This window comes from Podarcis cretensis (genome assembly GCF_951804945.1).
Source record: "Podarcis cretensis genome assembly, chromosome: 2".
NCBI classification, from domain to species: Eukaryota; Metazoa; Chordata; class Lepidosauria; order Squamata; family Lacertidae; genus Podarcis; species Podarcis cretensis.
This window is the reverse complement of record NC_137171.1, coordinates 111664223-112111706: the sequence shown is the minus strand read 5'-3', so window position 1 is coordinate 112111706 and position 447484 is coordinate 111664223. Positions and strand designations below refer to the sequence as shown.

Here is a 447484-nt window from a genome sequence, read left to right as displayed (position 1 = left end):
CTGTTGGAGCGCCTCAGGCTGTTCTGCTACGGGATGCTCTGCTCAAGTTCAGGGTGAGAGCGAGCGAGGTGCCGAGGTGGCCAGCCGGCTCTGTCCTGCATGCCTGGGAGGGGGAGGCAGGGAGGGAGGGAGGGAGGGAGAGAGGCGGTGGTAGGACTCTAGCCCTTTAAGTATGTAAAGCAGCGAAGGGAGGGACTTAGCCTGTCACTGATTTAACAGGAAGGGGGAGGAGCTGCCCAGTGGAGCATCCTATTGGTTAGGGCAAGGGAAGTACTGGGAGAATCCCGCTCTGATCTGAGGTGGAGGGGTGTGTAAGTGATTCAACCAGCAAAAACATGCAACCAATACGTCAAGTGAGCTGATCCAATAATAAAACAACGCAAAGGCAAGATTGGTTGGTGGTGCTGATTTGCTTCTTCCCACACCTACCCAAATCCATTTTCCTGCTCTGCCTCATGATCAGGCTGTCCCCAAGGAACCAACATGATAGGAAACACAGACTAAAGTCCCATCTCAGGGAATTGTGGAATCAAGGCCAAACTCATATTTTTTCTTTTTTTTTTTAATAAATGTTTATTAGCATTTCAATAATACACATAGACACACACAAACAAAAGAAAAAATAACAGAAAATACAAAAATTTAGAAAAAGAAAACAATTACAAACAAATGAAATTTCAATTGCTTATTTTCATATAACTTCTTTCTTAGACCTCCTCTCCCCTCCCCTTCTTGTATTCCAGTTCAAGTTATTAGTCCTGCAAATCCTTATTACTTAATTCTCAACCTTAAACTTAATAATTTTAACATACTGTAATTTTACTTTTCCTCATTCTTCCATAAAATTATTATTACATTCCTCATTTTCATTTCCTTTTAACCATTTTAGACACCAATTTTAGCTTATCTAATCTTAAACATCTTATACATCATTTCTTATTCTTTAACATATTTCTTAAAGTCAATATTTCCCTTCCATAGCTTTCCCAACTTCCATACAAATATCAAAACAAATTAAAAGTAAGTAATTAAAAATTCTGTACCCTTTGGATTACCAAACTCCAACCCCCCTTTCCCGGTTTAGTCCCCAATAAATGTTCATCAATCAATACTGTTTAACCTGGAGATCTCACGTCCGAGGCTCTCAAGTCACCCTCAGTTTCTCTCTGCCGGCCTCTTGGATAGTCCTTTAGGTTAAGCCCCAAGGCTCGAAGGGGCTCTGACCCAACAAGATCCATGATTTTTCCAGTTGGCCCTCCATATTTAAGATTAATACTAATGAGGTGTTCCACTCTCAAATTTGCAATTTCCAACTCAGTCCAAACTTTCCACCTCAAGTTTTTATTCTCCTTTGTTGTCTGCATGCCAGGCCCCAAGCTGTAATTCTCCCTTGACATCTGCAAAATTACCAGTCCACCTTCCTTTTCCTCACAATCCACAGTCTCGTGACTCTCAAATTCCTCTTGTTGTTGATGTGTATAAACTTCCTGCCTCCACTCCCTGTCAGCTTCAGCAATGTTGTTTACTGCCAGGGCCAGGGTGTTCGCATTTGTAGTCAAAACATCTGTCTGATCTTGTAACTTTCCCAGGAGAGCCAGTATTTTGTTGAGTTTAGTCTGATTATTGCTTCTTTCAGCCATTTTTACAGTGTCTCTCAGTTTAAAAACCAGTCAGTAAGTTAATTTGTAGCTGCTCTCCCTTATTTTCTAGAAGTTGCAACAAATATAGCCAGCAGATGCAACAAAGACAAAGTTCCCTTTATCCTTTCCTTTTGACAGCTATTTTGACAGCTGTCAAAATCTTCAATAGTTCCTCAACAGGTTCTCTCACGGGGCGTCCCCGGGTTCTGGGGGGGGTGAAACTTTAGCTCCAAACGTCAAGTTTATCCTCCGGTAAAGTTTATAGCGTCAAGCCGTGAAGTTTTTTTTTTGTTTTTTTTTTTAAAAAAAGTTCTCTCGACCTTAAGTTGCAAGCTCTTTGCGTTAGAATATCTACTCAAAGGGGGGGGCAACTTCCTTTTTGACCCTTCCCCGCTCGTTCCCAATTCAGGAAAAATTTGTTTAAGATCCAAATTCCATGTTTACTCACGGGTTCTTGTTTTTGAGTCCGAATGTTTCAAGGAAAAAGACAGCGCTTCTCCGGCAATGGCATGCGGCTTCGCTCCGCAGAAGGAGCAATCGACTCACAGCACCGCGCCGTCCCCCGTCCCCGTTCCTGAGCCTTTAAAAAGGCTCCTTCGCGGTTTGGGGGGGCGCAAATGGTGCCCGCCGAGTCACCACGTTCACAGGCATCCGCGCCTGTGATTTTTAAGGGTCCCCGCGTCGCCGGCGCGGACAAGACCCGATCCTGCGGAGCCGATTCCCTCCGGAGCTCGGAGGGAATCCGCCATTAATCGGCAGCGCTAACCCGGAAGTCTCCACTTTCATGCAAGTTCTTATGAAAGGGGAGAGGGAGTCAGACTGAACCCCGACCAAAGGCCTGGTGGAACAGCTCCGTCTTGCAGGCCCTGCGGAAAGATGTCAAGTCCCGCAGGGCCCTAGTCTCTTGTGACAGAGCGTTCCACCAGATCGGAGCCACAGCCGAAAAAGCCCTGGCTCTAGTTGAGGCCAGCCTAACCTCTCCGTGGCCTGGGACCTGCAGGATGTTTTTATTTGAAGACCGTAAGCTCCTCTGTGGGACATACCAGGAGAGGCGGTCCCGTAGGTATGAGGGGCCTAGGCCGTATAGGGCTTTAAAGGTAAAAACCTTTAACGCCCTATAAACTATAAGTCATCTATATTGCAAATTTACAGTCAAATCCAGGTTTGGATAACTTATGAGGGCACTTATTATAACGAAAGAGAGATAGGTGATGTTATCTAATTTACAAGGCCCAAACCACACCTATGCTAAGGGATCTGGCTGCCTATTAGCCACTGAGACAGACATTTATGGTTACTTTCATATAAAGCTCCAAAGAGTTACCAAGTTACCTAAAAGAATGACTTTCCCTCCACTGCCTGGTCTGAACAATAAATCAACAAGTGAAACCTGATTAGTTTTGACATGGCCTACCGCTTTTGCAAAATTCGGAGCAGTACAAAATTTGAAGGATAGCTGTGTTTTGGTTCTCCTGCTATGCAAATTTGACAGGTTCACTTTTCAGTGTGAACTGAATCACATTTCTCCTCCATCCCTAACTCATGCCATTCAAGTTCACAAATTACCGTACTGGCCTGAATATAAGCCTCACTACCCCCCTCCCCCAACTCTGACTGTGAAAAGTTAAAGCGTGGCTTAAATTCGCGACCTTACAAAAATTGACTTTTACGATATCGCGGCTGAAACAGACATATGGTAAAACGGAATGGGTGTGAGTGCCTGCAGAATTTTAAGGGAGCGGCTTATATTTGGGTATTGTTTTTCTCCCTCCCCCTCCCAATTTTAAAGCTGTGGCTTATATTTGGGTGCGGCTTATATTCAGGCCAATACAGTATCTTTCACTCTTTCACATATACTTCCTAGGTTCCCTGATGACATGAGAGTACCCCCTGAGTAGCAGACTTTGTGACTGTCATTCTGGTGGTAGTCTTGGGTGAGCTTTATTATTTTATTTTATTTTATTATTTTATTTATGAAATAAAGAGTGCTTGCTCTATCTGTCTGTCTGCCTTGGCCAGCTGCCTACTATTCTGTTGCTATGCTGCCATTTGCATGGCCACCTGCTGGTGGACAAACGAATTGCAGCATGAAATTATTCTTACTACTACTCCAAATACTGCTGCACACATCTCTCTTCCTATATACATAAAAATGTAAGGCCGTCATCATGCATTGCAGGGTTTGTAAAGCTTTGCCATGATCCTGGATTTGCATGAAGTCAGGGTGGGGGAGGAGAGCAAAAGAGAAGATGGGTTGCACAACACCAGCAGTTTTAAACAAGAGGTTCAAGTACTGCTGGGATGTGGGGAAACTGAGTGGGGAAAGTGGCAGTTTTAAACAACGGCAGAGGTTTGAGCAGAATGAGCAGGGGGGTGACACTTGGAGGGGGTTTAAAACAATGTATGAGCATTTAGAAAAGAACATAGGAAAGTGCCTGTCAGTTTCCTACCTGAAACAAAACAATCATTTTCAGTGATTTTTTAAAATGGGGTACTCAAGGGCACACAGTACTGGCACCTCTTTTTATTTTGGTTTAAAAGTGAAAAAAAAGCACTGGCCTTTTCAACCGGGATGGCATAGCAGCATAGCCTAATTTAGGTATCAGTGTTTTGGGTGGTTATCTTATTCCTCAGTGTGCAAAAAGTCACTAACTCTGTTCCAAAAGACACAGTACTCCTAGCTAAGAACTCTTGATGAATATCCACCAAGCCCAGTTTTTCTCATCATTTTGCCACTGTAATGGGGATTCACATCCATAAGATCCTGAGCCCACAAAGAGAGATGAACAAGAAGAGGAAACATTGCTCGTCTCCTGTACGGTGGTGCTGTCATTGCCATGTGAATCTCATTTGTTCTGGCAGTCCTTTCACAACCCAAAAAGTCCGTAGGCAGAGGCGCTGCTTCTGCGCATGTTCGTGTCGCGATAGAGCACTCCTGCGCATGTGCACGTGGCGAAACCTGGAAGTATACACTTCCAGGTATGCCACGTTCACAAACCAAAGTTTACATATCCAGAGGGATATGTAAGCAGAGGAAGAAGAAGAAGAAGAAGAGAAGTTTGGATTTGATATCCTGCTTTATCACTACCCGAAGGAGTCTCAAAGTGGCTAACATTCTCCTTTCCCTTCCTCCCCCACAACAAACACCCTGTGAGGTGAGTGGGGCTGAGAGACTTCAGAGAAGTGTGACCACCCAGCAGCTGCATGTGGAGGAGCGGAGACGCGAACCCGGTTCACCAGATTACGAGTCCACTGCTCTTAACCACTACAACACACTGGTACAACTGTATTGTTATCTATTGTTATTTATTTATTTATACATACATACATTCATACATACATACCCTGCCTTTCCCCCTGACAGGGACTCGAGACGGCTTACAGAGAAAAAGAACAGCTAAAAACAAATAAGAAAAACAACAATTAAAAATAAACAAACACACACTGGTAGAATTAAAATTACATATATACATATATTTAATCTATTAAAACCATAAAAATGATCGCAATAAAAACAGCAACGGGAACGCATTACGGCCGCCATTTTGATTGCCCACGTGGCCATGCGGCGGCAGCCATTTTAGGAGAGGCAAAACCACGTGGGAGCTATCTCCTTTTCGAGTGCCCCTCACTTTCTCGTTGGTTTTAAATTCAAAAGCAATATAAACAATATAAACAAAGGAAATAAACATAAGCAATATAAACAAAGGATGAAAGCGCAATTATTAAAAGAGCCTAGCTTAAATAAGAGCGCGCAAGGGGCTGCAGGGAGCCCCTCCTCTTGGTGCATAAGCTTGTATAGAGCTGGCTACAGAGTCTCTGGCTAGGCTGATCTTAGAATTAATATCCTCTAATTAATTTGACTGCTTTTGTTTATACTTACACTCTTAAGAATTTCATTCTGGGAATTTACGAAACGCATTTAAATTAAATTGAAGCATTAGTGCACAGTATATTGGAATTCAAATTATTTCATTCAGCTTGCGGTGCTCTGTGGAGCTGTGTCATTTACTCTCTGCCTAGGCATTAAGTTTTATGATTTGGTACAGTCAATTCATAGTTATAAGGAAAAAGAGATCCGGGTTTTATATCATTTAATTTATTAAAGGGCTTCTTTGCCTGCAATCTCTTGCGAGCTTTGCATACAGGTTTATAGGGAATCTAAAGTAAATAGCTCATGCCTCTTCTACGTTCATCTCTTTCTGGTATTTCATCTGTTACTTTATAAGTATATATTTAATCTGGCAATTTAATTCATTTGGTTGATTTTGATAATAGTGCTTAAGGGCTCTTGGGAGCTCTGCTTTGCTTATAGGTTTGTTGCATAAGTCAGTTTATCATTTTTCACTGCTGTATTGCTGGATTGCAGTTTATAATCTCTCTTCCTATATACATAAAAATGTAAGGCCATCATCATGCATTGCAGGATTTGTAAAGCTTTGCCGTGATCCTGGATTTGCATGAAGTCAGGGTGGGGGAGGAGAGCAAAAGAGAAGATGGGTTGCACAACACCAGCAGTTTTAAACAAGAGGTTCAAGTACTGCTGGGATGTGGGGAAACTGAGTGGGGAAAGTTGCAATTTTAAACAATGGCAGAGGTTTGAGCAGAATGAGCAGGGGGGTGACACTTGGAGGGGGTTTAAAACAATGTATGAGCATTTAGAAAAGAACGTAGGAAAGTGCATGTCAGTATTGCTGGGTTACAGTTTATAATTCTACCTCTAGCTTGCTGCATAGCTGCTTACATTATCTGCTAAAGGCAAGGAATGCTGCTTTTCACTCTGGCGATGCGCAACAGTATAGAGAAGCTAGAGCCAAACTGAAAAAGGGCATTAGGGATGCCAAAGCCATGTACTGCCGGAGGATCGAAAAGCATTTTGAGAGCTCCGACCCTCGTCGTGTATGGCAAGGCCTGCGACAAATTACAGGGCAAAATATTAAAAACGAACTGGCTAACAGCAGTGCGCACCTGGCTGATCAGCTGAATCAATTCTTCAGTCGTTTTGAGGTGGGAACTGGAACCACCGTCACTACAGCATTGGCTACCAGCACACCATCAGGAACTATTACTGATAAACAACCACTTTTATTACAGACCTCCGACGTACAACGTGCTTTTCGGAGCATTAATATTAGGAAGGCAGCTGGACCGGATGGAATTATGGGACGAGTTATTAGGGACTGTGCTGCAGAATTAGCTGGTGTATTTACGGACATTTTTAATCTATCCCTGTTGCAGGGTTCTGTCCCTACCTGCCTGAAGACATCGATTATAGTGCCAGTCCCTAAACAGTCAGTGGTGGTATCTCTCAATGACTACAGACCAATAGCCCTAACATCTGTCGTTATGAAATGCTTTGAGAGATTGGTGCTAGATTATATTAAGGCTGGTCTTCCATCCACTCTAGACCCGTTCCAGTTTGCATACAGAAGGAATAGATCTACTGATGATGCTATTTCCATCGCTGTCCATACTGTACTGAGTCATCTAGAATGACAGGGAACCTACGCAAGGCTGTTGTTTGTGGACTACAGTTCTGCCTTTAATACAATTCTACCAGACAGGTTATTCCTTAAAATGACCAATTTGGGTATACATCAGAAGATCTGCTTGTGGGTAAGGAATTTCCTGACCGATAGGCCGCAGACAGTGAGAATTGGACCTTACCATTCTTCTACTCTAGTATTAAGCACAGGAGCCCCTCAGGGGTGTGTGTTAAGCCCCTTCCTCTATTCCCTGTACACATTTGACTGCACCCCACTGTATAAGTCCAACACAATCATCAAATTTGCGGATGATACAACAGTGGTGGGGCTCATTAGTGAGAATGATGAGGCTGCTTATAGGAAAGAAGTACAGGGGTTAATTCAATGGTGTAAAGAAAATAATCTTATGCTTAACACCAACAAAACCAAAGAACTCATAATTGATTTTAGGCGAAAGAAAAGTGTATTTTTACCATTGCACATAAATGGCGAGGAGGTGGAGAGGGTTGGTAGTTTTAAATACCTGGGCACTTACATCTCTGAGGACCTCTCATGGACTGCAAATATTAATATGGTTGTGAGGAAGGTGCAGGGGAGGTTGTATTTCCTGAGAATGCTCAGAGGATTGAATCTATCTCAGCACCTACTTCTGTCCTATTATCATAGTACCATTGAGAGTGTCTTAACCTATAGTATATTATCGTGGTATGGGAGCAGCTCTGGAATGGATAAAAAAGCCTTACAGAGAATAATTAAAATTGCCCAGAATGTTATTGGGCTCCAACTACCAACCCTGGATGAGATCTTCACGTCTCGCAGCTTGAAGAAGTCACACAATATCCTGAGAGATCCCACCCATCCTGCTCACAACCTCTTTGAACTGTTGCCTTCGGGCAGAAGATATAGGACAATGAAAACACGAACCACACGCCTTCTGAATAGTTTCTATCCAAGAGCTCTGATTGCACTAAACAATGATCTCAGGGCCAGTTGTAAGAAATAGCAAGCAGTGAGTAGTAAGGAATGAGATAGGTTTTAGGTTATGCTATGCTTCTAATAGGTTGTGTTATATTCTGGATTATGTATGTTTTAATAGATTATGTCTGAATAGGATGAGAGTGTTGGAGATACGTGCAAATGTGTATGTGAATCCGGTCTTGGGTGTTTGATTTTCGTTGTTGTGTATACTGTGTATATACGGACAATGACAATAAATTTATCTAATCTAATCTAATCTAATCTAATCTAAAAGTTCTCTTCTGTTTATTATAGACTCAGTATTCCTCTAAATACATTGCTTTGAGGTGTGGCCTGGTATTTTGGACTGCTATCCAGTGCAGATAATACGGAGCTACGGTGATATTGTTTGCAGCTAAATACAATTTGTTGGAGATTAGTTAGGCATCTTTGGGTCCTTTAAACTTACCAGTGCAGACAATACTGAACTACCGTGATATTGCTCGCAGCTCACGCATATAATTCAAGTTAGTTAGCGTTGATTTTACTGAACCAGGCTAATTAAGGGTGTCAAACTATGTCTGCTCAAGAGAACCAGCAAAATGCCGCTATATCTGGGGTGGCACAAGGGAACCAGGAGGGGTCCCAGGCCTTTGTAGACTTTGGCACAGTTTTTCAATGCTTTTTAGACATTTTATAGGCAATATAGGCCCACAGACCAGGTGGCAGTGGCACCTCTTGCGCTCACCCAAGATTGCATCCCGGATACGCCACCTAACGTTGTGGACCGCCCCGGCACCTCCGCGGCCACCGCGGCAGTGCTGAGAGCAGCCAATGATTCAACAGTGAGTCCTGTGTCCAAGATAGGTCAGGGTAGCCTCCTGTGCCCTGCAACCCACAGGCCTAGTCAGTGTTTCCTCTGCTTTTGAAACCTTTTACCAACAATTCAGGCCCATGGTCACTGCGGCCTCTTCCAAAACAGTGAGGAGCTCCCTTGCACTTTGGCCTCCTTATTTAGGGTTCCACATTTGGGTAGCAATCCATTTATGCATCCTCACACATAATTACAGTCTACGTGTCCCTGGGTTTCCAATGACAGATCCTCGGGAGGTAGGGCTCATGCTTACAATTATAACCTTTCTGCCTCTCAGTATACCCCAGACTTTCCCAGTATTCTACAGGATTCACAACCTCAGCCTTTACCATGGAAGGGGGCTCCGAAACATCATCGGGTCTTTAGTATTGTGACAGCTCCCTTTTTGGAACCCCTTCCCTCTCTGAATATTTGACAGGTGCTTCCTCTGTTGTCTTTTTGGCTCTTGCTGAAGACCTGCCTCTTTCAACAAGTTTGTAAAGCTAGAACTTTCCCAGTCCGCACTGGAATTACTTTTAACATGCTTTTAAAGAGGGCTTTAAATATGTGTGTGTGTGTGTGTGTGTGTGTGTGTGTGTGTGTGTGTGTCCCCGTTTAATTGCTTTTTGGGAGGAAGGGAGGATATCATAGAATCATACAACTGTAGCGTTGGAAGGGACCTCGAGGGTCATCTAGTCCAACCCCCTGCAATGCCGGAATCTCAACTAAAGCATCCATGGCAGATGGCCATCCAAGCTCTGCTTGAAAACCTCCAAGGTAGGAGAGGCCACAACCTCCCAAGGGAGTCCGTTCCACTTTTGAACAGCTCTTACTGTCCCCCCTGCATTCGCTCCATACGACTCACACACATTTCCCCTTACTTTTTAGGAGGGGGAAAGTGCGTCTTATGGAGCGAAAAATACGGTAAGCATGCATACATTCTGGGGTACATAAAACAGAACTACAAAGCAGTGCATTTGGCAACCCCTGAGGTCATAAACAAGCAATGCACATGATAAGAAGGATGGCCAGGAGGACAGCGATCATTATCACCTTCATGTGAGATCTGTTTCCTGGCCCTAAGATTAACAACCTAAGATTAACATATCAGAAAAGCTACATCAAAGAAACTGCCCACTATCTTTCACAGCCCAGGATGCATGCCTGGTGAAGCAGTTGGCAGCTGGGCTGTGTATGTGACTTAGAATCATAGAATCATAGAGTTGGAATAGACCACAAGGGCCATCGAGTCCTTGTGGTTGAGACTTGTCAAGCAGAGAGAAATGGACAGTAGAGGAAATGGCCAGAGATGCAGAAATTATTGTCAGTGAATTAAACCCAGTCCACGCCATGCTTTCACAGTGGACACAATGGCTTGATGCATAGAATCATAGAATCATAGAGTTGGAAGAGACCACAAGGGCCATTGAGTCCAACCCCCTGCCAAGCAGGAAACACCATCAGAGCACTCCTGATGCATATTTTATAATTCCTCATAGTAATCCCACCTGACCCCACACTTGTTCCTCCCTCTCCCTCTTATTTCAATGGAGTAAGCGCTATTGGGGGACGCGGGTGGCACTGTGGGTTATACCACAGAGCCTAGGGCTTGCTGATCAGAAGGTCAGTGGTTCGAATCCCCGCGACGGACCTAGCAGTTCAAAAGCACATCAAAGTGCAAGTAGATAAATAGGTACCGCTCCAGCGGGAAGGTAAACGGCGTTTCCATGTGCTGCTCTGGTTCGCCAGAAGCAGCTTAGTCATGCTGGCCACATGACCTGGAAGCTGTATGCCGGCTCCCTCGGCCAATAAAGCAAGATGAGCGCCACAACCCCAGAGTCGGTCACGACTGGACCTAATGGTCAGGGGTCCCTTTACCCTTTACCTAAGCGCTATTTATACTACCTTTGGACTGAGCCAAACTGACTCCAGTTCAGCAAGCCCAATTAACACACTCATTGAACTCAGAAGTGAAGAACTACGTTAAATGTCAAGAGTCTCTATGAGGAAACCTATTGGCATAATCATCATCTTGCAAAATGTTCATTTCTCAAGTTGCATTGCCTAATCTTCTCCAGACTTTGTTTTGCAAAGCCCAAACCCTCAGAAGGCACGAAAAGGTGAAAGGTGATGGCTGGAACTTGACCTAAGGAGGAGCAAAGAAAAACCTAGCTCATCACTTTCTGCAGGGAGCCCCAGCATTCGTCGCCAACTCCTTGCAATGCTAACAGAGAAATGCATCAGTCCTCCCATGCTGGTAGGTCTGCTGACGTTGGCATGATGTGACAGTGAAGCTTAGCTAGGCTCTTAGGTACTCTCAGGCTCATGGCCGTCTTAACCATATGTGTTACTGGTGCGGGGAGCCAGGGCGCCAGGCTCTCAGGGGCACCTGGCTGAGAGTCGGGTGCTGAAATTAGGAATCTGGGGAAGAGCCTGTTGGAGCACCGCAGGCTGTTCCGCTACAGCCGGCTCCTCAAGTTCAGGGCGGGGGCGAGCGAGGCACCGAGGTGGCCAGCCGGCTCTGTCCTGGGAGGGCCGGAGGAAGAGAGATGGGCGGTATTAGGACTCTAGCCCTTTAAGTATGTAAAGCGGCGAAGGGAGGGACTTAGCCTGTCGCCGATTTAACAGGAAGGGGGCGGAGCTGCCCAGTGGAGCATCCAATTGGTTAGGGCGAGGGAAGTACTGGGAGAATCCCGCTCTGATCTGAGGTGGAGGGGTTTGCGTATTGACTTGCCTCACAGAGTAAGTGATTCAACCAGCAAAAACATGCAACCAATACGTCAATAAGTGAGCTGATCCAATAATAAAACAATGCAAAGGCAAGATTGGTTGGTGGTGCTGATTTGCTTCTTCCCACACCTACCCGAATCCATTTTCCTGCTCTGCCTCATGATCAGGCTGTCCCCAAGGAACCAACAGGATGGGAAACACAGACTAAAGTCTCATCTCAGGGAATTGTGGAATCAAGCCCAAACGCATATTTTTCACCATACGAAGCACTTGATCACAGACATGGGAAACAACGTACTTCCTGCGTTAAAATAATTTGCACTGAGGACTAAATGGAAACTTTTTTTTTTTTGCAAGAGCTTGAAGACTTCGTGAAATACACTTACTTCATGAAGGGACCAGTGAGACCAGAGTTCAAATCCAGTGACCTTGAGCCAATCGTTCCCTCTCAGCCTAACTTACCTCACATTGTTGTTGTAAGGGTTAAAACAGAGAGGGAAAGCCTGTGCTCCTCGAGGAAAGGCAAACTATAAATGCAGGAGATAAATAAATAAATCTGCAGTATCTACAGGTAGGGCAAGGAAAAACCTCTGTCTACATTTTGGAAGCTGCAGACAATATTGAGCTAGCTGGAGCAATAGTCTGGGTTGAGATAAGGCAGCTGCCTATCAGATAGTTGCTTCCATTTACTTCTCCTTTGGATGTTTACTCAGATGTAAGCACTACTTTGTTCAGTGGTGTTTACTCCCACTTAGGCATACAATTGCAGCCCAAATTTATTTAACCAGTCCACTAGTTTTCAACATCCTCTTTCCAGTATTTAATGGTTTAGTGGGTGCCCTTTGTGCCACTATATCCATTTATTTGTCATCTATATTGCAAATTTACAGTCAAATCCAGGTTTGGATAACTTATGAGGGAACTTACTATAACAAAAGAGAGATAGGTGATGTTCTCTAATTTACGAGGCCCTATCCGCACCTATGCTAAGGGACCTGGCTGCCTATTAGCCACCACGATAGACATTTAAGGTTACAGTGGTACCTCGGGTTACATACGCTTCAGGTTACTGGCGCTTCAGGTTACAGACTCCTCTAACCCAGAAATATTACCTCGGGTTAAGAACTTTGCTTCAGGATGAGAACAGAAATTGTGCTCTGGTGGTGTGGTGGCAGCAGGAGGCCTCATTAGCTAAAGTGGTACCTCAGGTTAAGAACAGTTTCAGGTTATGAACGGACCTCCGGAACGAATTAAGTACGTAACCATAGGTACCACTGTACTTTCATATAACCCTCCATAGAGTTACCAAGTTACCTAAAAGAATGTCTTTCCCTCCATTGCCTGGTCTGAACAATAAATCAACAAGTGAAACCCGATTAGTTTTGACATGGCCTACCGCTTACACAAAATTCAGAGCAGTACAAAATTTGAAGGATAGCCATGTTTTGGTTCTCCTGTTGTGCAAATTTGACAGGTTCACTTTTCAGTGTGAATGGAATCACATTTCTCCTCCATCCCTAACTCATGCCATTCAAGTTCACAAATTACCGTACTGGCCTGAATATAACCCTCACTACCCCCCTCCCCCAACTCTGACTGTGAAAAGTTAAAGCGTGGCTTAAATTCGCGACCTTACAAAAATTGACTTTTACGATATCGCGGCTGAAACAGACATACGGTAAAACGGAATGGGTGTGAGTGCCTGCAGAATTTTAAGGGAGCTTATATTTGGGTATTGTTTTTCTTTTCTCCCCCCCCCCCTTGAATTTTAAAGGTGCAACTTATATTTGGGTGTGGCTTATATTCAGGCCAATACAGTATCTTTCACTCTTTCACATATACTTCCTAGGTTCCCTGATGACATGAGAGTACCCCCTGAGTAGCAGACTTTGTGACTGTCATTCTGGTGGTAGTCTTGGGTGAGCACTTTTTTATTTTATTTTATTTTATTTTATTTTATTTTATTTTATTTTATTTTATTTTATTTTATTTTAGTGCTTGCTCTATCTGTCTGTCTGCCTCATCCATCTGTCTACTGTTCTGTTGCGATGCTGCAATTTGCATGGCCACCTACTGGTGGCCATACGAATTGCAGCATGACAACATTCTTATAACTCCTACTCCTATGGCTGCTACACACATCTATCTTCCTATATACATAAAAATGTAAGGCCATCACCATGCATTGCAGGATTTGTAAAGCTTTGCCGTGATCCTGGATTTGCATGAAGTCAGGGTGGGGGAGGGGAGCGAAAGAGAAGATGGGTTGCACAACACCAGCAGTTTTAAACAAGAGGTTCAAGTACTGCTGGGATGTGGGGAAACTGAGTGGGGAAAGTGGCAATTTTAAACAATGGCAGAGGTTTGAGCAGAATGAGCAGGGGGGGGGTGACACTTGGAGGGGGTTTAAAACAATGTATGAGCATTTAGAAAAGAACGTAGGAAAGTGCCTGTCAGTTTCCTACCTGAAACATTTTCAGTGTTTTTTTTAATCATTTTCAGTGTTTTTTTAATGGGTTACTCAAGGGCACACAGTACCAGCACCTCTTTTTATTGTGGTTTAAAAGTGTGACACTTACTGTAACAACTTCATGGTGACAACCAGCACCTATTTTTCTAGGAAAAAAAGCATTGGTCCTTTTCAACCAGGATGTCATAGCAGCATAGCCTAATTTAGGTATCAGTGTTTAGGGTGGTTATCTTATTCCTCAGTGTTCAAAAAGTCACTAACTCTGTTCCAAAAGAAACAGTACTCCTATCTAATAACTCTTGATGAATATCCACCAAGCCCAGTTTTTCTCATCATTTTGCCACTGTAATGGGGATTCACATTCATAAGATACTGAGCCCACAAAGAGAGATGAACAAGAAGAGGAAACATTGCTCGTCTCCTGTACGGTGGTGCTGTGATTGCCATGTGAAGGCTATTTTATGTTGTTATAATACAGTGGACCCACCGGTTATGAATCTCATTTGTTCTGGCGGTCCTTTCACAACCCAAAAAGTCCGTAGGCAGAGGCACTGCTTTTGCACATGTGCACGTGGCGAAACCCAGAAGTATGCACTTCCAGGAATGCCACGTTCACAAACCGAAGTTTACATATCCAGAGGGAGAAGAAGAAGAAGAAGAGTTTGGATTTTATATCCCGCTTTATCAGTACCCTAAGGAATCTCAAAGCAGCTAACAATCTCCTTTCCCTTCCTCCCCCACAACAAACACTCTGTGAGGTGAGTGAGGCTGAGAGACTTCAGAGAGAAGTGTGACTAGGCCAAGGTTACCCAGCAGCTGCATGTGGAGGAGCAGAGACGCGAACCCGGTTCACCAGATTACGAGTCCACTGCTCTTAACGACTACACCACACTGGTACAACTGTATTGTTATCTATTGCTATTTATTTATTTATTTATTTATACATACATACATACATACATACATACCCTGCCTTTTCCCCTGACAGGGACTCGAGACGGCTTACAGAGAAAAAGAAGAACAGCTAAAAACAAATAAGAAAAACATCAATTTAAAATAAACAAACACACACTGATAGAATTAAAATTACATATATACATATATTTAATCTATTAAAACCATACAAATGATCGCAATAAAAACAGCATGGCACCAGCCCTTTCGTTAGAAGCAGTCAGTTCTCCAGAGCCTGTTGGAAGAAGAAAGTCTTCACCTGCCACCGGGAGGACAACACGGCGGGAGCCACTCTGGCTTCTCTAGGGAGGGAGTTCCAAAGTCTGGCAGCAGCCGCCAAGAAGGTCCTTGAGGGTTTTTTTTAGTACGGAGAACAAGATGTCTAAAAGAGAGTGTGTAGCTAATTACGAATGGGGACACATGAAGATACTCAAAGGAGTACAGATTCCTTCTGACAAATCCATTCAAGCTCTGCGCTGCACATCTCGGCATAGATTTTATTGTCTTCAAAGGCACCGCAGCTGCCTTCCTCAGGTTGTATTGCTGGAAATCTGTGGCGAGAAGGGATGAAACAGCAGTCAGTGTATCAGTGCATCAGCAGTATTCCTCAGTATGCCCTGAAGGTCTTGCTGAAGCTAAGAAGGTCTAGGTCTGGCCAATACCAGGACGATTGACTCCCTGGGAACCCCATGTACGCCACCCTCTGTGAGGGAGGTATGGCATCTTCCATGATGGAAGAAAGATGGAGCAGAAATATAAGGAAATGAAAGTGTTGAACATGGGTAGGCAAACTAAGGCCCGGGGCCGGATCTGGCCCAATCGCCTGCAGATGGTCCAGGAATCAGCATGTTTTTACGTGAGTAGAATGTGTCCTTTTATTTAAAATGCATCTCTGGGTTATTTGTGGGGCATAGGAATTCATTCATTCATTTTTTTTCAGAATATACTCCGACCGCCCACAAGGTCTGTGGAACAGTGGACCGGCCCCCTGCTGAAAATGTTTGCTGACCCCTGGTGGTGAAAGTTTGCTGACCCACTGAATTCAACACGGCTGATGTATCAGCAGGCAATTTGGCATATGCCTTGTGTAGAAAAGATGAGCAGAGCTGCAATACCTTTAAGAAGTGCATAGACATGGTAACCTCTTGTCAGGCTTTAGGGAATCCAGTCCCCCTCCCTCATGACAGGTGGCCAGTAATGGAAAAACAAGAAGCTCTTACCAAGGTATTGGTATAATGGCATTGCTCTGAGTAAAGTCCCACCTCCTCCATCTCTCCTATTATATGTCATCCCTGCGTCATCTGATCTGGGCTTTCTGCCTCTGAGCTTTCTGTTATTCTACTCTTAATGCCCACCGGGTCCTGGGATATGTGTGTGTGTGTGTGTGTGTGTGTGTGTGTCTTGGAATGATTTCTAAAGACACTGAGACTGTCAGCTGTCTCTCCCCTGGTGCTTCTTCTTCCTCCTGCCCCTCTCCCAATATTTCCCAGCTTCTCCCTTCTGCAGCCTCTGAACTATGACCTTCTGCAAACCACTGTTCTAAATATATACTGTCCTCCTCTTCTTGGGAAGTCCGGGGGGGGCGGGGGGCGGGGGAAGCAGTCTCCACCATTCCTCCTCAGTCCAGTCCCTGACACCTCTACACCATTCCTTATTGTAGCTCTTCTTGCAAGTTCATCATGCAAAACTGAGGAAACTCAGCCAGATGGGCGGGGTATAAATAATAAATTGTTGTTGTTGTTGTTGTTGTTGTTGTTGTTGTTATTCCTACACGGGTGTTTCAGTACTCACAATTTCTCGTTTAACAAAGAGCCATTGGTCCAGATCCATTTCTTCTTTGGCAATGACATGCTAAGTCCAGTCCATACTACCTTCACATTTTTCTGGATGAATTCCTATAAAATATGATTTAATCAAACAGGAGCTGGGGAATAGGTCTTAGCACCTACACCTGCCCTCACAAATCCCGATAGCCTTCACATGCCCATATTTTTTGTTTTTATTTTGTTTTTTTGCAGTGAGGATTATTGCTTGGGAGAGAAGCATTTAAAATCTTTTGCAGCTATGGGAAATCCTAGGTAACGGCGCCAGAAATTGCTGGCTACCTCAGTGCAGCAGTCTGCCACCTACAAATTGGTGCTGAGGAGGCAGTCCTGAAGAAGAAACATGAGAGGCAACTTCTCTTTGGGAGTTCCCCTTTCAGGTTGATATGAGGACAAGGATGTTGCCTCCTTGATATTTTTTCCCAACACCCTCCCTGCAGTCTGTACCCTGGGAATATAGAGGCTTTGTGGGTGAGTACATCCCAACTAGGGAAGCTGGTGGCGCTGTCAGTTAAACCACAGAGCCTAGGGCTTGCCGATCAGAAGCTCAGCAGTTCGAATCCCTGCGACGGGGTGAGCTCCCGTTGCTCAGTCCCTGCTCCTGCCAACCTAGCAGTTCGAAAGCATGTCAAACTGCAAGTAGAGAAATAGGTACCACTCCGGTGGGAAGGTAAACAGCATTTCCATGCGCTGCTCTGGTTAACCAGAAGCAGCTTAGTCATGCTGGCCACATGACCCGGAAGCTGTAAGCCGGCTCCCTCGGCCAATAAAGCGAGATGAGCGCTGCAACCCCAGAGTCGTCCATGACTGGACCTAACAGTCAGGGGTCCCTTTACCTTTTATGTAGCTTGGAGGAATGTTTTGAACCACTGTTGTCACTTGAGGTGCAGGTGGCCTTTGTGGCAAGGAGTGCCTTTTAATCAGCTTTGGTTGGTAAGTCAGCTGTGGCTAATGGGTCAGATTCAACCAAATAGTTGTGGGATGTATCCTCACTGAAGCAGTCAAATGCAACGTTTCCGGTTGCCTAGAGTGGATCTCCTTAGTGATCCCCTGCAGTTCATGCGCTGATAACCTCCTGACTAGATTACTGCAACATGCTTCCTTGCAAGGTTCTGGTTGGCCACTGTGGGAACGGACTGCTAGACTTAGATGAGCCTTTGGCCTGATCACCTGGGTTCCTCTTATGACGTGTAGTCACATGAACAGATGGATCTCAAAGCATGAACGTTCCCCATACGTACTTCAGTGCCCCTTCGAAACTACAGTGTAGTGTATACATCCCATTGTGATCACATTGCTGGCTTACGCATTAATAAGGGCAAAAGAGTAAACATTCTGTAACAGAGATAAAAGTGTGAAAGAGTAAGAATTCCTTGTCTGGATTGAATATTTTGTACCTTTTCTTCCTGATCATCAATTATTAGTAGGTGAGACTTCTTGGCTATACAGTCTTCCTTGCTCTTTTCCCAGGACTGAATTGTTTTAGAAAACCAGTAGCATTTATTCTTGTGCAGACGCCACTGCATGGGGCACAGGTGGCAGCTTCCATCCCCTAAGAAGAAAAATTCCCATTGTTTTTAATGCGGATTTATACCTCACACAATCTGTACTTTTCAGGCAAGTCTTTCGTCATTCAGCTTCACAAGCACTCTTGCAGCAGATCTCTCACAGCAGTTTGCAGAACAATGTTGTGGTTCGAGGACCTGACCCCGCAATGTGAAATGAATACACAGGACACGTGATATAGGGTTAATGGGCATGAATAAGGCCACAACTTTATTGATTACAGCAGTGAAAAGGTATTGGCTTAGGCATTGGATGACTAAAACAAGGGGGTTTATTCACCAGTAGGTGGAGCCTGTTGATGCTAATCCAACTATAGGCTCTCCCCTGATGTCACCGAGGGTCGTGCCATGGCCTCCTGCCAAGCAGGCATCGGACAGAATACACAACCGCCAGATTCCTTTAACGGAATACCCCAAAATTGAAGGCATAGGCGATGGCCACACCCAGCACTTCGACACACCACAACACATTATTCCAATGCCTAACCTACCCACCAATACCAGAAAAGTTATGACGATTGCTACGAGGTAGGCGAAAAAACCAAAAAGCCTAATGCCAAATGGAAAAATTCCTACCAGGCCCCCTAGACAACCAGGGTGACCAACCTAAGGTCCATAGCAAGGCCAAAAACAAACAAACAAACAAAAACTAAGACCCTGAACCTGAAGGGAGTGGAGGGTGGGTGACTCGCGACGGGACGACGGAGCAGAGAATGAGACTGAGGAGGGGCCGGCGCCGCAGCACATAGGCTGCTGAACACGCCCCCTCGGCAGCACCGGTGAGCGGGGGAAAGGCTACCGCCCCCTGCTAGGGACAGCACTCGGGTTCCCGCCCACAACCACTCCCCTCTCTTCGAGGGAGGAGAGTCTTTATTTGCATATTATTGATTATTAGCTGGAGAATAACAGAAGTCTTGGTGGTTTTAGTTGTAAATGTATGGTATTCTGTATGTTTCAGAGAATTGAAGCTCAGCAAACAGAATGCACAGGGCAAGCCAAACCTCAGGCTGGGAGTAGGGCTACATATAAGCAGTTGTTCCATTATCCCTCCCCTCAGTTACTCATTTTCCCCATGTTAAGTTCAATTCTCTATGTTTTCAAATCAATTTGTGATTTGCTGCACTATCAGCAGGGGACAGATGGGTGGAGAAGGCCTTATACACCAGTCTAGTGACCTCTCCTTCCCATTATAAACACTAGGGGGTTAGGATTGCCCCCATAGTGCCTGTGACTCTAGAACAGCAGTTCTCAACCTATGGGTCCCAAGATGTTGTTGGACTACAACTCCCATCATCCCTGAGCTCTGGCCTTGCTAGCTAGGGGTGATGGGAGCTGTAGTCCAACAACATCTGGGGACCCACAGGTTGAGAAAGGCTGTTCTAGAACAAATGCAGAGAAACTGAAAACTCATCAAATGAGATTGCGCGAAGTTTATTCCTAGTACAAATGCCAGGTTCCCCCCTTTCCCTCAGTCTAACGCAGAATATAAATCCTCTGGGAAGGAAAAGGTGTTAATCTTACATTGTGTACCACGTGTGTTTCAGGGCTGGCCCACCCATGGGGCAAGGTGAGGCAACTGCCTCAGGCGGTCGGATCCATAGGTGCAGCAGATCCAGCATCCAAGGATACATCGCCCACTACTGTTGCCACCATGGTGGCAACAATGACTGTGATGCGATCATTGGAGGCTGGATTTCACGGCTCCTCAGCATCACCTCAATGCCCCCTCTACAGCTGCCTCTTGGCAAATAGAACGCAATACTAGTCTTCCCCACTGGAAGGAAATGGCAGGGGCTGCCCTCTGGGGTCTTCTAATCTGTTACCTGCACCCATTGTGATTCAGAGGGTTTCCCTCCCCCTCCCCATGATAGCCTTTGATTCCCACTTCACCTCTCAGGTAAGCTTGATCTGATTCTTTCCCTTGTTCCCAAAGTAGATCATTAAACACCCCTTCTTCCCTGGTGGGGGAGGCGCCATTTTGTGGTTTGCCTCAGGATGGTAAAATGTCTTGGGCCGGCCCTACCAAATGTTAAAATAATAGAAACAATCTCCAGCGCAGTAAGCCCATAACTTACTCGTATTTAACATGTTCAGCTTTCCATGTGTGGCAAAAAAATAAAATACGGGGGACAGGAGTTCTGAGAAAAGTGACTTTAGCAATCCTAACCACTGTGGAAATCAATGTGCTTTGACTATATGCGATTCTGGCTTTAGGCGCGATCCCCACAACGTAACCCCTGTATCAGTTGTGGGATTATTGTACTTCAGCTGAAAATTTCTTTCAGTGCTGCATTTTCCAGAGGTGAGCACTAGGTGTCGCTATACATTTAGAATTTTTATTTATTTATTTATTTTAGTAACAGCAGTTTACTTGGAAAGCGCAGCAGAGGCAGATCAAAGGCACAAGCATGTCGCAGTAACTTATGAAATGAATTTACCCGTCTCACACAATTTTTGTTTCAGAGTAGACCTGAAATCTTCTGACGCTTTGTTTCCTTCACATCCTGCAGGGCAGTACTGAGTTGTGTTTGGAGACCATTCAGATGCTTTGACCTGTTTTTCAGGATCCTGTGGAGTTTTATTTATAACTGGGGAGGAGAAAGATTTAGGCAGATTTTTTTTACTATGTTGCAAGTTTAAAGCTTGATAGTACTGCTAGCTGATGGACAACCTCCACAGCGCCCTCCACTTTGGGGTCCTTTAGGTGTCTTGAACTACAGCTCCCAGGAGCCTCAGCCAGCATGGTCATGATGGGAGTTTTAGTCCAAAAGATAGAGGGCACCAGCTTGGGTGAAACTGCTCTGTTGACTTCACAGGGATTCGTAAAAATGCTTTGCAAATACCAAGCTGTCCTTCCAAAGTCAGCAAGGGGCCGATATATTTTATATTTTTATTTATTTTAGAATCATTATGGATAATCCTTTCAAAGCAGCTCTGTAAAATGAGCAAATCACCAATGTAAAATAACAATAATTTATTTTTAAAAATCACAATAAAGCAAAACAGCATAAAATAAAATTCAAAACTTAAAAGCCATTTTTTTGCCTGTTGTAGCTAGACCCAAAAAAATATGAAGCACTTTCTGATTTGGTTGTCTGCACCTCCACCATATCTAAACTGTGCTGTTGTATATATGATTAAGTCATACAGGTCTCAGATACCACTGGAATACTATTCTGCATATCTTTATTTTAAATTTGTGCACAGAGTCTGCTGTAGGAAATGTGGTTGCATCCATGTCTACTTCTTCTGAGACATTTCCCCCCTCAGTTCTTTGTCACAATTACATGGTTATGAATTCTTAGATATGTCCATGCTCATAATTCTGCTATATATCTTACTAAGAAGTTGTTGCTTCTGTTTGTTTATCATGAGGTTTTCAAATTGGTTTATCTCTCTTAAATGGCCATGTTTCCTTAGCAGACCATAGTCAACATCATGGGTAGGCAAACTAAGGCCCGGGGGCCACATTCAACCCAATCTCCTTCTCAATCCGGCCTGTAGATGGTCCTGGAATCAGCGTGTTTTTACATGAGTAGAATGTGTCCTTTTATTTAATATGCATCTCTGGGTTATTGGGTTATTTGTGGGGCCTGCCTGGTGTTTTTACGTGAGCAAAATGTGTGCTTTTATTTAAAATGCATCTCTGGGTTATCTGTGGGGCATAGGAATTTGTTCATTTCCCCCTCCCCCAAAAAATATAGTCCGGCCCCCCACAAGGTCTGGGGGACAGTGGACCGGCCCCCTGCTGAAAAAGTTTGCTGACCCCTGGTCAACATGGCTAGCTTGAAAATACTGAAGGAAGAAGGATGCTTTTGCCTCAGTTAGAATCATAGAATTTTAGAGTCTGAATAGGCCACAAGGGTTATGTAGTCCAACTGTCATTGTTTATTGCATCATGCATTATATACAAGCATGTTTATAATTTAAACACAAGGCAGTGTTAATTTCCAAAACCAATCATTTATCGGCTGAACCCATAAATGCAACAGCTCTACTTCACGCAGTGAAAATTCCCAGTGTGTTCTAATATTTCATGCCAGTCTCTTATAGATCATAGCAAAAATATTTCCTGTTTAAGTTTGAAGGATGGACTATGCTGCACTGTTGAAGATCATGGTGACTCTACAGCCAGCTATTCAACACCAGGCTATTCTGTGCTCACCCATTTAGCTTATGTTAACATAAAAATATGCTTGTAGGTTTCAGGCAGGTGACATTTGCAGGCCTTCTACCTGGAATGCTAGGAACTGAAAACCTGGATCTTCTGCATGCAAAACCAATGCTATGGCCATTCTCTGCAAAGCAAGTGCTGCCAGTTCTGAAATTACTCGTTTGCAGAAACATTCTTGGTCATATTTTTACTCCTTTCTTTTTTAAAAAATACTGAAAATTCAAATAAGAACATTATCCGTTGCTCTATAAAGCATATCTCCAGGGCAGTAGGGGTAGCGGGAAAACAACCTCTTAAGCTTCAAGATACAGAAAGTGATGGGGAGGGGGGAGGCGTTAGAAGCAGAAATGGTTGCCTACCATATCTAACTGGCCACTTTTATCTGTTCTGTGTGGCTTTCTTCCATCCTCCACCTTTCTTTTTTTTTTAAACCCACAAATAAATAAAGATCAGCTGCAGGTGGTGCAATCTTCTGCAGAGGGGCAGTGAGTGAACTGAGTGACGGTTTTCCCCTCTGACTGTTTCCCCACTCAAAAGTGCCTTCACTGGCTGCTTTCCCCTTATATGGGAAGAGACTAAAAAGGGGAAGCAGCTGGAGGGAGGGTAAAAAGAACTTTGGGACAGATTATCTATCTATCATCTATCTATATCATCTATCTATCTATCTATCTATCTATCTACCTACCTACCTACCTACCTACAGTGGTACCTCGGGTTAAGTACTTAATTCGTTCCGGAGGTCCGTACTTAACCTGAATCTGTTCTTAACCTGAAGCACCACTTTAGCTAATGGGGCCTCCTGCTGCTGCCACGCCACCGGAGCACATTTTTTGTTCTCATCCTGAAGCAAAGTTCTTAACCTGAAGCACTATTTCTGGGTTAGCAGAGTCTGTAACCTGAAGCGTATGTAACCTGAAGCGTATGTAACCTGAGGTACAACTTTCTGTCTGTCTGTCTGTCTGTCTGTCTGTCTGTCTGTCTGTCTGTCTATCTGTCTGTCATCTATCTATCTATCTATCTATCTATCATCTATCTATCTAGGTGCAATGTGTAGGTTCTTTGTGGACCTCCCTATAACACTGCTGTAATCTATAATCCTATCATTTTAAAGATCAGGCAGATTAGTATGGGTGATTGTGCTCTTTGTTGTTTGATTCTCCCTCTTTCCTCTGCTAAACAAAATGCCCAGCTTAATCAGGAGTGCCAGCTGGGCCCTGAGACCGTGGGGGGCCACGCAGCATGCACGGCCCTGGCACCGAAATTTGTGGGTACCTGGCACCTTCATGGGAAATTTTGTGGGTGCCCGGGCACCCAGGGCCCCAGGGAAGTTCATTATTAAGTCTTGCGCAAATCTCACGTTATGATACTTACCCCAAACTCCCATCACTATCACTGCCACCGCCAGGACGATGTTTCCAGCCCATCCAACCTGCAGCATAATTCCATGCCAGCGTGGGCACAGTTGGTGTTCTGCAAAAACGCAGGTGAAAAGATTGGGGATAATGTTCCAAGGCAGCCCTGTGTTCAGCTGTGTTTAACTCTGCATTGCAGGGCCTTGATGGAGAATTCTGCTATGAAATAGGGACATAAGGAAGTGCTTGCATCAGCTCAGACTGTTACTCCATCTAGCTCAGTATTGTCTGTCTAGTTATGACTCTCCAGGGCTTCAGTTAGGGGTCTTATCTGGCCAGAGAATGAACCAGGGGCTCTTTGCCTGCAAGGCATCTCTGCCTCCAATAGCGAACTTAACTGGTGAGAAGGAATGGAGCCAAAATGAGACCACTAAGAACTGGGTGTGCACCTGTGATAATTTATTGAATTGTAGAGGATCAAATGGCTGCTTAGCCCAGCCTCCAACAGTTACCAGTGGATTGAACTGAGCCCAGAATCCTTTAGCTGAATGCTAAAATGTACTGTACTCTCTACTGCCTAAACTAGGGCTAGCCCAAGACATTTTGGCACCTGAGGCAAACCAATTTTTCTCACTTTGCCTGATGGTAGGGCCGGCTCTACTTTGCCTCTTCTTTTCCTTCTTTTGCTCATTTAGTGCTGCCCTCACATTTTCACCCTTCTCCTTTATTAAGCCTGGTGCCATTTTTTAATATATTTTTTTCTTAATTTTGTTCTCTGATTAGTGCAGTTTGGGTTTTATTGTAATTATTTTCTGGTTATTTTGTGAGCCATTTTAGATATCCCTTGGTCAGAATCACAGGATTCTAGAGCTGGAAGGGACCACAAAGACCACCCAGTACAACCCCCTGCAATGTAGGAATCTTTCACCCCATGTGGGGCTCAAACCCACATCCTTGAGATTAAGAGTCCCATGCTCCTACCAACTGACCTATGTGGCATAGAAATACATAACAAAACCAACGAGCGAGTAAGTAAGTAAGTAAGTAAGTAAGTAAATAGCTAGCTAGCAACAAGGCATTTGTTTCTCAGCTGCTTTTCCTCAGAAACTCCAGAGCCAACGTACAATGAAACACATAAAGCCAAATTCGGCAAAACCACAGCAGCGTCAGCCACAAAAATAAATCTTTAAAGCAACAGAGCACAAACCAGTTCACCACACACATGCAAATCTGAATGAAAATGTTTCCACATGCCTTCTAAAGGCAGGTAGAGATTTGCTCAGAGGGGCAGTATCTGGAAGAGAAGTCCAAAAAGTAGATACAGGTGTGTGTGTGTGTGTGTGTGTGTGTGTGAGAGAGAGAGAGAGAGAGAGAGAGAGAGAGATTATTCTGCTTCCATCACCATCAATTTAACATCCCCAATAGATGTCACCTTTTGCCAAGTCTTCCTGGAGATTCTAACAAATTTAGATGAATTCACAAGAGTGAAAATACTCCCATGCAAATATGTTCGGGTCCCAGTTTGTAGATAATAACAAGTATCTTGAATTGCACGTGAAAAAACCACAGGAAGACAAAAAATTGTGTTATGCTCATGCTGATCTGTTCTTGGCAGTGTGTGTTTGTGTGTGTCTCATATGAACTTGTATGGTATCAGACCATCTGTTGAAGAGGTGCAAGTTTCCAAAGTTCCTGTTCACCAGTCCTTTACATTTAAAGAAAATGCATAAGGTAGCATAATGAAGCATTGCTTCATTTCTTTACATGTGAGGCTGTGAACAAAAATTCACTACTTCACCTCAGTTTAAATGTGCTGGCCCACCACAAAGGGATTATCCAAAGATTATCCCAATTCTCTTTGGAATTAGCAGGAAATGATGCAGCAAGTCTTTGTCCCATACTTCAGATGCAGAAACACCTCCCTCATTCCCTCCTCCCTTTAGTGGGTACCACTTCAGAAACATGGTGAGAAAGTGTTACATTCTCTCCCATTTCTTCCTTCAGCTTGTGTAAAGCTGCTCTAAGCGAGGCTGAAAAGGGTAGCATGTTTCCGTAAATTGAGCTCCCTGACAGATCCGGTGAGGCCTGGCCCACTTCAAGCTTTTTGAGTTATGATAAAAGCGTAAGAAACGATGAACACAAGAAAACAAAACAAAGCACTGAACAAAAATATTCGCTGAACAGAGGACATTTTCCTCATGGTTTTTCTCTTGTGCCGTCAGAATGGATGTATTTTATAATTAATATTTAGGAGCTTTAAAAACTTTTCAACATGGCAAAATCCGTATCAGCTAACAAAAAGAAAGAAAGAAAGAAAGAAAGAAAGAAAGAAAGAAAGAAAGAAAGGTGTTTTACTAAATCACACCACAAATTCACTTAATTGTACAGCTGTAAGCTGAGACAGTGCCACATTTTGGTTTGCCGTGCAATAAAAACAAATGGCAAAACTTTGCAATTGCCAAAACATGAATGTGTGCCTGCATTTGAGGCCTGGGCCACATGACCCTCCTGCATCAGCTTTAAATAGTCCTACCCTCAACCCCTACGTCTTGCGCAAGCAGTTCAAGATAATTCGCTGATAACAGCTCAACATACCTGGCTTCTGAACTGAATCTAAGTTTCTTCCGGGTGGGGAAACTTCAGGTAATTTTATGTCTGCATAGACAACTGTTCCATCCATGCTGAACTGTCCCTCTGGAGAGTGGAACTATCTGTGAGTGAGAAACTTTCTTCACACCCACGTAAAACTCACGGAAACTGAGCTGCTCGTGTTATCTTGCTTACATATCAGCTCCCTTCTGTGTGACTGCAGCTAAATGACATCCCTCCTTCCCCAAGTACAGTTGCGGTTATATTCATCTGTGCTTGCGGGAGGAGGAGAAACATTAAAGAAAGTAGCTGCAGTCGAGAAAGACCCGTGGGTGTCTATGGCTTCTGCTGTTGAGTCAAGAAGGACACTGAAGTTAAAAGCCCACTTTGTTGTTGTTGTTTAGTCGTTTAGTCGTGTCCGACTCTTTGTGACCCCATGGACCAGAGCACGCCAGGCACTCCTGTCTTCCACTGCCTCTCACAGTTTGGTCAAACTCATAAAAGCCCACTACCTTCTTTTAAAACCTTTTGTGTGCTTTCATTTCATTAAAGCCAGTTGCTTAAATGCCGGGAGATGGACCTGTGACCCTCCAGACCAGGGGTCAGCAAACTTTTCCAGCAGGAGGCAGTCCACTGTCCATCAGACCTTGTGGGGGGCCGGACTATATATTTTTTTTTTGGGGGGGGGAATGAACGAATTCCTATGCCCCACAAAAACCCAGAGATGCATTTTAAATAAAAGGACACATTCTACTCATGTAAAAACACCAGGCAGGACCCACAAATAACCCAGAGAAGCATTTTAAATAAAAGGACACATTCTACTCATGTAAAAACATGCTGATTCCTGGACTGTCCGTGGGCCAGATTTAGAAGGTGATTGGGCCTGATCTGGCCCCCGGGCCTTAGTTTGCCTACCCATGCTCCAGACGTTGCAGGGATGCAACTTCAACAATATCTGATTACTGTATTTTTCGCTTTATAAGACGCACCCACCATAAGACGCACCTAGTTTTAGAGGAGGAGAACAAGAAAAAAAATATTCTCTCCCTCTCTGCTCAGCACCTCTCCAGCAAAGCGGGAGGAGAAATGGAAGGGGCTCTGTTTCTCCTGCCGCTTCACTGAAGGGGCGCTGCGCAGAGAGGGAGAGAATATTTTTTTCAGGGATAGCCGCCCGAAGCCTCCCGAGCGCAGTGGAAGCACTCCCGCTGCGCTCAGGAGGCTTTGCGTTGCTTGCTTCAGCGAAACCTGCGCAGCCTACATTCACTCCATAGGACGCACACACATTTCCCCTTACTTTTTAGGAGGGGAAAGGTGCGTCTTATAGAGCGAAAAATACGGTATGTGCCATGTAAGCTGGGGGCAGCTGGTTTGAGTTGGATTCCAACAGCTTGGGAGGGACACAAGTTCCCTACTTTGAAACCCGTATATTTGTTTTAATGGCAAAACATGAACGACAAGTTCTTAAACAGCACCTCATTCTTGGTCAGGCTTTGTCCAGGTCATTTTGCTGCCTGAGGTGAAGCAGCAAATGGTACACACACACACACACACACACACACACACACCCTGAGGCCACCACTGTGGCAAGGTGCATCGTTCTGAAAGCCAGCCAAGTTATAGTGGCACCTGAGGCAGAAAATCCCACAAGTACCTCTCCCTGGAAGAAGAAAATAAAATGACGGCAAATTAAATAACTAGCAATTTGCTACCCTTTCTTTCCAGGCAAAAATCAACTACTTGAGGTGCCTAAGGGTAGGACTAGCCCTTGAGTACTATAATTCAGAACAAAAATGAGATACATTTTCTTGATTAGGGTCACAACTGGAGGCCCACACTTCGGGGGTGTTGCTGTTCCTTTTTATAACAGTTATTTACCGCATTAGAGGCAAATGAGCTGAAGTCCTGCTGCGAAAGTTGACAAGTCGCTTCAGAAGCTATGCAAAGTGTTAAAAAAAAAAAAGGTTTTGCGGTGCAGTGCAGCACAAATAACTGGTAACTGGTGGGAGCGGATGCGGGGGGGGGGATGGAAAAAGCAGAATTCTATGTGCCAAAATCTGCATTTTATTCTATTCTTAAGAATAGTAATGAATTGCTACTTGTATGGTGCAGCGTGCAGTGAAATTATCAAAGTGCGCTTCCGGGTTAGCGCGATCGGTTAATGGCGGATTCCCTCCGAGCTCCGGAGGGAATTGGCTCTGCTGAAGACGGGTCTTACCGCGCCGGCGACGCGGGGACCCTTAGAAACCGCAGGCGTGGAAGCCTGCGGACTTGGTGACTCGGTGGGCACCTTTAAGCGCCCTCCCCGACCCATGAAGAGCCTTTTTAAAGGCTACGGAGAGGGTACGGAGAGTGGCGTGGTGCTGGGAGTAGACCGCTACTTCAGTGGAGCGAAGCCGCAAGCCATGGCCAGAGAGCGCTGACTTTTTTCCCAAAATTTGGACTGGAAAACAAACAGCCCGTGAGTAAAATGGAATTTGGACTTTAAATTTTTTTTTTACCTTGGAATTTGGCACGACCGGGGGATGCGCTAAAGGGAAGTCCGCACCCCCCCTACCTACAAATGATTTAAAGCAAGAACCGGAGAACTAAGGTGGAAAGATTATTGTTTTTGTGGTGTTAGACAAAGATATTTCCATGAATTTGACAGAAGAAGTTTTTGTGCTGGAGAGAAAGGGAGGACTCTTGGAAGTGTTTGGGTAACCCCCCCCCCCGAACCCGGGAGCGTCCTGTGTGGGTGCTGGAGGAAAAGAATAAGGAGTTTGACAGCTGTCAAAGGAGCTGTCAAACGGGCGGTTAAAGTTAAGAACTTTGCTACTTAATAACTCTCTGAACTAAAGGTGTTACATTTGAATAGAGGTGGTTGGAAACAAAGTAGTAATAAACAACAAAGTGAGGGATTGTTGGAAAAGGACTATTAAGCAATTGGAACCCCCCTAGGGGGAACTAGAGACATTACAATGGCTGCAGAGGGAAAATTACTGGCAGAGATAGAAAAAATGTTTTTTCTCGTGGGAATTTTGCAAGAGCAGAGTACGGCTATGAACAAAGAACTTTTGACCTTGAATTCTAAAACAAACAACTCTGCTGAATGCATAAAGGATTCAACTGATAAAGAATCTGTGGCTGAACCAGAAATGACATCTTTGGAACCGATGGAGAGGAAAGAAGGAGTGGAGAAAGTACAGGCGGAAAATACCAACCAGAAATTTATATTGTCAGAAAAGAAAGAAGAAGATCTTCGGATTATAAATCTGCGAAAGATGAGAAAGATGAAGAAGGAAGTCCCTGGAGTACTTGGAACACTGGAATTTAAAAGAATAAAGAAACATGATTGGGACTTCCTTTTTGAGTATGGGAGAGCAGCTGACCTTTTGCAGCAACTGCTTCTAAATATTTCGGATGGAAGAAAATTTGTTGTGACTGTGACAGAACTCCTTCGAGACCTGAGGACCAACAAAAAGGATTACCAACAAAATCGGCAGAGAGAGACTAACAGAGAGTTGAGGGCCTCGGATGTGAGGAGTCCGGGCTAGGAACTGTTTTTGTGGACATTTGCTTGGGAAGGGACGGAGACCGGGGTAGGGAGGGAGGGGAGAATTGAATTTCAAAATTTTATGATTTTTGTATTTGGCTATTGTGATCTATAATTAGTATAAGAATGGGAGAATTTCATGGAAAGGAAGTTAGGTCGACCTTAGAAAAAGGATTTAATGTTTATAAGAGAATTGGATAAGTTAAATGTGGACAATTAAAAAGAGCTAAGTTTTAAAAATAATAACAATATGTTTAAGATGATAGACAAGAACTTGCTGAACTAATTATTGGAATTGGGATGTATGAAGAGGGGGTGGGGGGAAGTCCGGGAAAGAGGGTAAAGAAAGTAAGGGTATGAAAATGTATATGTGTTGTCTTTGTCTTTTTATGTGTGTGCGTCTTTATAAAATGTAAAAACCCAATAAATTTTTTTATAAAAAAAAAGAAATTATCAAAGTGCCATGAAATTGTGAAATCATAAAATACAGAACAAATGACCAATGTTAAAAAAAATTCAAATCTCTAAAAAAGCTTGCTGAAACAGAAAGGTTTTCAGAAGGTGATGAAATACTGCAATTGTAAGTGGCCAATTGTAGCAGTGTTCCAAAAGACTGGTGCCGCAACACTAAAAGCCTTTAGTAGTTCATGTAGACACTAAATGAATAAGATACAGTATATCTGTGGGGAAAATCAAGAGGGCTATTCTAGGAGTATCACAGTGATCTAGCCAGTGAATAAAGTACAAGGCAGCCCTCCAGCTAACCTTGTCCTGGCCTTTTAGTTCTTTATACACTAACACGTGGATTCTCAAACGTACTGCTCCCAGGCCCTTGAAATGACTGAAAGTGACTGAGACTCAGCAATCACAAAATGGTGTTACAGGGACAGAGCTGGTCACAAAATGGCAGCGAATGTAGGCCGAGTTTCACATAACCAGATGAAAATTACAGACACCACTCCATTGTTGGAAATTGTTAAATTCTTCCTTGTGATAAGGAGTTCTATGCATAGCTCAGCTTTCCTCAGGTTAAATAGAGGCATTTGCTCTGGAGGGAATGTGATTCAGCTTGCCTATTTTAGGCAGAACTTGCTGATTTAGAAGGATCTGAAATGGAAAAAGGATTTTTATTTTCTATTTCTCGCTTCCTACACCCACATGTCTATCAAAGTATTTTCACTTGTCTCCTGAAATTTCTCTCCCCCTTCTATTTTCACACTTAACTTGTATCTTATTCCCCCACCACACCCAAATTTCTAGTTTCTTCCATCCATCCTCCCTTGTCCTTTTATCTTTATTTCTTCCTCCTGTAACAACTTTCCTCACTTCTCTTCTTTTTCCAGCTGATTTATTGATGATGATTGTTATGTATTGAAGTTCTCACCCTGGCCACCAGGGGTATTGTGTATATAGTTTTCACTCAGGTCCACTTCAGTTAGTTTAGACAGGAAACCCTGGGTTGTTGTTGTTACAATGTTGACAGCCGGCTGCTTATAAAAGCAGGCCGGCTGAGCTGTTCAGTTCAGTTCAGTTCAGTTCAGTTCAGTTCCAGCTTACTATAAAGAACCACTTGGAGAAATCTCTGTGTCGACTGCTATGTTCACCCACAACTTAATAATGATGATATCAAATATTAACATTTCCCCCTAGTTTTATTCAACATCTCTTCTGGACATTTTTCTTCAGAGGAAGGAGACCTTTTCCCCCATCCCTGACCCTCCACCAACTTCTCTGGCTCCCACCCTCCTTTCCTCAGCATCCAAGGAGTTGCTGGTGCTGGTATTGCTCCAACAAAAAGGCTGTGGGATGGCTAGGAAGTGGAACAGGTTGAGGAGGCACTGAAGGGTAGGCCATGGCATTGTGACACACCTGAAAATGGCCCAAGGCCCACGTGTAGCTTCCAACCCACCAGAAATGCTGTAATATCTTGAATGAAGTCCTTTAAAGTTACTTCGTGCCTGACATGAATTAGGAACTTGTTCTTTCTTCACTTGAGGCTGCCCTAGATTACTCTCTAGGCCTCAATTTCCTGCGGGTATATGTAGCGTCCATCCTGCACTTTGAGAAACAGCTCTTTCTTTCCAGCACATGGGTTTGTTTGGTGTGCGTGCTTCAGGAAAAGGGAAGCTGGGGGAAGTGAAGTGAAACATCCTTTCGTTGTTATGATGAGGACAGAGGCGTAGAAAAGTAGAAGTGGAGATAAGTGATGCCAAAATGAGCGGGCTGTCTCCGCTGTGGCAAGTCTCAGGCTGTGGTCTGAAGGACACTTGACAGAGCAGCCATGCTAAGGAGGACTGGGTCTGAAAGGAGAACACTTGGGATGTCTGCACACACCACCTTGAGTTGCACAAGAAATACAAAAATGAAACAAATATGTAGGCCATAAACTAACGACCAGTGCCGCAGCACTACTAGGGACACATGAGGCGCTGTGGTCTAAACCACCCAGCCTCTTGGGCTTGCAGATCGTAAGGTCAGCGGTTTGAATTCACATGTTGGGGTTGTTGCAGGTCTAAAACCTGTTCTTCCTGGATTTTGCCAATGAGACACAGGAGACGGAAAGGAGAGAGAATCCAGCGTTTATTAGTTTGTGCAAGCTAACTGATTCAGCAGGATATTTCCCAAAGTCTGATCCCCCGGTGTTGTCCGCTGAGACTTTTTATATGGTTTACACACAATGAATACACACAGAGTCCAATTAAAAGCCCCCCAAACATCTGCAGAGGATAGCTGGCAAAAACTCACTGGATACTTTTTGCCACAATGCTCTAGCATACTAGAAAGACTGGACCTGTAATCTTGCTTATACAGCCCTATCTGCTAACTATTATTGTGTCTTCATGGCCTTCGCCTGCATACATTTTGTTGTAATGCTGTTATCAGCAGAGCTGCTTGTTCTTTAAGCTTATGTGATCAGGGGGGTAATTGACTTCCACTACCTCAGAGTGAGCTCCTGTTGTTCTGTCCCAGCTCCTGCCAACCTAGCAGTTCGAAAGCATACCAGTGCAAGTAGATAAATAGGTACTGCTGTGGCGGGAAGGCAAACAGCGTTTCTGTGCGATCTGGCACTCGTCATTGTCCTCCATGCACCAGTAGCAGTTTAGTCATGCTGGCCACATGACCCAGAAAAGCTGTCTGTGGACAAACGCAGGCTCCCATAGTCATATCCCATAGTCAAATTCGACTTGACTTAACAGTCCAGGGGATCTTTAATCTTTACCTTTGCCTACTGGTGCAGCATCAGTAAGGAGAAACACCCCCCCCCCTCTCTGCTGTTACTGTTGAAAACGAGGTGGCAAGGTTTTGCTTTCCATCTTACATATGAGTGCTTGTGCGCAATGATTTGTGACACTTGGGGTGAAAGACTGGGTGGGTTGGGGAGTGAGGATCAAAAGTGTAAAGTCGCTCATATGCCGCAGAGTGATGTGAGAGGAAAAGAGGCAGTGAGTGTGCTGACCCAGGTGAGAGATGGGGGTGACTGAGGAGGTTTGGTTAAGTTGGAGATTATCACTGTTGTTCTCACCACAGGTTAGTAATGCTGGTTTGATGACAGAGTTCTCGGTTTGTTTAAAGCAGGCATAGGCAATCTTCGGGCCTCCAGATGTTTTGGACTACAATTCCCATCATCCCTGACCACTGGTCCTGTTAGCTAGGGATCATGGGAGTTGTAGGCCAAAACATCTGGAGGGCCGAAGGTTGCCTATGCCTGGTTTAAAACATCTATCTGATTTGTTTTTTTCTGGATTCTGTAATTATTGTCTGTTATTATTATTCTCTGTACATTTTTTTTGTATTTAACCTTGGGAGGTTGCAGACTCTTCTTTGGAGGTTTTCAAGCAGAGGCTGGCTGGTCATCTGCCATGGATGCTTTAGCTGAAATCCCTACATTGCAGGTGATTGGACTAGATGACCCTTAGGGTCCCTTCCAACTGCAATTCTAGGATTCAAAGATCATTACTCTAGGATTGAAATCATGGCTGGTGCCAGCAAGGGACAGGGTCAAGTGCTTCCCCAAACATTATTTTTCTTTCAGGGATCTTGACATGTGAGACACAACTTGCCTATGTAGAAATATACTTTTGCCCTGCTGCACCCTGCCCAAATTTATTTTCTTTTGCCATCACTGACTGAAATATTCAGTGAAGAAGGGTTGTGAATATACACATAAATAACAGGTTCCTGAGAATCCTGAATAGCTGTCTGGGAGGTTGCCAGCTGTACCTCATAATTTACTGCTTTGTGTATATCTCTTTCCAGTCAGAAGAGGAGGTTAAGGGGTGATATGATAGCCATGTTCAAATATATAAAAGGATGCCACATAGAGGAGGGAGAAAGGTTGTTTTCTGCTTCTCCAGAGAAGCGGACACGGAGCAATGGATCCAAACTACAAGAAAGAAGATTCCACCTAAACATTAGGAAGAACTTCCTGACAGTAAGAGCTGTTCGACAGTGGAATTTGCTGCCAAGGAGTGTGGTGGAGTCTCCTTCTTTGGAGGTCTTTAAGCAGAGGCTTGACAACCATATGTCAGGAGTGCTCTGATGGTGTTTCCTGCTTGGCAGGGGGTTGGACTCGATGGCCCTTGTGGTCTCTTCCAACTCTATGATTCTATGATTCTATTCTATGATTCCTCTGGGAGCTGGCAGCGTTGCCTGTGTTCCTAACTGGGGCCATTAGTTCACTCCCCAGAGAGGCAGTAGAATTTCCTCTGGGGAAGCTTCCTGTTGCTTTCCTGAATGTTGCTGTCTGGGGCTTAACAGGGCCAGCCCTCCCATTAGGTAGCGAGGCAGCTGCCTCAGGCTACTGATTTTGGGCAGGGCTTTTTTCAGATGGAACTTGCCGGAACTCAGTTCCGGCACCTCTCAGGTGGGCACCGTTGCTGTTCAAGAAAACAAGGGAAGTGTTCATGGTGAGTTCCGGCATCTCTTTTTCTGGAAAAATAGCACTGATTTGGAGCATCATGAAAGAGCAGCAAATCAGCAGTCGTTTAATTTATTAATGTTGCATTTTTAATAACAAGAAAGAGAGAGAGGGGGATGTGCTTATTGAGGTTTCTGCTAAATATCTTGACTGGCCTTCAGTGTTATTCACCTTGTCTTGAGGGGGCAGTGGCTGGGGGGTTCAGGTGAGATGCTCCCTGCTCTTCCCAAATTTGCGAGGCTTATTTGACTTTTGCTCTGTGCCACGGAAGGCTCATGTTTGGAAAGAAAAATTTATTTGTTTTTAAAAGGCCGCACTGAGAGCTTGGAGCCAGAAAAGTAAAGAAAAAGGTCTGGGCTGCTCCTGAGACTTGGTATGCAAAAAATCAGCAGGAGCAGTTTTTCAGGGCACGAAGTGCAAACTCTTGCTGATGTCTGCGCACTGAACTTCAGTAGTTGGTTTTTTCTTTTTTCAAAGGCACAGGGCAGAAACTTAGTTTAGCAGAATTTTAGTGCTTTAAAAAAGTTAATCTGGTCGCTGTTCATCTGACATGCAGCATCACTACACACACTTTTTCCTGCAGTTTTTTCAACAACTGCCAATTTAACTTTCTAGGTTTTTAAAGCGCAAGCAAACTTGATAAAAAGCATCAGATGCAAACTCAGTAACTTCCCCAGAGAGAGAGAGAGAGAGAGAGAGAGAGAGAGAGAGCGCCAACGGAAAACAATGTAGGTGTTGCTATGGGGTTGTGTATAACCCCTGCCAGCCTTATTCGCTACCAGCAAAGTCAGCATCAAAGGAGGTAGAAGTTTTTTTTTGCTTTATAACAGCTGAGACCCCTTACTTGAGTAGGAAAGAGATTGATGATGACAGCAATTAGGGAGAAATTAGTGCCTGCAAAAGAAAGAAATTTAATGTGCAACTACATGAGTGCTTTAAGGCAGAATGGTTTCTTGGGGATTTAGATAGAATGAGGGAGAGGAAAACAACACGCACTGTATATGGTAGCCAACCTGACACTCTGTTGGAGAGGCTTATCTTGAGACTGTGGGCGGTGCGTTAAACTAATTCCTCAGAGTAAAAGACAATTAAATGTGTTTTCTTCCACACTGACTTCTTTATTTCACAAGAGTTAGAAGACTGGAGATTGATTCTGGGCTGAATCCAACAGAGCTAGAAGTGCTTAATAATATTTAACTCTATGCATGCCTACTCAAGCGCAAGTCTCTTTGAGTCCAGCGGTACTTACTCCCAGACCATGTAGTACAGGGGTAGGCAACCTAAGGCCCGTGGGCCGGATGTGGCCCAAGCGCCTTCTCAATCCGGCCCATGGACAGTCCGGGAATAAGCGTGTTTTTACATGAGTAGAATGTGTCCTTTTATTTAAAATGCATCTCTGGGTTATTTGCGGTGCATAGGAATCGTTCAATTTTCCTCCCAAAATATAATCCAGCCCACCATATGGTCAGAGGGACGGTGGACCGGCCCACGGCTGAGAAAGGTTGCTGACCCCTGATGTAGTATCCTAGTTGTAAGGAGCCTCTGGACAAAGGGGCTGAATCCCAGCAGAGGCTAAGAAGTGTGCAGAGGCTAAAAAGTGGGATGCGGGTGGCGCTGTGGGTTAAACCACAGAGCCTAGGACTTGCCGATCAGAAGGTTGGCGGTTTGAATCCCTGCAATGGGGTGAGCTCCCATTGCTCGGTCCCTGCTCTTGCCAACCTAGCAGTTCGAAAGCATGTCAAAGTGCAAGTAGACAAATAGGTACTGCTCCAGAGGGAAGGTAAATGGAGTTTCCGTGTACTGCTCTGGTTCGCCAGAAGCGCTTAGTCATGCTGGCCACATGACCTAGAAGCTGTACGCTGGCTCCCTCGGCCAATAAAGCGAGATGAGCGCTGCAACCCCAGAGTCGGTCATGACTGGACCTATTGGTCAGGGGTCCCTTTACCTTTTTACTTCTGCTTAGACACCTATAGGATTGGCCTGACCCTCCCTGTCAGATGAAGAAATTGAACTTCCAACTCCAGTTCTGCCTTAGGCTTTAATTTTTAGCTCAGACAGGTACATAAGGCAAGGAACAGAGTGTAGAAATTAACAGGTACATGAGAGTTTAAATGCATGGCTGTGTGCGAACTAAAACACTTATCCAACGAGTGAAACTCCTCAAACCTTCCTTTTGAAGAGTGGGGCAGACAAAGCTATTTGCATGACATGCAGATGGTGTTCCAGGACTGGGCAAGCAAATGGGCATCCTTCCTTCTGCATCGTATAAAAGATAGCCAGCACTGGAGTCTCCCTGTCCATGGTGATGGAGGTGGAATTGAGGCTGGCTCCATTTTATGGTCAGCTGCTTCCCCTAAAGGTGAAGGATTTGGGGTGACAGGAGGAGGTAGACTAGGCATATCTGTTATCCCACTGTTATCCAGATGTCCTAAACTGTTACGCCCCTCCCTGGAATATGAGATCTCTTGTCTGCAATTTGCCACCTCCACCCTGCAGCCCACTCTGGGATACTCTGGCTCCCTGAGCTCCTCCCACTCTTTTCCAGATCTCACTATCTGCTTCAAGACACCGCCACCATTTATTTATTTATACCCCACCCCTCTGGTTGGGTTTCCCCAGCCACTCCGGGCAGCTCCCAACAGAATATTAAAAACACGATAAAACATCAAGCATTAAAAACGTCCCTAAACAGGGCTGCCTTCAGATGTCTTCTAAAAGTCCTTGACATCTGATGGAAGGGCGTTCCACAGGGCAGGTGCCACTACTGAGAAGGTCCTCTGCCTGGTTCCCTGTAACCTTACTTCGCGCGGTGAGGGAAACGCCAGAAGGCCATCGGTGGACCTCACTGTCCAGGCTGAACGATGGGGGTGGAGACGCTCCTTCATGTAAACTGGGCTGAGGCCATTTAGGGCTTTCAAGGCCTGCACCAACACTTTGAATTGTGCTTGGAAACATACTGGGAGCCAATGTAGGTCTTTCAGGACTGGTGTTATATGGCCTCAGTGGCCACACCCTGCCATCAGTCTAGCAGCTGCATTCTGGATTAGTTGTTTCTAGGTCACCTTCAAAGGTAGCCCCACGTAGAGGGCATTCATAAGGCTTATGCCCAGGGCTTTTTTCCCCAGCTGGAACTTGCTGGAACTTGGTTCTGGCACCTCTCAGGTGGGCAACATTGCTATTCTAAGAGAACAAGCGTTCATGGTGAGTTCCGGCACCCCTTTTCCTATAAAAATAGCACTGCTTATGCTAAGGACTGTGGCGCAACTCTCTTTAATTTCAACAGGACAGTTAAGCACATGCAGCTGAAGATTTAAATTTGTCTCATGGCCTGTGCATATTATATAAACGGAACCAGCGTAGAATAATTTTTCTCTTTCATTTCATACAGGAACATGTAAATAAAAACCAAGGCAGGGCATGCTTACAAAGAAGAAATGCTGCACATATAAAAATGTAAGGATAAATTCATAAAGCATTACAGTGGCGGTGGCTTTGGTGGCGGCAGAGAGAGGCTAGCAAGAGCGTTGCACATGTCTGCTGTGGCGGCAATGGAAGGGGGAAAACAAAACATTCAGGGGTCAAATCAGAAGCCAGGATGGCTTCTGTAATTCCCTGAATATCCTGGGAAAATAGGGACACTTGAAAGGTATGCCATTACCCTTCTAAATCCCCTGTAATCAGCAGCTAGCAAAGAACAGGGAGGGCAGGAAAATGCTGAGCACCATGACCTTATGTTTTAAATTATAAAAGCAAAAAGTTATGTGGGGAGGAAATGTTGCATTTAAGGAAATGTAGTTTGGGCCTTCGATCAATCTGGGCCTTAGGTGCAATTTGAACAATAAAAAACAGAACTCATTTTTTTTTCCTGGTCTAGCAAAACGTGATCAGTAAGTATGTAGCAATAGGCTTCTGTACATAGATCTGAATCAGGTGATATATATAATCACTGACAAGAGCTCCTCATGGCAAAAGCCCTGCTTTTAGTGCCCGGTACCTTGTACTGATCTGAAGATCCATAAGAGCAGATGGCAATATACCAGGATTCCTCAAACTCGGCCCTCCGGATGTTTTTGGCCTACAACTCCCATGATCCCTAGCTAGCAGGACCCGTGATCAGGGATGATGGGATTGTAGTCTCAAAAACATCTGGAGGACCAACTTTGAGGAAGCCTGCAATAGACTAACTGCACATGGCAAGGAGCTAAGGGCACTTGACCACCTTCTTGGAGGCAAGACCGGCCTGGTTCATACTTAATGCCAAACCATGGTTTGTAATCTGAACCTGGCCAAGAAAAATGAATTATTAACCATGAACATGGTGTATTTGTAAGCCATGGTTTGTTGTTGGTTTATAAACCTTGGTTGATGGTAGCCATTCCTTAGTGTTATGTGAAGTGTTTTAAAAAATCAAAAAGTTAAATTTCAGAAAACAACCATGCTGTTGACGAAAACCCCTCAGCATTTAGAGTGATCTCAGCAATCCTTATAACAGCCACATATGATAGGCTAGCAGTATCTTCTTACATGTGCAAGGCTGAGGCTGACAGAGGCCCACCTAAGGATATCTAGTAAGTAATGGATGAGGCGAAAATTTCACTTGGGCCTTCCTGACAGCTTGTACAATTACAGCCCCATCCTATACATGTCTGCTCAGGAAAAAAATTCCCAATTAGTTGAATGGGATTTAATTCCAGATAGGTGGGTGTAGAATTGCAGCCTTAGTTACTATGCTGAGGCAACTGATTTATGAGCAACACAAATGAAACATTTCCAAATAACTACACTTTTTGCAGAAGGTACACAAGCAATGGTTTGGGACAGGGACCTTTGTATAATAGTGTGACTGCAATTTGGAAATGGCTACCAGTGTGCAAAGTTATGCATTCAATTTATTTTAAATGCAATTATTCCATTTATGCCCCACCTTGTTTCTGTCCTCAAACACAAGGCAGCATACATGTGGTTGCCAGGTGTCCAACATTCAGCCACTAGCCAGTCCCAGATTTAAGTGTTTTTGTTGTGCGTTGCTCTCACAAACTCATAACTTATGATGGGGATAATTTACTGTTACTCCTGTTTTACAGTTGAGGCTGAGAGGTAGGGACTTAGGCACTCAAGGCTGACGGTGCTTGAATTCCACTCTACATGAACAAAGGCCAATTCAGTTACTAGTACACATTGGCTCCAATCTCTCCCACCTATGACTTGCAAAAATGGTCATTTATGGCAAATTCTGAGAACGACTGCTGGAGAAAAGGAATTCATGCGTTGTTGTCATCGTCATTTTACTGTGTCTAGTTTGGCTTGATATAAAGTTCCATCTAGTTCTGTAGATCCATCTGCTACCTCTTTTGCTATGGAAGAGAACAAAGAACAGAACTATTGCACAAGAACAAAATCTATCTTAACTATCAGACAAGTGTAGTTATCAAAGGGGATGAAAGATGAGTTGCCTCCTTATGATGACCACCTGAATCATACGGTTATGAGGGTTGGGGGGGCTGAATGGTGCAAATTTTTACCATCCAATGTCCTCCCCCTAATTTGCTCTTTGAATGGAGTGATAAACTGAAAGAAAGTCTTTCTGCAACAGTCCTATGTATTAATTACAGTGATAGATTTCTAAATACCCTACATTTAGGGCTACATCAAACAAGCAGATTCGCTTCGCCATACAAAAACAAACACATTGATGTTTGAGTTCAGTCCTGAGAAACTGGGTCATCAGAAAGGGTCTAACACAATGGATTCCAGGGCTGTGGTTTTTTTGGTGCACAAGCTGGATTGTAAAGGTTGCCTGATGTGAAGATTGGGTAATGTGAAGTCTGGCGTGGCATTAGTGAATTTATCCCAGTGAATTCAAGAGAACTTAAATCACTTATTCTTCAGTTTATATGGTGTTGTGGACTGGACTGCTTGAGCTTCTAGCTGTATTTTTTGTTTGTTTTTAGTTTCAGGTTTGAAATATAATAAATGCACTAGAGGATCTGGAATTTAAAAGGTGAAAAAACAGACAAGTAAACAAACATAAAACTCCAGAAGTATAGTCACTTACCTCTCCCAACAACAGCTGGGGAAATTCTCCTGACATTCTTCAATTAGTGTGATGGATGCCTGCTTCCTTCACCATCTCCTAACATATTTGAAAGGGAAAAAGAAAAACATGGACAGCATCACTCAGAGGTTGGAGCCAAAGGGGCATAGCAGAGGAGGATAAGAGTCAGGCCACTGATCCATCTAGCTCAGTATTATCTCCAGGATTTCAGACAGATGTTATCTAGCCAGTGTAGACAAAGCTGAGCTAAATGGATCAATGATCTGACTCAACATAAAGTTGCTCCAGATGTTTCAGACAGATGTGCAAGTACCCTTTCCCATTCCAGCTCAGAGTCATTCTTCCTCCCTCCCGTATGGTGCTGGAATGATTGTCCTCACTCTGATTTGGCTTCAAATTTCATCACACTGCCCAATCTCACACGTTACATGGCACTGTCATGAAGTCCATTTAGAGTGAGGGCAATGCTGGTTGGGAAGTAAAGCTTGCAAGGTCTCCCTGAAAACATCACGAGAAAGGAGAGAGCCCCGTTTGCAGTCTATGAACATGGTGCATTTTCAGCCGAACCCTAATTTCAACATGCAAGAGCAAGAGATCAGTCTTCAGATTCGTATTTCTCCGATTGAACCTGGAAGAACTGGCAGTGGATATGTTCAGTGCCTTCTATATATTTACTTTTCTAGAGGAAAAGAAATGCAAAATGACTTCCTCAAAGCTCCCCAAAGACCAATTCCATTCCAGATGGCACTCAAGTACTGCATTTTATACTTTGTTAAATCTGCCAGATCTTATTCAAGGCTACATGCCCTCAGTTCATGAGATCTGTGCTTGTACTCTATGTAGGCTACAACGGGGGAAAAGCCTTATTTATAGGGTTTACAAATACCAAACATGGTACATTTGATCACATCAACTGTAGGCCAGAACCATCACATTTTACAGATTTGTTCTGAAAGTGCACAGAAAGCAATATGTTATGAACATTTAATTAGATTATACCCCGTAAGATGCGAAACAGATTTCACATTGCACCATAGACCACTAGGACAAAAAGTCTGTCCCCTGCCTAGCTGTTACTCAGATGTGTAAACCTGTTATGCTTGTGCACCTTGAGAGTGCTAGTGTGGTGTAGTGGTTAAGAGCGGTAGACTCGTAATCTGGTGAACCGGGTTCGCTTCCCCGCTCTTCCACATGCAGCTGCTGGGTGACCTTGGGCTAGTCACACTTCTCTGAAGTCTCTCAGCCCCACTCACCTCACAGAGTGTTTGTTGTGGGGGAGGAAGGGAAAGGAGAATGTTAGCCGCTTTGAGACTCCTTAGGGGAAATGATAAAGCGGGATATCAAATCCAAACTCTTCTTCTTGATTGTTTTCTGGTACTGAGGTTTCCTGCTCCCTGCCTCCAAGAACCAGTTTATGCATTTCAGATTCTGTTATGCCAAGCTGGAGATGGGGTTTGGCACAGTCAAATGCTTCCTCATCTAAACACATAGAAAACTAGCACAATTTCAATCTCTTGGTAATGCTCAATTTCTGTGCTCAGGGTTCTCTCCCTTCCACCTCCACGTGGTAAAGAATTCAAAGGCCCATACTCCACCCTGGAGACTGAAAAGGTGCAAACCAGAAAAAAGTTTTGCCACTTAATTCTGGGCTCACCCAGGATGGTTTTGTGCTGTGTTTTGCAGGCCCAGGTCTGTGCTGAAGTGTACCGAACCTCCATACACCTCTCTGCCTCCTCTTACCTCCAGCCACTGAAAGATTCACAAAACTACATGCATCTTTCATGTTGTTGGATATTACTGTGATTTGGTATCTCCCAGAATCTTCCGGTTGCACATTGCAGATGACCAGCCAAGCGTTCGTCATGACTGACACTCTCCTCCGATGTTTCGGCAACACCTCATAAAAGAGGTGGCAATAACGCTGCCACCACTTCTGCGGGTTGCTGGTTAGGCTGCATGACCTCATGTTAAGTTTCAGAATGAAGTCTTCCTCCGCTCCTTTGATGTGGTGCCACTGGATTTCAACGAAATCCCAGTCAGTCTTTGGGACTTGGACATCAACAGGGATGAATGCCGTTTCATTGACTGCTGCAGTGATGGGGGTCTTTGGCACTTGTATGCAGATGTCAGAAGGTTCACCTGTGTGTAAAAGAAGGAAAACCAGCAAGGTTGAAAGTGAACTTTCATAGAATAATTAAGTTGCAAGGGGCCACAATGGTCATCGAGTCCAATCCCCTGCAATACAGGGTTCCTTTGCCCAACATGGGGTTCAAACCCACAACCCTCAGATTAAGAGTCTCATGATCTATGGACTGAGCTGTCCCTTTCTAGGAATGTCAAATATGGAAGATTTTCAACATGTTAATCTGAATTTTCAAAGTTTGATATTAAAAGTTTAGTGGGTTTGTTTGTTTATTTTTAAAACAGCATTTTGCCTTATTATGATTAAGGGGAGATTCAGGAAGCTGCCATCATATGCTAGTGACGACAGTAGAATTTTCAGAATAAGTCGGTGACAAATTCAGCTCTTGCTGCAACTTCCATCTTGCTTAACCCCCAGTTGTCCTATGAGTCATTAGTTCCTTGAAGATGTGAAAAGGTTAAGAAGATCATGAGGTTTTGGATCAAACTGAGCTCACTGAAGAACATAAAATTATAAACAAACATTCATGTGACCTTGGGCTAACATTTTTACAGGCCGAGGTTGGCTGGATCTAGACACATTAAAAAAAAAAACATTTCAGGAAAACGCATTGTAAAGCTCATAATGCAAAATCACATTGCTGAAGGATCGAACTGTACATCTGGTGTCAGTGTTATAACACATTTATAACCCCCCCCCCCCCCGTTTTAACTAATGTAGCTGAGTCCCTTGTTCTCTCTGGAGAGACATTCTGCTCATTTAAGTATGTTGTTGCAGCAATAGAAACCCAATGAACAATGCCAGAGACCCGCAATCTTCCAGGCAGACTATATAGCATTTTTAACATGTTCACCTTCTACAAGGTGCTGCACATGGAGCTGCTGTCTTTGAAGAATCTGCGGAAGCTGCCGTTGGTCCAAAATACAGCTGTTAGACTATTGAGTGGGATCAACTGAGTGAAACATTTTGCCAACTCTTAAACATTTTTTTACTGGCTGCTGGTCACAATTCAAAACGTATGTTGAAATTCTTAATGCTTGATGTTAACGTTGAGTGGCTTCCGGGTCTGGGAGTTGGGAAGTTTCACCTTTTCTGAATGGGGTTGCATTACCTCTGAAGCAACAGGTGTATTATTAAATTAAATATACTTTCTTGAAGAAACCAGAGGCCTTTCTCCTGGGCATGGTCGGCCAATTGGTGTCAAAGAAGGATAGAACTTTCTTTATGTACGCTACAGCAGCAGCAAGAATACTCATCGCAAAGTATTGGAAGACACAAGAATTACCCACCCGAGAAGAATGGCAGATGAAAGTGATGGACTATATGGAATTGGCTGAGATGACTGGCAGAATCCGGGACCAGGGAGAAGAGTCAGTGGAAGAAGATTGGAAAAAATTTAAAGTATATCTTCAAAAATATTGTAAAATTAAGGACTGTTAGAAAGATGTTGGAAAAAGAAAACTAGATGGTTTTGGTTGAAATGACATAAAGGACTAAGTAAAGATGAGTTGATGAAATTGACGAAAAGAGAGGATGTTAAATTGTAATATATTATGTTAAATTACTTAAATGAAAATAAGGTTGGAAGGATTTGCTGAAATAACGGTCTGAATTAGAATACAAAATTGGGAGGTGAGAGGAGGTCAAGGAAATAAGTAAGGGAAGAAAGTTATGCAAAGGATTAATTAGTTCGATTGTGCGGCATATCGACTACAACTGTGTTGTTAAAGAAGAAGTTGGTGCCGCTTTCCTCTTCATCACACTAAGCAGGAAGTTAGCTGTCATCTCGGTAATCCAACAGTCAGAGTCCTGCAGAAGAAGGGACACATTCTCTGCCACTCGATGTTTTAAATCCCCTGTCACTTTTGTTATCCTCGTATTCGCCTTGGACGATATCTACCTTTACCTCCCCCCCCTATTTTATGTAGTTACTTCTATGTATATTATGCTATGGCCACACGGCTAATGCAATAATAAAGTTGTTGATTAATTAGTTTTTTCTATTTTTATTTTTCTCTTTTGGTGTTGTTATGTCTTTTTGTATTTTGTATTTTGTATTTTGTAATCCTCTTATCTTCTTTTTGTTATTCTTAAATTTTGAATAAATATTATTTAAAAAAAGAAGAAGAAGCAACAGGTGTATTGTTTGGAGGAGCTCCTAGCTTCAGCTTGTCACTGGAGGCTCAGGTGATCTCTATGATGATCAGTACCTATTATCAGTTTAGGCTGGCACTATCCCTTTCCTGGACAACAAGATATTCATATCCATCCATCTAGCTTCAAAGTCCGGGCAAGCACTGTCCCTTCTCTTGAGAAGTGTCCATCTCGGTGTGAGTTGCTGGTTTGCAAGCAGGCACCGGGTCGTGGGTGGATGCAGCTCCTGAGGTGTCATCTGGTCCAGGGAGAGAGCATGGGACCTGCCTCCTCACCCTGATTAGCCACCCTAAGCCACTGCTCAGAGCCTTCCCTAAATTCTGGCAACTCTCCTCATCAGGAAGGGAAGGATCTGGAAGTTGTGTCTTCACACCAGAACCAAATGGAGACAGGGGTTCCATCTGTTCTTGCCTCATCTTCCTCCTCTTTCTCCAGAGTCTACTATTCCGGGATTGAACCCAAAGGCACTGTCACGACAGCGAGGCAGGTGCCAAACAGGCTAAGAACCTCTTTGGTGGTGGCGGGCGGCTCCACATCTGTGGAACTATCTTCACAGGGATGCACACTTGGCGCCACATCCAGTTTCAGCAAAATAGCCAGTCATCTTAACCTACTTGTGTGGGATGTAATCCACTGAGAGCAGTCCAGCACGACATTTCTTCTTTTGCTAGAGTGGACATGCAAGGGAATGTTTGGTCCAGCCGGTTCCTCCTGGCCTGGAGCACCCTTCCTTGCATGTGACTAACAGGTGGGCGTGACCTTTCCAGACCTGGTAAAAGGGCAAGGCATGCTGCCACTCTCTCTCTTCTCCATCTTCCTTTCATCCTGCAAGCTTCCAAGATTGCCAACTGCAGTCACTAGGTCAACCCACAAATGGGGTAAACCTGTTTGAATATTCTTGTAACTTTAAGCCTTAGCCCTGCCTTCAGGGATCACACTGTGCTCTGCCTGAGTAAACTTTCTTTTTATTGCTTATGAATAAGACTGTGGTGTCTTTATTCCTTTAGCATGGATTCAAGGGGTCTTTCCAGGAAAATATTAGAACACATTTCAATCTGGACAAGCCAGATTGAATTCTGTGTTGTCTTAAACTCATAAAAGTTTGCATCTAGTTTTCTGCTATGTAAAGGAGAATGCACTCTGCTAAGTAAAGAAACTTGGTAACACAAGTTAGGAAGGATATTAATAAACAATATATCCTCTCCTGCCACCCTGAACATTCCCACAACATACCCAGTTTTTCGCTTTATTCAACACTGCTGTTTTAACAACTTGCCTATATGGAGGGCACAAAGATAGGGAAAGCTGCTCTAAGATTTTGCACATCTGAGCTAGTGGCCGATATTGCCGCATCTCAGGGCAATGAATTTCACAGCGTGAAGAAGAAGTGTGATTCATGTTTGTGTTTTTGAATCAAAGGACTCCTGCATCTGATTCGCACCCACCCACCACAGAACTACCGTACTTACGCATACATGAGGCAAAAGCGTCTTTGCATGAATCGTATCTTGGGAGTTTGGAGAGACGTTCCAGCGCACTGCTGTTTGGGTAGTCACATTGTTGTGCTGAGTAGATCACTGGATGTGGCAAGGTCACCTGGCTTCTTTGAGCAGAGCCTTGGGAAGCTTGGAAGACACGGAAGACATTAGAGAACTAATAGCAATTAAGGACAACAGGACAAAAAAACCAATCAACCAACCACAAGAAATAGGCATGCTGTCTTTGTGCAAAGTACAGTCCCAATCTTGCTCTACTTAGCTTTTTTTATTTTATTTTTTGCTTCCTACTTCCTGTTAGACTTTCAGTTCAGCAAAATGAAGTTTACCAATAGCTCTTGTGAGTTGCTTATATCTCTATACAGATCACATCTGGACAAATGGAAAGTGCCTCATTTCCTTAGCAACAAAATATTGCTGTTTTAGAGGTCTGCTCACTTTCTGCGGTGGGCGCTGTTGCAGCCCCACATCCAGGACCTTTAGTGACCCTGCTGGGGGGCGGAGGGATGCCGCCCACGTCATTCTGACTCACCCCACTGCCACGCTCCCGGCTGTCTAAATGGCATTAGCCATTTGGTTTTCGCCTACCTTGTAGCAATCGTCACAACTTTTTAAGGTTAGGCATTGGGTAAGCCTTTGTTTCAGGGAGGGGAGGTTGTAGCCTCTGCATGCCCCTCTTCAATAAGAATCATAGAATCATAGAATCATAGAGTTGGAAGAGACCACAAGGGCCATCGAGTCCAACCCCCTGCCAAGCAGGAAACACCATCAGAGCACTCCTGACATATGGTTGTCAAGCCTCTGCTTAAAGACCTCCAAAGAAGGAGACTCCACCACACTCCTTGGCAGCAAATTCCACTGTCGAACAGCTCTTACTGCCAGGAAGTTCTTCCTAATGTTTAGGTGGAAACTTCTTTCTTGTAGTTTGGATCCATTGCTCTGTGTCCGCTTCTCTGGAGCAGCAGAAAACAACCTTTCTCCCTCTTCTATGTGACATCCTTTTATATATTTGAACATGGCTATCATATCTCCCCTTAACCTCCTCTTCTCCAGGCTAAACATGCCCAGCTCCCTTAGCCGTTCCTCATAAGGCATAGTTTCCAGGCCTTTGACCATTTTGGTTCCCCTCCTCTGGACACGTTCCAGTTTGTCAGTGTCCTTCTTGAACTGTGGTGCCCAGAACTGGACACAGTACTCCAGGTGAGGTCTGACCAGAGCAGAATACAATGGCACTATTATTTCCCTTGATCTAGATGCTATACTCTTATTGATGCAGCCCAGAATTGCATTGGCTTTTTTAGCTGTTTTTTCACACTGTTGGCTCATGTCAAGTTTGTGGTCAACCAAGACTCCTAGATCCTTTTCACATGTACTGCTCTCAAGCCAGGTGTCACCCATCTTGTATTTGTGCCTCTCATTTTTTTTGCCCAAGTGCAATACTTTACAGTTCTCCCTGTTAAAATTCATCTTGTTTGTTTTGGCCCAGTTCTCTAATCTGTCAAGGTCGTTTTGATGTGTGATCCTGTCCTCTGGGGTGTTAGCCACCCCTCCCAGTTTGGTGTCATCTGCAAATTTGATCAGGATGCCCTTGAGTCCATCATCCAAGTCGTTGATAAAGATGTTGAATAAGAACCCTGTGGCACCCCACTAGTCACTCTTCTCCAGGATGAAGAGGAACCATTGATGAGTACCCTTTGGGTTCGGTCAGTCAGCCAGTTATAAATCCACTGAGTGGTAGCATAGTCAAGTCTGCATTTTACCAGCTTCTTTACAAGAATATCATGGGGCACCTTGTCAAATGCCTTGCTGAAATCAAGGTAGGCTACATCCACTGCGTTCCCTTCATCTACCAGGCTTGTAATTCTGTCAAAAAATGAGATCAGGTTAGTCTGACATGACTTATTTTTCAGAAATCCATGCTGACTATTGGTGATCACAGCATTCCTTTCTAGGTGCTCACAGACTGTTTGCTTAATGATCTGCTCCAGAATCTTCCCTGGTATTGATGTCAGACTGACTGGGCGGTAATTATTTGGGTCCTCTCTTTTCCCCTTTTTGAAAATAGGGACAACATTTGCCCTCCTCCAGTCTGCTGGGAATTCGCCTGTTCTCCAGGAATTCTCAAAGATGACTGCCAGTGGTTCTGAGATCACATCTGCCAGTTCTTTTAATACTCTTGGATGCAGTTCATCTGGCCCTGGAGACTTGAATACATCTAAACTAGCCAAGTATTCTTGTACTATCTCCTTAGTTATTCTGGGCTGTGTTTCCTCTGCTGAATCATTTGCTCCAAATTCTTCAGGTCGGGCATTGTTTTCTTTATCGGAGAAGACTGAGACAAAGAAGGCATTGAGGAGTTCAGCCCTTTCTGTGTCCCCTGTTTGCATTTCACCATCTTCTCCTCTGAGTGACCCCACTGTTTCTTTGTTCTTCCTTTTGCTACGGACATACCCATAAAAGCCTTTTTTGTTGCTTTTAACCTCTCTAGCAAGCCTGAGTTCATTCTGTGCTTTAGCTTTTCTGACTTTGTGTCTACACGTGCTGGCTATTTGTTTGAATTCCTCTTTGGTGGTTTCCCCCCTTTTCCATTTTTTGTACACATCCTTTTTTAATCTTAACTCAGTTAAAAGTTCTTTAGATAGCCACCCTGGCTTCTTTAGGCACCTTCCATGTTTCCGTCTCATTGGTATTGCCTGAAGTTGTGCTTTTACTATCTCCCTCTTAACAAACTCCCAGCCATCATGAACTCCCTTTCCTTTTAGTATTACTGTCCATGGGATCTCACCCAGCACTTCCCTAAGTTTTATGAAGTCTGCTTTCTTAAAGTCAAGAAATTGAGTCCTAGTATGCTTGGCTGCTCCTTTCCGCTGTATAGTAAACTTCAGAAGAGCATGATCACTCGCGCCTAATGATCCTTCCACTTCTACCCCACTAACCAGGTCATCAACATTGGTTAGGACCAGATCTAAAATGGCTGTTCCTCTTGTTGCTTCTCCCACTTTCTGGACAATGAAGTTGTCTGCAAGGCCAGTGAGGAATCTGTTTGACCTTATGCTCTTGGCTGAGTTTGACATTCAACAAATATCCGGGTAATTGAAGTCCCCCATTACTACTATCTCCCTTCCTTTTGCATGCTTGGCCATCTGTTCCAGGAAGGCATCATCTATGTCCTCCGTTTGGCTTGGGGATCTATAGTAAACTCCCACAATGAGGTCACTGTTACAGATAGGTAGCCGTGTTGGTCTGCCATAGTCAAAACAAAATAAAAAAATTTCGTGCATGCACACGAAAGCTCATACCAAGAACTAACTTAGTTGGTCTTTAAGGTGCTACTGGAAGGAATTTTTTTATTTTGTTTTGAATGAGGTCAGTTATTCTTCTCTCCCTTAATTTTGACCCAAATGCTCTCACTTTGGCTTTGAGGTTCTAAATCTTGGATCTCTTCACAGGTATACACATCCCTGACATATAACGCCACTCCTCCTCCTTTCTTGTCTGGTCTGTTTCTCTGAAATAGATTGTATCCCTCCATAATTACATTCCAATCGTGGGACTTATCCCACCAGGTTTCAGTGATGCCTATTATGTCATATTTAGTTTGCTGTACCAAGAGCTCAAGCTCATCTTGTTTATTTCCCATGCTTTCCGCGTTAGTGTACAGACATTGAAGTCCATTAATCATTCCCCCGTGTCTCTTATTTAAGGATTTTTTCCTCCCATCACTAGGTCTGTGTGCTGTTTGCTCCATTTGGTCTATGACATTTGGACTCCTACCTTCAGGAGCACTGTCTCCCTCCCCCACATTAGTCAGTTTAAAGCCCTCCTGATGAGGTTTCTGAGATTTTTGGCAAAAACATTCTTCCCAACCGTTGTGAGGTGCAGCCCATCGCTTGCCAGAAGTCCATCTTCAAGAAACTGCAGTCCGTGATCTAAGAATCCAAATCGTTCCTGTTTACACCATTTGCGAACCCAGCTGTTCACCTCCACTATTTTTCCCTCTCTCCCTGGGCCACGTCGTTCAACTGGGAGGACAGATGAGATGACAATTTGTGCATTTAATTGCTTCAATTTCCTGCCCAGAGCCTCGTAGTCTCTTTTGATCTTCTGGAGGCTATTGCTTGCAGTGTCATCGGTTCCCACATGAACCAAGAGGAAGGGGTATTTATCAGTGGGTTTTGATTCCTTGCAGTCGTTCAGTTACATCTTGGATCTTAGCCCCGGGGAGACAGCACATTTCCCGAGACATCTTGTCAGGCCCACAGATCACTGCTTCTGTTCCCCTCAGTAGGGAATCCCCTATCACCACTACACACCTCCTCTTAGGTCTGGTCGGGGTTCTTCCGTGAGCTGTCCATTCTAAGGTCGCCTGCACATTCCCTGAGGACTGACTTTGCTGCTCGTCTTCATATACCTGATCGACTGTAATGAGGGAGAGATCCTCAAATGGAGTCTGCTCTTCGTCTTCCATGCTAGGGGAGAGGACCTCAAAGCGATTGTGTATTTCTAAACAATCAGAGCGAACCCTGGGCCTCCTACTTCTTTGAGTCACGTTTCTCCATATATCTGGCTCCTGTGTTGGTGAACTAGCCTCTTTCTCAGGGGAGTCACCTGTCTCCTCCTTGGTGGAGACGGTGTGCTCTGTTGCTTCCAAGAAGAGCTCCAGCTCTCTAATTCTTTGGAGCGTAGCTACACGTCCCTCCAGTTGCTGGACTTTATCTTCTAAGAGGGCAATCAACATGCAATTGCTGCAAGTAAAGCTGCCTGCAACCTTTGGCAAGATGGCAAACATTGCTCAGGAACCGCAGGCGACTGCAGCTTTTCCCTCACCCTCCATCTTGAGAACGTGATGTTGGGGGTGACTACAGCGGTCCTCCATCATAAAAAGTGTGAAGACAGGGCAAATAACTCCCCCCCCAAAAAACCTAGGTCTCCCCCAACAAACGTTTGAGACTAGTTCCCCTAAATCTAAAAGATGGATCAAACTGTGCGTGCCGCTGCCCTGCAAGCTCTGATAAGCTCCTCCCACAGCTAATCACCTGCCTCAACAGAAACCCTGCCCCCTCTGACCTTTGCACAGGGAGAGCAGCTAATCAGCCACAAGAAACACACACACCCTTTTTGCTCCTTCTTCAGCTGCTGCCCAGAGTATCCTGTTAAAGGGATCCGGGGGGCGTGGTTCCTGTCCAAAGCCTGGGCATGGGCTAGGGCCATGGCACGACTCCAACGGGGACCCCATGGGGTGCCCAATTTGATGTATGTCATAGGGCTCCCACTACTGGTGGTTCACCCTTAGTGTGACTCCCTGCAGACGGGCAAGAGTCAATATATAGCCAGGGGTCACCCAAGCCTAAGCCAAACCGCTCACATCTGTAACCAATAAAGTTGTGGCCTAATTTATCCCATTAACCTAAAATAATTGTGTTCGTGTGTTTGTTATCTAAGGGAACTATGGGCCCGGGGCCTTGGCTCGCAATTATTTCTTTATTAAGGATATTAATCTGTCTTGCTTTCCAGTCAATATTGGCTACCAAAGCGGCCTACACTAAAACATCTACATTATAACAAAAAACCAACAACGAAACATTGTATAAGGAGTAAGTGGAAAGTTTATGACATCCTATCTGGTCGCAGGCAGCTGATAACATTGGCCAGGTTCTTTCATCCAGAGCATCCTTCCCCAATCTGTTGCTTTCCATATGCTTCTGGACCACAACTCCCAACATTTCAGATTTTTGGCCATACCGGAATTTGGGCTGGTGAAATTTGGAAATCAACAGCACCAGGATGCAGAAGCCTGCTCCAAAGGGAGGGGACAAAAGGAACAGCAGGTGGACTGCAGGGTTGGCAGATGGAATAGAAGCACCCACACACCCACCCCAATATGAATAATACTCTGCTTCCTGGCATCTGAAACCATCTAGGCTTTTCCCTACAGAAAGAAAGGGCAGAAAGCACTGCAAACGGAAACTGCTCTGCAAGGGAGACTGGACAAATGCAATATGCCTGCAAGAGGACCAAGGGAGCAAATGCTTGATTCCTGTCCAGCAAATGAATAGGAACTCTGCCTTATTTATTGCATGAAAGCAACAGTATCAGTGGCATGAGGAAGTCATGATCAGAACAGGGACTACTTACCTGGAAGAGTGAGAATGATCAAAGCCAGTGTCAAAGCAACAATTCCTGCCAGTGAAATGCCAAGACCAATTTTCCACCAGAGAAGATTGGAGGATGGATCTGTGGAATTAAAAGTTCGTGGTGAAGACCATTGGCCACTCCCGCCCACACACACATACACCGTTGAGTGCACTGTAGCTGTTACTGAGTCTGGTACTAAGCAGCAACCAAGACCACAGAGGGATCCAATGACTTCATCGCTCTGTGGAAGACCACATACAGCTAAACCAGCAATGGAGATCCACACATGGAAGCAGAATTCCATGTGTTCAGCTGACATCAATGAGGATTTTTAAAATTTTAATGTAGGGATATGTATCTAAGTGTATCTCGAGCAGCTGCAGGTGTGCAAGTATTTGCTCTTGAGCAACAGTTGAAACTGGACTGGCTTCCTTTTTGTGTCTCAGAGGCTCAAATGTTATTGAACTTTCTAAAAACAAAAGTACCGGAGATGGTAAACTTTGAGCCTTTCAACCCCAGGATGCTATTGGGTCTCATACTATGGCTTTCTGACCTCTCCAGTCCTATTGTGAGTGGTTCCCTAGACCAGATGGCTGGAAGGTCACCTGCTTTTGATGGTTACACTTCTTCTGAAGGAGTATGGTTCATAGCCTGGGGGTATTCCTGGATCCTCTGCTGTTGCTCGAGGCTCAGGTGTCCTCAGTGGCCTAGAGTGTCTTCCTTCAGCTTTGGATGGTGGCCCAGCTACGCTCCTATCTGGACAGGGATAGCCTAACTACTGTTGTCTATGCTCTGGTAACCTCAAGGTTAGATTACTGCAATGCGTTATACGTAGGGCTGCCTCTGAAGATGGTTCAGAAAACAATGCAGAATTCAGCAGCCAGGTTGCTGAAGCAAGACAGTTCAAGCATATTACACTGATCTTGGTCCAACTGCACTGGCTACCAATTAGTTTCCAGGCTCAATTCAAAGCACTGGTTTTGACATATAAAGCCTTAAATGGCTCAGGACCGCAATACCTCAAGGACCGCCTCTTTCCATATGAACCTACCCAGACCCTGAGATCATCTTCTGAGGCCCTCCTTCTTGAAAGGTCCAGAGGGTGGCAACATGAGAATGGGGCCTTCTCTGCAGTGGCTCCCCATCTGTGGAATGCCCTCCCCAGGGAAGTTCGCCTGGCGCCTTCATTACACACCCTTAGGCACCAGGCAAAAACATTCCTTTTTAACCAGTCCTTTGGTTGATCTTATTGACATCCAACACCCTTTTAGAATGTGGCTTTTTTGGGGGGGGGATTATTGGGTTATTGCTTTCGGTTTGATTTTATAAGTTGTGGTCTTGTTGTAAACTGTCTTGAGACCTCTGGGTATAGGGCGGTGTCTAAGTTGAATGAATAAATAAAACAAATAAATATATTGAACCCAGATTCTTAAAAATGCATATCACAAATTATCAAGACCCAGATCTATCCCATCAACAATTTAAAAGAACCCTCCAGTACCATCAGATTTTCAATATCATAACCGAAAAATCTTTTATTTTTTTAAAAAAGTGAACTGAATCCTGAAATCTTGTAAAGTCTTGAAATTTCCTCAGCTTTTCATTTCAGCTCTGTTGCTTATGCTCATGAAATCAAGGTTATATTAACAGAGTCTTTTGTGTTTTGAATTAGGTCTGGTTTCCTGTGTGCCTGTTAATTAGTATTTGCTTCCTGAGCTAAAGTATAGTAATATACTTTCATGTGGTAATAATCACTGTGGTAATCCAGGTGATCAGGCACGATTCAGTAAGAACATCATCTGGAAATTCTACATGCTTCAGGCAGTTAGTATCCAAAACGTTTACTCAGGTTAATTAACGGTGGTTTGGAGTGAAAGGGGAAATTCCCGTCTGTGTAAGGCATGGAACAAGCAGAAGTGTGGGCAAGCTGGTTTGTTCCATACCATGGAACCTAGCCATGAATCGTTTCAGCCAGGTTGGGGTTGCAATTTTCAAGTAGAGGAAAGGAAGCTGTCCTCAGAAAATGTCACAAGCACATCTGGTGCAAAGAGGTCTATTATTTAAATTGCTTACATTCCCCATCATGCACCACACACTAAAAAGGAAGGAAGGAAGGAAGGAAGGAAGGAAGGAAGGAAGGAAGGAGTTCAAATCATGCTTTAATGTGTTATTTTTATTGTTCTTAGCCGCTCTGAGCCCAGCTTTGGCTGGGGAGGGCGGGATATAAATAAAATTTATTATTATTATTATTATTATTATTATTATTATTATTATTTGCTCCTTGCTCACGCCCTGTATCAATAGGGCCAGAGGAGCCAGTTGTTCATATCTATCACAGCAATGATTCATTTATGTATTTGCCTTAGTGCAGTAACTTGCTGGAACAAAAAAAGGTGGTACTTTAAGGATATTTGGTGTTTAAGGATGCAATGAAACATGACCTGCCCAGAAATGAAGGTGAGGTAGAGGAGGTTCTGGCAAAAAAAAAAAAAAAGTTTTTAATATGGTTTGGACAGTTTAAATACAGAAACTGAGCACATTCTATCATTATAAAATCTGTGTACATGCTCTCCCTGACATTGCCTGTCTCTTAAGTGCTTAATAGACACATACCGTATTTTTCTCTCTATTGGACGCACCGGACCACAGGACGCACCTAGTTTTTAGAGGGGGAAATCAAGGGAAAAAATATTATCCCCCCCCCAGCCCCAAAGAGCAATGGACAGGCTGCGCGCTTCCTCCTTAGCCTTGAGCAGCATCTTTAGCCTTGCACAACGGGATGGATCGTGCCCGCTGTCCACCGGGGCTGGACTAGATGACTCCCTGGGGTTCCCTTCCAACCCTGCAATTCTGTGACCTCGGAAGTTGTTGGGGGTCTCCACCACTGGAGGCTTTTAAACAGCGGTTGGGGGACCATCTGCCTGGCATTTTTTAGCTGTGATTCCTACATTATGAGGGGGCTGGGCTAGATGACCTTCAGGTGGCCCTCCCAACTCTATACAGTCCTACACTTCTGCGGCAGGAGATCCACAGCCACTTCACACAATGCCCACTCCCAATTTTCATTGGAGAGACATGTGGCTTCACTGTCTAGGTAGGTACCCCCCTACCTGCCACTCTTCCCTCACCCCACCTAAGCCGAGGGAATTCCTGCCCAGAGAAGCTCCCAGGTGAGGCAAGGGTTAAGATCTATGTCTGGTAAATGGCTTTGTATCCTCCCTCTTTCCCTTTTCTCATCTTCTTCTGTGCTAGTTCCTTCTCTTGTGTTTTGTTTAATCTGTTTTTATTGTATACTAAAATAAAAGCTGCAAAGTTTCCTTTTTTATAATATTCCCCCCCTCCAAACTAAAACGTTAATCTAGATAAAAACACTGATCCAGAGGAAAATAAGGGGGTGGAGAAAGGACAAAAAAAGAAAAAGAGGTAGAGATAGAGATAGAGATAGAGAGATTTTTTAAAAGTTGGCTTCTTTAGCCTTGCGCAGCCTCCCACGACTGGAGAGATTGCGCAAGGCTTTTCTAGAGGAGGGAGAAGGGACTGACTGGCCGTGTCAGTCCCTTCTCCCTCCAGGGGAAAAGCCCGCAAGAGCCACGCGAAGCTTGTGTGTGGCTCTTGGGGGCTTTTCCTGCTTGCCTCCCCCCCCCTGCATTTGCTCCATAGGACGCACAGACTTTCCCCCTTAGTTTTTAAGATGGAAAAACTGCGTCCTAAGGTGCGAAAAATACGGTATATCTAATGTGTCTAATCCCCTGCTCACATTTTCAAATTGCACGTTATCAGATTTCCGGCTGCATAACTTTTGTCTGCAGCTCCACATTCTGTGGACAATTGCACACTAAAACACACCTGATTTTAATGATTTCGTTGAAGAAGAAGAAGAAAGAGCCACACGTACAACGTTCACTACAAACTCCTTCCAAATCAAACCTACAGGCTTCCTCTTAAGAAACTTCCTTTTTAGTCACAACCAGCTGCTCTCCTTAAAGAAAAAGGGTGGACATTTCAAAGTCAAGTACCTTTGGTTTTCTTGAGAGGTGGTCTTGGGTACGCGTCCCGGGTGGCTGGGTCTATAGCCATGTACCCATCTTCATCCTCCATCTTCAATGTTAGTCGCCAGACGGACAAGACTTCAGAAAAAGGGGCTTGCAGGTCCTTGAAATTCTTCTTGACAGCCTGATGCAATTGTATGTAAATGGGTTTATAAAACCAACTTCCCAGCTGGTGAAAGTCAGTTTCATTTAGCTGGAATCCATTAGTTAAAACTGGTCTTGGGCAATGCCTGCAGCTGGCCACCAACTGCTAGTTAGCGGATAGAAGGTGTCCTTTGTGACAGGTTTATGGCAGCTGTGTTCCTTTCATCCTCGTCACCTTCCTGCCTGCTGTAGTGAGCCAAACTCCAGGTGCGCAGCACAGCAGCTGGAAGAGAGATCAGACAACTGGGCTGGAAAGGAAAAGAGAAGAAGAAGCTGTGTGCTGCAGCTCTTGCATAATCAGTAGTTTTAAAGTCACAGAACAAATTTCCAGGCACTGCTTGAATGGGTCTCTCTGTGTGTGCACGCACACACACACACTGTTGTTGTTTAGTTGTTTAGTTGTGTCCGCCTCTTCGTAATCCCATGGACCAGAGCACGCCAGGCACTCCTGTCTTCCACTGCCTCCCGCAGTTTGGTCAGACTCATGTTTGTAGCTTCAAGAACACTGTCCAATCATCTCGTCCTCTGTCATCCCCTTCTCCTTGTGCCCTCCATCTTTCCTAGCATCAGGGTCTTTTCCAGGGAGTCTTCTCTTCACATGAGGTGGCCAAAGTACTGGAGCCTCAGCTTCAGGATCTGTCCTTCCAGTGAGCACTCAGGGCTGATTTCCTTCAGAATGGATAGATTTGATCTTCTTGCAGTCCATGGGACTCTCAAGAGTCTCCTCCAGCACCATAATTCAAAAGCATCAATTCTTTAGCGATCAGCCTTCTTTATGGTCCAGCTCTCACTTCCATACATCCCCTTCGTGGATCATTGCCTTGCCGTGGCGAAGGGGCTTGAATAACTCAGAGAAGCTATGAACTATGCTGAGCAGGGCATGCACACACACACACACACACACACACACACACACACACACAAATGGACCCCGATTCCTTGCCTTTTGTGATGCCCCCAAGCATTTGGCATTCAGAGCTGCACCCCCTCAAGTGTTGGGAATTCCATTGCTCCCATGCTGCAGATGTGTGGCATTGTTACATTTCACATGTCTGTTTACATTCCAGCCCTGATTATTGGAGTCTTGTGAGCGGAAAGGGAGATACGCTGTTTCCGCTCTGTATAGCTATTGCTTTTGCAGTTCTCTCTCTGAGGATGAAAGACAGAGAGAGAAGCCATGATTTCTTTCTTCTGTTACGTTTCATTTAATTTGCAATAAATTGGGACGTGGGTGGCACTGTGGTCTAAACCACTGAGCTTCTTGGGCTTGCCGATCAGAAGGTCGGCGGTTCGAATCCCCGCGACAGGGTGAGCTCCCGTTGCTCGGTCCTGCTCCTGCCAACCTAGCAGTTTGAAAGCATGCCAAAAAAGTGCAAGTAGATAAATAGGTACCACACAGGTGGGAAGGTAAATAGCATTTCCATGCGCTGCTCTGGTTTGTCAGAAGCGGCTTAGTCATGCTGGCCACATGACCTGGGAAAACTGGCTGCGGATAAACGCCGGGTCCCTCAGCCCGTAAAGCAAGATGAGCGCCACAACCCCAGAGTCGTCTGCGACTGGACTTAACTGTCAGGGGTCCTTTACCTTTTTTTTAGTTACTACTCAAGGCTGAGCTTCTGTTTGGACTCTGCTAGTTGTGTGCTCATGTCCTGGGATATGGGTCACATCAGCGTGACGGGAGACCGGAGTGATGAATCCCGGGTGACGCTGCGTTTGGGGGGCACTGGCCTCAGCGTTATCACCCAACATCAAGCACAGCTAATCAATGCTGATATACCATCCCTGCATAATTTTGTCTAAGCCCCTTTTGAAGCCACCCAAACCGATGGCCGACCTCTACACCTTGCGGGAGTCGATTCCATATACAGTGGTACCTCGGGTTAAGTACTTAATTCGTTCCGGAGGTCCGTTCTTAACCTGAAACTGTTCTTATCCTGAAGCACCACTTTAGCTAATGGGGCTTCCCGCTGCTGCCGTGCCGCTGGAGCACAATTTCTGTTCTCAACCTGAAGCAAAGTTCGTAAGCCTAGGACCCTCGTACCTACGGGACCGCCTCTCCCAGTGTGCCCCATGGAGGACCTTAAGATCCATAAATAGTAACACCCTAGTGATCCCGGGCCCTAAGGAAGTTAGATTAGCTTCAACCAGAGCCAGGGCCTGTCTCATGAGACCAGGGCCCTGCAGGATCTGATTTCTTTCCGCAGGGCCTGTAAGACAGAGCTGTTCCACCTGACCTTTGGCTTGGAGCCAATTTGATTCCCTCCCGGACTTCCGGGTCGGCGCCATCGCCGAATGGCGGACTCCCTCCGAGCTCCAGAGGGAGTCTACTGGGTAGGGGTTGGGTCCTGCCGCGCCGGCGACACGGGGACCCTCAAAAACCATGGGCGGAGATGCCCATGGACTTGGTGACTCGGCGGGCACCGTTTGTGCCCCCCCGACCCGCGAATGAGCCTTTTTAAAGGCTGCGGAGTGGGTGACAGGGGGGTGTGGTGCTATGAGTCCACTGCTTCCCCTGCCTAGCGAAGCCGCATGCCATTCGGCGGAGAGCAACGACTTCTTCTTTGGAAATTTCGGATTTGGACTAAAAAGAACAACCTGTGAGTAAATTTATTGGACCTAAAAGGGAAATTTGATCTACGAATTTGGAGCGAGCGGGGGGTGTGTGTGTGCAAAAAGGAAGTCCGCCCCCCCCCGTTGTAGATGGCTTAACGCAAGGATTTGACAACTAAGATCGAGAGATGAACTTGCTTATTTGAAAAAAAACTTTAACTTCACGAAGGGAAATTACAATAATTGTGCTGGAGGAGAAGATTGGTTTGCGGGAACTAAAGTGTAACCCCCCCGGGAACCGGGAACGATCCGCTATGAGAGACTGGCAAAGAGACACAGAAACTTTGACAGCTGTCAAAATAGCTGTCAAAGCAGGAAAATAAAAGAGAACTTTGTTACGATGACTTTGCTGGTTAGATTTGTTATAATTTGGACATAAATTACTGGAAATAAAGGTAACAAGTTATTTGACTTTTGGGTCTGATCTGGAAAGAAATTAAGTTACCATATTCCCTCTAGAGGGAGACCGGGACACTGCAACAGTAACAGCAAGTGGAAAAATACTATGGATTTGAGCAGGACTTGTTATCTCTTGGGAAAGCTGCAAAAACGAAGCATTATTTTGTCTACAGAGGTTTCTATACTAAAGGAGACAATGGATTTATCTATTGAAGAAAGGAAGGGACTGGACGCAAGTTTATGTTCCTGAATAACAAAAGCCTCTGTGGAGAACAAGAAGTTTCTGAATTAGAAGGTTTCTGCGGCAGAACAGGAAAAAGCAAAGAGCTGGACTAAATTTGAAGCTGAGATATAGACGTGGATGCACCAGGCTGGCAGTAGACAATGGATGAATTTTGGGGATCGGAACCGGGGAATGGGGGGGGGGGGGAGATTTGGAACCCAAAGGCTGTAAAATTACATATTTTTTCTTTTCTTTCTTTTCTTTTTTTTTCTTGTCTGTTGTTTGAAAATAGGGGAATTCGTGGAAGGGAAATGGGGTTGATCTTAGGGAATTATATAAAATATAAGGAGAAATGGTTAATTAAGATTAATAAGATAAATTAATTTGGAATAAATGGGTTAGTTAAAATTATAATAAGGTTTTAAAATTTGGGGTAAGAATTTGTGGAATCAATTTAAGGGAATGGAATACAAGAGGGGGAGGGGAGGGGGAAGTCCGGGAAAGATGTTATTGAAATTAAGTGTAAACTATATTTGTCCTTTCTTTCTATCTTTCCTTTTTATTCTGGAAAATGTTAATAATTTTTTTAAAAAATAAAATAAAAACAACAACAATTTGATTCCCTCCCCCTCTTTCTTTTTCCTTTCTTCTCCTGTGATGAGGCTGCACTTTAATATTTTAATGTTTCAATATTTTAATTGTTGTACTTTAATCTTGTTTTTAAGTTGTATTCATTCAACTTGTTTTTATTATTGCTTGTTAGCCGCCCTGAGCCCGGCCTTGGCTGGGGAGGGCGGGGTATAAATAAATTTATTATTATTATTATTATTATTATTATTATTATTAACCTGAGGTAATATTTCTGGGTTAGAGGAATCTGTAACCTGAAGCGTATGTAACCTGAAGCGTATGTGTCAGGGACTCAGCGGGAGCGCAGGGAGGGGAGGAGATGGAGAGCGAGGGGGAGCAATCCGAGGGCAGCGTAGGAGAAGATGACAGCAGCCCGAGAGATTCCATGAGCCTCTCCAGCGAATCGGAAGATTCTCAGAAGGGGGCGCCTATGGCCAGGGCAAGGGGGGACCCAAGGGGGACACCCCAGAAGCAAGGGGCCAGCGGGGACTCCCAGAGCAGCAGTTGGAAATCAGGACCAGCTTCCCCACCAGAGCGTAGTGGGGGGGAGGAGTCCCAGGTATCAGAGCCAACATATTCACCACCAGCGAGAGAAGATGAGGCAGGGTTGGCCACGCCTCCATCGGAGAGCGAGGGAATGGTCAAGAGGAAAGTTGCCGGCTGGGCGCGCGCGCCAAGTTCAAATGTACAGGCGAGCGGCACAGAAGGTAGCCCGGATAGGGAACCAGGTCCTAAAGCCTGCCGGAAGGAGGGGGAAGAATCAGGGGGGTCAGCGTCAGAGGAGTCCAGAAAGGATGAAACCCTAGCGGGCAGGAGGGCCCAGAGGAGAAAGGAACTTAGGAAGAGGTGGAGCAAAGCGAGGGTCTTAAACTGGTGTGGAAGGGGCTGAGACTCAGACGGGACTTCGCCGGTCTAGGCTTTAAGACGTAGAGCTGCGCGCTGCGGCTTTGAAATGGAAACTAAACCTCAATAAAGACTTTTGTACATAACGACAGCCTGGCATTGGTCCTCTGTGAGCTGGGACCTAGAGGCAGCTCTGACAGTATGTAACCCGAGGTACCACTGTACAATACATGAACAGCATTTTCTTTTGGGGAATCCGGCCTTTAAGAACCTGAACGAGCAGCGAACGCTCAGTGCGCTTCTGTATATCTCAGCTGGCCTCTTCTGAACCAGCCCAGCAGGTAACAAGGGTGGGGCTTTCCTGGCAGCAGGCACTGAGCAAGTGCCAAGAGGTAAGTGCCCCAGATGCCTTGGGGAAGGGCTGTGGCTCACTGGTAGGGCACCTGCTTTGCATGCAGAAGGTCCCAGGTTTCATTCGTAGCATCTCTAGGTCGGGTTGGAGAGTCAGCACTGAGCTAAATGAGCCAATGGTCTGGCTCTGTGTTAATCGACTTACTATGTCCCTATATGATTCGTGGAAAATCAAGGTTGAGAATTCGGTCCTGGCAATTATCTCACAGGCTGCTTGTTTGGTTTCGCCTTTTTATTCAAATGACGGGAGAAGCCTTTAGGTTGCTTCAGTGTGTGGGTGCACTCCAGGTATCTATTAAAGATGCAGGCCACAAAGAGAAATGGAAAACCTAACAACAACAACAACAACAATTTATTACTTATACCCCGCCCATCTGGCTGGGTTTCCCCAGCCACTCTGGGCGGCTTCCAACAAAACACTAAATTACAATAACCTATTAAACATTAAAAGCTTCCCTAAACAGGGCTGCCTGCAGATGTCTTCTAAAAGTCTGGTAGTTGTTTTTCTCTTTGACATCTGGTGGGAGGGCATTCCACAGGGCGGGTGCCACTACCGAGAAGGCCCTCTGCCTGGTTCCCTGTAACTTGGCTTCTCACAGTGAGGGAACCGCCAGAAGGCCCTCGGCGCTGGACCTCAGTGTCCGGGCAGAACGATGGGGGTGGAGACGCTCTTATTGGCTCCCTGCTCCAACCTGTTATGTTGGCATACTTTAAAACTGACCTTTTTGCCTTTTTGTGGAAGCTCTCCAGCTCTGGTAGCTTGCAGGGGTGCCAACTTGCCCTCAGGACTGTGGGTGCCTGGACCCCCAACATGCAGGCATGGGTGTGTGACATTGCATGTTTGTGTTATAGTGGCTGCTGCCAGCTCCTCTTCCTCCTCCTCACTGCAGCCAGCAAGGCACCCTTTTCCATGGGGAGATGCTCAGACTTGAGCCCCCCCCCCACCCGAAAAGGGTGCCTTGCTCGGTGGTTGTGGAGGGCGAAGCTGAACTGCTACTCTCTCAGAGGCAACGCTGCTGCTGCTTGCTGGCTTTTCTCATTGACTTTGTAGGTGCCCAGTCTTCACAATTATATTATTTTGGGTGCCCAAGCACTCACAGCCCCCTGGAATTGGCTTCTATGGTAGCTTGCAGTGGTGAAGATTACACAATTCACGTGGCAGGTGCATAAGTCTGCACACACACACACAAAGGCCAAGGTGAAGGTACAAAACAGACCAAACAGAAGTGTGGGGTGAAAAAGGCCGCACCTTTATTGTCTAGAATGATGTAAGTGGGGTTGGCATTGCAATGGAGTTTTAATAATAATAATAATAATAATAATAATAATAATTTGTATTCTGCAAAATACTCGCAGATCTCAGGGTGGCTGACAACATAAAATCACAGTAAAAATGCATAATAAAAACTTCAAAAGAGCAACCCAAGAGTGGTTATTATTATTATTATAAATTCTAAATTATTATTATTAATTAAATTTGTATACCGACCTTCATTCATAGATTTCAGGGCTGTTCATGCTGCCTGAGTTGTTGTTGCCATGGATATTTGCTTACATATGATAGCAATCACTGTTGTTATCCAAGTGATCCTGTATGATTCATCCATTCAGAAATCCCTATCTGGAAATTCTACCTGCTTCAGTCAGTTAGTGTCCAAAATATTTACTCAGGATAATTAACAACAGGGTGGAGAGTAAAGGAAAATCCCATTTGTGCAACTCCACAAGATTTCCTGAATTAAATGAAATTGGATTTTTCTAGCAGGGTGTAGACAGAGAAGAGAAATCAGTGACTTCTTATTTAGGTCATTGAAGTATTGTAAGATAAATGAACTCAGTGTGGATGCATGGTCACCTGCAATAGTCACACATAGGATTCCATTCCATTTGAACACTGTTGCTATTATGTGGAAGCAGGGCTTTTTGTTCAGGGGGAACTCACAGGAACTCAGTTCCGACACCTCTCATGTGGGCACCATTGCCATTCTAAGAGAATGAGGGAGATGTTCATGGTGAGATCTGGTGCCTCTTAACTGTGGAAGCCTACAGGGAAGCAACTAATGAGCATCTAAAGGTGGAGCCAACTTTATATATATATATTTCAAATTTACATTTTGGAATATTTGTTTAAACAACCTTAAACCAATGACTTCCCTTCTTCTCTTTCTGTGGTTCAGTTTGCATACCATACACCCCTGCATATTCTGCGTAAGCTAAACCATTCAGTATTCCATTGTTACATCCATCAAAACTTATTGACGCTGTTGAATTTATTTTAATGCTGCCAGCATTTTTAAGCATACACAATTTTCACCCATATATTCCATAGGCATATGTACTTCTCATTCTCTTCCATAGCTGTCAACTTTTCCCTTTTCTTGCAAGGAATCCTATTCGGAATAAGGGAATTTCCCTTTAAAAAAAGGAAACATTGACAGCTATGTTCTCTTCTTCTATATGTTAAATCTGATAGCTGCACATATTCCACCAGTTTAAGTTGCCATTCTTCTTTGGTTGGAACCTCGCTCATTTTCCATTTTGGGACTAACGAAACACGGGCCACAGTGGTGGCATACATAAATAAACTTTTTTTGACACCTGGGAATTGGGAATTTCTGCCTGAATTATCCCCAACAGAAAGGACTCTGGTGTTTTGTTTTGTTTTTTGGGGGGGAGCAGGCCAGGAGCACAGTCCCACCTCCCAGTAATTTCATGCACCATTTGGGCAGATGAGATTTATGTTTATTTATGTTGCCACATTTACCACCCACCTCTTTGCCCGACAACAGCCCCAAGATGGTCATTATTAAATGAAAACTTATACACACTAATAAGATACTTTTCGAAGATGATTTATGAAGGCTGTTGGGGTGAAGGGATGCACCAGTGTTGGGAAAATGTCCTTTTCCTAGGATCTCAGAGCAGACCCAGGAAGTAGGCAATGCCACACTGAAGAACAGATTCCTTTACAAGGGCAGAGGAAACACTGTGTGGCACTTAGAGGCTTGCACACATAGCAGGAGCATCACCCTGGTTATTCATCACACAGAGAAGAAGAAAAATGGTGTTGCAACTTGTTTATTTATTTCATAAAATGTATACACCGCTTGACTGTAAGGAGAAACTTCAGTGCAGTTTACAAAGAGTTGTTCAGAGGTGCTTCTGGGGCTCAGATTTTTCTGAACAGATTGTTTCTGAATATAAGGAACTTGCAAGTTTTCCAAGCTCCTGGAAAAGGAAGATTGTAGTCGGAAACATATGCAGAGTCTATGTAACAGCCTTGTCTCAGTAGGTGCTGGAACCTGCCCTCCTAATTCTTTATGTTCTCCATGGCACTTTCCCCTCTGACTGCACAGTGCTTGCAAAGCTGCGGGGTCCACAGAGTGACCATTCGTGGACGGAAGTTTGTGCTTTCTAGATTCTCTCTGCTATTTTTTAAAAAACTATTTTCTTTTTTTCTTTTTAAAGTCCTTTCTCTCACTTTCAGCAATTTCGCTTTGGGATTCAAGGCTGTTTCTTTCCTCATAACGGGGACCTTGGGACGTGTTTGTGGTTTGCAAAGAGATCTTATGACAGCGCTGGGGATTCTAGGAACCTCTGGCTTCTATTTTTTTCCTTGGAAGTCAACCCAGTTGGAGGTTTTCAAGTCACCGTTGAGAGCAGACATGGCTAGGAGGAACTGGCTTTTCATCGAGTCATTCTCCATTTCGTCAAGCGGCTATGGGGAATTCCCCATCTTCTGACCTCATCCCATCCCCCAGGAAATGATAACAAGTCAACTGCCTTACTGGGTTATTAGAAATCTAAATTAGATGAGGATTACAAGGAATTTTGCGTACTACAACGTATAAACAACAAAGGTGGAGTCCAGTTTGTACTCTTGTGCAGAAATAGGGAGCCCATACCCCTCAGCTGTAGTTGAACATATAATAAGAATAATAATACAGGCAGCTCTGTATCAGGAGGATTAAACGCTTGATGTTTTTATTATGTTTTTAGATATGCCGTAAACCGCCCAGAATGGCTGGAGAAACCCAGCCAAATGGGTGAGGTATAAATACAACAACAACTATTATTTTTACCCCACCCATCTGACTGGGTTGCCCCAGCCACTCTGGGCAGCTTCAACTCCCTGACCACTGGCCAAGTGCCACCTCAGGGCTGCTAAAGGGGGCCTGCTTATGCCTTATCAAAAATGAAGAAATGTGTCACCAGACAAAGAGGATACTGATTTGCATAAAATTGCATATAGGTGCAAGTTTAGAAATTTAAATTGAGAAAGGTAGGTAAAAAGGTAAAGGACTCCTGGACTAAGGTTAACAGATTTTTTTCAATGAATCTGGGGCCACTTTTCAACTTCAGTGGATTTTCTATGGGGACTGAATTGTAAATCTGGGGACTGTCCCCAGCAAATGGAGATGTCTGGTAACCTTACCCTGGATGGCTAAGTCCAGTCAAAGACGACTATGGGGTTGTGGCACTCATCTCGCTTTCAGACCAAGGGAGCCGGCGTTTGTCCACAGACAGCTTTCCGGGTCATGTGGCCAGCAGGACTAAATCACTTCTGGTGCAACAGAACACCGTGACGGAAGCCAGAGTGCATGGAAACGCCGTTTACCTTCCCGCCACATTGGTACCTATTTATTTACTTGCACTGGTGTGCTTTTGAACTGCTAGGTTGGCAGAAACTGGGACAGAGCAACGGGAGCTCACTCCGTTGTGAGGATTTGAACTGCCAGCCTTCTGATCAGGAAGCCTAAGAGGCTCAGTGGTTTAGACCACAGTGCTACCTGCTCCCCTATTAAATTGAGAAGCATTACACCTTGCCCTAGTGGGGAAGACTGGGAGCAGGTGATCCATCTCCCTGCTCAATCTGTTGTGCAGGTGAGGACTCTGTTGATAGGCTACTTCATGGCCCCTGCTCCTCTTCCTTCTTAGGGCTCTTTCTCCTTGGAACAAATAGCCCTTCAAACAGAAGATGTCTTCAAATAGAAGCCTGTCCTCCATAGGCTGATAGGACTTGGAGCCCAACACCTTATGAGGGGCTGCAGGCACACCGCCCCTGATCTAGATGGAGCATCATTTGTTAGTCATGTATGGATGCCCACTAGAGCCTTCATACACTTCCTGCTCCCTGTTTGGAACAAGCACTTAGCAGGTCACTAAGTATACCTGGCAGGTTGCAAACACTGTGGAGGCCTGGTGTTGGCACTGGACATGAGTAAGCCTAGCATCTGGGTCCTAGATGGCTTTCAAAGTCATCAAGGAGCTCTAACATTTTGCAGCTTGGCCAGTATTCCTATGCAACTGTATGCTGGGATAAAAACCACGCATTTATTCAGAATGTCAAATAGAACTTCAAATAGTACATTCTCTGTGTGGGTCTAGTAGACAAGATATGTTAAGTAGCCGTGCCATGAGTGATACTTCCTTAGTATTTATGAGTCTGTGGTTGAGTGGCTGGGCTATAAAGTATATTCTTGTATGAGAGCCTTCCAGAGCTATAGAGACTGGTTTCAGGCCCTAGAAGAGCAACACTGGGCTTCTCCTTTCTCTCATGGATGAACTGTGAGCTCCCCATTCCACCCATAAATCAAGAACCAGGCATGGACCTTATCCCCAGAGAATTTTGCTTTCGGAAAGGTAAAGAGATGGGCATCAGTATCACCGTCAAAAAATGCTACCAGGCCCTCCGAGTAATCCAGGGCAACCCGGATCCTACTTGGGTGATGGCATAAGGACAAATTTGTCCTAGGATTATCAGTAATTGACTGGTACTGCCCATCAATACGCTGTACCCCCCAGTACCCCCCCTCTGGTGCAAGGAAAATTGCCCCATTTCTGTTCGCATCCTGCCTCACGATTCCCACCCCCCACCAACTGCCCCCTTCCACCACTTCTACTTCCCAGCAAAATTTCCCCGAGTTGATGCCCTGGTGGCTTAGGACGCTGGCCATGACGTCATATCTCAAGGGACCAGCAGACACATTTTGCTTCATGCCTCTCCATTTCACAGTCTTCAGATCTTCTGATACGTAGAGCTGGGGGTGAGCTGTGCTTGGATCCAGAGTCAGATTTGCTGTAAAGAAAAGAGCAGAGAGAGGGAAAAGAGTCATAACCCATTGAACATTGGCTTGCTTTTATCAGCCATTTAAGAAATAACAAATATTATTAGCAGCCCTCCAGTTAGAGGTCAACATGAATTTACGTTTATCACTCCTAAGCTGGTGGTGGTGGGTGGGGGAGGGAACCCACTTTATTTACAGTCCTGGAAGCAGGTAATAATCAGGTCATAATTAATTCAGATTTTTATGAAAGTGATACTAGGTTCTCTAATATAAAATAAAAGTGGGACATGCAGCCATCTGTTTCAGTGTGCAGTTGTCCTGCTCTGGGTTGCAATCAGCCAATCAGTATTCTGTGTCCACTGAACAAGCAGTGCCAGATTTACGTATAAACTAAACAAGCTATAGCTTAGGGCCCCACTCTCTTGGGGGCCCCAAAGAAATTTAAAGGAAGAAACAACTGGATGTATATTTCCAAAATATAAGATAAAAAAATAAAACCTACATACAGCAACTGTGTTTTGTGTTGTGTAGGCCCCCTATTGGGTCCATAAATTACCATATAGCATATATTCAACACAAAAAACAGCGACAAATTGTTGTTGACAAAGGACAGCTAGACATATAAAGGGCCCCATCACCTTCAGTAGCTTAGAGCCTCATCAAACCTAAATCCGGCCCTGCTCAGGTCTCATTATTTTATTTTTTGTTCCCCTACTTGGAGTTCCCCCAAGCCCTCTTGTGCATGGATGGGTTTGTGACATTATGGTGTACATTTGGAGTATATTATTGGCCTAAAGGATGGTTAAAGGCTATAGTTTATAATGTAAGACAACAGTCATACAGAGAACATATAGTGTGGCAGGGTGGGTGGGGCTTCAATAGTAAAACATTAGGCTTCAAATAACTTGATTTGTTCTCTTCCCACCCCCTAAGCTTTGAACTCCAGGAGATCTGACCACTACTACCAATGTTAAGACTAGGGTCTTGTCCACACTGGAATGCTCCTGAATGAAGGAGGGTAGCCTTTTCAGGAAGTCTATTTCAGGTTCACTTTGTTTCTCATTTTCCTAATCATGTTCTGCAAAATCAGTCTGCAAAATTTCTTAAAAACGAAACAAGACAAGTCATTGTGAAAATTCAAAAGTGAATTTCTCCTAATATACATATAGTTTTGTGTGCAATTTTGCCTATTCAACACAACTTTGCAAAGCAATTCTCCCTAATATCACACATTTTTCTGTTTGTTTGTTTGTTTGTTTGCTAATGTATGCATTTTTATACACATAACTTTGCAGGAAAACTGCATTGCAAACTTCAGAGAAATGTCAATTTTGAAGGACGGCTGTATTTTGGTTTGCATATTGCTTTGGAAAGTTTGCCTTTGAATCCTAACAGAATTCAATTTCTCCTTTATCTCCGAGTGGTGACCAAAACTTTGAACCTGCTTCTTAAAATAAATTTTATCCTGTCATCATGGGCAGCTGCCTCCTCTGCCCTAAATGATATGAATCTCTTCATGCCTTCCCCACTTCATCCCATTTTGAATTTTGCCCAGAATGCTCTCTCCAACCCAGGGGAATCCAAAACAGGTAAAAAGAAGAAAACTCCTACCTTACATATCTAGGGGATACTAGCCTAATTTCTAATGTTAAGTGGCAATTCGGGGCTGATTCACATTGCCATTTGCCCTGCTGCTTTCTCCCAGGAAAACCTGTGGTGTAGCACAAAATCAGAACTAATGGCAACTGGGTTTTCTTCAGGTTGCTGTTTGTTCTGATTTAGCACTAAAGAGTGGGGGGAGGCAGCAGGGCAGAAGCAGAACTGCTTGGACCCATGGGAAACCCACTTGTTTTCTAGGCAAAGGGCAAGTTGAAGTGTGAGTGAGCCCTCAGTCACTGGAGGAAAACGCCTGTAAGAAAAAGCAGAGGGACAAGCCTTGCTTGACTATCAACTTTCAGACTCAGGTTTCCATTCTCTGCAGACTTATCTGGTAAGCCATGCTGAACATGGTGGGACTTTTTGAGTAACTATGCATGAAGTTGCACTGTCAGTGACTTTCAGTAAGTCATGAGGCTACTTTGGGTTCAGTTTAACTTCCACATTTTGTAGAGCTTTTAAACCAACAACAAAGAGAAGCAAATATGTACTTCAGGGCTGGGGGGTTACCTGTTGTGCGCGTCTTATCCGAGCTGCAAGGGACACATCTTTTCAGGCAACTCCGGATCTGGTTGTGTGGAGGTTTGTTGGCAAACACGTCCTGGGAAACTTAGAAAACAGTTCAACTTTAGAGAATTCCCATCTGTTTACAATGTTCGTAATTTGCTGTCATTGAGAGAGCTTTGTAGAAAACTCATTATTGGCGGAATCTGTATTTATTGTTGCTGCTTTGGGTTGCTGGGTAGAAGAAACAATTCCCCAATGTATAACAGTAACAATTCAACACTAAGGGCTGTACCCAATGCTAGTCAAACTCAGAGTAGATTTTTGAAATTAATGCACATGATTAGCTAAGTTCCATTAATTTCAATGGCTCTCCTCTGATTAGAAATCAGTTAGAGACAACCCTAAATTTGATCGGCTTTCCTGTCTATGTGGGGATTAGGGATAAGTATACTCCATTTCAGCTTCACTGGCATTCACTCATACTGTTGTATGTGGATGATAACAAAGGAATGAAGAAAGAAAAATCTGAATTTCTATTTAGTATACATTTCCCCTGAAACAGACAATTGCTTTTTAAGCATTCCTCTATAAAATGTGCACTCTACGTGGGGCTGCCCTTGAGACTGACCCAGAAACTCCAGCGGGTGCAGAATGCTGTGGCAAGACTCCTTACGGGGACCTCGCTGCGGGATCACATTCACCCGGTGCTATACCAGCTGCACTGGCTCCCGGTGGAGTACAGGATCAGGTTTAAGATGCTGGTTTTAACCTTTAAAGCCCTATATGGCCTAGGACCCTCATACCTACGGGACTGCCTCTCCTGGTATGTCCCACGGAGGACCTTACGGTCTTCAAATAAAAACATCTTGGAATTCCTGGGCCACAGGGCCCAGAGCCAGGGCTTTTTCGGCTGTGGCCCCGATCTGGTGGAACTCTCTGTCACAAGAGACTAGGGCTCTGCAGGACTTGACATCTTTCCACAGGGCCTGCAAGACGGAGCTGTTCCACCAGGCCTTTGGCCAAGGCACATTCTGACCCCCTCCTTTGGTAATCCTCATAGAACTCTAGCCCAATGGTTGCCATTAATTTGATTCTGAATTGATTTTAGAACGCTGTGTTATTTTTATTGTTGTTAGCCGCTCTGAGCCCAGCTTTGGCTGGGGAGGGCGGGATATAAATAAAATTTTATTTATTATTTATTATTATAATAGTAAGGTAAAAGGTAAAGGACCCCTGGACGGTTAAGTCCAGTCAAAGGTGATGATGGGGTTGTGGCGCTCATCTCACTTTCAGGCTGACGGAGCCGGCGTTTGTCCACAGACAGCTTTCCAGGTCATGTGGCCAGCAGAACTAAACCGCTTCTGGTGCAACGGGACACCATGACAGAAACCAGAGTGCATGGAAGTGCAGTTTACCTTCCTGCCACAGCGGTACCTATTTATCTACTTGGACTGGTGTGCTTTCGAACTGCTAGGTTGGCAGGAGCTGGGACAGAGCAACAGGAGCTCACCCCGTCACGGGGATTTGAACCTCTGACCTGACCGGCAAGCCCAAGAGGTTCAGTGGTTTAGACCACAGCACCACCCACGTCGTATATAACACAGAGATGAACTGCATAATCCAATTTGAGCCACATAATTGCACCGGGGGAAAATGGATGTGGAACCTTCTGCATTGCTTCAGAAGTTGATGGGTTAGGAAACTGGCAGCACCATGGGTGGTGGTGAGGAAACTGACAACCCCAGAACACTTTAGGAATCTGGGGAATGGGAAGAATATTATTTTTGCTCCAAAACAAAACTTCATTTTATTAATATTTAAGAAAAGCAAGGGAGAAGTGCTTGGTTCCATTTCACATATATATCACAATTGTGTATTCATTGCATGACCCCCCCCCAAAAAAAAATCCCATCCCACACATAAACCTGAAAGCCTTACCTGGAATCTTCTTACCTGGAAGACTAAGGAAAATAAGAACAAGGACCAGAGCAACATTCCCTGCCAGAGCAATGCTGAAAGCGACTTTCCACCAGACATTCGAGGAAGAACCTGTAACATTGAAGTTAGAAACGAAGCCCAGCGTTAGTTTCCCTCTGCCTTGCATTAAAAGTGAGCTGAAAGTGGGGTAAAGGTAAAGGTAAAGGGACCCCTGACCATTAGGTCCAGTCGTGGCCGACTCTGGGGTTGTGGCGCTCATCTTGCTTTACTGGCCGAGAGAGCCGGCGTACAGCTTCTGGGTCATGTGGCCAGCATTACTAAGCCACTTCTGATGAACCAGAGCAGTGCATGGAAACGCCGTTTACCTTCCCACCGGAGCGGTACCTATTGATCTATTTTCTCCTGCTTTTGGAGGGTAGGAATATAACATCTCCCCCTTGCATTTCAAACATTTTTTTAAAAAAATGAGATTCCGACGAAACATCAGGAACAACTTTCTGGCAGTAAGAGCTGTTCAACGGTGGAACGGACTCCCTCTGGAGGTTGTGGAATCTCCTTCAATGGAGGCTTTTAAGCAGAGGTTGGATGGCCATCTGTCATGGATGCTTCAGCTGAGATTCCTGCATTGCAGAGAGGAAATCTAGAGGACCCTTGGGGTCCCTTTCAGCTCCACAATTCTACAAAATGTTTAAATTTTGGTTTCGCAAAGCACCCAGATCGCTACGCTGCTGGATGGGCTATTTATACGTTTAACAAACAAGCGTATCAAGCAAGCACATGTTGACCCTGACATGCTCTTTGTCACCCATGTGGTCTGATGGGAGGAAGTGCTCCATAATCAGGAAGAAGAAAAAGATGGAAAGCAGTAGTTTTGACACCCACCTGCAACTTCCCCCAACAAGGGTATTTGCCTGAAGACATCAGGAAATTAAGCTGTGTGCTATTACCGTATTTTTTGCTCTATAAGACTCACTTCTTCCCTCCTAAAAAGTAAGGGGAAATGTGTGTGCGTCTTATGGAGCGAATGCAGGTGGCGCAGCTATCCCAGAAGCCAGAACAGCAAGAGGGATCGCTGCTTTCGCTGCGCAATGATCCCTCTTGCTGTTCTAGCTTCTGGGATTCAGAATATTTTTTTTCTTGTTTTCCTCCTCCAAAAACTGGTGCATCTTATAGAGTGAAAAATACGCGATATATTTTAAAAGCATATGAGGTGTAAACTAGACATTTCCACCACTCTTCAGTTGCTACACTATTAGGAACCAACTACTCAAGAACTCCTACTTTGAACAGTTGTGCAAGCTGGCACAGGTTACTTGGGGGATAAGCCCCATTGATTTGAGACCCTTGTTGGAAACAATGAAATAATCATGTCATTCGGTGGCACTGAGCCATGAATCATTTGAGGTGGAAAAGGAAATTTCCAAATGAGCAGGAGGCAAGTATATCTCAGAAAGACATCTCTCACACACGTGGCAGCAAAGGTTGATCTACTTCAGGGATAGCCAATGAGATGCCACCCAGATGTTGTTGGACTACAATGCCCATCATCCCTGACTACTGATGATGCTGGCTGGGGCTCATGGGAATTGTAGTCTGGCAACAACTGATGGACAGCTCCAATTTGTTATTAAATTGCCCCCAAAGGCGCAGAAACCTGACCAAAGACAACATTCTATTCTCCACAGAAACCTTATTTGCATGCAGACTGGTTGCCCTTTTTTAAAAAACAAAAATAAAGGAGGAAGAAGTTAAAGAAGCAATGACTAAATGGTCAAAGGACTTTTGTTATACCATTCAGATGAACGTGTGGGAAAATTATGGACTAAAGACCTCAAGTTTAAAGGAGGGGGACTGGATGTACATTTCCAAAATATAAGATAAAAAAAAAACAAATAAAATAAAACCTACACACAGCAACAGTGTTTTGTGTTGTCTAAAAAGTAAAGGTAAAGGACCCCTGACAGTTAAGTCCAGTTGCAGACGACTCTGGGGTTGCAGCGTATAGCATATATTCAACACAACAAACAGCGACAGTTTGTTGTTGACAAAGGACAGCTGGACATATAAAGGGCCCCATTACCTACAGTAGCTTAGGACCTCATCAAACCTAAATCTGGCCCTGCGACACCACCTCATTGGAAGAACGGTGTGCTCTAAATGCAACAAACCAACAAATAAATCCCATTACAACCAAGTGAACTAGTCACAATTAAAGCCCTGTTGTAAATACCATTTTTTGCTAGATGAGATGAAGGCACACTCAAAACGTTGCCACACACACATATCAAATGCAAAGCACATTCCACATTTTAACATTTAAGAGGTGTGTGTGAATCCAATGGAAGAAGTTCATAACAACACTTCCTAAATCTTGTTTACAGGTGATGGTTAAGTTACTGCAACCACTGCCCTGCTTTTTGCTTTATTTGTAAAGGTAAACTGAGAGATTTCCCCCCAAACAATACCTTTAGTGCACTTGGGAAGTGGTGTGGTGCGCTGTTGCTGGCTTTTCGGATCTATTTGCATATATCCATCTTCATCTTCCATCTTTCCGAGCCCTTGTTAGCTGCCGGCGCAACACTCTTTAAATAAGGAATTGGCAGTTCCTCAAGGTTCAGAAAACAGCTGGCCTGTGCAATTATGGAAAGTTACACAACCAGGCTTCTGGTTTGCCAGTTTCATTCAGCTGGAGTCTGACAAGTTTATTTCTTAGTTAAAACTTCCTGTGGGCATCGGACGTCTCTGGGCCCAAATCTGGCCTGCAGCTTCCATTTGCTTCTCCTTCCTGATCTGCTCTGGCGGAGCAGGAATTGAAGTGTGCATCACAGCAGTTGGGGAAGAAGTCAGATGACTGGATTGGGAAAGGGACTGGAGGGAGGGAGAAGCTGCGGCACCTGTACTTCCTGCTACTGATACATAACACATGTCCAAGTTGTGAACATGCAACACGGCACTGTTGGTGACGGAACGGTCCTTGATCATGCCAGCTGCTGTACTTCCCTTTGAATATCCCTCTTTTGCAGTGACTCAAGCAGCTGCAGCTACAGACTTTACCCATACTCCAGATCCTTTACCCATACAGATTATGGGCTTATCCACACTTACCTTGCCTCCAGTTTTTCCAGGCATGGTCCATGCTTCAAAGGTCTATGTCCAAGCACCTTTCCTGCCCCCCACCTGCCCACCAGAGCTTTCCTCATAAAAACCTGCTCTCTAAAACTCAATTGGAATAAATGTCAATTTATACAGAAAGAAGAGACAGTGGAAGAAGACTGGAATTTAGATGCTATTACTATCCTAGCTGATGTGATGTATGGAAGTGAGAGCTGGACCATAAAGAAGGCTGATCACTGAAGAATTGATGCTTTTGAATTATGGTGTTGGAGGAGACTCTTGAGAGTCCCATGGACTGCAAGAAGATCAAACCTCTCCATTCTGAAGGAAATCAGTCCTGAGTGCTCACTGGAAGGACAGATCGTGAAGCTGAGGCTCCAATACTTTGGCCACCTCATGAGAAGAGAAGACTACCTGGAAAAGACCCTGGTGCTGCGAAAGATTGAGGGCACAAGGAGAACGGGACGACAGAGGATGAGTTGGACAGTGTTCTTGAAGCTACCAACATGAGTTTGACCAAACTGCGGGAGGCAGTGGAAGACAGGAATGCCTGGTCCATGGGTCACGAAGAGTTGGACACGACTAAACGACTAAACAACAACAACAGAGTTGGAAGGGATCCCGAGGGTCATCTAGTCCAACCTCCTGCAATGCAGGATTGTCAGCTAAAGCATCCATGACAGATGGCCATCCAACCTCTGTTCATAAACCTCCAAGGAGGTTTGCACCCTCCTACACTGTTTTTGCCTGGCTCAAATGTATCCTTGAAATAATATTTCTTGCTTGCCTGAATAGAGAGAGATGTGTGAGTCAATTTCTTGCTCCACCCACTTTTACCCCTAGCCCCACCCACCTGTCAGGAACAAGCCAGCTCCAAGTGGAACTTTACAGCCAGCTGCAGAATACGGGAAGGAACAGAGAGGTTTAGATTTGACGCAGGCTGAGCAGAGGCCAGAGCTGCCAGCGTCGACTCCCTCTGACCTTGGATGCCGGTTTCCAAGGGAACAGCTGAGAGCAGACTGAAAGACAGGATCATGGCAATGAAAGTAATAAATAGAGTTGGGGCAATAACACAACCCTGTTTAGCACCTGATCCCACTGTGAATGGTTCACTTTGCGAGCCATTGTTATCTGCGATTGTTGCTGTCATATTATCATGGAGGAGCTGAAGGATATTCAGAAATTTATCTGGGCAGCCAATTTTCAGAAGGTTGGATGGGGCAAATTTTGTGGCATGGAATTCCATTGTGCATTCTAGGCATTGTGGAGGAATCCAGCACTGGGAAACTTAGCTGTATAGTGAATGCTCAGAATGCTTCTGCATGAGTGAGCAGGCCCCTTCTGAACCAGCCAAGCAGGTAACAAGGGTGTGGTTGAATTGGGTGGCTGCCTGCCTAACTGTGATTTCCTGGCAGTGCAAATGGAGGTGTGACTAGCTTAATACCAGGATCGCAAATTTTCACGGTCTGGTTGGTCGATTCATCCTTTAAACATTGCAAGATTGTAGCAGCCAACACCAAGACTTCCTTCCTCCACTCCCCCTTTATTTGGATACAATAAATACATAGACTGCAAACACCCTCCCATCAGATATCAAGGAGATAAACAACTACTTGACATTCAGAAGGCAGCCCTGTTCAGGGAAGTTTTTAATGTGTGACATTCTAATGTATTTTTAATCTTTGTTGGAAGCCGCCCAGAGTGGCTGGGGAAACCCATCCAGATGGGCGGGGTACAAATAGTAAATTATTATTATTATTATTATTATTATTATTATTATTATTATTAGTATTAGTATTATTATCTTATTCTAGGCTGCATCCACAGAAGTATAGTGTCCCAATCAAGGGAAGTAATAGTACCACTCTATTCTGCCTTGGTCAGGCCACACCTGGAATGCTGTGTCCAATTCTGGGCACCACAGTTCAAGAAGGATGTTGACAAGCAGGAACGTGTGCAGAGGAGGGCAACCAAGATGATCAAGGGTCTGGAAACTACGTAAGCCTTACGGGGAACGCTTGAAGGAGCTGGGTATGTTTAGCCTGGAAAAGAGGAGACTGAGAGAAGATAGGATAGCCGTCTTCAAGTATCTTAAGGGCTGTCACATGGAAGATGGAGCAATATTGTTTTCTCCTGCTTTGGAGGGTAGGACCTGAAGCAATGGCTTCAAGGTACAAGAAAGGAGATTCCGATTAAACATGCTTTCTGACAGGAAAAGCTGTTTGACAGCGGAACGGTCTCCCTTAGGAGGTGGTGGCCTCTCCTTCCTCAGAGGTTTTTTAAGCAGAGGTTCGATGGCCACCTGTCATGGATGCTTTAACTGAGATTTCTGCAATGCAGGGAGTTGGATTTGATGACCCCTGGGGTCCCTTCCAACTCTAAACGATGCTATCTCCCCATTCGCTTGCCAGAGCAAGAACATAAGAAGAGCCTGGTTGGATCAGCCCCAAAATCCATCTATTTCAGCATCCTGTTCTCACAGTGGCCGACCAAATGCTGATGGGCAAGCCCCAAGCAGGACCCGAGAGCAACCCCACTCGCCCTGGTGATCCCCAGACATTCATGTCTCTGACCATGGAGAGAACATAGCTATGGCTATCCATGAATTTGTCCAATCTCCTTCCCCCTGTCTCACCAGAGTGATGCATGCTCTGGTTATCTCCTGCTTGGACTACTGCAATGTGCTCTGTGTGGGGCTACCTTTGAAGGTGACCCAGAAACTACAACTAATCCAGAATGCGGCAGCTAGACTGGTGACTGGGAGCGGCCGCCGAGACCACATAACACTGGTCCTGAAAGACCTATATTGGCACCCAGTATCTTTTCAAGCACAATTAAAAATGTTGGTGCTGACCTTTAAAGCCTTAAACGTCTCCACCTCCATCATTCTGCCCGGACACATGAGTTCCAGTGCCGAGGGCCTTCTGGCAGTTCCCTCGCTGAGAGAAGCCAAGTTACAGGGAACCAGGCAGAGGGCCTTCTCAGTAGTGGCACCCGCCCTGTGGAATGCCCTCCCACCAGATGTCAAAGAGAACAACTACCAGACTTTCAGAAGACACCTGAAGGCAGACCTGTTTAGAGAAGCTTTTAATGTTTGATGCATTATGGTATTTTAATATTTTGTTGGAAGCCACCCAGTGTGGCTGGGGAAGCCCAGCCAGATGGGTGGGGTATAAATAATAAATTATTATTATTATTATTATTATTATTATTATTATTATTATTATTACCATTCTTTATTTCTGTAATCCACCCACCAAGAAACCTATGTGTTTTTCCTAAAGAAGTAGGCAGGTGTGGATAATAGCTGGATTTTATATTTTGGAAAACTGGAGCCTGGCCATTGTGTGTTTCATCTTACCAACAGTCCATGGTGCAACAGGAAAACCCCACAGAATCTCATTTGAATGTCTGCCTCAACTCCCACACCAGACTCCATAACATCAGCCAACACCGAGGCTTCCTTCCTCCCCCCCCCCTTTATTTGGATACAATAAATTCATAGACTGCAAACACAAATTGTTTCAGAGAGGCGTGCCTATTAAAAACAAGATGGTGTTGCAAACAACAGAGATGAAAATCACAAATCTTATGAAGAGTTCTTGGGGAAATTGAAAACTTGCATGCTGTTTTGTGTCATTTGGGCTTGCCTGGTAAAGGAATTACCGTCATGGCAGTTTAGGGATATGATGGGCGTTCCTGTATGAGAGCCCTGCAGGCCATATACTCCAGGCTCTGTACACACTAAACCATGGGTAGGCAAATTAAGGCCCGGGGGCCGGATCTGGCCCAATCGCCTTCTAAATCTGGCCCATGAATGGTCCAGGAATCAGCGTGTTTCTACATGAGTAGAATGTGTGTTTTTATTTAAAATGCATCTCTGGGTTCTTTGTGGGGCATAGGAATTCATTCATTTTTTTTTCTTTTCCAAATATGCTGAAAAAGTTTGCTGACCCCTGTAACAACCTTTAAAGCACATTTGAAGCACATCAGAGAATTCCAGGCACAGTAGGTCACCCCTCACAGATACAATTCCTTGCATGACGTTAAGAGATGAGAGTACCCATAATTCTTTGAAGGCAATGCGTTCTGATGTGATTTAAAGGTACAGTGGTACCTCAGGTTACATACGCTTCAGGTTACATACACTTCAGGTTACAGACTCTGCTAATCCAGAAATATTGCTTCAGGTTAAGAACTTTGCTTCAGGATGAGAACAGAAATCATGCTCCGGCGGTGCAGCGGCAGTGGGAGGCCCCATTAGCTAAAGTGGTGCTTCAGGTTAAGAACAGTTTCAGGTTAAGTACGGACCTCCGGAACGAATTAAGTACTTAACCTGAGGTACCACTGTATAGTGTCCACAAAGCCAGAGAGCGATTTGAGGCCCTTGAACAGCAGGGTCGAGAGACTCTGATAGCGTAAAGTCAGTGGTTCATAAACTCCGCCCCCCACTGACAGTAAGAGCAGTTCGACAGTGGGACAAACGTCCTTGAAAAGTGGTGGACTCTCCTTCATTGGAGGTTTGTAAACCTCCATCTGTCGTGGGTGTTTTAGTTGCAATTTCTGCATTGCAGGGAGTTGGACTAAATGACCTTTCGGGTCATTTCCAACTCTACAGTTCTATCAATTTAGGACACCTTGAAAAGTGCTGAGGGGTCTTGACCGGCCACTTTTTCTTCCCGTTGTGGCAATTGCAAGTCTATACAATTCATATCGCAATACAACACAACATAAACAGCAACCATTTTGCTTGGGGGTTCTGTTCCTGGCCTGCCCCCCCAAAAGTGCGTCCCATCCCATGACTCCCCACACCCCTGTTCTGCCCCACCCTGCCCCCATTACACCCCCGTTCTGCCCTCTTCTGGGTCCAAAAGGACTCACACGTTGGCAACCATGCATCAGTTGGACACACCCAAAATAGTCACCGCCTGTACAGTATAAGAAGTAAAAGAAGCTATAATCAACAGGACTATTTGATGTGGTGGATGTTCCGCCAGCCGACTTCAACTGCAAATCCAGATAAATGCTATGGACCACCTGAATGAAGATCATGGACCACAGCTTGGTAACTCTTGATTAAGATGCTCCTTTCTCTCATGGATGGACTGTGAGCTCCCCATTCCATCCCTCAATCAAGAACCAGGCATGGACCTTTTCCCCAGAGAATTTCGCTTTCGGAAAGGTAAAGAGATGGGCATCAGTATCACCGTCAAAAAATGCTACCAGGCCCTCCGAGTAATCCAGGGAAATACGGATCCTACTTGGGTGATGGCATAAGGACAAATTTGTCCTAGGGTTGGCAGTAATTGACTGGTACTGCCCATCAATACGCTGTACCCCCCAGTACCCTCCCTCTGGTGCAAGGAAAATTGCCCCATTTCTGTTTGCAGACTCCCTCACGATTCCCACACCCCACCAATTGCCCCCTTCCACCACTTCCACTTCCCAGCAAAATTTCCCCGAGTCGATGCCCTGGTGGCTTAGGACGCTTCTCAACAAGTCATATCTCAGAGAACTACTGTTCACACTTTGTTTCATGTATCTCCATTTCACACTCTTCAGATCTTCTGATACGTAGAGCTGGGGATGAGCTGTGCTTGGATCCAGAGTCAGATTGGCTGTGAAGAGGAAAAAGAGATCTCAGCATTTGGGGAAGGTTCTCAGGCAGGGTGGAAGGCCCATGTGAAGACCACCTGGTGGAAACCCTTACACATATGGTTCTTAATTTAAACTATATGCTGATCTCCGTCAGCAGTTTCTACATCAACTCTACATCCCCAAATGGAAAGCAGAGTTCGAGGTCATACATTTTCTATTACTGGGGAATGATCAGGAGCTCACCAGGTTAGTGGCTAAATATCTCTATAGTGGTACCTCGGGTTACATACGCTTCAGGTTACATACGCTTCAGGTTACAGACTCCGCTAACCCAGAAATAGTACCTCGGGTTAAGAACTTTGCTTCAGGATGAGGACAGAAGTCGCATGGCAGCGGTGTGGCAGCAGCAGCAGGCCCCATTAGCTAAAGTGGTGCTTCATGTTGAGAACAGTTTCAGGTTAAGAAGGGACCTCTGGAACGAATTAAGTACGTAACCAGAGGTACCACTGTATTTGGTTTTTTGTTGTCGAAATACACTGCAGGCGTCTGATTTCCCTGGAGACCCAGAGGTGTGACAATAGACTGCTCTGCCTCCTTTCTTTTAGCAAATGTTTTGTGCCACTGGGGAAGTGGTAATTCTGTATTGATTTGTTTTGGATGTTTGGATGTGATGCCAATAAAGGTTTGATGACGATGATGTTATTCAGTCCCTAGAACCAAAGATCAAAAAGGAGGTTCTTTAATTTGCCCCAGTGGGTAAAAAGATGGCAACCAGGCAAGAGAAAATATGTTTGGAAAGACTATTTTTAATAAGCAGAGGATCAACTAATGCATATCAGAACTCCTCCAGACCTCCTTTTTTATTGCATGTTCATGATTAATTGTTCTCATGGTAGTACTGGCTATGCAATTTTGCTTTCAATGTTTGACTTACAAAAGTTTTGTTGCTGAATACCCCTGGAAAAACAAACAAAGCTACCAATCTCAGAGGGGTCCTCAGTTTATAGAAGATATAAGCACAGTAGTGTCAAAAAATAAAAATCAACGGCACCTGATACATAAGTGAATCTTGGGGATGGGAGACATAAAGAACAGCATTATATTCAAATGATGATTACCTGCAAAAACAACATAGAATATGAATATGCAGCTTAACTATCACACTAGTCGCTTAGAGTAGCTGGGGCAACCCAGGGTGGGATATAAGTGAAGAAGAAGAAGAAGAGGAATACTCAGAGGAACAGAATGCAGATTAACTTTTACAAGCAATTATTATGGCATGCAAATTCCCTCTGCCCCCAAACTGAGCTGAGTAAAAGTGGGTGGATAAGTAAAACACCATAATGACTTTTACATCAATTTAAATTCATTGCCCCCATCTACGTTAACTAATGGGGCCTCCTGTTGCCACTGCGCCGCCGCTGCACGATTTCTGTTCTCATCCTGAAGCAAAGTTCTTAACCTGAAGCACTATTTCTGGGTTAGTGGAGTCTGTAAACTGAAGCGTATGTAACCTGAAGCGTATGTAATACATGTACCACTGTATTTTTAACCACTCTTGCAAGCCTGAGTTCATTCTGAGCTTTAGCCAGCCTGACTTTCCCTCTGCAACTGTTGGCTACTTGTGTGGTTTCCCCTTTTTTCATTTCTTATACATGTCCTTCTTAACTCTCAACTCATCTGTAAGCTCCTTATGCAGCCACACCGGTTTGTGTGGATGCCTCCCACATTTCTTTCTTGTTGGTATTGTCTGCATTTGGGCCTTCAATATTTCTCCTTTTAGAAACTCCCATCTTTCTTGGGCTCCCTTCTCATTGAGTATTTCTGACCACGGGATCACACCCAGTAGCTCCTTCAACTTTTAGAAATTGGCCTTCTTAAAGTCCAGAGTGTGAGTCTGACTACACTCAATTTCCCCTTGCCTCAGTATCCTGAAACCCAGGAGAACATCATCACTTCCTCCCAAGTTTCCAAGCACTTCCACTTCATCTATCAGTTCCTCCCTATTGGTGAGGACCAGGTCCAAAATAGATGATCCCCTTGTTGGTCCTTTTGGGAAATGAAATTGTCAATGATGCACTGGGGGAATTCATCAGACCTTACACTTTGAGTCCCAACAGATATTGGGGAAGCTGAAGTCCCTCATGACTACTATTCCTCTCCTTTTTGAATGTTTGGTAATCTTCAGTCTGGCTTAGCAGTCTATAGCAGACACCCGCAGTAAGATCACTGTCGTTTCTCTCTCCTACAATTTTACCCATATACTCTCAATCTGCTTTTCATGCTCCAGTTCATAGATTTCATCACAAGTGTACACATCCTTTATGTACAATGCTACTCCTCCTCCCTTCCTGTTTGGTCTATTCCTTTTGAACAGGCTGAGGTTCCAAGAAGAACCAGAGAACTAAAAAACACCTGGTGGTTAAAAAAAGCTCAAGAGATCCAGCACTTAGCCGACACGCATGATGCACAGAGTTTCTTTAAAGCCACAAAGACCATCTATGGGCCAATAAATCATGGCATATGCCCTCTACGCTCAGCAGACAGTATCACACTTCTGAAAGATAAAGAAGCTATTGCACTGTGCTGGAAAGAACATTACCAACATCTCCTTAACCACAACTTCCCCGTAGCTGCTAAGGGCCTCTCACAAATTCCGCAAAAACAAATTAGAGATGAGCTTGCTGTATCTCCAAATCTGGGAGAGTTGCGTACAGCTATTAACCAAGTGAAAAACAACAAAGCCAGTGGACCTGATGGGATACCTGCTGAAATCTTCAAAGTGGGCAGATTTGAACTTACAGAACAACTCCACAAGCTCATTGAAAAAATATGGGAAAGAGAAGAAATTCCAGCAGACTTTAGAGATGCCAAAATTATCAATATCTTTTAAAAAGGTGACAGAACTAATTGTGGAAACTACTAAGGCATCTCTCTATTAGCTGCAGCTGGCAAAATTCTTGCAAGGATCTTAGCAAACCGTCTCGTAACAATATCCAAGGTGACCCTTCCTAAATCCCAAAATGGTTTTTGGCCTTCTAGGGGGACAGTGGACATGATTTTCACCACTCAACAGCTTCAAGAAAAATGCAGAGAGCAAAACCAACCCCTGTATATGGAGTTTATTGACCTGACTAAGGCTTTCAACACTGTAAATAGTAATGCCCCGTGGACTGTCCTTCTGAAAATTGGCTGCCCAGATAAATTTGTAAACATGATTCGGCTCCTCCATGATAATATGAAAGCAACAATCGCAGACAACAATGGCCTTTTTTTTTTTTTTATAAAGGGCTCTTTAATCCATACAGTTATAGGAGCATCAACTGCAGCTACTGAGGCATCTAATCATAGCCTGCATTTTTATTAAGGCTTGACCAGGGCCTGTATTTTAAAATGAGCTTAAAGATTTTCAAATGTTCATGCCAGGCAGAAGACCAGCTGCCTAAGAACCTTGGCAAGATGTTTATTCTACTGGACAAGGGGGCCCCCTGATTTATAGCAGAAAACAATTCTCAAAGTCAAAGGGAATTACAGGCTGACAGCCAAGGTTACACTGACCCTACATATTACAGAAGATAAAAAAAAGAGATAAACATAATTAAGAGTGGGTAAATAGTAAAATAAAACCATGTGCCTCCCATTAAACTTGAGCCATATTTTCCTAAGGTTGAAAGGTCAAGAGCAGTGAAAAAGGCAACTGGCTTGGCTGGAGAAGAGGTTTTCTTTCTATCTTATTTTGAGGCTGGAAACTGTTCCTTCCTTTTTTACTTTGAAAAGGTTTATTCTTCTAAAAAGCTATCTATGTTATGTATTAAATATATTGGCTTAAATGTAATTATGCAAAGGAATTAGAAGCTAAGAAATGTTAAATCCTTATGCTAGATTCTTATTTCATATAGTTGGAAGAGATCACAGGGGCCATCAGCCACCAGCCCAGCCCCCCCTGCCAAGCAGGAAACATCATTAGAGCACACATATGGTTATTTGTTTAAAGACCTTCAAGAGAAGGAGATCTTTCAATGATGATGTGAATTCAAGATCCTTGACATCTGTTTAAGATAAAAATTTAAGATTAAACCATTTGTTTTGGAGGGCAATAGGGCGAGGTGAGCTGGTAATTAAGGTTCCTTGTTGAGACACATGTAAGATATATTACTACTTATTTGTCATTTATAGATAGAAGAATATATATCTTTTTGTTTCCCATAAAAGGACAAGAGGAAATGGGTGTTTCTTTTGTGATTGGTTCTAGCAAACAGCCAATAGGAATTTCAACCAGGCTGATTGGACAGAGGCAGCCACAGGAGGAGCAAGGGGGCTGGATTAAGGAAATATAAGTGCTGGCCAGAATGGCAGGAGGCCAGGCCAGAGCTTGGTAACCATATACCACTGTGCCTCATATTTATTTGCCTGACAAATAAATTATTATTTTAATTTCTCTATTGCTGCGTTGAATATTTCATTCCAGCTAAGCGTTAACCACAAGCAGGGTGCTACACTACAGTAAGCCTGCCTGTCATATTGCATGACACGGTCTGAGCCACAAAAGCCAAATTATGCTATCAGACCAGACTGACACTCAAACACATCCTCCTATGTCTGCAGAAGAATGGGACCATAGTGGCTTGGGGTGTGCGCAGGTATTGTCCACAGAGCTAAACTGGCACGGAACTGATACCTTCCTATATCTGCATTTGATAAGTGGGAGAGAACTGAGAGTAAGGCACTACACTCAGAAGCTGGTTACCATCGCAGTGAACAGTGCCATCAAATATTGCATTGAAAGCTGACTGTCAACAGAAAGGGACAAAAGATTTCCTGGCATTGCGCTTGCTGTGGGTGGAGGGAGTTTCTAAGACACTACCAATTCAAATGAACATTTTATCCACTCCCAAATGTGGAGGGGTCCTTAGCTGGCTCACTTCTGCACCTGGAGTTGAGTTCTGTATCTGGTGCCAAAGTAGTTAGATATAATGGATGCATCTGAAGTACCAAAAGGTCAGGGGGTTACCTGTCAGGTGGCTGTTAGGTGATCTGCAAGGGATGCATTTTCGCCGGCAACTCTGGATCTCATGTGGATTTGTTTTCTCAGCAGGAACCTTGGAAGCTTAAAAAAAAGAAAAAAAAAAGAAAAGCTTGGCGTCAGAGCAAGGCTTTTGTCCATTTTGCCATCATGCAGAGAGCTCTTCTTATGCATAGAATGTCAGTCTGTCTATCATCCAAAATACATCTTCTTATTTAAGGTGGTGCCCACAACAGAACTCTGAAGCACATTCAAAGCATGCACACCAAAAAGGGAACCCTGGGAGTTGTATAGTTTACCACCCACAAAGATACAATTCCCAAGCACCCTCAACAGACTACAATTCCCAAGATTCTTTGTGGTGGACGGCTGTGCTTTGAATGTATGGTGCTGTGAGTGCAGTGCTATTTTTCTAGAAAAAGAGGTGCTGGAACTCACCATGAACACCTCCCTTTGTTCTCTTATAAGGGCGATGGAGCCCACCTGAGAGGTGCCAGAACTGAGTTCCAGCGAGTTCTAGCTGGAAAAAAAAGCCCTGTGTAAATGTATGGTGTGTATGGAACCCCGGTCATAGACCTACAGAGGAACATAGAGAGGATCGACTAGGAAAATAATAATAATAATAATAATAATAATAATAATAATAATAATAATAATAATTTATTACTTATACCCCTCTCATCTGGTTGGGCCTCCCCAGCCACTCTGGGTGGCTTCCAATATTAAAAACACAATAAAACATCAAACACCCCCTTTTGTTTTCCCTTATACAATGGTACCTCGGTTTACGAACAGTCCTGTTTACGAACTATTCGGTTTATGAACTCTGCAAAACCGGAAGCAGTGTTTCGGTTTGCGAACTTTACCTTGGTCTACGAATGGAAGCCGAATGGTGGAAGGGCACCGGCAGCAGGAGGCCTCATTAGGGAAAGTTCGCCTCAGTTAAAGAATGGATTTGGTTTAAGAACGGACTTCAGGAATGGATTAAGTTCATGAACCGAGGTTCCACTGTACACGGGTTCTGTTTCTCTTTTTTCTTTGTGACTCACCATGTTTGATGCACATATAGTTATGCTCTTTTCGAACTTCCAATTTTTTTAAAAAGAAAAGAACAGCCATGCCAAAGCAAAACAAAAACCTTAAAAACCTTAAAAACTTCCCTAAACAGGGCTGCCTTCAGTCTTCTTGTACATAGTAGGCTGGCGTTTGGGTTTTAGCCCTGGCTCCTATTTTTAGACTACATGTTGAAACTGTACAATTACCAGACAAAATCATGAAGATCAAAATGCACTTCAGAGCGACGCTCACTGCCAGCAAAACCCCAAAAACCATTCCAGGCCAGAAGAACATGGAAGAAGAAGGATCTGTGGAGAACCAAATGGTGTGAAACTCAACAATACAGAAAGTGTACGTGAAACCTTTAGCAGCCAATTGAGAGCTTTCATGATCTAAGGGCACATGGTGGTGTAACTTGATCTGAAGTTGAAGTCGGTCCACATCTGGTTCGTGACTGAGCGGAAATAAGCCGCCTACATAGTACATGGCGCCACTACAGACAGTGGCGCAGCTGCATGCTCCGCTACCGGGGGCGGAGAGCAGGCGGGGGCGTGGCTGGCCACCTGCGAGGGCGTGGCATGTGTTTTGGGGGTGTGGCGTGCTGCCTGTGGGGGCATGCCACCCGCTGCCTGGCGTGTGTCCAGGTGGGCCGCCGCGATGGCTCCCTACTGGAATAGTGGTGCCGGGGGCGGTCCGCTCCCTCCGCACCCCTGTTCCTCCATCAGTGACCACAGACCCCACAGCCATCAGGATCCCCGGATGGTGAGCTTTCGTTTCTTAAAAAAAAAAGCACCTGAACCTCCTAAAAAGAACGTTACGAAAGCATGTATGAAGGTCGCCTTCCAAGAAATTTCTGTGAAATGAAACAGTTGCTCCCTTTTAGTGTTTTTAGTCAATGAGTCAGAGCTGTGACTAACAAGTGTGCGCTTTGTACATCAGGCAACAGAAGTCCTAAAGAGGGTCCCTTAAGAGCTGCTGTCCCGACCCACCAGCTGCGACCCTTTTGTGCAATTCTTCTGTGTTTGTTTCCTTTTCTAGTTCTTGGAATCTCAGTAATTTGCCTTCCTCCCCCCCCCCCAGCAACCAGGATGCATCTTTCCTCTGGTGGCCCAGGGGCCAGATCCAGCCCAATCACCTTCTAAATCTGGCCCACGGACGGTCCGGGAATCAGCATGCTTTTACATGAGTAGAATGTGTGCTTTTATTTAAAATGCATCTCTGGGTTATTTGTGGGGCATAGGAATTCATTTTTCTTCTTTTCTCTTCCAAAATATAGTCCGGCCGCCCCCCACAAGGTCTGAGGGACAATGGACTGGCCCCCTGCTGAAAAACTTTGCTGACCCCTGCTATAGCTAGCTGGGAGAAGTAACTTGCTCTATGCTCACCTCAGCTGAAAATAAACAACAGCCATGGCCCTTCTCCTCCTCATTTGTCCTTCAACTTCTCACTTGTCTGTCAAGTACTTGCCCTGTGCCTTATGTTTGTTTTTCTGTTAATGTATTTACAAAATATTTTTTTCTGAAACTTAAAAGAAAGGGCTAGCTAGCTACATCGGTTGAAAACCAAAAGCAATATTTAGAATATTTTGATCCGTACCTTTAGCCTGAGCACGAGGCGATATTGCGGGTAACTCTCCTCTCTCTGGTCCAGTTGTCCTTTGCTTTTCATTCGCCATGTTCATCAACTATTTGATCTGACTTATTCGCTTAAAGAGCACCACCCTCCAGAAAAGGAACTAATGATTCCTCAAAGCTCTGAAAATCTGATAAACGTCAGGAAAGAACGCACACAGGAAGTGGTAATGCAACTCTTAAATTCAACTCTTTTCAGGACGAGCCAACCTCTGACATTTCTCACCGAATTTGCTCAGTTATACAAAATTTAAAGGGATATCATATTACTTTAAACCAGGGTTTCCCAAACAGAGGTCTCCAGCTGTTTTTGCACTACAACTCCCATCGCCCCTAGCTAGCAGGACCAGTGGTCAGGGAGGTGGGAACTGCAATCCAAAAACAGCTGGAGACCCACATTTGGGAAACCCTGCTTTAAACAGTCATGGTTTCCTCCAAAGAATTCTGGAATGTGTAGTTTGTTAAGGTTGCTGAGAGTTGTTAGGAGACCCCTATACCCTGCACAAAGCTACTATTCCCAGAATGATTTAACAGTCAATCCCTCTTCCCAGAGAACAGGGCTGGCCCTACCATTAGATGGAGTGAGGCAGCTGCCTTAGGCAAGAGACTTGAGTATCATAAAACTCTATCAACTTTCAAATTTAATTTAATTGTGTTTAATTTTTCACTCCCAGAAAGACACGCTTGTGGGATTTTCTGCCTTATGTGCCAAAATAACTTGCTATTTTGCACTTTGACTTTAAGAGCAGAGTGGGAGGGGTGACATTTTTGTTCTTCCTCAGGTGGCAAAAGGGCTTGGGCAGCCATGTCACCAGAGGTCCTTTTCTGGATGTTTCCTTCCTTGGAAGTCAACTGATTGGCTACAGTGAGAAAGTGGCACTTTCTCTCCATTCAGTAGGTACCTGCTATTTTGGCAGTTTAAATGGAATTTTTTCCCATTGACCCAGGTTTTTCCTTTTTGGTACGTAGAGAGGCTGAGTTATTTTCACATGCTATTTTTATCTAGCTATTTCTGGTTTCCAGTTCTGCTGTTCATTTAATCATTTCTTTGGTGTTATTTATCTATTCACAGCAGGTGGCACTGTGGTCTAAACCACTGAGCCTCTTGGGCTTGCTGATTGGAAGGTTGGTGGTTCAAATACGCACAACAGGTTGAGCTCCTATTGCTCTGTCCCTGCTCCTGCCAACCTAGCAGTTTGAAAGCACAGCAGTGCAAGTAGATAAATAGGTACCACTGTGGCAGGAAGGTAAACGGTGTTTCCTTGCTCTCTGGCTTCTGTCATGGTGTTCCCTTGTGACAGAAGTGGTTTAGTCATGCTGGCCACATGGCCCGGAAAGATGTCTGTGGGCTCCCTCAGCCGGAAAGCAAGATGAGCACTGCAGCCCCATAGTCGCTTTGTGACTGGACTTAACCATCCAGGTGTCCTTTACATTTACCTCATTTAATTAATTGTTGTTTGTTTCTTATTAAGATGATTTAAAGCAAAACATAACAAAACCACAAAAACAAGTCATGGGATGCCTTGAGACCTGTGTCTAAAAATAAATAAATAAAATGATGGCCATAAACTTATTTCAACAACTGTGAATGTGATCTATAATAAGCAGATTTAAAATTCTGATTTATTTATTTTTTAAAGTGGCATTCATCCTAGGGTGATGCTTTATTCTTAATCCACTTCGGGAATACTTATTTATTCAAGAAGATAGTCATAAGATGAATATGGCAGGGAGGCAGGAGCAATCTGCTAGTAAAAGTAAAGATAAAGGACGCCTGGACAGTTAAGTCCAGTCAAAGGCGACTATGGGGTTGCTGTGCTCATCTCCACTTTGAGGCCAAGGGAGCCAGCATTTGTCCACAGACAGCTTTCCAGGTCATGTGGCCAGCATGACTGAACCACTTATTGGCACAACGGAACACCATGATGGAAGCCAGAGTGCACGGAAATGTATAGCATACTGGCAGTTGTGGGACTGGAACCAAAAGTGGGTGGAACGAGAGGTGGGGGGGACCATGTCAGAGCAAGCTTGTCTGCAGGCACCATCAACAGATCTTCATCCAAAAATCTAAATGATGAGGGTGGGATGTAAAGGAAGAGCAGCTTCTCAGATACTCTGGTTCAAAGTGGTTTAGGGCCTTATATACCAACAGTAAAACCTTGAGTTAAATTTGGTAGCAAATTGGTAGTCACAGCACACTTGGTAGCTCAGCTGGTAGAGCATGAAACACTTAATATCAGGGTTGTGGGGTCGAGCCCCATGGTGGGCAAAATATTTCTGAATTCTTCAAACAGACACATTGCCTTTTTATCAATGTGCAGCACAGTTTGGCACTAGCTGCAAGAAGGGCAATCCATTGTTTGGTCTGAGCAGCGGAAGTTTCAAGCCAGCATTGAAGGTCCTAACAGCCAGTGCTTGAAGATCCCACTTCTTTTAAATGGACATAGTTAAGTGTATCCCATTTCTTCCCCCCACTTACTCTTTGAAATCACCCCACTTCCTTTTATGTCATACTTTAGGCACTGCTTGAGAGCATTGTGTGTCTCTTTTGCAGTTGCATTCCGAATACAGTGGACGCTCGGGTTGCGAACATGATCCATGCGGGATGCATGTTCACAACCCGCAGCATCCACAACCCGCAGCGGTGTGTCTGCGCACGCGTGGGTTGCGAATCGGCGCTTCTGCGCATGCGCGACCGCCGAAACACGGAAGTAACCCGTTCTGGTACTTCCGAGTTTTGGCAGTCCGCAACCAGAAAAAACACAACCTGAAGCGTCTGTAACCCATGGTATGACTGTATTTTATTGATGAAAAAGCAGACAGTTTAATGTATTTCCTGCAGGTGGCGCTGTGGATCTTAACACTGATGGACCCTTCACTGCATTGCAGAATTGTCTGTGTGACTTGGGAATCCATGTCCAGTTCTGGGAAGGGGGGATACATTCCGATCCAGGCAATGCAGATGCCAAACTGAAAGGCAGAACCAAAAAGGACAATACCATTTGCCAAACTCTTTCCCACCCACTTGCTAATGCTGTTCCCTGGTTTTGTGGCCATGAATGCCAACAACACGGTAGTTGTTTTTGCCAGCACAGAAGAGACAGAGATCGAGAAGATGATGCTGAAGATGGTTTGGCGGAGAAGGAAGGTGACTTCTTGAGGCTGGCCAATGAACAGAAGGCAAGAAAGAAAGGAAAGCAGGAGAGAAGCAAGGAGGATGTAAGTGAGGTTTCGGTTATTGGCTTTAACAAGCGGAGTGTCTTGGTATTTAATGAAGATTCCCAAAATAGTACTTGTGATTACGCACAAGAGTAGAGCAAAGAAAACCAAGGTAACCCCCAGGAGTTCCTCATAGGAGAGGAAGACTATAGTCTTGGGGAAGCACTGATCCCTCTCATTGTTTGAGTACTGATCTTCTAGACACGCATGACAGTGATCTGCATCTGAAAGAAAGGAAAAATATTTCAATACCCAAACATCAAATATTTTCCTTGTTAAAACATTCCCTTGCAAAAATGTAGCATTTTCTTTTTGTAATAGTTTTATTCAACATTCTCTCTCTCTAAGTTCCTAATGAACCTTTCTCATGGATACAGATCTAGGGAATCAGGAATCATAGGATCATAGCTGAAGTGCAGGGAAAATAGTTACTTATCAGATAATGGACTGGTGTTGAGCTGGATACGGTCAAGACATATGCTTCAGAGTGGCTGGGAAAACCCAGCTAGATGGGTGGGGTATAAATAGTAAATGATGATGATGATGATGGTGATGATGGTGATGATGGTGATGATGATGATGATGATGTCAGAGCTGAAACAAGGACTACTTGAACCATATGTTTTGACAGCCTGGTCCTGTGATGCACTTTGTTGTGGAAGTCAAAGTTAAATAGTACTAGAAGCCAGGCCCTTATACCATTGCAATATTGTGGGTAGCAGTGCTGTACCACAACTCATGAGAAAAGCATGCTGGGGTTGGGACAAGAGATTTGGTTATGAGAAATGACTGAGGCATCTTTCCAAACTGATGGAAAACTGTGAGCGTAAAACACGAGTACCATGCATCATGGTCAATTCATACATACACACATCATTTTATGTGTATGCTGCCTTTCCACAGTTAAAACCATGATCAAGGCAACATGTAGCGCATTACATAATTTCAAACGGTAAGAAAGAGAGTCGTTAACAATAAAGAAAACGCATCAAAATGTACCCAAGGAATCTGAACAATTTCCACATTAAATCATAGTAGGATCTAAAAAGAAAGACACAAGAAATTGATATCAATGATGGCAACAAGCGATACCTCAACCCTAGAGCCTGTTCAGCAGCCTCAGCTTTTATAGCTGGAGTCAGTCCAAGCCCAGCCAGGCCAGGTGGGAAAAGGCCTGCAAGGCAGGGAGAAGGTCATCCAGGCCTCACAGCCAAGATGGTCTCAGGAAGTCGGATGACTAAAAGTGGTGGTTTAGCAGAGGTTCCCTGCAAGCACCTACAGTAGTAGAGGAATAAGGTTGAACTTGAGCCCATTTGGGAAGCAGTGCATCCGACAGATGATTGCCCTGAAACTGTTTCACCAGAACTGAAATTTTAAAGGTAACTGTTCTGTGGAAATCTGCATCTTGAACTTCTGGATCTGGATTTTGCAAAGACGACTGCTGTACAATTCTATGATTCTCCCTGGCAAACATTTCTTTTCAGGCCTAGCATTACTACGTTCACACTGAAGCTGCTGCTCCCTCAAAGCCGTTTACCTGTGTGAGTAGAAATGGTTCCTTCCATGCATGGGACACATTTATAGCAGCAAACGGGCTTTGTTTCTGGCATCACCTTGTGGGACCCAGGATGGCAACTTTCTGTACAAGTAGAACAAGGCTTGGTCTGAAGGGAATCAAGAAAACAAAGAGTGTTTGAGGAAGTTCTGCTTTGTCTGTAGAGAATAAATCATCCTATTCTGATGGGCCTGTGTCTTGTGTGAGTTGAATCTTACTCTCTCCTGTGATCGAAGGACAAGGCCTGCCCAAGCCACTTTGATGTCATGAAGAACTGGACATAAGAATACAAGAACAGCATGCAGGATCAGGTCAATGGCCCATCTGGTGCAGCATCCTTCTGTTGGGATTTTGCCTATGTGCAGCTTCCCACAGAGGCAATTAAGAGTTGGTCAAAGGCCAAGGAGACTGAGCAGAGGGAGTTATTCTGCCTAGAGATATGGGACCTTGGATACAACTCTGCTATTGGTTGAGGTCACCACTTAGGCATGATGACTCATGACCTTCCTTGGTGGATAGTTGGTTGGTCAGTGTGGTGTTCTGAGAGTCATTTGGAGTTTGTTAAGAGAGTTTACGATCCGTATCTGTATCTTGTATATAGTAACTTGTAAAGTCTGCTGTGGGACGCGGGTGGCGCTGTGGGTTAAACCACAGAGCCTAGGACTTGCTGATCAGAAGGTCGGCGGTTCAAATCCCCGCAATGGTGTGAGCTCCAGTTGCTCGGTCCCAGTTCCTGCCAACCTAGCAGTTCGAAAGCATATTAAAGTGCAAGTAGATAAATAGGTACCGCTTTGGCGAGAAGGCACAACTTCATTATCATGGCCAGCATCCATTGATGGAACAAACTTGCTCCACTCCATTACACATGCTGGACTGGCAGCTGAATTTTGCTTCATTGTTTGTTGTGGGACAGCATCTTCCCCCACACCTGAGGGCAGAAGAGTAGCCTAGAGCACTGTAGAACACATAGCTCTTTCCTCCATCGCCTCGACACCACCCTGTACATGTTAGCACCCAGTGAATGGGGCGACTGTCTCTCTCTCTTTTTTTATTAATTTTTTATTAAATTTTGACATAAATATATTTCACAAACATACAAAAGACAAAATGAAAAAGAAAAAAGAGAAAAAGAGAAAAAAACAAACAAACAAAACATGAAATACATACAACTTTGATGACATTGATCGACTTCCCTTTATCTCGATTTCGGAAATTATTATCTTGTTTATCTATCTGCTGTGTCTATTCCTTAATAAAACTTTTTACGTAGTAAGCGTTATCTCATGCCTACTGTGATTTCTATAAGTACATATGTGTTTCTGATCAACATTTTAATTTCCCCCTTGTCTCTATTTCCATATATATCCTAAATTTATCCCATTCATTGTTAAATTTTGCACTTCTTTGATTTCTTATTTTCTGTGTCAATTTAGCCAGCTCCAAATAATCGGATAATTTAAGTTGCCACTCCTTTAGTGTTGGGATTTTTGGTGTTTTCCAGTACTGTGCTATGAGGGTTCTGGCGGCCACCGTTGCATATTGAAAAAAGGTTCTATCTTCTTCTTTGATATCCTTACCAATTATCCCCAGCAGGAAGGCTTCGGGTTTTTTTAACAAACGTGTATTTAAGAATTTTTTTTAATTCATTATAGATGGATTCCCAAAATTTTTTGAGAATGGGGCGACTGTCTCAATTTGCCCAATAGTAGAGCTGGCACTGTCAGAGCACTTCCCCCAAAGTGTTTAGGTGGACTCTAGTCTACAAAATCTTAGCTGGCAATTTATTTGCTAATGTTCAAGATGCTGTAAAGTGGTTCTTCTAATCTTATATGCAGAACTTACGACACAGTATTTTCACCCCTATATTGCAAATGAGAGGCTGAGAGATAGTGATTTGAATGAGACCACTGACAGAGTTCGTTGTTAACTTTCTTATTATTGTTAATTTTTCTGATTAATTTATGAATCACTTTCTAGAGCCATGTTTCCCAACCTTGGGTCTCCAGCTGCTTTTGGATTACAACTCCCATTATCCCTGACCGCTGGTCCTGCTAGCTAGGGATGATGGGAGTTGTAGTCCAAAAACAGCTGGAGCCCCAAGGTTGGGAAACACTGTTCTAGAGAATCATCTCATGGCGATGTGCAATTAAAGCAGCCAATGCATTTAAAACAAAGCTAAAACAATACAGACTCATGGCAAAGACCAATTTGTCATCTGGGAAAACCTGTCGGAACCAAAATGTCTTCAGTTGCTTCCAGAAAATGCAGAGCTTGACAGGAACGCCATTCCACAAGGACAGCCACATTCAATGTCCTGCTCCAGAGCAGGTTTCTGACATCTTTGGAACTCACAGGAGAAACTTTCTCACAGATTGCAAGGATCTCATGGATCAATAAGGGATAAAGGGATAATTGTTATCTGGAGAGGCTTCGGTTCACAGGGTCCACACTTAGCTACTACGTTACACCAGCTTGTGAAATGCGAATACATTCCCCACCTTATTAAACCAGATGGGCCACACGATGGTCTCCTCATGAATAGTCAGCTTTGGGCCTGAGGAGGCTTGGGTCTCCAGCTTCCCCACTTTCATTCTTATGGCGGTTTCGTTAGGAAATGTGACCAAATTCACAATACCATAGTCAGCTACCAGCTCCCTATCTTCATCAAAATACACTTCGCCCATGGTCATACTGTTGAAGTGGGTGCTTCTCAGAAAAGGGTGAAGCTAGAGGAGCAGTAATTTCAAGATGGGTAATTAAACTGTTTTATTTATTTCTTTTCATTTATGAATCACTTGCCATGAAGCATCCCAGTGCAATTAACTATTTGGAAGTCCAAACTCTGTAGGAAACTGTAATGGTTGTAAGGGGGTTACTTGTGCATAAATTGCCTTCGGTTTAGTTAGATTGCTATCCCAACCATGCTTAGGCTCAGAGCTCGCCCTCCGTGACCTGTTAGTCACTTGCAGAATCCGTCAGTGGGTGTTTCTTGAACCTCTTCCAGCATAAAAGCTGTTTGACGCCAAGTCTCCTCCTATGTTCCCTGCGCGGAACTCGTCTGCGCAAGTAAGGGGAAGGCAGGGCGTGCCAGCGCTCTCTCCACTAGTTTCTGTTGAAGGGTCTTGGAGCCCTGTCCCCAATTCCTCCATCTCCCTCTCTCCTCTACTGGTGCTACGCTGAATTCCTTCCCCCCTGCTGGTCCCCTCTCCGGCATCGCTCTGGAGCCCTGCCTCCGCCTCTCGCTCTGATGTCAGTTCCCTGACAGAAACATTGGATGAGGGGATTTTCTGAGGCATGTGTAATTCAAAACATGGGTCTTGTTCTTTCATGTGGTAGTTCATGTCCAACTACCATGACTATCTGCCTCAATGCACAGTTAGTGTGCCAAGATAAACAAAACAAATACATAGCTCTGACCCAAACTACTAATCTACAAAGGTAGTTTCCTACTGTCTCTTTCCCTGTTTTGTCCTTGCCTCTTTCCTGCCAGCCTCCACTGGGAGCAGGTCATTTGGCCAAATTTCCCTTAGGTAGGGTTGCCATATTCCCAAAACTGAAAATCTGGATAAAGTTGTTGAGCGTTTTTTGAGAGCATCTCCACCCAAAATTAAAAATTATTGGGAAATGATTTATAATGAATTGAAAAAGATGTTCAAGATAACTTTTGTTAAAAAGCCAGATGAATTTTTGTTACGTATTATAGGACAGGAACTGCCAAAATAACGAAAGAAGTTATTTAGGCATACTACAATGGTGGCTAGGATTCTACTAGCCCCAAAATGGAAAGATGACAAGATACCAATAAAAGAATTGCAAGTTAAAGTTATGGAATATGCAGAAATGGCAAAACTTACGGGAAGACTTAGAGACAGTGACAATAGAGACTTTTTTAAAAAATGGGAACCATTCATGCTGTATTTACAGAGATATTTTAAAGAAATGGACTCACTAGCAGGGTTTGAGTAAACATTTACAGTTTAGAAAACAAATGTAAAGGTTAAAAAACAATAATCTGTAAATTAATTAAATGGAGGTTCTAACTTGAAAGAAGGTATGGTATAAAAATGATAAGAATATAAGAGCATTTAGTTAAAAGATTACAAAAATAAGGAAAAATAAATTAAGCAGAAGCAGCAAATATTTAAAAAACCAGAAGGGGAAGTCATGGGGGGATTTTGATTCTTTTATTATTTTTCTTTTATATGATGAATGTGTAGAATATTAATGTGTAAAATTAATAAAATCTGTTTAAAATAACAAGAAGATGCAGTAGTGATGTGCGTGACTAGGGAGGAAGTGGGTGGAACCCTTAATTGGGAGCACCGTCATTCCTAGGAAATGGATTGTTTGTTCTCTCGCTGTGATCATTAAAGTTTCGAACTGGTAAGAAGACTCCTTTCCCTTTGTTCTTCTCATCTACTGCCAAAGGGGGGAGGAAGCTGATTCCCTGAAGCCTGACACCTGCCTATTGGGTTACAACCTAATAGATCAAAGAGTCTTGTGCCATAGATCAGAGTGTTTGCTCAGGTAGCTCAAGAGTGGGCAGGATGTGACCGACTTCCCGGGAGCTACATGCCAATGGTAGGCAGGTCCATAATAAAAGTGAGTGAGTGGGAAGGTAGAGTCCCGCCACACACTCTCGCACCACTCACAGTCAGATACTCAACATGCACATTCACACATATGGATGTATATACACAACACACATACTGAACACACCTACAATTTCTAGTCCAATATTGCTGGATCTAAGTGTCAGTGGGTCGTCAAACTCTCTTTCCCATCACATCCTTGTCTGATGCATTATCAATATGGATTACACTGGGCAACAATTTTTTACTTTTTGAATGTTGTCTAGATTTCTACAACTGATTTAGGGTATTTTTGCACTGCTGAATCAGGAAATGGCATCTGTTTCTCTCCATCAGGTCAGGTTTTTGTGCCATGTTGATTTGAAAAAAATCAGATCTTGTGACAAAATCAATTACATTTTTGTGGCATTATCAGCTGATTTTTGTCAACACATATCATCCTAAATATGTTTTTAAGAGAAAAAAATGTTTTTCCAACAACATATATTGATTACCTGATAGAAACATCGATTACTGTAAACTGAATGGTGGGCATTGATAAAGGTAAGTACACGTAAATTGCATGTTGCTTCACTATTTTTCAAACTTCAGGGCTTGAACTTCCATTTCTTGGAACTCCTGGGATGCTCAGCGGCAGGGAGGTCTATCTTCAGAGTCCTACAGTAGTCAGCCATCATAACTGCATCCCAGCTACCCTGTCTCCATCTCTTTCATGTCCTGATGGAATCTCTCCCCCTGCTCATCACTCATTGAACCCAGGTTCTCAGGAAACCGGTCCGTATGTGAAAATAGGTAGTGCATCTTGACGCTCATGTTGCAGCCCAGGTTTCTGAAAGCAGTCAGCATGTTGTTGACAAGTTCTGCGTAGTTTCTGGCCTTATTATTGCCAAAAAAGTTCTTCACTACCAGAACAAATGCCTTCCACGCTTCCAGTTCCACTTCGTTCAATGAGTTTCCGAACTCTGGATCTCTGATGAGCTGACGGATCTGAGGACCGTCAAAGATGCCAGCTTTCAACTTCTCCATGGTCAATCCTGGAAAAGCCTGGCACAAGTAAGTGAAGCAGTCACCATCCTTGTCCAGAGCCTTGATGAATTGCTTGATTAAGCCGAGCTTGATGTGCAGCGGTGGGAAGAGTATTCTGTCTCTGTCCACCAGAGGGTCGTTGATGACGTTCCTTTTTTTTGCAAGGCACCAATTCCTCCCGCACAGGCCAGTCCTTCGTGTAATGCTGAGCACGGTCCCTACTATCCCACATGCACAGAAAACATGGGTACTTGGTGAAGCCAGACTGTTGTCCCAACAAAAAGTTCACCATCTTCAGGTCAACACAAATAAACCACTTATGCTGATCATAACCAATTTTCTCCAGCACATATTTCACCCCTTCATAGTTCTCCTTCAGTGTACTCTAGTGAGCCAGGGGTTTTGATCCCCCAACTTTATGCTTTGCCGCACCAATTTATGGAAGATTTTGAGGTTTTATAGCTTCAAACTGATCACTTTTCAACATAATCACCCAGAACTATCGAACCTGAATACTTCTTGTCATTAAAATAATCATTTCCAATCAAAACAATTATTCGACATGGCATTTTACCCCCACCAACTTCTTCTAAAATGCTCCACACAAGCGTACATGTGAATAAAAATGTAAAAAAAAACATGTGGCCATAACTCAAAAACTTGATCTGACTGAGCAAAACCAATGTGATTTTTGGATTCAGCGCATCAGATTCGTCCTAAATCAGCTGAAAAAACACAGACAACAAATTTGTTGTTGACCAGTCTTATCGTAGGAAATTCCAACAGCAGTCTCCACATAAATTTCCCCAAATACCCAAGGCACAATGCAGTGTGCTGCTGAATTAGGGGATTGCAGGAAATCTAAATGCTGGCTCCAACCAACCCATTCTGGTGTTCTCAGTAGCACCACCATTGCTGCTCACCACCAGCTAAACCCATCAGTACCACAGCTTATTGTGGAGGGGGATACTATACCAATGAATTTCTCAACCAAGGAGTTGACCCTGAGAAAAAGACTCCCTTTGTATCTCTATACATAGAATCATAGAATCATAGAATCATAGAGTTGGAAGAGACCACAAGGGCCATCGAGTCCAACCCCCTGCCAAGCAGGAAACATGTGTGGCCTGTCTCCATACCTGAGGGACCTTGTAAACATCTAGCATGGTTGCCATCTGGAAAAAGGTTTCGAAGTCCCCTCCTTGAATAACAGCCAGGAGTTTTCTTTGCCTCCCACACTTGAAATTAGGGGCCATCCAATGTGTGGTAGAGAACAGGTCTATGGTAGCTTCATAGGCTCTCCTGACGCTGAAGCAGTTTTCATAGATGCTGTAGCCAAGGGTGATATTGAGTAAGAGCTCAGGATTTTCATTGATCTCTTTAATAGCGAACAGGATGGCCAGGACATGCTGATAGTTTGTCTCCACTGTCCTGGAATGAAAAGCAAATGGCATATCAACTGGTAAAATGGTATGTTCCAGTCCTGCTCTCCCCCCAGCCCCCCCAAATGCCAGTGACTATGAGTGACGTACTTGGAAGGAAGACCTGCAAACTTTTCTATTCCACTAGTTTAAAAATGTACGAAGCAGACCTGAGCTTTGTCTTGTAGATGTCTCATAGCAAGAAAGAGAAAAAACCTGCCCTGGCTACAATAGGGTGTCTTTCTCCCCCACCCCCATTCAATCTTTATTATTTTTTAAAAATATACATTTATACAACATTTATACAACACTCTCTGTTTTTGTTTGTAACAAAAAAAGAAAATGGTGGCAACTGAAGCAAAGATATTTTGTATACCTCACAATACACATGACACTACAATTTATGAAAAAATAAATGAATGAATAAATAAAATAAAATAAAATAAAGAAGAAAAAGTAGTTGGTGTTCTAAAAAAGACTTCCAAACATTCTCATTGTACATTATCTGTTAAGTACACTTTTACCTCACATTTACTTATTTCTTCTGTTTTTTCACTATATACCTTTAGGTGCCAGGCAAAAATGTTCATTTTCAACCAGGCCAGCCTGACTTGATCTACATCCTATACCCTTTTGACAAATGCTGGCTCTTTTTTTGGGGGGGGTGTTATTGGGTTGTTGGTTTTGTTTTGATTTTATGTATTTGATATTTTATATTGGGTTTGAATTATTTTTATTTATTGATAATGCTCATAAGTGACCTCTGGAAAAATGCTGTGGAATTCTGGTCACAGGGACACAAATCAATCACAATGATTTTGATAATTGCAGGGGATGTATAATCACCTCTTTGCATGCTCTCTCTGAGGCAAATGCACAGGTGCGCGGCAGGAGAAAACATGTTTGCAAAAGTTCACCCAAGTCATGCCATGCTTTCCTATGGGACAATTGGAAGGGCACTGAACTTGAATTTTTATTATTATGGTCACGGACCAGTTCTGGCTAACAATATCAGGAAAATCATAAAACACAACAGGAATACATTGAATTGCAATTGGGTATAACAGAGACAATACAGATATAGCAGTTTATATATATATATATATATATATATATATATATATATATATATATATATATATATATAAAATCTTGATCACTAAAATATAACCAAAAACTGTCATTTAAAACCTTAATCATTTTGGTAGTACGGCTTGTTCCCTATGTTTTATGGCAGTCACACAGAATTTTGCCACCCTTATCATGATCTCTGGATCCTTGTACTCTACCAGGAGTTTTAGACATTGAAGTTCGGAACCAGGCACTGAACTTGGACCATGTTTAGCGGAGCTGTGGGCGACTATCAGCTGACCATAAGTATCATCTTGTATTTTGCCTAAGACGGAAAAATGCCTTTGGATAACCCTGGGAAGCAGTTTCCTTTGCCACCACTGGCTCCTGAAAAAGAAGCTTGTCAGTGTGCACCAAGGTGTCCCATGCCTCCACAATGTAATCAGTTATTGTCCTTAGAGAAAGAGGAGCTGAAAAACCAAGAGAAAATATAACTACAGAGTCTAAATTGTGAGAACAACGTGTGAGACTGCGTTGCATCTTTACTGATTCCATTGTGCAGATGTTATGGGAGAATTCTTAACATACAATTTAGATTTTGGGGTGGAGGATAAATAAATGTGAAGAACTTCACCCCTTTTCTTTTAAACTGAAGGTTGTCAAATCGTTACTATATTTATAAAGCACCAGTGCTATAGATGAGAGTTTATAGCGTAGTATCACTGCCACAAAAATACAGGTCCCTGTAGGCAGAGATCAGCAGCCTGGCTGCTCTTGAATCTAAACCTCTTTTTTGAATGCCCCCAAAACCAGCAGTTCTAGAGAGCCAGTGTGGTGTAGTGGTAAAGAGTGGTGGACTTGTAATCTGGTGAACCGGGTTCGATTCCCCGCTCCTCCACATGCAGCTGCTGGGTGACTTTGGGCTAGTCACACTTCTCTGAAGTCTCTCAACCTCCCTCACGGCACAGGGCGTTTGTTGTGGGGGAGGAAGGGTCTTCTTCTGCTGCTTCATGGTGACATGGCATGTACTCGGAGACATTCCTTGGAAGGAAGATGGCTACTCCATGATAATAATAATAAAAGTTTTGAAAAAATCTGAAAGTCCACATACACACATACATAGTTATGAAATTTAGTTGAGTAATACATTTGATGCAACAATCTTTCAGAATGTATTGGAAAAATAATATAGAAAGGTTTATTGTTTTGTGTACATTCGATTGTAAGATAAGACATGTGAAGGGACTTGACATGAAGTCAAAATTGAAGAAAAGATTTCGTAAGATAAAAGGGGGAAATATTTACTTTATTATCATTTTTTTGGGGGGGGGTGTCTGTACATATGTGTGTTTGGAAGGAAATAAGACGGTAAATAACAAATAACAAACTAAATATTGATGTATGTAATTTTTATTTCTAAAATATATTTAGTGGTTGTATGGTTGTAATTTTTTTGTAACATAAAATCATTCAATAAAATTATTTTTTTTAAAAAGACACAACATTAATCTTTCCTTCTCATCATTAAGTGTGACTTTGTATTCAAATCAGGCCTGAGGACAATGATGTAGCATTTGGGAAGGAAGATGCAGCCCAGGAGCCCAGCACTGGAAGCCAAGATGGAGAAGATCTGCACAGCCACCACGTATTTCCCCTTGGTGCTCAAGTAAGTTGGCACAAAGGAGACCCAAACGCTGCAAAACACCAACATGCTGAAGGTGATAAACTTGGCTTCGTTGAAACCCCCAGGGAGCTTCCTGGCGAGGAAAGCCACAGTAAAAGAGATGGCAGCCAGAAGGCCCATGTAGCCAAGGGCAGAATAAAACATAGTGATTGACCCTTCATTGCACTGCAGAATTGTCTGTCTGACCTGGGAATCCATGTCCAGTTCTGGGAAGGGGGGATACATTCCGATCCAGGCAACGCAGATTCCAAACTGAAAGGCAGAACCAAAGAGGACAATACCATTTGCCAAACTCTTTCCCACCCACTTGCTAATGCTGTTTCCTGGTTTTGTGGCCATGAATGCCAACAACACGGTAGTTGTTTTTGCCAGCACAGAAGAGACGGAGACCGAGAAGATGATGCTGAAGATGGTTTGGCGGAGAAGGCAGGTGACCTTTTGAGGCTGGCCGATGAAAAGAAAGGAGGACAAAAAGGAAAGCAGGAGAGAAACGAGGAGGATGTATGTAAGGTTTCGATTGTTGGCTTTAACAAGTGGAGTGTCTTGGTATTTAATGAAGATTCCCAAAACAGAACCTGTGATTAGGCACAAGAGTAGGGCAAAGAAAACCAAGGTAATCCCCAGGGGTTCTTCATAGGAGAGGAAGACTATAGTCTTGGGGATACATTGATCCCTCTCATTGTTTGAGTATTGATCTTCTGGACACTGATGACATTGATCTGCATCTGAAAGAAAACATTATTTTTGTACATCAAACCCCATAAATTTCTGTATCATCAATATATTCCCTACCTAAATGGAGCATCTTTTTTTCTTTTTAGTAATTTTATTCAATATTCTGAATTGTACTGCAGTTCATAAGCACAGTGAGTTTATGAGGTTTAAGGTTTCTTTACAGCTGGGTTCGGTTTTCTGTGTCTGTCTCATCATTTAATCTTGTGTCTGTGTGTGGGTATGTCTGCATTGTGAGTATATTCTGCACCGTCCAGCAGATACCAAATTTAGCAAACTAATCCCCTCTGCAGGGGCTGCTGTGGATCAAAATTTCATGTCTCTGTTTTTTTTAAAAGAAGAAATTGATGGCCATTTTGGTTTTGCAGTGCAGTCAATTGGCTTTTCAGGAGATTTGTATTTACTGGATCACAATCTGGATTTGAATTCAGTGCAGGTCAGATCAGGTCTGGAATGACTGCAAGTCATTGACTGCAAATCAAAGTGGGGTGAAGTCTATGCACAGCTTTTCTGCCATTGCAATTTTGTGATTAGCAGTGTAGCACCACTGAAACAACTCATGACAAGTCTTGAGATTTCTTTCCAAATGTCTCTTTTTAGATCTAGCATGATTACCGGTACATTCACAGTGAACTTGCTCTTCATCCCTCAGAGCCTGCTGTTCCTTCAAAGCTGTTTTACCTGTGTGACTAGAAATGGCTCCTTCTAGGCATGGGGCGCATTTATAGCAGCAAATTTGCTGTCCTTCTGGCACCACTTTGCTGGATCCAGGCTGGCAGCTTTCTGAACATGTGGAATGGGGCCTTGTCTAAAGGGCATCAAGAAAACAAACAGCATTTTAGGAGCTCTTGCATTCTCTGTAGGTACTATACCATTCTGCTCTGATGGGTTTGTGTCTTAGAAAACTGAATAATAATAATAATAATAATAATAATAATAATAATAATAATAAATTTATTTATACCCCGCCCTCCCCAGCCAGAGCCAGGCTCAGGGTGGCTAACACCAGTAAAATTACAGTAAAATCATAATAGGAAAAAAACCCCAATTTAAAATACAGGTTAAAATGCAATTTAAAATGCAGCCTCATTTTAAAAGTAACCCATAGATCAAAACCATAAGGGGAGGGAAAACATAAGGGTCAGACTGAGTCCAAACTACTGGATCAGGTTCCTCATTCTTGCCTTAAAAAATGATCTATATGATCCAGTGTTTTCTTTCTTTAAAAAAAAAGTTTAGGGGTACCCTCATTTTCCTACTCACATTGAAATACTGCTTCTCAATGAGACCAAACTTAGATTCACAAAATGTTTAGGGGTATGTGTACGCCTAGGTACCACCAGTAATCATACAGCATTATTATATTTAAATAACAAATGTGAGGTTGCAGCTGAGACCAGCTTTTACATTTACTTTTACTGTATTTTTCGCTGTATAAGACACACCAGACCACAAGACACACCTAGTTTTTGGAGGAGGAAAACAAGAAAAAAATAATTCTGAATCTCAGATGTCAGAACAACAAGAGGGATCGCTGCGCAGTGAAAGCAGCGATCCCTCTTGCTGTTCTGGCTTCTGGGATGGCTGCGCAGCCTGCATTTGCTCGATAAGATGCACACACATTTCCCCTTACTTTTTAGGAGGGAAGAAGTGAGTCTTATAGAGCAAAAAATATGGTAATTTGAAATGTACATCTTCCAGCTCTCAGCTTGTGCTCCCAGCTACTACAGGACAGCATAAAACACGAATACACTCCCCACCTGGTTGAACCATTTGGGCCACACAGTGGCCTCTTCGTCGATGGTCATCTCTACACCTGAGGACTCCTGGGTCTCCAACTTCCCCACTTTCACTCTTACGGCAGTTTGGTTAGGAAATGTGACCAAATTCACAATATCGTAGTCAGCCACCAGCTCTCTATCCTCATCAAAATGCACCTCGTCTTCCGTAGTACTGTTGAAACGGACGCTTCTCAGAAAAGGGGGGAGCTAGTGAGAAAGAGAAAGAGTGTCAACATCTGTAAATGAATTAGATTCATCTCTTCTTTTTGAAGGAGTGATGTATAAATATGGCTTAAACTTTGAAATTTTACTGTTTTTAAGGTAAGATAAGGTTAAAGAAATTAACGGTAAATTGAATAACAGAATATAGTAAAAGCTGGAAAGGATATGCTGAGTTAACAACAACAACAAAAGGACAGATTCTTAAGATAAATTATTTAAATAAAAATTGAGAAACATGGGAAGAATTTGCTGAAATAATGAATTAAGTTAGAATACAAAAAGGGAGGTGTGAGGAGGTCCAAGAAACAAGTAAACGAAAGGATGTAATTTGGATTTGTATTTTTCTTTTGTATTTTTCTTTTTTTATTCTTTTTTCTCTTTTGTTGTTGTATTTGCCTGTTTTTTTCTTTTTTCTTGTTTCATCCTTTTTTATATACCTATGTATTTTTGAAATTTTGAATAAATATCATTTTAAAAAAATAAATAGATTCATCTCTTCTTCCATCCCAATCTTCATTTTAAAAAAATTATTTGAAAGAAACAGAGGTAGTCCTTGAATGTGGCAACAAGTGTGGAAACAAGTGAAAACAAGTTTGGATCTATGATTTTTTTTGGGGGGGGGATTCATGAAAACAATTGTTTTGCTCAGTTCCACAGCTACACACACTTCACTAGAAAAGTGATTTGTAGAAGAAAATTTTTAATTAAACATTAAATAGAACAATGTTCTTATGCTATGAACACCTTTTCGGTGTGAAAATGGTGGAGAACCTGTTATTTTTCTCCTGACTGTTCTCAGAAAAGTTATAATGTAACTGTGGGTTCAGTGGGTTCAGTCTTCCAAGAGGGATTAGATTTACAGTTTCTTTTTTAAAAAAACCTATAAAGATTTCAGTTATGGCAGTTAACAGTAGACTCTTGCTTTTATATGGGACAAGAGAATTGAAATGGGTCAAATCGTGATAGGTCCTTTAGTGGTCATTCAAAATCATTAGTCCTTTGCTACAGTCCAATGAGAATACAGATTTGTGGTTCGAGGACCCGACCACCGCGACGTGAAAAGAAGACACAGGGACACGTGATATAAGGTTAATGGGCTAGAAAAGGCCACAACTTTATTGATTACAGCAATGAAAAGGTATTGGCTTAGGCATTGGATCGTGAAACAAGTGGGTTTATTCACCAGGGGTTCATCACCTGTTGATGCTAATCCAACTATAGGCTCACCCCTGCTGTCACCGAGGGTCGTGCCATGGCCTCCCGCCAAGCAGGCATCGGACAGAATACACGACCGCCAGATTCCTTTAACGGAAAGCCTAATGCCAAATGGAAAAACTCCTACCAGGCCCCCCGTGCAACCGGGGCGACCAACCTAAGGTCCATAGCAAGGCCAATGACCTAAGCCCTAACTCAATGGGAGTGGAGGGTGGGTGACTCGCACAGGACGACGAAGAGAAATGAGGCCGGGGAGAGGCTGACGCAGCAGCATCAAGGCTGCTGGACACGCCCCCCCACGGCACCTGGTTGGATGGCCACCGGGGGGGCGTGAGCGCCTGCCAGGTGAGCTGGAGGCAGGGGGCTATGCCCCCTGCTAGGGGCGGTGTTCAGGCTCCCGCCCACAACCACTCCCCTCTCTTTCAGGGAGGAGAGTCTTTCCAGGCAGAACCTGAAGACTGGTCAGAGAGGGCTTTAGTAAATAGATTAGCAATTTAGTTGAATCTAGCCTAAATGGTTAGCAATGGGAGGCACACTTTATTTAAGCTGTGTAATTATAAATAATTGGTGGGGTTTGTAACCCCAAGTTTACACAGGGCGGGTTCTTGACAAGGGGTGACTCTGTTGAATTAGCAGGAGTGAGCAGATGAATCAATCAATCAATCAGTCAATCAATCAATCACAACCAATGAAGAATTGCGACAGAATGACACATGGAGGGGCAGAGGCCAAAAGCAGAACAGAAAACAGGAAGGGACACAGTGAGGAATCACTTCTATGGGTTGCATTATTCAACTGCCCTTTTTCATCTGGCATACCAACAGCCATTTTATGCCCCAGATCACCAGCTCAGAATTATCGACTTAGGCAGATACTATCATAAATTGGAGCTGGCTTAGAAACACGGGAAACAGCTTTATACTAAGCCTGGCTACTTCTCTATCTAGACACATTTTTAAAAAGCTCTGATTAGCGTTGCCTCTTTAGGAACTCGGGCAGAGGCACTTCTTCACCTGCTTATTTGAATCCTTTGAACTGGGAAGGCTAGGAATTAACCTCAGAAGTCCTGCATGCAGAGCAGACATTCTACTGCTGTGCTACAGACCCTCACTACTGGTATAGGGAAAAATGCAAGTGGCCAGAGTTTAACGGGTCATCCAGACTTGCACTTGTCCTGATTGTCCCACATTTTCTAGGTACAGGTCCAAGCAGTTTTGCACTTGTCCCACTGCTTTCCTCTGGAAAATCCACTCTTTAGTGATGAATTGGAGCAAACAATCCAGAGAAAACCCAGTTGGTGTTTTTTCTGGGGAAAGCAGTGGGGCAAGGGAAAGTCTGAATGAATGTTATGGCTTGGTCTCTCCCACAAACGCGAGACGACTCTGGCTGTTAATTTATTGCTTTATTTATTGCTAAAACAACAAACTAGGACTGAGCTCCTCTACTCATCGTCCTCCCCAGAAGATGGAGTTGCCCGGACTGAGCTCCTCCCCCTCCCCCAGCACGGAAGCCCCCACTTTCTCTTCCAGTATCTTTCACATCTCAGCCACTTTTGAGATCCTACGAGATTTGGGAGAGAATGTTTCCTGCATTCCAACGTCAGCCTTCCACTGCTAACTGTTCTCTCCCTATACCTGCTTCTTCTCCTCCTGTCAGCATCTGAGCTTCGCTGACAATGAGCCCTAAGTGAAAGAAAACACTACATGAACACAGTACCTTACAGTCAACCCCTAATATTGATATATAAAATTTGATTTAAAAATTCACCTACAATGGCTCTCTTTCCCTCTCCCTCTTACCTGCCATGGGCTTATGCTCAGAAAATCCACTCTTCTGTCTTCTGCAGGCATCACGTGGCTAGATACAGATGTGACGAGCGCATGGAAGGCATGTGCCACAACATAGACTGCGTTATAAACATTGTAGCTCTCAGCAGACATTCTTTTCTCAAGCCAATGTATGGGGAAATCGTCAAGCTTTCTCTTCCCCACACATCTTTTCCAGGTTTTTCTTGACCATCTGTGGTTGGAATCAGAGCAATCAAATGCTTCTGACCAAAATTGATCGAGGAAATATTCATCTTGAATCAATAGGTGGTCTTGGAATTTTGACCTCTTGTTTGTTTGGATGGTAAAGGACAATGCACCGTGGAAGGATTTGACATCCCAGAATGCAAAAGACGTGCTTAAGGTGAAACCCCACAGAGCTGTGGAGACCCAAACTTTCCCTACAGAGGTCTGTTTTCCTTCTTCAATCCTGTTCAGTATGACAGGCAACAGACACATGGAGTCAGGATCCCCAAAGTAAATGATCACGTTAGCTTTTCTCTGTGTAAGGTGTGCTTCCAAATAGGAAAGTTTTCTGCGTAAAACATGAACTCCAGCAGCAATTAGTTGTTGAATCCTATCTGTGAAGGCTACACAAATGCCGTTTGCAAAGAATATTGTCTTCATGGTTCTCAAAAACCAATCTCCACCATCATGCTTCGGAGCAATGAGACCGACCCACATCCACCTGAAATGGAGGAGCATTTTCACTATTCCCATGTACTGTTGAGTTTCCTTTGGGCTCATCCAGTAGGAAGAGGGAAACTGGGATTTATCATTCAGAATATTGTTGACAAAGCCATAAGTGAGCTAGTAAGAAAAGGAATCAATGTTTAGTGTGGGAAATAATGCTCAGACATTGCCAGCCTAAAACAGCTTCTGCTTAGCTGTACAGCCTTATACATGTCACACTGAGTTCTCCCAGCTAGGTGGATACCAAATTATTGACATTTCTTTCCAATCATCCTATGCTTGACTACTTTTGCAGAGCTGTTTCTGGAGTACAGCCTTGCACCTGTGCTCTGGACAAACTTTCCCAAACCAAACTTGTTTGGCTCCATTTTTCTTGCTGACACACCGAACAATCAAGTTCTTAAAGATGCAGTGCCAGGTATTATGTGGCACCTGTACAAATAAAGTTCAGTTCTGCCAATCAAAGGGGTCCAGTGGGGATGCATGGGGTGCGGCAATCTTGTAGGAAAACTGGTCCCAGGTTTTTGAGGAAATAAAGTGGAGAAGCAAATAACAATAAGAATTCTCCCATTTCACTTTGTTAGATGCTACTTGGGGAGGGCATGTTGATGTGTCACTTGCAATGCAGCCTGTTTCTGCGTTCAGGGTTCCAGCCAGTCAGACACAATCTTTTCCATGGATGCTAACACACACACACACACACACACACACACACCCCCCACAGGTTTTCTAACCCCACACCCACTCTTGAACAATCAGCTGGCATTCCAAAGCCCCATAGCAGGTTCAGACCTCCTTTAGCAATTTCTGTATTTGTGTGGCCAGGCATCCCCCACCCCCCACCCCCCAAAAATATATCATCTAGCACCATGAAAAAATGAGACATGACCACTTGCATTTGGGTCAAATCAGACCAAAACTTTATTGATTACAGGTGGAAGAGGCATTGTAGACATTGCTGGAAACTAAAATGGCAGCTTCTACTTAAATGCCCTGGAACATTACAAGCTTAGGGGCATTTTAGAGTATAGCAAGAAATGTAAATGGCAGCTCCAATCTACCCTGGGGCTCACAGCAATGCTGCTGCTGCCATCCACTGCTGCCCAGTGCCAGAACTCATGTGGTTCTGCTATAATGAGACATCTCTCTCATGCTGACCCTGAGGAGAAAACCATCCTTCAATATCTGTGCATGCCTGTTATGTCCATACCTGAAGGACCTTGTAAACATCTAGCATGGTTGCCATCTGGAAAAAGGTTTCAAAGCCCCCTCCTTGAATAACAGCCAGGAGCTTTCCTTGCCTCCCACACTTGAAATTAGGGACCATCCAATGTCCGGTAGAGAACAGGTCTATGGTTGCTTCATAAGTATTCCTGACATTGAAGCAGTTTTCATAGATGCTGTAGCCAAGGGTGATATTGGGTAAGAGCTCGGGGTTTTCATTGATCTCATTAATGGCAAAAAGGATAGCCAGGGCATGCTGGTAGTTCCTTTCCAACAGTCTGGAATGAAAAACAATTGGAATGTTTCATATAATCATAACTGTCAGCTCCTGTGGTGTTTCATAATACCAGGAGAGGAAGGAGAAATATTGTTCTATAATTCTCCATGACTTAGTTATATCTCTGATTAAAGTTTCAACCAACAGGCAAGTAATATGCAACCATCTATATATACAAGAAAAAGACAGATCTCTTTATATATATATATTGGTAGTGTGGCTAATTGGAGCTATATCAGTTTCCCCGAAACTTTAAGATACTTCTCCACTTCTTCAAATACTAAAGAAATGCTGTATTTGGAACATTTATAAAAAGAACAGTCCTTTAGAGAGTGCTTCCCTCTGCCTTCCCCGCAAAACATGGCAAGCCAGGAAAGAGTTAATTAACTATTAATAAACTGTTAATAAATTGATACCTACAAGCATCTATCAAGTTCAATCTATATATGATTTCACACTAAGGTGTTTAAAGGGATTTGTAGATAAGATGGAAAATATGGTAATTTCTGCATTGTATGATTAATATCTAGCAATTTATGGGTTGTTTGTGCTCATTTTATACCTGGATTTTTCTCCCAATATTTATCTCTATAAATCAGTAAAGGTAAAGGTAAAGGTAAAGGTACCCCTGCCCGTACGGGCCAGTCTTGACAGACTCTGGGGTTGTGCGCCCATCTCACTTAAGAGGCCAGGGGCCAGCGCTGTCCGCAGACACTTCCGGGTCACGTGGCCAGCGTGACATCGCTGCTCTGGCGAGCCAGAGCCGCACACGGAAACGCCGTTTACCTTCCCGCTGGTAAGCGGTCCCTATTTATCTACTTGCACCCAGAGGTGCTTTCAAACTGCTAGGTTGGCAGGCGCTGGGACCGAGCAGCGGGAGCGCACCCCGCCGCAGGGATTCGAACCGCCGACCTTTCGATCGGCAAGCCCTAGGCGCTGAGGCTTTAACCCACAGCGCCACCTGCGTCTAAATCAGTACAACTGATTAAATCCTACTGAACACAAAGGAACTTACTTCCAAGTAAACAGTCACAGTGAGGTTTACTTCCAAGTGCAGATGGGAGAGAAATTGTATTAAACAGAGGGGGAAATGTGGAGAACCAAATTTATAAATGGGAAAAGGAGAAACCGAAATTGTCAGGTTCACTCAACCCTATTTCCAAGAACACTGTAATCAAGTAACTCTCTGTGACTTCTTTTCAAATGTGTTGCCGTGTAGAGTCCTTCTGATCAGGACTGTAGCCAGCCAGTCATGCCCCTTTCCTAGATATGCCAGTCAATCCCTCCAACAGTTTTACCAACAGCACTCTGCCTGCATTCTGTGTCCACTAAGCTTTCCTTTTTAAAAAAATAAAATAAAATGTGTTTTCCCAAATGTCAGGATTCACCCAAGCCAAATGAAACCTTCCATTATGTCTAAATGGTGTTGTTTTCTCTATATAAGAATCTAAACTCAGAGAATGAGTTCCCTATTAGCACAGACCTCAAAGCAGTTTACAGGGACGGGCAGTTGCATGGAAGATCAGAATTGGCTGAGGACAATTAAAAGCTTAAGAGCAAACAACACTTACGGGAGGAAGTCATAGACAGGGTTAGACCTGAAAGCATGTGTCGGGTACACAGCTGTCCTCACAGGTATAACTCCACTAATAAAGTAGTCTCCTGGTCTGTAATAATTATTTGGAGACATTCGTAGGCTCGAGAGATCTCTGGGTCTGTTCATTGCTAGCCCCAAGTGCAAATGAAGCAATAGCAGTAGCAGCAGAGTCATTTTCGGCAGAAACAAGCAAGCTAGAGGCACCCTCCAATCTGCAAAGAGAAACAGAATCGCCTTGCAAGCCTCATCCTATGCTTGACTTTGGATAGGAAGATGCCAAGTCTGTGTTAAAGGAGTTGTAATGTAATGAAACATCAGACGGTCAGACCATGTCTGTTGGTCTAAATCCCAGCCCTCATCCTTACTAGCCCACTAAATATATTCATGTTGCTCTCTTTCCAATTTTGGAGCAAGAAGTTATCAGTGATTCTTGGTTCCTTGGTGGTGGTGGTGGGTAGTAGTAGTATTGACCTCCAAAGTCACCTATGGAAAAACCCTGTTGAATTTTGATCACAGGAACACAAAATCAATCACAATGATTTTGATTTTGATAATTGCAGGGGACATATAATCACCTTCTCTGAGGGTACACTTTCTCTGAGGGTACTTGCGCAGGTGCACAGCAGAAGAAAACATCTGCAAAAGTTCAGCCTGAGCTATGTCATGCTTTCTAACTAAACAATTGACAGGACAGAAAACTTGGGCTAATGTTTATTGGAGGTGTTAGTAACTTTGACCCTCCAGACTTCTTTCATAAATATGTGAATTCCCTTTTTGATACAATATATGTAGGTCCTCTTTATTTTTCTATGTGGTCCTTCTTCACCCTTGATGTGCCAGATTCTGGAAGGTGCTCAGCTCTCGAGGTCAAAGGAGCCTTTAAAAGAGGGTGTCTGGTTTGCATGAGAATTGAATGCTGTTTGTTTTCTTGATGCCCTTTAGACAAGGCCCCATTCCACAGGTTCAGAAAGCTGCCAGCCTGGATCCAGCAAAGTGGTGCTAGAAGGACAGCAAATTTGCTGCTATAAATGCGTCCCATACCTAGAAGGAGCCATATCTAGTCACACAGGTAAAACAGCTTTGGTTTATTTAAAATATTTTTTATTTGCCGACCAATCAAATCAAATCACATCACATATATTCCGAATTACAAAGCTGAATTTTAAATTTTTGTTGAGGGGACCCATATTTCAAGTTCCGAAGGGGGATTCCGATCATCTTCTTGCTACTGCGTTAATATCCAAATCAGTCCAAATAATGTTCATAATTCTATCCAGTCTTATCTTGCTGTTTCCACATCTCATCTTATTCGTATATATTTTTTATTTTTTTCTTTATGATCTCTTCTGATAATTTCCTTAAGCAGATAAACACCAATTATAATCCTGTGTGAATTTTTACGTTCGTCCAATCCTCATATCAAGATGGTTTCCATATATCATCACTTTCATAAATAACATCGCTCTTTCCATCATTCTCTCAAATCTGTCGCTCTTAAGTCCCTCTGAGGAGTCTCACCCACAATATAAAAACAGCTCTGTTCCTCCTCCCAGACTTAAGTCCTCCGACAGAACTTGCCAACATGGCGACGGTATTTTTAACTGCACCATTTCAAAGCTCTTATATTTTCCACGATCTTCTTGAAACATGCTTTGGTTAGAAAATAATCTCCACACAGCCATAAATCCACAGCTTAAGTCATTAAAACGGCATTTCTGACTTGTCGGGGGGGGGGGGGAATTCTTGGTTAATCACATAGAGGAAAGAAAGGAAAGTTTTTTTCCCCTCCCCCATCCAGTCCCTTTGCCATACCGAGCCTTGGTGATCTTCTCATGATTTATTCTTATTCCCCCAACCCGTCTTGTTTATCAGAGATCTCTTCCGTTAGCAGTCTTTACTCCCCCTCCTTCCTTGAAATATGTGCAATTCGCTTCCTCCTAATTGTTTCTTTTGAAGTTATTGCAGCTAGAGGCACAGATCAGAGACAGCGTCCAGGAGCGCCAAGATCCACAGGAGGGCTTTCTGCCTAGTGCCCCCATCCCCACAAATTCGGGGGGTGGTGTAGGGCACAGCAGGCAAGGGCAGCCCCCCCACAACCTTGGGGGGGTAGGGAGGCTATTTACTCCCATCACAGCTTCCTAATTAACTCGTGTGGGTCGGAGAGATGTTATTGTCAGCCATCTTCCGATGCGCCCCTAGTGGCCCCTCAGGTAAAACAGCTTTGAAGGAACAGCAGGCACTGAGGGATGAAGAGCAGATTCACTGTGAATGTACCAGTAATCATGCTAGGTCTAAAAAGAGACATTTGGAAAGAAATCTCAAGACTTGTCATGAGTTGTTTCAGTGGTGCTACACTGCTAATCACAAAATTGCAATGGCAGAAAAGCTGTGCATAGACTTAACCCCACTTTGATTTGCAGTCATGACTTGTAAATCTGGATCAGACCTGATTCATTCCAGACCTGATCTGACCTGCACTGGATTCAAATCCAGATTGTGATTCAGTAAATACAAATCTCCAGAAAAGCCAATTGACTTGCACTGCAAAACCAAAATGGCCATCAATTTCTTCTTTTTTAAAAATAGAGACATAAAATTTTGAGCCACAGCAGCCCCTGCAGAGGGGATTAGCCAACAATTGAAACCTCACCTATACCCTCCTTCTTTCTCTCCTGCTTTCCTTTTTGTCCTCCTTTCTTTTCATCGGCCAGCCTCAAAAGGTCACCTGCCTTCTACGTCAAACAATCTTCAGCATCATCTTCTCGGTCGCCGTCTCTTCTGTGCTGGCAAAGACTGTGGTTTTGGCATTCATGGCCACAAAACCAGGGAACAGAATTAGCAAGTGCGTGGGAAAGAGTTTAGCAAATGGTATTGTCCTCTTTGGTTCTGTCTTTCAGTTTGGAATCTGCATTGCCTGGATCGGAATCTCTCCCCCCTTCCTAGAACTGGACATGGATTCCCAAGTCACATAGACAATTCTGCAGTGCAATGAAGGGTCTGTCACCATGTTTTACTCTGCCCTTGGCTACATGGGCCTTCTGGCTGCCATCTCTTTTACGGTTGCTTTCCTCGCCAGGAAGCTCCCTGGGGGGTTCAATGAAGCCAAGTTTATCACCTTCAGCATGCTGGTGTTTTGCAGTGTTTGGGTCTCCTTTGTGCCAGCTTACTTGAGCACCAAGGGGAAATACATGGTGGCTGTGCAAATCTTCTCCATCTTGGCTTCCAGTGGTGGGGTCCTGGGCTGCATCTTCCTTCCCAAATGCTACATCATTGTTCTCAGGCCTGATTTGAATACAAAGTCACACTTAATGATGAGAAGGAAAGATTAATGTTGTCTTTTTAAAAAAAATAATTGTTATTTGTTATTTACCATCTTATTTCCTTCCAAACACACATATGTACAGACACCCCCCCCAAAAAATGATAATAAGGAAAGTAAATATTTTCCCCCTTTTATCTTACAAAATCTTTTCTTCAATTTTGACTTCATGTCAAGTCCCTTCACATATGTTTTATCTCACAATTGAATGTTCACAAAACAATAAACCTTTCTGTATAAATTTTCCAATACATTCTGAAAGATTGTTGTGTCAAATGTATTACTCAGCTAAATTTCAGAACTATGTTTGTGTACGTAGACTTTCAGACTTTTTCAAAACTTATTCTTATTATCATGGAATAGCCATCTTCCTTCGAAGGAATGTCTCTGAGTACATGCCATGTCATGATGATGATGCTGTCCTTCTAGCACCACTTTGCTCAATCCAGGCTGGCAGCTTTCTGAACATGTGGAATGGGGCCTTGTCTAAAGGGCATCAAGAAAACAAACAGGTTCCTCATTCTTGCCTTAAAAGAAGAAGAGGAGTTTGGATTTGATATCCTGCTTTATCACTACCCGAAGGAGTCTCAAAGTGACTAACATTCTCCTTTCCCTTCTTCCCCCACAACAAACACTCTGTGAGGTGAGTGGGGCTGAGAGACTTCAGAGAAGTGTGACTGGCCCAAGGTCACCCAGCAGCTGCATGTGGAGGAGCGGGGAAGCAAATCCGGTTCACCAGATTACGAGTCCACCACTCTTAACCACTATACAACACAGAAGAGGAGTTTGGATTTGATATCCTGCTTTATCACTACCCTAAGGAGTCTCAAAGCGGCTCACAATCTCCTTTCCCTTCCTCCCCACAACAAACACCCTGTGAAGTGCGTGAGGCTGAGAGACTTCAGAGAAGTGTGACTGGCCCAAGGTCACCCAGCAGCTGCATGTGAAGGAGCAGGGAAGCGAACCCAGTTCACCAGATTACAAGTCCACCGCTCTTAACCACTACACCACACTGGCTTTCTGGAACTGCTGGTTTTGGGGCCATTCAAAAAAGAGGTTTAGATTCAACAGCAGCCAGGCTGCTGATCTCTGCCTACCAGCTCTGTTCTATAAGTGATGGGGGTGGGGTGGGGTCTTCATCACCTTGTAAGTACTCCACATTAAGTGTTGTAGTTTTTGCACTTCCTAAAAATTACAGAAATTCTCTATTCCTCCTACAAGGAATATAGACAAATAGAGATTTTCAGTCCATTCAAATTAGACTGGAAGGTCCTGAAAGGAGGGACTTGTTTTTTGTGTGGCAGTGATACTACGCTGTAAACTCTAATAATAATAATAATAATAATAATAATAATAATAATAATAATAATTTATTATTTGTACCCCGCCCATCTGGCTGGGTTTCCCCAGCCACTCTGGGCGGCTTCCAACAGAGATGAAAAATACACTAAAATGTCACATATTAAAAACCTCCCTGAACAGGGCTGCCTTCAGATGTTTTCTGAATGTCAGGTAGTTGTCCATCGCCTTGACATCCGATGGGAGGGCATTCCACAGGGCGGGCGCCACCACCGAGAAGGCCCTCTGCCTGGTTCCCTGCAGCTTGGCCTCTCGCAGTGAGGGAACCGCCAGAAGGCCCTCGGAGCTGGACCTCAGTGTCCGGGCAGACCGATGGGGGAGGAGACGCTCCTTCAGATATACTGGACCGAGGCCATTTAGGGCTTTAAAGGTCAGCACCAACACTTTGAATTGTGCTCGGAAACACACTGGTGCTTTATAAATATAGTAACAATTTTGACAGATAAAAGCCTTCAATTTAAAAGAAAAGGGGCGAAGTTCTTCACATTTATTTATCCTCCACCCTCAAATGTAAATTCTATGTTCAGAATTGTCTCTTAACTTCTGCACAATGGAAGCAGTAAAGATTCAACACAGTCTCACACGTCGTTCTCACAATTTAGAGTCTGTAGTTATATTTTTTCTTGGTTTTTCAGCTCCTCTTTCTCTAAGGACAATAACTGATTATATTGTGGAGGCATGGGACACCTTGGTGCACACTGACAACCTTCTTTTTCAGGAGCCAGTGGTGACGAAGGAAACTGCTTCCCAGGGTTATCCAAAGGCATTTTTCTGCCTTAGGCAAAATACAAGATGACACTTATGGTCAACTGATAGTCGCCCACAGCTCCACTAAACATGGTTCAAGTTCAGTGCCCTTCCAATTGTCCCAAAGGAAAGCATGACATGACTTGGGTGAACTTTTGCAAACATGTTTTCTCCTGCCGCGCACCTGTGCATTTGCCTCAGAGAGAGCATGCAAAGAGGTGATTACACATCCCCTGCAATTATCAAAATCATTGTGATTGATTTGTGTCCCTGTGACCAGAATTCCACAGCATTTTTCCAGAGGTCACTTTTGAGCATTATCAGTAAATAAAAATATTTCAAACCCAAAATTATCAATCATTTCTTCCACCAAATCTGGATAGATATATATATATGGCTAATAAGGATGAGGACTTGGATAATCAGAGGTGGTCTGTGGGTCTGATGTTTGACTGCGTCCACATTAGCCTAGATAACAGACTTTGAAAGTCAATTGAAGGGGGGTGTCTACTGTATGCTTGGGCCTAAAATGCTGCTGCCGCTGTTGTTGTTTCATTTGCACTTTGGGTTAGTGATGAGTGTAGATGCAGATATCTCAAGCCTACGAATGTCTCCAAATAATTATTACAGACCAGGCGATTACTTCATTACTGGAGTTATACCGTTGAGGACAGCTATCTATCCAACACATGCTTTCACATCTGACCCTGTCTATGACTTCCTCCCGTAAGTGTTGCGAGCTTTTGCTTTTTCTCAGCTAGTTCTGGTCTCCCCTGCAGACTCCCAGGTCCTCAATTTCAGAATATTTTTTGCAAGGTGCCTTGGGTAGCAACCAACTCACTCATAGCTATGAATGGCAGCTGCCCCAATGGTCCCAGTTTTCTGGGCACAGATGCAGTTTTCCAACGCCCACTCTTCTGAAATCGCTTTCCCTTCTTTGCTGTTTGCTGAGATTTAGAAGAAGCTGCTTCAAAGTACTAGTCCATGTTTCTTGAGGTGCCCTTTTCCTTCAGGAACTCTTGAACAGGGATATGCTCAGTAGAACAGTGTCTGCCTTGCATGCAGAATGCCCCAGCTTCAGTCCCCAGCATCTCCAGGAGCTAGCCCTCTTGAAATCTAGGAGAGCAACTACGTCAGTGTTGATTACACTGAACTGGATGGAGTAATGCTCTGATTCAGTATATATCAGCTTCCTAACATCTGACGCTTTGTGAAGTCTACATTGGTGAACCCTAAATTTAGCTGGCACTCTAAATCAGTTTATGCTGCAACCCATTGTCCCACTGTTGTGGTATATAATGACTGAGAAAAAAGTGACTTTTTAAAAAGTCACTTTTCTGAGTATTATTATTATTATTATTTCTATACCACCCTATACCCAAAGGTCTCAGGGCGGTTCACATAAAATATCAAATACATAAAATCAAAACAAAACCAACAACCCAATAACACCCCCCCCCCAAAAAAAAGAGCCAACATTTGTCAAAAGGGTATAGGATGAAGATCAAGTCAGGCAGGCCTGGTTGAAAATGAACATTTTTGCCTGGCACCTAAAGGTATATAGTGAAAAAACAGAAGAAATAAGTAAATGTGAGGTAAAGTGTACTTAACAGATAATGTACAATGAGAATGTTTGCAAGTCTTTTTTAGAACCTCAACTACTTTTTCTTCTTCTTTACTTTATTTTATTCTTTCTTCTTTTTCTTTTTTCATAAATTGTAGTGTCATGTGTATTGTGAGGTATACAAAGTATCTTTGCTTCAGTTGGCACCATTTTCTCTTTTTGTTACAAACAAAAACAGAGTGTTGTATAAATGTTGTATAAATGTATATTTTTTAAAAAAATAAAGATTCAATTGGGGGAAGAGAAATAAATAAATAAACCCTAACCTAGCCAGGGCAGGTTTTTTCTCTTTCTTGCTATGAGACATCTACAAGACAAAGCTCAGGTCTGCTTCGTACATTTTTAAACTAGTGGGATAGACTTGTTTACAGGTCTTCCTTCCAAGTAGGTCACTCATAGTCACTGGCATTTTGGGGGGCTGGGGGGAGAGCAGGACTGGAACATACCATTTTACCAGTTGATATGACATTTGCTTTTCATTCCAGGATAGTGGAGATAAACTATCAGCAAGTCCTGGCCATCCTGTTCGCCATTAAAGAGATCAATGAAGATCCTGAGCTCTTATCCAATATCACCCTTGGCTACAGCATCTATGAAAACTGCTTCAGCGTCAGGAGAGCCTATGAAGCCACCATAGACCTGTTCTCTACCAGACATTGGATGGTCCCTAATTTCAAGTGTGGGAGGCAAGGAAAACTCCTGGCTGTTATTCAAGGAGGGGACTTTGAAACCTTTTTCCAGATGGCAACCATGCTAGGTGTTTACAAGGTCCCTCAGGTATGGAGACAGGTTGCCAACCATGCCACACATGTATAGAGATACAAAGGGAGTCTTTTTCTCAGGGCCAGCTCCTTGGTTGAGAAATTCATTGGTATAGTATCCCCCTCCACAATAAGCTGTGGTACTGATGGGTTTAGCTGGTGGTGAGCAGCAATGGTGGTGCTACTGAGAACACCAGAATGGGTTGGTTGGAGCCAGCATTTAGATTTCCTGCAATCCCCTAGTTCAGTAGCACACTGCATTGTGTCTTGGGTATTTGGGGAAATTTAGGTGGAGACTGCTACTGGAATTTCCTACGATAATCCATATTGATGATGCATCAGGCCACTTCAGAGCACTATAGGAAATGTGAATAGTGTGAGGTTGAGAAAAGATGGGACAGGATGCAATGCTACTCAAAATTCCTCCATCCTTGGCTGCTAATGGAAATAGGAAGCAAGTTATGTTGTGCATGGGGCCTGCAAAACAATGTTGCCATAGTGCTGGTTTGTGCAAACCACACATAAGATTGTGGAAGTCAAATGTACAATGATTCAAAAGCAGATCAATCAGGTTGCCGCCACCCCAGGCTCACTTACCTGGGAGTAAGTCCAATCAAAGTCCACAGAACTTAGAGTGAGTAGATGTTTGGAACATTGCATTCTTCAGTGGAAACCATTTTTCGGCTAACAAATGTCCACATTATATTGAATGTTAAGCATTTATTGCTTTCCTTCTAGCTCACTTACGGTTTTGTCAACCATATTCTGAGTGATAACACCCAGTTCTCCTCTTCCTACTGGATGAGCCCCAAGGAAACTTCACAATACATGGGGATAGTTCAGTTGCTCCTGCGTTTCAGGTGGATATGGGTTGGTCTATTTGCTCCAGATAATGATGGTGGAGATCACTTTGTGAGAACCATGAAGGTAGCATTCATTGAGAATGGCATCTGTGTAGCCTTCACATACAAGATTCCAATAGTATATTCTATTAACATTCGTATTCCAAGAAGAGCGTTCAACGATTTCCGAGCAGACATTATGCAGAGGAAAGCCAATGTGATCATTTATTATGGTGATTCTGACTCAATGTTTCTGTTGCCTCATGTCCTAAGCAGAACTGAAAGAAAATTCAGTGCTCCTATAGGGAAAGTTTGGATCTCCACCGCTCTGTGGGGCTTCACCTTAAGCACAACTTTTCAATACTGGGATGTCAAATTCTTCCATGGAGCTTTGTCTTTTGTCATCCAAACAAACCAGTGGACAAAATCCCAGGGCCTTTTCTTGACTCAAGATGGCCATTTCCTGGATCGTATTTGGTCCGAGACGTTTGACTGCTCTGATTCCAACCAGAGATGGTCACGGAAAACCTGGAAAAGATGCCTGGGGAGAGGAAAGCTGGAAAGCATTCCAACATCTTGGCTTGGGAATGGTATGTCTGCTGAGAGCTACAATGTGTACAATGCTGTGTACACTGTGGCACATGCTTTCCATGCTCTGATCACATCTGTGTCTAGCCGCATGATCACCACAGAAGAAGACAGACTGGATCTTCTGAACATAGAGGCATGGCAGGTGAGAAAGAGTGAGAGCCATTGAAAAGTCAGCTGAAATGGATAGCCCGTGTTTGTTGTTGTCATGCACCATTTTCTTCTGCTTGGGTTCTGGGAACCCTTTAAGCAGCGTGATGTTGCTCGCTGTCCCACTAATGAGGGGCTGCATTGGACTGGAAGGGCACATGTTTTGCATGCAGAAGGCGACAAGCTGAAGCTTTGGCATCACCTCTTAAAAAGGATCCAGACAAGGATGTGATGGGAAAGAGAGTTTGACGACCCACTGACACTTAGATCCAGCAATATTGGACTAGAGATTGTAGGTGTGTTCAGTATGTGTGTTGTATATATACATCCATATGTGTGAATGTGCATGTTGAGTATCTGACTGTGTGTGGTGAGAGAATGTGTGGCGGGACTCTACCTTCCCACTCACTCACTTCTATTATGGACCTGCCTACCATTGGCATGTAGCTCCCGGGAAGTCGGTCACATCCTGCCCACTCTTGAGCTACCTGAGCAAACACTCTGATCTATGGCACAAGACTCTTTGATCTATTAGGTTGTAACCCAATAGGCAGGTGTCAGGCTTCAGGGAATCAGCTTCCTCCCCCCTTTGGCAGTAGATAAGAACAAAGGGAAAGGAGTCTTCTTACCAGTTCAAAACTTTAATGATCACAGCGAGAGAACAAACAATCCATTTCCTAGGAATGACGGTCTCCCAATTAAGGGTTCCACCCACTTCCTCCCTAGTCACGCACATCACTACTGCATCTTCTTGTTATTTTAAACAGATTTTATTAATTTTATACATTAATAGAGTTTTGAATTACACATGCCTCAGAAAATCCCCTCATCCAATGTTTCCTACATAGAATGGACTTCCAAATAGTTAATTGCACTGGGATGCTTCATGGCAAGTGATTCATAAATGAAAAGAAAGAAATAAAACAGTTTAATTACCCATCTTGAAATTATTGCTCCTCTAGCTTCACCCTTTTCTGAGAAGCATCCGCTTCAACAGTACGACCATGGACGAAGTATATTTTGATGAAGATAGGGAGCTGGTAGCTGACTATGGTATTGTGAATTTGGTCACGTTTCCTAACGAAACCGCCATAAGAGTGAAAGTGGGGAAGCTGGAGACCCAAGCCTCCTCAGGCCCAAAGCTGACTATTCATGAGGAGACCATCGTGTGGCCCATCTGGTTTAATAAGGTGGGGAATGTATTCGCATTTCGCAAGCTGGTGTAACATAGTAGCTAAGTGTGGACCCTGTGAACCGAAGCCTCTCCAGATAACAATTATCCCTTTCTCCCTTATTGATCCATGAGATCCTTGCAATCTGTGAGAAAGATTCTCCTGTGAGTTCCAAAGATGTCAGAAACCTGCTCTGGAGCAGGACTTTGAATGTGGCTGTCCTTGTTGGATGGCGTTCCTGTCAAGCTCTGCGTTTTCTGGAAGCAACTGAAGACATTTTGGTTCTGACAGGCTTTCCCAGATGACAAATTGGTCTTTGCCATGAGTCTGTATTGTTTTAGCTTTGTTTTAACTGCACATCGCCTTGAGATGATTCTCTAGAGTCTAGAAGGTGATTAATAAATTAATCAGAAAAATTAACAATAATAAGAAAGTTAACAACGAACTCTGTCAGTGGTCTCATTCAAATCACTGTCTCTCAGCCTCTCATTTTGCAATATAGGGGTGAAAATACTGTGCCATAAGTTCTGCATATAAGATTAGAAGAACCACTTTACAGCATCTTGAACATTAGCAAATAAATTGCCAGCTAAGATTTTGTAGACTAGAGTCCACCTAAACTTGTAACACTCTGGGGGAAGTGCTCTGACAGTGCCAGCTCTACTATTGGGCAAAATCAGACAGTCGCCCCATTCACTGGGTGCTAACATGTACAGGGTGGTGTCGAGGCAATGGAGGAAAGAGCTATGTGTTCTACAGTGCTCTAGGCTACTCTTCTGCCCTCAGGTGTGGGGGAAGATGCTGTCCCACAACAAACAATGAAGCAAAATTCAGCTGCCAGTCCAGCATGTGTCATGGAGTGGAGCAAGTTTGTTCCATTAATGGATGCTGGCCATGATAATGAAGTTGTGCCTTCTCGCCAGAGCAGTACCTATTTATCTACTTGCACTTTAATATGCTTTCGAACTGCTAGGTTGGCAGGAGCTGGGACCAAGCAACAGGAGCTCACACCATCACGGGGATTTGAACTGCCAACCTTCTGATCAGCAAGTCCTAGGCTCTGTGGTTTAACCCACAGTGCCACCCGCGTCCCACAGCAGACTTTACTATATACAAAATACAGACACGGATCGTAAACTCTCTTAACAAACTCCAAATGACTCTCAGAACACCATACTGACCAACCAACTATCCACCAAGGAAGGTCATGAGTCATCATGCCTAAGTGGTGACCTCAACCAATAGCAGAGTTGTATCCAAGGTCCCATATCTCTAGGCAGAATAACTCCCTCTGCTCAGTCTCCTTGGCCTTTGACCAACTCTTAATTGCCTCTGTGGGAAGCTGCACATAGGCAAAATCCCAACAGAAGGATGCTGCACCAGATGGGCCATTGACCTGATCCTGCATGCTGTTCTTGTATTCTTATGTCCAGTTCTTCATGACATCAAAATGGCTTGGGCAGGCCTTGTTCTTCGATCACAGGAGAGAGTAAGATTCAACTCACACAAGACACAGGCCCACCAGAATAGGACGATTTATTCTCTACAGACAAAGCAGAACCTCCTCAAACACTCTTTGTTTTCTTGATTCCCTTCAGACCAAGCCTTGTTCTACTTGTACAGAAAGTTGCCAGCCTGGGTCCCACAAGGTGGTGCCAGAAACAAAGCCCATTTGCTGCTATAAATGTGTCCCATGCATGGAAGGAGCCATTTCTACTCACACAGGTAAACGGCTTTGAGGGAGCAGCAGCTTCATTGTGAACGTAGTAATGCTAGGCCTGAAAAGAAATGTTTGCCAAGGAGAAAGTACAGCAGTCATCTTTGCAAAATCCAGATCCAGAATTTCAAAATGCAGATTTCCACAGAACAGTTACCTTGTAAGTTTCATTTCTGGTGAAACAGTTTCAGGGCAATCATCTGTCGGATGCACTGCTTAGGAGTAGAGACCCAAATGGGCTCAAGTTCAACCTTACTCCTCTACTACTGTAGGTGCTTGCAGGGAACCTAGCTAAACCACCACTTTTAGTCATCCGACTTCCCGAGACCATCTTGGCTGTGAGGCCTGGATGACCTTCTCCCTGCCTTGCAGGCCTTTTCCCACCTGGCCTGGCCGGGCTTGGACTGACTCCAGCTACAAAAGCTGAGGCTGCTGAACAGGCTCTAGGGTTGAGGTATCGCTTGTTGCCATCATTGATATCAATTTCTTGTGTCTTTCTTTTTAGATCCTACTATGATTTAATGTGGAAATTGTTCAGATTGCTTGGGTACATTTTGATGCATTTTCTTTATTGTTAACGACTATCTTTCTTACTGTTTGAAATTATGTAATGTGCTACATGTTGCCTTGATCACGGATTTAACTGTGGAAAGGCAGCATACACATAAAATGATGTGTGTATGTATGAATTGACCATGATGCATGGTACTCGTGTTTTACGCTCACAGTTTTCCATCAGTTTGGAAAGATGCCTCAGTCATTTCTCATAACCGCATCTCTTGCCCCAACCCCAGCATGCTTTTCTCATGAGTTGTGGTGCAGCACTGCTACCCACAATATTGCAATGGTATAAGGGCCTGGCTTCTAGTACTATTTAACTTTGACTTCCACAACAAAGTGCATCACAGGCCCGGGCTGTCAAAACATATGGTTCAAGTAGTCCTTATTTCAGCTCTGACATCATCATCATCATCATCATCATCATCATTTACTATTTATACCCCATCCATCTAGCTGGGTTTTCCCAGCCACTCTGAAGCATAAGTCTTGACCGTATCCAGCTCAACACCAGTCCATTATCTGATAAGTAACTATTTTCCCTGCACTTCAACTATGATCCTATGATTCCTGATTCCCTAGATATGTATCCATGAGAAAGGTTCATTAGGAACTTAGAGAGAGAGAATGTTGAATAAAACTATTACAAAAAGAAAATGCTACATTTTTGCAAGGGAATGTTTTAACAAGGAAAATATTTGATGTTTGTGGTATTGAAAAATGTTTTCTTTCTTTCAGATGCAGATCACTGCCTTGCGTGTCTAGAAGATCAGTACTCAAACAATGAGAGGGAAGAGTGCTTCCCTAAGACTATAGTCTTCCTCTCTTATGAAGAACCTCTGGGGATTACCTTGGCTTTCTTTGCCCTACTCATGTGTTTAGCCACAGGTTTCATTTTGGGCATCTTCATTAAGTACCAAAGCACTGCACTAGTTAAAGCCAACAACCGAAACCTCACTTACATCCTCCTTGCTTCTCTCCTGCTTTCCTTTCTTTCTTGCGTTCTGTTCATCGGCCAGCCTCAAAAGGTCACCTGCCTTCTCCGCCAAACCATCTTCAGCATCATCTTCTCGGTCGCCGTCTCTTCTGTGCTGGCAAAAACTATAACTGTGGTTTTGGCATTCATGGCCACAAAACCAGGGAACAGCATCAGGAAGTGGGTGGGAAAGAGTTTGGCAAATGGTATTGTCCTTTTGGGTACTTCCATTCAGTTGGGCATCTGCATTGCCTGGATCGGAATGTATCCCCCCTTCCCAGAACTGGACATGGATTCCCAAGTCACACAGACAATTCTGCAGTGCAATGAAGGGTCCGTCACTATGTTTTATTCTGCCCTTGGCTACATGGGCCTTCTGGCTGCCATCTCTTTTACTGTGGCTTTTCTCGCCAGGAAGCTCCCTGGGGGGTTCAATGAAGCCAAGTTTATCACCTTCAGCATGCTGGTGTTTTGCAGCGTTTGGGTCTCCTTTGTGCCAACTTACCTTAGCACCAAGGGGAAGTACATGGTGGCTGTGCAGATCTTCTCCATCTTGGCTTCCAGTGGTGGTTTACTGGGCTGCATCTTCCTTCCCAAATGCTACATCCTTGTACTGAGGCCTGATCTGAATACAAAAGAGCACCTGATGTTGAAAAGCAAAGATTAAGGTTGAGGTAAACAAGGAGGGGGGAGCGAAACCCTCTCACATGGGAAGCCAACCCCCACCCAACCCAGCATACGAAATGCTACATTACCAAAGCAGACAGCAGATGGCTTGCTGATTTCTGCTAAGCTGATTTATTATTTTAGTGAGGTATAGGTGGGTGGTTGGGATCCTAACCACCTTATATAAACTGAAGTAGATAAGGAACAATCTTACCTGAAAGCGCTACAATTTATAGTTCAAATACTTTTCTTCTTCCACATCATATTGAATTACAGATTTCAGGTTTACAGGCACCGACTGAGGTAAATTAGTTAAATTTATTTTACTTAAAGATGCACACTGTGTTAAGATCCACAGTGCCATCTGCAGGAAATACATTAAACTGCTTTTTCATCAATAAAATACAGTCATACCTCAGGTTACAGATGCTTCAGGTTGTGTTTTTTTCTGGTTGCGGACTGCTGAAACCCGGAAGTACCAGAACGGGTTACTTCCGGTTTTCGGTGGTCGTGCATGCGCAGAAGTGCTAAATCGCAACCCACGTTTGCAGAGACACGCCGGTGCGGGTTGCAGATGCTTCGTGTTGCAAATGTGCATCTCGCATGGATCATGTTCGCAACCCGAGCATCCACTGTATTCAGAATCCAACTGCAAAAAAGACACACAATGCTCTCAAGCAGTGCCTAAAGTATAACATAAAAGGAAGTGGGGTGATTTCAAAGAGTAAGTGGGGGGAAGAAATGCGATACACTTTGTTGTTTAGTCGTTTAGTCGTGCCCGACTCTTCGTGACCCCATGGACCAGAGCACGCCAGGCACTCCTGTCTTCCACTGCCTCCCACAGTTTTATCAAACTCATGCTGGTAGCTTCGAGAACACTGTCCAACCATCTCATCCTCTGTCATCCGCTTCTCCTTGTGCCCTCCATCTTTCCCAACATCAGTATCTTTTCAAGGGAGTCTTCTCTTCTCATGAGGTGGCCAAAGTATTGGAGCCTCAGCTTCACGATCTGTCCTTCCAGTGAGCACTCAGATCTGATTTCCTTAAGAATGGATAGGTTTGATCTTCTTGCAGTCCATGGGACTCTCAAGAGTCTCCTCCAGCACCATAATTCAAAAGCATCAATTCTTCGGTGATCAGCCTTCTTTATGGTCCAGCTCTCACTTCCATACATCAGTACTGCAATTTGCTATATGTGAGGCTGCCTTTGAAGATGTTTCAGAAATGGATGCTGGTGCAAAATTCAATTGCCAGATGTCAGGAGTCCAGGTCCCGGCTTGATAACAAAGTAAGCGTAGGTAATTAAAAAGGAGGATTTATTGCAAAAACAAACAGATAGCTCTGGACGGCTCTAACAAAGCTGCCGACATTATCACTCAACATGACCCTTCTGAAGACTCCTTCCAGTTCCTACAGAAGATATTGAACCTTCACCCCTTATGTCTCTTGTTTTGCTTCCTGTCCAACAGCCCTCCCATTCACCAACTCTTCGGACTTATTGGATCAGCTCCAATCTCTTCCTGTTCTGCAAGACTGTCTCTGTGTCTGTATGTACCTGTTTGAGCTTCCTGAAAGCTTTGGCTGTGTTACAGCCCACTCTCAGTTGTTCCCTTGGCAACCAGCCATCCAAAGTCAGAGGGAGTCGATGCTGGCAGCTCTGGCCTATGCTCAGCTTGTGTCAAATCTAAACCTCTCTGTTCTTGCCCATATTCTGCAGCTGGCTGTAAAGTTCCACTTGGAGCTGGCTCATTCCTGACACCAAGTTGTTGACTTGGGTAGGGCAGTCTGAACACTGCACTAGCTATCAATTAGTTTCCAGGTTCAATTCAAATGCCAGTTTTGACCTATTAAAGCCTTATGTAGCTCAGGACCCCACTACCTCAAGTACCACCTTTGCTTGCATGAACCAATCCAGACCCTGCAAACACAATCAGGGCCCAGCATGTGCCCCTCCATAGGATGTTTGGAGGGTGGCAACCCCAAAACCAGTGGTGGCCCCCTGCTTGTGAAATGCTCTCCTTGTGGATGGTCTGGCACTGTCCTAGACATCATACAGTGACGTTTCTCTTTACTCAGATTTTTGGCCCTTAATTTGAAGGGTTGCATTGTGGCCTCTTTGAGTAAGGCAAGCTCTGTAAGTCCTGCCATTGTCTCTACAGTTGTGTTTTTAGCTTTTTATTTTGCTTTTGATGGGTCACTCTGTGAGAAAAGCTACTAACAACAACAACAACAACAATTTATTAAATTTATTGGTCACCTTTTTGCCACAGGAACTCGAAGCAACATACAATATTGTGAGCAAAAATAAAATACAATCTCCCTTGATTTCAAATGGGCTCACAGTCCCTTAAGAGGCTCTCTAGTCAGAGAAGAAGGAAAAGAAAACCGGAGTTTTGCAACCAAGCATATATGAAAGCCTTGATCATTTGTTGATCTGCTGCAAAAGAGATTTCTCACCTCAAAACAAAAGAACCCCAATCACATGTGTGTCAAAGATTTTGAACGCTTGGTCGGTGTCCAAAGGGCCACCCATATAATTGTCACAGAAATGTCACTGAAATGGGTTGTACAGGTAAATCATGACATGCACAGAAAAATATGATTCAGGAATATTTACAAGGCTGTCGGTTGCAAAGGTTGGCAATGTAAGCTGAATTGTCTTTTCTGAGTCGCCCAAACACTCTTTTGACATGTTGGGCAATCCCAGTACCCAAATCTATCTACCAAGACTCAAGTCATTCATACAAATATACCGTATTTTTTGCTCTATAAGACTCACTTTTTCCCTCCTAAAAAGTAAGGGGAAATGTGTGTGCATCTTATGGAGCGAATGCAGGCTGCGCAGCTATCCCAGAAGCCAGAACAGCAAGAGGGATTGCTGCTTTCACTGCGCAGCGATCCCTCTTGCTGTTCTGGCTTCTGAGATTCAGAATATTTTTTTTCTTGTTTTCCTCCTTCAAAAACTAAGTGCGTCTTGTGGTCTGGTGCGTCTTATAGAGCGAAAAATATGGTATGTTCCTTTTGACAAATCTATTTGGGTAGTTATTGGTGCTTAACAGCTAAGCCACAGCCTTCAGTCTTCAGGAGATGTTTCCCACGATATGCCTGGAAAAGGTTTCAGAGGTCAACTAGAGACTAATATGGCCTTGGTCTTGCTCAGTGTTTCTGTTTTATTAACATTGTATTGTAATAAAGTCACATTTTAATGAGAAACATACGTTTTCCATTGAAATAATGAAAGTAAATGAAAGTATCCCTGCTGCATGTTTGACATTATACACAGAATACCCCTAGAAAGAACAGTAGACCATTCTCAGGGGAAATTGCTCTCAGGAAAAATGGCTGTGTCATACTAAGGTTTTTTATGTGTTTAAAACACCCCCACACCCCAAATATCTGAATTCATTGGCTCCTCATGTGCACCTCTGAAATGGGACTGGGGCCTACATTTTAGACAACCCTAATTTTTCCTTTTCATCATTAGGTGATCCTTTGTATTCAGATTAGGCCGAAGAACAATGATGTGGCATTTGGGAAGGAAGATACAAACCAGTAACCCAGCACTGGAAGCCAAGATGGAGAAGATCTGCACAGCTACCATGGATTTCCCCTTGGTGCTCAAGTAGGTTGGCACAAAGGAGACCCAAACACTGCAAAATACTAGCATACTGAAAGTGATAAACTTGGCTTCGTTGAAACCCCCAGGAAGCTTCCTGGCTAAGAACGCTAAAGTAAAAGAGATTGCAGCCAGAAGGCCCATGTAGCCAAGGGCACAATAAAACATAGCGATGGACCCTTCATTGCATTGCAGTATTATCTGTCTGACCTGCGAATCCATGTCCAGTTCTGGGAATGGAGGAGAGATTCCGATCCAAGCAATGCAGATGCCAAACTGAATGCTGCAACAGAAGAGGACAATGGAGTTTGCCAATTTTTTTCCCACCCACTTCAGGATGCTGTTCCCTGGCTTCGTGGCCATGAATGCCAAAACCACAGTTATAGTTTTTGCCAGAACAGACGAGACGGCAACTGAGAAGATGATGCTGAAGGCAGTTTGACGGAGAAGGCAGGTGACCTTTTGAGGCTGGCCGATGAATAGAAAGGAGGACAAAAAGGAAAGCAAGAGAGAAACAAGGAGGATGTAAGTGAGAGTTTGGTTGTTGGCTTTAACGAGTGGAGTGTCTTGGTTTTTAATGAAGATTCCCAAAACAGAACCTGTGGTTAGGCACAAAATTAGGGCAAAGAAAACCAAGGTAAACCCCAGAGGTTCTTCATAGGAGAGGAAGACTGTAGTCTTGAGGATACATTGATGTTTGTCATCGTTTGAGTATTGATCTTCTGGACACTGATGACAATGGTCTTCATCTGAAAGGAATTAATAATTTAAGTACATCGAATGTCAATAATTTTCCTTATTAACAAGAATCTCCCTACATAAATGATAATAATAATAATAATAATAATAATAATAATAATAATAATAATTTATTATTTGTACCCCGCCCATCTGGCTGGGTTTCCCCAGCCACTCTGGGCGGCTTCCATAAAAACCAGAAATACACTAAAATATCACAGATTAAAAACTTCCCTGAACAGGGCTGCCTTAAGATGTCTTCTGAATGTAAGGTAGTTATTTATCGCTTTGACATCTGATGGGAGGGCGTTCCACAGGGCGGGTGCCACTACCGAGAAGGCTCTCTGCCTGGTTCCCTGTAGCTTTGCTTCTCGTAATGAGGGAACCGCAAGAAGGCCCTCGGCACTGGACCTCAGCGTCTGGGCAGAACGATGGGGGTGGAGACACTCCTTCATGTAGCCAAGGGCAGAGTAAAACATAGTGACAGACCCTTCATTGCACTGCAGAATTGTCTGTGTGACCTGGGAATCCATGTCCAGTTCTGGGAAGGGGGGAAATATTCCAATCCAGGCAATGCAGGTGCCAAACTGAAAGGCAGAACCATTTGCCAAACTCTTTCCCACCCACTTGCTAATGCTGTTCCCTGGTTTTGTGGCCATGAATGCCAAAACCACAGTGATAGTTTTTGCCAGCACAGAAGAGACGGCGACCGAGAAGATGATGCTGAAGGCAGTTTGACAGAGGCAGGTAGGGTCTCAGCCTGCGTACCAGGTGGAGTTGGTAGACAGCTGCCCTGGATACAGAATTGACCTGCGCCTCCATGGACAGCTGTGAGTCCAAAATGACTCCCAGGCTGCGCACCTGGTCCTTCAGGGGCACAGTTACCCTATTCAGGACCAGGGAGTCCTCCACACCAGCCCGCCCCCTGTCCCCCAAAAACAGTACTTCTGTCTTGTCAGGATTCAACCTCAATCCGTTAGCCGCCATCCATCCTCCAACCGCCTCCAGGCACTCACACAGGACCTTCACCGCCTTCACTGGTTCTGATTTGAAAGAGAGGTAGAGCTGGGTATCATCTGCATATTGATGGACACCCAGTCCAAACCCCCTGATGATCTCTCCCAGCGGCTTCATATAGATGTTAAAAAGCATGGGGGAGAGGACGGAACCCTGAGGCACCCCACAAGTGAGGGCCCAGGGGTCTGAAAACTCATCCCCCACCACCACTTTCTGAACACGGCCCAGGAGGAAGGAGCGAAACCACTGTATAACAGTGCCCCCAGCTCCCAGCCCCTCTAGACAGTCCAAAAGGATGTTATGGTCGATTGTATCAAAGGCCGCTGAGAGATCCAGCAGAACTAGGAAACAACTCTCACCTTTGTCCCTAGCTCGCCGGAGATCATCAACCAGCGCGACCAAGGCAGTTTCAGTCCCATGATGAGGCCTGAATCCCGATTGGAAGGGATCCAAGTGGTCCGCATCCTCCAGGCGTGCCTGGAGTTGTTCAGCAACCACGCGCTCAATCACCTTGCCCAAGAATGGAAGATTTGAGACTGGGCGATAGTTGGCCATACTGGCCGGGTCTAAAGATGGTTTTTTAAGAAGCGGTTTAATGACCGCCTCTTTCAGCGGATCTGAGAATGTTCCCTCACAGAGGGAAGCATTCACCATCCCGCAGAGCCCATCGCCCAGCCCTTCCCGGCTTGCTTTTATTAGCCAGGATGGGCAAGGATCCAGGAGACAGGTGGTTGGTTTCACGCGTCCAAGCAGCCTGTCCACATCCTCGGGGGTAATGAGGCCGCTTGATTTGCTTTTGTGTAGTTTTACTCAACATTCTGCCTTTTACTTCACATCCTGAATGAGGAGCATAGCTGAACACCAGGAGAAATAGTTATTCATCAGGTAATGAGTTGATGTTGAGCTACATAAGGCCACAATTAGTGCTTTGAATGAATTGGTTCAGCTGAACTAGTTCAAAAATATCTGAATAATACAGTTGCCATAGTTGTGGGTGAATTAATGACACATTAAATTCATTCCAGGCTAGAACTTTGAACAATTTATAGTTCATCCTTGTGTTCAACCCCCCGCTGCCCGCATACTCTTAGCTTTCATTACACTTAAAGGTAAAGGTAAAGGTACCCCTGCCCGTACGGGCCAGTCTTGACAGACTCTGGGGTTGGTGCGCCCATCTCACTCAAGAGGCCGGGGGCCAGCGCTGTCTGGAGACACTTCCAGGTCATGTGGCCAGCGTGACATCGCTGCTCTGGCGAGCCAGAGCCGCACACGGAAACGCCGTTTACCTTCCCACTAGTAAGTGGTCCCTATTTATCTACTTGCACCCGGAGGTGCTTTCGAACTGCTAGGTTGGCAGGCGCTGGGACCGAGCAGCGGGAGCGCACCCCGCCGCAGGGATTCGAACCGCCGACCTTTCGACCGGCAAGCCCTAGGCGCTGAGGCTTTAACCCATAGCGCCACCTGCATCCCTTCATTACACTTAGCTTTCATTAAAAAAAAGAAGTGAAATGGAAATCTGTTTAACAGTTTCCTGGCTGGTGCAAATTAAACACGGTAAGCCATCTTGGTTGTAAGTCCTGGAGGACCTGCTCCCCACCTTGCAGTCCTTTTCCCTGACAGGTCTGAGAGGATAGGGCCCTAACTGACTCCAGCTACAAAAGTTGAGGCTGCTGAAGAGGCCAGAGGCAATCTTAGCTGTGAGTCATGGAAGACCTGCTTTTTGTGAGCTAAACAAGTTCTCTTGACTGAACGTGAAGTGAACCAGCTCGGATTTTTTTTTTTTTTTTGGGGGGGGGGGATTAACTTGAACTGAAACCAGTTCCTTTTTAAAATGAACTTCCAAAGCACTGATCAAGAAATGTGGTGCAGCGATGTCTAAATCGGAGCAGGAACAACTAGGGGGACTAAAAAGAATTCTTCAGACAATGGTCTGGAACGCCCAGTGCACTGATGTGTTTTACTGAAATAATGAAAAATGGAAGTCAGCATTTTAATACCATTGTAACAACTCGGAACGAAGCATGATTGGACAGAAAAAGAACTGTGGCTGTGGCAAAATGGCCAGGATGTATTTTTGTGCCATTGAAAGACTGCAGCCATAAAATCTGAAAACTGTTCTAAAACTATGCACTGGATTCAACTGAAGTCCTGATTCAGGACATGGCAATGGGGGGCTTGAGATAAATTGGGTTGAGACAGCCACTGATATGGCCCATCCAGAGCAACCCAGGGCCTGAGTGTTAAAGGAGTTGCAGGGATGGACAACCCTGTTATGGTCAATAGCCTTCACAGACCACATGCTGTTTAGTGGCTTGAATGGGTGAATGTGGTGCAGCAGAGGCTTTCTGAGAGTACCTAGCAGGGGAACAAGCTATAACTTCAGTCTCTTTGGGGCTACATTGCATTAGGCAAATTATTGCCCTGGAACTGATTCTCAAGAACTGAAGATTAAAAATGTAAAGGTGTTGTGAAAAATCAGCACCTTGGTGTTCTGGATCTCCGTTTTGCAAATCGTCCTGATTGTGCCAGAATTTTTTTCTGGCCTAGCTTGACTACTTTCATTTTGAACCTCCTCCTCAGTCTCCCAGAGTCTGCTGTTCCTACAAAATCATTTACCTGCCTTGGTAGAAATGGATCCTTCCACGCAAGGGTCACAATTATAGCAGCAAATTGGTTGTCCTTCGGGCACCACCTTGCTGGATCCGGGTTGGCAGCTTTCTGTACAGGCAGAACGAGGCCTTGTCTGAAGGGCACCAAGAAAACAAATAGGGTTTGAGGAGTTTCTGCTTTATCTGTGGCTACTAAACCCTTCTATCGTGATGGAAACCCAAACAAAATATATTATAAAATAAGAGCATGTGACACAATTCATTCTGAGTTTTTAAGGTGCTGCAAAGTACTTGTTAAAAATGATCAGCATAGCATCTTATTCCAAGATTATTATGTCCAAATAACAAATGAGAGGTTAAGGCTGATGTCAGGAGTCCAGGTTCCGGGCTTGATAACACAGTAAGCGTAGGTAATTAAAAAGGAGGATTTATTGCAAAAGCAAACAGATAGCTCCAGATGGTTCTAACAAAGCTGCCAACATTATCACTCAAGATGACCCTTGTGAAGACTCCTTCCAGTTCCTACAGAAGATATTGAACTTTTGCACCTTACTTGTTTTGCTTCCTGTCTAGCAGCCCTCCCATTCACCGACTCTTCAGACATTGGATCAGCTCCAACTGCTTCCGATTCCTCAATACTGTCTCTGTGTCTGTTCACGCCTGTTTGAGTTTCCTGAGAGCTTTGGCTGTGTCCCAGCCCACTCTCAGTTGTTCCCTTGGCAACCGGCATTCCAATCTCCAGGGGATTTGGCACAGGCCACTGTTCCTCCTGGGTCAAATCTAAACCTCTCTGTTCTGCACCCAGCTGTAAAGTTCCACTAGGAACTGGCTCATTCCTGACAGCTGAGATGAGCTAATTTGTTCATTGTTCATTTGAAATGGAGATCTCCAGGATCACTGCTCACTTCCTTAACTACAATTATATCAGTTTGGGGTGCTTTTTGTTTTGGTTTGGTTTACAAAGGATATATTCCCCACCTGATTAAACCAGTTGGGCCACACTATGGCCTCCTCGTGAATAATCAACTGTACACCTGAGGAAGCTTGGGTCTCCAGCTTGCCAACTTTCACCCGTGAAACAGTATTGTTAGGAAACACAACCACATTTACAATATCATAGCTGGCTACCAGCTCATCTTCATCAAAATATATTTCATCCATGGTAGTGCTGTTAAAGCAGACAGTTCTTAGGAAACGGTGAAGCTGAAATGAGAGGCAGGGAGAGAAGGCCAACATTTGCGAAATGGGTAAAACAATTAAGATCCCATTCCTCTTTTCATTTCCAGTCTCCAACTGTTCTATTCCCCCATCCCCTGCCCTAGAATTGATGTGATATGGCTGTAGGCTCCACTTGAATGTTGAAGTCAACCAGGATTATCAGCCAGGATTCCTTCAGAACCATGCTGAAAACCGTGTCAGAGATCAAATATCGCAACTGGAGAGAGACCGGTTGGAATATAATGTAAAAGTGCTGTCTAAAATGTATAAAATATTATTGGAATGGGAGACAAAGGATGAGCAACCAAAATCCTCAATGATGCACTGGGCAATAGATATTGGTCATAATATAGATATGGAAGCATGGGAATGATTGTGGAATATGGATATAAAATTTACAGCATGTTATGGTTGAAGAGAAAATTATATGAAAATGATATGTCATTGGTATCTAACACCGAGTAAACTGGTAAAAATGTATAAATCTAAATCAAACAAGTGTTGGAAATGTAGAGAGAAAGAAGGTTCTTTTTATCATATGTGGTGGTCTTGTAGTAAGGTTAAAGCTTACTGGGAAATGATAGACAATGAATTGAAAAGGATGTTCAAAATAACTTTGGTAAAAAAAACCCCAGAAGCTTTTCTTTTGGGAATTATAGGGACAGTGCTACCTAAATTGTATAGAAATTTATTCATGTATGCTACTACAGCAGCGAGAATGTTACTTGCCCCAGACTGGAAAGAAGCAGAAGTCCCAGAAAAGGAAGAATGGATACAAAAACTTACGGAATATGCAGAAATAGTGAAACTTACTGGAAGAATAAGAAATTAAGATAACTTTTTATAAAAGAATGGAAATGGTTTATTGAATATTTACAGATAAATTGCAAACAGATAAAAACATTAGCAGGATTATGGTAATAACCTGCAGTTTCTTAAGTGTATATATTTAAAGTAGATAATTAAATGAGCAAATTAAATGAATTTGAATATGCAGAAGATGTTAAAAAAATAACAATACAGGAAGAGGGCGAAGGAAGTCAAACTTTGAAATGTTAAAGTGATTGTAAAACTAATGAAATGCATAAACTTGAAGAGTATAAATAAAAACTTGGAGGGAAAAGGAAAAGCAAAGAAAAAGAAAACCGTGTCAGAGAAGCTTTTGGGCAGATGAGTGGGTGGCACACCAACAGCGGCCCTGACCTGTCTCTCAGAGGCAGCAGTAGATGTAGGCCCTCTACTTCCGCTCCAAGGCAAAGAGAGGTTTCCTGGTGAGGGAGAACAAACTCCCGTGAACCATGACAAGCTTTCTTCCCCACCCAGGTAGTCATGTAGTTGCACCAACCAAAGTCTCAGTAATGCACCCCAGCTTGGTGCCCACACCCATAACTGAATAATGAATGGGTACTATAATGGGAATTGGGGTTGCTTGTGCGTAAATTCCAAACTGCTCCGAGCTGGCTACGTAGCTGGACCTTTTTCCCGGTTTGACAGCCCTAAAACGCGACTGTCTCAATCACTGGCAGAATCCGTCAGTGGGCGTTTCCTAAACTTCCTCCAACATAAGAATTCCTTAACAGCCAATCTCCTCCTCCCTTCCCTGCGCGGAAGCCTTCTGCGCAGAGTGGGTGTGCCAAGGGGTGGTCCTGCACTCTCCTCACTGACCTCACTGGAAGAGTCTCGGAGCCTCCCCTCCGACGTACTCTCAGTCTCTCCTTTCTTCCTGGTGTCACCTCGGTTTCCTTCCCCAGCGGAAGCTCTCCCTCTCTCCTTGCTGGTTCCCTCTCCGGCATCATTAGGGAGCCTTACCACTCCACTCGGCTCCGATGTCAGTTCCCTGACAGGTACGTTTCTGAGCACAATTCAAAGTGTTGGTGCTGACCTTAAAAGCCCTAAATGGCCTCTGTCCAGTATACCTGAAGGAATGTCTCCACCTGCATCGTTCAGCCCAGACACTGAGGTCCAGCTCCAAGGGCCTTCTGGCGGTTCCCTCGCTGCAAGAATCCAAGTTACAGGGAACCAGGCAGAGGGCCTTCTTGGTAGGGGCACCCGCCCTGTGGAACACCCTCCCAAAGAAATAACCATCTACCAAACTTTTAGGAGACATCTGAAGGCAGCCCTGTTTAGGGAAGTTTTTAATCTTTAATAGACCATTGTATTTCAATATTTTGTTGGTAGCTGCCCAGAGTGGCTGGGGAAACCCAGTCAGATGGGTGGGGTATAAATATATTATTATTATTATTATTGGCAACTTGGCGTTTAGCCACAACAACACTGTGCTATTGGACACAGGCGATGAGCGCACAACAGCACCATGGGGTCGCAGGGAGTCAGATTTGGCACACTGTGTTCCCCTCCCTGCTTTTACCTTCACAGCAGCCCTATGGAGGTAGGTTAGGCTGAGCATTGGTGGTTCAGTGACTAAAGTTGTGAAACTGCACGCAGTGCTTTTCTTCTAGCCAAAAAGGTGCCGGTACTGCATACCCTTGAGTACCCCCAAAGGGGAAAAGCACTGAATTAGGGTATTTTCAGCTTGTTTTTTTTATATATCTATATATATATATATATATATGCATGCTATAAAATGTATATGTGTGTGTGTGTATATATATATATATATATATATATATATATATATATATATGCTATAAAATGTTTGTTTTTCATTATTTTACTGTAAAATATGAGGAGACGATGGGCTGGGATGCTTAAAGCAAGGGTGAAGCTGCTTTCATGGGTTTGTACATGTTTATTTAGCTCTACACAATAATAATAATAATAATAATAATAATAATAATAATAATAATACCTTTATTGTCATTGTACAACCTGTGTACAATGAAATTAAACTAGCCTCCCCCCCAAAAAAACACTCATGTTTATTTTTCTCTACACAACCTGTGAATGCTACATTCTAGAGATGTATATTACTTTTCTGTCCAGGAGCTCAGGGATGTGCCCATTGCCTTCCCTGCTTTTTCTTTCTTTCTCCACAACAACCTTGTGAGGTAGATGGAAATAAGTTATTATATGTACATAAGCAGGAGTTTTTCCCTGCCTTTCAACACTTTAAACAGCTGTGTCTTCTCCCAAATACATCATGGTTTGTGAAGGAGAGTTGTTAGGATACCTCTATTTCTCTCACAGAGCTACAATTCCCAGACTGTTTTAACAATCTATCCCTCTGCCGAGGGAATTCTGCAAATTGTAGCCTTGTGAGGCAAATAGGGGTCTTCTAACAAACCTCAGCACCCCATGATTCATTGAGGGAAGCCATGACTGTTAAAGTGGTATGGGAGTGTGTACCACACACACAAATGGCCCAAGTGAAAGAAAATGGTGTGTGACAACAACAGACATGTTCTTCCTATTTCAGTTGTGATTTCAATGAATCTCTCCCACTCTTACCTGCCATGGCTCTACACTCAGAAGGCCCGGTATACCTTCTTCTGCAGTCATCTTGTGGTGAGATACAGGTGTGATCAGAGCATGTAAGGCATGTGCCACGACATAGACAGCATTATAAATATTGTAGCTTTCAGCAGACATCACCATCCCATCCTTGGGGAGGTTTCCCCTCCGCATGCACCTTTCCCAAGTTTTCCTTGACCATCTGTGGTGGGTATGAGAGCACTCAAATATGCCTGGCCAAACACTATCAAGGAAAACCCAGTCTTCAGTCAAGAAAAGTTTCTGGGATTTTATCCTCTTGTCCGTTTGAAAGACAAATGACAAAGCGCCATGGAAGAAAGTCATGTCCCAGTATGAGAAAGATGTGGTTAAGGTGAAGCCCCACAGTGCTGTGGAAATCCAGACTTTCCCTACAGTGGCATTGCTTTGTCTTTCAACTTCCTTCAGCCCGTGTGGCATCAGAAACATTGATTCGGAATCGCCGTAATAAATGATCACGTTGGCTTTCCTCTGAGTCAGATGTGCTACACAACTTAAAAGCATGTCTTTTGGAACATTCATTTCAACCGAAAATATCCGTGGGATTGCGTATGTGAAGGCTACACAAATAGCACTCCCAGAAACCTCAGCCTTCATGGTTTTCACAAACTGATGTCCACCATCATTGTCTGGAGCAATGAGACCAATCCACGTCCACCTGAAATGCAACAGCAATTTCACTATCCCCTTGAACTGTGGAGCTTCCTTGGGGTTCATCCAGTAGGAAGAGGGAAAATGAATTTCATCACTCAGAATATTATTGACAAAACCGTAAATCAGCTAGTAAGGAAAGGAAAGAATGTTTCGTGTTGGAAATAACATTGCTAGTCAACAATGCCTTCTACTTAACAGCACAACCTCACATATGTCTGTCTACTCAGATGTAAAGTCCCACTGATTTCAATCGGACTGATTCCCAGGAAAGTGGGTATAGGATTGTTGATATTTCTTTCCCATCAATATACATTTGGTTCCCCCTTACAGAACTGCCTCTAGAGACAGTTTAGAGTACAACTGTATGAACTTTTCCAAACCAACCAAGGTTTGCTGCATTTTCCACTTGAATATTGTTTTCATTTTCCACACTTGGCCTTCATTTTACAATGGTGATAGAAATCACCAATTTTCTAAACGTTTATCGGATTTGGACATTTTATCATCCCTACACAATTTTTCTGCACATATGTCCCAAACCAAGAACTCAATGGTGCTTGCTTACTTCTGACTGGCTATATTGATGTTCTTATTTTATTTATTTCTTGTTTTTCAAGATAATATTCCAGGGAATGTTTAAATGATTTAAAATTCAAGATTAAAAATGGTTCAAAACAAGTCCAAAACATTGTAGGTTAACACAATATCTTTGCAGCCATCTGAAATACAAGCGTCAGATATTAGTTAGAAATGCAACCCATTTTGCAAAAAAATAAACCACAGAGCCTTGGGTTTGCCGATCAGAAGGTTGGCGGTTTGAATCCCCGTGATGGGGTGAGCTCCTGTTGCTCGGTCCCTGCTCCTGCCAACCTAGCAGTTCGAAAGTGCACAGTGCAAGTAGATAAATAAACCCCACTTTCAATCACAAGAGTTAAGGCATTTGGTCTGGGATTTCTTCTGCCCAGCCTATATTGTTCTCCCTACCTGAGGGACCTCATAAATGTTTAGCATGGTTGCCATCTGGAAAAAGGTTTCAAACTCCCCTCCTTGAATAACAGCCAGGAGCTTCCCTTGCCTTCCGCACCTGAAATTAGGGACCATCCAATGTCTAGTAGACAACAGGTCTATGGTGGCTTCAGAGGCTGTCCTGGCACTGAAACAATTTTCATAGATCCTGTAGCCAAGGGTGATGTTAGGTAAGAGCTTGGGATTCTCATTAATCTCATTAATGGCAAACAAGATGGCCAGGATGTGTTCATAATTCCTTTCCAGTATCCTGGAATGAAAAGGAAATTGAGCATCGAGCATCTACCATCTACCTGTTGCATCTGGCTGACGTTTTGTTTCCTAAATTTTATTTTTTGCAAACTTTGGAGTTCCCCCAAGTCTGATGCTACCTCGCTTTTTGTGGGAATGGTGACATTTCAACTACAGAAGAATTAACACTCAGAGAATGAGTTCCTTATGATGTAAAATTGCATATTACAGTACAAATAAGGTGGATCTGCTCCCAACTCAGAATTGGAACTTTTATATAACTTATGGAAAAGAACATATTGAGTTACTCACACCAACAATTGTGTGAAACAGCATCTCTCATATCTCACCAAAGCGGGGACAGTATTTTGCCAAGAATAAGTTTGGAAAACCCAGGTTTGTGTCCGGATATTGTGAGGAGACTCTTGAGAGTCCCATGGACTGCAAGAAGATCAAACCTCTCCATTCTGAAGGAAATCAGCCCTGAGTGCTCACTGGAAGGACAGATTGTGAAGCTGAGGCTCCAGTACTTTGGCCACCTCATGAGAAGAGAAGACTCCCTGGAGAAGACCCTGATGTTGGGAAAGATGGAGGGCACAAGGAGAAGGGGACGACAGAGGACGAGATGGTTGGACAGTGTTCTCGAAGCTACCAGCATGAGTTTGACCCAACTGCGGAAGGCAGTGGAAGACAGAAGTGCCTTGCGTGCTCTGGTCCATGGGGTCACGAAGAGTCGGACACGACTAAACGACTAAACAACAACAACATTGTGAGCACTGGAGCGTATTTCCTTCATCTCTCCATATGAATCCTCCACTTCTCCATTCACCTTTCACATCACTTTTCAAAACCAAATTGCTTAAGGATCTGCTGCTGATTCTGAATACAAACTGTAGCAGGGGAGATTGGAATTGACTGGAAATAATTTAAAGCTAACAGCAAGTAAGACTTACGGGATGAAGTCATGGACAGGGTCAGACTTGAAGTCATGGGTTGGATACAGAGCTGTCCTCACAGGTATAACTCCAGCAATGAAGTAATCTCCTGGACTCTGATAATTATTTGGAGGTGTTCGTAGGAATGAGAGGTCTACATATTCAGACTTTACTACCCCAAAAAACCAGTGAAGCGATATTAGCAGCAGGATCATTTTAGGCACAAACAAACAAGGGGCACCTTCCTTCACTTGGCTTTATTGTATATCCAGAAAGTGCACTGTCAGAGAGATCTGCTGGGGGGAAATACAACAGCCTTGCAAGCCCCATTCTGTGTCTGACTTCATAGAGGAGGAGCTTGGCCTCAGTGCTAAAGAAGAGGCAATCAAACATCCAGCTTATTAGCTCAGTATATTTGTATTGATGTTCCTCTCTTTCCATGTTTGGTGCAAAAAGTGATCAGTGATTTTGAGTTCCAATATTATTATTACTGTTATTACTGATTTCAAAAGGGACCTCTAAAAAATAAAACCCTATGGGACATTGGTCCCAGGAACGCAAATCGATCACCATGATATTAATAATTGCAGGGGACATAAGAACACCTCTTTGTTGCATATGCACAGGAGAATACATGTTTGAAACGTTTATGCCACACTTACCCCTGGGACAACTGAAAGGACAGTGAACTTGGATTAAAGTTTAGCGAAAGTGTAGGAAATTTGTGACCCTACAGATGTTGCTGGACTGCAACTCCCATCTTCCGTGACTGTTGGGGGCTGATGGCCATTGGGAGTATAACAATATTTGGAAGGCCAGTTTTGCCACCAATAGCTTAGTGGGGGAGACTTCTCAGAGAGTCGGGAACATTATTTTTATGTATGTTTCTGCATTGCCTGGAGAGACCAAAAGAAACTTGGCTGGAGAGTTAGCTCATCTACTCTTCTGCTCCTGCCACACTAGGTAATCCCCTCCTTTCTACAACCTTCTCCAGCACTTCACACAACTGTTGCTATTTGCCCTGCATTTGGTTATGATTGCAGAGCAATGCTTAATTGTCCTCAAGATGTTTCCAAGGGAGAGGGATTGGAAGGAAATGTGAGCAACTTGCTCCTGCCATCTTGGCTATCAAACTGAAGGAGCATCTCCACCCCCATTATTCATACCGGACACTGAGGTCCAGCTCCGAGGGACTTCTGGAGGTTCCCTCACTGTGGGAAGTGAGGTTACAGGGAACCAGGCAGAGGGCCTTTTCAGTAGTCGCACCCACCTTGTGGAATACCCTCCTATCCGATGTCAAGGAAAAAAACTGACTTTTAGAAGACATCTGAAAACCACCCTGTTTAGGGAAGTTTTTAATGTTTGATTTTTTATCATGTTTCTAATATTCTGTTGAGAGTCGCCTAGAGTGGCAGGGGAAACCCAGCCAAATGGGTGGGGTATAAATAATAATAATAATATGATGATGATGATGATGATATAATAATAATAATAATAATAATAATAATAATAATAATAATACTGCTCCACCGTGTCCAGGGCTCACACTAGAACCTTCTGTGTAAAATCTAATCTGACCATAACTGTAAGCCTCATTTGCAGCCCCACTAATGTTAATATGTCTGCCCTAAGCTCTTGTATCCCTGCCAACCTAGCAGTTCGAAAGCACGTCAAAGTGCAAGTAGATAAACAGGTACCGCTCCCGCGGAAAGGTAAACGGCGTTTCCGTGTGCTGTTCTGGTTCGCCAGAAGCGGCTTAGTCATGCTGGTCACATGACCCGGAAGCTGTATGCCGCCTCCCTCGGCGAATAAAGCGAGATGAGCGCCGCAACCCCAGAGTCGGTCACGACTGGACCTAATGGTCAGGGGTCCCTTTACCTTTACCTTTAAGCTCTTGTAAGCAGGTTAGCCCCATCAGGCCAAGGTAAGGTTGCCTATTCAATCCACTCACAAATACTAATATTAATCACAGTTCGCATGGTGTGGGCTCTCACTGTTCCTTCTTTCTGTCATTCAATAAAATGTTTAAATAGTCTGGGAGTCGCCTTTTTTGGAACTGCTTGGCCCATATTTCTCAATTTTCAATCCTGCTTTGAGCTTTGTCAACTCACAAATTTAAAAGAAATGCTACTGTTTGGTAAGGAGCCAGCAATATATGCTGGCAATTCTGGAGTTGATACAATTTCCTAACAGCTCTGCAGAACAAAGACCCTGACCTGGATGTATTACTGGCCTAGCCACATAATTTAGAAAAGCATCAATTGTCCCAGAAAGCAGCTTCTTAAAGGTGTTTGCCTTCCATTCTATTATTTATTTGAGATCCAGAATCGATTTAAACAGATTTGAATTCACTTAAGCTGCATAGCTTTCATCTAAACCCCTGAGGAATTGATCAATCACAGGAGGTGTGCCTTCGTCTATCATTTCTGATTAACCAGCCACTAAGGTTGGTAATGCGGGTGGCGCTGTGGTCTAAACCACTAAGCCTAGGGATTGCCGATCGGAAGGTCTGCAGTTCGAATCCCCAAGACAGGGTGAGCTCCCATTGCTCAGGACCAGCTCCTGCCAACCTAGCATTTCAAAAGCAGGTCAAAGTGCAAGTAGATAAATAGGTACCGTTCCGGCAGGAAGGTAAACGGCGTTTCAGTGCACTACTATGGTTTCACTAGAAGTGGCTTAGTCATGTTGGCCACATGACCTGGAAAAACTGTTTGTGGACAAACGTCGGCTCCCTCGGCCAGTAAAGCGAGTTGAGTGCAGCAACCCCAGAGTCGTTCATGACTGGACTTAAGTGTCAGGGGTCCTTTTCTTTCTTTAAGGTTGGTAACAGGAAAAGTCTGTACTTTCTGGCTAAATGTAACACCTTGAAGTGTTACAAATCAGAGGTTCTTTTGATCTGTTTGTAGCTGGTTCTTTAGGAGAAAGAAACACAAATAGACCCAGAGAGTTGCAACTCAGCAAAACATTTTTATTGTATACATTAAAATGGCAGTCCTTAACACACACACACATATTCTCAATCATACTCACCAACACCGCTTCACCAAGGAGCGGATGGTGCTGTGGTCTAACCCATGGAGCCTCTTGGGCTTGCTGATTGGAAGGTCGGCGGTTCAAATCCCCACAACGGGGTGAGCTCCCGTTGCTCTATCCCAGCTCCTGCCAATGTAGCAGTCCTAAAGCATGCCAGCGCAAGTAGATAAATAGGTACCGCTGTGACGGGAAGGTAAACGGCGTTTCCATGTGCTCGGGTTTCCGTCACAGTGTCCTGTTGCACCAGAAGCAGTTTAGTCATGCTGGCTACATGACCTGGAAAGCTGTCTATGGACTAACACTGGCTCCCTCGGCCTGAAAGCGAGATAAGCGTCACACCCCACAGTTGCCTTAGTCTGGACTTAACCATCAAAATGATGATGGTTCTCTCCCCTTACACTTATAAAACCAAATAAGTGTGCAGAGATCAAAAGCCTGGTTGCTGTGCACTTTGAAAATATAACCAGAATTCTCCTGGGAATGGTGGTATATATTGAAAGGGCACTCCTGGGGGGGGGAGATGGTCATCCCATGGTAACATGTTGAGTAAAATTTGAATTCATTTCTGAAATTTGGCTGAGCTATACATTTGACCAAACTCTAATCTTTTCTTTTCATCATTAGGTGCACCTTAGAATTCAAATCAGGCCTCAAGACAATGATGTAGCATTTGGGAAGGAAGATGCAGCCCAATAACCCAGCACTGGAAGCCAAGATGGAGAAGATCTGCACAGCCACCATGCATTTCCCCTTGGTGCTCAAGTAGGTTGGCACGAAGGAGACCCAAACACTGCAAAATACTAGCATACTGAAAGTGATAAACTTGGCTTCGTTGAAACCCCCAGGAAGCTTCCTGGAGAGGAAAGCAACCATAAAAGAGATGGCAGCCAGAAGGCCCATGTAGCCAAGGGCACAATAAAACATAGCGATGGACCCTTCATTGCACTTTAGAATTATCTGTCTGACCTGGGAATCCATGTCCAGTTCTGGGAAGGGGGGATACATTCCGATCCAGGCAATGCAGATGCCAAACTGAATGCTGCAACAGAAGAGGACGATGGAGTTTGCCAAACTTTTCCCCACCCATTTCCTGATGCTGTTCCCAGGTTTTGTGGCCAAGAATGCAAGCACCACAGTAGTCGTTTTTGCCAGCACAGAAGAGACGCCAATTGAGAAGATGATGCTGAAGGCAGTTTGACGGAGAAGGCAGGTGACCTTTTGAGGCTGGCCGATGAATAGAAAGGAGGACAAAAAGGAAAGCAGGAGGGAAACGAGGAGGATGTAAGTCAGGTTTTGGTTGTTGGCTTTAACTAGTGGAGTGCTCTGGTGCTTAATGAAGATTCCCAAAATAGTACTGGTGATTAGGCACAAAAATAGGGCAAAGAAAGCCAAGGTGACCCCCAGGGGTTCTTCATAGGAGAGGAAGACTATGGTCTTGGGGATACATTGATGCCTCCCATTGTTTGAGTACTGATCTTCTGGACACTGATGACAATGATCTGCATCTGATAGAAAAAATTATTTAAGTACATCATATTCCAAGGTGTTCCAGAAATTTCATACCACAATGTGATTTTCTTTTCTCCCCTTTATTATATTTTTACTCAGCATTCTCCCTTTTAATGCAGTTCTTAGGCAACATCTCAAACAAGCATGCAATAAGCCTGTTGCAGTCTGCCAAATCTTGGGAATCAGATGGAAAGCTGAAGTCCTGGAGAAATAGTTACTCATTAGATAATGGATTGATTCTGAGCTTCATGTGGCCATGATTAGTGCTTGGAATTAACTAGTTCAGGTGAACAAAGCTCAAAAATCTCTGGATGACACCTGAAAGTAGTTCAAATAATTGCCATGGACAAAGGTGAATAAAGTCCATTTGAAGGTAAAACTTTGAATGCTTTCTAGTTCATACTCTGATTCATCCCTCCATTCCACCCAAAGCCTCAAAGTATTAAGCCTTTGTTTTTTAAAAAAGCAAGTCATGTCATGTAAAAAAAAAAAGTTGGAAAGCAAAAATTGGAGGCAATGTTCTATGGCTTATTAGGCAGATAAGGAGGTGTGCTGCATACAGTATTAGTCATTTAATCACTGCAGTGGAAGAGGTTATAGTTTGAGCCTGCTTGGAGCTGTGCACTCAAACAGTGTGTTGGCCTAATTGTTTCACTGAAATAGATTCACAAGAACCAAATAATAATAATTTTGAAATGTGAAAAATCTGCATCTTAATTTTGGAAAGTGCCACACACTTCCTTTGCAAAAATTCATTTCAAACCTAGCATGCCTACTTTCATCCTGACCCTCTTTCTCAGTCTCCTAGGGCCTGTTGTTTCTTCAATACCATTTACCTGTGTTAGTGGAAATGGTTCCTTCTACGCAAGGGTCACAACTATAGCAGCAAATTGGCTGTCCTTCTGGCACCACCTTCCTGTATCCAGGTTGGCAACTTTCTGTACAGCTAGAGTGAGGTCTTGTCTAAAAAGGCATCAAGAAAACAAACACTCTTTGGTGAGTTTCTGTTTTGTCTGTAGGTACCAAACCATTCTATGGTGATGTGTCCATGCTTTGCAGAATGGTATATATGACTATGGGATGCGGGTGGCGCTGTGGGTTAAACCACAGAGCCTAGGACTTCCCGGTCAGACGGTTGGCGGTTCAAATCCCCGCGACGGGGTGAGCTCCTGTTGCTCGGTCCCAGCTCCTGCCAACCTAGCAGTTCAAAAGCACGTCAAAGTGCAAGTAGATAAATAGGTACCGCTCCAGTAGGAAGGTAAACGGCGTTTCTGTGCTGTTCTGGTTCGCCAGAAGCGGCTTAGTCATGCTGGCCACATGACCCGGAAGCTGTACGCCAGCTCCCTTGGCCAATAAAGCGAGATGAGCGCTGCAACCCCAGAATCAGTCACAACTGGACCTATTGGTCAGGGGTCCCTTTACTTTTACCTTTATATATGGCTATACTAAGTATTTCAGCCTTGTTATCTCCAAATGAGAGGTTCAGGCTAAGGCCAACTTTTTATTCATCATTTATACATTATCTAAACAGGATCTTGCAGGGATCCAGCGTTATAATCTCCAAATGACCAAGGAGAGGTTAAGTTTGAGGCAAATATTAGCTATTTTGAATTTATTTGAACTGGAGACCTCCAGACTCACAGTTCACATTCCTAGCTACTGCTGCATTGATATGAATACATCCTCCACCTGATTAAACCAACTGGGCCACACGGTGGATTCCTCATGAATGGTAAGTTTTAGACCAAATGATGCTTGGGTTTCCAGTTTACCAACTTTCACTCTTGCAGCTGATTCGTTAGGAAATGTGACCAAATTCACAACATCATAGTCAGCCACTAATTCCCCGTCCTCATCAAAATGCACCTCATCCATGGTAGTACTGTTGAAGTGGAGACTTCTCAGAAAAGGGTGGAGCTGGATGTGGGAGAGAGAGAATGTCAACATTTGCAAGATGGGCCAATTAGATTCATCCTTTCTTCCATCTGAGTCTTCATCCCCCAACCCTCTTTTCTTTGGCGGAAACTGATGTAGTGTTGAATAAATTTAAAAGTGGGTTCCTAGATTGGAGGTATCTCTCCCAGAAACCCAAAAGAAAAGGATGTAAGCTCCAAGTAGAAAAAAATAGGCCTTTATTTATATGCTTATTTTCACTACATGATCTGTGCATGATTATCGTCTTCCAAAGCAGCTACTCTATTCCGAACATAAAAATGGAAAGCTTAAAGCTGGTGGTCAACAAAAGAGGTTTAAAGACTCTCTCAAGGCAAATCTAAAAAAATGTAGTATAAACACTGACAACTGGGAAACAATGGCCTGCAAGAGCTCCAATTGGAGAACAGCCTTTACCAAATTTGTCATGAGCTTTGAAGATACTCAAACTCAGGACGAAAGAGAGAAACATGCTAAAAGGAAGGCATGTTTGGCAAACCCTCACCATGATCAAGTCCCTTCTGGAAATCTATGTCCCCACTGTGGAAGGACGTGTGGATCCAGAATTGTCCTCTATAGTCACTTACGGACTCACTGTTAAAACGGAGTTTATTGAAGACATAACTCAGCTGTGAGTGATCACCAAAGAAGAAAGAAGAAGACATTCTATACATTCTATATTTTGCTTTTCTACCCAGGAGCCCAGGGCTGTATACATTCCTCTATCCACCCTTTTAAATCTTTGCCGCAACCCCATGATATAGATTAAACTGAGATAATATATGTGCATAAGCAGAATTTCTGGCCGAAAGACTGCGCAGGAGTGTGGGAAAGGCAGGCAGAATGTTCACCCATTGCAATTGTAGTAAAGGGATTTCACTCTCCCTCACCTGCCATGCTTCTATGTTCAGAAAGTCCAGCCTGCCCTTTTCTGTAGCTCTCATGCGGCTGGACACAGATGTGATCAGAGCATGGAAGGCATGTGCTACAACATAGACAGCACTATAAACATTGCAACTCCCTGCAGACATGTCTTTCCCAAGCCAATCTGCAAAGAGGCCTTCCAATTTCTCCCTCCCCATGCATCTTCTCCAGGTTTTCCTTGACCATCTGTGGTTGGGATGAGGGCAATCAAAGGGTTTTGACCAAATCTGATTGAATGAATCTTCATCTTGAGTCAAAAAAAGGTCCTGTGATTTAGACCTTCTGTTTGTTTGGGTGCTGAAGAACAATGCCCCATGAAAGAATACGATGTCCCAGTACTCAAAATATGAACTTAAGGTGAAGCCCCACAGAGCTGTAGAGATCCAAACTTTCCCCACTGGGGCATTGGTTTTTAGTTCAATTCTGTACAGTGCATGTGGCAACAGAAGCATTGAATCAGGATCCCCATAATACAGAATCACGTTGGCTCTCCTCTGAATAAGATGTCCTAAAAACCTTAAAAGTATTTGTTTGGAAACATAGATGCCAATAGAAAAATGTGGGATTGCATATGTGAAGGCTAAACAAATGCCACTCCCAAAGACCATCGCCTTCATGGTTCTCATGAAAAGATCTCCACCATCATTGTCTGGAGCAATGAGACCGACCCATGTCCACCTGAAATGCAGCAGCAACTGAACGATGCCCATGTACTGTGGAGCTGCCTTGGGACTCATCCAGTAGGAAGAGGGGAACTGAGTTTTTTCACTCATAGTATGGATTACAAAGCCGTAAGTGAGCTGGTATGGAGGAAAGGAATCAATGCTTAGTTTGGAAATAATGCTCAGGCCTTGCTTGTCTGAAATGTTTTCCACTTAACAGAATAGTCTCACACATGTCTATTCAGAGGCAAGTCCCACTGAGTTAGATTGGAATTATACCCAGGCTATAGATCTGTTGACAGGTGGATGGAGGAAAGGTTGCAGAATTGGGGACTTTTCACTTTAGAGAAAAGGTGAACAAGAGATAGCATGGTTCTATCTAGACACATCAAAGAAGCGTTTCAGTTAAACGTGTTGCAAACTTTGTTGTAAGAAATCACATTGGGGGAAACAGAACTCCACAGTGAAAATGGTGTCACAGCGTTATAATGCATATACAATGCATATGAAACGCTTTTTCTTCCCCAGTCTAGCTGAGTCCCACAACTCCTGCTCTGAAAAAGACAGTGCTGCATTTCGGAAGGTTCACCCTCCAGTACATCCCTGTTCCTTACTCTTCTCCTCCAAACCTTAGTGGGGCTCAGAAAACAGCAACAACAATGAGAAGCTTTTTCTGATGGGATTTTAAAAATTTCTTCAGTACAGGTTTCATCTTCCTGCTTGTGGTGCAGAGTTGCAGAAGGCAAGCAGTGTGAGGTCACAAATTTATCCCAACTTTCCTGAGGCAGACATCAGCCCCAAACTCCTGAGAAAAGGGTTCCACATTCTTCAATCCCCTTTACCCCACTTTCAATCACAAGAGCTAATGATCTCCCTACCTGAGGGACCTCATAAACGTTTAGCATGGTTGCCATCTGAAAAAAGGTTTCAAAGTCCCCTCCTTGAATAACAGCCAGGAGCTTCCCTTGCCTTTCACACCTGAAATTAGGAACCACCCAATCTCTCATCGACAACAGGTCTATGGTGGCTTCAGAGGCTGTCCTGGCACTGAAACAATTTTCATAGATCCTGTAGCCAAGGGTGATGTTAGGTAAGAGCTTGGGATTCTCATTAATCTCATTAATGGCAAACAAGATGGCCAGGATGTGTTGATAATTCCTTTCCAGTATCCTGGAATGAAAAGGAAATTGAACATCTACCACCTGAATACTATGTTCAAATCCTGCTTTTTCCACTCAAGGTGCCAGTGACATTTAGATCTGAGTGGTTTGTCTACTTGGGAGGGGGGTGAGATCTCCACCTCCATCATTCTGCCCAAACACTGAGGTCCAGCTCCGAGGGCCTTCTGGCAGTTCCTTCACTGTGAGAAGTGAGGTTACAGGGAACCAGGCAGAGGGACTGCTCAGTAGTGGTGCCTGTCTTTTAAGAACATAAGAAGGGTCGTGCTGAATAAGAGCAAAGGTCCGTCATGTTGATGTCTAATAGGAAGAAGGCATAAAAGCCCTGGCTTGGCTAGGACTCAGTGCCCTTTGGCTCATCCCAGCATAGAACAGTCGCCTTCAGTGACTATAGAACCATAATTTACTTATTTTCCCCTTTTCCACCCTGTCCCCCTTTTCCTTTGATAATGTGTTATTTTAAATACAGTAAGTGCAAACAACCTGGGATGTGTTGGGAAGAAAAGTGGCCTGTAACGGTAGCAATCAAAAACAGAATTATATACTATAGAGAATGAATTTGCATTTTCTGCAAGATTGCTGTGAAATCTACTCATATTGCATTCAAAACAACACAACGGTTTGCTTACGTATCAATAGTTTGTTTCAGTAATTCATTTACAGTATCAATTCAGTTAAAAGACCGGCAACAATTCATATACCTACATTTAATTTAAATATTTCAGAACTTTGCATATTTCTTCTCCCTTCCCCTGATGGTACTACAACAAAAGTTGTAAGAAGTTTAAAAAAATATATATTCTAGGAGTCGATATTCATTTTAATTTATCCAAATTTTTTCAGGTTTCAAATATTTAAAATGTCAGTGGATTTGCTACTTTTGGGGAGAGAGCAGAGACCCACAGACATGCACATTCCACTCTTTGAAGAGCGAAAGAATTGTTCTGCTGAAGCAGACCAAAGATCCTTTTCTTTCAAGCAAAAGTCAAGTTAATGAATATTATGGTAGTCAAAGTGCATTTGAATTTTTCCTGGTGATTCAGGTTGCTATTAGTAAAACCTTTCACATGAAATTCTAGGAACTGGATCCTGCTACCTTTTATAACACCATGTAAAATGATCCTGGAGTTTAAGAGTAATCTTATTCTATAATTTAATGGGTAGTCCCACTTCTCACTTTTTTCCAGGGATGACGAGGAACCATTAAGGAGTACTCTTTGGGTTTCGCTCAGTCAACCAGCTTCAAATCTACCTAACAGTTACCTCCTTCAACCCACATTTTACCAGCTTCCTTGCAAGAGTATCATAACTTGAGGGACTTTGTCCCAAGCCTTACTGGAATCAAATAGGGAGCTGAAGATTCTGCTGCTCATTCAGAGCACAGGCAGCAGCAGGGAAGATCAGAATTGTCTGAGGACAACCAATACTTAACAGCAAATAGCACTTACGGTTGGAAGTCATGGGCAGGGTCAGACTTGAAAGTGTGTGTTGGATACACTGCCGTTCTCACAGGTATAACTCCAGCGATAAGGTAATCTCCTGGACTGTAATAATTATTTAGAGGTGTCTGTAGGTCTGAGAGATCTATCTCTATATTCATCACTACCCCAAAGAGCAAATGAAGCAATATGAGCAGTAGGGTCATTTTAGGCACAATGAAGCAAGTGGCGCCTTTATTCAATTGGCTTTAGAATATACCCAGTCAGTGGACGGACAGAGATATGTGACAAGAAAGAAATACAACCACCTTGACTGAGTTCACAGATTAAGAGCTTGGCTTCAGCACTAATGGAGATACATTAAAGCATTTAACTGACAGACCAGCTCTGATTGTCTAACTCTCAACTCTCATTCTTATTAGCTTTCTTCAAATTTGGTGCAAGGAACTGCTGGGTTCTGATTATTATTACTATTATTATTACTGGTCTCAAAAGTGACACCCAGGGGTGGCGGGGAGTCTTATGGGACTTTGGCCACAGGAATACTTATCAATCACATTGATTTTGATAATTGCAGGGGACATAAAACCATCTCTTCGTTCATCCTCTTTGCAGCTCATGCACAGATGGAGAGCAGGAGAAAACATGTTCGCAGCTGAGGGATGACATATCTCTGTGTTGAATCAGGGTCACTTCTATTAATGTAAAACCCAAATTTATAGGTGTGGCTCTCCATTTTTGCAAGAAGACCAGGATGGTGAGAGGAGAAGGGGAGGAGTGGAGCTGGAGGAAAGTTAGAATGGTCTCACTCCACCCAACACTTGCCTGGTGTTGTAATCTAAAACTGCAGCATTCCACAGACACTGGCTTTCTGGGGGACTATTCTGTGATACAGATCTGCAGAAACACCTGCAAATCAATTCAGGACAACCTGATCAATCCTGTAGTGATTTGTAGCTGCTTCAGTCTGATATGGGCAGAACAGAAATTGGCTCAAAACAGCCTAGTTTGGTTTGGCCTTTGTCCAAATCCAGTTCACAGCCCAGGTACACACAACCTACATTGTGAGAACAATATAGACCTTTCTGTTTTGTTTCAGTTGTTTAATTGGGCCAGTTTTCCATACTGTTTTACAATATATGTCATCTAGCACAACCTCCTGCTATGCTGGGATGTTCTTTAGTTTATGCTGTTATGTCAGTTTGATCATTTTGTATGGTTTTACACAATGTTGCCAGGGTGTGTGTGACACAGGGAGGCGTTGGCCCTGAATCCCTCTTGTCAGCTGCATTCCCTATGAAGATAGAATAGAGAAACTCTGTAAAATCCAGGGTGTATTAAAATTGCAGCACTTTTCAGGTGGGGGCAGTTTATTTTTGGCTGACATTTACATAGGGTTGCCATATTTCAAAAAGTGAAAATCTGGAGAGAAAAGTTGTTGACATCTCCCACCCCCCAAAAAAACCCCTCAAACAAAGTTTAAGTTTTTGAGATGTTTTTAAAGGAAAACACCAAAACAACGAACTTGAATTCAATTTGAACTTGAACTTATCTTATGGCGGTAATGAACTTGACTGAAAATGGAGGTTAAGTCTGAGAATGATTACAATGTTATTTAATGGAATATAATTTTCTTCTCTGACTCTCTGAATAATCTCTATACTTTTGGGGAAAGAGTTTTTGGACTTTTCAGAGTGTTGAAGATACCAAACCTAATGGAGTTACAACTGCGGACTTATTTTATTAAAAAAGGCATCAGCTGGTTAAAAATCAAGATTGAAAGAAAAGGACTATAATATCCATAGCTAAAATTGGACTAAATCGGATTTAAAATAAAAATCAATATTATAGTTTTATTTATATTGGATACTAAAATTTTTGGTGTGAATGGATGTTAAGAATTGAATATATAACGGTTAAAATTTGTGAGCAATATGGGAGGAGGGGAGGGAAGAAATTGGAAGTACTGGTGCTCTCTACTGAGTCTACCGAAATGACCTTGACAATGTACTGATAAAGTTAAAAATAACACTTTCCTTGGTGGGAAAGGACTCTTTGTTTTGAAATTTAACTTTGTATTGAGAGACTATAAGTAGATTAGTATAATTTAAAGAATAATCCCTTCTCTGCTGGTTCTTCTTTTTTTGCCTTGTGCACTTCCTTTGTTCCAAGAAAATACGGGAAATTGGAAATTGGACTGACCTAATATTCTTATTCTTATTCTTATTCTTATTTTTAAGTTTACCTCCCTTGTTTTTGGAATATTAACTAATTGGCTCCCCCTTATTGTTAAATATTGTATTGTATATCTATATATTTTATGTTATAGGTTTTTGAATGTGAAAGGGTGACAGGGAAAGAAATAGTTGGCAAAAGGGAAAGCAAAACTGGAAGAAAGGCGGGAGGGGGGGATAGCTGTAAGGCTGAACAGACTTAGAGCTGGTAGTTGTGACCTTGAACAACTCATATAACACTGGGAACCAACAGATAAGAAATGCCGGGGCCAGAAAGAATAACAACACGGAAAACAGCAGCTTCGGTTGCTGCTGCAGCTACAAGACGGGCTAGTGTACAGGGCGATAATGGGGGAAAAGGCGATAAAGAACAGGCAGACCCTTTTGCACTGCAGCTTTTAGAATTCAGGAAAGAGATGATGAAATCAATGCAAGAATTTACACAACAGGTCCGTAGTGACATGGAAAAATCTAATTTATCATTGAAGGAACAAGTACACAGAGATATTGAGAACTCAAACAAGGTTCTAAAGGAACAATTTGAAATATTGGGAGACAAGGTTAGCAACTTGGAGTCAAAAGTAGATAAATTAGAAAAATTAAGAGAGGAGGTCACAGAAGTAAGGGAAGAACAAAATGGGATGCTAGGATTGGTACAAGGGGTCCAAGGGAAACAGAGTGATTTGGAGGATCAGTTTTTACTTTTGCAGCTACGATAATGGGATAGGACAATCAGAATCAGAGGCTTACCAGACTCTGACTCTGAACCAGTACTAGAGACATATGTGACACAGTTAATTTCAGAGTGGATGGGGGAAAGCACAGATTGGCTGGATGGTTCAGTTGAAAGTTGTTTCAGAATTAAATCGTTTCAGAGCAGAGAACGGAACCATCCAGGAGACATTTTGTTAACATTAGTGACAAAAAAGTGAAGGATGCAATCCTTCAGAATAGCTTTGAAAATGATCTTGTGGTTGCTGGACAGAAAGTAGACATCTTCAAAGAAATTCCTCTGAAATTGAGATTAAGAAGAACAAAATACCAGTTTTTGACAACAGCTCTTAGGAAAGCCAACATCAGATACAAATGGGAATTTCCTGAGGGTATCTCCTTTACATACATGAAGAGGAGATATAAGCTGACATCAGAATTTCAGGCGAGAGAATTTCTGGATAAAAATAGGAGAGACTTAGACCCCAAACAAGACAGGGGAGACCCCCGATCTGAGCAAAAGAAAGCCTTAGAACAACTTGCACTGGAAGAGGTGGCTTCAGGGAAAACAGATATTGTAACTGACTCTGGAAATGGCCAATCTTAAATTACTGAGCTGGAATGTTAACTGTTTGAACTCTGGAGCCAGACGACATCAGATTGAACATGTAATAGCAAAACAGAAATTGGATATAATCTGTCTCCAAGAGACACATATTGCAAAAAAGCATAAAAGGGTCTTAATTAACAAAAAATTAGGTATGGACTTCATCTCATCAGATAAAACAAAAAAGAGAGGAGTTGTTTTTTATATTAATCCTGCACTTGAACCCAAATTGATTCAGAAGGACGAAAAAGGCAGAATTTTAATAATACAAATTAAAATCCAGGGAGAGAAAGTGATATTGGTTGGTATTTACACCCCTAATGATAAAAAAGCAACTTTTTTCAGGAAACTAGAAACAGAACTACTTGAATTTGCAGATCAAAATATTATTTTAATGGGAGACTTAAATGGAGTTCCAACTTTAGACAAAGATAGATCAGCCAGGAAAAAAGAGACCAAAGAAGGTAAACTGCCAAAAACTTTTTTTGACATGACTCAAAATCTAAAGCTGATAGATATCTGGCGAGTGAGACACATGTTTGATAGAGAGTATACTTTTTACAGCCATGTACATGACAGCAGTTCGAGAATAGACTCTATATGGATCTCCAAAGAATTAGAAACAAGAGTCAAAAGAATTGAAATCAATCCCAGAAACTTTTCAGACCATAATTCCCTGACTATGGAATTACAAAAAGAAAGCCAAATCTCTTTTAGATGGAGATTAAATGATAAATTATTAGATGATCACAAATTTGTTGAAAAAGCAAAAAAGACCTTGATGGATTATTTTGAAATAAATAGTCAAGGGCTAATAAAGTTACAGATGGTCTGGGATGCAAGCAAGGCTGTAATGAGAGGACTCTTTATACAACAAAATTCATTTAAAAGGAAATTGAGAGAGAAAAAGAAAAAAGAAATATTAGAGGAAATTATGAAAAAGGAGAAACAGCTGCCAAACAAAGCAAACAAAGAGGCAGTAAAACAGGCAATCAAAACATTACAAACCCAGTACTCAATGATTATAAACGAGGAAATCAGCTGGAAAATAAAAAGAGTAAAACAAAAATATTTTGAGCATGCAAATAAACCAGGGAAGTTGTTAGCCTGGTAGTTGAATAAAACTGAACAAAGGAACTCCATAAATAAAATTAACATAAATGGCAGAATTACAAACAAGCTGAAGGAAATAGGAGAAGGGTTTGTTAAATATTTTTCTGAGTTGTATAGACAAGGGAAAAAAAAAACATTTAAGATAGAAGAGTACATCAGAAATAGCAATATGCCATATTTAAAAGAAGAACAAAGGAACATCCTTAACTCCCAGATAACAATGCAAGAAATACTTGATGCAATAAAAAGCTCTAAAAATGGCAAGTCCCCAGGCCCGGATGGTTTTACGGCAAAATATTATAAGATATTAAATGAACAATTAGCGAACCCATTGAAAGATGTCATGAATGAAATACTGAACACAGGCGAAATCCCAGAAACATGGAAACAGGCCTATATAACAGTAATTCCAAAACAAGACGCAGATTTGCTGCAAATTAAAAACTATAGGCCTATTTCCTTGTTAAATAATGATTACAAATTGTTTGCAAATATCCTAGCTAACAGATTAAAAAAAAAATTAAATGAATATATACATCAAGATCAAGCCGGGTTCCTACCAGGAAGACAAATGAAGGAGAATATAAGGAATACTTTGAATATAATAGAATATTTGGAGGCTAAAAATGAAAAGAAAGTGGCAATGATGTTTATAGACGCTGAAAAAGCCTTTGATAATGTTTCTTGGAAGTTCATGATAAAGCTGTTAGAACAAATCAGAAGTAGTCCCAAGTTTTTAAAAGCAACAGCAGCAATCTATTCAGAACAAAAAGCCAAACTAATTATAAATCAGGTGATAACAGATGACTGTAAGATCCAAAAAGGAACAAGACAAGGATGCCCATTATCACCATTATTGTTTATTCTGGTCTTGGAAGTACTTGCCAGAAACATAAGAGCAAATAAAGAGATTACAGGTGTAAAAGCTGGGAAAAATGAACTCAAGTTAAAAGCGTATGCAGATGACCTAGTGATAGCAGTGGAAGAACCTAAAACTTCACTCCCTAAAGTAATAGAAAAAATTCAGAATTTTGGGGAAGTGACAGGATTTAAGCTAAATAGGAATAAAACTAAATTATTAGTTAAAAACATGAAGGAAGAAGAAAGAACCGAATTAGAACAAAATATTGAGATTGAAGTCCATTAAAAGGTTAAATATTTAGGGATTTGGTTAACATCAAGAAATATAAACCTATTTAAAAATAACTATGAAAAAAATTGGCTTCAGGTAAAAAGAAATTTAGAAATATGGAGCAGAATGAATCTCTCAATGTTAGGAAAAATATCAGTGATTAAAATGAATGTGTTGCCAAAAATGCTATTTCTTTTTCAATCAATACCAGTCATCCTGAAAGATGAATGCTTTAAAAAATGGCAGAAAGAGATTTTAAGATTTATCGGGGGGGGGGGGAGAGCAAAAGGCGAAGGATAAAACATAAAATACTTACAGATGTAAAAGATAGAGGCGGGTTTGCCCTCCCAGACCTTAAATTGTATTACGAATCTACTTGTTTGGTATGGATCAGGGACTGGATGAGATTGGACAAGCAAGAGGCACTAGAACTAGAAGGTCATGACAACAGATTTGGTTGGCATGCATATTTATGGTACGGGAAAGGGAAGATTCATAGAAGCTTTTACAACCATATAATCAGGAAATCATTAATGAGTGTATGGGAGAGATATAAAGTCTTATTGGAACAAAAGACTCCGTGGTGGCTTTCACCACATGAAGCATTACTGCTCAGACCACTTGGAAAGAAAGGGAAATGGCTCACATATGCTGATTTATTAAAGGAACATGATGGAAAATGGAAATTAAGAGATTATGATGAGATCAAAGACCACTTTCAGAGTTGGTTGCATTATCGACAACTACATGAAACATATAAAGAAGACTGTAAGAAAGGATTTAGTTATACTAGATCTAGGTTTCAAACGGAAGTGATTGAAGGGAAAGTGAAACTACTGAAGGCCGCATATAGCATACTATTAGAATGGGAGATGAAAGATGAAGAGGTAAAATCAATTATGATTAAATGGGCACAAGATGTAGGTCACAACATCATGATGGAGGATTGGGTTAAATTATGGAAAACTGAGTTAAAATTTACAGATTGTTCCCTATTGAAGGAGAATTACATGAAGATGATGTACAGATGGTACACAACACCAGTGCAGTTAGGGAAAATGTACAAAACTAGTTCAAACATATGTTGGAAGTTTAAGGAAAAGGAGGGAACATTTTATCATATGTGGTGGGATTGTAAAGTAATTAAAAAATTTTGGGAAATGATATACAATGAACTGAAGAAAATGTTCCATTTAACATTTGCTAAAAAACCCGAGGCATTTTTGTTGGGGATCGTAGGGAAAGACCTGCCCAAAAAGTTGAAAAACATCTTCATGTATGCGACAACGGCCGCGAGAGTTCTGATAGCACAAGGATGGAAGACTGAAGAAATCCCAACTAAAGAATTATGGCAAGAAAAATTGATGGATTATGCGGAACTGGCAAAAATGACTCATAAGCTACGGGACAAGGATAACTGTGACTTTAAGGATGAATGGGAACCTTTCACAAAGTATTTGAAGACGCAACAAAGCGAACTGGACTCCTTGGCAGGTTTTGAATAAACATCCACATTCTTTTTTCATTTTTTTTTTTACTGATAATAATTAGCTAAACAGATGGAGGATCTATACAACTCTGTAACATGCAGAAAATAGCATTATTGGAGAAACCAAAGACTGGAACTGAGGGAAGTCGGGGGGTGGGGTGGGGGGATGGGTTTTGTGGGGGGAGGGGGGAGGAAAATTGGGGAGGGAATAAGGATATGTTTTTGGAAAATATGTTTTGTTATAACTTTGAATAAAAAAAATTAAAAAAAGAAATTTAACTTTGTAGAGGAAGCTGGGAAACAGGGAGAGAACTGGGCCCCCTCATACCAGATTAGAAATGGCAGAAGGAAAAATGTCAATGTTAGAATAAACCAGCAAGGCAGTAACACAAGACATCATAAGATCTGGACTACAGTGGTACCTCGGGTTAAGTACTTAATTTGTTCTGGAGGTCCGTTCTTAACCTGAAACTGTTCTTAACCTGAAGCACCACTTTAGCTAATGGGGCCTCCTGCTGCTGCCGCACCGCCAGAGCACAATTTCTGTTCTCATCCTGAAGCAAACTTCTTACGCTGAAGCACTATTTCTGGAAGTGTATGTAACCTGAAGCATATGTAACCCGAGGTACCACTGTATATGATTTGTTTTTAGAATTTAAAAGAGAACTTTTTCGGGTAAAGGAAAATGTTGTTAACACAGTTTCTCAAATTTGGAAAAACACCAATTTACGTTCAGAGGCTGTGGGACGATTTAAAGAGGGGAACGTACAAACCACTAAGGTGAGAATAGTAGAGGAGTGAGGTTTGAGGAAAATGCAAGGGAAAGTAAGGGTGGTCCCAGATAAAAATGGCACCCTGTGTGAATTAATTTGGGAGGCTTTGACTGTGATGAAGATGAAACAGGAAAGGAGGGCAAATTGTATAAAGGCTACTATGTGGTGGCAATGTAAAGTTATCAAAAAGGCGTGGGAAATGACATACAAAGACTTGAAGACAAGGTTGAAAGTGATTTTTGTTTCTTAAAAAAACAAAAACGGAAGCTATAATAATGGTAGGAACAGGACCTAATGGACTTATGGAGCGAAAGACTTTGTCCCTGTACCTGAGTCTGGATGCCAGGCCAAAATCAGCCCATCCCTACAGAAGGAAGAAGCCACTGCCAAAGAAGATAAAGAAGATTGGCGAAACAAACTAGTGAACATATTAGATAATCTGAAACCCAAGAAAGAAAATGCAGTGTTGTTTTTTCTTAAAAAAGGTAAATTTTTAATGCATAATTTCTGAGGGTTGTGTATAGATTTTTACCTTAGTAGAACTTTTAAAAGTCACTCGTATTAAGATGAATAAGGTTTTAAAATTGGATTGTTAAGATTATAAGACTTTATAGACATTAGCATGCTCAAAGCATAAAACAATGGAACCAAGAAAGGGTGGGAAGTTAAGATTTATGATTTTATGATTTGATTTTTTGTTTGTGATGTTTTTGTTTGTTTGTTTTTTCTTGTTATTATAAAATACAGTGGTACCTCAGGTTAAGTACTTAATTCATTCCGGAGGTCCGTTCTTAACCTGAAACTGTTCTTAACCTGAAGCACCACTTTAGCTAATGGGGCCTCCTGCTGCTGCCGGGTCGCCAGAGCACAATTTCTGTTCTCATCCTGAAGCAAAGTTCTTAACCTGAAGCACTATTTCTGGGTTAGCGGAGTCTGTAACCTGAAGCATATGTAACCTGAAGCATATGTAACCTGAAGCGTATGTAACCCGAAGTACTGCTGTAAATTGTATTTTAAAAAATGAGATGTGGCTGAACTATACATCCTACACAAGCCTCCTTTTTTCCTTCCTTTTCATCATTAGGTGCTCCTTTGTATTCAGATCAGGCCTCAGTACAATGATGTAGCATTTGGGAAGGAACATGAAACCCAGTAACCCACCACAGGAAGTCAAGATGGAAAGGACCTGTAAAAATGTCATGTTGTTTCCTTTGCTGCCTACATACACTAGAAAAGTACAGACCCAAATGCTGCCAAACGCTAGCGTGCCCAAAGTGATAAACTTGGTTTCTTGGAAACCCCAAGGTAGTTTCATGGTTAAGAAAGCAACACCAAAAGAAGCAGTAGCCAGAAGGCCTACGTAGGTAAAGGTATAATGAAATACAGCGGCAGAACCTTCATTGCATTGCAATACTAACTGACCAGCTGCGGATCCCTTGCCAAATTCTGGGAAGGGGGGAGATATTCCAGTGAAGACCAGGAGGATGACAAACGGAACGGCGGAACAGAAAAGGAAGATCGCATTTGGCAAATTCTTTTCCACCCATTTGCTGACGGTGTTCCCTGGCTTTGTGGCCATGAATGCCAACAGCACAGTGGTCATTTTTGCCAGAACAGAAGAGAGGGTAACTGAGATGCATGTGCCGAAAGTTATTTGACGGAGAATGCAGTTGAGCTTTTTAGGCTGGCCAAGGTATACAAAGGAGGACAAAAAGGAAAGCAGGAGAGAAACAAGGAGGGTGTAAGTGAGGTTTCGATTGTTGGCTTTAACAAATGGAGTGTCCCTGTATTTAATGAAGATTTTCAGAACACAACCTGTGGCGAAGCACAAGAACAGGGCAAAGAAAACCAAAGCAATCCCTAGGGGTTCTTCATAGGAGAGGAAGACTATGGTCTTGGGAAAACATTGATCCCTCTCATTGTTTGAGTATTTATCTTCCGGGCAGTGGTGGCAATGATCTGCATCTGAAAGAAATAAACCCAAATGATTTCAATCAATCAATCAAATTTATTATTTATACCCCGCCCATCTGGTTGGGGCAACAGAATTAAAATTTTAAAAATTATAAAACTTCAAACATTAAAAACTTCCCTAAACAGGACTGCCTTCAGATGTCTTCTAAAAGTCAGATAGCTGTCTATTTTCTTGACATTTGACGAGAGGGCGTTCCACAGGGCGTGCACCACTACCGAGAAGGCCCTCTGCCTGCTTTCCTGTAATCTCACTTATCACAGTGAAGGAACTGCCAGAAGGCCCTCGGAGCCGGACCTCAGTGTCCGCACTGAGCGATGGGGGTGGAGCCACCATGTATTTCCCCTTGGTGCTCAAGTAAGTTGGCACAAAGGAGACCCAAACACTGCAAAACACCAGCATGCTGAAGGTGATAAACTTGGCTTCGTTGAAACCGCCAGGGAGCTTCTTGCTGAGGAAAGCCACAGTAAAAGAGATGGCAGCCAGAAGGCCCATGTATAATAATAATAATAATAATAATAATAATAATAATAATAATAATAATTTATTATTTGTACCCTGCCCATCTGGCTGGGTTTCCCCAGCCACTCTGGGCGGCTTCCATAAAAACCAAAAATACACTAAAATATCACAGATTAAAAACTTCCCTGAACAGGGCTGCCTTAAGATGTCTTCTGAATGTCAAGTAGTTATTTATCGCTTTGACATCTGATGGGAGGGCGTTGCACAGGGCAGGCGCCACTACCGAGAAGGCCCTCTGCCTGGTTCCCTGTAGCTTTGCTTCTCGCAATGAGGGAACCGCCAGAAGGCCCTCGGTGCTGGACCTCAGCGTCCAGGCAGAACGATGGGGGTGGAGACACTCCTTCATGTAGCCAAGGGCAGAATAAAACATAGTGACAGACCCTTCATTACACTGCAGAATTGTCTGTGTGACCTGGGAATCCATGTCCAGTTCTGGGAAGGGGGGAAATATTCCGATCCAGGCAATGCAGGTGCCAAACCGAAAGGCAGAACCATTTGCCAAACTCTTTCCCACCCACTTGCTAATGCTGTTCCCTGGTTTTGTGGCCATGAATGCCAAAACCACAGTGATAGTTTTTGCCAGCACAGAAGAGACGGCGACCGAGAAGATGATGCTGAAGGCAGTTTGACGGAGAAGGCAGGTGACCTTTTGAGGCTGGTCGATGGAAAGAAGGGAGGACAAAAAGAAAAGCAGGGGAGAATGGAGCCTTGTAATTATTTACATATGACTGTTGTAAACCGCTCTGATACTTTTTAAGAATATGTATATATAAAATGACTGCTGAAATGTGGCTGAACTATACATCCGACACAACCCCCTTTTTTTCCTTCCTTTTCATCATTAGGTGCTCCTTTGTATTCAGATCAGGCCTCAGTACAATGATGTAGCATTTGGGAAGGAAGATGTAACCCAATAACCCACCACTGGAAGCCAAGATGGAATAGACTTGCAAAACTGCCATGTTTTTTCCATCGGTGCCTGCAAAGGCTGGCAAAGTGAAGACCCAAACCCAGCCAAGCATTAGCATGATCAAAGTGATATACTTGGTTTCTTGGAAACCCCATGGTAGTTTCATGGTTAAGAAAGCAACACCAAAAGAGGCAGTACCCAGAAGGGCTATGTAGAGAAAGATAGAATAAACTATAGTGGCAGAACCTTCATTGCATTGCAATACTATCTGTCCAGCTGTGGGATCCATGCCAAATTCTGGGGAGGGGGGAGAAATTCCAATCAAGACCAGGCAGATGACCAACTGAATGACGGAACAGAAAAGGACAATCGCATTTGGCAAACTCCTTCCCACCCATTTGCTGACGCTGTTCCCTGGCTTTGTGGCCATGAATGCCAACAGCACAGTGGTCATTTTTGCCAGAACAGAAGAGAGGGTGACTGAGATGCTTATGCTGAAAGCTATTACACGGAGAATGCAGTTGAGCTTTTGAGGCTGGCCAAGAAATAGTAAGGAAGATAATAAACTAAGCAGAAGAGAAACAAGGAGGATGTAAGTGAGGTTTTGATGGTTTGCTTTAACTATTGGAGTTCCTTTGTATTTAATAAAGATTCCAAGAACAGAAGCTGTGATGAAACACAAGAACAGGGCAAAGAAAGCCAGGATAATGCCCAGAGGTTCTTCATAGGAGAGGAAGACTATAGTTTTGGGAAAACATTGATCCCTCTCATTGTTTGGGTATTTATCTTCTGGGCACTGGTGGCAATGATCTGCATCTGAAAGAAATAAACCCTACGATTTCAGAATAATAATAATAATAATAATAATAATAATAATAATAATAATAATGCATTTCTGGGTTATTTGTGGGGCCTGCCTAGTGTTTTTTTCATGAGTAGAATGTTTGCTTTTATTTAAAATGCATCACTGGATTATTTGTGGGGCATAAGAATTTGTTCATTTCCCCCCCCAAAAAAAAAATCTGGCCCCCAACAAGGTCTGAGGGACAGTGGAGTGGCCCCCTGCTGAAAAAGTTTGCTGACCCCTGGTCCAGATGAAGGGAAGTAATAGTACTACTCCATTCTGCCTTGGTCAGACCAAACCTGGAATACTGTGTCCAGTTCTGGGGTCACAATTTAAGAAGGATATTGACAAGCTGGAATGTGTGCAGAGGAGGGTGCACAATATGATCAGGGTCTGGAAACCAAGCCTTGTGGGGAATGGTTGAGGAAGGTGTGTGTGTTTAGATTATGACTTTTGAGATCTTTGAGATCTAGGGAATCACTAGCATAGTTAAAGTCCTGGAGAAATAGTTACTCATTAGATAATGGTGTTAATGTTGAGGTGCCTAGCACCATGAACTTGACTGAAATAATTAAAAAATGTTTAGGAAACAGTAGAAGGTTGCTCCCATAATTGCTGGCGAATAAAGGTAAATTAAATACATTTCAGGTAGAATTTTGAGTGATTTTTAGTTCATACTCATGTACACTCCCGCATCCCACAGAAGGCTCAAAGTCTTAGCTTTCAATTTTAGAAAAGTAAATTGTACATCTATAAAGTTGGTAAGCAAAATATGGAGGCAGCGTTCTGTGGCTTATTAGGCAGATATTGAGGTACTGCTGTTGCATGCTATATTTAATGGTTTGATAATTTTCTTTGTTTCTGCGTTCCTGTTGCTAAGGATTTTTAGTCATTTTAGATGAACAAGCTGTAATCTGAGCCCGCTTAGAGCAACACTCTCAAGCAATGCACTTGGAAGATTGCTTGCCTAGAATTGATTCACCAGAACTCCAAATTAATATTGAAATGTGCCTCTTGAAATTCTGGATCAGAATTTAGCAAAGATGAACTTACTTTATTAACAAAATTTTAGTTCAGACCAAACATGACAATTTTCATACTGAACCTGCTCCTTAACACACCACCCTCCAGGGTCTTCTGTTCCTTCAAACCCATTTACCAGTATGAGTAGAAATGGTTCCTTGTCTGCATGGGGCACAATCATAGCAGCAAATTGGTTGTCCCTCTGGCACGATCTTGCTGTATCCAGATTGGCAGCTTTCTGTACAAGTAGAATGGGGCCGTGTCTGAAGGGAATCAAGAAAGGAAAAACCTGTCTGAGGGATTTCCATAGGTACTATACCATTCTGTTTTCATGTGTCCATTCCTTGCAGAACAACTGGATCATGTTCCCATCCCTGATCTCTAAACAACCAATATATATACATATATAAATAAAAAATAATTGTCCAGTAGCACCTTAGAGACCAACTAAGTTTGTTCTGGGTATAACCTTTCGTGTGCATACCCAAAACAAACATAGCTGGTCTCTTTTTTATATACCGTATTTTTCCCTCTATAACACGCAGATTTTTTCTCCTAAAAAGTAAGGGGAAATGTCTGTGCGTGTTATAGAGCGAATGTGTGGTCCCTGGAGCCGTTTGTCCCAAGTGCATGGCAAAAATCATATTGCGCCTTCACGGAGGAGAGGAGGCTGCTGCTTTCCTGCATTCTGCCTCAGGGTCTTACTGCCCACCCTGTTCTGTTTCAGTTACTGTTTGCTCAGACGGAACAAAGAGCAGTGAAATCCCCTCCCCTCCAGGCAACCCCTCCCCTCCAGGCAAGTAGAGAGGAAAGCAGAGCGTCCCTGCTCCGGTGCTGCTGCTGCTGCGTCTGGGGACTCGGCAGGCAGCGGAAAACATGCAGATGAGAGAGAGAGAGAGGGCTGGCTTGAGTGGGTGGGTGGACTTTTGCCTTCCTCCCCCCCCCCTTTAAACCCCTCTCCTGCATTCTTAGCCAGCTGCTTCTCCGCACACCCCTCTCGTGCTCCTTGTCCCTTCTATATTTTTCCTTCCCTCCCCACTTAAAACGTGGTTACAAAGCACAGATCCACATGGATCCTCAGGATCTTTGCATTGGGTCACCCCAAATTCACAATCAGATCACATAGCAATGATCTGATGCAAAAACAGGGCTGCAATGGTGCAAAAACATGGTTACAAAGCATGGATCCACATGGATCCTCAGGATCTTTGCATTAAAGGTAAAGGTAAAGGTACCCCTGCCCGTACGGGCCAGTCTTGACAGACTCTGGGGTTGTGCGCCCATCTCACTTAAGAGGCCAGGGGCCAGCGCTGTCCGGAGACACTTCCGGGTCACGTGGCCAGCGTGACATCGCTGCTCTGGCGAGCCAGAGCTGCACACGGAAACGCCGTTTACCTTCCCGCTGGTAAGCGGTCCCTATTTATCTACTTGCACCCGGAGGTGCTTTCGAACTGCTAGGTTGGCAGGCGCTGGGACCGAGCAGCGGGAGCTCACCCCGCCGCAGGGATTCGAACCGCCGACCTTTCGATCGGCAAGTCCTAGGCGCTGAGGCTTTAACCCACAGCGCCACCTGCGTCCCATCTTTGCATTGGGTCACCTCAAATTCACCATCAGATCACATAGCATGTCCATGGCTACAGCCTGCCCCCCAAAAATCACGTACCCACTGTTGCCTGGGGCTGCAATGGTGCAAAAACGTGGTTACAAAGCATGGATCCACATGGATCCTCAGGATCTTTGCATTGGGTCAGCCCAAATTCACCATTAGAGCACGTAGCATGTCCATGGCTACAGCCTGCCCCCCCCCCCAAATCACGCACCCACTGTTGCCTGGGGCTGCAATGGTACAAAAATGTGGTTACAAAGCATGGATCCACATGGATCCTCAGGATCTTTGCATTGGGTCATCCCAAATTCACCATCAGAACACATAGCATGTCCATGGCTACAGCCTGCCCCCCAAAAATCACGCACCCACTGTTGCCTGGGGCTGCAATGGTGCAAAAACGTGGTTACAAAGCATGGATCCACATGGATCCTCAGGATCTTTGCATTGGGTCAGCCCAAATTCACCATTAGAGCACATAGCATGTCCATGGCTACAGCCTGCCCCCCAAAAATCACACACCCACTGTTGCCTGGGGCTGCAATGGTGCAAAAACGTGGTTACAAAGCATGGATCCACAGGGATTCTCAGGATTTTTGCATTGGGTCACCCCAAATTCACCATCAGATCACATGTCTGTGGCCACAGCATGAAGCACAAAAATGATACATCCACTGTTTCATTCAGAATGCTTTTTCCCTTGTTTTCCTCCTCTAAAAACGATGTGCGTGTTATGGTCAGGTGCGTGTTATAGAGCGAAAAATACAGTATATTTCGACTGCGTCAGACCAACACAGCTACCAACCTGACTCTGAACAACCAAGGAGAGATTGAGGCTGAGACCAGCTGTATTGTTATTTGCTAATTTGAACAGGAGTCTTCCAGGCTCAAAGCTCACTACTACATTACGCCAGCTTGTAAATTATGAATAGGTTGGATGGCCATCTGTCATGGATGCTTTAGCTGAGATTCCTGCATTGCAAGGGGTTGGACAAGACAACCCTCAGGTATCTTCCAACTCTAGGTTTCTATGATTCCATGAATAGATTCCTCACCTGATTGAACCAGTTGGGCCACACAATGACTTCCTCATGTATAGTTAGCTCTAGACCGGAAGATGCTTGCCTCTCCAGCTTCCCAACTTTCACTCTTATGGCAGATTGGTTAGGAAATGCAACCAAATTCGCAATATCATAGTCAGCCACCAGCTCCCTGTCCTCATCAAAATACCTCTCATCTATGGTAGCACTGTTGAAGTGGAGCCTTCTCAGAAAAGGGTGAAGCTAGAAAGAGAGAGATAAAATGTCAACATGTGCACTATGGGTCAATGAATCACAATCCTTCCTTCTTCCATCCTACTCTTAATTCCCCACCCCACCTCCATTCCTTTAATGGAAACTGATGCACCACTTGATTGCCTGAATATATTTAACTGGAAATTCCAGGATTTCGAAGTTACTGAGCTACAGTCTCTCCTTATTGGGACAGTTTGCTGCGGCAAGCGGCTTCAGGTGGTCCTGGAGGCCAAAGGGTCATTCTGTGTCGCATTTCTAGGCACAGGTCTGAGCATTCCCCTTGCCCTCCAGTGCTTTCCTTGCAACCTCCTGCCTTTTACTACTGAACCGGAGCAAATGGCAGAAAACCCAAGTTGCCACTTGTTCCAATTCAGGGCAAAAAAGGGACTTTGACCTCTGCAAAGAAAGCTCAGGGTGAAAAGGTAAATGGGGATGAGCCCTAAGTGAACAAAAGCAGTATGTGACAACAAGAAACCCTCCTCTCCCAGACTTCCGGGTTGGCGCCTCTGGTAATGGCAGAATTCCTCTGATCGGGAGGAATTTGCTTCGTGGAAATCCGGGTCTGGCCGCCACGGTGAAGGCAGAGACCCACTAAAAATCACAGGCAGGTGAAGCCTGTGAACGTGGGATTCGGCTGGCACCTTTTGCACCTCCCCTACTCGTGGGGAAACCTGGTTTTGGGGATCCGGAGCGACGTGGAGTGAGTGGCGCAGTGCTTCGAATTGACTGCTTTTTCCACGGAGCAAAGCCGCACAGCTGTTGCCGGAGAGCGCTGACTTTTTCCTGTGGACAATTTGATCTTAAAGCAACTACCCGTGAGTAGAGTGAAGAATTGGATTTTTAAACGTCTTAATTTGGCACCGAAACGGGGAGGTTCAAAACAGGAAGTCCGCCTTCCCCTTTTGTAAATAAACTGAAGCAAAGAGGCTGCAAGCTAAAGTCTTGGAAAGCCTACTGTAAAGGATTAAATTTCCATCAGTAAAAAATATTAAATCCCCCTTGGAAGCAGGAGAAGAGGGGGGGGGAGTTTTGGATTGTATATGGCTGCAGGAGAGAGTGAAGGAAGTTAAAATACCACCGCTCCGAACCTGGAAACGGGCTGCTAGTAAGACTGACGTCTTTTGGAATGCTCATTGACCGTGATTACGTTCACTGACAGTTAGTTAAATAAGAGAAATACATTGTTTCCACTGTCTCCGTCTGTGTTTAAAAAGGAGTAAAAGTAACTGAAAATTGTAACTAACTTTATTGTTTGAACTGTGTTTAAAAGGACTAATACAAATAGAAACTGTTTCCCTCTAAAGGAAGCCTTTGAAACTGTTACAAGAGCTGAGCTGGGGGAATTTCCAGCTGCAAGATAAAAAGCTGTGAGATTCTGGGACTGACCTTGAATTGGTTAAGAATGTTGACAGAAGAGGCCTTAGTGGTCGCATTAAGTAAGATAAATAACTCGCTGGAACAGCTTAACAAGAAGGTGGATGTGGTAACTACCAAAATTGATAATTTGGGACAAAAAGTGAACACCAATACAGAAACTATCCAGAAATTGATACAGGAATCTACTTTGACATGGCAAACTGCGGAGAAGGCTAGGGAGAAAGTTGTTGCCGTTGAACCTAAAGTAACACAATTGGAGAGAGAGAGAGTCCCAGCCTTACAGATGCAATTTGAGGACCATAAGTTGATGCCTTCTACGACTGAATTTAAAGAAAATCAGATTTTGAGGATTAGAGCCCTACCTGAACAGGAGAAGGAGAGTTTGATGGATTTCATCATGCAGGAATTTGCTGATTTTTGAGACCTGGACTTGGGTCAAGAAGAGATTAAAATTGTGAGGGCCTTCAGACTTGGAAGAGGAGGGAAAAAAGAGAAAAACAAAATAAGAGACTGTTGGAACTACCAGAAGAACCTAGAAGAACAACAGTCAATAGTGGAAATTTTGAAAAATCATCTCTAGGTGGGAGTTTCCCCGAGATCTACTCTTCAGCCTCAAAGGAAGGAAAATAAAAATAAGATCAGTAGAAGACAAAGTAAAGTGCATGTATAAATACGAAGAAGACTTGCAGAAGGGACTTGGAAAAGAGTTAAGAGCATCGGACAGAAGATTACCAGGTTGATGGACTATATGGAATTGGCGGAAATGACTGGCAGAATCCGAGACCAGGGAGAAGAGACAGTGGAAGAGGATTGGAAAAAATTTAAAGACTATTTATAGAAATATTGTAAAATTAATGAGTGTTAGAAAAATGTTGGAATGAAGTTATATGGCTTTAGCAGAAATGTTATAAGGAATTAAGTATAAATAGATTATTATATTAGAGTATTAAAGGGAAAATAAGGTTAAAATATGTTAAGACAACTTTATGACAGAAAATAGAGGAAGATGGAAAGGAATTGCTGAAACAATTAATAGAAGTGGAATACAAAAAGGGAGGTGTGAGGAGGTCGTTGAAACAAGTGAATGAAAGATAAGATATTGAAATGGTATGATGTGTGTTTTAAATTGTTTTTGTTTTGTTTTGTTTGGTTTGTTGTGTTAATGTTGTGTTGTGTAATGTTTATATATTGTACTGTATTGTTTTCTTTTCTCTTCTTTTTTTTCTTTCCTTTTTTGTAATGTTTAAATGTAATATTTTTTTTATTTTTTTTAAAAAAAGAAACCCTCCTCTCCTTCTCTCCCTCTCTCCCTCTACCTGCCCCGTGTCTCTCTCTCACCTGCCATGGCTCTACATTCAGAACTTCCTGTCTGCCTTTTTTGGTACTCAACATGTGGCTTGATGCAGAAGTCATTAGAGCATGAAAGGCGTGCGCTGTGACATAGACAGCGCTGTAAACATTGTAGCTCTCAGCAGACATGCCTTTCCTATGCCAATCTGAGGGAAGACCTTCCAGTTTTCCCCTCCTCGTGCATCTTTTCCAGGTTTTCCTCGACCATTTGTGGTTGGGATGAGAGCAGTCCAATGTTTCTGACCAAGCATGATCCAATGTATCTTCATTGTGAGTCAAGAAAAGGTTCTGAGATTCAGACCTCTTATTTGCTTGGATGATGAAGGAGAGTGCACCGTGGAATAATTTGATATTCTCATATGCAAAAGATGAACTTAAGGTGAAGCCCCACAGAGCTGTGGAGATCCAAACTTTTCCTACAGAAGCATTGCTTTTTCTTTCAATTTCATTTAGTGTGTGTGCCAACAGAAACATTGAGTTGGAGTCCCCATAATAAATAATCACATTGGCTTTCTTCTGTGTGAGGTTGGCTTGAAAATGTATGAAGTGTTGTTTTGCACCATAAATTTCATCAGAAGACAATTGTGGGATTCCATTTGTGAAGGCAACACAAATATCACTCTCAACAAATGTTGCCATCATGGTTTGCAGGAAGTGATCCCCATCACTATTTTTTGGAGCAAGGAGTCCAACCCACGTCCACCTGAAATGCAGAAGCAACTTCACTATCCCCATGTATTGCAGAGTTTCCTTCGGACTCATCCAGTAGGAAGAGGGGAACAGAGTTTTAGCATTCAGAATATGGTTAGCAAAACCGTAAGTGAGCTAGAAGGAGAAGAATCAATGCTTAGTGTTGCAAATAATCTGCAGACATTGCGAAATGCAAATATAGAATGTCACTTTCTCAGATCTCATGAAGAAAATAAGGATACACAAAACTATAAAAGCTCCCTATCCACTTTAACTACAACATTCCAAAGTCCTGATATTATTACTTCTGATAATCACAACAACAACAACAAGGTGTGCTAACCCCGATAAATAAAACAGTTTTTGTGCAGTTTTGCAACTCTCAGCTTGGATTTTTTTGTCTTGACAGCTTAACAACAGTGACTAAATGACAAGGAATCCTTTAGCAACATGGTTCCTGTTTAAGGCTTTACAATGTTGCCCTCACATTTTGCTTTGTAACTTTCTTAATAAATTTCTGAGTCACTGACCTCTTATTTAAATTCCCTGAGAATTTAAAGTTTCTTTTATATAGGTGTCATCTTCCCAAGTGTACTACAGAGCTGCAAAAGGCAAACAGTGTGAGTTCACATGTTTGTCTCAACTTCCTTGAGGCAGACATCAATGGAAAACTCCCAAACCGAGAAAAAGGTTATATACCCTTCAACCCCCAAGACCCCTGTTTCAGTTACAAGAGTTAAGCAGTTAGATCTGAGATTTGCTCAGGCAGGCCTCCCCTTGTTCTCCATACCTGCGAGACCTTGTAAGCATTTAGCATGGCTGCCATTTGAAAAACGGTTTCAAAGTCCCCTCCTTGAATAACAGCCAGGAGCTTGCCTTGCCTTCCACACCTGAAATTAGGGACCATCCAATGCCTGCTAGAGAGCAGGTCTACCGTAGCTTCGGAGGCTGTCCTGGCACTGAAACTATTTTCATAGATGCTGTAGCCAAGGGTGATGTTAGGTAAGAGCTTGGGATTTTCATTGATCTCATGAATGGCAAACAAGATGGTCAGAATGTATTGGTGGTTCCTCTCCTGTATCCTGAAATGAAAAGCAAATGTCATATCTATTGGTGCAATGAAAAAATAGGTATCAAAGAGGAATTCCTGGATGCCAAGATCTAAGTTTGGGGCAAGTTCTCTTTGAGAGAATCCCAGCAGAGATTTAGAATCACAAAACATGCAGGAAAGCATGGAAATATAGTTTGTTAGTCCTACAATATATGCCCTTCTAAGATCCTTCCAAAGTTTCCCACATCCCCTAGCATTGAAAAAGATCACATGTTTGGTAAGTTAAAAATGGTTTACTTACAGAGTCTTCAAATGTCAGGTTTATGTTATTTTCTTTATATATATAATTTTTTATATTAAATTTTCTGTTTTACAATTTAGAGTATTCATTTAAACAGCCTTAAAATATCAACAACTTCCCTTCGTCTCTTTCCATGGTTCATTTTGCATAGCATAAATCCCTGCATATTTTACAAAAACTAAACCATTCAGTATTCCATTATTACTTCCATCAAAACCTATTTACACTGTTGAATTTATCTTAATGCTGCCAACATTTTCAAGTGTACACATTTTCCCACCCCATATAGTCAATAAACAGTTTTCCAATCGTCTTTAAACGTATGTTCTTCTTGTTCTCTTATTCTATATGTTAGGTTCGCAAGCTGTGCATATTCCATCAGTTTAAGTTGCCATTCTTCTTTGGTTGGGACTTAGCTCATTTTCCAGTTTTGGGCTAACAAAATATCGGCTGCCATAATGGAATACATAAATAACTTTTTTTGACATCTTGGAATTTCCATCTGAATTATCCCTAACAAAAAGGACTCTGTGTTTTGCTTTTTTTTTTTTTTTTGGAAATGTGCTTTTAAACATTTTTTCCCCAATTCATTATACATTATTTCCCAATACTCTTTTACCCTTTTTCAGGTCCACCACATATAATAGATGTAAAGATATAAAAACTTGGCTTCATTACAAAGTGGTGAAAATTCCTTAATTATTGGTAGAGGAGTTGCTAAGCTGGAGCAAAGCAGCTTAGCCTCTTCACACATTAAGATAATCAGGGAGGCTAGAGGGTAACAAAGGTGAGCTAACATAGCAAGAGAGTCTTCCCTATGGTCTTAACCTCATCGTGCATTAATTAGACTTGAGCATATAAGTTATATGAGGCTGCTTATCACACAATATTTGTCAAGTATATTATTATTATTAGTAGTAGTAGTAGTATATTTGTATACCCTATTCCAGTTGGTGTCAAGGCAGTTCACAACACAAAATTACAATATACACAGCACAAAATACATAACCAAATACAGAATAATCAAAGCAATAAACAATAGTAATGTATACACACTTATAAGAAATACAAAAGTCCCTGAACTATACTCCAAACTACAAATATAACCATCCAAATTAACATACAAATAACATTTAAAAATGATTCAACACAACCCCACCCTCCAAATAAAACAGCACCCAGCCAAGTTAAGCCCCCACCCTCGTTAGACACAAATTTTAACACAAGGAGGGGTGAAGGCGCATGTCAATGTTCTACCACCTGCTAAAGAGCATGTTTTCCAGGCGAAAGCAGTGGGACAAAGGCAAGACTGTTCAACCCCATGCTTTTTAGGCACAGGACAAGTGTGGACAAGCCCCATGTTCATCTGCCATGCCCCTTAATTGGCAACTCCATTCCATTCCACACACACACACACACACACCCCTTTCCTCCTCCCCAGCAGCCAGCCAGCATTCTTTACCCACTGAGCATATTTAGTCCTTGTTGGGCTGTTTTCGAATCACTGTCCCCTTTCCGAGTTCTCCGCCATTTTTTTGTACTGCTGCAAACTTTTGGTGTTCCCCCAAGTCACCTAATGCCTCCTTCTTGCATGGGGATGAAGTCATTTCGCCTTCAAAGGGACTGGCACTCAGAGAACGAGTTCCCCATTAACACAGATATTTACATATTACACTAGAGCTGAGGTAGATTTACTCCCCTCTCACAAATGACACTTTTAAATGCCTGAAAGAAAAGAGCATATCAAGCAACTCACAGAAACCATGGTGTGAAACAGCATCTCCCGTTTTGTAACCCAAGCAGGGACAGTGTTTGACCAAGTACAGATGTTTGTTCCTTGGGAAATGGAGACTTTGGTGAGCAGCTTCCATTAATACAGCCAAACGAATCTTCCATTTTCATAGTCACCTTTCAAGTCGTATTTCAAAACTAAGGAGCTTAAGAAACTGATGCTCACCCCACATATAAACTGCTACAGAGAATAACAGAATTGTCTGCGGACAGTTAAAGGCTAACATGAAGGGACACTTACGGCTGGAAGTCGTGGGTGGGGTCAGACATGAAAGCATATGATGGATAGACAGCTGTTCCCACTGGTATAACCCCAGTTATCAGGTAATCTCCAGGACTGTAATAATTATTTGAGAGGTTTGCATTTTCGTTCATCACTACCCCAAAGGGCAAATGGAGCAATATTAGCAGCAGGATCATTTTAGACACAAGGAAGAGACACCTCCCTTCAATTAACTCCGCAATATACCCAGTCCATGCACTGGCAGAGAAATTTGCCAGGAAAAAGCCACGACAGTCTTGCAAGCCTCATCCTGTGTCTAGTTTCTCAGAGGAAGAGCCCAAGCCTGGCTTCCGTGGAAAAGAAGATACAAACATCAGACCGACAGGCTAAATCTCAGCCCTCATCCTCATTACTTGAGTGTATTTATATATTTATGTTGCTCTCTTTCCAGATTTGGGGAATAAATGATCAATGATTCAGGGTTATTATTATTATTCATCCCAAAGTGACCTCTGGGTAAAAATAACTTATGGGACCTTGGTCACAGGAACACACATCAATGACAGTGATTTCGATAATTGCAGGGGACATATGGCCTTCTCTTTGCATACTCTCTGCGGCACATTCACAGGCGCTGGGAAGGAGAAAACCTGTTTGCGCAACTTTATGCCATGCTTTCCCTTGGGACAATTGAAGGGATGATGAAATTGAACTAAAGTTAAGTGGAGATGTGGGCAGCTCATTATTCTCCAGTTCTTGCTGAACTACATCTCTGACTATTGGCCAGGCTGTCTTGGCTGGTGGGCATTGTAGTCTAAAGTCAAGGGCACTCCCTAGCCATGTGGCAGATAGTTAACCCTTTATAGTCCAGGCTGACACTTAACAGTAGTTTCCATGGCTCTGAATACCCATGCACACTAGCCTTGCATCTAAGCAGTAATTCTCAGGTCTGTCCTCTTTGCAGAGGTTGCAGCAACATGGGGGGGGGGGGGGTTGGCAGATGTCCACATCAAGTATTGACAATACACTATGTATTTGTTGGGATGCAGCCCAGGGAATCGGGGGCAATTGGCAGGCCCCCAACTGGCCCAGCCCACCAGCCACTGTGCCAGACGTTCTCCAGTTCTTGGATCAGCATAAATGTGACCCTAGCTTCAGAAGCTGAGCACGCACACTCAGCAGAGTAAGTAACACTGTGCAACAGAAGTGGCAGGGGCGGCTGTGTTGAGGATATTTACAAGCAGTTTATTCAGCATACATCAGGACAAAAGGAAAACATGTCTTCTCTCCTTCTTGTCCAAAACAAGCAGGAAGCAAAAGCTATACACAAACGGAAGTTCCCAGCAAGCTGTGCTGGAGTGTAATAATAATAATAATAATAATAATAATAATTTATTATTTATATCCCGCCCATCTGGCTGGGCCTTCCCAGCCACTCTGGGCGGCTTCCATAAAAACCAAAAATACAGTAAAACATACAACAGTCATTCCTGTTCTTAAGGTGGAACGGAATATCCCAACAGTATTGTCTCCCGATGGGCTGCCCGCACACAGCCGGGGGTTGTGCCTACATGGAAGCTGCCTCTGCTCTTCTTGTTTCAATTCTCCTGAACATTTCTGTACAGTCCCATAGCAGCCGTCCTGTACATCTGCAACATACATCCAATGGAGCTTTATGCACATGTTAGCAGAGTTCAGCAGAAAGCCAGACTGTTTAGGAATGTAGAATCGCGAAGTTCTTTATTCATTACAGCAACTTAAAACAAAATAACATGGCTAGTGTGAACCGCATCTCTCACACACATCCTCTCTTCGGAGAGAAGAAGAAAAAGGAGCGGAAGTATATTAGACAGACTTCCGTTCCCACACATACAACAGTAAGGAATGTAAACAGAGGATCACATGATCCAGCAATGGGTGAATGAAATACTAACATCCTCCTCCTTTTCATGGCATCCTTGCTGCAGACTTAGCACATTTCCAGCTTATTTACAAACACATTCAGTTGTTCTTTTTTTTTTTTTTTATAAATATTTATTAAGATTTTTTTTAAAATACAAAATGCAAAAATAATAAACAATATAACATGAATCATAACACATTTTCCAGAACTTCTTTGGACTCCCTCACGTCTCCCACTCCCACTTACATCGTTATATATTTTTCCCAGCAATTTATCATCTTGTTTATATTCTTAGATTTTGTTCAATTAGTTTGATCTATTCTCCACAAATTTTATATTTCCCTCAATCTCACTTATCGTCAATTTCAAATCTAATTCAATGGTAGGCAATTATTTATGATCTAGCATCCTTCTTAGCCTTCAACCAAATTACAATACTTTTGTAGATAAATCTTGAATTTCTTCCAGTCTTCTTCAACCCTCTCTTCTCCCAGGTCTCGGATTCTGCCAGTCATCTCGGCCAGTTGCATATAGTCCATCAGTTGCATCTGCCAGTCTTCCAGTGTGGGTAGATCTTGAGTTTTCCAGCTCTTGGCGATGAGTATCCTTGCTGCCGTTGTTGCATACATAAAAAATGTTCGGTCCTTCTTTAACACCTTCTGGCCGACAATGCCCAGAAGAAAGGCCTCTGGTTTCTTAGTGAAGGTATACTTAAATACCTTTTTCAGCTCATTATATATCATTTCCCAAAAGGCCTTCACTCTAGGGCAAGTCCACCAGAGGTGAAAGAATGTTCCTTCATGTTCTTTACATTTCCAACATTTATTATCAGACAAATGGTATATTTTGGCAAGTTTAACTGGGGTCATGTACCATCTATATATCATTTTCATTACATTTTCCTTCAGAGCATTACATGCAGTGAAGTTCAGCCCAGTGGTCCACAACCTTTCCCAGTCCTCAAACATGATATTATGCCCAATATCCTGAGCCCACTTTATCATAACCGATTTAACCATTTTGTCTTGTGTATTCCATTTCAGCAGCAAGTTATACATTCTTGATAATACCTTAGTCTTAGGCTCTATCAGTTCTGTTTCCAACTTCGATTTCTCCACCTGGAACCCTAGCTTTTTGTCATTTTTAAAAACTTCTTTAATCTGAGCGTAGTGTAACCAGTCTCGCACTTTATCCTTCATTTTCTCCAAACTCTGCAATTTCCAATTGTCTCCATCTTTTTCTAATATTTCCCAATATTTTGGCCATTTGGCCTCCATATTGGGTCTTTTTCGGGCCTTAGCTTCCAGAGGTGAAAGCCACCTCGGAGTTTTGTTTTCCAGTAAGTCTTTGTATTTTGTCCAGACATTAAAAACTGCTTTCCTGACAATATGGTTCTTAAAGACCTTATTGATCTTAACCTTATCGTACCATAGATATGCATGCCAACCAAAAGCATTATTAAACCCTTCCAAATCCAATACGTCAGTGTCTTCGAGAAGTAGCCAGTCTTTTAGCCAGCAAAAGGCTGCGGCTTCATAATACAACTTTAAGTCCGGCAGGGCAAAGCCCCCTCTTTCTTTCGCATCAGTTAGTATCTTAAACTTAATTCTGGGCTTTTTGCCCTGCCAGACAAATCTAGATATATCTCTCTGCCACTTCCGGAAACACTCTGTCTTGTCCACAATCTGCAATGTTTGAAACAAAAACAACATCTTTGGCAATACATTCATCTTAACAGCAGCAATTCGGCCTAACAGAGAAAGCTTCAATTTTGTCCAACTATCCAAATCTCTCTTAATTTCAGACCAACATTTTTCGTAATTATCCTTAAATAGACTCAGATTTTTTGCTGTTATGTTTACCCCTAGGTACTTTACTTTTTTAACCACAATTAGTTCCGTTTCTCTCTGAAACTGTTCCGACTCTACATCTGTCAGATTTTTCCCCAACACCTTAGTTTTCTGTTTATTTAGTTTAAATCCTGCCACCCGACCAAAATCTTGGATCAGTTGTAATACTCTTTTTGTACTAGATTCTGGCTCCTGCAGGGTCAAAACTAGGTCATCTGCAAAAGCTTTAAGTTTATATTGTTTCGCTCCGACCCACATTCAGTTGTTCTTTATTAACAACTTTTGACAACAAATCAGCAGGAATTTCTTTTCCTGGCATATAGGACACATTTATGAGTCCTCTCAGGATACAATCCCTTGCATAACATAACTTGATCTTCAATTATTTGGTTCTATGCTTACACCCTTCAGAATTAAGCAAAGCCAAGCATGATTTGCTGTCCTGATAAACCTGTATAGGACACAACACAATCGCTCTCATGTCCTTACACAATTGCAATAACCATTCAACATCCTTGAGTGAATATGTCACAGGATTAAGTTCAGCTACACAGGAACTTAAGCTCACAGTAGTTTGCTTCTTGCATGACCAGTCAAACAAACAGTTGTTATACATATAACATACACCAGAAGTGCTTTTACCATCTCTGGGGTCACTTCCAAAACTTGGACGGGGTATAAATAATAAATTATTATTATTATAAATTATTATTATGAGCATATATTTCAAGCTCTCCAGACTTCTGATTAGTAAATTGCATTAGTTATGCAGTGTACCTTTCAGGTAGTGAGCAATGCAATTTAGCGCTTTCCATTCCTTAACAGTGGGCTTGGTAACATGTCTGCTTAACAGGTTCAAGCTAACTGCAATGTCTGGTCTTGTGCATTTAGCAATTAAACTGAGTTTGCCTAAAACACTGTGGAATAAACTAGCATCAGTTAAGCCCCTTGCTATTAAGACCAAAAAATTGATCTCATACTTTTTAAGAATAGCAGCATGCTATATATATATATATGAATGACTGAGCCATGATTATGTAGTAAGTGACCTATACATTTGACACAACCTTATTATTTTCTTTTCACCATTAGGTGCTCCTTTGTATTCAGATCAGGCCTCAGTACAAGGATGTAGCATTTGGGAAGGAAGATGCAACCCAGGACCCCACCACTGGAAGCCAAGATGGAGAAGATTTGCACAGCCACCATGTATTTCCCCTTGGTGCTCAAGTAAGTTGGCACAAAGGAGACCCAAACACTGCAAAACACCAACATGCTGAAGGTGATAAACTTGGCTTCGTTGAAACCCCCAGGGAGCTTCCTGGCGAGGAAAGCAACCATAAAAGAGATGGCAGCCAGAAGGCCCATGTAGCCAAGGGCAGAATAAAACATGGTGACAGACCCTTCATTGCACTGCAGAATTGTCTGTGTGACTTGGGAATCCATGTCCAGTTCTAGGAAGGGGGGAGAGATTCCGATCCAGGCAATACAGATGCCAAACTGAAAGACAGAACCAAAAAGGACAATACCATTTGCCAGACTCTTTCCCACCCACCTGTTAATGCTGTTCCCTGGTTTTGTGGCCATGAATGCCAAAACCACAGTTATAGTTTTTGCCAGCACAGAAGAGACGGCGACTGAGAAGATGATGCTGGAGATGGTTTGGCGGAGCAGGCAGGTGACCTTTTGAGGCTGGCCAATGAAAAGAAAGGAGGACAAAAAGGAAAGCAGGAGAGAAACAAGGAGGGTATAGGTGAGGTTTCGATTGTTGGCTTTAACAAGTGGAGTGCTCTGGTACTTAATGAAGATTCCCAAAATAGTGCTTGTGATTAGGCACAAGAATAGGGCAAAGAAAACCAAGGTGACCCCCAGTGGTTCTTCATAGGAGAGAAAGACTATAGTCTTGGGGATACATTGATCCCTGTCATTGTTCGCGTATTGAAATTTTGGACACTCAAGGCAATAACCTGCATCTGAAAGAAAGAAAAACTTATTTCAGTACATCGAATCTCAATGTTTTTCCTTTTTATAAATGGAGAATCCAAAAACACATCAATCTCACGTTTTCTGGATTGTATCGATTTTGGCGGAATCTCTGGAATTCCGTTGTGTTGGAGGACCATGCAAAATCAGCATCTTGAAATGTGTTTCAATTTTGCAAAGATCACTGTATTCCTTTGCTAAAATGTCTTTTCAGGATGAACATGGATGCTTTCATCCTCAAGCTGCTTTTAAGAGCCCCCGTCCCCCGGGACTTGCTGTTCCTTCAAAACCATTTACCTGTCTGAGTAGAAATGGTCCCTTCGAGGCACAGGGCACAATAATAGCAGCATATCTTCTTTCCTTCTGGCACCACCTTGCGAGCTCCAGGTTGGCAGCTTTCTGTGCAGGTAGAACGGGGCATTGTCTGGACATCAAGGAATGAAAGAGTGTTTGATGAATTACTGCTTTGTATATAGAAACAGAGAATGAAATTATGGCTCAGGACTGCAATACCTCAAGGACTTCCTCTTTCCATATGAACCTGCCCGGATCCTGAGATCATCTTCTGAGGCCCTTCTTTGAGCACCTCTTCCCCGAGAGGTCCAGAGGGTGGCAACACAAGAACGGGGCCTTCTCTGCAGTGGCTCCCCATCTGTGGAGTGCTCTCCCCAGGGATGTCCACCTGGCGCCTTCTTTATACACCTTTAGGCACCAGGCAAAAACATTCCTTTTTAACCAGGCTTTTGATTGACATCCTATGCCCTTTTAAAATGTGGCTCTTTGTGTGTGGGAGGGTATTATTGGGTTATTGCTTTTATTTATATTTTATATACTGTGATCCTTTTATGTTAACCACCCTGGGACCTCTGGGTATAGGGCTGTAAATAAATTCAATAAAGAATCAAATAATAAAAAATAATTACTAAACCGTTCTGTTCTGTTGGGTCTATGCCTTGCAGAAGAAATGATATCTCTCCTTGTCTCATGTTCAAAGCACTTCTCCTAGAAAATAATAATAATAATAATAATAATAATAATAATAATAATAATAATAATAATTTATTATTTGTACCCCGCAAGCCCATCTGGCTGGGTAGTTTTTTATCGCTTTGACATCTGATGGGAGGGCAGGCACCACTACCGAGAAGGCCCTCTGCCTGGTTCCCTGTAGCTTTGCTTCTCGCAATGAGGGAACCGCCAGAAGGCCCTCGGCGCTGGACCTCAGCGTCCGGGCAGAACGATGGGGGTGGAGACACTCCTTCAGGTATACTGGGCCGAGGCCGTTTAGGGCTTTAAGGGTCAACACCAGCACTTTGAATTGTGCTCGGAAACGTACTGGGAGCCAATGTAGGTGTTATGTGGTCTCGGCGGCCGCCCCCAGTCACCAGTCTGGCTGCCGCAATATTAACTGTGTTAATAGTTTTTCTTTTTCTTTTTTTTTTTTGGTTTTTATTTTTATTAATTTATCTGGATTTGTATACTGCTTAATCATCAAAACCTCCAATCAATTTACATAAAGTCTAAAAGCTGTTAACAAATACCGGTGAAGCCAGAAGTTAAAAAGAAGCTGACCTAAACGTTTTCAAAATATTCATATACATAATTGGATGCAGTTACATACAGTGGACCCTTGAGTTACGTACCGTTCTGGATACATAACTTTCTTTCTTTTTTTTATAATGATTTTTAATAGTTTTCCAACACAAATAAAAACAAACAACACACTCACATGCACAAACAAAAACATATAAACATGTATAATTTCATAATCCTGTTTTCATACCCCTTGTTTCTCCGACTTCCCCATACCTCCCTTTTGCTGCATCCTTATTTTTAACATTTTTTTTAGCAATTCTCCAATAATTAATTATTTAATTCACTTTCATTACTTTCCTTTTTCTTTGACTTATTAGTTACAGCTGCAATTCTCTATTTCTTATTCCCTGACATCTAATACTCCTCAATTTTACAATAATTTTTAAGATATATCTTGAATTTCTTCCAATCTTCTTCCACTGTCTCTTTCCCTTGGTCACGAATTCTGCCGGTCATCTCTGCCAGTCCCATATATTCAATCACCTTCGTCTGCCATTCTTCCAGAGTAGGTAGTTCTTGTGTCTTCCAATACTTTGCGAGGCGAATTCTTGCTGCTGTAGTAGCGTACATAAAAAACGTCCTATCCTTCCTTGACACCAATTGGCCGACCATGCCCAGAAGAAAAGTCTCAGGTTTCTTAGGAAAAGTCCGCTTTAGGACTTTCTTAATTTCATTATAGATCATTTCCCAAAAGGCCTTAATCCTCGGGCAGGTCCACCAAAGGTGATAGAAAGTACCTTCAGTCTCATTACACTTCCAGCAATTATTATTGGGCAAATGATAAATTTTTTGCAAGCTTGACTGGGGTCATATAAATCATTTTCATTAAATTTTCTTTTAAGGCATTACATGCCGTAAATTTAACACCGGTGGTCCATAACTGCTCCCAGTCTGCAAACATAATGTCATGACCAATGTCTTGTGCCCATTTAATCATTTAATCCTGTGTATTCCATTTTAGCAGCAAATTATACATTCTTGACAAATTCTTAGTATTGGGTTCTAACAATTCTCTTTCTAGTTTAGACCTCTCCTTCTGGAAGCCTATTTTCCTGTCCTGTTTAAATGCTTCATTTATCTGATGATAATGTAACCAATCTCGTACTTTAGGCTTTAGTTTCTCATAACTCTGTAATTTAACTTTTTCACCGTCTTGTTCTAGAATTTCACAGTATTTTGGCCAATTAGACTCCATATTAAGTTTTTTCACCTCTTTGGCTTCCATTGGTGACAACCACCTGGGAGTTTTACTTTCTAACAAATCTTTATACCGCATCCAAGCATTATATAATGCTTTTCTAACAATATGGTTTTTAAAACCCTTATGTACTTTTACCTTGTCATACCATATATATGCATGCCAACCAAATCTATTATCGAACCCTTCCAGATCCAAAATGTCTGTGTTCTCAAGAAGCAGCCATTGTTTCAACCAGCAAAAAGCTGCCGATTCATAATAAAGTCTTAAGTCCGGCAGGGCAAACCCCCCTCTTTCTTTTACATCAGTTAAAATCTTAAATTTTATTCTGGGCTTTTTGCCCTGCCAGACAAATTTAGATATATCTTTCTGCCACTTCTTGAAACAGTCCATCTTGTCCAATATCTGCAATGTTTGAAATAAAAACAACATTCTGTGTTAATAGTTTTTCTATTACACTCAAACAAGGAATCCTTTATCACCTTGAAGTGGGGGTGGGAAACCTCTGGCCCTCCAGAAATTCATGGAAACTTAGCTCTTGGCCATGTTCACAGCGGTTGATGGGAGCTGGACTCCAGCAACATCTGGAGGCCACATCTTCCCCACCCCTCCCTCCTTGGAAGACTAAATAAAATAGGATGGCATAAGATTGCTTTGTTTTCTCTTATACATCAGGCATGGCCAAACTTGGCCCTCCAGCTGTTTTGGAACTACAACTCCCATCATCCCTAGCTAACAGGTTCCAGTGGTCAGGGATGATGGGAACTGTAGTCCCAAAACATCTGGAGGGCCAAGTTTGGCCATGCCTGTTATACATGATCATTGTGATATATATCCCAGTGACCTTGTAGCTATTTTTGACGGAGACCAGCTTCTGTAGTTTGTTCATTGATAGATCTTCAGGCTCACAGTTAGCATTGCTGTGTTACTTTTATTGTTGTTAGCCACCCTGAGCCTGAAATCTGCACTTCTCCAAAATCTGCAATGCAGTTCTCCAGCCAAGGAATGTGGTTGGGTGGGTGGGTGTACGGACATGCATACACACACATACATATATGAAAATATTAAGAATGTATGACAATGAATATGTTAGTAGCAAGAGTGGCTGGGGAAACTCAGCCAGATGGGCAGGGTATAATAATAAAATTATTATTCTTATTCTATGTTAGTGAGATATACTGTGGGTGGTTAAACCACAGAGCCTAGTACTTGTCGATAAGAAGGTCGGTGGTTCGAATCCCCACAATGGGGTGAGCTCCCGTTGCTTGGTCCCTGCTCCTGCCAACCTAGCAGTTTGAAAGCACATCAAAGTGTAAGTAGATAAATAGGTACCGCTCCGGCGGGAAGGTAAATGGTGTTTCCGTGCACTGCTCTGGTTTGCCAGAAGCGGCTTAGTCATGCTGGCCATATGACCCGGAAGCTGTACGCCAGCTCCCTTGGCCAATAAAGCGAGATGAGTGCCCCAACCCCAGTGTTGGTCACGACTGGACCTAATGGTCAGGGGTCCCTTTACCTTAATACGCCATCAAATCTAATGCACACCTCCATTTTCAAAACCTTGAAACCAAAAAAGGTAATTTGCTGGCGCATATAAATGCACCATCAAATCTAATGTGCAACCCAATTTTCACAATGTAATTTGTCCAAAAAAGGTGTGCATTACATTCAAGTAAATATGGTATTTAGAGGAAATTGCATTGCAAAAAAAATGTGAACATTTGGCAAAATTGCATGAAGACATGTGTATATTGGGATAAATTTGGACCAAAATGCTGATAGATTTTCATGAGGATTAAAAAAATAATAATATTGTAATTATGCCAGAATGTGGAGAACTGAATTTAAGATTCGAATAATCTTGGAGAACCAAAACTGACAGGTTCACCAATTGCTAGCTACACTTCCCCAACTTGTAAGATAAGAATCCACTCCCTACCTGGTTAAACCAGCTTGGCCATACGGTGTCCTTCTCATGAATAGTCAGTTCGACACCCGAGGAGGTTTGAGTCTGCAGCTTTCCAACCTTCACTCGTGCGGCAGTTTGGTTAGGAAATGTGACAAAATTCACAACATCATAGTCAGCCGCTAGCTCCCTATCTCCATCAAAATACACCTCGCCCATGGCAGTACTATTGAAGCGGATGCTTCTCACAAAGGGGTGAAGCTAAAAAGACAATATTTGCAACATGGACAAACAATTACGCATTTCACGTCTTCCTCCAAAACCTTCAGTATTTCTAGTCCTTTGGCAGCAACCAATGCAATTCTTGAACGTGGGAACAGGTTTCTAATCTCTGACAGAGGTCTGGGCAGCTACATAATGAAATCCTGGGGCAGTGATTCATGTATATGGTGGGTTCAGCTGGAAGTCTGCTATGAAGCAGCAAGACTGTGAAAGATTTGCCATATGTGTCTTGATGAACCACAGAATCTAGCTTTTATATAGGTTAGGATAATTGAAAAGGGTTAAATTGTGATAGATCCTTGAGTGGGCATTATATTCAAAGTTGGTAAAGGGACCCCTGGCCATTAGGTCCAGTCATGACCAACTCTGGGGTTGCGGCGCTCATCTCGCTTTATTGGCCGAGGGAGCCGGCGTACAGCTTCCGGGTCATGTGGCCAGCATGGCTAAGCCGCTTCTGGCGAACCAGAGCAGCGCACGGAAACACCATTTACCTTCCCGCCGGAGCGGTACCTATTTATCTACTTGCACCTTGACGTGCTTTTGAACTGCTAGGTTGGCAGGAGCAGGAACTGAGCAACGCGAGCCCACCCCGTCACGGGGATTTGAGCCGCCAACCTTCTAATCAGCAAGTCCTAGGCTCTGTGGTTTAACCCACAGCGCCACCCGCGTCCCGTATATTCAAAGTAATGGGCCCTTAGTTATATTCCAATGAGAATACAAATTATAGGCACAGTGCTATTTAGGGGGCAGTCAGGCAGTATGTTGGTTGAGTTGTCATTGCATCAGTGAAGTGTCTGAAGATAAAGCTAAAAATCAATGAAGGCAGAAGCTGAGAGGAGCCAGCCGGGGTAGGGAACCTCCACTAGAGGGGGGAAATCGGTCAAACCTATAGCCATTTCTCTTGAAGTAATATTAGTTTAAAAACAACATGTTCCACCATAGCAGTAGAATGTTTAAAGTGACTGTAAACTATTTAATAGAACTGGGCACACCAGCACCTTCCCCTCCCAATCCAAGATGGCGCCCAATCTGGTACTTCAGATCAGCCCCTATCCAACCCTGAGCCAGTCTCCAAACTTATTTGAAAGCCAGCCTCAAGTGTTTTAAACTCTAATTGAACATATGCTGGGGAGGGAAGAAAGGGAAGCAGGAGGTCCTTTGCCTCCTCCCCCACCGCACATGCACAACAGGGTTGCAAAAACTAATCCAGTGGTTCTCAATTTTATTTTATTTTTTGTGGTAGTAAGAACCTTCACTTTAAACCAGTGGTGGTTGTTCCGGGACACAAAGCAGCAAGCTCGTCCAAATCTCTTTTTATGTTCCATAACAAGTCCACACTCCTTCTGCTGATGAGGTCATTCTCCCCCAGTTGAAGGATAAGGATGTCAGGGGGGCCAAACGCGGCAACTTTTCCTCTCAGCAATGGCATGAGTTCCTCCCAACACATGCCTCGCCTTGAAAACCAGGAAACTCACACCCTAGATGGCAACCCCTACAACTCCCAGCACCCCTAGCTAACAGGACCAGTGGTCAGGGATGATGGGAACTGTAGTCCCAAAACAGCTGGAGGGCCAGCTTTGGCCACCACTGCTTTAAACAAAACTTGCATGGAGTCCTCCATGGAAGGACATGGAGCTGTAATCTCTCTCTCTCTCTCTCTCTCTCTCTCTCTCTCTCTCTCTCTCTCTCTCTCCTGAAATGGAAATTATAAATAACTGGTGGAACACTAAACCCTGGTTATAAGTCCTGCTCAGCTAACCCTCCTGTATATTCACAAGGGATAAGGTAAAGGGACTCCTGACCATTAGGTCCAGTCGTGACCGACTCAGGTTGCGGCGCTCATCTTGCTTTATTGGCCGAGGGAGCCGGCGTTTGTCCGCAGACAGCTTCCGGGTCATGTGGCCAGCATGACTAAGCCGCTTCTGGTGAACCAGAGCAGCACACGGAAACGCCGTTTACCTTCCCGCTGGAGCAGTACCTATTTATCTACTTGCACTTTGACATGCGTTCAAACTGCTAGGTTGGCAGGAGCAGAGACCGAGCAACGGGAGCTCACCCTGTCACGGGGATTCGAACTGCCTAGCAGGAGTGAACCAAAGGATCACATCCAATGACAAGATGTAGCAGAGTGACATTCCCCACCCTACCAAGCAGTGACTGATTTGGAAATAATAAGCGAGGATACAACAGATAATATACACAGGCACAGTGAGGAACCACCTCTATAGGTGGCTAGTTTTCTTTGCCTCCCTCCCTCTCTCACCCGCCATGGCTCCATGTTCAGAAGGTCCAATCTGCCTTGTTCTGTAGTCATCACACGGCTAGATGCAGATGTCATCAGAGCATGGAAGGCATGTGCCATGACATAGACAGCACTATAAACAACATAGATCTCCGCAGACATGCCTTTCCCAAGCCAAACTGCTTCCATTTTCCCCTTCCCCATGCACCTTTTCCAGGTTTCTCTTGACCATCTGTGTTTGGAATGAGAGCAATCAAATATTTCTGACCAAATCCGATCGAAGGAATCTTCATCTTGAGTCAGGAAAATGCCCTGGGATTTTGAACCCTTCTTTGTTTGGATGCTGAAGAACAATGCACCATGGAAGAATATGACGTCCCAGTACTCAAAAGATGTGCTTAAGGTGAAGCCCCACAGAGCTGTGGAGATCCAAACTTTCCCTACTGGGGCATTGATTTCTAGTTCAACTCTGTACAGCGCATGTGGCAACAGAAACATTGTGTCAGAATCTCCATAATAAATAATCACGTTGGCCTTTCTCTGTGAAAGAAGTGCTAGGCTTCTTAAAAGTGTCTTCTTTGAAACACGAAGGTCAGAAAATATTCGTGGGATCCCAAAGGTGAAGGCTACGCATATGCCATCCCTAAAGAGCATCGCCTTCATCGTTCTCACAAATAGATTTCCACCTTCATTGTCTGGAGCAAGCAGACCAACCCACGTCCACCTAAAATGCAGCAGCAGCATAGCTATCCCCCTGTACTGTGGAGCTTCCTTTGGGCTCATCCAGTAGGAAGAGGGGAAGTGAGCTTTGTCACTCAGAATATGGTTGACAAAACCATAAGTGATCTGGAAAGGAAAGGAAACAATGTTTAGCGTTGGAAAGAATGTCCAGAGATTGTGGGAGATTTGCAGCCCAAAATCTAAGAATGTATATTCTTGTTAATTAGTAAGCCTAGGGGCTAACAAGAGCTGTAAATTTCTAGGTAGGCTGACTCAGACCATAGGAATGCAACTGGTAGAGAGAGAGCTCTGTGTGGTTTCAAGGTGAAAGAAAAGAAAGATTGAAGCCCTTCTCCTTCCTGTTGCTCACTTGCTCTTTTTCCTTTTATACCATGTCTTCAATGGAGATGGATGGATGTTTATGCTTTTCCTCAGCTTAGACTCCATTTTAGAATTCAACTATGTACAGTGGGACCTCAGGTTACAGACGCTTCAGGTTACAGACTCCGCTAACCCAGAAATAGTACCTCAGGTTAAGAACTTTGCTTCAGGATGAGAACAGAAATTGTGCGGCGGCAGCGGGAGGCCCCATTAGCTAAAGTGGTGCTTCAGTTTAAGAACAGTTTCAGGTTAAGAACGGACCTCCAGAACGAATTAAGTTCTTAACCCGAGGTACCACTGTATTTTGTAACCAGGAAGTATTTTTACTGGCATTATTTTTGCTCCTGCTGTTTGTTGAAAATGAGTGCAAGAAATTAAATAAGTAAACACTATCTTTCATTTACTTTACAGTCTGTGTTGTGGTTCTGTGTTGTGGTTAATCAGGGAGAGAAGGGGGGAACCAATACATAGTTGGTTAGCTGGACTTGCTCAAAACAAGGTTGTATAGCCTAGTTCTCATGCTTTTAATTTTGCTGCCAAGGATGGAATTTCAAAACTCTCTTCAACCCCACTGCTGCCAGGAGAGATAACTTGTAATTAATATATCCTCTACCTACTCAATCCATCCCACAAGAGAGATTGCCATCCTAAAATAGCTTCCACTCAAACTCAGATCTAAGTCCCACTGAATTTTTTTGGACTTACTGCCAGGTAAGTGGGTTTAGGATCATCGGCATTTATTTTCATTCACTGTATGTTTGGCTCCATTGGCAATTTTGTGTGTGTGTGTGTGTGTGTGTGTGTGTGCGTGCAAAAAACCATCCATCTGTGTGGTGCAACAAGTTGGCATCAGCTGCACTGTGTATAAACGTTTTCAAACTTATCTACTTTTACTCTATTTTTAACAATTTATATTCTTTTTCTGTATCACACAGAATGTGAAGTGTGAGAGTACATGTGCTTATCACAACTTTTTTAAAATTGAGTAGTGATTTGCATTATTGTTTTGTTCTGCTTTTTAATATTATATTGCTTTTATACCACCCTCACATTTTATGAGAAAGCTTTCAAGTTTAAAAAGTTGCATCTGAGATTTGCTCTGACAGGTCCCCCCATTCTCCATACCTGGGGGATCTTGAAGAGGTCTAGCATGGTTGACATCTGAAGAAAAGTTTCGAAGTCCCCTCCTTGAATAACAGCCAGGTTCTTTCCATGTTGTCCACACCTGAAATTAGGGACCATCCAATGTCCAGTTGAGAGGAGGTCCATTGTGGCTTCATAGGTTATCCTGACACTGAAACAGTTCTCAAAGACATTGTAGCCTAATGTGATATTAAGTAGGAGCTTGGGATTTTCATTGATCTCATTAATGGCAAGCAAAATGGCCAAAACATGCTGGTAGTTCATCTGCAATACTCTGGATGGAAAACAAATGGGATGTTGACCAGTTTAAACAGTGTATTAAAATGGATATATGCAGAAGATGTGATAAGAGACCACTCAGGTTGATGGAGTAAAGCAGTGCTAGGGTAGAGACCCTACAACTTTGGGGCAAATTTCCTTCATATCTGCAGGTGAGCCTCCTACTGTCCCGGTCACATTTCAAACCATTCTGCTAAACTATGGAGCTTAAAAATCTGCTGCTCACTCTGTATATAGACAGTATACAGGAAAGTTAAGAATTGGCTGAGAAAAATCAAAAGCTATGAGCAAATAGCACTTACGGGAGGAAGTCACCGACAGGGTCAGACCTGAAAGCGTGTTTTGGATACAGAGCGGTCCTCACAGGTATAACTCCAGCGATGATGTAATCCCCTGGACTGTAATAATTATTTGAAGATGTCCGTAGATCTGACAGATCTAGATCTTCCATCATTGCTACCTCAACTGGCAAATGAAGCAAGACTAACAGAAGGATCATTTTAGGCACAAACAAGTGAGAACTTCCTTCAACTGATTTTATTATATTCAGAGCAAGGACAGAAGCATTTGCTAGGAAGGATACACAAAATCTTCATCCTGTAACTGACTTCTCAGAGGAGGAGCTCGGGGCTGGCTTCAGTGCTAACAGAGAAACAAATTTCAGACTAGCCTACCACCTCTGATGGTCTAAATCCCAGCCCTCATTCTTAATAGCTCAGTATATATATTTATGTTGCTTTGTTTCCGTATTTGGCAAAAAGAATGATCAATGATTCTGGATTCTGATTATTATTATTATTACTGATCTCAAAAGTGACCTCTGGAAAACCCTATGAGAACACAAATCAATCACAATGTTTTTGATGATTGCAGGGGAGATATAATCACCTCCTCAAAGTTTCACGCTCTCTTTGCGGCTGCTTGCGCAGGTGTATGGCAGGAAAAAACATGTTTGCAAAAGTTTGCATCATGCTTTCCTATGGGGCAACTGAGAGGACAATGAACTTGGAGGGCGACGTGTGATTCTCTAGACCCTTTGTTGGTGACCCTTGACTTTAAACCAATGAGAGGCTAGGACTGGGCTGTAGCGCAGACTTTCAACCCAGCTGCCTGAGCATTCAAATCCCTTGTTTCAGTTTCCTTCCAAGACTTCAAAGGAGGGCAAGTCACTTCTCGCCCTCTCTCTAGCTTTCTTTCTCTCTTTCTCCCCCTGCTACTTTTTGACAGCCAATAGTGAGGCCCGGAAACAGATGGAGAAACAGCACACAAGCACTCTGCTGGCTACCCCCTGATCACTTTCCGCATGCTTGGTCTCCCTAGGCCAGCGGTTCTCAACCTGTGGGTCCCCAGATGTGGTTGGACTACAACTCCCATCATCCCTGAGCTCTGGCCTTGCTAGCTAGGGGTGATGGGAGTTGTAGTTCAGCAACATCTGGGGACCCACAGGAGGTTATGGGCTCTCCTTCCTTGGAGGTTTTTAAGCAGAGGTTGGGTGGCCATCTGTCATGGATGCTTTAGTTGAGATTCCCGCATTGCAGGGAATTGGCCTAGATGACCCTCAGGGACCCTTCAAACTCTGCAATTCTATGAGAAAACTGTCCATTTAATCCTACCCTCTGTTTCTTGTTATTTAACTAGTTACTGATCCACAAGAGGACCTTGCCTCTTGCTCCATGACTGCTAAGTTTATTCAATAATCTTGGGTGAGTTACTTTGTCAAAAGCTTTTTAAAAGTCCAAGAACACAATATGAACCTCTGTCTATATGCTTGTTGACACTCTCAAAGAACCACCTCACTAGGCAGTCATCTGATACTAATGTATTTAAATCTTTCGTTGTTGTTAGTCTTCAGGTTTTTAGCAATGTGCTCCACAAATTATTTCTTTGCATCTCTTATTGTCCTCTTGCATATTTTAGGCAAAATTTGTGTTCCTTTTTGTTCTCCTCATTTGGACAAGACTTTCATTTTCTGAAGTAAGCCTTTGTGTCTCTAATACTCCCCCCCCCCACTTTGCTTATCAACCACATAAGGCTAACTCCTGGCCCTACAGTATACATTATAGCTGAACTTTTATACAGCTCCCAAACATTTTGGAAAGATTTGACCCTAACTACATACCTGTTAGGCAGTGTACATCTTATTCCAGATACAGTATGTGTTCGCCACAGGCATGAACTCAATGCACAGCTCTGGGAGGGTGGAAACTTTTATGTGGAGTCAGGCTGTGCATCCGCTAAAAATGTATGTATACCTTTAGCTCTTATACCCAATAAAGAACTTGTCACACCAGGTAAAAGAAAAAGATTGATTTATTAAACATACATGAAGAAAGACAGCATATATAGGTGCTGCTTCAGACAGCAAGGTTAAAAATATGCAGGCGGCAAATCATTAAGCATTTACAGGCACACCTTAATTCTAAAGAATCCCTGACTACCAAAAAGCCTAGAAAATAAGCAATGCAATTTCTCATAGCCTTATACTGAAAAGAAAGAAGGGAAGGGAAGGGAAGAGAAGAGAAGGGAAGGGAAGGGTATACCTGATCTTGGAGCAAGCAGGATTTGAGAACTATGCCTCTGGTGAGAATTAAGCTCTCTCCTTCAGAATTCTATGCAGGCAAGGCAACAAAGTCTCTCGCCCATTATTTGGTCTAGAAAATTGTAGAGTTGAACTTTGGTTTCACCAAGAAGCAAAGGTGGGGTCACATGGAAGCTGGTGTTGGGATATGAATACAACGCAGCTGCAAACTGGCAGCTCGGTGTTGACATCACATGATGTGGCTAGCTGTGGGAAAGAATGTTCCCGGAAGTTCACAGAATTCACAAAGCTTTGTTCTGTGTGTAATAGGAGACCTTCCTGTTGCGTATGTAAAGGAAGTTTGAGTTACTTGCTAGGAGGAGACTGAACTGATCGGACATGTTTTTTTGTAGAGTTGTGTAGTCAGAAATAAACAAAATGTAAATAGACGTTCTGACTATCTCCTTTCTCTTGCTGGTATGCAAGGAGGGAGGGGGTGTGCATCTTCCACGCCGGGAGATATCGCCTATCAAGATCTACCCTGGACTTGTGGGGATGCCAGCCAGGGAGATCACCGGTAAACAAGCCCCGGGAGCCTGGGGAGAGCTGCCAACCTCTCCCGAGGGGGCTAGTTTTCCAACAGCTGGAACTGACAAGCCATTGAAAATTCCTTGCCTAACTATACTTTGAATCAAAATAACCCCTATGGAGAGGTCAGAGGGCTTCCTTAGTGAGTGAATAACATTACACCTCTTTTGAAGTCTAAAGTGGCTGTGTTGGGATTTCTCGGCAATTGTCTATTTACATATATATATTGAATTTGAAAGCCCTGAGACCACTAGTCCTAACTGGTTCGACAACACTTACATCTCACACCAGGCCTTGGGTACCACTTAAGATTAAGTCCATGGTTACCACCCCTCTGGCTGTTCTATGGCCAATTCTTCCTGGGCACAGTCTGACCTTTAGAGTGCCTAGAAGTTGCACTTCTTCGTTGTGACTTGAGCATACATGAATATTGCCTATCGTGCTGTAATACAACTCCCTTCATACCTGACCATTGGCCATGCTGACTGGGGCAGCTAGGAGTTGGAGTCTAAGAACTGAAGTCCAGACACTGGTTCTCTCTCTGCTGCCTGAACTTAAGGGCTTCACGGTGCCGGGTGAAATTATATTCGTATGCCTGTTTCAATTCAAAATATTTGGTTACTTCCAGATCATGATACTTGAGTGGCTGAGAACTGCAGCCCTGCAATGGGGGTAGACAACAGTTCCCAGTTTTTATAGGTGTCCTGTTGCTCTCCTTGATTCATGAAATGAGCAGATGGATCATTCATGACGTATCAGCTCCAGTCAATAGTGGATTTCCCAGGATGGCCCACAGTCTTCCTTCCCTGAGTGATGCTTTCATCCACTGTGCAAAAATGTTAGGAAAAAAAGAGTGGAGTTTGGCCCTCAAGCTGTGGAGGCTTCAGTAAAGATCCCTGTTCCCATAATGATTATTTTGCAGCAACAGTTTGCTAGCACAACATAGAAATCAGGTTCCCCCTTGCCACTTGGCTTGGAACAGGTGAGGAACCTCTGGTGTATGGGCAGAACATGGCACTCCAGAATTCTCTTTCTTGACCTCTAGAACTTCCACAGGCCACGTCTCTCTCTGGCTCTTGCCCTGTGCCCTCCTTGGGTGCTTTAGCTTGGCTGGAATGTGACACCAACCAGCTTTTGTTTTGGGGTTTTCTTTTATAAAAAAAATATGGGTGTAATTCATTTAAGCCTTTTTCTATTCTGAGGAGAGGGACACGGGTGGCGCTTTGGGTTAAACCACAGAGCCTAGGACTTGCCAACCAGAAGGTCAGCGGTTCGAATCCCCGCAACAGGGTGAGTTCCCGTTGCTCGGTCCCAGCTCCTGCCAACCTAGCAGTTCGAAAGCACATCAAAGTGCAAGTAGATAAATAGGTACGGCTCTGGCGGGAAGGTAAACAACATTTCCGTGCGCTGCCCTGGTTCGCCAGAAGTGGCTTAGTCATGCTGGCCACATGACCCGGAAGCTGTATGCTGGTTCCCTTGGCCAATAAAGTGAGATGAGCACCACAACCCCAGAGTCGGCCACGACTGGACCTAATGGTCAGGGGTCCCTTTACTTTTCCTATTCTGAGGAAGACACCCAACATTTCCCTTTGCTCTTTTTTCCAAGCATTTTTTTTTAAAGAAATGCAGCACTTACATCTACTACCAAGAGCCCAAGGAAGCACAGGAGGAGGCCACCCCAAATCATCCGAACCATATTCTCAGTGCTGAGTTTTTTCTGGGTTAATGATCCTGCTCCTACAGAAAATTTGGAGGTGGGGGGAAAAAGGGATATTGAATCAGAAAAGGTGAAAAACAAGAAACATATCATGTCTTCCTTAAGATACCTTGGGTGCTTTAGCTTGGCTGGAATGTGACTCCAACCAGCTTTTGTTTTTGTTTTGTTTTTTTAAAAAAATATGGGTGTTATTCAGTTAAGCCTTCTTCAGGGGGCCTATTCTGAGTAAGACTGAGCTGAATGCCATCCTTTAATTTTTATCTAATTACATAAAGAAGATAAAGCAGAATAAAAGAAAGAAAAATACTGTTAATGTGATTTGTTTAAAACAAATATCCCAAAGTTAGAGCAAGCTGGGGTAGCAGGCTTGTTGGTTTTTGAATATCTGATGTAGATTTTTTTTTTTTTCAATTTCGTTGTTCTGTATGGGACAATGACAATAAAGATTATCGTATCATTATAGGTGAGTCAGAAGGATTATACAGTGGAACCTCGGTTTTCGAACGTATTCCTTTCCGGAAGACCATTCGACTTCCAAAATGTTCGGAAACCGAGGATCAATAGGCGGCCAGCAAAATCCATTGAAAAAATTGAGAAACGCCCCTTGGAAGCTGTTTGACTTCTGAGGTGAGTTTAAAAATGGAAGCAATTACTTTGGGGTTTTCAGCATTCAGGTTCCAAATTGTTCATCAATGGAGACAATCGAGAACCAAGGTTTCACTGTACAGTGTCAGGATATCAATGAGGATTCACAAGTATACCTTTACGTTTGCATCTGAGTTTTTCCTGGGTTAATGACTCTGCTCCTACGGCAGATGTGGAGGTGAAAGAAAAGAGATATTGAATCAGAAAAGGTGAAAAACAAGAAACATATCACGTCTTCCTTAAAAACAAGCCAACATCAAGACATGGTGTATGAAGTTGGCTTGTTTTACTCAGCTGTAGTTGGGATGATCTGCCATTTTTCTGGCTTTGGACCAGAGGTACTGCTAAATATTTACAGGGTTCAGGGCAGAAGCCCATGTCAGGAACTGGGCAGAGGAGGAATAGTGGAGACCACCTCCCCAGCCTGACCCATCCAGAGAAGAAGAAGACAGTTCAGAATTACAACAGGGGTTTGAGGGAGGTCACATCTCAGAGAAGATGAGGGGGAAAGCTGGGGAATAATGGGAGAGGAGGAGGAGGCAGAGCTGGAGCAACTGGCTGACACGTTATCACTAAAAAGCATTCCAGACCCACCATCTCCCAGAACCCAGTGGGCCTTAAAAGTGGGAGAGCAAAGGGCTCAGAAGCAAAGGGCGCTCAGCGCCACCCATAGAAGAGATGACGAATGAAAAGGGGAGGGGAGATTTACTTGGGGCAACACCATTATTCCAAGAGGCTGTGTTCCCAACCCTCTCTCTGTATATATTGAATAAATAGCAGGTGGTTAGGACTTTTCCATTCCTGGCAACCTGCCATGGGGGTTGGTTCCTCTCCTGCCTGATGGCCTGTGATGACACCCCCCTTGGGGTCCCTTGTGACTCTACAGTTCTACGACTTGACGAATAACATTTCCTATATGTTAAGTTTCATATGAATATAAGATTCTGGGAAATTAAGGTGGTGGTTGAATGAGGTCTTGCCAGCCCTGTGTTTTACAGTGCAGCCAGCTGCCCTATGTTTTGTTTTTAAGGAGAAAGTGATATGGTGACCAGTACAGTGGTACCTCGGGTTACATATGCTTCAGGTTACAGACTCCGCTAACCCAGAAATAGTGCTTCAGGTTAAGAACTTTGCTTCAGGATGAGACCAGAAATCGTGCTCCGGCGGTGTGTCGGCAGCGGGAGGCCCCGTTAGCTAAAGTGGTGTTTCAGATTAATAACAGTTTCAGGTTAAGAACGGACCTCCAGAATGAATTAAATACTTAACCCAAGGTACCACTGTACAAACTCAGAGATGAAAAGAAGACAGAGTCCCTACCAGAGAAGAATGGCAGATTAAGTTGATGGACTATGCCGAATTGGCAAAAATGACCGGAAGAATAAGAAATCAGGAAGATGAAATTTTTAACAAAGAATGGGGGAAATATATAATTTGCCTTAGAAACCATTGTAAACAATAAAAATTATTAGTAGGATTGGAATAACAACTGTAGTTTAATGTTGAATTTGGGGTATAATGGAGATTTAAAAGATTTGGATTAATACATAAGATGCAGGAGGAAAAAGTTAATATAAGGACCCACAAAGGGGAGGAGGAAAGTTCAGGCAATTCTTTGGGATTCTTTTTCTATGCTGGTTGTTTGAGAATTGCTTGTAAATTTTTAAAATCTGAAAAACTAAATAAAAAGGAGAAAGGAAAAGAAAATGTGTGGCGAGGGTGTTGTGGGGTTTGTAGCTTTCTTGCAAAGAGAATGACATAAGAACAATAAGTGGGGGCTAGTGGGTTGTTGTTTTATTTTTATTAGGTATTTTGTGGTTTTCTATCCCGATTTTATTCTGTGAACCGCCCTTAGGACCCCCCCCCCGGTATAAGGCAGTATATAAATTCAATAAAGGAGGAGGAGGAGGAGGAGGAGGAGGAGGAGGAGGAGGAGGAAGAGGAAGAGGAAGAGGAAGAGGAAGAGGAAGAGGAAGAAGAAGAAGAAGAAGAAGAAGAAGAAGAAGAAGAAGAAGAAGAAGAAGAAGAAAACTGTTAGATTACTCCCCCACGCCCTAGATCAGGGTGTCTCAGCATCTAGGAACTGGCCGTGCCAGATGCTGGACCTCACGTTATAATTGCTGGACAACTACCAAAATAGATTTTGTGAAGGGAGACTTGTTTCAGTTCTTTGCAAATAGAACTGAAAATGGCATTCTCAGTCATACCTTATGCCTCACTAAATTTACTAGAGTTAAAATGCATAGGATTGAAGCCCTGGAGATTACACCAGGACAGCAGGCAATCATTCCAAGCATGAAGCAACCTAAATATTTATTTATGCTCATTGCTGTCCATTACCTTCAGTCACGGTGAGATTCACTGTCGCATGCAGTATTAAATCCATGGATCTAATTGTCGCGCGGTACATTCCTGCATCGTGAAGCCCCACGCGATGAAGCACTAGCGTGCCATTCTTGAGAACGTCTGCCCGCTGCTGATACATCTCATCCACCAGTTTGTTAGTATTACATTCTTTCCCCCACCATTTGAGGGCTGTTCCACTGCAATTGTCTACAATGTATGCAAGGATAAGGACATTTCTGTTGCCAGCAATAAAAGTCCATGTGATGTGGAGGAATTCCCAGGAAGGACTGGAGGGCTGAAGGGAGAAGGGTAACTGAACAGTCTGGTTGATGGTAGCGTTGATCCAACTGTGAGCTGAGGAGATGGGCACTGCTGATGCCATGCCTGGAAGAAACAGAGAAGGAAAATGCATGTGCTGTCTGCTATACATAAATGGTAAGGTAAAGGTAAAGGGACCCCTGACCATTAGGTCCAGTTGTAGCCGACTCTGGGGTTGCGGTGCTCATCTCGCTTTACTGGCCGAGGGAGCCGGCGTACAGCTTCCGGGTCATGTGGCCAGCATGGCTAAGCCGCTTCTGGCGAACCAGAGCAGCACACAGAAACGCCATTTACCTTCCCGCCAGAGCGGTACCTATTTATCTACTTGCACTTTTACGTGCTTTCGAACTGCTAAGTTGGCAGGAGCTGGGACTGAGCAACGGGAGCCCACCCTGTCGCGGGGATTCGAACCGCTGCAAGTCGAACTGATCGGCAAGTCCTAGGCTCTGTGGTTTAACCCACAGTGCCACCCGTGTCCCATACAGTGTTGGTGCTGACCTTTAAAGCCCTAAACGGCCTCGGTCCAGTATACCTGAAGGAGCGTCTCCACCCCCATCATTCTGCCCGGACGCTGAGGTCCAGCGCCGAGGGCCTTCTGGCGGTTCCCTCATTGCGAGAAGCAAAGCGACAGGGAACCAGGCAGAGGGCCTTCTCGGTAGTGGCGCCCGCCCTGTGGAACGCCCTTCCAGCAGATGTCAAAGCGATAAACAACTACCTGACATTCAGAAGACATCTTAAGGCAGCCCTGCTCAGGGAAGTTTTTAACGTGTGATATTTTACTGTATTTTTGCTTTCTATGGAAGCCGCCCAGAGTGGCTGGGGAGGCCCAGCCAGATGGGTGGGGTATAAATAATAAATTCTTATTATACATAAATGGTATGTGTGGCTAATACCCATTGAAAACCTTATCCTCGACATATTTATCTAATCCCTTTCAAAAGTCACCCATGTTGGTGGCCATCATCATGTTTTTCTTAGAACATCTGTACAGAAAAAGCCTATCAGAGAAGGGGGCCCTGCCAAGTAGCTGATAAGATAATCTAGTGCTTTTCGATCAGTACCAGTCATCCTGAAAGATGAATGCTTTAAAAAATGGCAGAAAGAGATTTCAAGATTTATTGGGGGGGGGCAAAAGTCCAAGGATAAAACATAAAATACTTACAGATGTAAAAGATAGAGGCAGGTTTGCCCTCCCAGACCTTAAATTGTATTATGAATCTGCTTGTTTGGTATGGATCAGGGACTGGACTGCAAGAAGATCAAGGGACTGCAAGAAGATCAAACCTCTCCATTCTGAAGGAAATCAGCCCTGAGTGCTCACTGGAAGGGCAGATCGTGAAGCTGAGGCTCCAATACTTTGGCCACCTCATGAGAAGAAAAGACTCCCTGGAAAAAACCCTGATGTTGGGAAAGATGGAGGGCACAGGGAGAAGGGGATGACAGAGGACGAGATGGTTGGACAGTGTTCTTGAAGCTACAAACATGAGTCTGACCAAACTGTGGGAGGCAGTGGAAGACAGGAGTGCCTAGCATGCTCTGGTCCATGGGGTCACAAAGAGTCGGACACGACTAAACGACTAAACAACAACAGCCCAATATAAACATTTTTGCACACTAATATATGCATTTTGCAATCTTTTTTTGGGTGGCACGCCAACTCAAAATTGAGAAAAGTATAAAACTTCAAGAGTAGGTGTATTTTGGTCCTTGTGTCAATTCAGCGGGAGGGGTTTATCTAATGAAACTTGTCATCAGAAGCCCTGCAAAAGGGCTTCAACCCATGCAAGAGAGATTTCTCCCTTCCTCCCCTTGTGCATCCCACAAATTTGGCCTAGGATGGGTCAAGAGAACTCCCAGAACCAGAAACATAACTGGGCCCCCTTGCTTCTTTGGCATGGAGATATATAGGTGCCTCCAAAGCAGAGAGAGACCATGGACCAGAAACTCAAAGAGTTTCCTTTTCGTTGCCTTCCGCGCTCCGCGGAACTAAGGGCAACTAAGGGCAATTTTTGCGCCCTTGGCAGCCACCAACCTATCTAACTCCTAGGTGCGCCCCTGCTCAGAACAGCACACAGGGGGAAAGGGATTGTTTTGTTTGGCAAGCTGAATTGCTTGTGCAGATGGAAGATTCGACATAACACGATGTTGATTTCCACCCAGGGTGTGGGGTGATCTGCTTTGGGTTTTCTAAAGGAGAACAAAATGTCTAAGCTCACTGCCATTCATTTGGTTCTCCTGCCCTTCAGAAACTCACCCCAGCAGCCTCACTATCCCATTTGTTGTTACAGATAGGTAGCCGTGTTGGTCTGCCATAGTCAAAACAAAATAAAAAAAATTCCTTCCAGTAGCACCTTAAAGACCAACTAAGTTAGTTCTTGGTATGAGCTTTCGTGTGCATGCACACTTCTTCAGATACCATTTGTAGAATGCTTATAGCAATAACCGCCCATCTTGCAGGCTCTTCTGCCCAACATTGTCCCCAAAGAACCAACTTCCAAAACACAATCTGCTTTTGCTTTTACTCACCTGAGAATGCCCAGAAAAATGCCACGCCAATCAACATCCTGGAGGGTCGTACAATTAGATACCGCACCAATTCTGAAATCATACCCGTCTCAAACCTCCAGCAACTGAACGGGTTCCTTAATTGAATGTTTCAAAATTGTGTCTCTCATTTTTCTTCTATGTGGTAAGTGAAAGATCTGGTCTCTGGAAAATGAGAGAAGAAGCAGCTCTGGTGTGATGAGACCACTCGAGATAACACGATCAGCAAAGGATGTGGTCTAGCAGGGTCAGGTACCTGCTGCACAATACATTTAGGCTGGGCAGCTAGGAAGAGAATAGAAACTTAACTTGCACCATTTCAGAGAATTATGGCCTTGAAGCATAAACCGAGGGGGAGGGCGACAGCTCGGAAAAGCGGTAAGCAGAAGGCAGATGAGGAATAGAAACGTCACACAGAAACCGCAGTCTTTATAGTGTATTAAATTAGGGTTGGTTGCTTGGTGAATGGGACGTATACAGCTGTGTGGTGCAAGAAGGGGACTGCCCAGAGGACACTCAGCGTTCTACTTGCCTGCTTCTTCAAATGGCAAGATGTTCTAGGGGTGCAGCCTTTAACCAGGGTTGTTTTCCTCTCCAAAAAGGTCACCGGAGGCTTGTGACAAGACTCCCTTTGACACTGGACAAGGACCTTTGACTACTGGCTTCCAGGTCCTGAGGAATATTGCAGGTGGAGGATGGATAGGGATGGGAAATCACATGGGGACAGGAGATTTAGCAGTTTGAGTCCACAATCATTCATAGCATCCCAGAGGGAATGGGGGTTAAGACTGGGAGATGCACACCATGACTTTAAAGCAAAAAAATAAAATAAAAACGATCCCTATCCTCTCTGCACTATATGGGAAGGTTTCAGGAGGGAGAGCAGTGAGAGGGAATTATACATTTTGTCTTCCCTGCTTTCCAGAAAGCTGCCCGTCCTAGCTATACAGAAATACCTCTGGTTACAGATGCTTCAGGTTGCATGTTTTTGGGTTACGAACGCGCCAAAACCCGGAAGTACCAGAATGTGTTACCTCTGGGTTTCACCGCTCGCACATGCACAGAAGCGCTAAATCATGCTTTGCGCATGCGCAGAAGTGCCAAATCAGGACCTGCGTGTGCGCAGACGCGGCGCTGCAGGTTGTGAATGCTGCGGGTTGTGAACGTGCCTCCCGCACAGATCACATTCGCAACCCGAGCGTCCACTGTATAGCAATTAGTCAGGTATGTTTAGAGTTGATAGACAGCCAGTGGGGAAATGTTCCTACATCATCATCATCATCATTTTTTATTTGTATGCCGCCTTTCCACAGTTAAAAAACAATGCTCATAGCATAACAAGATTTACATAATTACAAAAGTCATAAACAATCAATAAACCACATGAAAAAAAATACACAACCAAATGGGAAACAATTTCCACATACAGTGGTACCTCTGGTTACGTACTTAATTCGTTCCGGAGGTCTGTTCTTAACCTGAAACTGTTCTTAACCTGAAGCACCACTTTAGCTAATGGGGCCTCCTCCTGCCGCTGCGCCACTACTGCACGGTTTCTGTTCTCACCCTGAAGCAAAGTTCTTAACCCGAGGTACTATTTCTGGGTTAGCGGAGTCTGTAACCTGAAGCGTATGTAACCTGAAGCGTATGTAACTGTACATACTGTATGTATGTACAGTATGTAACTGTAAATCAAAATCTAAAACTAAGAATACAGCATTAATGTCACAGTTTAAAATGACATAGGTAAAAAATAACAGCAATTTAAACAAGCAAAAACAAAACAAAATGAAGCCCTCTCTGCCCAGCAGCGGCAGCAGCAGCAGCAGTCCTTTATAGAGCCCATCAGGCCCCACCCTGGGCCAGGTGTTGAGTGGCAGGACTTTCTAATATATAGACACCCAGTTTTAACCCCAGTCTTCCACAAGGCACCTTGGAGGCCTGAGCTTATTTCTAACTGTTTATCTATACATGATCATGTATAGTGATCGTGTATCTCACAGCCTGCAAGACAAGGTGGCAGGGTAGGGTAGCACAGTTGTCACAACACCAGGGTGGCAAGATAGCTCTGGGCAAGCACATTGCTCCAACAAGCTAGGAAGTCAATGATGGCTTTCCAGCCTCTGCCTCTCTGATGTTCCAACTGGCCCCTAGGTGAACTAGTCTCTTAAAGGCTCAACCCACCAGGCTGAAGACAGATACATCTCGTCTCCTATCTGGTGTGTTCCCTCCACCATTGGGCTGGTGAGCTAGTGTGGAAAGCCTTCAGTTTCCCTGTGATGGATCTGGGTCTGGTTCTATAGGCCCTGGTACTCTGGGAACTGGTTCAGTGGATTCTTGCCTACCAGGCTGAGATTCAGGGCTCCCTTTATTACCAGCATCAGAGTCAGGATCAAGAATCTAATCTGCCTCCCCAGCTGTGGCCTCTGACTTCAGCTATCCTGGCTGCTGCTGGACTTCAGGTTTGTGATATCATGCTAACTCCATTCCTAATGTAGATCTTCGCTCACCCTTTTCCCCCTAGCAGGAAGGGCACCACTTTGTGGTTCAGCTCAGGTGTCAAAATGACTTGGGCTGGACCTGCTCTCAGCTCATTTTGTGGAGACATATGGGAGTGACCATAGTATCTTGAGGTCACAACTAATCACAAGTTTGTTTCTTTTTGCAACAGAAGTAAGCCTTTTGTTATTACTTGAAACAGAAGAAGCTTTTAGTTTTGTTTCCCCCAGTTCCTCAATTTGTTTCTGGTCTTAAATTTAGTTTTCACCATTTCTGCATCAGTTTGCAATTTTGTATATATGTATATATAAATCTACACGAGGAAGTCATACATGTGTCTGCACATTTTCACTAACATATGCATCTTCATATATAGTTTTGACACTTTCCCTAACAGAATGCATTTTCTCCATGCTTCTTTCCCTGGTATACTCTCTGCATGCATTGCTGTTGCTGTTTTAGAAAACAAGAGTTGCAAAGTGCAAATTTCTGGATGTATTGATAAAATGATTATTGTCATTTGCTGGATTGAGCAAGACAACAAAAATATCAAAACATTGGCTGCGCTGGAGGCATCTAATGGGAGTTGGAGCCCAGCAACATCTGACGGATACCACATTGACTACTTACCCATGACCTGTGAACCATGTACCGTGGTACCTCAGGTTAAGTACTTAATTCATTCCGGAGGTCTGTTCTTAACCTGAAACTGTTCTTAACCTGAAGCACCACTTTAGCTAATGGGGCCTCCTGCTGCCGCTGCGCTGCCACCGCTGCGCGATTTCTGTTCTCCTCCTGAAGCAAAGTTCTTAACCCGAGTTACTATTTCTGGGTTTGCGGAGTCTGTAACCTGAAGTGTATGTAACCTGAAGCGTATGTAACCTGAAGCATATGTAACCTGAAGCGTATGTAACCCGAGGTACCACTGTACTGTTTCCATTTATCTGAATAACATGCATCTCAGCCATTGTCTGTATCTGGTGCTGCAGTCAGTACCTTGGCAGCCACAGTTGGGTTAACACATCCCTCTGGGTCTCAATAAGCAGTAAGAAGACTATAAAAATGACCCACTTCTGGGAGGCTATTTTAAGAAACCTTGCTGAAATGGAAACTTGTTTTTATTAATAACACACACAAAAACTTCACCTAGACAAAATCCTGCCATGACAACATTGTATCTCCTGTGCAATCAACAAAATATCACAAATGTTCAAGCCACAATAAAAATGGAGGAAATCACATAGGTCGTTTGATGAGAGGCGCAATTATTCACAGGCTTTTCTGCACCAGCAAAGACACCTAAATTCTTGCGGGCATAAGCACAACTTGCACTGAATGTTTTCTTCTGCAGACACACAGTGAAGTTTATTAATAGCCACATACCAACATCCTGTTTCTTTGTCATGCCCAGAGAGGAACCAAGAGAAAGACAAGAAAGACTTGGCTTTTGCTCTTTGGTAGCCTAAGAGCAGATGTAGGGGACATTTTCCAGCCCTAGGACCACATCCGCTCATGGGCAAGTTTTGAGGGCCACATTCCAGTGGTGGGTCTGGCAAAGGTGGGTTTGGCCACCCACCCCACCCCATAACCCAGGCATAGGCAAACTCGGCCCTCCAGATGTTTTGGGACTACAATTCCCATCATCCCTGACCACTGGTCCTGTTAGCTAGGGATGATGGGAGGTGTAGTCCCAAAGCATTGGGGGGGGGAGTTTGCCTATGCCTGCCATAACCCACCCTCTGTCCAGGCCAGCAAGAAGTACTCTGATAGTTCAAGGACACATCCCAGCAAGGTAAAGCCACCAGAGGAGAGTGAAGAGCAGGACCCTTGAGAGTTGTGCCCCGGGAAAGGTGCATGAGCTGAGCCCTTTGAAGATCCAGATAGAGGTTCCCCATCCCTTGTATTAGAGATACATGGCCCTATTTGTACCCAAGAATATCCTTGCTTGGGGAAGAAGCACATGCTTGTGTCAAATGCAGAAAGTCTCAGGATCAACCTCCAGTTTCAAAAATGGCAAACACCACCCAGGGTGTCATGCATCAGAGGATCCAACCCCCCACGGTAGGTTGCCAGGAACGGATAAGACAAGGAAAGTTCTTACCAATGCTATTTATTCAATATTCACTCAGAGAGGCTTAAAAATGCAACCTCCTGATGGTGTTGCTCCGAGTGAAACTCCACTCCCTCCGTTCCTCCCACTTTCTCATGAGTCATTGCTACATGTGCTGGAAAGGGCCTTTTGCCTTTGAGATCTTTGCTCTCCTACTTGCAAGGCCCACTGTGTTCTGGGAGAGGGAGGGTCTGGAATGCTTTCTAAAGACACTGTGTCTGTCAGCTCTCCCCGCTCTGGTGCTTCTTCTTCCTCCTCCTCTCCCATTATTTCCCAGCTTTCCCCCTCATCTGCCTCTGAGCTGTGACCTCACTCAAACCCCTGTTGTAATTCTGAAATGTCTTCTTCTTCTCTGGAAGGGTCAGGCTGGAGAGGATGGTTGTGGCAATCACACAGGGTCCCCGGACACTTCACCGTCTATTGATCCCTGTGCCACCATTTTATTTCTCGCTGCCACCACCCAGGCCCTACCTGGTACAATGCTCCTCAGCATGGTCCCTGACAGGAGCCAACTCCTAGGGGCCGAGGGGGTCTCTGGCCCCCCAATCAAATATTTGAGGGGGCTGGGGCCTCCCAATGTTGAAGGGCATTGCCATTCAAATGGTCTGTGTGTGCCGTGTCATTGATTATGTGGGACGTGGCTTACCTGCCCCCCCCCCCGATATTCTATTCAAGTTGGCACCTCTGCCTCTCACACTAGCAGCTGACTCACATAGCACCCATCTTTTGGTGCCTCACTCTGTTGCTGTTTAGTCATTTAGTCGTGTCCGACTCTTCGTGGCCCCATGGACCAGAGCACGCCAGGCACTCCTGTCTTCCACTGCCTCCCGCAGTTTGGTCAAACTCATGTTGGTAGCTTTGAGAACACTGTCCAACCATCTCGTCCTCTGTCGTCCCCTTCTCCTTGTGCCCTCCATCTTTCCCAACATCAGGGTCTTTTCCAGGGAGTCTTCTCTTCTCATGAGGTGACCAAAGTACTGGAGCCTCAGCTTCACAATCTGTCCTTCCAGTGAGCACTCAGGGCTGATTTCCTTCAGAATGGAGAGGTTTGATCTTCTTGCAGTCCATGGGACTCTCAAGAGTCTCCTCCAGCACCAGAATTCAAAAGCATCAATTCTTCAGTGATCGACCTTCTTTATGGTCCAGCTCTCACTTCCATACATCACTACTGGGAAAACCATGGCTTTTACTATACAGACCTTTGTTGGCAAGGTGATGTCTCTGCTTTTTAAGATGCTGTCTAGGTTTGTCATCGCCTTTCTCCCAAGGAGCAGGCGTCTTTTAATTTCGTGGCTGCTGTCACCATCTGCAGTGATCATGGAGCCCAAGAAGGTAAAATCTCTCACTGCCTCCATGTCTTCCCCTTCTATTTGCCAGGAGGTGATGGGCCCAGTGGCCATGATCTTTGTTTTTTTGATGTTGAGCTTCAGACCAAAGTTGTGCTCTCTTTCTTTTCCCTATTTTCATCAGCGGAATGTTGGAGGATATGCTTCTGCAAAAAAAAAAAAAAGGTGTTGAATGTAGCTTTGGCTCTTAGATCCTGGCAAGGATCCAATCATTGTCTCAATGGCTATGGTGTCGCTGAAATATTTACAAACTTTCAAACTGTTCAGCAATTAAACAAACAGCTTCAGATGAAAGCTGATAGTGAGCACTGAGGACAGAAAAGTTTCACAGAGGGAAGGACAGGGGTCAGAGATAGTAAACAGTGGGACAGATAATTATCATCAGGAAAAGGAAAAAGTAAACTGTTTTCTAAGTAGTAGTGTTGTGAGAGAATGGCGAGTCTAGTAGGAATAAAGGAAATGGCTCTGCTCCAGTCTGAAAAGTTCTCCCTCCCTCCCCATGACTCTTCTTTTGGCCCATGTGCTCATCCCTAGATGTCAACTGTGTTTCCACCTTATCTCCACGTTTCTAGTAGGAAGGAAGGAAACAAAAACCAAGTCAAGTTATGGACTTGAAGAGCTGTTTGAAATTCAGCAGGGATGATCATGAGGCGCCCTCTACTGGCTCTCTTAGGTACATTCACTGCAAGAGGAGTAACACCAGTGCTGTCCATCAGATCTCAGGCTTATGTACACTATCTCAAAAATTGCCTTGCGGGCTGCCTGTTCCTGCATTTTGAGGGGAATGAACCACATGACTTTTCAACTGTCAGTTTTCCTGGAACAAAAACCTACTTTTTTTTCCAAATGGGCAGTAATGTGAAAAGGTTTGCTAAAATTATTACATGCCACTGTGCGATGTAACGTGTGTTTGCCATATTGCCGTTTTGGGGTTATCCCATTTCCCCCTGTCTCTTCCACATGATGGAAGAGTATTCAAGCAATACGCACTTTGAACCAATTTTTTATTTGGCAAATGACAGGAGGGTGCTAAATACAGTGGTACCTCGGGTTACATATGCTTCAGGTTACATACGCTTCAGTTTACAGACTCCGCTAACCCAGAAATAGTGCTTCAGGTTAAGAACTGTGCTTCAGGATAAGAACAGAAATCAGGCTCCGGCAGCACGGCAGCAGCTGGAGGCCCCATTAGCTAAAGTGGTGCTTCAGGATAAGAATAGTTTCAGGTTAAGTACGGACCTCCAGAACGAATTAAGTACTTAACCTGAGGTACCACTGTACTGCAAAGAAATTGTTGAGGTATCACAAATGGGTCATTGACAACAGGTTGTGGGATTTTAAAACTTATTGGATTTTGTCTTGAAATAGTAAATCCAGTATAAGTGGGGAGATACCAGCGGACCAGCCATCTTTCAGTCTTAGCTTTAACTTGTTCACTGCAACACTACCTGGGAACCTGTGGCCTTCTGGATAATGTTGGACTACAACTCCCATCATCCCTTTTCAATAGCAATGATGGGTGGAATTGAAGTGGAGGGCCAGAGGTTTGGCTTTTGCTTGGATTTCATTTATGTAAGAACAGTGTGTCCTTCCTGCCTGCAGTGCTAATTAGAACACAATTACCTCTTCATAGAGCTTTCGTCCCAATTTGTTTGTGAGGAGATACATTACATCACTTCAAGCAATTGCATTCCCATCACTTTCCTTACAGTGAATAGTCAGATTTTCTGAAAGTGGGTTTCTTGTGCAAGAGAGCAAAATCCACTTTGATTGTGCAACCTGAGTTTGCTAGTCTAAATCCTATCTGCAAAATAGTGATAGACTGGCTCTCAGAGTAGATTTTAGCCCTTCCTGGACCCAGGACACCAGGAGTTACAAGGGACTCAGGCATCATGCAAAGTAACTCCCCAAATTCACAATAGTATTATAGGAATTGTAGTTTAGTGGGACCTCAATAATTCTGTTGGTCACTAGCCTCACCCCCACCCTGAAGAACTACAGTTCCTAGAGTTCCCTGGGAAGAATGAATGCCTGTTGTGGTTGAAATATCAGGGAGAATTCAAGACAATGCAAATTCTCCCCAGGTCTGAAAGACCCACATAAATTTTCAAGAGTCCTCCATCGGTCAGGGAATTAAAGAGAGCCTGAGACTAAGTCAGGTGGATCAGTAAGCCTGATCTTTATTGTGATACTGTTGCAACAGGGTCTCCCTTCTAAATAGCCAGAGAGCCAGAGAATCCCAAGCAATGGCAGGTTACATTTTTTATACATTTGGTTACAGTGTCATCTTTGTGATACCCACCTTCCCTTAGTGTCAGAACTACATCATGTACACATCAGAAGAGGTTGGATTGGGGTTGGACTAGATGACCCTTGGTGTCCCTTCCAAGGCCACAATTTTATGATTCTATGACAACAGAAGACTGGTTACTTATCGGAATGTGTGTTATAATGGGTGGGAGAGATTGGGAATAGCTTTACATTGACATATTTAGAGAGATTAGGTTTCCATTATAACCTGTGTTTGTACTGGGCCTTGGCCCAGTATACCTGAAGGAGCATCTCCACCTCCATCACTCAGCCTGGACACTGAAGTCCTCCTCCAAGGGCCTTCTGCTGGTTCCCTCACTGCAAGAAGCGAAGTTACAGGGAACCAGGCAGAGGGCAAGGAAATAAAGAACTATACAACTTTTAGAAGACATCTGAAGGAAGCCCTGTATTGGGAAGTTTTTAATGTTTGGTGCTTTGTTATGTTTTATATATTCTGTAAGCCCTCCAGTGTGGCTGGGGAAACCCAGCCAGATGGGTAGGGTATAAATAATAATAATAATAATAATAATAATAATAATAATAATAATAATACAGTGGTACCTCAGGTTACATACCCTTCAGGTTACATACGCTTCAGGTTACAGACTCCGCTAACCCAGAAATAGTGCTTCAGGTTAAGAACTTTGCTTCAGGATGAGAACAGAAATCGTGCTCCGGCAGCGCGTCGGCAGCAGGAGGCCCCATTAGCTAAAGTGGTACCTCAGGTTAAGAACAATTTCAGGTTGAGAACAGACCTCCGGAACGAATTAAGTACTTAACCCGAGGTACCACTGTAATAATAATAATAACTACTATTATTTCCTCCAGGTGCTGGGAAAGGAAGATACAGTAACAACGACGTTATCGGTGAAACAATATGTTGATTTCAAGATACAGATAGGATACATTCAAGCGCACTGATACATCCAAATCTATCGATACATTGATAGAGTGTTATTCGTCTTCCTTGGGGACATTTGTGCAGAGAGGTGGAAATAAAACTTTTATTTTGATGAAAGCAGAAGCTGGAGTGCTGTTTTCCTTTATTTGAGAACTTTAACAAGAGGCTTGCGCTGGTAATTGGAGTCCCGTTGTTTTACGGGGCCCCCTGCTGCTTGATTGACAGAGCTCTCTGTCTCCTCGTTTCAACGTTCCCTTGCCAGCACCCAGCGGGCTCCGTGTGTGCAAATAGGCGTGTTTTGCAGACTCAGCTTCTCCGACCTTTATCCTAAAGAATATCGTTTACTCTTTCGTGGGGTGTTGCGCACGTGTTGGGGCCGGGCTGCTCTATTTAAGTGAAACCCTAGTGTGAGGCAGAGGTGTGGTTTGTAATTTCTTATGACATGGCGATATACCTTTAAGAGATTCGCTACATTTTGAAGGAAAATCCTCTGGGAGGTTTATAGAGGCGGACGGAGAAGAAGACTGCTGGTGGGGAGTTGCGTTTGAAGCAAGGAACATCTACCGCGCCTTTCAGAATAAATGCTCCCTTATTTTCGTTGAACTGATACGTTCTTTGGGTAATGAACCACGCCGCTGAAGTGTGCCCATCCAGTCAAAGAGCGCCAAGGAGAGTTGCATTTGAGAAATGAGCATAGCTGTCAACTTTTCTTGCGAGGAATCCTATTCGGAATAAGGGAATTTCCCTTTAGAAAAGGGAAACGTTGACAGCTATGGAAATGAACCAGTCTCTGTGTTGCGATTTGCTCACTGCCTGTCAGCAGGAAAATAGTTCCTTCCCCAACCGCTGGCAAACCCTTCCTAGCCCCTCCTGTAAAGGGGTGGACAAAAGCAGGAAATGTATCAGAGAAAGGAAAGTAAAACTGGAGTCCTTGAACGATCGCAGTCAGATATCTGCTAGCAGAAATGGCTCGGGATTTCAGCAAGTATCTCCCTTGGTCTACCTGCCAGCTTGACCTGTTTGTGGTGCTGTTAAGCTGTGGGTGGGAAGACTGCCTCCTGGGGGGACCGCATCACACCTTTCTGGGACAGCAGCGGTCAAGAAAGAGCTTGATCGCTGGGGCCTCTTGTCCTGACAGCCAATCCAGGCCAGCTTGGCGAATGAGGAACTTGTCCAACAAAACTGGAGAGGCTCCAAAGAAGAGAGAAAGCCCAGAGTGATCCAGAAGAGGCAGCCAGAGGGAGAAAGTGAAGATGGGCACCAGACGCCACGCTGTGAAGTTCATGGGGATGATTCTGAGCAATGCTGTGCCACCAGGAAGACAAGCACACCCCTACCATTTGCTATCGCTGCATCCACTTGTCTGTCCAGGCTGGACCCAGCTTCAGCTCCTTGGTGGACAGGACTTGAGAGCTGCAAGGTGAGCAGGCATCAAAGACTTTCTGGAAAAGGATAAACAAGGCAGGCTCCCTGACCTTCCCCATCTTGCAGATTCTCCTCCTTTCTCTAGGAGAAACTGGACAATACGCTGAGGCAACCAGAACAGCACAAGGGATGCCAAGAAGGAGGACTTTGCTTTTTGGAGGTAAGAGGGAGTTTATTGTGGGTTTGGTTCTTGAGCATTTTGGGTCCGTCGTCATTCTCAAAATGCCAGCCTGTACCTTTTCTTTCTCTCATCTGCATTTCCGACAACTGCAGACATAAGGGACAGTTGTGCATTGTACACCTGCAGCCACCGTGGAAGCCCTTTTAGGAAGATAAGGCTATGCCAGACAGTTGGTTCCTCCAGCTCAGGACTATGTACAGTGGTACCTCAGGTTAAGAACTTAATTCGTTCTGGAGGTCCGTTCTTAAACCGAAACTGTTCTTAACCTGAAGCACCACTTTAGCTAATGGGGCCTCCTGTTGCCGCTGTGCCTCCATGACACAATTTCTGTTCTCATCCTGGAGCAAAGTTCTTAACCTGAAGTACTATTTCTGGGTTCGTGGAGTAACCTGAAGTGTCTGTAACCTGAAGCGTCTGTAACCCGAGGTACCACTGTACTGACAGGTAGTGACTCTTCAGGAATTCAAGTAGGGTCTGCATCCAGCCCTCGCTAGAGATGACATGTCGATGGGCGGCCTCTGTTGCCACATATTCTGCTGCTGCGCGCTCCTCATCAGGAGCAGATTTGTGCAAAGACCTGTAATTAAGCAAATAAACGTTTGGGGCGCTTAATGCTCTGAGCGGAGGAAGGGAGAGTGTATGTGTATGAATAATCTTCCCATAAATTAATTCCTCTCTCTTCTAGCCTTCTCCAACTGATGTTCATCTTCAGCTTGCAGCACCCAGGACTCGTGTTGCTGAGAGAGGGAGGGGGGAACCAAATCAGTGCTGAGATTATTGTTGCTGTTCTTTCAAACTTCTCTAAGAGCTTCCTGCAGCAGGAAGTAGCCCTGCTTCCTGGAGTTATCTGAGAGATTTTTTGGTTGTTGTTTTCTGTGGGTGGGGAAGAACAGCAGCAGGAGGAGGGACTTTTCCCTTGCTGCAGGGCCACATGCAGTATCAGAGTTCGTTGCAGAACAGGAACTGTAGAAAATAAACCAGTGAAGTTGGGTTGGTTGGTTTTTACTTGAACAAACATACAACCTTTATACTACGTTCTTTATATTGAAAAAGAAAACCATTATTAATTATATGTTATTAATATTATTATTAGCCACCCTCAGGGCTGGATTTAGGTTTGATGAGGCCCTAAGCTCCTGAAGGTAATGGGGCCCTTTATATGTCCAGCTGTCCTTTGTCAACAACAAATTGTCGCTGTTTTTTGTGTTGAATATATGCTGTATGGTAATTTATGGAGCCAATAGGTATCTAAAGCCACTTGGGCATAACAAAATATGGACATCATAGGAGCCGACGCAACACAAAACACTGTTGCTGTATGTAGGTTTTATTTTATTTGTTTTTTATCTTATATTTTGGAAATGTACACCCAGGGTTTTTTTCCCCCTAACCTATAGCTTGTTTTGCTTATACAGTGGTACCTTGGGTTAAGAACTTAATTCATTCTGGAGGTCTGTTCTTAACCTGAAACTGTTCTTAGCCTGAAGCACCACTTTAGCTAACGGGGGCTCCCGCTGCCGCCGCACCGCTGCTGCGCGATTTCTGTTCTCATCCTTAGCAAAGTTCTTAACGCAAGGTAATATTTCTGGGTTAGTGGAGTCTGTAACCTGAAGCGTCTGTAACCTGAAGCTTATGTAACCCGGGGTACCACTGTACATAAATCTGGCACTGGTCACCCTTCACCAATAGATCCCAGGGCAGCTTACCACAAGTTAAAATTCCGTATTAAAAACAATTGAAACTAATTATGCTAACAAATGTTATTGGTCACTTTGGCTACAGCCAAAAAGCAGAAAATGGAAGAGGTGAACAAACAATCTTAGAAGCATGTTAAAATAGATGTGATAAAATCCTCATAATACATAGAGCTTGTATTGAGCGGTTTGACTGAGCAAGACAGAAGATACTTGAGGGTGACAGATGAGCAAATGGATTTCTTTGAGTATTTAGCCCTTGGGTTTTCATACAGCTTACATATAGTGTTATCCCCAACTGAGTCACATCAGCAGATGCCAAATCACTGTTCTCTAGGAATATTTTTGTATCCAACATCCAGAATTTTAGTTTTCATTGTCTGGAACCTTAGAAATGCAAACGTCAGAAATGATTTTGAAGAGATACGGAGGGTGTTCGTAGAACTTATATTGTTAAAACGGAAAGCGGTTAAACTAACACAAGAGCTGTCAAAATTCTGGGAGGCTGGAGAGTTATAATGGAATGGTCTCAGTGGTGGGGTGCACATTTTTATGATTATTTATGTATGGTTACTTATTGATTTAATAATAATAATAATAATAATAATAATAATAAAATTTTATTTATACCCCGCCCTTCCCGGTTCAAAAACTGGGCTCAGGGTGGCTAACAACAAATTTAAAACACTTTAAAACAATTATAAAAGCAGCATAAAATACAGTATAAAAACATGAACAACAATGAAATTCAAAAATCAAAAATCAATCAGATAATCCCCAGGGCTAGCTGGCTGAATTGGTCCTACTTGGGCCAGCGAGGAGGCCAGGGGAGAATTAGCTGTGGGGTCTCAGAGCGTGTGATCTTCATGAAAGGGGAGGGGGAGGGAAGAGAAGGGAAATGAAAGATCAGGCTGAATTCAATTAAAGGCCAGGTGGAATAGCTCTGTCTTACAGGCTCGATGGAAGAAGGTTAAATCCTGCAGGGCCCTAGTCTCATGGGACAGAGCATTCCACCAGGTCGGAGCCATCACTGAGAAGGCCCTGGCCCGGGCGGAGGATAGTCTGACTTCCTTAGGGCCCGGGACCTCTAAACTATGGTTATTCATGGACCTTAAGGTCCTCTGCAGGGCATACCAGGAGAGGCAGACCCCGTAGATACGAGGGCAATAATAATAATAATAATAATAATAATAATAATAATAATAATAATAATAAAAAAACTCAAAAAAGGAGGGGAGGGAAGTCGAGGGGGAAGTACAGTAGATTTGTAAAGACCTTGTTTTTCTGGCTAAAATGTTTGTAAAAGTTAGGGGGAAGAGACATTTTGGTGCATGTCCAGCCTCTGTTACAGGAATTTGCTCACTTGGAGCTTCCTATATTGCTGACCTCCTTCACTGGCTCTTGCTGGATTAAAACATGACTGAGAGGTGAGGAACCATGCAGTTGTTTGGACACAAGAGCCACCTTGAACTCTAAAAATCCTCTGTTTAGAAGCCTGCTGGACCATCTCAAAACATCTATTGCAAAGGAAACTTCTGTCATCTTATTAATATTAAATGCATTACTATTTCTTGTCAGCTTTTCCAATCCAAATAAAAATTCCAGGTCTCAACCTGGAGATAAAAAAGAGCGTTGCAAACATTGTGCAAAGCGAAGGGAATGTTATTTTCAGACTAATAATAATAATAATTTTATTATTTATACCCTGCCCATCTGGCTGGGTTTCCCTAGCCACTCTGAGTGGCTTACAACATATCTAAAAATGTAATAAAAACATCAATTCTTAAAAACTTCCCTAAACAGGGCTGCCTTAAAATGTCTTCTGAATGTCATGTAGTTGTTTATCGCTTTGACATCTGATGGGAGGGCATTCCACAGGCGGGTGCCACTACTGAGAAGGCCCTCTGTCTGGTTCCCTGTAACCTCACTTCTTGCAGTGAGGGAACCGCCAGAAGGCCCTCGGAGCTGGACCTCAGTGTCCGGGCAGAATGCTGGGGGTGGAGATGCACTTTGGGTATACTGGGCAGAGGCCATTTAGGGCTTTAAAAGTCAGAGCCAACACTTTGATTTGCGCTCGGAAATGTATGGGGAGCCAGTGAAGATAATAATAATAATAATAATAATAATAATAATAATAATAATAATAATAAATTTTATTTATATCCCGCCCTCCTCAGCCAAAGTCGGGCTCAGGGCGGCTAACAACAATAAAAACAGTACAACAGTACAACACAACACTCTAAAATCATTCATTATAAAATTAATTCAAAACAAACCACTGGCAACCATTGGGCCAGAGCTCCGCGAAGATTGCCGAAGGAGGGAGTCTGGCTGTGCCCTGGCCAAAGGCCTGGTGGAACAGCTCTGTCTTGCAGGCCCTGCGGAAAGATGTCAAGTCCCGCAGGGCCCTAGTCTCTTGTGACAGAGTGTTCTACCAGATCGGAGCCACAGCCGAAAAAGCCCTGGCTCTAGTTGAGGCCAGCCTAACCTCTCTGTGGCCTGGGACCTTAAAGATGTTTTTATTTGAAGACCGTAAGTTTCTCTGTGGGACATACCAGGAGAGGCGGTCCCGTAGGTACGAGGGTCCTAGGCCGTATAGGGCTTTAAAGGTTAAAACCAGCACCTTAAACCTGATCCTGTACTCCACCGGGAGCCAGTGCAGCTGGTATAGCACAGGGTGAATGTGATCTCGCAGCGAGGACCCCGTAAGGAGTCTTGCCACGGCATTCTGCACCCGCTGGAGCTTCTGGGTCAGTCTCAAGGGCAGCCCCACGTAGAGCGAGTTACAATAATCCAGTCTGGAGGTGACCGTCGCATGGATCACAGTGGCTAGGTCAGGGCGAGAGATCCTTTAAGACCGGTGCTATATGGTCCCAGAGGCCACTCCCAGACACTAGTCTAGCTGCTGCATTCTGGATTAGTTGTAGTTTCCGGGTCACCTTCAAAGGTAGCCCCATGTAGAGCACATTGCAGTAGTCCAAGCAGGAGATAACCAGAGCATGCACCACTCTGGTGAGACAGTCTGTGGGCAGGTAGGGTCTCAGCCTGCATACCAGATGGAGCTGGTAGACAGCTGCCCTGGACACAGAATCGACCTGTGCCTCCACGGAAAGCTGTGAGTTCAGAATGACTCCCAGGCTGCGCACCTGGTCCTTCAGGTCCTTTCTGTTGGGATGCATCCGGGGAAACGGGGGCAATTGGCAGGACCCCAGCTGGCTCCAGCAGCTGGGTGAACTCTGGTTCTTGGAACAGCATCAAAACTGCGACTCAAGCCTCAGAAACCTTTAGAGACTGAGCACACATGCCAGCAGAGATAAGAACTGTTTGCAACGGAAGGGCAGACAGAGGCATATGTAAGCATATTTACAAGCATTTAATTCAGCATTAGGACAAAGGAAAAACATGTCCGCTTCCCTTCGTGTCCAAGCAAAAGATATATACAACAGAAGTTCCCAGCAGGCTGTGCTGGAAGTCAACAGACATGTGACATACAACAACTCCACATGCCTGTTCTAAAGGTGGAACGGAACAATATCCTAACACTTTCTGTTTGAGTCAGTTTCTCATAGGAGCAGGCTCTGCCAGAGTTGGCACCAGGGTCTCCTCCAACGGGAGAGAGTGAGGTTTCCTTGCTTGGGGGAACTGAACTCAAATGCTGGTCTTTCAACAGAGCTGATGCCCTCGAACTGCTTCCCATCATTTTGTGCAATTCACAAGAAAATAGACTTCAAGGCCACTTGGTTTTTTAAAAATGGTACAGGCAAGAGGGCGTGTGAAGGTTTCCTTTGGGGGGGGGGTGATATCAGAGGATGTGCATTGCACATGGCCATCATCTTAAAAAGCATATGGCTAGAAAAATGAAAGGAGCAGTCCTTCAAGGCAGAAAGGCATTTGTTTCAGGGTTGCATTCATGAGGAAAAGAGTTCCCATTTTCTCTCCTGGGTGGGTCTACGCTGCTTTCTTGCACCTCTGGTGACCCAGGAGGCAGAAATCCATTTGCCAAGCCACCTGCAAGGTGAGCAATGTCGTTGTCTCTCCTTTTCCGTTTCCAACATATATACACTATGAAACAGAGCACCAAAAAGATGACAAGCCCTACTGCGGCGTAAAGGCCATAATGTCTGCGTCCTGAAACTGAAAAATAGAAAAAGTCAGCGGTCATGCTTCTGACACCCTTTAAGTGCAGCTGTACCGTGGAAAGAGCTATGTGCAGCATTATTCCACCCCACCAAGAAGGCTAGATAGAACCAGACCTATGTGCCTTAAAATCATAGAACTGCAGAGTTGGAAGGGACCACGGGGGTCATCTAGGCCAAACTCGTGCAATGTAGGAGTCTTTGGCCCAACTTTAACCCATGACCCTGAGATCAAGAGTCTCATACTCTACCAGCTGAGCTTTCAGCCATTATGGCAGGAGGCACAACAAATCTGTTTTAATGTCTACTGGTATGAGTCTATTATTTATTTTGTGTTGCTTTTATAGCATGCCTCTCCTTCAAAGGTTAGGTTTAGGTTTATATATCGCTTCCCATGACAACAAGCCCCCAAAGGATTTACAGCTAAAGCAAAAATACAATAAAAATACACAAACATATTACAAATAATAATAATAATAATAATAATAATAATAATAATAATGTTTAATTTATACCCCACCCTCCCCAGCCAAGGCCGGGCTCAGAGCGGCTTACAAGCAATAATAAAAACAAGATGAATGATTACAACTTAAAAACAAAAATAAAATACAACATTAAAATAATGGAACATTAAAATATTAAAATGTAGCCTCATCGCAGGAGGAGAAGGAAAAGAAAAAAGAAAGAGAGGGAGGGAGGGAATCAAATTGGCTCCAAGCCAAAGGCCAGGCGGAACAACTCTGTCTTACAGGCCCTGCGGAAATAGGGCTGACTTCCAGGTTAGATGAGGCCCTAAGCTCCTGAAGGCAATGGGGCCCTTTATGTCTCCAGCTGTCCTTTGTTAACAACAAATTGTTGCTGTTTTTTTGTGTTGAATATATGCTATATGGTAATTTATGGACCTAAAAGGTCCACACAACAACAACAAAAACACTGTTGCTGTATGTAGGTTTTATTTTATTGGTTTTTTTATCTTATATGTTGGAAATGTACAGCCAGGTTCTTTTTCCTTTAAGTTTTTTGGGAGGCCCCCAAGTGAGTGGGGCATAAATCCGGCACTGGCCAGGAGGCCCAGTGGAATGCTAAGCTCCTTCCCACCAGTGTCTCCTGCATACAGGGCGACCAAGGCCATCTCAGGGCCAGAAATGGGCCTGAGTACAACATTAATCTCATCCAAGTAATCTGGAGTTCAGGAACCGCCTGCTCAAAAACCTTGCCTAGGAAGAGACATTTGCAAGCAGGCTACAATGATTCAGATCTTCTGGGCTCAGGGAGGGTTTCTTAAGGAGTGGTCTCTCCTCTCAGAGAGGCATTTGTTTACTTCCTTGGCATCACTAGTGTCCCATCCCTGTCAGATATGATGAGCCATGAAGTGTTGTAGCCACCTTGTGACCATCCAAGCACCTTGTCCACATCCTTGAGCCTTATCAATGGGGAATCGCCCATTAACACCTGGCCAGAATACTGCCTGGACACCTCAAAGCGACTTGCTACAATAGCAGAATCTGGGTCCCTGCAAGTGATTGTATCCTCAGTATTACTGAGAGAACTACTGGGGGATCCACCTTTGGGCCAGTATATAAAAAGGTCTCACACTGCCTGTAAGGTGTGCTAGACATCAAGGACACAACTGAAGAAGAGAAGGAAGTCTTTTTCATTGCCTTTACCACCACAAAATAGGCTTGACAGTGAGCACACAATTGGGTTTGATTGTATTTACTGGGAGTCTTCGCCCACTTGCATTATTGCCATCTTCCTGCTTGCTCCATTGCCCTTGGCTATTGGGTTCAGCAAACTGGAAGCCTTGAGAGGAAGACTGGATTTCTATGGACTACAGCAACTCCCCCAGCCTGATCCTCCAGGTCTGCTCTAATGCTGCACTGAATACTCAGAAGGAATTAAGTGTGAGAGGCAACCTCTCCTTGTTGCCCCACTCAGGTCTCAGTTATAGATGGAGCATAAGGCAGCAAGCATTCCTCCCTCCACGATCCATTTTATTATTCCTACAACAATGTGAGGTGGGCTGAAGAGTTAGTGACTAGCTAAGGATCACACAATGATCTTCATGTCTGAGCAGGGATTTGAACCTTGATTTTCTCAGTTCTAGTGTGACATTCTGATCGCTTATCCACCCTGGCTTTTAAAAGTAAAGGTAAAGGGACCCCTGACCATTAGGTCCAGTCATGGACGACTCTGGGGTTGCGGCGCTCATCTCGCTTTACTGACCGAGGGAGCCAGCATACAGCTTCCGGGTCATGTGGCCAGCATCTTGCAAACCAGAGCAGCGCACGGAAATGCCATTTACCTTCCCACCGGAGTGGTACCTATTTATCTGCTTGCACTTCATGCTTTCAAACTGCTAGGTGGGCAGGAGCTTGGAGCAAACAACAAGAACTCACCCCGTCGTGGGGATTCGAACTGCCAACCTTCCGATCGGCAACACCCAGGCTCTGCGGTTTAGACCACAGCGCCACCCGCGTCCCCTACAAAAACTGACAACCACCCCAAATGCCTGCCAGACCATAGAGTTCCTTCCAATGCTAGTCATAGCAGACCCATTCAAATTAACAGAGGTGATTAACATAGGTCCATTCATTTCAGTGTGTCTATCTGAGTAAAAAGTATTTTGATACAGTGCATAATACATCGCTAGTGATCTGTGGTTCATCTTGGTGGGTCACAAGTTATTTTCAAGCCTATGGATTCAACTGCTGACCTTTATAGCAGGTTTTAGTTTTGTATTTGCTTTTAAGAAAAATATCTGTACCATGAATTAGGGGCTGAATTATAGCAGATATGGGGAGCTTGTAGCAGGGAATGGATTGATATATTAGAAATGATCATCCTGGAGGAACCTTCTAGTATGGAGAAGTTCATATGAAACTATGAATAGGATAAAGTGGATCACATCTTAAGTGAGACATGATTTTATTGCACAATGAAGGGCACCTTTGCCCAGAAACAAAAACTCTAGGAGCATCCTTCCTTGAATCTAGGAAACCTCTAAAGCTCCTTGAACAGAACAAATATATAACAAACAGAAATGAATAAAAGGAACCAGTGTCTTCTCCCCTAGTGGCTGTGAATCTAGATGTCAATCAAATCAGAAACTTACCAGGTATATTAAGGAAGAACTGAAGCACACAGGATCCATTTTGCTGATGAACAAGCTTGTATTCTCCAGTGAGTCCTTCATAAGCATTTTTGATAGAAAGGCCGCTGTCAGATATATAGAAGTGATTCAGGTGCCCCTTGTCTGTGCTCAAGATGCATTGCCAAGAAGAGGAGGAGTGGTTCTTTTTGTATAAAGCAAGACTATTGGAATGGTTCAATATATTATTAGGAATGATCGTCCCAGAGGCACCTTCTGGTATGGAAAGATTAGCTGAAGGGCAGTGCCAAGGGTCTAGAAACAAAAAAAAAATCCATTTATTTAAAATAGGGCAAGAGTAGCTATCAAAATAGTAGGGAAGCATGATATAAAAATACAATGCCAGAAATGTTTTATTGCAAACTACCCTGAGATCTGTACTCTTACCTTACCATACATCAGTATACAGGTGTGTATATTCCTACTACCTTGTTACTTTTTTTGTTTTTCTTTTCAACTCTCTTTCTTTCTTTCTCACTCTGTCTTTTAGTAAATGAAATTCTTATAATAGAATATTGTTATTTTTTTAAAAAAAAACTGCCCTGAGATTTTATGGAGGAGTGTGGGTAGTAAATTCTGTTATTAATAATAATGACTGATAGGAACAAATGCAAACCAAAAATAAATTCATGCAAGCAGCTGTCCTCACCCCGACCTCTTCCCCCACCCCCAGTGGTGAATCCATTTGACAGTAACTTCAGAACCTCACCAGGTACACTAATGAAGACTCGATGGAAACAATTTTTTCTCAAAAAATCTTCAACTTGGTATTCTCCAGCAAGTTGTTTGTTGGTGTTATTGATAAAGAGCTCATTTCCCCATAGATAGAAGTATATATTGTTTTTGCTGTCGTAGATTCTCAGTTTTCCTCCAGTTATGGCTAATATGGCATCATCAGGATCAGATGAACTGCTCTTATGAAATAAACGAATGTCGGGGTAGCTGGAAACATTAGCAAAGATCATCCCCGATGAACCTTCTGCTATGGAGAGGTTAGCACAAGGGCAGTGTGTGAAACCTGGAAGAAAATGACGGCAACTTATTAATAGAATTCTACCACCAGCCAGACAGATTAGATCTCACATCTTAAGAGAGGCAGGATATCATTACACCTTTGCAATTCCACATTTGGTAAAGGTCATATCACACTTGTTGAAGGCAGTTTGGAAGCTTACAGGATCCCGCCATCTTTGGGGGGCAGACTATGCTCATTGGCATGGCAGGTTTGGTTCACGCTCTGTGCCCCAGGTGCCGGCAAATCCCACATCGCTCCTGCTACTGGGTTGAATACAACATTTTACAAACTTGTCTTAAGAGTCCTTACACTTTGAGGCATATACTTGCAACACTGAAATAGCAAATCTAGTTCCACACTTTTCCTGGTTTCTTTACTTTTCTACTGAATCGCGTATTCCAAAATTTGTAATCTTCAAATTTCTTCCTCTGTTAATTTCTATTAGCTGCTATTCTGCAGGATTTACTCAAGACCTGCTAGGTTATTTACTTGTTTATAAAAGTAAAGGTACCCCTGACCATTAGGTCCAGTTGTAGCTGACTCTGGGGTTGCGGCGCTCATCTCCCTTTATTGGCCGAGGGAGCCGGCGTACAGCTTCCGGGTCATGTGGCCAGCATGACTAAGCAGCATCTTGCGAACCAGAGCAGCACACAGAAACGCCGTTTACCTTCCCGCTGGAGCGGTACCTATTTATCTACTTGCACTTGATCTGCTTTTGAACTGCTAGGTTGGCAGGAGCAGGGACCGAGCAATGGGAGCTCACCCTGCTGCAGGGATTCGAACCGCCGACCTTCTGATCGGCAAGGCCTAGACTCTGTGGTTTAACCCACAGCACCACCCACGTCCCTTACTTGTTTCTACTGGGTCTTAAAATCTTCAATAAACACTTTGCAGTGCTCCTTATTTTCTTTATCATCCTTTTCTCTTACCCTGTTTGTTATGCCTGCCAATTCAGACTATTCAAGCATTTTAAACAGCCACTTTTCCTTAGTGGGCTCCATACTTGCAGCGGCAGAGGAAGCTGATCGGTCACCTGGGGCTGCACACATGCCCTGCGCCCAGGGGCTGGGCAAGCAACCCATGTGGGCAGGGCCAGACCCCCACGGGGTGGGGTGAGCCGGGGCAGGAGGCTCCGTGGGACCTCCAAGGAGTCTGCCTGCCTCCTCACATTCAGCCACCCTACAGCTGAGGGCAAGGCAGCAGGCGGACCATTTGGGGCAGCGTGGAGCCTGCGGGCGCCCAAGCCAGCGCATCTCTCCTGGACGCACTGGAGGTCCCGCCGTGAGTGCCGCCAGGCATTTTGTCACCCCCCTTAGTGGTGACACCCAGGGCAGCCCACCCCCACTGCACCCCCCCTCCCTCCGCCCCTTCATACTCATTCTCCACCTTGTGTCAATAAGACTCTAGCCACAGTGGTGACATATAATAATAAATTATTTTGCTTTTTAGGGACTACTGTTGTTACCATTCCCAAGAAGAATGCCTCAGCCTTTTTTGAGGAAGGTTTTCTTTTTTAATATCTTTTTAAATATAGCGTGGCAACATCAACACATTGGAAGTTCCTGCCTATACACACACACACACACACACACACACACACACAACTTGATTGTTAAAAACAAACAGTCCCGCAAAGCGGTTTACAAAAGATTAAACCGGTAAAAGCAAGCAATACTTGAAAACATACAAAAGTCAAAGTACTCAAGCAGATCAAAATTACCTCAGCTTTCTAAGCATTTGGGTAGGCTTGTCTAATCAAGAATGTTTTTAGCTGGCGCTGAAAAGTGTACAGTGAAGGCATCTGCTTCATCTCAAAAGGCAGGGAGTTCCAAAGTCTAAATAAGTCCTGCCACACTAAATGATTGAGTTATTACAGATGCAGAATGGATATTATGTAACACTAGTGCAGGGGTCGTTTAACTGGCCCACGAGCCGTTCCCAAACTGGGCCGACCACTCGGCGAGTTCCCGTGCGCTGTGCTAAACCAGTGCAGCATGGCACGGGGACTCACTTCCATGGCACAGAAAATTGCATCTGTGCATGTGCATATGCCAGAAATTGCATCGGCACAAACATAGATGCCAAAAATTATGGACATGCGCACTTATGTGTGCGCACAATCTGGCCCACAGAGGGATCTCCACTGGAGTGAACCTGCCCACCCCCGCACTAGTGATATCAGGCAGGCAGCTTCCCTGTATTCTTTTCAGCACCTTCTGAAGATATTCATACTTACACATATTTAGGCAAATGTACTTGGTTGTTTGAGGGACGCAGGTGGCGCTGTGAGTTAAACCACAGAGCCTAGGACTTGCCGATCAGAAGGACAAGGTTCGAATCCCTGAGACGGGGTGAGCTCCTGTTGCTCGGTCCCTGCTCCTGCCAACCTAGCAGTTCGAAAGCATGTCAAAGTGCAAGTAGATCAATAGGTACCGCTCAGGCGGGAAGGTAAACGGCGTTTCCGTGTGCTGCTCTGGTTCGCCAGAAGCAGCTTAGTCATGCTGGCCACATGACCCGGAAGCTGCACGCCGGATCCCTCGGCCATTAAAGTGAGATGAGCGCCGCAACCCCAGAGTTGGTCACGACTGGACCTAATGGTCAGGCGTCCTTTTACATTTACCTTTACTTGGTTGTTTAGGATGTTTTATGAATTTTAATTTGCTCCAGTTCATTTTATAGCACTTTTAAATGGTTGTAACTTTTTAGTGATAATGTTATTGTTCTATCTTTTTTATAAGGTTTCAGGAAGCTTTTTTCTACAATCCAGTGGTATATTTGTGACCCAAGTTTTGGGTACTTTTTAGGTTCAGGGTGTCACTGCTTTACACACACACCCCAATATTTGAAAATGTCAGCTTCGTACTTAAACACAAATTGGCCGACAACTTCATTGTCTGTGACTTTATTAATTTATTTAAAGAACAACAAACTGGTGATTGCTTTAATTTTTTTATATGTAGTGACTTGAATCATGAGGATGAATTGGAAGAACTGCTCAGTCTTGAATGTGTCTAGCACTGGAATTGAGGGCTAGGCTGTACCCCCTCCCCCCCAATCTATTCATATTCCATCCTTTCTCCCTAATCTCCAATTTTGCATTTTCCTCTAGTTGAGACGTTAAAACAGAAAACCCTAATTCCCAACTGTGTTTCTTGCTGCAGTCCTACTGTCTACTCAGAAGTAAGGTCCTTTTTGATTCAGCAGGGCTTACTCTCAGATAAGTGCAGTTAGGGCCCCTTCTCGCACCAGCACCGCCGCCATCGCCTTCTCCTTCCTTCGCACACTCCGACACACTCCGCCACACTCACCACTGACTAACTACCGTAACTTCTGACGAGGCCCGAGGAAAGGAAAAGGGAGGGCAGAAGTTGCCGGGGCGGGAGCGGGAGACCGTCAAGCTCGCTGGGCTATGCATATGTGCCAACTCCCGGTCCCCAAGCACCCGCAAAACTCCCCATGAAGGAGCTGGGCACCCACAAATTTCGGGGCACGCTCAATGGCATCCACAACCCCCGGAGAGTTTTTTGCGCGGCGGGAGAGGCATCCTCGCCCTCTAACGCCCACAGGAGGGAAGCTTCAGATTAAGGACTGCCCCCCCGAAGGGGGCAGGGTTTTTAAGAGCCTCTCCCCCTCTGCCTACGCCACAGTCCCAACCGGTCAGTTCCTATCCTGGGACCACCACCACCACCCCCATCTCACTCGGCCTCAGGCAATCGGCTACGAACCCGAAACGTCCGCCAGCCTGGACGAGCAGGATGGCAGCAGCCGCAGCAGCATCAGGGCTCGGATGAAGCCACCACCTAGCCGTGCGCCCCCGGCTCCCTCTCTGACCAGCACTGCTGCCATCTCCTCGCCTTCCGACACGCTCTTCACCAATGAAGCCACGACAAAAGGAAGGAACAGTTTGAGGTTAAGTACAGACCTCCGGAGAGGGACGCAGGTGGCGCTGTGGGTTAAAGCCTCAGCGCCTAGGACTTGCCGATCGAAAGGTTCGAATCCCTGCGGCGGGGTGCGCTCCCGCTGCTCGGTCCCAGCGCCTGCCAACCTAGCAGTTCGAAAGCACCTCCGGGTGCAAGTAGATAAATAGGGACCGCTTACCAGCGGGAAGGTAAACGGCGTTTCCGTGTGCGGCTCTGGCTTGCCAGAGCAGCGATGCCACGCTGGAAGTGTCTCCGGACAGCGCTGGCCCCTGGCCTCTTAAGTGAGATGGGCGCACAACCCCAGAGTCTGTCAAGACTGGCCCGTACGGGCAGGGGTACCTTTACCTTTACCTTTACAGACCTCCGGAACGAATTAAGTACTTAGCCTGAGGTACCACTGTACGTAAATCTGGCACTGCATTCAATGCATGTTTAAAGCATATTCTTGGGAACTGTAGTTTCACTCTTACAGAGCTGTAATTCCCAGCAACCTTAACAAACCACAGCTCTCAAGATTCCGGGAGAGGTGGAACCATGTTCCTTAAATATGCATTGAATGCGCTTTAGAAGTATGGCTTGGATCTACCCTCAGTCCAGTCCCTCACCTCAGTGGTTTTCCAACCTTTTCGAGTCCCTGGTTCCCTTGACCAGCCACATTCTTTCTGCAGCTCCCCTGTGGGATACAGGGGGACTCCCACATAAGTGGGAAGGGGTTGTTCCCATTCCAACCACACATTACTTGGGGGTTCCTGTGTTCTGCCACTGTTTGGCAATATGATATTCTATACTGATGTAACATAATAAATAAATAAAATACCAATACAAAAACAAAAACAAACCAACTGTCCCATGTTCTCTTATAATGGCACCAACCTGAGAGGTGTGGGAACTCAGTTCTGGCTGAAAAAAAGCCTTGCCATCAGTGTTGACACCTGCCTTGATTTTACAGTCCCTTATACCAGTTTACCTCACATGGCAATTTCAGTTAAGTGAATCAAAGAAAGCAGAGGAGGGGGTGAAGGCCTCCTAGCAGTGGAACAGCAATAAAACCATGTGTTGAGATTTCTGCATTGCAGGAGGTTGATGTCCTGCGGGGTCCCTTCCAACTCTACAATTCCATGATTGACAGTGAGGAAAACAGTATGGGTTAAGGGTTAGCCGCCACCTTGGCACACATCCAGCTTCTTTAAAGAAACAGCTCTCCATGCTCTACAGACTGAGGATCTCTGGAACAACCCCTGGTGTCTCCAGGGTAATGAATAACAGAGGACCATCCAGCCCAGCCGCCTGCAATACAAGAATTTGCAGCAATCCCACCCGGGGATCAAACCTGCAACCTTGACATTATCAGCACCATGCTCTAACCAAGTGAGCCATCCAGGGATATTCATACTGGTCATGGACGACTCTGGGGTTGCGGCGCTCATCTCGCTTTACTGACCGAGGGAGCCAGCGTACAGATTCCGGGGCCAGCATCTGGCGAACCAGAGCAGCGCACGGAAATGCCATTTACCTTCCCACCAGAGTGGCACCTATTTATCTACCTGCACTTCATGCTTTCAAACGGCTAGGTGGGAAGGAGCTTGGACCAAACAACAAGAACTCACCCCGTCGTGGGGATTCGAACTGCCAACCTTCCGATCGGCAAGACCCGGCTCTGCGGTTTAGACCACAGCGCCACCCGCGTTCCCTACAAAAAATGAAAACCACCCCAAATGCCTGCCAAACCATAGAGTTCCTTCCAATGCTAGTCATAGCAGACCCATTCAAATTAACAGAGGTGATTAACATAGGTCCATTCATTTCAGTGTGTCTATCTGAGTAAAAAGTATTTTGATACAGTGCATAATACATTGCGAGTGATCTGTGGTTCATCTTGGTGGGTCACAAGATATTTTCAAGCCTATGGATTCAACTGCTGACCTTTATAGCAGGTCTAAAGCTCATTGGACAGAAGAAATATGTAACAAACAGAAATGAATAAAAGGAACCAGTGTCTCCTCCCCCAGTGGCTGTGAATCTAGATGTCAATCAAATCAGAAACTTACCAGGTATATTAAGGAAGAACTGAAGCACACAGGATCCATTTTGCTGATGAACAAGCTTGTATTCTCCAGTGAGTCCTTCATAAGCATTTTTGATAGAAAGGCCGCTGTCAGATATAAAGAAGTGATTCAGGTGCCCCTTGTCTGTGCTCAAGATGCATTGCCAAGAAGAGGAGGAGTGGTTCTTTTTGTATAAAGCAAGACTATTGGAATGGTTCAATATATTATTAGGAATGATCGTCCCGGAGAAACCTTCTGGTATGGAAAGATTAGCTGAAGGGCAGTGCCAAGGGTCTAGAAACAAAAAAAAATGCATTTATTTAAAATAGGCCAAGAGTAGCTTTCAAAATAGTAGGGAAGCATGATATAAAAATACGATGCAATAAATGTATTTTTGTTTTATTTCAAACTACCCTGAGATCTGTACTCTTACCTTACCATACATCAGTATACAGGTGTGTATATTTCTACTATCTTGTTACTTTTTTGGTTTTGTTTTCAACTCTTTTTCTTTCTTTCTCACTCTGTCTTTTAATAAATGAAATTCTTATAATAGAATATTGTTATTTTTTTAAAAAAAAAACCTGCCCTGAGATTTTATGGAGAAGTGTGGGTAGTAAATTCTATTATTAATAATAATAACTGATAGCAACAAAAGCAAACCAAAAATAAATTCATGCAAGCAGCCGTCCTCACCCCGACCTCTTCCCCCACCCCCACCCCCACTGGTGAATCCATTTGACAGTAACTTCAGAACCTCACCAGGTACGCTAAGGAAGACTCGATGGAAACAAATCTTTCCCAAGAAATCTTCAAGTTGGTATTCTCCAGCAAGCTGTTTGTTGGTGTTATTGATAAAGAGGTCATTTCCCCGTAGATAGAAGTGTTCCTTGAATGAGCTCTTGTAGTAATTCGGTTTTCCTCCAGTTATGGCTAAAATGTCATCATCAGGATCAGATGAACTGCTCTTATGAATTAAAAGTATGTCGGGATAACTGGAAACATTAGCAAAGATCATCCCAGATGAACCTTCTGCTATGGAGACGTTAGCACAAGGGCAGTGTGTGGAACCTGGAAGAAAATGAGGGCAACTCATTAATAGAATTCTACCACTAACCAGACAGATTAGATCTCACGTCTTAAGAGAGGCAGGATATCATTACACCATACAAAAAATGGCACCTTTGCAATTGCACATTTGGTAAAGGTCATATTACACTTGTTGAAGGCAGTTTGGAAGCTTACAGGATCCCCTCATCTTTGGGGGGCAGACTCTCCTCATTGGCATGGCAGGTTTGGTTCACCCTCTGTGCCCCAGGTGCCGGCAAATGCCACATCACTCCTGCTACTGGGTTGAATACAACATTTTACAAACTTGTCTTAAGAGTCCTTACACTTTGAGGCATATACTTGCAACACTGAACTAGCAAATCTAGTTCCACACTTTTCCTGGTTTCTTTACATTTCTACTAAATCGCGTATTCCAAAAGTTGTAATCATCAAATTTCTTCCTCTGTTAATTTCTATAAACTGCTAATCTGCAGGATTTACTCAAGATCTGCTAGGTTATTTACTTGTTTATAAAAGTAAAGGTAAAGGGACCCCTGACCATTAGGTCCAGTCGTGACCGACTCTGGGCTTGCGGCGCTCATCTCCCTTTATTGGCCGAGGGAGCCGGCGTACAGCTTCGGGGTCATGTGGCCAGCATGACTAAGCAGCATCTTGCGAACCAGAGCAGCACACAGAAACGCTGTTTACCTTCCCGTTGGAGCGGTACCTATTTATCTACTTGCACTTGATGTGCTTTCGAACTGCTAGGTTGGCAGGAGCAGGGACCGAGCAATGGGAGCTCACCCCGTCGCAGGGATGTCAACCGCCAACCTTCTGATCAGCAAGGCCTAGACTCTGTGGTTTCACCCACAGCGCCACCCACGTCCCTTACTTGTTTATACTGGTTCTTAAAATCTTCAATAAACATTTTCCAGTGCTCCTTATTTTCGTTGTCATCCTTTTCTCTTACCCTGTTTGTTATGCATGCCAATTCAGAATATTCAAGCATTTTAAACAGCCACTTTTCCTTAGTGGGCTCCATACTCGCAGCGGCAGAGCAAGCCGATCAGGCACCTGGGGCTGCACACATGCCCTGCGCCCAGGGGCTGGGCGAGCAACCCATGTGGCCAGGGCCAGACCCCCACGGGGTGGGGTGAGCCGGGGCAGGAGGCTCCGTGGGACCTCCAAGGAGTCTGCATGCCTCCTCACATTCAGCCACCCTGCAGCTGAGGGCGAAGCAGCAGGCGGACCATTTGGGGCAGCGTGGAGCCTGCGGGCACCCAAGCCACCGCATCTCTCCTGGACGCACTGGAGGTCCCGCCGTGAGTGCCGCCAGGCATTTTGTCACCCCCCTTAGTGGTGACACCCAGGGCAGCCCACCCCCACTGCACCCCCCCTCCCTCCGCCCCTTCATACTCATTCTCCACCTTTGTGTCAATAAGACTCTAGCCGCAGTGGTGGCATATAATAATAAATTATTTTGCTTTTTAGGGACTTCTGTTGTTACCATTCCCAAGAAGAATGCCTCAGCCTTTTTTGAGGAAGGTTTTCTTTTTTAATATCTTTTTTAATTTAGCGTGGCAACATCAACACGTTGGAAGTTCCTGCCTATACACACACACACACACACACAACTTGATTGTTAAAAACAAACAATCCCGCAAAGCGGTTTACAAAAGATTAAACCGGTAAAAGCAAGCAATACTTGAAAACATACAAAAGTCAAAGTACTCAAGCAGATCAAAATTACCTCAGCTTTCTAAGCATTTGGGTAGGCTTGTCTAATCAAGAATGTTTTTAGCTGGCACTGAAAAGTGTACAGTGAAGGCATCTGCTTCATCTCAAAAGGCAGGGAGTTCCAAAGTCTAAGGAAGTGCTGCCACACCAAATGGTTGAGTTATTACAGATGCAGAATGGATATTATGTAGTACTAGTGCAGTGGTCGTTTAACCAGCCCACGAGGTGCCCCCAAACTGAGCCGCCCACTCGGCAAGTTCCTGCGCGCTGTGCTAAACCAGTGCAGCACGGCATGGGGACTCACTTCCATGGCACAGAAAATTGAGTCTGTGCATGTGCATATGCTGGAAATCGCATCTGCACAGACACAAATGCCAAAAATTGTGGGCATCCGCACTTATGTGCACGCACAATCCGGCCCACAAAGGGATCTCCACTGGAGTGAACCGGCCCAGGCAAGGTAAACCTTGTCGACCCCTGCACTAGTGATATCAGGCAGGCAGCTTCCCTGTATTCTTTTCAGCACCTTCTGAAGATATTCATACTTAGACATATTTAGGCAAGCGTACTTAGTTATTTGAGGGACGCGGGTGGCGCTGTGGGTTAAACCACAGGGCCTAGGGCTTGCCGATCAGAAGGTCAGTGGTTTGAATCCCCGCAATGGGGTGAGCTCCCGTTGCTCAGTCCCTGCTCCTGCCAACCTAGCAGTTCTAAAGCACGTCAAAGTGCAAGTAGATAAATAGGTACCGCTCCGGCAGGAAGGTAAACAGCGTTTCCGTGTGCTGCTCTGGTTTGCTACCCCAGAGTTGGTCACGACTGGACCTAATGGTCAGGGGTCCTTTTACCTTTACCTTTCCTTGGTTATTTAGGATGTTTTATGAGTTTTAATTTGCTCCAGTCCATTTTATTGCACTTTTAAATGGTTGTAACTTTTTAGTGATAATGTTATTGTTCTATCTTTTTTATAAGGTTTCTACAATCCAGTGGTATATGAATTTTACGAAGTAAATAAATAAATTCAGCGCAACACACCCGCGAATAAACTGCAACTGTTTTTCTTACTCCTGCTATTTCTTAATCCCTAAAAACCTTCCACCTGAAAGCGTATTTTGCCCGGGGCAGCCACACAACTGAGTTAGCTGGGGTGTGACTCAGCTTTTTCTGGGCTGCATGCCATGCTCAGCTGTGGAAGAGGAAAAGTATTTAGGAGAACTGTCGTGTACTGTAATGTGATCTCAAAAAAAATTCCTTCCAGTAGCACCTTAAAGACCAACTAAGTTAGTTCTTGGTATGAGCTTTCGTGTGCATGCACACTTCTTCAGATACACTGAAACAGAAGTTTCCAGACCCTTCTATATAGTGAGAAGGTGGGGAGGGGTATTACTCAGAAGGGTGGTGGGAATGGGTGATTGGCAGATAGCTGTGATGAGCCTGTTGACGACTCTTAACGACTGCAATAGGTCTTACAGGAAAAAGCAAGGGGTGAGAAGGTGAAAAATGGCTTTGTCATGTATAATGAGATAAGAATCCAAGGTCTTTGTTCAGACCAGGACTCTCCATGGTTTTAAGTTTGGTGATAAGTTGCAATTCAGCAGCTTCTCTTTCCAGTCTATTTCTGAAATTCCTTTGTAGTAAAACAGCTACTTTGAGATCTTGTATAGAATGTCCTGGGAGATTGAAGTGTTCTCCTACTGGTTTCTCTGTCTTGTGATTCCTGATGTCTGATTTATGTCCGTTTATTCTTTGGCGTAAGGTCTGGCCTGTTTGTCCAATATAGAGAGCTGAAGGACACTGTTGGCATTTGATTGCATACACAATGTTAGACGATGAGCAATTAAATAGTCCCGAGATGGTATGTGTGATGTTGTTGGGGCCAGTAATGGTGTTGTCCGGGTGTATGTGGTAGCAAAGTTGGCATCTGGGTTTATTGCAGGCTCTGGTGCCAGTGTCCGTGTTAGGTCTGGTTGTAGTATTATTGTGGGTTAGGAGTTGTTTAAGATTGGGTGGCTGTCTGTAGGCAATGAAAGGTCTTCCTCCCAGAGCTTGAGAAAGAGAACTGTCATCGTCCAGGAGAGGTTGTAGATCTCTGATGATGCGTTGTACTGTTTTAACTTGGGAGCTGTATGTGATGACTAGAGGTGTTCTGTTATTTTCTTTTTTGGGTCTGTCTTGCAGCAAGTTCTCTCTGGGTATCAGTCTGGCTCTGTTGATCTGTTGTCTAACTTCATCTGCTGGGTATTTTAGTTCTAAAAAGGTTTGCTGTAGATCTCTTAGGTGAGAGTCTCTGTCTGTAGAATTGGAACAGATGCGGCTGTAACGTAGTGCCTGGCTATATACAATGGACTGTTTGGTATGTTTGGGATGGTAGCTAGAGGCATGTAGATATGTTTGTCGGTCAGTTGGTTTACGGTATAAGGTGGTGTCTATGCGCCCATCCTGTATTTTTATAGTAGTGTCCAAAAAATGTATTTCTTGCATAGATTGATTCATTGTTAGGTTGATTGTGGGGTGAAAATCATTGAATTTCTGGTGGAAGGTGTCCAGGGTCTGTTGACCATGTGTCCAGATGATAAAAATATCGTCAATGTATCGCAGGTACAAGAGAGGTTTGAGTGGGTAGGAGTTTAGGAAACGTTGTTCTAAATCTGCCATGAAGATGTTGGCATACTGTGGGGCCATGCGGGTGCCCATAGCTGTGCCGCTGATCTGAAGGAACAGGTCATCACCGAATTTGAAGTTGTTGTGGGTAAGAACAAATTGGCAGAGTTTGGTGGCAAAGTCCGCTGTGGTTTTATCTGAAATGGTGTTCTTTATAGCTTGTAAACCATCGTTGTGTGGGATGTTGGTATACAGAGATTCCACATCCATAGTAGCTAGTATAGTATTGTTGGGAAGATTATTTAAAGATTGTATTTTCCTCAGAAAATCTGTGGTGTCACGTACATAGCTGGGAGCACTGATGGCATATGGTTTCAGAACAGAGTCCATATAACCGGAGACACCCACTGTAATAGTGCCAATACCTGAAATGATGGGGCGTCCTGGATTTCCTGGTTTGTGTATTTTAGGTAGAAGATAGAAAGTTCCTGGTCGAGGTTCTGTTGGTGTGTTAGTGAGGATCTGTTCTTGGATGTGTGGGGGTAGCTCCTTAACAATCTTGTTCAGTTCTTTTTTGTATTCTTGTGTGGGGTCTGAGTCCAATTTTATGTAAAAGGCAGTATTGGAAAGTTGTCTGTGAGCCTCCTGATTGTAGTCAGTTTTGTTCATGATGACGACAGCTCCACCTTTGTCAGCTTCTTTAATTATAATGTCTGGGTTGTTTCTGAGATTATCTATGGCTCTCCTTTCAGCATGGTTTAGATTTTGTTGTAAGCGATGGTGTTTTCTGGTCACATCTGTTTGGATTCTGTGGCGGAAGCAGTCAATGTACAAGTCCAGTGTGGTATTGCGTCCATCAGGAGGGGTCCATGTGGAGTCCCTTTTTGTGTAACACTTTTTCGGTGGTAGTTGGTGGTCAGTGTTCTGTTGGGAGGGTGGTTGTTGTTCTCCAGTGGGTTGAGAGGTGTTGTGTTGTGAAGTTTTTGCTTGTTCTGCTTTGTCTTGTTGTTGTGTGTGTTGAAAATACTCCTTCAGGCGTAAACGGCGGAAAAATGCTTCCAAGTCCCCGCAGAACTGGATCATGTGTGGGGATTTGGCAGGGCAGAATGACAGTCCACGTGAAAGGACAGTAGGAGATCTCTGAAAGCAGGGGTGGCAACTTGAATAAAATTGGGGGGGGGGAGAGTCGATCGCATGATCAGGTGCACAGACACCATTTGAATGGCAATGCCGATCAACTTTGGGAGTGCCGGCCCCTCAAATATTTTATTGGGGGAGGGGGCAAAGGAACCTCGGCTCCTAGGAGTTTGTTCTATGGCTTAAAGTAACCGCGTATCTTGATGACAGGAGTTCAGCAGTGGAGGGGTGAGGGAGGGAGTGTTTTGCAGCGCGGGTGAGTCATCCTCGCCCTCTAAATGCCACAGGAGGGACGCATCCGATCAGGAGTACGCAGGGAGCTTTAAAGAGTCCCCCCCCCCCATGCTCACGCCACCGTCCCAACCGGACACTTCCCAACCTGACCCTGGGGCCCCTCACATCTCACTCGGCCGCCGGCAATTGCCTACAAACCCGAAACGTCCGCCAGCCTCGACGGGCAGGATAGCAGCAGCAGCAGCAGCAGCAGGGCTCGGGAGAAGGCTCCTCCTCGCCGTGCGCCCCCGTTGCCTTCGCCCCCGGCTCCTTCTGGCAGCAGCACTGCCGCCATCGCCCGCTCCTTCCGACACACTCTTCACCACTGATACCACGAACTACTGTAACTCCGACGAGGCCCGAGGAAAGGAAAAGGGAGGGCAGAAGTTGCCGGAAAAGAGGCGGGAGCGGGAGCCGGGGAAGCCGGGGCAGCCCGCTGGGCTATGCGCAGAAGCGGTGCCTGCTCTGTTGGCGGCATATGTGCCAACTCCCTGGGGGACATAAGTCCGTCCCCAAGCACCCGCAAAACTCCCCATGAAGGAGCTGGGCACCCACAAATTTCGGGGCACGCTCCATGGCACCCACAACCCCCGGCACCTACGGTAGCCTAGGGAACAGCATCCCAAGTTGCGCCTAAAGAAGTTGCGCCCAATCGAAAACAGCAACTGATCTTAAATACAATAAACGAATTGTTCGAGCTCTTAGGAGTTTGTTCTATGACTTAAAGAAACAGCATATCTTCACTGACAGCAGTCCAGCAGTGGAGGGGGAGGGGCAAGCGGGGGAGAGTTTTTTGCGCGGCGGGGGAGGCATCCTCGCCCTCTAACGACCACAGGAGGGAAGCTTCCGATCAGGACTGCCCCCCCCCCCGAAGGCGGGGCAGGGTTTTTAAGAGCCCCCCCCCCCTCTGCCCACGCCACAGTCCCAACCGGCCAGTTCCTATCCTGGGACACACACCCCCCCCCCCCACATCTCACTCGGCCGTCGGCAATCGGCTACGAACCCGAAATGTCCGCCAGCCTCGACGGGCAGGATAGCAGCAGCAGCAGCAGGGCTTCGGCCCCGGCTCCTTCTCGGACCAGCACTGCCGCCATCTCCTCGCCTTCCGACACGCTCTTCACCAATGAAGCCGCGACAAAGGGAAGGAGGAAGTGGCGGGAGCCGGTGAAGCCCGCTGGGCTCTGCCAAGAGAGGCGGTGCCTACTCTGTTGCAACTTAGACATTCTGCCCGGACGCTGAGGTCCAGCGCCGAGGGCCTTCTGGCGGTTCCCTCATTGCGAGAAGTAAAGCTACAGGGAACCAGGCAGAGGGCCTTCTTGGTAGTGGTGCCTGCCCTGTGGAACGCCCTCCCACCAGATGCCAAAGCGATTAACAACTACCTGACATTCAGAAGACATCTTAAGGCAGCCCTGTTCAGGGAAGTTTTTAACGTGTGATATTTTATTGTATTTTTGGTTTCTATGGAAGCCGCCCAGAGTGGCTGGGGATGCCCAGCCAGATGGGCGGGGTATAAATAATAAATTATTATTATTATTATTATTATTATTATTATTATTATTATTATTATTATTATTAGAAAGCGGCGTGGGTCCCGGTGGGACAACAAATTTCGGTGCCAGGGCCATGGATGCCCGGGCACCTACGGCCAGGCTGCCGCACCTGGACATCGGAATACAGTGCAGGTGCGTTTTGGAGAATGGAAACTCGCCGGGAAGGACGGCACCGCCGCGCGCCTCTGTGCCTAACCTTAGTCATAGCCCAGGGAACAGAATCCCAAGTTGCGCTTAAAGAAGTCCATCTACCCAAACGAAAACAGCCATTGATCTTCTTTCGTTTGTGAATTGTTCGTTTATTGTATTAAATAACAGAATAGAAAAGAGAGACAATGCATGTACAGTGGTGCCTCAGGTTACAGACTCCGCTAACCCAGAAATAGTACCTCGGGTTAAGAACTTTGCTTCAGGATGAGAACAGAAATCGCGCGGCGGCAGCGGGAGGCCCCATTAGCTAAAGTGGTACCTGAGGTTAAGAACAGTTTCAGGTAAAAACGGACCTCTGTACTTTCTTAAACTAAGAAAATATTTAATAAAATTACTTTATAAAGGAGCCCCTGGCCTGGGAACGGATCATCGATTGCTTTGAAGAGGACGCACACACTTGTTTGGAACTTTCCAAGGGAGGTATCCTGAGGGAGCTATTTTCTTTTGATAGGGTTTCCCAACCCCTTCACGTTTAGTGTACAATTTCTTTTAAGCTAGCCATTCTGCGTGTCTGCTTTATAGGATGATTCGCTGCCAACGCGTCTGGGTTGCCCTGTGTCTCTCCCCTTAGATTGTCTATCAAACCTATTTTGTTGCACTGGAATAAAGTGTGATGGGTGGGGAAAGAGAGGGGTTAGAATTAGATTTGGGATAAAGAGTAGGGGTAGATTATGGAAAGTAGCCTATATAGGTGTTTGTCTGGGGTAATTTGGAGCATCTAATTTGGCCAGTTAGTCCTGGGTCTCAGCTGGCATGGGAGACCTTGTTTAAGAACAGGCCATTCGCTCTGTGGTTTGTGAAAGGGAATGGTCAGTGAGACGTGTTAAGCACCTTTGTGATGCTAGTATTGGGCATAAGATTTGTAAGCAATGTTGTCAATGTTGTTAACAACGTTATTGGTTTGTTGGGGTAGGGATATGGGTGTTGGCACACTCTGGACTCTGGTTGTGTGTCAAATTCTAGCCTGTTTGTGAATTGTTTTATTGAGATCGGGATTATTGTTTTAGTTGGTATGGGTCCCCCCCCCCTTTGTTTTCCTTTTCTTTTACCCACTGATTTTATTTGTTGCTTTTGTGTGGTGAAGAAAGAGACGGTGAGGTTGGCGGGGGTGTTTGTCTATTTTTGTTTGTGTGGTGGTTCTTTTTGAAATACTTTATTGTCACTTGTGCAACTTGTATACAGTGAGATCACACGAGCACCCCCCACTCTTAGTTTTAATTCCCCTCGTTTACTGACGCGCACCCACCAAACCCGAAAGTCCGTTGCCCTGTTGTGATCTTTTCATTCAGCAGCCTAACAGCCCATAGATAGAAGCTGTTCTTTACCCTGTTGGTGCGACTAATCCTGCTTCTGTATCATCTGCCTGAGGGCAGGAGATCAAGAAAGTGCCGGCCAGGGTGCGAATCATCCCTGAGAATTTTCCTCACTCTCCTGAGGCAACGTGCTATGGGTAGAGTCCTTGGGAGGGGGGCTGAGAGGGGGGTTGTTGGGGTGATTGGGGAGTGGAGAGGGTGAATTGTTGTCATCTGGGCTGGGATTGGAGTGGGATTGGGGGGGTCTCTATGGAGGGGCAGAGTAGGGGGGATAGTGGCGATGCTGGCGATATTAATGTCAAGGGGGAACAGGTGAAAGGGAAGGGGGTCACCAGTCCATCCATTCGAGGTGATTTCCGGATACTTCATTCAGCTGATCACATGCCAGTTGTGTTGTTTTCCATACCGTATTAGAAAAGCGTCAGTGTGGCTTGGAAACAAAGAAAGTTTCAACTGTAACATTTTAAACAGTTCTTAGCTTTCCCTTCGCAAACGTGATCTCAAACGGCAGATACAACGGCAGAGTGAACCTCCTCTCTCTCCCCCCCCCAATAAAAAGTATCTGAAGGCAGAATGGCTCCCCCCCCTTATTGAACCTTCAAAAAATACATAATTATATGTGCACTAAACATGACCAAACGTAAATAAAAGAGAGAGAAGCAGAACCCGTGTAGAAGGGAAAATAAAATAAATATAAACTGTATATTTTGCAAGGTTGTTATTGTACTTCACCAGATCATAACCTTTTGCAATATTTGTAAGAATGGCTTTATGACTAACCACAATGGGAAGTGAAGTGTGGCGAGGTGACTAATCCTGAAAGCTTTGCTGATCCATCTCTTTTAAGAAAAGGTTGGTTTGGGGTGTAATTTCTTTGGATTTGTTGGAAGCAGCTCAGAGAGGATAAGGGTCCCTGATGTTGCATGCTCAACCCCTGCTCTGACTGTTGCCGGTCGTAATTCTAGGACTGAGCTGGGACGTGAACCCAGATTTCCAGACTAACATAGACTCTCACATGCGGATCTGTTATTTTTGGATAACAGATTGGCAAATTAAATTACAGGAATTTGTGGAGATGGCTCAATTGACTAGCAAACTCAGAGGAAACTCAAAGCAAAAATTTGCGGGGAAATGGGATGGTTATAGAAGATATGTTCAAAAATACAATAATAGTTTTGACTCAGTGCTAGCGTTTGAATGACAAAGGAAGTAAAAGCAGATGGATAACAATTAAGGATTTATTATGTTTTCTGAATGTATTGGGAAATTTATATAGAAAGGTTTATTGTTTTGTGTACGTTCAGTTGTAAGATAAAACATATGCGAAGGGACTTGACAGGAAGTCAAAATTGAAGAAAAGATTTTGTAAGATATAAGGGGGAAAATATTTATTTTCGTTATTATCATTATTAGTATTATTATTTTCTGTGTGTGTGCGGAGGTGTGTTTCGTATGGAATGTTTGGGAGGAAATAAGACGGCAAATAACAAATAACAAACAAAATATTGATGCGTGTAATTTTTATTTCTCAATTATATTTTGTGGTAGTGTGGTTGTAATGCTTTTTGTGGCATAAAATCACTCAATAAAAATTATTTTAAAAAGACTCTCACATGCGGAAGTGGTTTTTTCCTGTACGATATATACTCTTAGATAAACTGCCACCACTCTTTATTGGGGTGATAGCTGCTGCCGATGGTAATGCGGTTTCCTCCTTCCTTTCCTTGTTCTCCTGCTGTCGTAAATTGTGTAAACCCGCAGCGCACAGCTCGCAGCAACCTCTTTATCCGCTCAGCAGTCATTTAAAACACTCCCCCTGTAGAAATCTTACAAAAAAAAAAGCCGCCGCCCAGATCCTTGAAAACTCATTGGCTTTCCAGGTTAGTTACCTTCTGCAGGAAGAATAAGTGAGAGCGATCATTCATCCGGAACCATTCCTGAGATTTTGAGTCCCTACGAATTTGTACTGGGTTGTATTAATGGTTTGATGAGTTTGCTTATTTGGCCTGATTATTCTGCTGTTGTGCTTTTAACCTGATTCCAGGTATTGCAACGTTTGTTACTTTTTTAAATGCACTTGTTATTATGAGCCACTTTGAGCTCAAATTTGGGGTTGGAAAAAGGAAATGCAAATATTGAATCAAATCAGTAGTTTATGCGTTGGTAGTTCGTGTAAGACTGGATTTGACGCCTGAGAGAGGCGTTTTTAGGACCCGCCCTATTCCGTGATAGTAATTTGTTTTCAGTATTGAATTTTAAATTGTTGTAACGCTTCCTAGGATCTTAGGGTATGGGTGGAGTGAATAAGAACAGTCTCAGGTTTGCAAAATAGATGGAGCATTAACAAAAGATCTTCAGTCTGGCGAAATGTAACCTGGACCTTTTTGTTAAAAAAAAAATCAGACAATCTTGCAATACAGTGGTACCTCGGGTTACATACGCCTCAGGTTACAGACTCCACTAACCCAGAAATAATGCTTCAGGTTAAGAACTTTGCTTCAGGATGAGAACAGAAATCGTGCTCCGGCGGCCCGGCAGCAGCGGGAGGCCCCATTAGCTAAAGTGGTGCTTCAGGTTAAGAACAGTTTCAGGTTAAGTACGGACCTCCGGAACGAATTAAGTACTTAACCCAAGGTAGCACTGTTCTCCAGAAAAGAGAGGGATCCTGTAAGTTTTTTTTATTTGCTTTTAAACGATGAAACTATACAGTCAGACGTAAGCACCATCGCAGAATTCGTTGGGTCCAGTGGGCAGGATTGCAAACACGGCATTCCCAATTAGCTCAATATTGTCGTTTGTGCTGTGAAGTGCTGCTCTTTGGAGTCTGAAAGTGTGTTAGTCAATCAACCAACAGCTGCCTGCATTTTGGGACTCGTTTTCCAGTGTCACAAACTCTTGCAGCGGGCGGGGAGGCGGCTATGGAAGCTTTCGCGATGAGCTGGCGCACTTCAGATTTCACGACACCACTCCGCCACTTAGCGGGACTTAACAACAGAGACAAGAGAATATTAACCCAGTAAATTTAGGGGAAGAGTAGGCACAGAGAACTACAGACCTTTTCAACTTCACATCCATTGATCCCTTTTTGCACATTGGCAGAGCTTCATTGACATGTGACTCCAAAATTTTGGATCCCCTCCAAACCAAAGTTTGGTGCTATTTTTATTCCTCACCAGAGTTTCAGACCAGAGGCTTTCTCTGGGATTGGAACTGCGATTTACTGCATGTAAACCGTGTTATCCGCCACTGCAATATGGGTCTCAGACCTCATGCGATTCTTCCGTTTCCACCACCTCCGAATATTATGAAAAAGAAAAGCAGTGGTCGTTTCTTGGTTTCAAGTTCCCGGCCCCTGAGTCTGAGTGCCTTTGAGAACATGCAAAAATGCCCTTTCTCTAGGGGAGCAAAGTTTTTCTTTATTCTTAAATGGTTCTAGGGGGAAAATGCCACTGAACAGGCGCGGTGAGTCTTTGTAAAGTACCGTAAATGCTTCCTTCTCCGGTGAGAGATTGGCTCAGTGCTGGTACCCTAGAAGCCTGATTCTCCTTGGCAGAAACACCAACCACCCCATGGGAAATGAATTTACATATGCATGCACTCTCCCCAAATGCAAATAACTTCCATAGCCTTCTAGTTATGACGCATTTCCCCCACGCGATACAAATACAGCAGCTAACCTTCATTTAAAGTGTAGCCCCGAGATTTTGGATCCCCTCCAAACCGATGCCAAAGTTTTGTGCTCATTTTTGCGCTGTGTTGTGTCAGTTACTCCGCTGGGGAGCAGCACAAAAACACGGGGTCTTTCCCCCCCCCCCCCTCTTCCCGTTTTGCAAACTAATTGCAAAATTGTTTAAGCATCTTGTAAACGGTATGGCTGTGCTATAAGTCATCTGCTACATATGTCATTTTACTTGCTCTTCAGACTTGCTTTGAACAGTTTAACACAGACTGTAGGACAAATAATATAATTTATTTCACACACACACACTTCCCATTAAATATATTTAAGTGTTTTGACAATAAAAACACCAGCAACGAACACAACTAAATATACAAAAAAAAGCAATTTGTCATACTAAAAAAAAAAAATCAGGTCCAATACAGATGTACCTCCAGATGACGGAAATGTTACAAAGGTTTAGGAAAAAACAGACTGTTAATTGGTGAAAGGAGGGAAAGTAAAGCTATATTAATATTAAGATAAATTACAGGACAAAAATTTGAAAAGAGGGAAAGGATTTGCTGAAATGGATAATCGATCTAGAATACAAAAAAGGGAGGTGTGAGGAGGTAAAGGAAACAAGTAAATGAAAGATAAGTTATGGGAAGATTTGCTGTGTTTTTTAATTGTTTGTATTTTTCTGTTTTGTTTTTTTTTTCCTTTCTTTTTTACTTATCGTGATGTGTTGTTTTGCTTATGTTTAATATGGTGTCTTTATTTTTGCTTTTTGTAACCCTTAAAACTTTAATAAATATTACTTTTTTAAAAAAAACAGATGTACCTCCAGATGACACGGGGTCTGTGGTGTGTCCCTCCTCGCCGCGAAAAACGCAATGCATGATTGAGTATATAAGGAGTGCTACTAACATGAGTCTGACCAAACTGCGGGAGGCAGCGGAAGACAGGAGTGCCTGGCGTGCTCTGGTCCAGGGGGACACAAAGAGTCGGACACGACTAAACAACAACAACAAGAGTTTTCAGCAGCTTTGAGCACAGGTGACCCCACTCGACGAACTAGACTAGGTTGGGGATTTCCGTTCCGAGCACGGACCACGAAGAGAACTGCACCACCTACTCCCTCAAATTGGATGGACTGTGACCTTCCACCCTCTTCTCTTTTCTTTCTTTCTTTCTTTCTTTCTTTCTTTCTTTCTTTCTTTCTTTCTTTCTTTACTGCCCCTCCTTCCCACCCCTCTAAAATAGCTGCCCCCATGCTGGTCTTGCCAGCCAGTCACCCTTCAATCCCGGAATCAGAAGAGGCTGCCTGTCGAGGCACCTGAACCAGCTCTTTTCAGACGTGACCCTCGGGGTGCGCTACGTCTCCAGCTCTGGGTTGGAGAGAAGCCTCCGGTCCCCGCTCGAGGGACTCGAGGGATGCTGGTTGGTTTTGCCTAACTCTGCTAAGGACGCGCTCGGCTCGGTGGAGGAAGACGAGGGATCTCAGAGCGAAGACTCCTCTTGCAGAAAGAACCGACCCGCTTCAGTTGCACAGAGCGAGCGAAAGTTCAGGTATGCGGTGGAATCCTTCGCGCAAAATCCCGGAGGCGGGCGACCCCGGGGTGTCAAGCGCACCTTCAGGCTCGGAAGCGGGGGCTGAAGGAAAGAGGGTTTCCTTCTGATCTTTTTTCCTGCTTTCTCTGGTCGCTGTTGCATTTTAGGTGCTGGTTCTTGCACGCGCGTTCATGTCTCCTGACTGCTGTTTCCTAACTAGTTTTCATTTTATTGCTTTGCATTTTATAATCGCGTTTTGAGATGTTGGGAGCCGCCTTGAATCCCAACTTGGGAGAAAGGCGGGATAGAAATACACTGACCAGTAAGAATATCCCAGGATGGCTCAGTTGGTTAGAGTGTGGTGCTGATAATGTCGAGGTTGCAGGTTTGATCCCCGGGTGGGATCGCTGCAAATTCTTGTATTGCAGGCGTTGGGCTGGATGGTCCTCTGTTATTCATTACCCTGGAGACACCAGGGGTTGTTCCAGAGATCTTCAGTCTGTAGAGCATGGAGAGCTGTTTCTTTAAAGAAGCTGGATGTGTGCCAAGGTGGCGGCTAACCCTTAACCCATACTGTTTTCCTCACTGGGTTAACAGTTCTGTTCCTTGGGTTAAGTTTTTGCCAGCTGAGTTTTTAAAAGTCTTTGTCTCTGCGCACTATTTTTTTCCCCAGAGCTTTTGCGGCCTGTAAACCATATTGCAAATTTCAGTTTTCATCTGCCAAGTTTGCTAGTGTCCAATGTGTTCCCTTGCTTCTGGCAAAGTTTCAAAATTCCTATGTTATGCTGCGGCTCCTTTTTCAGAGTAAAATTGCACCTTAAAAAGAAAAATACTTTTGACAAAGTTCACAGAAAGCATTCACTTGCTTTTTTTAAGAAAGTCACTTTTCCAGGTTAGTACTTTGGGGCAAGGGGGTGGGTAACCCTTGGCCTTCTGGGTTTATGTCACTTGACTGTAAATCCTAATTGGCTCCAGGCAGTAGCAGCTCAGAGTAGCTGGCTGAAAGCAGCAGTGTCCTTCTGAGATAGCTGCCAAGAGATAAACTACTCCAAGCGCCTGGCACAAGGGGGGGGGGGGAGCTGATGTCCTGTTACTTGCATGAATGAATGTTAGAAACAGTTAGTTCACTTGCTTTGCTGCAACAGTCTTTGAGCAAGAACAGAGATGAGAAGAAATCATATTTGAGAAATCTTATTGTTCCCAGCCTGTGGGGAGTGGGGCCTGTGGGCATTCCATTTCCCAATGACTCTCTTGCCTGCAGATGGTGCACTGGTTTCTTCCCTAGGCGTCTTCTGCCCCTCCCGTGGACACCCTCCGGGATTGCGTTTTTATCTCTAGCCTTCTGGCTGCTTGAAGACAAACCCCTAATCATTTTGGCCGGGTCCTCTTTGAAAGAAGGATTCTGATTTAAGGTGCTTGGAGGTCCGTGGTCCTGGGCGTCGGATGACTCCAGGGGGTCGTACACTCAGTGGGGTGGGGCCAGCAAAGTGGAGTTTTAGCTGCCTCAATTGCAACTTCAGTATTGTCCGCTGCCCTGAGGGCATGTATCTTGCAGATTTTCTCAATGGTCAATATTGTAATCCTAGGGCTCTTTGATCTCTTGGGTTTTAATAGTCTCTCTCTTTTTTTAACAGTTCTGTCCCATGCGGCTCTCAAAGCCTTCTGCTCTGTTTCTTTCTGTCAGTGCTCATCCTTGCATTGTGCTGCTTCTAGAACCAAGAAGCCACATCCAGCTCACTCTTTTGGATTGCTTACTGGCTCTATCTCACGCGGCTCTTTAAAATCTTCTGCTCTTTTATTTCTGCCAATTCACATCCTGGCACTGGGCTGCTTCCAGAACCCAGGAAGCCACATCCAGTTCCATTTTAAACGGTTCTACATACTGGAACACTCTTTCAGACTGTCTGCTTGTCCACTTCACCTGATTCTTCATTCTTCATTCTCCATACCACCTTCCTCTTCTCTTTTCTCCTGTCTTTTCTTCCTCAGTCTCTTTGCTTGGGGGTTGGGGAGGGGGAACCTCATTTAGCCCTGGTGCAGTTGCTGCATAGCGTGGAGGGGGCTAATTATTCCTCCCTCCTTTTCTGGGTCTGGCAAGACTGCTGTTTTTTCTAACTTGTACTTGCTGCCATACTGGGCATGTATTTTTTTCACTCAGTCACAGGCCAGACATTGCTTTCAACGTCTCACACACTCAAAACATTCACTGGAGTGTCCCCCCCCACACATTCAGAAAAACCCATGCACCTCCCTCCAATCCCCTTTTTTTACCAACACCAAAACCACAACCGGCAGCGCTTAGACTTCGACCGGGGCCCAAGAGCACCCTTTTTGCTGCTTTTCTGGGCAAAACCAACAACCAACCAGAACCGGCAGTGCTTAGACTTCAACCGGGGCCCAGCAGACACTTTTTGCTGCTTTTTCTGGGTGACACCAAAACCAGTGGCACTTCTACCTTGCTGGCAGAGCTGATCAAACTCTCTTTGCTCCCGCCTATACCTTGTGGAGTGTTACGGCAAAATCTGGGTGTGAGGCTGCCCTGCCACCCAGCTCATCGGACTAAGTCCGTGGGTCCCTGCGGAGGAAAATGAGCTCAGCCGGGCAGGAGCAAGGTGCAGAAGATCCAAGTTTATTGCGCAACAGGTTCAAGACAAGATTGAACAGCGAGAAAGGGGTGACATGAACTTTTGAAACTCCCTCCATGTCCCAGAATACAGTGCAAAATACATCCCAGTTACATCATGAATACATTAAAGAGAGGTTGGGTTACACAGATGACATCATGAATACATTAAGAAGAGGTTGGGTTATACAGGATTAACATATGGAGGAGGGAGGGGGAATATGCAGAGCTGGAGATATGCGCAGATAAGCACATCCTGATGAGCAGACAATGGTCCATGTACTGAGAAGACAATGGTCCATGTACTGGCATTTCCTGGAGGAAAGGCTTGGCAGAGTGATTTGACAGGATTAGGGTCTTGACACCTTGCTTGAGGGATTATGGAGGACAGGGGAGGTGTGAGGGAGTTCTAGAGAAATTGAGCAAATTGGCACATTGATTTTCTATGGATTTTATAGATTTTTGTCCCTTTTGACATTGACAATTGGGAATAAATGGATATATTGTAGCGAAGAAGAAGGTGAAGAAGACATGCCCCCCCCTTCCGTATCAGGAGCCTACCTTGTTCCTCGAGGTACCTTCCTTCGGCACGGCCGTTGCTTTTTCTCCGGCCCTTGCAGTGTGTTCACTCAGGAACGGGTGGCAATTCCTCCCACAAACTTGGCAGGATGTGCACTGGAACTGCTGACACGAACTGAGCTGATCACTTCTGGGACGCCTTGGACCCACATCCCTTATCCTCAGGGAATCTGTTTTTCCCAGCCAAACACACCAAGAAATGTAGCCTTATGAGGCTTTGCCCACGGGTGGGAAAAATATTGCACCCGGGAAAGGGAAGTGGGAGTCAACAGACACTCAAGGAATAGTTTCGGAGAAAAAGGTTTTATTTCTACCATCCATGAACTGGTAGAAGGAGCAAGTGTGATAAGTCACAAAAAGCATGCACGAAGTTCACAATCATGTGCACAAGCATATATACCCATTCCAGATCCCTCCTCCTTTCTCCTCCCTCAGGAGTCCTCTAAGCATGAACAGAAAGCTGTCTTGCAACTATTGGACTCTTCGCACCCTTCCCAGGAAAGGGGTTTCAGGTGTTCAGATACCGGTATGTTTCAATCTCTTGTTCTGACATGGTTCCCGGACAGAAAGTAAGTTGCAATGTGGTTCTTTAGCAAGGCCAGAAGGCATGAGAAAGGCCTGAGAAACAATGGACTGTGTTCCCTACCTTTGTTGCAATCTTTTTAGTTACAGCAAGCGGAATGTTTCTGATGCTTAGCTAATGCCTTTTAGCTGCTGAGAAAAATGATTTTGAAAAGCTCTGAGAAGATTTGAGCCTGCTTTGGTGGGGGTGACTTTGGGCCTAGGTGAGGTCACCTGTCCTCATCTTCCTTCAAAGGGAACCAGGGACTCGAAAAGGTTGGAAAACCACTGAGGTGAGGGACTGGACTGAGGGTAGATCCAAGCCATACTTCTAAAGCGCATTCAATGCATACTTAAGGAACATGGTTCCACCTCTCCCGGAATCTTGAGAGCTGTGGTTTGTTAAGGTTGATGGGAATTACAGCTCTGTAAGAGTGAAACTACAGTTCCCAAGAATATGCTTTAAACATGCATTGAATGCAGTGCCAGATTTACGTACAGTGGTACCTCAGGTTAAGTACTTAATTCATTCCAGAGGTCTGTACTTAACCTGAAACTGTTCTGTTACGGAAATTACCGGGGGGGGGGCACATCTTTAAAGTTAAATATTACAAATATTATACCTGAATGTATCATTTCAACTTGACAGCTCAGGGAAGTTACCTAGCTTTAAAAATAATATAAAATCATCTCCTTTCCCAGTTTCCTCCATTCCAAAGCTATTTTCCCCTTGAAAAAGGACTCCAGCAAGTTCCCAGAGGTGACAATTGCTGGGCTCATTGTTAGCCAAAGGAAGCCAAATCTCATCACCTGATTCGCCTCAGGTTCCAGACATGCAAAGGAACTTCTATTGTACTTTTGGGTGGTGGGTACTTAAGACATATTTGTCTATGTTAATCTTATACCCGAGTCTTGCCCTGCCATGTCTGCTTATGCTAATCTTGTACCAAGGACTTGTCTGGGCATGTTTGCCAAGGTTAACCCCTCCCCTTTTGTGACATGTCAGTGATGTAGCAATGATGCTGTACAAACTGTATTCTGGGATATGGTGGGAAAGTTTTAAAAGTCTTTGTCACCCCCATCCTCAGGGTTCAGATTTGCTCTTTGAACCTATTGCGCAATAAACTTTGGTCTACAGTTATTTGCTCCGGTTGGCTGGACTCCTTCCTTTATTCCGCAGGGTCCCGCGGGCTCTGCCCGATGAGCTCTGTGACTGAGCAGCCTCACACCGAGATTTTTCCGTAACAGTTCTTAACCAGAAGCACCACTTTAGCTAATGGGGCCTCCAGCTGCTGCTGTGCTGCCGGAGCACGATTTTTGTTCTCATCCTGAAGCAAAGTTCTTAACCTGAAGCACTATTTCTGGGTTAGCAGAGTCTGTAACCTGAAGCATCTGTAACCTGAAGCGTATGTAACCCGAGGTACCACTGTATATGCTAAACTAACTATATCTTAGGGCCCCACTCTCTTGGAGGGGGGCAAAAATGTAAAGGGAGGAAATTACAACTACTTTGATAAAATACCTATTTGTTATGTGCAAATTGCTTTAGATACCTATTAGTTCCATAAATTACCATATAGCATATATTCAACACAAAAAGCAGCGACAATTTGTTGTTGATGAAGGACAGCTGGACATATAAAGGGCCCCATTACCTTCAGGAGCTTAGGGTCTCATCAAACCTAAATCTGCCCCTGATTGAATGTGTTTTGAGCACAGTTCTGGCACCTCTCAGGTGGGTGCCATTGCCAGTTCCAAAAGAACGAGGGAGGTGTTCATGGTGAGCTCTGGCACTTGTTTTTCTAGAAAAATAGCGCTGGTTTTATGGTGTGAATTTGCCCACAGGGCTAAAATTGGAAAGTCCCTAGTAGTTCATGTTGAGGCATGCCCTTGCCACGGTGTAGCTGCTACCTCAAGCACCTTCCTATCCCATGCCACCTTCTGCCTCACCTGCAATAAAGACTTTAAACAAGCCTTCGGGGGGGATTTTTTAAAAAATCTTGTTCAGAATCTGGGTTTGGGTTTTAAATTGTGTTAATGTATGCTTGTGCAGAGGCACAAGCATACATTAACTCCACCCACAGATACGACAACTCCAAGCCGCTTCCTTCTTTGCTCCAGACTTCTCCAACTCCTTTACTTAATATTTCTTGCTGTTTGTTTCCTTGTTTTAATTCCTTATTTTGAATCTCTTAAATCCTTAAATCTTTAAAGAACCCTGAAAAGTTTGTTGCAATTGTTGACATGTTTCAGAAAAAGGTACCTTATAAGAGCACCTGAAGCACTTACCAACCCCCCCCCCCCCCGTAATATAAGGGATGGGTAACCTCTGGTCCATGTGCCAGATTTCATCTGCCAGGGGTCCCAATTTGGTCTGTGAGGCTGTTTTCCCCCGACCACACCGGCCTGTGCCGTCATACCTGAATGGGACAGGAACAAATGTGGCTTCAAATGAATGATGGTGAGCTCATAAAGTATGCTTCCGCTTGGAGCAAGTTCTGCTCCCACTGACTATCTGCTGGTGGGTGGTGGTGGGGTGCTTGGTCAAGTGTTATTTAGACAGTCTGAGATGGTTGTCTCAGGTGGCAGAATCCTGGGGGGATCCAGGAACAGCAGATCCTGCTGCTGCGCCCGCTGCTTCTGAGGTGCCAGCTTTGGAGGCAGCTGAGATCTGCACCTGCTTCTCTTCTCTGCCCTTGGTGGCAGGACTAAGGACAGAGAACGGCAGCAGCTGGAGAAGCAGCCCAAAGACCAAACCACAGTTTCATCAATAGTCTTCTGGCTTCTGACTCACCTGATTGGTTTGCCTCCTCTTTCTGGCTCCTCTGATTGGTTCTTTTTTTTCTGGGCTTCCATTCATTTTGTGTTCGCTGCTGCCAGGAGCAACAAGGAGTTACCTACTTTTTCCTGCTGCGCTGAGAGGTGCAGGTATATTGATGTTTTTAAGAAAACTGCATTTACTCAGAAGTAAGCCCAGCTGATTGCACTGAAATTTGTTTTCCACTCCCAGTAAAAGTGCATGATCATCATCATTTTATTACCTCACCCCTCTGAGTGGGTTGCCCCAGCCACTCTGGGTGGCTTCCAGCAGAAGGTTAAAGCTTGACTTGGGGGCATGTATAGACATGTATAGGACTGGGATGGTGCAAGGCTCCACTCTGGTCCCAGTACAATACAAATACACTTCTTCTTCTGGTTCTGACTGTAGCGGGTGTGTGTTCCCTTGGGTTGTGTGGGTGTGTGTGCTCAGTATTTTAGAAATAATGAAAAATATGTCCGTCCGTTCCCCCCCCCCGACTTAATGTATTCCACGGCAGAGCTGGTGAGTAACTATGTGCTATGGACAAATTTGGGGGGAGGGAATTTAGTGCCCATTAATTGTTCAATGTCCTTCTCAGGTCAGGTTATATTATTTTTGTGAGCTTTATTGGAGGGGGGGGCACTAGAGAGTGGTGTGTTTTGGAGGGTTGTTGTTCTTGTTTTAGAAGCCTTGCACTTTTTCCAGATAAGCAAAACAACAAGCCTATGGTTACGTGAAACATACTCAATAAACACACAAGACGTAACTGGCTGTACTTTTGAATAAATAAGGTATACTATTCATTGTATCAAATTGTAGGTTACAACGGAAGTCTCATAAAATTCAACGAAAAAAGCAGAAAGACCCAGTGGATTGGTTCATTCTCTAGTCAGTTCATGAATAAGGTCCATACATGTATAAGTGTCTATTCCACCTGTCTGTTCATAGAGTCCAATAATTCACATGAAGGGTTGTTACAGTTCCACAAAATCCTTTCACAGAGTCTAAGACAAGGATTTCCGGAATATTAGCCTTGTTTTGCCATCCTAGGCTTCATCAGTAGTACAGGCTCATGTGTAATATTACAGGATAGTGGATAGTGGATCTTATAGCATAGTAAGGTAAAGGTAAAGGTACCCCTGCCCGTAAGGGCCAGTCTTGACAGACTCTGGGGTTGTGCGCCCATCTCACTTAAGAGGCCAGGGGCCAGCGCTGTCCGGAGACACTTCCGGGTCACGTGGCCAGCGTGACATCGCTGCTCTGGCCAGAGCCAGAGCCAGAGCCAGAGCTGCACACGGAAACGCCGTTTACCTTCCCGCTGGTAAGCGGTCCCTATTTATCTACTTGCACCCGGAGGTGCTTTCGAACTGCTAGGTTGGCAGGCGCTTGGACCGAGCAGCGGGAGCGCACCCCGCCGCAGGGATTCGAACCGCCGACCTTTCGATCGGCAAGTCCTAGGCGCTGAGGCTTTAACCCACAGCGCCACCTGCGTCCCTTTTTTATAGCATAGTAGTGGCTATAAATTTTCAATTTTACCTTTGCACATATCAAAGAAAATGTGGGTTTAACATCAACTTCCCTTCACCCTCCCTTCCATATTCCTGCTGCTATGCTTTGCTTTAGCAAATAGATCCTTGGAAGAAAATACTAAACCACATTGTTTGCTCTCTGGAATGCATCGGAGCTCATTCAGATAGCCCTTACAGCAACAGCTAATCTGATCCCCTCTGTTTTTCATCAGAGAGGTCCAGCGAGAGGAATGCAAGGAGACAGGTTCTGAACTAAAATCTGCTCTGCCTGCACACAGCATCCCACCATGTCCACCTCTGTGGTTTTGGTATGAGGGAATATGCTATTTCTTCTCCGATAAAGAAAAGAGCTGGATGTCTAGCCAGGAATTCTGCTTGTCATTTAATGCTTCCTTGGCTGTTATTCCAAACAACGAAAAGGTGAGAGGTGTAACGGATGATATTTTCTGGGGTGGCATGCAAAGCAAGGCATGGGCGGATCATGTTGAGTTTAGGACATTTGCCATACTATAAAATTGTTGGCTAATTCTCAACGCCTGTGAGTGAGTTACAGTTAACTAGCATAAAGGTTAGGTATGTATGTATGTATGTATGTATGTATGTATGTATGTATGTATTTAAATGACATTTATTTATTCAATTAAATGATGTATATGCTGTGTGACTGCAATAGTCTCTAAGCAGTTTACAAGGATACAATACGAAAAATGAAGATCAGGTCAAACTATAAATTCTTACATCAATTAAAATGCCTACTGGAAAAAGAAAAAAAAAGTCTTCAGCAGGCACCAGAAATATAGATAGATATAACTGGGTGAGAAATATTGCAAGTCAGGGCTCTAACATCTATCTCTTCTGGTATTTGAAGGACATTGTCAAGAGTTGGAAAGGCACAAATTCCTACTGGATTGGCCTGAGAAGAGACCCTGGTCAGCCCTGGAAATGGACTAATGGAGAAAATTCCACGTGTGTCCTTCTCCTCTTCCTCTTCCTCCTCCTCTTCCTCCTCCTCCCTCCCCCTCCTCTGGCCTGGTTGTCTGTTAGGAGTTTTCAACAGAGGCGCCACTTCACATCTTGCCACTTGAGGTAGAATAGAAAGTGCCACCCTGCACTGCTACTGCTGCCTGCCACCTCTGCCACTGGCAGAGAAGCATCATCATCACCCCAAACTACCAATAGTGTTCACCAAATTCTAACCTGGGCCACACCTGGAACCTCACCCGTTTCAGCTGGCCCTTGCCTTTCTTAAGTTCTGTTGCACTCCTTCATTTCTTTTTCCATGTGGAATCAAGCATATCCATACATGTTAATCCTTTTATGTTCCAGTTAAGATCAGTGCCAATAGGACTAATGCTCTTTCTGAAGGGTGAAGGGTGCTGAGAACTATAGCTCTCTGTGGGGTAAACGACACTTCCCAAAATGCTTTGGGGGAAGCCATGGGGTTTAAATGTTGTTGTTGTCATCTGACAGGGTCGACCCAGACACTCTGGGCAGCTTCTAACATATATAAAAGCATAAGAAAACATTAAATATTTTTTTAAAAAAACTTCCCTATACTGGGCTGCCTTCAGATGTCTTCTAAAGGTTGAATAGTTACTTATCTCCTTGGCTTAGGGGTCGCATAACTCCATACCCTCCAACATTTCTTTTTTTTATATATAAAATTTTTTATTAGTTTTCCAATTTTAAAAAACACAACAGAAACAACATACAAACAAACACATAAATTCATAATTTCATAACCTTATTTTCATAAGCCTCTTTTCTCGGACTTCCCCATACCTTCCCTTTTTTGCATCCTTTTTTATTTTTAACAATTATTCAACAACCCTTTTAACCTATTAAATTTAAATTCATTCTCCTTTTCAATTTCACCCTAAATCAAGCAAAATTTACCGCTGTAATTCTACGTCTTCCTCTCCCTTAGCATTTTAGCACTCCTCAATTTTATAATAGCTCTTAAGATATATTTTAAACTTCTTCCAATCTTCTTCCACAGTCTCTTTCTCTTAGTCACGGATTCTGCCGGTCATTTCTGCCAATCCCATAAAGTCAATCACTTTCGCCTGCCATTCCTCCAGCATGGGTAGCTCTTGTGTCTTCCAATATTTTGCTAGAAGAATCCTTGCTGCCGTAGTAGCGTACAGAAAAAAGTTTTTATCCTTCCTCAGCACCAATTGGCCGACCATACCCAAGAGAAATGCCTCTGGTTTTTTATGAAAGGTGCATTTAAGTACTTTCTTAATCTCATTATAAATCATTTCCCAGAAGGCCTTAATCTTTGGGCAGGTCCACCAAAGGTGGAAGAAGGTACCTTCAGTCTCTTTACATTTCCAACATTTATTATTGGGCAGATGATAAATCTTCGCAAGCTTGACTGGAGTCATGTACCACCTGTAAATCATTTTCATAATGTTTTCTCTTAAGGCATTGCATGCCGTAAATTTAATACCTGTGGTCCATAACTGCTCCCAGTCAGCAAACATAATGTCATGACCTATGTCTTGTGCCCATCTAATCATGGCTGGCTTCACTGTCTCATCTATTGTATTCCACTTCAGCAGCAAGTTATACATTCTTGATACATTCTTAGTATTGGGTTCTAACAATTCTGTTTCTAATTTCGATTTCTCCACCTGGAAACCAATTTTCCTGTCTTGTTTATAGGCCTCCATTATTTGAAAATAATGGAGCCAATCTCGTACCTTGGACTTTATTTTCTCAAAACTTTGTAGTTTAAATTCACCACCTTCTTGTTCCAAAATTTCAGAATATTTTGGCCAATTAGTTCTCATATTAAGTTTCTTTACCTCCTTAGCCTCCATCGGTGAAAGCCACCTGGGAGTTTTATTTTCCAATAAATCCTTATACCGAATCCAAACATTATACAGTGCTTTCCTAACGATATGATTTTTAAAACCCTTATACACTTTAACCTTGTCGTACCAAATATATGCATGCCAACTGAAACTATTATCAAATCCTTCCAAATCTAGAATGTCTGCATTTTCAAGAAGTAGCCAGTCTTTTAGCCAGCAGAAAGCTGCCGATTCATAATACAGTCTTAAGTCCGGCAGGGCAAACCCCCCTCTTTCTTTGGAATCAGTAAGTATCTTAAACTTTATTCTGGGCTTTTTGCCCTGCCAGACAAATTTAGATATATCTTTCTGCCACTTCTTGAAACAATCCAGTTTATCAACGATTTGTAGTGTCTGAAACAAAAATAACATTCTAGGCAATACATTCATTTTAATTACTGCGATTCGACCTAACAAGGAAAGCTTCAGGTTCGACCATATTTCTAAATCTTTCTTTATCTCTGTCCAGCACTTATCGTAATTATCCTTAAATAAATTTACGTTCTTAGATGTCATATTAATCCCCAGGTATTTTACTCTTTTTGCCACCATTAACCCAGTTTCCTCTTGGAATCTCTCTCTTTCAACATTTGTTAATTTTTTTCCCAGTACCTTAGTTTTTTGTTTGTTCAACTTAAATCCTGCGACCTGACCAAATACTTGAATTAATTCTAGGACTCTTTTGGTACTAGTGTCTGGCTCTTGCAAAGTCAATACTAAATCATCTGCAAAGGCCTTCAATTTGTAATGTCTGGCTCCGACCTGGATCCCTTTCACCAGCTGGTCCCCCCTAATCATATTTAACAAAACCTCCAGGACCGATATAAAAAGTAATGGGGATATTGGGCACCCCTGCCGTGTCCCTTTTTCAATAAGTAGTTCGTCAGTGACCACATTATTTACAATTAACTTTGCCTTTTGTTCCGAATAAATTGCACTTATACCATTTTCAAACTTTTGGCCTACCCCCATCCCATGAAGGTTCTTCTTCATAAATTTCCAAGATATATTGTCAAAGGCTTTCTCCGCATCCACGAAAATTAAAACTGCCTTTGTATTAATATTCACTGTCAACATTTCTATAATGTCAATTATATTCCTTACGTTGGTAGATATATGCCTACCAAGGAGAAAGCCTGCCTGGTCTTTATGAATCTCCTCCACTAACACCTTTTTCAATCTTTTTGCCAAAATGTCTGCAATGTCCGTTCTTAACCTTCAAGAATGAATTAAATTCTTAACCCGAGGTACCACTGTACATGGAGTTGGAAGGAACCATGAAAGTCATCTAGTCCAACCCCTTGCAAAGCAAGAATCTTTCGCCCAAAGTGGGACTCACATCTACGGCCATGAGGTTAAGAGTCTGAAGCTCTACCCACTGAGAAAGATAGCTGTGTCTTCACCTGGAGGACCACAGGTTGCCCACTTCTGTCCTAAAACAATGTCCATTCATCTTAGCCTGCACTGCCTCTTTGCAGAAAGATATGGGGCAGAGACTACATCAGGTATAAGTCAAGACTAGGGATGCAAGGATCTGTCAGTTTCAATTCTCTTAATTTCCAATTTTCCCAATCTTAACTTCATTCTCCACATTTCTGCAGCAATTCACCATTTAGAAAAAGAAAACCTCATGAGAATTCTTCAGCATTTTGATACAAATTTATCCTACTATACACATCTTTGTATGCAGTTTTAACGAATGGGCACATTTTCAAAAGAAATTTCTCTTAATGTGAATAATTCTTGCATGTTACTTTCTCTAGTACAGTGGTACCTTGGTTCTCAAACTTAATCTGTTCCAGAAGTCCGTTCCAAAACCAAAGCGTTCCAAACCAAGGTATGTTTTCTCATAGAAAGTAATGCAAAATGGATTAATCCGTTCCAGACTTTTAAAAGCAACCCCTAAAACAGCAATTTAACATGAATTTTACTAACTAACAAGACCATTGATCCATAAAATGAAAGCAATGTACTGTACTATAAAATAAATAAGACAGTATTGTAGATGATAAAAATTAATTTATTTATTTTTTCTTACCTGCACTGATGATAGTCATGGTTTGGACGGGGGGCTTTTATCCATTTCTCCAGTCACACAATCAATCAACCAGTAGCTGAACTGGGTTCCACACAGTCACAAAAACAAATTAACCAAAAAAACCTCAAAAAGAAAAACGCAAAATAGCAAAAACAAGAGTGCCAAACTTAATCCATTCTGGAAGTCTGTTTGACTTCTGAAATGTTTGAAAACCAAGGTGCAGCTTCTGATTGGTGCAGTAAACAATATCTGACAGTCACATCAGACGTTCAGCTTCTGAAAAATGTTTGAAAACTGGAACACTTACTTCCGGGTTTTCAGCATTTGGGAACCAAGGCATTTAAGAACCAAGGTACCACTGTATATTATTTTCTATGCACATTTACCCCTAATAAGTGCATTTTTGTAAACACTGCTTGGCTGAATAATGGCATCACAAAATTTGGTTAAGGGTGAATTTTGAAGGCATCATGTTTTGGTTCTCATATTGATTCAGAAAGTACAATTTATCCCGCCCCTCCAACTCTTTCCCCCTTTTCTTCCTAATAAACACTAATGTCTCACAAGAAATGAAAATGATCTGTAGAAAATGCATCTGGGAAAAGCGACGTTGCACATACTTTTGTAAACTAAGAAATCTTTAATAACCTGCCAAGGAAAATAAAGAATTTATTTATGTATGCTACAACGGCGGCAAGAGTCTTATTAGCCCAAGGATGGAAGAATGAGGAAACCCGAACAAAAGAACAGTGGCAAGAGAAATTGATGAACTATGCAGAACTGGCGAAACCCACATACAAATTGTGAGATAAGGACAACTGTGACTTTAAAGAAGAATGGGAACTTTTTACAAATTATCTAAAAAGACAACAAAATGAACTGGACTCTTTGGCAGGTTTTGAATAAACATACACAGATTTATTGAGGGTTAATATAATAGATAATAAAAGGATATGTACAATTTTACAATATGCAGAAAATAACATGAGTTGAGAAATCAGAGAGAGGAGCTGAGGGAAGACTTGGGGGGAGGGTTCTTTGGGAAGAGGGGAGGAAAAAAGGGGGGAAATAATTAAGATTATTTGTTTTGATGATTTGTTATGTTGAAATTGTTAATATTTTTTTTAAAAAAGAAATCTTTAATAAAAATAAATTTTAAAAAAGAGAAAAAGGAAGTGCAACTTATACAGTGGTACCTCAGGTTACATACGCTTCAGGTTACATACACTTCAGGTTACAGACTCCGCTAACCCAGAAATAGTACCTTGGGTTAAGAACTTTGCTTCAGGATGAGAACAGAAATCGTGCTCCAGCGGCGCAGCAGCAGCAGGAGGCCCCATTAGCTAAAGTGGTGCTTCAGGTTAAGAACAGTTTCAGGTTAAGAACGGACCTCCAGAACGAATTAAGTACTTAACCTGAGGTACCACTGTATTAATTTGGTTGTAAATGAGAATTTAATTGGATTACTCCCTCATGACATGAGCTACACCTGTCAGAAAAGGGGTAGGGTGAAGTTAAAGGGGGACTGTGTCTTTTACGTGATCCATTAATTTGTCTGTCCAGCTCCAGAAGCTGGGCAGGTTTGGGCATTTTCTAAGAACCCCCCCAGACCAGCAAGAAACCACTGCACTAACATTACTATTTCCACTTTGCAAAGGGTATCCAAGGATGTCAGATGTAACTTAGGGTATGGAAATTCTCACTTTCCATGTTCCACCTCTTCCAAGCTAAGTGGGTGAGTCACTGTGGCCAGTCCTGGACTTCAACACTGTCTCCAGCATTTCTGGGAAAGAATCACACCCAACAGGGACACTTCTGCAAAGTATTAAGAGGCCCGCTGATTTTGACATAGAAGCGCTTTTCACAAAGAACAAGCATTGTCTCAAAAGCAATCTTTCCCCCCTTTGATTCGGCTGCACGTGTCAGGACAATCGTAGCAGGATCTTGCCATCGTTCTTGCACGGGCCCACGTCTTCTCTTTCCCTCCTTTGTTATTATTTACACCAGACGAACTTCCGTCTCACAGATCCACTTGGCTATGGCACTGCAGGCTTCTGAATTAACTCTCTTCCCCTTCAGCATCCCGCAGCTGTTCGCTTCAGCAAGACCTGTGACTTGCAATCTGCAGAATAGAGGAGAAAGTCAAGCAGGAAGGCCAGAGTTGGTTTTTCACCTTGACAGTGATGGCATCTCTCCCTGCCCCCTTTATATTCCTAAACTGAGTTTCCAAATGTGCACTGTCCATTTTTAGCTATCATGAACAATGCTTCTGGAATTGAGCATCAGTTCCATTCTCTTTAATTATTATTATTTTTACTTATTGCCTTTCCTTCAAGGAGCTCAAGGTGGTGTATATTAGGGAGGTTCATAAATTTATTTATTTTTTAAAATGCCTGCTCCAAAGGTCTTATCTTACTACACTAGGGATTATATAAGCTATATCTGAAGTTTCATGCATATCAGTTAATATCTTGATCCTGCTCCACTGAATTGAAATTTCAACCTTCACGACATAGGAAAACGGCCAAGTAAACAGCTATTTTCGTGGAGGAGGGTCAAGATATTAACCGATATGCATGAAATTTCAGATATAGCTATATAATCCTTAGTGTAGTAAGATAAGACCTTTTTTAAAAAAAGTTTTTTATGAACCGCCCTAGTGTGCATGGTTCTTTCCTTCACAATAACCCTGTGAGGCAGACAGAGATTGGCCCAAATTCACCCAGGGAACTTCATGGCCAAGAGGGGATTGAACTCTGGTCTCCCAGGTCCCAGTCCAACATTCTAACCACTACACTACAATGGCTCTCTCAATGCTGATGTGCAGGTGTGCTGCAGATATGAATGGCTTACTCTGATGCTTGGAGTTTTTTCTGTGCCTGTTTCTTGCTGTTGAAGTGGGGAGGGGGTTTCCCCTGTTGGAGTTTCCTTGTTTGCTTTATGTATGGTTTATGTGTCGCTTACTGTGTAGTGTGTGTTTTCTTGCATCTGTTTCTCGCTCTTGATGTGGCATTTTTTTGATGTTGCTCTACTCTTCTTTATTGGTCTTTTGTATGGAAGACATCGCAATTTGACTGGAGAGTGTAATGTATGGAATGTATGGAAGACTGGAGAGTGTAATTGACCAATTGGCTCCCCACACAGTGAAATCATTACATGTATTGTGAATTCATGTACTGTGAATTCCACAGATGAGCAAGCCAGGATATTAACAATATAAGAAGAACAAGAACATCTCATTTCCATGGCAAGAAGGAAGGAAGGAAAAGAAAAAGGAGAAAATGAAAGAGAGAAAGAGAGAAAGAGTGTGTGAATTATCTGCTCTCATGTGGTTTGAGCCTTTGATGTCTGCATATTTAAAGATAAGTCAGCACAACCAAGTGTCATGAAGCAGATAATGATCTGAAAGTGTAGATAACTGTACAGTAAAATGGAATAAAACTGTAGAGGAGGTGCAGAATAACACTGCGAGTAGAAGAACTAACACACATTTCCAGCCAAAACCGGTATGAAACTGTAGGATGTAAATACTCACAGTGTGTCATTTAGTGGGGAGCCATCGACCCAAGACCATTCATGAGAAGGAGGTATGGTGGTCACTCCAATCCACAGAAGTTGCCCTCCATCAGTTTTATGACGTATGAAATCCTGTCAAGGATGCGAGAAGGACGTTGTAGGGTTGAAACATGTCCTCTTTCTCCCAGACACACTCTATTTTTCAGGATTAAAATTTCTGCCTGGGCAAATTTTTAAAATTTGCCCAAATGTCCAGGTGTTTTGTTTGTTTGTTTACAGTAACCCAAGTTTGTTTTTAAAAAAAAAAACAATTTTAAAAGCCCCAAGTGTCGCACTCCCATCCCTCGCCATTTTTCATGAATGGAACAGGAGCATTCCACAGCATGCACACTCCCTCTTCTCCAGGGCCAATGAGGATCAGCGGCCTTGTGGTCACATGGGTGTTTGTAGTTACAGTCAGTGGCGGAGCTTCATGTTCTGGTGCCGGGGGGCGGGGGAGAGAAGAGCAGGCGGGGGCAGGGCTGGCACGCGTCTCAGAAGTGGGGCACACATCCTGGGGTCATGGCGAACTGCCCACAGGGGCATGGCATGTGTCCTGGGGGCATGGCTCCCAGTGCAGGCGGGGGGCAGCCGCGATGGCACCCCACCGGGATCGTACTGCCGGGGGCAGTGCGCTCCCCCCGCACTCCTCTTCCTCTGCCAGTGGTTACAGTGCCCGTGGCTCTACTCTGGCAGGCCCTTTAAAGTTAAGAACATTACTACCAGCACTATAGGGACGTGGGTGGCGCTGTGGTCTAAACCACAGAGCCTAGAGCTTGCCGATCAGAAGGTCGGCAGTTCAAATTCCATTACTCGGTCCCTGCTCCTGCCAACCTAGCAGTTCAAAAGCACGTCAAAGTGCAAGTAGATAAATAAGTACCACCCCGGCAGAAAGGTAAATGGTGTTTCCATACGCTGGTTCACCAGAAGCGGCTTAGTCATGCTGGCCACATGACCCGGAAGCTGTACGCCGGCTCCCTCAGCCAATAAAGCGAGATGAGCACCGCAACCCCAGAGTCGGTCACGACTGGACCTAATGGTCAGGGGTCCCTTTACCTTTACATTTACCAGCAATATATCACAACTTCTAGAGCCTACATATACTAGGGGTGTTCAAAATGAGAGTCATCACAGCGATCCGTATTTAGGCAAAGGTGTCCTCCTTTTTTGCTCTTCTGAATATAGCAACCCTAGAAATATGCATTCATAGATTGACCTTTAAGGCTGCTGTTTCTGAGATTAGATAGACCTCACATTTAAGCTCTGCTTCTGAATGAATGGCAGATTTCACAACATGCACCCCCAACTCTGTCCGGCTGTTTGGAATGACCTCTCGTAGGAAGATAGGGCCACCATTGTGACTCTGTGAACCACATGCTGCATTACCCCTTACCAGCTACGACCATCATTCCAAAATTACCCCTCCCCAGGTGCAATTAGGCTTGGGAGGAAAAAGCCTCTTTGCAGCAACAACTGAAGGCTTTTTAAAAGCCTGGTTGCTTGTGTGAACTTCTTGGAGATTGTACCTTGGAAGGGGGAAAGCTCTCGCCTCTGCAATATTCTTGGAAAAGCAGAGCAGAGCAGTCATGTGTCTTCTTGATAAGAACAGGAAACTTTCTGGAAATGATGCAATAATCACTGAAGTGGCATCATGCTTTAATCAGACTTTATTTTTGAGCACAGGAACCAACTTCTCTCCCTATGAATAACCCTCTGACAAAAGAAGAATTCTCCGCAGCCAAGATTCTCTTAAAATGAAGCAACACAAATATCTTTCAAAGGAGTTTCCCAGCTGTGACTTTTGCCAACTTCCTGACACTGCAGGTTTTTATGTCAACATTTTCCATTCTAACTCAGTTGCAGAGACTCTTAATAATCCACAAGAGTTTGGCAAATTTGGGGGGGGGGTGCATTTGAAAAAGGAAGGAGAGATAACCACTTTTTAATTTTTTTACATTACTCTAATTCTAGGAAAACCTGAAAACCTTGGGAAAGGGGCCTATTTCTCTCTCAGAAAAGATGTATTGTGAGCCTACCAGTCAGAAAGCGTTCGAGCATTTTTGTAAGCGTGTAAGTCTATTATGCAGTAAACATTTTACAAAGCTGTGGACTGGATCCCATTGACTTCAACAAGAAAGTTGTACATATTATTCTCAGCACCACTCCGAAAGGCTTGACTGTGGCTGTCTTGCAATGTGCACTTACTCTTTCTCAAACTTTTTTTTTTTTTTTTTTTTTTGTATTGGTATGGTGATACTAGATTAAAAGATGATTATTTTGGGGAAACAAAAGCTCCACACTAGTTTTCAAATTCTTAGTTATAGCGTAAGCTATTTTGCTTGTTTTAGACCTTTCAGCATTCCCTTGTTCGCTGTATCCTTATCATCATTTTTTCCTCATGCAGCATAAAAATATCCAGTCGTTTAATTCCTGGTGTTCATACTAAATTGTCTCATAGCTTGACCTTTTCATAACCCAAAATATAAGGTAACACATGCTCTGAAGAAAAGGTCACTGCCTTTCCATTTCCCTGGCCTGGCCTTCACATCCTCTCAACCAGTAAGTATAGTCCAGGGACTGGCTGGCCCTATGTGTCTCCCCCACCCCACCCCAGCCAAAAAATGTCCCACTAGAAATGCAGCTGGCTACAGGGCCAACACATTCCATTCTATATGACGTCAGGGACTAAAATTACCTCAGTTTACAGAGTCTTGAAATGACCCTTTGGAAATCCCTCCTATTATACCTTAGAGCAGGCTTCCTCAACCTCGGCTCTCCAGATGTTTTGAGACTACAATTCCCATCATCCCTGACCACTGGTCCTGCTAGCTAGGGATCATGGGAGTTGTAGGCCAAAAACATCTGGAGGGCCGAGTTTGAGGACGCCTGCCTTAGAGAGGCGTCATCTCTACGTTCTTCAGGGCATCTGAGGGATACTTTCTACCTTCAACAAATCTTCTAAGTGGAGATATTTTTCTCACTCGGCATCTATATTGAGTTTAAAACTCTTTTTATACATGTAATTGGTCTTTTATAAGTTTTAATTGTGTGGCGAAATCATGTTGAAGCGCTTCACAGGAAGCGACTGAAATCAAATAAATAAAAGAGCAGAAAACCCAGCTTGACTGTGATAAAAAGAAAAATAAAGAGGTGTCAGTACTTGTATGATGATGACTGGGCTGTGGACGGTAGTAGCACAAAATGGCTGCCATCCAAGCCACAGCAAAAAAATGAGGCGAGTGTATGCCATATCAGTAACTACGGCCACAACAAACAAAGCACTGACTACACACACCAACAAAAGAAAGTTACTAGTCAGGACTTACCAATTCCACCTGTTTTTGTATCACAGCAAGTTGAGAGTCTTTTGCTGCACAGTCATTCTGGCTCTTGTTCCAGGTTCCCTTCTCTCTGGAAATCCAGTAGCACTTGTCTCCATGGCGCTGCCAGTTTTCCGGGCAGAGCTTGCAATCTAAATTCTCTGGAAGAAGAAGAAAACCATGAAGCCAGGTGTGCTGTTAGAGGGCATCCCAGTGAGCCCAAGTTCAGAGTCTTTTGCACCGGGCTCCGAACCTCCACCCCCTCTTTCAAAAGCAGTTTTCTATGACTTAATCATGGATGGAGGACTTGACCTGGCACGTGTAACAGAGACTTGGTTGGATGAAGCGGATGGGCCTGTCCTTGCCGCTGCTTGTCCACCAGGTTTCTCTTACGCACAGCAACCCAGGTCATGTGGGCGGGGAGGGGGGGTTGCAGTGATTTTTAGAAAGTCATTAGTTTGCACCAGGCGTCCTATTAGGAAGACCCAGTTTTCTGAGTGCATGTTCTGGAAGTTGGGCAATAGGGGCAGTACAGGATTCCTTTTGGTGTACCGACCTCCCCGCTGCACCAAGGATTCCCTGCCCGAGCTGCTTCAGGTCGTGGCGGATGTTCTCCTGGAGACACCCAGCTTGATTGTCCTAGGGGATTTTAACATCCATGCCGACACGACCTTACAAGGGGCCGCTCGGGACTTCGTGGAAAGCATGGCCTCCATGGGGCTGTCCCTGAATAAGTCTGGCTCAACCCATAGCCGCAGACATGCCTTGGACCTGGTGTTTACCTCTATGGATGTTGGTGATCTGACACGAAGTAAAAGCGAAACGAAAGAAGTGCCATGGTCAGATCACTTCCTGGTGCAACTGGACTTCTCTGCGACCCATCCCCTCTGCAGGGAGGTGGGACCAATTTGGATGGTCCGCCCCCGCCACTTAATGGATCCAAATGGTTTCCAGAGAGTGGTAGGGGATGCTTTATCCCATGTTGATGGCCTTTCAGCCGATTCTCTGGTGGCCCGCTGGAATGCGGAGTTAACCAGGGCTATTGACTGTTTGGCTCCGAAGCGCCCTCTCCGATTGCATGGAGCCCGGACAGCCCCGTGGTTTTCCATGGATCTGAGGGCAATGAAACAATCGTTGAGACGGCTAGAGCGCCGGTGGCGGATAACTCATTCCGAATCTGACCGGACACAGGTTAGAGCTCAACGTCGAGCCTACCAAGTGGCGATAGCGACGGCGAAGAATTTCTTCACCGCCTCTATTGCATCTGCAGAAAACAGCAGCAGGAGACTTTTTCAGGTGGTTCACAATTTAGCGGAACCACCTGCAACATCGGGGCCCAGTACGGGCCACATGTTCTCCTGCAATGATTTTGCAAAGTTTTTTGCAGATAAAATCGCTCAGATTCGGGAAGAAGTAGACTCCACCGTGGGAGCAGGACTGGGGCGGGAGAGTGCTAGAGTTCTGTCTGGTCAAGTTGAGTGGGATCAATTCCAATCTGTTACCTCCGAGGATGTGGACAGGCTGCTTGGACGAGTGAAACCAACCACCTGTCTCCTGGATCCTTGCCCATCCTGGCTTATAAAAGCTAGCCGGGAAGGACTGGGCGATGGGCTTCGTGGGGTGGTGAATGCTTCCCTCCGTGAGGGAGCCTTCCCAGACCCGCTGAAAGAGGCGGTTATTAAACCGCTTCTTAAAAAACCATCTTTAGATGCGGCCACGATGGCCAACTATCGTCCAGTCTCAAATCTTCCATTCTTGGGCAAGGTGATTGAGCGAGCGGTTGCTGAACAACTCCAGGCACGCCTGGAAGAAGCGGACCATTTGGATCCCTTCCAGTCGGGATTCAGGCCTCATCATGGGACTGAAACTGCCTTGGTCGCACTGGTTGATGATCTCCGGCGGGCTAGGGACAAAGGTGAGAGCTGTTTCCTAGTTCTGCTGGATCTCTCAGCGGCGTTTGATACCATCGACCATAACATCCTTCTGGACTGTCTTGAGGGGCTGGGAGCTGGGGGCACTGTCATACAGTGGTTCCGCTCATTCCTCCTGGGCCGTGTTCAGAAAGTGGTGGTGGGGGATGAGTGTTCAGACCCCTGGGCTCTCACTTGTGGGGTGCCTCAGGGTTCTGTCCTCTCCCCCATGCTTTTCAACATTTACATGCAGCCGCTGGGAGAGATCATCAGGAGGTTTGGGCTGGGTGTTCATCAGTATGCGGATGATACCCAGCTCTACCTCTCCTTTAAATCAGAACCAGTGAGGGTGGTGAAGGTCCTGTGTGAGTGTCTGGAGGCGGTTGGAGGATGGATGGTGGCTAACAGATTGAGGTTGAATCCTGACAAGACAGAAGTACTGTTTTTGGGGGACAGGAGGCGGGCAGGTGTGGAGGATTCCCTGGTCCTGAATGGGGTAACTGTGCCCCTGAAGGACCAGGTGCGCAGCCTGGGAGTCATTTTGGACTCACAGCTGTCCATGGAAGCACAGGTCAAATCTGTGTCCAGGGCAGCTGTTTACCAGCTCCATCTGGTACGTAGGCTGAGACCCTATCTGCCTGCGGACTGTCTCGCCAGAGTGGTGCATGCTCTGGTTATCTCCCGCTTGGATTACTGCAATGCACTCTATGTGGGGCTACCTTTGAAGGTGACTCGGAAACTACAACTGATCCAGAATGCGGCGGCTAGACTGGTGACTGGGAGCGGCTGCCGAGACCATATAACACCGGTCTTGAAAGACCTACATTGGCTCCCAGTATGTTTCCGAGCACAATTCAAAGTGTTGGTGCTGACCTTTAAAGCCCTAAATGGCCTCGGTCCAGTATACCTGAAGGAGCGTCTCCACCTTCATCATTCTGCCCGGACGCTGAGGTCCAGCGCCCAGGGCCTTCTGGCAGTTCCCTCATTACGAGAAGCAAAGCTACAGGAAACCAGGCAGAGGGCCTTCTCGGTAGTGGCCCCCGCACTGTGGAACGCCCTTCCAGCAGATGTCAAAGCGATAAACAACTACCTGACATTCAGAAGACATCTTAAGGCAGCCCTGTTCAGGGAAGTTTTTAACGTGTGATATTTTACTGTATTTTTGGTTTTTATGGAAGCCGCCCAGAGTGGCTGGGGAGGCCCAGCCAGATGGGCGGGGTATAAATAATAAATTATTATTATTATTATTATTATTATTATTATTATTATTATTATTATATTGCTATTTACTGTGCTTACAAGATGGCTGTCTCTCTGAAAGCATACCTAAAATCTGCATCTTTACATATGTTAGCACCTGCAGATTTTATGCAAAATTGTACAATGGGCTTGTGTCCTGAGGGTTTTTTTTACACAGCTAGCATAGCCAACCCGATGCCCGCCAGATGTTGAAAACTACAACTTCCATTATCCATGACCATTGGTCATGCAAGCTGATGGGTGCTGTGCTCCAAAACATCTGGAGGGCACCATGTTGGCGACCCCTGATTTAGCACCACCTGCCCCCAGGCAGAAGCTCATATTGGTTTACTTGAACCAGTTCTTGCAACAACAGCAGCAAGGATACTTATCGCTAAGCACTGGAAAACCCAAGATCTACCCACACTGGAAGAGTGGCAGATGCAGCTGATAGACTATATGGAACTAGCCGAGATGACTGGCAGAATCCGAGACCTGGGAGAAGAGAAGGTTGAAGAAGACTGGAAGAAATTTAAGGTTTACTTTAAAAAGTATTGTAATTTGGTTGAATGTTAAGAAGGATGCTAGATCACAAATAATTGACCACCACTAAATTAGATGGAATTAGGATGATAGGTAGATTGAGGAAAATATAAACCATTGGGAGAACGATTAGATTATGTTTAAAAGAATGGGATTTAAGAATTTAAATAAGACGATAATTTGCTGGTTAAAACTTAAGATGATGTAAGTGGGAGCGGGAGATGTGAGGGAGTCCAAAGAGGTTTTGAAAATATGCTATGATATATGTTATATTGGTGATTATTTTTGAATTTGTATTTAAAAAATCTTAATAAACATTTATTAAAAAAAAAAATACTTGAACCAGTTCTTTTGTTATACACGTTTTGCAACCTTTTCATTGGAATCAATGGGATCTGCAAGCATTTGACTTTAGCTGGATCATCATTGTGTCGGCATTCCTGTTTATCAACCAAAGGCTATTGAAAGCTCAGGTGTTACCTGCTATGTGATTGCTGTGTGGCTTGCACAGAAACTGCCGCAAAGTCTGACACTGCTCTGGGGTGGTCCTGATCTGCTGTGTTCCATTGCTGGGTCCTGGGCAGGTTTGTGCCTTCGCCAGAGCTTGTTTCATCTGAAAAACTTTAAAAGGCATGACTATTTAGGCGATCAGCAAGATGAGGGTAATGGTATGCTTAAGATTTATTTGAAAAGAAAATGTATTGTTGGAAATACAGAAAAGTTGCTGCCACACTAGTCCTTTTCTCTGGAATTACGATGGGTTGAAGAAGAGTTTGGATTTGATATCCCGCCTTTCACTCCCTTTAAGGAGTCTCAAAGTGGCTAACATTCTCCTTTCCCTTCCTCCCCCACACCAAACACTCTGTGAGGTGAGTGGGGCTGAGAGACTTCAAAGAAGTGTGGCTGGCCCAAGGTCACCCAGCAGCTGCATGTGGAGGAGTGTGGGTTGCTCTCTTTTATGCAAAAATATGGGCTGGCTTGTTCCATTTGAGTGTTTTCTCTTTTGTCCTCCAATGTTTCCTAGACCAGATTTCTGGCGTCGTGCGTGTTGCAGTTTCAGTCTCTCCAGTATGGACAGGCAGACCCAGTATCAGCAGCTGCAATGGGCTTGATACTGACACTGTTGCCCTGGGATCCCTTTTTGGGTGCTCCTTCAATGAGCACTGTGGGGAGGGTGGCTGCCATTGTAATTGCCCATCGTTCCTGTGGGATGTAATCCACTGGGAGCAGTCAAGTATAACATTCCTTGTTTTGCTAGACTGGACATGTAAGGGAATGTTTGGTCCAGTCAGTTGAAACTTTCTGTTCCTCCTGGCCTTCCTTCCTTGCATGTGACTACTAGGTGGGTGTGACCTTTCCAGACCTGGTAAAAGGACAAGTCACACTGCTACCTTCCTCTTTTTGACCTTCCTGTTTGTCCTGCCTGCTTCCTGCATCACCTGGACTGTACTGCTGGCTGCCTCAGCTGTTCCCCAGGTTATCTCTGTCGGAATTCAAGCCTATATCAGGAGTTACTGGCAACACTCCCAGGCACCCGGCTTGATCTCCTGTTGACCTCCCTGTCTGCATTCCCCAGCAAGATCCAGGCAGAGGTCGCAATAGGCAATCCTTCTCAGCGTGAGAAGAACACACCCCTTCTTTCTTGCCCCCCGGCAGGGGAAAGAGATAGACAGAAACGTATTTACATGCCTTTATTTCTGTCTTTGCAGCATTACAAAAAACATGACTGCTCTCTTCAAGCTCTAGCAGTCGAGTGACAAACACTTCCTGTACAGTGGTGCCTCGCAAGACGAAATTAATCTGTTCCGCGAGTGTCTTCGTCTTGCGGTTTTTTCGTCTTGCGAAGCACGGCTATTAGCGGCTTAGCGGCTTAGTGGCTTTAAGAAAAAGGAAACAAACTCGCAAGAACTCGCAAGACGTTTCGTCTTGCGAAGCAAGCCCATAGGGAAATTCGTCTTGCGAAGCACCTCAAAAAACGGAAAACTCTTTCGTCTAGCGAGTTTTTCGTCTTGCGAGGCATTTGTCTTGCGGGGCACCACTGTACTTCCTGGACAGGAACAAAAGGAAGAGCTCATATTACATTCTGAGCTAATTCCGGTGCTTCGCACTGTGAATTGACTGTCCCTCTGTTTCCCACGGAAAGTCCCAACATCACGTGATGTTTTCAAGCTAGCAGCTCGCAGCGGCATTGCTTCTATATCGTAACAATCTCCCATATGGGGGTAAACTTGTTTGTACATGTTTGTAACTTTAAGCCTTAAGCCTGCCTTCAGGGATCACACTGTGCTCTGCCTGATCATAAGTAAAACAATTTTTTGTTACTTATGAATAACACTGTGGCGTCTTTATTCTTTTAGGAGGGATTTAAAAGGGGCCTTACCAGGAATATTAGAACATATCTCAGTCTGGACAAGCCAGATGAATTGCTTATTGTCTTAAGAAATTCAGACAAGTTTGCAACCAGCTTTCTATTGTGTAAGAAGGGGAATGCACTCTGCTAAGTGAATGGGAGAAAAGCAATGACGAACCTAGACAGCATCCTAAAAAACAGAGACATCACCTTGCCAACAAAGGTTCATATAGTTAGAGCTATGGTTTTCTCCGTAGTGATGTATGGAAGTGAGAGCTGGACCATAAAGAAGGCTGATCGCCGAAGAATTGATGCTTTTGAATTATGGTGCTGGAGGAGACTCCAGCTTCTGACACCTCCTCTTCCTAGTCTCCTCCCTCTTCTCCCTCCAACCACTCATCATCATTGTCCCACTACCAATCCCTGGGCTCTGAGCCTTTTCCTCTTGCTGCTTACCCAGCTGGCTCCTCCCACCATTCCTCTGCGTCCAACCAGTCTATGCCATCCCATCCATGCTTTCTGGGCACAAGCCTGAGAGGTTTTCCTTTGGCACCACCACTTTCCCCGGGAAAACCCACTGTGTGCCACTGAATCATAACGAACGTCAATAGCAATTTTCTGCGCTAAGTAGCGTGTTTTCCGTGGAAAGCAAGGGGCAAAAGAAAAACCTCTTGAACCCGTGCCTAGAATGTTGGCAGCACTCCAGGGCTTGTAGTATCAAAGCAACCCGTCACTAAGAACTGCAGCCGTTACTCACTGATGGTGTGACTTGCTGCACATTACCAATCACATTCACTCACACACAGAGGTACTTCCCCGCCTTTTCAATTGTGAAAAACCAAATCCTCTAGTGTCAAGAGAAAAATACCACAAAATATCTGCAAAGGCATTGCATCTGCAAGGCGAGCTTGGCTCAGGACTCCCCACTGAGCCCCAGGTCTCCAACAAAGGAAAACAGGGAAAGTGTCAATACCAAACGTAGCAATTCACTGATAAATGTATCTGTGTATTGGCTCAATGGGAAAACTTTAGAAATTCATAAGAAATCACTTGTATCCATCTTCTCAGTTCAAATGGCATTTAGGACCCAGGGAGAGGTTAGTGAGCCCACCATCATCCCCAAGATGTACAGGTCGTAGTTCTGACCGGTGATATCCTGCCCCAAGAGTGTCAGACAAATAACCAACTCAATCACAATGCCTACCCACCCCATAGTGCGACGAAGCCCAGAGAAGACAAAGGGGTGTATTTGACTTGACTCAGGGACCAGGGAACTGTAAATGCTTTCCTTTGCACTGTAACGGAGTAAGTGTGAAAGACTATATTTGAGTGACAGGGGCATGTCTGGACCTCAGGTTCTACCTGAGACCACACCTTTTTCTGTGACGTATCTATGATGTCTTGATGATGCATCCTAAGACGTATTATAGGAAACTTTAAGAAGATCAAACCTCTCCATTCTGAAGGAAATCAGCCCTGAGTGCTCACTGGAAGGACAGATCCTGAAGCTGAGGCTTGAATACTTTGGCCACCTCATGAGAAGAGAAGACTCCCTGGAAAAGACCCTGATGCTGGGAAAGATGGAGGGCACAAGGAGAAGGGGACGACAGAGGGTGAGATGGGATGACTAAACAACAAAACAAATCCTTGTTTGGGGCCTCTGGCCACTTCGTCTTTGTGGTAGTGGGATGTCTTGTTGCAACAATAAAGATCAGGCCTACAGGCCACTGTTTTGCTTCTATCTCCTGGCTGAAGTCTCTTGCTTGTGGCCCCGACCTGAACCTATGAGAGTCAAGGTTAAGTGATTGTGGGGTGCTCCAAGGACTCCCTGCTACAATATGTTTTCCATTTTTTAAAAAAAAAAATGCAATAAATTTAAGCTTTTATGCATGAAGACTTAGTTACTGGTTGCCTGGTAGTTCCATAGCTTGCAGAACAGAAGATTCATAAGAGGACAGAGACGAAACCAGTTGAAGTATCATATCTGAACAAATGTGAAAAGATAGTGAAGGTTTGCTTTGAGAGGCTGAGCTATTTTGCTTAAGAACAAGAGGCTATTTCCCATAATTTATATTTCGGTGCCTAATTGAAACCTCTTTGACTGTGTTTTGCACTGCGCTTTGGTTTCATAACCAAACACACCCGGCACTTCTACAAGAGATATTTCCCTATGCATTCTTGTGGTTTGACTATTTTAGGACCTATGAGCTCACAATGATGGTGATGATCGTGCTATCTAACATTATCTTTCCCTTTCCTGCTCAGATTAGTTTTGACTCTTAAAAAAACAAACCAAGGGGCATGTTTATCATAGAAAAAGAAATGCAAGGCTTTCTTTCTGAGGTCCTTAAGAACAATTTCCCCAACACAACCACCAGTTTTCCTCATGAGTGAAATTTGCTGCTTGCTTTCTGAACCAGTCGTTTCCACAACTACATATGTTGCAGACGCCACAACAGAATGTCCAGTTGCAATTTGGGGGGGCATTTTAAAAAAAGCAATTTTACTCGTAAGTCGCACAGGGCACTATTTTCACTCTAGCGCCACCCGCAGTGCCAGCCAGGTAACTCATGCTGTGGCGCACAGGGCAGCAGTTTTATTCTCAAGTCCCATTCACTACACATCTCAAACTGGTCACAATTAGACCAGGCCAAGCTGCAAAATTTCTGTGCAGTGAGAGAAATATGGGTGGGGTGGGGTGGGAGAGAACGCCTAGGAAAACAACCCCCTTTATTCAAATTGGTAAGGTTACAGTTCAGTCCTATATATGTCTACTCAGAAGCGTGTCCCATGGAGTTTAATGGGGGCTTACTTCGAGGTAAGAAGATAACTCCACTTACCTTGGAGTAAGCCTCAATGAATTTAATAGGACTCCTGAGTAGACATGATTAGTCCTGCACTGTTTGTTCTCAAATCTCCTGATGCTGGATCAGGAAGCTATGTCCAGATGGAGGCATTGTCTTGCAAACAGAGTCATGTGCAGAATTGACACATGAAGGGTCCTCTCTCTCTCTCCCCCTCTCCCTCCCTCCCTCCCTCCCTCCCATGTGGCCAGCATGACTAAACCGCTTCTGGCATAACAGAACACCGTGATGGAAACCAGAGCACATGGAAATCCCATTTGACTTCCCATCTCAACGGTACCTATTTATCTACTTGCACCGGTATGTTTTCGAACTGCTAGGTTAGCAGGAGCTGGGACAGAGCAACAGGAGCTCACCCCATCGAGGGGATTCAAACTGCCGACCTTCCATTCAGAGGTGTTTGAAAAGAGTACAGTTGGCACTTTTTGACTCTTGCCGTTCTCTGTTGCCAAAAAGTGGTATGTTCAAAGTGCTGGCTTTTTGATACAAATGACAAATAGGGAGCAGACACTTTTCTTTTTAGCCACAGCTTTAGAAATTAAAGTTGCAACTTGAACTTTTCTCTCCCTGGCATAGTATATGATGTCAAGTCCGAGAAAGATGTGTGTGGTTTGACCAGAGTGGCCCTGGTGCTTCCCTAACCCCTGCTCTGAGTACACTGGTACTTCGGGTTACAGACACTTCAGGTTACAGATGCTTCAGGTTACAGACTCTGCTAGCCCAGAAATAGTACCTCAGGTTAAGAACTTTGCTTCAGGATGAGAACAGAAATCGCGCAGCTAAAGTGGTACCTCAGGTTAAGAACAGTTTCAGCTTAAGAACGGACCTCCAGAACGAATTACCGTATTTTTTGCACCATAACACTCACTTTTTTCCTCCTAAAAAGTAAGGGGAAATGTCTGTGCGTGTTATGGAGGGAATGCCTACGGATGGCATGCCTACGGATTTTCCTCCTCTAAAAACTACGTGCGTGTTATGGTCGGGTGCGTGTTATAGAGCGAAAAATACGGTAAGTTCTTAACCCAAGGTACCACTGTAGAGCCTCACTGTGGCAGTAAAGGACAATTTGTGGTGCTCCATTAAGTACAGTTTGTGGGCACGTGGGTAATTTTAGGCCTTAAGGTACTTACCCCAAAAGCCGAGCCCTATCACAGCTCCCACTAAAATGAGGATTGCAACACATCCAGACCCAATGATGAAGCGATGCCATCGAGCTTGTCTGAGCAGGTCATCTACAAGAGCCAGCGATAGGAGAACGAGCTTAGTATGAGGGCATCTGAACAAAGGCCTATCCATCCTGCTTCCCACAGTGCCCGATACCAGCTGTATTGTGTCCTTCACTGGTGCCTAGGGTGTGAGTGCACATGCAATATGTAGAACCAGGGGCTGGGCATTGAGGGTAAACAAAACCTGCTGCACAAGGCCAACCCTCGCTGACATGTGGGCACAGAGGGTTCATGGGGCTGCACTGTACCACCTACCATATTTTTCGCTCTATAGGACGCAAGAGACCACAAAACGCACCTAGTTTTTGGAGGAGGAAAACAAGAAAAAAAATATCCTGAATCTCAGAAGCCAGAACAGCAAGAGGGATCTCTGCGCAGTGAAAGCAGCAATCCCTCTTGCTGTTCTGGCTTCTGGGATAGCTGCGCAGCTTGCATTCACTCCATAACACACGCACACATTTCCCCTTACTTTTTAGGAGGGAAAAAGTGAGCCTTATAGAGCAAAAAATACGGTACCTGCCTGCCCACACACAAACACAGGGGGAAGTCTGACTGGCTGATCTGGCTCTTAGTAGGTGCATCGCTCCAACTCTGGCCAGGCAGCTATTCAACGAGGGGGACAAGCGCATGGGGGCAAGGTGAGGCTAGGCTCTGGGGCCCAGAGACCCCAAGGAACAGAAAGGGGGGATCCCTGTGTGGGAGTGCCTCGCTTGTGCTCCCTCAAAATTATGAAGAAGAGGAGGAGGAGGAGGAGGAGGAGGAGGAGTTTGGATTTGATATCCCGCTTTATCACTACCCTAAGGAGTCTCAAAGCGGCTAACATTCTCCTTTCCCTTCTTCCCCCACAACACTCTGTGAGGTGAGTGGGGCTGAGAGACTTCAAAGAAGTGTGACTGGCCCAAGGTCACCCAGCAGCTGCATGTGGAGGAGTGGAGACGCGAACCCAGTTCCCAAGATTACGAGTCCACCGCTCTTAACCACTACACCACGCTGGCTCATGAACCCTTTCTAACTAAAAAAACTGAAAATGTGTAATCTTTCTGCACTGAGGAATTGCTCCGGCCCCACGCCATGATCATTTCAGTTTCCCCTTTCTAGATCTACATTATCGTATTTGAGGTTTTTAGGTAGAGGTTGGATGGCCATCTGCTATGGATAGTTTAGTTGAGATTTCACATTGCAGGGGGTTGGGCTAGATGACCCTCGGGGTCCCTCCCAACTCTACAATTCTATGATTCTAACCAGGGCTTGGGCCCTCTGAGCTGCCCCCTAACAATGCCCTGAATGAATGATAGTCCCACGTTCTGATCCATTTCTAAACCTACATCAGAAACTGCCAAAAATGAGCTCTAGATAGGGCTCCAGATATCCTGGAATGGCATCGACAATAAAGGTCAACAACTTTGCCCACATTTTCACTTTTGGAAAAGCCCTAGTGCCCTGTGGAATGCCCTCCCATCAGATGTCAAGGAAATAAGCAGCTATCCCATTTTAAAAAGACATCTGACGGCAGCCCTGTTTAGGGAAGTTTTTAATATTTAATGCTGTATTGTTTTTAACACTCGATTGGGAGCCACCCAGAGTGGCTGGGGAAACTCAGCCAGATGGGTGGGGTATAAATAATAAATAATAAATTGTTGTTGTTGTTGTTAATCTAGTCACACCATAGATTTATGTAAGACAGGGATGTGGAATTCATGTCACTCCAAGTTGTCATTTTACTCCTGCTCACATCATCCCCAGCCAGAGTGGCTGAAGGTCATTACTGCCCCCTGGAATCATGGTTCAGTGGCAGTGCTGCCAAGAAGGAACCACATAGTCTTAAAGTATGGCTTTCATGGCAGAATACATCTGAAAGAAAACTAGGGTTGTGAATCCTGGGAACTGTGTTTTGTCAAGGAGGTAAACTAAAGTGCCCATGATTCTTTGGGGGAAGTAATATGCTATCACATGGAACAGACCCCCGGCTCCCAGAAACATTATTGCCCTGGTTATAAGGTGCTGAAACTACTGATCGAGAGACAGAGATATTTCCTGGGGAATCAGTGGATACAGGAATTGTTGCTGGTGTGATTAAATGGGATTGTAAGCAAAGATGAGTTGAAAGATGACTTGGCCAACACAGGACTGATCTTAACCACTTCCTGTGAACTTACATAGGAACAGGCAATTAAAAACAGCAATATCTTATCACCCCAGACAGATTTATTGTCAGATAAGCTTCCTGCAAATGGCCAGCCAGCCCAATTCATTTTCTTGAGTAAACAAGCCAAACCCTGTGTTGCAAAATATAAGTCAGCAACATCAAAAGCAACACTGTGCTTTTGAGATTGCTGACCCAAAACATTTTCTTGCCTGAACAAGATGACTCTGCTCTAATATTCCACATACTGGTCAAAATGGCAGTTGACTCTCACTTCAACCCGGGCATTAGGGAAATCTCCTCCACACATGGAGATAGCAGGCAGCAAAAAAGTAGAAATAATTTTTAAAAACAGTGAAGCTATCAAAAAACAGAGAGCTTCTTTTTATACAGTGACTCATAAGGAGATCAAAACACAGACTGAAAGGTGAGAGTACAGAGTGACTCAGATGTTTTTGTGTGCATGAATCTTAGAGGCTGTAGACAATCCTAGCACATTCAAATGTCATAATAATAAAAAAAGATAAATGTGTGGTAAAAATAGGGTTGTGGGAGAATGCATCTCTTGAGAAAAGATGGTTCCCAAATTAGACAGATACAGGAAAAAAATTCCTCTTTCATGCTTCAACCAGCCATGCTTTGATCACAGAGGAGACACAGAAAAGACACTCCTTAGCAGATCTCAGGGAACAGGCAGTCTGGCAGGGCAAGAGACTGGGGGTGAAAGGAGGCAACAGTTTCCATTCTATCCTGCATTGTTGCAATCAGCGTTGTGCAATCATTTTGCTACTGTTCAGATTCCACTAAAACCTACATCATTCATCTCACTATTAGCTGTGGCTAAAACTAAAACACGATTAATTGCACGCCCGGAAAAAAGAAAGGACTGTAAGAAACTTTTCCTTGTCTTTATATTTTCCTGGGCAACCGGCCGGAAGCCACTGACAGCACCCTGACACCTTATTATTGTTTTTTGAACATACAGAAAATAATACATCCATAATTGCTAGCCTACTCATGTGGACATGCACCTACACCTGTTAAAACAGATAACTGAAATGACAGAACTGATGCGGGTTCCACAGGAAATAGCAAAACCCTCACAGTCTAGTCAGTTTCGTCAGGGGGCAAATTATTTTCCAATTCTCATATGTGTCAATCCGTCATGTCGCATGCATGTATCACAACTCAACCACAGAGTCTTCTAAAAGGAAATAGAGAGCTGTTGGCAATTAAGTATTGTTAATACAATGGTATCTTGGGTTAAGTGCTTAATTCGTTCCGGAGGTCTGTTCTTATCCTGAAACTGTTCTTAACCTGAAGCACCACTTTAGCTAATGGGGCCTCCTGTTGCCACCACGCCGGCGGAGCACGATTTCTGTTCTTATCCTGAAGCAAAGTTCTTAACCCGAGGTACTATTTCTGGTTTAGCGGAGTCTGTAACCTGAAGCGTATGTAACCTGAAGCGTACGTAACCCAAGGTATCACTGTATATATGTCAAATAAATAAATAAATAAATAAATAATAAAACATATATTTTTTTCTATCTAAATTTGTATTCCATCTTCACTCCAAGAAGCTCAAGTTGACAAACATACTGTAAAAAGTTAGAGGTTGAACTAAACAGGGTTTTTTGTGTATATTTTTTTTCCAGTTTCCTTCAAGCCTGTGATTTTATAGCTGTAAAATGAGATTACTGCAGAGGCAGGAACTGCCAAACTCAACTTTATGGCAGATTGAGGGTCTCTCCTGACTAAAACTGCATCTCCCCATGCCGCAGTGGACTTTGGGGTCTCCAATTTTAGCGGTGCCCTGTGAGGCGCCAAAATTCAGCGCGCCCCTACCTCACCTTCCATTCTACATAATAGTTGCTGAGCCCCCTGTGGGTCCCCCCTGAAGCTCCCCACCTAATGTGGCCAAACTGATCACGTTCCCCTAAATCTGCCTCTGCGCCATGTATTTCTACCCAAAATACATTGGTCCTATCCACACCACATTCCTTTACCACTTTAGCAGTCATGGAGAATTCTGGGAATGGTTGTTTGTTAAGAGTGCAGAAGTTTGTAACTCTGTAGGGTCAGCACTCTTACCAAACTACCTTTCCCAAGGTTCTTCATGACGGTCAAGGGGTGTAAGAGTGCTTTAAATGTATGGTGTGACCATTGTTTAACTTAGCCGAGAGGTATGAATGCTGCCGTAGTGCGTCTTTCTCTTCCTCTCCCTCAGTCCTTGGTGGCTGATGGTGATAGCTCACCATCTGTGAAATGCAAGGAGCGATAAGGCCACATCACAGATATGTGAAGCTGCACATTATGCACCAAGAGACCAAAAAAAGGGCAAATCTTTTGTAACACGTACAGTGGTACCTCGGGTTACATATGCTTCAGGTTACATACGCTTCAGGTTACAGACTCCGCTAACCCAGATATAGTGCTTCAGATTAAGAACTTTGCTTCAGGATGAGAACAGAAATCGTGCTCCAGCGGCACAGCAGCAGCAGGAGGCCCCATTAGCTAAAGTGGTGCTTCAGGTTAAGAACAGTTTCAGGTTAAGTACGGACCTCCAGAATGAATTAAGTACTTAACCCAAGGTACCACTGTATTCTCATCTTACCATCTTTCCAGTGCCAGGTAAAAATTCACTTCTCCCAGAGGTTTGATTGATTACGGCTGCGTGCCCACCATGTAGTTAAAGCACATTTCCAGCACATGCCTTCCCCCAAGGAATCCTGCAAACTGTAGTTTGTTAAAGGCGCTGGGAATTTTAGCTCTGTGGGGTATAGACTACAGTCCCCAGTATTCTTTGGGGGTAAGTCATGTGCTTCCATCTCTAGAAGAAGACTTGCTACTTGGAAGAAGGATGTCAAAAACAGAAGGCACTCAATATTTAACACACATTTGAACACATGGCAGAAAAGTGGGGAAGCCCATACCTTAGTCACATTAATGCAGAAACCAAGTAGTGAAGACTGGTCACTTGAACACTCCCTACAATGTCTGTGACATGCGAGATCCCCACAGTTGCTTTCCTTAACAACTTAGAAAACTCCAAATTTGTACAGGTAAGCCGTTATTTACCTTGCATCGGGAATTTGGGCCTGTGTCTTCCTTGATTCTCCCTCGGTCGAAAGTTAAAGTAGCAGGGCGCATTATCCACCTGGCAATGTACCCGAGTTGGATGTGATCCCTTGTTCATGATCGCATGAGGCAGATCAGCCCTCTGATCGTCAGGCTCAACTCTGAGGGGGAAGCAGCTCTTGACAGCTTGTCAGAGGCAGCAGAGAGAAGCTTGCACAGGAAATGGCACCTCATCAAACTTGACCAACCTTCAACACCTCTGCTAATATGTCTTTTGATTACTCAATGCTGCCTATAGTCTTTAATAACGACAACAAAAAGACAGAAAAGGGAAAGAAACCAGTTTCCGTTGCAAAGTTAGGGGGCCCAGTTTCAGAAGAAGAAAAATCTTGCTCATCCTTTGCACCACCCATCCATTGGTTGTCTCTCTCCCTATTGTATTGCCTCTGGAGCAGGGACCTTGGGCAGTGCTGTGTACATCAAGGGCGGTGGACCGGTTGCCCTCTCCATGTTGTTGTGCTCCTAATTATCATCAGCCCTATCCAGAGTGAGCAATGGTCAGGGAAGATGGGAGTTGTAGTTCAGCAATGTCTGGAGGATGTTGTGCCTGGTGGTACATGAATAATTAGTCAAGGCTCCTAGGCTGCAGTCCTAATCTCATATAGGTAAAGGTAAAGGTACCCCTGCCCGTACGGGCCAGTCTTGACAGACTCTGGGGTTGTGCGCCCATCTCACTTAAGAGGCCAGGGGCCAGCGCTGTCCGGAGACACTTCCGGGTCACGTGGCCAGCGTGACATCGCTGCTCTGGCCAGAGCCAGAGCCAGAGCCAGAGCCGCACACAGAAACGCCGTTTACCTTCCCGCTGGTAAGCGGTCCCTATTTATCTACTTGCACCCGGAGGTGCTTTCGAACTGCTAGGTTGGCAGGCGCTGGGACCGAGCAGCGGGAGCGCACCCCGCCGCAGGGATTCGAACCGCCGACCTTTCGATCGGCAAGCCCTAGGCGCTGAGGCTTTAACCCACAGCGCCACCTGCGTCCCAGGTAATCTCATATACCTGGAAGTAATTATCTTTAGGATTTGCACCGCAAGTCTCTACTCTGTCAACGTACTTGAGTTGGATGCGATCCCCTAATCATGATCAAAACTGGTGAGGTGGAGCAGATCTCCAATTGTGGTTCGAGGACCCGACCCCCGCAATGTGAAATGAATACGCAAGGACACATGATATAAGGTTAATGGGCAAGAAAAGGCCACAACTTTATTGATTACAGCAGTGAAAAGGTATTGGCTTAGGCATTGGATGTCTAAACTAGGTAGGTTTATTCACCAGTAGGTGGAGCCTGTTGATGCTAATCCAACTATAGGCTCTCCCCTGATGTCACCGAGGGTCGTGCCATGGCCTCCCGCCAAGCAGGCATCGGACAGAATACACGACCGCCAGATTCCTTTAACGGAATACCCAAAAATTGAAGGCATAGGCAATAGCCACACCTAGCCCTTCGACACACCACAACACATTATTCCAATGCCTAACCTACCCACCAATACCACGAAAGTTGTGACGATTCCTACGAGGTAGGCGAAAAAACCAAAAAGCCTAATGCCAAATGGAAAAATTCCTACCAGGCCGCCTGGACAACCAGGGCGACCAACCTAAGATCCATAGCAAGGCCAATGAACTAAGACCCTGAGCTCAAAGGGAGTGGAGGGTGGGTGACTCGCGACGAGACGACGGTGTAGAATGAGGCCGAGGAGAGGCTGGCGCTGCAGCAAAAGGCTGCTGAAACTGCCCCCTCGGAGGCACCTGGTTGGGTGCCTGCCGAGGGGCGTGGGCGCCAGCCAGGTGAGAAGAGGAGGCAGGGGGCTAACGCCCCCTGCTAGGGGTGGAGCGCGGGCTCCCGCCCACAACCACTCCCCTCTCTTCCAGGGAGGAGAGTCTTTGTCAGGCTCAGCTCTGGAGGAGGAGCTCTTCATAGCTTCTCAGAGGCAGGCAAGACGCCTCAGAAAATCTCTGACAAACTAGGCCCTGAGAGACCTAATCAGCCATGAAACTCAGTGGGTGACCTTGGAACAGGCATAATAATAATAATAATAATAATAATAATAATAATATTTATTTATACCCCGCCCTCCCCAGCCAAGGCCGGGCTCAAGGCGGCTAATAAGCAATAATAAAAACATGTTGAATGATTACAACTTAAAAACAAAATTAAAATACAACATTAAAATATTGAAACATTCAAATACTAAAATGTAGCCTCATCATAGGAGGAGAAAGGAAAAGAAAAAAGAAAGAGAGGGAGGGAGGGAATCAAACTGGCTCCAAGCCAAAAGCCAGGCGCAACAGCTCTGTCTTACAGGCCCTGCGGAAAGAAATCAGATCCTGCAGGGCCCTGGTCTCATGGGGCAGAGCATTCCACCAGGCCGGAGCCAGTGTTGAAAAGGCCCTGGCTCTGGTTGAAGTCAATCTAACTTCCTTAGGGCCCGGGGCCACTAGGGTGTTGCTGTTTATGGACCTTGAGGCTCTCCGTGGGGCATACCAGGAGAGACAGTCCCATAGGCACGAGGGTCCTAGGCCGTGAAGGGCTTTAAATGTCAAAGCCAGCACCTTAAATCTGACCCTGTACTCCACCGGGAGCCAGTGCAGCTGGAAAAGCACTGGGTGAATATGCTCCCATGGCAGAGACCCCGTGAGGAGCCTCGCTGCAGCATTCTGCACCCGCTGGAGTTTCTGGGACAGCTTCAAGGGCAGCCCCACATAGAGCGAATTACAGTAGTCAAGCCTGGAGGTGACCGTTGCATGGATCACTGTGGCATAGGCAAATTCGGCCCTCCATATGTTTTGGGACTACAATTCCCATCATCCCTGACCACTGGTCCTGTTAGCTGGGGCTCATGGGAGTTATAGTCCCAAAACATCTGGAGGGCCGAGTTTGCCTATGCCTGCCTTGGAGTCAGTCACAGGTTCTCACTTACCTCACATGCTTGTTGCGAGGATGAAATCTCTTCTTCTTCATTGGTGATCACTCATAGCTGAGTAAAATTGTCTTCCATAAACACAGTTTTAGCAGTGAGTCCGTAAGTGACCATGGAGGCCAAATCTGGATGCACACGTCCTTCCACAGTGGGGACATTGGTGGGAGTTGATCACTGTGAGGGTTTGCCAAGCATGCCTTCCTCATAGCATGCTCCTCCTTTTCGTCCTGGAGGAATGGTGGGATATAAATGTCATAACAAATAAAATAATAATCCTGAGGTGGGGCATCTCAAGCCCAGGGGACAAAAAACATTAAGGAGATGAGGCAACCACCAATAAAAACTGCCATTGTTTGGAACTGTAATCTGACTCTCACCCAAGTTCCTATATCCTTCCAGAGATGACTCAGCCAAGGATGAGTGGAATAGCAAACACTCCTCCCTGGGACTGTGTCCTCAGGCAATGATAAAAGATCAAAGGGTAAGAGATTAAACACCCCACCCTCTCCTCATCCTGAACTAGACCTTCACTTGCCTGCTATACAGTGGTACCTCTGGTTACAAACCCTTCTGGTTAGTAAAGCTTCAGGTTACGAACTCCACTAACCCGGAAGTAGCTGCTCCTGGTTGTGATCTTTGCCCCAGGATGTGAACGGAAATCGTGCACCAGAGGCGCGCACACAGCGGGGAAACCCCATTAGCGAAAGAGCGCTTCAGGATAAGAACGGTTTCAGCTTAAGAATGGACCTCCAGAACAAATTACAGTGGTACCTCTGGTTGCGAACGGGATCCGTTCTGGAGGCCCATTCGCAACATGAAAAGAATGCAACCCGCGTCTGCACGTCTGTGCACGCACAGGTTGCAATTCGCCATTTCTGCACATGCGCGTGACATCATTTTGCGCTTCTGCACACGCGCAAGCGACGAAACCCAGAAGTAACCCTTTCCAGTACTTCCAGGTTGCCACAGGATGTAACCTGAAAGAACGTAACATGAAGCAAACATAACATGAGGTATGACTGTAAGTTCGTAACCAGAGGTACCACTGTATACTCTTTTTAAAACATACACACATTTGCACAATTGATAATGTTATGGTGCCACTGTACATCTAACCTCTATGTGCAAGGAGTGATAGTAGCCCAAGCTTTATTATGAATGATTTTTTCACATTTTAATAGAAACATAAAATTGTAGAGTTGGAAGGAACCCAGTCATCCAGTTCAACCCCTTGCAATGCAGGAATCTTGACTAAAACATCCATGACCAGGGGTGCCAACTTGAATATTATAGGGGGGCAGGTAAGCCCCCCCCCATAATTGATCACATGATACGGCATATACACACCATTTGAATGGCAATGCCCATTAACATGGGGGGCAGCCGCCTCAAATATTTTATTGGGGGGGTGAAGGGACCTCAGCCCCTAGAAGTTGGCTCATATTTCCATGACAGATGGCAATCACCCTTTGTTTAAAAACCTCCAATGAAAGCAGTGCTGGATTTACTTTTAAGCTAAACAAGCTATAGCTCTGGGCCCCACTCTCTCCCCAAAAAATTTAAAGAAAAAAACTGGATGTACATTTCCAAAATATAAGATAAAAAAGAATTAAAATAAAACCTACATACAGCAACAGTGTGTTGTGTTGTGTAGGGACCTATTAGGTCCATAAATTACCATATAACATATATGCAACACAAAAAAGTGACAATTTGTTGTTGACAAATGACAGCTGGACATATAAAAGACCCCATTACCTTCAGGAGCTTAGGGCCTCATCAAACCTGATCCGGCCCTGCTTATGGCATATATGCCTTATGCCTGGGTTTATGGCATATATGCTTAATCTCTTATGCTTTATGGCATATATGCCTTATATCTATTAGCCTTATGCCTTAAACACATCGTCATTGTGTTTTGCTTTGTATCTGGTGATCAGTACCCATTGTTTGTGTTGTTTCATGTTATCCTTAATGAAAACGATACTGTTTTTAGAATGGCATAATATTATTTAAGAGATTTGCACTTTCTACAGAAACATGCAATTTCTCACAATACAGTAATGAGCAGCCTTTCGTGTAATGAAACTTAGCGGTGGTTACTTCAAGGATGTGGTTAAAATGTGGTGAATTCCAAACTCCACTTACCTGCTCAAGTGGATCAAGTCATCTCGTACCAGTCACTGTCTCTCAGTTTCAGCCCCGCCAACCTCACAGGGTTGGTTCCAAGAGTTCAGTAGGTAGGGAAGTTGCACTGAACTCCTTGGAATAACTTAGGGTGGGAAAGCAATATATGAACATCTGGACAATTTGTGAGGTTCTGTTGCTGTGAAGGTTTTATTATTGGTTTTTTATTGTTCATTGCAGTTTTGAAAGGGGGAAAAAAAGCTACCCTTAACCAAGACTTAGGAGCAACAGGGGCTCCTAAGTGATGGCCATCTGTCATGGAAGCTTTTTAGCCGCGATTCCTGCACTGCAGGGGGTTGGACTAGATGACCCTTGGGTCCCTTCCAACTAAGATTCTTCGATTCTGCTCTTGGTTAACTGAGGAGGCCAGATAACCATGTGGGCTTCTGTGCCTCAGCTGTTTGTGACAAGCAGATCTTCAACAGGTTCAGCTTCCTCACCTGTTGATTGGCTGTCTTCCTAACCCAAGGAAATGATGGACCAGTCGTAAAAAGGAAGACAAGCCTATTATTCTGCCTGCCTTAAATATGCTGCTAGGTGCACCATCGCCAAAAGGAGCTGCTGCCCATTTCTTCTTGCAAATAGGAGGCCTAATTCCTTATACTTTGTGTCATGTATGCCTAATCCCTTATGCTTTACGGTTTATATACCTTATCCCTTATGGCATATACTGTATGCCAAATCCCTTATGCCTTATTGCATATATACCTCATTCCTTATACTTTATGTGATATATGGCTAATCCATTATCCCTTACTGCATATCTACCTAATCCCTTCTGCTTTATGGTATATGTGCCTTATGCCTCACGTCTTATATGCCTTATGCTTTATGGCATATAAAGGTAAAGGTAAAGGGACCCCTGACCATTAGGTCCAATCGTGGCCGACTCTGGGGTTGTGGCACTCATCTCGCTTTATTGGCCGAAGAAACCGGCGTACAGGTTCTGGGTCATGTGACCAGCATGCCTAAACCGCTTCTGGCGAACCAGAGCAGCACATGGAAACACCGTTTACCCTCCCGCCGGACCGGTACCAATTTATCTACTTGCACTTTGATGTGCTTTCGAACTGCTAGGTTGACAGGAGCAGGGACCAAGCAATGGTTTATGGCATATACTGTATGCCTAATCCCTTATCCCTTACTGCATATTTACCTAATCCCTTCTGCTTTATGGTATATGTGCCTAATCCCTTATGCCTTACGGTTTATATGCCTTATGCCTTATGGCATGTATGCCTAATGCCTCATCAATATATGCCTAATACCTTATACCTTATTGCATATGTGCCTAATTCCTTATACTTTATGTCATATATGCCTAATCCCTTATCCCTTACTGCATATCTACCTAATCCCTTCTGCTTTATGGTATATATGCCTTATGCCTTATGGCATATACTGTATGCCTAATGCCTTATGCCTTACGGTTTATATGCCTTATGCCTTATGGCATATACTGTATGCCTAATTCCTTATGCCTTGCAGTTTATGTGCCTTATGCCTTATGGCATATACTGTATGCCTAATTCCGTATGCCTTGTGGCATATATGCCTAATACCTTATTGCATATATGCCTAATCCCTTATTCCATATGGCATATATGCCTATTGCCTTATGGCATATATGCTTTATGCCTTATGGCCAGTGCCGTATTTATGTATAAGCTAAACAGGCTATAGCTTAGGGCCCCACTCTTTTGGGGGCCCCAAAAATTCAAAGGGGAAAAAACCCTGAATGTACATTTCCACAATATAAGATAGAAACAAGTAAAATAAAACCTACAAACAGCAACAGTGTTTTGTGCTGTGTTGGACCTATTAGCTCCATAAATTACCATATAGCATATATTCAACACAAAAAACAGTGGCAATTTGTTGTTGACAAAGGACAGCAGGACATATAAAGGGCCCCATTACCTTCAGTAGCTTAGGGCCTCATCAAACCTAAATCCGGCCCTGAATGAGGGAGAGTCTACCACCTTTTCGAGGGAGTCCCTCCCACTGTCAAATAGTTCTAACTTTCAGAAAGTTCTTCCTAATGTTTCATCAGAATCTACCACTCCAAAGCAGGAGAAAGCAAGTTTGCTCCCTTTTCCATGCGACAGCCCTTAAAACATTTGAAGATGGCTATCCTATCTCCTCTCGCTCTCCTCTTTTCCAGGCTAAACATGCCCTGCTCCTTCAACCGTTCCTCACAAGGCTTGGTTTCCAGACTCTTGACCATCTTGGTCGCCCTCCTCTGCACGTGTTCCAGCTTGCAAACACCCTTCTTAAATTGTGGCACCCAGAACTGGACACAATACTCCAGGTGTGGTCTGCCCAAGGCATAATAGAGCAATACTATTTGGGGGCTATCAGAGTGTCGCCCGATAGGAAGGGAGAGTGCTCTTCTGCTTGGACTCTGCTTGCAAGTTTCCCACAGGGGTCTGGTTGGCCCCTTTGAGAACAGGAAGCTGGACTAGATGGGCCATTGGCTTGGCCTGGCAGGCTGTTCTTACATGAATAGTCATCACCACCATAATTTCACTTCTCCTTTATACAGCTGCCAGCATTCTTTGAGTCAATTGGGGAGTGTGTGTGGTTTGTGGGGGTTGTTATGTGGCTGCCCTGACAAGCCCCTGCATGTCGATGTATCACCACATCACTGCACACCAGGTGGAAACTCTCACCAAAATCCCCAGAGACAAGTGGAAAGGACCCAGCAGATTGATTTTGTGTAATACGTGGTAAAAGCAGTTTTCTATAAATAATACCCATGTGGTGTTTAGTTTAAACAAGTACAGTAGTTTGTTCTAGGGCAGGAATGTCTAAATTCTAGCCTGGATTTGGCTGAGAGAAGGCCAATTGTTAAAAGTAAATAAATGGTGATAACAACGAAATAATGTTTTTTTATGATGTTATTTTAATGATGTGTTTGCTGCCCGCGGCTCCCTTGGGAGGAAGGGCACAATGTCAATTGAATGAATAAGAAACGGGAGGATATTAAAGGGGCTAATTTAACAGCACTGTGCAGTTAGCCCTGATACAGAAACCTTACATTGTAGCACCCTGCTTGTGGTTAACGCTTAGCTGGAATGAAATATTCAATGCAGCAATAGAGAAATTAAAATAATAATTTATTTGTCAGACAAATAAATATGAGGCACAGTGGTATATGGTTACCAAGCTCTGGCCTGGCCTCCTGCCATTCTGGCCAGCACTTATATTTCCTTAATCCAGCCCCCTTGCTCCTCCTGTGGCTGCCTCTGTCCAATCAGCCTGGTTGAAATTCCTATTGGCTGTTTGCTAGAACCAATCACAAAAGATACACCCATTTCCTTCTGCCCTTTTATGGGAAACAAAAAGATATATATTCTTCTATCTATAAATGACAAATAAGTAGTAATATATCTTACATGTGTCTCAACAAGGAACCTTAATTACCAGCTCACCTCGCCCTATTGCCCTCCAAAACAGATGGTTAATCTTAAATTTTTATCTTAAACAGATGTCAAGGATCATCATTGAAAGATCTCCTTCCTTTGGAGGTCTCTAAACAAAAGCTTGACAAATGCTCTAATGATGTTTCCTGCTTGGCAAGGGGGGCTGGGCTGGTGGCTGATGGCCCCTGTGATCTCTTCCAACTATATGAAATAAGAATCTAGCATAAGGATTTAACATTTCTTAGCTTCTAATTCCTTTGCATAATTACATTTAAGCCAATATATTTAATACATAACATAAATAACCTTTTAAAAGGAAAAGAAATCTTAAAAGGATCTCAGTTTAAGAAAGAAACAACTTTAGAAAAAGACTTCCCAAAATACTCTCTTCCTTTCTGCCAGCTAGATGCTTTTCCATTGCTCTTGACCTTTGAACCTTAGGAAAATATGGCTCAAGTTGAATGGGAGGCACATGGTTTTATTTTACTATTTACCCACTCTTAATTATGTTTATCTCTGCTTTTTTTATCTTCTGTAATATGTAGGGTCAGTGTAACCTTGGCTGTCAGCCTGTAATTCCCTTTGACTTTGAGAATTGTTTTCTGCTATAAATCAGGGGGCCCCCTTGTCTAGGAGGAAAAACATTGCCAAGGTTCTTAGGCAGCTGCTCTTCTGCCTGGCATGAAACATTTGAAAATCTTTAAGCTCATTTTAAAATACAGGCCCTGATCAAGCCTCAATAAAAATGCAGGCTTATGATTAGATGCCTCAACATGAAAGCCAAGATTATTGGGAGGAAATAAACATGTAGAGAGATATGACTGCAAAAAACCAGATAAGAGCTGAATTGCCTCTATACATTCTTCAGACAACAAAAGCAAAGTCCCTAGGACAGCGGTTCTCAAAGGGCATGCCATGCCATGGGAAGTGTTGCAGGAAGAATCAAGGACAATCAAAGAAACATTTAAACATTTCAGTGTAGTATAGTATAGTATAGCATAGCTCTCGTACTTAGTACAGTGGTACCTCGTGTTAAGTACGTAATTCATTCCGGAGGTCCGTTCTTAACCTGAAACTGTTGTTAACCTGAAGCACCGCCTTAGCAAATGGGGCCTCCTGCTGCCGCCGTGCCGCCGGAGCACTATTTCTGTTCTCATCCTGAAGCAAAGTTCTTAACCCGAGGTACTATTTCTGGGTTAGAAGAGTCTGTAACCTGAAGCGTATGTAACCTGAAGCGTATGTAACCCGAGGTACCACTGTATAGAATAAATCTCATGCTTATACATACTTAGGGTATATTTTGGGGATTATTCCTGTTCTTATGAACGTATACTTTCTGGATGTCCCACCATCATATTATAAAGTAGTTGTGTTGTATGTTATAAATCAAGAGGAAGGTGCTCCAGAAGGTCATAACCACAGCCCAAAGGATTATTGGTCATCCTCTCCCATCTTTGGAAGAACTGTACGGTTCCCGTTGTCTTAGGAAAGCAAACAACATCCTGCAGGATGCATCTCACCCGGGATACAGTCTGTTTGCACTACTGCCTTCTGGCAGGAGATATAGAAACATCAAGTCAAGGACAAATAGACTGAAAAATAGTTTCTATCCAAGAGCTGTGGCCTTTTTAAATGCTGTAACTCGATAGTGTGACCTGGGAGTTTGATGGGTGTGGGTGTGGGTGTGGCTGGAATGTGGTTTGTTTGGTTGTTGTTGTTGTTTTGCTTTTGTTGTTTTTAAGGGATGGCATCCAATTTCGTTGCACTTGTGCAATGTTGCACTTGTGTAATGACAATAAAGAATCTATCTATCTATCTAAGCACTGCTAATTGTTGTCCCCCATCCCTGGCCATGTTGTTGTTGTTGTTTAGTCGTGTCCGACTCTTCGTGACCCCATGGACTAGAGCACGCCAGGCACTCCTGTCTTCCACTGCCTCCCGCAGTTTGGTCAAACTCATGTTGGTAGCTTCGAGAACACTGTCCAACCATCTCGTCCTCCATCGTCCCCTTCTCCTTGTGCCCTCCATCTTTCCCAACATCAGGGTCTTTTCCAGGGAGTCTTCTCTTCTCATGAGGTGGCCAAAGTATTGGAGCCTTAGTATTGGAGGCCATGTATTTCTTATCAATAAAAAATTCAGTATGGCCCATGCAAGTTTTTATTATTAGCGTGTGACCCAGAGAAAAAGAAAGAGAGCCACTGCTCTAGGGTATATTCCAATGTATGGATATGTTAAAAGTTAAATATTGGTTTCTCTTCAAATGCTGTATCTCTGCTTATTAGAAAACTTTCTGCAGTGGTGTTTGCACACAGAAGCCCCTCAGTATTTTCGTTTCTCATTCTGCTTAGCCGGTTATAGTTTAGATTTTGTTAACATTTCTTTTCTCTTTTGTTACATTTTTGACTGGCTGTGTTTGTTACGCAACTTTAAAAAAAATTAGAAAGTAAATAAATTAATAAAAAGATTCCAAAACCCAGTTGGGAAGGTCCTTAACTCAGTAGTATAACATATACTCAACCTGCAAAAAAAAGAAGTCCAATTTTCAATCCTAGGACAAGGGAGGACAACAAGGACAAATTTTTGCTGGGCATCCAGCCCAGTGAACTATTATGGTGGAGTTAAAAGGTTGCTTGTTATTTTGTGACATTTTGGGATCCACACACACCCCCAGCTGAAAATGGATTCCTACTCCCTGTTTAATGACACCTAGGGGTGGCGCTGTGGGTTAAACCACAGAGCCTAGGACTTGCCGATCAGAAGGTCGGCAGTTCGAATCCCAGTGACGGGGTGAGCTCCCATTGCTCGTTCCCTGCTCCTGCCAACCTAGCAGTTTGAAAGCACATCAAAGTGCAAGTAGATAAATAGGTACCACTCCGGCAGGAAGGTAAACGCGTTTCCGTGCGCTGCTCTGGTTCGCCAGAAGCAGCTTAGTCATGCTGGCCACACGACCCGGAAGCTGTACGCCGGCTCCCTCGGCCAGTAAAGCGAGATGAGCGCCGCAACCCCAGAGTCAGCCACGACCGGACCTAACGGTCAGGGGTCCCTTTACTTTTACCTTTAGGGGTGCCTCCAGGCTCTCAGTATTTTGCATGCCTGGAAATTTAGGTTTGCACAATCAACGGATTAAAGGGGTTAAATTAGGAAGACAAGTCTACTTTTAAAAAGAAACAATAGCTTTTTTTTATGACATGAGGGAAATGAGCAAAGGAAGATTTTTTATGCCCTCCAAGCAAACCGGGGATGAATGAAGGATGAATCCTCATTGATGTTTAACCTCCTCACAAACAAATTGGAACAAATGCACAATAAAGACAGGATATGATCTAACCTCCACTTAAGTTTTGTGCAAGCAAATCAGGATGAATCTTCATCATCATCATCATAATTTATTATTTATACCCCGCCATCTGGCTGGGTTTCCCCAGCCACTCTGGGCATTTTCCAACAGTATATTAAAATACAGTAACCTATTAAACATTAAAAGCTTCCCTAAACAGGGCTGCCTTCTGTCCATTAAACTTTGATTAGTAAATGTCCAGTGCGCTTCCAATGCCATAAGTCTTATCTCAGCAGAGAATTTCGTGCAGTGGCTGAAGGAGGCAGGAGAGTCAGTACCTTTTATAAATGAAGAATCCTGGAGCAAGCACTTTGGAACTCAGGGAAAAACTTTATTCACAAAAGCAAAAAAACCCTGGCGATAAAGCACACATGCTTTTATCTCCGGCATAAAGAAAAGTTGACTCTAAACTTAAGTCATTTTAGCAAACACGCCCATGGCCACAAACTGAGTCTGCGAGTCAGGTCAAGGTGGGGAGAGAGAGAAACACGGTGAACTGACTATTTATACAAACCAACTCACATTCCTGGATTTTTAAAAAATGCACCCATGAAAGTTCCTTTTCTCTGTCTGCCTCCCATCTTCCAGACTCTTCTTGAAGAGCAAATCAGCATGTGATCTTGGCCACAGAGGATGGCCACAGAGAAGAGAGAATTATGTATGTTTATTTAATGCAGAGGGAGCCAGAGGGATTTTCCTCTCTTTTTCCTAGTGACTGAGGAATGTTGTGCAATATTTTGGAACAGGACAAGGGGTTGTTTATAGATTTGGGGAAGGGAATTTGCAAAAGCTTTGCTGTTCACTCCTTGTTTCAATGTGCGGCTTTAGTCACTCTGTTCCAGGGCACCTCCAAGAAAGTGTGTGAGCGAAGTTCCCTCACAGCCACATCAATCATCGCCCCACAACTGACTGCACAGAAGTGGTTTTACCATCACCAAGCGTGGTTTGAACACAGCAAAGAAGGCATGGGGAGGGCTGAATAGGAGCACTTTTTCTGTATGTGCGACTACTGCAAACTTTAATGAGAGAGAGCTGAACCAGGGGTAGGCAACCCAAGGCCCATGGGCCACAAGCAGCCCACGGAGGTCATTTAACCGAGCCGCCCCCAAACCAAGCTGCCTGCTTGGCGAGTTCCCACACGCTGCACTAAACAGGTGCAACGCGGTGCAGGGACTCACTTCTGTGTCACCAAAAATCTCATCTGCGCAGAAACCGAAAATCTTGCGCATGCACACTCATGCACACAAGCGATCCAGCCCATGGAGGGATCTCCGTTGGAGTGAACCAGCCCAGGCGAGGTAAACCTTGCTGACCCCTGGCTGAAACAAACACCACCGTTGGATAAGTCCTAACCATATCTACTCATAAGTAAGTCCAACGGGACTTACCTCCAGGTAAATGAGGCTAGGCCCATGGACTGCAAGAAGATCAAACCTATCCATTCTGAAGGAAATCAGCCCTGAGTGCTCACTGGAAGGACAGATCCTGAAGCTGAGGCTCGAATACTTTGGCCACCTCATGAGAAGAGAAGACTCCCTGGAAAAGACCCTGATGTTGGGAAAGATGGAGGGCACAAGGAGAAGGAGACGACAGAGGAGGAGATGGTTGGACAGTTTCCTCGAAGTTACTAATATGAGTTTGACCAAACTGCGGGAGGCAGTGGAAGACAGGAGTGCCTGGCGTGCTCTGGTCCATGGGGTCTGGTCCAAGAGTCAGACACGACTAAACGACTAAACAACAACAACAACAAATGAGGCTAGGATGCCAGTCAAAGGAAGCGGAGTAAAAGCTGGACTGCCTCCTCCCAATTTTCCAATGGGTCTCTGCTGCAAACAGACTTAAGAAAGAGCAGGGCAGCCACCCACAGCCCCCACCACTTACCCAAATACATTGGGGGCAAAAATATGTCCACTTAGAATTAAGTCCTATTGAATTCAGTGGCACTTACTTCCATGCAACTGGGGTTCCTTCTTCAATGGAATTTCTTTCCCAGAGGCCCATCTCCTTCTCTTCCTGCTGCCACTCGTTTCCCCTCCGGATTTGCTCTTTCCTTTCTATGCCTTTTCAGCTGGCAGAAAACCGAGAGGTGCAGCTTCCCCCCCACCACCACCACCACCACTTGGGAGAAGGCAGCAGCAGTTTGATTTCTGCTTGGGGAGAGATCTGATGGCTGGGTGAGCCCCTTCTCCATAGGAGAGAAAGCAGCAAAGAGGAGCAACGTCCGGCAAGAGGCCTGGGGTTTCTAGCAGGGTCCAGAGTCCACCCAAAGGGAACTCGGCTCCTAGGCTAGGAGTTGGCTCCTATGCTCCTTAAAGGTAAAGGGACCCCTGACCATTAGGTCCAGTTGTGGCCGATTCTGGGGTTGCGGTGAGAGCCAGTGTGGTGTAGTGGTTAAGAGCGGTAGTCTCGTAATCTGGGGAACCGGGTTCGTGTCTCCGCTCCTCCACATGCAGCTGCTGGGTGACCTTGGGCCAGTCACACTTCTCTGAAGTCTCTCAGCCCCACTCACCTCACAGAGTGTTGTGGGGGAAGAAGGGAAAGGAGAATGTTAGCCGCTTTGAGACTCCTGAAGGGGAGTGAAAGGCGGGATATCAAATCCAAACTCTTCTTTTTCCTCCTCCTCCTCCTCTTCTTCTTCTCCTTCTCCTTCTCCTTCTCCTTCCTTCTCCTTCTCCTTCTTACTTTATTGGCCGAGGGAGCCGGCGTACAGCTTCCGGGTCATGTGGCCAGCATGACTAAGCCGCTTCTGGCGAACCAGAGCAGCACACGGAAACGCCGTTTACCTTCCCGCTGGAGCAGTACCTATTTATCTACTTGCACTTTGACGTGCTTTCGAACTGCTAGGTTGGCAGGAGCAGGAACCGAGCAACTGGAGCTCACCCCGTCGCGGGGATTCAAACTGCCGACCTTCTGATCGGCAAGTCCTAGGCTCTGTGGTTTAACCTACAGCACCACCCGCCTCCCCCTAAAGCATTAACTAGGCTTTTGGAAGGAGCAATGCCACAACCGCGGGTGAAAATGGGGGCAATCAAGGCAGAACCCCAGGAGCCTTTACAGAAATAGAATTGTAGAATTGGAAAGGGCCCTAGGGTCATTTAGTCCAATCCCCTACAATGCAGGAATCTCAGCTAAAGCATCCATGGCAGGTGGCCATCCAAGCTTTGCCTAAAAACCTCCCAAAGAAGGAGAGTCCACCGCCTCTACTGTCTTCCACTTTCTCCTACTGTCAGAAAGTTCTTTCTGATATTTCATCACAGGAGCGCAAAAGCCCAAGTAACATTTTCAGCAAGGACTTCAGGCTGTTTTGTTTGGGCGACTGCCAAGTCCAGAAAAACCACAGAAAGGAAAAATGCGTGGGCCTGGGTTTCCCCGATCACATCAGTCCACCTGGTTACGCTAACTCGTCTCCGTATGGGATGAGTTGAAGGCGGGGACAGGACGGGGGGGGTTGCTACCCCCACCCCTGGTCACGTCTCTTTCCTCGCTGCAAAGCGGCTGTTGGGTGGGGAACAGAAGGAAGGCTGCGATCCAACCAAGTAAGTCAGGGTCTTTTCCCATAACCGAACGTAGTGACGGGACAGGCGAGTCTGAATCTCCACGTGCTTTCGCGGTCTGGAGTGGGGGCCGGGGAAAAGCAAAAAGCCCGTGGCTGTTTGCGACGAGGCTTGTCCCAGAGGAAAGCCCGGCTGCAGCAGCTCTGCGCGCGCCGTTGCTGGGATAACGAGAAGCCCCATGCTGCCGAGGCGATGGGACTTCTGAGTAGCCCTGCGGAACGCTAGTCCACTGGGTCTACTCTGGAGTAGGACTGGCATAGCAGCCAACTGCTGGGGGGGCAGCTGACCCCCAAAGCAAGTAAATAAATAAAAATACTTAAGTAACTGGCCAATTGCACTGCGGATAACTCGGTTCTTCCTCCTCCCCCAGCATAAAGCCTGCCCTCTCCATGGGTCGAGGCCCCTTGCTCCCCCCATAAAATATTTGAGGGGGCTGGGTTCCCCCCAAAATGGATGAGCATTGCCATTCAAATGGTGTGTGTGTGTGTTGTGATCATTTTTGTGCCCCCCCCCTCCATATTTTATTCAAGTCAGCATCCTTACCTAGGACTCTGCCTTACACCGAGTGCATCAAACTCAGTCTTGTCTACACGGGCTGGCAGCAGTTCTTCAGCGTTTCAGAGGTGTGTGGGAGGGTATTCCCAGCCCTACTTTTGTTACTGGGGGTCGCATCTGGGCCCTTGTGCGTGCAAAGCAGGTGCTCCGCTGCTGAGCGAAGGCTCTGCCCAGTTCAGATGTTCCAGGAAGGTCTCCATTTCCAAATTCAGGAAGAGCGGTTGATTCAAATGTTAAGGGCAATTGTCAGCGGATTTTGGGCAAAGAGAACCGAGGATCCCCGCGTCCGTTTCGCCTCCTCTTTGATAGGAAGTTTAGCGTAGACTCTGCGGGTTCTGGGCTCCCCAACTCCTTTCCACGACTTTCTTTCTCTCTTGATTTGTGTGTGCACGGGTGCAAACCTGAATAAAACATGGGGGGAGGGAGGTAAGCCCCGCTCTACATAATCAATCACATGATTGGGTACATCCACACTATTTGAATGGCAATGCCCATCAAATTGGGGGGTGCAGCCCTCTAAAATATTCCATGGTGGTGGGGGACGAAGACCCCTCTGCCCCTAGGAGTTTGCTCCTGTGTGTGCGTGTAGATTCCAGATTAGCTGTTCTTACACCTGTCATTCATTCATTCATTCATTCATTCATTCATTTCCCCCCTGTGAACTAAAGGCGGAGTGGAAATAGCGCTTCCCGCGACATTATGCTCCTTAAGGATAAGATGTCCCTTCCATGTGACACCTAACGCCATCCACTCACTCGCGGTCGTTTCTTCTGTCTAAAGAAAAAAAGAGTTTTGAAGTTTCCGGTTTTTTGCACACACGCGCGCTTGCGCCCAGGCGTACACTCCGCGACGCCTCCCTCCCTCTCTCCCTTTCCTACCCGAGGCAGAGCGCCATCGAGCCGAGTAGCGGCAAAGACAGCCCTCTTCTAACAGGTCGGTAGGTGATGGGCCTGTGCGCGGGACCGGGGCGAGTCTCTTTTCTCTTTTCTCTTAACTTGCAAATCTCCTCCAGCTGCCACTTGCTTCAACTACTTTCTTCCTTTCTGAACTTTTATCCGGGATGGGAGGTGGGGAGAAGTCTTGTTCAAAACGATGGGGATTTCCGAGCAAACATTCGAGCAGGGTGTCCTTTAAGAGGAATGCCATTTAAGAAGAGAAGTTTTTTTAAAAAAAGTTTCATGCATTTGATGCCAATTGGTTTATGTTTTTTTTTTTATTAGCTGTCATCCAGAGGAACCTACACCCTCTGTAACGCATACATATTTGGGGCTTAACTGAACATGCTGCTATAATCTTCTGCCTTAAACACATCGTCACTGTATTTTGCTTTGTATCTGGTGATCAGTACCCATTGTTTGTGTTGTTTCGTGTTATTCTGAATGAAAACGATTTTTAGAATTGCATAATATTATTTCAGAGATTTGCACTTTCTGCTGAAACTTGCAATTTCTCACAATACAGTAATGAGCAGCCTTTCGTGTAATGAAACTTAGCGGTGGTTACTTCAAAGATGTGGTTAAAAGGTGGGGAATTCCAAACTCCACTTACCTGCTCAATTCCTTGAGTGACCTTGGGCCAGTCCCGTCTCTCACTTTCAGCCCTGCCAACCTCAGAGTCGGTTGCCAAAGTTCAGTAGGTAAGGGAAGTTGCGCTGAACTCCATGGAATAACTTAGAGTGGGAAAGCAATAGATGAACATCTGGACAATTTGTGAGGTTCTGTTGCTGTGAAGGTTTTATTATTGGTTTTTTATTGTTCATTGCAGTTTTGAAAGGGGGAAAAAGCTACCCTTAACCAAGACTTAGGAGCAACAGGGGCAACCTCACAAGTGATGGCCATCTGTCATGGAAGCATTTTAGCCGTGATTCCTGCACTGCAGGGGGTTGGACTAGATGACCCTTGGGTCCCTTCCAACTAAGATTCTTTGATTCTGCTCTTGGTTAACTGAGGAGGCCAGTTAACCATGCAGGCTTTCTGTGCCTCAGCTGTTTGTGACAAGCAGATCTTCAACAGGTTCAGCTTCCTCACCTGTTGATTGGCTGTCTTCCTAACCCAAGGAAATGATGGACCAGTTGTAACAAAGAAGACAAGCCTATTATTCTGCCTGCTTTAAATATGCTGCTAGGTGCACCATCACCAAAAGGAGCTGCTGCCCATTCCTTCTTGCAAATGGTTAATCATGATGTCTCTGTGTTATTTGAAAGTACAGTGGTACCTCGGGTTACAGACGCTTCGGGTTACAAACTCTGCTAACCCAGAAATAGTACCTTGGGTTAAGAACTTTGCTTCAGGATGAGAACAGAAATCGCTCGGCAGTGGCGCAGTGGCAGCGGGAGGCCCCATTAGCTAAAGTGGTGCTTCAGGTTAAGAACAGTTTCAGGTTAAGAACAGACGTCCGGAACGAATGAAGTTCTTAACCTGGGGTACCACTTTACTTGTCCCTGAGGTAGCTTGAAGGATCACAGCACAGCAAGATGTCTTATTCTGAGACAGACCGTTGGCCCAATTAGCTTTGTATCATCTACACTGGCTCTCAGATTTGTCATTGCACAACCCCTGTGAGAGTGTTTGGCTGAGAATGAGTGACTGGTCAGATTTACATTGTGGGTTCGTTGCTGAGTGGGGATTTGAGGCTGACACTCTCAACACACCAGTATCTGATGGGCTCTGCTGGCTTGTCCCCCCAGCCCTGGCCTCACCATTTCTCTGCTTTTCCCCAACACCACACGGGTAGGCTGGGTCATAGGCCAACACTCTGACCACTATGCAACAATCCGGTTTTACAAAGTATACCAGGAAGATCTGGAGCGTTTTGTATTGACTATCTTTTGGCTGACCAATTTCCTGAGATTACTGCAAAGGTAGCTTGTTTTTGTGCTGCAGCAGTTGCTTGTCGGCATAGGATCCTGTCTTAGTTTTAAAATTACCGTACTTTTTTTACCATTTAAATATAATTATTCTATATTTCTCATTTTAAAAAGAAAATATTTTACATTGTTTTTAACTCTACATTTAATAGCATGCTTAAGATATTATATTGTGTTTTATGTGCTCTGGTTTTTTTCCTGTCTTCTCTACTGGTTATTGACTGAAATAGATAGATGATAGATAGATAGATAGATAGATAGATAGATAGATAGATAGATAGATAGATAGATGATAGATATACATTTATAAAGAAACATTTTTTCAATTCTTTAATTTTGCAAGATTAAAACAGTTAACCAACTCCCCACTGGTGCTCCCCAGCAACTCATCTTCCTCAGCAATGAGCTACCAGTTGGCCATCAATGAGGTTAAGGTGAAATCAGAATCGTGGGATACCTGATATTGGATCCAATATCTGGAAAGTGTTTGTGTGTGTGTGTGTGTTGGTAGCCTCAGTTCACAAGCCAGTTCCTTTCGCTGGCTTCATTTTGTTTCTATTTCAGGTGACCTAAGACCAGAAGCTTTGTGCGCAACCAGAATTGCCCCTGGAGTGCAATTTTTCTCAGAAATGTCTGTGTGTGAAAGAGCTCGCATGACAGTCCAAGATGATCATGACCAGGTGGAGTCTTCCTTTGTCTCCAATGGACCCATGGCAGAAGGGCAAAGAGCAGGTAACTGTGGCCTCCCTATTTGGCAGTAAGGCATTTGGAGTGAAGATGAGGAACTGGTGGCCTTCCAGATGTTGTCCTTCCAGCCCATTGGCCATGCTGGCTGGGGATGCTGGCAGTCTAGCAACATCTAAAGGGGCACAGATTCTCCATCCCTGATTTGGAGCAACCAGCAGCTGCCTGTGCGAAAAGATTCTGCTCTAGGAAATAACAGCTGGATAAGTGGTACTTATTTTTCTAATATCAGTCCTAACCCTGGAGAGCTGCAGCCAGTAGACCATTCTCAGCTGGGTGGGCCAAGGGTTTGACTCGGTATAAGGCAGATTCCCAAGTTCTGCTGCCATTGGAGGCAGCTGCAAACTTGGGAGTGTAGAAATCTGCCTTCTACAAGCATTGGTCCATTACAGTGGTACCTCAGATTACATACACTTCAGGTTACAGACACTTCAGGTTACAGACTCTGCTAACCCAGAAATAGTACCTCGGGTTAAGAACTTTGCTTCAGGATGCACAGCAGCAGCAGGAGGCCCCATTAGCTAAAGTGGTGCTTCAGATTAAGAACAGTTTCAGGTTAAGAACGGACCTCTGGAACGAATTAAGTACTTAACCCAAGGTACCACTGTAGTTCAGTGTTGCTATACCTCAGATGCAAAGAAAGCCATTATAGCAGAAATTCTGGTCATACTCTTGCATGTAAGCATTGGGCCAATTAGGCTCAAATTACACTTAGCTACAGTATTTGGGCTTGTAACAGAAACCATCAAAATGCAACACAATAATAAACCACACAATATTCATTGGATTAAGGTGGTGAGAGAGCGGATTGAGTTGCCATCTGATCCCTCAATGGCAAAAAATAACTGGCATCTTACGGTGAGCAAATTGCAAACTTTCCAACGAGTATAAACCTCCATGCTCCAGCTAATCACTAAACTTTTCCAGGTCAAGGAACAGGGGTATCTTAAGCATATGCGGCACTGGGGTGCAAGGATCCGCCTGGCACCCCTAGGTTGCCCACAGTTGACAACCTTGGGAGAGAACCCCCAAAGTTGTTCACCTTTTTTAAAGGAAATGGTTGTTTACCTTTAGAACGATTGTGGGACACAGGGACTCACAGCGCCAACCAATGGGGGTGCCAGCACCCCACACACACATGGGCATACGAAGGTGGGTGCAGGTTCCACGCTGGAGGGGGACAAAATGTTGGGCGGCACAGTTGCCTCACTGTCCACCTGCTGCCTCCCCCCCCCCCCCCCCCGGCTGCATGGTGGCTAACTGTTGATTTTCTGAACTTTGAATTTTATTGTTATTCATGTTTTTATACTGTATTTTACGCTGCTTTTAACATTAAGTGTTTTAAATTTGTTGTTAGCTGCCCTGAGCGCAGTTTTTGAACCGGGAAGGGCAGGGTATAAATAAAATATTATTATTATTATTATTATTATTATTATTATTATTATTATTATTGAGATGGATTAGATGATTTAGTGAGTAGCTGGAGCATGGAGGTGAATGTCTCTACAGTAAAAATGTGTTAATACTTGTGGGAAAGCTTGCATTTTGCTCACCATAAGATGCCAACTATTGCTCCTGGTAAGTTTCCCCTTACGTTTCCGTCTTAAAATAATAATACAACACTCTTCATTAAAAGTAACAGGAAATGTTGTATTTGACTGCTTCTGTGATGTTACATTCCACCATCAGCAGCCTCTGCACTCTGCCGCCCCCCCCCCGCCCCCGGGCATGTGACCACCTGTCTGTCAGCGTCAGAGACTGGGTGAGCATGGAGGGCTCCCTCAGTGTGCTCACGCACTGCCTGTGTAGAACATGAAGCAAAAATTATTCCCCCCCCCTTGTAAATGCACTTGATTTTTTTTTAAAGGGGCCAGCCCTAGCAATTGGGCTATGCCTTAAGCAGCAAAATGTCTTGGGCTGACACAGTGAGCCTGACTCTAGTGGCTGTGTGTCCTACTTGGCAGAGTACAGTCCTCTACTTCGTAATGGCTGCTGTTCATTTGGGAGGGTTGGGTTAAAGACAAGAGTGAAGGCTAGAAAAGTTTGAAACTCTTGCCATTTCCCCACCCTTTGGGTATAAGCTAATGCAACATATCCCCCAACTCACCCACCCAATCCCTTTCACTGGAGCAGGCAAGGAGTGCTGATGTGTCTTCTTCTCCCCCACGCGTTTTGTGGTTAGGACACAATGGGTATGCAGCTGTTTTATGCCGGCACAGCGGCGTAGCTAGCCGCTCAGGTGCCTGGCATGGGGGCATGTCCTGCGGCCAGGGGTGAAGCGAGCCAGCCGTGGGGGCAGGGTGAGCCTCTCCGATGCTTGGAGCCCCTCCGCCGCCTCCCCCTCAGCTGTTAGGTGGCTGAGGGAGAGGCAGTAGGCAGACGCAAGTCCCACGCTGCCATTTTAGGCAGTGCGGAACCTGCAGGCGCCTAAGCCACCACATCACTCCTAAAAAGTTCCCTGAGCCCAATTTTTAAAAAATACTCATTTTGTCACACACCCTCCCAGTGACGACACCTGGAGTGGACTGCACCCCCTGCACTCTTCTGCCACCGCGCCGGCAGACCATCTGCATCATCATCCTTCTTGTCATTATGGTCATCCTCATCATTGTCATTGTCATCCTCATCATTCCCCTTGGCGCTGGAGCTGGTAAGTAGTCCAACTGTCCATGCTGCTGCCTTGATACATTTTTCCTTTGACCTCCCCCCCCCCCATTCCCTTAGCCATGTATCTTCTGCTACTAGGTCTGCATTACAGATTTGGCCCTTCCCTGGATTTCAGCCATTGCCACAGCCTTGCTGCCTGCCAGTCTCTGTGCTACAGCCAGCCTGCCACCAGCTTTCCATAGTGCAGCTATGAGATGGCACCCAGAATCAATGCATGACTGAAAATTCCTATTGTTACAGGTTTTGGGTGGGTGGGTGGGTGGGTGGGTGGGAAGCAAGACCTCCCCAAACGCTTAGACTTGGTAATAGTTAGAAAATCAAATTTAGTTGAAAACTGAACCTCGTGGACTCTGCTTATGCTGATGAACTGGGCCAGCTTGGCAGGGATAGTGGAGATCAGCCATTACAGAACAAAAATGAGTCACTGAGACAAAGGGAGTGGCTCTGACCACAGAGCACAGAGGAGAAGGTTGCCGGGGCAACCAGGCATGATGTGAGAGAAGAACTGTAAGAAAGACGGAGCAAGCAGACACAAAGGGGGAAGTCCTCTGCAAGGGCTGCTGGGAAGGAGGAGGAGGAGGAGGAAGAAGAAGAGTTTGGACTTGATATTCTGCCTTTCACTCCCCTTAAGGAGTCTCAAAGTGGCTAATAATCTCCTTTCACAGAATGCCGCTGCGAGGCTCCTTACGGGGTCCTTGCCATGGGATCACATTCATCCAGGGCTTTACCAACTGCACTGGCTCCCAGTGGAGTACAGGGTCAGGTTTAAGTTGCTTGTTTTGACCTTTAAAGCCCTATGCAGCCTAGGACTCACGTACCTACGGGACCCCTCTCCTGGTATGCCCCGCGGAGGACCTTAAGGCCCACAAATGACAACATTTTGGAGGTCCCAGGTCGCAAGGTGGTTAGATTGGTCTCAACTAGGGCCAGGGCCTTTTCATTACTGGCTCTGACTTGGTAGAAGGCTCTTGTCACAAAAAACTAGGGCCCTGCAGGACTTAACATCTTTCCGCAGGGCCTGCAAGACAGAGCTGTTCCGCCTGGCCTTTGGTTTGGACTCAGTCTGACCCTTCTGTTTCCCTCCCCTTGTGGTCTTGATTTATCAGCTACTTTTAAAATGAGGCTGCATTTTAAATTGCATTTTAACCTGTATTTTAAATTGTTGTTTTTGTTTGTTTGTTTGTTTGTTTTGTTTTTTCCCTATTATGTTTTTACTTGGTTTTTTTACTTGGTGATTTTATTGGTGTTAGCCGCCCTGAGCCCTGCTCTGGCCGGGGAGGGCGGGGTATAAATAAAATTTTTTATTATTATTACTTTCCCTTCCTCCCCCACAACAAACACTCTTGTGAGGTGAGGGGGGCTGAGAGACTTCAGAGAAGGGTGACTAGCCCAGGGTCACCCAGCAGCTGCATGTGGAGGAGCAGGGAAGCAAACCCGGTTCACCAGATTACGAGTCCACTGCTCTTAACCACTACACCACAGTGGCTCTCACACTGGAGGAGAAGAAAGGCAGAATTTTCTGGGCTGGTGGGCTGGCCAGTTGAAGGCAGTTTGGGAGAGATGCCTTGGCCTCCAGAGCGGCCCTGCTGTGGGGGACAAGCCTCTCTTGAGATAGCCATGCTGTAAGATCTGGACTCCCTCCATCCAAACTCAGCTGTAAAGATGTGAATAAAACATACTTCTTAAAGCCACTATTGCCTCTGCTGCACCTTCATTTCCCCAGACCCTGGAAGAAGGCCAAGACCCTTGGAATCTAGTGCACTACTGGGCAGAGATTTGGGTGGCCTCTAACAATATTCCACAAAAGGCAGGAAATGGCTAAGGTCAGCACTGGGTGACTTTCCTTGTGGTAAGTGTTGCTTTGATAGACATGGCAGAAAAACGAATTATAACTTTGGGCCCATGTAGACCACTGTTTTATTGAAGGTGGATTATGCAGCATGTTCTCGACACAATAATAGTGCATCAGTAGTGGGCTTATTCTGCTTCATTCATTCATTTATTCGGCCATGCTTCCCCAATGCTCCCACATTGCCGCAGCAGAAGGAGGTGAGTGGGAGGCAGATTCATCGGGGCAGTAGAGACAGAGAATCTATCCTCAGCCCCCCTGCCAACCACAAGCTGAGCTTTTGACTAGGAGCTCCTCACCTCCCACACCTGGTGGCCCCAGAGCATCATCTCCCCTACACAACAAAACCCCCTAAACAAATAATGGAAACCTCTGAATAGCATGCAAAATTGTGGTTGGGGAAAAAACACCTAAAGCAGTGGTTAGAAAAAAAACAAAGCAGTGGTTGGGAGAGGGGGGAGGAAATCCCCTAAAATACAGTTTGTAATGTGTCAAGGATTACAGATCTGCTCCAGGCAATCCTTTGTATTGTTACAAAAGTTGGGTGCCAACCCCAACTCCCCTCTCTACTGAGCAGTAGCAAGATCCAAGGGGGTTCCAGGCACTCAACCAGGGTCTCTGTTCTTTTGGAGAATTGAGACATGGCAGAGACTGTTGCAGCTTTAAGAAATATGGTTCATTCACCTACAGTATTTACACCTTCAGTCTGCATCTAGGGAGTCCAGATCTTACAGCATGGTCATTTCAAGAGGGGTTTGTCCCCCACAGCAGGGCAGCTCTGGAGTCTAAGGCATCTCTCTCATCTCTTCAACCACTCTTCCCAAGATTAATAATAATAATAATAATAATAATAATAATAATAATAATTTATTTATTTATATATAACCCGCTCATCTGGCTGAGTTTCCCCAGCCACTCTGGGCAGCTCCCAATCGAGTGTTAAAAACAATACAGCATTAAATATTAAAAACTTCCCTAAACAGGGCTGCCTTCAGATGTCTTTTAAAGATAAGATAGCTGCTTATTTCCTTCACATCTGAGGGGAGGGTGTTCCACAGGACAGGCGCCACTACCAAGAAGGCCCACTGCATGATTCCCTGTAACCTCACAGCTCACAATGAGTGAACCGCCAGAAGGCCCTCGGCGCTGGATCTCAGTGTCCGGGCTGAACAATGGGGGTCTTTCTTTCTCCTCCTCCTCCTTCCCAGAACACCTTACTAAAAGACTCCCTTTTCCCATCATCTCACACCCAGCTACCCTGACACCATCTGCCTCCCCAGGCCAAAGGACCCCTTTTGTCGTGTTAACGGATTTGCTCTTTGCTAGGCCAGCCAGGCTGCTTTGCAAAAGCCAGCCCAGGGATTCCTTGTCTGGGCACAATTCTGCAGCATGTACTTTCACCCATATCCCAATTAATCAATTGATTAATCACAATCTAGGTTTTAGGTGGGTCCCCCCCCAAAAAAGTACTATAACGCCATGTTTACTCAGGAATAAGTCCCACCATGTTCAATACAGTTGTACCTCAGGTTACGTACGCTTCAGGTTACATACGCTTCAGGTTACATATGCTTCAGGTTACAGACTCTGCTAACCCAGAAATAGTACCTCAGGTTAAGAACTTTACCTCAGGATGAGAACAGAAATTGCACGGTGGTGGCGGCAGCTGGAGGCCCCATTAGCTAAAGTGGTGCTTCAGGTTAAGAACAGTTTCAGGTTAAGAACGGACCTCCGGAACGAATTAAGTACGTAACCAGGTGTGCCAGCTGTCTTGAATGGTGTGGCCACTCCTCAAAAAACTCACCCTGGATCACCCTGGTGGCATTTAGCAAACACTGTCCTATTGTAAATGCCTCCCGCCCTCCCCCCCCCCCCCGGGCAAGGTGCCTGAGAGGGTTGGGTGACACAGCTGCAGGCATTCCTGGAGGAAGCTAACTGGGCGAGGCTGGGACATGAAGAGCACCCTCCACAACCCCCCCGCTGGCCCCCCTCAATGTGTTGGGGGGAATCAGCCCCCTGATCCTCAGGATCCCTTTCAACTCTGTGATTCTAAGACTCTCTGATTCTGTCCATGGTACTCAAAAAGAGGAGGTTGGATAAGACAGCATCTAACTCTCTGTTTGTTTTTCTCCACCTAGGAAAAGCACCTGAGCAGCCAGTCTGTTCTTGTAAGGGGCATGAATGTCCATCTGGTTGGAAAGCATACCAGCAGAAATGCTACTACTTTTCAGATGTGGAAAAGAACTGGACCCTCAGCCAGAGCTTCTGCGCTTCACAGAATGCCTCCTTGGCTGTGTTGGAAAGCGAGGACGAAATGGTGAGAAATGCCAGTATTTTGGCTGCTGAACATGAATGTCCTTTGCGATAGTGATAAAGCTGCTCAGCCATTAGGGGCTTTGATGGACTTTATAATAAAGTCTTTATCGGGCATAGGCAAACTCGGCCCTCCAGATATTTTGGGACTACAACTCCCATGATCCCTAGCTAACAGGACCAGCGGTCAGGGATGATGGGAATTGTAGTCCCCAAAACGTCTAGAGGGCCAAGTTTGCCTATGCCTGGTCTTTATAATAATATAAAGCCTCTTAGAATTTTACCCGCAAAACACGAATACATCATATAGATATTGGCAAAAGAGGTTTGCAATGCAATCCTAGCCATGCCTATGTATAAGTAAGTCCTATTGGATTAAATGGGACTTTCTGCCAGGTAATAAAACTGCTACTATGTTTGAAAAGCTAATCAGTGTCCGCTTTGGTTTCAAACGGGAACCATGTGTTGAGGTTTCTGCATTTCAGACTAGATGGCCCTTGGGCTCCCTTCTAGCTTTGAAATACTGTTACAAGGTAAGTAAGGTTAGGATTGCACCCTAAGTTTTATTAGTCCTAGCCCAAAGTAGGCTGCAATAGATGGCAGGACACAGCTGGTAACATATCTAAGAAGGTAGGGGTTCACTCATTTATTTGAATGCTTAATAATAATAATAATAATAATAATAATAATTTATTATTTATACCCCGCCCATCTGGCTGGGCTTCCCCAGCCACTCTGGGTGGCCTCCAACAAAATATTAAAATACAGTAATGCACCAAACATTAAAAGCTTCCCTAATTTGTTCACCTGGCACCTTCATTATACACCTTTAGCCACCAGGCAAAAACATTCCTTTTTAACCAGGCCTTTGGTTGATCTGATTGACATCCTATGCCCTTTTTAAAATGTGGTTTTTTTTTGTGGGAGAGAGCTATTGGGTTGTTGTTTATATGTTTATTATGTATTTTGTAGTTTTTCATCTTGATACCTGAGACCCCTGGGTATAGGGCAGTGTAGAAAATCAACAAACAAAGGGTGGTATATAAGTGTATTTTAATCCACATTTCAGGCAACAACAATGAAATAACCATGTGCAATATAAAAACAGAAAATTTGTATAGAGTCCAAGATATAAATCTCATCGAAGTACTTGCATATGTTCAGCTGCTGCACAATTTGCCTGTGATTCTAGCAACTCACATCCCTTAACATTCATTTATTCTGATCATTAAAGCACTTTGTGATGGGTCTAAAAGGCAAGAACTCCTTTTGGATCGGTGTCAGCAGAGAGCCAGGACAGCCCTGGAAATGGCTCCATGGAAACAGCTCGGCGTAAGTCCTCTCTTTTCTCTTCTGTCCTTCAGTGGTGAGACCACAAAACCAGATGCATCCCCCTTGGGTAGTTGCACGGTTTGTGACTGATGCCAGAAGAAGACTGATAGCCTTAGTTCCCCCAGCGGTTTTTAAAAACAAAACAAAAAAACCACAACCCAATAATAATATTCAAGGGTATGATGCAAACTTTCGCTCAGATTTGCACCTGTAGCTGTGTCCTGTAGGCGCTCACAAAAAACAGGCGCTCACAAAAAAAGGTATCTGAAGAAGTGTGCATGCACACGAAAGCTCATACCTAGAACTAACTTAGTTGGTCTTTAAGGTGCTACTGGAAGGAATTTTTTTTTTCTTTTATTTTGTTTTGACTATGGCAGACCAACACGGCTACCTACCTGTAACAAAAAACAAGGTGGGGTTAAGTATGTTTCCGAGCACAATTCAAAGTGTTGGTGCTGACTTTTAAAGCCCTAAACGGCCTCGGTCCTGTATACCTGAAGGAGCGTCTCCACCCCCATCGTTCTACCCGGACACTGAGATCCAGCGCCCAGGGCCTTCTGGCGGTTCCCTCATTGCGAGAAGTAAGGTTACAGGGAACCAGACAGAGGGGCTTCTCGGTAGTGGCGCCCACCCTGTGGAACACCCTCCCTTCAGATGTGAAGGAAATAAGTAGCTATCCTATCTTTAAAAGACATCTGAAGGCAGCCCTGTTCAGGGAAGTTTTTAATATTTAACGCTGTATTGTTTTTAATACTTGATTGGGAGCCGCCCAGAGTGGCTGGGGAAACTCAGCCAGATGGGTGGGGTATAAATAATAAATTATTATTATATTATAAGTCAGCACCCATAAGCAGATCAGCTGAGCAATAATCAGTAGGCTAGGCAGAATCCATTCTGTTATCCACCAGGCACTAATGTCTCTGTGCTATCTATGTTCTTTGTGGGAACTTGGTCTATAAATAAGGGGGCTTTCAGCACCCTGGACAGGTCACTGGGAGCTGATTCTACATCCCAACTGGACTACCCTTCCTAGGCTCCCTTCAGCTAAATGCAAAGGCTTAAAGCAGCAACCCTCTGGCCATGGCCTCTCCATCTAATCTTGCTTATGCTGTAGAGAAGGAGCTGAGAACATCAAACACCTGACTATAGTTCTTTTGGGGAAATGCTATAGTTCCTTTGGGGAATCCAGCTAAGGGGCTGCTGTTTCTGGTGGGACAAGTTTGCATTGTTTTGGACTCCAGTACTACCAATGTACATAACTGTTATGTGCAAGTGATGGTAAGCCAACTTAGCAGATCAGTGTGTTGGCCAGGATTAGTTCCAGCATAACATTTTGCTTTGGTGTAATTACTTTCTGATGTAAAGCTATGAGAGTGTGACGGGCTGAGCTCCTGTTGCTCAGTCCCTGCTCCTGCCAACCTGGCAGTTCGAAAGCACGTCAAAGGGCAAGTAGATCAATAGGTACCGCTCTGGTGGGAAGGTAAATGGCATTTCCGTGCACTGCTCTGGTTCGCCAGAAGCAGCTTAGTCATGCTGATCACATGACCCAGAAGCTGTACGCTGGCTCCCTCGGCCTATAGAGTGAGATGAGCATCGCAACCCCAGAGTTGTCCGCGACTGGACCTAACAGTCAGGGGTCCCTTTACCTTTACCGTACATTTCTAGGAAAAATCAGTGGGCAATCTAGATGCTCAAGGATTCTCCCTGCCCATTTCTCTCCTCCCTGAAGGTTCACGGCTTACCAATCTAGATGAAATCTCCCTGTTAGTAACTGTGTTCTCAGAAGTTTTCTATTTACTGCTGTCAGGGAAATACCAACTCTTGCATAACTCTTGCTTCTGTTGAAGGTTGGATGTCAGTGGAAATGGAGGAAACTGCGCCTGTCTGCATGACGAACCCAAACCCAACTTCTTAAGATGCAGCAATGAACACCACTTCATCTGCGCCAAAACTATGTAAGAGGCTGGAGCAGTGCCTGGTGTGAACCACACAGAGTGATATTTATATAAACTATTTTCTGATTCATATTCTATAGCCTTTTAAATGTGTTTTCGTTTTTACATTCAGCCCTGTTCTTAAGGGTTCGGGGCCTTACGGAAAGAAAACAGCAGGCATATCTCAAGCCCTTCTGAGGTAATGTGAGGTAGCACAACTGAGGTAGTGCCTGTAGTTGCAGCTGCTTCCTGACTCAACTTGCCCATTGAGCAAGTTCTGACATTTCAACAGCCATATGCAGCAGGGGGTGAAACCTGCAGTTCCCAGAATTGCTATTCTGCACTTGCTAGTTCAACTTGCATCTGAGCCAGTGGCATGCCTTCCATGGACCAGAGGGACTAGCTTAGTCCCCCATGTTTCTGGTGAAATTAGACACACAAACATCTGTGCTTCATTTCCAGAAGAAACCTTTCCTCCTCCCTTCACCTTCTTCCTTCTCCTCTCCTCCCTCCTTCGACCTTACTTTCCTGAGCCTCTTCTTTAGCCTGCTCTAGCCAAGTCGGAGGGGCTGCGCTCCTTGCACTGCAGATCCGAGGGCGCGTCCTCCTGGTGGCGCAGAGTAGCGAGCGCATACTCAGACGCAGAGGGAAACAGCTCCTTCAACTGAGTTCCTCTACCACCGGTGCTATTATTCTGCCCTCTGCGTACTTTACAAGGCACAGAGGCGAGGCATGCTCTGTAGCAGGCTTCCTCAAACTCGAACCTCCAGGTGGTTTGAGACTACAATTCCCACATCCCTGACCACTGGTCCTGCTAGCTAGGGATCATGGGAGTTGTAGGCCAAAAAAAACACCTGGAGGGCTGAGTTTGAGGAAGCCTGCTCTTTAGCATGGAAAGGGACTTGGTTGAAGGAGCCGCTTCCCTCCACGTCTAACCACGCGCAGCCAGAACTGTTGCTTGCTGCAGTGTGTGTTGATTTATCTTTTTTTCCTTTTTCCTTTTTTTTAACAAGGGAAACGAATCAGGTGAGCACCCCTGAGATCTCCCCTGCCTTCTAGGCATTGCTTCCCCCCCTCGTCTCTCCCCCCCCCCCAATGCTTTTGCCTCCGCCTCTATTAGTGCCTGCCGGAGGGTGCTGTGTGTGTCTCTGTGTGTACTGGTGCCAGCGCCTTCTCTGGCCCCAGGCGCAGATTTTTGAGGTGGCGCGCGAAGCAGGCGTCTGCATGCGGGCGCCCCGGAAGCCGGATGCAAGAGACTCGGAGAAAAAGAAAGAGAGCAGAGGAGTGTCAGAGAGAAAGGACTCTGCGCAGCTGCCGGGCGGGGGGAGGGAGGGACGGAGGGTGGTGCCAAGGGGAAATCAGCACGGTCAAGCCTGCACGCCTCTTTCCTTTTTGTTTTTAAATCATTTTTATTGATTTTCCAATAAAGACAGCCAATCAACATGCCCACGTCATAATCTAATTGAAAACAAAAAACTAAAATAAAAAAGACCAAATTGTAATCCAATTTTTAATTATTAATTTTTCTGGGCTCCCCATAGTCTGGACCTCTGAAGCATATCTCCAAATTTCATTTTTTTAAAAAAATAATTTTTATTAACTGTCCAATCACATCAAATTAAATCACATCATATAAATTCCGAATTACAAAGCCAAATTTTTAAATTTTGTTGGGGGAACCCATACTTCAACATCCAAAGGGGAATTCAGATCATCTTCTTATTACTGCGTTAATGTCCAAATCAGTCCCAATCAGTCCAAACAAAGTTCATAATTCTATCCAGTCTTATCTTGGTGTTGCCACATCATATCTTGTTCGTATAATTTCTCTTTTTCCTTTACGATCTCTTCTGTTAGTCTCCTTAAGCCGATAGCAAGTGTAATAATCCTGTGTGGATTTCCCGTTCCTCCACTAAGTCCAGATGGTTTCCATATATCTCCTTCGTAGATAACATCACTTTATCCATCGTAAATTTTGGCATTTGTCGCTCTTAAGTCCCACCGAGGAGTTGATTCACGATATGTAAACAACTCTATTTCTCTCTTTCTCCTCCCAGACCCAAGAGCTCCCACAATGCCTCACAAAATGGCGAACGGCATTTTTTCCTGACTGCGTCACTCCAAAACTCTTAGCTTTCCAGCTTCATCTTGAAACATTGCTTTGGATCGAAAGTTTATCTCCACACAGCCTTAAATCCACAGCTTAAGTCCTTGATTTCTGACTCATTAGGGGAGGGGGATTCTTGTTAAATCACATAAAAAGGTAGAGGCAGGTTTTTCCCCCCCTCCCCCCTCAGTCATTACCGTATCTTGACGTTCTTCTCGTATTTTATTGTTGTCTTGTTATCAGAGATCTCTTCTGTCAGCAGTATTCACTCCCCTTTTTCCTTGATGTATGTGCAATTAATCATGTCCAAATTATTTCTTTTAAAGATCATTGCAACCAGCGGCATGAATCGGGGACGGCGTCAAGGAGTGCCGAAAATCCCACAGGAGGGCTTTGTGCCTAGTGCCCCCACCCCCACAAATTCGGGGGTGGTATAGGGCACAGCAGGCAAGGGCCGTCCCCCCCATAATCCTGGGGGGGTTAAGGAGGCTAATTACCCCCATCATAGCCTCCAAATTACCTCGTGTGGGTCGGAGAGATGTTATTGTCAGCCATCTTCCGATGCGCCACCTAGTGGCCCCCCCCCATATCTCCAAATTTCAGTCCTGGCTCCTCTCATTGTTTTCATATTTTCCACATCCCGATCTTAACGCTTTAAAGTTCTCCGTCCCTGGCTCTACGATTCTCAGTCATGTCAAAAATCATATATCCTTTCGTCTGTCGAATACAGCTTTATTTGTGTATATATATTTTTTCAGCTGTCTATTTGCCAGCGCAGCTTCCACTGACTCCATTCCAATCTTCCAATCCAGGCTGTTGTCCAAGTCTGTCATCTGAAGTTTAATGACGCAGTGACTCCAAAGTTGTTGTTAGATCATTCCAATCCAGGCTGTTGTCCAAGCTTTTTGTTTGAGATCTAATAACATAGTAGCTTCCACATTGTTAGGTTCTTACTGTAAATTGTTGAGCATACTGTTTGCAATACAGTGGTATCTCAGGTTACATACGCTTCAGGTTACAGACTCCGCTAACCCAGAAATATTACCGGTACCTTGGGTTAAGAACTTTGCTTCAGGATGAGAACGGAAATCGTGCTCCAGTAGCAAGGCAGCAGTGGGAGGCCCCATTAGCTAAAGTGGTGCTTCAGGTTAAGAACAGTTTCAGGTTAAGAGCGGACATCCAGAACGAATTAAGTTCTTAACCCGAGGTACCACTGTATTGTAATGTAAATGAACCGTATTCCACACATGACCCGGAAGCTGTACACCAGCTCCCTCGGCCAGTAAAGCGAGATGAGTGCCGCAACCCCAGAGTCGTCTGCGACTGGACCTAATGGTCAAGGGTTCCTTTACCTTTACTGTTGTCCATAGAAGAGGATGGTGAAAGTTGATGCCTCTGAACATGTGCAGAGTGTGGCACCCTCCCAAGTACACTAGTGGCCAAAATTGTGGAAACCTTTTGGGGAAAGTGTATTTCCATGTTTTTTGTAGTAATACCATAAATTACATATCAATGGAAAGATAACTTAATGAAGAATGTAATGCAACAAAATTGGTTCAATTATCTGTATTCTATCAAAAGTTATAGCCAAATAACCAGAAAAAGGAGTGTTTATAGAGAGGCAATCAAGTGTTATCTTGTTTTGACAATGATGGCTCATAACATCACTTTTTCTTTTTCTTTTTAGTAATACCATAAAATTATACATCAATGGAAAGATAACTGAACCATCAAACCTCGGAAATACACTTTTTCCAAAAGGTTTCCACAATTTTGGCCACTAGTGTAACTGCTGCCTGCTCAAGGCCATTCTAGAGTTAGGGGATAGGAGGGTGGGGAATTCCCATATGTAGGATATCCGTGTGTGTGTGTTTTAAACAAATCAAGTGATTAAGTGCTGGGAAGGTGTGATCGCTCTGTTCTAATACTTTCCCTTGCCAAATATTGGACGCATTGGATAGTGTAAAAGCAGCTCCACTGAATGCCGATCATTGGGCAGAGCCTGCAACTATTCTAAAAAAAATGCTGGCTACTGGCTACAGTGTAGTTTGCCAAGGCAACTGTTCCCCTACCAAAAAAAAAAAAAAAATGTCACCGCACGTCACTGGTCTAAACAAAATAAAGATGACTGGGTGTTTCACACACAACCTTGCTGTTATTTTTTGTTGTTACCCCACACTTCCCATCTCAAAAGAGACACTCAAGGCAGCCACTGTAGTGGGACATTTACAGGCCTTTGGTTCTCAGGAGAACTATAGCTTGTTCTCATTAGGACAACAACTCAGACATTGTATATACTGGGGTAGCCAACACGGTGCCCTTAAAACGACATGGACTACAACACCCCATTGGCAGGGGTGACTGGAGTTGTCGTGTTGGCTACCCTGTGTTGGCATGCACATCAATTATCCCACTATCTTCCCTAGAACACTGATGTTCCAGGCTCTTGTATGTTTCTTATTTCTCAGGTAATTTATTAAACTGGTTTTTTTTAAAAAATTAAAAAGTATTTCAACTGGCTTCCTCAAAACATCACATGAGTCACAACATTCAGCCACCAAAAGTATCCCTGGACTCTTCAGTTCTAAAAAACAGCAGGATATTGCTTCTCACCTGGTCTAAATGATGAGGTACCTTAATCCAGTTTCCTCAGATCTGATGGGGAGGCCTTTCTCTATCTCCCACCTTGGAATGGGTGAATCAGTCAATGTATGTTTCTCTTACTTTCCCATTTTGTCCAGTTTAGTTCTCCACATTTCCGTCTCAATTTGTGATATTACAGTGGTATCTCAGGTTAAGTACCTAATTCGTCCTGGAGGTCCGTACTTAACCTGAAACTGTTCTTAACCTGAAGCACCACTTTAGCTAATGGGGCCTCCTGCTGCTGCCGCACCGCCGGAGCATGATTTCTGTTCTCATCCTGAAGCAAAGTTCTTAGCCCAACGTACTATTTCTGGGTTAGCGGAGTCTGTAAGCGTATGTAACCTGAAGTGTATATAACCTGAGGTACCACTGTAGTATTATTATTATTATTATTATTATTATTATTATTATTATTATTATTTTATAAACTCATCATGGAAATGCATCAGCATTGTAGTGGGAATATATGCATTTGAATGCAAATTTCCCCTAATGTATACATTTTTGTAAGGCAAATGTAGCAGACAGAATGAGTGGGATGCGAATGAGCAGAATCCACTCCTGGTCCCTGTTCAATGTGGGCTGGCTTGCCTGCTTTCTTGCAGACCGCAGGAAACTGAGCATAATATATGCATTTGAATGCAAATTTCCCCTAATGTATACATTTTTGTAAGGCAAATGTAGCAGACAGAATGAGTGGGATGCGAATGAGCAGAATCCACTCCTGGTCCCTGTTCAATGTGGGCTGGCTTGCCTGCTTTCTTGCAGACCGCAGGAAACTGAGCAGACTCACCTACGTAAATGCTCAGCTATACTAAAGGCATCCACACTTCTCCTTTTTACTTTCATGACATCATGTATGGCCCTCATATTCAGCAGCAAGGATTTTGTAATGTCATTGCAAAATGGCTGTGTGCTTTTGAAAGAGGGGTGGGAAGCTGAACACTTGTGAGGGAAGGAACTGATGTGTGGGAAACAAAGGCTGGTGCTGTACACACACACACACAAACACACACAAACACACACACACACACTGTCATGTAATTCTACTCAATATTGATCCAGAGCAGAACTCTGACATATTGTTAGTAGAGTAAAAACTTAAACGCGTTGCAGAATTCCCAAAAAGTAGACCAGAGGCAATTAATATTTCATCCAGCAGAGCTTTACTGAAGGCAAATGAGCATAATGGTCACATTCAGGATTGGCACAGTTCATAAGTCTAGTTGCAACAGACTTAACTTAAACTTACAATAACTTATAATAAGTCTAAACCTTAACACTATAGCATGCTATGTACAGAACACCACACCAGAAGGAAGAGAGATGGAAAGAGGAAATAAAACCCAGGCCTCCTTCTGGCCTGACTTTGATAGCATGACCTTGACAGAAGAGATAACAAAACCAGTTTAAGCCAGTTGTAGTTAGCTTCTCTGAAGGAATATCCCAAACATCATGAGCCAGTGTGGTGTAGTGGTTAAGAGCGGTAGACTCGTAATCTGGTGAACCAGGTTCACGTCTCTGCTCCTCCACATGCAGCTGCTGGGTGACCTTGGGCCAGTCACACTTCTCTGAAGTCTCTCAGCCTCACTCACCTCACAGAGTGTACGTTGTGGGGGAGGAAGGGAAAGGAGATTGTTAGCCACTTTGAGACACCTTAAGGGAGTGATAAAGTGGGATGTCAAATCCAAACTCTTCTTCTGCTGCTTGTTTCTTTCACACAGAGAAGCTTCCAGAACCCTCTTGAATCAATTAGAATAGGAAAGATCTCTACGTATCAGATCAATACTTTCTGTACTAAGAAATGCAAACTGACACAAACACACAAACTTCATCATCTGTGGATTTACAGTGGTGCCTTGCAAGACGAAATTAATCCGTTCCGCGAGTCTCTTCGTCTAGCAGTTTTTTTGTCTTGCGAAGCAAGCCCATTGACGGCTTAGTGGATTAGCGTTATTAGCGTTATTAGCGCTATTAGTGGTTTTTAGTGGCTTTTAGCGGCTTAGCGGAAAAGCAGATAAGCGGCTTAGCGGCTTAGAAAAAGGGGGGAGGGGAAAAAACCCGCAGGAACTCGCAAGACATTTTCGTCTTGCGAAGCAAGCCCATAGGAAATTCGTTTTGCGAAGCACCTCCAAAACGGAAAACCCTTTCGTCTAGCGGGTTTTCCGTCTTGCGAGGCATTCGTCTTGCGGGGCACCACTGTATTTATTTTTTTACAGCAAATACTGCATGGAACTAGATGTTTCATCAGATGAGAGGCTGCCACAGAAACTATCTGCACTGGCTCTGGTTCCCGGCTCTTTTCTGTAGCACGCATCTTTCTGTTTTTGGAGGAAGCCATGTAACAGCCATTAAGTGGCAAGGTGGGAGGCACAGAAGGAGGGACTTTGTCTTGCAGCAGGATCCACAGGGGCAGCAGATTCTGACGTAGATCTTTATTCCCTCTCTTGCTCCTGATCAGATGCACCAACTTGGAAAAGAGATTGGGGGAAGGGGGCTGACGTGACTTGACAACATCACACCCAGGTGCCATGCGCAATGTTGCGATGTTGTGCATGACACCCGGATGTCATACATGTGGGAATGTTCAGGGAGGCAGGAGAGGATATATTGTTTAATTATATCCTTCCCAACTTGTGTTAACAAGTTCTATGATTTAGCAGAGTAACATTCCCCTTTTAAACTTACACATCAGATAACGTCTTTGCCAAGCTTGCATAAGCCTCTAAAATACGGTAAGTTTCCTGGTAATTCCCCTTTATTCCCTCTTAAAAGAATAGACATGACACAGTCTTGTATAAAAGTATATGTTATGTACTGGGTTGAATAGGATCCAAAAGGCAGCAGTCTGCTTGGTCCTAGAACAATAGGATCCAAAATGCAGCAGTCTGATTGGTCCTAGAACAATAGGATTCAGAATGCAGCAGTCTGATTGGTCCTAGAACAATGCAGCAGTATGACTGGTCTGCAGGAGCCACCCAATCCAGCTCCAGATGGAAGTGAATGCACAACCTGATTGGCCTACAGGAGAATTCCGGAATTAGCCAATCACGTGCAGCCCATTGTGTAAATAATGTATATAAAGCAGATACTTTGAGGGGACTTTCATTCCCTCCTCACCACTATGCACTGAATAAAGAGCATGAAATCCACTCTTGACTCTGAGTATATTTCAGTATATAAAGTAGTTTACTCACATTCTGTTCACAGAAGGATCCCAGAAGGCAGAGTTAGGTTACAAAATCTATACACGTGGAATCTATCCCATAAGGAGATAGTTCCTTTGTCCTCTCTTGGCTGGAAGAGAGCATCTCAGGCCAAGGAAATGTTGCTACTTCGAGGAATGGAGTCAGAGAGAGAGATGGCTGCCTCCCCTGTGCTATTTTGTTACCTGCACAGGTGAGGTCACACCCACCTCTGGTCACATGTAGAGGAAGTTTGTGCCAGCCCAGGAGGAAACAGGAAGTTCCGACTGGCTGCTCCAGACACCCCCTTTTTATGTCCGCTCTAGGAATGTTGTATTTGACTGCTCCATGTTTCACACCCTACAATACTCAGGGCCTGGACATAACACCATCAGGCGTGATGTCTGAGTGTCACAAGGCAGCTCAACTTCCATGGCCAGCAGTTTCTCTGTCTCCTTTTCCTCCTCCTTCTGCCGCCACCATGGACCGGGGGCTGCTTCCCCACAAGAGGAGGAGGTGCCACTGCGTTCCTAGTTCATGCAACCCCCAGACATCACATATGACAGTGTTGCATCTGGCTGTTGTGCACGACAGTGTCACATCCAGGCATCATGGACAATGTCATGACATCATGTGTGATGCCTGGGCAAACATTGAGGGGGCCCAGTCTCCCACTAACAAATATTGCGGAGATGCCACACGAGCGAGATGAATAAACACCCAGCAATAAAAGATAATGGGAGAGGATTTACCCCAGCAAATTATTTGTCAAAATTACAAATACCCAAATCTTGTTGTTTAGTTGTTTAGTCATGTCCGACTCTTCATGACCCCATGGACCAGAGCACGCCAGGCACCCCGTCTTCCACTGCCTCCCGCAGTTTGGTCAAACTCATGCTGGTAGCTTCGAGAACACTGTCCCACCATCTCATCCCTTCTCCTTGTGCCCTCCATCTTTCCCAACATCAGGGTCTTTTCCAGGGAGTCTTCTCTTCTCATGAGGTGGCCAAAGTCTTGGAGCCTCAGCTTCACAATCTGTCCTTCCAGTGAGCACTCAGTGCTGATTTCCTTCAGAATGGATTGGTTTGATCTTCTTGAAGTCCATGGGACTCTCAAGAGTCTCCTCCAGCACCATAATTCAAAAGCATCAATTCTTCGGCGATCAGCCTTCTTTATGGTCCATCTCTCACTTCCAAATACCCAAATACAGACGGTCATTTACCCTTGCTAGATTGAACGTGTTGCCATCTGCCTTATTGCAGGGCAGATTCAAGGGTAAACCATATGTGGAACAAGTCTGCCCCTGCGGCTCGATGGAGGTAGACACTGTCTCTCATGTCTTGTTACGCTGCCATTTCTACGGGGATATACACTCAGTATTTATTACTCCTGTTATACAAAAATCTCCAAATGGGTCTGAACTTCAGTGTCTAAAACTCCTGGTAGAGGACAAGGATCTAGAGATCACGCTAAGGGTGGCCAAATTCTGTGCGACTGCCGTAAAACTTAGGGAACAAGCTGTACTACCAAAATGATTAAGGTTTTAAATGACAATTTTAGTTTATATTTTAGTGATCAAGATTTAATACATATTTTTAACTGCCGCTGTATCTGAATTGTCTCTATACCCAATTGCAATTCAATGTATTCCTATTGTGTTTTATGATTTTCCTGATATTGTAAGTGAGCCAGAACTGGTCTGTGACCGCAATAATAAAATTCAATTCAATATTGTGGAGGGGTTCAGTCCCTGGGAGTCAGCACCCCTGTTCCTGAAGTAGTTACTCCCTGGTGACGAGGGGTGCACCAGTTTCTAGCTCACCACAGGTGCCAAAATGTCTTGGGCCTGCCCTGCAACAAACTATCAATTCTTATTTTTTCCTCCTTTTTTTTCTTTTCTTAAAGTGGATGGGATAATTACTTTTTCCGGAGGGTGTCTAATGCAACATATTTTTGTTTTGGTTATAGCAGGCAGGAAATACATCTCTAGATTGCATATGCTTGACAATGCATGGCAGCAGAACAGTGTTGGAGGAAACAGGCACAACAAGGGCGTTTTCACAGTATACACTTCCTTCCCCTCTGTCTGAGAATGCAAAGAGCATGCTGCAGCTACTGCTGCCACTGTAGCAGAGGCAGAGGCCAAGGCATTCATTGGAGGCTGAATCTGCTGCATCCTTAGTAGTCCCCTCCCTGCCCCCCCCCCAACCTGTGGATCCTTCCACCTGAAGCCTCATGCTCCCATCAGTCCCAGCCAGCACCATGGTCAGCAATGAGGGGAGTTGGAGTCTTGCAGCATCTGCATCATAGAATCATAGAAGCATTGGATTGTAGAGTTGGAAGGGACCCCAAGGGTCATCTAGTCCAACCCCGGCAAGGAAGAAATATTTTGCCCAAAGTGGGGCGCAAACCCATGACTCCGGGATTAAGTGTCTCATGCTCTACTGGGTGTGCTATCCCAGGACCACTGGTTCCCCACCTCCCTCTGTAAAGGGCAGTGTACACTCATGCAAACAGAACAGACAGACAAACAAGTCCTGCAATCCCACACCCATTAAAGCCTTGTCTGTCGCTTTTACATAATAATAATAATCAAAGAATCGTAGAATTGGAAGGGACCCTGAGGATCATCTAGTCCAACTCCCTACAATGCAAGACTAAGCAGCTGCCCCATACGGGAATCCAGCCTGGAGCCTCGGCGGTATCAGCACCAGGCTCTAACCAAATGAGTAACAACAACAACAACAACAACAACAACAACCCATCTGACTGGCTTGCCCCAACCAGTCTTCCAACAAATTTAAACGCAGGAAAACATCACACATTTTAAACATCCCTCTACAGGGCTGCCTTCAGATACCTTCTAAAAGTATATTTCCTTGGCATCTAATGGAAGGGCCTTGCACTTCTACCGAGAAGGTGTGCGTGGTGTTTGAAGGGCACACAAAAGAAGATGCAAAGGAGAGGGACGCCTTGTCTTGCATGACGGCTGAAGCAGAGTTGCGGCTGGGGCACTTCTGAGAACTTGCCTGAAAGGGGGGGGGCGGGGAGAGGGAGGGAGAGGGGGAGGGGAGTGTCTATTGAGTTTCCTCTCCGAGGGGAGAAGAGAAGCCGAGGCTTGACTTCCCGAGCGACTGCTTCTCTTTCGCGTTGAGGCTGAGAACTTGGCAGCGCCTCGCAGGACAGGATAGCGCAGGACGGGAACAGCGGGAAAGGCCAAGTTCTTGCCGGAGCCTTGCAGCTGGCAAAGATCCCGAAAAAAGCTGGTCAGGATGGAAGGGGGGGAAATCGAAGAGTCAATCTTCGCCCCCTCCCCACCCCCCAGCTCCAGAGAAGAGAGAAGTGAGGGGGATGAAGCCAGTCCTCTTCGCAAATCCTCTTTGGAACAGCCCACAGGCAGCGAGACTGGAACGAACGGATGGAGGTAGGTCGTGGGAAGCCTTTTTGGATTCACAGGGGTTAACATAAAGAGCAGGTGTCTAGGTGTGGTTCATGGGCATTGCAAAGTGGGGAAGCTGGGAGGGACAGCTGTCCCCGCAATCAATAAAAATATATAAAAACACATAGCTAACAGAGGTTCTTCCCCCCGCCCCCAAAGTAAAGATCTAACCCGCTCCAACAAAAATCTTGGCTACGCCCAAGGTGTGGTTGGAATTGACTCCGATTGTGGGTTTAGGAACGAGAAGACCACAGAAGAAAGGATGCTAAGGGATTGATTGGGGAAAGGGAAGCTGGAAGAAGCGAGAAGGAGAAGGAGACAGAGGCAAGGCTAGGGAGAGAAGCAAAAAGGACAGGAGACAAATGTAGGAGGAGATATAAATAAGGAAGGGAGGTTCTCTTGTGGAGCACTGGGGCTAGATCTCCCGGCACATGTGAATTGCACTGTGGGTTCAACCACAGAGCCTAGGGCTTGCCGATCAGAAGGTCGACGGTTCAAATCCCCACGACGGGGTGAGCTCCTGTTGCTCGGTCCCTGCTCCTGCCAACCTAGCAGTTCGAAAGCACCCTTAGGTGCAAGTAGATAAATAGGTACCGCTTTATAGTGGGAAGGTAAATGGCGTTTCCGTGTGCTGCGCTAGTGCTGGCTCACCAGAGCAGCTTCGTCACGCTGGCCACATGACCCGGAAGTGTCTGCGGACAGCGCTGGCCCTCAGCCTCTTAAGTGAGATGGCCGCACAACCCTAGAGTCGGGCACGACTGGCCCGTATGGGCAGGGGTACCTTTACCTTTACCTTTATGTCTTCACTATAACCCTCGCTGCAGCAGGCACCATTTTACAATCTCATTTATTTGTAAAATAGGCCTTATGGGCAGGACCTGAGAAGAAGGAAGTGGAGAAGGTTAGGGTAGAGAAAGCTGGTGGAGAGTTTTAAAGGTAGGGGTGAAAAGTTTGCTATGGGTGCTGAAAGATGCGAAACGACAGCACAAAGATATGAGGAGAGTTTGGCTTGGCAACGGGGTGGCAAAAATTATTTGGATTATACAGTGGTACCTCGGGTTACAGATGCTTCAGGTTACAGACTGCGCTAACCCAGAAATAGTACCTCGGGTTAAGAACTTTGCTTCAGGATGAGAACAGAAATCGTGCTTTGGCAGCATGGCGGCAGCAGGAGGCCCCATTAGCTAAAGTGTCCAGTTCTGGGCACCACAGTTCAAGAAGGACACTGACAAACTGGAACGTGTCCAGAGGAGGGCAACCAAAATGGTCAAAGGCCTGGAAACGATGCCTTATGAGGAACGGCTAAGGGAGCTGGGCATGTTTAGCCTGGAGAAGAGGAGGTTAAGGGGTGATATGATAGCCATGTTCAAATATATAAAAGGATGTCACATAGAGGAGGGAGAAAGGTTGTTTTCTGCTGCTCCAGAGAAGCGGACATGGAGCAATGGATCCAAACTACAAGAAAGAAGATTCCACCTAAAGATTAGGAAGAACTTCCTGACAGTAAGAGCTGTTCGACAGTGGAATTTGCTGCCAAGGAGTGTGGTGGAGTCTCCTTCTTTGGAGGTCTTTAAGCAGAGGCTTGACAACCATATGTCATGAGTGCTCTGATGGTGTTTCCTGCTTGGCAGGGGGTTGGACTCGATGGCCTTTGTGGTCTCTTCCAATTCTATGATTCTATGATTCTATGATTCTATGATTCTAAAGTGGTGCCTCAGGTTAAGAACAGTTTCAGGTTAAGAATGTACCTCCAGAACAAATTAAGTTCTTAACCTGAGGTACCACTGTATTCAGGTAGGTGGCCATGTTGGTCTGATGCAGTAGAAATAATAATAAAAAAATGTCCAGTAGCGCCTTAGAGACCAACTAAGTTTGTTCTTGGTATGAGCTGAAGAAGTGTGCATGCACACAAAAGCGGGTGGCGGGTGGTCTAAACCACAGAGCCTAGGGCTTGCCAGTTCGAATCCCCACAACGGGGTGAGCTCCCGTTGCTCGGTCCCTGCTCCTGCCAACCTAGCAGTTTGAAAGCACGTCAAAGTGCAAGTAGATAAATAGGTACCACTCCGGTGGGAAGGTAAACGGCGTTTCCATGCACTGCTCTGGTTCGCTAGAAGCAGCTTAGGCATGCTGGCCACATGACCTGGAAGCTGTACGCTGGCTCCCTTGGCCTATAAAGCAAGATGAGCACTGCAAACCCAGAGTCATCCGCAACTGGACCTAATGGTCAGAGGTCCCTTTACCTTTAAGGTGCTACTGGACAGTTTTTTTATTTTATTTTTATTTCTAGTGGATTATATTGGCATTGCTGAATTGCTGCTTACATCACTGAGGGCAAAGATAGAGGTGTGGCATCAAAGCAAGAGACCCCCATGGTTGCTTTGGTGCTCCCCAAATCTGTGCTCTGCTGAAGATGAGTTGACTCTAGGCTCTCATTTAAGGGGAAATCCTTTCAGAAAGCCCAGTAAGCACCGAGCGATTGGTCCTGCCTGAGCTGCTTACTGCTTAGAGCAGAGTTTTCCAAACTGTGTGTTTTATGGGATCTCACAGAGTCACGCCCATCTACCTGGTCACATGCAGGGGGAGGATGCTCCAGACCAGGTGTGACAGGAAGTCCTCCTGGCTGGAGTAACATCTTCCTGTGTGTCCACTCTGGGCAAATAGGAATACTTGACTGCTTATGTTACATCCCACATCCAGTTTCTAGTAAAACTGTGTTGCGAAATGATGCATTTCTAAAAAGTGTGTCACCAGCACGAAAAGTTTGGAAAACTCTGGCTTAGACTATTCTGCAGGAGGGCATGGAGGCCGCAACCTTGAGGAGAGTCCTCCTGCTTTGTGGTGAGGATATTATACTGCAACATTTTGTTGCTGGTCCCACCAGTTCAATATTTGACTATTTTAAGCTGTCATACAGAACTGCTTTTGAGTTGTAGCATCCCACAAAGGTGTTAAACATAGAGTTCTCCAAAGCTCTGTTGGATCAGTCTCATGAGCGCTTATGGATATATGTTTTATTTGTTCCCTACCATACAGGCAATGTTCACGGCTAAAGTCTTCCATTGTTCTCAATGTTGTCTTCTTTATCATCAGCATCATTCTCCTTGGAGTAGGTAAGTTGCAGAAACTTGGATGCTACTTTCCTTGTAGTTTCTCTTCAGCCACCTGCAATAGCTCAGTCAGTAGAACATGAAGCTCTTAATCTCAGGGTTGTGAGTTCAAGACCTGTGTTGGGCAAAAGTTTTCATCTTCAGCACTAAAGGGATTACAGAGGTACCTCAAGCTAAGTACTCAATTGGTTCCGGAAGTCCGTTCTTAACCTGAAGCGTTCTTAACCTGAAGTAGACTTTCCCATTGAAAGTAATGGAAAGTGGATTGATCCATTCCAGATGATGAAAAACACCCCCTAAAACAGCAATTTAACACAAATTTTACTGTTTCATGAGACCATTGATCCATAAAATGAAGGCAATAATCAATGTACTGTACTATAAAATAAATAAGACAGTATTTTAGATTTTAAAAAATAATATTTATTTCTTTTATTACGTGCACTCATTCTTTGGATGGGGGCTCAGGGTCCTCTTCCACAATCACAATCGGCTTGGCTCCTGACATTCGCGGAGGCCTCAGAGAACTCCCGTGGCTGGAGCCCAGTCGCAGAGCCTCTGCAGGCCCTGCAGGCACCACGGATGTCGGGGCTTGGCTCCTGGCATTCATGGAGGCCTCAGAGAGCTCCATAGTCCCCGTGGACGTCTGGGTTTGCCTCCAGGCAGCAGGAAGGCCTTCAAGAGCTCGGACAACTTACTTCCGGGTTACAATCGTTCATAACCCGAAAAAACGTAAGTTGATGCGTTTGTAACCCGAGGTACCACTGTATAAGAGTTCCAGCAGAATTTGCTTTAGATTGGCAAATACTATGGGACAGGAGAACATCATATGTACAGCACCCCAAAAAGGCACCTGCATCCAGCACTGAATGCCTGTTATCACAGTGTGTACACAAAGGGAACTTTTCCATAATTCCCAATTTTTCTTCCCTTCGTCTTGGAAATTGAGAATACCAAGCTCTCAGTTCTCCTGCTCCCCTGTCTCCCAGCAAAGGGGCAAATTCCTGAGCTGTATCTTCCTCAGCCTGCATAAGTGTTCCCTGAAGGGCCAGCCCTATCATGAGGCAGAGTAAAGCAGCTGCCTTGGGTAGCAGACGGGAGATGGGTGGGAGAAAGTAATGGTGAGCTGTTGGAGAAGAGAGCTCTCTGTGCTGCTATTGTCTGCCCTGTGGCCCCACAGCTCTTGCCCTCAGATTTGGTGGAGGACACTGTCTGGTTACAAGTGTAAGATTCAAGTGCCTATCTGTGCATGGAATTGAGAGTGAATGCTTTCTTGTCTTTCACTTTAAACAGCAAGATATTTGGGCCAACTCCTGGCTTCCGGAAAGGCTTCCTGTAGGTGGAGTTGTCATCCTGCCCTTGGCAACAGAACGTTGTTTGTCTTTAGAGACTGTGTGCCTCACTTTTGTTACTTTCAGCTAATCTTCCAAGATGGCTGGTGGATGGAGTGTATTGTAGATGTATTGTAAAAAGGGATACAGTGGTACCTCGGGTTAATTACTTAATTCGTTCTGGAGGTCTGTTCTTAACCTGAAACTGTTCTTAACCTGAAGCACCACTTTAGCTAATGGGGCCTCCTGCTGCTGCCCGATTTCTGTTCTTATCCTGAAGCAAAGCTCTTAACCTGAAGCACTATTTCTGGGTTAGCGGAGTCTGTAACCTGAAGCGTATGTAACCCGAGGTACCACTGTACATATGTGCTTAAGATATACAGGTATGTGACTTGTGTTTTGCACTTGGGAATTGCAAAAGAATACAAAAAAGTTATGTTTCTAAGGAGTTGTGGGGTAGATAGCTAGGCCCTACTCTGTTTCAGCCGAACGATCCCAATTTCTGTCTGTGCTTCTCGGCGACAGCTGAATCTGGTATCACTGAATTCTCTGTACCTATTTTAGTTATTTCTAACAGAAAAGAGCAACCAAGTTACAACCCTGTTTTTCCTGAATGTTGCCCATATAACTGGACTGGCTTTAGAAACAAATGCTACTACTTTTCGGAAGAAGAAGGGGATTGGAACTCCAGCTACATGTTTTGCTTCTCAAACAATGCGTCTCTTGCTAGGATTGAAGAGGATGAAAAGGTGAGGTGTGGAAACATTGTCTGTCTGTCCCAGTATGTTTCTGAGCACAATTCAAAGTGTTGGTGTTGACCTTTAAAGCCCTAAACGGCCTCGGTCCAGTATACCTGAAGGAGCGTCTCCACCTCCATCGTTCTACCGGACACTGAGGTCCAGCACCGAGGGCCTTCTGGCGGTTCCCTCGCTGTGAGAAGCCAAGTTACAGGGAAGCAGGCAGAGGGCCTTCTCGGTAGTGGCGCCCTCCCTCTGGAACGCCCTCCCACCAGATGTCAAAGAGAACAACAACTACCGGACTTTTAGAAGACATCTGAAGGCAGCCCTGTTTAGGGAAGCTTTTAATGTTTAATAGGTTATTGTATTTTCAAAGCCATGGTTTTTCGAGAAACCACAAGTTAACCATGAGTTGTCCTATGGGTGGTCAAAGAAACCATGGCTTTGGCTCATTTTCCAACTGCTTTTGCCTCATGCTTTTGTAGCTTGGTTAGTGGTCAGACAAACCATGGTTAAAGAAGGGCGCTGGGTTAGCACATAACACTAAGTGATTGTTAAAACAAACAAGCATTTGTAATTATTATTATTGTTATTATTTATACCCCGTCCATCCGGTCAGGTCTCCCCAGCCACTCCAAGCAGCTCCCAACAGAATATTAATAATAATAAGAAGTGCTTTTTTTCTTTAAAAAATGTTTAGGGGTATTCTCGTTTTCCTACTCATATTGAAATACTGCCCCTCAATGAGGTCAAACTTAGATTCACAAAATGTTTAGAGGTATGCGTACCCCTGCCTTCCCCCAGAAAAAAAGGATTGATAAGAATAATAAATCGATAGAACATCAAACATTAAACACGACCCTAAACAGGGCTGCCTTCAGATGTCTTCTAAAAGTCAGATAGTTGTTTATTTCCTTGACATCTGACGGGAGGACGTTCCAGAGGGCGGGTGCCACTACTGAAAAGGCCCTCTGCCTGGTTCCCTGTAACCTCACAGTAGGCAGTGAGGAAACCGCCAGAAGACCCTCGGAGCTGGACCTCATTGTCTGGGCTGAACGATGGGGGTGGAGACACTCCTTCAGGTATTCTGGGCCGAGGCCATTTGGGGCTTTAAAGGTCAGCACCAATACTTTGAAGTGTGCTCAGAAACATACTGGGAGCCAATGTAAGTCTTTCAAGACCGGTGTTATATGGTCTCAGCGGCCACTCCCAGTCACCAGTCTAGCTGCCACATTCTGGATTAGTTGTAGCCTGCAACAAACCATAGCTTCAGATCAGTAAGTAAACCACATAATTCTAACCCATAGTTTAATAAACAATAGTTTAATAAACCACGGCTTATGTGAACCAGGCTATATTGTACTATAATCATTAAGTTCAACCATTATGTAATACAAAGGAGCTGATTTAAATACAGAAATTATTGTAGGGTCATAGCAGTAAACATTGAGCACATAAAATATTTTTTGTTAAAAAGTATTTATTTAAACAAACACCCCACCCCACATTTGTATCCTGTGCTGGTAGCAGAACTGAGTTAAGAACTCCATCCAGCATTCGCTATTAATGAAACAAATGCAGGAAATAGAATGAGGATGTTAAAATGATGAGAGAATAATAATTATGTTAAAAAATGTTGGAGAATAGTTCTTTTTAATATGTTTTTTTTTATTTTGTGTGTGTTATATTTGTTATAAACTTGGAAATTTGGGGGGGGGATGTTAGAGAATAAGAATAACTAATAAGCAGATAAGATATATGTGTCAAATAAGATAATGTGTCAAAAAACCAGAATGGGAAACTGAGGGAAGTCGTGGGGGAGGGGGAAATTGGGGAACAATATTTTTGTTAGAGAGCCAGTGTGGTGTAGTGGTTAAGAGCGGTAGACTCATAATCTGGGAACTGGGTTCGTGTCTCCGCTCCTCCACATGCAGCTGCTGGGTGACCTTGGGCCAGTCACACTTCTCTGAAGTCTCTCAGCCCCACTCACCTCACAGAGTGTTTGTTGCGGGGGAGGAAGGGAAAGGAGAAGGTTAGCTGCTTTGAGACTCCTTCAGGTAGTGATAAAGCGGGATATCAAATCCAAACTCTTCTTCTTCTTCTTCTTCTTCTTGTTATATATTATATGATATTCGGATGTCAAAAAATGGTAAAATGTTAATAAAAATTATTTATGTAAAAAAAGAACTCCATCCAACAAGTTGCTCTTTCTTTTTTAAAAAAAGAAACTGGTAAACATTTTAGATTTGTGTAATGTTTTCAGTTGCACTGTGAACATGGCGGTTCAAGGCTCTAATACCTTCTGGTCTTTTAAAGGCTTATTGTAAACTTCATGACATGAAGAGGAGCTACTGGATTGGCATCCAACCTGGGATGGGAAAGACCCGGAAATGGCTAAATGGAGACACTGCGACGTGAGTCCTTCCCATAAATACTGATAATCAAAAATGAAATGTTTCCCAAGACAGCTCGGTATATAATTGTTTATCAAAGAGCTTCTTCCCTAAGCAACATAATTTTGAACAAAATCACAATTCCCCTGAAATGGGAGTTCAGAATGCAATTTATTTGAAATCCTGCAGGTGACATGCTTCAGATCACAGCAGGTGCTACAATAACTATGTTCTACTTTCAGTGTCAGGGACCAGGTGGCGCTGTGGGTTAAAGCCTCAGCGCCTAGGACTTGCCGATCGAAAGGTCGGCGGTTCGAATCCCTGCGGCGGGGTGCGCTCCCGCTGCTCGGTCCCAGCGCCTGCCAACCTAGCAGTTCAAAAGCACCTCCGGGTGCAAGTAGATAAATAGGGACCGCTTACCAGCGGGAAGGTAAACGGCGTTTCCGTGTGCGGCTCTGGCTCGCCAGAGCAGCGATGTCACGCTGGCCACGTGACCCGGAAGTGTCTCCGGACAGCGCTGGCCCCTGGCCTCTTAAGTGAGATGGGCGCACAACCCCAGAGTCTGTCAAGACTGGCCCGTACGGGCAGGGGTACCTTTACTTTACCTTTACTTTCAGTGTCAGAGGCAACTGAAAGATTTGAGGAGTGAGGTTATCACGCCTCTATTATTGTCTATGCCGGGTCGCTGAGCTATTGCTACTGTGTCCTTTCTTTTAGCAGATCGAGATGATCAGGTGACAGCAAAAACTGCAAGGTTTTTTAGTGGGGACCAATTAGAATAAGATAAACTAGGGCCCAGGGCCTTTTCAGTACTGGCCCCAACTTGGTGGAACACTCTCTCACAAGAGACTAGGGCCCTGCGGGACTTGACATCTTTCCGCAGGGCCTGCAAGACAGAGCTGTTCCGCCTGGCCTTTGGTTTGGACTCAGTCTGAATCTTATGTTTTCCTCCCCTCGTGGTTTTGATCTATGGGCTACTTTTAAAATGAGGCTGCTTTTTAAATTGCATTTAAACCTGTATTTTAAATTGCCCCCCCCCCATTATGTTCCTATTGTAATTTTACTGGTGTTAGCAGCCCTGAGCCCGGCTTTGGCCGGGGAGGGCAGGGTATAAATAAATTGTTGTTGTTGTTGTTGTTGTTCATTATTATTGTTATTATTGTTATTGTTGTTGTTGTTGTGTTGTTGTTGTTGATGATGATGATGATGTAATCCCCCAAAATGTATTTTATATAGTTAAGTTTTTACCTCTATCTTCAGTACATTTTATTTTGTGGCTGTGGCTGATGCAAATAAAGATTCTTCTTATTCCGATTCTTTTTGCAAGTCTTGCAGAGCAGTGCTGGGCTTGCGGGGTGCTGCAAGTACACCCCTCAAAGCAGGGCAGGATCAGCCGGCCAAGCTCCTCACTTTGCGGCCAGGCAGGAGACACAACACAGCTCCACTTTGCTCCAGTGGGCAGGGGTTGCGCCCTGCCCCACAGCACGCTACGTGCCCTCTGGCTTGCGCACGCCCACCGCAGGTGCCAACAGGGAACACTCTGCCACTGTCCTATTCACATGTGTTCCAGGTGCCAAGTGAATTGAGCTGCATTATCCTAACGTGTCAATACCAATTTATTGTTGTAGGGGAGACATTTGACCCTTGCCTGACTCTATATTTTGTGTTGCAGGATGAAAGTGATTGGAACAGGAAAATGTGCCTATTGGAAAGCGCAAGATGACAATGCCACAGCCTCAAGGTGCACCTCAGCACATCAGTGGATTTGCAGCATATCTGTCAAATCTAAAAATCACGATGAAATATGAATGAAAAATGTGTTAAAGATAGTAAACGTAGTTTCCTCCAAATGTGTTGCACTATGGCTACCATCATCCCTGCCCATGCTGGCAGTGGTTAATGGGTGCTTGCATCTTGTTCACCACCCACCCCTGTGTTATACAGTGGTACCTTGGGTTACGAACTTAATTCGTTCTGGAGGTCCATTCTTAACCTGAGATACCACTTTAGCTAATGGGGCCTCCTGCTGCAGCCACTGGTGAGCGATTTCTGTTCTCATCCTGGGGCAAAGTTCTTAATGCAAGGTACTACTTCCAGGTTAGCAGAGTCTGTAACCCAAAGTGCTTGTAACCCAAGGTGTTTTTAACCCGAGGTACCACTGTATAGGGATGCCATACGACCCAATTTCCTCCTAAAATGGCGTCCTGGATAATTTTTCGAAAATTGGGCAAATGTCTTGGGAAACTGGCAGTGGGGTTTAAATTGTGCCAGAAATGCTTTAGAAAGCTCCAAAGGTGAAAAATTCCTGTGGCTTTTACTTTAAAAAAGCTCAACTTTGGGATCTTCCTAAAAAAAGCTGAACTTATGTGGGATGTAATATAAGCAGTCAAGTACAACACTTCCTGTTTCCCCAGAGTGGACACACAGCGGAATGTTACTTCAGTTGCAGCAGGACTTCCTGTCACACCTGGTCTGGAACACCCTCCCCCTGCGTGTGACCAGGTAGATGGGCATGACCCTGGGAGACCCCATAAAAGAAGAAGAGTTTGGATTTGATATCCCGCTTTATCACTATCCAAAGGAGTCTCAAAGCAGCTAACATTCTCCTTTCCCTTCCTCCCCCACAACAAACACTCTGTGAGGTGAGTGGGGCTGAGAGACTTCAGAGAAGTGTGACTGGCCCAAGGTCACCCAGCAGCTGCATGTGGAGGAGCGGGGAAGAGAACCCAGTTCACCAGATTACGAGTCTATCACTCTTAACCACTACACCACACTGGCTGGTCACACAGCCATCCTTCACTTGAAGCCGTGCTGCTCTCTTGATGCCATCCCTCCTTGTTTTTGTTGTTCTTTCGATGCTGATACTGTTGTATCAGCATATGGGACGAGCCCACATTCTCTTCTGTAACTCTAAGCCAGGGGTCAGCAAGGCTTCACTCCTGCAGAGATCGTCCGTGGGACAGACGGGCGCAGCACGACACCGGAAATCGTGTCTGTGCATGTCTGTGGTGCCAGAAATTGCTTCTGCACATGCCCAGATGCCCAAAATTGTGCCTGCGCAGAAGTGGGAGTGACTGTCCGCAGGCCCAATCCAGAACCCATTCGGGCCGGAATTGGCCCCCAGGCCTTAGGTTGCCGACCTCTGCTCTAAGCTAAAGCCTGCCTTCAGGGATCCAACTGTGAACTGAATGTGAACTGAATGTGAGTAAACTTCTTGTTACATATAAAGAAGATCTTCATGTATTTATTCTTTTTAGGAGGTATAAAAGGGGACTTACCAGGAGCAAAACCCAATCTGGACAAATCCACCAACTAGCTTCCTGCTATACACTGGGGAATGTATTCCGCTGCTGACTCACAAGCATGAGTGAGGAAGGATACTATTAAATAAATATATCCTCTCCTGGTACATTCCCACAACTTTCAGGGTGTCCTGGTTTTTACTTCAAAGCTGCAGACTAAAAGCAGAGGGAGCTGGAATCAAATCTCTTTACTTAACTCTGGGTAACTCTGGGCTTGCAACTTTCAATGTTTTCACATATGTGACATAAATAATAAGAGTCCCCTCCACTCCTGCCTTTTTCTTTCCCTTCCCTTGTGGAATGGTTTTGCCGAAAATGTACTTTCATTTATCATCTCTCATACAGCCTCTCTTACAAGATTTAGCACTATAGAGGTGAGAGCTTGCTGTGTATTGGGGTAGGAAGGCGAGACAAAATTGCCTGCATTGCAATGATACGTTTACATTACCCGAGCTCTTGTAGGAGCTGAAACGGATGAGAGTGGATGCCTCTCATCATGTGAGGTTTTGAGCCAGGGACAGGAACCAGGGCTATAAAAGGCTTTCTCCTGACCTAAAGCAGCATCAGTTGTCAGGAAGCAGGCAGTGCGGCCCACTAACCTTCATTACTCTTCAATATGAGGTTCTATGTGATGAATTTGTACCTGGGTCTCACTGCATATGTTTGTTACATGATGGAAGTTGATGACTTCTTCCAGTACTTACACAAATGTCCAGGAACCAGGAGGCTACTGTTTGTGGCAATGAAGTGAACAGGACAGAGGGAGAGGGCAATAAGAGAAGCTGCAGTCCTCTCGCCACCGGCAGCTACCCCTTCCCTCCTGCCAGCTGACAGCAGCAGTAGTCTTGCAACCTCTGCACCTGAGCCAATCTATGTCTCCAGCTACAAAGCATAGATGGGGCCAATACAGTGGTACCTAGGTTCTCAAACGTCTTGGTTTCCAAATGACGAAAACCCAGAAGTAAGTGTTCTGGTTTTCGAATGTTTTTTGGAAGCTGAACATCCGATGCGGTTGTTGGCTATTGTTTCCGGGGCGCCTGCACCAATCAGAAGCTGCGCCTTGGTTTTTGAACATTTCAGAAGTCAAACGGACTTCAGGAATAGATTAAGTCTGGCACTTTTGTTTTTGCTACTTATTTTGTATTTTTGTTTTTGAGGCTTTTTGGGTTAATTTATTTTGTGACTGTGTGGATGATAATTTTTATCATCTACACTACTGTCTTGTTTATTTTATAGTACAGTACATTGATTATTGCTTTCATTTTATGGATCAATGGTTTCGTTAGATAGTAAAATTCATCTTAAATTGCTGTTTTAGGGGGGGTTGTTTTAAAAAGTCTGGAACGGATTAATCCATTTTGCATTACTTTCTATGGGAAAGTGCGCCTTGGTTTTGGAACACTTTGGTTTTGGAACGGACTTCTGGAACGGATTAAGTTTGAGAACCAAGGTACCACTGTACTGCTATACTGGTTTTCATTGCAGTAACTCCCCATCCTTGACTCATCCAAGGAAATAGTCCAGCATTCTAACCCTCACACCACACTGGTTCCCATAGCTGGAGTCTGCAAAAGCAGGGGAGCACATGACACTGAATAAAGGACCAAGCTCACTACTAACACATACACACATACACATACACACGCAGAACCCCATACAGTATTTCCCCACACAAAGAGACAAGTCTGTCGTTAGACGGGGGGGGGGGGGCGGGGGATGGACCTCTGCGACCTTCCAGATGCGGTTCGGCTCCAACTTCCAGCAGCCGTTTCCCTTTTTTTAAGGGAAATTCAGTGGCGTAGCGTGGGTTGTCAGCACCCGGGGCAAGGCAAGTAATTTGCGCCCCCTAACCCGTGGATTTGCGCCCCCTAACCCTAACCCCCAGATGTTGCGCCCGGTGCGGCCGGCCCCCCCTGCACCCCCCACGCTACGCCACTGGGGAAATTCCCTTATTCCGAATAGAATTCGATTCTCTCTCCCGGCCGAAATGGAAGGCGCTCGGAGGCAGCCCGCACTTCGCTCGCTCGGTGCCCTGCCCGCCCTGCGCGCCCTGGAGCTGCCGAGCAGCCGGCAAAGAGGAGGCGGAGGCGACCCCGCTTGGCTACAAACGGCGCAGACTTCTCCTCCTCCTCCTCCTCCTTCCTGGAGCTCCTCCTATCAAAGGATGACGAAATGCAATTGGAAACCCCGCAGCGAATCCGGAGCGCCACTTTCCTTTGCGCGCAAATTCAAATTGCCAAGCTCATCCGGACATCTCGCGTCGGTTTTGCTCTTGGAGAAAGCGTGTGCAAAGCACGGGCCAACCTGTGCAGGTACGGCGATTAAAAGCCAGGGAATCGGGAGCGCGGGGGTCTCGGCGTGGGGGCGACAGCCGCGATTGGGGGTGGGGTGGGGAATGTCATTGCATTGCAGTGCAGTTATCTCAGCTAAAGCATCCAGGACCGATGGCCTTCCAAGCTCTGCTTAAGAACCTTGCGAAGATCCACTTGCGAAACTAAGCAGGGTCCGGTATGGTTTCAAACGGGTTGGGGGAACAAGTGGTGACATCCCTGCATCGCACGGGGTTGGACTAGATGACCCTCGCGGTACCTTCCAACGCCACGCAGTTTTTCTTGAGAGGAGCGAGAGCACAGTCTTTTTATCTTGTATGGCTACAGGAAAGATGGAAGCCGGATCAAAATCCGAGGAAGAGCATTTGGACTCTCCCCACCCGCATGTTGACCTTGAGCAAAGGGAGGCATCTGGTAAGCGCATCTCCTTTGCTCCAAGTCTTTGTTCCTGCAGGTGCCGCCTAAACACTTTGCTTCTTTATGGCAGCCCTTTGGCTTCAAGACCTGCTTATAGCTCTGCATTGCACTGGACTCTCTGCCTGTGAGGCCATTGTTTCTGCTCTTCCCAATACTGCCTAACTATACAATCCAGGCCATGTCTGCTCAGATGCATGCCTCGCTTTGTATAGTAGAGATTCTTCTCTTGCAAGCGTGGTTTCCCATTCGCTATAATGGGAAACTTAAAAGCAGCTACAGCTTTCTCTCCTTTTGGCCAGATCAGGTGACAGCAAAAACTGCAAGGTTTTTAGTGGTGGCAATTAGAATAAGATGTCTTATTTGAGTATTGGTGTAAACCCCCAAAATGTATTTTCTATAGTTAAGTTTTTACCTCTATTTTCAGTAATAATAATATTATAATAATATTATGATTTATTATTTATACCCCGCCCATCTGGTTGAGTTTCCCCAGCCACTCTGAGTGGCTTCCAATATTTTATTTTATTTTATTTTATTTTATTTTATTTTATTTTATTTTATTTTATTTTATTTTATTTTATTTTATTTTATTTTATTTTATTTTATTTTATTTTATTTTATTTTATTGCTATGGCTAGTGGCTAATGCAAGTAAAGATTCTTCGGCTCTGCTCTGCCTTTCGACCAGAATGAACGAGCTGAGTAGATTAAGCAGATCCAGTGTTTGGTTTTTGCTGGGGAAGTAAAAGGGATTCACTTTCCCCCATGATCCCTTATAAGGAGGGATCCTTATCCAGTCTGCCCTTCTTAAGTTCTTACAAATGCTCATGCGTTTAGCTGTTCTTTTCCCTCTTTGTAGCATCTCCCAAGATCTGGAAATACCTATCAATTAAAGATATTCTCATAGGCGTCCTCGTTTTCCTGGTCATTGCGCTTACCATTACCGTTATAGCAGGTAAGTTTTCTGAACCTCAGTGTTACTCCCTTAAGATTTTTATCTTCCCTCTTGGGTCTGAGGTAGCTGCATGCCTTCAGCCAGCTTCTCAAAATCAGAACTTAGGCTATTGCCTGGCTTTCAGCCACTGCCATGTCTGACAGCCTTGCCCCAAAGCAGTTGTTCAATGATCCATATTCCTACAAGGACACACTGAGACCATGTGCTTTGGCCACAGGTGGGAACATCTGGCATTGGAGGGAAAGAGATGCTTAGCCAGAGGGTTAGAGCAGGGGTTGGCAACCTAAGGCCCCAGGGGCCGGATACAGCCCAATCGCCTTCTCAATCCGGCCCGCGGACGGTCCAGGAATTAGCATGTTTTTACATGAGTAGAATGTGCCCTTTTATTTAAGATGCACCTCTGGGTTATTTGTAGGGCCTGCCTGGTGTTTTTACACGGGTAGAATGTGTGCTTTTATTTAAAATGCATCTCTGGGTTATTTGTGGGGCATAGGAATTCGTTCATTCCCCCCCCCCCCAAAAAAATACAGTGGTACCTCGGGTTAAGAACTTAATTTGTTCTGGAGGTCTGTTCTTAACCTGAAGCTGTTCTTAACCGGAAGCACCACTTTAGCTAATGGGGCCTCCCGCTGCCGCCACACCGCCGGAGCACGATTTCTGTTCTCAACGTGAAGCAAAGTTTTTAACCCGAGGTAATATTTCTGGGTTAGCGGAGTCTGTAACCTGAAGCGTATGTAACCCGAGTTACCACTGTATAATCCAGCCCCCCACAAGGTCTGGCTGAAAAAGTCCCTGACCCCTGGGTTAGAGGGTGGTATGGTGGTGAGGTCAGAGCAGTGCGGATGCACCAGCAGAGCCTATCTGACACTCCTGCACAGCCCTGACCTCACCACCTTCTCAGCACCCAGATAACACTGGTCAACAACAAATTTGTTGTCTGCGTTTTTTCAGTTGATTTAGGACAAATCTGATGTGCTGAGTCCAAAAATCACATTGGTTTTGCACAATCAGGTCAAGTTTTTCAGCTATGGCCACATGTCGTTTTTTTACGTTTTTGTTCACATGTACGCTTGTGTGGAGCATTTTAGAAGAAATTGGTGGGGGTAAAATGCCATGTTGATCTGGGCGCTGAGAAGGTGGCGAGGTCAGGGCTGTGCAGGAGTGTACTATTTCTGGGTTAGCGGAGTCTATAACCTGAAGCGTCTGTAACCTGAGGTACCACTGTATGCCTCTCCAAATGGGTGGTTTGGGCAGGTTACCCCAGTTTTCTATTCCTTCCACAGTGACAGCCCCCAGAGAAGCCAAGCAACTGGGTCATCAGCTGGTTCCCTCCACGCTCTGCGGTCTACCATGTCCACATCACTGGATTGGCTATGCGGGAAAGTGCTATCACTTTTCGAAGAAGAAAAGGAATTGGAACTCCAGCAGAAGCTACTGCGAGTCCCACAATGCCTCCTTGGCTAGGATTGAAAGTGAAGAGCAGGTAAGAGAGGGGTCCTTTGTCCCCTCTTTGGCAGCATGATGAAACGAGTCGCCTTATCTATGAAGTTAACTACGCATCGTAACCCTGAATATCTTGCAGAATTTCAGTGGCTGCTTTTAAGGGCAAAGTGACTTTGGTGTTGGAGACAATCTGGAGAAATGATGGAAGGAAGGAAGGAAGGAAGGAAGAATATATATATGTGTGTGTGTGTATTTGTGTGTGTGTGTGTGTGTGTGTGTGTGTGTGTGTGTGTATGTTGTTGTTGTTGTTTAGTCGTTTAGTCGTGTCCGACTCTTCGTGACCCCATGGACCAGAGAACGCCAGGCACTCCTGTCCTCCACTGCCCCCCGCAGCTTGGTCAGACTCATGCTGGTAACCTCGAAAACACTATCCAACCATCTCGTCCTCTGTCGCCCCCTTCTCCTTGTGCCCTCCATCTTTCCCAACATCAGGGTCTTCTCCAGGGAGTCTTCTCTTCTCATGAGGTGGCCAAAGTACTGGAGCCTCAGCTTCACAATCTGTCCTTCCAGTGAGCGTGTGTGTATATATGTGTGTGTGTGTGTGTGTGTGTGTGTGTGTGTGTGTGTGTGTATATATATATATACACATATCCGTTTCCCCCTAACAGCTGTTTTCCCACTCAGCATCATTTCCCCCCAAATCCTTGCTTACCAGGCGAAAAAGCACATGGGGCACGGAAAATAATAATAATAATAATAATAATTAAAAAAAAAATTATTTACAGCTCACCCATCTGACTGGGTTGCCCCAGCCAATCAGGGCGGCTTCTAACATAACATAAAAATACAACTATGCATCACACATTTTTTTTTAAAAAAAACCCACTCCTGTCATTTCTCTGCTCTAAATTTCCTACTCCTGGTGCTGCTTCACTTAAAAAAAAAGAAGGTGGGTCACTAAACTCCTGGTTTATATGATGTATCATGCAAAGCCCACGAACAATAAGAATATTATTCTGCAGAAAAAGAAGTAAATCCCATTGAGTTCAACAAGGCATAATAATAATAATAATATTTATTATTTATGCCCCGCCCATCTGGCTGGGCTTCCCCAGCCACTCTGGGCAGCTTCCAACAAAATATTAAAATACAGTAGTCCATCAAACATTAAAAGCTTCCCTAAACAGGGCTGCCTTCAAATGTCTTCTAAAAGTCTGGGAGTTGTTGTTCTCTTTGACATCTGGTGGGAGGGCGTTCCACAGGGCGGCTACCACTACCGAGAAGGCCCCCTGCCTGGTTCCATGTTACTTGGCTTCTCACAGTGAGGGAACTGCCAGAAGGCCCTCGGAGCTGAACCTCAGCGTCCTGGCAGAAGGATGGGGGTGGAGACGCTCCTTCAGGTATACTGGACCGAGTGGATCTGGCCAAGAGTTCAAATCCTGCCTGTGGGCAACTTTGACAGCTGGGGAGCAAAAGCACAGGGCTCTGCAGGTGCCAACAGTCATACAGCCAAGGACAGAACAGGTGGATGTGGTTGGGCCAAACAGAGTCACAGGGAAATTAGGACCCGGCCCAGGCCTAGTTGGGTCCATGAGCTGGAGGTTTATAGGATTAGCTACCATTGTATATACACCATGGCAGCTGCTGGGAAGTGAAGAAAAGGAAGGCAAAAGAGAAAGGGAGTGGCACTGGTGAAGTTGTAGACTCTCCTTCCAGGGAGGTTATTAAGCAGAGGTTGGGTGGCCATCTGTCATGGATGCTTGAGTTGAGATTCCTGCTTTTCAGGGGGTTGGACTAGATGACCCTTGGGGGTCTCTTCCAACTCTACGATTCTGTGACCATTGGCTTTCTCTCCACCCACAACAAACATGTGGCTTCAAGACATTACCCCAAAGGGAATGCAGCCCTTGAAAGAAAAATAGGTTGCCTACTCTTGCGTTACACATGCTAGGGAGTAAGCCCCACTGAACGCATTGAAATGAATGCATATATTATTATTATTGTATATAATAATAATTATAATAATATTTTATTTATATCCCGCCCTCCCCAGCCGAAGGCGGGCTCAGAGCAGCTAACAACAATAAAAGTAACACAGTTTACATAAAATCACAATCAATTAATTGAAATGCATTCTAAAATCAATTCATTCTAAAATCAATTCAAAATCAAATTAATGGCAACCATGACTGTTATCATCAACTAGGTGTACTTGCTGACGTTTTCATCTAACATGTTGACGTGTGCTGCGTGTTTACTGGCCGAAGTGCTTATCTGTGAATAGCGCAGGGCAGAATTCTAACATCCATTTTCTCTGGTCTTCAAAGGAATATGTGAAGCATCTCGCTGGCAACCATGACTTCTGGATCGGTCTCAGAAGAGACCCAGGTCAACCCTGGAGATGGCTAAATGGAGAAAATTCAACGTGAGTCCCTTTCAGTTTTCGGTGCTGAGGCATCAGCAACCAAAGCGTCTCCAATTCACTGTTAACAGGATGGATTCTGTGACTATTATTCTTCCCAGTATAATTCTGAATCAGATGTCAACATTTATGCGCAGCTGAAAGCCAGGCGCATCACATCTGAAAATACAAAATCAGAAACTCAGTTTCGCTGGATCTCTGTAGGTAAACAGTTCCCTTTATCTTTCATAGTTTGCTTTCTTTCATAGATCGCTTTCCCCTACAATAAGTCCAAGCAACGGATGGATTTATAAACAATATTTAAAATAAGAAAGCAATGGCAGACTTTATAGGGATTTGTTTATTATTTTTGGTGTGCTCTCTATAATCTTAACACATTTATGATATGCTGACGGCCGCAACCTTAGATAGAGGAAAAACCTGAAAACTTGTATGAGCCACAAGTATGACAAATGATTGAGGCCTGTTGAAGCAGTCACATCTTTGGTCATCAGTTTCATGAAAATCAGCTTGTAGAGGCTCCGAGGGCCTTCTGGCAGTTCCCTCACTGTGAGAAGAGAGATTACAGGGAACCAGGCAGAGGCCCTTCTTGGTAGTGGCCCCCGCCCTGTGGAACGCCCTCCCATCAGATGCCAAGGAAATAAACAACTATCTGACTTTTAGAAGACATCTGAAGGCAGCCCTGTTTAGGGAAGTTTTTAATGTTTAATGTTTTATCGCTTTTTGATTTTATTGTTAATATTCTGTTGGGAGGCACCCAGAGCGGCTGGGGAAACCCAGCGAGATGGGCGGGGTATAAATAATATTTTTTTATTATTATTATACAGTGGAACCTCGGGTTACAGACGCTTCAGGTTACAGACTCTGCTAACCCAGAAATAGTACCTCGGGTTAAGAATTTTGCTTCAGGATGAGAACAGAAATCGTGTGGTGACGGCGCAGCGGGAAGCCCCATTAGCTAAAGTGGTACCTCAGGTTAAGAATAGTTTCAGGTTAAGAACGGACCTCCAGAACAAATTAAGTTCTTAACCCGAGGTACCACTCTATTATAGTAGAGATGTTTCAACAATGAGCTTGTTTCCTTTTATTAAACTCTGCTTACATCTCCATCCTTTTCTGGGCCATTTTATTTTAGTCCACCAGGTTTTTCTCCCACGCACCACCTTTGTGCTAGACTTTAGAAAAAGCCTGAAGAAAGATCATCTTGAGACATGTGTCTGCCGCTTTGATACAGGTTTGTGATGCTTTGTGTTGCAGACTCAGAATCACAGGAAAAGGTGGGGAATGTGTCCATCTCGACAGTGAAGCCATAGCTGCCGCCTCGGGCTGCCACACAGAACTTCCTTGCATCTGCAGCAAACCTTCTGCATGTACAAGTTCTAACTGTTTATCATCCTCATAGCCCAAACACTGGAGAAGAGCTGGAGTGAGTAAAGTCAAGAAAATAAGGAACCAAGATGACAAATGGATGAACTGGGTAGGATACCACCCTAAGTATGGCTAGGAATTTGTTCTTAAATGCAAATACACTCAGAATTAGTACTACAGTGGTGCCCCGCAAGACGAATGCCTCGCAAGACGGAAAACTCACTAGACGGAAGAGTTTTCCGTTTTGGAGGTGCTTCGCAAAACAAATTTCCTATGGGCTTGCTTCGCAAGACGAGAATGTCTTGCGAGTTCCTGCGGGTTCCCCCCCCTTTTTCTAAGCCAATAAGCCGCTTATCTGCTTATCCGCTAAGCCGATAAGCTGCTAAAAGCCGCTAATAGCGCTAAGCCGCTAAGCCGTCAATGGGCTTGCTTCGCAAGTCGAAAAAACCGCTAGATGAAGAGACTCGCGGAACGGATTCTTTTCGTCTTGCGATGCACCACTTTATTTGGGCAGCCTTGGAGGCTGCTATTAGATACTCCCCAGCAACTGCTTTGTGGAGCATCTAGTAGGATGGGGTACAATTTAAACTAATTATCTCGTATTTGAAAAATACTCAGCCATGCAGTTAGAATACTTAGAAGGAGTGATACTAAAATGAAATGGAAATGGAGTTCATCGTAAGGGAAAGGACAACGTGCACTTAGATTTTTACCATGTAATATAGAATTTATATATATATAAGTTTTTTTAACATTATTTTCAACAGTAATTAAAAATACTTTTACATCTTATTCAAATTTTTGACTTCCATCAATCCTCTCTGAAAATTTTCCAATCTGATCTCTCATTATGCATTTCTTATCTTCCCTATTACATTTCAAACGCATAACAAATATCTCTATCTTTTTCTACTTACAAAGCTTCTTGTAGTCCTATTAGCGTAATTTGTTGATTACAGTTGCTCTTCAAATAATTCATATACTTCTTCCAATCTTCTGTGAAACTCTGGTCCCGCAGGTTTTGAATCCTTCCTGTCGTTTTGTCCAATTCTGCATAGTCCATTATTTTCCCCTGCCATTCTTCTTTCGTTGGAATTTCTTCTTGTTTCCATTTCTGGGCTAACAAATGTAATATTGAAGTTTTAGGCTGAATTTTGAAGGTTTGTAATAAGTGACAGCACTGAGACAGTTTGGTGTAATGGTTAGAGCGTTGGACTAGGACCTGCGAGACCAGGGTTCAAATCCCTGCTCAGCGACAAAATTCGCCACAAGACCTTGGACCAGACACTGTCTCTCAGACTAACCTACCTCCCAGGGTTCTAGTGAGGATGAAATGGAGTGGGGAAGAATCCAGTATGCTGCCTTGTGGACACTGACACATTGATCTACCCTCACCAAATAGTAATTATTGTTTTGCAAACTTAATAACTTAATTTTTCTTTATTTTTATAGTTTTGCAACCTAAATAATTGTATTTTTCAAATCAGACCATGGCTTCTTCAAGTAGACAAAAATGTGTAAACAAACCTGAGGCCTTTTGTTATGTATGTGGCTGCTGCGCACTTCCTCGTCAAAGATGCAATATAACAGCGTTTGTGAGGCGTGCCTATAACAGCTATTTTGAAATCCCCCTGGGCCACCAAGGCAAGAAATGGGCTCCGCATATCGTTTGTCACAATTGTGAGGAAATACTTAGAGACTGGACAAAAGGAAAACGGAAGAGTATGCCTTTTGGAGGTCCCATGGTTTGGCGAGAACCCAAGGATCACACAAGGGACTGCTATTTTGGTTTCCCAGTGGTATCTACAAGCCGTTGTTATTCAGGTACAGTGGTACCTTGGGTTACATACGCTTCAGGTTACATACGCTTCAGGTTACAGACTCCGCTAACCCAGAAATAGTACCTCAGGTTAAGAACTTTGCTTCAGGATGAGAACAGAAATCGTGCTCCAGTGGTGCGGCGGCAGTGGCAGGCCCTGTTAGCTAAAGTGGTGCTTCAGGTTAAGAACAGTTTCAGGTTAAGAACGGACCTCCGGAACATATTAAGTACTTAACCCGAGGTACCACTGTACTTGGTAAAGCCTTTCTGTTGTCCAAGCAAGAAGTTGACCATTTTGAGATCAACACAGATGGTCCAGTTGTGCTCCTCACCATGTTCACTTCCTTCATCTTCAGAAGAGACAAACCCCTTATAAACTGGAGTAGGGAGTTCCTCAGGGTGCAGGATAGGTCTAATTGCTGAAGGAATACTGGGATAGGCATCAGAATGTCAGTTGTTCTTGCCGATAGCCTTCTTATTAACCAGACAAAAATAGCATAACAAAAGGCATCAGGCTTGTTTACACATTTTTGTCTACTTGAAGAAGCCATGGTCCGATCAGAAAAATACAGTGGTGCCTCGCAAGACGAAATTAATCCGTTCCACGAGTCTCTTCGTCTAGCGGTTTTTTCATCTTGCGAAGCAAGCCCCTTGACGGATTAGCGCTATTAGCGGATAAGCAGATAAGCGGCTTAGCGGCTTAGAAAAAGGGGGGAGGGGAAAAAACTGCAGGAACTCGCAAGACACTTTCGTCTTGCGAAGCAAGCCCATAGGAAATCCGTTTTGCGAAGCACCTCCAAAACGGAAAACCCTTTTGTCTAGCGGGTTTTCCGTCTTGCGGGGCACCACTGTAGAAATATTTAGGTTACAAATCTATAAAAATAAAGAAAAATTGAGTTTGCAAAACAATAATTACCATGTGGTTAGGGTAGATCAACGTGCCAGTGTCCACTTATCCCCAGTGTAAATATGACATATCAGCAAAAGTCAGAAATTGAAGGGTAACTATAGCATGTAGATGGAAATCGATTTCAGATTTGAAATCAGCATTGAAAGAACATATAAGAACACTTGAAAAATCTCATGCAAAAGAAAAAATTTCCCCAGTATAATAATAATAATAATAATAATAATAATAATAATAATAATAATAATAATATCTTTATTGTCATACTGTGTATCCCAAGGGAATACATTTTTTTGCATACCTCCAACTGTACATAGATGTCATTTTCAATGCTATACATGTCATGTTCAATGCTATATAAGTCACTTACATTTATACTCATATTGTACTACTTTGGCTATGTGTTTAATAAAATATTGAATTCTTGCATTGTGAAAAGCAGATTATGGTGAAAAGTGAAAAACATGAATTGCAAAAAAAAAAAAACCACTAGAGCTTACAGAACAAAACTTCAGATATGAAAGCAGCATGTCGAAATTAGGTTAGAACAACTGCAGGTGTCAATGCAACAAAAAATTTCTTTCTCAATGTTGTAAATGTAACACTAAAGAGAGAAAATTCGTATTTCTATATTTTTTAAATCAGCCCCTTTGTAACAAAACTTTATAATAAATATTGCTTCACAGCATTTTGGCTCTTAATCCTACTTTGATGCGTGCTTCAGCCACTTGTATTATATTGTCTATAAACCTAGAAATCCAGAACAGCGAGTAGACAATAATAAAACATGCTTGTGGGTCATAGAATTTCAGTTCTTTTATTATCAACAATACTTTAAGAATTCAACTTCTGAAGGCCCCCAAATCCCCCAAAGGCCAAGGCTGTCCAACCTCCCCAAACCACCCCTGTCATCAGAGGAGCTCATCGTATTTTGGCCAGGTGACATCAATACCACTCAGCCGATTGGATCAAGGGAAGTTGGTGAGGCAGAGAGGGCGAGAAGCAGGGGTACTCAATGGCCTCTGGTCCTTGTAGTTATTTGAAGAGCTTTCTTTTCGCAGACCCATCTGGCTACAGTAGTACATGTGTCAGAAATAGTTTTGTTCCCATTAAGTCTCCCGCAGCAGTTTTCTTGAGCCGGAGCTAGGTCTTTCAACCTGCAAAAGGAAGGAGAAAGCCAACAGCATTTGTCAAAGGCGGAACATATCCACCTGCTTGGCTATTCTTTGCGAGAGAGGGGCAGGACTCACTCTGAGGGCCTTCTGGCATTCCCTCACTGCGAAAAGAGAGGTTACAGGGAACCAGGCAGAGGGCCTTCTCGGTAGTGGCACCCGCCCTGTGGAAGGCCCTCCCACCAGATGTCAAGGAAATAAACAACAAAATGACTTTTAGAAGACATCTGAAGGCAGCTCTGTTTAGGGAAGTTTTTAATGTTTGATGTTTTATTGTATTTTTAATATTCTGCTGAGAGCCACCCAGAATGGCTGGGGAAACCCAGCCAGATGGGCAAGGTTTAAATAATAATAATAATAATAATTGTTGTTGTATGTTGTTATTACTCACTGCACAATTACGTTGCCTAGGCTTGCTATTAGGTGCGATCCTATCATGTGGAATCAAGACTTGTGGTTCTCAAATGTTTTGCCAATGGGTTTCCCTGGGCTGCAAGAACTTCCCGTGGTTTAACTAAGGTTTCCCCTCATGCTCCCAGTGAACCACAGGAGGAGAACTTGCACGCATTTCTCTTTGAACGGTGTGGATGTATGCCCCCTTCTTTCTGCCCTTTTGCAAAGGAATTCAAGGCAGTGCAAATTTGTTTCATTTACTGTATAGGTAAAGGGACCACTGACCATTAGGTCCACTCGTGACCGACTCTGGGGTTGCAGCGCTCATCTTGCTCTATAGGCCGAGGGAGCCGGCGTACAGCTTCCGGGTCATGTGACCAGCATGACTAAGCCACTTCTGGCGAACAAGAGCAGCACACGGAAACGCCATTTACCTTCCCGCCGGAGCGGTACCTATTTATCTACTTGCACTTTGATGTGCTTTCAAACTACTAGGTTGGCAGGAGCAGGGACCGAGCAACGGGAGCTCACCCCGTCGCAGGGATTCGAAACGCCGACCTTCTGATTGGCAAGTCCTAGGCTCTGTGGTTTAACCCACAGCGCCACCCGTGTCCCCTGAGGCATTTACTTACTATACAGTATATTAAAGTTGGTTTATTTTGCCCAGGGTAACTCAAAGCAATGTACAGACAAACAAACAAAACCCCTCACCAGGATACATTAAAAGCAAGAGGAAAAAAGAAATACATTTTTTAAAACCCATCCTGCCCACTTCTAAAAGGCCACAGACCAAACATAGATTTTGGTGAGAGAGACTGGTGCAAGATTATCTAGTGAGCACCAGGTAGTTCAGAGGTGCATTTGGCATCTTTCATTACATATACAGCTTCTGGTGGATGCGGAAGAGTCACCTCTACCTTGGCTTCTGACATTTGAAGGGTATGTTTTTAGGACCCACCTTACTTCTGTGGTCATAAGTTGTTTTCAACTGTGTTTTAATGTAACCCACCTTGGGATTTTAAGGTACACTAAAGGTGTATTTTGACAGGTGTCAGTGACCTGATGTGATTAGTATGGCATATGACTGAGTAGAGGGTTTGGGGAGAAGAAGATCTGGTCCTCCTCACCCCTGCTCTGCAGAGTAAGATGAGATACTCACAGTTTGTCATCTAATGGGGAGCCGTCCACCCAGGTCCATTTCCAGTCAGGAGGTGTGGCTTGTAATCCAATCCAAAGCAGTGGATATTGGCTATTACTCAGTATAAAGTCCTGTAAACAATGCAATTAGTCTCTACTATAATATCTAGTAAAAGGTAAAGGTAAAGGTACCCCTGCCCGTACAGGCCAGTCGTGTCCGACTCTAGGGTTGCGTGCTCATCTCGCTCAAGAGGCCGTGAGCCGGCGCCGTCCGAAGACACTTCCGGGTCACGTGGCCAGCGTGACAAAGCTGCTCTGGCGAGCCAGCACCAGCGCAGCACACGGAAACGCCGTTTACCTTCCCGCTATAAGGCGGTACCTATTTATCTACTTGCACTTAAGGGTGCTTTCGAACTGCTAGGTGGGCAGGAGCTGGGACCGAATGACAGGAGCTCACCCCACCGCAGGGATTCGAACCGCCGACCATGCGTTCAGCAAGTCCTAGGCACTGAGGTTTTACCCACAGCGCCACCCGCGTCCCATGACAGCATCTTAAAAACCTAGACAGCATTTTAAAAAGCAAAGACATCACCTTGCCAACAAAGGTCCGTATCGTTAAAGCTATGGTTTTCCCAGTAGTGATGTGTGGAAGTGAGAGCTGGACCATAAAGAAGGCTGATTGCCGAAGAATGGATGCTTTTGAATTATGGTGCTGGAGGAAACAAGTATGCACAAGTATGCTGTAGAATTTTCATGGGAACTACAGTGGTACCTTGGGATGCGAACGGGATCCGTTCCGGAGCCCCGTTCGCATTCTGAAGCAAACGCAACCTGCATCTGTGTGGGTCGTGTTTCACCGCTTCTGCACATGCGTGTGGCGTCATTTTGATCGTATGTGCATGCGCGCACGGCGAAACCCAGAAGTAACGCGCTCCGTTATTTCCGGGTCGCCACAGAGCACAACCCAAGAATACTTAACTTGAAGCACATTTATCCCGAGGTATGACTATGTTTTTTTAATCAGAAAGAAAGAAAGAGAGAGAGAGAGAGAGAGAGGGAGAGAGAAAGAAAGAAAGAAAGAAAGAAAGAAAGAAAGAAAGAAAGAAAGAAAGAAAGAAAGAAAGAAAGAAACCAATATGGAAAACTGAAAGGAGGAATTGCACTTCAAAATTCATAGAACTGTGAATTTTAAAGGATATTTACTCCTCAAATGCGTAATGCAGATTTCCTGGCACTCTGCAATGGGAGCTGAGGAACCAACAAAAAGGTTAAATAAGCTATTTCAATGGCCCCCTAATCTTTCCCAAGACTCCCTATTGTATTTTGAAAAAGAAACTGCATGTGACTGAACATAATTTTTAGTTTGGCTGTAAATAAAATCAAACAGAGTCCCAGTATAAGGGAATGAAAAGTTCCCTTGTGGTAGATTCCTAGCATATCCTAAAATTATTTGGCCAACCCACTACACTACAGAGTCACATATTAGATGCATTATGTACATTGTGTTAGATAAACGATGCAATTGAAACACAGTGGAATACATTTACCCCCTTTTATTTATCTTTGGATTTCGAAAGTGTGGGCTATAAATGCCACAATAAATATATGCAAGATGGAATGGTCCTCATCTTGGCAGTGGCTCCCCTCCACCCCATCAATAAGGAACGTGGATCTAACTCTTATTTACTTACCACTTCTTCTTGATTTTGTATCACCAACAATTGAGAGTCTTTTGTTCTGCAGTCGTCTTTGCTCTCGGCCCAGTCTCCTTTTTCACTGGAGAACCAGTAGCACTTGCTGTTGAGACGGAACCAATTCTCAGGGCAGACTGCGCAGTCAGAACTCTCTGGGAGTAGGGCAGGGTGGGCGGGCGGAAGCATAAAAAATTGCAAGTTTACACCAGATAAAATGACAAACCATGGTTTGTAACTGACAGGAGCAAGCCTACACAACCCTTTGTTTGCATCCTCACTAATCCACTTTTCGCCTTTACACACAATAAGGTATTAAATCATGTTTTTAATATTTTGATATTCTGTTGGGAGCCGCCGAGGTACCACTGTACAAAGAAAATTCATCTTTTGCAAGTACTGCTCCTTAAAGTTGTTACGTTTGACACTTGTATTCGCTAAGACATACATAGAGCACAAGAGCTTCTATTTGGTCATTACATATATAAGAACTGATCTATTTGTATTTCCTGTTCTAAATGTTGCTCTGTAATTGCTTCTACTCAATTAGATAATGTGAAAAGAGTTATGTTTATATGATGTATAAAGAATTTATATATTTAAACACAGCCAGTTACGTTGTGGGTATACAATGGTACCTCGGTTTAAGTACTTAATTCGTTCTGGAGGTCCATTCTTAACCTGAAACTGTTCTCAACCTGAAGCACCACTTTAGCTAATGGGGCCTCCCGCTGTCGCGATTTCTGTTCTCATCCTGAGGCAAAGTTCTTAACCCGAGGTACTATTTCTGGGTTAGCTGAGTCTGTAACCTGAAGCGTCTGTAACCTAGAGCGTATGTAACCCGAGGTACCACTGTATTTCTTTGGGAAGAGGATAGGGACAAAATTACAATTAGTTGGCTCAGCCTCTCTATGACTGTGGCTCCCTCTCTCTGTGGTCTTCCCACCTTCTACGCTGCCGCCAGTCCCAAAAGGCAGCAGCCCTCATTTTTTTGATATGTGTTCTTGAGCCTCATTGAGAAACAACACTCCAGTTACCTGCTGAGCTGTTTTCAAGCGGCTTACAGAAAAATTGCTGCAGCGAAGTCACATTCTCTAGGCATAGCTTATTTTCCATTTCACCCTGGGGTCCCTGAGGGACACAGGATTTCTCCAGTTCACCCATGAGGTTCCATGTCTGAAAACCTTCATATAAGGAGGTTAATTTTAAGTGATCAACAAACTGCAAAGAAATTCAAAGACTGTTTAATGTTTTTTGTTATGGTACCTAATTGTATTTCTTTTCCTTTCTTGAATCCAGTGTTCCACATGGATTTTCCCTTCATCATTGAAAGAAAACGTGTTTGTTGTTTTTTAATTAAAGGAGAATATCGCAGTATGTCCTTTAAGATAACAGCTCAGGTTTGGAAAGATTGCCTGTAACTTTCCAATATTTAGAACTCGTGTATGATCAATTGTTCAAGACAAATCTTTAGGCTGTGAAAACCAGACAACCCAATTTTTGACAATAACTTAAATGGCCAGATACTGAGCCACTGAAGAACAACTGCAGTCATACTTTCTGTCAACTCACTACACTGCATAGGTGCCAACTCCCTAAGGTTCTGGGTACCCAAGCACCTATAAAATTACCCATGAAGGGGCCAGGCACCCACAAATTTTGGTGCACGCTGCATGGCACCCACGGCCCCAGACACCCACAGTCATGGGGCCAAGCTGGTACAGCTACTACACTGTGACACCTTTATTTGTTCACAAGCAAAAAAACAGGAAACAAAGCAAAAAAAGATGATGATGATGATGATGATGATGATGATGATTATTTTCCCTTGTTAGTTTATTGCAATGTGAACCAGTTACAGCTACCTCGGTTTTCAAACACAATGCATTCCGGAAGTCCGTTCAAGTTCCAAAATGTTTGAAAACCGAACACTGAAAGCAGAAGCCTCAATACAGAAAACTCAAAACAGAAGCTACATTTCCTGTTCAACTTCTGAGGCGCGTTCGAAAACCGAGGCATTTTCTTCCGGGTTTTCAGCGTTCGAGTTCCGAAACGTTCAACTACGGAGGTGTTCGAAAACCAAGGTACCACTGCATTATGAATTCTTGACACATGGAACTTCTGAACATATAACCTGTTTTTATGTCACTGCTCAATACAGTACGATAAAATCTGTTTATGCGAAATACTCTATTTGCTTTATTAAAAAAACATATTCTAAAGTATGAAAATACCCTGACCTGTTCCTTTTTGTACAATTTTTCAGCAGAATGCAATGGTTTTGGCAGAGGGTGGCACATTCCCTGTTTCACCTCTGAGGCAAAATGGAACAGGCCACCTTTGCTCCCAGGGATTGCTGCCAAATTATGTTTTGACTATTAATGAAGACCTTCCTACTTCAACAACCCCTCTGAGCATAGATTTTCATTGGAGCCCGTATCTGTGTTGGATTTGAAATGGGTTTTATATTTGTCTTTAATTGTTTCATATTTGAAATCTCTGCCATTGTTGTTGCTGTTTTAAATGGTTGGTGGTTCTATTGTTAAGTCACTTCACCAGAAACAACCTATAAATGGAAATAACAAAATAAATAAATAAAAGTGCTCTGTACTTACACAGGACTATCACGGTGACCCCTAAGATGACATTTCCAGCCGCCCATCCAATCCAGAGAGCAGTCCGTCGCCCCTGGGAATGTGGTGAGGCGCCTGTAAATTTGACTTTATTAATACTAGGTTCCCCAACACAAGGGTAAAGAACCTCAGACCTGAAGCCCAAATCTGGCCCTCAAGGCTTCTCTGTGTGCCCTCCCCGTGTGACCTTCCCCCTCTTCCCAAGCTCAAACCCCTCCAGCCCTGCTCAACGCTCCTAGAGTGCTTTTGCTCGGCTGAAATGTGTCCCTGGGGCTTTCCGCAATTTGCAAGATGAGAAAACACTCCTGAAATTCATACAGTGGTACCTTGGGTTACAGACGCTTCAGATTACAGACGCTTCAGGTTATAGACTCCGCTAACCCAGAAATAGTACCTCGGGTTAAGAACTTTGCTTCAGGATGAGAACAGAAATCATGCTCCGGCAGAGCGGCAGCAGCAGGAGACCCCATTAGCTAAAGTGGTGCTTCAGGTTAAGAACAGTTTCAGGTTAAGAACAGACCTCCAGAACGAATTAAGTTCTTAACCCGAGGTACCACTGTAGTTATTTAACACCATATCCATATCAGAGCAATACCTTTATTTGGCAAAGCAAAATGCTACAAAATAGTGTGAAAGCCTTCGAGTTCTCCAGAATTCTTCATCAGTCTGGATTTGAAAAAGGCAAGATGCGGGGAGGGAGGAGGGAGACAGCTAGAGTTTATTTCAAGCCATCTATGCTTGAATAATTGTATTCAGAAGCAGAAATACAGCTATTTTTTGTTCTTTACAAAGTTTTGGACAGGTCCTTGGAGCTTTTACTAACCAATTAAAATGTGTTAACAAGGGTCAGGGTTGGAGCCAGGGTTAGGGTTAAATGTAGTGTTAGGGTTCAGTTTATGGTTAGGGTTACAGGTAGGGTTAGAGTTAAGGTATGAGGTAGGGTTGGGGTTAGTATTAGTGTTGGTTCTAGGGTTAGGGGTAGGGGGTAGGAATAGGGGTTGGGTTGGAGTTAGGGTTAGGGTTGGAGGTAAGGTGAGGGTTCGGTTTAGGGTCAGTGTTAGTTTTAGGGTTAGGGTTGGAAGTAGGGTTAGGGTTGCATTAAGGGTTAGGAGTAGGGTTGGGGTTAGGGTTAGCATTGGTGTTAGGTGCTTTTTTTTCATGGGGTACTCAAGGGTAGCAGTTCAAAAGCACGTCAAAGTGCAAGTAGATAAATAGGTACCGCTCTGGGGGGAAGGTGAACGGCGTTTCCATGCGCTGCTCTGGTTCGCCAGAAGCGGCTTAGTCATGCTGGCCACATGACCTGGAAGCTGGACACCGGCTCCCTTGGCCAATAAAGTGAGATGAGTGCCGCAACCCCAGCGTTGGTCACGACTGGACCTAATGGTCAGGGGTCTCTTTACCTGTACCTTTACTCAAGGGTACACAGTACCAGAACCTCCTTTTGTTATTGTTGTTGTTGTTGTTGTTGTTGTTTAAAAAAGTGTAACAACTTCATGGTTAAAAAAACTGCAACAACTTCATGGTGAGTACGGCACCTCTCTTATTATGGTTATAGAAAATGTGACATTTACTGGAACAAGTTCATCGTAAGTACCAGCACCTATTTTTCTAGGGGGGGGGGGAGCACTGAATATGCTCAAAGAACAAGCAGTTCTGCTGCGCCAGAGATATAGAAACAAGGTTTAATTTAGCAAGGTCTGACCATGGCCTTCCTTTCACACGCTTATCTCCGGAACTGTAGGTTACAGAGGTTACATGTGATTCTTTATTTAGTGGGTTTGCATTTATACAATGCAACCACAATGCCTGCAAATGGGAGCTTATCATCCGGGGAAGGGCATGGGCTTTTAACCCTTTCCCCCCTGCATATAACTAGGGATGGGCAAATTTGTCCATTTCAATTTCTTAGTTTTCCATTTTTCCAGTCCACAGTTCACATTTCCATATCTGTTTGCTTGTGAAAAAATAACCAGCCTTTCAATGTGACTTTCTCCTAAGATACATGCTTTTGCAAAATATACACATATTTGCAAAATAATTTCACCTAATATAATGCCTTGTTATTATCACAAATATGTGCATTTTAATGCACACTTTTACCCCAGTACATACATTTTTATACATGTTACCTGTGTACAAAAAATGTATGGTGCTTTCTTTATTGTTTATGACAAATGAATTATAGTTGTGCAATTAAGCAAACTGAGAATTCGTCAGCATCTTAGTCTGATTTCCCCCCCTAATAGGCACATTTCTGTATTCCATTTCAAAAAATGTACATTTTGGGTAGCATTTTTTCTCATGCAATGCATGTTATGCCATTTATATGAACTCTTCACCCTAACATTACTACACATTCCTCAGGACTGCAGGACTGAATTGCAAAATTCAGAAAAGGACACATTTTGAAGGGTGGTTTTGTTCCCCATCACTTACAGTTTCTGAAAGTGTAGATCAGGTAAGCTTGCCTCCAAATGCAAACTGAACTGAATTTCTCCCCATCCCTAGTTCTGATGTTCTTATGCCCACCAACTAGATAGCTTGCATTTCTTTACATCCCTCAAGGAGGCTTGTCATTCTCCCCTGCTCTTTTATTTTCATATATTTGCTTAGTAAACTTGTATGTGTTTTGAGAGTCTTCTGTTGGGCAGATAAGCAGGATATAACTTTTTGAATAAATAAAATACCAACGGTTCAGGACCTGCTTTCAGACAGGAACGATCAAATTACTTTAATAGTGGCTGAATTTTCGAGTGCTGTCCATGTAGAAAGACTGGATCATTATAAAGAGAATTAGTGGTTCTTAATTGATTGGGGATTAGATAGTGCTGTATTGTATTATTTATGCAAATTGATTTTCTCTGGATTTAAAGATCTGACAGGGACAAACCTTGTTATGTTGAGCTCGTGTTTTGCACAATTTGTATATGGTGTCTGTTTGATAATGTGTGATTTGCTATGCCTAATAAAGGATAACTAAATAAAATATAGGAACTGGGCAGTCTAGCATTAGGGAACTTGAAGCCTTTCGCATGTTTCTAGATTACCATTTTCTTCATTCCTGCTTATTGACCATTCTGACTAGGGCTGATGGGAACTGTAGTCCAACAATATTTAAGGAGGATATTGAGAAGCTAGAACGTGTGGAGAGGAGGGCAACCAAGATGGTCAAGGGTCTGGAAACAAAGGCTTAGGAGGAAGGGTTGAAGGAGCTGGGTATGTGGGAAAGAGGAGACTGGGAGGAGATAGGATAGACATCTTCAAATATCTAAAGTCCTATCCCGTGGAAGATGGAGCAAGTTTGTTTTAACCCAGGGGTCAGCAACCTTTTTCAGCAGGGGGCCAGTCCACTGTCCCTCAGACCTTGCGGGGGGCCAGAGTATATTTTTTTTGGGGGGGATGAACAAATTCTTATGCCCCACAAATAACCCAGAGATGCATTTTAAATAAAAGGGCAATTTTTCTACTCATGTAAAAACATGCTCATTCCCAGATTTTCTACGGGCCGTATTTAGAAGGCGATTGGGCTGGATCCGGCCCCCGGGCCTTACTTTGCCTACCCATGTTTTAACCTGTTCCAGAGGGTAGGGCTTGAACCAGTGGCTTCAAGTTACAAGAAAGGAGATTCCAACTAAATTTCACAAAGAACTTTCCGACAGTAAGAGCTGTTTGACAGTGGAATGGACTCCCTAGGAAGATGGCGGACTCTCTTTCCTGGAAGGATTTTAAGCAGAGGTTGGATGGCCACTTGTCATGGATGTTTTAGTAGAGATTCCTGCATTGCAGGGGGCTGGACAGACAAAGTACAGTGAGATTAATCGGAAGTCAGTTTTAAATTTCTTTTCTATAAATTTTATAATTGTGTTCAATACCAGGAGTATATATGATGATATATTAATCTTCTTATAGCTTATAGTGTGGTGGTTTGTTTGATTTTTCTGTTATTTGTTTGTTTGTTTGATTGTATGTTTGCTTACTTGTATGCACGTCTGTTTTTCATAAATGTATTTATCTTAGATTAATAAAGATATGAAAATGAAATATTGCTGAAGTGCCCATCTTTATAGGAACCCTCTACAGTTAGTTATTTTGACTAACTACATGCTCACACAAAAGGCATCACAGCCTCCTTCTGTGGCTACATTTGCTCTAAAAATATTTCAGCCCCTGCAGACCTGCTGTTTTTTCCGTGCTGTAAGTAACAGCTTGGAGCCTTGCGAAAAAACATCCGCTCCCCGCTCCCCAACATTAAAACTTACCTGATCCTTGCGAGGGGTGAAGCAGCCTGGCAGAGGTTGGAGCTGAAGGGAGAGCAAGGTCAACATAGATAGAGCCATCTGTCATTCCGCTGGAAGCAAAGAAGGTCAAGAGATTGTGTGTGATATGGGACAACTTAGCTGCTGCAAGGGAAGTGTATATATTAGTCAAGCCGGCCAACCAATGTAATTCGTTGAAGGAAGCGCTGCTGCTAACCAATGTAGTTGAAGTCAGGTTAAGTTTTCTGGTCTTTGAAAAACTGAAGCAGAGCTTCCTGGTGCAGAAAGGTGAGGGTAACAAGAATCCAGATGGTTCCTTTTTCTTCCTCATCAAAATAGATGTCTGCCTTTTATTTTATTTATTTAGCAAGATTCACACACCGCTTATTTAAAAAACATCTTTAAGTGGCTCATTAAAAAGAGCAATAAGAAAAAAGAAGCAATAAGAAAAGAAACTGAAATCAGCAGAGATAAATTGCCGAAATGTGGATAAAATAAACCAGTTTAACATGCACTTAAAAGGAAATTTGCATGGTAAAAGTTCATGTCTGGTTAGCAATTGTTGTTGTTGTTTAGTCGTTTAGTCGTGTCCGACTCTTCGTGACCCCATGGACCAGAGAACGCCAGGCACTCCTGTCCTCCACTGCCCCCCGCAGCTTGGTCAGACTCATGCTGGTAACCTCGAAAACACTATCCAACCATCTCGTCCTCTGTCGCCCCCTTCTCCTTGTGCCCTCCATCTTTCCCAACATCAGGGTCTTCTCCAGGGAGTCTTCTCTTCTCATGAGGTGGCCAAAGTACTGGAGCCTCAGCTTCACAATCTGTCCTTCCAGTGAGCACTCAGGGCTGATTTCCTTCAGAATGGAGAGGTTTGATCTTCTTGCAGTCCATGGGACTCTCAAGAGTCTCCTCCAGCACCATAATTCAAAAGCATCAATTCTTCGGCGATCAGTCTTCTTTATGGTCCAGCTCTCACTTCCATACATCACTACTGGGAAAACCATAGCTTTAACTATACGGACCTTTGTTGGCAAGGTGATGTCTCTACTTCTCAAGATGCTGTCTAGGCCTGTCATTGCCCTTCTCCCAAGAAGCAGGCGTCTTTTAATTTCGTGGCTGCTGTCACCATCTGCAGTGATCATGGAGCCCAAGAAAGTAAAACCTCTCACTGCCTCCATTTCTTCCCCTTCTATTTGCCAGGAGGTGATGGGACAAGTAGCCATGATCTTCGTTTTTTTGATGTTGAGCTTCAGACCATATTTTGCACTCTCCTCTTTCACCCTCAATAAAAGGTTCTTTAATTCCTCCTCACTTTCTGCCATCAAGGTTGTGTCATCTGCATATCTGAGGTTGTTGATATTTCTTCCGGCAATCTTAATTCCGGCTAGGGATTCATCCAGCCCAGCCTTTCACATGATGAATTCTGCATATAAGTTAAATAAGCAGGGAGACAAAATGCAACCTTGTCGTACTCCTTTCCCAATTTTGAACCAGTCAGTTGTTCCATATCCAGTTCTAACTGTAGCTTCTTGTCCCACATAGAGATTTCTCAGGAGACAGATGAGGTGATCAGGCACTCCCATTTCTTTAAGAACTTGCCATTGTTTGCCATGGTCGACACAGTCAAAGGCTTTTGCATAGTCAATGAAGCAGAAGTAAATGTCTTTCTGGAACTCTCTAGCTTTCTCCATAATCCAGCGCATGTTTGCAATTTGGTCTCTGCTTCCTCTGCCTCTTCTAAATCCAGCTTGCACTTCTGGGAGTTCTCGGTGTTGGTTTCTGCTCTCTTCCCTGTGCAGCGAAGTGCTTGTCACGAGACAGGTGTTTACATTCCACAGTCTGTACTGTTGGGTTTTCCCACGGGAAAGGAGACTGGATGTGACGTACACTGGTTTCCTGTTTTTCACTGTTCTCACTCAGTGTGATTCTCTCCGTGCTTTAGAGGAGAGAGGATGCTTTTTCTGCTCCGGCAGAGGCAAGATGTTTTTCTGTAATCTACTAGCTTTGAAATGTAAATAAAGCAATTTAGAGTATGAGCACGTATTCCTCATCATTCCGCTGTGCACGGGACACTACAAAACATTTTTGGTTATGGCCCAGAAAGACGCAGTCATCTGAATGCCGGAAAAAGGATCGGAACGCAGAAGGACGGATCGGACGCTATCTCTGCGCGTCAAGATGATTGATGAGGTATGTGCTACTGCTCTGAGCAGCCTGCCAGCTTCTAATTAATGGCTTTATGGCTGGACTTTGAACTTTTAAAGCCGTTTGCCGGACACAGGCAAAGTATCAAGTTCCTATGCTGGGGAAATCGAAAGTAACTTTTAAAAGTGCTCTTGGAGTAAAGCAGCTGCAGAAAATAGTGACGCAGCACTATTTAAGGCAGCAGAGGGAAAGCACTTTTGAACTTGCCTTTGGCATGATGTTTGAGGCAGCTGCAGTAAAGCAGAGTGGCACAGGCTCACAGGCAGAGGCTGTTTTGAACTTGCCTTTGGAATGAGGCTTGAAGCAGCAGAGACGCAGCTTGTATAAAGCAGCATGATTTAAAGCAGCAGAGATGACGCAGAAGGCTAATGCCAGAGTCATGATGGCCCTTCAGGATGCTTGTGGGATTCCCAAGCTCAATAAGAAAAACTATGCGGACTGGGTTCTCTATGCAGAGGCAATTCTGCGGAAAGAGGGTCTGTTTGAAGTTATTACAGACACCCCCCCAGCTCCAATTACAGATGAATGGAAAGCTAAAGATTCCAAAGCAAGGGGAACTCTTACATTGATAGTATCCCCAGAGGAGCTCTGTCTATTGCGTGATAAGACCTCAGCCAGAGAAATTTGGGATGCTTTGAGAGAGGCTCACTTGAGGACAGAAGCTGGATCTACCATGTTTTACTTTAATAAGCTGCATAATATGGCTCTTGCTGAAGGTGGAGATGTGCGTACACATCTGATGGAGATGCAGAATCTGAGACATGAGCTGCAACAGAGAGGACTCAACTTTCCAGAGGCTGTGTATTCCTTCATGATACTACAATCTTTGGGTTCAGGTTGGGAGTCTGTTGCGACTCAGATTGCTGTACGGCCTACCGCTCAGCTGACAGTGGATTATGTTACTGCCGTGATTCTGAATGAAGCAGATCGCCGGGGTGCTGGCTGCATGGGAAAGGGGGAGTCTTCACAGACGTCATCCCAGAGTGCAGTGGAACCACCAGATGGTGCCAAAGCTTTGAAGGCAGTGAAATGCTATTCGTGTGGACGTCTAGGCCATATGAAGAGGGAATGCAGATATCCCAGGGCCAAGACAGAGCAGCGCAGCGGAAGCTCATCGCGTGGAAAAGGCCGAGGCAAAGGCAGAGGTCCGGTGTCCAGGACAACGCAGCCCAAAGCAATGGTCTCACGCTTCACTCCAAAAGTTGCAGAGGTCCAGAAGACGTCTAGATCTTTCTTCGTTGTTGATTCAGCGGCAACCCATCACATGTGCGACGATAAGCGACTGTTCGTGTCTTTTACACCGCAGGAAGGTGCGATTCACCAGGCGGATGACCACACAATCCCCAGTAAAGGCTACGGAACTGTTGTTCTTCACAGTTTGAACTTATCAATACAGAATGTACTTTATGTGCCAGATGCCAAACATAATCTGCTCAGCGTTGGACAGATGAACGAGCGGAAAATTGACGTTTCCTTTAAGAACAAAAGGTGCATCATCACAAAGAAAAATGATTATGTATTGTATGCTGAATATGTTGATCGTTTGTATGTTTTGTATTATGATGATGTTGTGCAGGATGACACTTGTTGCATTGCAGGTACTAACAAATGTTTGCATGCAGAATGTATTCATGATTTTCATCGAAAATTTGGTCATTTGCATTTTGAGGCAGTATCTAAAATGCCTGCCTTGGTTGAAGGTATGACTATTAAACCCTGCAGGTACCACATGAAGTGCAAGGCATGCACAGCAAACAAGGTGAAAATGGCTGCGAAAGGTAAGGTGTCTAGTAGGCAAGCTACAGAACCATACCAAATTGTTCATGCTGATTTGGTTGGACCCCTAGCGCCCTCTTTGGGTGGAAATAGGTACTTCATGGTTCTCATTGATGCATTTTCCAGGTATATTCATGTGTACAATCTCAAGCAGAAATCAGAGGCTTTTCCTAGGTTCAAGGAATTCTGTGCTTGGTTGGAAAATGTGCATGGTAAGAAGGTAAAGACTCTTTTCAGTGATCGCGGAGGAGAATTCACTTCTCAGCAGTTTGAAACTTTTCTGACTGAGAAAGGAATTCAACACGATTTGTCTAGTCCTCGCTCGCCATGGGCAGAATGGACTTGCGGAACGAGCAAACCAGACATTGCTTCAAGGGTTAAAAACCTTGCTGCATGATGCAAATCTTCCAGAGAGTTATTGGGCCGAAGCTCTCTCATGTTTCACTTACAGTTATAATCACAGGTTATCTTCAGCGATTGGTTGTACCCCCTATGAGAAGATGTTTGGCAAGAAGCCATACATCAAACACATGAGAATTTTTGGTTCTGACATGTGGGTTCACTCACCACAAAACTCCAAGTTAGACAAGCGTGGTTTGCATGGTATCTTTCTAGGTTATGAGAAAGGTTTTTCAGAATAAGGATGACTGACTCTAAGACCATTAAGCTCACAAGAAGTGTTGAGTACAATGCCAAGTGGGGGGAGAATGTGGGAATTTTCCAATGTTACCCTGATGACAGTGATGAGACTGAGGATAGTCAAAAGCAACCACAGCAACCCACACCCACTGATGAAGGTTCTGATTCTGAGTCTGAAACTGAATCAGGTGATTCAGAGGATTTCAAGAGTGCGAAAGCCTCTATGCGACCCTCTGAAAGCTCTGATCAGGAATTGGAAGAACCATTGTTCACAATAGGTCACTTTTCTCCTAAGAAGGAAGAGGAGAGTGTTGAAGACTTAAGGCTAATTCGCAGGTCACAAAGAGCCACAAAAGGTAGACCTCCAAAGAGATTTGCTGATGAGTTTGCTAAGATAGCAGTAACAGCTGTTAAAAGCTCCAAGAAGGTATTTGAACCTTCAAGTTTCCAAGAAATCCAGGATTTGGATTCAAAGGAAGCTGAGCCATGGTTAAATGCCATGAAGGCTGAGCTTGATTCCTTGGAAAGGAACAAAACATGGGAACTTGTTCCAGTAGTTCCAGGAATGAAACTGCTTGGAAGCAAATGGGTCTTCAAAGCGAAGACTGATCAAAATGGCAAGATAGTCAGACGCAAAGCCAGATTGGTAGCCAGAGGTTTTGCACAGGTACCAGGTGAAGACTATCACGAGACCTACTCACCCACAGTGAGGTATGAGAGCATTAGGCTTATGCTCAAGCTAGCTGCAGAGGAGAATCTACACATTAGTCACCACGATGTGAATACAGCTTTTCTGTACGGATCTCTAGATGAAACAGTTTATATGCTTCCACCTGATGGCGTACAGGTAAAACAAGGATTTGTTTGTGCTCTGAAAAAGTCCCTTTATGGTCTCAAACAAAGTGCACGGTGTTGGCACACAAAACTCACTGAAGTATTGTTTTCTCTAGGTTTTAAGCAAGGGAAAGCTGATCCATGTGTATTTGTCAAAGAGGAGGGGCAAAAGAAACTGTATTGTTTGTTTTATGTTGATGATCTTTTATTCTTTTGGAAAGATGTCACAATGTACAATAACGCCCTAGCTCAACTGAAAGAACACTTTGACATGAAAGATCTTGGTGAGGTAAACAACTACCTATCTCTGGAAATAGAAAGAGATCAAGATGGTAACATTCTAGTACACCAGTCACGGAAAATTGCTGATGTGTTAAGCAAACTAAACCTGATGGATGCTAACCCTGTAGACACACCGATGACAACAGGTTATCAGGTAGATGACACTGAAGAAGCATTTTCTGACACTACACTGTACAGAAGTGTGCTAGGCAAGCTAAACTTCATTGCCAGATGTTCAAGACCAGACATTGCTGTTAGCTGTAATTTGCTAAGCAGACAAGTCAACAATCCTACTGTTAAGGATTGGAAAGCTCTGAAACGCATAGCGCGGTATTTGAAAGGCACTATGCATTACAGACTGAGATTTAACAATCAGAAGTCTGGTGGTCTTGAGATATTTGCAGATGCAAGTTTTGGAAGTGACACTACAGACAGGAAAAGTACGTCTGGAGTTTGCTATATGTACAATCAGGGTCTATTTGATTGGTCATGCAAGAAGCAAACAACAGTTAGCTTAAGTACTTGTGAAGCTGAGCTGAATGCACTGTCTTATTCACTTAAGGATTGTGAATGGTTGTTACAATTGTGCAAAGATATGAAAATTCCTGTCAAATGTCCAATCCAGGTTTACCAGGACAACAAAGCATGTTTGGCTTTGCTGAATTCTGAAGGTTGTAAGCAAAGCACGAAGCACTTGCAATTGAAGTTGCAACATGCTAGGGAACGTATTCAGAAGGGACTCGTAACGGTGTCCTATATGCCAGGTAATGAAATTCCTGCTGATGTATTGTCCAAGATTGTATCAAGGGATCAACACTGTACCTATGTGCAGAAGTTGGGTTTGTACTGATATTGTATGAACACGCTGCCCAGTGATGTTCTCAGAAAGGGGGAGGATGTTGGTTTCTGCTCTCTTCACTGTGCAGCGAAAGGGCTTGTCACAAGACAATGTTTACATTCCAATCAGAGTTACTGTTGGGTTTTCTCACGGGAAAGGGAGACTGGATGTGACGTACACTGGTTTCCTGTTTTTCACTGTTCTCTCAGTGTGTTTTTCTCTCCGTGCTTTAGAGGAGAGAGGATGCTTTTTCTGCTCCGGCAGAGGCAAGATGTTTTTCTGTAATCTACTAGCTTTGAAATGTAAATAAAGCAATTTAGAGTATGAGCACGTATTCCTCATCATTCCGCTGTGCACGGGACACTACAAATCAACACTCGGTCCACATACTGCTTGAGCCTTCCTTGTAGAATTTTAAGCATAACCTTGCTAGCGTGCGAAATTAGTGCAATTGTGCGATAGTTGGAGCATTCTTTGGCACTGCCCTTCTTTGGGATTGGGATGTAGACTGATCTTCTCCAATCTTCTGGCCACTGCTGAGTTTTCCAAACTTGCTGGCATATTGAGTGTAGCACCTTAACAGCATCATCTTTTAAAATTTTAAATAGTTCAGCTGGAATACCATCACTTCCACTGGCCTTGTTATTTGCAGTGCTTTCTAAGGCCCATTTGACTTCACTCTCCAGGATGTCTGGCTCAAGGTCAGCAACCACACTACCTGGGGTATATGAGACAGCCGTTTCTTTCTGGTATAATTCCTCTGTGTATTCTTGCCACCTCTTCTTGATGTCTTCTGCTTCTGTTAGGTCCTTTCCACTTTTGTCCTTTATTATGGAAATCTTTGTACGAAATGTTCCTTTCATATCTCCAATTTTCTTGAACAGATCTCTGGTTCTTCCCATTCTATTGCTTTCCTCTATTTCTTTGCATTGCTTGTTTAAGAAGGTCTTCTTGTCTCTCCTTGCTATTCTTTGGAAATCTGCATTCAATTTCCTGTATGTTTCACGATCTCCCTTGCATTTTGCTTGCCTTCTCTCCCCCGCTATTTGTAAGGCCTCATTGGACAGCCACTTTGCTTTCTTGCATTTCCTTTTCATTGGGATGGTTTTCGTTGCTGCCTCCTGTATAATGTTATGAGCCTCCATCCATAGTTCTTCAGGCACTCTGTGCACCAAATCTAAATCCTTAAACCTGTTCCTCACTTCCACTGTGTATTATTTTATTTAATTATTTATACCTACCTACCTACCTACCTACATCTTCTTTGGCGATCACTCGTAGCCAAGTAAGATTGTCTTCCATAAACACGGTTTTAACAATGAGTCCATAAGTGACTATGGAGGCCAATTCTGGATCCACACGTCCTTCCACAGTGGTGACATTGGTTTCCGGGTGGGAGTTGATCACGGTGTGGATTTGCCAAGCGTGCCTTCCTCTTAGCACGTTTCTCCCTTGCGTCCTGAGTTTGAGTGTCTTCAAAGTCCATGACACCTTTGGTAAAGGCTATTCTCCAATTGGAGCGCTCGCAGGCCAGTGTTTCCCAGTTGTCAGTGTTTATACTACATTTTTTTAGACTTGCCTTGAGACAGTCTTTAAACCTCTTTTGTTGACCACCAGCATTACGCTTTCCATTTTTAAATTCAGAATAGAGTAGTTGCTTTGGAAGACATCCGCACAACATGACCAGTCCAACGAAGTTGATGTTGAAGAATCATTGCTTTGACACTGGTGATATTTGCTTCTTCCAGTACACTGAAATTAGTTCGCCTGTCTTCCCAAGTTATGTGTAAAAATTTTCAGAGACACCATTGATGGAATCTTTTGACTGCTGCTAAGTCTGACACCTGTCTTTGCTCTGCGCTGAGACACCAGCTTGTTTCCTCCTTTCCCTCATCCTCCAAGCTGCCAATCTTTACTACCTCCCAGGTCTTCTCCTTCTCTGGGATGTGTCCAGTTGTCCACCACCAGGAGCCCTGATCCAAATCCTGTTCTATTGCGCTATCCCTGGGGGGCTCTTAGTCAGGTGGTTTCCACTGTTCTTCCTCCAGGTCTTAAGAAATAAAATGAAATAAAATGAAATAAAATGACCGATTGACTTCTTTTCTAAGAACGAAAATGTTGGTTTCTGCTCTCCTCACTGTGCAGCGAAAGGCTTGTCACAAGACAATGTTTACATTCCACAGACAGCATTGCTGTTATGTTTCCCACGGGAAAGGGAGGCTGGATGTGACGTACACTGGTTTCCTGTTTTTCACTGTTCTCACAGTGTGATTCTCTCCGAGCTTCAGAGGAGAGAGGATGCAGTTTCTGCTCCGGCAGAGACAAGATGGTTTTCTGTAATCTACCAGCTTTAAAATATAAATAAAGCAACTTAGAGTATGTGCACGTATTCCTCATCATTCCGCTGTGCACTGGACACTGCTATAAATCAACATTTTGGTTATGGCCCAGAAGACGCAGTCATCTGAATGCCTGCAAAAGGATCGGAATGCAGAAGGACGGATCGGACGGTATCTGCGCGTCAAGATGATTGATGAGGTATGTGCTACTGCTCCGGGCAGCCTGCCAGCATCTAATTAATGGCTTTATGGCTGGACTTTGAACTTTTATGTCCGTTTTGCCGGGAACAGGCAGCGGCTATGCCTATGCTGGGGAAATCGAAAGTAACTTTTAAAAGTGCTTTTGGGCTGAAGCAGCTGCTGATAACAGTGACGCAGCATGATTTAGGGCAGCAGAGAAAAAGCTGTTTTGAACTTGCCTTTGGAATGAGGCTTGAAGCAGCAGAGATGCAGCTTGTATGAAGCAGCTTGTTTAAAGCAGCAGAGATGATGCAGAAGGCTAATGCCAGAGACATGATGGCCCTTCAGGATGCTTGTGGGATTCCCAAGCTCAATAAGAAGAACTACGTGGACTGGGTTATCTATGCAGAGGCTATTCTGCGGAAAGAGGGTCTGTTTGAAGTTATTACAGACACCCCCCCAGCTCCAGTTACAGATGCATGGAAAGCTAAAGATTCCAAAGCAAGGGGAACTCTTACATTGATAGTATCCCCAGAAGAGCTCTGTCTATTGCGTGATAAGACCTCAGCCAGAGAAATTTGGGACGCTTTGAGAGAGGCTCACTTGATGACAGAAGCTGGATCTACTATGTTTTATTTTAACAAGCTGCATAATATGATGGCTAGCTGCAGAAGGCTGGCTGATGCAAGTGGGGAATCTGATGCCAATCAGCCACATGCTCAGCTCAGAGTAGCCTGTGATACTGCCATGATTCAGGATGAAGCAGATTGCCAGGGTGATAGCTGCATGGGAAAGGGGGAGTCTTCACAGACGTCATCCCAGAGTGCAGTGGAACCACCAGATGGCGCCAAAGCTTTGAAGGCAGTGAAATGCTACTCGTGTGGACGTCTAGGCCATATGAAGAGGGAATGCAGATATCCCAGGGCCAAGACAGAGCAGCGCAGCGAAGGCTCATCGCGTGGAAAAGGCCAGAGCAAAGGCAAAGGTCCGGTGTCCAGGACAACGCAGCACAAGGCAATGGTCTCACGCTTCACTCCAAAAGTTGCAGAGGTCCAGAAGACGTCTAGATCTTTCTTCGTTGTTGATTCAGCGGCGACGCACCACATGTGCAACGATAAGCGACTGTTCGTGTCTTTTACACCGCAGGAAGGTGCGATTCACCAGGCGGATGACCACACAATTCCCAGTAAAGGCTACGGAACTGTTGTTCTTCACAGTTTGGACTTATCAATACAGAATGTACTTTATGTGCCGGATGCCAAACATAATTTGCTCAGCGTTGGACAGCTGAATGAGCGGAACATTGACGTTTCCTTTAAGAACAAAAGGTGCATCATCACAAAGAAAAATGATTATGTATTGTATGCTGAATATGTTGATCGTTTGTATGTTTTGTATTATGATGATGTTGTGCAGGATGACACTTGTTGCATTGCAGGTTCTGACAAATGTTTGCATGCAGAATGTATTCATGATTTTCATCGAAAATTTGGTCATTTGGGTTTTGAGGCGGTATCTAAAATGCCTGCCTTGGTTGAAGGTATGACTATTAAACCCTGCAGGTACCACATGAAGTGCAAGGCATGCGCAGCAAACAAGGTGAAAATGGCTGCGAAAGGTAAGGTGTCTAGTAGGCAAGCTACAGAACCATACCAAATTGTTCATGCTGATTTGGTTGGACCACTAGCGCCCTCTTTGGTTGGTAATAGGTACTTCATGGTTCTCATTGATGCATTTTCCAGGTATATTCATGTGTACAATCTCAAGCAGAAATCAGAGGCTTTTCCTATGTTCAAGGAATTCTGTGCTTGGTTGGGAAATGTGCATGGTAAGAAGATAAAAATTCTTTTCACAGATCGCGGGGGAGAATTCACTTCTCAGCAGTTTGAAGCTTTTCTGACTGAGAAAGGAATTCAACACGATTTGTCTAGTCCTCGCTCGCCATGGCAGAATGGACTTGCAGAACGAGCAAACCAGACATTGCTTCAAGGGTTAAAAACCTTGCTACATGATGCAAATCTTCCAGAGAGTTATTGGGCCGAAGCTCTCTCATGTTTCACTTACAGTTATAATCGCAGGTTATCTTCAGCGATTGGTTGTACCCCCTATGAGAAGATGTTTGGCAAAAAGCCATACATCAAACACATGAAAATTTTTGGTTCTGACATGTGGATTCACTCACCACAAAACTCCAAGTTAGACAAGCGTGGTTTGCATGGTATTTTTCTAGGTTATGAGAAAGGTTCTTACAGAATAAGGATGACTGACTCTAAGACTATTAAGCTCACAAGAAGTGTTGAGTACAATGCCAAGTGGGGGGAGAATGTGGGAATTTTCCAATGTTACCCTGATGACAGTGATGAGACTGAGGATAGTCAAAAGCAGCCACAGCAACCCACACCCACTGATGAAAGTTCTGATTCTGAGTCTGAAACTGAATCAGGTGATTCAGAGGATTTCAAGAGTGCGAAAGCCTCTATGCGACCCTCTGAAAGCTCTGATCAAGAATTGGAGGAACCATTGTTCACAATAGGTCGCTTTTCTCCTAAGAAGGAAGAGGAGAGTGTTGAAGACTTAAGGCTAATTCGCAGGTCACAAAGAGCCACAAAAGGTAGACCTCCAAAGAGATTTGCTGATGAGTTTGCTAAGATAGCAGTAACAGCTGTTAAAAGCTCCAAGAAGGTATTTGAACCTTCAAGTTTCCAAGAAATCCAGGATTTGGATTCAAAGGAAGCTGAGCCATGGTTAAATGCCATGAAGGCTGAGCTTGATTCCTTGGAAAGGAACAAAACATGGGAACTTGTTCCAGTAGTTCCAGGAATGAAACTGCTTGGAAGCAAATGGGTCTTCAAAGCGAAGACAGATCAAAATGGCAAGATAGTCAGACACAAAGCCAGATTGGTAGCCAGAGGTTTTGCACAGGTACCAGGTGAAGACTATCACGAGACCTACTCACCCACAGTGAGGTATGAGAGCATTAGGCTTATGCTCAAGCTAGCTGCAGAGGAGAATCTACACATTAGTCACCATGATGTGAATACAGCTTTTCTGTACGGATCTCTAGGTGAATCTCTTTATATGCTTCCACCTGATGGCGTACAGGTAAAACAGGGATTTGTTTGTGCTCTGAAAAAGTCCCTTTATGGTCTCAAACAAAGTGCACGGTGTTGGCACACAAAACTCACTGAAGTATTGTTTTCTCTAGGTTTTAAGCAAGGGAAAGCTGATCCATGTGTATTTGTCAAAGAGGAGGGGCAAAAGAAACTGTATTGTTTGTTTTATGTTGATGATTTATTATTCTTTTGGAAAGATGTCACAATGTACAATAACGCCCTAGCTCAACTGAAAGAACACTTTGACATGAAAGATCTTGGTGAGGTAAACAACTACCTGTCTCTGGAAATAGAGAGAGATCAAAATGGTAACATTCTAGTACACCAGTCGCGGAAAATTGCTGATGTGTTAGGCAAATTAAACCTGATGGATGCTAACCCTGTAGACACACCGATGACAACAGGTTATCAGGTAGATGACACTGAAGAAGCATTTTCTGACACTACACTGTACAGAAGTGTGCTAGGCAAGCTAAACTTCATTGCCAGATGTTCAAGACCTGACATTGCTGTTAGCTGTAATTTGCTAAGCAGACAAGTCAACAGTCCTACTGTTAAGGATTGGAAAGCTCTGAAACGCATAGCGCGGTATTTGAAAGGCACTATGCATTACAGACTGAGATTTAACAATCAGAAGTCTGGTGGTCTTGAGATATTTGCAGATGCAAGTTTTGGAAGTGACACTACAGACAGGAAAAGCACGTCTGGAGTTTGCTATATGTACAATCAGGGTCTATTTGATTGGTCATGCAAGAAGCAAACAACAGTTAGCTTAAGTACTTGTGAAGCTGAACTGAATGCACTGTCTTATTCACTTAAGGATTGTGAATGGTTGTTACAATTGTGCAAAGACATGAAAATTCCTGTCAAATGTCCAATCCAGGTTTACCAGGACAACAAAGCATGTTTGGCTTTGCTGAATTCTGAAGGTTGTAAGCAAAGCACGAAGCACTTGCAATTGAAGGTGCAACATGCTAGGGAACATATTCAGAAGGGACTCGTAACGGTGTCCTATATGCCAGGTAATGAAATTCCTGCTGATGTATTGTCCAAGATTGTATCAAGGGATCAACACTGTACCTATGTGCAGAAGTTGGGTTTGTACTGATATTGTACGAACACGCTGCCCAGTGGTGTTCACAGAAAGGGGGAGGATGTTGGTTTCTGCTCTCCTCACTGTGCAGCGAAAGGCTTGTCACAAGACAATGTTTACATTCCACAGACAGCATTGCTGTTATGTTTCCCACGGGAAAGGGAGGCTGGATGTGACGTACACTGGTTTCCTGTTTTTCACTGTTCTCACAGTGTGATTCTCTCCGAGCTTCAGAGGAGAGAGGATGCAGTTTCTGCTCCGGCAGAGACAAGATGGTTTTCTGTAATCTACCAGCTTTAAAATATAAATAAAGCAACTTAGAGTATGTGCACGTATTCCTCATCATTCCGCTGTGCACTGGACACTGCTATAAATCAACAGAAAATACTTTATGATTTATTTTTATTTCAGTCATTTATAAACCACTTACCAATGCACCAATGCACCTTCTAAGCAATTACAGATAGGTAGCCGTGTTGGTCTGCCATAGTCAAAAAAAAAAAAAAAAGAAAAAAAATCCTTCCAGTAGCACCTTAAAGACCAACTAAGTTAGTTCTAGGTATGAGCTTTCGTGTGCATGCACACTGAAGAAGGTATCTGAAGAAGTGTGCATGCACACGAAAGCTCATACCTAGAACTAACTTAGTTGGTCTTTAAGGTGCTACTGGAAGGAATTTTTTTCTTTTATTTTATTTTTCTTCTAAGCAATATTCAACAAGGTTACGACTCATTATAACTGACTGGAGTTAGTTAAAATTAACCATAAAATTGGGGAAACTTGCTGAAATGTAACAAGTTTTCACCAAGGAAGAGGCCTGTTCAACACACATGAACACACACCATACAGTAGTTGTTAAATGGCCATACTTTGTAAGTTGGGTCTTCGCAAGTTGTTCAGTGTAGTGCTAAACATTTTTTTAATAACACCAAGCATTGTTGTCAAGTGCTGTGCCTTGATAAAGCAAGTTCAACTTCTGGGCAAATTGTTGAGAACCTTGTTAGAAAATGAGAGAGAATATTATGAAAATGATATACAGGTGGTACATGACACCAGCCAAGCTTGCAAAAATATATCATTTGACTGATAATAAATGCTGGAAATGTAAAGAGACTGAAGGTACATTCTTTCACCTTTGGTGGACGTGCCCAAGGATTAAGGCTTTCTGGGAGATGATTTATAATGAAATGAAAAAGGTATTTAAATATACTTTTCTGAAGAAACCAGAGGCCTTTCTCCTGGGCTTGGTCGGCCAATTGGTGACAAAGAAGGATAGAACTTTTTTTATGTATGCAACAACAACAGCAAGAATACTTATCGCAAAGTATTGGAAGACACAAGATCTACCCACCCGGGAAGAATGGCAGATGAAGGTGATGGAGTACATGGAACTGGAGGAAATGACTGGCAGAATCCGAGACCTGGGAGAAGAGTTGGTAGAAGAAGATTGGAAGAAATTTAAAGACTGTCTACAGAAACATTGTAAAATTAAGGAATGTTAGAAGGATGCTGGAATGAAGTTATGTGGCTTTAGCAGTAATGTTACAAAGGGGTATGTAAAAATGGATTGTTAATAGGTGAGAATGTAAAGTTATAATATATTAAGATAAATTATTAAGATAAAAGTAAAAATGGAAAGGATTTGCTGAAATAACTAATTGAACTAGAATACAAAAAAGGGAGGTGTGAGGAGGTCAGGGAAACAAGTAAATGAAAGACAAAATATGGAAAGGTTGATTTGTTTTTAATTGTTTTTATTTTTTTGTATTTTGTATTTTTTTCTTTTTTTCTTATTCTTGTAATTTTTTGAAACTTTAATAAATATTATTTTTTTTAAAAAAAGAGAACCTTGTTAGAAAATTGTCTTCTTCTTCTTTGGCGATCACTCGTAGCCAAGTAAGATTGTCTTCCATAAAACGAAATGGAATAAAACAGTGGGAAAAGATCAGTGCTTGGAGCAAGACGGGCAGCCAGTGCACAGATTGAGAAGGTGCTGTGAAAGTTGATGGACCATCAACTATGTTCACAACTTATTTTTAGGGAGCCCACGCTAGAAATGCAATTGCAGATAGGGACCCCACACAACAGTTGGGCTAATCTGTCATTTTTGGTTTCTCACTCTTAAATTCAGTTCTCCACATTTACACATCCGTTAGTAATTTTTTAAAAGTCCTTTTGAAAATTCACCAGCATTTTACTGTTAATCTGTCTGAATAAACACATCTTTCTGTGCAATTTTGCCTAAAATACACAATTTTTAGCTGTCTTAAGCCCCTTATATAATGCATTCTTGTATGCTCTTTTCACTAGTATATGCATTTTTGCACAGTTTCCCCTAATAAGTGCATTTGTACAGAAGACTTGGCAGGAAAGCTGCATTGCAAGCACAAATTCTGAAGGATGGCTTCAGTGCCCTATAACCGTGAATTTGATCTGCTGCCAAGGTCTTGAGCAGCTGTAAAAGTCACCATATGACCTGACTTTGACATCTGTTCCAGAAAGTCCAACATGTTAAGTGAATGCAAGCTCATATCGGAATTTGACCACACCCTGCACTGCCACTTTGCTCAAGCAAACATAGCTTGTCTCTCCCTGTCAGTGTCTCTATAGCTGCTATCATTTTCTCTTCCACAACTGAGAAGAGTGACTCAGACAACAAATATTGAGGAGAGCACTCTGACAGCACCCAGGACAGCAAAACAACGGGTGGCAGCTTCCTTCCAGCTTCTACATACATTTCCTGCAATTCTGAAGTTTGCTGCTGGACCCAAATAGCTTCTAAACCGGTAAGTAGGAAGACAATCAGGGAAAGAGTGGGATTGTGTGAATGAGAGTAATGTGATTTGGTGTTGCTACAGTGTCTACTTAATGTCCCTGTGGAACTGCTTTGCTGGTTTGAAGTACAGTATAGCATATTTACAGCAACTGCTGTTGTTTAGCTTGCCTTCCCTCTTGCTCCCCTCCCTGACTTAATGCAACTCCAGGATCGTGGTGAGGCACTAGAAATCCTCCAATGGGGGCTATAGTCTGACTTCATCCAAATCCAGGATTGTGATACAGCGCTGCAGGGCCTGAATGACGAAAACCTTACATTTATATATGTATAGGAAGATATTTGCTGTTGCATTGTCACTTCATTACATGACTATGAAATTGTTCTTATGGTGGTTTGCAGAGAAGGGGTAGTGAACAGTGCAATTATGGGATGGAAGGGAGAAAAGTCAAAGAAGGGGGCAGGGGGGCCTGTTTCAAAAACTGTGTGAAGAATGTGAAAGAACATTGAAGGAATGTGGGCACATCAAATAGAAGAAGGCCATGGCTGAGCCACATTTTTCAGCAAAGGAGCCTGAATAGTAACCAGATAGTAACCAAAGATCCAACTACCGTCATATCAGAGCTCAGCTGGGTCCCGGCTGCCACACCCAGTTCCGACTCTCCTGACCTTGGACAGGAGAGTCCAAGTCCTGCCATCTTGAAGGAAGAAATGGACAATGGTCAGCCACAGAGAAATGTCGCACGCCAGAGAAGGTAAAAACAAATAAAATATTGTTCCAATTCTCTCTCCAGCTTGCTGCTTTTCCTCTGGCTCACATCCCTGCAACTTTCTGTCCTCAACTCTGGTTTTGTCAGTTAAGGGAGGTGGCAAAATTCATTTTCCATCTAGCACAAGCCCCTTAATACCCCATTGCCTCACCAGGAAGCTACCTTGGCTATTCCAGGAATTAGAAGGCTTGGTTAGCTTTTAACACTTGCAGGATCCAGGGATTAGAGGGGTCTGGCATACAGCTTAACACACACACACACCAAATTTATAATGCTATGTTTGGGGGAGAACCATGACATCACAAGCCCATGCACTTAATGTGTATCTCACACAGATTTGTGGAAAGCATTACGAAACCTAGAATTACTAAGCAAATTAACAAACCAGGAAGAGGAAAATGAAACATAGTTTCAAAAAACAAAAACAGTCTTTCTGAATCCTTCTTAACAAACATGTAGATAAAGCCGATCCATTAAACATTTCTCTCTCTCTCTCTCTCTCTCTCTCTCTATATATATATATATATATATATACTTTTGCAAAATCCCTTACCAAAAATACCCCCACATTTGAACTCATGCAGGAGCAGGTTTCCTCCAATTTACTATTTGAAGAACAAAGTATAAAAGTAATCATCATCATCATGATTTTATTAGTACCCTGACCATCTGACTGGGTTGTCCCAGCGACTCTGGATGGATTCCAACAGGATATACAAACACGGTAAAACATCAAACATTAAAAACCTTCCCTATACAGGGCTGCCTTCAGATGTCTTCTGAATGTCAGTTAGCTGTTTAACTCCTTATCTGATGGGAGGGCGTTCCACAGGGCGGGTGCCACTACGGAGAAGGCCCTCTGCCTGCTTCCTTGTAACTTCACTTCTTGCAGTGAGGGAACAGCCAGAAGGTCCTTGGTGCTGGATCTCAGGGTCCAGGCTGAGCAAAACTGGGGGAAATATGCAGTGGGGTCCCCCAAGGGATCATTTGTACTGGATTTATTCAGTAATGACTGTTGAGTCAGGGAAGAGGGCAAAGGGGAAGACAACAGCAAAGGATTGTTTATTGTTTTAAAAAACAACAACAACCCCCAAGCAGAATAGAGTGGTACCTCAGGTTACAGATGCTTCATGTTACAGACTCTGCTAACCCAGAAATAGTACCTCGGGTTAAGAACTTTGCTTCAGGATGAGAACAGAAATTGTGCAGCGGCGGCGGCGCGGCGGCAGTGGGAGGCCCCATTTGCTAAAGTGGTGTCTCAGGTTAAGAACAGTTTCAGGTTAAGAACAGACCTCCAGAACGAATTAAGCTCTTAACCCGAGGTACCACTGTATAAAGCGCCTCCAAAGGTACCCAACAGCAGAGCAATTTAAGATAGGAGAAACTGGGCAATAAAATGGCAAGTGCAGTTCAGTTTGAGTGAATGCAAAGTGGGTCACATCTTCACATTTACTTGTGATGGAGTCTGAGAACTAGCTGCAACCATCAAGGAAAGAGATTTTTCACGGCGGCTAGCTCAAAGGAGATCCAGTGGGACCACCAAACAACAAAGGAGTGCAAGGAATAATAAGAGCAATGTGGGTAGATTAGAAAGACCAATTGTTATGTAGTGAAGTTTCACCCTGGGCCAGCAGGGGGATACTGTATATAGTTTTCACTCAGGTCTGTAGATAGTTTTCCCTCAGGTCCACGTCAGTTATTTTAGGCGGGAACTCTGGGCTGTTGTTGTTACAATGTTGACAGCCGGCTGCCTATAAAAGCAGGCCGGCTGAGCTGTTTGTAGGCAGTTCTATTCCAGCTTACAAGAATAAAGAGCTACTTGGAGAAATCGCTGTGTCGTCTGCTATGTCAACCCACAACTTAACACTGGCGACGAGGTTGGGATCGATGGACATCAGAGCACAGCCAGATGCGGCCAGCCTCTGAACTGAGCTGAATCACTGAGCTGAATCACAGAGCGAAATCACTGAGCGAAATCACTGGACAGAACCAATTCAGAGCTGACTGTTCTGGCTAAGAACACTGTGTTCCATCCATCGCCCTTCACGCCGGCATCGGAATCATGGCTTCACTTGTGCCTCTACCGCCGTTTGCGCCAGCCTCTGAATCATGGGACTCCTACCTCGCTCGGTTCGACTGCTACCTCCAAGCCAACGAGCTGACAGCAGTATCAATGGATCGGAAGCGGGGCCTATTCCTCAGCCTCTGTGGGCCTGAGGTGTTTGAGACGGCCCGAGCATTGGTTGCGCCTGAAGCAGTCCAGGCAACACCATGGGACACGATCCAAGAGAAGCTCCGCAACCACTACGCACCAAAGCCGTCCAAGATTGCTGCCTGCCATGCGTTCTACCACCGGAACCAGGCAGAGGGGGAGTCAATCAACAACTACACCACCGCCCTGCGACAGGCTGCAATGCACTGCGAGTTCCGAGACTTAGACGATGCCCTGATGGATCGAATCGTCTGCGGGGTCCGGGACATCCATCTGCAACGGCGTCTCCTCGCCAAGCCAGACCTCACGCTACAGAAAGCCATTGAGGAGGCTGTGGCCTCAGAAGCTGCTGAACGCTCCGCCCAGGAGATCCGCAAGTCCAGCAGCCCGCGTCTTGCTAGGGAGCCAGTTCTGGTGCATCATGAAGAGGCCAGCAGTGATGAGGCATCCTCCAGTGAAGACGATGACGTGCACCAGACAAAGCGGGAGCGCAGGAAGTTCCAACAGAAGTCCAAGGGCCAACCGGAATGTGCCGGCTGCGGAGGCAACCATTCCCGTGCCAAGTGTCGATTCAGAGACGCCATCTGTAGGAAGTGTTCCAGAAGGGGCCACATCGCTAAGGTCTGCCGATCGGCTCCGTCTGACACCCCCCCCTTCATCGACTCGCAAGTCCAAGTCTTCACTCCAGTCTGCCAAGGAAAGTTGTTTCGCTCTCACCAACTGCCGCTGCCCGTCTGGAACCACGATTGGCCAAACCGACTCGCCTACGCGACGCAAGCTGAACGTCACGGTGCTCATTGAAGGAGCTCCATGTGACATGGAGATCGACACCGGGTCTGCCCTGTCCATCGTGTCATGGAGCACCATCAAAAGACTGGTACCCAGAGTGTCCAAAAGGCAACTCGACTCTCACCGCGTACACCTGAGAGATTACCAGGGAAACGACATTCCCGTGGTAGGCGTTGGCCAGTTCCGGATCGCCTTCAAGGATTTTTCGGGCCTGCTCCGGTTGGTGGTGGTCGAAGGTCAGCGGCCAAGCCTCCTAGGGCTAGACTGGTTTGATGCCCTCGGCCTGGAAGTCACCGGCATCAACTGCATCTCTAACGCAGAGACTGAGGGTCTGGTCAAAGACTTTGCCGAGGTTTTTGACGGCATCTTGGGGCAATATACAGGTACGCCCATCTCCTTTAGCCTTGATCCACAAGTCGCCCCCATCAAGCTAAAGCCACGCCGGGTTCCCTTTGCTCTCAAGGCTAAGGTGGACGAACAACTGGACAAACTGATCGCCCAAGGAGTTTTGGAGCCGGTTGACCACGCCAAGTGGGAAACCCCCATCGTCACGCCTGTCAAGCCAGATGGGTCGGTGAGAATCTGCGCTGACTACAAGTGCACGATCAACAAGGCACTTCAGCAGCATGCTTATCCGGTTCCTGTTGTCCAACACCTGCTGCATTCCCTGGGTGAGGGTAAGGTCTTCGCTAAGCTGGACCTTGCCCAAGCCTATCAACAACTGCCAGTCGATGATGCCACTGCTGAAGCCCAGACGATCGTCACCCACCGGGGGGCATTCCGTTGCCGCCGGTTGCAGTTTGGGGTAAGTGTGGCTCCTGGCATCTTCCAAAGCCTTATGGAGCGTCTCCTGCAGGGGTTTCCGGGCGTGGTACCATATTTTGATGACGTCTTGGTGTCTGCAGACTCACACCAGCAGCTGTTTGAGTGCCTCCGTGCCGTGCTGACCAGGTTCCAAGAGGCCGGGCTCAAGGTAAAGAGGGAGAAGTGCCAGATCGCCGTTCCACAGGTAGAGTTCCTGGGCTATCTTATCGATGCCTCCGGCCTTCACCCGACCACATCCAAGATCCGCGCTATCCAGCAGGCCCCCACCCCAAAGAACAAGACGGAGTTGCAGGCGTTCCTGGGGCTGCTGAACTTTTATAACATGTTCCTGCCCCACAAAGCCACAGTGGCTGAGCCTCTTCACCGACTCCTTAGCACTAAGACGCCTTGGGCCTGGGGTCATCGGGAGACGGCGGCCTTCAACGCGGTCAAGGCTCTCCTTTCATCAGACAGTGTGCTGGTACAGTACAGTGAATCCAGGCCGCTGGTCCTTGCCTGCGACGCCTCACCTTTTGGCATCGGTGCTGTCCTTAGTCACCATTTTCCAGATGGAAGAGAAGCACCGCTCGCCTACTTTTCCAGGACGCTATCTCCGACGGAACGGAATTACAGCCAGCTCGACAAGGAGGCACTGGCACTTGTGGCTGGAGTGAAGAGGTTCCATGAATACCTCTATGGCAGGACTTTTGACCTCATCACTGACCACAAGCCACTCCTGGGCCTCCTTGCCGGTGATCATCCAACTCCACCGGTTCTCTCGCCACGCATGCTGCGATGGACTGTTTTCCTGGCTGCCTACCACTACCGGCTCATCCATCGCCCGGGGAAATCGATGGGCCATGCCGACGCCCTCAGCCGTTGCCCTCTTCCAGCATTTGTGGAAGACCCGGCTCCAGCTTCATCGCTCCTTCTGATTGAGGATCTTCCGGCAGCGCCTGTATCGGCTGCCACTGTGGCCTCCGCGTCTGCCCAGGATCGCACCATCAGCCGGGTGCTCAACTGGGTGTGGAGGGGGTGGCCACAAGGGCCTTTTGCATTGGAGTTCCAGCCCTTCGCAACCAGACAACATGAACTCTCAGCTCATCGCGGCTGTCTGCTGTGGGGAGACCGCGTCGTGATTCCCCAGGGACTCCGTCAGCGCGTCCTGGAGGCTCTGCACGTTGGCCACCCGGGAATTGTCAAAATGAAGGCGTTGGCTCGGTGTTACGTCTGGTGGCCTAATATGGACGATGCCATCACTGCCTGGGTGTCCGCCTGTCAAGCGTGCCAAGAGTCGAGGCCGGCACCACCGGCAGCTAAGGGACACACCTGGGAGATGCCAAAGACACCCTGGTCGAGGGTGCACATCGATCTGGCTGGCCCCTTTCACGGCCGGACCTTTATGGTAGTGGTGGACGCCTATTCCAAATGGCTGGAGGTCGCCCTGATGCCCTCCACCACTACCGAAGCTGTCATCCGGGTGCTGCGAGGCCTGTTTGCAACGCATGGGTGTCCTGATGTCCTTGTCTCTGACAACGGACCGCAGTTCACGTCAGGCACGTTTGAGCGGTATCTTTTGGGACTGGGCATCCGCCATGCCCTAACGGCACCCTTTCATCCATCCAGCAACGGGCAAGCGGAAAGAATGGTGCGCTCGGCAAAAGAGGCACTGGCGCGCCTGGACCGGGCATGAGCGGGTCGCCGAATACTTGTTCGTGCAACACATCACCCCTCATGCGGCCACAGGGCGGAGTCCTGCTGAACTGCTTATGGGCCGCCGCCTCAGGTCACCGCTCGACCGGCTACACCCGGACTTTGCCGTGGCTGAACCCCCAGGCTGTGCCAACGCGCCACGGTCATTTGTCCCAGGAAACCAGGTCTTTGCCCGGAACTATGTGGGGGACATTCCTTGGGTGCCAGCCACAGTAGTGGGAGTCACTGGACCTCGCTCGTACCAGGTGGCACTCGAAGACGGACGCTTGTGGCGACGGCACATAGACCAGCTTAGGAGCAGGGTTGGGGACTTGGACACTACCGAGGTGCCCCCAACTACGCTTGCGGCTCCAGAAGAGACACGTACAGATGGCGAGGCCCCACCTACACCTCCCTCGCAAACTGCCAGCTTGGAGCCGAACCAAGCCACTGCAGAGGGTCTGCCAGACTTACCACAGACTCAGACCACTCCACTTGCGGAGGCTCCACCCACAGCAGCGGATCCAGGGGAGTTGGCTCCAACGCCACCTAGGGTCGCACCACAGCCTCAGCAAGAACTGTGTGGCCCTCTGGACTTGGCTACCAGTCCCCGGCGGTCTGGCAGAGTTTCCAAGCGCCCAACTTATTTAAAGGACTATGTTGTTGGACATGTATCACTGTTGGTCTAAGTATGGGAAATGTAACCGATATGCTTTTGTGCCTAATTGAACCATTACGTGTAGTGCTGTATATAAGGAAACCATTACGATTGTAACTAACGCCTTATCTCGGTGGGGAGGGGTGTTATGTAGTGAAGTTTCACCCTGGGCCAGCAGGGGGATACTGTATATAGTTTTCACTCAGGTCTGTAGATAGTTTTCCCTCAGGTCCACGTCAGTTATTTTAGGCGGGAACTCTGGGCTGTTGTTGTTACAATGTTGACAGCCGGCTGCCTATAAAAGCAGGCCGGCTGAGCTGTTTGTAGGCAGTTCTATTCCAGCTTACAAGAATAAAGAGCTACTTGGAGAAATCGCTGTGTCGTCTGCTATGTCAACCCACAACTTAACACCAATCAAGCGTGTTCTTTTGTTTAAGGAATCGTCCCGAAGCAAGAGCACATGAAGGACCTGCAATGCAAGGTGAGTATGAAAGGCCGTACGGTGCTTAGAGACACTGGAAACAAAACACTACTGAATAGGGGGACCTCAATATACTATTAAATATTGGAGGATCACATTATAGCTATATCAAGTTTGTTTTTGTTTTTTTAAAAAGCACATGATAGAGGAACAGTTTGATTACACTGCTGCTCTGTCTGTCTTCAAAAGAGGTCCGTGCAGGAGAACATTTGAGTGGGGAAGACCAGCAAGAAGCCACTTTTGATTTACCAGAGCTGTCACATTCCAGCACCGGGGCGGGGGGTGGGGAGGCGAGACGGCATGAATATGCATGCTTTTATGCCCAATCATCTGTGATTTTTCTACACAAGATGGGGAGAGAGCTAATAAACCAGAAGATATCACAGAACTGTTTAACATTTCAAAAGCAAAAAAACAACAACCCTGGCTTACGTAGTGTCATGGGGCGGGGGGAATCAGATGGAAACATATTTGGTGCCCGAGGCAGAGCAGCAAAAATAACAGCAACAATAATACATTCAGTGATGAATAATTTGCACCCTCTCTCATGATACCCAAAACTGGCTGCCTAACAGTAGGGCCGGCCGTGCTGTTAGGTTAAATCAAGCGTACTTCTGTGCATTTGCAGTTTCCCTCGTTTTCTTACAGTTTGGTAGTTTCCCCCCCTCCCCAAATTTGTTCATTTTGTTCCTATGACCAGAACTGCAAAATGCCACTGAGATAAAATAAATTATATATTCTCCTTGCCCCATTTTAGGCATTAGCACGGCCCTCATCATTTGTCTGTTTTATTTCCTTTCAGAGAATCAACAAAGAACTATTATCATAGCTGCAATCATAAGCATCCTATTCATAGTTTGGTGGGCAGGTGAGTTTTCTGAATTATTATTATTTTTTAGTGCTTTGTTCTAGGTCTCTGCCCGCTGGCCATTGCCCCCTGCTGCTGGTGAGTGCCAGCGCTAGGTCTGCCAAGTGGAGATGCCAGCGTTCTACCCACAGCAACCACAGAAATCCCTGCTCAGCTACCCTAGGGAAGAAATGGCAAGGGCTGTCCTCTGGGGTCTCCTGGCATGATTCAGATCCCTTTCCCCATCACAAGGGGCCTTTGATTCCCACTTCAACCGTCAGGTGAGGTTGATTTGATTTCCCTCCCTGCTTGTTCCTGATGTATATCTCCACTCACCCCTTCTTCCCTGTTAGGAAGGGACACACCATTTTGTAGTTCGCCTCAGGTGGCAAAATCTCTTGGGCCAGGTGTGAATGTAAGGGGGGGTTGAATTCTGCACAAATATTCATCATTTTATGATCATATCTACTCATATTTTAGCATTGGTAATCTTAAACTAATAATGATGTAGGCAAGTTCAGAGGAGAGTTTTTTTTCTCTTACATTTGCAGCACAGTATACTAATCAGCCATCCTCTGAGGTGTCATCTGTTCGAGCCTGTCCAGCTTTGTGGATCAACTACGAGGGAAAATGCTACTTTTTCTCAGAGGAAAAAGGAGATTGGGCTTCCAGTCAGATATTTTGTGATTCACATAATTCCGTCCTGGCGGTGATTGACAGTGAGCAAGAAAAGGTATGTCCAACCAATGACATTTGAGAGGCAATTAAGTCTGTGAGAAAATTACTGCTATACAGCCCTGACAGAAACACAAAGTCAACTCTTGATTCATCTTGAATCGTCATAACTTGGGACATGAGCAAATTCTCCATCTCAGCCGCCAGGGAACCATTTTCTTTGCCATGTTTTCAAATATATTGATATGCAGGATTTTGGAAAGGTGACGAAAGACTAGGATGTCGTTGGGTCACCTATGATGTACGTCATTGTAGATAAATGTTTAAACAAGTATTACAGTGAGCAGGGCTGATGGTAATACAGAATCCATGTACAGTGGTACCTCGGGTTACAAACACCTCAGGTTACAGAGGTAGTAGTAGTACCTCGGGTTAAGAACTTTACCTCAGGATGAGAACAGAAATCGCGCACCAGCAGAGTGGCAGCAGCAGGAGGCCCCATTAGCTAAAGTGGTACCTCAGGTTAAGAACAGTTTCAGGTTAAGAACGGACCTCCGGAACAAATTAAGTTCCTAACCTGAGGTACCACTGTAATTATTTAAGCTCAGCACTGGTGCTAGAGAGGGGAGACTGGCAATGGTGACAATTCAAAGTGCTGGAGCTGACCTTTAAAGCCCTAAACGGCCTCGGCCCAGTATACCTGAAGGAACATCTCCACCCCCATCGTTCAGCCCAGACACTGAGGTCCAGCTCCGAGGGCCTTCTGGCGGTTCCCTCGCTGTGAGAAGCCAAGTTACAGGGAACCAGGCAGAGGGCCTTCTTGGTGGTGGCACCCGCCCTGTGGAACGCCCTCCCATCAAATGTCAAGGAAATAAACAACTATCTGACTTTTAAACGACATCTGAAGGCAGCCCTGTTTAGGGAAGCTTTTAATATCTGATGGATTATTGTATTTTAATATTTTGTTGGAAGGCGCCCAGAGTGGCTGGGGAAACCCAGCCACATGGGCGGGGTATAAATTATTATTATTATTATTATTATTATTATTATTATTATTATTATTATCATCATCATCATCATCTTCCCAGAAACAGCAGTCCCTTTGCTGGGATGGGGCCTGCAAAGCAGTGAAGAGGTCTGTCTTCGCAGCTGCCCTGCCCCATTCTCATCCTGGCAAATACAGAGTGCGGCCACCACACCACCCACCCCATGCTGCTGCTGTATAGGCAGCCAACTAAGATCAGCTCCACTACAGAATCATAGAATCACATCAACACAGAGCGATAAGAAGGGATTTCTTTGAAGACAGCAGTTCTAAATCTGAATTTTGTGTGGCTTTAAGGCATTCATTCTGCGCTACATCAGGGACACTGGTCACTGGATTAGCCTGAGGAAGGACTCTGGACAAACCTGGAAATGGGGAAATGGGCAAGAATTCAAGAACACGTGAGTCCTTGTTCTCTTCAGTGTCTGGACTCTAGGATGGAAACCACCAAGTAGCCTGACAATTGCCTAGAACCAGATCTGCCATTCTTCCACATTTGTACATGGTTATAATATTTCTTAGAAATTATTAGATGTTAACCCAATTCTCAGATTAATGTAGCACAAAGGGATGGGGTTAGGGAGGATTGGGATCAAAATTGTGATGGGTGGGTGTGGGGGAATCTTGTGGAACAACCAACAGAATAGGTTTGTGAATGAAGAAGGAAGAGTTCATGTTTTCTGCCTTGGAAAGATCAAACTAGCCCTGAGCATGCAGAGAAGAGAAGTATGTTGTGGAGATATGAAGTAAACACAGAGAGTTAGCAAAATATCTTGTTTATTATTTGTAATGAGTTCTAGCACAACTTTCACCAGCTCATTGCAGAAGCTTACATACACAAACTAAAAATAGCACTACAAACCTATTACAAGTAGAACCACAGCAACACTGTAATCAGGGCAAAACATAATGCTTAATTGTTTATTAAAAAGTAGGCAAGATTAAGTGAGGAATATCTGTGATTTTATAAATATGTCCATTTAAAATGGGAAGATGGAGGACCTTGTTAACATACTTTCCCCTTTTTAGATGGATATTGAAAAAAATATTTTAAAAATTGCATAATAGACAACCGGGAGAGAATTCTCTAACTGCTGGTGCCAGCACCAAGGAGGCCCTACCTCTTATCACTAAAGAGGGACTACTGTAGTCAATCTTAAGGTTCCGATGAGCACAGACAGAAGTACAATACATCTGTGCTCTGAGATATGTCATTTCAGACAATTTCCTCTTTCTGTGAAACAGAGAATGGCCCCCTTGGCTTGATCCTGTTTTCTTGGTTCTTTTGCTGCAGGTTGGAGCTGAAAGAAGACGGAGAGTGTGCATTTCTGAGCACTGACATTGCCGTGTCAGATTGTCAGGTAGCAAGAAACTGGATCTGTAGCCAGCCTGATACTTATACAAGGAGCAGAAGTTAGGGCGCCATCCTAACCCAAGATCCACTGGGGTGAACGGGCAGCATAGGAGATCCAAATGAGAACTCCAGCCAGTAATCTGGTCTCTGCATTTTTGGACCAACTAAACTTTCCAAGTCATCATCAAGGGCAGCTTTTCCTCTCTTTGAAACAGAGAGTGGCCAACTTGGCTTAATCATGCTGTTGTCTTGGGTCTTTTGTTGGAGGTGAAAGAAGAAAATCAAGTGTGCATTTCTGAGCTTCTTTGTAACCCCACTTTCTAAAGCAGCACCCATATATTTTGTCTATTTCATTTCCATGTAATAAACCAAATCCTTACAACTTCCTCATATGACAAATTCTTGATTAGGCAACAGTGTTAAAGGCATACACACATTTTAAATGGACGCATATCCTGGCCCCATGCAAAAGGCTCTATTCCTTTCGAGAGTGTACGTCAAGTCTATACACGTATGTGGGTTTAGACATACCATTGACACATATGTGCAAACAGATGGACCCCTGGGAACAAGTGGTTCCATCCCTATGTGTGGTCTAGTCCAGAGAGTAGCATTGAGATAGTGCTCTTTGAACCCCTGGCATTTGTGCTATTGGGTTCTGTAGGGCACTTTCTGCCTCCAGTTCTACTTAATATGAAGCCATTGGGAGTTCTGGAATATGGTGCCATCAGCACTCTAATGACGTAGCTCCATAAGTTCTGTATCGGGAGAGGCTGCGGAAGGCCTGGGAATCAAAGAGTTGGAAGGTACTTCCAAGGGTTCAACCCCCTACAATGCAGGAATCTCAACTAAAGCAGCCGTGACAGATGGCAACCCCATTTTGGTGGGGGTTGCATTCTGGATCATTGCACGCAGTGGTGGAGAACATGTAAGCCCACTCTGCCTCGCTATGCCCCAACCCCATTCCACCCCCTTTTCCTTCACTTCTGAGTCCACAGCAATGCATGGGTGCATGGTTGTGTGTGCTTTGAACATGTGGAAAATGGTCGTTGCCTGTAAATAACTTGTGGGTACTCCTGGGTGCAAGGGACGTGGGTGGCACTGTGAGTTAAACTACAGAGCCTAGGACTTGCCAATCAGAAGGTCGGCGGTTCGAATCCCCGCGACGGAGTGAGCTCCCGTTGCTCGGTCCCTGCTCCTGTCAACCTAGCAGTTTGAAAGCACGTCAAAGTGCAAGTAGATAAATAGGTACCGCTCCGGCGGGAAGGTAAACGGCGTTTCCATGCACTGCTCTGGTTCGCTAAGAAGCAGCTTAGTCATGCTGGCTACATGACCCGGAAGCTGTACGCCAGCTCCCTCGGACAATAAAGCGAGATGAGCACTGCAAACAGAAGATGATGGAAGATGATGGCAAACAGAGCTGAGATAGATTGGTTTGATCCCACGACACAGTCCGCCTCTATTGAAGACGCACGAATAGACAGCTGCCAAATCACTCCTCCAGCCTCTCAGAAAATGGAAATGCTGGGATTTGGCCTTGTGATTGGCAGTGAAAAGCCCTCAGCATTGTGCCCTGACAGATATGGCAATCCTTCTATTTAAATTATACTCCTAATCCCTTTTGTACCATGTGGTTCTCAAAGCAGTTATGTCTGGCCACTGGATGGGCAGAAACATAGACATATTTGAAGGAAATAAAGTTATTGATTTAATCCACTTTTTAATTTCTCATAGAAATATTTACCCTGCACTTGCAACAGAAGGGTTTGTCTTCTTTGATCTATGATTGGTTGAAATCTATGCACCACAAAGCCTTCTCATCCTCTATTTGGAAATATGCTTTTATGGTCGATTCCTCAACAGGTGAAACAACCCCTTAACTGGCAAAAGACTGACAGAATAATAGACCTTTTCTGAAACTGAGAACCAAATTCAGCGATGAATGAAAAGGTGCACTCCCTGACCAATGCTCAGATAAAAGGAGGAGGAGGAGAACAGCCACACAGGAAATGTGGCCTCTGAACACTTGGCCACTTCTCAGAATTTCTGCTATGCTCTTTACAATGGAAAATGTAATAGTTTTTCATTTCCCGAAACAGTGGTGAGGCAAAGACACGGTGTCTTAACAGAACTCTTAGCTTGTTGTCTTGTGGTTTCATTTATTTATTTTTTAATAGGAGTGGCATTACACATATTATCTGAAACCATGGGGGGGGGAATGTAAAATAAAGATACTTGCTTTGGGAGAAAATATGCAGTCCTGGCATAGAGTAAAATCTGATAAGGGTGGTAAGGAGCGGGTGGCACTGTGGTCTAAACCACTGAGCCCCTTGGACTTGCCGATCAGAAGGTCGGCGGTTTGAATCCCCACGACGGGGTGAGCTCCCGTTGCTCAGTCCCTGCTCCTGCCAACCTAGCAGTTCGAAAGCACACCAGTGCAAGTAGATAAATAGGTACCGCTGCGGCGGGAAGGTAAACGGCATTTCAGTGCGCTCTGGTTTCCATCATGGTGCCCTGTTGCTCCAGAAGAGGTTTAGTCATGTTGGCCACATGACCCAGAAAACTGTCTGTGGACAAACACTACAATATTAACCTCACTGTCTACTATTTAACATTGTTTGTGCAACTTGCATTCATTTCTGTGTAAAGGAAGCATCAAAACAATGTAAGACAGTATTTAATGACATACCATTTGTGGACATCAAGAAGGCAACAACAATCAGGTGAACAAATACAGATTGTATTCACTTGATTCTCTGACCACAGAGCTGCCACCATTTCTGCTTGCTTTTCTGTTTTTGTCACAATTCTCTGACATGCTTAGGTAAGCCTTTCCATTGTATGACCTAGATACTGTTTCTAGAAGGAAAGGCAGCAAATTGTATGGAAACAATTCTACACCAAAGCTGGTGTGTGACAGGAGACTACAGATAGGAGTGCTCAACTCTGACGCTTGTTCACAGCTTCATACAAAACCTCAAATGATCTGAACTAGGCTTCAGTGCCTGCACACTTTCAACCTGATCTTTGCACAACATCAGCTAGAAACTTGTCTTACTTTATAATGAATCTTGAAATCTGTCACCACGAAAAATCATAAGCAGAGGCATTGGTCTTCTACATTGAACCTAGCCATTTGCTAACTAAGTGGAGAGGGCACAAGTTGATGATTTGTGGATTTAAACCATTCTGCCAGGAATCCATCAATTCTTTCTTCTATTTCAGATTGTTATTAGAGTTCCGAATAGGACCACATTTCCTTGAAAAGAACCCTGAGGACACGAGTCAATATCTGTGCAGCATGTGTAAATTTCAGTTTGGTGTTATCTAGATTCAAGGCTTTTTAACATGTATTTATTTATGTATCATAAATTTTTTGAAAATTAGCGAAATTGATTCTTTTTGTAAAAGATCTTTTAAGAAGTTATGTAAATGCCTTCTTATTTTTATTTTTAATTTTTATCTGCATTTTTTATACAAAAACAAAAGAAAAACAACCTATCCCACATCCCCTTCCCTCCATCCCTCAGTCGTACGACTTTGATATCAATCTCAACATACAAATAAATGTCTCTTAGCTTCCCTTCCACTCTTTTCTTGGTTTCTCTACCTTTCTGCTAAATAGCGTATTCCAAATTTTTAATCTTCAACGTTCTTTCTCTGTTAAATGCTGTTATTTCTGTTGATTACTATTCTGCTGGATTTACTCAAGACCTGCTGGGTTATTTACTTGTTGTTGTTTAATCATTTAGTCGTGTCCGACTCTTCGTGACCCCATGGACCACAGCACTGCCACGCACTTGTTACTTATTTATACTGGTTCTTAAAATATTCAATAAACGTTTTCCAATCCTCCTTATATTCTTTGTCATTTTTTCTCCCTTGCCCTGTTCTTTATGCCTGCCAATTCAGCGTATTCAAGCATTTTAAACTGCCACTTTTCCTTGGTGGGTACCATACTCATTCTCCACCTTTGTGCCAATCAGATTCTAGCCGCAGTGGTGGCATATAATAATCAATTATTTTGTTTCTTAGGGACTTCTGTTGTTACCATTCCCAAAAGGAATGCATTTTGGGGAAGGTTATTTTGATATATCTTTTAAAATTCATTATAATTTCCCAGATTCCTTTGCAGGACCCACCACATGTAGAAAAAGGATCCCTCTACTTCATTGCATTTCCAACATTTACCTTTTTCTTTTTAAAACATGTTCGCTAGTTTGGCAGGTGTTAAATATCACCTGTGGGTCATTTTCGTCATATTTTCCCGCAATGCACAACATGTCGTGAATTTACTATCCATAAATATCATACCGTATTTTTCGCCCTATAGGATGAACTGTCCCCCCTCCAAAAATGAAGGGGAAATGTGTGTGCGTCCTAAGGGGTGAATGCAGGCTTTCACTGAAGCCTGGCGAGCGAGAGGGGTCGTTACGCACCGACCCCTCTCGCTCTCCAGCCTTCAGGAAGCTATGCGCAAGCCGTGGGAGGGCTCCCACGGCTTGCAAAGAGCAGCCTGTTATTGGGGCTGGGGTCGGGGGAAGCTCTAGCTTCCCCCGCCCCAGCCCCGCACCTGGGGGGGAAAGAATTTTTTTTCTTTATTTCCCCCCCAAAAAACTAGGTGCGCCCTGTGGGGCGAAAAATACGGAATTTACTATCCATAAATTCTCCCACAGACAGTGCAAATCATCACTTCATTTGTTAGATTAGTCATTCCCTGAGTGAAGAGGCTGGTGGCGCTGTGGTCTAAACCACTGAGCCTCTTGGACTTGCCAATCAGAAGGTCGGTGGTTCAGATCCCGCAACTGAGAGGTCCCGTTGCTCTGTCCCAGCTCCTGCCAACTTAGCAGTTTGAAAGCACACCAGTGCAAGTAGATAAATAGGTACTGCGATGGGAAGGTAAATGGCAGGACCCAGAAAGCTGTCTGTGGACAAACACCGGCTCCCTCGGCCTGAAAGTAAGTTGAGCACCACACCCCATAGTCGCCTTTGACTTGACTTAACCATCTAGGGGTCCTTTACCTTTTACCTTTACCTAATATCTGGAAATATATTAGGTAATACCTAATATTCCTTTGACTGTGTCGACCATGGCAAACTATGGCAAGTTCTTAAAGAAATGGGAGTGCCTGATCACCTCATCTGTCTCCTGAGAAATCTCTATGTGGGACAAGAAGCTACAGTTAGAACTGGATATGGAACAACTGACTGGTTCAAAATTGGGAAAGGAGTACGACAAGGCTGCATTTTGTCTCCCTGCTTATTTAACTTATATGCAGAATTCATCATGCGAAAGGCTGGGCTGGATGAATCCCTAGCCGGAATTAAGATTGCCGGAAGAAATATCAACAACCTCAGATATGCAGATGACACAACCTTGATGGCAGAAAGTGAGGAGGAATTAAAGAACCTTTTATTGAGGGTGAAAGAGGAGAATGCAAAATATGGTCTGAAGCTCAACGTAAAAAAAAACGAAGATCATGGCTACTGTGTTGAATGGTTACTTTAAATGTAAAGGTTCATCATTGTTCCACCCAATGTGTATGTCTTTAAGGGGCCAGAGCAAGGGCCAGAGCAAAATAACGAGACCCAGCTTTACAGCTGTGAAACATAGCAGGTGCTGCTGAGTTGTACTGATTAAGGTGTGTCAGCATTTGGTTGTAGTATATAAGGAGCAGCACCTAGCTCTCCCATTACCCTGGGGGTTGGGTTGGGGGTTGGGTCTGTGGTTGGGTCTGGTTTGTTGTTAATGTATTTAGTGTATAAGGAGTTTTTGTTTTTTGTAATTAAAACCTTGCTTAAGTTATTTTGAGTCCCTTTCTTTTTAATGCATGATCTCCCCAGCAAGCTCTCTGCAGCGCTACCATACTGCAAATAGCCAACATACTGGTCCCATCACCTCCTGGCAAATAGAAGGGGAAGAAATGGAGGCAGTGAGAGATTTTACTTTCTTGGGCTCCATGATCACTGCAGATGATGACAGCAGCCATGAAATTAAAAGACGCCTGCTTCTTGGGAGAAGGGCAATGACAGGCCTAGACAGCATCTTGAGAAGTAGAGACATCACCTTGCTAACAAAGGTCCGTATAGTTAAAGCTATGGTTTTCCCAGTAGTGATGTATGGAAGTGAGAGCTGGACCATAAAGAAGGCTGATCGCCGAAGAATTGATGCTTTTGAATTATGGTGCTGGAGGAGACTCTTGAGAGTCCCATGGACTGCAAGAAGATCAAACCTCTCCATTCTGAAGGAAATCAGCCCTGAGTGCTCACTGGAAGGACAGATTGTGAAGCTGAGGCTCCAGTACTTTGGCCACCTCATGAGAAGAGAAGACTCCCTGGAGAAGACCCTGATGTTGGGAAAGATGGAGGGCACAAGGAGAAGGGGGCGACAGAGGACGAGATGGTTGGATAGTGTTTTCGAGGTTACCAGCATGAGTCTGACCAAGCTGCGGGGGGCAGTGGAGGACAGGAGTGCCTGGCGTTCTCTGGTCCATGCGGTCACGAAGAGTCGGACATGACTAAACGACTAAACAACAAATATCTGGAAAAACTCCCCTTTGCCTTTGGCTACAGATTCTTCACTTAATTGCATTAGAATAGTATTATATTCATATAAATCAATGAAAGGGAACTCAAGGGAACTGACAAACTGGCTGCTTTTGTCCCAATACACTAGCAAAGGTTTGGATTTTATGACAGTTGCCCATTTGGGGAATAAAACCTTACCCATAATACATAAGTTATTACTAGGGCTTTTGGCTTCCTGCCATAAGTCGGTTAAGGAGCATCCTGGCAACTGCAGACTATTCTGGGCTGGAGGCGATCTTGCAAGCTGCACAAGAAGTCAGGGGCCAACTCATTGTTCAGAATGAGATGGTTCCTTACTTCCAACACTTGGCCCCATTTTGTGCTTATATCTGGAAAGCTGCTTTCATGCACATCCAATGAGATAAAGAACTGCATGTGTCAGAAATAACTCTATTTCGCCTTATCACCCCACAGCTGTTTGCTTCAGCAAGGCCCGATACTGTAAACCTGCAGAATAAAGGAAATAATTTGTTGTTGCTTTTCAAAAAAAAAAAAAGAGAAAAGATTCTGTCATTCAGTATCAGGATACTGTTTTCATTTCTCACATCAAAACCTTTCTCTTCATGCCAAGAGGTGAGCTATTTATCCTCAGCTGACTGACATACAGCTGATTGACACCCAATGTCCTTTTAAAATCTATTGGGGAGAGGGGGGCTCTTGGGCTGCTTTTATAAAAACGTATTTTGTGTTTTTATACCTGTATTGTGATTTTAAGTTGTAACTTACTGAGACCTGTGGGTATAGGGCGGTATATAAGTTTAATAAATAAAAATAAAAATAATACCAACAGACGTCACCAGATGCCTCTTGGGACAGATGAAAACTTATACCTTGGCATCAGTAAAGGCATCTCTTTTATTTATATTGGTAGTTCATAGTTTTATTTATATTTGTGTATGCATAGATTTGAAGGTTGTTGTTAAGGCCTCCCTTTTCTTTTTATTTCTGTGCTTTATTTACATCACTAGGTCTATGCTTCTTTGCTAACATATAAATCAATAAAAAAATATAAAAATACAGAAATTATCTGTGCACACCTGGATCTACTCACAGTTCTCCCTTGAAGGGGGATCCATCAATCCATTCCCAGTTCCACTCTTCAGAGAGTTTGGCTGCTGTGAATCCCAACCAGTACGAGGTTTCCTTTGTCAAATTCTTTATGATTGCCTATAATGGAACAGACAAGGGTGTTGCCAGGGCATTCAGCTGGAACTTGCCAGAACTCAGTTCTGGCACCTCTCAGGTGGGTACCGTTAACATTGTAAGAAAACAAGGGAGGTCTTCATGGTGAGTTCTGGCACCTCTTTTTCTAGAAAAATAGCACTGGATGTTGCCATTCTGACCACTGAATCAACAGTTCATGCTCAGTTACATCAGCTTCATTGCTCCACATCCTGCTCCTTATCCATCTTCAGCTGACCCAGTTGGAAATCTTTTTAGCTGAGTAAAGGAGGGGGTCCCCTACTTCTGTATGTGCGTATAAGGACCTTCTGTACAAATCTGCATGCATTTTAACTAATGTATATTTAATATTGTGGAGATGTGTCTCTGATTTCAGCAGTGGCTGGCTAAAGCAACTTTTAGGCCAAGGCAGGATTGACAGCAAGGCTCAAGGGATTGGATGGATGGATGGATTGCAATTTAAGTGCATTTTTTGCTACTTTTTATACACTTTGTTGGAGGGTGAAGAGAATGAAGTCTGAACCAGGAAGTCCGTGTTTCAAATTTCACGTCTGCCATAACATGAACACACTAGGTGGCCTCAGGCAAGCTGCTCTCTGAGCCTCTAGTCTTCCAACTGCACTACAGAACATAATAATACTGAGCATTTAAAAAGGTTGCTATAAGGATTACAATTGGATCATGCATGTAAAGCCCTCTGAACACTTACAAGATCTATACAAATGTCATTGAGCAAAGTTACATGTGCTGTTGAGGAATAAAGCATCCTGACGGATGGTTAGGATTTATGGGAGCTGAAGTCCAACAATTGAAGGATCACAGGTCCCACAGAAGCCTCTTGTGGGCTTTGCTTCAACTGGATCCCTGTTGGCTAGACATTTCTCATAAGCTGCATATTTACCATCTCCTGCTGGTCCCGAATCACAAGCAGGGTGGAGTTCTTTCCTCTGCAGTCCTCTTGGCTCTCAGCCCAGGTTGTTACAGCTTGAGAGATCCAGTAGCAGGTGTCCCTGTGCAGTTCCCAGTCCTTGGGGCATACTTTGCAGTTTGGGGCATCCTCTAGTGGTAGAGAGGAAAAGCAAGAGGCAGAATATTTCCATGCATAAATGGATGCTCTTATTTTCCCCCTGAGGGGAGAATCTGAGAATTTATTGCATGTTACAAAATGTCTCATTGCAAAGGGGAGCTTTATTTATTTCAGTATATGAATGTCCTTCCCTTCTTCCCAGGAGTTTTGAGTAACGTGTAGAATCCCAGGCGGTCTCAGATACTAGTTAAACATTTCCCTCTCTTTTGAGAGGAAACTACATCAGAACCTGACTTCATGCTGCCTTTGTAATGCTGCAAGGCTGCATGAGGAGGAAATGCACCTGGGGCCAACACCCCTCTGGCCCTCCCCACGCAATGTCACTACTGATGAACTCAGCGTGTGAAGAGGCTAAGCTGGTTGCTCTAGCCTGGCTGCATGACACTCACAAGCCAATCTTGTGCTCCTATGCCAATAATTTATGAACTTCCACCACTTTGGAACTAAACTAAGTTTTACTGCCTGTGCAAACTTTCTGAGTGGTATATGGAGCATGAATGTGACCTTTAAAGAGTTTGTAAGTAAACCATTTCTAACATACTAAACATGTGATCTTTTCCTATGCTGAGGGAAGACAAGACTTTTTTGGAATACAATTGGAAAGACATATTTTCGAGGTCTAACAGCCTATATTTCCAGACTTTACTTTGCCCCAAACATGGATCTGGGCACCCAGGAATTTCCCTTTCTATATATATATCATGTTTTAACTTGCAGCAACAGTTTCAACATGCCTCAGTTCCAATTTTTCAGTATCATCCACCAAAGTAATCATCCTATCCTGTTTTCCAAAGGAAAGTTAGGTAGCCTCCACACCTGCTTCCTCTTTCTACCTTTGAGTGTGTGTGTGGCTGTGCCTTCACATCTGTTTTTTACGTGTGTGTGTGTGTGTGTAACTGTTTTAGAAACCACCCTTTGGTCTTCCGTGTCCAGCTTCACCTAGCTGAGGCCTAGGCTGCAAAGTGAGTCCAGGGAGGGAGAGCAGGCTAGAGTTGTGCTGAACTTTACACCCTATATCACATCTTACACCTTGTTTGCTTGCTCCTTGTCTGTGTGTTGTGTGTTAGTTTAATAAAGCTTAGGGTTATTTAGTGCATGTTGTGACTGAGCTTCCCCCACTGATGTTAATGGTTACGCATTATTGCTGAGCTATTCCCACGGAAGTGTTGAAATGTGTCTGTTTTGATTGTGTGCACACTTAATAAATACAGTGGTACCTCGGGTTACATACACTTCAGGTTACAGACTCCGCTAACCCTGAAATAGTGCTTCAGGTTAAGAATTTTGCTTCAGGATGAAAATAGAAATCAGGCTCTGGCGGTGCGGCAGCAGCGGTAGGCCCCATTAGCTAAAGTGGTGCTTTAGGTTAAGAACAGTTTCAGGTTAAGTACGGATCTCCTGAATAAATTAAGTACAGTGGTACCTCGGGTTAAGTACTTAATTTGTTCCGGAGGTCCATTCTTAACCTGAAACTGTTCTTAACCTGAAGCACCACTTTAGCTAATGGGGCCTCCTGCTGCCGCTGCGCCGCCAGAGCACAATTTCTGTTCTTATCCTGAAGCAAAGTTCTTAACTTGAAGCACTATTTCTGTGTTAGCGGAGTCTGTAACCTGAAGCGTATGTAACCTGAGGTACCACTGTACTTAACCCGAGGTACCACTGTATCCCCATTTTTAAAAGCTGTGTGAGTGAGAGTTACAAGGGAAATCTGCCAATATACACTATTGCCAACATTGAAAGATCCTAATTCACAAGACTCCTAGACCGTGCATAAGTTAAACATTTGTCGACTGTGGAGAGATGCTAACACACGTCTGGGAAAGGACTGACCATAGGCCGGTGAACCTAGCAGTTCTTCTGACCAGGACATAACTAGAAGCACACTGGCCATTACATAGAAGGCGAATGTGAACATCCCATTGGCGCTATCCTGGGGTTTGTGGGTTAACGAAGCCTGCAAGGTTCTTTCCATTATAGAGATATGAAAAGACATTTGCGAACCACAGCATAATCGCTTAGGCTGAGAATTAATTTGAGCAGCCCTTCTAGGAGGATGCAGAAGTCAATACATCTGAATTCTGTGTCATGTTTTAAAAGTAAAACTTTTAAATGGTGTTTTAATAGTAAATCTCATTTGGAAGATGGAAGTGGCTGACGTCCAGACAGTGTTTCTGGTACACATGCACAAAGCATGAGTCATCCATGAGTGGCTGGGGTTACCTGTTCCGCTGTTGTTTGGAGAGCTGCACATATAGCGTTTCAGCTGTAGCTTAAATTCAGAGTTAGTGGCGCTGGTGATGGTGGTGGTGTCCTCTGGTCTTTCTTTAGGCTGCAAAACTAAATACATTTTATAGTGTTGCGTTGTTATGGGTAACTGCTGGGATACAGTTTGTTTTTCTTGCACAGGAAAAGAAACATAGCCATTTTGTTTTGTTACATAGCCGAATGTAATTCATGAAGGCATGTTGTTGTTGTTGTTTAGTCGTTTAGTCGTGTCCGACTCTTCGTGACCCAATGGACCAGAGCACGCCAGGCACTCCTGTCTTCCACTGCCTCCCGCAGCTTGGTCAGACTCATGCTGGTAGCTTCGAGAACACTGTCCAGCCATCTTGTCCTCTGTCTTCCCCTTCTCCTTGTGCCCTCCATCTTTGCCAACATCAGGGTCTTCTCCAGGGAGTCTTCTCTTCTCATGAGGTGGCCAAAGTCTTGGAGCCTCAGCTTCACAATCTGTCCTTCCAGTGAGCACTCAGGGCTGATTTCCTTCAGAATGGATAGGTTTGATCTTCTTGCAGTCCATGGGACTCTCAAGAGTCTCCTCCAGCACCATAATTCAAAAGCATCAATTATTCAGCGATCAGCCTTCTTTATGGTCCAGCTTTCACTTCCATACATCACTACTGGGAAAACCATAGGTTTTACTATACGGACCTTTGTTGGCAAGGTGATGTCTCTAGTTTTTAAGATGCTGTCTAGGTTTGTCACTGCTTTTCTCCCAAGAAGCAGGCGTCATGAAGGCATAGGATACTGTTATGGCTATCGGGTGCTTGCTCAAGAGCAATCAGGCAAGATGCCTGACTGGTCTGTTCTAGAGCTTTATTATTGGTGCTAAAAACCTTTACAATGCAGAGCACCTCTATTCCATGTCTTGCTCATTCACTAACAGAATCTGAGAGTGGGCGGTCCTTAAATCTTCCCCAGCAGAGTAGTCTCTTGACCCCCAGTCTATGCCTCCCCTCTCTGTGCGAAAGCCTACTGCACAAGGAAGGCTTGGGAAACGGGGGACCTCCCTCCTCCCTGCTTTGGTCAGGCAAGGTGTCCTGGCACCGCCTTGCCTCCTCCGAGCCCTGCATCTCCTCCTCACTAGAGGCGTGGCTTCCTTCCTCCGCTGAGGAGGTGCTGCTTCCCACAATCTTTGGGGGCTCTCTGTAATCCACCCGTCTTTCCCCCACTCGCCCCTGAGCCGATGGCAGTTCCCTGACAGATACATATGTTTGGAGTGCCTGGCGTGCTCTGGTCCATGGGGTCACAAAGAGTCGGACATGACTAAATGACCAAACAACAAAAACAAACCTGTCAACAAATGATGAAGAACCCTGCTGTTGGGACAAAACAAGCAGGGCATCAAGGAGCATTCATGGGAATATTAAAATATTCCAACTGGCATCTGCTTGGCCACAGTGAGAACAGGATGCTGGACTAGATGGGCCACTGGCCTGATCCAGCAAACTTTTTTATATTCTTCTGTGGTAACAGAAGCCACATAGCATGTTGGCCTGGCAGGTTACAGTCACAGTTGGATCTGAAACTGTAGTTTTTATCCGACTGAATTCAGTGGATTTTATTTCCGATCCTTGTAAATAGGCAAAGGATCGCAGCTTGTGTGTGTGCATGTTTTCTTTGCTGCTTTGTTTGTTGTTGTGTGCGTTTTTTCATATTGTTTATTGTTATGCTATCTTTACGTGTGTGGTTTTCGCAAATTAACCCGAACATTTTGGACAAATGGAATACAAATGTGTTTCTCAAATAAATAAATAAGTTTGAAATGTCCACACTATTTTCTATTCACCAGCTGATCAGTGCCTTTGATGAAAAGCAGAGTAACAGTAGCTTTCCAGCATGGTCACCGTTTACTGGACTGCGAAAGGAAACATTATCTGTATTCACACTCTCAGGCTGCAAGCCTATTCCCACCTCGGAGCAAATGCTACTAAATCCAATGAGGGTTAAATTGCACAGGATTGCAAATATTCTTGGAGAAACCAACATTAAGAACTCAGTTACTCACCCAAAACTATCAGCGTTAGTACAGCCAGAGTGAGAAGGAGAATCACAGCGCAGGCAGTTCCAAGAGCAACGCGAAGGCCCTGTGTATACTTATGGACATCTGTAAGAATTAAAAGTTGATAAAAGAACTACAGTGGTACCTCGGGTTAAGTACTTAATTTGTTCTGGAGGTCTGTTCTTAACCTGAAACTGTTCTTAACCTGAAGCACCACTTTAGCTAATGGGGCCTCCTGCTGCTGCCACACCGCCGGAGCACAATTTCTGTTCTCATCCTGAAGCAAAGTTCTTAACCCAGAATGTATGTAACCTGAAGCGTATGTAACCTGAAGCGTATGTAACCCGAGGTACCACTGTATGCTTTTTGGTGTAAAGAGATTGCAACTGATGCTGGTGTGACATTATGAATTATGGGTTCTACTGCCTGCACAAATAACCTTGTTTTATATTAAGTCGGGGTTTGGGTGGGATTTACACTCAAAGTGTTTTATTTAAATATGATATTCACAATGTATGAGAAGTACAAGATTCAGTAGCTACAGGGCAGTTTTAATTCACACAAGCTTTTGTACAGTTCTAAAAGAGATCCAAAAGAGATCCTTCATTTTTGTTTTTTTGCTTTTTAAAAATGCTAGCAATTCAGCTAATATAGATAGAAGATCAACTTACATCAAATCAATTACTTATTTATACAGTGCATAACTAAAATATTGACTGCAGTAGACAAACACAAATTATAAAGGATACTGGATCAAAACTAAGATTCTTAGTACAGAATTCTGTTTGCAATTATGAAAACCTAATTCTCTCTGGATCAAAGCTATGACATTCTGCCATAGTATTTTTTTTACTTACTGGGTTTTATAAACAAGAATAATGTTATGCAAATAAGTATAACAAGCTTTCTCATGTCATTTGTATATCACAAAAATAGCATAATAAATGTGGGAAAATACCTACAACATATGTTTCATTATTAAAGGTAAAGGTAAAGGGACCCCTGAGACTCTTGAGAGTCCCATGGACTGCAAGAAGATCAAACCTATCCATTCTGAAGGAAATCAGTCCTGAGTGCTCTCTGGAAGGACAGATCCTGAAGCTGAGGCTCCAATACTTTGGCCACCTCGTGAGAAGAAAAGACTCTCTGGAAAAGACCCAGATGTTGGGAAAGATGGAGGGCACAAGGAGAAGGGGACGACGGAGGACAAGATGGTTGGATAGTGTTCCCAAAGCTACCAGCATGAGTTTGACCAAACTGCGGGAGGCAGTGGAAGACAGGAGGGCCTGGCATGCTCTGGTCCATGGGGTCACAAAGAGTCGGACACGACTAAACGACTAAACAACAACAAAGGGACCCCGGACCATTAGGTCCAGTCATGACTGACTCTGGGGTTGCGACACTCATCTCGCTTTATTGGCCGAGGGAGCCGGCGTACAGCTTCCGGGTCATGTGGCCAGCATGACTAAGCCGCATCTGGCAAACCAGAGCAGCGCACGGAAACGCCGTTTACCTTCCTGCCGGAGCGGTACACATTTATCTACTTGCACTTTGACGTGCTTTCGAATTGCTAGGTTGGCAGGAGCAGGGACCGAGCAATGGGAGCTCACCCCGTCGTGGGGATTCGAACCGCTGACCTTCTGATTGGCAAGTCCTAGGCTCTGTGGTTTAACCCACAGTGCCACCCGCGTCCCATGTTTCATTACTAGTGGTCAATATACAAGTTCTTGGTTCATGAATTGGTTTCCCATCACCGCCATACTCTCTCCACTGTCCTGCAGTCTCACCAGATACTTTAGCTTCCCACAAGGCAGCAGGGCAGTTTATACAAAATTGTCTGCCCCTCAGAGACATTGGCTTTCCACCAATGAGGCACTATTCTTGTGTCAATAACATGCTGCAGGATACATCCACAGTAAAATACCTGCCTGGAGGAGTCCTGGAGGAGTGTGGGCTTATCCACACTTACCTCCCCCCTCCCCCACTTTCCAGGCACATTTTCACACTTTAAAGCTCCATGTCTGAGTGCTCTTTTCTTGCTTTCCTCACAAAAACACCCCTCTTTAAACCTGAAGCACAACAAAGAGCAATTCAGTTTTTCTGTGGGTTACTGTTTGCACCGATTCAGCTTTAAGAGCAGGTTTTCATGGGGAAATTTCCAGGGCAAAAGAAGGAGCGCTCAGACATGGAGCTCTAAAGTGATCTCTTGTGGCAGAGCGTTCCACCAGGCCAGGGCCCTGGTCGAGGCCAGTCTAATCTCCCTGTGACCTGGGACCTCCAGGGTGTTATTATCTGCAGACCGTAAGGTCCTCCGCAGAGCATACCGGGAGAGGCAGTCCCATAGGTACGAGGGTCCTAGGCCATATAGGGCTTTAAAGGTCAAAACCAGCACCTTAAGCCTGATCCTGTACTCCACCGGGAGCCAGTGCAGCGGGTATAGCACTGGGTGAATGTGATCCCATGGCAAGGACCCCGTAAGGAGCCTCACTGCAGCATTCTGCACCCGCTGGAGTTTCTGGGTCAGCTTCAAGGGCAGCCCCACCTAGAGTGAGTTAAATAATATGTAATGAATTGAAAAAGATGTTTAAAATAATAATTGTGTGTTTTTTTAAAAAAAAAGCAGAAGCTTTTCTTTTGGGAATTATAGGGACAGAACTACCCAAACTGTATAGAAATTTATTCATGTATGTGACTACAGTGGCAAGAATGTGATTTGCCCAAAAATGGAAAGAAGAAGAAGTCCCGATGAAAGCAGAAGATATACAAAAACTTACAGGATACGCAGAAACAGGAAAACTTACCGGAAATATAAGAAATCAAGATAACAAACTTTTTTGAAAAAAAGAATGGAAATGGTTTATTGAATATTTACAAACTGTAAACAGATAAGAACATTGGCAGGATTATTGTAATGACCTGCAGATGCACTTAAAGTAGATGAATAAAGTTAATCTGGAATATGCAGAAAATACAATAAAATAAAATAATTAAGGGACTACAGAAAGAAGGAAGTCGGGTTTCAAAATGCCAAAATGATTGTAAAAGTATTGAAATGTATAAAATTGAGGATCATAAATAATATTTTTTTTAATGAACTGGATTGTTCTGCAGACAAAGCTTGCATTCCATCACTGAGCCCTTTCCTAAATACATGAAGGAAAATAATACTTTCATTAGCCTCTCTTGCTTCCAATTATTTTTATCAGGTGGCTTCATAGAATTATGCAAAGGAGAGGAAAAAAACAAACCCCTTTCTAGTCTCTCCATACCGTTCATGTATTGTAAACCTCTAGCATGTCCACCCTTTGTAGTTAAATTAAATTTTCTAAAATAAAAGAAGGATGCATCAGTCTGAAGACTATCCAGACGACTACATTGGGCAGCAAGGAAAAAAGGATTTAGCAGAGACCCACAAAACAGAACCTGAGGACTTCAGATTCTGTAAACCACCTGCAGATTAATTACCCTGCAGAAAAGAATAATACATGAATAAGTGAGTCACTTACTGCAGTTCCTGCCAGGACGAGGCATCGGAATCCTTGAACAGGAAGGCATTTCCCGAATGTTTAGGTCCGCATATGCTATTTCCCCAGCCATGTGCACAGAAAGCTGAACATGAACTAAAGGAAGGAAGCTGAGCTACAGCAACAGGAGCTGCAGAGGCAAATGTTCGACTCCAAGCGACAGTGACTAGCACACTCAGCATCACAGGGTCCAAGTGGTCTCTGTCAAAGTTGTTTTTTTTTTAGACTTCCTTTTCTCATAAGAATCATTGGTTGAGACCAGTGAGTGCATCTCTGTTTAATTACAACTGCACCAACGTACTTGGCCACCTGACTCCACCCAATTCTGCAGGTGCCTGCACAGAGTTGCTTCTCTGCCAGAAACTGCACTTGCTGGCATCCTGTGACCCCTTTATGTTTGAGAACTGGGGATTTGCCATCTGGTATTCTTGAGGACTAGTAACCCACTTTTATTTGATTAACCTTGTGCCTTTTAACTGATTGATTCAATCTACAATACATTTGTTCATTGTTTTATAGGTGTCTTTTGAGATATTGAATTTTCGAGTTAAATGTTGACACCCAGTCTTAGAATGGAACACCTTTCGTTGCTCTGACTTAGCAGTAGCAACATCGCTTCAGAAGATCTTCCCTGGGGAATATAAGAAAAGCTCTCTGATCAATGGTCTCTCAAGATCAGGGTCAATGAGACAGTGAGTTTTGTAGGAATTAAAACTTAGTTAAAATCCAAATGGGAATCCCATTTATTGATAGTCTCTATATACTATCTCTCTTTGCAACAGAGCAAGGTACCCAGCTTTGCCAGTTGGAAAAATATAGATACGTATGAAGCACATATTCAGCACCCAGCAGCACAATAGGAAAACAGGTCCACCTATTAAATCAGTACAGCAACCAAGAAGAGCCCTGCTGGACCAAAACAAAGACCTATCTCCTCCAGCATCCTGTTTCTCAGAGCGACTAAACTGGTGCTTATGGGAAGCTGGGATCTACTTCTGGGGAAAGGACACATCAACAGAAACTTGCCTATGCTTTCCATGGGTCACATTTGGCCAAGGTGTCCAAAAAGGTATCAGCTCACATTTGGTCTGCTGTGGGGTTTATCTCAGGAGCATTGCTCCACATGTCTGGTTTCACCTCCAGTCTAGGCCAGATTCCTTTCAGCTGCCCTCTTCTTCCAGAGTCTCCGTTTTCCAGTCCTGTCTCCTCAGGAGTGAATTCCAAACCTCAGGAACAAGTAGACCTTCCTAGAATCACCCCAGGGATCCAGAAAAGGCCTTTATCAAAGTGTGCAGAGATATTTTGCTTCAGTACCTTTAACGGAAGCAGGTTTACACCCAGGATTCATTTGTCTCCCCAGTGAACAGGGGACTAGGTAAACATAGTGTGGAGGATTCCCTGGTCCTGAATGGGGTAACTGTGCCCCTGAAGGACCAGGTGCGCAGCCTGGGAGTCATTTTGGACTCACAGCTGTCCATGGAGGCACAGGTCAAATCTGTATCCAGGGCAGCTGTTTACCAGCTCCATCTGGTACGTAGGCTGAGACCCTATCTGCCTGCAGACTGTCTCGCCAGAGTGGTACATGCTCTGGTTATCTCCCGCTTGGACTACTGCAATGCGCTCTACGTGGGGCTACCTTTGAAGGTGACCCGGAAACTACAACTAATCCAGAATGCGGCAGCTAGACTGGTGACTGGGAGCGGCTGCCGAGACCATATAACACCGGTCTTGAAAGACCTACATTGGCTCCCAGTACGTTTCCGAGCACAATTCAAAGTGTTGGTGCTGACCTTTAAAGCCCTAAATGGCCTCGGTCCAGTATATCTGAAGGAGCGTCTCCTCCCCCATCGTTCTGCCCGGACACTGAGGTCCAGCTCCGAGGGCCTTCTGGCGGTTCCCTCACTGCGAGAGGCCAAGTTGCAGGGAACCAGGCAGAGGGCCTTCTCGGTGGTGGCGCCCGCCCTGTGGAATGCCCTCCCATTGGATGTCAAGGCGATGGACAACTACCTGACATTCAGAAGACATCTGAAGGCAGCCCTGTTCAGGGAAGTTTTTAATATGTGACATTTGAGTGTATTTTTCATCTCTGTTGGAAGCCGCCCAGAGTGGCTGGGGAAACCCAGCCAGATGGGCGGGGTACAAATAATAAATTATTATTATTATTATTATTATTATTATTATTATTATTATTATTATATACATCTGGCATTCCCTTTCTGGCTATGCACAGTGGGGCTTAAGGGGGACCCTAGCAAGAACCAAGATCCCCCTATCACTGTGGAGAGGCCTTCTTAGGTACACAGCCTGTTCCCTGCATCTCCCCTGGGCATCCCTTCCATCTCTCTGTGGCTTCTTACACCCGTTCCGTCTCTTCCACCCTTCATTTTGCCTGAGCCACAGCAGCTGGACTCCTCCCTACGATCAGGCATATGACTGAGACTGCCCCACCCTTCTTTTCCTGTAGGTAGAGCAGGATTAACACTGTTAGAGGCCCTAAGCACTTTAAAGATTTGGGTGCCCCCATATATATCCAACTCAAAATATAATCACAAGTAAGCCGTAAAATTATTTTTTATTTTTCAAAATGAAACAAAGCAAGATGGGAAAACATGTTTATTTTTGTTTACTTCCAAATTATCTATGTTTGAATTTTTTCTCCTCCTTTTTTTTCTAATTGTAGAGTCTATGATCAGATCCCCAAAACTAATCTTATGTAATACATCTGCTTCTGGCAATGGAAAAATTCTGTAGTGTTCCCCTTTTCATAGTGTAGTGTTCCTCTTCATCCTGGAGAAGAGTGACTAGTGGGGTGCCACAGGGTTCTGTCTTGGGCCCGGTCTTATTCAACATCTTTATCAACGACTTGGATGATGGACTCAAGGGCATCCTGATCAAATTTGCAGATGACACCAAACTGGGAGGGGTGGCTAACACCCCAGAGGACAGGATCACACTTCAAAACGACCTTGACAGATTAGAGAACTGGGCCAAAACAAACAAGATGAACTTTAACAGGGAGAAATGTAAAGTATTGCACTTGGGCAAAAAAAATGAGAGGCACAAATACAAGAGGGGTGACACCTGGCTTGAGAGCAGTACATGTGAAAAGGATCTAGGAGTCTTGGTTGACCACAAACTTGACATGAGCCAACAGTGTGACGCGGCAGCTAAAAAAGCCAATGCAATTCTGGGCTGCATCAATAGGAGTATAGCATCTAGATCAAGGGAAGTAATAGTGCCACTGTATTCTGCTCTGGTCAGACCTCACCTGGACCACTGTGTCCAGTTCTGGGCACCACAGTTCAAGAAGGACACTGACAAACTGGAACGTGTCCAGAGGAGGGCAACCAAAATGGTCAAAGGCTTGGAAACGATGCCTTATGATGAACGGCTAACGGAGCTGAGCATGTTTAGCCTGGAGAAGAGGAGGTTAAGGGGTGATATGATAGCCATGTTCAAATATATAAAAGGATGTCACATAGAGGAGGGAGAAAGGTTGTTTTCTGCTGCTCCAGAGAAGCGGACACGGAGCAATGGATCCAAACTACAAGAAAGAAGATTCCACCTAAACATTAGGAAGAACTTCCTGACAGTAAGAGCTGTTCAACAGTGGAATTTGCTGCCAAGGAGTGTGGTGGAGTCTCCTTCTCTGGAGGTCTTTAAGCAAAGGCTTGACAACCATATGTCAGGAGTGCTCTGATGGTGTTTCCTGCTTGGCAGGAGGTTGGACTTGATGGCCCTTGTGGTCTCTTCCCTTGAAGCCCTAAGCATGTGCTTAGCTTGCTTAATGGTTAATCCAGCCCTGGGTGGGGCCTCCAGGAAACGTCCACAGGTGGCCCCTTCAGGATCCATTGCCTGGCTGGTGTGGATTGAGGCCTACTTAAAAGGCCAAGCACTGGCAAAGGACTGGTGAACCCCGAGAGCCTGTCACAGAAGCCGGCAACCGTAGATGAGCCATGCATTCCATATTAAAGACACAATTTCTGGCAGAATACAGATGGCAGCAACATGATGGCACTAGTGGACACTTCCTCTGGCTATGAGGAGCCCACTGGACAATGCCAGGTGAAATGAAAGAAATTGGACAACGTTTTGCCTAGGATGCCCAACTGTGCCGAACAAGAATGTATGCCAAAAACACAAGAACTGCCAGTCTGAGTCAGTATAATGAACTCTTCAGTCACCAGCCAGATGCCCCCAAGAAAACTCACAAGTAAGAAATAATGGAGATAAGCATCCCCTCTGAGTGTCTTCAGAAAACAAAGTTGTACACCTGCCTCTGAATGGGGTGATCCAGTCCCTGGCTGCCCTGGTTAATAGCTGTCGATATGCCTGTGCTCTTTGAACTAAGGATAGTCCGCTTTGAAAGCCGCTTAGGCTTGCGGCCATCATAACATCCTATAGCAATGATCACGTGACAACTTCCTGTGGCAAGCCACCAGAGCAGAGTTGCACGTTCTTCTTGCATTCAGCCTGCACCAAGCGAACCTTTGTGTAGGTATCTGCTTTAAAGGCTGGTGAGGGGGTGTTTTCCATAGGAGGCATGAACGAAAAGGTTACTTTTAAAGTCTGAAGTGGGGACGTTGTAGTGCTCAAGGAAATGACATGTGGATGCACAATAAAGCCAGTGACTTGGGGAAAGGTCTTAAAGATCCAAATATATTTCTGTGCCCTATCTATTGGAGGGGGGAGGTAAAGGACCCCTGGATGGTTATGTCCAGTCAAAGGCAATTATGGGGTGTGGCACTCATCTCGCTTTCAGGCCAAGGGAGCCCGCGTTTGTCCACAGACAGCTTTCTGGATCCTGTGGCCAGCATGACTAAACCACAACAGAACACTGTGACGGAAACCAGAGCACATGGAAATGCTGCTTACCTTCCCGCCACAGTGGTACCTATTTATCTACTTGCACTGGTGTGCTTTCGAACTGCTAGGTTGGCAGAAACTGGGACAGAGGAACAGGAGCTCACCACCATCACGGGGATTTGAACCGCCAGCCTTCCAATCAGCAAGCCAAAGAGGTTTAGACCACAGCGCCAGCTACTCCCTTCCAAACAAGAACAAAGAAGGTGAGGACAGGTGACCTCACCTGGGCCCGAAGTCACCCCCCACCAAAGCAGGCTCAAAGCTTCTCAGAGCTTTTCAAAATCATTTTTCTCAGCAGCTAAAAGGCATTAGCTAAGCATCAGAAACATTCCGCTTGCTGTAACTAAAAAGATTGCAACAAAGGTAGGGAACAGAGTCCATTGTTTCTCAGGCCTTTCTGATGCCTTCTGGCCTTGCTAAAGAACCACATTGCAACTTACTTTCTGTCCGGGAACCATGCCAGAACAAGAGATTGAAACATATCTGAACACTCTGAAACCCCTTTCCTGGGAAGGGTGCCAAGAGTCCAATAGTCCCAAGACAGCTTTCTGTTCATGCTCAGAGGACTCCTGAGGGAGGAGAAAGGAGGAGGGAACTGGAAAGGGGTATATATGCTTGTGCACATGACTGTGAACTTCGTGCATGCTTTTTGTGACTTATCACACTTGCTCCTTCTACCAGTTCATGGATGGTAGAAATAAAAAGCCTTTTCTCTGAAACTATTCCTTGAGTGTCTGTTGACTCCCACTTCCCTTTCCCAGGCGCAATATTTTTCCCACCCGAGGGCAAAGCCTCATAAGGCTACTGTTGTGTATTGAGTCAAAGGATTTTATATCTGTATTATTATTGTCTGTATTTGCATTAGGGTAAAGTAACTGCCTTTTGGTTCTAGAGGGTACAGCTACTATTGGTTCATTTAAGCTGCTGTATTTGGACCCTCTGTCTTATTGGTTGCCTCCAAAAGGCAGGACTGTGATTGCCTGATATTGTTCCCTCCAAAATGTATCCTTTCTAGCTAGTTCCCTGTCCCTATAAATGTAGCTCTCCCCTCCTCAAGTCTCAGTCTTGTTGCTTTAATAAAGAAGTGTTACTAGAGAACTGTCTCCTGCATATTATGTCAAGAGAGCTGAAATCACAAACCTCACATCACAACAGCTACATTTCAACTCGAATCCATAATCTCCAGCTCTGGTGGCTGATCCATTAGGCCACTGTGTCACCTCGTATATGGGTGCTCCCATCGCTGAATAAATTATACTTTGCTAAACTTTAAAAGTTTGCCAACAAAGGTCCGTATATTTAAAGCCATGGTTTTCCCAGTAGTGATGTATGGAAGTGAAAGCTGGACCATAAAGAAGGCTGATCGCCGAAGAATTGATGCTTTTGAATTATGGTGCTGGAGGAGACTCTTGAGAGTCCCATGGACTGCAAGATGATCAAACCTCTCCATTCTTAAGGAAATCAGCCCTGAGTGCTCACTGGAAGGACAGATTGTGAAGCTGAGGCTCCAATACTTTGGCCACCTCATGAGAAGAGAAGACTCCCTGGAGAAGACCCTGATGTTGGGAAAGATGGAGGGCACAAGAAGAAGGGGACGACAGAGGACAAGATGGTTGGATTGTGTTCTCGAAGCTACAAACATGAGTCTGACCAAACTGAGGGAGGCAGTGGAAGACAGGAGTGCCTGGCGTGCTCTGGTCCATGGGGTCACGAAGAGTCGGACATGACTAAACGACTAAACAACAACAACAAACTTTAAAAGGCCCCGAATCCATTTTTGAGAGCAATGTTGTTGTCCTTATTCCACCAACATTCTGAGATCTTAGGCAAAGCACAGCAGTACAGAGGAGGCAAATTTGCTTTACAGTGATACCTCAGGTTACATATGCTTCAGATTACATACGCTTCAGGTTACAGACTCCGCTAACCCAGAAATAGTACCTCGGGTTAAGAACTTTGCTTCAGGATCAGAACAGAAATCGTGCTCCAGTGGTGTGGCGGCAACGGGAGGCCCCATTAGCTAAATAATAATAATAATAATAATAATTTATTATTTATACCCCGCCCATCTGGCTGGGCCTCCCCAGCCACTCTGGGCGGCTTCCAAAAGAATATTAAAATATTATGATACATCAAACATTAAAAGCATCCCTGAACAGGGCTGCCTTCAGATGTCTTCTAAAAGTCTGGTAGTTGTTGTTCTCTTTGACATCTGGTGGGAGGGCATTCCACAAGGAGGGCGCCACTACCGAGAAGGCCCTCTGCCTGGTTCCCTGTAACTTGGCTTCTCGCAGTGAGGGAACCGCCAGAAGGCCCTTGGTGCTGGACCTCAGTGTCCGGGTAGAACGATGGGGGTGGAGACGCTCCTTCAGGTATACTGGACCGAGGCCGTTTAGGGCTTTAAAGGTCAGCACCAACACTTTGAATTGTGCTCGGAAACGTACTGGGAGCCAATGTAGGTCTTTCAAGACCGGTGTTATATGGTCTCGGTGGCCGCTCCCTGTCACCAGTCTGGCTGCTGCGTTCTGGATTAGTTGTAGTTTCCGGGTCACCTTCAAAGGTAGCCCCACGTAGAGCGCATTGCAGTAGTCCAAGCGGGAGATAACCAGAGCATGCACCACTCTGGCGAGGCAGTCCACAGGCAGATAGGGTCTCAGCCTGCGTACCAGATGGAGCTGGTACACAGCTGCCCTGGACACGGATTTAACCTGTGCCTCCATGGACAGCTGTGAGTCCAAAATGACTCCCAGGCTGCGCACCTGGTCCTTCAGGGGCACAGTTACCCCATTCAGGACCAGGGAGTCCTCCACACCTGCCCGCCTCCTGTCCCCCAGAAACAGTACTTCTGTCTTGTCAGGATTCAATCTCAATCTGTTAGCCGCCATCCATCCTCCAACCGCCTCCAGACACTCACACAGGACCTTCACTGCCTTCACTGGTTCTGATTTGAAAGAGAGGTAGAGCTGGGTATCATCCGCATACTGATGAACACCCAGCCCAAACCCCCTGATGATCTCTCCCAGCGGCTGCATGTAAATGTTGAAAAGCATGGGGGAGAGGACAGAACCCTGAGGCACCCCACAAGTGAGAGCCCAGGGGTCTGAACACTCATCCCCCACCACCACTTTCTGAACACGGCCCAGGAGGAAGGAGCGGAACCACTGTAGGACAGTGCCCCCAGCTCCCAGCCCCTCAAGACGGTCCAGAAGGATGTTATGGTCGATGGTATCAAACGCCGCTGAGAGATCCAGCAGAACTAGGAAACAGCTCTCACCTTTGTCCCTAGCCCGCCGGAGATCATCAACCAGTGCGACCAAGGCAGTTTCAGTCCCATGATGAGGCCTGAATCCCGACTGGAAGGGATCCAAATGGTCCGCTTCTTCCAGGCGTGCCTGGAGTTGTTCAGCAACCACTCGCTCAATCACCTTGCCCAAGAATGGAAGATTTGAGACTGGGCGATAGCTGGCCATCGTGGCCGGATCTAAAGATGGTTTTTTAAGAAGTGGTTTGATAACCGCCTCTTTCAGCGGGTCTGGGAAGGCTCCCTCACGGAGGGAAGCATTCACCACCCCACGAAGCCCATCGCCCAGTCCTTCCCGGCTAGCTTTTATAAGCCAGGATGGGCAAGGATCAAGGAGACAGGTGGTTGGTTTCACTCGTCCAAGCAGCCTGTCCACATCCTCGGAGGTAACAGATTGGAATTGATCCCATGCAATTTGACTAGACAGGACTCTAGCACTCTCCCGCCCCGGCCCTGCTCCCACAGTGGCGTCTACCTCTTCCCGAATCTGAGCGACTTTATCTGCAAAAAACTTTGCAAAATCATTGCAGGAGATCATGTGGCCCGTACTGGGCCCCAATGTAGCAGGTGGTTCCGCTAAATTGCGGACCACCTGAAAAAGTCTCCTTCTGCTGTTTTCTGCAGATGCAATAGAGGCGGTGAAGAAAGTCTTCTTCGCCGTCGCTACCGCCACTTGGTAGGCTCGACATTGAGCTCTAACCTGTGTCCGGTCAGCTTCAGAATGAGTTATCCGCCACCGGCGCTCTAGCCGTCTCAACGATTGTTTCATTGCCCTCAGATCCGTGGAAAACCACGGGGCTCTCCGGGCTCCATGCAATCGGAGAGGGCGCTTCGGAGCCAAACAGTCTATAGCCCTGGTTAACTCCACATTCCAGCGGGGCACCAGGGAATCAGCTGAAAGGCCATCAACATGGGATAAAGCATCCCCTACCACTCTCTGGAAACCATTTGGATCCATTAAGTGGCGGGGGCGGACCATCCGAATCGGTCCCACCTCCCCGCAGAGGGGAAGGGTCGCGGAGAAGTCCAGTTGCACCAGGAAGTGATCTGACCATGGCACTTCTTTTGTTTCACTTTTAGTTAGTGTCAGGTCACCAACATCCGTAAACACCAGGTCCAAGGCATGTCCGCGGCTATGGGTTGGGCCAAACTTATTCAGGGACAGCCCCATGGAGGCCATGCTTTCCATGAAGTCCCGAGCGGCCCCTTGTAAGGTCGTGTCGGCATGGATATTAAAATCCCCTAGGACAACCAAACTAGGTGTCTCCAGGAGAACATCTGCCACGACCTGAAGCAGCTCGGGCAGGGAATCCTTGGTGCAGGGGGGAGGTCGGTACACCAAAAGGAATCCTGTACTGCCCCTATTGCCCAACTTCCAGAACATGCACTCAGAGAACTGGGTCTTCCCAATAGGACGCCTGGTGCAAACTAATGACTTCCTAAAAATCACTGCAACCCCCCCTCCCCGCCCACAAGGCCTGGGTTGCTGTGCGTAAGAGAAACCTGGTGGACAAGCAGCAGCAAGAACAGGCCCATCCACTTCATTCAACCAAGTCTCTGTTACACATGCCAGGTCAAATCCCCCATCCATGATCAGGTCATGGATGGCAGTGGTCTTATGAATCATTGACCTGGCATTGCACAGCAGCACCTTCAGGTCATGTGGGTATCCCTTGCTGATTCTAGTATCCATCTGGTCAGGACCAGACCTGGAGGCAGGGATAGTCCTCAGACAACGACTAAACCTGCCTCCTCTGTAATGACATGGTCTGGTCTTAGCGTAACTCCTCCTCCTACCCGAGATCACTGAGATCGGTTGTCCCAACGCATCCCCCCCTGTGGAACATGCCGCAGCCATTTTGTTGGCTGGGACCCACTCCCCGGCAGCCCTGACCCCTCCCCTTAAGAACAAAATAAGACCTTAAAACAATGAAAACAAAACAAAAAAGAAACCCCAAAAAACAAAAAACAATACAAATAAAAAACTGTAAAAATTACAAATCCATCAAAATCAAACAAATTCCCAACTAAACATCCATCCCACCCCCACCCCATCCCTGCATATACAGTAATAATAATGACAATAATAATAATAATAAAGAAATAAAAAGGAAAAGGAAAATTTTAAAACATTTTAAAAAGAACTCTGCACCCCTCCGGATCCCCCTGGGCCGCAGCAGCAGTGACAGCAATCGTCCCTGTCAGGCCTGTCAGGTCCCGCCCCGGGCCAGATGGTGAGTGGCAGGAAGGAGCAGGGCCCTCAGACACCCACGCAGGAGAGTCCTCCTGGGCAGCAGAGCACAGCAGTCCTTATGGGGCTTCAGGCCCCGCCCTAGGCCAGATGGTGAGTGGCAGGAAGGAGGAGGGCCCTCAGACACCCACACAGGAGAGTCCTCCTGGGCAGCAGAGCACAGCAGTCCTTATGGGGCTTCAGGCCCCGCCCCAGGCCAGGTGGTGAGTGGCAGGAAGGAGCAGGGCCCTCAGACACCCACGCAGGAGAGTCCTCCTGGGCAGCAGAGCACAGCAGTCCTTATGGGGCTTCAGGCCCCGCCCCAGGCCAGGTGGTGAGTGGCAGGAAGGAGCAGGGCCCTCAGACACCCACGCAGGAGAGTCCTCCTGGGCAGCAGAGCACAGCAGTCCTTATGGGGCTTCAGGCCCCGCCCCAGGCCAGGTGGTGAGTGGCAGGAAGGAGCAGGGCCCTCAGACACCCACGCAGGAGAGTCCTCCTGGGCAGCAGAGCACAGCAGTCCTTATGGGGCTTCAGGCCCCGCCCCAGGCCAGGTGGTGAGTGGCAGGAAGGAGCAGGGCCCTCAGACACCCACGCAGGAGAGTCCTCCTGGGCAGCAGAGCACAGCAGTCCTTATGGGGCTTCAGGCCCCGCCCCGGGCCAGATGGTGAGTGGCAGGAAGGAGCAGGGCCCTCAGACACCCACGCAGGAGAGTCCTCCTGGGCAGCAGAGCACAGCAGTCCTTATGGGGCTTCAGGCCCCGCCCCAGGCCAGGTGGTGAGTGGCAGGAAGGAGCAGGGCCCTCAGACACCCACGCAGGAGAGTCCTCCTGGGCAGCAGAGCACAGCAGTCCTTATGGGGCTTCAGGCCCCGCCCCAGGCCAGGTGGTGAGTGGCAGGAAGGAGCAGGGCCCTCAGACACCCACGCAGGAGAGTCCTCCTGGGCAGCAGAGCACAGCAGTCCTTATGGGGCTTCAGGCCCCGCCCCAGGCCAGGTGGTGAGTGGCAGGAAGGAGCAGGGCCCTCAGACACCCACGCAGGAGAGTCCTCCTGGGCAGCAGAGCACAGCAGTCCTTATGGGGCTTCAGGCCCCGCCCCAGGCCAGGTGGTGAGTGGCAGGAAGGAGCAGGGCCCTCAGACACCCACGCAGGAGAGTCCTCCTGGGCAGCAGAGCACAGCAGTCCTTATGGGGCTTCAGGCCCCGCCCCGGGCCAGATGGTGAGTGGCAGGAAGGAGCAGGGCCCTCAGACACCCACGCAGGAGAGTCCTCCTGGGCAGCAGAGCACAGCAGTCCTTATGGGGCTTCAGGCCCCGCCCCAGGCCAGGTGGTGAGTGGCAGGAAGGAGCAGGGCCCTCAGACACCCACACAGGAGAGTCCTCCTGGGCAGCAGAGCACAGCAGTCCTTATGGGGCTTCAGGCCCCGCCCCAGGCCAGGTGGTGAGTGGCAGGAAGGAGCAGGGCCCTCAGACACCCACGCAGGAGGTGGTGCTTCAGGTTAAGAACAGTTTCAGGTTAAGAACGGGCCTCCAGAACTAATTAAGTACTTAACCCGAGGTACCACTGTATTGGACAAATGACTTGCTTGTGGCTGGTTGGCCCCTAGATGGCGCTTATGTAGCTAACCTACTGAAAAACATGACATAATTGGCTGCAAATAAATGAGATGCAGACTTCTTGCAAAGCTCTAAAAAGAAGGGTCTACACGCAGGGATCTGACTTTCGAACGCTGCTGCAACAGTGATAGCCCCAAATTGAAGGATGTCGTAACAATTCTGCATTAAGCCCTTTTATCCCAAATCTCTGAACCGCTGGTAAATTTCTGAGAGGTATTGTAGTATGAAACAGTGAGACACAGAGAGAGAGAGACGGTGCTTAAACTAGAATACCATTGGAGTATTACCCCAGTGAAGTTATGTCATGTGAATCCAACCTAGTGAGTATGCTATGATGGGAAGGGTATGATTGGCACAATGTTTTACACGTGATCTTGTTCTGTGGTGCAGACACAGGAGGTTGCAACCATTGTTAACCAGACGGCTATTTATGCAGAGACTTAATCTTGTGTCTGACAGCCACTTCCTGGTTAGAAAGTGCTCCTCATTTCATGCACCACCATCCATGCAGTTCTCATTGCAGAGATGAGGGTGCAAAGTTTGGTCTCTTATCTTAGCTGACAAACAAAAAACTTAAGATAAAGAGGGGTGAAAGCAGGTGGAACGGGTTTGCAGGTACATATGTGGAAGCCCTTCTTCTCTTATGTGGCCAGTTAGGTATAATACAACAGCCACAATGTTTTGGTTACATTACTGAGACATCTCCCTGGCTAAGCAGCCCCTGGTGGGCATTGCTAAGTGGATGAATTTAAGGTGCTTGTGGATTTTCTTTTCCAACATGTCAAACTCTAGTGCACTGTGTTGTTACGGTTGCCGGCGGCCTCCCCTTTCCCTGCACTCCCTCCAGCTGCGCCCCGCCAATTATATGGCTGGCGGGCATGCAACTTCCCTCCCAAGCCTCTGTGGAGATCGCTGTCCGGCAGCGGAATGGGGGAGAGTTGTGCCCCCCGATGACTGACAGTGTGCAGTTTTCACCCCCACACACACACTATCCGTGGTAATTTGGGGGCACTGGGCAGATATTTGCACCCCGGCGCCGCATCTGCTAAAGATGGCCCTGCAAATATCTCACTATTTTCAGATCCGTCCCTACATAAGAACCTCATTTTCACCAATACCAGGCAAATGTTTCAGGCATCTCAGGAGGAAGAGATGGGAGCTTGCCTGTAAATGGCTCACACAGGTGAATGGCCATCTGTTCAGAACAGGGGCTTCTATCTGCTCTTGTTGGGCTTTTCAAGGTTCCTGCTCCATCCTCAGTAGCATTGGCAGCTGTTCCACAAGTTTCACCTTTCCATAAGACTCCCTCCAAAGCTTGAGCCGCAGAGGGGCAGATGATATCAGAAAGCCATTTTACAATAAATCATACTTCAAGATCCAAAGGGGAATTCAGATCATCTTCTTATTACTGTGTTAATGTCCAAATCAGTCCCAATCAGTCCAAACAAAGTTCATAATTCTATCCAGTCTTATCTTGGTGTTGCCACATCATGTCTTGTTCGTATAATTTCTCTTTTTCCTTTACGTTCTCTTCTGTTAGTCTCCTTAAGCCGATAGCAAGTGTAATAATCCTGTGTGGATTTCCCGTTCCTCCACTAAGTCCAGATGGTTTCCATATATCTCCTTCGTAGATAACATCACTTTATCCATCGTAAATTTTGGCATTTGTCGCTCTTAAGTCCCACCGAGGAGTTGATTCACGATATGTAAACAACTCTATTTCTCTCTTTCTCCTCCCAGACCCAAGAGCTCCCACAATGCCTCACAAAATGGCGAACGGCATTTTTTCCTGACTGCGTCACTCCAAAACTCTTAGCTTTCCAGCTTCATCTTGAAACATTGCTTTGGATCGAAAGTTTATCTCCACACAGCCTTAAATCCACAGCTTAAGTCCTTAATTTCTGACTCATTAGGGGAGGGGGATTCTTGTTAAATCACATAAAAAGGTAGAGGCAGGTTTTTCCCCCCCCCTCCCCCCTCAGTCATTACCGTATCTTGACGTTCTTCTCGTATTTTATTGTTGTCTTGTTATCAGAGATCTCTTCTGTCAGCAGTATTTACTCCCCTTTTTCCTTGATGTATGTGCAATTAATCATGTCCAAATTATTTCTTTTAAAGATCATTGCAACCAGTGGCGCGAATCGGGGATGGCGTCGAGGAGTGCTGAAAATCCCACAGGAGGGCTTTGTGCCTAGTGCCCCCACCCCCACAAATTCGGGGGTGGTATTGGGCACAGCAGGCAAGGGCCGCCCCCCCCCCATAATCCTGGGGGGGTTAAGGAGGCTAATTACCCCCATCATAGCCTCCAAATTAACTCGTGTGGGTCGGAGAGATGTTATTGTCAGCCATCTTCCGATGCGCCACCTAGTGGCCCCCCCCAAAATGGTTAAATCTAAAGAGACTTATGGAAAAGAATGAGCTTGAGTTGATGCTGGCTAGATCTCTTGAATGTGGGGCTCAGGGTTGCAAAGGAAATGCAAGCACCCTTTCCGGCGTCTCAACTGTGAAACCACAGGTAAGGTCTTAAAAAGTGACCATAATAGATAGTAATCTAACACAGTATATAGCAGGCAAGGTCTAGCACTTTTCTTGGGTACCAGATCTCAAATGCATATGCAGGCTGCCAATATAGCAGTATTCAAAAGCACACTGGCCGCGACTGGCAGCAACGCTAGAAGCCACTGAGCCTCATCCTTCCTGAATTCATCTAGTCCTCTTTTTAAGCCATCCATGTTGGTGGCCATATATTTGTTTCTTGCTCTTCCACCCAGGAGCTCATGGTTGTCTATTTTCCTCCCCTTTCCTCCTGCCTTTTATATTTGCACATTGCAACAGCCTGCGAGGCAGGCTAGACTAAGCTAATGGATGTACATGGCACAGCAGCTCTTGTCAACAGATGCAGGGATGCAGGGAGCCTAATCCAACACCATTTTAGAATATGGCTCTTTTGGAGGAGGGTTATTGGGTTATTGCTTTTCGTTTGATTTTATATGTTGTGGTTTTGTTTGTGAACTGCCCTGAGACCTCCAAGTATAGGGCGGTGTATAAATTGAATATAGATAGATCATTTTGTTGTGTATTGAGTCAAAGGATTTTATATCTGTATTATTATTGTCTGTATTTGCATTAGGGTAAAGTAACTGCCTTTTGGTTCCAGAGGGTACAGCTACTATTGGTTCATTTAAGCTGCTGTATTTGGATCCTCTGTCTTATTGGTTTCCTCCAAAAGGCATGACTGTGATTGCCTGATATTGTTCCCTCCAAAATGTATCCTTTCTAGCTAGTTCCCTGTCCCTATAAATGTAGCTCTCCCCTCCTCAGGCCTCAGTCTTGTTGCTTTAATAAAGAAGTGTTACTAGAGAACTGTCTCCAGCATATTATGTCAAGAGAGCTGAAATCACAAACCCCACGTCACAACAACTGGCGACGAAGGTTGGATTGGAATGCTGAGGAGCGGTTAAACACAGCCCTGCCTCAGAGTCCGGATTGTAGCTAAGAACAAGACTCACTGGCCAGCTGAGAAGACGACCCTGCCCACAGGACAATGGAGAGTCCAAGGGTATTGGAGCCCTTCCAGCCATCAGAGTCCCACACGTGGGAAGACTACGTCGAACCCTTCGAGTTCTTCGCAGTGGCTCAAGGGATCACTGATGCCAGCAAAAGAAGGGCCACATTCCTGAGCTACTGTGGGCCTGAGATCTTCAAGCTGGCCAAGGCATTGCTTGCCCCAGCGAAGCTAAGTGGGACATCTCTCAAAGATATTCTTGCCTGCCTAACAAGCCATTTAGCGCCTACTGAGACCAAGATGGCCCGGCGGATGGAGTTTCATAAGAGGCAGCAGCGTGCTGGGGAGTCTGTATCTGCATTTCTAGCTGAACTGCGGAAGCTCGCTCAGCACTGCGACTTCCAAGATCTGGAAGAGACTCTCCTGGATCGGTTTATTGGTGGTCTGAGCAGCAAGAAAGCCAGAAGACGCATTGTGGTTAAAGAAGAGGTTACCCTTGCTTCAGCCTTGAAGGAGGCCACCGCCACGGAGAATTATGAAAGAGAGGAGCTTGATGCCAGTCGCAGGGCCCCTAAGCCACAGATAGAAGTTGCGCATGCCATGGACGAGCTAGAGGCTACTCCAAGCCAGAGCCCAGTCCGTGGGGTCGAGTCAGTGCGTCAGGCCTGCACAGTGCACAAAGATCACCGAGGCAGGTGCCCTGGTTGTGGCGGAAACCATGAGCGGAAGAGTTGTTGTTTCCGGGATGCTATGTGCTGGACGTGCGGAAAGACAGGTCACATCGCCAGGGTCTGTAGATCGGCGGCGTTGGGAGCGACAGGAGCACCTAGACTGGAGCATCGCAGATCGCCCACAGCAAACCATGTTCTAAAGGACTGCCACTACGTAACGGAGATCAACGGGAGGGTCGTGCAGTTTCCAGCGCAAGGCAAGGCACACGTCAAGGTGAAGATTGAGGGTCAGCTGTGCGGCATGGAGGTGGACTCCGGATCTGGATTCACTATCGTGTCGGACCAGACCGCGAGGACATTCTTTCCCAGGGGTAAGTTGCCCCCTCTGGAGCCCTTCCCGGCAACTTTGCAGTCATACTCAGCGGGCCGCATCCATGTCATGGGAATGTGTGCCGTGAGAGTACAGTTCCAGGACAAACAGGCGGTACTCAAACTGGTGATTGCGAAGGGCAGTCGCCCCAGTCTCCTGGGCACTGACTGGTTCCCCGCCCTGGGACTGAGTATATCAGGGCTTAATTCAATCCAAACCTGCCCTGAGATGAGCGAGGCATTATGCAAAGAATTTGCTGGTCTTTTTAATGGAAAACTGGGTTGTTATAAAGGGCCCCCAGTTGACTTCGAATTGGACCCTGGGGTGGCCCCAATCCGACTCAAACCAAGGCGAGTGCCATTTGCACTGCAACCCAAGATAGAAGCAGAGCTGGATAAATTGGTCAAGCAGGGAGTTCTCTCACCCGTGGACTCCGCTAAGTGGGAGACTCCAATCGTCACACCCCTTAAAGCAAATGGAGAAGTCAGGATCTGTGCTGATTACAAATGTACTATCAATAAGGCACTCAGGGGAAACTCATACCCCATTCCAGTCGTATCACATCTGTTGGCTAAACTGGCTGGGGGCAAGGTGTTCACCAAAATTGACCTGGCGCAAGCTTACCAACAGCTGCCAGTAACCCCACAATCAGCGGAAGCACAGACTATTGTCACACATAAAGGGGCGTTCAGAGTTAACAGATTACAATTTGGAGTTTGTGTGGCCCCAGGGATTTTTCAAGGGCTCATGGAACGCCTGTTAAGAGGTCTGCCGGGGGTCTTGCCATTTTTGATGACGTTTTGATTGCTGGAAAAGACCCACAGAACTGGTTGCGCGTGTCCGTGCAGTGTTGCTCAAGTTCAAGGAGGTGGGGTTGCAACTAAAAAAAGAAAAATGCAGTTTTGGGGTACCAACTGTGGAATTCTTGGGGTTTAAAATTGATGCATCAGGCATCCACCCCACAGATGCTAAGGTTAAGGCCATCATCGAGGCACCACGACCACAGAAGAAGATGGAGTTGCAGTCATTCCTGGGACTTATTAACTTTTATCATTCGTTCTTACCCCAAAAAGCTTCGGTAGCTGAACCATTACATAGACTGTTGCAGAAAAAGAATATGTGGCGATGGGGGCAGGAGCAGCAGAAGGCTTTTGACTCCTTGCGAGGAATGCTGAGTAGCAAGAGCAAGAGCGTCCTTGCTCATTATGATGAATTGAAGCCGCTGGTCCTGGTATGTGATGCCTCTCAATACGGCCTGGGGGCGGTGCTGAGTCATAGGGAACCGGATGGGTCAGAAAAGCCCATCTCTTTCTATTCCCGTACGTTGTCGCCCACGGAGCGCAACTATGCTCAAATTGACAAAGAGGCGCTTGCAATTGTGGCAGGAATCAAAAAGTTCCATGATTATGTGCACGGTCGTCATTTCTCCATTGAAACGGACCACAAACCACTGTTGGGATTGTTCAACCCGAACAAACAAACGCCATGAATTCTCTCCCCCAGAATGTTGCGTTGGTCTATATTCCTGAACGGGTTCCAGTACACCTTGACCCATGTGCCGGGGAAACGGTTGTGCCACGCTGATGCGCTGAGTCGATTGCCCCTTCCTGGCAGGAGCAATGGGGATCCTGCTCCAGCGGAGCACATAATGATGCTGGAAACACTTCCGGGGGCTCCTGTAACGGCTACTGATATTGCTGAGAAAACGAGGAAAGATGCTGTTCTCTTCAAGGGAAGTCATAGTGCCACTGTATTCTGCTCTGGTCAGACCTCACCTGGAGTACTGTGTCCAGTTCTGGGCACCACAGTTCAAGAAGGACACTGACAAAGTGGAACATGTCCAGAGGAGGGCAACCAAAATGGTCAAAGGCCTGGAAACGATGCCTTATGAGGAACGGCTAAGGGAGCTGGGCATGTTTAGCCTGGAGAAGAGGAGGTTAAGGGGTGATATGATAGCCATCTTCAAATATATAAAAGGATGTCACATAGAGGAGGGAGAAAGGTTGTTTTCTGCTGCTCCAGAGAAGCGGACACGGAGCAATGGTTCCAAACTACAAGAAAAAAGATTCCACCTAAACATTAGGAAGAACTTCCTGACAGTAAGAGCTGTTTGACAGTGGAATTTGCTGCCAAGGAGTGTGGTGGAGTCTCCTTCTTTGGAGGTCTTTAAGCAGAGGCTTGACAACCATATGTCAGGAGTGCTCTGATGGTGTTTCCTGCTTGGCAGGGGGTTGGACTCGATGGCCCTTGTGGTCTCTTCCAACTCTATGATTCTATGATTCTATGATTCTATGATCTGTGCCTACCAATCTGGACGCAGAATCTGGCTACCAGCCAGGTCGTCTTATGATCTTTGCCTAAGAGGAGAGAATTAAGTTTAGACTTGTCTGAAAGATTGGCGAGCCTCTTCAGCAAAGGATCAGTGGTGTCTCTACAAATCTCAGCATAAAAATGACATCTAAAAAATATATGTTCGAGCCTTCCTATTTCCCCTAATGGGCAGGTGCAAAGTCTCTGTGCGTACAGGACCCTTCTATAGCAACCTTCCAGAACCGGTGAGGGCAAGGCCGAGCTTCTAGCAAGAGTAAAAGCCCTTCTTGCGTTTCTGGATGTGAGGAAACAGAGATATGCTGCGGGAGCAAATGTATCTCCAGTTTTCTGTGATTTTATAATCAGCAACCCTTGTGCAGTCCTGTTGTCTCTCTGTGTCCATGATTCTTTGCCTAACCATGGATCTAGCTCGGCCCAGGCCCATAGTTATGAGGGTTTGGGGAGCAAGGCCCAGTTTCTGAAGAGTGTTTAAGACTGCTGTCTGCCAACCAGAGTGAAACTGGTCGCTCAGAATCACTGGGGCTATTCCTTGGGGAAGCAGTTTCAGAGTTAGCCACTAGACTAATATGAGCTTCGACTTTCATCATGCCTGTTTCTAGTCTGACCTATGCATTTGAAACACATCTAGGAACTTGTAGAAGGGGCTCTGAGGAGTTTGGATTGCACTCTTTCAAGGGGAATGAACGAGGAGGGAGGCAGGCCCAGAAAGGATCCATAAAAGAGCTGTGCCAATGTTTTTATTTTATTTTTTATAGGGACGCGGGTGGCGCTGTGGGTAAAAGCCTCAGCGCCTAGGGCTTGCCGATCAAAAGGTCAGCAGTTCGAATCCCCGCGGCGGGGTGCGCTCCCGCTGCTCGGTCCCAGCGCCTGCCAACCTAGCAGTTCGAAAGCACCCCCAGGTGCAAGTAGATAAATAGGGACCGCTTACTGGCGGGAAGGTAAATGGCGTTTCCGTGTGCGGCTCTGGCTCGCCAGAGCAGCGATGTCACGCTGGCCACGTGACCCGGAAGTGTCTCCGGACAGCGCTGGCCCTCGGCCTCTTGAGTGAGATGGGCGCACAACCCCAGAGTCTGTCAAGACTGGCCCATACGGGCAGGGGTACCTTTACCTTTACCTTTAATGTTTTTATATGCTAATTTGGGATATTTTTATATGCTAATTGTGTGTGTGTTTGTGTGGAAAACACGAGAGGTTTTATTACACTCCAGCAAGATGTGAATTTTATTATTTTGTTAAAGAAAGAAAGAAAAGAATATACCAACGAAAGAACAATGGCAAGGGAAGCTTATGGAATATGCAGAACTGGCAAAATTAACAGATAAATTACATGAAAAAGATAACAAAGACTTTAAAAAGAGAATGGGAACCATTTACAACATATACAGGTATGAAGAAGCAACATAAAAAATTGGACTAGAGAAATATTGTTAGAGGATGTATACATGGAAAAACCAATAAAACCAATAAAACCAATAAAAATATTTAAGAAAGAAAGAAAGAAAGAAAGAAAGAAAGAAAGAAAGAAAGAAAGAAGCAAACCCATGCCTGCTACAATATTATTATTATTATTATATATAATAATATTGTATAATAATGGCTTCCCCAGCTATTCTGGGCGGCTTCCAAAAAAATATTTAAATACTGTCGATGGTATCTGTTATGTTGTGGGCGAACATATCAGACGACACAGTGATTCTTCAAACAGCTCTTGTTTATTCAGAGGCCAGAACAGAACTGAACTGAAGAGCTCAGTCAGCCTGCTTATATAGAGCTCCAGAACAACGTAACTGTAGCAACTTTCTAAAGCTATCCAATCACTGAATGTCACTTTCGATCCTTCATTTGCATACAAACTATCCAATCACTGAATGTCACTTTCGATCCTTCACTTGCATAACTATCTACAGTATCCCCCTGCTGGCCCAGGGTGAGAACTTCAGTACATAACAGTATCAAACACCGCTGAGACATCCAGCAGAACTAGGAAACAGCTCTCACCTTTGTCCCTAGCCCGCCGGAGATCATCAACCAGTGCAACCAAGGCAGTTTCAGTCCCATGATGAGGCCTGAATCCCAACTGGAAGGGACCCAAATGGTCCGCTTCTTCCAGCTGTGCCTGGAGTTGTTCAGCAACCACTCGCTCAATCACCTTACCCAAGAATGGAAGATTTGAGACTGGGCAATAGTTGGCCATTGTGGCCGCATCTAAAGATGGTTTTTTAAGAAGCAGTTTAATAACCACCTCTTTCAGCGGGTCTGGGAAGGCTCCCTCACGGAGGGAAGCATTCACCACCCCACGAAGCCCATCGCCCAGTCCTTCCCGGCTAGCTTTTAAAAGCCAGGATGGGGAAGGAGACAGGTGGTTGGTTTCACTCGTCCAAGCAGCTTGTCCACATCCTCACAGGTAACAGACTGGAATTGATCCCACACAACTTGACTAGACAGGACTCTAGCACTCTCCCGCCCTGGCCCTGCTCCCACGGTGGAGTCTACCTCTTCCCGAATCGGAGCGGCTTTATCTGCAAAAAAACTTTGCAAAATCATTGCAGGAGATCGTGTGGCCCGTACTGGGCCCCGATGTAGCAGGTGGTTCCACTAAATTGTGAACCACCTAAAAAAGTCTCCTGCTGCTGTTTTCTGCAGATGCAATATGTGAGAATGTTCAGGGATGCAGGAGAGGATATATTGTCTGATTATTTCCTTATCCAACTTGTGTTAACAAGTTTCACAATTTCAGCAGAGTAACATTCCCCTTATTTTAAACTTTGCAATGGATGCATTTGCTCAGGCTCGCTAAAGCCTCTATAATAACTGTTCTGGTATTTTCCCCTTATTCCCTCATAAAATATAAGAGACGACACAGTCTTTTACAAAAGTATAAAAAGAGTTTACTCACATTCTGTTCACAATCAGATCCCAGAAGGCAGACTTAGCTTAATGAAGTAATGTACAGTTGGAATCTATCTTATAAGAAGACAGTCCCTTTGTCCTCTCTTGGCTGGAATCCAAGAGGGCATCTTTGACTTAGTAGATGTTGTGTCTTTGATGCATGTGGTGAAAGAGAGAGAGATGGCTGCCCTGCCCTGTGCTTTTGTCATTACCTGCACAGGTGAGGCCACACCCACCTCTAGTCACACGCAGAGGAAGTCTGTCCCAGCCCAGAAGGAAACAGGAAGTTTACCTGCTGGCTGGACAAACGTCCCTCCCCATGTGTAAACATGTTCACTCTAGGAACGTTGTACTTGACTGCTCTTGTGTTTCACATCCCACACAATAGAGGCAGTGAAGAAAGACTTCTTCGCCGTCGCCACCGCCACTTGGTAGGCTCGACATTGAGCTCTAACCTGTGTCCGGTCAGCTTCAGAATGAGTTATCCGCCACCAGCGCTCTAGCGGTCTCAACGATTGTTTCATTGCCCTCAGATCCGTGGAAAACCATGCAATCGGAGAGGGCGCTTCGGAGCCGAACAGTCAATAGCCCTGGTTAACTCCACATTCCAGCAGGCCACCAGGGAATCAGCTGAAAGGCCATCAGCATGGGATAAAGCATCCCCTACCACTCTCTGGAAACCATTTGGATCCATTAAGTGGCGGGGGCGGACCATCCGAATAGGTCCCACCTCCCTGCAGAGGGGAAGGGTCGCGGAGAAGTCCAGTTGCACCAGGAAGTGATCTGACCATGGCACTTCTTTCATTTCACTTTTACTTAGTGTCAGATCACCAACATCCATAGAGGTAAACACCAGGTCCAAGGCATGTCCGCAGCTATGGGTTGGGCCAGACTTATTCAGGGACAGCCCCATGGAGGCCATGCTTTCCACGAAGTCCCGAGCGGCCCCTTGTAAGGTCGTGTCGGCATGGATGTTAAAATCCCCTAGGACAACCAAACTAGGTGTCTCCAGGAGAACATCCGCCACAACCTGAAGCAGCTCGGGCAGGGAATCCTTGGTGCAGTGGGGAGGTTGGTACGCCAAAAGGAATCCTGTACTGCCCCTATTCCCCAACTTCCAGAACATGCACTCAGAGAACTGGGTCTTCCCAATAGGACACCTGGTGCAAACTAATGACTTCCTAAAAATCACTGCAACCCCCCCTCCCCGCCCACAAGGCCTGGGTTGCTGTGCGTAAGAGAAACCTGGTGGACAAGCAGCGGCAAGGACAGGCCCATCTGCTTCATCCAACCAAGTCTCTGTTACACATGCCAGGTCAAGTCCTCCATCCATGACCAAGTCATGGGTGGCAGTGGTCTTATGAATCATTGACCTGGCATTGCACAGCAGCACCTTCAGGTCATGTGGGTATCCCTTGCTGATTCTAGTATCCATCCGGTCAGGACCAGACCCAGAGGCAGGGATAGTCCTCAGACAGCGACTAAACCTGCCCCCTCTGTAATGACATGGTCTGGTCTTAGCGTAGCTCCTCCTCCTACCCGTGATCACTGAGATCGGTTGTCCCAGCGCATCCCCCTCTGTGGAACATGCCCCAGCCATTTTGTTGGCTGGGACCCGCTCCCCGGCAGCCCTGACCCCTCCCCTTAAGAACAAAATAAAACCTTTAAAAAAATAATAATCAATACAAACAAAAAACTGTAAAAATTACAAACACATCAAAATCAAATTCCCAAGCCCAACCAAACATCCATCCCACCCCCACCCCCCACATACAAAAAATTCAAAAGGGAAACAGAAAATTTTAAAACATTTTAAAAAGAACTCTGCGCCCCTCCGAGTCCTCCTGGACAGGAGCAGCAGTAACAGCAACCGTCCTTGTGAGGCCTGTCAGGCCCCGCCCTGGGCCAGGTGGTGAGTGGCAGGAGCAGGGCCCTCAGGCACTAAAGCATGAGATCAGCAGTGCAATCCTAGCCCCACCTACTCAGTTGTTCTTGCCAGGTAAATGTATTCATGACTGCAGGTTAAAGGTTGAGATGAGCGGCTGTGGGGAGCTGCTGCTTCAGCAGGTGACACCGAGCACTTTAAGCAGCGGCTGCTAGCTCGATCTACTTTCAAAGGGTCTCCGCTGTGCCGCCATGGGGTTTTTGTTGTGGCAGGAAAGAAGAGGAAAGAGGAAAGAGGGACAACCTGCAAAACTTGCAGTGCACCGGAGGAGGAGGAGCCGCATACTCTTCATGGAGAGGTAAGGATTTCTGCCTTGTCCTGGAGGAAAAACTCTCTAGGAACAGATTCTAGACTGGAAGCACATCGGGTGGGTGGGAGACGTTGTAATCGTAGAATCCTGGAGTTGGAAGGGGTCAGAGGGTCCTCTAGTCCAGCCCCCTGCAAGGCAGGAATCTCATTTGAAGCATCCATGACAGGTGGCCATCCAACCTCTGCTTCAATGAAGAAGATATTTGATGAATATCAAGTGCTTGCTTCTGGAGTGTGGATCTTGGCTGTCTGTGTGGGGTGAGGAATAAAGGAGTTCTGGAAAGACGGGGAAATGCTGTGCTGAATTTAGGCAGCAGGGGCTCCCCTCACTTGGGGAGGAGGATTTTGTGTAGCCACTGTCTGTCAGGGACTGGGCAGAGGAGGAATGGGGGAGAAGAAGAAGACGGTTCAGAATGACAACAGGGGTTTGAGGGAGGTCGCAGCTCAGAGGAAGATGAGGGGGAAAGCTGGGAAATAATGGGAGAGGAGGAGGAGGGGGAGAACCAGGGGGGCCACAGCTGATGGACACAGTGTCCTTAGAAAGCATTCCAGACCCCCCCCCTTCCAAAATATAGCAGGCCTTGGAAGTTGGAGGGCAAAGAGCTCAAAGGCAGAGGACATTTCTCAGCACCCATAGGGATGACGAATGAGGAAATGGGAGAGACGGATGGGGTGCAGTTTCACTCAAAGCAACACATTATTCCTAGAGGCTGTATTCCCAAGCCTCTCTGTGAATACTGCGTAAAAGCTGGTGGTAAAGACTTTTCCATATATTATCCATTCCTGGCAGCTTGCCATGGGGGTTGGTTCCTCGGCCGCCTGATACTATCATACAAACCTAGACAATTGTTTTTACTCTATTAAGGGGCCAGATTTGGGGGGGGGACTCGTGTACATGTGTGTGTATAGAGGCTGCCCCAGCACATGGTAAGAATCCATGACCGGCATCGCCATGTAAACTCACCGGGAGAACCAGACCTGTTAGGGACTGAAGAGTCTGTGAATTATTCTGTGGAAGTTTTTAGGTGTCTTTCAGCAAATTCACAGAAGTTCATTGAATTAAATTACGCTCCTCTGCTGAACAAGGATAGTTGCGTTATCAATAATGTTGTGTGTGTGAATGGGCACTGTTAATGTAATTCTCACTGCTTGCGCTTCACAACGTTTCATTTCTTTCTGGCTATGCTGCTTACAGTCTTCCTCCCCCCTCTCGTGTGCTTATGCAGAACTTGGTATAACAGCTTCATGCATCCGATCAAAGGTTACAGCAACAGACACCTGTCAGTCACTCAGTCTAAGCAGATGGTTATCTTGCTTTCCCTTTCCAGTTCTGCAAAGAAGCAGCAAGTAAGACTTGAAATTGGAAGAAAAAAAGGGGCCAGGGGCTTTTGGGAAGTGATCTTTATCTGAGGGTGTGAAAACTTGGCTGTGGATGTCACTGTGTTTTCCAAGGCTTCCTTTAGCAGGAATATCTGCCCCCTAATGTTCATCACTCCCTCCCAGAACATTTCTATTAACCCCCCCCCTAGCTCCAACCCCCCTCATCCGTGAAGCTTTTCCCAACTTGAACCCATAGTTTTCATCTCTTCCCGAGTTTGGAAACTTGACTTTAGTCTTACATGGATACCATCTTCTTTGGACTCAGCTACAAACAGTCAAAAACAGAGCTTTGTATGCATTATAAATGTGCAACATCAGGTGGAGTTGGAGGGCAAAAAAATTGCATCCCCCTTCCTCCTCCACTGGCCCCTCCCATCAATAAAACCGGTAAAAATACATATCAAACTGAGGATCAACCCCCCTTTTAGCAGCCCTGTTCCCAGCAACGCATGTTCAGAAGCTCCCGCGTCGCCTCTGATAGTGTGCTGTAGTAGCCAAATTATAGGGGGCGGAGCCCCCCATTTGAGTGAGAGCCAGGGCCCCCCAAAGTCGATAGGCATTGCCATTCAAATAGTGGGTATGCGCCGCATCATGTGATTGATTACCTGCCCCCTTCCGTGCAAAAATAGTTTATTCAAGTTGGCACCGCTGTTTGGTAGTGATTGCTCTTGGGCACGTTTTCTGTTCATTTTTAATTAAAGGTGTGCGCGCACGGGTACAGAAATGTATGCATGCAGGCTCAGAGCGGAAAAGGCCAATGGAGGACAATAGGGTGAGTGGTCAGGGTGCAGCCTAGATAACATCCCAGATTTGTAAACCTCCGACCCCCTCCTACTGGTGCCTGGCTGGGCTGCTCCCGCCTTTGGCTCCTCCCTGCCTCCCTTCTCCTCTGTGGCAACCCTTTCGCTTTGCCAAGCCAGTAGCTGAATTGTGTGCCCTGCTTTCCATTGCCTAACTGTTCTTTTCCTGAGTGCAGCCACCCTCAGAAAGCAAACTTTAATTTTAATTTTAATTTTATTCTTTGTACCCCACACAAAGTCTTCCAACATTCGGCTTTGTTGGATACCCACTGATTCTAGTGTCCTAACAAGAGTGGGAGAAAAGCTTTTCTCTGTCCACTTTCTTTGTGTCATGCATAATTTTATAAACTTCTATAGATGTACAGCTTATGTACAAAGGTAAAAATTACAGTAGCTGCCCTGCTGCCCTTTGCTTCTAGCTCTGTGGAATGTGACACAGAAGGAAATTTGAGGGGGAAAGATTCCCCACCTCTCTTCTTTCCCACGGCTACTGAGCATGCTCAGACCTCAATGGTTTATTATTTTATTTTTTTAGGGGGCTGTCCTCTTCACTTAAATAGTTGTACTTCTGCAAACCCAAAATTTTGATACCTCCCTCTTCTTTCTGATAAAGGCGTCTGGTCTTCTGCAAGCAAGGGTTGATTTGCCTGTAAATAAGGTTTTCTATTATCTTTCTGAAGGATGAAGGATCTGCTGGAAGATGAGCCAAAAATGGTGGAACATGCCAATACCTTCGAGAAACCTGTAAACGGAGCAGAACAAGTAACGCTTTTGCTTCAAGAGAACAGAGCAATTTATGATTCTGAATATTCAGAGAGGAGAGAAAATTCTGGTAAGCAAGTTAATTCTGATGCATGAAAAGTATTAAGACGGAGTCTGGAGACAGATTGTAGTTGGTTGGGGTTTCTTTTTAAGAGCGAGCTCTTAAAAATCTCTTTTTGCAGAATGTGCAGTCATGTCATTCAATTTTGTAAGCAGGTTTTGGTAGTTTGCAAAATCCTGCCCAGCCTATGTAGCCATAGGTGACGATGGGCCATATTCACAACAGTGTGGCTGGAAATGAACGTGGGCCATTTTGAAATGAAAAAAAATAACTTGCATGGATACTTTGTTACCAAATGAAGCAAAGTGGATCAATGAAAAATGGATATTAATGAAAAATCACCTGTAGCTGTTGTGATGATGGTGGTGATGAAGTTAATAATAATAATAATAATAATAATAATAATAATAATAATAATACCTCCCCCATCTGGCTGGGTTTCCCCAACCACTCTGGGCAGCTCCCAACAGAATATTAAAAGCATGATACCAGGTGCTTACAGGAACAGGAACCTAGAACTAGAACTAGAACCTTGCAGGAAAGAGTGCACACCTTGTAAGGAGGCTTGAGGTCCTACACCTCTCAGGAGTGTTAGGGCATCCTAGAACTGCCTATGATCTGCTTGCCTTGCTCATGCCTATGGAGGGAGGAGAACGATGCAGAAACCCAGAACTGCCCACTCCCTAAGCCTTGAACACCCATCTGCTCTTTGCTTTTGGCAGGCCCAGTTTCAGCACCACCTGGCCTTGTTGAAAAGCGAGAGGGGCAGCAGGGAGGTCCTTGCAGTGAACCAAGGGAAGAGGCTGGAGATGCTGCTGGTAAGTTTGCCTCTTTAGGCAAAGCTGTCTTTGATGATGATGATGATGATGATGATGATGATGATGATAAATACCCCGCCCATCTGGCTGGGTTTCCTCAGCCACTGGGCAGCTCTCCACAGGATATTAAAAACACAATAAAACATCAAACATTGAAAACTTCCCTAAACAGGGCTGCCTTCAGATGTCTTCTCAAAGTCAGATATTTCCTTGACGTCTGGTGGGAGGGCGTTCCACAGGGCAGGTATCACTACCGAGAAGGCCCTCTGCCTGGTTCCCTGTAACTTTTTAAAAGGCTCTCTGAACACTGGGAGTTGTTGTTTTTTCTTCACTTCAGAAAAGGCTGGGCAGGATTTGGCAAACTATGAAAACCTACCAAAATACACAGTCTGATCTTTAAAAGTGTACGTTTTCTCCTTCTTCACCACCTCTGGTTTATTTTCATCAACTACATGGGGGAGGGAGAGAGAGTAATGCATATGCTAGATGTCTGCTCTGTAATCAATAATCTTTTGGCCAGTTTTGTGAGTATTCTGCGCTAAAAGAAACCGAAACCACACAACCCTCCAAGTTTTTGCACCAAGGTGATCAAAGTTATGTGCAGTTCCGAAGCTTGTATAGATTATGCAAACTAAACGCATTGGCATAAAAAAAGGATTGCAGATAAATGAAGATTCACCACCACAACCCCCTGGCTGTTAAATAAAATCTTTTTAGCCATTCTTTTGCTTCCAAGACTGAGCAGGCATTGTGGCATAGAATTATATGAACTAGAAACTTTGTTTGTTTGTTTTTTTAAAAAAGGAAGGGGGGGAATGTAATGTGGGATTCTGAAAAAGTTGGATTTTGCACCTGTCAGGGGTTCAGGAGCAGAGGCACAGGGAAGAGAGGAGATGGAGAGCGAAGGGGAAGAATCTGAGGGGAGCGTAGGAGAAGAGGACAGTGGAACGAGGGATTCCATGAGCCTCTCCAGCGAATCGGAAGATTCACAAAAGGGGGCGCCAGTGACCAGGGGTAGGGGGTTCCCAAGGGGAACGTCCCAGGAGCAAGGGGGCAGCAGGGACTCCCAGAGCAGTAGTTGGAAATCAGGACCAGCTTCCCCACCAGAGCAGAGTGGGGGGGAAGAGTCCCAAGGATCAGGGCTGACCACGCCTCCATCGGAGAGTCAGACAACGGAGGGGAGGTCAGATCCGGCCAGTATCCAGGAAGAGGGAAGCAGTGACAGAAGTAGTGTAACGGTCAGGAGGAAGGTCACTGGGTTGGCGCGAGAGGCAAGTTCAAATGTACAGGAGCGCGGGACAGCAGAGAGTGAGGATTGGGAACCGGGTCCTAAAGCCCGCAGGAGGGAGGGGGAGGAGCTAAGCAACTCAGCGTCGGAAGAGTCCAGAAAGGGCAATGCCCCAGCGGGCAGGAGGACCCAGAGGAGGAGAGAGCAGCGTAAAAGGTGGAGCAGGGCTAGGATCTTAAACTGGTGTCATAGGGGAGGAGACTCAGACGGTACTTCGCCGGTCTAGGCTTTAAGACGTAGAGCTGCGCGCTACGGCTTGGAAATGTAAACTAATCTTCAATAAAGACTTTTGTACATAACGACAGCCTAGCGTTGGTCCTCTGTGAGCTGGGACCTAGAGGCAGCTCTGACAGCACCGAATATCACAAATCGTATTTCCACAGCATGTATCATTCACACTGTCTTGGCTGCAGTCATTCATTATTTTATTTATTTTATTTTATTTATACCCTGCCCTCCCCAGCCAAGACCGGGCTCAGGGTGGCTAACATCAGGTATAAAAACAATTGATTAAAATACAACTTAAAAACAAAATTAAAATACAACTTAAAATGCAGCCTCATTTCAGTGGAAGCCCAGATCAAAAACTGTTTGGGGGGAGAAAAAGTCAAATCTTCAGCAAGGCCACTATCCAGACTGGTCCTACATGGGCCAGAAAAGCCAGGGAAGTCCCCAGATAGAGTCCCCATCACAGAAGGAAAAGGAAAGAGGGGGAGGGGATCAGGCTGGTTCCAAGCCAAAGGCCAGGCGGAACAACTCTGTCTTACAGGCCCTGCAGAAAGAAATCAGATCATGAGACAGAGCGTTCCACCAGGCCAGAGTCAGTGTTATTGCTTTTGTTCTCTCCATGCCCAGCATAGAAACACAAGCAGTTGCCCAAAGGGCGAATGGGGGCGGGGCTCCCATCTGGCAATCATTGTGGTTTCTACGCTGGGCAACCTCCTCCTTCCCCCCCCCCCCCCATGCCTAGTGTAGACGTGGTTAAGGAAGAGAGGAAGCCACCTGCCCCCATTCCAGCAGCTCACAGCCCATTTATCTGCACACAATTCCCCTTTCCCTATAGCAATCAGGTAAGTGGTGAAACAGAAGGCGGTTTTTAATATAGCTAAGCCTTTTGGTTACAAAGGATATGAAGATTTCAATAAATTGCTACAGCATGACGACCAGAAAACCAACTGGCAATGGGAGGAAAGTCCATATTCACTGCTGGAGAGCTTTGGCTCTGCTTAGTATTCAAGTTACAGATAGGTAGCTGTGTTGGTCTGCCATAGTCAAGACAAAATAAAAAAAATCCTCCCAGTAGCACCTTAAAGACCAACTAATTTATTTCTAGGTATGAGCTTTCGTGTGCATGCACACTTCCTCAGATACACTGAAACAGAAGTCACCAGACCCTTCTATATAGTGAGAAGGTGGGGAGGGGTATTACTCACTATATAGAAGGGTCTGGTGACTTCTGTTTCAGTGTATCTGAAGAAGTGTGCATGCACACGAAAGCTCATACCTAGAAATAACTTAGTTGGTCTTTAAGGTGCTACTGGAAGGAATTTTTTTATTTTGTCTTAGTATTCAAGTTCAGTTTCAAGCTTGTATGTCTGTGAACTTGAAAGGGTATAGTCAGTGCTTGGTAAGATCTCAGAAAACAGATGAGGGCTGAGCTGGTTGAGGCATCTGTCTTTGCATCATTTTCTGCCCATCCTGCCTCAGATATACTGAAAAGGATTAAAGGGAGCCATTTGAAGGTGAATCATGTTGGAGTAGCCGGGGAGATGTCTTCTGCGTATCCTCAGATAATTGAAGATGCCTCTCAGTTCTGTAGATGGACTGTGGGACCAGTTGAATTCTTCAGCTATAGATAAAAGATTGCTCTTTCTGATCAAATGTCTTATCTTGGTAGGTGTCTATCCCTGTTTGCCCTCTAGCTACCGGTATTCCTAGTAGCGATCAGCTCTTGCCCCAAAGGATGACCCCCAAAATCACCTGCCCAGTTTAATAGCTGAATGGGGCTGTCTGTGAGGTGAGGCCTTGCTGTGGGGATGGAGGGGGGGGGCTGCCACTCATATCTCAGTAAGAATCTGACTGTCTGGGTATCCAAAGGCTGCTGGCTAATGTGTTCCAACCCCAAATTAAGAAAAAGAATTTTGAGAATAATTTAGATAAAGGTACAGAAATATGTATGGTATCAGATGCAAGTAAAGCATATTATATAAGAGGTTACTTTATACAACATAACTCTTTACTTAAAAAAGAGAGACAGAAGAAACACAAAAAAGATTCTGTGTGAATTTAAAGAAAAAGAAAAAGAGCTGGAACAATCGCCAACAAATACAAATATCACCTGGCAAATTAAGATGCTGCAGAGACCATTAGCTATGGTAACAAAATTGAAATATACCAACTCCAAATTCCTGAATGTCAAAAAGAAATAGATATTGCAACAATAACAACAAAGGTATGGTATTATCAACCCAGTTCCCCACGGGGTTTTAGTTGTGTGTGTGTGTGTGTGTGTGTGTGTGTGTGTGTGGATGTGGCTACAATCCTTGAAAGTGAAATCTGTATTCTTTCTTCTTCCCTAGCAATGGTAAATCGAGACCATTATTTGTGTGTGTTAATTTCATTTCAGGGGGTCATGCTAATTATCACTGTAGAAGAATCACATCTAAGCGTACCATCTTAATTGCATTCATTATTATCCTCCCCTTCCTCATCATCATCATCCCTGTTCTTGCTGTCCAGAGAGGTGAGTTTTCTGCCTGTTTTCTTAGTGCTTTCTTCCAGATCTGTCCCAGTCATGACCTTTGTCTTCCATCAGCACTTTGGATGCTAATGGCCAGTTCACACTTAGCAGCAGCAGTTAGAAAAGCAGCTGCCTTTGACCGAATCTGTATTATTCATGCTCTTGCCAATGGCTCTCTGGGACGTTGGAGGGGATCTTTCGCAGCCCTACCTGAAGATGCTGGAGACTGAACATGGGACCTTCCGCATGCAAAGCAGATGCTCTTCCCTGGGCCTAGGAAGGGAGTGGCAGTAGGAGTGAACCACCCCAGGTGCCCTCACCACAGGGGGTGACATTCAGCTTCCAAGCATACCCTGAGCCATCGAGGTAAGGGGGGGAGCTGCGCCTCTTTGCCAACGGCATTCCCCCCTTCCCCCTTCATTTTGACAGCTTGGAGGATGCTTGGGAGTCACGGGCAGGCCAAATGTCTGCCATGGGTGGCTCACTCGCCCCGTGGGTGGCTTGCTCCACCCCCGGCTGCAAGGCACGCACACTGCACCTGAGCCACTATCCCACACTTTGGAGGGCACCCTCCGCGCCACACACCCCATGGGAGCGCCCGCCCTGGGCAGCGCAGACATATGCTCCAACGCTGGCTTTTCCACTGAGCAACAAAGCTCCCCCAAGTTGTATGATTCCTCTACCGCTCCTTCCCGTTCCTCTCTCCAAGAAGCGTCTGAATCCAGGAGCCACAAGAGCTACTTATTGGTTCCTTCTTTGCCCTCCCTCCCAGCCAGAGGTTGAAATGGACAGGAACCACTGTTATGTGCAGTTCACAGTTCAGAGCAGAACTTTCTCTCTCTTGCAGGGGGGAAATCCAACCAGACTTCCCCTGATGTGAATTACTCTGCTGTTTTGGGACCAGCGTGCCCAACTGGCTGGATTGTCTATGGAGGGAAGTGTTACTTTTTCTCAGAAGAAAAAAGAAACTGGGCTTCTGCCCAGCGCTTTTGCATTTCCCAGGGTTCTTCTCTGGCTAAGATTCAGAGTGAGCTGGAAAAGGTGAGACCAACAAATGTATAAATGTTTGTGAGAGTTCTGTCCCAGTTCTTTGTTGGACATTCTTGTTCTCCTCCCACAATTGGCATTATTTGAGGTGGAAGACTCATTTGGAGGCATTGCTCTAAGCTGTTTGTGTGTTTTCAACCAAGGTGTTCATGTTCCGGTTCAAGGGCGACGCTGACCATTGGATTGGTCTCCGGAAGGACTTCAATGATACCTGGATATGGGCAGATAGATCAGAATACAGTAACAGGTGAGTCCTTGTTCTTCTCCGAATTGGGATTTAGCAGGAGCCATGCTGTGTACAGTGAGTTGATCAAACCTGAATGTGCAACCAAAATCAGTCGAGAATGTGACCTTCAAGGAATCAGAATTGCACTCAAAGCATAAACCTCTCAGTAAACTTCCTGATATGTTGGGGTTTCTCACCTCTGACCAGACACACAGAAACATCCACACTGCCGACAAACTCCAGCTAATGCTCTTGAGCTCCTCTGGTGTGGAGAAAGTCCTTATCCTCCCACTCTCATAATACCTAAGGTCAATCAATTAAGCTGAAAGGTAGGAGATTCAGGATGCAGTGATGTCTTTCTTCACACATTACAAACTATGGAATCTCTTCCCACAAGATAGACAGCTTTATCAGGGAATTAGACAGACTCATGGAGAACAAGACTGATGATGGGACCTGATAATGAGACACATGCTGCCTCCAAGATGGTTCTAGTAAAAACCTGAGTATTTTAATGATTTTTCAGTAAACAGTGAAGAGAAAGGAGTTAATACAAAATATCAAGTACAGATCATCTGTCATACAACCAAAGCACAAAACCACACAGGGTGAAGCTTATCCACGGATCAGCTCTCTCCATAATTGTACAATTCCCAAAGCAAGGAAGGATTGGACTCTGATTAATAAAATACACATGAGGCTTGACCAGCAAGACTCTGGGAGGAGTGCGTATAATAATTCTCTTCACCCCTCGGCCCAGGTCGTTTTATTCACAAAAGAACTTTTTACACAGTGTTCATAAGAACTAATCAGATTTCCTTTGAGCATTTCAAAAAACTCCATGTGGGACAAAGTTAAAATTATTATTTTTTTTTATATATAAATATTTATTGAGATTTTTTAAAATACAAAATGCAAAAATAATAAACAATATAACATAAATCATAACACATTTTTCAGAACTTTCTTTGGACTCCCTCACGTCTCCCACTCCCACTTACATCGTTATAAATTTTTCCCAGCAATTTATCATCTTGTTTATATTCTTAAATTTTGTTCAGTTAATTTAATCTATTCTCCACAAATTTTATATTTCCCTCAATCTCACTTATCGTCAATTTCAAATCTAATTCAGTGGTAGGCAATTATTTATGATCTAGCATCCTTCTTAGCCTTCAACCAAATTACAATACTTTTGTAGATAAATCTTGAATTTCTTCCAGTCTTCTTCAACCCTCTCTTCTCCCAGGTCTCGAATTCTGCCAGTCATCTCGGCCAGTTGCATATAGTCCATCAGCTGCATCTGCCACTCTTCCAGTGTGGGTAGATCTTGAGTTTTCCAACTCTTGGCAATGAGTATCCTTGCTGCCGTTGTTGCATACATAAAAAATGTTCGGTCCTTCTTTAACACCTTCTGGCCGACAATGCCCAGAAGGAAGGCCTCTGGTTTCTTAGTAAAGGTATACTTAAATACCTTTTTCAACTCATTATAAATCATTTCCCAGAAGGCCTTCACTCTAGGGCAAGTCCACCAGAGGTGAAAGAATGTTCCTTCGTGTTCTTTACATTTCCAACATTTATTATCAGACAAATGGTATATTTTGGCAAGTTTAACTGGGGTCATGTACCATCTATATATCATTTTCATTACATTTTCCTTCAAAGCACTACATGCAGTGAAGTTCAGCCCGGTGGTCCACAACCTTTCCCAGTCCTCGAACATAATATTATGCCCAATATCCTGAGCCCACTTTATCATAACCGATTTAACCATTTCGTCTTGTGTATTCCATTTCAGCAGCAAGTTATACATTCTTGATAATACCTTAGTTTTTGATTCTAGCAATTCTGTTTCCAACTTCGATTTCTCCACCTGGAACCCTACCTTTTTGTCATTTTTAAAAACTTCTTTAATCTGAGCGTAATGTAACCAGTCTCGCACTTTATCCTTCATTTTCTCCAAACTCTGCAATTTCCAATTGTCTCCGTCTTTTTCTAATATTTCCCAATATTTTGGCCAGTTGGCCTCCATATTGGGTCTTTTTCGGGCCTTAGCTTCCAGAGGTGAAAGCCACCTCGGGGTTTTATTTTCCAGTAAGTCTTTGTATTTTGTCCAGACTTTAAAAACTGCTTTCCTGACAATATGGTTCTTAAAGACCTTATTAATCTTAACCTTATCGTACCATAGATATGCATGCCAACCAAAGGCATTGTTAAACCCTTCCAAATCCAATACGTCAGTGTCTTCGAGAAGTAGCCAGTCTTTTAGCCAGCAAAAGGCTGCGGCTTCATAATACAACTTTAGGTCTGGCAGGGCAAAGCCCCCTCTTTCTTTCGCATCAGTTAGTATCTTAAACTTAATTCTGGGCTTTTTGCCCTGCCAGACAAATCTAGATATATCTCTCTGCCACTTCCGGAAGCACTCTGTCTTGTCCACAATCTGCAATGTTTGAAACAAAAACAACATCTTTGGCAATACATTCATCTTAACAGCAGCGATTCGGCCTAACAGAGAAAGCTTCAATTTTGTCCAACTATCCAAATCTCTCTTAATTTCAGACCAACATTTTTCGTAATTATCCTTAAATAGACTCAGATTTTTTGCTGTTATGTTTACCCCTAGGTACTTTACTTTTTTAACCACAGTTAGTTCCGTTTCTCTCTGAAACTGTTCCGACTCTGCATCTGTCAGATTTTTCCCCAACACCTTAGTTTTCTGTTTATTTAGTTTAAATCCTGCCACCCGACCAAAATCTTGGATCAGTTGTAATACTCTTTTTGTACTAGATTCTGGCTCCTGCAGGGTCAAAACTAGGTCATCTGCAAAAGCTTTAAGTTTATATTGTTTCGCTCCGACCTGAATCCCTTCCACCAACCGGTCCCCTCTAATCATATTCAAGAGCACCTCCAGAACTGATATAAATAACAAAGGGGAAATCGGGCAGCCTTGTCGTGTTCCTTTTTCAATTTTAAACTCTTCAGTAACCACATTGTTTACTATCAATTTAGCCTTTTGTTCTGAATATATTGCATCAATCCCATTCTCAAAACCCCGACCCACTCCCATTTCTTTTAAATTTCCCTTCATAAATTTCCAAGAGATATTATCAAAGGCCTTCTCCGCATCTATAAAGATTAACACTGCTTTTGTATTTATATCAGTTTGCAAAAGTTCCAAAATGTCAATAATGTTCCTTGTATTAGCAAACATGTGTCTACCTGGGAGAAAGCCTGCCTGGTCTTTATGAATTACTTCATTTAGAACTTTTTTTAATCTACTTGCCAAAACATCTGCAAAAATTTTGTAATCCACATTTAAAAGGGAGATGGGACGGTAGTTCTTAAGTTGCGTCTTTTCAGCTTCCGATTTTGGTATCAATGTGATGAAAGCTTCCTTCCACGATTCCGGCGCCCTCCTCCCCTCCATAATTTCATTGCTAACCTCCATCAGTGGTTGAATCAAATGGTCTTTTAATATCTTATAATACTTGGAGGTTAGCCCGTCTGGCCCTGGAGATTTGCCCGGTTTCATGTTTTGAATGGCTTGTTCAATTTCTTGACATGTTATTTTACTGTTCAGGAGAGATCTATTTTCTTGTGACAACCTTTTAAGTCCATTTTTCTCCAAAAATTGTTTTATCTCGTCCTCATTCTGCGGCCCTTGGGTATATAATTTTTTGAAGTATTTCTGGAAACACTTTCTAATCTCCGTGGGGTTCTGAATATTTCTTCCTTCAATTTCCAAATTTGTAACTGTATTCAATTTTTGTCTCTTCTTCAACTGCCAAGCTAGCAGTTTCCCACATTTGTTTGCCGATTCAAAAGTTTTTTGTTTCATTAATTTAATCTTCCACTCTATTTCCTGATTTATCAGTTTAGAATACTGTGCTTGATAGAGTTTGATTTCTCTCAAGATCGGCAGGGACTTCGGGTTTGATCTTAACTTCTTCTCTAATTCTTTTATTTTCTCCAAAATCTTATCTTTTCTGTCATTTTGTATCCTCTTCCTTGCCGCATTCTGTTGTATCAAGAACCCCCTCATCACAGCTTTACTTGCATCCCAAATAATTCTTTTTTCCACCGCAGTGTTCATATTTATCTCAAAGTAATCCTTCAATGCTTTCTGGGCCTTCTTAGTAATCTCCTGATCTCTAAACAGATTGTCATTCATCTTCCATCTAAAGGAACCAGTTGGTAATAGTATCATATCCATTTTCAGTGCGTTATGGTCGGAGCAGGTTTTTGGGCAGATTTCCACCTTTCTGACCTTCGGTGCCAGACCTCTAGTTATCCATATTTGGTCGATTCTTGTCCAGGTCAGCTGAGCTTCAGAGAAGAATGTTCCTTCTTTTCCCAAGGGATTCTTCGTTCTCCAAATGTCAATCCAGTCCATATTGTCAGTCAGTTCAAAAAAGGTCTTTGGTAGTCTGCCATCTTTAGTGACATTCTGGCTTTGTGACTTATCCATGTTAATTGATACGACCCCGTTCATGTCTCCCATCATGATGATGTTGTCATAATCCAGATATTCCAGCATAGTCTCATGCAACTTCTTGAAAAATTCCGACTTCCCTTCATTTGGTGCATAAATTCCTAATATCAGAATCTTTTCTCCTTGATGTTGTATTTCAATTGCCAAAATTCTTCCATATTCATCTTTAAATAAGAATTTAGGTGACAGGCTCTCTTTTGCATATATCACCACGCCTCTCTTCTTTACTTTGTCTGAAGATATAAATTCCTGACCAAGTCTTTTATTTATTAGTACTTTCCGGTGGAGCCTAGTCACATGTGTTTCTTGTAAGCAAATAATGTCCAATTGTTCCTTTTTCAATATATGAAAAATTTTCCTTCTTTTTTCCGGAATGTTACAGCCATTTATATTCCAGCTCAAAAGTTGCAGAGACATCCTGGATAAGTCTGGTTATTTTTCTAGGGGTAGTACCTTGTTCGCTGGGTCTTCAGAATCCGAGGGTGCGGGCACCTCTGGTACTACAGGCCCCGAGGGTAGTTCCAGTCCTTTTTGAAGGTCCTCTCCGTGCGCAGTCAGAAATTTGTCTCTATCTTCCAGTGATCTGATTTTAATATTCTTCCCTCTAAAAGTAAAAGATAATCCTTGAGGAAAATCCCACCGGAAGATAATCGTGTTGCTCCTTAACAATCTTGTTAGTTCCAAATAATCAGATCTAAGGTCCAACAGTTGTTTAGGAATATCCTTAAAAATTTCGATTCTTCTGTCCAGAATGTCCAGTGACTTTCCGTAATGTAAACCCAAAATCTTGTCCCTTTCCTCCTTCGATCTCAGTATTATTAAACAATCTCTGGGCTTCTCTCTCTTTATAAGTCTTCCAAGTCTGAAGGCTGATGTAATTTTAAAGTCTTTTTCCTCTAGGTTCCAAAACTTGGAAAATTCTTTAGTCAGGAACTCAGCTAAGTTGCCTTCTTCCACCTCTGGTATCGACCTTATCCTTAAATTAGTCTGTCTATTCTGTAGTTCTATCATAGAAAGATAGGTCTGATGTTCACCTACTTGTTTGCTGAGTGGTCTTACCTCTTTCTCTAAATTTCCCAATCTTTGGCTGGTATCTTCAGCCAATTTCCGATTTTCACCTGCAGTCTCCTTCAGTTCTCCAATTGCTTGCACATTTTGTGCAACTTGTCCAGTTAGTCTATTTAAACATTCAGTATTTTGTTCAATTTTAGCTGTTTGCTGATCAGCTTTTTTATCCAAAGATTCCACTTTTTTATCCAAAGATTCCAGTTTTTCAAGAATTTTCTCTAAAGTAGAACTGATTTCTCCTGAGGCCATCTCTTCCAATTGGAATTCCTCAGTTTCTGCCCGTGGCAGAGAAGCAGCTTCTTTCTCAGAAGTCAGAGTAGGCAAAGTAAGCACAGTAGGCACAGATGATCTGCGTGCCTGGGAGACTGCGGTTAGAGTTGTTTGTCTGGTTCTCGGTCCCTTTTTTCTTGCGCCACTCATTCCAGAGTTATCTAAAATTCAAGGTCAAGCTGAGTTGTTCCCATGAGAAAGCAGCGGCCCAGATGGTAATAGTCAAACAGGAGGCCGGGAAAAGGAAAGTAAAACAATGTCACTGCTATTAATCCCAAATCCTCTAGGGGGAACTTAAAATGTCTTTAGGAAAGAAGACAATTTCAATAAAAATATTATAATCCCATTTAATGTCCGAGAGCCTTCAATAAGGTAATTTTTAGCAGAGTTAGTGTTTAAAAAGTCACAATGTTTCAAACAGTGCTTGCTGGTATTCCAAAAGATGCTTCAAAGTAACCAGTTCAAACTCCCTCAGATTGTTTCAAAGTTTAAGTTCAAAAGTATCCAGCCCTGCAAGCTGGCTACTCAATTACTCAGGCAGTTCCAGCACCTGGGATTCTTGCTTTAATTATAATCCAAATAGAAGAAAGGTATCAAAGTCCACATAAAAGTCATATAATCAATTACTTAAAGTCCTTATTCTGCTTAAAAATAATTTCCACGGATGTCCAGATCAGTTAGATTAAAAGTTCACTCTTTGCCTCCACTCCTCCGGCTCTTTGCTTAATGATTCAATGACAGCGGAAGACGGACTTCCTATTTTTCGTCACTCCGCTTTCAGCCAAATTAAGTACTTAAAGTCCCGAAACTTTTAAAGTCCGTTTACTCACGGGTTGTTGTTTTCCGAATCTGTAGTTTAGGAAGAAAGGACAGCGCTCACCGGCAGCAGCAACGCGGCTTCACTCCGCCGATTGCGGAACGATCCACAGCGCCGCAACCCCCTCCGCGATCCGGAGCCCCTTACGGGGTTCCTTCAACGTTTTGGGGGCTGCTCCTGGCGCCCGCCGGACCCCAAGACCACAGGCTTCTGCTGCCTGTGGTTTTCCAGAATGGGCCCCCGCTTCGCCGCAGCGGGAGACCCTTTTTCGGCGGAGCTTCCCTTCCCGGCTAGGAAAGGGCAGCCATTGCCGTTCGCGCCGCCTCCGGAAGTCGGACAAAGTTAAAATTAAAACTACAAAGAAACTATTTCCTACTTGAGCATGCATAGTAGTCCAGAGTAAATAAAATAGGAATAAAGGAGGAATGCATTCAGCAAACCCCCGGAGGTCATAAACAGGATGGCAGTATTTACCATCTCCTTATGAACTCTCTTCCTGGCCATGAAAAACAGAGCAACAAACCTGGCTTGCCCATCTCACCTTTCCTCCTTGTGTTGCAGGTTCATGTTGAAACGAAGCAAAAAATGTACCTATCTAAGCAAGGAGTTTGCCATTGCCTCCCGTTGCCACATACCCAAAAAGTGGATATGCAATCACCCTGATGAGTATATGAGGAATAAAAACTCTACAGCAGGAAAAATCAGATGACAAGAGAAATTATGATCAATCCCAGGGATGTAAGAAATCAGCAATTTCCATCCTGGCCCATTTTAATCACAATCAGCACTATTTCCACTCCACTGCAGTTTGATTTCCTTCTAATCTACAATATTCATCTCACTGTCTACTATTTAACATTGTTTGTGCAACTTGCATTCATTTCTGTGTAAAGGAAACATCACAACAATGTAAGACAGTATTTAATGACATACCATTTGTGGACATCAAGAAGGCAACAACAATCAGGTGAACAAATACAGATTGTATTCACCTGATTCTCTGATCACAGAGCTGCCACAATTTCCGCTTGCTTTTCTGTTTTTGTTACAATTCTCTGACATCTCTAGGTAAGTCTTTCCATTGTATGACCTAGATACTATTTCTAGATGGAATGGCAGCAAATTGTATGTATGGAAACAATTTTACACCAAAGCTAGTGTGTACACCAAAGCTACAGAGAGGAGTGCTCAACTCTGACACTTGTTCACAGTTTCATACAAAACCTCAGATGATCTGAACTAGGCTTCAGTGCCTGCACACTTTCAACCCAATCTTTGCACATCAGCTAGAAACTTGTCTTCCCTTATAATGAATCTTGAAATCTGTCACCAAGAAAAATCATAAGCAGAGACTTTGGTCTTCTACATTGAACCTAGCCATTTTCTATCTAAGTAGAGAGGGCACAAGTTGATGATTCATGGATTTATGCCATTCTGGCAGAAATCCATCAATTGCGTCTTCTATTTCAGATTGTTACTGTATTAGAGTTGCAGAGATAACCACCTACACAAAAGTTCGCTTGGTCAGGCTGAATGCAAGAAGAACGTGCAACTCTGCTCTGGTGGCTTCCCACAGGAAGTTGTCATGTGTACATTGCTATAGGAAGTTACGGTGGCCACAAGCATAAATGGCTTTCAAAGTGGACTATCCTTAGTTCAAAGAGCGCAGGCACATTCGATAGCTATTAACCAGGGCAACCAGGGACTGGACCACCCCATTCAGAGGCAGATGTACAACTTGGTTTTCTGAGGACGCTAAGAGGGGATGCTTATCTCCATTATACCCTGCTTGTGAGTTTTCTTGGGGGCATTGGGCTGGAGACTGAAGAGTTCATTAAACTGACCCAGACTGGTAGCTCTCATGTTTCTGGCATACATTATTGTGCGACACAGTTGGGGATCCTGGGCAAAATATTATCCAATTCCTTTCATTTTACCTGGCGTTGTCCAGTGGCTCCTCATAGCCAGACGAAGTGTCCACTAGTACCATCATGTTGCTGCCATCTGTATTCTGCCAGAAATGGTGTCCTTAATATGGAATGCATGGCTCATCCATGGCTGCCAGCTTCTGTGATGGGCTCTCAGGGCTCCCTAGTCCCTTGCCAGCACTTGGCACTTTAAGTAGGCCCCAATCCACACCAGCCAGGCAATGGGTCCTGAAGAGGCCACCAGTGGACGTTTCGTGAAGGCCCAACCCAGGGCTGGATTAACCTGCAGAGACTGACGTGCTTCTCTCCACCTGGCTTGGAGCGGGGCCTGACAGGCTCCATAAAGGAGTTCTGCTGGGCAGAGAGGGCTCCATTTTTGTTTTTGTTTAAAATTGTTTTTATTTTTATTTTTTGCTTTTATTTTTAAATTGTGATTGATATTAATGCTGTATTCTTAGTTTTAGATTTTATGATTTATGTGGAAATGGTTTTCCATTTGATTGTGTACATTTTGATGTGTTTTATTTATTGTTTATTACTTTTGTTATGTTGGTAATTGTGTAAATGTTCTCATGTTGTAAGCTGCCTTGAACATTGTTTTAACCCCAAGCAAACTAAGCATGTACTTAGGACAACAAGGGAAGGGGGGAGCACAACAGAAATTTTCCGTTGCCAGAAGCAGATGTGTTACATAAGATTAGTTTGGGGGATCTGATCAAAGACACTGCAATTAGAAAAAAGGAGGAGAAAAAAGATCAAATATAAATAAAGTGGAAGTATACAAAAATAATCATGGTTTTCCATCTTGCTGTAATCTTGGTTTCATTTTGAAAAATATAATATAATTTTACGTCTTACTCGTTTCACTATTTTGGGTTAGATATATATGGGGCACCCCAATCTTTAAAGTGCTTAGGGCCTCTAAGGTGTTAATCCGGCCCAACCTATGGAAAAGAAGGGTTGGGCAGTCTCACTCACATGCCTAATGTAAGGGAGGAGTCCAGCTGCTGTAACTCAGGCAAAATGAAGGGTGGAAGAGAAAAAAAGGATGTAAGAAGCCTCAGAAAGATGGAAGAGGTGCCCAGGGGAGATGCAGGGAACAGGCTGTGTACCTAAGAAGGCTTCTCCACAGAGATAGGGGGATCTTGGTTCTTGCTAGGGTCCCCCTTAAGCCCCACTGCGCATAGCCAGAAAGGGAATGCCAGCAGTATATGTTTACCTAGTCCCCTGTTCACTGGGGACGTAAACCTGCTTCCGTTAAAGACACTGAAGCAAAATATCTGTGCCCTCTTTGGTAAAAGCCTTTTCTGAAGCCCTGGTGTGATTCTAGGAAGGTCTACTTGTTCCTGAGATTTGGAATTCACCCTTGAGGAGACAGGACCGGAAAATAGAGACTCTGAAGGGGCCACCTTGGAAGAAGAGGGCTGCTGACAGGAATCTGGCCTAGGGGTGAAGCCAGACATGTACAGCAGACCAGATGTGAACTGATACCTTTTTGGCCAAGTGTGACCTGTGGAAAGAATGGGCAAGTCTCTGTTGATGTTCCCTTTCCCCAGAAGTAGATCACAGTTTCCCACAGCTCAGTCGCTCTGAGAAACAGGATGCTGGAGGAGATAGGTCTTTGTTTTGGTTCAGCAGGGCTCTTCTTAGGTGCTGTACTGATTTAATAGGTGCACCTGTTCTCCTACTATGCTGCTGGGCACTGAATTTGTGCTTCATACATAGCTATATTTTTCCAACTGGCAAAGCCGGGTACCCTGTACTGCTGCGAACAGTACTGCTGGTCTATAGCCACATAGAGATACAGTGGTACCTCGGGTTAAATACTTAATTCGTTCCGGAGGTCCGTTCTTAACCTGAAACTGTTCTTAACCTGAAGCACCACTTTAGCTAATGGGGCCTCCTGCTGCCGCGGCACAATTTCTGTTCTCATCCTGAAGCAAAGTTCTTAACCTGAAGCACTATTTCTGTAACCTGAAGCGTATGTAACCTGAAGCCTATGCAACCTGAGGTACCACTGTAGTATATAGAGACTATCAATAAATGGGCTTCCCAATTGGATTTTACCTAAGTTTTAACTCAAACAAAATTCACTGTCTCATTGACCCTGATCTTGAGAGACCATTGATCGGAAAGATTTTCTTATATTCCCTAGGGAAGACCTTCTGAAGCAATGTTGCTACTGTTAAGTCACAGCAACGAAAGGTGTTCCATTCTAAGACTGGGTGTCAATATTTAACTCGAAAATTCAATATCTCAAAAGACACCTATAAAACAATGAACAAATGTATTGTGGATTGAGTCAATCAGTTAAAAGGCACAAGGTTAATCAAATAAAAGTGGGTTACTAGTCCTCAAGTATACCAGATGGCAAATCCCCAATCCCCAAACCTAAAGGGGTCACAGGATGTCAGCAAGTGCAGTTTCTGGCAGAGAAGCAACAGTAGAATCAGGTGGAGGGGGTGGCCAAGGACGCTGGTGCAGCTATAATTTAAACAGAGATGCACTCACCGGAATGCATTGGTCTCAACCAATGATTCTTATGAGAAAAGGAAGTCTAAAAAAAAACAACTTTGACAGAGACCACTTGGACCCTGTGTTGCTGAGCGTGCTAGTCGCTGTGGCTTGGAGCTGAACATTCACCTCAGCAGCTCCTGTTGCTGTAGCTCAGCTTCCTTTCTTCATTTCACGTTCAGCTTTCTCTGCATGTGTCATGGCTGGGGAAATAGCATGTGCAGACCTAAACATTCGGGAAATGCCTTCCTGTTCAAGGATTCCGATGCCTCATCCTGGCAGGAACTGCAGTAAGTGACTCACTTATTCATGTATTTTCTTTTCTGCAGGGTAATTAATCTGCAGGTGGTTTACAGAATCTGAAGTCCTCAGGTTCTGTTTTGTGGTTCTCTGCTAAATCCTTTTTTCCTTGCTGCCCAATGTAGTCGTCTGGATAGTCTTCAGAGTGATGCATCCTTCTTTTATTCTAGAAAATTAAACCTGAATTACGAAGGGTGGACATGCTAGAGGTTTACAAAACATGAACGGTATGGAGAGACTAGAAAGGGGTTTGTTTTTTTCCTCTCCTTTGCATAATTCTCCAACCTTGAAGTCACCTAATAAAAATAATTGGAAGCAGGAGAGGCAAATGGAAGTATTATTTTCCTTTATATATTACAGAATGGCCTCAGTGATTGAATAAATGCTTTCCCTGCAGAAGGATCACGTTCATTTTTTAATTTTTTAAAAAAATGATTTTTAATTTTATACCTTTCAATCATTTTACAATCATTTTAACATTTTGAAATTCACCTTCCTTCCCCTCTTTCTGCGGTTCCTTAAATTTATTTTTTATATTTTCTGCATATTCCAAATTAACTTAACGTAATCATTTATTCATCTACTTTAAATGTATACTCTTATTGAACTGCAGGTTATTATAATAATCCTGCCAGAGTTCTTATCTGTTTACACTTTGAAATTATTCAATAAACCTTTTCCATTCTTTTATTTAAAAAGTTTGTTATCTTGATTTCTTATATTTCTGGTAAGTTTCGCCATTTCTGTGTATTCCATAAGTTTTTGTTTGTTTTTTTTAAAATGATATTTATTGTAATTTCAGATAATACACAAGAACCAAAAGATAAAAAGAAAAAAGAAAAAAGCAAAAAAAGAGAAAAGACAGAATTAAAAAAAAGAAAAAACATTCAACATTTAGAATCCTAATTTTCAATAACTTTCTTCTGCGACTTCCCCTCGCCTCCCCTTCTTGTATTCCATGTCCAAATATTTATTCAACTAGTTCTTGTCCCTAATTTTTAACCCTAGTTTGTTATTATACTTAATTCAATTTATATATCAAGTTTTGACTTATATACATTAATCATTATGCTTAAAGACTTTTGCTAAGGTCGACCCAATTTCCCTTACACGAATTCCCCTATAAGAAAGCAAAAAAGAAAAAACAGTAAAAATAATCAAAATATGTTTGTACACCCTTCGGATTCCCAAACCCCTCCCTCCCTTTCCCGGTTTCAATCCCTAAACCATTGTCCATTAGTCCATCTTGTATCAGCCTGGATTCCTCACATCAGAGGCTCTTAATTCCCTCTCAGCTCCTATCTGCCGGTTTTTTTGATAGTCCTTTGCATTAACCACCAAATCTCGGAAGGGCTCTGTCCCAAAAATGTCCATGTTCCTTCCAGCCGGGCCTCCATATTTAAAGGTGGAACACAAGACTTGTTTCTTAATCCTTTTAGGTCCAAATGTCCCAAAATCTTCAGATCTCCACAGAGGGAGATCTTTCCATTCCTCCTTCTTCAATTCAAAACAAATTTTCATCATCCAAACCTTTTTTCTTTTATTTCCATGTTGACAGGCCTCCGGCTCTCCTTTGCCTTCTGCACCATTTCAGCCCCACCTTCCTGCTGCTCGTGTTCAACAAATATCTCTTTCTCCACTTCCTCAAATTTCTCAAGTTTCTTTCCTTGTTCAGCTGCCTGGACTGTAGACAAAACATGACTTTGCTCTACCAATTTTCTCACGAGAAAGGCAACCTCATCCAGATCAGCTAATATCTTCCGGCCAATTTCCATTCTTGTAGTGTCCCTGAACCCCCTCTAGGGGGATTCTGGTTATTAAGTATTCCTTACACTTCCAGCCCAACAGTCCAGTTAACTTGTTTCAATTCTTCTTTATTTTCAACAATTTATCGCTATGTTGTAGCAAATGTAACCAGCAAAAACGTCAGAAACAAAGTTCTCTATTTTCTCCCACTTTGACAGCTGTCAAAGTCTTCTATGTCTCCTCCACAGGCTCCTCTCGCGGATCGCTCCCGGGTTTCGGGGGGGGAAACTTTAGCTCTCCAAGTTAACTCTTATCCTCCAGCACAATTACTTATACAGTCAATCCGTGTAATTAATAAGTTAATCCAATAAAAATGAGATAGTCTTTCGACCTTGATTATTTAATCCTTGCTTCAGATTGTTTACAAGGCAGGGGAAACGGACTTCCTTTTTGCACCTCCCCCGCTCGTGCCGAATCCAAGAAAATTTTTAGTCCAATATCCAAATTTCCAAATTACTCACGGGTTGTTTAGATTTTAGTCCAAATTTTCAAAAGAAGAAGTCAGCGCTCTCCGTCGAATGGCTTGTGGCTTCACTCGGCAGGGGAAGCAGAAGACTCACAGCACCGCGCCGCTCCCCATCCCCCGCTCCGCAGCCTTTAAAAAGGCTCCTTCGCGGGTCGGGGGGTCAAACGGTGCCCGCCGAGTCACCAGGTCCACGGGCTTCCGCTCCCGTGGTTTTTGAGGGTCCCCGCGTCGCCGGCACGGCAGGACCCGACCCCTGTCGAGCAGATTCCCTCCGGAGCTCGGAGGGAATCCGCCATTCGGCTATGGCGCCAACCCGGAAGTCGTATTCCATAAGTTTTTGTATCCATTCTTCTTTTGTTAGGACTTTCACACTTTAAAGCTCCGTGTTCCTTCTTTTGCCCTGGAGATTTCCCCATGAAAACCTGCTCTTTAAAGCTCAATTGGTGCAAACAGCAACCCACAGAAAAACCAAATTGATGTTTGTTGTGTTTTAGTTTAAAGAGGGGTTTTTTTGTGGGGAAGCTCCAGGGCAATAAAAGAGCAGTCAGATATGGAGCTTTAAAGTGTGGAAATGTGCCTGGAAAGCAGGGGGACAGATAAGTGTGGATAAGCTCACATAGCTGTAAAAAGGTTTGAGGACCCCTCCAGGCAGGTATTGTACTGTGGATGTATTCAGCAGCATGTTATTGACACAAGAATAATGCATCTGTGGTGGATTTATTCTGCTGGTTTTGTAATGTTTCCCCAATTCTACCACATTACTGCTGTCTGGAGTGCAACAGAAGCAGGGCACACACATACAAATTCCCTCTCTCTCTCTCTCTCTCTCTCTCACACACACACACACACACAATCCAGAACTTCTGTGACATGAAAAATATGGAATTTCAGCAGGAAGACACAGGATAGGAACAGATTGGAAATGAAACAGTGTAGCAAGCAACAACAAAAAAGCACTCTCTGCAGGAACAAACAAAACTGAAAGTCGGATTCTTTATGAGCGGCATCAGGAGCATAAATAATCATGAGTGAGCAGTAGAAATGACATCTTCAGGGGGCCAACAACTTGAAGTATGTTGAAGTGAAGGACGTGAGGCAGGAGTTGGTAATGCAGGTGAGCTGGGCATAAGCAAGCTGCCAGCTAGCTCTGCTGAGGCTCTTTTTATTAGCACAATATGCAAAACCAGTCAAATACATTTTGGACTGTGCCCTTTACATCTTCCAATCACGAGATTGTGGAGTGGTACAAAGTTATTGTACAAAGTTATTGAACAATGTATAGCGAAGGAGACAAAGGTCACAGACAGGGCACAGCAGACCACTCAGAGAACAAAGGTTGGATAGAGGGCATGATGTTCAGACAGCTGTGACTTTGTCTGCGGGTGGAAGTGTGCTCCACACCTGAAGGTCCCACATTCAGACAGTTGTGGCTTGTCTGTGGGTGGAAGTGTGCTACACACCCAGCGGTCACTCCTTCATATGTTCCTGTTGATTGATCCCAGTCAAGAACTTTGCAGCCATGTTCTGAACATGCATATGGCTCTGAAGTTTTCAAAACTAGCCCCAGGTATAATGTGTCAACTACAAGCGAGTATCGGTGTTCGGTTTGAGACATTAGAAGTCTTCCTCCACCTGCATCCTAATCACCTGGCAGCTTGCATCATTGCAATAAGCTCTGGGCATAAGTGTGGGGCTGCTAAGCAGGAGAGGAAGTCAGGAGTGATTGTGATTGTGGCCAGTGTTTTTATAGCACCAGACAGAACAGCTGGGAAATCACCCAG

The 447484-nt window shown here is 44.4% G+C and overlaps 17 protein-coding genes and 1 long non-coding RNA gene across 30 annotated transcripts; 5 read left to right on the top strand and 13 right to left on the bottom strand.

The window, feature by feature from the left end:
- Window positions 1–15055: 15055 nt before the first annotated feature.
- Window positions 15056–27225, bottom strand: LOC307209004 (killer cell lectin-like receptor subfamily B member 1B allele C). Its single transcript, XM_079964080.1, has 6 exons — window positions 26600–27225; window positions 24024–24122; window positions 20917–21066; window positions 18311–18465; window positions 16882–16985; window positions 15056–15641 (listed from the first exon to the last, which is right to left on the bottom strand). Exons 1-6 carry the CDS (start codon window positions 26682–26684, stop codon window positions 15521–15523), a joined length of 714 nt encoding a protein of 237 aa, XP_079820206.1. The 5' UTR covers window positions 26685–27225; the 3' UTR covers window positions 15056–15520.
- A 3355-nt stretch (window positions 27226–30580) lies between these two features.
- Window positions 30581–57497, bottom strand: LOC307208988 (uncharacterized protein). Of its 4 annotated transcripts, none has more exons than XM_079964056.1 (6): window positions 57046–57497; window positions 53030–53128; window positions 46868–47023; window positions 42842–43240; window positions 41102–41179; window positions 30581–31235 (listed from the first exon to the last, which is right to left on the bottom strand). In XM_079964056.1, exons 1-5 carry the CDS (start codon window positions 57125–57127, stop codon window positions 41145–41147), a joined length of 771 nt encoding a protein of 256 aa, XP_079820182.1. In that variant the 5' UTR covers window positions 57128–57497; the 3' UTR covers window positions 30581–31235; window positions 41102–41144. The 4 variants fall into 4 exon arrangements, with proteins under 4 accessions (XP_079820182.1, XP_079820183.1, XP_079820184.1 ...); XM_079964057.1 differs by lacking the exon at window positions 30581–31235 and adding an exon at window positions 37066–37447; XM_079964058.1 differs by lacking the exon at window positions 30581–31235 and adding an exon at window positions 37066–37399.
- Window positions 57498–65400: 7903 nt separating this feature from the next.
- On the bottom strand, window positions 65401–75357 carry LOC307209136. The gene is made up of 4 exons (XR_013835326.1): window positions 74973–75357; window positions 72508–72618; window positions 70573–70671; window positions 65401–68417 (listed from the first exon to the last, which is right to left on the bottom strand). It is a non-coding gene; the product is annotated as an uncharacterized lncRNA (long non-coding RNA).
- A 5121-nt stretch (window positions 75358–80478) lies between these two features.
- Window positions 80479–96383, bottom strand: LOC307208974 (zinc-binding protein A33-like). The gene is made up of 5 exons (XM_079964037.1): window positions 96202–96383; window positions 88895–89060; window positions 87505–87606; window positions 86231–86326; window positions 80479–81239 (listed from the first exon to the last, which is right to left on the bottom strand). Exons 2-5 carry the CDS (start codon window positions 88977–88979, stop codon window positions 80716–80718), a joined length of 807 nt encoding a protein of 268 aa, XP_079820163.1. The 5' UTR covers window positions 88980–89060; window positions 96202–96383; the 3' UTR covers window positions 80479–80715.
- Window positions 96384–103317: 6934 nt separating this feature from the next.
- On the bottom strand, window positions 103318–108618 carry LOC307209822 (vomeronasal type-2 receptor 26-like; the record flags this gene model as incomplete). The annotated part of the gene is made up of 4 exons (XM_079965185.1): window positions 108461–108618; window positions 105990–106217; window positions 104911–105037; window positions 103318–104222 (listed from the first exon to the last, which is right to left on the bottom strand). Exons 1-4 carry the CDS (start codon window positions 108530–108532, stop codon window positions 103318–103320), a joined length of 1332 nt encoding a protein of 443 aa, XP_079821311.1. The 5' UTR covers window positions 108533–108618.
- A 10364-nt stretch (window positions 108619–118982) lies between these two features.
- LOC307208921 (extracellular calcium-sensing receptor-like) lies at window positions 118983–127235 on the top strand. Its single transcript, XM_079963962.1, has 5 exons — window positions 118983–119215; window positions 120599–120890; window positions 123417–123644; window positions 125225–125351; window positions 127113–127235. The coding sequence occupies exons 1-5, from the start codon at window positions 119004–119006 to the stop codon at window positions 127205–127207; spliced, it is 954 nt and encodes a 317-aa protein (XP_079820088.1). The 5' UTR covers window positions 118983–119003; the 3' UTR covers window positions 127208–127235.
- A 3651-nt stretch (window positions 127236–130886) lies between these two features.
- On the bottom strand, window positions 130887–143252 carry LOC307209821 (vomeronasal type-2 receptor 26-like; the record flags this gene model as incomplete). Its single annotated transcript, XM_079965184.1, has 7 exons — window positions 130887–131908; window positions 135531–135657; window positions 136077–136376; window positions 136502–136726; window positions 140150–140971; window positions 141830–142121; window positions 143056–143252. 7 exons carry the CDS (start codon window positions 143250–143252, stop codon window positions 131004–131006), a joined length of 2868 nt encoding a protein of 955 aa, XP_079821310.1. The 3' UTR covers window positions 130887–131003.
- Window positions 143253–146425: 3173 nt separating this feature from the next.
- On the bottom strand, window positions 146426–153875 carry LOC307209820 (vomeronasal type-2 receptor 26-like; the record flags this gene model as incomplete). Its single annotated transcript, XM_079965183.1, has 5 exons — window positions 146426–147575; window positions 148416–148542; window positions 149260–149496; window positions 151976–152267; window positions 153724–153875. 5 exons carry the CDS (start codon window positions 153873–153875, stop codon window positions 146671–146673), a joined length of 1713 nt encoding a protein of 570 aa, XP_079821309.1. The 3' UTR covers window positions 146426–146670.
- Window positions 148745–399018, bottom strand: LOC307209015 (killer cell lectin-like receptor subfamily B member 1B allele A). 2 transcript variants are annotated; one of them, XM_079964095.1, is made up of 8 exons: window positions 398876–399018; window positions 395376–395474; window positions 393311–393427; window positions 390905–391062; window positions 389873–389988; window positions 388761–389268; window positions 387077–387268; window positions 148745–148776 (listed from the first exon to the last, which is right to left on the bottom strand). In XM_079964095.1, the coding sequence occupies exons 1-6, from the start codon at window positions 398964–398966 to the stop codon at window positions 389145–389147; spliced, it is 705 nt and encodes a 234-aa protein (XP_079820221.1). In that variant the 5' UTR covers window positions 398967–399018; the 3' UTR covers window positions 148745–148776; window positions 387077–387268; window positions 388761–389144. The 2 variants fall into 2 exon arrangements, with proteins under 2 accessions (XP_079820221.1, XP_079820222.1); XM_079964096.1 differs by lacking the exons at window positions 148745–148776; window positions 387077–387268; window positions 388761–389268; window positions 389873–389988 and adding an exon at window positions 320205–320614.
- On the bottom strand, window positions 162520–167176 carry LOC307209819 (vomeronasal type-2 receptor 26-like; the record flags this gene model as incomplete). Its single annotated transcript, XM_079965182.1, has 5 exons — window positions 162520–162959; window positions 164079–164232; window positions 164606–164922; window positions 165713–165915; window positions 167143–167176. The coding sequence occupies 5 exons, from the start codon at window positions 167174–167176 to the stop codon at window positions 162819–162821; spliced, it is 849 nt and encodes a 282-aa protein (XP_079821308.1). The 3' UTR covers window positions 162520–162818.
- On the bottom strand, window positions 181553–183193 carry LOC307209818 (vomeronasal type-2 receptor 26-like; the record flags this gene model as incomplete). The annotated part of the gene is made up of 2 exons (XM_079965181.1): window positions 182762–183193; window positions 181553–182454 (listed from the first exon to the last, which is right to left on the bottom strand). Exons 1-2 carry the CDS (start codon window positions 182883–182885, stop codon window positions 181553–181555), a joined length of 1026 nt encoding a protein of 341 aa, XP_079821307.1. The 5' UTR covers window positions 182886–183193.
- LOC307208997 (C-type lectin domain family 2 member D-like) lies at window positions 212834–309760 on the top strand. 3 transcript variants are annotated; one of them, XM_079964067.1, is made up of 6 exons: window positions 212834–213632; window positions 299376–299543; window positions 302062–302205; window positions 306210–306388; window positions 307619–307716; window positions 309564–309760. In XM_079964067.1, exons 1-6 carry the CDS (start codon window positions 213602–213604, stop codon window positions 309673–309675), a joined length of 732 nt encoding a protein of 243 aa, XP_079820193.1. In that variant the 5' UTR covers window positions 212834–213601; the 3' UTR covers window positions 309676–309760. The 3 variants fall into 3 exon arrangements, with proteins under 3 accessions (XP_079820193.1, XP_079820195.1, XP_079820194.1); XM_079964068.1 differs by lacking the exon at window positions 212834–213632 and adding an exon at window positions 294892–295372; XM_079964069.1 differs by lacking the exon at window positions 302062–302205 and having other exon boundaries at window positions 212882–213632.
- On the bottom strand, window positions 218702–237517 carry LOC307208781 (uncharacterized protein). 3 transcript variants are annotated; one of them, XM_079963737.1, is made up of 5 exons: window positions 237413–237517; window positions 230377–230685; window positions 229618–229908; window positions 222599–222889; window positions 218702–219481 (listed from the first exon to the last, which is right to left on the bottom strand). In XM_079963737.1, the coding sequence occupies exons 1-5, from the start codon at window positions 237501–237503 to the stop codon at window positions 219222–219224; spliced, it is 1242 nt and encodes a 413-aa protein (XP_079819863.1). In that variant the 5' UTR covers window positions 237504–237517; the 3' UTR covers window positions 218702–219221. The 3 variants fall into 3 exon arrangements, with proteins under 3 accessions (XP_079819863.1, XP_079819862.1, XP_079819864.1); XM_079963736.1 differs by lacking the exon at window positions 237413–237517 and adding an exon at window positions 236569–236837; XM_079963738.1 differs by lacking the exons at window positions 229618–229908; window positions 237413–237517 and adding an exon at window positions 236569–236837.
- Window positions 256869–280248, bottom strand: LOC307208993 (killer cell lectin-like receptor subfamily B member 1B allele B). Of its 2 annotated transcripts, XM_079964060.1 has the most exons (6): window positions 279911–280247; window positions 274594–274695; window positions 268730–268870; window positions 264564–264718; window positions 261218–261330; window positions 256869–259804 (listed from the first exon to the last, which is right to left on the bottom strand). In XM_079964060.1, exons 1-6 carry the CDS (start codon window positions 280026–280028, stop codon window positions 259681–259683), a joined length of 753 nt encoding a protein of 250 aa, XP_079820186.1. In that variant the 5' UTR covers window positions 280029–280247; the 3' UTR covers window positions 256869–259680. The 2 variants fall into 2 exon arrangements, with proteins under 2 accessions (XP_079820186.1, XP_079820187.1); XM_079964061.1 differs by lacking the exon at window positions 274594–274695 and having other exon boundaries at window positions 279911–280248.
- LOC307209029 (C-type lectin domain family 2 member D-like) lies at window positions 334286–341023 on the top strand. The gene is made up of 5 exons (XM_079964115.1): window positions 334286–334638; window positions 335500–335595; window positions 336879–337078; window positions 339366–339463; window positions 340718–341023. The coding sequence occupies exons 1-5, from the start codon at window positions 334542–334544 to the stop codon at window positions 340860–340862; spliced, it is 636 nt and encodes a 211-aa protein (XP_079820241.1). The 5' UTR covers window positions 334286–334541; the 3' UTR covers window positions 340863–341023.
- LOC307208996 (killer cell lectin-like receptor subfamily F member 1) lies at window positions 344428–355055 on the bottom strand. 2 transcript variants are annotated; one of them, XM_079964065.1, is made up of 6 exons: window positions 354840–355055; window positions 350563–350655; window positions 348985–349131; window positions 347948–348102; window positions 346279–346388; window positions 344428–344711 (listed from the first exon to the last, which is right to left on the bottom strand). In XM_079964065.1, exons 1-6 carry the CDS (start codon window positions 354922–354924, stop codon window positions 344567–344569), a joined length of 735 nt encoding a protein of 244 aa, XP_079820191.1. In that variant the 5' UTR covers window positions 354925–355055; the 3' UTR covers window positions 344428–344566. The 2 variants fall into 2 exon arrangements, with proteins under 2 accessions (XP_079820191.1, XP_079820192.1); XM_079964066.1 differs by lacking the exon at window positions 350563–350655 and having other exon boundaries at window positions 354840–355053.
- LOC307209049 (early activation antigen CD69-like) lies at window positions 370765–382615 on the top strand. Of its 3 annotated transcripts, XM_079964143.1 has the most exons (7): window positions 371567–371661; window positions 372261–372400; window positions 378269–378312; window positions 379115–379180; window positions 379711–379892; window positions 381177–381280; window positions 382174–382615. In XM_079964143.1, exons 3-7 carry the CDS (start codon window positions 378306–378308, stop codon window positions 382295–382297), a joined length of 483 nt encoding a protein of 160 aa, XP_079820269.1. In that variant the 5' UTR covers window positions 371567–371661; window positions 372261–372400; window positions 378269–378305; the 3' UTR covers window positions 382298–382615. The 3 variants fall into 3 exon arrangements, with proteins under 3 accessions (XP_079820270.1, XP_079820268.1, XP_079820269.1); XM_079964144.1 differs by lacking the exons at window positions 371567–371661; window positions 372261–372400 and adding an exon at window positions 370765–370919; XM_079964142.1 differs by lacking the exon at window positions 372261–372400 and having other exon boundaries at window positions 371538–371661.
- A 23690-nt stretch (window positions 399019–422708) lies between the features above and the next one.
- LOC307208958 (C-type lectin domain family 2 member D-like) lies at window positions 422709–440153 on the top strand. Its single transcript, XM_079964016.1, has 6 exons — window positions 422709–422909; window positions 425781–425932; window positions 430656–430772; window positions 431617–431810; window positions 431960–432063; window positions 439251–440153. Exons 1-6 carry the CDS (start codon window positions 422803–422805, stop codon window positions 439396–439398), a joined length of 822 nt encoding a protein of 273 aa, XP_079820142.1. The 5' UTR covers window positions 422709–422802; the 3' UTR covers window positions 439399–440153.
- The last annotated feature ends 7331 nt before the right edge of the window (window positions 440154–447484 follow it).

Excerpts from the sequence above, each read along its gene's own strand:
- LOC307209004 (XM_079964080.1), bottom strand. The coding sequence starts at position 26,684 with ATGGATGGAACAGTTGTCTATGCAGACATAAAATTACCTGAAGTTTCC. Across the intron at positions 24,123-26,599 it reads AGATTCAGTTCAGAAGCCAG|AACACCAACTGTGCCCACGC; the intron begins GTATGTTGAGCT and ends GCGTTTTTGCAG. Across the intron at positions 18,466-20,916 it reads ACAAAAATTGTGTGAGACGG|GGGATGGAAGCTGCCACCTG; the intron begins GTAAATTCATTT and ends TTTTCTTCTTAG.
- LOC307208988 (XM_079964056.1), bottom strand. The coding sequence starts at position 57,127 with ATGGAGGATGAAGATGGGTACATGGCTATAGACCCAGCCACCCGGGAC. Across the intron at positions 53,129-57,045 it reads ACCTCTCAAGAAAACCAAAG|ATCCATCCTCCAATCTTCTC; the intron begins GTACTTGACTTT and ends TTAATTCCACAG. Across the intron at positions 41,180-42,841 it reads GAATCTTTCAGTGGCTGGAG|GAGATGGTGAAGGAAGCAGG; the intron begins GTAAGAGGAGGC and ends CAAATATGTTAG.
- LOC307208974 (XM_079964037.1), bottom strand. The coding sequence starts at position 88,979 with ATGAACATGGCGAATGAAAAGCAAAGGACAACTGGACCAGAGAGAGGA. Across the intron at positions 87,607-88,894 it reads GCCTCGTGCTCAGGCTAAAG|ATCCTTCTTCTTCCATGTTC; the intron begins GTACGGATCAAA and ends GGTTCTCCACAG. Across the intron at positions 81,240-86,230 it reads ACCTAACAGCCACCTGACAG|CCAATCTGACTCTGGATCCA; the intron begins GTAACCCCCTGA and ends TCCTCTTCACAG.
- LOC307208921 (XM_079963962.1), top strand. The coding sequence starts at position 119,004 with ATGCTTGGGCCTAAAATGCTGCTGCCGCTGTTGTTGTTTCATTTGCAC. Across the intron at positions 120,891-123,416 it reads GTGTTTACAAGGTCCCTCAG|CTTCACCCTTTTCTGAGAAG; the intron begins GTATGGAGACAG and ends TTGCTCCTCTAG. Across the intron at positions 123,645-125,224 it reads GGCCCATCTGGTTTAATAAG|ACCAAGCCTTGTTCTACTTG; the intron begins GTGGGGAATGTA and ends GATTCCCTTCAG.
- LOC307208997 (XM_079964067.1), top strand. The coding sequence starts at position 213,602 with ATGCCAAGAAGGAGGACTTTGCTTTTTGGAG. Across the intron at positions 306,389-307,618 it reads TGGAAAGCGAGGACGAAATG|CACTTTGTGATGGGTCTAAA; the intron begins GTGAGAAATGCC and ends TGATCATTAAAG. Across the intron at positions 307,717-309,563 it reads CTCCATGGAAACAGCTCGGC|GTTGGATGTCAGTGGAAATG; the intron begins GTAAGTCCTCTC and ends CTTCTGTTGAAG.
- LOC307208781 (XM_079963736.1), bottom strand. The coding sequence starts at position 236,704 with ATGGCGGCAGTGCTGCTGCCAGAAGGAGCCGGGGGCGAAGGCAACGGG. Across the intron at positions 230,686-236,568 it reads GAGGCTGGCGGACGTTTCGG|GTTCCACACACTGCCCTTGT; the intron begins GTTTGTAGGCAA and ends ATTTTCTTCCAG. Across the intron at positions 229,909-230,376 it reads AGTCTTCCTTAGCGTACCTG|ACCCTTGGCACTGCCCTTCA; the intron begins GTGAGGTTCTGA and ends TTTTGTTTCTAG.
- LOC307208993 (XM_079964060.1), bottom strand. The coding sequence starts at position 280,028 with ATGAACAAGGGATCACATCCAACTCGGGTACATTGCCAGGTGGATAAT. Across the intron at positions 261,331-264,563 it reads TACAAAAACAGGTGGAATTG|GATTTCATACGTCATAAAAC; the intron begins GTAAGTCCTGAC and ends CATCCTTGACAG. Across the intron at positions 259,805-261,217 it reads TCCCCACTAAATGACACACT|ATTGCAAGTCACAGGTCTTG; the intron begins GTGAGTATTTAC and ends TCTATTCTGCAG.
- LOC307209029 (XM_079964115.1), top strand. The coding sequence starts at position 334,542 with ATGGCTACAGGAAAGATGGAAGCCGGATCAAAATCCGAGGAAGAGCAT. Across the intron at positions 335,596-336,878 it reads TACCATTACCGTTATAGCAG|TGACAGCCCCCAGAGAAGCC; the intron begins GTAAGTTTTCTG and ends TTCCTTCCACAG. Across the intron at positions 337,079-339,365 it reads GGATTGAAAGTGAAGAGCAG|GAATATGTGAAGCATCTCGC; the intron begins GTAAGAGAGGGG and ends TGGTCTTCAAAG.
- LOC307208996 (XM_079964065.1), bottom strand. The coding sequence starts at position 354,924 with ATGACAGATGGCTCTATCTATGTTGACCTTGCTCTCCCTTCAGCTCCA. Across the intron at positions 350,656-354,839 it reads TCACCCCTCGCAAGGATCAG|GCGCCTCACCACATTCCCAG; the intron begins GTAAGTTTTAAT and ends TCAAATTTACAG. Across the intron at positions 349,132-350,562 it reads GGTCACCGTGATAGTCCTGT|GTTTTCAGACATGGAACCTC; the intron begins GTAAGTACAGAG and ends CCTTATATGAAG.
- LOC307209049 (XM_079964142.1), top strand. The coding sequence starts at position 371,618 with ATGGACAATGGTCAGCCACAGAGAAATGTCGCACGCCAGAGAAG. Across the intron at positions 379,181-379,710 it reads ATTCATAGTTTGGTGGGCAG|CACAGTATACTAATCAGCCA; the intron begins GTGAGTTTTCTG and ends TTACATTTGCAG. Across the intron at positions 381,281-382,173 it reads GGGCAAGAATTCAAGAACAC|GTTGGAGCTGAAAGAAGACG; the intron begins GTGAGTCCTTGT and ends CTTTTGCTGCAG.
- LOC307209015 (XM_079964095.1), bottom strand. The coding sequence starts at position 398,966 with ATGGCTGGGGAAATAGCATATGCGGACCTAAACATTCGGGAAATGCCT. Across the intron at positions 391,063-393,310 it reads TCCAAACAACAGCGGAACAG|AGGATGCCCCAAACTGCAAA; the intron begins GTAACCCCAGCC and ends CTCTACCACTAG. Across the intron at positions 389,989-390,904 it reads TTCGGGACCAGCAGGAGATG|GCAATCATAAAGAATTTGAC; the intron begins GTAAATATGCAG and ends GTTCCATTATAG.
- LOC307208958 (XM_079964016.1), top strand. The coding sequence starts at position 422,803 with ATGGGGTTTTTGTTGTGGCAGGAAAGAAGAGGAAAGAGGAAAGAGGGA. Across the intron at positions 430,773-431,616 it reads TGTTCTTGCTGTCCAGAGAG|GGGGGAAATCCAACCAGACT; the intron begins GTGAGTTTTCTG and ends TCTCTCTTGCAG. Across the intron at positions 432,064-439,250 it reads AGATCAGAATACAGTAACAG|GTTCATGTTGAAACGAAGCA; the intron begins GTGAGTCCTTGT and ends CTTGTGTTGCAG.